The 576,716-nt window shown below is 45.1% G+C and overlaps 1 protein-coding gene across 1 annotated transcript; it reads right to left on the minus strand.

Annotated features, from left to right (window-relative positions):
* Window positions 1-26,564: 26,564 nt before the first annotated feature.
* On the minus strand, window positions 26,565-464,159 carry srrm4 (serine/arginine repetitive matrix 4). The gene is made up of 13 exons (XM_070886319.1): window positions 464,029-464,159; window positions 145,267-145,410; window positions 99,819-99,902; window positions 89,430-89,501; window positions 86,333-86,368; window positions 86,177-86,227; window positions 73,160-73,252; window positions 59,730-59,907; window positions 37,759-38,117; window positions 36,871-37,101; window positions 32,404-32,514; window positions 30,020-30,160; window positions 26,565-26,874 (listed from the first exon to the last, which is right to left on the minus strand). Exons 1-13 carry the CDS (start codon window positions 464,157-464,159, stop codon window positions 26,565-26,567), a joined length of 1,941 nt encoding a protein of 646 aa, XP_070742420.1.
* Window positions 464,160-576,716: the final 112,557 nt, after the last annotated feature.

Consider the following 576,716-nt stretch of genomic DNA (forward strand, 5'->3'; position numbering starts at 1 on the left):
GAATCACTGGTCAGTAACACCCCGATAGAATATCAAGACTATGTGCAGAAAAACCTTGCAGCTTTTGCCACTCACAAACACGACTATAGGAGAATAAACAGAATCGAGGTTAGTATCGATGGGGACCCCATGACCCGACCACAGAAACAGTACAACTTCCCCAGGGAGGCGGAGGCAGACCTGGAAACAGCCTTGTGTTCGCTGGTTAAACAGGGGGTATTGAGACCAATAGCTACCCATGTGAACTCTCCATTGTGGCCGGTAAAGAAACCGGACAACTGCTGGGGAGCCACGGTGGACTATCGAGTACTCACCCGTAATATCCCCGCATGTGCTGTCGCCGACCTCATTGGAAGCATCCCAGCCTCCGTGACCACCTTCACGGTGCTGATATTTCCAACGGGTTTTGGTCCATACCTTTAAGAAAGGAAGATCAGTATAAGTTTGCTTTTACCTTTAAAGGACAGCAATACACTTGGAACTGTCTCCCTCAGGGCTTCCATAACAGCCCCAGTATTTTTCATCAGTGCATGGCCAACTGTTGAAACAACTTCAGCAGACCCCAGTAGCTTGTACAGTATGTGGATGACCTGCTCCTGTTCACCGATGAGGGGGAGGACCATGGGCCACTGCTGGCTGAACTGCTGGAGCTGCTGAAAGAAGAGGGATTTAAAGTAAACCCCAAGAAGGCACAGATCGGCGTGAAGGAAGTAAAATTCCTGGGACTGGCTGTGCGCTCTGGGAAAAGAGCCATTGAAAAAGCTAGAAGGGAAGCAGTGCAGAAGTTACCAGCCCCCAACACAGTAACAAGAGTAAGATCTTTTCTAGGGCTAACCGGGTACTGCAGAGATCTCATTGACGATTATGCAGCCACCACAGACCCTCTGCTCCGACTCCGACACAAGGGAGTGGAGTGGGAATGGGACAAAGGTTGCGAGGCAGCATTTATCTAACTCAAGAAAGACCTGCAGACTGCGTCAGCTCTAGGGGCCATAGATGGGGGTCCAGAGTTTTTCCTGGAGATAGCAGCCAGTGGGGACAGCCTGAGCGCAGTACTGTTCCAAGAGCGGCACGGCCGGCTGAGACCAGTGGTCTACTCCTCCAGGATATTAACGGACGTGGAGAAGGGATACTCCAACTGTGAGCGGCACCTCCTAGCCACTCACTGGGCTGTGAAAAGATCACTGATCTTCACAGGGGGGTCCCCTATCATACTCCTTACCCATCATACACCCATCCAAATGCTCCTGGATGGGAGAATCAAGGACGGGACAGTGAGCAGTGCCCGCATTGCTTGCTGGACCTTGCTCCTCTCCCAAATGGACCTAAGGGTAAAGGGTCTCTGTGAGCCAAGACTCGCAGCCAACATGATTTATCCAGGGAGAACCCACTGGTGTTCCGTAGAAGGGATATGGGAAATTAACATAGGTTTTCAGGCTGGGTTACATCCCACAGGCCGAGAGATCTATGTGTACGGTTCAAGCACGGTATCTGCGGGTGAACGACTCACAGGCTGCGGAGTTTATGACCCCGAGGCAGGCATTGCCCTGGCGATTAAACTCCCCAGTACTATGAGAGCCCAGCACGCTGAATTATCTGTGGTGGCGTAGGTAGTCACACACCCCGAAGAAATCCCTACCCCATACACGATTTGCTCGGACAATATGTTCATATGCAATTCGTGTACGGAGTACCTGGCTATCTGGTCCCGCTGCAGATACACATCCACAGACGGGAGACCCTTGGCAATTAAGCCCTTACTGGAAAAGATCATTAAAGTCATAGGGGAGGAAGGGAATATCTACATACATAAGGTGAAGGTACATTCCACCACCGAACCCCGTAGCGAGGGAAACCAGCAGGCTGACATGTTGGCCAAACAGGGTGTCTGCACAGACAAGCTCTGGGATCCGTATAACCCAGGATCCATTGCAGCGGTTAGGGGTAGGATAGGGATGGCAGGGAAGGCAGGGATAGCTTTGCACCCAGATCTAAAAATGGTTCAGACCCAAGACCCATCCGAAAAACTGTCCTGAACACGCTAGCAAAAGGGGAAAGGATAGACGGCCCGTATGGCACCGCAGCAATTGCCATTAAAGAAAGCATGCTGTTCAGGGGGGTGCAATGGGTAGTACCACAACAACACCATGAGGGTCCAGGAGCAGGACACCCCGGACCTGAGACCACTTGGCAACGAGTGGATCAGGCAGGATGGTGACTCAGGGAAGATGTCCGCGAGTTCTGTGCTAGCTGTCTGGTGTGCGCGGCCAACAACCCCGACCCCCAGAAAAGAAAGGTGTCTATGGGACATATCAGGAGGGTAGAGAGCTCCTGGCAGTCGATCCAAATCGATTATATCGGGCCCCTACCCACTGCCCAGGGAGGTTACAAGTACTGCCTAGGATTAGTGGATGTATTCACCAAATGGGTGGAAGCCTTCCCATACCGAACAGCTACTGCTCTGGGAACAGCCAGGATCCTGGTCAGAGAAGTGTTCTCTCGATGGGGGCTACCACAATACGTGGAGGCCTACCAAGTGAGTCACTTCACCGAGCAGGTGATGCAGGAGACCCTTAAGGTACTCGGCGTCAAAGGAAAATGGCATGTCGCCCACAACCTGCAGTCATCCGGGCCTGTGGAGCATTTAAAATGCACTATCAAAGAAAGGCTGCGCAAAGAGACAGGGGACTCATCCAAGGGGTGGGTAGAGGTCCTACCACTGGTCCTCATGGGGATCCGGGCCAGCCAGTCAAAGAGCATGGCTGGCAGAGCCATGTGAACCCCCACCCATGTGTTAGCCCCAGTACTCATGGAAGGTTAGCTTAGGGAAGCGAACTGGGATAGCTTTCTCAGGAATCTGTTTGAACACTTTAAACAGATTCACTGGCAGGCTGCTAACAACTTGGGAAAACAGCATCGGAGCAACCGACTACTGCTAGAACCCCGCAAACACCATGAGTGGGATATAGGGGACCAGGTTATGGTGAGAAACTATGCTAGAGTAGGGGTCTTTGAGGCACTGTACATGGGACCGTACCACATTGTCGACAAGGCAAGCCCCATGGTCTATGCCATAAAATTGTCCCACCGAACAAAGTGGTTCCACATAAATCAGTGCAAACTTTTCAACCCAGGGGCAGCAGCTAAACGTAAGGGACAGCCAAAAACTGTAAACCGCACTAAAGACAGGCCCAGCCAACAGCCCCTGACTGTGGAGATCCCACAGGGGACGTGGCAGATCCACCTAGAGGGGCGGTGGACTGTGTTACTGGAGGAGCTGTCCTCCCAATCATTTGGGACCCGGACGCACCTCCAGCAGCCAGAGCCTTTAGAAGGACTCCCCGCACACCACGGCCAAAGACACCATGGTCACCAGCATTCCAATTTGAATGGTTCAGCCCCGGGAAAGGGACCAGCCGCAAAAGGGTACCTAAGGTCAGAGACCAGCCCGCGAGCAGGGACACCCAACTGGTAGCCTCGGGCAACGAGGGGCCCTCAGAAGGGATAATGGTGGACCAGCCACCAAGTGAGAGACCCCAGCCCGTAGCCCTCGACCAGGCAGAAGAACCCCCAGGGGAAGAAATGAACCAGGCAGAACCCCCAGGGGAAGAAACCAACCAGACAACCACCCCCAAAGGAGCGGTGTGCTGTAGCGCCGGAGGGGACGTTCTCCCGAGAGTGTGGGACTCGAACCCACCTCCGGTCAGGACACTCCGGGTCCGGCGGTGCAGGCCGACCTATTACCGACTTCACTGGACACCCAGCGGAAGAAGAAGAAAGAAAGAAGGCAGGAATTAACCTGGCCAGCCGGAGACGGGTGGCAGATGTACATATAAATACAATATGAATTTAAGAATGTTTCGTAAATAATTTAGAGTAGTGTAAGATTATATGTGTAATGATAAGTATATATGTATTAGTTAACTGGGATAAGGAAAAGAATCTACCTATGCAGTTATTAAAAGAGGCACAGGCCGGGTAATAACCGGGAGAAAGAAGAATCTACCAGTATGGCTATTAAGGAAACACCGGAGAGATAACAAGAATAAAACGGCTGTGAGATAAAAGTAAGCAGGCATCAGTCCACAAGGAACTGGATAAGACAGCCAGTCAATTAAAATATGAGCCCAATTTGGAACTCGGTCACCTTTGTCAAGCCAGAGAGCTTTTTCAGACAATCTGTTTTATGTGCTTCTACAGGAAAGAGAGTAGCATGAGAAGGATCCTGTTCCAGCTCGCCCTGATAGGGATGAGCAGCAGTGACTGAGGAGACGTGGAGGAATCCCTCATTTACGGGTGTTCAGGAGGAAGAGCCCCGATCGTTAGCGCCGGGAGTGGCACCCCAGGCGTGGAAGAACTCACCGTTTACGCCCACGAGGGAAAATGGCCAGGGTGGCTGGGATCTAATTCTACCCGCTACTCCAGCCAGGCAGGTTTTACCTATGGGGAGGCCTCAGTTCCATGCCCCCGGATGCGGATCATCGCTGCCCGAGTCAGTGTTACAGAGGGAAAACGTGTATGTTTGACTTGCAAAGGAAACATTCCCCTGGGAAGATGGTGGTGGCTCAGAAAACTCAGCAAGGACGCGTGGGACCAGGAATCGGACTGGGAAAGGCTCGGTAATGATATATACCGCACCATCACGGGGACACGGGGAGGAGTAACAGTGTGTTGGGACAAATGGTGGGAATCGGAACAAGGAATTTATGTTTTCATGTGGGGATCAAATAGTATTTGTCCCGCAGGCATATCAATCGCCTTCGCCAGGCAATGGCAAGATGAAGGGGAAGGGATCGGGTGGGATTCTAGCCTACACGGGTGTGCAGTCCCACACTCCCCACTCCCAATTAACAGCACCGAACTAAGAGCACACATTGAGAAACCCCTGCCCACAACTCCGCCAATACGCACAGTAATAGAAAGGTGTCCTACCACCACCAAGGGACCTGGGAATGGATTAGTATTGGTACCGACCGAAAAGGTGTTATACCAGGGGATACATTATGCAGTAGCTTCAGTAATTTTAAACCTTACCGAGGTACACCTACCTGCATGGTGCCCGAAGGAAACAGAGCTGCTATACCAAGCCCTACTTAGGGACATGTTCAAGAAATTTTATGAGTTAGACTTTGGAAATGTAGACAAAGCAAACCTATCCACCCTAAACACGAGGGACACCATGGGCTCGGGGAGACCCAGAAGGGGAATCATAAACGACATTTTCACGACCTACAATACTGCATCCTCTGTAATAAATAGCCTAGATGACATAGAACTACAAACACAGATAAACGGTTTAAACAACCAATTGAGGAAAATCTTAAAACAAGAAAATACAGTAGTAGGTTCAGAACTACACGAGGACCAGGCTATGAATGTCTATTTAAAAGAAATAGTGGCTGAGCTGGAAAAACATGCACAGACAGTGAATGCACTCATACGAGAGGATAGAAACGCTTCGGACCAGGCTGCACAGAACGAGGTGTGCGTATTATAGGGGGCATGGTTGTTGGGCGAGGGCCGCGACAACCTGGAGGATTTAAAAGAAGGTGTAGTCCCCTCTTGGATCACGAACAAGCACCTTGCAGCCCTCCACCCGTACAGCAATTCATTAAGCCCGTGCCAGCTCTGCCTAGCCTCTGAAGCCTACCTTGTCCAAGTAGACTGTGGGAAATCTAACCTATTATGGGAATCGTACTGAGGATTTCCATATAACAATTATACATACAAGTTGACAGTTTTTAAGCTTCATGGGACAGCCCGACCCTATTTTCTATGTTTCTATGTTTCTAAATAACATAATGGGGAACCCCCTTTTTGATTGGTTGGCCTAGCCCACGTGATCCCAGGGACGCTTGCGAGCTACACGCGCCTGTGAGATATATGGGGCTTTAAGCAGGCCTACACCTGCAGGCCTTGGAACGCGAGTCTTCGAAGATACGCCTGTGGGAAGCCTCCGACCGCAATTTCCAACCCAGTGATTGCTATGATTAGTCAACAACTCCCTTATTGTTGTGTCATGTGATTACCAGGATGGTAGAAGTTGAACTAGATGGACCTTGGTGTGTTTTCATTTAGCAATTCCTATGTTCTTATTTCCAGCATTTTATGTTTTTACTTCAGATTTCCAGCATTCAAACTGTGTCTTTCTCTAACCATCGCCTGTTACATGAGCTCTGTTATTGTATCTGACCACCAGATCTCAGCGAGGTGTGGAAATATCTGTTTAAAAGACTTCATAATGGTGAGATTCTGTCACAGTAATGAAAGTCTATGAGGAGCAACTAAAAAAAATAATCCCTAACATTACTGTGAGTTCCAGCAAAGTGAGTAAAATTGAAAACAGATGATTCTGTGGGTGACTGAGCATCAACATTACAAGGGGCGATTTCTCAAGAACATGGAGGCCTGGAACACTGGGCGCAGGTTTGTGTCTTTATTTCCTATCCTTCAAACAGAGCTGAGCCTGAAATTCATATCATTTTTGGAAAAATTCTAAAATGGACGTGTCAGTCAGACATTGAACTTACCAAGTGAACCTTCTGCTGCATTAAAGGGATATTTTCATGATTTTTGTGTAATCACAGAATCATAGTATCATAGAAATTTACAGCATGGAAGGAGGCCATTTTGGCCCATCATGTCCGCACCGGCCAACCAAGAGCTATACAGCTTAATCCCACTTTCCAGCTCTTGGTCCGTAGCCCTGTAGGTTACGGCACTTTAAGTGCACATCCAAGTATTTTTTTAATGTGGTGAAGGTTTCTGCCTCTACCACCCTTTCAGGCAGTGAGTTCCAGACCCCCATCACCCTCTGGGTGAAGGCATTTTTCCTCATATCTCCTCTAAACCTCCCCCCGATTACTTTAAAGCTATGCCCCCTGGTTGTTGACCTCTCTGCCAAGCGAAACAGGTCTTTCCTATCCACTCTATCCAGGCCCCTCATAATTTTATACACCTCAATCAGGTCTCCCCTCAGCCTCCTCTGTTCCAAAGAAAACAGACCCAGCATCTCCAATCTTTCCTTATAGCCAAAATTCTCCAATCCAGGCAACATTCTTGTAAATCTCCTCTGCACCCTTTCCTGTGCATTCACATCTTTTCTGTAATGTGGTGACCAGAACTGCACACAGTACTCCAGCTGCGGCCCAACCAGTGTTTTATACAGTTCAAGCATAATGTCGTTGCTCTTGTATTCCATGCCTTGACTAATAAAGGCAAGTATTCCATATGCCTTCTTAACCACCTTATCTACCTGGCCTGCTACCTTCATTGATCTGTGGACCTGCACTCCAAGGTCCCTTTGTTCTTCTATACTTTTCAGTGTCATACCATTTAATGTGTATTCCCTTGCCTTATTAGACCTCCCCAAATGCATAACCTCACATTTATCCAGATTGAATTCCATTTGGAACTGTTCTGCCCACCTGGTCAGTACATTGATATCTTCCTGCAGTTCGCAGCTTTCTTCTTTATTATCAACCACACAGCCTATTTTCGTGTCACCTTCAAACTTTTAATCGTACCCCCAACATTCAAGTCCAAGGGCTAGATTTTCTTATCCTTTCTCGGCTATTTTCTCAGCGATACAGCTTTTTTTCCGTCGGCGAAAGCTTCCCCCTAAGTTTTTTCATGGTATCGCCCACTTCTGAACACGCCTGCCAGGACCAAACCGCCAAAGTGCAATGCTGAGAAAAACCACCAGGGCGTAAGTTTGGCCTCAACCATCGACGTCCAGATTGCCGTTTAAGCAGCTTTTACAGGGCGGGCGGTGAGTACCCTGCAAAGAAATGTAAGTTAAAGGTTCTTTATATATTTTTACATTTTAAAACGGCGATTAGGTGTAAAAGTGTCCTGGGAATGCTTTTTACGTTTTTTTTAATTGAAATTTTTTTTAAAAAGTAGGCCCAACCACAGCCTTGGACTAAATTTTAAATACTTACCAACCATTCCAGAAAGAACCGCCCATTTTCCACTCAACCGCCGAGAAAACTGCCGACAATGAAGGTGCAACGCCCATTTTCTCGCCGGGCGATTAGTTTTAATTAGTTTAAAAATAAAGTGGAAATTCTCGCCAGCGTTACTCACCAAACGTTACCGGTTCTTCTCACTGGGCAATCGGGCGTTGAGGGGCTCATAGGAAAGTCTAGCTTCAAGTCATTGAGATATACCACAAAAAGCAAGGGACACAGCACTGAGCCCTGCAGAACCTCACTGGATATAGCCTTCCAGTCCCAAAAACACCCATCAACGCTTTGCTTCCTGCCTCTGAGCCAATTTTAGATCCAACTTGCTACTTTGCCCTGGATCCCATGGGCTTTTACTTTCATGATCAGTCTGCCATAAGGGACCTTATCAAAAGCTTTGCTAAAATCCATATACACTACATAATATGCACTGCCCTCATCGAACTTCCTGGTTACCACAAATCCATGCTGACTGTCCTTGATTAATCTATGTTGTTCCAAATGAAGATTTATCCTGTCCCTCAGGAATTTTTCCAATAATTTTCCCACCACGCAGGTTCGGCTGACTGGCCTGTAATTACTCGGTCTATCCATTTCTCCCTTTTTAACAAAGCTACAACGTTAGCAGATCACTGTAATGTCTGTAAGCTTGCAATGTTGTAGCTCCAAACTGTGGATGTGGACGTATTGTGTTACTGCAACTAAAGGTGAATAAATGAGTCAGCTGACCAGAAACTTCCGGAACTTCTGAGATGCTGTCTGCCATTATAGAAAACTGTGTGTGCTGTGCTCTGTGAATATATCACATTTGGCAATGAGATGGGATTTTTCGGATGATATAAAGCTGAAATTTTGTTGGTGAAGGATTCAGCCAGCCGACAGAGAGACTTTGGAAGCTTCTCTGTCTTTGGAAATAGCTACAAAATCCGAGGTAAAAAAAACGAGCACATTGTCTGCACTGCAGCACCCAAAGCAGTAATGGGACACTTAGGTGAATAGAAACATGACCAGGAAAGGTTTAAGGCATATGAGGACCGGCTAGAAATGTACTTCACTGCAAATAATATAATTGAAGTTCCAGAGAATGCTGATCAGAACCGGGCTGTGTTGGAACGTAAGAGAGCGATTTTCTTATCTGAATCAGGTCCGGAATTGTATGAAACGCTGATAAATCTGCTTGTGCCTGACGAGCCAAAGGACACAACGCTTAAAAAGATTTTAACGAAGCTGGAGCAGCACTATAACCCCAAACCATTAGAAATTACTGAAAGCTATCGTTTTGGTTTACGAAATCAAAAGGCTGATGAAAATATCAGTGAGTACATTGTAGCATTAAAAAAGTTATCTATTCACTGTAATTTTGGAAACTTTCAAAACCGAGTATTGCGGGACCGTTTTGTATGTGGGATGAAAAATGATGTGATCAGAAGAAAATTATTGACGATGGATTACTTGACTTTTGAGATTGCTTGTCAGACAGTGAGGTCGATGGGCACGGCTGATCAATATTCCGGAGAATTTCATAATAATTAGTCATCAGTCAACCGAGGTGAATCGCCTGCAGCTTCAGAGTAAAAGGCGGTAGGGGCCCAAAGTCTCAGAAACTGAAAATCCTAACAGAGCACTAAAGTCGTGCAATAGATGCCTGGGACAACACGTTGCTCAAAGTTGTCCATATGTGAAGGCATAGTGTTTCTTCTGCAGAAAGACTGGGCATCTTGCGAAGGCATGCCGACTGAATGGTAAACCAGCTTTCAAAGCTATGAGTCCAGTTTTCAAAGCTATGAGTAGAAATCCCCAAAGACTACATAGCATGGAAGATTAACAACAGGATGAGGAGATGTTAGAGTTACACGTCATCAGGAGCATAAGGTTAATGGACAGTGATTCGAAAAGTATCAAAATCCACATAGAGGTTGCGGGATTCAATTTACCAATGGAATTCGACACGGGTGCTTCCGTGAGTGTAGTACCGGAGTCGCTATACCTCGACAAATTGCATAAGTTCCCATTGGAGAAAGCCAAGATGGATCTGCGAGGCTACTCGGGAGAGAACATTCCTGTGGTAGGTCATATCACTGTACCGGTGAAATATAAAGATCATTTTCAGAACTTGCTTCTAATAGTAGTGAAAGGAGACAAGCCTGCCTTAATGGAAGAAATTGGTTGAGATCACTGAAGCTGGATTGGAATGAGATTTTCCGCATTGAAACGAGATTTGCATCAATGGATGATGTTATCAAGAGTTATCCGAAGGTGTTCTGTGAAATGGGTAGTCCGATCCAAGGCTTTAAGGCGAGTGTCAGGGTACAGAAGGATGCTAGACCGGTTTACTGCAAGCCACGTTTCGTACCATATGCACTCAAGGAGAAAGTTGAGCAAGAACTCAAAAGATTAGAGACTGAGAACATTATTTCTAAGATAGATCGATGTAATTGGGCTACACCCATTGTTGTTGTACCTAAATCCCATGGTAAGGTAAGATTGTGTGGTGATTATAAAGTAACCGTAAACCAGGTTCTAGAGGGTAATGTCCCCAATACATTGCCAAATATAGAAGATTTGTTCACAACACTGAAAGGCGGTCAGATCTTCTCAAAACTGGATCTTACGAATGCCTACTTACAGCTTGAACTAGATGAGGAGTCCAAGTCATGCTTGACTATAAATACTCATCTGGGCCGATATCAATTTAATAGGCTACTGTTCCTGCCATGTTCCAAGGGGTGATGAACCAGATTTTGCAAGAGATTGAAGAGGTAGTATATGTTATGTATGGAGAAAGAGTCAAAGTAAAGTGTGACCTTAGTCTTTTATTGCAGGTCTCCAGAGTGCCTCTCCAAACTGTGAGGCCTCCTTAAATACCTGTGCTCCCAAGGGATTATGAGATCCCTTGGGACTCCAGGGGATGAGCCCTCTGGTGGCTGTACAGAGTAAATACAAGTTTACATATATAACAGCATGTTATTTAGATGACATACTAATTTCAGCATCAAATAGGCAAATTCATAATAACATATTGAATGAAGTCATCAAACGGCTAGAGAAGCACAGAGTACGAGTGTCTGCTTGTAAGTGTGAGTTATTTAAAAACTCAGTGGAGTACTTCGGGTACAGAGTAGACAAAGATGGTTTACATCTAACTATGGGAAGACTGGATGCAATTAGAAATGCACCCACTCCCAGGAATGTCACTGAACTTCGTTCGTTCTTGGGTCTTTTGAACTATTATGGGAAGTTCCTACCAAATTTGGCTACAGTATTACATCCACTGAATGAACTATTGAAAAAACAGGTTCATTGGAAATGGTCAAAAGAATGCGATACAGCATTCAAGGAGTGTAAAAGCAAATTGGTAGAGAGCACCATGTTAGTTCACTATGACATATCTAAGGAGATTAAGCTAGCATGTGATGCCTCTGCATATGGAGTTAGGGCAGTGATCTCTCATGTATCAAGTAGTGGGGAGGAGAGACCAATTATTTTTGCTTCACGCACTCTCAGTGCCAGTGAGAGTAATTATGCGCAAATCAAAAGGGATGCTTTAGCATTAATTTTTGGGGTCAAGAAGTTTCACAAATACTTGTATGGTCGTAAGTTTACCATCGTTACGGACCATAAGCCCCTAACAACAATCCTCCATCCAAAGTCCTCAGTTCCAACATTAGCTGCAGCCCGAATGCAGAGATGGGCTTTGATTTTGTCAGCATATACATATGATATTGAATACAGACGATCAGCTGATCACAGTACTGCTGATGCAATGTCTAGATTGCCTTCCCCATCACAAGTTACACCCGATAGGGATGAAGTGTTCTATTTTTCATACATTGGTGAACTGCCAGTCATAGCTGAAGAGATTGGTAGAGCAAGCAAACGTGACCCAGTGATGTCAAAGGTGTATGATTATATTGCAAATGGATGGCCAAACCATGTAACAGACAAAGGTATTCATCTATTCTTCATTCATAGGAATAAATTATCAGTCGATAAAGATTGTATCATGTGGGGTGCAAAAGTGGTTATACCAAATAAATTCAGGTCCAAATTATTAGGAGATCTCCATGACCAGCACCTGGGAATGTGTTTGACCAAGAGTTTTGCATGCAGTTATGTATGGTGTCCAGGTCTTAATAAAGATATAGAGTACATGTCTGTCGGTAAGCAAGCAACCACCATCAGTACCATTCCAGCCATGGAAATGGCCTCCCAGGGTGTGGCAGAGGCTATATATTGATTTTGCTGAGCTAGAAGGACAACAATTGTTTATTGTGATTGATAGCCATTCGAAGTGGGTCGAGGTGTTTCCAATGTGGAAAATAACAACAAGTAAAATATTAGACATTTTGCGAAGTTTATTTTCTTCATTTGGCCTCCCAGAAGAAATTGTTTTTGATAATGGACCACAATTCTGTTCAGAAGAATTTGCACAGTTCACGAGCAAAAATGGTGTGAAACATACCAAGGTTCCCCCGTACCACCCTGCTTCAAATGCTGCTGCAGAGCGCACTGTACAAATTGTAAAACATGTCCTCATAAAACAAATGTTGGATCCAAATCTAAAGAAATGACAGTTGTCATTGGATCACAAATTGGCCAATTTCCTAATTATGTATCGTAATACTCCTCATACAATTACTGGTAGAACACGAGCAGAGTTGTTTCTCAAACGATAGCCACGAACCAGATTCTCGTTGTTAAAACCAAATTTGACACAGTCCGTAGAAGAGACACAATTAAAACAGAAAGAGAATCATGATAGAGGTAGAGTAAAAGAGAGAAGTGTGAAATTAAATCAGAAGGTGAGAGTGAAGAAATATAAACATAAATAGTTAAAGTGGTTACCAGGAAGAGTGGTGAAGATATGTGGTCCTCGCACATATTTGGTCAAGGCGTTTGATAATGGACAGGTTAAGTTTGTTCACATTGATCATATTTTTCCCACAGACATGGAAGGAGTTGAAGGTGAAAATGATTCAATTATTTCTGACTCATCAGAGAGTTTTGATACACCAGTAGCAAATCCTACATCCAATGTACTGGAAACAAATTCAAGAGAAAATCAGAACTTAAGTCTGAGTCCGAGTCAGGAAACCCAACAGTCTGAAGTTAGAGTGAGCTCAAATGAAAATCAAGGAAATCCCTTGGAGGAAAATGTTCCCCAGGATCAGCCTCGAATGAGTTTAAATTCGACACCATGTTTTGAAGGTACTGTTCGAGAGCGAAGATACCCTCTTCGAAACAGAAAACAAATGGTTAAGTTAAATTTGTAAATATGGCAAAATAAGTCCGTATCCTTTGTTATGTATAAACATGCAAGTTATGTATGATGTTTGTTATAATAACTTCTTCATTAAGGAGGGAGGAGTGTAATGGCTGTAAGCTTGCGGAGTGGTGCAGCAGGAAGGGATTCAAATTCCTGGGACATTGGAACTGGTTCTGGGGGAGGTGGGACCAGTACAAACCGGACGGTCTGCATCTGGGCAGGACCGGAACCAATGTCCTAGGGGGAGTGTTTGCTAGTGCTTTTGGGGAGGAATTAAACTAATATGGCAGGGGGATGGGAACCTATGCAGGGAGACAGAGGGAAGTAGAATGGGGGCAGAAACAAAGGATAGAAAGAAGAAAGGTAAAAGTGGAGGGCAGAGAAACCTAAGGCAAAAATGCAAAATGGACCACATTACAGCAAAATTCTAAAGGGGCAAAGTGTGTTAGAAAGACAAGCCTGAAGGCTCTGTGCCTCAACGCGAGGAGTATTCGGAATAAGGTGGACGAATTAACTGCGCAGATAGCAGTTAACGAGTATGATGTAATTGGCATCACGGAGACATGGCTCCAGGGTGACCAAGACTGGGAACTCAACATCCAGGGGTATTCAACATTTAGGAAGGATACACAGAAAGGAAAAGGAGGCAGGGTGGCATTGCTGGTTAAAGAGGAAATTAATGCTATAGTAAGAAAGGACATGAACTTGGATGATGTGGAATCGGTGTGGGTGGAGCTACGGAATACCAAGGGGCAGAAAACACTAGTGGGAATTGTGTACAGACCACCAAACAGTGGTAGTGAGGTTGGGGACAGCATCAAACAAGAAATTAGGGATGCATGCAATAAAGGTACAGCAGTTATCATGAGTAACTTTAATCTACATATTGATTAGACTAACCAAACTGGTAGCAATGTGGTGGAGGAGGATTTCCTGGAGTGTATTAGGGGTGCTTTTCGAGAACAATATGTCGAGGAACCAACCAGGGAGCTGGCCATCCTAGACTGGGTAATGTGTAATGAGAAAGGACTAATTAGCAATCTTGTTGTGCGAGACCCCTTGGGGAAGAGTGACCATAAGATGGTAGAATTCTTTGTTAGGATTCAGAGTGACACAGTTAATTCAGAAACTAGGGTCCTGAACTTAAGGAAAGGTAACTTCGATGGTTTGCGGTGTGAATTGGCTAGAATAGACTGGCAAATGATACTTAAAGGGTTGATGGTGGATAGGCAATGGCAAACATTTAAAGATCACATGGATGAACTTTAGCAATTGTACATCCCTGTCTGGAATAAAAATAAAATGGGGAAGGTGGCTCAACCGTGGCTAACAAGGGAAATTAAGGATAGTGTTAAATCCAAGGAAGAGACATTATTAATTGTCCAGAAACAGCAGCAAACCTGAGGACTGGGAGAAATTTAGAATTCAGCAGAGGAGGACAAAGGGTTTAATTAAGATGGGGAAAATAGAGTACAAGAAGAAGCTTGCCGAGAACATAAGAACTGACTGCAAAAACTTCTTTAGATATGTGAAGAGAAAAACATTAGTGAAGACAAACGTAGGTCTCTTGCAGTCGGATTCAGGCGAATTTATAATGGGGAACAAAGAAATGGCAGACCAATTGAACAAATACTTTGGTTCTGTCTTCACGAAGGAAGACACAAATAACCTTCTGGAAGTACTAGGAGACCGAGGGTCTAGTGAGAAGGAGGAACTGAAGGATATCCTGAATAGGCAGGAAATTGTGTTTGGGAAATTGATGGGATTGAAGGCCGATAAATCCCTGGGGCCTGATAGTCTGCATCCCAGAGTACTTAAGGAAGTGGCCCTAGAAATAGTGGATGCATTGGTGATCATTTTCCAACAGTCTATCGACTCGGTATCAGTTCCTATGGACTGGAGGGTAGCTAATGTAACACCACTTTTTAAAAAGGGAGGGAGAGAGAAAGCGGGTAATTGTAGACTGGTTAGCCTAACATCAGTGGTAGGGAAAATGTTGGAATCAATTATTAAGGATGAAATAGCAGCGCATTTGGAAAGCAGTGACAGGATCGGTCCAAGTCAGCATGAATTTATGAAGGGGAAATCATGCTTGACAAATCTTCTGGAATTTTTTGAGGCTGTAACTAGTAGAGTGGACAAGGGAGAACCAGTGGATGTGATGTATTTGAACTTTCAAAAGGCTTTTGACAAGGTCCCACACAAGAGATTGGTGTGCAACATCAAAGCACATGGTATTGGGGGTAATATATTGATGTGGACAGAGAACTGGTTGGCAGACAGGAAGCAGAGAGTCAGGATAAACGGGCCCTTTTCAGAATGGCAGGCAGTGACTAGTGGAGTGCCGCAGGCCTCAGTGCTGGGACCCCAGCTATTTACAATATACATCAATAATTTGGATGAAGGAATTGAGTTTAATATCTCCAAGTTTGCAGATGACATTAAACTGGGTGTTGGTGTGAGCTGTGAGGGGCTGTTAAGAGGCTGCAGGGTGACTTAGATAGGTTAGGTGAGTGGGCAAATGCATGGCAGATGCAGTATAATGTGGATAAATGTGAGGTTATCCACTTTGGGGCAAAAACGCAAAGACAGAATATTTTCTGAATGGTGGCAGATTAGGAAAAGGGGAGGTGCAACGAGACCTGGGTATCATGGTTCATCAGTCATTGAAAGTTGGCATACAGGTACAGTAGGCGGTAAAGAAGGCAAATGGCCTGTTGGCCTTCATAGATAGGGGATTTGAATATAGGAGCAGGAAGGTCTTACTGCAGTTGTACAGGGCCTAAGTGAGGCCTCACCTGGAATATTGTGTTCAGTTTTGGTCTCCGAATCTGAGGAAGGAAGTTCTTGCTATTGAGGGAGTGCAGCGAAGGTTCACCAGACTGATTCCCGGGATGGCTTGACTGACATATGAGGAGAGACTGGATTAACTGGGTCTTTATACATTGGAGTTTAGAAGGATGAGAGGGGATCTCATAGAAACATACAAGATTCTGACGGGACAGGTTAGATGCGGGTAGATTGTTCCCGATGTTGGGGAAGTCCAGAACCAGGGGACACAGTCTTAGGATAAGGGGTAGCCATTTAGGACTGAGATGAGGAGAAACTTCTTCACTCAGAGAGTTGTTAACCTGTGGAATTCCCTGCTGCAGAGAGTTGTTGATGCCAGTTCATTGGATATATTCAAGAGGGAGTTAGATATGGCCCTTACGGCTAAGGGGATCAAGGAGTATGGAGAGAAAGCAGGAAAGGGGTACTGAGGGAATGATCAGCCATGATCTTATCGAATGGTGGTGCAGGCTCGAAGGGCCGAATGGCCTACTCCTGCACCTCTTTTCTATGTTTCTATGTTTCTATGTTGTAGCTCCATACTGTGGATGTGGATGTATTGTGTTACTGCAACTAAAGGTGAATAAATGAGTCAGCTGACCAGAAGCTTCCGGAACTTCTGAGATTCTGTCTTGCATTATAGAAAGCTGTGTGTGCTGTCCTTGATTAATTTATGTCATTCCAAATGAAGATTTATCCTGTCCCTCAGGAATTTTTCCAATAATTTTCCCACCACGCAGGTTCGGCTGACTGGCCTGTAATTACTCGGTCTATCCATTTCTCCCTTTTTAAACAAAGGTACAATGTTAGCAGATCTCCAGTACTCTGGCACCACACTTGCAGCCAGAGAGGACTGGAAAATTATGCTCAGAGCCTTTGCTATTTCCTCTTTTGCTTCTATTAACAGCCTAGTATACATTTCATCCGGGCCTGGGGATTTATCCACTTTCAAAGCTGCTCCGCCCCTTAATACTTACTCTCTCACTATGTTTATCTGCCTAATATTGCACACTCCTCCTCCCTCATTGTAAATTCTGCATCGCCCCTCTCTTTTGTGAAAAAAGATGCAAAGTATTCATTAAGAATCCAATCCACTTCTTCCGCCTCCACACAGAGATTTCCTTTATAGTTTCTAATAGGCCCCACTCTTTCTTTAGTTATCCTCCTGCTCTTAATGTATTCATAAAACATCTTTGGGTTTTCCATGATTTTACCTGCCAACATTCTTTCATGCTCTCTCTTTGCTTTCCTGATATCTTTTTTAATTGCACCCCTGCACTTCTTATACTCCTCTAGATTTTCTGCAGTATTGAGTTTTCGGTATCTGTCATAAGTTTCCCTTTTTTTCTTTATCTTACCCTGTATGTCCCTTGGCATCCAGGGGGCTCTAGATTTGTTAGCCCCACCTTTTTTCTTTAAGGGAACATACTTGCTCTGAACCCTCAGGATCTCCTCCTTGAATGCCTCCCGCTGCTCTGACACTGATATACCATCGTCGTCGTTTCCAACCTACCTTGGCCAAATCGCATTTTAGCTCAGCAAAATTGGCTTTACCTCAACTGAGAACTTTTTTTCCTGGTCCACCTTTGTCCTTTTCCATAACTACCCTAAATCTTACTGAATTATGATCACTAGTACCAACAAGCTCTCCCAGTGATACCGCTTCTACTTGCCCCTTTTCATTCCCCAAATCCAGGTCCTGAACTGCCCCCTCCCTTTTTGAGCTTGTTACATACTGGCTAAAGAAGTTCTCCTGAATGCATTTTAGGAATTCCTCACCCTCTTTACCAATCACACTACTTTTTTCTCAGTTAATATTGGGGTAGTTGAAATCCCCCACTATTACAGCTCTATAGTTTTTGCATATGCAGCAATCTGCCCACATATTTGTTCTTCTATCTCCCTCTGACTGTTTGGGGGTCTATAGTATACTCCCTGTAGTGTGATTGACCCTTTTTTGTTCTTCAATTCAACTAGTATGGCCTCATTTGATGACCCTCTAATATATCATCCTTCTCACAGCTGTAATTGTTTCTTTAATTAATACTGCGACCCACCCCTGCCCCCCACCAATCTTTTTTAATGTTCAGGCTGGCTTGGATCCTGGAGTAGCTAAACCGGGAAATTCCACATCAGAGCTATCTCCATATGGAAATTTTGATCTCTGATGTATGAATACTTAATGTACTGATGCCAAATTCCTTTCTGTGCTATTTTAACACAGGGGAATTCTTCCCCTGTGCCTGTCAGAATGCAAACTATTGTGTTAGTGCTGCTGACTTTGTTATTTTTTTTAAAAAGGCTCTTTTAATAAATATATCATTTAATTTAGGTCCAAATATAAGTGTTGATCATTTTATTGTGTTTCTAATTCTACACCACTATTTAGAAAGCTGAAAAGATGACATGAATATAGTGACTGATGATGCTTAGCAACAATGCTTAGTGCCTCAGAGCATTGGCTTAAGTCCCATTCCATTCAATTCTTGTTCTGAATCATGGGATAGCAGGCGGGCAATGAGCGCTTGAGTAATCAGAAAACACTGTCATGCCTTGGAGCTCCCCGGTGCCTCCAGAAAGCTGACTAGATGTATCCACCTTCTTGGCTGTAAAGGTATCAAGCTAGGGCCAGTAAGAATGGACATTAAAAAAGCTAGTACCAGTAATGGTGACCATGAAACTACCGGATTGTGTAAAAACCCATCTGGTTCACTAATGTCCTTTAGGTAAGATGCTGTCCTTACCCAGTCTGGTCTACACATGACTTCAGACCCACAGCAATGTGGTTGACTCTTAGCTGCATTCTGCGGTTCAAGAAAGCGGCTCACCACCACCTTCTCAAGAGCAATTAGGGATGGGCAATAAATGCTGGCCCTGCCAGTGACATCCACATCACATGAATGAATGAAATAAATAATAATATAAACCGTGCAAATATCCCAATTAAAAATAAAGACCTAGAAATTCAGGTCTTTAGTGTCTCCTGTTAGCGGGGGCACAAACAGAGCGCAAGTGATTTTTTGCCCGGGTGCGGCACTGCTTGTGACTGCTGCTAAATTCCACAGGAGTTTAGTGATGGCGGTAATCCGTAGCACCCCGCTCATCTGCGCCAATGATGATGATGTTAGCACCGTGCGCTGTGTCCCGTCTTCGTCCAGGAACAAAAATTGGGGAGCGCCCCCGTAGCTGTGGTGGCCGATGCCAGTGACAGCTTCAAGGGATGTGAACCAGACTGCAGGCCGCTTGTGGGGCGCTACATAAAGGGGAGGTGATGTTAAAAATAAATCTGGCATTTTCTTCGGCCCCTGCTGCCGCTTCGATCGCGGGGTCCGTGCCAAGATCGGTCAGCCTGGCACTCTGTTTGAGTGCCGGGCTGTTGGCACGGCACCCCTGCTCCCCGGTGGTCCAAGGAGGCCCATTTCATCCCTGCAGAGTTTGGAGCTTGGGCCCTTCCCATTAATGAGGGGAAGAGCCCCTCCTACGCGGCAGCGCTACGCTGTCCAGAGCGTAGCGCTGCGTCCCGCTCCCGACCCGTCCCGCCCCCCACACTACCGCCCCAGAAAGGAAGTGGAACGTGTTATTTTGCATTCCACTTCCTTTTGGGGGCGGTAACCCAAATTTTTCAAGTGGGGCGGGACTTCCGTGCCCGCTGCAGAGTGCCCCGCCTCCCAGATGTTACCACCCCCAAACCGGGGGCAACGGAATTTCACCCCCAAAACCTGATGAGGGTGACAATGCCCCATTTAAGGCACTTGGCAGCTTGCCTGAGGGGCAATATATATCACCGCAGGTGAATGGTTGACTCCGGTGTCTGACTGTGTCGAGCTAATGAGGTGACCATAGAACCAATCCTGCTCCTGTTCGATGGGACACTTTGCCAGGTACCAGCGATCCTGTGACATCTCACACATGTGGCCGTTCTTCATTTGTGAGTTTCAACGGTGAGTATCTTCTGACTAATGTGGAGGAAGTATCACAGTTCAATCCAGTGCACTCACCCAATGCATATATATGTGCGTTTTCAAATAGGGTCATTAGAGATCAGCAGCAAAAACATTAGTTTCTTTTCCCCTTCCCTAGCCACAAGAATACTGAGATCGGTTCTAATACCCACACAGTCAAGCTGCCCGAGATCTGCTAACTTGGTGCAGGCTGGGAACTGAACCTGGTCCATATGGCTCGGTACTTTAGTTATAGGCATTTTAGTTATAGACCATGCCATTGGACGGGGGAGTTTGGAGATGCAGTTTGAATAAGTCAAGTCAGATGAAGTGTCCTATCCAGTCTACTTACCTTCATCATCCTCAGACTGATCACTTGCCTTCCACATAAACCTCCTTCTTGCAACCTTACTGCTTCTCAAACTCAAGTGAGTAAAGTGGAAAACTATATTGTAAACTGACAGCACACAAGTGGATCAGCATAAATGATACAGTCACTTATTGCATTTCCACATCTTCCTGCTGGACTCTTCTTGCTACGTGAAGCAAGAAATTCACAACAGGCCAGTATTAACTACAATTCAACAGTGCACGTGTTAGGCAGGTAAGTTAATCCCTCCTGCCACATGAATGAGTTTAGGGAAGCCCGCACAGTATATTCTGGGAGAGCTCACTGTGTTTGGAAGTTCAAACAGCATTACTGCATATCAGTGACAGGAAGTCCGATGATAAGAAGTTCTAAAATGCTTAAGTGCTTCACTGTCGAGTGAAGTGAATGTCCTAACTGCTACAATTCATGCAGCTCTGCAGAGTCTTAGGCCTCAATTCTAAACCCTCGCCTGGCGAGAATGGTGCACGGCGGGGAGGGGTTAAGACTAGGCCGAGTCCACTAATCGAGGCCGCACGGTTTCCACCCAGTGCCCCAAGCCTGACAGCCGAACTATGGCAGGAGGGGCCGACTGGCCCGAAGAGGCCAAGTTAAGTTTAGAAAAATTACTTTTGTGCAGCAGTGCTCCCACAGGCCTTGAAAGGAACCCTTGGGCCTCCCTAGCGGCAGCCTTGCCTCTCCATCTCCACGCTGGCATCGGCTGCCAAAGCCCTTACCTGGCATTACCTTTATGCCAAGGACCGTTCTCTTGGTCTCCCAAGGGTCGCGACCTGATTTCCCACTCCCGCCTGCTGACCCTGACGTCAATCCTGCTGGTTTCGTAAAGGAGACTGTATTCCATTATGTAAATGAGATCCTGGAGTTAAGTGGCTTAGGCCTCACGCTGAGATCCTCGTGGTGGGGCTCCTTTCCGCCCACACCCCTGCGAGGCCAGACCGTGCCCCTCCCCCCCCACTCCCCGCCATTGAAATTGAGGCCTTATTATTTTTCTAATGATCCTTCAATCAAAGTGTAGGAATTTTAGCAGAAGATTAGTGGAAACCTGAGGGAAACTATGTAAATGGCAGAAATTCCAGACGACTATCTTTATGTCCTGTCTGAGTGAGATTGCCCCTGATTGTGCTGTGGCCCACAGGGGGAACTGGGTTAAGGCCGCCCAAACTCACTTCATTAAAAACCTTTTCAATCAGCAGAGGAGATATTCAGCCCATCAGTGTAAATGGATTGGAACCCAGGCTCCAAAGGTGACACCACCTCACCGCCAGCCCCTCACCATTATGGCCAGTCCTCTCCTCAGAGCTGCCCCTACTCTGCCACCCTGACTTCACCTAAAGTGTAGCGGAAAGACTGTTTACACATGCCAACATGGTTTCCACTACCCTTCTGGTGAAGATACGGCAGTGAAGCAAGGGTCACTCCGAGGAAATTCTCGGACTATGCTGTTTTATTTGTAAAGTGCGACCAAGGAGCATCCAACTTGTGGCCCTCAAAGACCAAGCAGCTGAGTAATATTAGAGTGTCAGTCCTTTTTCAATTTTGTGGGCATGGAGGTTTGAAAAGGGCTATTTTTAGTGCTGTTGCTTGGTAGTTGGATACATTCTACACCAGAGCACCAAGATCTGTTACGACCAGCAACTTGAGTTAAGTGCAAGTTAATGGCAACATGGACTTACGGATTTAAATTTTATAGAGGACCCATGAAGTTGCATGGTGTACACCTATGAAATAAAAAAAGACTTGCATTTCTATAGCGCCTTTCATGACCTCAGGACGTCCCAAAATGCTTTACAGTCAATTAAGTACTTTTAAAGTGTAGCCACTGTTGTAATGCAGGAAACACTGCACACAGCAAGGTCCCACAAACAGCAATGTGATAATGATCAGATAATCTGTTTTTGATATGTTGATTGAGAGATAAATATTGTCCAGGACACTTGGGATAACTCCCCGACTCTTCTTTGAAATAGTGCCATGGATCTTTTTACATCCATTTGAGTGTGCACACTGAACCTTGGTTTAACCGCTCATCTGAAAGACAGTACCTCCAACAGTGCAGTACTTCCTCAGTACTGCCTGTATTTTTGGTGCTGTAGTCTCTGGAGTGGAACTTGAACTACAACCTTCTTACTCAGAGGCGAGAGTACTACCCACAGGTAACACATTTTCTGTAGCCGACCTGAAATGGTAATGTAACTATGCCAACCGCTAGCGGATGAGGATATATGCCAGGTGTAGGATGTGTGCGAAGTCTGGATCCAACCAACACCAAACAAGCCTCAAATTCAAGTCAGGGTGTTTTATTTTTCTTTAACAGTTTTGCTTTACAAGCTCACAAATTAAATGCATCAGGAAGACTAATGTCATGAAGAATATATCTTATTTTCACAGAAAGATTAAAAGAGCTGGTACAGTAATATTAACAGACACCTCCCACTCCAGTGCAAGATGGAGATAGAAGAATTAGATGCCAACTGACATTATTGAACAAGTATGCTCCCTGTTCAACCTTGCTCTTCCTATTTCATTTGTTCTAAGACATTCAAAAACTATTTGGGTTGAAAGCGTTCTGACGAATCCAAACACACCTATAGTTGTTATACGTGACTGATAATTCTAGCTACAAGTGATAATATTGAACATTAACCAATGCATTTTTGGCTGCTATAATTTATCATTGGGTGGTTCATATAATTCAGATTTTTTTAAGTCTTCCGATTCCAGGCGCTTGTTCACAAACACAGTTTCACGAAGTCTTGTATGTAATGGCTTACAAAAGAAAAGGGAAAACAATGGGATTTTCACACTACGCATGGCAGTTCCATACAGGCTCCGCTGCCTATTCCATATAAATAAGTTCAATAAATAGGACAAATAAATATTAAATAATGGGTACAGTATTGACTTTTATCAATATATTTACAGTGCATAGTGAAAATACAATTGATCAAGAATTAGCAGACAAGAGTTTGGTATATTTGCTAATTAGACGTGACGAAATTGAAATAAATATCATAGGAGTGCAAAATAAGGAGCGAGATTAAAAATCTACCAATAACTTACTAAAGGTCTAAGGGTACTCTCTCATATACTGATCGGCAGCATAAGATTAATTTCACTCGTCGGCCTGTCGCCACCGTGATTCCCTTTTTGTGAATGTCCTGCTCATGGGGGTGAGGGCTGTCCGTGCTGGTGTGTGGCACACTTCCCCATTCCGGCCATTCGCAATGAGCATCAAGGATTGGCAGGTCAGGTCCAACCATGGCTACACACGCATCGCTTCACTCTGCCCCCAACAATGTGCTAGAGCCCGAATCTTTGAAAAAAATACCCTACCGCCGCACCAGTGCGACATTTTCTCTCGGTGTCCGACAGCAGCCGGCTGTGGCCGATCTGAGCGAGATCGCCAATGGAGTGCCAGTTCGTGACCGGTTCGGTGCACTTCCATTTGGCCAGGAGCACCTGGATCGAGAATGTCCAAGCTCCTTGTCCCTTTTGTTTGTAGAGTGGGACCTGTGCCACATCCAGGCTGCTTTGGAGCTGCAGTTCACTTCATTTTGTTTTTATGATACATATATACATATTAAAGATGAAATGAAATTATTTTCTTTGTGATAGCTGTGGATTCCGAATCAAATGAACTCCATATTACAAAAAAATAAATGATATGAGCTATGTACTGGCTATCCCGTCCAGCACGCTCTTCTTTTTTTCAATGAGAGGTGATCTCATTGAAACATACACAATTCTTACAGGGCTTGACAGGGTAGATGCAGGGAGGATGTTTCCCCTGGCTGGGGAGTCTAGAACCAGGGGGTCACAGTCTCAGAATAAGGGGTCGGCCATTTAGGACCGAGATGAGGAAAAATTTCTTCACTCAGAGGGTGGTGAATCTTTGGAATTCTCTGCCCCATAAAGCTGTGGAAACTCAGTCCTTGAGTGTATTCAAGACAGAGATTGATAGATTTTTGGATATTAAGGAAATCAAGGGATATGGGGACAGTTCAGGCAAGTGGAGTTGAGGTAGAAGATCAGCCACGATCTCATTGAATGGTGGAGCAGGCTCAAGGGGCCGAATGGCCTACTCCTGCTCCTAATTATTATGTCCTTTAACTTTGTTGAAATCAATGTCTATCTTATACCGTAACTCAGTCTTTCTCGGGTCCCCCAAACTGTGGACCTCCTTATCTCGCTCAGCCTTCTCTTCCATCGACAACCTACAGGCTTTCCAAAGCCAAGCTTGTTGTCACCAGCTCGTTACTTCCTGATACACCTCGCCTTCCCTCCCATTCTTTTAAACCTTGGCGCTGCCCTACACGGCGGGTCTTGATCCGTCAGTGCAGATTTCCCAATAATAAAAATAAAAGGACAGAATATTCAAGGTTTGTAGAAGGAACATTTCAGAATTTTCTACTAAAGGTCTTTTCAGTCTATCTAGGAAATGGCCCAGGAGAAAGCCACTAGATGCACCTCACCTCTCGCAAACTACATAGGACATGTGATGAATATCTCTATGTGCCTGTGCATTGCAAATATCCCGTGACCCTGTGCTTGGCGATTATGCGACTTATTCCATTCTTCTACACGTGGACTATATGCCCAGATTCGTTATGATTGATTTTTGAAACAAGTTGGCTAACCAGCATGTATTAATGATCAGTAAACACTCTTATTTTTGAAACAAGCACAGCAAGTCAAACTGGTACTTCGCAGGTTTGCGGTCTGTTGATATCATGCCACATTCTATGAAGATCTATCTATTAATTAACAACCGAGGCTGTTTTCTGCTGGGGCAGGGAATGTCAGCAGCACCCTATTGCCAAATCCAGCCTGAGACATGGCAGAGCCGACACTACACCCACAACGGTGAGCTCATTCCTGTCTGCCGGCAAGCAGGTAGACCGAATCCAATATAAATGTGTGCACATGGCATTTGTACGGTGGGTGGGGGAGGGGGGGAAAGGTTATGCGTCAGCTGTGCTGGCACGTAATCTGATTCATCAACTCAGTGAACCAAAGTCTAAACAGCCTCCGAAAATAGCCACAGTGCACCTGCTGGGCTGAAACAGCTTGTAGCTTCAACTGCTGCTGTTCTGACTGAGCGCTGCGCCTTAGTGGTAACCTCAGAATATCCCCTTTGTAACAAGCTGATCAAAACATGATTAAGAAATCGGCGAATCATTCCAAGTTGGGCCTTGTTTTTTTAGTCCAGACTTGGCGTGGGTTAACGTTTTGAGAAAAGAAATGAGGATTTCATTTCATCTTTAAAGTGAGAGATGAGCACGGAGAAAGTTGACTCAGTCATTCTGGCGTGCACTGCGACACATTCACACGCAGCACATTCCACACCACTTAAACAGTGCGAAACCAAAATAACACACAGGGCAATCCGCAGGTCTGCAGCAGGCTGAGTGGGGGCAGGAACTTGGGGGGTTGGGGACTGGGGGGTGGGGACTGGGGGGACTGAGGGATTGGGGGGACGGGGGAGGTTGATGACTGGATGGGGGTGACTGGAAGTGGGGGGGGTTGGGGATTGGGTGGGGGGGGACTGGGGGTGAGGACTGGGGGGTTGGGGACTGGTTGGGGGAACTAGGGGGGTGGGAGTGGGGATTGGGTGGGGGCGGTGGGGGGTGACTATGGGGACTGGGGTGCGGGGACTGGGTGGGGGGGATTGGGGACTGAGAGGCTGGGGAGCGGGTACTCGGGACTGGGGGAGTTGGGGACTGGGATTTTGGGGACTGTGTGGGGGCAGGGACTGGGGGGCGGGGACTGGGTGGGGGCGGGGACTGGGGGTTTGGGGACTAGGTGGGGGTGGGACTGGGGGTTTGGGGACTAGGTGGGGGTGGGACTGGGGGTTTGGGGACTAGGTGGGGGTGGGACTGGGGGTTTGGGGACTAGGTGGGGGTGGGACTGGGGGTTTGGGGATTGGGTGGGGGTGGGACTGGGGGTTTGGGGACTAGGTGGGGGTGGGACTCGGGGTTTGGGGATTGGGTGGGGGTGAGACTGGGGGTTTGGGGACTGTGTGGGGGCGGGGACTGGGGGAGGTTGGGACTGAGTGGGGACTTGGGGGGGTTTGGGGACTGTGTGGGGGCGGGGACTGGGGGTTTGGGCACTGGGTGGGGACTGAATGGGGATTGTTGGGGTGGGACTGAGTGGGGACTGGGTGAGGGGAGTGATCAGCGCCGCAGGCTCTCATAGCTGCCTGCGGAATCGTAACTCTTGCTTCTGCTACGGCTGCTGCTCCGTCTGGGCGAACTCCGGGTCCGGCTGCAGCTCCTGCTGAGGCTGCGACTCCGGCTCCTGCTGGAGTAGCTCCGGCTCCGGCTCCTGCTCCTGCTCCGGGTCCTGCTCCTGCTCCTGGTCCGGCTCCTGCTCCGGCTGCGACTCCGGCTCCGGCTCCTGCTGCTGTACCAGGAGGAATAGCTGCTGACGCTGCTGGAGGACGATGGGCTGGGCCTGTAGTACGGGATGGGGCGTTTCCGAGCACTGAGAAATAAAAACAGATTAATAAGAGGCTGCGTTCCTAACAACAACAACTTGTATTTATATAGCACCTTTAACGTAGTGAAACGTCACAAGGCGCTTCACAGGAGTATTATGAGATTGAAAAAGTTGCCAATAATCAATACATTGCTAGCTATCAAAGATGGGTGTTGTTTTTAACAGAGGGTGAAATTGTTCATGGGGCAATGCCACAAATCAGGCCATATATTGTGCCAAAAATCCCGGTCTCGCCAGGTCCGTACGAAGTGCACACACACCCGGCGAGGCCCCGTAAAAGCCAGTTTTTGGGACGCGATGCGTTGCGCCGAAAGCCAACTTTTCCGATCTGTCAAAATATCTCTTGACAGATCCTCCATATCCCCGGGTGAAGGACATTCGCATGGGAGAAATTGGGCTATTTGCCTATCTCTTACCCAGCGAATCTCCTTCAAACTGTTATGCCTGGTAAAAGCAGGTGTATAGCTTACTTTTACCAGCGTAACAGTTTTAAATCATATAAAAATTAAATTTAATCATACATTTATATGTTAAAAACCCTGACCATTAAAGTAAGTTTATTTTAAATCACATTAAAACACATTAAAAAATTAAAAAAATAATTTATTTTTTCTAAAACTTTTGATTAGCTTTAATTTCAATTAATTTTAAACATGTAAGGTGTTTTTTTATTTATTACGTTGTGTTTCTTGTTTAAGGAGGGTTTCCTCATTGATAGTAATGGGAACTCGTAAAAGCGGAGTTCCCTTTATTACCAGTGAGAATACTAGACAATGATTGGTGGTCCAGGCCCACATGACCCCAGCATTTCCGTACGTACAGGGAAGTCCTTTCCCCGTACGCTGCGCATCGAATGAAGGCCTCTGACCGGAATCGAAGGCGCCTCCGTGATCACCGCAAAACATTTTTCGGGTTGGAGGCGTTCGTCCGAAGGAAACTTCCGACCGGAATCTCCCCCCTTATACGCTCCGCCTGATGGTCAGTTCCAATGACTTCAGTAGAGTTGAATATCGGACGTGCCCTATAACGATCGTCAAATACAATTCTGCCGGATTTACTTCCCGCCCTCATCCAATTTTTACGGCCAGTATCTGACAACCTTCCAAGCCGTCCTTTTTTACACTGCTTATCACCCCACTTAGTCTTTCAACCTGTTTCAATTCATGGAGCACTCCATTTAGAGAAAAGTCTGATTTGCCCCATTTAACATTCGTAAAGCACTTCTTTGGGTTGGTTTCCATTTTTTGCTGATTTGTTTTTTATTCGTTCCTGGGGCCTAGGCATTGCTGGGAAGGCCAGCATTTATTGCCCATTGCTAATTGCGCTTGAGAAGGTGGTGATGAGCTGCTGCCTTGAACCGCTGCAGTCCCTGAGGTGAAGGTACTCCCACAGTGCTGTTAGGTTTTTGACCCAGCGACGATGAAGGAACGGCAATATATTTCCAAGTCAGGATGGTGTGTCCCTTTCTCCCCTTCCCCACCCCCACCATACTATGGTTCTGTGGCCACTGACAGCCCTCACTATCTTGCCCGTGTCCATACTTCATGTTTAAGCCTAGATAGCGAGCGACAGCAACCCATTCAACCATGGTTGCATCATAACAGAGCACGGCATCAGCGCAACATCGTGACCAGGTGTGGCAACCCTGACCGAGTTTTTCTTTCGCAAGCTCAGGTGTACTGAGGCCAACTGTACTCTTGCGATAGCTGCCACGGCTGAAATCACCTAGCTTGGCACAGGGATATGGGACCAGGCTGAGTAAATGGTATCAGGACTATAGCTCGTGTGGAGGGTAAACATCAACATGGACTGGTTAGGCCCAACAGCCCATTTCCATGCTGTAATTTCAATGTGAGGCTGGGAGTCAAATCTGGGACTTGCCTAGTACTACATCAGGCAGTGTGTTTACTCACTAGCCCATCTTGAGAGCTTGTTTTTTCATCTTTGCAGGAACATAGGAGAATTTCAGAAATAGTCAAAGCACCAAAGGCGACATAAGGAAAAGCTTTTTTACGCAGCGAGTGGCGGGGGGGGGGGGAGGGGGGTGGTGGGAACCGGGGTGGGGGGGAGGCAAGGGGGGGGATTACCGTGCCCTGAACTCCATCCAATACTAGGCTGGGTTTGGAAAATTGGCATATGGGACAATGGGGATAATTCTGACTTCAATGGAAATGAAAATGAGGAGGAAAATGAGCAGCTGATCCAATATCGTCCGATTTACACTATTGCCCAAAGTCAAAATGGCCCCCAAAGAGTGCAATACCAGCATCCTACCACCCAGTTGGGCAGCATGTTTAAGCACCATTGCATCTTTACTATGCCATTCTCCAGACAATATGTTTAATGTGGCTACATATGAACATAAGAAATAGGAGCTGGAGTAGGCCATTTGGCCCTTTAACTCAGCTCCACCATTCAACAAGATCATGGCTGATCTTCTACCTTTACTCCACCTTCCCGCACTATCCCCATATCCCTTAATTCCCTTAGTTCCCAAATAATTATTGACCTCTGTCTTGAATATATTCAACAACTGAGCATCCACAGCTCTCTGGGGTAGAGAATTCCATAGATTCACAACCCTTTGAGTGAAGAAATTTCTCACCTCAGTCCTAAATGACTGACCCTTTATTTTGCGACTGTGACCCCATGTTCTAGATTCCCCAGCCAGGAGAAACATCTTCTCAGCATTAACCCCGTCAAGCCCCTTAAGAATTTTACATGTTTCAATTCGATCACCTTTCATTCTTCTAAACAAATCTATACATTAGGCAGCAGGAAAAGATAGCACAGATTTAAGGCCGTCAAGGGCAAGGTTAGGACTGACGCTATGCTCGGAAATATGTTTTTACGCAGAGGGCGATCAGCAGGTGATGTAGGTTGCCAAGAAGCACGAGTAAGGTCAGGACACTGGAGTCATTTAACAAGAAACCAAAGGCTGTAATGGGAAGATGGTAGAGTGGGCATTCTAGAAGGGTGAGATCAAATGGCTTAAAGGACCTTCTTCAGCCAAATCTATCTGGTGATAAGCAAAGCATATACCACGGCTGAACCTCCTAATCGTTAATACGGGACAAATATATGGGGTGAAAATAATTGCCCCTTAATTACAGAACAATGTTTTACAGACCTGGTGATCCGTCGAGGTTCAAGATGACTTGGTGAATCTCGTCTTCGTTTCCTCATTGGGGAGTAGGAGCGCGACCGTCGTCGCCTGGACTCTCTGTCGCGTGAGCTATACTTCTTACGATCCCGGTCTCGCTCATGGTCCCTATCCAATTACAATTTACAGCAATAACTTTGAAAATCTGAAGCACATGAGCAATGAAACCATTTCTTCTATTTAACAGTGAATGCAGTGGCACCTCCATGATGACATTTTTACCCCAATCTTTCGCCAGAATTTTCAGAGGACAAAGCCTTGCTCAAGATATTGCCTCATAGCTCTTTCTGTTGTGCCTATTTCATTCCCTTTCCTTGGTGAATAAAATTAAATTATATTTGTTTTGTTATTTCAACTGTGCTTGACTTCTTTCCCATGAGTGCAGTATTGCTGGACTGGACGTATAAGGTGGAACTTTGGGACTCCTGATTATCTGTCAGTTTCCATTATTCACTGGTGTGTGTGTGTGTGTGTGTGTGTGTGTGTGTGTGGGATGGGCGTAGGAGTGTCCCTTGCATTAAGATGGATAATGGAAGGTCCATTGCACAATAGAAAATGCTGAATATACTCTGCAGTCTGATCAGCGATTGAAAGAGAAAGATAGATTATCCTTAGGTGAGACCTTGCACCAGAATCGATGGCCTTGTGAATTAGATGCCAGCCACTTGAATCAAACTCCATATAAACAGTGAGAGCGGGAAGGCTGAAGAGCAAAGGTAAGTTAAAGATCTTAAACTTAAAGTATGTTCAAAGGAGATTAGAAAAGGCAGAACAAAGTTCGAAAAAGACTAAAAGTAAAACAAGATAAAATAAAAGAGGGAGATGAGAATATAAAGAAAGGATGGAGAGTCTAAGGGTCAATCCTCTATTGATATTGCATTAAAAACTTGTGTAATCAAATCCTTATATTTGTGCTGAGTTACGAGAGAGAACCCAACTGCTCCCTCTAAGCTAGAAGTTCCTTAACTTAGAAAACTTAAATTAGAAAGATTTCCTTCAGAAAATAACTTTTGGGATAAAATAATTGAGACATGACATGTGGTAAGTGTAGCTTGGGAGGAACAGGTGACTTTGGACCTATGGTTCCCAAAGCTCGCCACCACTGGGGCTTTCCTCGCCTCATGTCTGGGTCTGTTGTACACTAAGTGATAGAGATTGGTTGCTAAGATTAGTCAACAACTCCATGATCGTTGTATCACGTGACCAGCAGGATGGTAGAAGGCAAACTTGATGGACCGGGTTTTTTTTCCGTCTAACAATTCCTATGTTAATGATTGACAGATGTGGGTAGATTTTCTTCTTTAGCACTTGGGTGTAGAGCATCGTACAGGTGAAGCACATATTGGAAAATTGGGTGGGCTGCGTTACAAGCTTGCATTCTTCCCTGCCTAGTTTTCCTAAATGTGCTCCACTGATGCAGTGATTTACAACTAAGCGTTAAAGAGGAAAATCTGCCCCATGTAATGTAGAATTAAAATGACTGCAGAGCAAAGTACACACGTAATTAGCACTTGTTTATTACTGATGGGCATTACTGTTAAATGTCCAACCTCAAATAGAACTGTGATCTGGATGTGAAGTACAAAAGTCTACAATGAGCACAAAGATATCCAGCCAAGATGATATTGGTTGTGTCTGTCTCATCCCTTTTGAAATCCTTGAAAGCCTGAAAAATGTATTATAGTTTGCATTGAACACAGAAGCAAAGATTTTCTGTCGAGTGCTAGATGTGGCTGAGGGTAAATTTTACTCACTGTTGCTGGGGAGAGATGGCCAACTATACTAGCAGTGAGGTAGGGTTCGTAGACTATTCTCCCGGGGTTATTTTTCAGTTTGGGTGGAAATAGTATGTAGATTGATGAAGAGTTTGTAGCAAAGTTTCGGCAATACCAATCAACATATTTGCCCCCTCCTAAACAAACGACCTTCATTTACTGATGCAGGCATAATCATTATTTACATTGATTTTGTGCTAAGTAAAAGTAAACTTCTGTCACAAAATCAATGGAGCACCACTGCGTAACCTATGAAATCACCAAGGTCTTTGCGGCTCACCACTCCCATTGCTTTATTGGGTTCCTGCATAAACTACGCGGAATTTGTGAAGGCAGACATCTAAAAGGGGCTGTTTGCTGAGTTTGTACAGAGCATCACGCGACCGGGCGCATATCAGGAATTTGGGGAAAGGATCAGAGCACACATTTCGTGGGCCGAACAATTTTCCAGCCATTTAATATTGTCCAGTCCGTCAATTCGGTGCATTATCCTCTATGCCCAGATTGCCAATGTTTTGCAAAGCTGTGCATTGGGAGCTCAGAAAAAAATAGAAACTGACCCCTTAAGTTCATTACCTCTGTGGGCTGTATCTTGAATAGCTTGGGCTGCTTCGTGATCGGGAGCTCCTGCTACCTGGGCTTCTCCTCCTAGACTTCGGCGAATAGCTTCGAGAGCGCGAAGAAGACCTGGCCAAGCACAAAGGAACAACCCTTGACTCTTCATCCTTATCTATCCAAATTAAAGTTATCCATCTTTGGCACGACTTGAGTAGCGAATGTAATGCAGCAACCCAACTTGAAATTTAGGTTTATGAATTGATCCCATTTTACAGCATTCAGGAGCTGACATTGGTGGTCGGTTTGTATCGAAGAATTACTTTGTGAAATGATTCTGCTATATAGCTCAAATCTGCCAGTGTTGTGGAATCTGCCCCTTTTATATTACGGGACATGTTCCAGAGCACTAGAGTAACAGACATATGGAGGTAAGGGGCTTTCCATAGTTCCTGCTTTATGTTCTTACACAATTCCAATATCGACGGCAGCTTTACATTGATGGCATGTTGTTGATGGTACTCTTTACCATCAATGATTTGAATCAAGGGTCCCACATTTTCATGGGTCTTGTCACTCGTTAAACCTAAATGCCAGGAGGCAATTTCCGTCACTATAAGCAATGGGAATTGTGGGTCCACTGCCTTGATTTGGAGCAGCAGTACGAAGAAAAGTAACGCAGAGAGCTTTGTTCTGAGGTTTCAGGTTTCGGAGAACTGCTCCCCCAGGACCTCTTACAGAGTAAAGTGATTGTAGGTGCATCAAGATCAGGAATTACCAATGAGCTATTACTGACTATGTTTTAACCAAAGTTGAAAGAAACCCCTGGGATTGCTCTATATCTGCGAACAATGGAAATGTTTGTACAAAAGCAAAATTCTGCAGATGCTGGAATCTGAAATAAAAACAGAAAATGCTGGAAATCTCAGCGGGTCAGGCAGCATCTGTGGAGAGAGAAACAGAGTTAACGTTTTAGGTCGATGACCCTTCATCAGAACTGGAGAATGTTCAAAATGAACAGAAAGAGCACTGGAAGGGGGAAGGGTGGAAAGAAAAAAAGGGAAGGTCTGTGATAGGGTGTGTAAGAGAAAATTGGTATTAGGGGTATAAGCGAAATAAGGTTTAAAGTGCCGGCTTCTACATTGGCTCATCAAAAGGGGCAGAAGGTCTGTGGCTGACCTCACATTCTAACATCTTCAAGCACCAAGGATCCAGAGGCCTCTGATTCAACATTGAAGTATCAAAACACTAGATAACATTAAGGTACGTCCAGTCTGACAAGATAAGACTCTGTGAAAAGACTCTAAACAGACTTTTAGGCGCTACGTATGATCAGCAAATTCTAACCCTATGAGGTCATCCCAATTAAGGTCTAAAGGTTGCCTTGAGATCTTCGTCTGTCAATCCAAAATATTACTAATAAGGTAACCCAATTAGAGATCGAGGGAGGTCGTACGGGGGGGGGGGGAGGGGGGAGGGATCTATGAAATGTATAAATGATGTACAATTTTGCTATTCAGGGAACATCGCCACTCACAGGCGGCTGTGATGAGAAGTGTTCCCGGACGTCCGTAATTACAGATCATTATACTTTGCCGTCTGTCTCCGTCTAATACTTTGAGGGCTGCTATGCGGGTTGGGAGGAGCATCGACCCTTTATATCAGCGGGCCCGCTCGTGGGAAGAGAAGCCTTCCCATTTTCTCCTTCAGGGTGGAAGACAGAAGAGATTAGAGAGACAAAAGGGATGATGGGCCGACTTGATTTGGCAATGGCAGAAGTTATAAAAACATTAGTCTGGATAGGGTGTGAATGGCAGAATAATTACCAGCTGCCATGGGAAACAGAGAGAGAAAAAATTACATACGATTGGGGGAGGGGGGTTAAAAAAAGGAGGAAAAGGAGCAAAGTACATGCAGAGGTTATGGTCTGAAATTGTTGAAGATGTTGAGTCCAGAAGGCTGTAAAGTGCCTAAACGAAAGATGAGGTGCTGTTCCTCATTTGTTTGTATACAGGTTTGGGGGCTCAACTATGAAGCTATTTTTTCTTTAAGTGTTGATAGTTGACTGTACTTTGAATTAGTTCAGGGTATGCAAAGTGCTTTGCGATGTTCTGTAGAGTTGTTCAGGTGCTATATGAATGCAAGCCTTCCTTACTTACATTTCTTATCACTTTTTCATCAATAGTTCCCCAACAGCAGAGAAAAGATCAACGGTTCGAGCACCCTCTGCCTTTTGTGGAATACCGTTAGATCTTTAAGAAGCCTCACAGGATTTTACATATTTTCTCATTGAACTTGTAGAATACGACCTGAATACGCCGTAGATTTTTTAAAAAAGTTTTCAACGAAGCTGTTGCATAAGATATTTGAGTAGCAGCCTCCTTTTTGATTGCATATGCTGCGACACTTATAAATATTGATTTATTTGAGGGTTGAGGGCTAGGTGTTGGACAGGACCCTGAGGAGAATGCCCCTGCTCTTCGAATAGTGCCATGGGATCTTTTATTTACAACTAAGAAGACAGACGGGGCTTTGGTTTAACATCTCCTCCTGCTGTACCTCTAACAGTGCAGTACTCCCTCAAGGCCCTTGCCATCCATGAGCTTATCGTGGATTGCATTGACATCATGGCCCTGACGGAAACCTGGCTGAGAGGTGATGACACCTTACACTTAACTGAAGCCTCCCTGTTTGGCTATACCTTCCACCACTTTCCCCGCCCAGGCTGCCGTGGTGACGGTGTAGCTCTGATCAGCAAATCACACTTTTCTCTGTTCCCCTACTCCTCCAGCACTTTCTCCTCCTTTGAGCATCTCACCCTAGTCCATCCCTCTCACCTCTCATTTAAAATTTTCATTCTCTACCGCCCACCCAAGCAACATAAAAATTGTTATCACCGAGATATCTTCACTGCTTTCCATCCTCAGCCTCTGCATTGATAAACTTCTCATCCTTGGTGATTTCATCCTCTAGCTCAATTCATCATGCTCTCTCTCCTCTGAGTTCACTAGCCTCCTGTCCTCCCTTAATCTCTCCCTCCATATAAACTCCTCAACCCATATTTTCGGCTACCCCCTCAACCTTGCCATCTCTCGTGGCCTCGCTACCCTCTTCGTGTCAATCGCAGATAAGACCATCTTTGAGCACTTCCTTGTATCGCTATACACCCACATTCCCCTTCCCCACTCCCAACCTTACTTCCGTCTGTGTACGCTACTGGAATGAACTCTCTCCCAATTCTCCTACAACTGCACTTATGAAAATCCCAACTGTCCAGCCTTTGGCCCTCCAGTCACCACACCCTCACTACCACCTTTGCTGCCCTAGTCTCTATTAAAATAATGACTCTCTCCCACCCTGGCTCTTCCCCCTTGTACGGCCCTTATCTTTGCTCCCTTAAGTCCAAGGGATACAGACGTGACGGATGTGGTGGACACGTGGTTTAGCCATTCACCGGCAGATCTGGCTGGACCACAAAAAGCATTATCGGGTCCTGCTCTCGTCTGTCAAAACTGCTCACAATTCCAGGATCATTCTGGAATGCAAAGACAACCCCCAGCTTCTATTCTCTACTGCTAACTGTCTTCTTAAACCCCTCTCCCCTGTCTCCACCACCCTTACCTCCAACAACAAGTGCGAGGAGCTCACGGACTTCTTTGTCTCCAAGATTGAGACCATCCAACCAGCTACCTCTGCCACTTCCCTTCCTTCCCCTAGCCCACTGGGCCAAACTTCCCCTAAGGTTCCCCCCTGCCCAACATGGAACTCGCATCCTTCTCCAGTTTCTCTCCAATCTCCCATCATGACCTGTCCAAACTTATCCTGTCCATGAGACCCACTTCCTGCTCCCTTGAACCTATTCCCCCAAAACCGCTAACCACTCAACTTCATTTTTTGGCTGCCATGTTAGCTGACATTGTTAACAGTTCTCTCTCCTCAGGTACTGTCCCCCTCTCCTTCAAATCTACTCCGTGCCCATCTTTCCCGGAAGCCCATGTTTGAATCCTGCCAATCTAGTTTCCACCCCGCCACAGTACCGAAACGGCTCTCATCAAAGTCACAAATTATATCCTTTGTGACTGCGACAAAGGTAAACTATCCCTCCTCGTTCTTCTCAACCTGTCTGCAGCCTTTGACACGGTTGACCACTCCATCATTCTCCAATGCCTCCCCACTGTCGTCCAGCTGGGTGGGACTGCACTTGCCTGGTTCCATTCTTATTTATCTAATCGTAGCCAGAGAAGCAGCTGCAATGACTTCTCTTCTCACTCCCGCATTGTTACCTCTGGTGTCCCCCAAGGATCTATCCTTGGCTCCCTCCTATTTCTCATCTACATGCTGCCCCTTATCATAGACTGGGGATCGAATTTGGAACTTTCCGGCTGTGTAAGGCTCATGTCCACACTGTGTGGTGCATTTACCAATTGAAGCCACCAGAGAGATCGGATCTATTCATTTCCATCTCTCTCACTGGCTACTCGGACACACCTTTTCCCTGAAGAGTGTGATCTGCTTCTTGAATATTTTGCGGTTGGCTTGTACGCAGGAGAGTGGGACCGAGAGGAATAGCTGTAACTGCGGGAGCTCCTGCCTCGCCCTCTGGTGCTGCGGGAATCACTTCTGGACCGATGTCTCTCAGGAGACTTCCTGTCAGGTGAAGGTGACGGACTTCTCTTTCTCTCAGTACTTGTCGGCCAATCGTGTGGTGAAGGTAATTCGCTGAAACGAAAGGAAAAAAAAAATCCATGTAAACATGGCTGGACAGGGATCCAATGCTCGACGGCCATGTCATTTATTGCCTCCCACACCGCTAACAACTGGAGAAGGTTGTGGAACATAGAAACATGAGAAAGCATGGAAGGGGAAAAAGGTAATTCAACTCATCACGCACCCCCCCCCACCCCACGCGCCCCCCCTTATTCTTCTACCAATACCAAGCTCATCATGGACGCTAACCCATTATTTGTCCTCCTTCAGAAATCTTCTACAAAGATAAATTAACCCCCTTGGCCACTACCAATGGAAAATTACCCCCTGACAGTGATGGGCCTTCTTAAAGCAATTGCTTTTATAACTGAACGACTGACTGGACAACTACAGAAGTTTGCTTCAGAAAGCATGAAGAGTTAACTTCCTAGTGTGGGGCTGGAGTCACAGTCGGGGCGGCAGTTCGGCAGCTTCCACAATCACACTTTCCTTCAACGCCCAACTACCTATTCACGAGGGTGGACAGGCAACCTGCTATCACATGACCAAGGAGCTGGTAGGCTTTCAGACCCCCGTCATTAAAAATCCTGCCTGTTGTTTGAATGATTTTCAAGCCTCCTTAAAGCTCCTCCTTCTTTGCAGACCTTTCTCAGGAGTAAGAAGACTTACCTCCTGGCCTCTTTGTCCAGTTGATAACCCGGAGATGCAGTTGGGAACGGGGGCGCAGCTTTGCACGGGGACGAACAGCTCGTCACTGAATTCCCTGAATCTGAGCTGGGCTCCACATCGCTATATTTCAGTTTGCCCGGGGAGAGCGCCTGGCGGTCTAATTCTGCACGGTGGTCGAGGGGCTGTCCCTTCACTTCCTCGGTTTGTGATCTGGATGAGGCAGCTTTGGTCGAGGGGGGCGAAGCTGTATCGTTGCCAGAGTCATAATCTTGGTAGCCTCCATTCTGGCTGGATGCAATATCAAGCTTGCTGCATTCTTCCTTCACAAGCGTGTGCCCGGAAGACCCTGACTTGCATATCTGCGAACAGAAACATTGCTGCTGTTACGTGGCATAGTGTTGCTGGGACAGTCTTCTGCCTGTATGATGCACTGTCTACTGTTAAAGGCACCTAACCCCCAAACACAGAAAAAAATCTTTCCAACATGAAAACTCGTAGATTTAGACATCATGCATTTTTTTCTCTCTTTTGTTTAAAAAAAGCATGCGAACGATGTAGTAACAAAAGAAGAACTGTAGGAGAGAAAAAAGAGAAATAAGCGTTGTTTTTTTTTCTAAATTAAAAAAAAAGAATTTAAAAAAAATACGTGGTATATGAAGGAAGGAAAATAAGATGTGCGTACAGGACTACATACTGCATTAAAAAGAGGAAATCAATAGGCCCCAATAAGCGTGGCATTAAAAAGGACAATGAACGAACATCACAAAATGAGAATTATGTACAAAGTAAAGTCGCAAAACAAATAGTCCATCACTTTAACTAAAAGCCCCTCTGAAAGGTACAGCTTTGTTGTGTTTCCTGCAGAAGAAATCTATTCTCTCCAGCGACCTATAATAAATCCCTAGTCTGCGGGTAGCATCGACTTACCAATCAAGAATTCCTCCTTAAGTAGGTAAGGTGTAAGAAAAAGGGAAGAGCGGGCAACATAAGTGCATCATTAGAGTCTCAAATGACAAGAAAAAAAGACACAAAACCCTGTCCAAATCCCTCCATTTTTTTTCTTATTATTGATTGTTTTTGTTGCTTTAAATCTATTTCAATTGTTTGTGGGAGTATTAACTTAAAAAAATCTAAACTCGGCTCGTCCGCCATATTTCACAATTTTTAATCGTCTGGTTGTTAAACGTTAACAATGAATAGTGGAGTTTTCAAGCAACAGATTTCAAAGGCACACGTTTGCTGTGGGAATGGTTTCGCAGGCCTTCCGCGATCCCCCAACGTGGTTTAAGGATTAGATTAACAAAGTCATTTGTTAAAGCACATTTCAATAAGCTCAAGTAGAGACAGCAACAGGTTGATTTTGGCGACCGAACAACCCAGTTAAGTTTTGTGGGGGATTTTTGTAGCTTTTTAAAAAAAAACAGAATTTACCAATCCATTCACTGTTGTTGTCAGAACTCAGGAGGGAAACAATATGTTGCCAGTTTCATTTCTACCCTCATAAATTTAGGATCCGTATGAATTCAAATCAAGAGATTTTTTTTTAAACTCAGTGATTAACTGATGTACATCTTATGCAGAATATATGTGAGCCACACGCCATTTTAGGAGCTGTAGTTATGTAGTTATGGCACTCTCTCTATTCTGGGCTAACAACACAGTTTTATAGATGCAATCAATGATTGCTTCTTAACACAACATGCGATGCAGCGAAGGCAAGTTTGATTTAGTATTTTGGTGTTCACCAGAATTGATTGGTAATGTGGAAGTGTGTGAACACTGTGTAATCCAATTTGCTATTTAAGAAAGTCTAAGATCACAGTAGAAAACACTAAAAGCATCCCAATAGTGGATAATCAAGGGGCTATAGGGAGGGAGGAACTTAATACGATCGCTGTCACTAAAGAAGTCGTACTCGGTAAAATAATGGGACTAAAAGTGGACAAGTCCCCTGGACCTGATGGCTTGTATCCTAGGGTCTTCAAAGAAGTGGCTGCAGAGATAGTGGATGCATTGGTTATAATCTACCAAAATTCCCTGGATTCTGGAGAGGTCCCAACGGATTGGAAAACCGCAAATATAACGTCTTTATTTAAAAAAGGAGGCAGACAGAAAACAGGAGACTATAGACCAGTTAGCCTAACATCTGAGGTTGGGAAAATGCTGGAGTTCATTATTAAGGAAGCAGTAGCAGGACATTTGGAAAAGCATGATTCAATCAAGCAGAGTCAACATGGTTTTATGAAAGGGAAATCACGTTTGACTAATTTGCTGGAGTTCTTTGAGGATGCAGCGAGTAGGGTGGATAAGGGGGAACCAGTGGATGTGTTGTATTTGGATTTCCAGAAGGCATCCGATAAGGTGCCACATAAAAGGTTACTGCACAAGATAAAAGTTCATGGGGTTGGGGGTAATATATTAGCATGGATAGAGGATTGGCTAACTAACAGAAAACAGAGAGTCGGGATAAATAGGTCATTCTCCGGTTAGTAAACGATAACTAGTGGGGTGCCGCAGGGATCGGTGCTGGGGCATCAACTATTTACAACCTATATTAATTACTTGGATGAAGGGACCGCGTGTAATGTAGCCAAGTTTGCTGATGATACAAAGATGGGTGGTAAAGCAAATTGTGAGGAGGACACAAGAAATCTGCAAAGGGTTATAGACAGGTTAAGTGAGTGGGCAAAAATTTGGTTGATGGAATATAATGTGGGAAAATGTGAGGTTATCCACTTTGGCAGAAAAAATAGAAAAGCAAATTATAATTTAAATGGTGAAAAATTGCAAAGTGCTGCAGTATAGAGTGACCTGTGGGCCCTGATGCATGAAACACAAAAGGTTAGTAGGCAGGAACAGCAAGAAATCAGGAAAGCAAATGGAATGTTGGCCTTTATTGCAAAGGGGACAGAGTATCAAAGCAGAGAAGTCTTGCTACAACTGTACAGGGTATTGGTAAGACCACACCTGGAGTACTGCGTACAGTTTTGGTGTCTGTATTTAAGGATAGTGTCAATGTTCATCCAGAGATCACAGAGTTCATAAGCAGCAATCAACATGGATTTAAAAGCAATAATGAATGACTCGCGAATCTACAGGAATTATTTGATGAGGTAACTCAATCAGTTGATGGCGGAATATTTGGTTTCCATAATTTATTTCGATTTTCAGAAGACACTGGACAAAGTTGCACATTATCAGACACAGCAGTGTAGTGATTACTGGACCAGTAATGCAGACAATGGAAGTTCAAATCCCAGTATGGAAGTTTATGAAGCTTGAATTCAGATTTTTAAAAATCTGGAAATACAAAGGTGCTATCAGTAAAAGTGACCATGAAGCTGTTAGATTGTCATAAAAATCCAATTGGTTTAGTAATGTTATTTAGGGAAGGGAACCTGCTGTCCTGGCCTGGTCTGGCCAAATGTGACTTTAATCCTGCATGAACATGGTTAAATGCACCCAAAATCTACCAATGCTTACAGTCAGGATTACCATTCCTTGAGCCTGGGGCCTTAGGACATTCTGACAACCAGGTCGAAGGAGAAATATGATGAGGATGTTGCTGAGTATCGTGCCAAAGGCAAGGTGGATAGTGCAAAGAAACCCCTTGCCAAGAAGGAGGTATATTGTGATGATGATGATGATGAAGAGGAAGGAGGAGGAGAATGACGATGAAGATGATTAAGTTGTGTATTTGCATCAGCATAATTACTTGCTATGTAACTGAAAGCATTTAAACCCTGTTACAAGTGTTGCAACCATTTAATTTTGTAAGTTGGTGTGTATATGGTCTAAGACAAAAAGTAGCTTGAGTTTTAAACTGCACAGTGAAGGGATCTGACCAGAGGTGGAAACGAATAAAAGGTTTTGGGTATGACCATTCATTGAAAGCAACAGAGAAGCTGTTATCATTAAGGCTAGTCAGGTACTGAGATGCACTTTGAAGTCATTTCATTCTAAGTCAATATATTCAATTCTCACCTTGACTAAATTACTGGCGAGGCTAAATTTGAAATATGTGCAGTTTGTTACACTCTACCTTCAAAAGGTTACTGATGCATCAAGCAGGGTTCAGAAAGAATCTGAAGGATGATTCTAAGACATAGAGCTTTAGGTTATGAAACGAGACTCGCAAACTGAATTTCTTTTCATTTAGAGAAGGTAAAATCAAAAAGGGAACTGAGCTAGGACTTTAAAATGAGAAGCATGGACAAATCAGATATAGCATGTGCTTGGCCGTGATGTGAGACTGGGTAAACTTGGATTGCATTTCTTAGAAATGTGGAGGTTAAGTTGATGTGGCTGAGGTGTTCAAAATAATGTGGGGAATTAACAGGTTGATGGGGAACGACTCTGAGAATCCAGAAAAGGTGAATATAATCTAAAAAATGAAAACTAAGGCAGTTAAAACCAAATTCAGGAAATAATTTTTCAAACCTAATTTGTGACAGTGGGGAATGCATTGCCTCGGAAGGTCATCGGTCCAGAATCAATTGAAATGCTTAAAAGGAAGAAAGACTTAAAGAATTGGGTCTTTCTTATGTTATGTTAATGCAGATATGATAGAAATGTTTAAAATGATGAAAGGCTAGGACAGGGTAGACTGTCCCCAGTGGTTGTTGGGTCTGGAATGACACTAAGTTGGGTGGCAGTGTGAGCTGTGAGGAGGATGTTATGAGGCTGCAGAGCGACTTGGATAGGTTAGGTGAGTGGGCAAATGCATGGCAGATGAAGTATAATGTGGATAAATGTGAGGTTATCCACTTTGGTGGTAAAAACAGAGAGACAGACTATTATCTGAATGGTGACAGATTAAGAAAAAGGGAGGTGCAACGAGACCTGGGTGTCATGGTACATCAGTCATTGAAGGTTGGCATGCAGGTACAGCAGGCGGTTAAGAAAGCAAATGGCATGTTGGCCTTCATAGCGAGGGGATTTGAGTACAGGGGCAGAGAGGTGTTGCTACAGTTGTACAGGGCCTTGGTGAGGCCACACCTGGAGTATTGTGTACAGTTTTGGTCTCCTAACCTGAGGAAGGATGTTCTTACTATTGAGGGAGTGCAGCGAAGGTTCACCAGGCTGATTCCCGGGATGGCGGGACTGACCTATCAAGAAAGACTGGATCAACTGGGCTTGTATTCACTGGAGTTCAGAAGAATGAGAGGGTACCTCATAGAAACATTTAAAATTCTGACAGGTTTAGACAGGTTAGATGCAGGAAGAATGTTCCCAATGTTGGGGAAGTCCAGAACCAGGGGTCACAGTCTAAGGATAAGGGGTAAACCATTTAGGACCGAGATGAGGAGAAACTTCTTCACCCAGAGAGTGGTGAACCTGTGGAATTCTCTACCACAGAAAGTTGTTGAGGCCAATTCACTAAATATATTAAAAATGGAGTTAGATGAAGTCCTTACTATTAGGGGGATCAAAGGGTATAGCGAGAAAGCAGGAATGGGGTACTGAAGTTGCTTGTTCAGCCATGAACTCATTGAATGGCGGTGCAGGCTAGAAGGGCCAAATGGCCTACTCCTGCACCTATTTTCTATGTTTCTATGTTTCTATGGAATAAGGGTCCATAGATACCAAATCATATGGAAGGGATTTAGAACAGAGGGCAGGATAAACTTCTTTGCAGAGTTGTGAGGTTGGGGGAATTTACTTCAGGTTTAGTTGTTGAGGCAGGAACTATGTCAACATTGAAGATAAAGATTGGAATTGCGGATGAAGCAAAAAGGGGTTAAAGGGATATGGGAACAGTGTGGGAAAACGTGATTAGGATTATTTTCTTTTGTGGAGGGTAAATGGTGACACAGCCTGGTGTATATTTACTTCGGAAGTAAGGATATTACGGGATAAGGAAAGAAAATGAGAAATTGGAAAAAGTTAGCACTGCCGGAGCTAATGAAATGGAAGAGCAAATTGATAAACTGAACAAACTACTCCTAGTCAGAATTATCACTTCATTCTAACAGTAACACATTGGCAATTCAGTTCTCTATACCTTAATCCTGTTGCTAAGTGTGCGTCAAAGAAAAACAGGGTTGTTAGCAGTTAAGAACTAGCATTTCTGCATTTGCAAACCAATCTAGCCTTTGATGTGAGATGTGCATCATGTATTGTGCACTGTGTAGGTGCACAGGATGGGTGGGAATCTCCACAGATCTCCCAGCAGCCCATACTTAGATTTCAAATCAAACTGCAATATTAATTGTTAAATGTGTAACTCTAGTTAGATATAAAGCTGGTATATGTGAGCAACAAGGCATGTGTTGGGAAGGTCCAACTGTAAAAAAACAATGTTGTTTGTGCTAAATATCATGCTACTTGTTACAAATCAAGCATATTGATGAACTACAACTCCTAAAGTGTTTGCGCTATAGATGTGTAAAAAATAAAAAGCAAACCTGGCTGACATAGAATATGATATGGCCTCGGGTTCTAGAAAGGAAACATTTTATATAAAATCAGCAAGGATCCATATTATAATTTACATCAGCCAATCTCTCACACATATTCATACTGCAATGCACTTCCGTCTTGCTTTTAAACAACATTTTTAAAATTACATTGTCTATTCCTGTATGCCTTTAATTGTAAATTTAGCAACAATACCCACCTTTCCCTTATTCATTTCGAGTGCAGTATTAGAAAGAAAATGTAAACAAAATTTCTAGATTGGCGTGCAACACGAGGAAAGCACAATGATTGTTTAAGCACTGTTCACTACATTTTATAAGGAATGCTCTTTAAGCACAATTACTTTTACTTTACAGGTAGCTACATTTTCTTAACACCAATACCGAACTCAATATGCTGATTGACAAACACTCATTGTCCGAGAACCAAATCAAGATACGTGGGTTTGATGGGGAACAAAGCAAAGCTGGAGCGGGTGAATGGAAGCCTAATTCATGAACTGTCCCTGCGCTTTGTTAGAACATAAAAGATCTTCAATAATGTGGCCATTTACACTGTTAACCAGTATTGTCTGTGGAAGCACGATTTAGTAAATATTTGACCTGCCATGCAGGAGGTGCCTTGTGTAGCAGTGTGGATCCGCAGTCACTGGCATCCCCTTACGTGAGTGGCAATTCTTCACACATGCGGCCAGACAGTGAATGGCAGCCAGTCATTTTACAATGGTGGTCATCCCAGGTAAGCTCAAGTCTGCCCTGATCTAAGGCCCACCAGTGCTGACACAAGCATTTTCCAGCTGAGCCGACTGAACAGTAACCCTGAACAGGAATCCTGGCTGAAGTGCTCTCTCCCTATCCTGGGAAGCACATGGGCTAATTGTAGTACCCATTGTTACTCGAAATAAGACTAGCTCAGCGCAGACCAGGGGAAACCTGAAATCTCTCTGGTCTACCTGATTCAGTACCACATTGGGCAATACCATGGAGGGAAAGCCTCTTTTATGAAGTCTCTTTTCTCACTTTGTTTAGGTCCCGTGCACCATGTGCCATTGAGCAGATGAAAGGTCTGAGTGCTTGCAGTCAGGCAATAGTGGGCATACACAAAGAGACCCAAGTAAGTGTAATAGAGCTCCACCTAGTGGACTACTGATGTAACAACAGTAAAAGGTCATGTGGCACAGTCATATGACACAGTTCTGTACCGAGCCACCTTGTAGTGTGTGTGCTTGTGTAGTACTGTCTAAAGATATCACAGTTCTAATCTAGATTAAGGTAGGAAGGGCCACCCTTTACTCAGTGCATCCTCCTCTCCTGGACAGCTTGGCTAAGATGGGCAATGTCCCATTATATGGGGAATTGTGGCAAAGAGCTCCTATACTAACATCCACATGGCGCCACATTGCTGTGCCAATGTACAGAACCTTATAAAACCTATTAAATTAAGTCACGGCAGTGTTTTGTGTCGATTGCTGTATAAACATCAGGAAATTTGAACCCACATTTTATACAGCCATTTTGTTCCTGTTAAAATGTCACCAACAGTTGGGGTTGGGACATTGACTTTATTGCACCTGGTGACCTGCTCTTTACATTCTCTTTGATTCATCAGAAAAAAGAAACGCAGCCAGCAACATTTACAGCTCAAAAGCTTACATGGCAGAATTGCAACGTGTCACACACAAATATTCACCTGTGACAAAGAAAGATGTGAATCTCGAACCTATTGTTCACATTATGTAAAATATCATTGAAAAACACTACTTGGGACAAGATCTTGGGACAAAATAACTTTGTTATTTTATGCTGCTATTAAAAATGTTGCAATACAGCTGGCAACAAACCCTAGCAAAATGAAATTTTTTTGGAAAAAGCCCCTCTCTCCCAAATCACTGTTCAACATTTCTTACTTAATGTTTGTTAGTAATTTTGCTGCAAATGACATAATTGGATGTTAGCCTTCCCCTTCCCTCACCCTTATGACTGAGTTGATTCCTGCCCCGCTGAAACACGCCATCTAATGTCTGATTTAAGAACTGATAGCGCTGCTGCCAAGCCCGCCCCCAGCACCTCCCCAAATTGCCATCGGTGAGCTTGAGTGACAGGCAGCACTGGGACTCGGAGCTGCCACCGACCATCAGGTTAGGATGCAGCCATACTGCAGAGCATTAAAGGCAAGGTTACACAGCTGCTTTGAATGGAGGTTCTGAATTTCTGACAGTGGGAAGTAAGGCAGAAAGAAGGTGCTGTTCCTTTAAGACAGCCATTATTTGTTTTCCTGCTGTGCACAACCTGTCACTCAAAACGATAACATTTATAGCTCCTCCACTGAAACATGTTTCACTTCTAACACATAGCTCATCTGTAACCGTTCATGTTAGTTAATCTCTGCAATGATCTGGTTGTATGTCACGGCCAATTCATTTAAAATGGTGTCACGAAATATATTAAAAATGGCTGCGGTTATCCAAACTGTGGGATGTGACAGGCAGTACAAGAGGATGCTGACCACATTTTATGTCTAAACCTGTCTAGTCCTCTGTAATGTGATAGCTCTTCCATTCAGCTGCCTCTGCCTGGGCAAGCAGCAACCGCGACGAATAATGCCGCTCTTCCCAGCTGTCCTTCCCAGTCACCCAGGCGCCGATGTGGACAACCTTGGAATTCCTAAACACAATCTGGAGATTACCCACTGCTGGCTTTAAGTGAAGGACAGGCGTTCAAGCACATAGTGGGCTTCTTAGAGCAGAGTTAGGCAGTAGCAATGCACTGGTTTGTGTACTGGGACATTAATAGTCGATCACACTGGCTAGAAAACTGGCCGAGGTTTATGGAACTCAGACCGAGCACTAAATAATGAGAGGTGGGAACCTAAAGCATGGGTTGGTGACATCCAGTCAGATAGCTGTTGGGACTATTTCACTGAATATTCAGATCTAGATAGATGACTGAACTTTCAAGCACACCTACAATGCCTGAGCAAGGTAATATGCTACATACAGATCGAAGGGGTGAAGCCTTCTAAAAAAAAAATCAAAGATACATTTCAAATCTCTATCACTTTTAAAGGCTGCAAGAATTTTTTGGACAGTTATGCTGTGAACAATTGTAGCAACTTAAAATAATTGTTTAGATTCAAATATGTGTTACAGAAGAAAATCATAAATAATTAAGGATACAAAAACATACACAATGTAAAACACATTTAAACATATTCTCCATTGTTTAGTAAAATGAATAGAATTACTTTACATACTTATGCTCATACTCTAAGAACCGCCTTGGCTAATATTGTTAATTCTACCCATGGTTAAGGTGCTTGAAGTTAACCCCTTTTGAGACAGGCTCGCCCGACAACAGCAAGATCACCTTTTCTTTTTCATGAACTTGTGTTGACTGAAGTGAAGGATGTAAGTACTGGGGAATAGAATCCGGCGTCAGCTGTTAGAAGTGGAGTAAAGCCCTTTCTACTCTGTGGCAACATGCTCGGCCGCAGAGGAGAACCTAACCACACCTGTGTGACGGTTGCAGTCCCCGCAGTAAACACCAGTGGCCTTTGCGAGTGTGATTACTAGCAGTGGGTCTCTGCCCACCAGGATGTGCACTGAGACTGTCCAAATAGAACCCTTGCAGGCACCGTGGACTTGATTCTACGATCCGGAGAGGAAAGGGCCAGTGTTTTACACCACACATTGCCTGCTATGCCACCTCTTTAAAGAGACACTGTCCTTTTCACAGTCTCACAGAGACCATGTTTAAAAACCAGAGACCATACGTATCTTTTTGCGCTTGTCTTCACCTCTGTACAGAATCCCCAGCAGTTCTAATAAACTAGTACATAGTTATTAGCATTTTGATAAGGACTGTCTGCCCTCCTGAGGTAATGCTTTGCACTCAATCACAGGAAGCAGAGAAAAGAACTAAAGAATTATGGGAGTGAAATTCTGCCTGTTAATTATTTTATGAAATAAAAACGTCAATACAAAGTGGGCTTGCCTCTTTCATACTCATAGAATCATAGAATGGTTACAGCACGGAAGGAGGCCATTTGTCCTGTTGCGCCCGTGCCAGCTCTCTGCAAGAACACCTCAGCTAGTCCCACTCTCCCGCCCTTTCCCCGTAGCCCTGCAATTTTTTTTTCTTTCAGGTACTTATCCAATTCCCTTTTGAAAGCAGTGATTGAGTCTGTCTCCACCACCCTTTCAGGCAGTGCATTCCAGATCCAAACCACTCGCTGTGTAAAATAGTTTTTAAGTCAAATTAATCAAAAGCGGTTATTTCATAGGTGGAGAAATTAGAGAATATCCTTAGACCTTACAGATTAGATTTTCTTTTGACTGGAAAAAGCCTACAGCTGAAGTACTGTATTGTGTGAAGCAATTTTTGGTCAGCACTTTATAAAATGAAATGATCATTAATATTCTGTAAAAAATTAAAAAGCTGACAACATGCTGAGAGATAATGCTAGCTATTGATATTCCGATGGGACAGAAAACCGGGAATCCTAGGAGACCACTGAGGCAACATAATGAGAATGAAGAAGTTTTCTACTCCAGCTGTGCTTAGACCCCATATTTCAAAAGCTACAGCAACACAAGCAATTCACATAAATTAGAGTTCCATTGAACACTAAAATGAAGGAATGGAAAAGAAATAAAATAACACTGCCGGCTTTAGTTAGACGCAATCAAGGTACACAGTCACAAGCAGTTAAACACCGGTTTTACATGTTAATGTTAGATTAACCTCCTGAATAGTGATGCATATTTAATGAGCTGTGTGAAGTGATTAATGGAAGGGTTATTTCACAAAAGCACCAGTGTTTATCACGCTGTGAAGCCTTAGCAGAATATTTTGTAGTACAGAATGGAGGTAATATCACCTATGGTGTGTGTACTGATGTCAGCTCCACATCAGAGCTATCTACTCTAAGCCGATTTCGGTCCGCTATCCCCATAAAATCTTACTGCCAACCCAGGTGAGGTCAGCTCACTCAGGTCGGTCTGGCAATCGAACGTGGGCCTTCATGGTCTAGCTGCATTGACCAGCTAAACCATTAGCTTTAGTGATCTGTGACCCTGGATTTCTCCGAGCGCCTGCATGCCTTTGTCTTCATGAAAGTCTTTAGCCAAATCTTTATTCTGAGGCTGTGAGAAGCTTCAGAACACGTGTGAGTAAATTTTCTTTCACGATGATGTCACACATAATGACATAATGATAAATTTCAACATTATTTACATAACCGCATAGAAAGATAGGTTTGCCAAACACTTTGTCACGATGAAGGCGCCCCATTAAGAAATTAATGGTTGCATTTTCTCTTTGATTCCAGAATTATGGGCCCAAGTTTCCACACGATAAAAAACGGGCGCCCCTCCGAGCTAGGCGCCCGTTTTTCGCGCCTAAAACGGTGCCTAAAAAAAATAAATTGCGATTCTGGAGCCTTCTGCAGCTCCTTGTCTGCCTGGCGCGGCGCCCAGGGGGGCGGAGCCTACACTCGCGCCGATTTTGTAAGTGGGAGGGGGCGGGTACTATTTAAATTAGTTTTTTTCCTGCCGGCAACACTGCGCGTGCGCGTTGGAGCGTTCACGCATGCTCAGTGTGAAAAAAAACATTGGCACTCGGCCATTTTTGTAGTTCTTTGTAGCTGTTTAATTTTTGAACATTTTTTTAATAAAAGTACATTGCCATCAGCACTTGCAGCCTTCTCACTGTCTCCTTCCCCGCCCCCCCCCCCGCGGGAAGAATGGGCGCCTCCTACCCCCCCCGCGGGAAGAACGGACGCCTCCTACACCCCCCGCGGGAAGAACGGGCGCCTCCTCCCCCCCCCGCGGGAAGAACGGACGCCTCCTACCCCCCCCGCGGGAAGAACGGGCACCTCCCCCCCCGCGGGAAGAACGGGCGCCTCCTCCCCCCCCCGCGGGAAGAACGGGCGCCTCCCTCCCCCGCGGGAAGAACGGACGCCTCCTACTCCCCCCGCGGGAAGAACGGACGCCTCCTACACCCCCCGCGGGAAGAACGGGCGCCTCCCCCCCCCGCGAGAAAGAATGGGCGCCTCCTCTCCCCTCCCCCCCTCCACCCCCGCGGGCAGAACAGGCGCCTCAGGCTGACTGCAGAATTCTCTGTGCCTGAAGCACTTTCACACAGGTAGGAAGATGGTTTATTTAATCTTTTCTTTGCTTATAAATGTTTATTCAGGTTGGATTTATTTGTATAATATTTGTAGAAGTATAAATAAGGATTTATTGTAGAATTTAATGAGTTCCCTTCCCCCGCCGCCCCCCCCCCCCACCCCCCACCTCGTTCTGGACGCCTAATTTGTAACCTGCGCCTGATTTTTTAATGTGTAGAACAGGTTTTTTTCAGTTGTACAAAAATCTTCACTTGCTCCATTCTACTTTAGTTTGGAGTACGTTTTCACTGTGGAAACTTTGAAATCAGGCGTCAGTGGCCGGACACGCCCCCTTTTGAAGAAAAAATTCTGTTCCAAAGTAGAACTGTTCTACCTGACTGGAACTGCAGAAAAAAAAATGTGGAGAATTGCGATTTCTAAGATAGTCCGTTCTCCACCAGTTGCTCCTAAAAATCAGGCGCAAATCATGTGGAAACTTGGGCCCATAGTCTCTAAAACTACATGATCCTCCTCACTGGGATGGTAAGAGGAGACTATACATGGACACCATCAATGCTACTCATTAATCTCCTACCAGGAGCCACACAATCCTCTGTCATAACATATCATCAATCTCCTATCATAACATATTTCTTACATGTTTGAAACATCTAGCGTGTCTTTCAGTAATTCAATCCACTATTGTTTTGCTTAGTCCAAATCTCCTTTACATTGCACCATTTGTAAACCTCTAGGGCCGAGATGTGCTGAGGGCATAAGTAGGTCATTTAGTCCACGAATGATATTTGTTCATCTTCTGACTGAAGGCACCGAAATTCACCATCCCCGAAGGGATGGCTACCGTGGAGTTTGGGCGGTCGATCAAAAAAATTGATGGGCCGCCGCGGTCGGGTACTTTTCCCTCCCCTAGCCATATTCAGCTTGGGCAGGATTTGAGCGGTGTTCACTTCTGCCGGAAACGGCGCGGTGAAACCGCTGTAAAGGAGGGTTCCCAGCGGTGAGCTCTGCAGCGTGCGGGATGCTGGAAAGGGACTACCACAGCAAAATTCACCGAGGAAAAGGTAGGACTTTTCCCGTCAGTGCCCCTGCAAGGTTTTCGATGTGGTGCTCGAATGTGACACCGCTGGGGCCCTTTGGTAGGTAAAACATTTTATTACTTATTATTGTTTTTATTTCATTTTCCAGCATGCATCGCAGTATTTATCTTTTCATATAGTTTTATTAATTATTAGTGTTTGATGGTCTGCATCCCAGAGTACTTAAGGAGGTGGCCTTGGAAATAGCGGATGCATTGACAGTCATTTTCCAACATTCCATAGACTCTGGATCAGTTCCTATGGAGTGGAGGGTAGCCAATGTAACCCCACTTTTTAAAAAAGGAGGGAGAGAGAAAACAGGGAATTATAGATCGGTCAGCCTGACATCGGTAGTGGGTAAAATGATGGAATCAATTATTAAGGATGTCATAGCAGCGCATTTGGAAAGAGGTAACATGATAGGTCCAAGTCAGCATGGATTTGTGAAAGGAAAATCATGCGTGACAAATCTTCTGGAATTTTTTGAGGATGTTTCCAGTAGAGTGGACAAGGGTGTATTTGGACTTTCAGAAGGCTTTCGACAAGGTCCCACACAAGAGATTAATGTGCAAAGTTAAAGCACATGGGATTGGGGATAGTGTGCTGACGTGGATTGGGAACTGGTTGGCAGACAGGAAGCAAAGAGTAGGAGTAAATGGGTACTTTTCAGAATGGCAGGCAGTGACTAGTGGGGTACTGCAAGGTTCTGTGCTGGGGCCCCAGCTGTTTACGTTGTACATTAATGATTTAGACGAGGGGATTAAATATAGTATCTTCAAATTTGCGGATGACACTAAGTTGGGTGGCAGTGTGAGCTGCGAGGAGGATGCTATGAGGCTGCAGAGTGACTTGGATAGGTTAGGTGAGTGGGAAAATGCATGGCAGATGAAGTATAATGTGGATAAATGTGAGGTTATCCACTTTGGTGGTTAAAAACAGAGAGACAGACTATTATCTGAATGGTGACAGATTAGGAAAAGGGGAGGTGCAACGAGACCTGGGTGTCATGGTACATCAGTCATTGAAGATTGGCATGCAGGTACAGCAGGCGGTTAAGAAAGCAAATGGCATGTTGGCCTTCATAGCGAGGGGATTTGAGTACAGGGGCAGGGGGGTGTTACTACAGTTGTACAGGGCCTTGGTGAGGCCACACCTGGAGTATTGTGTACAGTTTTGGTCTCCTAACTTGAGGAAGGGCATTCTTGCTATTGAGGGAGTGCAGCGAAGGTTCACCAGACTGATTCCCGGGATAGCGGGACTGACATATCAAGAAAGACTGGATCAACTGGGCTTGTATTCACTGGAGTTCAGAAGAATGAGAGGGGATCTCATAGAAACATTTAAAATTCTGACAGGTTTAGACAGGTTAGATGCAGTAAGAATGTTCCCAATGTTGGGAAAGTCCAGAACCAGGGGTCACAGTCTAAGGATAAGGAGTAAGCCATTTAGGACCGAGATGAGGAGAAACTTCTTCACCCAGAGAGTGGTGAAGCTGTGGAATTCTCTACAACAGAAAGTTGTTGAGGCCAATTCACTAAATATATTCAAAAAGGAGTTAGATGTAGTCCTTACTACTAGGGAGATCAAGGGGTATGGCGAGAAAGCAGGAATGAGGTACTGAAGTCGCATGTTCAACCATGAACTCATTGAATGGCGGTGCAGGCTCGAAGGGCCGAATGGCCTACTCCTGCACCTATTTTCCATGTTTCTATGTTTCTATGTTTTTATTTCATTTTCCAGCATCCGCAGTATTTATCTTTTCATATAATGTTATTAATTGTTTTGGCTCCATTAAACCTGCTGAGTGCTGCTCAGAGGTTTGCACATACCCCTTCACTTTTGGGGCTGGATATGGGGTGGCCCAGCCACAAAAACATTTTGGTGCTAATGGCCACAAAAAGGTGGGGGGAGCACCAGCTTTTCAGTGGTACTGAATTTTGGGTCCATCATGTTTTGCTTCCATCCGTTAGGATGGGTGGTGTTAAGGCTTTATAAAGTCTAAGTTCAAAGTAAACTTGAAACCAAATTGGAGGCTTAGGCATTTGTTTAGTGGCTGAAAAACAGGAGTGCACCATCAAATTGCTACGCCCTGATGTGTATCGATGGATGATTTCTGTGCAGGTACTTTGTGGAATGCCCTGTAATAAAAAGATCGGGCTGCAGTTGTAATGTTACAAAGCGCCAGGTAGAAGGGAATCCTCTGCTAAATAGATATTTGAATATAACTGTACTTTAGGTCCATTCAGTATGTTTGCTTTGACTAACATTTTTCATTGGACATCGCACATTCTGTGGCATAATTTCTCATCTGCTATGCTCTGAGTTAGATGTTCCCTAAACCTCTGTGGCTCTATACTAATCAAATCACTTTGCTTGCCAGCTTTCGCCCCATCTCCAACCTCCCTTTCCTGTCCAAAGTACTTGAACGTGTTGTTGCCTCCCAAATCCATGATCATCTTTCCATGAATTCAATGTTTGAATCCCTTCAATCTGGCTTTCACCCCTGCCACAGTATCGAAATTGCTCTCATCAAAGTCACAAATTACATTCTTTGTGACTGTGACAAAGGTAAACTGTCTCTCCTCATCCTTCTGGACCTGTCTGCAGCCTTTGACACAGTTGACCACTCCATCCTCCTCCACCGCCTCTCCACCAATGTCCAACTAAATGGGACTGCACTCGCCTGGTTCCATTCTTACCTATCTAATCATAGCCAGAAAACCTCCAGCAATGGCTTCTCTTCCCACTCCCGCATTGTTACCTCTGGTGTCCCCCAAGGATCTGTCCTTCATCCCCTCTTATTTCTCAACTATATGCTGCCCCTTGGCGATATCATCCAAAAACACGGAGTCAATTTCCACATGTACGCTGACGACACCCAGCTCTACCTCTCCACCACTTCTGTCGACTCCTGCTTGGTATCTAAATTGTCAGATTGCTTGTTCGGCATCCAATATTGGATGAGCAGAAATTTTCTCCAATTAAATATTGAAAAGACCGAAGCCATTATCTTTGGTCCCCGCCACAAACTGTGTTCCCTAATCACTGACTCCATCCCTCTCCCTAGCATCAATCTGAGGGTGAACAAGACTGTTCGCAACCTAGGTGTCATATTTGACCCTGAACTGAGTTTCCAGCCACATATCCGCGGCATAACTAAAACCGCCTTTTTCCACCTCCGTAACATTGCCCGCCTCCGCCCCTGCCTCAGCTCTTCTGCTGCTGAAATCCTCATTCATGCCTTTGTTACCTCTAGACTTGATTAGTCCAACTCACTCCCTGCCAGCCTCCCTCGTTCAACAATACGTAAACTTGAAATCATCCAAAACTCAACAGCCCATGTACTAACTCGCATCAAGTCAAGATCACCCATCACCCCTGTGCTTTCTGACCTACATTGCTTCCCAGTTGAACAACTCCTCGATTTCAAAATTCTCATCCTTGTTTACAAATCACTCCATGTCCTCGCCCCTCCCTATCTCTGTAATCTTTTTCAGCCTCACACTCCCACAAGATGTCTGCACTCCTCAAATTCTGGCCTCTTGAACATCCCTCATTATAACTGCTCAACTATCGGTGGACGTGCCTTCAGCTGCCTGGGCCCTAAGCTCTGGAACTCCCTCCTTAAACCTCTGTGCCTCTCTACCTCTCTTTCCTCCTTTAAGATGCTCCTTAAAACCTACCTCTTTAAACAAGCTTTTGATCATCTGCCTTAATTTCTTCCGTAGCTCGGTGTCAAATTTATCTGTCTGTCCGTAACACTGTTCTGAAGTACGTTGGGACATTTTACTATGTTAAAGGCGCTATATCAATAAAAGTTATGATTATTATGAATAAATTGAAGGAAAAGACAGCCAGAAATGGAATTGTACCTTTTTCATTTGCCTTTGGTTCATTACACTTCCTCAGCATTGTTGAAATATGCCAATGAACAGCACTAGCAGCATCAAAGTGAAAAAACGTTAGTGAGAGTTGTGTACAGACCTCCGAACAGTAGTAGTAATGTTGGGGAGGGCATCAAACAGGAAATTAAGGGTGCTTGCAATAAGGGTGCAGCAGTTATAATGGGTGACTTTAATATGCACAAAGATTGGGCTAACCAAACTGGAAGCAATACGGTGGAGGAGGATTTCCTGGAGTGCATAAGGGATGGTTTTCTAGACCAATATGTCGAGGAACCAACTAGAGGGGAGGCCATCTTAGACTGGGTGTTGTGTAATGAGAGACGATTAATTAGCAATACCGTTGTGCGAGGCCCCTTGGGGAAGAGTGACCATAATATGGTGGAATTCTGCATTAGGATGGAGAATGAAACAGTTAATTCAGAGACCATGGTCCAGAACTTAAAGAAGGGTAACTTTGAAGGTATGAGGCGTGAATTAGCTAGGATTGATTGGCGAATGATACTTAAGGGGTTGACTGTGGATGGGCAATGGCAGACATTTAGAGACCACATGGATGAACTACAACAATTGTACATTCCTGTCTGTCGTAAAAATAAAAAAGGGAAGGTGGATCAACCATGGCTATCAAGGGAAATCAGGGATAGTATTAAAGCCAAGGAAGTGGCATACAAATTGGCCAGAAATAGCAGTGAACCCGGAGACTGGGAGAAATTTAGAACTCAGCAGAGGAGGACAAAGGGTTTGATTAGGGCAGGGAAAATGGAGTACGAGAAGAAGCTTGCAGGGAACATTAAGACGGATTGCAAAAGTTTCTATAGATATGTAAAGAGAAAAAGGTTAGTAAAGACAAATGTAGGTCCCCTGCAGTCAGAATCAGGGGAAGTCATAACGGGGAACAAAGAAATGGCGGACCAATTGAACAAGTACTTTGGTTTGGTATTCACTAAGGAGGACACTAACAACCTTCTGGATATAAGAGGGGTCAGAGGGTCTAGTAAGGAGGAGGAACTGAGGGAAATCTTTATTAGTTGGGAAATTGTGTTGGGAAATTAATGGGATTGAAGGCCGATAAATCGCCAGGGCCTGATGGACTGCATCCCAGAGTACTTAAGGAGGTGGCCTTGGAAATAGCGGATGCATTGACAGTCATTTTCCAACATTCCATTGACTCTGGATCAGTTCCTATCGAGTGGAGGGTAGCCAATGTAACCCCACTTTTTAAAAAAGGAGGGAGAGAGAAAACAGGGAATTATAGACCGGTAAGCCTGACAACGGTAGTGGGTAAGATGATGGAATCAATTATTATGGATGTCATAGCAGCACATTTGGAAAGAGGTGACATGATAGGCCCAAGTCAACATGGATTTGTAAAAGGGAAATCATGCTTGACAAATCTTCTAGAATTTTTTGAGGATGTTTCCAGTAAAGTGGACAAGGGAGAACCAGTTGATGTGGTATATTTGGACTTTCAGAAGGCTTTCGACAAGGTCCCACACAAAAGATTAATGTGCAAAGTTAAAGCACATGGGATTGGGGGTAGTGTGCTGACATGGATTGAGAACTGGTTGTCAGACAGGAAGCAAAGAGTAGGAGTAAATGGGTACTTTTCAGAATGGCAGGCGGTGACTAGTGGGGTACCGCAAGGTTCTGTGCTGGGGCCCCAGCTGTTTACACTGTACATTAATGCTTTAGCCGAGGGGATTAAATGTAGCATCTCCAAATTTGCGGATGACACTAAGTTAGGTAGCAGTGTGAGCTGCGAGGAGGATGCTATGAGGCTGCAGAGCAACTTGGATAGGTTAGGTGAGTGGGCAAATGCATGGCAGATGAAGTATAATGTGGATAAATGTGAGGTTATCCACTTTGGTGGTAAAAACAGAGAGACAGACTATTATCTGAATGGTGACAGATTAGGAAAAGGGGAGGTGCAACGAGACCTGGGTGTTATGGTACATCAGTCTTTGAAGGTTGGCATGCAGGTACAGCAGGCGGTTAAGAAAGCAAATGGCATGTTGGCCTTCATAGCGAGGGGATTTGAGTACAGGGGCAGGGAGGTGTTGCTACAGTTGTACAGGGCATTGGTGAGGCCACACCTGGAGTACTGTGTACAGTTTTGGTCTCCTAACCTGAGGAAGGACATTCTTGCTATTGAGGGAGTGCAGCGAAGGTTCACCAGACTGATTCCCGGGATGGCGGGACTGACCTATCAAGAAAGACTGGATCAACTGGGCTTGTATTCACTGGAGTTCAGAAGAATGAGAGGGGACCTCATAGAAACGTTTAAAATTCTGATGGGTTTAGACAGGTTAGATGCAGGAAGAATGTTCCCAATGTTGGGAAAGTCCAGAACCAGGGGTCACAGTCTAAGGATAAGGAGTAAGCCATTTAGGACCGAGATGAGGAGGAACTTCTTCACCCAGAGAGTGGTGAAGCTGTGGAATTCTCTACCACAGAAAGTTGTTGAGGCCAATTCACTAAATATATTAAAAAAAGAGTTAGATGTAGTCCTTACTACTAAGGGGATCAAGGGGTATGGTGAGAAAGCAGGAATGGGGTACTGAAGTTGCATGTTCAGCCATGAACTCATTGAATGGTGGTGCAGGCTAGAAGGGCCGAATGGCCTACTCCTGCACCTATTTTCTATGTTTCTATGTTTCTAACACAGACTGAACGAACTGCTATCCACAATACTCCACACAGTGCTGCATTCTCCACATTAACAAAAGCTGATATATTGCATTGAAAAGTGATAGATACGTAGAGTGTATTGCTATCCTCTAAAAAGTAGGCCAAGGCTGACCAAGTGCTTCTGAACCTCGATGGATACTAGTGATAGATCACCCCATCATTCAGTGCTGTCTCTGGGGAGGTTTCCAAAACTGAGATTAAAGATATCCAGTGGTTGAATTGGAGAAATGTAAAGTTTGAGATTAGATTTGAACTTGATCTGATCATCCAGTCTGCATGTCTCAACAGAAATTGGCAATGATAGAATGTCCCTCGCCTACTCCCAGTCAATCCCTCTGTCATTAAATCAGTCCCTAGATTCCAGAAGCATGCAAATTGTCCATGTGGCATTTTTTGCCATCACCTTGTTACTTTTCTCAGATCTCCTCTTACTTTCAAGAGCACCATCTTCACAGAAATTATTTAGCAAACTTTCTTCTTGCAAACAGATAAAATGATGAAGTAAATTGCATTGAAAAGCATCATCATGTCATTTGCATGTCATATTGTCGTGTTGAAAATCACACGTCCCTCTTCGCTCTCTCCAGAAAATAAAAAAAAGTTAAACCTTTTTTCCCAAAGACGGATCCGCTTTGAAACTGTGCTCCATGTTTGTGCACTGGTTAACAGTTCAAGCCAAGTTAATGTGAGTGCTGTTTACAGTCAACAACTTGGCTAAACTTTGCAGGAATTTGAGGTGAATCTATTAGCCAGTGCACTAAAAATAGAACATGGAGGAAGTTCAACTTGTTATGTTTGAAAATTGATTGATTAAATTGGCACCACAGACCGCATTATAAGAAGTATTTATCAACTGTCACAGATTTCAGTTCATTATTTTCCTCAGGGGATGGCACTAAGCTGAAATCTGACATAAAAAAACACAGTGGGAGCTTAAAATTAGCGAAACCATTTTCTGAATAATTTACGCCATGAAAAATGACTGTGTAGCATCACAACACAATTTTAAATAAGTTCAGATGAAAAGAATTTGAATTATGTGGGAGTAAATAGAAATGCAGGGTGGAACATTCAGTGTCAGTGGGGCTCAGATTGCTGCTCGTTATACACCCAGCTCAATTTTCCTCTACACTGACTGTATGGCCATCGAATGGGCTGTGCAATGGGTGGCTGATCCAATATCACCCTTCTGACACGCCCGCTGAAGTTGAAGGTTCCAGCGTCAGTGCTTGAACAGTGCTGCAATGGAATGGACAGCTTTGGAGCTGCCTGTGCTGAGCATGTCCGATGTACAGTGTACATTTTGTGGTCAGAATGCTAGGATCAGCAAGCCCAGCTCCGCTCTAGGCATCTTTGTGGCAAGTAGGTGGGGAGCAATGTGAATTTATTACCAATCATCAAACCCAGACCCAAACTATGGTCTTTTGGGCATCCAGTGTCTACGGTACATCTGAATCCTTGGCTTAGAGATAAAATATTTTGACAATAGGAGATTATGACTGAAGGACAATTAAACGTGTCACCGAGAAATCAATGAGAACCAAAGAAATACAGAATCTGGCCAACTCATATTCATCACAGTGGGGGCGTGGGGAGGGGGAGGGGATAAGATTTCATGGCTGGGTGCACCAATCTTGTCTACTTAAACACTTCTCTTTTGAACCACACTTTATTTTACATGGCCCCGAGTAAAGTTTAATATTAGAATTTCATGAATTGTAGTGCGAAAGATAAAATTGGCCTCAATACTTACTATTTTGTCAGCTGATTTGCTGTTTTTATTCTGAGGACTTTTACATGGTGACTTGCCAGACTGGGAGCGGCTGTTGGTGGAGGCACTCTGCTTTGTACTGGTCTTGGAATAAGCTCCGTGACTGTTGCTTCTCGACCTGCCTTGAAGGCGTCGCACTGCTCCTGAACGACCTTCATTACTGTGTAACAAGCAGACCAAGAATAAACATCAAAACAATGTGGTGACATTTTTCTTTCTCAGTTTTCAAGGGCTCATCTTCAGAAAAAAGAAAAACTTGCATTTATATAGCGCCTTTCACGACCTCAAGATGTCCCAAAGCGCTTTACTGCCAATGAGGTACTTTAGAAGTGTAGTCACTGTTGTAACACGGCAGCCAGTTTGTACACAGCAAGCTCCCACAAACAGCAATGTGATAATGGGCAGATAATCTCTTCGTGATGTTGATTGAGGAATAAATATTGGCCAGCACACTGGGGCTAACTCCCCATCTCTTCTCTGAAATAGTGCCACGGGATCTTTTACATCCACCTGGGAAGGCAGACGGGGCCTCGGTTTAACGTCTCATCTGAAAGACAGCACCTCAGAGTGTACACTCCCTCAGTACTGGAGTGTCAGCCAAGATTTATGTGCTCAAGTATCTGGAGTGGGATTTGAACCCACAACCTTCTGACTCAGAGGTGAAGGTTTAAAAAAAATTATTTCCTGGGATATGGACGTCGCTGACAAGGTCAGTGCTTATTGCCCAGCCCTTGAGAAGACGGTGGTTAGCCACCTTCTTTAACTGCTGCAGGCCTTGTGGTGAAGGTACTCCCATAATGCTGTAAGGTGGGGAGTTCAAGGATTTTGACCCCGTGACGATGAAGGAACAGCAATATATTTCCAAGTCAGGATGGGATGGTGTGTGACTTGGAGGGGAACTTGGAGGTGATGGTGTTCCTATGCCCTGCTGCCCTTGTCCTTCAAGGTGGTAGAGGTCGTGAGTTTTGGAGGTGCTGCTGAAGAAGCTGTGGCGAGTTGCTGCAGTGCAGCCGCGGTGTGCCGGTGGTGGAGGGAATGAATGTTGAAGGTGGTGGATGGGGTGCCGATCAAGTGGGCTGCTTTGTCCTGGATGGTATAGAGCTTCTTGAGTGTTGTTGGAGCTGCTCTCATCCAGGCAAGTGGAGAATATTCCATTACACTCCTGACTTGCGCCTTGTAAATGGTGGAAAGACTTTGGCTTGCTCAAGGGAGTAGGGAAGCATTCGCAATTGTGATGGACAGTGGATAAGGTAGCTATATTTCTCCAGGGAGGTTCCCTCCTGCAACAGAACCTGCAACCAATTGTCACACTAGCACAGAGTCGCCTGTTGTAATCAAGGTAACTGCAGCCCTGAAATTCTTTGCCTCCAGCTTTTTCCAGGCAGCCACATGGGATATCAGCAACATCAGCCAATCTGCAGTTCATGCTAGCATGAAGCGGGTGATTCATGCCATGTTTGCTAGAGCAAACTGTTTCATCACTTTCTCATGGACAGTCAGAAGCAGCAGCTCTGGGCTCGGTACAGATTGCCGGCTTCAGGGTCTCATTGAGTGCACCCACATCGCCTTAAAGGCTGCTTCAGATAACCCCACTGCCTCATGAGTCGCATTAATGTAAACCAGCAGTGCATCGTATAGATCTGTGCCCGCACTCCTGGCAGCTGTCATGATGCTTTTATATTGTGACAATTCTTCCTCTCCCACTCTACGCCCCCGCACAACTAATGAGAGACCGGCTGCTTGGGGACGAGGGCTGTCCCCTGCACACTTGGGTCATGACTCCTCTCAGGAACCCACACTCGGTGGCTGAACTGGACTACAATCAGATCCAGGGCCCAGCTGCAGCCCTCACCGAGCGAACCATTGGAGTCCTCAAACAATGATCACGCTGCCTGAACAGGACTGGTGCCTTCCTCCAACACACCCCAGAAAGAGTGTCCCACGTGACAGAGCTTTGCTATGTGCTGCACAATTTGCTCTGCAATCACATGGAGCCAGCAGTGGACCAATATCTTCAGCAAGATGACACTGATGACATAGGGGATGGTGAGGAAGTGGAAGGGCCAACATTTGTCGGCAGTCAGAGCTCTTCTGCAGCAGATCATTGAAGAGCACTTCAACTGCACAATTCTTCCTCCATTAACAGTCACATCCAACATCTCTCCCAGTCCTTCCCACCCTCAGATAATTTGCATCCACCCAAAAATCAACATGGATATTCATGTCAACAAACAGTGGCGGCACACCAGCTACTTTTGGAATACTCTCTGCGCACTAATAATCACCCTGGTGTAAGCCGCTAATACCTGTTTTAAGTGCTCCTTACCTAGTCTAGTGCTTCTACAAGGTGCTCCCCCAGTGGCTGCAGAATGGGAGGCAGAAGGCGACTGTGGCTCAGTAAAGGGCTCGAGATCCTTGTGGATGGCGACCTTCAAGACCTTGGGTGGGCATCGGTTCAAGGCATCGCGAGGGTCCACACATGTTGCCATCATGAGTGATGGCATTAGGTTCTATTGTCAACGCACAACCATCCCTGCTATCAGGGAGATCCGTGATCTGACAGAAGCCCCTATCCATTCGGTCGCCCAACCAAGGCAGAGGAGATCGTGGAGCCCAGAGCCTGCATGGCCTCAGTGTGAGCATCCCTGAAAGATGCTGGCACTTGGTGCCAGAGACCTCTGCAGGAAGGGCCCAGCCTGCCACATCAATGGAACTTGCCCATTAAATTGAGGGAGCCTTATTCTGCACATGTTCTGTACTGCACCTGGTTTTTGACACCAGGCACCACAAGCAGAAAGGTCTTTCATTCCCCCCAACCTCATTGAGCAAAAACTCATCGAGAATTCGAAGGAATCCAATGCATTTGAACGGCTGCGATAATTCTGAAACATTCTCTTGGTCCTATCAGTTTGTTCAGGCTGCGTGTGTTTCAGACGATGAAAACATTCTACCCGAGGAGAGCTTTCTAATTCCAAACTGGCTGTCACCTTTAAACGTAGGCAATTAGAGCCCATTGGTACCAGAACACTGGCTGCAGAAAGTAAGAAATGGAAACCTATTTGTGTCCGAGACACAATTTCACTTTCATTGTTATACAGCCATTATATTACATTGCTAATCTTTAATTATACAGCACTTCCTACAATAGACAGTGTTCTCCAGTTACACTTCAGTGCTTATCCTTAATAATGACAGGCCTCAACAAACTCACGGATCAGCTGACCTACACAACAGTATATACAATAAACCTGCATAATTCTCTCTTCCAAATCACCATTTTTAATAAGAAACTATGCTTTCAGTAAGAATATAGTTTTAGTGTGTAAATGTCTCAATTGTCCTTCAACAGAACCCGCTGGTACATTTTAATCCCTTGTGTATTGTAGCAGAATCAAAATGATAACAAAACATGATTGTCCCAGTTTAGTTTATTTAGTGAATACAGATACAACGTGACGAATCTGGAATTCCTGAATCCGGAATTGTCCGAAAACCGGACATTTTTGAGGTGGCTAAGGTGCTGACATCAGATGGCGAGGGACGAGGAAACTGGAAAAAATGCAGCACGGGGGGGGGGGAGGTGAGGGTGGGGGGGAGGGGGGCGTAGGCGGCAAGAATCGGCGGGCGGCGAGGAACGCCAACAGCGAGGTCCGAAGGTTGCCGGATTTCAGTCTATTGATTTTCTTGTCCGGAATCCGGCAAAACTCAACAACCGGCATGGACTCGGTCCCGAGGTTGCCGGGTTTCAGACCCTGCACCAGAACTGTAAATTAAACTTCTTCTACACAATCTTATGCATTTCTCTAGTACCATTTTTATGGCAGTACAGAGTTATTTTTCTCCTTGCTTGACAGCTCTTCCTTCATACTTCCTGCGCAGTGTTAGCTGAGGATGTAGGAGGGGGTTGAGAGAGAAGACAATTATTTTCCCTCTGTAATTTTGTCCCCTCCTTCCTCGGAGATGCTGATCCATGCCATTGTACGGTGCAGCCTGTTCACCAGCAACTTACCCGGGACAACTTTCTTCATGAATCAGTGAGCCTCAGTGGGCAAATTGAGCAGAGTGGCATCACAACAAAGCCCAATGCTGTCCTTACCCAATGTCCAGCATGGGGCACCAGATCGTAATCAAGCAAGAAAGAAAATACTTGAATTTATATAGCGCCATTCATGACCTCTGGACATTCCAAAGCATTTTGCAGCCAATGAATTACTTTTGAAGTGTAGTCACTGTTGGAATGTAGGAAACGTGGCAACCAATTTGCGCACAGCAAAGTCCCACAAACAGCAATGAGATAATGGCCAGATAATCTGGTTTTTCAGTGATGTTGGTTGAGGGATAATTATTGGCCAGGACACTCAGGAGAACTCCTCTGCTCCTCCTCAATTAGTGTCACTGGATTTTTAAGTCCACCTGAGAGGGCAGACGGGGCCTCAGTTTAATGTCTCACCCAAAAGACGGCACCTCTGACAGTGCAACACTCTCTCAGCACTGCACTGGAGTGTCAGCCTAGATTATGTGCTCAATTCTCAGTGTGGGAATTGAACGCGCAACCTTTTGACTCAGAGGCGAGGGTGCTACCCACTGAGCAAAGGCTGACCCCCTCTGTTGTCTTTTATCCCACCTGGGGTGCTGAGATCTACTGAAACACCCCTGCTACTCCCTGGCGGAGATTAGTTAACACAGATAGGAGAATGAACATTGCATTTCTTGGGAACAATGCTGTACCAACTGAGTCATTAGGGGACCCAGAGAAGGCACTCAACACAGAGGTCAGTTCTTCTGTGTACCATCATAATGTTTACAGAGGTTGTTAAAAGAAAATTAAAATATAATGTTTTAAAAAAATGTTTTACAATCTGAAATCCAATGCTGAACAATCAGTTCCAACAGTTACATAGGAACAGGAGGAGTAGGCCATTTAGCCCCTCAAGCCTATTCTGCCATTCAGTGAGGTCATGGCTGATCTGTGACCTAACTCCATAACCCCGCCTTTGTCCCACACCCGCTAATATCTTTGGTTAACAGAAATCTATCAATCTCAAGTTTAAAATTAACAATTGACCTAGCCTCAATTGCCGTTTGCGGATGAGAGTTTCAAACTTCTACCACCCTGATAGAGAATTCAAACAGGCTGCATTCAGACAGGCTGTGAAAATTCACAGACCCCAAGTCAAAGCTGCTACATGCAACTCAGCATGTTGCATTAAGTCATCAATCAACTTGACATTTTAGGACCTTTGGGTAGCGAGCCAATTAAAGGTTAACAGACTATTAATTGGGCCAATAAGGTCAAAGAAGGCAAGTTCTTTTCTGTAAATTGAACCAGGTATAAAAACAGCCATTTTGGCATTGTGGTCTCAGAAGGACAAAGGCCTGGCTTAAAGCCAGAAGCTTGTTGCTGCTGCCAGAATAAAGTTACATTAAAACTACAATCGGAGTTCGCATTTCATTGGAAATTAAGAGATCTAATAATTTTGGCATCACGAACACGATCGCTGAGGGAAGAAACTGAATTTTATACATCGGACCTACATACTGAGTAAGGACTCCTCTTTATAAAAGTCCTCGGTCAAAAGTCTAAATTCGCCTCTCCTTCTACGCGATTCCGAAAGCCTCTGGTTTGTGAACCCTCCGGTTGGTAGTCGGCTCGAGGTCCCATAGATGTCTAACTTCGGCGGTGTGTTAATTAATTAATCACCGACCTATTGATCGGCTGGAAAGCCTACGACTCGAGACCCCAGTAAAGAAATCAGTATTATGGCAGCAGGAGATAAGAGCAAAGAATTGCTGACAACTTTAAAAGGTGGGCAGGCACCACCTGAGGTTTCGATAGATGAAATCCTCAAACAGTTGAAAGAATACATAGAGCAACAATTCAACTTATCTAAAACCTGTATTAAGATCGAACAAAAATACGGTACCTCCAAAGGACAATGGTTCTTGGATGAGATTAAAAGGGTCTGGGGAAAAACGACCCGTATGAAAAATAAAGAGCGAACTAGATGGTCCCTAGCCGTTATGGGACAGATCCGAAAGCGGAATGAAATTATAATGCGTTCCCAACATGATCGAGAACTGACCAGTACAAAGGACTAATTGCAAGCTGTTTGTGCACAGCTGCGACAGAAAAGACTTGAACTTGAAAAGTCGGAAGCGGAAGTTAAAGATCTTAAAGGTGAAATTAAAAATGGAAAAAATTATTCGGTCAAGAGACAGTAATAGGAAAAGGAAAATGTATCGGTCAATTCCCAGGGTACCCATGTTTGGATAAATTAAAAGCACAAACCCGAAGACACAACCGAGGAATAAATACGGATTCTGAATCCTCTGATGATACAGGGTCGGAGGATGAAGAATTAGGGGTGCGCTTTGCCCCGTTTAAAAAAAGACGAGTTGTAGTCAAATCAGAAGAGACTGTGGATGAGGGCGGAACCAAAAAAAACGAGGAAAAGGGTGTATGCAGAATACTTGGTTCATGATCCGGCAGACCCAGAGAAAATTGATAAATGGTCCAAGGAATTGCCCAATCCAAAGAAAGGGGGAGTAAAAACGTGGGACCAATTGGACCGCTTAAGAAATATATATCAACTTCATTCCTGGGACGGAGTGCAAATTTTGACCATAATGGAGCCAAAAACACAAGGAAGAAAATTGCACGACAAGGTAGAAGAAGCTTTGGGGCAGGATGAGCAAGAATTAAACGCAGGATGGGAGGCGATTAAACACTGGCTGCAAGCCTTCAGTCCAGCTAAGACAATCTGGGGAAAAATTGCAGCCTGCCAACAGAAAGGAACAGAGGAGGTCCTGGAGTATGACGAGCGGTTTAGATGCACGTGGCTAGAACATTCGGGTATGAATAATACGGATGAGGAAATGGATGAACAAGTGTTTGGACCCCTGAAAGCAGCTTTCGTGGCAGGTCTAAAGCCAGAACTGTCCAAAATGCTTAAGGTAGTGTTACCGGACTGGGAAGGGAGAGGAACTACCTTTGCAGCATTGGTGGATCGATGTAACCAATTAGATCGGGATATGGGAGCTAAAGTCCGAGCTGTACAGGCTATGGGATGGAAATCCCAGGATTCCGATAAACAGTCATTAGGAAAATTACCCGGAAAATGTCATTATTATGGGAAAGAAGGTCACTGGGCCAAGATGTGCAGGGCAAAACAGCAAAGTCGTGGCTGGGGAAGAGGATGCAGCCAGGGATACAATTCAGCCAACAAGCCAGGCTTGTCACAAGATAACGACCTCATAGAAGCATTTAAGCAACTGACAATACAACAACAGAAGGAGTTACTTGGGATAGCAAAAAACGATTAGAGCCCACCCTGGCCCCCCTCCTCGCACTAATACAACAGAGGGGAGATGGGCTATATATAACTGTGACGGTGGGCGATAAGGATGTGGACTGTCTTTTAGACACAGGGGTGGAATTAACATGCTTACCTCTACAATATGGAGACTTTTTGCCGTTGGATGGTAGGGCATGTACAGCCTATGGAGTTGGGGGCCATAAAATGGAAATTAAAAGGACAATACCGGTACTTATAGGGCTGGGTCCACATGAACTAACCACGCCGGTCTGGATAGGCCCAGTAGATCAACCCCTTTTGGGAATGGACGTTCCAATCCAAGTAGATTCATCGTTGCATTTCGAGGATGGTCGGGTGACATGGTCAATTAGAACTTTGAAGAAAGAAAAATTGAAGGAACACCCGATATAGGCTAAAGATAAGAACGATTGTGGCCTACTCCAGATGGAGCCTGCGTCATTTACCGGGACCAAGCCTCCATGCACTAAACAGTATCCCATCAGTCAAACTGCCATCGCGGGAATCTTACTGGTTATTCAGCAATTGGAGAAACAAGGGGTGCTTATTAAAATGCATAGCTCCTCCAATAGCCCCGTGTGGCCGGTACAGAAATCTAATGAGACTTGGCGTTTGACTGTCGATTATAGGAAAGCTAACCAGTGTATTGATCAAAAAGCTCCTTTGGTCGCAGATCCCTCCACCATTTTTAATGCCCTCAAACCGGAACATAAATATTTCTCGGTTATAGATATGGCCAACGGATTTTGGTCGGTGCCTCTGGCACCGGAGGTTCGACAGTAGTTTGCTTTCACTGTCCAAGGACAACAGTATACTTGGACCCGGTTACCGCAGGGTTTCCACAACAGCCCTACGGTATTCCACATGGCTTTACAAAGCCATTTGCGAGAATTACCTCCCGTCATCCACAGTCATCCAATATGTAGACGATATCCTGCTAGCTTCAAACACGGAAGAACAGCATGAACAAGATTTACGAGCTTTGCTGGACCACCTTTGGCTGAAAGGACATAGAGCCAGCATCGACAAAGCACAAATATCCCAAGAAGAGGTTGTATACCTGGGACAAAAGATTTCACAAGGAAAGAGAGAACTTACCCAGGATAGAACTGCAGCCATTCGGGCTGCTGAAAAACCCACCACTATTCAGGAACTAAGGTATTTTTTGGGATTGTGTAACTTTAACAGAAATTGGATTGACTCCTTCACACAGCTTGCTCAGCCATTGAATGATATTTTAAAAGGGAAACGTGCCTCTAAAGAAGCCATCACCGTCACTAAGGAACAGCAAGAGGCCTTCCTGAGTTTGAAAAAGGCTTTGTGTTCGGCACCGGCTCTGGAAATCCCCGACAGTGGTAAGCCATGTTTGTCCATGAGAAAGAAGGATATATGACAGCTATACTGACACAAGAACATGGGGATCGGCAAAGACCTATTGGCTATTATTCGGCAAAACTGGATGCGGTAGCCCTTGGATGGGGAAGTTGCCTAAGGACCATGGAAGCTACATGTCGAGCGGTAATGATCACTGCGGGTCTAGTCCTCGACCAAAAGCTGATTGTCAAGTGTCCCCACACCGTAAACGCTTTGCTGTCTTTGAAAAGAATGTCTCAGGTGATGGCAGCTAGATGGACCCGCTGGACAGCAGTTTTGGAAGCTCCTAATCTCCATATCATCCGGGCCAGCCCGGTTAATCCCGCAACTATGCTCCCGATGTCAGAATCAAGGGAGCAAGAGGGGTGAGAATGTGAAGAGCATGACTGCGTGGAGATTTTAAAAGAAACAGAAGAAGCAGCCTTAGCAGCAGAGGAGCCTCTGCACAACCCAGACCTCATCCTGTTTACAGATGGTTACTCCTTTGTTGACAATGGTACCAGAAAAGCAGGATGAGCAGTTACAACCTTATATGAGGTAGTGGCAAAAGGATGTTTACCCTCAGGAACGTCAGCACAACAGGCCGAGTTACGGGCCCTGTCAGAAGCATGTCGAATAGCAGAAGGACAGACAGCTAATATCTTTTGGCGTTATGCTTTTGGCGTCGCTCATGACTTTGGTCTGTTATGAAAATTAATTCTGGACCCATCACGGTAATGTCCCAACTGAGCCCCCCCTGCCCCTGTCGGACCATTCCAGCATCTGCAGGTTGATTATATATCTCTTCCTTCATGCCAAGGATACACTAACATTCTTGTCATGGTCGACAGATTCTCTAGATGGGTAGAAGCTATCCCAACTAAAAGAGCCACAGCCAATCACACTGCAAAGGTCTTGTGTAAGGATTACATTCCCCGATGGAGAGTCCCGAGTAGCATTGACTCAGATCAGGGAACACACTTCACAGGTGCTGTCTGCCAAGAAGTCTGTAGGTTACTGAACATTACGTGGGATTTACACTGTCCTTATCATCCACAATCATCAGGACAAATAGAGCGAATGAATCGAACTCTGAAACAACAGCTTGCCAAATATCACCAAGAAGGAACACCATGGCCCCAGGCACTACCAATAGTGCTATGTAGCATTAGGGCAACCCCGAACAGAACTACAGGTCTAAGCCCATTTGAAATTATAACAGGAAGACCCATGTCGCTGCCAGGAACTATCGATTTATGGAAAGCTGATGTTCACTTAATGCGTGACACTTTGTTATCATACTGTCAGAACCTAACCAATGCTATTAGTTCTGTTTCCTGACAGGTATCGGCAGCTTGGGGTAATCCACCCGAAGGAGGACACGACATCATCCCCCGGGGGTGTATGTGGAAAAGTTGCATAAAGAACCTTTGGGTGCCAAGTGGGAGGGACCTTACCAAGTGTTATTGACCACCCAGGCAGCTGTTAAAGTCCAAGGAAAGAAAGCCTGGATCAATGCTTCACACGTTAAACGAGCACCCGTAACTGAAGCTGAAATCTAATAAGGACAATTACTTTTTGCCAAAATGTATAAATTTACTGTATTACTGATTGTAGATATTCTAGGCATAGGCCTATTCTGACTAGCCGACCCTCTGCACCAAAGGGAAATAGTAGAGTACCAAGGGAATTACATGTAAATACCTTTTTATATATGTCATACATTTATGCCAAACAAGGTAACATTTCTAGTTGTTGGGTGTGTGCGCATATTCCAATTCACTCAAAGGGAGGGATTCCCTTGAGGCCAGTTCCCTTGAATATCTCGGAAATGGCTGAGTGGATAATTAATCAAAACAACAGGCAATGAATTTCAGGATACGGAAAACTGGGCACGTAAATGGAAGTCAGCAGGTTACAATCTGACTACCTTTGAAGGGGGATACCAACCGTGCTACAATAATTCCAAACGGCCCCCATTTTTTGTTATCACTAATACAACGGGAATAGGAAGACCGGGGGAATCGGTCTGTCTGATTAGAAACATCAAAGGAGGCCAAAATATGGGGTATGCTCCCGGAATTATAATATAATCAAGCCACGGAACCGTCCAAACTGGGCCGATGTGGGAATTTTTAACGTAACGGGGATTCTGAATAAAACAGATGGGAAAGCGTGGACAGGCCCCGGAGTGTTGCTGACAAAGAAACAGCTAATCTTCATTGCCTATAATGGCACCTACTGGGTGTGTGGCCACAAGGCCTACCCTTGGCTGCCCCAGAATTGGATGGGATCCTGCTATTTAGCCTACATTGTGCCTTATATGTATCATATAAACTCACTGTCGGAACATTTACACCATCCTAAGAGAGCTATCACAGAAACAGAGAGGTTCTTTGCCATTCTGATCCCCAGGTATGGGACCGCCAGATTGGCAAGGGAATCCATTAACATGGCATCCGTTGTGGAACGGGTAGCCAATGATACCTCAGAGGCCCTAGTTAAAATCAATGCAGAAATGGTAGCAATCTGCACAGTAGCCCTACAGAATAGACTGGCCCTTGATTACATCCTGGCTGAAAAGGGAGGTACTTGCGCCCTACTCGGAACTGAGTGTTGCACATATATCCCAGATAACTCCGAAGAAATTACCCACTTAGCGGAGCATATCCAAAAGGAGGTAGAAAAACTTAAGCAACCCCCATCATTCATTTTGTGGAGCGGAGCCACTGAATGGCTAGGTTCAATAGGAACTTCATTGGTGGAAGGTTTAATTCTAGTCGTTGTAATTATTTTACTTTTATATTGTTTGTTTATGTTGATCAAATGTTGTTGCAACCAGGCGGCTGTAACTGCTGTCCTGCATGTGAGACACCTTGCAGGTCCCAGCAGACTATCTGTACGTGGCACAGGGGTATGTTATGCTTAAGGGAATGTTGTTTACTGGTTGAATTAAGATATTGATTTGGATTAAATTGGAATAAGGTTAATTAACCTACTAACACCAGACTTCCATTGTGGCCACGATGGAACTCGGGTTGGTGTAAATTTGTGTGGAAGCTACTAGTCTGGACATGTGGCGAAACACATCAACAAATTTTAGAAGGAAACTCTATTAACATGTATAAAATTATTTTGTAGAATGTTTAACCAGTGATAGCTGATGTTTTATGATTCAGTTTGTGAAAGAATCAAAGGGGGGATTGATAGAGAATTCAAACAGGCTGCATTCAGACAGGCTGTGAAAATTCACAGACCCCAAGTCAACGCTGCTACATGCAATGCAGCATGTTGCATTAAGTCATCAATCAACTTGACATTTTAGGATCTTTGGGTAGCGAGCCAATTAAAGGTTAACAGACTATTAATTGAGGCAATAAGGTCAAAGAAGGCGAGTTATTTTCTGTAAATTGAACCAGGTATAAAAACAGCCATTTTGGCCATGTGGTCTCAGAAGGACAAAGGCCTGGCTTAAAGCCAGAAGCTTGTTGCTGCTGCCAGAATAAAGTTACATTAAATCTACAATTGGAGTTCGCATTTCATTGGAAATTAAGAGATCTAACACACTCTTTGTGTGTCGAAGTGTTTCCTAACTTCATTCATGAAAAGCCTGGCTCTAATTTTTAGGCTCTCATGTCATCTAGTATTAGATTCCCCAATCAGCGGAAACTGGCCACTGCAAGATTGCACATTCAGGGCATTGATGAGTCCTGTCAAGAGTGGTATTTGACTTTGTAACACAATGCTCCTGGTTGGTTAGGGGACAAAGATGGTGTTCCATTTCTTTTATGGCTTTTATTATTAGCAGAAACTCATCTGAAGTGTCAGTTTGCCTCTATGTCAGAAGGTTAAGTCTTCAAGTCCCACTCCAGGCCTTGAGCATGTAATCTTGGTTGACACTCCAGTGTAATTCTGAGGGAGAACTGCATTGTTGGAGGGAATGTCTTTCAAAGAAGTGTCAAACTGTGGCTCTGTCTGCCTGCTCCGGTGGGTGGACAACATCCCAGGGAACTATTTGAAGATGAACAGGGAGTCCTCCCAGTGTCCTGGGCTATCTACCTCCTTTAACAACCACTACCAGCAACAGATTCTTTTGCTGAACATGTTTCCCTCAAACCAATAAGAACTAAAAATCAGATGGAAGTGGTCATTCATCTCAGCTGCTGTTGGTGGGATCTTGCTCTGTGTTAATTGACTGCTGTAGTGGTCCACATAAGAATTGTGACTGTAACTCAAAACAAATTCCATGGTTGTGACATGATAAGGTTCTCTGTATAAATGGAAGTCTTTCCTTGTGCACTTGCTGTCACACAGGGACTATACGAGGAGCTTCTGAAGGGTTATAAACATTTTGATGGAAGTCTGGTACTTGGAAAGGATTTAATGTGATTTTCCAACAGCTATTAGATTCAAGCACTGGAGAGGTGAATAAGGAACTGCGGCAGTATTAGATTGTATTGTGGAGCTTAAAATGATATTAACAGTGTTTTACAGCTTGCACACTGAGGTAAAAATCTGCAATTTTCACACTTCAGTGAACTTTTGTGGTATAGTTTCCTTAACCAACATTTGAAGATTAAATCATCATGGGGTGACTGGCTTCAGGGTGGGTGGGCGGAGTGGGGGTGGGGGGGTGGGGAGGAGCATTGATAAATGGCTCTTAATGTGCAGTAATGCCATCCACTGCATTGTATCTGTGCGTGTGGGGAAAAGACGCAGATTTACCTGCTGGAGCAGCTAGAAGACCTGGAGGCTGAGCTCTGTGAGTTAGAACGTCTGCATCTGTGGCCTTTACGTGAAGGTGACGCAGCCCGAGACCTTAACAGGAAGAAGAAAGAGAGATGAGCAGTGCCCTGCTACCTGGGATCCACCCAGACCATTTCCTTCTGCCCGCTCTCAGTGAGTGCCACTTTAAACCCAGTTAACACTGAATTATGGGCAGTTTTGTGGCAGGTACTTATTATGCCCATTAGGGATTGAGTTGAGATTGCTTCGATTCATATTTTCTCTCCCCCATTCCATGATATAATTCCATTGGCAGCCTTACGGCCACTTGTGCAAATGGCCATTCTTTGAATGTGAACCCAGTCAATCTTGTCCACAGAAGGCATGAGAGAGGACCATGATTCTGTCCTCACCCAATAGCTGCACTGAACTTTCCAACGATCAGGACTGGGAGCCCAGATATATTTTGCCTCTTTAGCCTGGAATTGCAGCACTCCATTGGGTTCCGAACTGAGACTGGCTAATTCATACAGCCCAGTATCACACCACCGAATACATTTGGGGAGCTGTTCCTGTGTTCCCTTATCGCAAAAATAGGGGACTTTAACTTATCAGTTTGAACCCTGGTCTCAAAGATGAAAAGACAGTAAGCAAACCCAGTGCCCCTCCCCCAGCCCAGTCCACAACTGACCGCATTTAAACTGCAATTTGTGCCGTTTCCCAGCACTTCCTGACTATACAAGGTTGCTTATCTCTGGTGTATCTGTGAAAGCTTTGGCAGAGCTGCAGCACTAGTTTATACTGATAAGTAATTACTGCTATGGCTGTAAATTTATGAGGAGAATATTCTTGGTACAAGCCAGAAATTCAGTTTGAAATCAAGGCAGCAATTTTGTAATTATGGAATGGAATGGGGGAATTCAATAAAAAGAGAAATGTTCTTGAAAGAGCTAATAAAAAAAAATTAAGCTTTGTCACTAAAGTGATTACATTTGTGGTTATTCATGTTTTGGACAATTGATCTGAAGGCTTCTTTATTTACTTCAATGGACTGATTTACATCTGGAAAATAATTATAGCATTTAAAGCGTATACAAAATAGTGGTGAATAATTCTAATCATCCTCTGAAAGAAAACGAACACATTACAATAACAGACAATAAGAACACTTAATCCGGGGCGTCAGAAGGGGCAACACTTAATTTTTTTCTAACTTGAAGCTAAAGCGACACTACCGCTTGACCAGCAGGGGTCAGCCTTACACTTAACACTGGATCACCCCGGATACATGCTCTCCCACCCTACACCACATTAAAGCACTGGTGCCTTTCCTTCTCCTATTCTGCTGTGGTTAATGGACATCCATGGCAACCGTCTGCATCTCATACGAACAGTAAGCATTTCTCTTAAGGTTTGCACTCAGATTTGATGCAGGGACAGAGGCCACATGCTCCCTTCACATAGATCGTAGGGCTGGAAGACTTCAAAGCCTGAGATATCCGGATCCGTGACAAGGCACCATTTCACCTGCTGCCAACGTGCATCGCCACATCGCAGCCATGCTGCTTGCAATTGTCTGATGCATGCGGGAGGGAGACAGAAAGCAGGAAACTATAAACCAGTTAGCCTAACATCTGTCATTGGGAAAATGCTGGAGTCCATTATTAAGGAAGTAGTAGCAGGACATTTAGAAAATCGTAATACAATCAAACAGAGTCAACATGGTTTTATGAAAGGGAAATCGTGTTTGACAAATTTATTAGAGTCCTGTGAGGATGTAATGAGCAAGGTGGATAAAGGGGAACTAATCGATGTCGTGTATTTGGATTTCCAAAAGGCATTCGATAAAGTGCCACATAAAAGGTTACTGCACAAGATAAGAGCACATGGTGTTGGGGGTAATATATTAGTGTGGATAGAGGAAAACAGAGAGTTGGGATAAAAGGGTCTTTTTCAGGGTGGCAAACTGTAACTAATGGGGTGCCGTAGGGATCAGTGTTGGGGCCTCAACTATTTACAATTTATATTAATGACTTGGCTGAAAGGAGCAAGTGTTTTATAGCCAAATTTGCTGGTGATACAGAGATAGGTGGGAAAGCAAGTTGTAAGGAGGACTCAATCTGCAAAGGGATAAAGACACGTTAAGTGAGTGGGCAAAAATTTGGCAGATGGAGTATAATGTGGGAAAATGTGAGGTTATCCACTTTGGCAGGAAAAATAGAAAAGCAAAATATTATTTAAATGGAGAGAGACCACAGAATGCTGTGATACAGAGGGATCTGGGTGTTCTCTTACATGATACACAAAAAAATTAGCATGCAGGTACAGCAAGTAATTAGAAAGGCAAATGGAATGTTGGCCTTTATTGCAAGGAGGATAGAATATAAAAGTAGGGAAGTCATGCTACAACTGTACAGGGCATTGGCGAGATCACACCTGGAGTACTGCGTACAGTTTTGGTCTCCTTATTTAAGGAGGGATATACTTGCATTGGAGGCAGTTCAGAGAAGGTTCACCAAGTTGATTCCTGGGATGAAGGGGTTGTCTTATGAGAAAAGGTTCAGCATGGTAGGCCTATACTCACTGGAGTTTAGAAAAATAAGAGGTGATCTTATTGAAACGTATAAGGTTCTGAGGGGGCTTGGGTGGGTAGATGCTGAGAGGATGTTTCCCTTCGTAGGGGAAACTTGGGGGCATAGTTTAAGAATAAAGGGTCACACCCATTTAAGAGGGAGATGTGGAATTTCTTCTCAGAGGGTCATAAATCTTCGGAGTTCTCTACCCGAGAGAGCTGTGGACCCTGAGTCTTTGAATATCTTCAAGGCTGAGATAGACAGATTCTTGAACTATAGGGGAGTCAAGGATATGGGGAACAGGCAGGAAAGTGGAATTGAGGCCAAGATCAGATCAGCCATGATATTGAATGGTGGAGCAGGCTCGAGGGGCCATATGGCCTACTCCTGCTCCAGGTTCTTATGACTTGGAAAATTCTATCCCCAAATGTTTCACGGAGATTACGCAGCAAAGATTGATGTGAAATATGCTGAGGAGAATGATTTATCGACCGTGACAAGCTATTTCACCTTTTCCAGAACAATAAGCCCAGAGGACATGGCCTGCGCTCGAAAGGGACTAAATTCAAAACAAGTCTGCGGAAAAAATGGGCTGGATTTTTACTTGGAAGCAGAAGGGATTGTGGGGGACAGGATTGAGATTTCCAACAGGCTGTGCCGAATTTAAGGATTAACATTTTTTTCTCCGTTTCTTGGCTGCGGCCAGCCAGTTTGTGATGCTCGCTGGATGTCGGGCGGGTAGGCCTTTAGCACAAGGCTACAACCCTGGAGTGGAGAGGGGAGAGTGGGGTATCAGAGGACAGGGGGTCGCAGATAAGAGGCCTGAGGGATCAGAGGCCGTGGGGGATGGAGAGGGGGATCGGAGACTGTGGGTGGGTGGGGTGGGGGTGGGAGGGGGCGTGAGTCGAGGCCTGAGTGATCAGAGGTCGCGGGGTTGTGTGAGATCGGCGGCCAGGTGGGTGGGGGCGTAAGATCGGAGGCCTCAGGTGAGATCAGAGTACTCACGAGGGAGGTGGGGAAAAGATTTTAAGGGTCAGGGGCATTGGCTGTGCACCCAACAAAATTACAGGAACATTGGGTTGGGGGGGGGTGGCGGGGGGAGGGCGGCTGTCCGATCTCGAGGGTTTAGCAAGGCATGTATGCTGGAAATGCACTTACCTCCTGAATCCAGCAGTCCTCACCTCCCTTTAGCTGGTGCGTTTCCCGAGGCCTGGGAAACTAAGCCGGCCAGGGTTAAATTTGAAATTGTCTCAAGGCAATTTCCTGGAGCATTATAAAACAAAATTTGATATTGAGTAACGTAAGGAGAAATTAGGGCAGATGACAAAAAGCATGGTCAAGGAGGTAGATTTCGAGGAGCGTCTTAAAGGAGGAAAGAGAGGTAGAGAGGCAGAGATGTATGGGAAGGGAATTCCAGAGCTTAGGGCCCAAACAGCTGAAGGCACGGCAACCAATGGTTGAGTGATGAAAATCCGGGATGCGCAAAAGGTGAGAACTAGAGGAGTGCAGGCATCGCGAGGCATTGTGAGGCTGGAGGAGATTACAGAGATAGGGAGTGGCGAGGCCATGGAGGGATTTGAAAACAAGGATGAGAATTTAAAATTGGGATGTTGCTCAACCAGGAGCCAGTGTAGGTCAGCGAGCCAGATGGGTGAACAGGACTTGGTGCGACTTAGGATTTGGGCAGCAGAGTGCAGAATGTGGGAGGCCAGCCAGGAGTGCTTTGGAATAGTCAAGTCTAGAGGTAACAAAGGCATGGATGTGGGTGGGTTGAAGGCGGGTTGGGAGTCGGTATTCAGATTTTTAACACTTTAACCTTCCACCCCACCCAAACCTGTTTGTTTTTTGGGGTTAAAATTCCCCCAATATTTCAGTGAGCAAGTGATCAGTCTGTGGAACAGGCTCCCGAGGGAGATGGTGGAAGCAGTTAGTATTGATTCACTCAAATGCAAATTATATAGATTTCTTTCAGAAAACAACATTTTGGGATACAGTGTATGTGTAATTTCAGACAAGATATGTGATAAGTATAACATGCTTGGGTGGAAAAAGGTGACATTGGCCTATTTTTCCCCAAGCTCTCCATGGCAGACTCCGTGGAATCCAAGGGAAAGTGGCAAGTTGGATCCAAAATTGGTTCAGTGGCAGGAGGGTAATGGTTGACGTGTGTATTTGTGACTGGAAGGCTGTTTCCAGTTGGGTTCTGCAGGGCTCAGCATTAGGTCCCTTGATTTTTGTGGTATATATCAATGATTTAGACTTTAATGTAGGGGGCATGAATAAGAAGTTTGCAGATGAGAAAAAATTAGTTCTATGGATGATAGTGAGGAAGAAAGCTGTGGACTGCAGGAAAATATCGATGGACTGGTCAGGTGGGCAGAAAGTGGCAAATGGACTTCAATCCAGAAATGTGAAGTAACGCATTTGGGGAGGGCTATGAGGAAAGATTGGGTAGGCTGGAGTTGATTTCTTTGGAACAGAGGAGGCTGAGGGCATAGGAAGGACATATTGCCCTAAGCAGAGAGGTCAATAACCAGGGGGCATAGATTTAAAGTAATTGGTAGAAGGAATGGAGGGGAGGTTGAGGAGAACTTTTTTCACCCAGATGGTGTTGGGGTTCTGGAACTCACTGCCTGAAAGGGTGGTAGAGGCATTTCATTTAAAAAGTACTTGGATGTGCACTTGAAGTGCCATAACCTACATGGCTACTGACCAAGAGCTGGAAAGTGGGATTAGGCTGGATAGCTCTTTTTCGGCCGGCACAGGTACAATGGGCTGAATGGCCTCCTTCTGTGCCATAAACGTCTATGATTCTATGACCACTAGAGTTTTCCTCATGTCACATCTGGATCTGTTGTAGACAAATTGACAGTGTTTTGATTGCTGTGCTTAGTTAACATTCCAATGGCCCAGAAATTCCGGCCTCCCGGGTCTGAATGGAATGTGTACGGATCCGGAAAGGCATCCGGGAAGGTTTTCAGTGGGCAATGTGCATGCTGGAGCTTAACAGATCTTTCAAAAGGCTTTTGACAAGGTCCCTCACAAGAGATTGGTGTGCAAAATCAAAGTACATGGTATTGGGGGTAATGTATTGACGTGGATAGGGAACTGGTTGGCAGACAGGAAGCAGAGAGTGGGGATAAATGGGTTCTTTTCAAAATGGCAGGCAGTGACTAGTGGGGTGCCACAGGGCTCAGTGCTGGGACCCCAGCTCTTTACAATGTACATCAATGATTTAGATGAAGGAATTGAGTGTAATATCTCCAAGTTTGCGGATGACACTAAACTGGGTGGCAGTGTGAGCTGTGAGGAGGATGCTAAGAGGCTGCAGGGTGACTTGGACAGGTTAGGTGAGTGGGCAAATGCATGGCAGATGCAGTGTAATGTGGATAAATGTGAGGTTATCTATTTTGGGGGCAAAAACACAAAGGCAGAATATTATCTGAATGGCGGCAGACTAGGAAAAGGGGAGGTGTAACGAGACCTGGGTGTCATAGTTCATCAGTCACTGAAAGTGTACACGCAGGTGCAGCAGGCGGTAAAGAAGGCAAATGGTATGTTGGCCTTCATAGCTAGGGGATTTGAATATAGAAGCAGGGAGGTCTTAATGCAGCTGTACAGAGCCTTAGTGAGGCCTCACCTTGAATATTGTGTTCAGTTTTGGTCTGCTAGTCTGAGGAAGGACGTTCTTTCTATTGAGGGAGTGCAGCGAAGGTTCACCAGACTGATTCCAAGGATGGCTGGTCTATCATATGAGCAGAGACTGGATCAACTGGGCCTTTATTCACTGGAGTTTAGAAGGATGAGAGGGGATCTCATAGAAACGTATAAGATTCTGACGGGACTGGACAGGATAGATGCGGGAAGAATGTCCCCGATGTTGGGGAAGTCCAGAACCAGGGGACATAGTCTTAGGATAAGGGGTAGGCCATTTAGGACTGAGATGAGGAGAAACTTCTTCACTCAGAAAGTTGTTAACCTGTGGAATTCCCTGCCGCAAAGAGTTGTTGATGCCAGTTCACTGGATATATTCAAGAGGGAGTTAGATATGGCCCTTATGGTTAAGGGGATCAAGGGGTATGGAGAGAAAGCAGGAAAGGGGTACTGAAGGAATGATCAGCCATGATCTTATTGAATGGCGGTGCAGACTCGAAAGGCCGAATGGCCTACTCCTGCACCTATTTTCGATGTTTCTATGTTTCTATCTTCCATAGCTTGGCAGCCAGGACATTTGCATGGGCAAGATTGTGGTATTTACCCATATCTTGCCCAGCAAATGTCCTGAAAACTTTTGCACCTGATAAAAGCAGGCGCATAGCCTACTTTTACAGGCATAAAAGTTTTAAAATACACAAAAACATTTTAAAATAAAATGATAAAACACATTGTATTGTTAAAAAAAAACCTCCCCAGTATGGTAAGTTTATTCTAAAGCATAATTTTAAAAACTTGTAAAAAAATTGGAAAAATATATTATTTTATAATATATAAATAACTTCAATTTAAATTAATACATTTTTTCTAGTTTTTTATTAGCGTTTTGTGTGTTTGGAGGGCGGGTTCTCATTCATAATAATGGGAACTCCAACTTACGGAGATGCCATTATTATGAATGAGTTATGAATGAACTTTACCTTGATTGGCTGCCCAGAGCCATGTGACTGCAGTTCCAGCCCTGTACGCATACATGCTCGCTGTCAGCATGTTACCGCCATATTTGCAGATATGCGATCTGCACGCATTTGAGAGTTTGGTCCTGACGTGCACGGGCTGCGACACGCAGCCAATGGAGGCCTCAGGACCGGGAACTCACGTGGGCGCAGCAGCTTCAGGAAAATGCACTTCTTTTTTAAGTTATTCCCTCGATTGCCCGCACACGGGAAGCAGCCGACCGGGGTTTCTGAGCCATTATAATTGCATCATGTGACTACCAGAATGGTAGAAGACGAACTAGATGGAGTCTTGGTCTAGCAATTCCTATGTTCCTATATAATGTGTAATTAGGGAGGCGATACATACATGCTCGCTGTCAGCATGTTACCGCCATATTTGCAGATATGCGATCTGCACGCATTTGGGAGTTTGGTCTCTGTGTCTGCATTTGTAGCTGGAAGCCAGCATTGACTGGGTCCCTTTCTCATCAACGCTGCTTTTAGCTGCTGCAATTTGAAGTGATTTTGCCCACTGCACACTGAGGCTGGGAATTCTCACGAGAGCAGAAATTCCTACCCACGTTATGGAATGGGCAGAAACGCTTCACGTAACAGCAGCAGCAACGTTTGAGAAGCGGCAGGAAAAAGCGGGGGCAAACATAGAAACATAGAAAATAGGTGCAGGAGTAGGCCATTCGACTCTTCGAGCCTGCACCACCATTCAATATGATCATGCAACTTCAGTACCCCATTCCTGCTTTTTCTCCATACCCCTTGATCCCTTTAGCCATAAGGGCCACATCTAACTCCCTTTTGAATATATCTAACGAACTGGCCTCAACAACTTTCTGTGGTAGAGAATTCCACAGGTTCACAATTCTCTGAGTGAAGAAGTTTCTCCTCACCTCGATCCTAAATGGCTTACCCCTTATCCTTAGACTGTGATCCCTGGTTCTGGACTTCCCCAACATCGGGAACATTCTTTTTGCATCTAACCTGTCTAAATTCCAGTGAATATAATCCTAGTCGATCCAATCTTTCTTCATATGTCAGTCCTGGCATCCCAGGAATCAGACTGGTGAACCTTCGTTGCACTCCCTCAATAGCAAGAATGTCCTTCCTGAGATTAGGAGACCAAAACTGTACACAATATTCAAGGTGTGGCCTCACCAAGGCCCTGTGCAACTGCAGTAAGACCACTCTGCTCCTATATTCAAATCCTCTCGCTATGAAGGCCAACATGCCATTTGCCTTCTTCACCACCTGCTGTACCTGCATGCCAACTTTCAATGACTGATGTACCATGACACCCAGATCTCGTTGCACCTCCCCTTTTCCTAATCTGTCACCATTCAGATAATATTCTGCATTCCTGTTCTTGCCACCAAAGTGGATAACCTCACATTTATCTACATTATACTGCATCTGTCATGTATTTGCCCACTCACCTAAGGTGAGGGCCTGAGGAAGGGTGCGGGGGGGGGGAGGGCAAAAGATGGGAGTGGTACTTTGGAGGAGGCACGTGCTGAAGCAGTGGAGATGTGAGGTGGAGGAGGAAGAAAAATGTGGGCATGAACTGAGGCAGGAGTGATGGAAAATGCCAGCTTAAACTGGAGTGGATGAAAAGTATCCCCCTGAACAGAGTGGCGGTGGGGAGGATTGAAGAAGCATGCACAATTCTAAATTGTATACCTACAGTATGTGACTAAATAATCCCAGTTAAACGAGAAGGAAATTACCTATTTGCTATAAGGCATTTTTTTAAAAAGCTATTATTTACAAAAGAATATAAGAAATCAGAGCAGGGGTAGGCTATACGGCCCTCGAGCCTACTCCACCATTCAATAAGATCATGGCTGATCTGATCTTGGCCTCAACTTTCCCAACTGTTCTCCATAACCCTTGACTCCACTATAGTTCAAGAATCTGTCTATCTCAGCCTTGAATGACTCAGCCTCAGCCTTCTGGGGTAGAGAATTTCAAAGATTCACGACCCTCTGAGAGGTGACGCAAATTGGGTGGTATTGGATCGGCCGATCATTCTACGCAGTGGCTGATATTCAGCTCCATTGCAGTCAATAGCAGGCACTGCGTATAATGGGTGGTCAATCCGATAATGCCTGTTTTGCGCCCCTGCCCTGGACGAATTTCTCGGCCATTATCCGTTGCTATTGGGAGAATTACATTTTAAAATATAAAGAAAAATAATTCATTCCAAAGAATTCGACAAATTTAGTTTTAGATGGAAAAAAAGTGCAATGCTCTTGTTCATTGTTGATCCAAAATATTGCAAAATGTACCAAATCAATCGTCAAATTATCTACATTTTCTAGGAGCATGCCCCAGGTGATACATCTTCTGCCTTCAACACTTGTTTCTCCTTTCAGGCATTCTTGCACTTATGTATTTTTCCTGCAAAATACATGAGAAGGAATGCCGAGTATGTCTGCACCTTCAGTTATGGGCCCATGTAATGACTTGTTTTCTCAGAACATAGGTTGGCACATATGGATGGCAGGAAACTGGTGATGGCATATTGATAATTCAAATGCACATCTACTATCTCTGTGCATTCCTGCTGCTGAGGCAGGACCTCAGGAATGGTTGTGTACACTTCAGCTCCTCCTGTCCCCACAAACACCCCCAAAAACCAGAAAATGTACCTTCTTGGAGAAGGGGCATAACCTTAAAATTAGAGCTAGGATGTTCATGGGTGATGTCAGGACGCACTTCTTCACACAAAGTGTACGGAAACCTGGAACTCTCTCCCCCAAAAAGCAGTTGAGTCAACTCAATTGAAAATGTTAAAACTGAGATTGATAAAGGTTATGGAACCAAGGCTGGTAGATGGAGTTAAGATACAGAGCAGCTATGATCAAATTGAATGGTGGAACAGGCTCGAGGGGCTGAATGGCCTGCCCCTCTTCCTGCACCGCCGGTTCGGACTATCAACACCTGCACAACATTGGATTGGCAGGCACCGTGCGTTTGCATTACCCGTTTCTCCTTGAAAGTTACAATCATTGCCCTACAATCGGCCTAGTAATCCAATTTGCATATTTAAACAGCCAATGACCTGTTTTGAGCGCGAGAGCCAGGCACTGATTTAAAGGACAGCCTGAAAGTTGATTCAGGTGGTCAAATGAGTGCACAGATCTCGACCGGATTTTTAACTGCTGGTCACCCATTCTGCAGTTGGGAAATGGACGGTCGGCAGCTGAAAGTCTCCCGCAGAATATTCATATTCTGACAGAAAGCAATAAGCAGGCAGGAGGGAGTTAATGGTTGTAGGAAATGAAAAGCAACCTGGAGGTTTGGATAATCTGTACAAACTGTTCAAACTTTAATCTAATGATTTGCTGCGTAATTTGAGTTCCTTGTTTATGTTAATGCCTTGTCGAATTCCAACCTATCCATTATTCTGTCGCTCTTTGATAGTGTTATAGCTCGTTGCTGAGCATCATGTGCGATAGATATATGTCAATTGATATGTTGCTGAATTTACACAATAATTTGTCATAATTGGTTGGCTGGTAATTGCAGAAGTATTCTCTGCAGATTGGAAATGATTGCATACGGTAATAGTGTACAAACACTTAATGCATTCGAATGGCGCTGCTTTGCTCACTATAGTAATAGAGGCGTTAGCTATAAACAGAACACACATGTGGTAAAATCATCATCATAGGCAGTTCCTCGGAATTGAGGAAGACTTTGCTTCCACTCTTAAAATGAGTCTTTAGGTGGCTGAACAGTCCAATACGAGAGCCACAGTCCCTGTCACAGGTGGGACAGATAGTCGTTGAGGGTAAGGGAGGGCAGAACAGATTTGCCGCATGCTCTTTCCGCTGGCTGCGCTTGGTTCCTGCATGCTCTCGGCAATGAGACTCGAGGTGCTCTTCCTCCACTTAGGGCGATCTTTGGCCAGAGACTCCCAGATGTCGGTGGGGATGTTACACTTTATCAGGGAGGCTTTGAGGGTGTCCTTGTAACATTTCATCTGCCCACCTTTGGCTCATTTGCCGTGAAGGAGTTCTGAGTAGAGCGCTTGTTTTGGGAGTCTCGTGTCTGGCATGGGGTCAATGTGGCCAGCCCAGCGGAGCTGATCAAGTGTGGCCAGTGCTTCAATGCTGGGGATGTGGTAAACATGTGGTAAAGACGTGTTAACTAATTGTACACTAATATCGTACAATTTTTGGTCTTATATTTCTTCAGTTGCCATATGACAATGGATTCATGACATGGCATCGGTTTGCAATGTTTCCCACAATGAACTTTAAAAAAATGGAATTTCCGAACTTGGAAAAGTACAGTGAATGTGATAAATAGCCTCTTCCGGGGGCATGTAAAAAGTATTGGGCCTGAATTTGCGGTCACATGCTTTCTGCGGAGAAATGCCTCCAATCGGCCTGGTGCCTCGGGATCCATGGAGACTCGTGCTCCTGCGTAGAGGCCCACGTATCCCAGGGGCGCAGGCGGTTCGCAAGCGCCTCTGGGATCACATGGGCCGGCCCAACCAATCAAAGAAGGGGATCCCCATTCATGCTTATGGGAGTTCTATACGTACGGAATCCCCATAATCATGAATGGGGATCACATGAAAAATATATTTAACATACCAAATAAATAAAAAAAATTACATTTTTTAAAATTAATGAAAATTCCGTTTTACAGGTGTATTAATGTCTAAATAATTTAAAAAAATATATATTTTTATATTCATTTAAGCTCTTATCAGGCATAAGAATTTCACGGGCATTTGCTGGTCAGTCTATCCACCCGCGAATGGCCTTTTCCCAGTGATGGCTATGATCTGATAGATCGCAAGCTCTGGGTTTCCGTGCATGTAAAGCCAGAACTTGTGGGGTCCTTACGGGTGCGTTGTGTACCCACGTACCCACCTGTAGGACCCGAAAATATGAGCCATTATCATTCGGGTGGCTGACTGATTTATTTGTGGTTTTGCCTCATTCATTGCTCATTGGAAGTTAATCATAATGGGAATAATTATCCTGTTTCATGGGGTGGCATTGATTATGTATCAGTTGGTAGCACTCTGATTTGAAAGTTGTAGATACGGGAACCACTCTAGGAATTGAGCACATAATCTTGGCGAACACTCCAGTGAGGTACTGAGGGAGTGTTGCAACTGTCGGAGGTGCCGTCTTTCAGATGAGATAGTAAATGTGGTCCTCTCAGGGGGATGTAAAAGATCCCCTGGCACTAGTTGAAGAAGAGCAGGGAATTCTCCTTGTGTCCTGGCCGACATTCATCCCTAACCAATACCACCAACAATAAAGGTCTGCAGAACTTTTGCTGTGCTCAAAATGGCTGCCACGTTTGCCCTCATAACAACAGTGACTGCACTTCAAGACCAATGGAAATCTTACTCTCCAGTCCTGGAGAAGCTTTCTCTTCATCGTCCAACCTTAATGCACATCATCGTCAACCTCAGAAAGAATCCGTATTGGTTCAATGCACAAGATTTCTCTCATGACTTGTCTAAACAAAATGACACTCGTCTCGCTATTTTGCAGTCACAGCGTAGTAAAAATAATTCACTGCATCGAAGATGCAATACTAGGAGGACTATGCAGATGGTCTGGCATTTTAATGGAAAAGATTAAACTCTATCAGATGGGTAATGACGCTGAGTCCACTCAAATGGCTGGAAAGGGACTGGACACTGCAGCCTACATTTGGGATTGACACCCTGCCTCAGACAGATGTGTGAACAACATACATACAACAAACAGCCGGATACCAATGGAGCACCACAAGAAATCATTTACCTTCTCCGATGCCTTTTCTCTTCTTTTCTTTTCCTTTTTGGGCTTGTTGAACTGCAGGAAAGAACAGTTGGTTATATTTCTTTTTGTCAATCAGCTAGTGGGCATGAACAGGTTAAAAGGCACCAGCTATTGATCGGGATTAATAAAGCTTCCTACCTGTGCCGCCGCTTCTTTGCGGAGGCTGCTTCTAACCTGCAGATAACACAAGGTGGGTTTAGGATGTGAGAGAACACAAGCATTTGCATTTTTACGTATTAAGTTTCTCAATTTTCCTCTTGACTTGCACGTAAATGAGGCAATTATATCCAATTAGCAATAACGTTAATGAAAGGGAACTTCACTCAGTGGATTAGACACAAAGATTTTCTATGATTTAAAATTAATTGAATGAGGAGCTTTAATAAAGATGACGGCTGTGAGGATGTTAAAATTGAACTCCTGCAAAAAGAAAATCAAACAGTTGTGGCAAATTCTGATGAACCTTAACCTCTGATTGGGTTTTTCTCATTTTCTGAAGATGTTTTTAATCCGTTGGTGCTTTCATTTAAGTAGGAGGTGTTGATAACATCAGTAAATGATAATAGAATTGAAAAGTTAGTGAATCCAACATAGACAATGTGTGACCTGTTCCTAATAATTAGCCCTGACAGGTCAGTCAAGGGCTAATTTCCCCCTGTCTACCTTGTAGTTTCTCAGGCGTTAAAAAAAAACATTTTTTACAAAGATAAGTACAGATGAGAGAGGCCATTCAGCCCATCTAGCTGATGTTCCCCTCATCACAGCTTCTAACTGCATCTTGACTGACACCAGAGTTTTTATCTCCACTGACTTCGGAGGAGGATCACTTCAAGGTATAGCACTCCTTGTATGAAGAATTGTTGCTATTTGCTTCCCGACATCACTCCTAGGTTAACTTTTCATCAGTTTGCACCTAAGTCCTGCAGTCATGGGGTAACTTAAAATAGTTAGAATTATTCCTTTTCCACTTCATTTAGTATCTTATATACCTCTAAATGTCTGCTCTGGTGGTTTTTTACTCATTCACAGGATGTGGGCATTGCCAGCAAGGCCATTTATTGCCCATCCCTAATTGCCCTTGAGAAGGTGGTAATGAGCCATCATTTCAGAGGGCAGTTAAAAGCCAACCACATTGTGGATCTAGAGTCATATATAGGCCAGCAGATTTCCTTCCCTAAAGGACATTAGATGGGTTTTTATGACAATCCAGTAGTTTCATAGTCACCATTACTGATACTAGCTTTTAACCCAGATTTATTTAATTAACTGAATTAAAATTTCACCAGCTGCTGTAGTGGGATTTGAACTCATGTCTCCAGATTATTAGTCCAGGCCGCTGGATTACCAGTAACACTACCACTATGTTACCATTTCCTTATTTTGAAGCAATCACAGCTCCCAGTACTCACCATTAGTATCGAGAGGGTCCCCACTGCCAGCTGATATTCAGAAAGCTACCCATTCTATGTTCCCATAAAGTAAAGAAAAAACTATTTTTGCAAATGTATAAGAGTTAATATTTGACTGCTGATTCTGTTCCCCATCCCAAATAAAAAACAACATTTTCAGTTGTGTGCCTCTAGCACTGACTGAATTAATTTTGTGCACTAAAGTGCAATGTACAGAGTAATGGAACACAAGTCCAATCCTTCAATGAGTTCCCTATCTCAGTCCTTCGACCATGGGCAGGTGCTGAGCCAGAGTCCTTCCCCTTGAGGACTTCTAGCAACTGGTTTCAAATCGTATAGGGTCTGGGAGTAGGGCCGAAATCACTTGCTTAGTCCCAAATGGTTCATAGTCCAAGGCGAGCAAAGGAAGGAAATGGGGCAAAACAATACAATGGGCTCAATTTCCCCCAATGCTGTTTTTTGGCATATTGCCAGAGTTACGCCCGTTTGTTTTTGGCCCCTACTACTCCAAAAAATAACTTGCAAGTTTCCCCGTTCTATTTTTTGAAATTGGTGCTGCGCAGCCTGGGGGGTGGAGCCTAATGTCTGTGCCCAAAAAATTATGCCCCCCTTCTGTGCATGCGATGGGAAAAAAATGACATTTTTGACGTGATTGCTATGGACGTGCATGCCCAGTACAGCTCCCGGTCTGCATTCAGCCATTTTTAAAAAGCCAGTTGTGTGTGAGAACTTTAATTCTCATTGGAAAAATCGGAGCTGCAATGCAAGATGCAACACAGCTCAAGGACCAAGAATTTCTCACAGGATGAAGTGGAGGCACTGGTTACTGTAATTGAGGCTAGATGGCACAAGCTGGACACTAGCAGAGGTCACATAAAAGTTTCACCAAAAGAAATGAAGAAACGTTGGAACCAACTTGCAGAAGATTACTGTGCAATGGTGATCACCCCAAGGTCTGGAATCCAGTGCAAAAAGAAGTGGCAAGACCTTGGTTAAGTAGTTAGTGCAAATAATATTTTCATTTATTCACTGGAATTGCTCTAAAAAGTTATATTTTCAACTTTGCAGAGGAAGGTGGCACATAACAAAAGGAAAAGAACTCGAAGAGGAGGAGGCCCGGCATATCTGCACCTACTGACACTCTTAGAAGACAGGGTCGCTGCTTTGATGGGCCCTGCCTGGAGAAAATGATACAAAGATGGGAGGAAAAGCAACGTGTGAGGAGGACACAAAAAATCTGCAAAAGGACATAGACAGACTAAGTGAGTGGGCAAAAATTTGGCAGATGGAGTATAATGTTGGAAAGTGTGAGGTCATGCACTTTGGCAGAAAAAAATTCAAAGAGCAAGTTATTATTTAAATGAAGAAAAATTGCAAAGTGCTGCAGTACAGCAGGACCTGGGTGTACCTGTGCATGAAACACAAAAGGTCAGTATGCAGGTACAATTGATCAGGAAGGCCAATGGAATCTTTGCCTTTATTGCAAAGGGGATGGAGTATAAAAGCAGAGAAGTCTTGCTACAGTTATACAGGGTATTGGTGAGGCCACACCTGGAATACTGCGTGCAGTTTTGGTTTCCATATTTACGAAAGGATATACTTGCTTTGGAGGCAGTTCAGAGAAGGTTCACTCGGTTGATTCCGGAGATGAGGATCACAGTGCAGGGAACCACTGCTCCCAGTCCAGAATCTTCAAGTAATGTACAATTTTGGCAACATTTACTTCAAACCGCACTGTTGCAGCCACATACTTTGGGAGGAAGGTTCGTCTGCCAGCTCATTGATTTTTTTTTTAGATGTGAAAAGTATTCAGATTTTTTTTTTACCTATTTCTTTTGTGCTTCTTGGAGCTTTTCTTTTTCTTCTTTCTCACTGGGGCTGGACTGTAGGAAGGGGACCTGGAATAATACCGCAGTGATAAGTGCCATAAACATGAGGAACGTGATGTTTCAAACTCTGTAGGACAGTTATTAAAACACAAACAAATCATGCCCATTTCAGAAAACTCCCTTCCACTGCACACAATTAAAATTCAATAATGTGTTAATCCATCTGACGGGGGTGGGGGAGGGGAGACACATTAAGCACATTCTAGATTGAAATTCTCTTACACTGCATACTACTAGATTTCAAGGAGATATCAATCAATCTGGCTGAGGAAAACACAAATTAAGCATATCCCGAATTCCCTTTATCCTGACACACTTGCAGTCTTCGCCTGACTTTAACAGGCAGTAGTTGTAAGATATGAGCTATATCTGAAAGTTCAAGACACTTTGCCTTGATGAGAACAAGTCCTGCTGGTTCGAAGGTTAGGAAGGATTCTTCAGCCGAAGAATGTCATCCTCTATTTAAATGAGGAAAATGCATTGTTAAATTGACCTGAAAGAGTGGACGTCCCTAATAATTCAGTGGGCAAATCGAAAAACCGCAGACATGCTGTCCTTCTAAATTAATAATTTACTGATACCTGTACTACAAGAATCAGTGAACCTCTGAACATTCCTATCTTACATACTTTTACTCCACATATTGTCCTCACTGTATTGAAGTGAAGACTTAGCACACTATCTTCTACACTAACTCATAATTGGACTGAAAATTCTGGGGTTTAGTGCCACCTGTTACCGCCAGATTTGGGTAAAAAAAAATGGCGGCCGCCATTTCCGGCAGGTCGACAGCGTTGTCGTTGCCTGCGCTCGCTGAAAGCATTGTATTGCGTGACGTCAATCGGTGTGCAATGCATTAACAGCTGTGAGGAGTGTGGCATGACTCAGCAGATTGTAGATGAGAATGGAGGCTGAACAGTGGAAAACACCTCAGAGGGAGGCCGGTACTTCAAACGCTGCCTTTGCCAAGGTTCTTCTTTTATACTTTCATTTTTTGCCCAACATTAGCGGGGGTGGCGGGGGTGAGTAGGGGGCTGAGCAGAGAGGGTTGCATTTCCTGGTGGCTTTCCAGGAGGCCCACAGTGTTTGTGGGTCAGTAAATCAATGGGTGAAACAAATTCCTCAGTGGATTCCTAGCAAAAAAAAACAAATTCCTAAAGAGCAACAGATTGGCTAGCACTCCATTGCAACGTCTGATGATCATCTCTGATAAGATCTCTTTAATCTTTATGATAGCATCACCAGAACATCACCCCGAGCAAATCTGGACTCAACTGCTTAATTTTTAAGGAATTATAATTAATTTATTCAAAATTCCATAACCAAATATTTATCAAATAATTATTTAGTGTCGCGTATGCAAAACCTGGCACGATTACTTCACATTTAAAAACTTTCAGGAGGAACCATTGGGGAAAGATTAGTGCTATCGAGAACGCAGATGCATTCATTTCATAAACTATTAAAAAATCGACAAACATCGGGTGGCAGTTGATATTGTTGTAGCAAGTGCGGCTACTCTTCCGTACATGGCCTATGGGTTCGCTCCTTTCTTCCCCGTACAGCTTCACTGCAAGCGGGTCACCGACGCGACCTTCGGCCTCCTCCTCCGGCTGAGCATAGTGCCTCGGTGGACAATTGTTAGCCTTGGCTGGCGTTGTCACCGGCAGGTTTCCAGTGTACTCTAATTTTTATCCCATACTCTCCCAGGACCTAAACTATGGAACTCCTTCCTCCATCAGTCTATCCTTCCTCCTACAGTCTACAGGCGTTGAAAATTCAAGCTGGGTGTTAGCTAACCATTAGCTCTTGTCCTGTACTCTTTTCAATCTTGCACCTTTGTTTCTTAATTTTAAAAAGTGATTGCTGAAATCCATGAGATCTGTTGGCTTCTTTTGCTGTACCCTCTTGACACTTAAAAGTATCCTTATTACTAGACCACCCTCCCTCCAAACCATCTGCTGCTGGAGACAGAATGGTCTAGCTTGTAGTCGGCTCTGCCGAGGGAATGGGGGAAAGCTACATGTGTGGGAATACAAACCTATAGTCTGCTCAGCCTTTTACACGCAAAATGTCTGGGCTGGAAAATTAAACTTTCAATGGTAGGTCTTGATTAGACAGAATATAATTGGCAGAATTGCAGTATTAGCGGTTCTGCCACAGCTAATGACAAATTAAGATGTATGAGCTCTTCAAACACTCACTGTGTGACCATGCTGTGAAATAAACTCCTTCTACAACAATGGGAATGATATGAAAATGCATCTTCTAATGGATGGAATCACATGAAAAGAAAGGCGAGAGAGACAGTCAGGCCCATCAATCTGGGCTCAACTACCTGTTCACCCATCTCCGAACAACTCTTATCGCCTGGGGGAGGGGAAACGAGCAGCAGCCAACTTAGAGCAAACTCTCCCCAAGGCAGTCAAGCAAAGTTTCAGGAGACTCAGTTCTCCATGTCGCATCAAAACCACAACAAGTGACACATTTTAAGCACATCAACAGTCTGGCGTCAAAATCTCTCCCCTCTGTTAAGAAGCTTAGGGAGCAATTTTCCCCAGAATACTTTAGGTGCTAAAAAAACCTCCAAGGTGGCCAAGATGGGGAGTTGAGCTGAAACGGCAGTTTAGCCCACGTTTAGCGCAAGACATCATCTTGGTAAAGGAGTTGGAGCTTGACCTAGGAACAGCCGCCTGGAGAATCATTAAGGGGCTGATTGCCCCTTTAAATGCCTGCGAGCGCTCATTAAACAGGCTGCATTGCATTTTGCTGGCTTGCACTTGAACTCACGCCCTCTCCTAACAGCAACCTGCTGATTGCGAGTAAACAAGCCGCTACAGAGGATTTCGAGCGCTACTTAAAGGCATATCACCTTTTACTGTTCACTTGCTGCTGGAAGTTTGAAGAGGACTTTTGAAACACATCTTCTCCTGAACACGCACTTTTGATTGCGCAGTGTTCAGTTCCATTCGCAACTCCTCAGATAATGAAACACTCCATGCCCGCATGCAGCAAGACCTGGACAACATTTAGGTTTGGTCTGATAGGTGGCAAGTAACATTGGCGCCACACAAGTGCCAGGCAATGACCATCTCCAACAAGAGGGTAACTACCCACTGCCCCTTGACATTCAACAACATTATTGTCACCGAATCCCCCACCATCAATATCCTGGGGGTCACCATTGACCAGAAACTTACCTGGAACACCCACATAAATACTGTGGCAACAAGAATGGGTCAGAGGCTGGGTATTCTGCGGTGAGTGTCTCACCTCCTGACTCCCCAAAGCTTTCCACCATCTACAAGGCACAAGTCAAGAGTGCGATGGAATACTCTCCACTTGCCTGGATGAGTGCAGCTCCAGCAACACTCAAGAAGCTCAACACCATCCAGGACAAAGCAGCCTGCTTGATTGGCACCCCATCCATCATCTTAAACATTCACTCCCTCCACCACTGGCGTACCATGGTTGCAGTGTGTACCATCTACAAGATGCACTGCAGCACCACGCCATGGCTTCTTTGGCAGCACCACCCAAACCCGTAACCTCCACCACCTAGAAGGTCAAGGAATACCATCACCTCCAAATTTCCCTCCAAGTCACAAACCATCCTGACTTGGAAATATATCGCCATTCCTCCATCATCGCTGGGACAAAATCCTGGAACTCTGTACCTAACAGCTCTGTGGGAGTACCTTCACCTCACAGACTGTAGCAGTTCAAGAAGGCGACTCACCGCCACCTTCTCAAGGGCAATTCGGGGTGGGCAATAAAAGCTGGCCTTGCCACCGATGGTTACTTTCCATGATTGATGCCCACTGTGATTGAACAGGTCTGCACCGGCACCTATCAACAACTCTTTCACCCCGAGCAGCTCATCACTGGCAAGGAGGATGCAGCCAATGACTACGCACGGGGCCACTGCTCTGTCGGCAAGGAGATTGTGGATCTGGTCTTGGATCATATCTGGAAGGTGGTAGGTTGTGTCGCTTTGGTCTGCCGCGGCCACAGCTCTCCAGTGCCCCATTTTAATCTGGTCACCCCAACACTAAACAGCACCCTCTGAGAAAAGCAGCAGTGATGTGACATACACACACACATGCTTCTGGCCCAAGTACCACTGCCACCTCCAGTCCACTGCAAAGGAGCAGAGGTGCGGCAGGCCAGGAGCAGCGTGGAGGCCACTTCAGGGAGCAGTGTGAGCTGGTGCAGGAGGGCGATGGCAATGAAGAGTGATGTCATCAAGGTCCAGGTCGCTGATTGGAGTGTGGGCAGGTACAGCAGGAATGGCGAGAGACTGTGGAAGGATGTGATCGGGGCCCAGGAGAGGCGTGAGTTCAGGGCCAGGGGTCCAGGGGCAGCACGGGCCAGCCCATACAGCAATATGTGTGTGCGCTAGGTCCGTGTAGCAGAGCAGGTCTCCAGTCATCTTGGATAACCCTTGCCACTGGACCAAGACCTAGCTCTGTCAAGTCCATGTGGTGGTTGGTGTGCAACGGCCACCACACGTTAATAAAATCCACTCACAGGCATCTTCCATCCTTCAGGATGTAGTTCAGGATGTGGAATTTTAGGTCCTTCTTTGAAGCACCGGTGAACTCATCCTTTTTTGGCATGGAAGCAAGTCATCCTCATTTCGAGGGACTGCCTATGATGATGATGACATTCCATGAACTAATAAAAAAAACACATCGGGAGACTTTCTGGGACACTTTGTCAAGACTTCATCAACACTTTATCAACATTTATTGTGGAAATTCTCTGAAGAATTCACTTAAAACGCATAAGTGCTGTGCAACGCTATATTATTGGACACCCTATAGTAGTCATCAGGAGAAAGGGAGTGTTTGGTCATCAAAATTTGTTAGGGGTCCCCCTTGGTTTGCAGGAGGAATGGGAGGTGGACATGAGGTCAGGCAGAGCAGCACCAGCAGCTTTAGGAGAGAGGGAGAGGAGGGCAAGGTGGCATCCTTCTCCCCTGCAGGTACAGGACATCCCTCCTCCTCTGGACCTCCTCCACCAGGACCTCCAGTGCCGCATCCGAGAACCTGTGCACCCTCTCCCTCGGTCCCTGAGCCATTCTGAAACCTGTGTGTCAGCCAGCCCACTCCATACCTTCAGTACACGGTATACAGGCTACAGATAGCGTAATATACAGGGTACAGATAGTGTGATGTACAGGGTACAGGCAGTGTGATGTACAGGGTACAGGCAGTGTGATGTACAGGCAGTGTGATGTACAGGGTACAGATAGTGAGATGTACAGGGCACAGATAGTGAGATGTACAGGGTACAGATAGTGAGATATACACGATACAGGCAGTGTGATGTACAGGATGCAGATAGTGAGATATACAGGGTACAGGCAGTGTGATATAAAGGGTACAGGCAGTGTGATATACAGTGTACAGGCAGTGTGATATACAGGGTACAGGCAGCGTGATGTACAGGGTACAGGCAGTGTGATATACAGGGTATAGGCAGTGTGATATACAAGGTGCAGATAGTGAGATGTACAGGGTATAGCCAGTGTGATATTCAGGGTACAGACAGTGTGATATACAAGGTATGGGCAGTGTGATATACAGGGTACAGGCAGTGTGATATACAGGGTACAGATAGTGAGATAAACAGGGTACAGGCATTGAGATGCACAAGGTACAGATAGTGAGATATGCAGGATACAGGCAGTATGATATACAGGGTACAGGGTACAGGCAGTGTGGTGTATAGGGTGCAGGCAGTGTGATATACAGTGTATAGGCAGTGTGATATACAGATAGTGAGATAAACAGGGTACAGGCAGTGTGATGTACAGGGTGCAGGCAGTGTAATATACAGGGTACCGATAATGAGATGCACAGGATAAAGATAGTGAGATAAACAGGGTACATGCAGTGTGCTATGCAGGGTATATGCAGTGTGATATACAGGGCAGGACCAGAACCAATGTCCTAGGGGGAGTGTTTGCTAGTGCTGTTGTGGAGGAGTTAAACTAATATGGCAGGGGGATGGGAACCAATGCAGGGAGACAGAGGGAGACAAAATGGAGGCAGAGGTAGGAGACGGAGGGGAGATGGCGGGAGGGTGGGGGGCGGAGAGGCCCGGGGCGGGGAACAGGAAGGGCCACTATGCGGCAGAATTCTAAAAGGACAAAGGGTGTTAAAAAAACAAGCCTGAAGGCTTTGTGTCTTACTGCAAGGAGTATCCGCAATAAGGTGGATGAATTAACTGTGCAAATAGATGTTAACAAATATGATGTGATTGGGATTACGGAGACGTGGCTCCAGGATGATCAGGGCTGGGAACTCAACATCCAGGAGTATTCAACATTCAGGAAGGATAGAATAAAAGGAAAAGGAGGTGGGGTAGCATTGCTGGTTAAAGAGGAGATTAATGCAATAGTTAGGAAAGACATTAGCTTGGATGATGTGGAATCTATATGGGTAGAGCTGCAGAACACCAAAGGGCAAAAAACGTTAGTGAGAGTTGTGTACAGACCTCCAAACAGTAGTAGTGATGTTGGGGAGGGCATCAAACAGGAAATTAGGGGTGCATGCAATAAAGGTGCAGCAGTTATAATGGGTGACTTTAATATGCACATAGATTGGGCTAGCCAAACTGGAAGCAATACGGTGGAGGAGGATTTCCTGGAGTGCATAAGGGATGGTTTTCTAGACCAATATGTCGAGGAACCAACTAGGGGGGAGGCCATCTTAGACTGGGTGTTGTGTAATGAGAGAGGACTAATTAGCAATCTCATTGTGCGAGGCCCCTTGGGGAAGAGTGACCATAATATGGTGGAATTCTGCATTAGGATGGAGAATGATACAGTTAATTCAGAGACCATGGTCCAGAACTTAAAGAAGGGTAACTTTGAAGGTATGAGGCGTGAATTGGCTAGGATAGATTGGCGAATGATACTTAAGGGGTTGACTGTGGATGGGCAATTGCAGACATTTAGAGACCGCATGGATGAATTACAACAATTGTACATTCCTTTCTGGCATAAAAATAAAAAAGGGAAGGTGGCTCAACCGTGGCTATCTAGGGAAATCAGGGATAGTATTAAAGCCAAGGAAGTGGCATACAAACTGGCCAGAAATAGCAGTGAACCTGGGGACTGGGAGAAATTTAGAACTCAGCAGAGGAGAACAAAGGGTTTGATTAGGGCAGGGAAAATGGAGTACGAGAAGAAGCTTGCAGGGAACATTAAGGCGGATTGCAAAAGTTTCTATCGGTATGTAAAGAGAAAAAGGTTAGTAAAGACAAACATAGGTCCCCTGCAGTCAGAATCAGGGGAAGTCATAACGGGGAATAAAAAAATGGCAGACCAATTGAACAAGTACTTTGGTTCAGTATTCATTAAGGAGGACAAAAACAACCTTCCGGATATAAAAGGGGTCAGAGGTTCTAGTAGGGAGGAGGAACTGAGGGAAATCTTTATTAGTCGGGAAATTGTGTTGGGGAAATTGATGGGATTGAAGGCCGATAAATCCCCAGGGCCTGATGGACTGCATCCCAGAGTACTTAAGGACGTGGCCTTGGAAATAGCGGATGCATTGACAGTCATTTTCCAACATTCCATTGACTCTGGATCAGTTCCTATCGAGTGGAGGGTAGCCAATGTAACCCCACTTTTTAAAAAAGGAGGGAGAGAGAAAACAGGGAATTATAGACCGGTCAGCCTGACCTCAGTAGTGGGTAAAATGATGGAATCAATTATTAAGGATGTCATAGCAGCGCATTTGGAAAATGGTGACATGATAGGTCCAAGTCAGCATGGATTTGTGAAGGGGAAATCATGCTTGACAAATCTTCTGGAATTTTTTGAGGATGTTTCCAGTAAAGTGGACAAAGGAGAACCAGTTGATGTGGTATATTTGGACTTTCAGAAGGCTTTCGACAAGGTCCCACACAAGAGATTAATGTGCAAAGTTAAAGCACATGGGATTGGGGATAGTGTGCTGCCGTGGATTGAGAACTGGTTGTCAAACAGGAAGCAAAGAGTAGGAGTAAATAGGTACTTTTCAGAATGGCAGGCAGTGACTTGTGGGGTACCGCAAGGTTCTGTGCTGGGGCCCCAGCTGTTTACATTGTACATTAATGATTTAGACGAGGGGATTAAATGTAGTATCTCCAAATTTGCGGATGACACTAAGTTGGGTGGCAGTGTGAGCTGCGAGGAGGATGCTATGAGGCTGCAGAGTTACCTGGATAGGTTAGGTGAGTGGGCAAATGCATGGCAGATGAAGTATAATGTGGATAAATGTGAGGTTATCCACTTTGGTGGTAAAAACAGAGAGACAGACTATTATCTGAATGGTGACAGATTAGGAAAAGGGAAGGTGCAACGAGACCTGGGTGTCATGGTACATCAGTCATTGAAGGTTGGCATGCAGGTACAGCAGGCGGTTAAGAAAGCAAATGGCATGTTGGCCTTCATAGCGAGGGTAATTTGAGTACAGGGGCAGGGAGGTGTTGCTACAGTTGTACAGGGCCTTGGTGAGGCCACACCTGGAGTATTGTGTACAATTCTGGTCTCCTAACTTGAGGAAGGACATTCTTGCTATTGAGTGAGTGCAGCGAAGATTCACCAGACTGATTCCCGGGATGGTGGGACTGACTTATCAAGAAAGACAGGATCAACTGGGCTTGCATTCACTGGAGTTCAGAAGAATGAGAGGGGACCTCATAGAAACATTTAAAATTCTGATGGGTTTAGACAGGTTAGATGCAGGAAGAATGTTCCCAATGTTGGGGAAGTCCAGAACCAGGGGTCACAGTCTAAGGATAAGGGGTAAGCCATTTCGGACCGAGATGAGGAGAGACTTCTTCACCCAGAGAGTGGTGAACCTGTGGAATTCTCTGCCACAGAAAGTGGTTGGGGCCAATTCACTAAATATATTCAAAAGGGAGTTAGATGAAGTCCTTACTACTCGGGGGATCAAGGGGTATGGCGAGAAATCAGGAACGGGGTACTGAAGTTTCATGTTCAGCCATGAACTCATTGAATGGCGGTGCAGGCTAGAAGGGCTGAATGGCCTGCTCCTGCACCTATTTTCTATGTTTCTATGTAAGGCAGTGTGATATACAGGGTACAGATAGTGAGATGTACAGGGGACAGGCAGTGTGATATACAGGGTACAGATAGTGAGATGTACAGGGTACAGGCGGTATGATATACTGGGTGTAGATAAGTGTGATGTACAGGGTACAGGCCGTGTGATATACAGGGTACAGGCCGTGTGATATACAGGGTACAGACAGTGTGATATACAGGTTACAGGCAGTGTGATTATACAGGGTACAGATTGTAAGCTATACAGGGTACAGGCTGTGTGATGTACAGGGTACAGATAGTGTGATATACATGGTACAGGCAGTGTGATATACAGGGTACAGATAGTGAGATGTACAGGGGACAGGCAGTGTGATATACAGGGTACAGATAGTGAGATGTACAGGGTACAGGCGGTATGATATACTGGGTGCAGATAAGTGTGATGTACAGGGTACAGATAGTGTGATATACATGGTACAGGCAGTGTGATATACAGGATACAGATAGTGTGATATACAGGGTACAGACAGTGTGATATACAGGGTACAGATAGTGTGATATACAGGGTACAGATAGTGTGATATACAGGGTACAGGCAGTGTGATGTACAGGGTACAGATAGTGTGATATACAGGGTACAGATAGTGTGATATACAGGGTACAGACAGTGTGATGTACAGGGTACAGATAGTGTGATATACAGGGTACAGGCAGTGTGATGTACAGGGTACAGATAGTGTGATATACATGGTACAGGCAGTGTGATGTACAGGGTACAGATAGTGTGATATACATGGTACAGGCAGTGTGATGTACAGGGTACAGATAGTGTGATATACATGGTACAGGCAGTGTGATGTACAGGGTACAGATAGTGTGATATACAGGGTACAGATAGTGTGATATACATGGTACAGGCAGTGTGATATACAGGGTACAGATAGTGTGATATACAGGGTACAGACAGTGTGATATACAGGGTACAGATAGTGTGATATACAGGGTACAGGCAGTGTGATGTACAGGGTACAGATAGTGTGATATACATGGTACAGGCAGTGTGATGTAGGTGGGCTGCAGGAAGACGGTGGTGTGAAGGGTTACTTTCCTCAGTATATTCCATCCGTCACATACAATGTCTCTATACGTCACATTGTATGTGACGTATAGAGACAATATCAACTGTACAGAGAACTTTAACGTTTACCAAGGTAGTTTGTTATAGAAAGCCGCGCATTGCCTGAAAGATAAACACACACCGTCTTCGTTTGTGCTCCGACTTCTTCTTCTTTTTCTTCCTTTTCGATTGAGGTGGTGGAGAGTGAGCTGTATCACAGGACCTGCTGAAAAAAGAAAGAGGAATCAGCAAGAAATAACCCAGCAGTTTACTGATATTCTAATAATCACTTTGAAGCTGTTCCATAACTACAGACACAGACCCAAAGAGGGGCGTCAGAGATGGATGATAGTATGGCTGGGTTTTCCTTTGGGGACTGAGGAGAAGGACCACAAGGGCTTATTTACATTCGTATGCATTTGAATGTTCCTGAGCTTCAGAGATTCAGATGTAGTAACACATTTGAAGTAATGCAATCTCTCCAATGACTCAAATCACCTTTGTAAAAAAATGAAACAAATTGCAAGCTTTGTGAGCTACTTGCTCTGTGCCCAATGAGCATTAGTGAGCTGTGGTATTCAGAAAGCTTTCGGCAGTTGACATAAAATATTAGGTGGCAAACATTAGAAGACGGAAAGATGACAGGAGGCTCAGGGATGCATTCCTTACTTTCTCAAATTTAGCTGGTCGGAAAGAAAATGGCGCCTGGATAATCCAGGGGAGTTCACTCCACCTGGCCACATCCTGGCTCATAAAGGTAATCCCTGCAGGAAAATTATTACAAATTGTAAGTGGACCTCTGGAATGTGCGAAAAACGAGTGATAGAAACATAGAAAATAGGTGCAGGAGTCCGCCATGCGGCCCTTCGAGCCTGCATCACCATTTAATATGATAATGGCTGATCATGCAACTTCAGTACCCCATCCCTGTTTTCTCTCCATACCCCTTGATCTCTTTAGCCGTAAGGGCCACATCTAACTCCCTTTTGAATATATCTAACAAACTGGCCTCAACAACTTTCTGTGGTAGAGAATTCCACAGGTTCACAATTCTCTTAGTGAAGAAGTTTCTCCTCATCTCGGTCCTAAATGGCTTACCCCTTATCTTTAGACTGTGACCCCTGGTTCTGGACTTCCCCAACATCGGGAACATTCTTCCTGCATCTAACCTGTCCAATCCCATCAGAATTTTATTTGTTTCTATGAGATCCCCTCTCATTCTTCTAAATTCCAGTGAATATAATCCTAGTCGATCCAGTCTTTCTTCATATGTCAGTCCTGCCATCCTGGGAATCAGTCTGGTGAACCTTCGCTGCACTTCCTTAATAGCAAGAATGTCCTTCCTCAGATTAGGAGACAAAAACTGTGGCAAATCAACATCCCCGTTTGACACTGTGCTCCGATTTTAATTTCCAAAAGAAACTCAGGCAGTTTATAAAATAGGCTGGTGATTCTCTATTGCCCATTTTGCTCCACCGCACAAGGCCAATTTCATGATCCAATAATTCCTACAGAAAGAATCTGGAGGCCAAGCAAAGATAAGTGACTAAAAGTTGGCTTATTAGAAGCTGAGGGCCACCCAGGAGGGTGTTCTTGGAGGCCTTCCCTGAAGCATCGATTGGCTCTGCTTGGGTGCACCAGCTGCATGGTGGGTGGGGGGGGGAGTGGGGGGAAGGACCTTTAATTAACATGAAATCTGTGGCTTTAATGAGCCTTGAGCATAACACTTCCCTCATGCAGTCACGTGCAGTGTACACCGGGAGCAGAGTAGGCCTCAGGCCTCCACTCTGGTCAGGCCAGGCCTCCAGCGCCTGAATTGCTGTGGCACTTGGAACATAAGAACATAAGAATTAAGAACAGGAGTAGGCCATCTAGCCCCTCGAGCCTGCTCCGCCATTCAACAAGATCATGGCTGATCTGGCCGTGGACTCAGCTCCACTTACCCGCCCGCTCCCCGTAACCCTTAATTCCCTTATTGGTTAAAAATCTATCTATCTGTGACTTGAATACATTCAATGAGCTAGCCTCAACTGCTTCCTTGGGCATAGAATTCCACAGGTTCACAACCCTCTGGGAGAAGAAATTCCTTCTCAACTCGGCTTTAAATTGGCTCCCCCGTATTTTTTAGGCTGTGCCCTCTAGTTCTAGTCTCCCCTACCAGTGGAAACAACCTCTCTGCCTCTATCCTGTCTATCCCTTTCATTATTTTAAATGTTTCTATAAGATCACCCCTCATCCTTCTGAACTTCAACGAGTAAAGATCCAGTCTACTCAATCTATCATCATAAGGTAACCCCCTCATCTCCAGAATCAGCCTAGTGAATCGTCTCTGTACCCCCTCCAAAGCTAGTATATCCTTCCTTAAGTAAGGTGGCTAAAACTGCACGCAGTACTCCAAGTGCGGCCTCACCAATACCCTGTACAGTTGCAGCAGGACCTCCCTGCTTTTGTACTCCATCCCTCTTGCAATGAAGGCCAACATTCCATTCGCCTTCCTGATTACCTGCTGCACCTGCAAACTAACTTTTTGGGATTCATGCACAAGGACCCCCAGGTCCCTCTGCACCTCAGCATGTTGTAGTTTCTCCCCATTCAAATAATATTCCCTTTTACTGTTTTTTTTCCGAAGGTGGATGACCTCACACTTTCCGATATTGTATTCAATCTGCCAAACCTTAGCCCATTCACTTAACCTATCCAAATCTCTTTGCAGCCTCTCTGTGTCCTCTACACAACCCGCTTTCCCACTAATCTTTGTGTTATCTGCAAATTTTGTAACACTACACTCTGTCCCCTCTTCCAGGTCATCTATGTATATTGTAAACAGTTGTGGTCCCAGCACCGATCCCTGTGGCACACCACTAACCACCGATTTCCAACCCGAAAAGGGCCCATTTATCCCGACTCTCTGCTTTCTGTTCGCCAGCCAATTCTCTATCCATGCTAATACATTTCCTCTGACTCCGTATACCTCTATCTTCTGCAGTAACCTTTTGTATGGCACCTTATCGAATGCCTTTTGGAAATCTAAATACACCACATCCATCGGTACACCTCTATCCACCATGCTCGTTATATCCTCAAAGAATTCCAGTAAATTAGTTAAACATGATTTCCCCTTCATGAATCCATGCTGCGTCTGCTTGATTGCACTATTCCTACCGAGATGTCCCGCTATTTCTTCCTTAATGATAGTTTCAAAGCATTTTCCCCACTACAGATGTTAAACTAACCGGCCTATAGCTGCTTTACACCGCATTATCAGTTCAATTATACTTCTAATTCTTGAAGCAGGTTTTCAAATGAAAACATGAATTTAGATGATATCATTTGTAACAAGAAAAATTATTAGGCCGGAATTTTGCCGGCGCTCAGAGTACGGGATGGGTGGCGGGTCAGCTATTAAGTATAAAATGATTGATAATGCATCGAGACCCCACTGTCAACCTGCCGCCATGCTATTTTTCCAGATGTTGGGTCGGTCAACGCTGAACAGGCCCGATACGCAGCGGCGAGGGAGTCAATTTAGGTGATTACGACCTGGTTAAGAGCCTATTAAAAATACTTTTGAGCTGAACTTATCATTTTACCAAGTTGTCCACAAGGTTTACGCTGCTCAGGGATCATGTCAGGTAAGGACGTCAGGAGTTGTGTGAACATGAATTCATTTCTTTACTTGACAGCTGCAATTGTGCTATAAAAGCTCCCATCTCACAGCTGTTCACTTTCCAAGTTGTTGCTTACTGCATTTGGAAGGCACATTGAGCTTTATGTAGCTTGCAAATGTTTGAAACAATCTCTATCCAGTATCACCTCATTGGAACAACTTCTCTCACCATTAACAGATCGCTTCTGTCATCTCAAATTCACCTGACATCTATTATATCAGCATTGGTGCCCTTGTAAATATCTTACCTTGGTCCTTAGAATCCCATCATGATCAGCCCCAACACCAACATCACCAGGCACACCAGCAACACCAACAACAACACCAACCTTCCCCACAATCACCTGATTCTGCACAGGACACTGGGCATCAGCGTCTGACCACATTGCTGCCCAGGAGGCCAGGGATGTCATCACCATGGCCAGATTTACTTCACTTGATGCTGTACATCCTGGCTGCCACATGATGTGCCAGGTTGGCTCCACCCCACACTAACACCATAAAATATCCCTACAATGCCCAAGCTATTCTTTTCACGCTCATCAGCATTGCAGGGGGTACCGTTATGTCTCACGATTCACTACAACTCACTAAGCCACTTCCAAAGGTGCACACAAATCTGTCCAAGAAGGCAAAGTGTTGAAAATAATGATTTCAATGTTTGACAACACATTAACAGAAACCTTACATGAACATTGGCTAAAAGACCCAAGTGTGTTTTAATTTGGTATGCTTGCACTAGGATGAAGGGTAGTGTGAGAGGTGGCTAATGAGATGGGGAAGTGATAATGTAAATAGAGAGAAAGGGATGGGTGGAGGTGCAAGATAATTTGGTGTGAGTAAGGGAGTAAGGAGTAGGGTAGGGAAGGCAGAGTGATGGGGATGTGATGAGTGGCACAGTAGGATGAGGTTGAGTGTGGCTTTGCAGTAACGTTTCATGATCTACTGGTATTAATTGAAAGGTTTGCGGCATTGCAGCCAGGTCTTCCTGATGACATCCCTGCTTGTGCCCTCCTGTGGAATGTGTAACCAGGCTGTGATGGAAGGGAAGAGAAGCTCCCTGCGTACTGTGACTCCCTCCATATGCATATGGAGGAAGTCGTGGGAGAGCCTGGGTGCAGCCATGCACCTCTGTGCACTGATTGTCAGTGTTTGCAGCACCTCAATGCTGTAAAACACTGACAGCACAAATGTCAAAATCAATGTGGCCATGTCCCTTTAAGGAAACCGGGTGATGACATGTCATCAAATGACATCTTCAGACCCGCTTCCTTAAATTGGCCAGGAAACGTGCTGGGTGGGCTTAACAAGCCCAATCAGCGAAAAATGATTTATCCAGAGCGGGCTTGAGCGAACACTACCAACACTAACTGCCAAGGCTCACACATAAATAATGGACATTTGGGCAACAATCCAAAGGGTTGTGCCTGTGGGACTGCTCTCCAGCAAGGAGTTATTCCATTCAGCAATGGATGGGAGCAGAGAAACTGCTGGAGAAACATTGCAGAAAACATGGACTGTTTTACGCATATGGGCAGCGACTTCCCCTACCCCAGCTGATGAGAGAGACAGACAGATCATTTTCCTTAAGATAAAGCTGGTCAGATTCAGAGAAAACGCTGATCAGAAAAAGTGAATATTTAGCCCGAAAACAGAGACAGTGTGGTGCGGTTTGCTAGTTTGCCTATTACAGGGAGGCTTACTAAAATTAAGTCACGGTGAGGTGAAATTTACCATAAACATTTCTCTGTATGTTCACTTAACCCAGGCCTACCTCACCACCACCTCCACTATTTCTGACTTGTCACACTGCTTGTCCGACATCCAGTAGTGGATGGGCAGATATTTCTTCCAACTAAATATTGAGAAGACTGAAGCTATTGCCTTTAGTCCCTGCCACAAACTCTGTTCCCTAACTACTGACTCCATCCCTCTCCCTTGGCAACCATTTGCAACCTTGGTGCCGTATTTGCCCTCGAGATGAGCTTCCGACCACATATCCCCTCCATCACCAAGACCGTCTGCTTCCACCTCAGTAATATTGCCCGACTCTACCCCTGCTTCAGCTTCTCCGCTGCGGAAACCCTCGTCCATGCCTTTTTTTACCTCTAGACTTAACTATTCCAATGCTCTCCTGGCCAGCCTCCCATCTTCCACCCAACATAAATTTGAGCTCATCCAAAATTCTGTTGCCTGTATCTTAACTCACTCCAAATTCCTTTTACCCATCACCCCTGTACTCACTGATCTACATTAGCTCCCAGTCCGTCAACGCCTCGATTTTAAAATTCTCATAATTGTTTTCAAATCCTTCCATGGCTTTGCCCCTTGCTATGTCTGTAACCTCCTCCAGCTCTAACTCTCTGCATTTTTCCAATTCTGGCCTCTTGCGTATCCCCGATTTTAATCGCTCCACCATTGGTGGCCATGCTTTCAGCTGCCGAGACCCCAAGCTCTGGAATTCTCTCTCTTAACTTCTCTGCCTCTCTACCTCACTTTCCTCCTTTAAGACGCTCCTTAAAACCTACCTCTTTGATCTGTCCTTATGTAAGTCTCCTTACGTGGTTCGGTGTCAATTTTTCAGTGAAGCTGCTTTGGATGTTTTATTCTGTTAAAGGTGCTATATAAATGGCAGTTGTTGTTGCTAACAATTATAAAATAAATGAATTTGTTCTTTTATATTTGGCCTCATCTTACTAAAGCGTGAATTCATCCTCCTTTCAGAAGACAAGGGAGACATACCTGGAAGGATATGTGAGAGGATAGTATCCAGATCATTTAACATAGGCTTTTATTGATATGGCCCCAGGTCATGCTATTGTATAATGGGATATTGGGCAGTGAACGTAAGCTCCTGATTATAAGTGAGATGGCATCTGTTATGGGGTAGATGCTGAGAGGTGGTTTCCCCTGGCTGGAGAGTCTAGAACTAGGGGGCACAGGATAAGAGGTAGGCTATTTAAGATTAAGATGAGGAGGAATTTCTTCATTCAGAAGGGTGTGAATTCTCTGCCCCAGAGGGCTATGGATGCTGAATCTCTGAATATATTCAAGGCTGAGTTAGATAGATTTTTGGAGTCGAAGGGAATCAAGGGATATGGAGACCGGGCGGGAGAGTGGAGTTGAGGTCGATGATCAGCCATGATCTTATTGAATGGCGGAGCAGGCTTGAGGGGCCCTAAGGCCTACTCCTGCTCCTAATTCTTATGTTCTTATGTTTTTATGAGACTGAATCCAAGAGATTATCGAGAGTAGGCTTCTAACGCTCACTCTTTTTGATTGGATAAATCTCACTATGGACATGTTCCCAGTGTTGACATCAGTGGCTATAAGATGTATCAGATTAGTGCAGGTGCTACTCAACTATTTCCACTGAGAATTAATCGAGTCACATACTTAAATTGAGTATTTTAATTGACAATTACTTTAGTCACATGTTTCAGCCATGAATTATTTTTCTGCTGTTTTCTAAACAAAAAACAACTTGAATTAATATTTGGAAAATGAAATACTAGCAAACTAATGTATATCAATTACAGTCAAACTGTGATCTCTTTATAGGACATTCCTCGCAAGGCTACAGCGAACAATCTGCATTGCTGAAGAGCATTAGCTATGTAACCAGCTGCTTTCAGTAACGCAGCAGCTCACAGTGAAAGCTGGACATGTCCCTGTGGACTATTCTTCATCATCCACCAGCTCAGAGTGCTATACTCTATTATGATCATTTAGTTTTATAAATTTAAATTTTCCAATAATCCTAATGTTCTGCTGTCAGGACCCATCTGTTCCACCCAATCCTACAACTAAAACGTCTGCTCCAATCGAACTCACAAAGTGACTTGCAGATCCGAAGCTGTTCCCCAACAGTGAGAACATATTCATTTCAGTGTGATTAGAATGCAGAATGGCTGCAATCGCACTTAAAGCAATTCATCTGAAAAGTACGTTTAGGTGATAATGAAACAGCAAACAAAAGCTTTATTGTGAATTTACAGCAAGTGATATTGCCATGATAAGGTAACATATGGTTTAAAATAAGGGTTAAAGTAAATAATTGTAAACAAACTATTGTCAACAACTGAATTGTATGGAAATAGAGAATGAGACTTGTCAATGTAATGAGAAGTTGATAAAGATTTCCTTCTGGGCATATTTACAGCTTATATTTGCTAATATCTTGGGGCCAAATTTCGGCCTGAGTTGCTCCTGTTTTTTTGGAGCAACTGGTTTAGAATGGAATATCTTAGAAATTGCAATTCTTGGCATTTAGTTTGCTCCAGTTCTAGTCAGTTAGAACAGTTTCAGTTTGGAACAGATTTTTTTTTTCAAAAGGGACCGTGTCCGGCCACTTACGCCTGTTTTGAAAGTTTCGGCAGTGAAAACTTACTCCAAACTAACTTAGAATGGAGTAAGTGTAGATTTTTGTACGCTCAGAAAAACCTTGTCTACACTTAGAAAATCAGGCGTAGGGAATAGGGGGGGGGGCGGGGGGGCGGTTTAAAGGGAAGTTTACAAACATTAAACACTTCAGTTTTACAAAGAGTCATCATCAATAATAAATGATAAATACATCAATAAATCAACCAATAAATCAATCAAAAAAAAATTATAAAAAATAATTTAAAAAAAAAATCAATAAATGATTTTCTACTTACTGACTGCAGCACCGGGAGTCCTCCAACAGCGTGCTGGGACGGCCCCCCCACCCATGTGTCTCTGTTAGTGTCTCTATCTCTCTGCCTGTCTGTGTCTGTGTTTCTGACAGCGAGGGGTGGAGGGGAGGGGAAAGATGGGGAGGAGTGTGGAGGGGGGGTGGAGGGGTGGAGGGGTGGAACGGAGGGGGAGGAGGGTGGTGGAGGGGGAGGAGGGTGGTGGAGTGGGGGGAGGGGTGGAGTGGGGGAGAGGGGGTGTAGTGGGGGAGAGGGGTGGGGGAGAGGGGGTGGGGGGAGGGGGGTGAGAAGGGAGGGGGGAAGGGGGTGAGAAGGGAGGGAGGGGAGGGGGGTGAGAAGGGAGGGGGGTGAGAAGGGAGGGAGGGGAGGAGGGGAGGAGGAGGGAGGGGAGGGAGGAGAGAAGAGAGGGAGGGGAAGGGTGGGGGGGAGAGAAGGGAGGGGGGGAGAGAAGGGAGGGAGGGGAGGGGGGGAGAAGGGAGGGAGGGGAGGGGGGGAGAAGGGAGGGAGGGGAGAGAAGAGAGGGAGGGAGGGGAGGGGGGGAGAAGGGAGGGAGGGGAGAGAAGGGAGGAAGGGAGGGGAGGGGGGAGAGGAGGGGGAGAGAAGGGGGGAAGAGAGAGAGAGAGAGAGAGAAAGAAAGGAGAGGGAGGCTGAGCAGGCCGGGCCGGGCCGGGCCGAAGACTTCGAGCTTAGACTTACCGGATTGATAGGTAGGTGGGGTCGGGTCCGGGGTCCGGGGGGTTCGTGAGCGCAGGTCTGGGGGAGCGCGGGTCGGGGCGGATGGGAGGGGGGTCGGTCGGTCGGAGATCGGTGGGGGGAGGGCGGCGTAGATCAGTTGGTGGGTGGGGGCGGAGATCGGTCGGGGGGGGGGCGGAGATTAGTCGGGGTGGGGGGGGGGTGGAGATCGGTCTGGGGGGGGGCGGAGATCGGTCGGGCGGGGCGTGGACGGAGATCGGCCGGGGGGAGGGGTGCGGAGATCGGTCGGGAGCGGAGGTCGGTTGGGGAGTGGGGGTTCGGTGCGGTCGGGAACGGTGGGAGGGGGGGAAGGTCGGGAGCGGGGGAAGCGGAGGTCGGGTCGGGGGGGGGTCGGGAGGGGGCGGTCCGGTCGGGGGGGGGTGGTGGGAGCGGGAGTCAAGTCGGGTCGGGTCCGGTCCGGAGGAAGCAGGAGCTGGGCGTGGGAGGCAGCCTTATCGACACAGCCCCAGTGAGACCATTCAGCCAGGGCTTGGGGCTGCGTGCTTCGGGCCGCTCCCACACAGTTTTGGGCGCCTGGAGCTACTGCACATGCACGCCCACTGTAGCGCTGTTTTCAGCGCAGGGACCTGGCTCCGCCCCCTACAGCTCGTGCTGCACTGCGCCCAGCTCCAGAGGGCCTGCAGGGAGCCGGAGAATAGGTAAGTTTTTTTTAGACGCACTTTGTGGCACAAAAAACGGTCATCCAGGTCGGGGCTGCACCGTTCTATGTGCGGCATGAAATTTGGGCCCCTTGAGACTAATATCTCAAGAGTGAGCAACTCACAAAGTGATTTGCAGATCCGAAGCTGTTCCCCAACAGTGAGAACATATTCATTTCAGCGTTATTAGAATGCAGAATGGTTGCAATCGCACTTAAAGTAATTCATCTGAAAAGTACGTTTAGGTGATAATGAAACAGCAAACAAAAGTTCTGTTGTGAATTTACAGCAAGTGATATTGCCACGATAAGGTAACATATGGTTTAAAATAAGGATTAAAGTAAATAATTGTCAACAAACTATTGTCAACAACTGAATTGTATGGAAATAGAGAATGAGACTTGTCAATATAATGAGAAGTTGATAAAGATTTCCTTCTGGGCATATTTATAGCTTATATTTGCTAATATCTTGAGACTAATATCTCAAGAGTGAGCCACACAAAAAGTCCCTTTCTGAATTAAGGAGACAATTCAGTATTCGAATGCAGCACTACTGTGATGTTTTAAAACTTTGATTTAGCCAGTCACAATTGTTGCCGCACTGTGATTCTATGACAAAGTGGTTGACCTAACAGCTGGCAGATTGAGCGAATACACGAGGATTGTTACGATCCAGGGTTAATTAAAGGTACAATACCAGAAGGGGTTTTAATCTAGTGTGCGGTGTGAATTTATGTAGACAGTGGTTGAATATGGAAGATTGTAGGGGGCCATAGCTGGGCAAACACATCAGATGTCCAGACTCTAATCACAAAGCAGTGATGCAACCCCTGAAACATAATTAGCAACCATTATTATGTTCATTGAGCCAGCCAATATATGAAAATATTGCAGCACCAGTTCCGAATGATTGCATTTTGAATACGTCTAAAGCAAAAGTAGGAAACTTTAGTATCTGCCAACTTCAAATCAGAATGGCTGCATCAGCATCCAGTGTGTTATGGATGCCTATAGAGGACATGTACTTTGCAACTTCGGCTTATACTGTACATTTTAGTTAAGAACAAAAGATTATAAGAAATAGGATCAGGAGTGGGCCATTTGGCCCCTCGAGCCTGCTCCGCCATTCAATGAGATCGTAGCTGATCTTCTACCTCAACTCCACTTGCCTGCAGTATCCCCATATCCCTTCATTCCCTTAAGATCCAAAAATCTATCGCTCTCTGTCTTGAATATACTCAACGACTGAGCTTCCACAGCTCTCTGGTGTAGAGAATTCCAAAGATTCAGAACCCTCTAAGTGAAGAAATTTCTCCTCAGCTCAGTCCTAAATGGCCGACCCCTTATTCTAAGACTGTGACCCCTTGCTCTAGACTCCACAGCCAGGGGAAACATCCTCCCTGCATCTACCCTGTCAAGCCCTGTAAGTATTTTGTTTGTTTCAATGAGATCATATCTCATTCTTCTAAACTCTAGGAGAATATAGGCCTAGTTTACTCAATCTCTGCTCAAAGAACAATTCCCCATCCCAGGAATCAGTCTGGTGAACCTTCGTTGCACTCCCTCTATGTCAAGTATATCCTTCCTTAGGTAAGGAGACCAAAACACAATAGTCGAGGTGCGGACTCACCAGGGCCCTATATAATTGCAGTAAGACATCTTTACTCTTAGCCAGGACACTGGTGAGAATTCGCCTGTTCTTCTGCAAATAGTGCCTTGGGATCGTTTACATCCACCTGACAGGGCAGACAGGGCCTCAGTTCAAAGTCTCATCTGAAAGACAGCACCTGCGACAGTGCAGCACTCCCTTCAGCACTACATTGCAGTGTCAGACTAGATCATGTGCTCAAGTCTCTGGAACGGGGCTTAGAACCCACAACATTCTGGCAAGAATGCGAACCACTGAGTCAAAGCTGACACCTAACTGTAGATAACTGTTAGCAAAAACAGACTATTACAAAGCACAAAGCAATTGTACTTGTTCCTGACAATGTTATGTATTTGACCTTGAGATACAATGCACACAAACTAAATTAAGTTCTGGTTTCTGCCATGTGTGACGGCACTATTCCATTTTTTACTGGGTTTTCTTTCTTTTCTTTTTCCTTAGTTTCTCCTTTCAGTGAATGCTTACACGCCCCCCTCCTTCAACCCCTATTCCTTCTCAATTTTCAGATGATGTATGTGAGCTGTGGCTCAGTTGGTAACACACTTGCCGCTGAGTCAGGAAGTTGTGAGTTCAGGTCCCACCCCGGAGACTTGAGCAGAAAAGTCTGGGCTGACACTGCAGTGTAGTACTGAGGGAGTGTTGCACTGTCTAGAGGTGTTGTCTTTCGGATGAGATGTTAAAGCGAGGCCTTGTTTGCTTTCTCAAGATGTAAATGGTGCTATTTTGAAGAAGCACAGGGGTGGTATGATATCCCCAGTGTCCTGGCCACTATTTATCCCTCAATCAACATCTAAAAAATAGTTTATCTGATCATTATCATGTTGCTGTTTGTGGTGTGCAAATTGGCTGTTGTGTTACCTACATTACAACAGTGACTACACTTTTTTAAAAAGTACTTCATTGGCTATAAAGTGCTTTGAAACGTCCAGTGATCATGAGAGGCGCTATACAAATGCAAGTCTTTCTTTATGATATTGTGATGGTCCAGTTCATTCCCCACAGCCATATTCATCTTCAGACTAACAGAGTGACAGCATAACAGCTAAGAAACACTGGGAAATGTATAAATATCGCCCTCAGTTAGGATTACGTGGTGTTTTAGTGCATCAGGAGACTTGTCTCAGGAGGTAATGGCACCACATATTGGCATGGTTATCTCCACAGAATAGGAAGGTTACAGGTTTGATCACCACGGTCACTTTCTTCATCAATACAGTCTATCCACTCCATACGCTGCCACTGATGTCGATATCACCTGCACACGCCACATTTCCTCAGACATATCTATCACTAATGTATATTGTCAATCCGGCCTGTAAGGGTTTCAGGTTTCTGTGACCCACAATTCCATGCTGCATCACAATAGAAAGTGCCTAACTTTATTTTCAAGGAAAATTCATCAATCACAGAAACAGGTAAAATCAATGGATCAGAGAAGACAGATTTATACTCATAAATCCAAAGTCCATTGCACAACCCATAGACAAGGCTATTGACACTTTCAATCCCATTTGTTGATCAGCCTTCATGAAGACTAGTTGAACTATATCTTAGAATCATAGAAATCATAGAATAATAGAAATCTACAGCAGAGAACGAGGCCATTCAGTTCATCATATCTGTGTCAGCTCTCCAGCCTAATCCCATTTTCCAGTTCTTGGTCTGTAGCCCTGTAGGTTACAGCACTGCAAATGCATATCTAAGTATTTTTTAAATGCTATGAGGATATCTACCTGTACCAGCCTTTCGGGCAGTGAGTTCCAGATCCCCTGCGCCCTCTGGGTGAAAAATGTTCTCCTCAACTCCCCTCTAATCCTTCTACCAATTACTTAAAATCGATGCTCCATGGTTATTGACCGCTCTGCTAAGGGAATTGGGCCCTTCCTATTCACACTATCCAGGCCCCTCAATTAAGTCTCCCCTCAGCCTCCTCTGTTCTAAAGAAAACAACCCCAGCAGATCCAATATTTCCTCATAGCTAAAATTCTTCAGACCTGGCAACATCCTCGTAAATCTCCTCTGTACCCTTTCTAGTGCAATCACATCTTTCCTGTAATGTGGTGACCAGAACTGTACACAGTACTATAGCTGTGGCCTAACTAATATTTTGTACAGTTCAAGCATAATCTCCCTGCTCTTATATTCTATGCCTCGGCTAATAAAGGGGAGTATCCCGTTTGCCTTCTTAACCACCTTATCTACATGTTCCGCCACCTTCAAGGATCTGTGGACATGCACTCCAAGGTCCCTCTTAACTTGTTTCCCACACATTGCTCCAAATGGCCCACTTTAGACTAGAAGATTCACCCTCTGTCATTTAGTAATGCAGAATTCGTTATGAAGGACTAGTCATCTCCAACCCTGTGAGACCTTTGACACTGCCTGAAATTTTGATTATTCTGACATAAGGCCATCGCCCTGAAACATTAACCCTGTTTCTCTCTCCACAGATGCTGCCTGACCTGCTGAATATTTCCAGCGTTTTCTGTTTTTATTTTTAACTTTTTCTTGCCTTCTTTCTTTCTCACACACATTATTTTTCCCAAATATCTTTTTCACTCTTCTATTTCTCCATCTTTTAAACTATTCCAAAGTTCTAATTCTCCATCCTTATTTTTCTCAACCACAAACCACAATGCTCCAATATCTCTCTCACACCAAATAGTTCTTCTTCATCCTACCATCTCCTCACCATATCTTATTCCTCCACTGCACTCTGATCCACGGACCTCTCTGTCCAATACTTCTTTCCAATCTCTCTCTCTTCCCTTAGTTTGGTTTGGTTTGGTTTAGATGGACAAACAGTTGATTGTTGTAGCAGATATCTGGCAGCTGTCATGAAAACTGCTGCAGGACACTTTTAATGTCCTTTTGATCTTCAGTTCAAAGGTCATGTGTTAATTGCTTTTGTTTTAAATGATGCCGTTAATTTTCTTGTTCTGCATAGAACATAACAATGTAGGCTATACTTTATACTCAAATTAAACTGTAGTGTGTAAAAACAGTTGTTCACACGATGACCTGGCTCATGGCAATGTCAAGGAACTAGTTCCATGAGAGGGGTGCTAGCACTAACTGAATAAGCAGTCACATGGAAAATAAGGCTCATTAGAATTAGTGTTGTCACTTGGCTCTTTTATATTGATCCATCTTGAGTTTTGAAATTGTCTCTGTCTGACAGTTTTAATTGGCAATATATAGTGGCCATTTAAAAAAAGATATTGTGCATGGGAAACCTTTAGATTGCAATATTAAAAAGAACAGTCACTAAACCGGGGCTGAATTTGAGGTCGGAGGCTTCCCACATGCAGATGCCTCCGGCCAGCAAAAGATCTACACACTTACCTTCTGTCTCGGGATCCACGGAGACCTGCGATCCTGGGACTCTACGCGCAGACATGCATAGAGGCCGAGGTATCCCAGGGACGCAGGCAGTTCACAAGCGCCCCTCGGATCACGTGGGCTGGCCCAACCAATCAAATAAGAGAATCCCCATTCATGTTTAAGGAGATTCCGTATGGAATCCCCATAAGCATGAATGGAGATCACATAAAAAATACATTTAACATAACAAATAATTTTTTTTTAATTACATATTTTTATAATTAAATATTTAAAACAAAAACATAATAGGTCTGCTGTGTATTTTCAGTATTTTCTGTATTTTTTGAGATTTGCATCATTTTGTTTTATCTTTCAGTATAATGATAGGCTATAGACTGTGATACGTGACTGAACTGTAGCCATTGCCTTCTCTCCCGTGAGTTCGCTTTATTTCCATGTGACATTATCTCTAATAAAGGAAGTCAATGCTGGCAATTGGAGCACATTACGATAAAGCCTGAATGCATTCTGCAGATTGCAGCATGTAAAACAAGGCAAAGCAACTATATTTACTTCTGACAATATTATTAGGTTTGCTTCCTAGACGTATAATGGACTCAAAACGGAAATCAGTTCTGGCTTCAGGCCTTGTATCGACCCTGCAGGGCAAGGTTCCAACACACCTTATATTAATGCAAAAATTATTTGTGCAATTTACATCTGATCAACACTGGAGCTTTTTTGGGGCTATTTAGGGATGAAAAAAAAATTTAACAAGAAGAGAAAACAGAACCGACACAGAAGCTTCAGCTCTTGTGTCGAGAAATGTGGACGTTCTAATTGGATTACAGTAAAAATGAATGCGTGGTCTCGTTTTTTTTAAATTCCGACACGCTCACTTACTTGTCAAAAGAAAATACGTAATCATTGATTACATTGGGTTGAAAGACAATAAATTTAGTCGGGGAATGAGATAAAAAAAGAAGGGAGAGTGTAATGCCTTTTTTAAAAAAAAGCCTGCCTAGGTTTCTCAAGGCTATGGGCAGGGGGAAGCTCCGTTCCCATTTTCCTTTCTGTAAAATCTTATGTTAAATGACGTGAAAGTTTCTAGCTCAGTAAAAGAGTTTTAAATAAAAGATTGGCAGGACAGTATTTGAATTGGGATTTTGAGATATTTCAGGTGATTCTCCTTGATAAACATTTTGGTTGTATTGAAAAATCTTGGGTTTGGAAACCTTTTTAATAGAAATAATAAAAGAACACATCTGTGTAACTTTACCTCAACTACCTCGTCAGAAGCTGAAGCTTAAAAAGATATAATTTATGAGGTACTGTATCACAAAATATATCTTGAAGTTACAGAGCAAAAGATTTTCTACTAATGCTATTCCTACTTGGGTTGGAGTTTTTTTTTTAATGTTCAGCTTCTAAAACAGAAGTTAGGCACATAATTATTAAACAAGAACTTTGCTTTCTGTGATCTGTGAATTACTTAGACAAAATAAGTTTAAACTATAAATGAGAATTCCAATATTTAAAAACAGTATTATTTGACATTTTGAATTCAAAAATAAATACAAATACTACAAAAGGGGAGCAGCAATTATGATGGAAACAGTAAAGAGTTAATTTTGTTGTAAAGGTTTTAAGTACCACTGGTTAAGAAAAGGCACAACAAAATACTGAGATACATTTAAGTATAAGTGATTGAGCCTCTTTAGAACTATTTTGGTGTTTGAGATTTTTTTTTGTGTTGATCTGACAGATCTATTGAAAGAATGTTTTTCATCAAAAGGACTCGCTAAATAAAATGTTAAATGTGGGTACTAACCAATGATGCCAACCTACAGTTCAAGTGTATGCAAATTTGTAAAATCTGATCTCTTTAAAAAAAAAAGAAATAAAACTAAAAAGTTTGGAAACAATCTAAAAATTCAATTTTCTCTGATGAAAGACAGAAATGCCGTTTGGGGGAGAAGAGATAAGATATGGAAGTAGCCTTGGAGATGATTTGCGAGAACTTGAATTGCAAGCACTTGTATGTTAAGATAGTTTCTAACCTATCACTTGTTTTTGAATACAGGAAACTAGACAATCCTGGCCAGAATTACTACCCATGAAAAGAATAAGGTTCCACGCCACACCAAATCGAACAACAGGAGCTAATGATCAGATGAGTAATGAAGTTACCCGAGAGGATAGTTACACGAGGGGCAGAATTAGGACTATTACGAGATAGAATCAGGAAGTATGTGATGGAATTGAGTAAGCAGCTGAAAGAGATGCGGCAGGAAGTAAGAGATAGACAAAGGGATGAAGATAAAGATCAAGGGACAAAAACCCCCGGCAGTAGTGCCAGAGGTTAGAGCGAAGGTAATGGTTAGAGAATTGCCAGGGAAACCTGGATTCACCCCACGCTGGAGCAGACCATGTGAAGTATTAATCAGTGGTGACACATGTGCGTGTATAAATATGAAAGGTGGGGCCGATGGGAACATTGGTTCCAGCTGAAACAATATAAGGGTACAGCTGATGGCAGAACCTAAGATACTCCTGGTAATCTTTTCCTTAAAATACACCTTAGAGTATAAGGAATGGAGGGTTGCATCAACAAAATGTATATAAACGTGATCACCACTGCCCTTATGATTCTACAAGGACAAGCTACAAGGCTGCCCCTAGGGGGCCCAGAAGTATATACCTATACCAGAGGATACAACAACTATGTAAAGCAGCCGCTAGGGGGTGGCATCCGAGTGTCAGGAGCATTTATCTTGAAGCCACAAGATGAATGGGTAACAAAATATTACCTAAATATTGTAAACCAGGGGAATTAACCTTGGGAAAGTGCGTGGTAGGTAAACCTGGAACAGAAGTAATAGTACATTGTCTGGACCCAGAGAGGGGCACGGTCTTAGAGCCATCCTCGTTAAAAGCGATAGAATGGGTCATATGTCAGGAAGAGAGAAAGTGTTCAGGTCCAGCAGTGATGATTTATTGGCAAAAACCTATAGTCATGACTCCAGGACCAACAACACTACCCCCAATTACTTGCCCCTCTTTACTGAAGGTCCGCCCGGCGGGTTGGTGATGAGATCGGAAGAAATGTTGTTATTTGACAATGTGCAGCATGAAATGTTACCTGTGATCATAAATTTAACAGACCTATACCTGCCAGAAAAGTATAGCCCCAAGACTAAAGCCTGAGAAAAGCTCGTAACGCATCAGAAGCAAGGGACTATCACAAGCAGCAGAGACGCAAAGGAGGAAGATAGAGGAGATCTATAGGGAATGACGTATTAACTGGAGTCAGTACAGGGACCTCTCTAGTAGATGCACTAGATATACAGGCAATCCAAGCAGGAGTATACAGTTTGATGGGAACGATGGAGGTACTAATGAGGAAACAGGCTGGGATAGGAATAGAATCTTCAGAGTTAGGATCTAATTCATACTGCTAGAGGGTATATCTGTATTGGAAGGCCATGCACGAACAATTAATGAGCTAAATAAGCAGGAACGAGAGGACGATGCCAAGGACAGGAAAAGAGACACATGTCATGCCTATGGGAGATGGATGATCGGTCAGGTAAGACACAATATGGATCAGATACGAACCGGGCGAGTTCCAGATTGGATAAATAGTACCCAGTTGAAAGAAATGGCACAGAACACTGGGCCATTAGACGCCTGCACCCTGAAAGGAAGACTAGGGTGTGAAAGGAAGACTAGGGTGTATGCAGTAACAAGAGGATGTAAGGGAAAACAAGTCCCTATGGTAGGGATAATACTAGTGATCCCCATAATAAACCAAGGCTCATACCCGTATCCTCAATATGAAGTTGAAAACGTAGGGATAATACGAGGGGAAGAGTACATCCACCATTTCCCGATGGACCAGTATGCGATCAAAAAGAATGGAAAGATAAGGAGAATATCTTTATCCAGGTGCCGGAGAGAAGGAAGCCTAACTATATGTCCTCACCCAGTGGGAGATGGGAGCAAGGAAAGCTGCGGGTTTGACAATACTATGGAAGGATGTGTCATTGGACTAAGCCCTGCCCGAACCGAACCCACACATTACGCTTATCAAGGACAAGGAAAATATTGTGTAGTAACTAGCCTGGGAACTTACGATTACGGAGGCTTGACTTGTAACATTACAATGCCTAACATTTGCTTTACTCCCAGAGTGTCGGTGGCAGTGGGAAGAGCACGCATGACATATATACACACCAGGAAGACAATGACATTAAATATAAGTGATGAGATTAAGCAAAATATTGATGATTACATAGAAGAGCAAGCACCACCAATTCCCCTGTTACTTGAAGATTTAACTGAGCTCAAAGGACCATTAAGAAATATTATGAGCTAAAGGTTAAAAGCAAAGAACTGGACAGTGAAATAAAGGATAACCTGAAAAACCCGCCTTGGTACGTAAGATTATGGAATTGGGGAATGGATGTTGAAATACATCCGTGGATAAGGATCCTTTCATATACCCGAGTGGCAGTACAGATAGTAATAACCTTGAGTTGGTTGGTGATGCTAAGTAACAAGTGCAAAAGACAGAAGAGGGATACCTGTGTAAAGCTACAAGCTAGGGATCAGGTCAAATTGTCGCAGAATGAATACCTGATATGATTTGTGGGTGCTCCCAACCTATCACCTGATCACCGAGACCGGGGCGGAATACACGAGAATCAGACAAGGTGAATTATTAGTCATGGTGGGTATTTGAGGTACCATCTGACCAAATGGGGATTGTGGAGGGAAAAAAGTAATCTGAGGGAACCTAATTAAGTAGAGAGAACCTAATTAATCAAAGGGGACCTAATTAAGTAAAGTTAAAAACCATAAGCAAGACTGAAAAAAAAAGATACGTGCTATGAAACACAGGGAAAATGTTAAACTAGAACTCTCAGGAAGATAAATTACCTTATCACAGAAAAAAACAGACAGTTGGGAAAAATACACTCCAGGGCTAGGTCACTTGTGGTGGTGAGAGATTATGGGAAACAATGGATGACTGAGAATGCGCAGCTGGTTGAGGGCAGATCGGCCAAGAGGGGAAGAGTTCACAGACCTGAGAATGATGTAGCATGCAACTAATCAGATAAAAAGTGCATAGGGGAGGTAACGAAGCTTGCTGTCAATATAATTGTATTAACCAATTAATATTTGTAATCATAGTAGTTAGGCAAAATTTAGTGACATGGCAGGGAAGCAACAAATGGAAAGCTTCTGTGCGGAACTTCATGATTTTGTATGTATTTTGACTGTATAAAGATAGTAGCCCTGCAGCTGCTCGGAGAGAGCGGCTGGTTTGGGTCACCGAGTTACTGAACTCATGTAGAAGCCGTGTCTCCCTTGATCGATCGAGCAAAATAAACAACCCTTTTCTCCACATACAGACTTGTGTTGAGTGTTATTTAAATACTCCACAACAGGATGAGACAAAGAAGTTTGGGCATTGAAGTCCTTTTGGTTTTACCAGAGCAGTACAAGCCTTTTTGTGTAAACTCTAAGTGAAAAGAAAAAGATTTGCATTTATATAGTGCCTTTCATGACCACCAGACATCTCAAAGCACTTTACAGTCAATGAAGTACATTTGGCATGTAGTCACTGTTGTAATATGGGAAACTTGGCAGCCAATATATGCACAGCAAGCTCCCATAAACAGTAATGTGATAATGACCAGAAAAATTGTTTTTGTTATGTTGGTTGAGGAATAAATATTGGCCACGACACCGGGGATAACTCCCCTGCTCATCTTCAAAATAGTGCCATGGGATCTTTTATGTCCACCTGAAAGCAGGCATGGCCTCAGTTTAACGTCTCTGGAGTGGGATTTGAACCCACAACCATCTGACTCAGAAGTGAGTGTGCTACTAACTGAGCCACAGTTGACAGTAGATCTGATTTTGGTTTTCTAACAGTTGCAACAACAACAACTTATATTTATATAGCGTATTTAATGTAATAAAACGTTCCAAGGCACTTCACAGGAGTGTTATCAAAAAAAAAGTGACACAAGATGTTAAGGCAGGTGACCAAAAGCTTAGTTGAAAAGGTAGGTTTAAAGAAGTGTCTTAAAGGAAGAAAGAGATGTGGAAAGGCGGAGAGATTTAGGGAGTGAATTCCAGAGTTTAGGAACAAGGTAATAATGAATACTGATTTGTTTTCATTTTTTATTTTTAAATTTTCTCCCCTCCTCTCATGAGGATGATTATTCATGTTCCACACTTCATTCCACTGGTCATTCTTCATGTATAATCCTCAACACTGAGTAGCAGCAGATCTTTCCACAGTGATGTGGAGGAGGTGGAAGTTGTCAAAGTCAAGTGTTATCTTGCCCTGGCCCAATATCTAAACGCGGGCATTTTCCAAAAGAGGTGTTTGGATAAGTATGGCATTAAAATGCTTCATAATCCTAAACATTATAGATTAATTAACCGCAGAGAATTATATGTAGTGATATCTGCACTCTTCTAATTCTGCCCTCTTCAGCATTCCTGATTACAATTGCTCAACCATTGGTGACCGTGCCTTCTGTTGCCTAGGCACTAAGCTCTGGAATTCCCCTCCGAAATCTCCCCGCCTCTCTACCTCTCTTTCCTCTTTTGAGACACTCTTTGCCCACCTGCATCGACCCGCATACAGAGGTGGGCACTCACGTTAGCCGCCAATGACTATACAATTCGGCACAGACCGGGCACCGAAAACTGCGCCGATGCACTCAGCAGGCTCCCACTAGCCACCACTGAGGGGGCTACCGAGCATGCTGCTGAGATGGTCATGGCTGTTGAAGCTTTCGGAAGCGAAGGCTCACCCGTGACAGCCCGTCAGATTAAAGTCTGGACAAATAGAGACCCGCTATTGTCTCTAGTCAAGAAATGTGTCCTGAATGGGGACTGGGCAGCCACGTACAGGGCATGCCCTGAGAAATTTAAACCATTTCACAGCCATAAGGATGAACTCTCGATTCAGGCCGATTGCCTACTGTGGGGAAACTGCGTAGTCATGCCCCAGATGGGCAGAGAGGTGTTCATCAGAGAACTCTACAATGGGCACCCGGGCATTGTCACGATGAAGGCAATTGCCAGGTCATACGTTTGGTGGCCAGGGATAGACGCAGATCTGGAACTTTGTGTTCGCAGGTGCAACACGTGTGCCCAGCTGGGCCATGCGCCCAGGGAAGCCCCTCTTAGCCCCTGGCCATGGCCCGCCAAGCCTTGGTCACGCATCCATGTGGACTACGCAGGTCCCTTCATGGGGAAAATGTTTTTGGTTGTAGTAGACGCCTACTCCAAATGGATCGAGTGTGACATTTTAAATTCAAGCACATCCTCTGCCACGGTAGAAAGTCTACGGGCAATGTTCGCCGCCCACGGTCTACCGGACATCTTGGTCAGTGACAATGGCCCGTGCTTCACAAGCACTGAATTCCAGGACTTCATGGCAGGCAATGGAATTAACCATGTTAGAACGGCACCGTTCAAGCTGGCCTCAAACGGCCAGGCAGAACGAGCAGTGCAGATAATCAAACAGGATGCTCAGATTCCAAGTGGGTTCCCTACAAACCCGCTTATCACGCCTCCTGTTGGCCTATAGATCCCGACCACACTCGCTCACAGGGGTTCCACCCGCAGAGCTGCTAATGAAAAGGATGCTCAAAACCCGATTATCCCTTATACACCCCACCATGAAAGAAATTGTCGAGAGCAGGCGCCAGTCACAATATCACTACCATGACAGGAATGTGAGGGCGCGATGTAATGATGTAAATGATCCTGTTTTTGTCCTCAACTACGCTGCAGGGCCCAAATGGCTCGCAGGCACTGTGGTTGCCAAAGAGGGAAATAGGATTCTTGTAGTTAAACTTACCAATGGACAAATCTGCCGCAAACATGTGGATCAAACAAAAAGGAGGTTCAGCAACCCCATAGAAGAAGCAGAGGAAGAACACGATATAGAGTTCACTCCACCACAGGTGACCGAACACCGGAACCAAAGGGAGGAGAGCCCAGTCACTGTGGGCAGTCCAGACAGGCCTGAGGCACTGCAAACAGCAGACACTCAGGCCAGCGCCCAACAACCGGAGCCCCAACTCAGGCGCTCTACAAGGGAGCGTAAACCACCAGAAAGACTCAACCTGTGATCCCAATAAGACTTTGGGGGGGGAGGTGATGTCATGTATTCAACCAGCATTGTAACCCATGTGTAAACTGACATAAGTTGTACACCGTGAGAACACTGACCACTAGGTGGGAGACACTCCTAACCTGGACCTTCAGGTATAAAAGGGGAAGCTCCACCCACCTTCATCACTTGAGTGCTAAGGAATAAAGGACAGGTCACAGACTGACCTTCTCTCAAGCATGGGCCTCGTGTGCATTTATACTGTGCAGTAAGGACGTATCAGTATCTATGTGGGGAATTATAGCAAAGAACTTAGATTCTACCACTCCATGGAACAATGCATTAAAGCTCCAATACATGACACCAATATATCACCCATGTAATGGTTTCCTGATTAAAAATCTACAAACTCAATACATTCCTTTAATTTCACTGCAAAATTTATGCTGCTCCCCTTTACTTTCAACAAACTGTTCCACAGATTAATAACATGGTTTAAAAGTCTCCTTGGATTGTGTATGCAACTTATGACATCATCCACTGGAATAGTTCATCTGAAAAGCGGGCAGGAAGGTCATTTTTTTGGCAATGCAGTTTAAAGTATAAACTCAAGGTTATGCATTTTTATACCAGAATTTGACAGCTTTCTCTTCGGCCATAATATTGGAGGTATTGGATCAAAGGATCAATTTAATGCATTTTGAGAAGTGTGTGCTAAAAACTACTCTCATCACTTACTGTTCAGATATGCTGTAAGTTACTATATCTTCACAAGCCTTCGTTTAGTCCAAGGCAAACCTAGATTAATGGATGTCTATTTAGTTCACTGCAATATATCTACAGTCCCCGAGTCCAAGAGAATTTTTAGATACGTCTTTCAAAAATGACCTTGGAGCACTGTAATATTGAAAGCATGTTTACATGGCTGTATGTTGGTCAACTATAATTTAATATATTGAGCTATAAAAATAGTAATATGCCCAAAGCTTGGACTTAGTAATATAAGGTTTTTATGTTGATTGTTGTATCGAATGCATGTGACCCAGAATGGTCACCTCCCTCCATCAGATCCTTGAGTTTTTCTGCTTTGCACAAGCAAAGCTCATTTAATCCCTGTGCGATAGCCAATGGGCAAGCTTTAAGTCTTGTTTGTGTCTATGTGTTTGTTTTTTTTATTCATTCACGGGATGTAGGCTTCGCTGGCAAGGCCAGCATTTATTGCCCATGCCTAATTGCCTCTGAGAAGATGGTGGTGAGCCGTCTTCTTGAACCGCTGCAGTCCGTGTTTTGAAGGTAGTCTCACACTGCTGTTAGGTAGCGGGTTCCAATTTTGACCCCGCGATGATGAAGAAACGCAATATATTTCCAAGTCAGAATGGTGTGTGACTAGATGGGAAAATTGGAGGTGTGTATTTGTGTGTGTGTGTGTGTGTGTGTGTGTGTGTGTGTGTGGGTGTATGAGCTCATGTTGATATACATATATTAGTAACCTGAACTTGGGTCAAAGTTTATTTCAAAGTTTGCAGATGACACGAAACTCAGAAATGTAGTAAACAATTAGGAGGATAGTAACAGACTTCAGAAGGACATAGATTGGAGAAATGGGCAGACATATAGCAGATTAAATTTAATAGAGAGAAGTGTAAAGTGATCCATTTTTGTAGGAATATTGAGGAGAGGCAATACAAACTAAATTATACAATTTTAAAGAGGGTGCAGGAACAGAGAGACCTGGGAGTGTATGTGCACAAACAAGTTTAGAAGGCTGTTAAATAAGCAAATGGGATCCTTGGCTTTATTAATAGAGGCATAGAGTTCAAAAGCAAGGAGGTTATGCTGGTCCTTGAGAAACACTGGTTAGGCCTCAGCTGGAGTATTGTGTTCAATTCTGGGCACCACACTTTAGGAAGGATGTCAGGGCCTAGGAGAGGGTGCAGATGTGATTTACTAGAATGGTACCAGGGATGAGGGACTTCAGTTATGTGGAGAGACTGGAGAAGCTGGGGTTGTTCTCCTTAGAGCAGAGAAGTTTCAGGGAGATTGATAAAGCATGAACGGTTTTGATAGAATAAATAAGGAGAAACAGTTTCCTGTGGCCAAAGAGTCAGTAATCAGAGGACACAGATTTAAGGTGATTGGCAAAAGAAACATAGGGGCGACATGAGGAAACATTTTTTCACAGCAAGCTGTAGTGGTCTGGAATGCACTGCCTGAAATGGTGGCGAGAGCAGATTCAATAGTAACATTCGAAAGAGAATTGGATAAATACTTGAAGGAAAAACATTTGCAGGGCTATGAGGAAAGAGTCGTGGAGTGGGATCTTTGTTCCCTTTAAGCTGCGCGGTATTTTGAATGGGCCGCGCACCCTTAAAAAAAATGACAGGGAAGATTGAGTGGGACGGGTTGGATAGCTCTTTCAAAAAGCTGGAGTAGATTCGATGGGCTGAATGGTCTCTGTCTGTGCTGTATCATTCTACGATTCTATGGAGCTCAATATATTCTTTTAGTTTCACTGATAAAAATTTATATTGCTCCCCCTTGCTTTCAATGGATTATTCTACAGAGTGATGAAATGATTTGAATGTCTCCTTGGATTGGGTAGCCAAATCATGACATCATCCACTGGAATAGTTCATCAGAACTTCATTTTTTTGGCAATGCAGTTTAAAGTATAAACTCAAGATTATGCATTTTAATGCCAGAATTTGACAGCTTTCTCTTGGCTTGAGCAGTGGTGCAGCAGGGAGGGATTCAAATTCCTGGGGCATTGGGACCGGTTCTGGGGGAGGTGGGACCAGTACAAACCGGACGGTCTGCACCTGGGCAGGACTGGAACCAATGTCCTAGGGGGAGTGTTTGCTAGTGCTGTTGGGGAGGAGTTAAACTAATATGGCAGGGGGATGGGAACCAATGCAGGGAGACAGAGGGAAACAAAAAGGAGGCAAAAGCAAAAGACAGAAAGGAGATGAGGAAAAGCAGAGGGCAGAGAAACCCAAGGCAAAGAACAAAAAGGGCCATTGTACAGCAAAATTCAAAAAGGACAAAGGGTGTTAACAAAACAAGCCTGAAGGCTTTGTGTCTTAATGCAAGGAGTATCCGCAATAAGGTGGATGAATTAACTGTGCAAATAGATGTTAACAAATATGATGTGATTGGGATTACGGAGACGTGGCTCCAGGATGATCAGGGCTGGGAACTCACATCCAGGGGTATTCAACATTCAGGAAGGATAGAATAAAAGGAAAAGGAGGTGGGGTAGCATTGCTGGTTAAGGAGGAGATTAAGGCAATAGTTAGGAAGGACATTAGCTTGGATGATGTGGAATCTATATGGGTAGAGCTGCAGAACACCAAAGGGCAAAAAACGTTAGTGGGAGTTGTGTACAGACCTCCAAACAGTAGTAGTGATGTTGGGGAGGGCATCAAACAGGAAATTAGGGGTGCATGCAATAAAGGTGCAGCAGTTATAATGGGTGACTTTAATATGCACAAAAATTGGGCTAACCAAACTGGAAGCAATACGGTGAAGGAGGATTTCCTGGAGTGCATAAGGGATGGTTTTTTAGACCAATATGTCGAGGAACCAACTAGGGGGGAGGCCATCTTAGACTGGGTGTTGTGTAATGAGAGAGGATTAATTAGCAATCTCGTTGTGCGAGGCCCCTTGGGGAAGAGTGACCATAATATGGTGGAATTCTGCATTAGGATGGAGAATGAAACAGTTAATTCAGAGACCATGGTCCAGAACTTAAAGAAGGCTAACTTTGAAGGTATGAGGCGTGAATTGGCTAGGATAGATTGGCGAATGATACTTAAGGGGTTGACTGTGGATGGGCAATGGCAGACATTTAGAGACCACATGGATGAACTACAACAATTGTACATTCCTGTCTGGCGTAAAAATAAAAAATGGAAGGTGGCTCAACTGTGGTTATCAAGGGAAATCAGGGATAGCATTAAAGCCAAGGAAGTGGCATACAAATTGGCCAGAAATAGCAGCGAACCCGGGGACTGGGAGAAATTTAGAACTCAGCAGAGGAGGACAAAGGGTTTGATTAGGGCAGGGAAAATGGAGTACGAGAAGAAGCTTGCAGGGAACATTAAGACGGATTGCAAAAGTTTCTATAGATATGTAAAGAGAAAAAGGTTAGTAAAGACAAACATAGGTCCCCTGCAGTCAGAATCAGGGGAAGTCATAACAAGGAACAAAGAAATGGCGGACCAATTGAACAAGTACTTTGGTTCGGTATTCACTAAGGAGGACACAAACAACCTTCCGGATATAAAAGAGGTCGGAGGGTCTCGTAAGGAGGAGGAACTGAGGGAAATCCTTATTAGTCGGGAAATTGTGTTGGGGAAATTGATGGGAATGAAGGCCGATAAATCCCCAGGGCCTGATGGACTGCACCCCAGAGTACTTAAGGAGGTGGCCTTGGAAATAGTGGATGCATTGACAGTCATTTTCCAACATTCCATTGACTCTGGATCAGTTCCTATGGAGTGGAGGGTAGCCAATGTAACCCCACTTTTTAAAAAAGGAGGGAGAGAGATACCAGGGAATTATAGACCTGTCAGCCTGACATTGGTAGTGGTAAAATGATGGAATCAATTATTAAGGATGTCATAGCAGTGCATTTGGAAAGAGGTGACATGATAGGTCCAAGTCAGCATGGATTTGTGAAAGGGAAATCATGCTTGACAAATCTTCTGGAATTTTTTGAGGATTTTTCCAGTAGTGTGGACAAGGGAGAACCAGTTGATGTGGTATATTTGGACTTTCAGAAGGCTTTCAACAAGTTCCCACACAAGAGATTAATGTGCAAAGTTGAAACACATGGGATTGGGGGTAGTGTGCTGACATGGATTGAGAACTGGTTGACAGACAGGAAGCAAAGAGTAGGAGTAAATGGGTACTTTTCAGAATGGCAGGCAGTGACAAGTGGGGTACCGCAAGGTTCTGTGCTGGGGCCCCAGCTGTTTATACTGTACATTAATGATTTAGACGAGGGAATTAAATGTAGTATCTCCAAATTTTTGGATGACACTAAGTTGGGTGGCAGTGTGAGCTGCGAGGAGGATGCTATGAGGCTGCAGAGCGACTTGGATAGGTTAGGTGAGTGGGCAAATGCATGGCAGATGAAGTATAATGTGGATAAATGTGAGGTTATCCACTTTGGTGGTAAAAACAGAGAGACAGACTATTATCTGAATGGTGACAGATTAGGAAAAGGGGAGGTGCAATGAGACCTGGGTGTCATGGTACATCAGTCATTGAAGGTTGGCATGCAGGTACAGCAGGCGGTTAAGAAAGCAAATGGCATGTTGGCCTTCATAGCGAGGGGATTTGAGTACAGGGGCAGGGAGGTGTTACTACAGTTGTACAGGGCCTTGGTGAGGCCACACCTGGAGTATTTTGTACAGTTTTGGTCTCCTAACCTGAGGAAGGACATTCTTGTTATTGAGGGAGTGCAGCAAAGGTTCACCAGACTGATTCCCGGGATGGCGGGACTGACCTATCAAGAAAGACTGGATCAACTGGGCTTGTATTCACTGGAGTTCAGAAGAATGAGAGGAGACCTCATAGAAACGTTTAAAATTCTGACAGGGTTAGACAGGTTAGATGCAGGAAGAATGTTCCCAATGTTGGGGAAGTCCAGAACCAGGGGACACAGTCTAAGGATAAGGGGTAAGCCATTTAGGACCGAGATGAGGAGGAACTTCTTCACCCAGAGAGTGGTGAACCTGTGGAATTCTCTACCACAGAAAGTTGTTGAGGCCAATTCACTAAATATATTCAAAAATGAGTTAGATGAAGTCCTTACTACTAGGGGGATCAAGGGGCATGGTGAGAGAGCAGGAATGGGGTACTGAAGTTGCATGTTCAGCCATGAACTCATTGAATGGCGGTGCAGGCTAGAAGGGCCGAATGGCCTACTCCTGCACCTATTTTATATGTTTCTATGTTTCTTTGGTCATAATATTGGAGGTATTGGATCAAAGGATCAATTTAATGCATTTTGAGAAATGTGTGCTAAAAACTACTCTCATCACTCATTGTTCAGATATGCTGCAAGTTACTGCATCTGCACAATCCTTTGTTTAGTCCAAGGCAAACCTAGATTAATTGATATCTATTTAGCCCACTGCAATACATTTACAGTCCCTGAGTCCAAGAGAATTTTTATTTATGTCTTTATAAAATGACCTTGGAGCAATGTAACCTTGAAAGTGTGTTTACACGGCTGTATATTGGTCAACTATAATTTAATATATTGAGCTATGAAAATAGTAATGTGCCCAAAACTGGGACTTAGGCCCTGAAATTGGTGTCCGATAAGGTCTGCCCATTTTTCAGCGGTCCCCGGGCAGCACCTACCTTTTTGCCTCCTGCTGTCGCCGGGTCCACAGGTTGTGTGGGTGGCAGCGGCAGTGGCAGCAGCAGGCAGCGGGAGTTCGTGGGTGGGAGCGGGCGGGAGCGGGTGGGAGCGGGCATCACGGGTGGCGGCATCAGTGGGCAGCAGGTGCAGGCCTCTCGAATCGGGGAACTTCAGAGGCCCTGCAAGGTGCATGAGCGAGATTTGGGGTTTTCTTTTGTAGTCTTTTCACCCATCTGACGTCAGTTTGGCCGCGTTTGAGGCTCATGGGACATCTGCGCATGTGCTTAAAGGCACAGCACAGCCTGCACCTGTGAGTTGGAGAGGGGAGAGTGCTGTAAATTGAGAGCCACAAAGTCTTCAGCAGTCATTCTTTAAATCATTGAGGCTGAGTGGGAAAAAAGCTTCAATGAAGACTGTCAACACCAGGCCCAGAGCTCCCCGGAGTAATGAAGAGGATTTAGAGGAACTATTATCGGTGGTGGAGCACAGATATAAAGACCTCACCCGGGATGGTGGTGGAAAGCCTTCACCACCCCAATACAGAGGGAGATTGGTGAGGCCATTTCCTCAACAGGCAGCATTGTGCGGGATGGAGCCCAATGCAGGAAACGTTGGAACGATTTGGTGGCGTCAGCAAGAATGGTTAAAAATTTCCTGCACCCCTCCTGTCCAACTCTAAAAAGGCTCTGCACCAGATGTGTGTGTGTGTGTGGGGGAGTGTGTGTGGGAGGCATAAGCAAAGGGTCTAAAAGCTGCAACGTTTGTCTGTGCAGAAGAAAAATACATCCAAGGCAGCAAGCCTGAGTGCCACAGGAGGGGGCCTACCAGAGGTCAGAGAATTGAGCAGCCTGGATGAGTATGCCTTGGCATTGGTGACTGCTGCTGTGCAACCATAAAGGGTGATCCCGTGCTACAGCATGGTATTATCAGCAAGGGCAGACATCGGCGACGAGGTTCAACACCACCTCCAGTGCGCCAACGCAGCCTTCGGCTGCCTGAGGAAGATCAGGCTCTCAAATCTGGCACCAAGATTATAGTCTATAGGGATGTAGTGATCCCCGCCCTCCTGTATGGCTCAGAGATGTGGACCATATACAGTAGACACCTCAAATCACTGGAGAAATATCACCAACGATGTCTCGCAAGATCCTGCAAATCCTCTGGGAGGACAGATGCATCAACATCAGTGTTCTCGATCAGGCCAACATCCCCAGCATCGAAGCACTGACCACACTCGAACAACTCTGTTGGGCGGGCCACGTTGTTCGCATGCCTGACACAAGACTCCCAAAGCAAGCGCTCTACTCGGAACTCCTACACGGCAAGTGAGAATCAGGTGGGCAGAGGAAATGTTTCAAGGACACCCTCAAAGCCTCCTTGATAAAGTGCAACATCCCCACCGACACCTGGGTGTCCCTGGCCAAAGACCACCCTAAGTGGAGGGAGAGCATCTGGGAGGGTGCTGAGCACCTTGAGTCTTGTCGCCGAGAGCATGCAGAAAGCAAGTGCTGGCAGCGGAAGGAGCGTGCGGCAAACCAGACTCCCTACCCACCTTTTCCTTCAACGACTATCTGTCCTATCTGTGACAGAGACTGTAATTCCTGTTTCAGTCACCTGAGAACTCACTTTTTGAGTGGATGCACGTCTTCCTCGATTTCGAGGGACGGCCTATGATGATGATGATGATGATGGTAAGGTTATACCAATCTCCGGTGTGCTCAACGCTCATGGCATGAAAGGTAATGCAATGGTGAGGCATTCTCGGTTTTACGCACACTTTGTTGGCCATTATTGTTGTGCCCATGTAGAGACGGAACTCCTTGCTGGCATAATGTGAGATTGCACGGTTCACATGTCAGTATGAACAGCAGCCCCTCCCCCCCGCCCCCCCGACCCCCCAACATACTGAAATGTTGTCCTCTACTTGCAGATGATGAGTCGGACAGCACGGACCAAGGCATACCATCCACCTCTGACATGCAAAGGAGCCGTCAGGCCTCAACGTCTGCGACCTGACATTGTCCCCAGCGCAGGACAGCGGCTTCTTCATCCATCCTCCCCCCCAAATCACCCATATCCACCGCTCCCAAATCCGCCACCCAGAGCCATGAAGAAGACGAAAGAGAGGAGGGAGGAGGGCCCATGTTTAAGCCGTGTGAGCTCGAGGAGATGGAGGAGGATAAAACCATTCTCCTGCAATGTGTGCCAACTGTCCGGAGAACCTTGGCGTCGGGCTCCGAGTTCATGGGGTTTGAAACGGACTCCGCACGAGAAGGCGCTTCCAAACGTAGAGGCAATGGCACGAAGGCAACCAAGGCGCCTGAACCCAGAAGGACCGAGCAATCAGCTGAGGATGCAGGACGGCTCTCTGCTATTCAGGAGATGGTCCAGCTATTCAGGACGAGCGTGGACATAGGTCGCGTTCCGCATCAAGACCACAGCTGGGATAGCGGACAGCTTTGTGCCCTTCACTCAGCACCATGATGACAGGATGGACCGGCTCATTTGTGTGTTGAAGCGCACAACCGAGTCTGTTGAGGCAATGAGGCAAGAGATGGCTTCTGGGCACGTCGTGCAAGCCCCTGACCCCACACCCTCAAGGCAGACAGATCTGGAGGAGCACGAGACCCTGGCGCCTTCAGTCACGCCCCCTACCTTCTCGCCAAGATGCACACGTCTGCAGAGATCCAGCTGTCCTCCTGCATAACCTCACCAAGCAGAGGCATTGAGGGGCAGGGGAGCGGCATGCCGTGGTGAAGGCGGGGCGAAGAAGAGGAGCTTGGGCATCACTTCGGGGGTGGGGGGGGAAGAGAGGTGGTGGGGGCAGGTAAAGGGGTGGGTATTGGTGATGGAAATGTTCCTAAATGTAAAAATGTTATGTCACCTTTGTAATTGTGCACTTGTAAATACATTCACATTGTTCATCCTCTTCTAGTCAGTGTCTCATTTTGACGTCGTGTATGGTGCCTTGTGAGAAACACTCATCTGCCCCTCAGGTAATCAACTTTATCACAAATATCTTGCCATCCACATATGACTGCACTGTATAATGGGTCCTGTCATCAGGCCATCGTGACACGATAAGGGTCACCAATGCAGGAAGGCTGCCATTCAATTACACTCACTTTACCTACTTGCAGGGCAGACCGTAAGGCTTGCACTTCAACCTATTTTTTCCAAGGCCAAACATGGCGGAGTGCCACCCCTGAGATGTCATGTTAATCAGTTACATTGCATTCCTTTAAATTTATTTTCCCGTCTTCCATACCTCATGTAATGCTCTTCTGTCTATCAGTTGCAGCGATGTGCCATATCTTTACATCCTCTAACTTTCACTTATTCACCCTGACATAATCCCATACCATCTACATAGTCACAATATGTCCCTAAGTATATCCCGCATTAAACGGTCTCAAAACTCTTGGAGGGCATCTCCATTGAGACTTTACCATCTTTCTCTACTCATTGCCGCTTCCTCTAATACACCTTTCCTTCAACGGAGTCACATGGAGTAACATATTTGAACTCTTTCTGTGCGGGTTAAGGTCCATCACATTACTCTTTATGTGTTGTGAAGTTTATTCCATCTGTCAGATTTATTACATCTCTCAGAATAGACTTATGTCCATGACCACAACAAAGCATGCTGGGCACAGGGATTTTGTGATTAAGCAGAAGAGATTTTATTAAATAGTTTCCTTGCAGTACAAAGAAATAATACTTAACAAGGCGATAGTGACAGTCTCTTCATTGAAACCTCAACAGTAGGCCACTGAGTCACTTGTCTCTTGCTATGTTTTGTGGACTGCAGTCCTTCCTCAGATTCCTCTGTATTAGTGCTGCCCCCAAAGTCGAATAGCTGTAACTTTATACCCTTTCCCTCCCATACAAATGCTGGGAGAGTCTGCAGCTGCCTCAGGCCTCAGAATGCCAATAGATCATTCTAAGTATGTGCCTCTGACCTTCTATGTTATTTCAAGTTCTTCTCTGAGAACTCTTACAATGACTGCGTCACAGAATTAATTAATGAGGTTGGATTGACAAAATGTGACATGCCGCATACTTTTCTGTTTTTGATCATTATTTGGCCTTGCCCATTCTGGTTTTAAATGAAGGTGTTTCAGCAAGATGAAAAGAAAATGGTCACCATGAGCTTGCACACATTCGAGTTGCTTTTATCAGATCATCATAGGCGGTCCCTCGAACAAGGATAACATGCTTCCACATCAAAAGGGATGAGTTCATAGATGTTTCAATGAAGAACCCGATATTCCAGTCCTGAACTCCAGTGGTGGAAGATGCCTGTGCATGGATTTTTTTAACGTGTGGTGACTGTTGCACATCAGCCACCACACGGGCTCGACAGAGCTAGAATTTACCCAGTGGCAAGGGTTAACCAGGACGACTGGAGACCTGCTCTGCTGCACGGACCTAGTGCACACACATATCGCAGTGTGGGCTGGCCTGTGCGTCCCCTGGGCCTACAGCTCTTCTGGGCCCTGTACCCTCATTTGCCGCACCTCCGCTACAACCTTCCCGCTCCTTCGCTGTGCTTGGGCCCCGCCGATGTTCCTGCCCACGCTCTAACCGGCAACCTGGGGCCTGATGACATCACCCACTCGCCCACCTCAAAGCCGTCGCACACTTGGGACGACTCGCGCTGGAAGTTGTAGTGGTATGCTCCAGCTCTCTACCCTCCCGACCTGCGGTGGTGTCCTCTCGTCTCTCATGTCGGGGTGGCACCACTTATCAGATGTCACTTCAACAAAAGCATTATCAGTGAAATAAAGCAACATCCAGCAAAGATTTTTCGAACAGTGCCACTGACAATGCTGCATCATCTGCACGATACCCGGGCTGTGCAGCGCTAGGGCACTCGGAGCCCTTCTCCCTGCCGCCCGACTCACCGCCAGGTCACTCCTGTTTTTTTGCCAGCGGTCCTCCTGCCGGGCGGCAGGTCGATCCCAGTCCATCATCCCTGAGGAAAAAGCCGGATTTCCAGCGTCCGGCATGGGCGGACGGCAGGACGTGACGCCGGCGGAACCTGTGCGACCAATCTCCCGCCGGGTGGAACGTGGACAGCAGATGGGCGGTTCTGGAGGAATCGGTCAGAAAAACTACATTTCTGGTGGAACCTCGGCAGCTGCGGGCGCAACCTCCGCCAAAATTGGCCCCAAGATAATTTGAGGTTTTTATGTCAATTGCTGTATAACCAGGAAAATGCAGGGGGTTGATTGGAATAATATTCCCAAAAGATGTATGTTATAAATGGGAATTTCTTTCAAAAGAAGTCCTGTTTCGCTGAATGATCTTCAGTTGTTAAGAAGACGATAATTAAGTGTGATTTATAAACGTACAGCACTGCAGGAGAAACAGGCCAAAATGTCAACTGGAGGCGTGTTTGGTCTTTTTGCCCTTGTTCATCACAAGGAACTGAGGCACCAGCATTTGCACAGGATGGGTGTTATGCATACAGGAACATAGAAACAGGAGCAGGCCATTCAGCCACTTGAGCTTAATCTGCCATTCAATTAGATCATGGCTGATCTGTACCTTAACCCCATTTACCCACCTTTGTTCCATATCCCTTAACACTTTTACCGAACAAAAATCTATTGATCTCAGTGTTAAAAATTTCATTTGACCCAGCTTCCACAGCTTTTTGGGGTGCGAGTGCCAGATTTCCGCGACCATTTTCGTGAAAAAATACTTCACTGCTAAATAGACTAGCTCTAATTTTATGCCCCTTGTTCTGGATTCCCCCCGCCTGAGGAAATAGTTTCTCTGTATCTACCCCGCTGAATTAAAAAAAAATCATTTTAAACACAATTAGATCACCGTTTTACCTTCAAGTGACTACAAGCCAAGTTTATGCAACCTGTCTTCATAATTTAATCCTTTAAGCCCTAGTATAATTCTGGCAAATCTGTGTTGTACCTTTCCATTTTTGTTTCTCTTTCCTTGCTAATACTTAGCTTCAAATCGCACCATGCAAAATGCTGAGAATGGGTATTCCTTTGCGGATTCTGAATGTGCGGCACAATTGAGATGAGGAGGAAGAGTTTTTGAAAAGCCAACAAATGCAGGTACAATGACCCCTGAGGCTTGTGACTATCCCAGGACCTGCTTTCTTTTCTTCTTCTTCTCTTTTTAGGCAGTCCCTTGGAGTCGAGGATGACTTGCTTCACACTAAAAATGATTTGTCAGGTGACTGATGAGTCCAATGCGGGACCTACAGTTTCTGTCACAGGCGGGTCAGACGGTGGTTGAAGGAATGGGTGGGTGGGGTGCCTGGTTTACCGTGCGCTCCTTCCGCTGTCTACGCTTGGCTTCAGCTTGCTCTCGGCGAAGCGACTCGAGGTGCTCAGTGCCTTCCCGGATGCTTTTCCTCCACTTTGAGCAGTCTTGGGCCAGGGATTGCCAGCTGTTGGTGGGGATGTTGCACTTTTTCAAGGAAGCTTTGAGGGCGTCCTTGAAGCGTTTCCTCTGCTACCGTGGGGCTCGCTTGTCGTGTCGAAGCTCCAAGTAGAGCGCTTGTTTTGCGAGTCTCATGGTGGGCATGTGGGCGATGTGGCCCATCCAGAGGAGCTGATCGAGTGTGGTCAATGCTTCGATACTGGGATGTTGGCCTGGATGAGAACACTGACCTTGGTGTGCCTATCCTGCCAATGAATTTGCAGGATCTTGCGGAGGCAGCATTGGTACTTCTCCAATGTTTTGTGGTACCTCCTGTACATAGTCCATGTCTCTGAACCATATAGAAGGGCTTGCATCACTACTGCTCTGTAAACCATGAGCTCGGTGCCGGGTTTGAGATCCTGGTCTTCAAACACTCTTTTCTTCAGGCAACCGAAGGCTGCGCTGGCACACTGGAGGCGGTGGTCGACCTCGTCGTCGATGTCTGCCCTTGTTGACTCCCGAGGTATGGAAAATGGTTCACGTTGCCCAAGGCCCTGCCGTGGATTTTGATAACCGGGGGGCAGTGCTGTGTGGCAGGGGCAGGTTGTTAGAGGACCTTTGTCTTACGGATGTTTAGTGTAAGGCCCATGCTCTCATACGCCTCGGTGAAGGTGTTGATGATGGCTTGGAGTTCGGCCTTTGCATGTGCACAGACGCAAGTGTCGTCTGCGTACTATAATTCAATGACAGAGGATGGGACGACCTTGGATCTGACATGGAGGTGGCGGAGGTTGAATAGATTCTCGTTTGTTCTGTAATTTAGTTCCACTCCAACGGAGGCTTGCTGAGGGTGAGATGGAGCATTGCAGCAAGGAAGATTGAAAAGAGTGTTGGTGCGATGACACAGCCTTGCTTGACCTCGGTCTGAATGTGGATTGGGTCTGTGGTGGATCCATTGGTCAGGATCATGGCTTGCATGTCATCATGGAGCAGGCAGAGGCTGGTGACAAACTTTTGAGGGCAGCCGAATCTGAGGAGGACGCTCCATAATCCCTCACAGTTGACAGTGTCGAAAATCATTGTGAGGTCAAAGAAAGCCATGTACAAGGGTTGGTGCTGTTCCCTGCATTTCTCTTGTATTTGCCACACTGTGAAGATCAAATCATGTCCATTGTGCCCCTTAGTGGGCGGAATGCGCATTGCGACTCTGGGAGGAGCTGTTCAGCCACTGGGAAAAGGCGATTGAGGAGGATTCTTGCAATGACTTTCCCTGTGGCAAACAACACGGAAACTCCTCTGTAGTTAGCGCAATCGGACTTGCCACCTTTCTTGAAGATGGTCACAATTACGGCTCTGAGATCCCCTGGCATGCTCTCCTCCTTCCAGATAAGAGAAATTAGTTCATGTATTCGTGCCAATAGTGCTTCTCCAACATGTTTAAGTGTCTCGGCGGGGATTCCATCCGCTCCTGAGGCCTTGGTGTTCTTCAGCTGTCGGATGACCTTTTGAACCTCATGCAGGTTTGGGGTTATGCTGAGATGGTGGTGGTTAGCATGCTGCGGGATGGAGTCGAGTACACTCACGTCAAAGACAAAGTCTCACTTAAGGAGATCTTCGAAGTGCTCCTTCCAGCAGGCACTGACTGCCTCTCTGTCCTTGATGAGTACCTCTCTGTTCTTGGCCAGCAGTGGGGTAGGGCCTTGGGTGTTTGGGCCATAGGTGGACTTGACTGCGCTAAAGAATCCTTGCACGTCATGGTTGTTGGCTAGCTGCTGGATCTCCTGTGCTTTCTCCATCCACTATCCGTTCTTTAGGTCGCGGGTTTTTTGTTGGACCTCGGCCCTCAGACGTCTGTAGAGCTGCTTTCTTGCTCTCGAGTTGTGTCGCTGTCTCCAGTTCAAGAATTCCCTGCGCTCGTGGTTTATTAGCTCCTGGATCTCCTGGTCATTCGTGTCGAACCAGTATTGGTGTTTCCTGGCTGAGTGGCTGAGCGTCTCTTCGCAGGTGCTAATTATGGAGGCCTTGAGGGCAGACCAGGCACTGTGGGCACTCTGCATCTCTGTGACACTGGGAGTCATCAGGTTGGCAGTGAGGTGCTGGCTGAATAGGGCTTACTTAGCAGGATCTTTGTGTGCACCAGTGTTGATTTTCCTGCGGCATTGTTTCTGCTGCCGTTGCTGTTTTGGGGCTACATTGACGGTGATGACAGAGCGGATTAGGCGGTGCTCCAGCAGTCATCAGCTACTGTCATGGCACGGGTGATGTGCACGTCCTTGCGGTCCCTCGCTCGGACGATGACGTAGTCTAGCAGGTGCCGGTGCTTGGAGCGAGGGTGCTGCCATGAAGCCTTGTATTTGTCTTTCTGATGGAACAGGGTATTGGTTATGACGAGACACACGTACGTGGACATGTTCCCTTCACTTCACAAGACAGGCTACCAAAGCGACAACTCTTCCTGTGCACGTGAAGCTTCCATGCTACCAGATCCTTACAAGCCATCCTGAGACAGCTGCCACACCAGGTAGTCTGTCGTGCCCACATGTACCAAGAAAGTGACAAACATCACGTTTACAAGGGAAAACACCTTCATTACTTTTCCAGTGGAAAGGAGTCACCTGGACAGAACACACAGCTTACACTGGGTGTCAACCTTTCTCTAAGTACAAGGCATAATAGGTGGAACCACATGTCGGCACCAGGGCTCTTTATATCAGCACAATGGCCTTCATGAACACAAAGGGTTTACACTCAATTACTGTTCCAATAGTCCTGAGTCCACTGTGTCCTGAGTCCACTGGTTATTGTCAGCAGTTTAAAGTCTTTGTCTCCTTATCAGACTTGATGTCACCTAAACAATGTCTGAGGGTTGCAAAGTTTGCAGAGGTAACCAGCAACACAATATGCATTATATAAAGGTTGTTGACTGGTGTCCTGTCTTGCAGGTGTTTGGCACATGGGCATGATACGTCCTTACTATACAGAATAAATGCACACAAGGCCCATGCTTGAGAGAGGGTCAGTCTGTGACCTGTCCTTTATTCCTCAGCACTCAAGTGCAGGAAATGCGTGGAGCTTCCCCTTTTATATCTGAAGGTCCAGGTTAGGAGTGTCTCCCACAAGTTCACCACCTAGTGGTCATTGTTCTCACAGTGTACAACTTAGGTCAGACTATACATGGGTTACATTGCTGGTTGAATACATGACAGGGCAGATACAGCAGGAGCGGTGAGAGACTGTGGAGGGATGTGATAGGGCCCAGGAGAGGCGTGAGTTTGGGGCCAGGAGCCCAGAGGCATCACGGGCCAGCCCACACTGTGATATGTGCACGCACTAGGCCTGTGCAGCAGAGCAGATCTCCAGTCATCTTGGATAACCCTTGCCACTGAACCAAGACCTAGCTCTGTCAAGCCCGTGTGATGGGTGGTGTGCAATGGCCACCACGTGTTAAAAAAATCCACGCACAGGCATCTTCCACCCTTCAGGATGTAGTTCGGGATCTGGAATATTAGGTCCTTCATTGAAACACATGTGAACTCATCTGTAAGGGATATACAGTTGTAGCAGGTAAAGATAGGTGGTCAGAACACAATGCTGAAGGTAGTGAACTGATCAGTATTAGGAGGGTCTGAGGAATCAGTGATGGTATGGATTATAGTTGCCTATTGTACGTAACACTTGCTTATGTAGGTATAGCACACTTATAACGAATTAAAACTGTATGGTTAATAAATCCTTAACCTTAGTAACACATAACAAAACAGCAGAAGTCAGCAGTTACAATTTTGATTAGAAGTCTCTGAGGAAGAGATAAGAAAGCCAGTATTTTGGAACAGCTACTTCAGGCGTCATATAGACTATGGCAAAGTGCAAATCACGGAACAAACACAATTAACATATGATGGGAGATGGGCAATTGCATGTACCACTCAGAGCCAGTCTGATAAAAGACGACAAATCAATGTAACTCTGCTGATAGTAATATACCTATCGATGATTTTGTAGGAGGGTAGCTCCTCTCCAAAACCTGTATAAATTATACTTGAAAACTCTTGTATTTTGAAGGTTCCACGATTGAACTTTCCCTTGCATTTGTTCGAAATAAAGCCGGTTGAACCTAAGGTTTTGTTTGTTTAATTCCGTGGTCGTTATACGGAGGGCAACGGGCGAGATATCGATTACCTATATCAGGTAGTCTGCCCCGAGGGAGAGAATTCCTCCTTTTATCCCAACAGAAGGACAGGTGTCGACTTCCTATATCAGGTAGTCCGCCCTGAGGGAGAGAAGTCTTCCTTTTACCCCCAACACATCCTTTTTTGGCATGGAAGCAAGTCATCCTCGTTTCAAGGGACTGCCTATGATGATGTTGATGATGTTCAGATAGGAAATTCAGACTGATTCCCGGGATGGCTGGACTGACATATGAGGAGAGACTGGATCAACTGGGCCTTTATACACTGGAGTTTAGAAGGGTGAGAGGGGATCTCATAGAAACGTATAAGATTCTGACGGGACTGGACAGGTTAGATGCGGGAAAAATGTTCCCGATGTTGGGGAAGTCCAGAACCAGGGGACTCAGTCTTAGGATAAGGGGTAAGCCATTTAGGACTGAGATGAGGAGAAACTTCTTCACTCAGAGAGTTGTTAACCTGTGTAATTCCCTACCGCAGAGAGTTGTTGATGCCAGTTCATTGGATATATTCAAGAGGGAGTTAGATATGGCCCTTACAGCTAAAGGGATCAAGGGGCATGGATAGAAAGCAGGAAAGGGGTACTGAGGTGAATGATCAGCCATGATCTTATTGAATGGTGGTGCAGGCTCGAAGGGTCAAATGGCCTACTCCTGCACCTATTTTCTATGTTTCTATATTTCTATGAAACATCGTGATAAATGCCAGTGGCTTTAATCCAGGAAGCAGACATGATCACTTCATTTTGTGGCATTCCACAGTGCCTGCATTATTTGAAGGAGAAGAAACACAGGGTGGATGCTTCTTAGGAGGCTGTCTTTTAAATCCACAGCTTTTGAGCTCACTGAGAAACCTCTGCCCAGCAGGGGAGCTGGCCAGGGAAGCTTCAACATCTGTTGGCTGTTCCATGGGTGCCACTTCTACTTTCACAAAAAGTCTGCCATGCAGGGTTCTACAATGGGCAGGCGATCCACTCTGCCAGATTATTGCCCAGGTGGTGAAGACAAAAATTTATGCCAATGTGCCTGGTCTAAAAAGAGCACCTTCCACTGAACATCGGCCACGATTTCCCCACTTCCCACACCTGATTGTTAATTTAGTCCCAATTAATGTTGAATTAGGGACAGTTTTATTGCTGTAGGCCCATGCTCACTCGGACCTAGATTGAGGCTGGCTACACTCACATAAGACCGTTATGTGCTCAGCTAAGCAGAATATCCACACTGAATCTAATTCACTGACCCCTTTCTCGTGTTTATATTTATTAGAGCACTTGTCTGCAACGTTCCCGCTAAGCTGAGCGGCTGTGCAGCTGTCTGCCAGTCCCACGCAGCCCGAGACCAGCTCTACAATGTGAAGTTGTGCGCATGCATGAAACTTTGAATGGGCGGTGTAGCCTGTTAAAGGGACCACGCACCCAAATTTAAAATTAGAGGGAGCAATGCTTGTGTGTTATTAGAAGGAACCAGCCAATGTCTTCATACACATATTTACTCTCTGTTACCTCAGGACCTGCTGTTTATTGCGATCCCTTGTTGTAAAGGCTCTAAATATGCAAGCGGTAATGACATTTTTACATTCGCAACTCCTAGGAACACTGTTATGAACAGATGTTCCCAATGAGAATCTTAATGGGATTTTTGTCAGTGTGTTCTCCATGCACCTCTGGCAACTAATCATAATATATCATGTTATAGCTGCAGTATTAGCTAATAAAAGCTGAAAGATCACAGATTGGAATGCCCTTTAATATGCTATGTGATTCATTAAAATCATATGCCTTATCTTCTTCCATATCTCTAATGAGGGTCCAAAAGTACACAGTGCTGTGCAACAAAGGCTTTTTTTTTGTGTTAAACATCACCTTTCTACTTAATTGGTTCGTTGACGTAGCTAAAACTTGAAGACTGAGCCATTAATTTAATATCTTACCGTCTTGTCACATGATACATTCAAAGCTTTGTCAAATTAAAGTCATTTCCTCTCCGGTTGGTGGGCCATCTAGGCCACATATGAAAAGGATCCCAAGTTTAACCGATATCATTCTATTCAGTATATTCCATCTATACAGTTTTTGCGTGGATGGTGTCTATAATTAATTTATCCTCATGAGCTTTCTTTAAGTCAATATTGAAAATACAGGTTATTAGAGCTTCATTAAGCTGCTGTATCATTTCATGAATTTACCTCTCTGCTCAGTTATTTTATTTGGACACTTATTTACAATTGTTCGCAGTAATCTATTTTCAGACAAATAAATTAAATAAATCAGCTGGAGTACACAGTCAGCACTTGCCAGATTGATCGTAATTTACAACATTACAATGAGAGAGCTGTTTCTAAGTGTTGTGGTTGGAGATGGTTACTCCAATCTACACAAAGCATATTATTAGAAACAATTATCCTATCCAATATGATTTCTTGTGAAATTGATTAGATTTATGCTTGAAAATTTGCTAGTGTTGGATATGAAAATTGCAAGGGACCTACTTCATGCACAAAGTAAATATACAAAATGAATTTTGTGGGATTTGAGATATTATGCAAATCAGATTGTTTTGGCTATTCCCAATTTTCAGCCTTCCTCTCCTGGAGACATGTGGGGCCGAAATTCACCTCACCGGAAACGGGTGACAACCAACGTTTTTCCTGTGTTTTCACCACTGCAGTGGATGCGGTGGCCTCTTGCGTGAAATTCAGCTCTTTGTCTTTTTTTTTCGAGCGGGGCGGAAGTCAGTCATAATGGGTGCGGAAGTGGACGGAGTGTCCGGCGCTGTTAGTCATCAGCGTGGCGCTGATGACGTCATCACACTCAAAGGGGAGAGCTGCTGCGAGCTCTGTGATTATTTTAGTTCGGTCCACTGGGCCACCAGGGAGGGTTTTGGCCGGGCCAGCGGCCTAGCACCCAAGGGAGTGCCAGGCTGCCTGTTGGTGGCCCGGCTGAACCCGAGGGCACAATTGTCTGGACGACCTGACAGTCGGCCAACAAAAAGAAATAAGATGGCGGCCGCAGCAATGCGCCCTCCCCTTTAATGGCGGCCGCACCGCCATTTTACACACGGTGCAAACACAGGGTGCACTGACAGAAAAAACTGTCGTGGGCACCAAGCGGCAGCCACAAGATTTTTTTATCGACAGTGCGCACTTTGATGACGCACTTTGGAGGGTTCGGCAGCAGCGGGGCGGAAGTGGGGACCGCCGGAAAAACCACGAGGAGAATTTCGCAAGCGGCAACCATTCCACAAAAAAATCGGGGGCCATTCGACATCGCCTCGTGGTCGCCACTTTCAGGCGGTAACGGGCCTTAGCGGGAGGCTGAATTTTGGCCTCATTGACTCAGGCTCGGCTGCCAACAAGCCCAGGTGGCCATCCTTTCTGTGTGAGCTTGGACAGCAAGTAGGTTATTTCATTCTAGCCAACATCACAGCCAAACGTGATTCATTTTGCAGTCTGATCATTGATTGCCTGGAAAACTGGCCTTTGAATCTCATTTTCATCCAATCAGAGCCAATCTTGAATGACAGGGATCCCAATTTCAGAAGGAATGTCGAGATGCCTCCCCCAATGGCTCAGTAAGATTATCTAGAAAGTAGTCGAGCCATACAGACCAGCAGAATTCCAGGTGCGGTCTCCTCATTGTGCGAAGTTAACTAATTTTAAACAAGGCAGTGTTTGTGGTGCTGTGGTTGGGTTCAGCACCCTGTGTTTTGGAAGAAGAAATCAGGCAGAAATCCTACTTCTGATCACTATTCAAAGACCCCTGCTGAAATCGCACCAGTCTGAATAATGGATGAGAATTAGAACAGGATTGGGCTCAGCTGTGATGGCTCCCATAGTCAAATACCCCACTGTTTTAAAAAAAAAAAAATACCCCACTGACACTCACTGTTGAGGCTCACAGGAGTAATTGTTGCTTGGAAGAGGCCCACAGTAAAAAAAAAACTTCAAAAGAGCAGAGTTAACAAATTGGAAAGAAAAGAGAAACCTGACGATATGACAGAGGAGGCTCCGTGGAAAAGGTAAGTCACGTATTTAAAAATCTAAAACAAAATTCAAAGGATGCAAAACATGTAGAATAGGGAATGATAGAAAGACACTGGGCCTGAACTTGCTGGCCTTACCGCCCACTGCCGCCGAGTTCTTTGGGCGGTCTCCTCACGGTGCCATTTTCATGGAGGTCTCCCGCCGGCGGGAGAGGAGGACCGCTGGGAACCGCCCGCTGACAGCCGTTAGTGCGCAAGGTGCGTAAGTGACCTCCCGCCCGCCGAGCTGGCAGATTGGTGCGAGTGGGAGTGGGCGGCAGCAGGGAGAAGGACCGCTGTGTGGAGGCAGGTCTAACCCCAACGGTACGTAAGAAGACCTGCAAAAAAAGGTCAGTGAACTTCTTTTATTTTTATTTTTTTCAGCGATTTATGTGGATGGGATCCCCTGAAGGTGTTTCAGTGGGGTTTTTTTTGTGTGCAAATTTTTATTTTTAGTTGTTCCCCCCTCCCTGGGCCCGACTTAATCCTCGGCGGCACTTTGCCGCCGAGATTGGGAGTTCCCATCCGCTGCCGCCCAGATTCACAGCGTAAGTCGCTTTTTCGCCGCCGTGCGGTCTTTCAAGGACTTTTTCACGAAACTCCCGCCCAAATTACCGTCAGGTTTCTCAGCGGTCCTTTGGGCAGCACTTGGGCGGAACTTGGCGGAACACCCAGTTCAGGCCCAAAGGTTTTTGGAAAAATAAGAAAGAGAGAGACATCATTGGAAAGAACAAGATAATTAGGGAAAAAGAGAAGACAGAACAAGCTGACATTTTTTTGGTTTACTTTAGTAGTTTAGGGTTTCCTGACTTTTAAGGTTTTGTTAATCTTAGCAATATAATGGCCCAGGTTTTGCGGTCAGCGGGGTAATTAAGGATTACACTGCCAGCATCCGACTGAATGCACACATACCTGTTGCAAGGCCCCAAATGGAAAGTTACTGTTGGATGCTGCAGAGTAGAGCACAGCGCAGTGACCCAGGGATCCCAGGGGTGGACCATGTGCACGAGCGGGTGGTGCTCCAATCAGGAAGCAGAAGCTCTCTCATTCTCCCCTCCTAGATACTGTGGTATTTGCTCGGGAGAATATAGCAGCTGATGCTGCTGAAAGTTTTTATGCATTTTGTACCATGAAAGGTCACCTGACGATACAGTGAGGGGAGTAAGAGAAGTGTATTTTGGATTTTTTTTTAATTTGCAATACTGTCAATTCCCCGAACAGTCTCTCGCTCTACCCAGTCTGCATTTACTCCTTTTCATGTGTATTTAAACAAAAAAGCATGAGTTGAAGATTATTTCTTGATATCTCCTTATGCTGTGCAAACAGGCTCCTCTGCCTGGTTGCACCAGCAGTAAAATGTTCATGCGTAATTGCTGGGCAGTTGGTAGACAATTTGTCGAACTCTGTGCCAGCAATGAGGATCTCGAGGTCGGTGAGGATCATCTGTTAAGTCAGAACTTGACAGATCGCAAGTTCAGAATTCAGCACATGCGCCAAACCTGCTGTATATTTCAAAGGCAGTATGACAGTGTACTCCGAGAGTATGCCATCATCAAAAGTTAATGGCTGACCCAGAGTCTAGAATTCGCTGTGGTCCAAGTGTTATGCTAATCCTGGATGATGCTCTTCCTGCTGCTGATGGGTAGGAGGAGGGGTTGGTGTATTATAATGATAATGATGATTAAGGAAATATTAATAATGGATGAGATTAAAGATAAAAGGTGACGCTCATACCTGCGCAGTCTGTGATGGTTTTGGTGCTTGCTTTCTTTGGCCTTGCTGCATCCATTTGTACCCGATGCCTGCACCATCGTCGCTGTGCTCGACGTCTCAATTCTCCTTTCATCGTTCCTGTATGACTGGTAGCTCGATGTACCACTGTGGTTAAAACACAAGAAGTGGAGAATTTCAGTCACTTTTGACAAATCCAAGTCCAACCCATTTGTTGCTTGATGCAAAATGCAAGGGGGTCAGGTCAGTCCCCGAGCAGCAGGGGGTATCTTTCACCTTCCCCTCCCCGGTAGTAACATGGCCGAGTGGTCAGACTCCGGTTTTCGAACCTGTCCAATTTTCATCCCATTGATTACTGCTCAGGCGGGGACAGTGAAAATGGCCTATTTTAACTCCACTATAATGGTTCACTGTGACTCTATGAAAATGAGGATGACCAAAATGATTGCTTCAGTGGCATTTCAATTACTAGTCCCATTTCTAAGCAATTGTTCAATACTGCTGTCATAACACTCTGAGTTCTATATGGTGCAGAGATTGCCCCACACACTTACAATTGCATGGTGATGAATGACGTATGCAGTTTTTATCTGTTCAAAGCAGTTCATCATCATCATCATAAGGTGTTAAAAACTGTTTGTCATCTCAATAGCGTGCGAGATATTGTGCTAAAACATTGTTCACTCAGACAATGCATACAATGTGAAAGGGTCACAGTGAGGAGCCTATAGTCGTGGCAGGATCGAAATCTATTTGAAATTGAAAGCTTGAGTTGGAAGCATGGCTGTGGAATGATATGGACACAAAAGAAAGCATCAGACTGCAGAAAGAAAGAGCTTTAATAGAGAGTGACAGCAGTTTTCACATGGTAATCAATGGCAGATTATCACTTGATAAACTTGCTATGACTATGTCACAATTGGCAATGCTTCCAAGCCGTAAATCACAATTGATATGCACCACTTGCTGACAAAAGAGCCCCAAAATGGAATACAAATCATCTCCTTAAATCCTACTGTAAAGTTGATAAAATAACAGTCCCAGAAGTGATTTCAAGAATGAAATCCTTTCTCGGGATTCCTGCAACCCCCTCAGTGATATCGGTGTCTTGCATTCATTTGTGGGTTTCCACTTTTCCATCTGTAAATCTGTACATGTGAGTCCTGCAGTATTACATAGTGGGAAATGTGGGATTTGGAGGCTGGAGGACAGTAGTTATGGACGTGATTTTTCTTATCGGGTCCGGAAAGAGGTGGGCGATTTCGGGTGTGTTTTAAAATTCCGCTGTGGGTTCCATCGTGCTCTGTTGAAATGATTTTCCCCTGATTGGGCTTGTTAAGCCCGCCCTGCAAGGTTCCCAGCCAATTAAAAGGAAGCAGGTCTGATGACATCATTTGATGATATGTCATCAGCCGGTTTCCTTCAAGGGACCATGCCCATATTCGTTTTGACAGTTGTGCTGTCAGTGTTTTGCAGCATTGAAGTGCCGCAAACACTGACAAACACTGCACAGAGTTGCACGGCTGCACCCAGGCTCTCCCATCACTCACGTCAGGTGCTTATGGAAGGAGTCACAGCAGGCAGGGAGCACCTCTTCCTTTCCAATGGATGAAAGAGGCCTCCCAAGCTCCCCAACGCAGCCTGGTTGCACATTGCACAGGAGGGCACAAGCAGGGATGTCGTCAGGAGGACCTGGCTGCAGTGGCACAAACCTTTCAATGATTTCCGTAGATCATGAAATGTTACTGTAAAGCCACACTCAACCTCATCCTGCTGTGCCACTCATCTCATCCCCATCACTCTGCCTTCCCTACCCTACTCCTGCACATCCTTACTCACACCAAATTATCTTGTACCTCCACCCACCCCTTTCTCTCTATTTACATTATCACTTCCCATCTCACTAGCCACCTCTCACACTAACCTTCATCCTAGTGCAAGCATACCAAGTTAAAACACACAAGGGTAGGCACTTGGCTCTTTTAACCAATGTTCATGTAAGGTTTCCATGAAAGTGTTGTCAAACATTGAAATCTTTATTTTCAACACTTTGCCTTCGGACAGCTTTGTGTGCTCCTTTGGAAGTGGCTTCGTGAGTTGTAGTGAATTGTGAGACATAATGGTACCCCCACAATGCTGATGAGCATGAAAGTAATAGCTTGGGCATTGTGGGGATGCTTTATGATGTGGTGTGGGATGGTGCCAACCTAGTGTAGCATGTGGCAGCCAGGGTGTACAGCATCAAGTGAAGTAAATCTGGCCATGGTGAGACCATCCCTGGCCTCCCGGGCAGCAATATGGTCAAGTGCTAATGCCCTGTGTCCTGTGCAGAATCAAGTGATTGCGGAGAAGGTTGGTATTGTTGTTGGTGTTGTTGGTGTGCTGGTGATGTTGGTGTTGGGGCTGATCGTGGTGGAATTCCGAGGACCAAGTTGATATTTTTTCAAGGGCACCAACGCTGATGGAATAGATGACAGGTGAACTTGAGATGACAGAAGCAGGCTGTCAATGGTGAGAGAGGTTGTTCCAATGAGGTGACACTGGATAGAGAGTTTACTCCAAACATTTGCAACCTGCATAAAGCTCAATCTGTACCTGTAACAAGCATACACTGAAGCAGTCGATACTGGGATAATTCTTCGAATTACACACTGGTGGTGAAAAACCTCGACTACAGCCAGGGCACATCAGAAAATTACTGGCAATGGATGCAATCTTTCATCACTGACATGTAGGGTATTGTCACAGACCTCCCTGTTCTGGTTTGGGCCTTCTGTCTTGTGTTTATGGCAAAACCGCTTCCATTAACATACAAAGACTCCTTTGATATAAAGCACATTCCTTATTATGTGCTATTAAGTAGGGCACTAGTCGGTCCCCAATTATGGTGTATCGCACCCCAGTGATCATGTGGACTGGCCATCACATTCTCCTGTTTCCTTTGAATAGCAGAAAACACCACTGTGAACCACTGCATAGAGGCTAAAACTCTTCGGCGCTAAAATTGGCGCTTTGCGCAGGGCCAGTTCGAGCTGTGGGCCGGTGCTACTGGAGCACTAATACGTTAGCGCGGGGGCGTGGCGGCGACATCGACTCGCACGGATTTTCCACCGGGGCTCTGCCGATGAAAAGTAGTTGATGAAAGATAGCACGGGCATGGGGCATGCATTGCAATGTCATCTTCACTGTGCGCACCGACCCCTTTGTGTCTGCGGGGGAAGCTGTCACGTGGGTGCGAGGTCTGCGCGGGGCCATGCCACCGACTGTTTCTCGATGTGAGCAGCTGTGGTGGCTGTGGCACCCCAGTTACTCTTAAAGGCCGCAGCAGCAGCAGCCGTCATCTATTTTGTGTCGGCCGATTTCTCAGTCGACCCAACAATGGCAGCCGCTGGTTCAGCTGGGCCGGCACCAGGCAGGACGGCACCCCCTCTTGTGTGCCGGGACACAGGCCCGACTGACACCCTCCCTGGTGGCCCAGTGGCAGGCACTGAAGGTCCTGCTCAGATCGCAACGTCCCTGCTCTTTAAGAGAACGGGAGGGGCATTGCGACACGGTGCCATGTGCTGAGCACGGCGCTGAGCATCGCACCCGGCAAATGGTGCACAAACGCCAGGGGAATGCAGGGGGAACGCCGGGTTAGCGCAGTCAACATTTGCTTTGTACCAAGAGATCTATTCCACACCGGGGCCGGTGCATCCAGCGCTAGTGGCAAAAAACCTCCATCTGCGAAATGACTGCCCCAAACCCAGCGTGGGGACAATTAGGCCCTTGGTATTTTTTGCACTGTGAGCACTATATAGCAGTGAGGCAAAGCAGGACATTGGAAGCCAATAAAAACAGTAAACTTGCAGGGTTAGAATTTCTGTTGCTGGGTAGCCAATCTCACAATCGTTTCCCATAACTTCATCGGAAACCCCAGATAAACAGCCTAAAAAGTATTTCTCCAGGGTTTCTATCCTGGCAAACGATTGAGGAGTTACGGTGAAGGATCGGAATGTTACGGTGAAGGATCGGGGTGCTACGGTGAACGATTGGGATGTTATGGTGATGTTCGGGATGTTACAGTGAAGGATCGGGATGTTATGGTGAAGGATCAAGATGTTATGGTAAGGATTGAGATGTTATGGTGATGATCAGGATGTTACGGTGAACGATTGGGATGTTATGGTGAACGATCGGGATGTCACGGTGAAGGATCAAGATGTTGTGGTGAAGGATTGAGATGTTATGGTGATGATCAGGATGTTATGGTGAACGATGGGGAAGTTATGGTGAACGATCAAGATAGCCGCACAGAAATTCCAGGTGAGAATCTGTCCACATAGGATTGAAATAAAAATCTTACAATGCAGTCCTTTCATGGCTTGATAAGGGCTAGGACTTTGGATGAAACAGTCTTTGAGACCTTTATGTCTGCCCATCTTCAGTAAGCATCCTTTGCTGTGATTTATGCCCTAGGAATTCTTTATGTTTCAGCCTTTTCTTCAACAACAGCTATCAGACTATCAGACGTTGTGAATCGGGAGTATATTTCCATCTTACGTGTTCCTGATGCAGAGCTTCCCATGACAGGAGCACTGAAGCACGAATAATGACCTCAGTGTTTTAATGTCTAGATGCGTATCTTCCTGCAAACATTTTCTTTTAATGCTTCAGCAATCAGAAAAATTACATTTGTCTATCAGTCTGCATGCATTAGCATTTCAAAAATGCTGTGTTTGATATCTGGCAGTAATTGAAACCACAAGCTCATCTGATTGGCAGGTGCTAGGGTTGACATATATAAATTAGCCTTTGGCCTTCAAAGGCCCAATAATTTAACTAGCTCGGCTTCAAAAGCTATCAGGGCTGCAGTTCCGCTTGTTTGATTTTGGTAAGGGAAGACAACTGCCATTTTGACTCTAGCTATTTTGAAAACTATGTAAAATAATTCATACAGTTCATCATTTGTCACAGGACAAAAGCTCTGCTGTCATCACACTCCATCGACCACATAATACTGCCTGCGGAAAGGGATCCTGCTCACAGACATCTGCCAATGCTGCTCTAACCTAGGAGTTGGGCAGGAGTGAGCCTGTATGGTCTGCCCCCACCTCCCTCTCCCCTCGCAGTGGTGCTTGGATTCTGCTCAGTGCTTCATCCATCAATCAGCTTCTTTACTAAGGCAAGTCCAACATAGAACGGGGGCGTTAATGGAGCAAGGCAGTGGTGAGGACCATGGTTTGAGTTCTGAGCTTTGCATTGCTGCTGATAAAGGAGTATTGCAAACTTCTACCTTATTACAAGAATCTTATGTCTGTGTGCACTTTTCTATTTGCACAACTTGACTTCCTGTTGTCATGTTTTTGTCACACATTTTGTGTCAACTTTCTCCCATTATAAAGTCCTATGTCCACATTTATGATGGGTACTGGCGTGGTAAACGTGTTATTCTGATTGCACATTCTAGTCACTGGGTTCCCACAATACTCTCAAAATGCTTTCTGAAAACACATAGAAAGAACTTGCATTTATATAGCTGGCACAGCCACGATGGAGCGAGTGGCCTCCTCTGTGCTATATGGTCCTAAGATTCTGTGATATAGCGCCTTTCACAATCCCAGAACAAGGACGTCTCAAAGCACTTTACAATGAAGTACTTTTGAAGTGTAGTCGCTGTTGTTGCAAGTAACTAGTAGCACAATGCAGAACTTACATAAGACTGTACTTAAACTATTCTCAAAACAATAAAGCCTCAAAAATCATTGTCATTTTTGATAAAATATTTAAATCAAGTCTCCAATGAATTGCTTCATGACAAAGATCTTCACAGAGCCCCTTCAACTTGCTTCCACTGATTACATGCAGTCAAAACAGGGAACTGCGATCCATGGAGGCAAACACTGAACTCTTATACAATTGATGGGATTTCAAAGGGTAGGCAACTTCTGAAGATTCCTCACAATAGCCAGCTGGTTGTTAAAATGGAGACATGTCGTCCTTTGAAATGTTCTCCATTGCAAACTCTCATGTGTTAACACATCAAGACATGAGGTAATGTCTGATGCAATCAAATTATAAAACTGGGGCAAGGATATCACTGCAGAACTGGCTAGAGAAAATGGTGAATCGGGAACTGCCCCGAGATAGCTTGTCATATTGTTTTACATCTCCACAAATACAAAAGAATTTTTTTAAGAATACAGTTACCCAAAGTCAGTCTTTAAATCACGCTGATGTATATGCCTACGCATTTTTTAAATTGTACATTACTATTCCTGTTTGAGACATAATGGAGTGTGTCCTGTCACATCCCTATTCACAGCCTATCTGTTTACATTGAGAAAAGTGGTTGCTCATGAGTGTTTGCAAGGCAGTAAACTCATTGAGGGGTAAGACTGCAAATATGTGGGTTGGATAGCAATGCAATGAATATTGATTTGGTAATACAAGCAACCTGGATATTGACAAAGCACTGACTATAGTGATGTTGTTACATGCATAAAGCAAAACACTAAACTCCCCACTGGTGAAAATCAAGATATCTCTAAAGGAAGCTGAAGACAAGTCTTGAAGTAACAAATCTTTTACGAGGTTTAGTTCCAATATTTCAGAGAGTGTTTATGCCTCGCATACCGTCTTCTCAGATCATCTTTGAATTGAATTTTTAATGACGTTTTACAATCCCGAAAGTCTTGTTCAAAGCAATTCAATCCCTGGATTCCTGACCTATAGTAGAGTATAATGGTAATATAAAAGACATTTTTCGTATGCTTTCTCAACAGGAACGACCCTCTGTATTGATAAAGGCAACTGCATATTATGATAGAAAACACAGTTGGAAAGACATTGCAGGATGGGCTGAAAGATACTCCACGGGGCATAGATTGCGGCAGATAGATCACTTTGATAAATGTTTCTGTGTTTCAGTGTTTAAATGGACTCCAATCAGTTCAAGGTCAGGAGAGGCTATCCAGCACACATGTTATCTAATTCCTTGCTCTTGCAATTTTCCACCTAATCCATTTTGATTACACCCTATTACTTGTCTGTTATTAATCAAGGCATACAGCAAACCAACACAAAAGCACAGATAAGCCTTAATTAATAAGTCTTTTATGTAATGACAATTCCAATCTTCCCTGTGTTGTTGTGACTGTTTTTAGCCTGACAGCTAATACTGTTTTGCGCAACACAAAGATCGACAACAATAGGGCCTCCTTTTGCTCCTTAGTGTTCTTTTTCCAATCTCAAGACCATTCAAGAGACACAAAACATTCATTGCCGAGGTTTATTGGACGTTGCAATTGACTGTCAGCAGATAGCAGCTCGAAAAGCACTGTTGATGAGCCTTCTAAATGAAATCGATTCTTCCATCAGCAATGCGCCTTTCTCTGATCAAACTAAGAATTTATGGGGAGCTTTGAAGGCAATAACTAACTTCATTCGAGGCTGGTACAGTTCATACCTGTCAGTGTTGTGTAATGTCCCCTGACATGCAATTGCTCTGAAGTCTAAAAAAAATGGTAAACTTTACAAAACAATGTCTGGCTCATACAGACTTTCTCTTCTTGTTGCTTGACTAGTTAGGAAGGAAACTCAATGGAAGAGCAGCATCGATGTGATTGCATCTTGAAGCCTTGCATGCTGCTTAGCAACCTTATTCAAAATGATGTCAGTCGATTGAGCTCACCAAATAACAATTGCACTCTTACATAAGAAAGGTTAGCAATTGACTCTTGCAAATCTCAGGTTTTAAATGCACTACCTAATGTGGAAGCGGTCTATAGATGCCAAGAAGGCCCCAGGCTTCATCACATTGAGTTAGCCGATCTGACCGAGGTGGCAATCGTTGAGCCACAATTGAACACAATGTCCTTGGGCTGGAGAGAAGAAAACAGTTGTGGTTTGCACTGCCATGCGGTTGTTTTAACTTTGAGTTGCTGGGCGAGAAACAGACGATAATTGAATTGGCTACCCACTTTACTCCCCGCATGATTATCTTATGCCTTCAACCATGCTTGCATTTATCGAATACAGCAGCACTTCTCAGCCAGATATTAAACAGGGTATCAGGTGGCGGGCTGGTCTGCTCACATTTCCCACATTACAATGCTGACTACACTCCAAAAGTACTTCATTGGCTGTAAAGCACTTTGAGATGTCCGGTGGTTGTTAAAGGTGCTATATAAATTTCTCAGAGTTAATTTTACACTTCCTTATTGGATTTTCTTTTACTTTATTTTTGCTTGGCTTTCCGTCTCCCTCCTCCTTCCAAGCCTTTCACGGGGAAAGGGCGGGGGAGTGGGACCAGCTGAGGTGCTCTTGCAGAGAGCCGGCACGGGCTCGACGGGCCAAATGGCCTCCTTCTGTGCTGTAACCATTCTATGATTCTATGAAAAACTGTCAAATATTTTGAACCTTTATGAAGGCTAAAATACTATTTGTCCTCGTATTCAGTCACTTGCCTTTAACTGGGCTTTAAAGTTGAACTGCTAGCCAGATTGTTTCACATCCTCATTAGGCTAGTGGCTGATACAAGCTGAAAGTTTATGAGAAAGCAAGAGCGTGTATTTTTATAGCACCCCTTTAATCTCCTGAGGATGTGCCAAAGTGCTTCACAGCCAGTGCAGTTACTGCTTTTATGTAGACAAGCAGAGCAGCCAATATGCACTCAGCAAGATTCCACAAACAATAAATGAGGTTACTTTGTTATTCTGTTTTTGGTGGTGTTAGTTTGGGGAGGAATTTACACCGGGCCGCTGTAAGAACCCCCTGCTTTCATTGAATAGTGCAATGGGATTTTTTTTACACCTAAATGAGCAGACAGTTTAACATCTCATCCAAAAGGTGGAGCAGTCCCTCAGTACTCACTGACGTGTCAGCCTAGATTGGGGCTTGAACCCACAACCTAATTATTCAGATGACCAGCTAATTATATAGGAGGTGGGTGGGGTGGCTTGACCCATCCACCTCCACGGAGGTGTGTGGGGGGCTTGACCCATCCACCTCCATGGCACGAACCTGGTATTGCAGTACTTCCAGGAACGGTGCAGTGGCTCTCGGCCTTTTGGCTAAGAGCATTGGCGCAGAGTGATCCTTGATGTGTGCAGGGTGACCTCTGGCGTTTGTGATTTGACAAAGAATTGGAAAGATTGGCAACGAAAAATTAAAAAAAAAAAAAAAATTATTATTATCCAAATCACCTGACCCTGTAAAATGAGGTGCAGAGAGACCACAGAATCAGTGCCTTACTCTCAAGGCTCTTGATGAAATTCTGGAGGATTGCCAGCAGCTGTGGAACTGGGCCCCAGTGTAAGTAAATGACTTCAGGAAAGGAGGGGAGCTCATTGGGAGAGAAAACACCCCGACAGGATCAGAATGCAGCTTGCTTTGGATTTTCCAAATTTTGAGGAAGAATGGGACCCAATTAATAAGCTTTTCTGATTCATTTGCCATATATAGATAACATTGCATCATTTGCTGTCCATAAATATTCCACACAAAGATAAGTTAATCTTATTGAATGACAATATCAGCATACATAAATCTAAAAAAAATATTTGTAATATTTATTGTGTCTGTGTTCCATAATTTTGAATAGAAACTAAACTGGTTGTCTTGAAGTAAAACAGTTCACAAATAATCATCTGTTACAGAGCATTACATCTACATTCACATATTCATAGATGATTCATCCAAATAGCAAACAACAGTCATGACCCATCATGAGGAGAAGAGAACGAAGGGTCAGTGTGCATTCACACTAACTGGAACACCAGCATGATGTGGTTTTGCCTAACACTGACACTTCAGTTATGGAATAAATAAATAAATAAGGCGGCTTTATCATATCCTCAAGATATCCTGAAATGCTTTATAACCCAATGGATTACTTTTGGGATCTTCAGGCTGCTTTCCCACGCTAATCCGACCAATGGATCATAGTGTGATTGCAGCCTGAACCTGCAGTCAGTGCCTGACCCGACAATGGAATGAAAGGAGGTAATCTCACTTTACTTCATTTTTGGAGTCATTTTGGGCCTGAACACCCAAGTTGTGTTAGACAAGTTTAGTGTCAGTGTGAAGTTGAAACCACTTTGCTCCAACCCTAAACCTCGAGAGTGAATGTACTGTTAAATGACTGTGAAGAGAAGGGGATAGGTTTGGAAAGTTCACCCAAGATAACATTGAAGGAGCACAGATGAATCACAAATAGGAAGACATTGCAAAAGAAAGAAAGACTTGTATTTATTAGTGTATTTCACAACCTCAAGATGACCCAAAGCACTTTACAGCTAATGAAGCACTGTCACTGTTGTAATATAGGAAATGCGGCAGCCGATTTGCGCAAAGCAAGGTTCCACAAATAACAATAACATAATGGCCAGATAATCTGTTTAAGTGGTGTTGGTTGATGTATAAATATTGGCCAGGACACCAGGGAGATCCCACCCCTCTTCTTCAAATTAGTGCCATGGGATCTTTTACATCCACTTGAGAAGGTAAAAGTTCAACATATCATCCGAAAGATGACACCTCTGACAATGCAGCACTCCCTCACTATTGTATTGGAGTGTCAGCCTAGATTTTCTCTGGAGCGGGACCTGAACTCACAACGTTCTGGCTCAGAAGTGTGAGTGCTACCAACTGAGCCACAGCTGACACAAAGTAAACAATTGAGGATAACCATTAGAAAGATGCAGGATTCCTGGAGGCTGAGCTCGAAGAGAGGAGGCGCCGTGTCAGATACACTGATTATGGAGTTGGAACCTGAAGCAACTCATTATACAACAAGAAACAGTTGGCCACAGAGAATGCCTCAAATTGCCACTCTGAAAGCTGAACTACATAAGCCCCACAATGATTACATTGCAATATGCAACAAGGCTGGCCCAGTTAACCCAATAGGCTAACTCAATAACCAACTTGTCAACTTACCATGTGCACAACTAACCACGCTTCACTCAGAGATGCAACTGGTCAGATCTCCTTGGAATCATCTGAGGCACAGTCTGTTGCGATTGATGCAACAAATACTGTGGCTAACGTTCTTACATAGAATTACATAGAATATAAAGCATAGAAACAGGCAATTTGGCCCAATCAGTCCATGCTGGTGTTTAATGCTCCATTTGAGTCTCCTCCCACCATTCCTCATTTAACTCTATCAACATAACCCTCTATTCCTTTCTCCCTCATATAGTTATCGAGCTTCCCCTTAAATGCATCTGTACTATTCACCTCAAATATTCCCTGTGCTAGCGAATTCTACACTCTCGTCACTCTGTCGAAGATGACTTGCCTGGTACCAATTAATTTGCTCGAAAATGCCACATTGTGTGAAAGTGAAATTATGTTAATGTATGAGTCCTATTACATCAATTATATGGTATGTATAATGATTAAAGCTGCTATTTTTCAAATGTTGCCCATTAAAATGTTTAAAGTGAAGGGCAAAGAGAGTTTTTAGTTGTATGATTCACAGCAGATTTGTATTTAAGCAGAAACATGTGAACAAGTATTAGTGTAAGACAGCAAGAGGTATTAAATATTATTTTCAATTTGTCTTAGATAATACATTTTTCTATTCCAAAAATAAACTCCTGGAAAATGCCAGCTCGGCTTATTCAAATGAGATCTGCCTTTAATGTTAGTCTTAATTGGTCTTTTAGTCAACTTGTGCTGTTCTGTCAAAACTGTCTTTAATAGTTTGCGGATAAATTGTAATAGCAGTAACTGCCCTGTAAGTGTTGTACTGGCACTAATGGTAACATACCAGAATCGGTGTTAGGCTGCATTTACTTAGTTTAGCACTAGTGCAAAAGATTTTGGCTTTGTAATGACAGTAATTTGTCAGTGTAAATCTGGAGTCAGGGCCTGGTCTGATGTTGGGATTAAGCAGGACTACCTGGAGAGTGTAGTCTCATGCTGCATCAGTTTGGTACCACTTGCAGTGTAAATCTGGTGAAGGACAGGCATTTCCCCAACCATATCGGCAGTTCAGCCCTGCTTTACGATGTGCTCCATTGGACCGCATCCCCCACCCCACCCCCTCCCCACCCTTCCCCATCCCCCCAACCCCCACCTCACCCCCACCTCACCCCCTCCTTCCCCACCCCCCCCACCCCTTCCCCACCACCGACCCCCCCCATTGAATTTAGCGAATCCGCCTAATCTCAATTTAATTGTTTAGAGCACAATGATTCTCCCATCAGTTAACTCTTGGATGAGAACTCTGCCCACATCTGTACCCAGGCATGCACACAACTCTCTCATGGGCAATACTGCTGTAGCTCTAGCCAGGCAGGAGTCAGGCAGTGGATGTGTTCACTTGGAACCCAGACTGCAGTTACAGGTCTGAAACTGCGGTGATAATGCACCCTAAGTTGTTGATTTCACTTAAGAGATAAACTTATCAGATTCTGGTGCCAGTGTGTCAAAGGTAGAATATTATAGTGCAGGGCTAAATCATTACAGGGAGATAAGGCTAGAATACTAAAGGGATGTAGAGCTATAACACTATCGGGCTATAAGGGCTATAACACTATAGAGCTATAACATTATAGGGCTATAACACTAAAGCATGGTAGAGCTATAACACTATAGGGCTATCAGGGCTATAACACTATGGGGCTATAAGGGCTATAACACTATAGAGCTATAACACTATAGGACTATAACACTATAGGAAGGTAGAGCTATAACCCTATAGAGCTATAACACTATTGGAAGATGGGATATAACACTAAGGGGAGAAAGGTTATAAACAAAAGGGCTATACCACTATGGAGAGATAAGCATAAGATTATAGGACTAAAACACAATCGGGACATAGGCTATAAAACGATCACCTTGATTCTCCTGGAGCAAAGTCATGCAATATCGCCTCTTGAAGGAATATTTTCCATCTGCCAAGGTTAGTGATGCAAGAGTGGAATAGGCACTGTGGGATGGGAAAATCTGGCTTCTATCCATATAGTCGGATCTGCACCACTTTAGCTTCAAGCATGATGGCTCAGTTGAGTTTTCAGACAGGCCTAAAGCATTCGCGACAAAAATTAGTCTTACAATGCATTTAAATGAAGCCTAGCATGATTTTATACCTACTTAAGATGAGACAGGGTGCTCTCTCCACCCTTCTGGAGTTGGTTTAAAGGAAGCTCCATGGGTGATGGAGCTCCTGAAGTATCAGAAGCTTTGTAGCCATTATTTTCCAGTGTATTTTTAGCAATGGATATAGTTATTAATTTTAATGAGAGTTTTTCTCCAAAAGATTTTCATCTGTTTCTTTTTTCTTCTCTGCTTTGCTCCTCTCCCACCTAACCACTATATTTATCTCTTATTCTCTTAGGCAGTCACTCAGAGTCGAGGATGACTTGCTTCCACACTAATATGAGTTCTCGGGTGATTGATGAGTCCAATGCAGAACCTATAGTCTCTGTCACAGGTGGGGCAGACAATGGTTGGAGGGACGAGTGGGTGGGGTGCTTGGTTTGTCGTGCACTCCTTCTGCTGTTTGCGCTTGGTTTCCGCTTGCTACCGGCGAAGAGATTCGAGGTTTTTAACGCCTTCCCTGATGCTTCTCCTCCATTTTGAGTGGTCTTGGGCCAAGGATTCCCAGGAGTTGGTGGGGATATTGCACTTTTTCAAGGAGGCTTTGAGGGTGTCCTTGAAGCATTTCCTCTACCCACCTGGGACTTGCTTGCATGAGTATAGCGCTTGTTTTGGGAGTCTCGTGTCAGGCATGCAGACGATGTGGCCCGCCCAATGGAGCTGATCGAGCGTGGTCAATGCTTCGATGCTGGGGATGTTGGCCTGAGCGAGAACACTGACGTTGGTGCGTCTAACCTGCCAATGGATTTGCAGGATTTTGCAGAGGCAGCGTTGGTGGTATTACTCCAGTGCTTTGAGGTGCCTACTGTACATAGTCTATGGGCTCAATTTTCTCCAAAGCTTTTTTTGGTGTACTTGAAGAGTTACGCCTGTTTTCTGGGGGCTCAAGTACTGCAAAAAAAAAATTTCTAAGTTTCCCCGTTGGATTTCTTAATTTTGCCATGGCCTAACCTGTCCTTTTGTTTTCAGGGTGGAGCCTTGAACTGCACCAAAAAGATCAGGTTGCCATGGTAACCAGGGACACAATGCGGGCGGAGGCTACAAAGTGAAGCATACAGCCAGCTTGCAACACATTAAAACATATTACATCAACTTAAAAACACATTAAAATATATTGCAGCAACTTACCTCCAATTATTAAAGCTGGTCCTGCTCCCCCACCCCAAGCCCTGGCCAAAGGGCTTGCCGGTCTGCTTCCCTAGCCCGTCCCAAGCCCCTTGCCTGTGCCGGTCCAGCTCCAACTCCCCCACTCCCGTCCCCTCCAGCCCTAAGTGCCTTGCCGATCCGCTCCCCTGCCCGACCCTGGCTTCGCGTGCCTTACCGGTCCCGGTCTCCCGCTCCTAGCCCAGGCCGAATGGCCTCCTCCCTCCCAATCCCCGCACCTAACTACACCCGAAAGGCTTCCCCCCCCCCACCCCTGCTCTCTCCCCCCCCCCCCCCCCCAAACCACCTCTCTCACCCCCTCTCTCCACCTTTCTTGCTGCTGCTGTCCGGGCATCTGCTGCACTTACCTGCACCGATTTCCTTACCTGCGCCGATTTCTTTAGCTCACCAGAAGGTTTTTCTGCAGAGGTCACATACGCTGGCCGAAGCAGAACTGGAGTAACTCTGAGCTGGCCAAACTTGCCTAAATGGCCAGAATTGGCGCGGGTGGCAGGTTACGCACCCTTTGGCTGAAAGAAAAACTCACCCAAAAAAAACGTAACTAACTGAGTTACACTGGTGCAAATTGTTGGGGAAACTGTGTTTTTTTTTAAACTTAGGCCAAAAAAAGCGGCCTGCTCCAAAAAAACGGCGCAAATCACTGGGGAAAATTGAGCCCTCTGTCTCAGACATTTAAATTTTGACTATTGCCACTTCAGGGCTGCTCTCCCGCCCCGTTAACGAGCTCCCACCATCAGGCCCAACATGGGCCAAGAGCACGCCATGTGAACCAATCTCGGGAAATCCACCAGTACCGATTCAGTGCCATTCATACATCTTATTGTCCCCACAAAGGCTGAGCCAAGCATTTGACTTTAGATCTAGTAAAGATATACCGAGGTGTTCGCTCACTTATTTTAAACAGCTTAAAGTCACTGTCCAAATAGCAACGAGAGGAATACGAGACAAACACATCAAACATTTATATGCTTAGTATCCCACGGTGTAATATCAGCATCCTGATACTTAAGGATAGTACAACCGGAAATAGACAACTTCCATCTGGGTTACTCCCCCTCTGCACTCTGAGATCACCTGTAATAAGGTCTGCTATCACATATCACAAATAATTGCAACACCCAACCAGCCATAATCACTGGGATCCAGTTGGGGAGAGGTGGTTTGGAATGACTGGAGTGCCATTTTATTTGCATCACTGCAGATGTTATTCAGAGGTTGATGGTTCCCTCTGATGGTTTTGATAAAGGAAAAAAATGGGAGACTACCTTTTTACATTTTCAAGAAATGGAGAAGAAAATTGTTTTTCAATATATGAAATAGGGTTTGTGGAGTACAGCTATGGAAACATAAATATAGCAATGCCCATGCTATTACATAATGCACATTTAAACTTGCCAAAACGTATCAAAAATGTTTCTGAATTAGCCAGAATATTTGCGCTAAGTACTAACCTTTGGGGAGATGCTATAACTAAAAGCTCCAGTTCTAAGCATCTTAAAGCTGGCTTCTGGTACTGGATCTGTACTAAAGCTTGTTCCCATCATGCTTCATTTCACTTCTGTCAAAACACTGACTGAGGGACATTTGTCACAGGATAAGAAAAAGCAAGCAATAAAAGGAAATGGAAGGCTTGCATTATAAAATGCAATAAAAACATCAATAATGTTTGCCTGAAGTGAAAGATCCTTTTATCAAGCTGACATTACAATGGAAGGCATGTCCCAGGAAGAGAGAAATGGAATTTATGTTTTGGACCGAGTCCAGAATGGGTCATATTTGTACATGATGTAACAGATTGAAAATTAACAGGCTTTTGTTAATAGCTTCATATATTGCTTCGACTTTGTTTAAGATTGGCAGATATTCACTGAAGCGTGCAATGGGATTATGTTCCCTGTGGGTTAGCCTTTGTTGACATTTGACTAGATATCTGTTGCCAAACATGAACAATGGGTCAAATGCTGCTTTCCATTAGTACTATGTACTATAATTGCAGTCACAGTAGGCCAAGCTCGGGGCAATAATGGAGTACCATTAATGTAAGAAAAGATTCAAAATAAACACTAGCTTCATCACCTTCACATTGTCATAGGGGGAGAAATTCGGGTCATTTGTAGCCCTCCGTTAGTACTCCCTGGGGTCACTAACAGGGTGTAAACGACTTTGAGACCAGGCGCAGTACCGCTAACGACTCCTGCTAAATTCGGCGGGCGTTTAGCGGCAGTGCCATGGCATTATGCACTGCCCTCCTGCCCCTGGAGATCGTGACGCCACCATCGGGTGCAGTGCCCCGTTAGTGCCCCGGACCCTAAATTGGGTATCGCTCCCTGAAGCTGCGCCGAGTGATGATAGCGACAGCTTCGGGGTAGCGTTCTGGGTGGGGCGAAATTTAAAGGGGACGGGCTGGCTGCTCCTAAAAAAAAAAATGTCCAATTTTCTCGTCCGCGCCATTGCCACTTTGGGCGCGGGGTCTGTGCCGTGATCACTCAGCCCGGCACGCTGCTTGATCGCGTGGCATCCCCGTTCCCCGGTGGTCCAGGTAGGTGTGTTCACAATCTGCAGAGTAAGCAATTCAGGGAAGTGTTCCTGCTACGCAGTAGCGCAACACGGCCCAGTTCACAGCACGGCTGAGCCGTGCGGCCAACAGCCGAGCCGTATGCCCCACTATTGCCCCAGAAAGGAAGTGGAGTGCTTGATTTAGAGCTGCAATTCCTTTCGGGGGTGGGTAATCCCAATTTATCGGGAGAGGCGAGATTTCTGCGCCTGAGGCCAAGTCTCGTGCCTCGCAAGTGTTAATGCTCCTAAACGCGCGCGCTTGAATTTCTAGGCCATAGTGTTATAGCCATTTCAGAGTCAATTGTATACTTAAAAGTCTAGGATAAAGCTTTGATAGGAATGTGCTTTTCTGAATGTTTTAGTCTTGTTATGCATTATGCAGTGCTGAGGGAGTGCTGCACTAACGGAGGTGCCGTCTTTTGCATGAGACGTTAAACCCGTCTAATCTCTCACGTAAAAGATCCCATGGGACTATTTCAAAGTAGAGCAGGGGAGTTCTGGCCAATATTTATCTCTCAATCAACATAACAAAAACAGATTAACTGGTCATTATCACATTGCCGTTTGTGGGACCTTGCTGTGCACAAATTGGCTGCTGCGTTTTCTACAGTATAACAGTGACTACACTTCAAAAAGTACTTCATTGGCTGTAAAGCAATTTGGGACATCCAGTGGTTGTGAAAGGTATATAAATGCAAGTCTTGTTCCCAAGCTGCAAATATTGCTTGATGCACATTCTTTCATCTCCTTGCATCCTTACCGTGCTGTAACTTTGGGGTGGGAGTCATGCGGACGAGGCCCGAGATTTTAAATCCCTTGCCTCATCTGTATAGGATCAGTCAGGCTCTCACCCGGAACCAGCGGGAAGGGGCAGCTGGCCTCCTGGTGGGTGGGAGTACTATGTCGGGTGGCAGGAGTCCACCACTGGGGACCGAAGGAACGGTACCCAGCACCCAGCTAAGTTGATCGGTGTAATGTATGCAGCTGTGAATATGCCCACAGGTTTGTCGAGCTGTTGAGTTAAAAGTGTCTGGAGTGTCCCCCAGATCGGGGGGGCCACTCAATCTAATGTTTATTTTGTCCCCCCCCCTAAAAGAGTTGTAGAGCTGTTGAATTGTGTGTGAGTGGCTTAGCCAGTCACATGGTGTTCACAAGTCTCAATAAAACCCCAGTCAGTTGGGTTTAGGGAATCCACGATGAGGCATGTGGTCCTGAGCCTGGTGGATGAACTGGTAATGTGTAGTGTGATTGTTAAACCTTTGCTAATAAACCAACTAGTTCTTAAGAATTCATAGCAACACATTGCTATTAAGCAAAGAACCCATTAAGCAAATACATTACAATCGGGAAGGGGAAGCCCAAGGCAGAGGAGGCCTAAACGCTCTTCGTAGGGCCGGGAGGTGCACTCTTGCTTCTACTGGCCCATGAAGGAAATCAAAAAAGGAAGAGTTCCCCTTTCTTTCTGCAATCTATGAACTTTAATACCCAAGTTTGGCCTCACCCAATCACTACTTACATCAACTTGGCCCAGTTGGTAGCACTCTTGCCTCAGATTGTGGGTTAAAGCCTCCACTCCAACAGTTGAGCATGTAATCGATGCTGGAATTCAATTCAGCACTGAGGGAGTGCTGCATCAGCAGAGCTGCTGCATTTTGGATGAGTTGTTAAACCAAGGCTCTGTCTACCTGTTCACGTTGATGTAAAAGATATCATGGCACTATTCTGATTAAGAGTTGGGAATTCTCTAGTTGTCCTGGCCAACATGCACCTCTCAACCCCCACCAAAACAGTTTAACTAGTCATTCATCTCATTGCCGTTTACTGGATCTCGCTGCATGCAAATTAACTGCTGTGTTTGGTTATAAATTAACAGTGATTATACCTCAAAATAATTAATTGGCTGTGAAATGCTTTGGGGTATGGTGCTATAAAAATACAACCATTTTCTGTACATCTTGATTTATCATGTCTTCTCTCCCACTCTTTCCACCCTTGGTGGTGACCTCAATATTGGCCCTGGCCCTTCAGGTCTGTTGGTTGAACAAAAATGGCACATAGCTCAAAAAAATCAGGAGCAGGAACTTTATTATATTTTGAAATTACCAGTAAATTGCCTGTAGCATAGTTGATAAATATAATTTTTTTTAATATGGTGGCAGCAGAATTGGGAGACACAGCAGGAGAGAGAAACTTCAGAAACATGTCTCCAACTGGTGACGGGAGGCTACAACTACATCATTACGGTTGACATATAAAATCCAATAGGAAATGTTGACAGAAATTTACAATGCTAAATGTTCACAGAAAAGAGTGATCAAAAACAGTACCAACAGGAAATAGTGCTAGTGAATAAAAATCCCGACAGATATTTTTAAGGTTATGTCGAGAGGCCATAGTTTTTCAAATTGAGCTCCTTGGAAGGGACTTGATATCATCAGATCCTTGAATTTTTTCTTTCATCATCATAGGCAGTCCCTTGGAATCGAAGAAGACTTGCTTCCACTCTTAAAATCAGTCCTTAGGTGGCTGAATAGTCCCTGTCACAGGTGGGACAGACAGTCATTGAGGGAAAGGGTGGGTGGGACTGGTTTGCCGTACGTTCTGCGCTTGATTTCCGCATGCTCTTGATGATGAGACTCAGGTTGCTCAGCGCCCTCCTAGATGCACTTCCTCCACTTAGGATGGTCTTTGGCCAGGGTCACTTTATTCACTTACTAGCACATTCCTACTGATGAAAAGTGTTTTCTCAATAATAGCAAGGTTTTACTTCAGATGTTGTCTCTTTGAAGGTGGAACAAGGATTCTGGATCTCTACCAATGTTTGCAGTAGACGGCCCGCGTGGAGACATTTGAAAACCATTGCTACATAATGAGGATGGCAACTTTCTAAGTCTTGACATGATTCACCCACAACTTGGTGATCCTGTTTCCTTCTCGTCTGTTTTTATCTCGCTTTAATTACCAACCAAATGAGAATTGAAAGACTGCAGCATGAAATACCTAATTAATTGGACATCAGTCAAGGTCTGAATTATAAGCAACCTCAACTGAATAAAACGGACAATTAAGAAAAACCACAGAGCTGAATAGCACCTCATTTACTGTTTCCCGCCGTCCACTCCCAACTTCACTGAAAGGATATTACTATAAAATTCAATACCCTACTCATCCTGAATTTTATCTTCTTCTCTTCTTCTCAACTGTGGAGTCCTTAAGGTATTACAGCCAAATAACTGAAATCCCACAGCACTGATTGACTACGCATAACATCAAAGAGCTCACTGTATATTTTATGAATGCCTTGCCGTTAGATATGGGGACAGAACATCAAATTACTTAGGTCTGTGGGATGGGAACCTGCACAAAATCTTGTCGAAGGAGCCTTATCTGCCTGTGAACCACATTTATGTGTTGGCTAAATCAGGAGCAAATAAAATAATTCTCTCATTTTCATGTTGACAAATGTAAAGGATGGCAGTTCTGGCAAATAGAGCATTTCCCACATTGCACTTGGATACAGTATCAATACAGTATCAAGTAATTCCAGGTCAAGCAAGCCAATGATCCCCCCAGGGTCCAACTAAATCTTTGGTACAAAAAGGGAGATTTTCCACTTGCACATGCTGGAAACACACATCGTTAATTGTGCAGTCTTGGCCTGTGATTTTCCATGCATTAATTTTAATGGACAGGAAAACACATCAAAGTGGAAAATCTCCAGGGTCTCTCTGTTTCAAACTGACAGTGCGTGCTTACCGTGACTTCAGATGATCCAGTCAAACTAAATCTAAATTGGAGTTATGTCCATGTTGGCACATGTGAAAATTGTTGTGTTTGTTCGGAGACTTGCATTGATCTAGCATCTTTAATGTAAAAAAAAATCCCAAGGCACTTTTAATAGAAACAGATAAAGGAATGGATGTTGGGCTATGAATTAGGAGTATTGGTTGAATAAAATGCATTTTGTGAAGACTTTTAAAGCTGAGGGTGGTTGGGGGAAAAGAGAAGCAGAGTGGCTTAGTCCAGAGATTTGGGCTGAAGCAGCTAAAGGCTTTGCCACTAATGGAAGGGTGAAGCAAGGGCCAGATGCAACAATATTCCAGAGTTGGAGGACCAAATGCTGAAGAAAGGGATGTAAGGTTGGGGAAGGATTTTAAGTCAAACATGTGGATCTTAAATGTAATGATTTGGGGGCCAGGAAGCATTTGTCGATCAGTGAGCACCGGGGGTGATAGTCAGCTGGTTTTGTGCAGGACAGGATATGAATAGCTAAGTTTCAGACAAGTTCGACTTTATGGTTGGTGTTGTTGGCCAGCAAGAGGGCATTGGAATAATTGCTAATGCTTCCCCGCTCTCAAAAAATTGGCTTTAGCGCTCCAGGAAGGAAGTGGAGTGGTAGATCAAACACTCCAGGTCCTTCTTGGAGTGCTGAAGGCCATGGGCGGGGCGGAAAGCTCAGGAGCGCTGCACACTGCACCAAGGGAGTGGCGAACCTGAGGGATCAAACCGCCGCTGAAGCAGAGTGCCAGGCTGAACGACCGCGGGCAGGAACCCGCAAAGAAAACTGAGCAGCAGCGGGAAAACCAAGGTACGTTTTATTTTGTATTTTCCCTCGGACACATCGCCTTTAATTTTTGCCCCGGGAGTGGCCGACCGCCTGAGCTGTGCCTCCTGCAGCTGCCGGTGTTTTCACCCGGCATTACTGCAGGGTGTGGAAGTGAATTTGGGGTCCGGGGCGATGTGCACGGTGATGATGTCAGGGCGCAGGAGATTGGGGTGCAACGCCGTAGCACTAACGCTAAACTCCCGCCCAATATGGCAGAAGTAGAGGCATTAACAGGAAGTCAAATGCACCCAATTTCTCCCCCATAGTCCAGAATCTTCCCAACCCTGCGAGTGCAGGTTTGGAGACAGTCCCACTGTCAAAATGGCCCTGATTGACAGAGGGGCGGGATCCTACTCTGAACCCGCCTCCTTGTCAGTTTCCAAAGTGCCGAGTCTGGCTGCGGTTCACAGACCCGACACCAAGCGGCGAACCAGCCAATTACCATCATTACGAGGTGCATTAAAGATATTTTAAAAGAATTTTACCAATTACTTATCATTTTCCCAAGTTTTGTATAAGGTTCACATCCCTCAGGGAACATGTCAGGTCAGTGTTTCCAGCTCTCAGTGACTCTCCTTTGCTTTGACTAGTTGACAGCTGCAGAAGTGGTATAAAAGCTACCATTTCACAGCAGCTCCCTTTCGAGTCTCAGAAGCTGAAGCCTTCAGCACCATAAAGCATTCCTGCAATGCCCAAAACATTCCTTTCACACTCATCACCATTGCAGGGGATACCCTTATGTCTCGCCATTCACTACAACTCAAAGCCACTTCCAAAGATGCACACAAATCTGTCCAAGAATGCAAAGTGCTCAACACATTAGCAGAAACTCTAAATTAATATTGGCTAAAAGACCCAAGTGCCTGCACTTGTGTGTTCTTACATAAGAAACATAAGAAATAGGAGCAGGAGTAGGCCATTTGGCCCCTCAAGCCTTCTGCACCATTTAATAAGATCATGGCTGATCTGATCCTGGCCTCAACTTCCCCGCCCACTCTCCGGAACCCTTGACTCACTTATTGTTCAAAAATCTGTTTATCTCTACTTTAAATATATTCAAAGACCCAGTCTCCACAGCTCTCTGAGGTAGAGAATTCCAAAGATTCACGACCCTCAGAAGAAACTCCTCCTCATTTCTGTTTTAAATGGGCAACCCCTTATTCTGAAACTATGCTCCCTAGTTCTAGACTCCCCCACGAGGGGAAACATCCTCTCAGCATCTACCCGTCAAGCTCCCTCAGAATCTTATACGTTTCAATAAGAACACCTTTCAGTCTTCTAAACTCCAAAGAGTATACACCTAATCTGCTCAACCTTTCTTCATATGAAAACCCCTTCATCTCAGGAATCAACCTCGTGAACCTTCTCTGAACTGACTCCAATGCAAGTATATCCTTCCTTAAATAAGGAGACCAAAACTGTATGCAGTACACCAGGTGTGCTCTTACCAATGCCCTGTACAGTTGGAGCAGGATTTCCCTACGTTTATACTCCATCCCCCATGCAATAAATGCCAAGATTGCTTTTGCCTTCCTGATTACTTGCTGTACCTGCATGCTAACTTTTTATTTTTCATGTACAGGGATCCCCAGATCCCTCTGTACTGCAGCATTTTGTAATCTCCCCCCATTTAAATAATAATTTGCTTTTTTATTTTTCCTAACAAAGTGGATAATCTCACATTTTCCCATATTATACTCCATCTGCCAAATTTTTGGCAACTCATTTAGCCTATCTATATCCTTTTGTAGATTCTTTGCGTCCTCCTCACAATTTTCTTTCCCACCTATCTTTGTGTCATCAGCAAATTTGGCTACACTACACTCGGTCCCTTCATCCAAGTCATTAATATAGATTGTAAATAGTTGAGGCTCCAGCACCGATCCCTGTGGCACCCCATTAGTTACAGTTTGCCAACCTGAAAGTGACCCATTTATCTCGACTCTCTGTTTTCTGTTAGTTAGTCAACCTCAATCCATGCCAATATATTACCCCCAATCCCATGAACTCTTATCTTGTGCACCTTATCGGATGCTTTCTGGAAATCCAAATACACGACATCTACTGGTTCCCCTTTATCCACCCTGCTGTTACATCCTCAAAGAACTCCAGCAAATTTGTCAAACATGATTTCCCTTTCATGAACTCATGTTGACTCTGCTTCACTGCATTATGATTTTCTAAATGTCCTGCTACTACTTCCTTAATGATGGACTCCAGCATTTTCCCAATAACAGATGTTCTTAGTTGGTATGATTGAACAACGATGAGGGTGAGTGTGAGATGTTGCGAGTGAGATGGGGATGTGATAATGTAGATAGAGAGAGGGATGGATGGAGGTGCAAGGTAAGTTGGTGTGAATAAGGATGCGCAGGGTGGGGTAGGGAAGGTAGGGTGATGGGGATGTGATGAGTGGCACAGCAGGATGAGGTTAAGTTTGGTTTTGCAGTAACCTTTTGTGATATACTGTAATCATTGACAAATTTGTGCCACTGCAGCCAGCTCCTCCTGACAACATCCCTGCTTATGCCCTCCTGTGCAACATACAACCAGGCTGCATTAGTGTCCTGGGGAGGTCCCTTCGGCGCATGGGAAGGGAAGACAACCTCTCTGCGTGTTGTGACTCCCTACATCTGACGGGAGTCATGGGAGATGCAGTCGTGCACCTTTGTGCAGTGCTGGTCAGTGTTTGCAGTAGCTCAGTGGGCGTGGTCCCTTTAAGGAAACCACCTGATGGTGCATCATCAAATGATGTCATCAGACCGTTTCCTTTTAATTGGCCGGGAACCTTGCAGGGTGGGCTTAACAAGCCCAATCTAGGGAAGATTCTTTTCACAGTGAGGGCTGGAGCCAGGGTCACAACCTGCCACTGCCCCCTGCCATACCAGACCCATCATGGTTGCCGAAGTTGCGACCAGAGAGTCTACAGCAGAGAAACAGGCCAGTTGGCCCAACTGGTCCATGCCAGTGCTTATGCTCCACATTAGCCTCCTCCCGCCCCTCTTGATCACATCTGCATATCCTTCTATTCCTTTTACCCTCGTGTGCTTATGCAGCGTCCTCTTAATGCATCTATGCTTTTCGCCTCAACTACCCATTGTGATAACAAATTCCACACTCTTACCACTCTTTGGGTAAGGAAGTTTCTCCTAAATTGCCTATTTGGTTTATTAGCGACTATGGGACCAAAATGAATGGATTTACCGTCCACTGCCGCCGAGGTTTCTGGGCGGTCTCCCCTCCAAGCAAGTTTGGTGGAGGCCTCCCGCCGGCAGGGAGGGAAGACCGCTGGGAACCGCCCGCTGACATCCGCTCGCGTGCAACGCACATATGTGTCCTCCCGCCCGCCGAGCTGCCAGGTTGGTCCGGGGGCTGAGTCCGCTGCAGCAGGGGAAAAGACCGCTGTGTGGAGGCAGGTCTAACCTCAAAGGTAAGTAAGAAGACCTGCAAAAAAAGGTTAGTACACTTCTTTTCTTTATTTTTTTTGCAGTGATTCGGGTAGATGGGGTCCCCTGAAGGATTTCTGGTGCTTTTTTTATTTTGTGAACTTTTTTATTTAATCAGTTCCCCCCCTCTCTGGGCCCGACTCAATCCTCGGCGAGGACTGCATTTGCCGCCGAGAATGAGAGCTCCCGCCCGCTGCCGCCCAGATTCAGGGTGTAAGTTGCACTTTTGCCGCCGGGCAGTCTTTCCAGGATTTTTTGCATGAAACTTCCGCCCTGAAGTACCGTCAGGATCTCAGTGATCCTTTGGGTGGCACTTGGGTGGAACTTAACTTCCACCAAGTTCGGGGCCTATAACAAGAACATAGAAGCACTGGAGAAAATACAAAAAAAGATTTACAAGTATGGCACTAAAACTGAGAGATTACAGTTATTGGGAAAAATTAAACAGGTTGTTTATTTTTCTTTGGTAAAGAGAAGACTTCGAGGTGGCCTGATTGTGGTGTTTAAAATGATTAATGTGTTGGACAGGATAGAATGTTTCCACTTATGGGAGAATCTAAAACTAGGGGCCATAAATACAAGACAGTTACTAATAAATACAATTGGGAAATAAGACATTACTTTACTCAGAGAATGGGTAGAATGTGGAACTAGCTACCACAGGATGTGGTTGAGGGAAATAGCTTGGATGCTTTCAAAAGGAAACCAGATGGGCACATGAGAGAAAAGGGAATAGAAAGATATGCTGAAAGGCTGAGATGGGGCAGATGGAATGGGAGGAGACTCGTGTGCAGCATAAACACCAGCACAGACCAGTTGGGCCTTCTTAAAAGAAAGAAAGATTTGCATTTATATAGCACCTTTCACGACCACCGGACGGTCTCAAAGTGCGTAAACAGCCAATGAAATACTTTTGGAGTGTAGTCACTGTGGTAATGGCGGCAGCCAATTAGCACACAGCAAGCTCCCACAAACAGCAATGTGATAATGACCAGATAATCTGTTTTTGTTATGTTGATTGACGGGTAAATATTGGCCAGGACACCGGGGATAACTCCCCTGCTCTTCTTCAAAATAGCACCATGGGATCTTTTATGTCCACCTGAGAGGGCAGACAGGACCTCAGTTTAACATCTCATCTGAAAGACGACACCTCTGACAGTGCAGCACTCCCTCAGCAGTGCACTGGAGTGTCAGCCGAGATTTGTGTGCTTAAGTCTCTGGAGTGGGACTTGAACCCACAACCTTCTTGTCGCAGAGGCAAGTGTGCTACCCACTGAGCCACAGCTGCCTCTGCTGTTAACTTTGTTAATCTGAGATTGATAGATTTTTGCTAGCCAAGGATATTAAGGGATATGGAGCTAATGCGGGTGGATGGACTTGAGAGACAGCTCAGTCATGGTCTCATTGAAAGGCGGAAAAGACTCGAGGGGGTGAATGTCCTCCTCCTGTTCCTATGTTTCTATATTAGGTCATCAAAGTTGCCAATCTGTGACTGAAGTCGGAATGGGAAGAGCTCTGATATCAGGGCATTACTCTGAATGAAAATAGGCAGAGCAGCATCTCTCCAGTCACCGATTGTTTGGAAATGCTGAATTACTGGCCAACTTAGTCCAATGAAAATGCTCGCTAAAACTGCCGTCACCCTCAGCTTTTCTATGGTCTCACTTTCTTACTTTTACTCTCATCTTGATAATGATTCAAAGGACAGTGGAGCATTAACAATATTTTTATGTACCCTGCTGCCTTGTTCACCCAAAAACAATTAGTTTTCCAGCACGCAAGTAAGTTTTTGCATGTTCTAGTGCGTTTCAAATTGGTCACTTTGCACCCTCTCTCCGTATGCAGTGTTGGTGCTGAATTATGTGCTCAAGATGTATCTGCAGTGAGAATAATCTTCAAAGGGAATACTTAAATTGCATTAATTATAGGGTCATGCAGTAAATCACATTGATTGCCCAGACAGAAAGAAAAATCATTGGCAATGTCAGCGAGCATAACTTTAATTGGGGAGTTTATTTTTTGCTTTTCAAAATGTTTCCGCTTATCTCAGTCTGCAGATGGTGAAGGAGACAGGCATTGGCATTCACATCATGGGTGCCAGTCCAGAACACCCTCGAACAAATGCCACCTTCAAGCAAAGATAATTCAGTTAAGAGAACCTGCAGTAGATCCGATCCATTTAAATACACCATCAGGCATTAACTTTAATTAGGGAAGGATGGCTTTTAGGCATGTTTGAAAATTGATTTTATTGCTCTCTCTCTAGAACTGTATTGAAACTTTCTGAATTGTCAGAGTTTGGATTTATCTATTAATATATACAATATTTCTAATCTATTCATTTCACCATGTCAAAGCACCTCGTTCTTAAGGTATTACTTGTCCCTGAAGGCAAATTTCTCGGAGGTATTACGAGTGCCATTACCATCACATGCTAATTTTCAAACCTAATCCATATAGCTTGTCACAGTAGGCAAAGAACGCACTCAGAAAATAGTGTTTTAACTTTATACTGCTTCAGTAATCTGGAAAAGGAATTAGCCGTTAATAACCAAACTATAAAGTTTTGTGGCAGTAGAAAAATTGAGCTTTTTCTCAGCACACTACTGCTGTGGTTTTCTGAATAGTTCACCTTTCACAATTAGCAAGTTATGTTTCATTGTAAAGGAAGAGCTCACATTTATAGAGTGCCATTCACATCCTCAGGATACCCCAAAGTGCTTCAAAGCCAACAAATGACTTTCGAAGTGCAGTCTCTGTTGTTCTGTTGTGTAGTTCTAAGCTGTGCTTAGAAAGATGCAATTGTGATGATCCTCCTTTTCTAGGTTCAGCGGCGTCTTAGAAGTTTCAAACTGACCAGTTCCTTCTTTGAGACCCGTGTGTGTCAGCCATGGCTCAGTGGGTAGCATGATTAGAGCGTGGGCAAGTACAGCGGGAGCGACGAGGTCGGGGCAAAGGAGCGGCGAGAGATTGCACAGCGACGTGATCGAGGCCCAGGAGAGGCGTGAGTTTGGGGCCCAGAAGAGACGAGGGCCCTGGGGCAGCACGGGCCAGCCCACATTGCAATATGTGCGCGCACTAGGTCCGTGCAGCAGAACTGGTCTCCAGTTGTCTTGGTTAATCCTTGCCACTGGACCAAGACCTAGCTGTCAAGCCCATGTGGTGGCTGGTGTGCAACGGTCACCACACGTTAAAAAATCCACGCACAGGCATCTTCCACCCTTCATTATGCAGTTCGGGGGGACCTGAAATATCAGGTCCTTTATTGAAACACCTGTGAACTCATCCATTTTTGGTGGAAGCAAATCATCCTCAACACGAGGGACTGCCTAAGACGAAGAAGAAGAAGAAGTAGTGTAGTTGTATTGCTCATTCCATAGCGATACAATTTTAACAGGTATACTGATCGCAAGCTGTGCTCTCAAGTTGGGCAAAGTCAGTGAAATTTAAGAGAGTCAACATTTCCATCAGATCTTTGCCAACATGAGAAACTTAAATGCAGTCCATTGGGGCTCACATTAAATTTTAATATAACTGCAACTGGTGCTAAGTTGCCGTGTGAGTCTTCTCCTTTGAAATGATCTCACACCTAGCGCCATGAGCCAACTGTAATGTATTTGCTTCATGGGTTATATGCTTAAGAATTAATAGCAACAAATTGCTATTAAGAACTAATTGGTTTATTAACAAAGGTTTAACAATCACACTATACATTACTCGTTCATCCACTAGGCTCACAACTGCATACCTCATCATGGATGACTTAGACTGAATTGATTGGGGTTTTATTGAGTCTTGTGAACATCATGTGACTGGCTAAGCCACTCAATGCAACAGCGCTACAACTATTTTAGTTGCGAACAAAAACAAGTGCCCCCCGATTAAAGCGGGGGGTCACACTCCAAACACTTTTCAAGTGCCCCCTTGTTTTTTTTGAGGGCACCAAAAACACAAATTATACAAGTGCCCCTGGCTAAAAGGGGTGGGGGGGGGGGGACACTAAAACCAACAAACATAGACAAATTAAACTTTAAACATTAAGGATCAAATTAAAATTTGGTTGCTGGGGATGATGAGATACTCCAGTCCCTCCGGCATCCACCTCTTGCAACACCTCTACAAACCTGTGAGCATACTCACAGGTGCATACATTACACGGTTGGGTTATAGTTATCTTCAGATAAAGTTTGTATTTAGCTACATATGTTTGGAGCAAAACCTACAATGCTGATGGGAAAATCTCTCTATTCCTGTAGAGCATCCAATAAAATTGATATATGCCAATGAGTATGGCATATGTCACGGGAACATCAATTAAACTTTGGAATGCCTTTTCCAATTGCAGGGTATTTAATTATCAGGCCAAATTATTTTCTGTGTCTCAATTTATTTTAAAACAAAGCTCTGGGTGATTCTATTTTATATGGTTTTTGTGTTTCAATTTTCTTTAATGGCTTTACATGAAGGCCCAGTCAAGGATATCTTATGATCTTTGCTATCACTGACGTCACCTGCTGCGATTCCACTGGATTCACTCAAAAAAGGAAGAAACCAGAGAGTAGTGATAGGCTGCTTTATAAAATGCTTCCTTTGGCAGATTAGCCTCACCCCCAAGTTCCGTTTGTCTCTCAAAAGAGCATTCATTTTCCTGCAAAGCTGGAATGGCAGCTGTTACAAGTAAACCAACAGTGCTCTGTTAATCGGACGGCATTTGACTTTTCTCAACAGTGCAGTACAGTGCAAATGAGAGACTTAAAAAAAAAGGCCCAGCTGTTTCCCCAAGACTGTCACAGCTGGAACTTAGAAGTCATGAACTTGCCAGTTGGCAAAGGTCAACAGCAATGCTCCACTGTGCATATTACAAATGCAACTACAGTCTTACCCATTTCCAACATATTTGTAAATAAACACCTTATTAACTTTCCCAGATGGACATGAATTTAATTTTTCGGCAACTTAATTACAATAGCTAATATAAATTCCAGCTTTAACAGAGATTATATTAAAGTTCTACCTGCAGTCTCATTAATGTTTAAACATTTGTTTCAAATTTGGTTGTTATCAGCTTCTAATCCCTTAATGCACAATAAGACTCAAGATTAGAAAATAGGAAAATCAAATAACTTCTAAAGAATCTGATTCTATCTCGCGGTGTTTATAATTTAGTTTAGGTATTAAACTAATCCCCCCCCCAGAAAATGGGAAATTCTCTGCTCAATACAGTCATTCTGCATTTATTTTAACGCAGTCTGCAATGTGGCTCGTTCTATTCTGCAATGTGGTTTGGCCACAGTGTGTACAAAATCCTACCCTCTGCTGTGAACTGAAATCCTGGATAATTCAGTTTGCTAACAAGCCTTTTAAAGCTTTTTTTTTCGGGGGGGCGCGGAAGCGGAAAAAATGCATGACTGTTAAACCCTTCTATGAATGTAATCATGGATATGGGCTGGCTGTGACGGGTGCATTGCTCCACGTGATATGATTTAGTATTGCTTTTGGGATTAATAAATAATCCCTGCACCCCAGGTCACACTGTTAAAAACCCAAGCTCCATGTTGCATATTGAGAACTACATTCAGCACATTATTTTGAAGCTGATAGATTCTGCAGAAGCAATGGGGTCTCTGTTTCCTATGGGAGAGTCACTGTGGATGCATTGTCCAAACAAACTAATACAGCTTAATCTCATTAAACATTTAGAGGAAAGTGTCTTCAGGATGCAACTTTACATATTTAAAGGGCACGCAGTAGAGAAAGAAGAAAGAAGATAGAAAGTTATACATTTATATAGCACCTTTCATGACCTCAGGACGTCCCAAGCGCTTTACAGCCAATGAATTACTTTTGAAGTCTAGTTGCTGTTGTAATGTAGGAAACACAGCAGATAATTTGCACACAGCAAGGTCCCACAAACAGCAATGAGCTAATGATCCTGTTTTAAGCTGTTGGCAAGGATTGGTGCCTGGGACTGTGTGAGCGAGAGGACTCAGGCCACAAAGACAGTTTTGAGAAGCTGAAGGCTATCAACGAGACCGCGAGCTTTTGAGAAATCACCCCACGAGGTAATGAAGGTATGGGCAAGCGGAAGAGATGAGGGCACAAGAAGGTAATGCTATGGACATGGAACAACACCAGTGACACCTGCTAAAATGCACACGTGGACGAATATGAACAAAATCAGCTGTGATGGCTCCTGCAGTCAAATGGCCTGTCAACATGCAAGAGTGGTCACTTGAACACCTTCAAGAGAGGAAGGGGCAGAAGTGATAGAAAAATATAAATCTGTCCTTATTTGTTACTCAGTTCCATAATTTTCTCCATAATTTCATGTAGATGAAAGGTTAGAATAAAGCATTACGAGTTCACATGGTATTTCTCAGTTATGTGGGGCAGCCTCATGCTATCAATTTGCACATCAGTACATATTTCAGAAAAGTAGAAGTGAATTGTGCCGTAGACCAAAGACTAATTTACTTGGAAACTGCTGCGTTATATATTTGTACAATAAGATTGGTTCTGAAGCACTTCCACAAAGAGGTAATGACACTTACATTAGTTAGACTCTAATAGGTAGACAAGTAATTATCACATTACCAGTTACAATGGGAAGAGACGGCAGTTGTAACTGTCAACTGCATCGTAATAGAAAATGACCCTTATTATAAGCGTGGGATAGAAGCAATCTTTCGTGGAAGTGAATCGGGTAAAATTGTGGCTTTAAAAACTATTCACTTAGCAAGAGTATAAACTTCTTAGCCGGGGTGACTTAGAAACTGGAGAAAATGACAAAGAAAACTACAAATGTTTACACTGTACAAGCAAGCCAATGTCTCACTCATTTGTGGCTGCTCAGCACTGGCCCTTCTGACTGTATAACATCTTCACATTGTCACAGCTGAAGGCTAAATAATTGATTCATAGAAACAATACAACATACAGCGCATGCCATCATCCAGAGCCCACTGGGCTCAGTTTTAGCATTTCCTTGTTCCAATCTCATATTCCTGTGCACTTTGATAAATCAGGAGTTGATCTAAATCATGTCTTAATCGATGGAACTGAGTCATCCTGTGATAGGTGGGTATCTATTCCATAAATCAGCTCTGGGTACAAGGAAGGTTTTCCATCTCCCTGTATCTAAAGCCTTGAAACAAATGTCTTAATAATCCAGCATTCCAGCTCCATTAATGGCCCAATGAGTAAACACACTGCTTGCTGTAAAACTGCACAATATAACTTAGGCAGGTCCCTGGATCAGGTGCCATTTTGTGCTGAGTGATTTCCTCTGGGCTATTGGTCTCAGTGTCCCTGAGTTAGAGAGGAAAGAATTAGCCATGATTTATTTTCCTAACTGATATTTAGTGATCCCTACTGGAAAGTATGCATGCAGGCATTGGCTGAGGAGAGGACCAAGTTCACTGGTCTTGGCCACCCCATGGTTGAACACGGTAAGAAAAAAAGTAAGAAAGTAAAAAAGAGAAAGAAAGAGAGTGAGAGAAAGAGAGAAAAAGAGAGAAAGAGAGAGAGAAAGAGAGAGAGAGAGAGAGAGAAAGAAAGAAAGAACATTTATTTAGTGCCTTTCACCACCCCAGGACGTCATAAAGCACGTTACAGCCAATGAAGTGCTTTTTGAAACATAGTCGCTGTACTAATGTAGGAAATGTGGAAGCTAATTTGTGCACAGCAAGGTTCCACAGACAGCAATGAGATAATGACCAGATAATCTGTTTTAGTGGTGTTAGTTGAGGGATAAATATTGGCCAGGACACCAGGGAGAACACAGCCCTCTATTTCAAAATAGTGCTGTGGGATCTTTCACATTCATTTGAATGAGTGGACAGGGCCTCAGTTTAACATTTCATCTGGGAACTGGTACCTCCGACAATGCAGCACTCCCTCAGTACTGCACTGGAATGCCAGCCTTGATTTTGCGCTCAAGCCTCTGTAGCGGGACTTTGAACCAACAACCTTGTGAGTCAGAGGCAAGCATGCTGCCACTGAGCCACTGCTGACACACCAGCTAGTGACCCATTAGGTAGACTTAGATTCACACAGGAAGAATAGCCAGTTGGTACGGGAGGGGAGATGAGATCATGGTGGTGTACACTGCCAGAATTCAGCATCTTCAAAGCAGGATAGGAGAAAGTAGCAAGGGAAAAAATAACCACGCATTTCTCAGTAATGTTGGCCACTTTGTAACTATTTTGGTTTAATGAGCTGGGAGCTCAAATCCCACTGCAATGAATATTTCACTGGCCCACCTACTTAACTTGGAATCATATCTAGGTTTTAAATATCAATTACTTAGACCATACAGCACACAGAGAGAGAAAACCCAGGTCCGAAAACAAATTACACAAAATAAACCATTTACCACTTGACAAATTAAACAGCCAGTAATACCACTTCCCACCGTCCACACTCTTGTTCAACAAGGATTAATCTTAAGGTGAATACAATACATTTAAAGCAGGGCAATAAATCCGCTCTATATTTAAAATAAGGGGCAGGGGAGGACAACTTTTCATTGGGTGGTTAAATTTGTAAAGTCTTTATTCTACAGTATGAAACCACACGAGGCACATTCTGGGGACAAGGTCACTCTCTGACCTTAACTCTTTATTCACAGGACTCCAAAGATGATGACCCTGCGTGGGACTTCCCTTTTTCTACCTGTGTGATCAGGTAAGGAGTGTCTCCCACAAGTTCACCCCTTGTGGTCAAGGTGTGCATCTAGTTTGAGTGTATACAGTAATACAGTGGTGTTACATTGTGGTTACATACATGACATCACCTCCCCCCCCACCCGCAAAGTCTTATTGGGATCATAGGTTGAGTCTTTCAGGTGGTCTATGCTCCCTCGTGGAGCGCCACAGTTGGGGCTCTGGTTGTTGGACACTGACGTGAGTGTCTGTTACCTGTGGTGATTCCGGCCTGTCCGGGCTGACCGCAGGGATTGTGCATTCTTCTGATTGCCCTTGTTGCTCGTTCACTGGCGATGTTGTGATCTCCATCTCATGGTCTTCTTCAGGTTCCTCCATTCGATGCTGAACCTTTTTTTTAAAACTTGGTCCAGATGCTTATGGCATATCTGACCATTGTTGAGTTTTACCACGATGACCCTATTCCCCTCTTTGTCAATTACAGTGCCCTCAAGCCATTTGGGCCCCATGGCGTGATTGAGGACGAATACAGGATCATTTATTTCTATACATCTCCCCCTTGAATTATGGTCATGGTACTCGTTTTGTGACTTGCGCTTGCCCTCAACTATGTCAGACAGGACTGGGTGAATGAGGGACAACCGAGTTTTGAGTGTCCGTTTCATTAGTAGCCCTGCAGGCAGGACCCCTGTGAGTGAGTGCGGTCGGGATCTATAGGCCAGCAGGAGATGCGATAGGCAGCATTGTAGGGAGGGTCCTTGAATCCTAAGCATGCCTTGTTTTATGATTTGGACCGCACGTTCCACCTGGCCATTGGAGGCCGGCTTGAACGGCGCAGTCCTGACGTGGTTGATGCCATTGCCCGAAATAAACTCTCGGAATTCGTAGCTTGTGAAACATGGGCCATTATCACTAACCAGGATGTCCGGCAAGCCATGGGTTGCAAAGATCGCACGTAGGCTTTCCACGGTGGTGGATGACGGGCATGAATTCAGAATGATGCACTCTATCCATTTCGAGTGCGCATCTACCACAATAAGGAACATCTTATCCATGAACATGAATGCGTGACCATGGCCTGGTGGGCCAGGGCCATAGGCTGAGCGGGGCCTCCCTGGGGGCATTACCCAGCTGGGTACAAGTTGTGCACCTGCGAACACAGTGTTCCAGGTCTGAATCAATTCCAGGCCACCAAACGTGTGACCGGGCAATGGCCTTCATCAGCATACTGCCTGAGTGCTCGCTGTGGAGTTCCCTGATGAATGCCTCCCTGCCCTTCTGGGGCATAACTACCCGACTGCCCCATAGTAGGCAGTCGGCTTGGATGGAGAGCTCATCCATCCGTCTGTGGAACGGTCTGACCTCCTCAGGGCATGCTCCGTTTCCAGGCGCCCAATCCCCAGTTAGGACACATTTCTTAATCAGGGATAGGAGGGGATCTCTTTGGTCCAGATTTTGATTTGGCAGGCTGTGATGGGGGAGCCTGCGCTGTCAAAGGCATCGACAGCCATGACCATCCACCGCTTTGCTCCGCTGCCACCTCGGTGGTGGCCAGTGGAAGCCTGCTGACCGCAACGGCGCAATTTTCAGTGCCCGGCCGGTGCCTGATGGAGTAGTCATAAGCAGCCAGCGTGAGAGCCCATTGCTGTATGCGAGCTGATGCGTTGGCATTGATAGCCTTGCTGTCTGACAACAGGGATGTTAATGGCTTGTGGTCCGTCTCTAATTCAAACTTCCTACCAAAGAGGTACTGATGCATTTTTTTTTACACCATAGGCACATGTAAGCGCTTCCTTCTCGACCATCCCATATCCACGTTCTGCTTGAGAGAGCGACCTGGAGGCATAAGCCACAGGTTGTAGTTGACCCTCAGCATTGCCCTGCTGCAACATGCACCCAACCCCATAGGACGATGTATCACATTTCAGAACCAATTTTTTACAGGGGTCGTACAGGGTCAACAACTTGTTTGAACAAAGTAGGTTGCACGCTCGATCAAAAGCCCGTTCCTGACAGTCCCCCCAAAACCAATCGCAACCCTTACGCAGGAGCATGTGTAGCGGCTCCAACAGCGTGCTCAAGTTCGGCAGAAAGTTCCCGAAATAGTTCAACAGTCCCAGGAATGAACGTAACTCCGATGTGTTGCAGGGCCTGGGTGCTTGTCGAATCGCCTCTGTTTTGGATTCGGTGGGCAGAATCCCATCTGCAGCAAACCTCCCGCCCAGAAACTCAACCTCAGGAGCTAAGAACACACATTTAGACTTCTTGAGTCGCAGGCCTACCCGGTCCAGTCAGCGTAGCACCTCCTCCAGGTTGTGGAGGTGTTCCTCAGTGTCTCAACCCGTGATGAGGATGTCGTCCTGGAATACTATCGTTCCAGGAATGGATTTAAGCAGGCTTTCCATGTTTCATTGAAAAATCACGGCCGCTGATCGAATGCCAAACGGGCACCTGTTATAAACAAACAGTCCCTTGTGCGTGGTGATGGTGGTCAGTAGTTTAGATTCGTCGGCCAGTTCCTGGGTCATATAGGCTGAAGTGAGGTCCAACTTGGTGAACAGCTTGCAGCCTGCCAGCGTGGCGAAGAGGTCCTCCGCTCTCGGGAGCGAGTATTGATCTTGTAGGGACACCCGATTGATGGTGGCCTTGTAGTCGCCACAGATCCTGACAGAGCCATCTGCTTTTAGGACGGGAACGATGGGGCTTGCCCAGTCGCTGAATTCAACAGGCGAGATGATGCCCTCTCTCAACAGCCGGTCCAATTCGCTCTCGATCTTTTCCCGCATCACATACGGCACCGCTCTGGCTTTGTGGTGCACTGGCCTGGTGTCCGGGGTGATGTGTATCTGTACTTTAGTGCCTTTGAAAGTCCCGACGCCAGGTTGGAATAGTGATTCGAATTGTTGTAGGACTTGTGAGCACGAACTTCGCTCCACAGATGACATTGCATGAACATCCCTCCATTTCCAGTTCACCTTGGCTAACCAGCTCCTCCCCAACAGTGCGGGACCATTGCCTGGGACAATCCAGAGCGGCAGCCGATTCACTAACCCATTGTGTGTGACAGCCAACATTGCATTGCCTAGCACCGGAATGATTTCTTTAGTGTAAGTTTGTAATTGTGTCTCAATACGTGCTAATTTGTGTTTACTGGCTTTAAGTGGCCATAGCCTCTCAAATTGCTGAACGCCCATGAGTGACTGGCTGGCCCCAGTGTCCATCTCCATGCGTACTGGGATACCATTTAATAAAACCCTCATCGTCATTGGTGGCGTTTTGGTGTATGAACTGTGAATATTCGCCACATGGACCCGCTGAACCTCGGCGTCCATCGATTTGCCCCAAAAGTCATCCTGCCTCAAAGAACCCTCTTCTGGTCCATCCACCTCATGTATTAGTCTGGTTGCAGACTTCCTGCACATTCGAGCTAAGTGGCCACTGAGATTGCAGTTCCTGCAGACGAACTGTTGAAATCTGCAAGATCTAGCTGAGTGTTTTCCCCCACACCTCCAGCATGAGTTAAAGTTTCCATTGTTGGGAACAAAGGGACTATGGTCAGACATTCCACGCTGACTGTCCCTTTGACTGCTCTTAAGTACCCTATTGGTGGGTGTCAATGGCCCCATCCCAGGCCGCATTGTCCACTGTGATAGCGTGAATGTCCATTCAGCCTGCCATTGTCTCTGTTGAAGTCCTATTCTGGGGTCTATTGCTGCCTGGGGAGTGTCAGACTGCCCCTGCCTGCCTGCGGGGCTCTGAGTCGCATTGATAATGTTGACTCCCTGATCCATCGCCACGTTAGAGGCAGAATTGTGCGCGTATATTAGTTTTGTCTCTTCCTCCCCCGCCATGAAAGTTTGAGCTATCAACGCCGCCGCTTCCAAGGTCAAATCCTTGATCTCAATTAATTTGTGGAAAATTCCCACATGACTGATGCCCTCGATAAAGAAGTCCCTTAGCATCTCCCCCCTGCAGGCGTCTGTGAACTTAGAGGCTGGCCAAACGCCGGAGGTCCGCTACAAAGTTCGGTATGCTCTCTCCTTCACGACGTCGGTGGGTGTAGAATCTGTGTCGGGCCATATGTATGCTACTCGCCGGTTTGAGGTGCTCCCCGATCAATTTGCTAAGTTCTTCAAAGGTTTTGTCCGCCGGCTTTTTGGGTGCTAGTAAGTCCTTCATGAGCGTGTACGTCTTTGGTCCGCAGCTGGTCAAAAGATGAGCCCTTCGCTTGTCGGCCGCTGCATCCCCCAGCCAGTCTTTTGTAACGAAGCTTTGCTGAAGCCTCTCGACAAAATCATCCCCGTCTTCCCCAACACAGTACCGTTCCTCTGTGCTACCAGTGGCCATTCTCGTGGGTCGTGAATTCCCATTTCTCGTCGCCAATGTAAAGTGCTTACTCTACAGTATGAAACCACACGAGGCACATTCTGGTGACCTTAACTCTTTATTCACAGGACTCCAAAGACGATGACCCTGCATGGGACCTCCCTTTTTATACCTGTGTGATCAGGTAAGGAGTGTCTCCCACAAGTTCACCCCTTGTGGTCAAGGTGTGCATCTAGGTTGAGTGTATACAGTAATATAGCGGTGTTACATTGTATTTACATACATGACAAAATTAAACTATTCTAATGGATCATTTATTCTTTCACATTTGTGAAGGTGACAATGGATGCCACAAATCTGCACCTTAAACTTACACTGAGTCATTTTAACCCCCAAGGGTGGATGGGGGACGAGGCGCGTAAGGGGATAAAAAAAACGGGAAACCCAACCCCAACATGCCCACTTCGGGTTTTAATGAAGTCAGGTCGCAGGCCAGTTGACCAATCTATTCTCTGGAGGGGGGTTTGTCACAAATCTTTCATAGGAGGCTGCATGCCTCCATTTGAACTAATTTGTAATTTGAAGACCTGCAGGCCGGGATTCCCAGGACTCGGGAATCACAACAGATGAAAGGAGATGGGAAGGGCCGGATCCCTGAGGTAAGTGCCTTTACAGCACTGCTTGTGGGTCAGGATGAGCAGGAGTGCTCCCCTCCCACTCCCCTGCCCAACAAGCTTATCTTTTAAACACCCTGGGATGCGAGGGAATCTCGTCGTCTCTTCACAGCTCTGGGTCCTAGATTTCGGTGATGGTCGTTTCAATCCCAGTCTCGAACAATTCCTATTCGCATTCTCTCTTGGTGTCTCGACAGTGGGCTAATTGCATTAACACCAGCGCGCCTATAATACTGAACCATTCAGACCAGTAAGGTCTCCTGTTTGCTCCATGGCCTGCGCTGAGATAGCTGATCTCAGACAGAGAGGTGGCAGGAAGTCTACAATTAGCTTCAGTGTCCCTGAGTTGTGGTGGGAAAAAGAAAATCAGCCAAGGTTTTCTCTACTGTTTGCTACTTAGTGCTCCTCAATTATGTAAGGTACGGAGGGCAGCTGGCTTCTTGGAATCATATCCTAGTTTTCAATGCAGATAAAAGCTTTTATACGCACCAAAACATGGCAATAAAATGGGTGTCCGGGGGCCATTTTTTCTTTAAAACTTAGATGTGAACTGGAGTAGGCTATTCAGCCCCTTGAGCCAGCTCCACCATTCATGGCTGATCTGTACCTCAAATCCATTTACTCGCCATATCGCTTGATACCTTTACCTAACAAAAATTATTGAATCCTTTTAACATTTTAAACACCTCGATCAGATTGTCCCTCAATCTTCTATACTCAAAGTCAAGCCAAGTTTATGCAACCTTCCCTCACAATTGACCCCGCTAAGCCCCGGTATAATTCTGGTGATCTGTGCTGCTCCCACATCAAGCTCAATATATCTTTCCTGAGGTGCGGTGCCCAAAAACTAAATGTAGTACTTGGGGTCTGACCAAGGCTCTGTACAACTTAAAAGATATGCACTCAAGTGGAGCAAACTGTACCCATTAAAAAGTACTGTCTATGTAGTTACTGTCCTGGGACTCTCAACTCTACAAGACAAACTCTGAAATACCTGTTTTACATAGACTTACATATTATATAGAATATACAGCACAGGAACAGGCCATTCGACCCAACCAGTCCATGTTGTCATAAATGCTCCACTAGAGTTTCCTCCCGTCCTTCATCTAACTCTATCAGCATAACCCCCAATTCCTTCCCCCTCATATGCTTATCTAGCTCCCCCTTAAATGCATTTATACTTATTGTTTCAACTGCTCCTTGTGGTAACGAGTTCTGTTAATTAGATTTGATCTGTGCCAATCACAACAGGAAGAATATCTTGAAAAGCCAGGCGTTTATTTCGCTTGAGAATCAATTGTATGTTGTCGCTGAAGACAGACACTGGCACATTCATCGTACTGTACTCTGCGAAATGATAACCAATTGATTTTGATTAAGATGCTGATTTGGCAAAAGTTCCCGGAACAGCGAATGTATCTGCTAGTTTAAAGGGCAATGATTCCACTAACATTCCAGGAATGCGGGATTTTTTTTTAGTTCAATTAAATATCTTTTTTGAAGTAATGACTTTTTCCCCTTAGCCTAAGGACAGACTTCTTTGCCACTAAGGGCACCCAGGCAGTATCTGACCTTTAATTGGACAGAGCAGAGAAAGTTAAGAGATTTAATAGAGCTGTTCAAAATTATGAAGGGTTTTGATAGAGTAAATAAGGAAAAACAGCTTCCACTGGCAGAAATTGGAAAAAGGACCAGAGGGGTGATGAGGAGACTGTTTTACTCAGCGAGTTGTTATGATCTGCAATGCACTGCCTGAAAGGATGGCTGAAGCAGATTCGATAGTAACTTTCAAAAGGGAATTGGATATATTCTTGAAAAGGAAACATTTGCAAGGCTAAAGGGAAAGAGAAGGGGAGTGGGACTAATTGGATTGCTCTTTCAAAGAGCCGGCACAGGCACGATGTGCTGAATGGCCTTCTTCTGTGCTGTCAGGTTCTGTTATACTCCGTTCAATACATCAGTAGGTTGATTATTAATAAGCACTCTCCCATTGTGAGCTTCAGGTTGGCTGCTTCCTGAATGTGGAATATCGATCTGTTGGGCTCAGGCAAGGCACAGAGCCAGAGGCAGCTTTAACAAGCATTTTAGTAACAATTTATTCGCTATTTCGCTGACCTATTTTTCCACATCCATGATACCCATTTGACAGTTTTCCCATTGAGAGTAATGCGTAAAGCTCTACACCTTGTACATTATAAAGAACAGAATTTAATAAGAGTGAAAATATTGCAGTAAATGAGAAGCAAACTGCATAACATGGAGGCCTTACAGCCTGACTTACAATTTCTGTTCAAGCAAATCCAGTCCCCCTTCCTGGAGGCCGTAACCTGCAAATCCTCCAACACTGGAGAGGTAACAACTTCATACCGTACTGGGTTCTGATGAAAGGTCATCGACCTGAAACGTTAATTCTCTTTCTCGTTCCACAGATGCTGCCTGACAGTGTTTCCAGCATTTTTTGTTTTTATTTCAGATTTCCAGCATCCACAGTATTTTGCCTTTAGATCCACCCAAAGATGTGCTCAGACTAGATTAGCGCTGCTTCTGTGTACCAACGCTGCTTCTCCTCCCACATCCCAGCCACTGACAACAAAAGGCTCTGGACCATGACGTGTACTGCAAATATTTTACCAGGATGTACAGTAATATTGAGCTCCACCTAGTAGGCTACTGCTCCACCCAGTGGACTACTGTGGTAATGCAACTACTCATGTAAATACAGGTACAATAAAAGCATCACGTGACAAGGTCACCTGACAAGTTCCTGCTAGGAGCCATTTTATATGTCTGTGTGTTTGTGATGTCGTAAGGAAGATATCACATGTACCAGTGTGTTACTGTATATTCCATTGTATCAGAATGGGAGCGCGTTTAATCCATCGTACAATTCTGAAACGAATGGATGTAAAAGAAAATAAATAAATGAGTTTGAAAGCAGTAAAGCTTTTTCAGTCTGGAATGTCAAAGTGCATATTTCTGCTTACAACTGTCACCTTGCCATCTAAATAATCAAACGTCACGTGATTAGCATTCTGAGCATAAAGCACACACATAAGATCATAATAAGAACATAAGAAATAAGAACAGAAGTAGGCCATACAGCCCCTCGAGCCTGCTCCGCCATTCAATACGATCATGGCTGATCTGCTCATGGACTCAGCTCCACTTCCCTGCTGGCTTCCCATAACCCCTTATCCCCTTATCAATTAAGAAACCATATATTTCTATCTTAAATTTATTCAATGTCCCTGCTTCCACAGCGCTCTGAGGCAGCGAATTCCACAGATTCACAACCCTTTGAGAGAAGAAATTTCTCCTCATCTCTGTTTTAAATGGGTGGCCCCTTATTCTAAGATCGTGCCCTCTAGTTCGAGTCTCCCCCATCAGTGGAAACATCCTCTCTGCATCCACCCCGGTCTGTGATATATTCACATAGCACAGCACACACAGCTTTCAAATATGGCAGGCAGCCCTCTCGGAAGCTTCCGGAACATGCCTGGTTCTGTTTATTATTAACTCTGTAGTTGCAGTACACAATAGGTCCACATCCACAGACATTACACTTCTCCCTCCTTAATGAAGAAGTTATTATAACAACATCATACATAACTTGCATTTTTATAGACTTATGTTTTTCCATATTTACAAATTTAACTTAACCAATTGTTTTCTGTTTCGAAGAGGATATCTTCACTCTCGAACAGAACCTTCCAAACATGGTGTCAAATTTACTCTCATTCGAGGCTCATCCTGAGGAACGTTTTCCTCTACGGAATTTCCTTGATTTTCATTTGAACTCACTCTGACTTCAGTCTGTTTGTTTTCCTGACTCGGACTCAGACTGACATTCTGATTTTCTCTTGGATTTGTTTCCAGTACATTGGATGTAGGATATGCTACTAGTATATCAAAACTATCTGATGAGTCAGAAATAATTGAATCATTCCCACCTTCAACTCCTTCCATGTCTGTAGGTAAAATATGATCAATATGAACAAACCTAACCGATCCATTATCAAACATCTTTACCAAATATGTGTGAGAACCACATATCTTCACCACTCTTCCTAGTAACCACTTTAATCATTTATGGTGATGTTTCTTCACTCTCACCTTCTGGTTTAATTTCACACTTCTCTCTTTTACTCTACCTCAATCATGATTCTCTTTCTGTTTTAATTGTGTCTCTTCTACTGACTGTGCCAAATTTGGTTTTGACAACGAGACTCTGGTTCATGGCTGTCGTTTGAGAAACAACTCTGCTGGTGTTCGACCAGTAGTTGTATGGGGAGTATTAGGATGTATAATCAAAAAATTAGCCAATTTGTGATCCAATGACAATTGTCGTTTCTTTGGATTTGGATCTAACATTTGTTTTATGAGGGCAGGTTTTACAATTTGTACAGTGCGCTCTGCTGCACCATTCGAAGCAGGGTGGTACAGTGGAACCTTGGTATGTTTCACACCATTTTTGCTCGTGAACTGTGAAAATTCTTCCGAACAAAATTGTGGTCCAATATCCGAAACAATTTCTTCTGGGAGGCCAAATGAAGAAAATAATCCTCGTAAAATGTCTAATGTTTTATTTGTTGTTATTTTCCACATTAGAAATACCTCAACCCACTTCGAATAGCTATCAATCACAATGAACAATTGTTGTCCTTCCAGCTCAGCAAAATCAATATGTAGCCTTTGCCACACCCTGAGAGGGCATTTCCATGGCTGTAATGGTACTGATGGTGGTTGCTTGCTTACTGATTGACATGTCGTACACTGACTCACGATGTACCCTATATCTTTATCAAGACCTGGCCACCATAAATAACTGCGTGCAAAACTCTTGGTCAAGCACATTCCCAGGTGCTGGTCATGGAGGTCTCCTAATAATTTGGACCTGAATTTATTTGGTATAACCATTCTTGCACCCCACATGATACAATCTTTATCGACTGATAATTCATTCCTTTGATTGAAGAATGGATGAATATCTTTGTCTGTTACATGGTTTGGCCATCCATTTGCAATATAATCATACACCTTTGACATCACTCGGTCATGTTTGGTTGCTCTACCAATCTCTTCAGCTGTGACTGGTAGTTCATCAATGTATGAAAAATAGAACACTTCTTCCCTATCCGGTGGAACTCGTGATGGGGAAGGCAATCTAGACATTGCATCAGCATTACTGTGATCAGCTGATCGTCTGTATTCAATATCATATGTATATGCTGACAAAATCAAAGCCCATCTCTGCATTCGGGCTGCAGCTAATGTTGGAACTGGGGACTTTGGATGGTGGTTTGCTGTTAGGGGCTTATGGTCCGTAATGATGGTAAACTTACGACCATACAAGTATTTGTGAAACTTCTTGACCCCAAAAATTAATGCCAAAGTTTCCCTTTCAATTTGCGCATAATTACTTTCACTGGCACTGAGAGTGCGTGAAGCAAAAGCAATTGGTCTCTCCTCCTCACTGCGTAATACATGAGAGATCACTAACCCAACTCCATATGGAGAGGCATCACATGCTAGCTTAATCTCCTTAGGTATGTCATAGTGAACTAAAATGGTGCTCTCTACCAATTTGCTTTTACACTCCTTAAATGCTGTATCGCATTCTTTTGACCACTTCCAATGGACCTGTTTTTTCAATAGTTCATTCAGTGGATGTAATACTGTAGCCAAATTTGGTAGGAACTTCCCATAATAGTTCAAAAGACCCAAGAATGAACGAAGTTCAGTGACATTCCTGGGAGTGGGTGCATTTCTGATTGCATCCAGCTTTTCCATGGTTGGATGTAAACCATCTTTGTCTACTCTATACCCTAAGTACTCCACTGAGTTTTTAAATAACTCACACTTATGAGCAGACACTCATACTCTGTGCTTCTCTAGCCATTTGAGGACTTCATTTAATATGTTATTATGAATTTGTCTATTTGATGCTGAAATTAGTATGTCATCCAAATAACATACTACCCCTTCAATACCTTGCAAAATCTGGTTCATCACCCCTTGGAATATGGCAGGGGTGGAAGACACTCCAAATGGTAGACTATTAAATTGATACAAGCCGAGATGAGTATTTATAGTCAAGCATGACTTGGACTCCTCATCTATCAAGCTGTAAGTAGGCATTCGTAAGATCCAGTTTTGAGAAGATCTGACCACCTGTCAGTGTTGTGAACAAATCTTCTATATTTGGCAATGTATTGGGGAGATTACCCTCTAGAACCTGGTTTACAGTTGCTTTATAATCACCACAAAATCTTACCTTACCATCGGACTTAGGTACAACAACAATGGGTGTAGCCCAATTACATCGATCTATCTTACAAATAATATTCTCAGTCTCTAGGCTTTTGAGTTCTTGCTCAACTTTCTCCTTGAGTGCATATGATATGGAATGTGGCTTGTAGTAAACTGATCTAGCATCCTTCTGTACCCTGACAGTCATCTTGAAGCCTTGGATCGGACTGCCATTTCATAGAACACCTTCGGATACTTCTTAATAACTTCATCAGTTGATGCAAATCTCGTTTCCACATGGAAAATCTCACTCCAATCCAGCTTCAGTGATCTCAACCAATTTCTTCCTAGTAAGGCAGGCTTGTCTACTATTAGATGCAAATTCTGAAATTGATCCTTATATTTCACCGTTACGGTGATACGACCTACCACAGGAATTTTCTCTCCCGAGCAGCCTCGCAGTTCTATCTTGGATTTCTCTAGTTCGAAAACACGCAATTTGTAGAGGTATAGCGACTCCGATACTACACTCACGGATGCACCCGTGTCAATTTCCATTGGTATCTTGAATCCCACAACATCTGTGGATTTTGATACTTTCCGAATCACTATCCTTTAACCTCATGCTCCTGATGACATGTAACTCTAACATCTCCTCGTCCTTTTGTTGTTCTTCCATGCAATGTAGTCTCTGGAGATTTCTACTCATAGCTTTCAACGCTGGACTCATAGCTTTAAAATCTGGTTTACCCTTCACTCTGCATGCCTTCGTAAGATGCCGAGTCTTCCTGCAGAAGAAACACTCTGCCTTCACATATGGACAACTTTGAGCAATGTGTTGTCCCAGGCCCCCAAAGCACGACTTCGACGCTCTGTTAGAACTTCCAGTTTCTGAGACTTTGGGCCCCCACCTCCTTTTACTTTGAACCTGCAGGCGATTCACCTTGGTTGACTGCCAACTGTAATTATTATGCAATTCTCGGGAATATTGATTGGCCATTTCCATCGACCTCACTGTCTGACAAGCAAGCTCAAAAGTCAAGTCATCTGTCGTCAATAACTTTCTTCTGATCACATCATTTTTCACCCCACAAACAAAACGATCCTGCAATGCTCGGTTTTGAAAGTTTCCGAAATTACAGTGAATAGATAGCTTTTTAAATGCTGCAATGTAATCACTGATACTTTCATCAGACTTTTGATTCCGTATCCCGAAATGATAGCTTTCAGCAATTTCTAACGGTTTGGGGTTATAGAGCTGCTCCAGCTTTGTTAAAATCTCTTTAAGCATTGTGTCCTTTGGCTCGGCAGGCACAAGCAGATTTATCAGTGTTTCATACAATGCCGGACCAGCTTCCGATAAGAAGATAGCTCACTTCTGTTCCAATATCGCCTGATTCTGGACTGCATTGTCTGGAAATTCGATTATGTTATTTGCAGTGAAATACATTTCTGGCCGATCCACATACGATTTAAAATGTTTCTAGTCATGTCTATATTCACCCAAATGTCCCATTACACCTGCGGGTGCTGCCATTTTAATTTCTAGCTGTTCACACAGTGTGCTGTATTTTACCTTGGATTTTGTAGCTTTTTCCAAAGGCAGAAGCTTCCAAAGTCTCTCTGTCAGCTGGCTGAATTCTTCACCAACAAAATTTCAGCTTTAAATCATCCGAAAAGTCCCATCTCATCGTCAAATGTGATATATTCACAGAGCACAAGTTCACACAGCTTTCTAACATGGCAGCAGCCCTCTTGGAATCTTCCGGAACATGCCTGGTTCTGTTTATTATTAACTCTGTAGTTGCAGTACACAATACGTCCACATCCACAGTGTGGAGCTACAAGCTCACAAACATTACACTGTCAAGCCCCCTCATAATCTTATACGTTTTGATAAGATCACCTCTCATTCTTCTGAATTCCACTGAGTAGCAGCCCAACCTTTACTCATAAGTCAAGCCCCTCATCCCCGGAATCAACCTAGTGAACCTCTCTGAACTGACTCCAAAGCAAGTATATCCTTTCGTAAATATGGAAACCAAAACTGCACGCAGTATTCCAGCTGTGATCTCACCAATACCTTTATATAGCTGTAGTAAGACTTCCCTGCTTTTATACTCCATTCCCTTTGCACTAAAGGCCAAGATACCATTGGCCTTCCTGATCATTTGTTGTACCTCCATACTATCCTTTTGTGTTTCATGCGCAAGTACCCCCAGGTCCCGCTGTACTGCGGCACTTTGCAATCTTTCTCCATTTAAATAATAACTTGCTCTTTGATTTTTTTTCTGCCAAAGTGCATGACCTCACACATTCCAACATTATACTCCATCTGCCAAATTTTTGCCCACTCACTTAGCCATCTATGTCCTTTTGCAGATTTTGGGTGTCCTCCTCACTCATTGCTTTTCCTCGCGTCTTTTTATCATCAGCAAACTTGGCTACGTTACATTCAGTCCCTTCTTCCACATTGTTAATATAGATTGTAAATAGTTGGGGTCCCAGCACTGATCCCTGCGGCACCCCACTAGTTACTGGTTGCCAATCAGAGAATGAACCACTTATCCCGACTCTCTGTTCTCTGTTAGTTAGCCAATCCTCTATCCATGCTAATATATTACCCCCAACCCTGTGAACATTTATCTTGTGCAGTAACCTTTTATGTGGCACCTTGTCAAATGCCTTCTGGAAGTCCAAATACACCACATCCGCTGGTTCCCCTTTATCCAACCTGTTCGTTACATCCTCAAAGAACTCCAGCAAATTTGTCAAAAATGACTTCCCCTTCATAAATCCATGCTGACTCTGCCTGACCGAATTTTGCTTTTCCAAATGTCCTGCTACTGCTCCTTTAATAATGGACTCCGACATTTTCCCAACCACAGATGTTAAGCTAACTGGTCTATAGTTTCCTGCTTTTTGTCTGCTTTTTTAAATAGGGGTGTTACATTTGTAGTTTTCCAATTTGCTGGGACCTCCCCAGGATCCCGGGAATTTTGGTAAATTACAACCAATGCATCCACAATCCCTGCCGCGACTTCTCTTAAGTCCCCAGGATGCAAGCCATCAGGTCCAGGGGATTTATCTGCCTTTAGTCCCATTATTTTACGAAGTACCACCTCCTTTGTGATTGTGATTGTGTTAAGTTCCTCCCCCCTTATAGCCCCTTTGACTATTCTCTGTCGGAATATTGTTAGTGTCCTCTACCATAAAGACTGATACAAAATATCATGAAACAAATCAAATTCAATTGAATGTTTCAGAATTCTATCGCTGTGATTACAGTAATAGACAAAAGCAGTTTTGAATTGAACAGTAATGTGTGTGCGCAGTGCAGTTTTTAACTGCAGCACTGATTTATTTTGGCACAAAGCAAGTAAACACAGATCCTCCCATATCTTTTTGCTGATTATTGACATTTGAGCCAGAACCTTGCATTATAAATGTACTGTGATAATGGTTAATTAACCTGTAATAATTTGACCACAGAATGGATTGAAATCTATTGACCGTAACCATGGAGTGAATGAAGCTGACTTCAATTCTGCAATGATACGTGGTGGAGCCAGTATGAGCAGAATATTTCTGTAGAGGTGTACTGAGAAGATTAGAAATGTAAAATCAAACTCCCTAATGTTTCAGTTGATGAATGCATCACACTGTGTGGCAGTCAGCCAGACTCTACAAAGTCCCTTGTCTGAGCAGATTTACTTGGTCTCACCTGGGGCAGCAGTAGGGGAGTTACAACTGGCATCAGTGTCCTCAGTCTAGATCGGCTAGGGTTTCTGTTTCTGATAACTATCCCTGTCCAACGATCCCCGATGGAATGTGCATATGTGCGGACAGCAGGGCCATTTAGGATTGGGTGGGGTAAATCTTCCCCCGTGAGGAGGGTAGGATCAGATAACCTGCAGACACTCACTGTGTAACCTCACAAAGGAACAATGACCATTTGAGCAAGGTAGTCGAGGGCATGCTGTATGCTAGCCTGAGCCAGCACCAATGGGAGAGGAGGGGAAGAAAATTAAAATCAATGTTCTGAAGTTGTGATAGTGAAGTACCAGCAATAACTCGGGTGACGTAAAGACAAAACATTAGTTATTATGAGCGCTTCTGCAGATGTTGAATTGGACATTGAAAGGGAGAGAGAGAAGGGTTCCACCTAGTGAGCTTTCCATCAATAAGGCTATGCTTCCATAGAACCTTCAACTTTGCCATAAGCTCTATCCTCAGTGCTCAATAAAAAGGACCACTCTGTAGATGCAGAGAAATGTCTATGTACAAGAAAACCATCCATAGAAGTGCTTCCTTCTGGAGATACCATGGAGCCACTAAAGGCAGTATAATGGGTAAATGGTAGCAGGGGGAATGCCATCTGTGTTTCTCTGGCAATTTCCAAAAATAGTTTGAATGTTATTATTGGTCAGTAAAGATCCTGTGCCACTAAAATTGCCCAAAAAGGCTGATACCGTATTTATTTTACAGGGCTGCTTCCAAATGCAAGACGGGCTCTGTAATATATACATGGATTTGCATCTTAGAGAGAGACGAATGGGTGGAATGTTCTTATCGAAAAATGCAGCCCATCCATCTGTACCCAACTTAAAAAATGTAGTCTTTGGCATTATGGGTGTCACGAGCAAGACCAGCATTTATTGACCATCCCTGATTGCACTTGAGAAGGTGGTAGTGAACCTTCTTCTTGAACCGCTGCAGTCCATGAAATTCTGCCTTTTCAGTTCCATTGAGGAATTCCCTGCTCTATTACTGACTCAAGTATAAATTTTCAATATTGGGACCTGCAGTTTGCTCAATCAGCTCCTAATCACCTTTTCTCTTTCCAAATCCATGGATTGGCATTGACTCCGTTAATTTACTGTAAAAAGACTTGGCATTCATTGCAGTAATCGTCTATATTTAATCACATTTATAAACTGTAAAGTTTTGTACACTCCAGTTCATTAATGTTATTTATCACTGGTCATTGTATTTCAATTGTGATTGAACATGTTACTAAGCAGCTGTTCTGTCACTGGTTTTGGTCTCAAATGCGGTCAATGTTGGCTTGTTCTGTATTGGAAACGGATGGATAAGCAAAACAAAGAAATGTTGTTCATCATAAAACAAGGTGTGTGGCTGATGGAGCTGCTTAAGTTAATGATGAAATGATTGCATAATCAGGGAGCTCATTAAATCATCCCTTACTATGTCAGACTTGTACACTCCCAAAATATTGCTGGAATGGATTTGCTGCCATCTCATTTGCTTCATTACAGCATCATTCTCACCAGGTGACAGTGTAGCAGTGAGAACAAATGAGCATTTTTGCATTCACATCTCCCCTGTGTGCCACTGTGCGAGTCTGGGCACAGTTTCCACCACCTTCTGGAGGAGGGGCAAAACAGGACAGTTCAGAGGTGCTGCTTGAGGTGGAGGAAGGACTTCAGGCCAAATCACTATCCTGGCACTGATGCCCATTGAGCGAAATTTAAAATCTGGCCTCACAAATTTCAAGGGTTTGATCAGAATCCAAACCATTGGCAGTTCGATTTGGGATTTTTGAATTATGAGAAAAGATCCATTTAAAAATTATAATCCACAATCAGAATAAACGTTCCCATTGATAAAACCATAGTATAATTGTGCATTTTATAATCTCTGTCAAATGCAGCTAGACTGAAGCATATTGGTATGAGTTCGGGTATAGATGAACTCCATATGCTCAGTTGAGCTGAACTTTGGTCAGCTCACTTGCTTTCCCACCAGCACATCCCAAAGGTGCTGTTGTATGGCTCCATTGATGTTTGCTGCCTTTTACATTTTCACTCAAGCAGTTATTTTTTTTATATACGAGCTTTGTTGCTGATGGCTATTCCACCACAGGGGCATCAGAAGTGTGCAATCTTGGGGTGGGAGGGGCAGGGGTTTCAGACAAGAACTGTTCAGTCAGAGAATAGAAGTAGCTCTTCTACTAAAACCTAGAAAGTAATTGTTAACCAATTTCAATTAGCGCAAGCTTTTTCCTGAAGAGGCATTGGCATTGAGATGTGTGATTCTACACAGTTGTCTGATAATCTGCAGGAGGTGATCTGTTGAATATACTGCACCCATCACGAGTATTGACCAGCTTTCCACCAGGTGTGGCTGTAGGGACTGATAACACTAAGGAAAACCAATCGCTTATCATTTCTGATGGGTGATGTCTTTATCTGGTATCACAGATACACTGCAGCCTCCAGGTAATAATGGCTGTATCCTGATCCTTTTCTACCCAGAGAGGGAGGTGGATAGGACTCGACTTTATGCTTTCAATCTAGCTTATCATTTTTTTTTTACCCTGATAATTCATTCCGTGGCAACCTTTCCTTTGCCGTAGTTTCATCACTGAGTTAACTTACTACTGCAACAACTGTAGCAGTTTTTAAACGGTTTTGCTTGTCTATACTGCTTGCAACGATCATTCATTCATGGAGAATGCTGCACATTTAAGAGACCTATCTTTATTGAACTTTCAAAAATTGAATTGTCTCTATTTTGATTATTTGTACTCTAATCATGTATTCTTTGAACAAAATATTGTCATAATCTATATACAGGGGTATTGACAATCTACCCTGGGAATTGGTTGGACAGTTCTGAATTCATGAGGCTATCTAGAAAATATTTGGAAGAACATGGTCTTGATATTACAATGTTATTTCTGCATCTGAAAGGGAGGGAGTGAAGGAGTGAAGGAAGGAAGGAATTAAGTGCATTTATATAGTATAGCACCTTTCATAACTTTAAGACATCACAAAGTGCTTCACGGCTAATCAAGTACTTTTGAAGTGTAGTAATGTATAGTAATGTAGGGAAATGCGGCAGCCAATTTACGCACAGCAAGCTTCCACAAAGAGCAATGAGATTAAGAACCAGATAATCTGCACCAGTGATGTTGGTTGAGGGATTAATATTGACAAGAGCACTGGGAGAACTTCCCTGCTCTTCTTCGAAGAGTGCCATTGGATATTTTGCATCCATCTGAGATGGCAGACTACTTTATGTGCTCAAGTGTTTGGAGTGGGGCTTGAACCTCTCTCAGAGTAGAGCATGCTACCACTGAGGCTGATACCTAAAATGTAACATTCAAGTGGATACCAGGTTCTTACTATATTGTAACTAATAATAAATTAATATTTGACCTTCGTTAAATATAAGCTCAACATGAAGTTTGTTCCAAACCTTAAATTAAAAAAGGAATTAAGGGAGAGGTTTAGAGATTTTTTTTTTTTACAAAAGAGGGTTGTTAGGAAATGGAATTCCTTATCAGAAGCAGTATAGAAGCAAAATTCATAAAGCATTTAAAAAAGGAATTACATAAATATTTGAAAAAAATAAATATTTGAATAGCTCTTTAAGAGATGGGCCAATGGCTTTCTTCTAGGCTATAAAATATTATCATGCTATGAGTCTATTCTTTGAAATGACACTACCTGAAGATTAATGCACTAAATTATTTTGTCCATTACTTTAACAGGCATTTCATTATTTTATTTTAATAGAGGAGGAGGGAATTCTAATACAAATGTGCTAAGTATTTATACAGTATTGCTTTAAAAAAGGGAGTAGGATAAGTACCTGAAGGAAAATAATTTGTAGAGTTATAGGGAAAGGGTGGGGGATTGGAACTATATGAAGTGCGTTTGCAGAGAGCTGGCACGTACTCGACAGGCCGAATGGCCTCCTTCCGTGCAGTAACTATTCTATGTTTCTATGCAAATCTTTGCACAGCGTAATTTCAAGATTGAAGTGTCAAAACAGCATTGAACTACATATTCCACTTAACACCTGTCCCTCTCCTCTCTCTCTGTTGGCCTTGCACAGAATTATGGAATTCCTTACAGCCCTTTGAGTTTGAAACCGTAAACAATCAGGTGATGCTGCAAGGTTACCCCTTGCGTCAAGTGTCATATTAACTTAAGGGAAAGGCAATTTCATCCAGTTTGCTCCATCATGCCGTATTGGAAAATTGATTCTGCCTTTCTTCTTTATATAATTTTGGATTTAGTCTTTGTTGTTAGATTTCATTTTTTTTATTTAAAAAAAAATGCTTAGCAAGAAAATACAATTCTTCCCTCGGCAAACCATCACAAATTTAGCATCCTGATTGAAAAAGACAAATTATTCCTACTGCTACCTAAAATGATTACTCATTCAATGCATGAGGTTTTGCCACAAGCCTTTTGCTTGGTAATGCAACAGCACACATTTTAGAACAGCTGCAGAAACTATTATGTTTGATGTAATACTTCCGTCTAACTTTGGGCCATTGCATCACTCACAAATACACACGGAGTTGCACACTTATTCCTGCTACTTCTGACGCTTATTTCACTGACTGTCACTAACTAAGGGTGAGGTCACAACCCTGCAAAAAGCAATAGTGTAACTCAGGAGTCAGCTCCCTGTGGATCCCGTACCTTTGGCCGTAGAACATCTGGGTGTTCTATTAAGGCTACCAACTCCAGCGTAACTACAGACTGCTTTATTTATTCTAGCCCAACTAGTTGAAATGCTCCCCAAAGACGACCTCAAAATTCTCAGCTAACATCCGTGCATCAGAAAATTAGGATAGAGGCCGTCCCTCCTAAAAAGCTTTTCTGGGTGTAAAATAATTCCGCAACCTGGCACTTGAGTGCACTGAAGCCAAGTGGCGTGACATCTCCCCTCTCAGGCTACTTCACATCCACTCCAGCGTCAGTCTGCATTTTGAAACTGCCTAGGTCCTTCACTGGAGTGCCTGGGAATATTAAACATTTTATACAGAACCTTTTTAATGTTCGGACCAAATGATCCTTTCAGGTGTCAGCCGTGGCTCAGTGTGTACCACTCTCACCATTGAGTCAGAAGGTTGTGGGTTCAAGCCCCACTCCAGGGCCTTGAGCACTTATTCTCGGCTGACACTCCAGTGCAGTACTGAGGGAGCACTGCACTGTTGGAGGTGCTGTTTTTCAGTTGAAACGTTAAACCAAGGCCCTGGCTGCCTTTTCAGGTGGAAGTAAAAGATCCTGCGGCACAATTTCAAAGAAGAGCAGAGGAGTTCTCCCTGGTATCCTGGCCAGTATTTATACCTCAACCAACACCCAACAAAACAGATTATCTGGTCATTACTGCATTGCTGTTTGTGGGACCTTGCTGTGAGCAAATTGGTTGCTGCGTTTCTTACATGTGACTACACTTCAAAATTACTTCATTGGCCATGAAGCACTTTGGGACATCCTGAGGTTTTGAAAGTCGTACATAAATGCAAGTATTTCTTTCTTTTTTTCCTTACATTAAGACGAGCTGCCACATAATTCATCATCATCATCATTTGCAGTCCCTCGGAATCGAGGAAGACTTGCTTCCACTCCTGAAGTGAGTTCTTTGGTGGCTGAACAGTCCAATACGAGAGCCACAGACTCTGTCACAGGTGGGACAGATAGTTGTTGAGGGGAGGGGTGGGTGGGACTGGTTTGCCGCACGCTTTTTCCGCCGTCTGCACTTGATTTCTGCATGCTCTTGGCGTTGAGACTCGAGGTGCTTAGCGCCCTCTCGGATGCACTTCCTCCACTTAGGGCGGTCATGGGCCAGGGACTCTCAGGTCTCGGTGGTGATGTCGCACTTTATCAGGGAGGCTTTGAGGGTGTCCTTGTAGCGTTTCCGCTGCCCATCTTTGGCTAGTTTGGCGTGAAGGAGCTCCGAGTAGAGCACTTGCTTTGGGAGTCTCGTGTCTGGCATGTGGTCTATGTGGCCTGCCCAGCGCAGATGCTCGAGTGTGGTCAGTGCTTCAATGCTGGGGATGTTAGCCTGAATGCGGATGCTGATGTTGGTGCGCCTATCCTCCCAGGGGATTTGTGGGATCTTGTGGAGACATCGTTGGTGACCACATAAATACTGTAGCAACAAGAGCAGGTCAGAGGTTGGGTATTCTGCAGTGAGTGTCTCACCTCCTGACTCGCCAAAGTCTTTCCACCGTCTACAAGGCACAAGTCAGGAATGTGATGGAATAATCTCCACTTGCCTGGATGAGTGCAGCTCCAACAACACTCAAGAAGCTCAACACCATCCAGGACAAAGCAGCCTACTTGATTGGCACCCCATCCACCAGCTTAAACATTCACTTCCTCCATCACTGGTGTACCATGGCTGCAGTATCTACCGTGTACAAGATGCACTACAGCAACTCACCAAGGCTTCTTTGGCAGCACCTCTCAAACCCGTGACCTCCACCATATGGAAGGACAAGGGCAGCAGGTGCCTGGGAACACCACCACCTCCAAGTTTCCTTCCAAGTCACATACCATCCTGACTTGGAAGTATATCACTGTTTCTTCATCATCACTGGGTCAAAATCCTGGAACTCCCTCCATAACAGCACGGTAGGAGTACCTTCACCACACGGACTGCAGCGGTTCAAGAATGCGGCTCACCACCACCTTCTCAAGGGCAATTCGGGATGGTCAATAAATGCTGGCCTTGCCAGCGATGCCCACATCCCATGAACGAATAAAAAAATAAGTACAGAGGAGACTAAGGGATGATTTGATAGAGGTGTTTAAAATAATGAAGGAATTGGACAGAGTAGATACAAACAGACTCTTTCCAGTGATTAGGGGTCTAGAACATGGGGACAGAGATATAAGAGTAAGTGTAGTTCTAGAGGAATAGAATTCAAAGCAGAGAAGTGATGTTAAATTTATACAAAACCTTGGTTGGACACATACTTAAGGCTGGATTTTGCCGGTGCTCAGAGGGCGGGTTCGGAGGCGGGTCCACTGTCACAATCTAAAAGGTGCAGGATCCCGTATTGAACCCGCCTTCTTGTAAGTTTCCCCAAGTGCCGGCTCTGCCTGCGTTTTACAGACCGGCACTAAGCGGCAGGTGAGCCAATTCTAATACTTAAGATGGTGTTTAAAGGTATTTAAGCAGCATTTTACCAGCTACTAACTATTTTCCTAATTTTTTCAGGAGGAGGAGGTTCCCGTCACTCGGGGATCACATCACGTCGGGTTTTCAGTGATTCTCCATTGCTTTGATTAGGTGACAGTTGTAAAAGTGGTATAAACGCTACCATTTCAGAGCTGTTCACTTTCCAATGTTAGAAGCTGGCTCCTTCAGGATTTGGAATGCACTTTTGAGCTTTATGCATTTTGGAAGTGTTTGGAGTATACTTTCTAACCACTGTTGCCCCCTTGGAACACTCTATCTCACCACTAACAGATCGCTTCTGTCATCTTAACTTCACCTGCCATCTATTCCATCAGCATCAGTGCCCTTGAAAAAATCCCACCTTGGTCCTCAGAATCCCACCATGATCAACCCCAATACCAACATCATGCCAGGGAGGGTCTCACCATGGCCAGATTTACTTCACTTGACGCTGTACATCCAAGCTGCCACATGATGCTCCAGGTTGGCACCCCCCCCACACCAACATCATAAAGCATCCCCACAATGCCCAAGCCATTCCTTTCACACTCATCAGCATTGCGGGGGGTACCATTATGTCTCACCATTCACTGGTGTTCACTAATCCACTTCCAAAAGAGCACACAAATCTGTCCAAGAAGGCAAAATGTTGAAAATAAAGATTTCAATGTTTGACAACAGATTAACAGAAACTTAACATGAACATTGGCTAAAAGACCCAAGTGCCGACCCTTGTGTGTTGTTAATTGTTATGATTAGACTAGGATGAGGGTGATTGTGAGGGTTGGCTAGTGAGATGGGGATGTGATACTGTAGATAGAGAGAGAGGGGTAGGTGGAGGTGCAAGGTAAGTTGGTGTGAGTAAGGATGTGCAGGAGTAGGGTAGGGAAGGCAGAGTGATGGGGATGTGATGAGTGGCACAGCAGGATGAGGTTGAGTGTGGCTTTGCAGTAACGTTTTGTGATCCACTGAGATCATTGAAAGGTTTGCACCACTGCAGCCAGGTCCTCCTGACGACGTCCCTGCTTGTGCCCTCCTGTACAATGTGCAACCAGGCTGCATTGGTCTCCTGGGGAGGTCTCTTCCACCCATTGGAAGGGAAGAGAACCTCTCTGCAGGCTGTGACTCCCTCCATAAGCACATGGAGGGCTTCATGGAAGAACCTGGGTGCAGCCATACACCTCTGTGCAATGACGCAGTGTTTGCAGCATTGACAGCACAACTGTCAAAACGAACATGGCCATGGTCCCTTTAAGGAAACCGGCTGATGACGCATCATCAAATGATGTCATCAGACCCGCTTCCTTTTAATTGGCTGGGAACCTCACAGGGCGGGCTTAACAAGCCCAATCAGTCCTGTGTAATGAGACAGGAATAATAAACGATCTCCTGGTAAAAGATCCTCTAGGAATGAGTGATCACAGTGTGGTTGAATTTGTAATACAGATTGAGGGTGAGGAAGTAGCGTCTCAAACGAGCGGACTGTGCTTAAACAAAGGAGACTACAGTAGGATGAGGGCAGAGTTGGCTAAAGTAGACTGGAAACACAGACTAAACGGTGGCACAATTGAGGAACAGTGGAGGACTTTTAAGGAGCTCTTTCATAGTGCTCAACAAAAATATATTCCAGTGAAAAAGAAGGGCGGGAAGAGAAGGGATAACCAGCCGTGGATAACCAAGGAAATAAAGGAGTGATCCAAAATTAAAAACCAATGCGTATAAGGTGGCCAAGGTTAGTGGGAAACTAGCAGATTCAGAAAATTTTAAATGACAGCAAAGAATGACTAAGAAAGCAATAAAGAAAGGAAAGATAGATTACGAAAGTAAACTTGCGCAAAACATATAAACAGATAGTAAAAGCTTTTACCGATATATAAAACGGAAAAGAGTGACTAAAGTAAATGTTGGTCTCTTAGAAGATGAGAAGGGGGATTTAATAATGGGAAATGTGGAAATGGCTGAGAACTTAAACAATTATTTTGCTTCGGTCTTCACAGTGGAAGACACAAAAACCATGCCAAAAAATTACTGGTCACGGGAATGTGGGAAGGAAGGACCTTGAGATAATCACTATCACTAGGGGGGTAGTGCTGGACAGGCTAATGGGACTCAAGGTAGACAAGTCCCCTGGTCCTGATGAAATGCATCCTCGGGTATTAAAAGAGATGGCGGAAGTTATAGCAGTTGCATTCGTTATAATCTACCAAAATTCTTTGGACTCTGGGGAGGTACCAGCGGATTGGAAAGCAGCTAATGTAATGCCCCTGTTTAAAAAAGGGGGCAGACAAAAGGCAGGTAACTATAGGCCGGTTAGTTTAACATCTGTAGTGGGGAAAATGCTTGAAGCTATCATTAAGGAAGAAATAGCGGGACATCGAGATAGGAATAGTGCAATCAAGCAGACGCAACATGGATTCATGAAGAGGAAATCATGTTTAACTAATTTACTGGAATTCTTTGAGGATATAACGAGCATGGTGGATAGAGGTGTACCGACGGATGTGGTGTATTTAGATTTCCAAAAGGCATTCGATAAGATGCCACACAAAAGGTTACTGCAGAAGATAAAGGTACGCGGAGTCAGAGGAAATGTATTAGCATGGATCGAGAATTGGCTAGCTAACAGAAAGCAGAGCGTCGGGATAAATGGGTCCTTTTCGGGTTGAAAATTGGTGATTAGTGGTGTGCCACAGGGATCAGTGCTGGGACCACAACTGTTTACAATATACATAGATGACCTGGAAGAGGGGACAGAGTGTAGTGCAACAAACTTTGCAGATGACACAAAGATTAGTGGGAAAGTGGGTTGTGTAGAGGACACAGAGAGGCTGCAAAGAGATTTAGATAGGTTAAGCGAATGGGCTAAGGTTTGGCAGATGGAATACAATGTCGGAAAATGTGAGGTCATCCACCTTGAAAAAAAAACAGTAAAAGGGATTATTATTTGAATGGGGAGAAATTACAACATGCTGCGGTGCAGAGGGACCTGGGGGTCCTTGTGCATGAAACTCTTTTTGGAGTTTATCTGCAAAACATAAAACATTAAACCGTGCCACCCGACCTGGGTGACACACCAGACATTTACAAGGCTCCTTGTGCATGAATCCCAAAAGGTTAGTTTGCAGGTGCAGCAGGTAATCAGGAAGGCGAATGGAATGCTGGCCTTCATTGTGAGAGGGATGGAGTACAAAAGCAGGGAGGTCCTGCTGCAACTGTATAGGGTATTGGTAAGGCCGCACCTGGAGTACTGCGTGCAATTTTGGTCACCTTTCTTAAGGAAGGATATACTAGCTTTGGAGGGGGTACAGAGACGATTCACTAGGCTGATTCTGGAGATGAGGGGGTTACCTTATGATGATAGATTGAGTAGACTGGGTCTTTACTCGTTGGAGTTCAGAAGGATGAGGGGTGGTCTTATAGAAACACTTAAAATAATGAAAGGGATAGACAAGATAGAGGCAGAAAGGTTGTTTCCACTGGTCGGGGAGACTAGAACTAGGGGGCACTGCCTCAAAATATGGGGGAGCCAATTTAAAACAGAGTTGAGAAGGAATTTCTTCTCCCAGAGGGTTGTGAATCTGTGGAATTCTCTGCCCAAGGAAGCAGTTGAGGCTAGCTCATTGCATGTATTCAAATCACAGATAGATAGATTTTTAACCAATAAGGGAATTAAGGGTTATGGGGAGTTGGTGGGTAAGTGGAGCTGAGTCCTGTGTGGGAAGATGAAAACCCCCTCATTTTACCCAGAAGGAAAAGGGCTGTGGGATCGGTCTGTGCTGTGAATTAAAACCGAGATGATTTGACCTTGGCAGAGCAGTGTTTGACGGGGGAGGACATCGGAGGGCCAATGGTGGGACAGAGTCAGCCCGAAACATGGGGCTTTCAAGCCAATGAGAGAGCACTTGCTCGAAAACTGTGGGACTGACTCATAGCCATTATCGGGCTATTGTCTTCCCCATGTTTACACTATGGAAATAAATTATGCAGACCTTCAGAAAACTAGGGAACCCAAAACAAACCAAGGGCCTACACAATGGCTACAACCAGCAAGCCTCTTGACACTGAAGGAAAACCAGTGTCCAAAGACACCGAAGAAAGAAGAAACAAACCACCAGACTGCAGAAGGCGCAGTAGTGAGTATAACCTCTGGTCCCCGGAACTCCCAACTCAGTTAGGCCAGGAAAGGTGGGAGGTTAGGCATTGTACTGCTAAACTTGTGTAAAGATTTTCATTGTGTCTGTTTAGTGGGATTTAGGGGGATTGTTTTGTTGGTGTATTGCTGTTTGTTGAGATATACCTTGTCAAATAAATTGGAAGCCTAAGTTCCTCTTGGAATCACCTTGTCTCAGTTCTATTGTATTACATCTCCTGATCGTGAGTCTTATGTCAGAACAGTGTTAGGGAAGCTAGGAGCGCCTCGAAACCGCTCAACTGTGTGTCACAGGCTAGGGAGAAGGGGTTAGGAGTGTTTGACACTCACAGGTGCTTAACAGGCTAGGCATAAGCTGTGGGGACGCACGAGCCTCAAAACCCCCTTCATAAGCTGTGGACACAGTCTCTCCAGGGGTGCTCTTGCAGCACTCAGGCCACCTCACAGGCCAGGCATAAGCTGTGAGGGCAGAAGCCCAGAGAGAGACACCCAAGGCACAACAACACTCCCTGAGAACCCCTTACAGTCCACGGCCAGATCAGCCATGATCTTGTTGAATGGCGGAGCAGGCTCGAGGGGCTAGATGGCCTACTCCTGTTCCTAATTCTTATGTTCTTATGTTCTTATAAAAATAACTTCAATTAGGGTGTGATGGAACCGAGAGCGGGGTCTCAGTCTGCCACCTATCTCGACTGCATTTAGCCCACCTCAGTTGGCCAAATGACGGCCTTAGTATGCTGTGTACAGTTCTGGTCTCCATAATGCTGGAGAAATCAAAGTTTAATAGGCAGCTTTCAAATTGCTTTCAAATAGTTAATTACTATTACAATCAATGCCCAAATTGCAGTGACGTGAGGAAGCAAAGCTAAAATGGGCCACAACATCATTTGATGATTTTAACATTTGTGTTTGAGCTATGTAAGGGATTTGAAATATTTTGGAGAGCTGTTCATTCTGGATAATAAGCTTGAGACCCCTGAAGCACATACAATCTGCTTCATTAACTCTCGGTTTTGTGTCTGTCCAAAAGTAGTGCAGAGCGGCTGTGTGTGAATTTGGTAGGTGTCGGAAATCTCAGTCTACTGACTGAAAATGATGATCCCTCTGGGGTTCATTTCGATTGCACTTTTGAGTTAGTAAGTGCGGTGTGCTATGTGCAAAGTAGTGTACTTGACAGCCTTGGTCTGAAAGGAAACTTCATGTTGCTTTGGGCTGAGTCACAGGATGTGCCTGTGAATTAATGCTCTCTTCCTTGCTCTTAACCTCCCCTGCATCCAACATTTTCTGCTCAAGGAAGAAATGTCTGTGAATCTGCTTTCTCTCCACAGATGCTGCCTATACTGCTGAGATTTCCAGCATTTTCTGTTTTTATTCCAGATTCCAGCATCCGCAGTATTTTGCTTTTGTGTCTGTGAATGTTATTCTTTTAAAATTCCTTAACTTACTTTGATTTTTTGGTGTTTTTTTGTTAATGATTGAGGCGAGGGAATGCAGCATTTTCTACTTTAGGCAGCCAGTGTCACCATCCAGAACTTCCCTAATCAGTGTAACACATATTTTCTATGAAGCCGCCTTTGCTGACATGAGTTCACTTATAGTTGCTCATTCCCACTGGGCAGAAAGACCCTTTGAATTAAGCAGTGCTCCAGTTTTCTCCAAACAACCAGCCTACAGGTTAAAACTGGAGCTCTGCTGTGTTCAAGGGGTCTTTCTGCCCAGCGGGAGTGAGCAGCTGTAATTGAATATTTGATATTCAGCCTCCCTGATGACTCATTTGGCAAAAACACCAGCAAGTGCAGACAAGAGCCATGGGCCCAAGTTTCAGACTCAGTTGCTCCTGATTTTTTGGAGCAACTGGTGTAGAACGGAGTATCTTAGAAATTCAAATTCTCGCCATTTAGTTTGCTCCAGTTCCAGTCAGTTAGAACAGTTTCACTTTGGAACAGAATTTTTTTTCAAAAGGCGGCGTGTCCGGCCACTTACGCCTGTTTTCAAAGTTTCGGCAGTGAAAACTTACTCCAAACTAACTTAGAATGGAGTAAGTGAAGATTTTTGTACGCTCGAAAAAACCTTGTCTACACTTTAGAAAATCAGGCGTAGGTTACAAAACAGGCGTAGGGAATGGGGGGGGGGGGATTAAAGGGAAGTTTACAAACATTAAACACTTCAGTTTTACAAATAAAGAGCCATCATCAATAATAAATGATAAAAACATCAATAAATCAACCAATAAATCAATCAAAAAAAATTAATAACGAATAATTTTTTTAAAAAATCAATAAATAAAACATTTTCTACTTACCGACTGCAGCACCGGGAGCCCTCCAACAGCGTGCTGGGATGCCCCCCTCAGTGTGTCTCTGTCAGTATCTCTATCTCTCTGTCTGTCTGTGTGTGTGTGTCTCTCACTCTCTGTCTGTCAGTGTCTGTGTTTCTGATAGCGAGGGGAGGGGGAGGAGGGGAGTAGAGGGAGAGAGGGGGGCAGGGGGAGGGGAGGGAGGGAGGCAGATGGGGAGGGAGGCAGAGAGGGAGGGAGGGAAGGGAGAGGGATGGGGAGAAGGGGGAGGGGGGAGCGCGGGTCGGGTCGGGTCGGGTCCGGTCCGGGGACGGGGGGGGAAGCGGGAGTCGAGTCGGGTCGGGAGGAAGCAAGAGCTGGGCATGGGAGGCAGCCTTATGCACGCAGCCCCAGTGAGGTCATTCGGGACCCTCCCACACAGTTTTTGGTGCCTGGAGCTACTGCACATGCGCGCCCACTGTAGCGCGCATGTGCAGAGGTCCCGGCACTGTTTTCAGTGCAGGGACTTGGCTCCGCCCCCCACAGCTCGTGCTGCACCGCGCCAAGCTGCAAACGACCTGCAGGAAGCTGTAGAATCTGTAAGTTTTTTTTAGCCGCACTTTGTGGCACGAAATATGAGCGTCCAGGTCGGGGCTGTGCCGTTCTAGGCACGGCCCGAAACTTGGGCCCCATAATAGAACAGGAATGTCCCAGGTTCAATCAGAATTAACTGACCTCAGCCAGGACAGCACTAGGGCCACGATGATTGGTTGCAGCAGGCCTGAGTTAGGAAGAGGGAAAAAATTCTCCAGCCAGTGAACCCCCAACCCCCAACCCCCTTGCTGGAATGTACATGAATGAGCATCAGTTGTGTACAGGATTGAGGCTAGTAGACTATTCAGTAATTTCAAGGCGATTTCAATGTCTGTCATAATGGCATAATGCACATTGAGGTTTGGGATATTGTTTCAGTTCCAGCTCTGTTTGCAACTGAGACAACACTACACCGCTCAATAACCGCTTGGGTGACACCCCAACTAGAGTGAGACTTAACTGTTCTATATTCCAATTTTCACACTGAGTTTAGGTTGTAATAGGCATGAATTTAACAGAAATAATATTAACAAGGGCATCAGATGCACAGCAAAGCTTTTAATTACAATAAAGCTTGCTGTGTTCCATTCGAAGAGGATGCCCTAAGCCCACCCTTGGAGAAAGTGCTCTCTACTGTGTGTGACATTCTGCTCCTTACCTATCCTTCCGGCTTCTTTGAATGAAATTGTCAATTCATACCAAGTCTTGTCAATTACTATCCATGTGGCGTTTTATGCTCTGGACTCACACCCACTCGGAGCTGGAATTAAGGCTGAACAAATTAGTTTGACTTAGAACCAGTACAGCCAGCAGAGAGAAGACTTTGATCCAGTCTGAGCTGTCAAGGTGGGATTTGAACATATGGTGAAACACAACCGTCTCCTGCCCAGTAAGTACACTCAATATTGTCCCTTAATAATTAACAAATATGTTAAGATTGTGCTTCAAAGCAGTAATTCCATCCTGGGATTCTGCTGAATTTTGTAAATCATTTTAGCCTTCTAACTGTTTCTAACATCACTTAGCTACTGAGTTGAACATAGATTCCCAGACTGATTCCTGGGATGGGGGGGTTGTCCGATGAGGAGAGATTGAGTAGATTAGGCCTATATTCTCTAGAGTTTAGAAGAATGAGAGGTGATCTCATTGATTCTTACAGGCTTGTCAAGGTAATTGCAGGGGGTGTGTGGTGGGTGGGGAGTCTAGAACCAGGGCTCACAGTCCCAAAATAAGGGGCTGGTCATGTAGGACTGAGATGAGGAGACATTTCTTCACTTAGAGGGTGGTGAATCTTTGGAATTCTCTATCCCAGAGGGCTGTGGAGGCTTAGTCTTTGAGTACATTCAAGACAGAGATCGTTAGATTTTTGGATATTAAGAGAATCAAGGGATATGGGGATAGTGCAGGAAATTGGAGTTGAGGTAGAAGATCAGCCATGATCTTACTGAATGGCGGAACAGGCTCGAGAGGCCGAATAGCCTATTCCTGCTCCTATTTCTTATGTTCTTATGTTATGTTCTTCTGGATTCCTGTAATCAAATACTTTGGTCCTCCAACTTTCTCCCTCCTCTACTGAAGTCAATGATTAAAACATCAGGGTACAGTGCCCTGAGTGATGCATGTCTTGTGGTGCCTTATTCAGTTTGTTCCTTATAGTGAGTATTTGCAGGTTATTTCAACCTTGGGGAAACCACAGCTAAGACCAATCCTGTCCCCAATAGATACCCATTCATGTACTTTCCAGCAAAGGGATGGTGGGAGGTTGGGGGGGGGGGCGTAGTGGGGGTCATTGGATAGCGATTCCCCACCCCCTCTCTAACTCAGGCATACTGAGACCAATCCTATTGGCCCTAATGCTGTCCTGGCTGAGGTCAGCTAATTCTGATTGAACCTTGGACCTTCCCTCATCTATATGGCTCAGTATCTTCCACTGGGTGTGTCATCAGGGAGGCTCAATATCCAATATTTAAATACATAGTTTGAACTAACCAAAATATTTGTGGGGAAATGCAAGGTTTAGAAACAGAGAAACATAGAAAATAGGTGCAGGAGAAGGCCATTCGGCCCTTCGAGCCTGCACCACCATTCAATATGATCATGGCTGATCATGCAACTTCAGTACCCCATTCCTGGTTTCTCTCCATACCCTTTGATCCCTTTAGCCGTAAGGGCCAAATCTAACTCCCTTTTGGATATACCTAATGAACTGGTCTCAACAACTTTGTGGTAGATAATTTCACAGGTTCAAAATTCTCTGAGTGAAGAAGTTTCTCCTCATCTCGGTCCTAAATGGTTTAACCCTTATCCTTAGACTGTGACCCCTGGTTCTGGACTTCCCCAACATCGGGAACATTCTTCCTGCATCTAACCTGTCCAATCCCGTCAGAATTTTATATGTTTCTATGAGATCCCCTCTCATTCTTCTAAATTCCAGTGAATATAAGCCTAGTCGATCCAGTCTTTCTTCAGATGTCAGTCCTGCCATTCCGGGAATCAGTCTGGTGAATCGTCGCTGCACACCCTCAATAGCAAGAATGTCCTTACTCGGATTAGGAGACCAAAACTTACACAATATTCAAGTTGTACAGGGCCTCACCAAGGCCCTGTACAACTACAGTAAGACCTTCCTGCTCCTATACGCAAATCCTCTCGCTATGAAGGCCAACATGCCATTTGCCTTCTTCACCGACTGCTGTACCTGCATACTAACCTTCAATGACTGATGTACCATGACACCCAGGTCTCGTTGCACCTCCCCTTTTCCTAATCTGTCACCATTCAGATAATATTCTGCCTCCCTGTTTTTGCCACCAAAGTGGATAACCTCACATTTATCTATATTATACTGCATCTGCCATGCATTTGTCCACTCACCTAACCTGTCCAAGTCACCCTGCAGCCGCTTAGCATCCTCCTCACAGCTCACACTGCCACCCAGCTTAGTGTCATCTGCAAACTTGGAGATATTACATTAAATTCCTTTGTCCAAATCATTAATGTATATTGTAAATAGCTGGGGTCCCAGCACTGAACCTTGGCGGTACACCACTAGTCACTGCCTGCCATTCTGAAAAGGACCCGTTTATTCCTACTCTTTGCTTCCTGTCTGCCAACCAGTTCTCTATCCATGTCATACATTACCCCCAATATCATGTGCTTTAATTTTGCACACCAATCTCTTGTGTGGGACCTTGTCAAAAGCCTTTTGAAAGTCCAAATACACCACATCCACTGGTTCTCCCTTGTCCACTCTACTAATTACTTCCTCAAAAAATTCTAGAAGATTCGTCAAGCATGATTTCCCTTTCATAAATCCATGCTGACTTGGACCGATCCCGTCACTGCTTTCCAAATGCGTTGCTTTATTACGTCTTTAATAATTGATTCCAACATTTTCCCCACTACCGATGTCAAGTTAACCGGTCTATATTTCCCTGTTTTCTCCCTCCCTTCTTTTTTAAAAAAGTGGGTTACATTAGCTACCCTCCAATCCATAGGAACTGATCCAGAGTCTATAGAATGTTGGAAAATGACCACCAATGCATCCATTATTTCCAGGGCCACTTCCTTAAGCACTCTGGGATGCAGACTATCAGGTCCTGGGGATTTATCGGCCTTCAATCCCATCAATTTCCCTAACACAATTTCCTGACTAATAAGGATTTCCTTCTATTCCTCCTTCGCGCTAGACCCCCAGTCCCCTAGTATTTCCAGAAGGTTATTTGTGTCTTCCTTAGTGAAGACAGAACCAAAGTGCAGATCTGATTATAAAAATTGAAACCTGATTGCTGTACACATAAGTCCTCAAAGCTGACACCTATTTTTTTCTTTATCCCTCCATGGCCTCACCCCTCCCTACCTCTGTAATCACCTCCAGTCCCACAACCCCCCCCCCCCCCCCCCGAGATGTCTGCGCTCCTCTAATTCTGCCCTCTTGGGCATCCCTGATTGTAATTGCTCAACCATTGGTGGCCGTGCCTTCCTTTGCCGAGGCCCCAAGTTCTGGAACTTCCTGCCTAAATCTCCCTGCCTCTCTACCTCTCTTTCCTCCTTCAAAACGCCCCGTAAAATCTACCTCTTTGACTAAGCTTTTGGTCACCTGCCCTAATTTTTCCTTATGTGACAAATTAAGAAAAAAAAATCTCATAATACTCTCATGAAGTACCTTGGGATGTTTCACTATGTTAAAGGCACTATATAAATACAAGTTGTTGTTCACTTCAATATATGCTCTAAGTTCCATATTCAGTCATAGCTTTAGCTTTGTCCTTTGGTCTTTTTGGGGCCAAGTTTCGGCCTGAGTTGCTCCTGTTTTTTTGAAGCAACTGGTTTAGAATGGAGCATCTTAGAAATTGCAATTCTCGGCATTTAGTTTGCTCCAGTTCTAGTCAGTTATAACAGTTTCAATTTGGAACAGATTTTTCTTTTCAAAAGGGGGCGTGTCCGGCCACTTACGCCTGTTTTGAAAGTTTAGGCAGTGAAAACTTACTCCAAACTAACTTAGAATGGAGTAAGTGTAGATTTTTGTTCGCTCAGAAAAACCTTATCTACACTTTAGAAAATCAGGCGTAGGTTACAAATCAGGCGGAGGGAATGGGGGGGGGGTGTTTAAAGGGAAGTTCACAAACATTAAACACTTCAAATAAATAAAGAGCCATCATCAATAATAAATGATAAAAACATCAATAAATCAACCAATAAATCAATCAAAAAAAATTAATAAACAATTAAATTTTTTTTAAAAATCAATAAATAAAACATTTTCTACTTACCGACTGCAGCACCGGGAGTCCTCCAACAACGTGCTGGGACAGCCCTCCCCCCCCGCCCCGCCCCGCAGTGTGTCTCTATCTCTCTATCTCTCTGTCTGTCTGTCTGTGTGTCTCTCACTCTCTGTCTGTCAGTGTCTGTGTTTCTGACAGCGAGGGGAGGGGGGTGGGGGAGGGGGAGGAGGGGGGTGGAGAGGAGAAGGGAGAAGGGAGAGGGGAGAGGGGAGAGGGGAGAGGGAAGGGGAGGGGAGGGGAGGGAGTGGAGAGTCGGGGTAGGGAAGGAGGGGAGGGGAGAGGGGGAAGGGGAGGGGAGAGGGGGGGAGGAGAGGGGAGGGGAGAGAGGGGGGGAGGGGAGGAAGGGAGGGAGAGAAGGGAGGGGGAGGGAGGGAGAGAAGGGAGAGGGGAGGGAGGGAGAGAAGGGAGGGGGGAGGGAGGGAGGGAGAGAGAGAAGGGAGGGGGAGGGAGGGAGAGAGAGAAGGGGGGGAGGGAGAGAGAGAAGGGAGAGGGGAGGGAGAGAGAGAGAGAAGGGAGAGGGGAGGGAGGGAGAGAGAGAAGGGAGGGAGGAGGGAGGGAGCGAGAGAAGGGAGGGAGGAGGGAGGGAGCAAGAGAAGGGAGGGGGGGAGGGAGGGAGAGAATGGAGAAAGGAGAGAAAAGGAGAGGGAGGCTGAACAGGGCCCGTTTTTAGCACTTATTTACAGGCAGGTGGCATCGGGTCCGGGGTCCGGGGGGGGTCGGGAGCGCGGGTCGGGGGAGCGGAGGTCGGGTTGGGGGGGGAAGCGGAGGTCGGGTCGGGGGAGGGGGGGGGAGTCGGGTCCGGTCCGGGGCGGGTGGGAACCGGGAGTCGAGTCGGGTCGCGTCCGGTTGGGAGGAAGCAGGAGCTGGGCGTGGGAAGCAGCCTTATCCACGCAGCCCCAGTGAGGCCATTCGGCCAGGGCTAGGGGCTGCGTGCTTCAGGCCCCTCCCACACAGTTTTGTGCGCCTGGAGCTACTGCACATGCACGTCCACTGTAGCGCGCATGTGCAGAGGTCCCGGCACTGTTTTCAGCGCAGGGATCTGGCTCCGCCCCCCACAGCTCGTGCTGCGCCGCGCCCAGCTCCAGAGGACCTGCAGGGAGCCGGAGAATAGGTAAGTTTTTTTAGGCGCACTTTGTGGCGCGAAAAACGGGCGTCCAGGTCTGGGCTGCGCCGTTCTAGGCGCGTCCCGAAACTTGGGCCCATTATTTCTGCTGACCCAGCTTACGAAGGCTTGATTCTGTTGTATATCTGTAAAGCGTGCACTCCCATGTTCCGCCACCAGGGAGTTCATCCCCTGAGGTCCCAAGGGATCCCAGCATCCCTTGGGAGCACGGTATATAAGCTGGCCAATAAGGCCTGTTTCTCACTCTGGAGTGTCATATTAAAGACGGAGGTCACTGTTACTTTAACCTCCCTGTGTGCAGCCTCATCGGTGTTAGGAACACAATAGATTCCTTGAACAGATTCTGTGCCCACCTCTTGTCATTCTTGCGCCTAGAGGTCAAAGCCCAAAATGTTGACTAAAATGTTCCACTGAAATATTAATAAGCAGACTCTCCAGACTGGGTGATGTTGATAGCATGTGGCAGCTGCAGCAGACACTGCTCTCAGTGTGTGCAGCGGCATAGAATGAGGAGCCGCTGGCTGATAGAAGAGGACAGCAACGTTGAGTCCATGGTCTGCCTGCCTAATGCTACACGAGAGTAGAAGAGTCTCCATCATCACACTTTGCTTTTGGATTTTCCTCTTTGCTGAGCCCTAAGGGCAGGTTTCAGAAAAGTAGATTTGTATTCAATTGAGCAGGGTAAATTAGAAAGATGGATCTGGGACAATGCAGTCTACATTTTTCATTAGTTGAATTCTAGCTGGAGAGCATGATTCTCTGGGTCTGCACATTTCGCTCGCAAATTAGAAACCGAAAATGTTTTTTAAAACAGCACACGACATCTGAAAAAATATCATAAAGGTATGCCAGTCAATTGATAGTCTGGATCAGTCATGCGAGTTGTCGGCTAGAATACAAATCCATTAGCGAACTCAGCACTCCTCATCTGGTCCTAAATATCTCAACATTGGGGAACTGATCTCAGATGAGTGTCTGCTTATAAATATAGTTCGTAATGCAATAAATCTAAATAGGTTTTTGATTGTACTGGTCGACCTTTTTGATGCTATTTGAATATATATCTGTTTTTACAATCAGTCGCACCACACACTATTCACTCTGAGAAAGTCTGGGCTCCCGTGCCTCTCTCAATGTTGCTGTGCAAAGAGATGTTAAAATAGGGAGCAGTAGAAACAGAGGTGACAGAAAAAAAAGATTTACAAAAGGGTCAAGGCTCTGCAATTGGACAGCTCAGTGACAAATCAAATATTAATAAATGTTAGTGTTGCACATCGATTGATAAATATGTACAATAATTTAGATTGAGGGAGACCTCGAAAGGAACCTGGGAGTAATGGGTTAAGGCTAGAGCAAGAGAATACGTGGACGACTGTCATGGATGTAACCTTCATGTAACAACACTGCAATACTGTACATACTTGAGAAATGCACACATTGACCACAGGGGTTGAACTTGTGGGAGACACTCCTCACCTGGCCATCCAGGTATATAAAGGGAGGTCCCACGCAGGGTCATCACTTCTTGGTACTGTGAATAAAGATGCAGGTCACAAAGTGACCTTGTCCATAGAATGTGCCTCGTGTGGATTTGTGGTATTATGTAAGGACTTTACAGTGGCGACGAGAAACGGGAATCAAACACACACGAGAATAGCCACCGGTAGCACAGAGGAACGGTACTGTGTTGGTGAGGACTGGGACAATTTCATTGAGAGGCTTCAGCAGAGCTTTGTCACGAAGGACTGACTGGGAGATGCAGCGGCCGACAAGCGAAGGGCTCATCTACTGTCCAGCTGTGGATCGAAGACTTACGCGCTCATGAAAGACCTGCTAGCACCCGAGAAGCCGGCGAACAAAACCTTTGAAAAGCTCAGCAAGCTAATCAGTGAGCGCCTCAAACCAGCGAGCAGCATACACATGGCCCGACACAGATTTTATACCCACCGACGTCGGGAAGGACAGAGCATACCAGACTTCGTTGTGGAACACCGGCGCTTGGCCAGCCTCTGTAAGTTCACAGATGCCTGCAGTGGGGAGATGCTAAGGGATTTCTTTATTGAGGGCATCGGTCATGCTGGGATTTTCAGAAAGTTAATCGAGACCAAGGACTTGACCTTGGAAGCGGCGGCGTTGCTGACTCAGACTTTTATGGCAGGGGAGGAGGAAACCAAGATAATATACGCACGCAACTCTGACTCCAACGTGGCGATGGATCAGGGGGTCAATATCATAAATGCGACTCAGAGCCCAGCAGGCAGGCAAGGGCAGTTTGACACACCCCAGGCAGCAATAGACCCTAGAACAGGTTTTCAACACAGACAATGACAGGCTTAACGGATATTTCCGCCATCCCAGTGGGCAATGCATTCTGGGATGGGGCCATTGACACCCACTAACAGGGTGCTCAAGAGCAGTCAAAGGGACAATCAGTGAAGAATGCCTGGTAACAGCTCTTTTGTTCACAACAATGGGAATCTCAGTTCATGCTGGAGGTGTGGGGGCAGACATGCTGCCAGGACTTGCAGGTTTCAACAGTTCGCCTGCAGAAATTGTAACCTCAGTGGCCATTTAACCAGAATGTGCAGGAAGCCTGAGACCAGGCTAATTTACAAGGCGGATTGACCAGAAGAGGGGTCTGCGAAGCAGGATGACGCGTGGGGCAAATCAATGGACGCTGAAGATCAGCGAGTTCATGTGGCAAACATTCACAGCTCATATACCAAAACGCCACCTATGATGATAAAGGTCCTATTAAACGGCATCCCGGTATGCATGGAGCTGGACACAGGGGCCAGCCAGTCACTCATGAGCGTTCAACAATTCAAAAAGCTATGGCTACTCAGAGCCAGCAGACCCAAACCAGAACGCATTGAGACTCAACTACAGACGTACACCAAAGAGATCATTCCAGTGTTAGGCAGCGCAATGTTGGCTGTCACACACAATGGATCAGTGAACCGGCTGCTGCTCTGGATTGTCCTGGGCAATGGTCCCGCACTGTTGGGGAGGAGCTGGTGAGCTGAGATGAACTGGAAATGGGGGGATGTGCACGCAGTGTCATCTGTGGACCGAACTTCATGCTCACAGGTCCTACAGCAATTTAAGTTGCTATTCCAACCTGGCGTCGGGACGTTCAAAGGTACAAAAGGAGTGATTCGCATCACCCCGGCGCCAGACCAGTGCATCACAAAGCCAGAGCTGTGCCGTATGTGATGCGGGAGAAAATTGAAAGTGAATTGGACCGTTTGCTGAGAGGGCATCATCTCGTCCGTTGAATTCAGCGACTGGGCAAGCCCCATTGTTCCCACCCTAAAGCGGATGGCTCAGTCAGGATCTGTGGTGACTACAAGGCCACTATCAACCGGGTGTCCCTACAAGACCAATACCCGCTTCCGAGAGTGGAGGATCTTTTTGCCACGCTGACAGGCGGCAAGCTGTTCACCAAGTTGGACCTCACTTCAGCCTACATGACCCAAGAACTGGCCGACGAATCTAAACTACTGACCACAATCACCACGCACAAGGGACTGTTTGTTTACAACAGGTGCCCATTTGGCATTCGATCAGCGGCTGCGATCTTTCAAGGAAACATGGAAAGCCTGCTCAAATCCATTCCTGGAATGATCGTATTCCAGGACGATATCCTCATCACGGGTCGGGACACCGAGGAACACCTTCACAACCTGGAAGAGGTGCTACGCTGACGGGACCAGGTAGGCCTGCGACTCAAGAAACCCAAGTGTGTGTTTTTGGCTCCCGAAGTCGAGTTTCTGGGCAGGAGAGTTGCTGCAGACGGGATTCGGCCCACCGAATCCAAAACAGAGGCGATTCGACGAGCGCCCAGGCCCTGCAACACATCGGAGTTGCGTTCATTTCTGGGACTGTTGAACTATTTCGGGAACTTTCTGCCGAACTTAAGCACATTGTTGGAGCCATTACACGTGCTCCTGCGTAAGGGTTGCAATTGGTTTTGGGGGGACTGTCAAGAAGGGGCCTTCAATCGAGCGCGTAACTTACTCTGTTCAAATAAGTTGTTGACCCTGTACAACCCCTGTAAGAAATTGGTTCTGACATGTGATGCATCGTCCTATGGGGTTGGGTGCGTGTTGCAGCAGTGCAATGCTGAGGGGCAACTCCAACCTATGGCTTATGCCTCCAGATCGCTCTCTCAAGCAGAACGTGGATATGGGATGGTTGAGAAGGAAGCACTCGCATGTGTCTATGGAATGAAAAAGATGCACCAGTACCTTTTTGGCAGGAGGTTCGAATTAGAAATGGACCACAAGCCATTAACATCCCTATTGGCGGACAGCAAGGCTGTCAATGCCAATGCGTCAGCTCGCATACAGCGATGGGCTCTCACGCTGGCTGCGTATGACTACACCATCCAGCACCGGCCTGGCACTGAAAATTGCGCTGATGCGCTTAGCAGGCTTCCACTGGCCACCACTGAGGGGGCAGCGGAGCAAAGCGCTGAGATTGTCATGGCCGTTGATGCCTTTGACAGCGCAGGCTCCCCCATCACAGTCCGCCAGATCAAAATCTGGACCAACAGAGATCCCCTCCTATCTTTGATTAAGAAATGTGTCCTGACTGGGGATTGGGCACCCGCACACGGAGAATGCCCTGAGGAGGTCAGACCGTTTCACAGGCGGATGGATGAGCTGTCCATCCAAGCCGACTGCCTACTATGGGGCAGCCGGGTAGTCATGCCCCAGAGGGGCAGGGAAGATTTCATCAGGGAACTCCACAGCGAGCATCCAGGCATCGTGCTGATGAAGGCCATTGCCCGGTCACAAGTTTGGTGGCCGGGAATTGATTCAGACCTGGAACACTGTGTTCGCAGGTGCACGACTTGTGCTCAGCTGGGAAATGCCCCCCCCAGGGAGGCCCCGCTCAGCCCATGGCTCTGGCCCACCAAACCATGGTCACGCATTCACGTAGACTACGTGGGCCCGTTCATGGGGAAAATGTTTCTTGTCATGTATCTTACATTATTATATATAACTGTATCCTAACATGCTATACATGACTGCAGTAAGATATGACCTGTAACCACCAGCATACCTTACCACCACGGGGAACTTGCAAGAGACAGGTATATAAGGACAGGTCTCAGGCAAGTGCAGCATTCCAGAGCTGTGAAATAAAAGCGCAGGGCCAGAGTGACCTTGACTTCACTACATGCCTCGTGTGAATCTGTACTGAGGGGACAGGACTTTACAGTGGCGACGAGTTACGGGATTACAGAATCCACAGAAAGGCGAACAACGGATCAGATGAAAAGTACAATGCGGGAGACAATTGGGAGGACTTTATAGAAAGGCTCCAGCAAAGCTTTGTAACCAAAGACTGATTAGGCGATGATAAGGCAGACAAGAGAAGAGCCCATCTCTTGACCAGCTGTGGCTCGAAAACATACGCTTTAATGAAGGATCTGTTGGCACCCGAGAAACCAGCAAGCAAGTCGTTTGAAGAATTGAGCACACTGGTAAGAGACCACCTGAAGCCAGTGAGCAGCCTACACATGGCCAGACACAGGTTCTACAAGTACAGACGCTGTGTGGGCCAGAGCATACCCGACTTTGTGGCAGAACTTCGGAGGTTGGCTAGTTGATGTGAGTTCTCCGATGAACTGAGGAGAGAAATGCTGAGAGACTTTCTCATTGAAGGAATAGGCCATGCAGCCATATTCCGAAAGCTCATAGAGACCAAGAACATGACCTTAGAGGCAGCAGCACTGGTTGCACAGACATTCTTGGTAGGGGAAGAAGAAACGAGGTTGATTTACAATGCAGGTACGACAACTAAAGAGATATCGGAACAAGAAGTTCACAGCACTAAACAAGCTGCTACCCCCACACAGACAAAACCAGGAGAACAGGCTCTCGATAGCAGGCAGAAGCCATCAAGGGCTGCAGGAACGGCCATTCACACCTCATCAACCCACAATGCAAGCAATCAACTACAAACTGAGAGAAGCTCAAGAGAGATCAGCCAGACGCAGCTCATTCTTTGGGAACACTTTGACCAATGGAACAGGTCTGTGCTGGAGGTGTGGGGGTGGGCACTCGTCAAGGGGATGTCAATTTCAGCAGGCTGTTTGCAGAAATTGTGAATATACAGGGCATCTGGCCCGCATGTACAAAAAAACAGCAGCTCGGCTGGTATACGAATCGGATGAGTCGGAAAGCGGACCAGAAGATGGTGGGGACAGTACCCGGGACACCGATGTACAGCGGGTCAACACGGTCAATGGCCTCTGCTCCTACAACAGGACGCCTCCTATAATGATGAGGGTCCTACTCAACAGGCCATCTGTCAACATGGAGCTGGATATGGGAGCGAGTCAATCTCTCATGGGCGCTCAACAATTTGAACAACTGTGGCCACATAAAAGAGACAGACCAAAACTCACAAGGGTCGACACCAAACTAAAGACCTATACCAAAGAAATCGTACCAGTCCTCGGCAGCGCCATGCTCTTTGTCACACACAAAGGGACAGTGAACCGACTTCCCCTGTGGATCGACCCGGAGACCCCCCAGCACTGTTGGGGAGAAGCTGGCTGGCAAAACTAAACTGGAAATGGGATGATGTCCATGCCATGTCATTAGAGGAACGGACATCCTGCTCAACAGTTATAAAGTGATTTGAACATCTCTTTCAGCCAGGTGTGGGCACTTTCAAAGGGGCCAAAGTCAAAATCTACATCACACAGGATGATAGACCGGTCCATCACAAGGCCAGAGCTGTACCCTATGTGATGAGGGAAAAGATTGAACACGAACTAGACAGGCTTCTGTGGGAAGGCATTATATCACCTATGGAATTTAGCGACTGGGCAAGTCCCATCGTCCCAGTCATGAAGCCTGATGGATCTGTACGAATCTGTGGGGACTACAAATCTGCCATAAACAGAGTCTCCCTACAGGACCAGTACCCGCTGCCCAGAGCAGAGGACTTATTTGCCACATTGGCTGGAGGTAAACTTTTCTCAAAATTAGACCTCACATCTGCGTATATGATGCAAGAATTGACCGAGGAATCCAAGCTACTCACCACCATCAACACACATCGAGGCCTTTTCATGTACAATCGATGCCCATTCGGCATCAGGTCGGCAGCTGCCATATTCCAGCGCAACATGGAGAGTCTGCTCAAATCCATCCCGGGGATGGTTGTATTTCAAGATGACATACTTATCACGGGCAGGGACACTGACTCCCATCTCCGTAATTTGGAGGAAGTACTAAAGCGGTTGGATCGGGTAGGCCTACGAGTCAAGAATTCCAAGTGCCTGTTTCTCGCACCCGAGGTTGAATTTTTGGGCAGAAGGATTGCCGCTGATGGAATCTGCCCAACAGAGTCCAAAACAGAAGCAATTCACCTGGCACCTAGGCCCCGGAATGTCTCAGAACTGCGCGCCTTTCTCGGGCTACTCAATTACTTTGGGAACTTTATGCAGAACTTAAGCACGCTGCTGGAGCCTCTCCACGTGCTACTCAGGAAGGGGTGCGATTGGTTTTGGGGGGACGCCCAGGAACGTGCCTTCAATAAGGCACGATACCTTCTATGTTCCAACACTGTTTTTACTTTCTTTGATCCAGGTAAAAAGCTAGTTCTCACATGCGATACGTCAGCGTATGGGGTCGGGTGCGTTTTGCAACATGTCAATAGTGCGGGCAAATTACAACCCATAGCTTATGCCTCCAGGTCACTTTCGCGGGCGGAGCGCGGGTACGGAATGGTAGAGAAGGAGGCGCTCGCGTGCGTGTATGGTGTCAAAAAGATGCACCAATACCTTTTCGGGGTCAAGTTCGCATTAGAAACCGACCACAAGCCCCTCACGTCCCTCCTATCCGAGATCAAGGCAATAAACGGCAACGCCTCGGCGCGAATTCAACGGTGGGCACTCATGCTGGCATCCTACGACTATACCATAAGGCACAGACAACTGTGCCGACGTGCTCAGCAGGCTACCCCTGGCGTCCATGGAAGGGTCTGATGAACAGGACTATGAGATAGTCATGGCAATCAATGCCTTTGAGTCCACAGGTTCGCCCATGACGGCTCGCCAAATCAGAGCCTGGACAGCCAGCGACCCCACGTTATCCTTAGTGAAAAGATGTGTCCTAACCGGTGTCTGGGCAGAGGCTCGCGATGCCTGCCCCGAGGCATTAAAACCCTTTCACAGGCGCATGCATGAGCTATCACTACAAGCAGACTGCCTGATGTGGGGCAGACAAGTAGTCATGCCTCTGCGAGGCAGAGAGGCATTTGTCCGGGAGCTCCACCGCGAGCACCCGGGGATCGTGCTCATGAAGGCCATAGCCAGATCCCACGTCTGGTGGCCTGATATTGACGCGGACTTGGAGCTCTGCGTCCGAAGGTGCACCATTTGTGCCCAACTCAGCAATGCCCCCAGGGAAGCTCCACTGAGCCCCTGGCCCTGGCCTACCAAACCGTGGTCGCGGATGCATGTAGACTATGCCGGCCCATTCATGGGCAAAATGTTCCTCGTAGTTGTAGATGCATTTTCAAAGTGGATCGAATGCACCATTTTAAACTCAAGCACAACTTCCACCACTGTGGAGAACCTCGCAACCATGTTTGCAACGCACGGAATCCCTGACATATTGGTCAGTGACAATGGTCCGTGCTTCACCAGCGTAGAATTCCAAGACTTTATAATTGACCACGGCATAAATCACGTCAAGACGGCACCGTTCAAGCCGGCCTCTAACGGCAAGGTGGAGAGAGCAGTGCAAATCATTAAACAAGGCATGCTTAAAATCTAAGGTCCCACGCTGCAGGGTCGCCTGTCGCGACTACTGCTGGCATACAGATCTCGTCCGCACTCAATGACTGGGATCCCCCCTGCGCAACTGTTGATGAAATGGACTTTAAAAACAAGGCTCTCATTAATCCTCCCAGACATGCACAAAATCGTTGAGGCAAAGCGCCGTAAGCTGACTGAGTACCATGACAGAAATTCGAGGGGGAGATGGAATGAGATAGGGGACAAAGTGTTTGTACTAAACTATCGCAGGGGTTCCAAATGGCTTGCAGGGACAGTAACGGGCAAGGAAGGAAACAGGCTACTGGTAGTACAAATGGACAATGGCAAAACTTGCCGGAGGCATGTAGACCAAGTCAAAAGCAGATTTACCAACAACACTGTGGAACCAGAGGCAGACTACAATGTGGAATTCACACCGCACCTGGTGGACAGACAGAGGGAGCAACCTGAGGAAAGGGCAATCCCAACAGACAGCCCAGGCGAGTCAACAACAATCACACCAATCAAAACAGACAGCCCAGGCGAGATACCAGCAACCACACCCAAAGAAAAACAGACACCAAGGCAAACAACTGAACCACAACTCAGACGCTCCACGCGAGAGCGTAGACCAGCTGAGAGACTGAACCTATAAAGACAATAAGACCTTGGGGGAGGGTGATGTCATGTATCTTACATTATTATATATAACTGTATCCTAACATGCAATACATGACTGTAATAAGATATGACCTGTAACCACCAGCATACCTTACCACCAGGGATGCACTTGCAAGAGACAGGTATATAAGGACAGGTCTCAGGCAAGTGCAGCATTCCAGAGCTGTGAAATAAAGGTGCAGGTCCAGAATGACCTTGACTTCACTACATGCCTCGTGTGAATCTGTACTGAGGGGACAGGTCTTTACATTTCTCATTGTGGTTGATGTGTACTCGAAATGGATCCAGTGCATCATTTTGAATTCGTGCACGACATTCACCACTGTGGAGAGTCGCTGTGCGGTCGTTGCGACCCACGGTTTGCCGGACATCCTTGTTAGTGATAATGGCCCGTGTTTCACTCGCTACGAATTCCAGGAATTCATGTTGGGTAATGGCATCAACCACGTCAGGACAGCACCGTTGAAGCTGGCCTCCAATGGCCAGGCGGAACGTGCGGTCCAAATCATAAAACAAGGCATGCTCAGGATTCAAGGTTCCTCCCTTCAATGCCACCTATCGCGCCTCCTGCTGGCCTATAGGTCCCGACCGCACTCACTCACAGGGGTCCTGCCCGCGGAGCTCCTTATGAAACATACACTCAAAACTCGGCTGTCCCTCATTCATCCTGTCTTGTCCGACATTGTTGAAGGCAAGCGCCAGTCCCAAAATGAGTACCATGACCATAATTTAAGGGGGAGATGTATAGAAATTGGTGACCCCGTATTTGTTCTCAATCACGCTTTGGGGCCCAAATGGCTTGAAGGTACTGTAATAGACAAAGAGGGGAATAGGGTCATCGTGGTTACACTTAACAATGGGCAGATATGCCGCAAGCATCTGGACCAACTAAAAAAAAAGGTTCAGCATGGACACTGAGGAACCTGAGGAAGATCATGAGATGGTATTCACACCATCGCCAGTGACCGAGCAACAAGAACATTCAGCAGCATGCACATTCCCTGCGGTCATCCCGGATAGACTGGAATCACCACAGGGGACAGACACGCAGGCCAAGGCTTAACACCCAGAGCCCCAACTGCGGCGCTCCACGAGGGAGCACAGACCACCCGAAAGACTTAACCTGTGATCCCAATAAGACGTTGGGGCGGGGGGGGGGGAGGTGATGTCATGTCTGTAACCTTCATGTAACAACACTGCAATACTGTATATGCTTGAGAAATGCACACATTGACCACAGGGGTGAACTTGTGGGAGACACTCCTCACCTGGTCATCCAGATATACAAAGGGAGGTCCCACGCAGGGTCATCACTTCTTGGTACTGTGAATAAAGGTGCAGGTCATAGAATGACCTTGTCCATAGAATGGCCTCATGTGGATTTATGGTATTGTGTAAGGACTTTAAAGACGACCAGCCTCCCCTCTTCTCCAGCAAGGGATCCAAGATGGTGAAGGTCGTGAAAAAAGGTGTTCATTCGGCACTTAGCTGCTTTGCGTTCTGCGATGAGATACTTGACCTCCATTAGCTCAAACAGGTGAGTACAGAAAGGTCCCGGGTCATGTGATATTCAGACTCACCTGCATCTGTTATGTGGCGTTTGATAGGCTCTATGATGGAGCCAAGGTATATGGGGTAAGGAATGAAAGAAACTCAATTACCTCACATTTCCTGTGAGCTGCCCACAGAGCTAATTGAAGAGCAACTAAATCAGACATACCAAGGAAGGACCCATGTTCAATCCCTTGTTTGTTCCAGGTTAGCTGGTTTTATCCAGGGTGGAGATAAGAGAGCTAACTGAGGCTCAACACTGTGGTCTGTTGGGGAGAGGTTCAAAAAAGCTCACGCGTGGTACCAGAGAACAGTTACTGCCCATGAACCAACACCTCAGCAGGTTCAGGAGTGCAACAAAAACAAATCAATTTTATACATGCAATTAAAGAAAGTCACTTTTTAACTTGACAGTAAACTCCTTTTTTACCGATTATACAGTCTCTGGTAAATATCGTTCCATTACATAACTGGCTTGGGAGGAAGTAAAAAAATCTTGCTGCAAAAATTGAACGTATGTAAACAACCATGAATTTAGATAAATACCATGAGGAGTGCATTCGGCACGAAGGAGAGGATAAAAATGGCAGAATTCCTGACTATTTTGTTCAGTAGTACAGGCTGGACTGCCCGGGAGAAGGTCGGCCAGTTAAATTAAATTACTACTGTTTCATGAGAGAATGCCATTATATAATGGTTTGATTTATCTCCCTATCACGTAATCCCCATACTGTAATTACAACAAAGTACATGGATCCTAAGTAGCCCATCAATCAAATTACACCAAACTGCACCGTGAAATCAATCCAGAGCAAACAAAATAAATTATACGTTTCGCAGGCACGTGATCATGGCATGTGGGGAATCTTCAGTGATGGAAAATTAAAACGTACCCTTTGTTACATTGCATTGAGCAGATCCATGGCTCTGTAGTGCCTTAGGCTAAAGGACAATTCAGAGATGGGGGAGGGGGAAGAGATGGAGGTATCTGTGCTCTTGAATTGGGATTGTGTTATACTGTGCATAAATTGACTGGTTCTCTCATTTCCACACAGGCCCTGCATCAAACGCAAGTTAACTGTCACTTCTTGAAATTATACTCAACAACATATTATCTTATAATTCTCTGCTGGCTCTCGTAGCTAATTATGTGTCTTTGGAAGATTTTCTCCAAGCTTTGACACCTCAAAACATCAATACCATTGAATATTGTAAATGTCCTTATAAATCACTCCAAATATTGTGCAGCAGTACTGTAGATACACTCTTTAGTTACAGACTGTTCTAGACACCTTTCCAATCATTGAAAAGGCTTTCAGCAGGCTAGAAAGGATTAACCAGGGTCACCATTATGTGTAGGCTAGCACATTGGCAGGTTTGAATTTCAAGGCACAGAGTCCTGCACACCCACTCCCCCAATCTTTTCCCCCAGCTCTGCTGGCTCCCAGCGCGTTGATTTCACCCCTATTTTCAAATCCCTCCACGGCCTCAATCGCTTGCAAAAGAGTGGTCCTTTCCAGAATGTGAGGGGTCCCAGAGAAAATTGGTATGCAAAACTGTCAAGGAGAAAAAAATAAAGAAAAATAGCATTGCATCTGTATGTGCTGTACAGTCCAATCCTGATAATTCAGCTTTGTTTGTTGTGCTAATTTGAACTTAAGTGATATAAAAAACATGGCAAAGTGAGGATTTCATTCTAAAAAATTGAATCATGAGATGGTTTGAATGAAGCAAGTTTGAGCTAAAAGTAGAGTGTGCCTAACTGGAGAGAGTCTGTCATTGACACGGAAGTGTTCAAAGTGTGTCTTCCATTCCCCAGCTCTAATGCCCTTCACCCTGAATTCACCCAATTTTTAAAAAGTATATTCTAATTAATATGCATTCTACCTTTTAACAAATAAAGCAAGTTGGAATCATGAGTCCAGATATTGCGCTGTATCGAGAGCTTCTGCAGAGCACAAAGTCATCACTAAAAGGGTTAACCATCGTGATTATGCAGCCTGACACAAGTGATAAATCTTCACTTTTACTGCACACTTGACAAAATAAGCAGGGATTTATTTTGCTCCTAAAATATTTCACAAGTGATTCTTTTTTAGGAAGTAGCACCAGTCTGAGCCAGAAATCCAAGATGATTGGATGTAATTAGTGCAATTGGCTCATTATCAGGACCAGGCTGAAGATCCTTTTCAGGTAAAATGGTGGAATTCAGGTTCTCTTGACCAAATACTTGAGGTTGATTTTTTTTCATTTTCATTTTGCTAGTGATGAAAGTTTTGTCCCTGAGTTCATTGAGCTTCATTGGAAAGCTCTTTGGGGCGTGCTGAGGTTGTGAAAAGTTATATAAATCCAAGCATTGCTTCTTTCTTTCCTCGGCCAATGTAGCTTGGGCTGAACCGAATAGGCAAATCTGCAAAATGTTTTTTTTAATCCTCATTGTGCGGCAAATAGGATTTAAAGAAACATTTCAGTTAGCCTATCACATACCAAAATAAGATCGAATAAAAGTATATTAACTTTCTTTAAAAAGTGATTAAAATACACTTTTGGTGTAGATAATAGGCCAGGAAGTGGGACAGTGAAGAGCTGCAACTGGTCACAAAGTGTCACAAAGGATCAGAGGCGAAGGGACAATTGCACTGATACTCCGTATCTTTTATCTCACTGAAGCTTGGATGTAGCCCATCCTTGGCTTGTTGGACAGCATCATTTCCAATTCCTCACTCAGCCACAGTTTGTCCAATGCTTCGTATGTTGAGGAATAATGGATGGCAGGTTTAAGTATGCAGGATAATCTCAAAGCTAGGTCTGCAGACTGTGTCCCTCCACTAATCAGTCCCCAGTTCCAATTGTCAATATTTAATTATTCAGTTGCTGTTTGAGCCATTAAGTTTAGTACATTGTCATTTTTAAAAGTCACTGCCAAAGCTCAAACAATAGTGGGAAAGTCTCAAGTACTCTTGGATGGGATATAACTTAAAATGTAAATAAAAACAGAAAAAGAGTTCAGATGAAAGGTCTACACTAAAAATGTTAACTTAACTTTACTCTTTACAGATACTGACTGACCTGCTGTGTATTTCCAACATTTGCAGTTTTTTCTTTATATCTTTACAGAGTTATTCCCCTCTCACATTTAACCTTCAGCCTCTCTCCATCAAAACCTTTCTCCCCTTTCTGTTTTATTGACACTACTTTGGTCATTGCACCTTTGAACTTTTCTCTTGTGTCCACCCAAACTCCAAAGGCACCATCTAATATGTTCTTTTTCAAACCTGCATGTCAAATAAAGACTTTCCTACTCCAGCTCATTTTCCCCCGATCTATAAACTGCAGAATTCCTTCATGCCCTTAAATTTCCTTTACTTTTGCAAACTAAAAGCTTTTAAAAGCCAAGCTTGGCATAACTTAATCCCTACTTTTGTGTCCCCCAAGGATCTAACCTTGATGCCCTCCTCTTCCTCATCTACTTGTTGTCTCTTGACATCATCCACAGACACAGAGTCAGCTTCCACATATGTGTTGGCAACACCCAGCTCTCCATCATCTCCATCATCTCTCTCGACCCAACCACTGCCTCTGTGCTCTCGGACTGCGTGGCCAACATTCACTCTTGGATGAGCCACAAGTTCCTCCAGCTAAAGAGTGGGAAGACCAAAGCCGTCACCTTTGGCTTCTGCCACAAACTCCGTATTCGCACGCCCGGCTCCATCCCCTTCCCCGGCCACTGTCTCAGGCAAAAGCGGATTGTTTACAATCTTGGGATTCTATTCGAGTCGAAGCTCAGCCTCTGACACTATATCGTCTCCATCACAAAGACTACCTACTTCCATCTCTGTAATATCGCCCATCTTCTGCCTCAGTTCATCGGCCTCTGTTGTCCCCCAGACATGACTATTCCTCCACCCACTGTTAACTTCAGCTCACCAACACTCTGCTTCTTATCCTGTCCCATTTGCCCATGACCTTGGTCCTTACTGACCTACATTGCCTCCCAGCCCACCAATGCATCTACCGATGTTAATGGTACTTTATAAATGCAAGTTGGTATCCTGTCTTCTCTGCTACACTTTTCGGTGCCCATAGTGTTCTGCACTCTGACCCTTGGTCAAGAGGGAGTTAGATATGGCCCTTACGGCTAAGGGGATCAAGGGGTATGGAGAGAAAGCAGGAAAGGGGTATTGAGGGAATGATCAGCCATGATCTTATCGAATGGTGGTGCAGGCTCGAAGGGCCGAATGGCCTACTCTTGCACCTATTTTCTATGTTTCTTGGCCTTTCACCTAGATTTCTCAAGAAGAAAAAGTTATCCTTGAGGTACACAAGCGGGCGATTAGTTGACACCTCCTTGTGTGGTTGGAGATCTCTAACCAGGCCTGATCATCATCAATTAATTTTAATCGTACAGCATTAAGTCAATCATAACACCATCTCTAATTGTTTGGAGCTATGAAATGTTTTGGTCCTCTTTATCTATGTTTGTCTCAATTTACTAAGCCCATGCTTTCTATTTAATTGGTACCTAACGTCATTAGGATATAATATCTGCTCCTCAATCTCCGGACTTCCAAATGTGTTTCCGGAATAGAATCAAATGATTTCTAAAATGAGGTGTAAATTAACAAAAAAACAATCATCATTATTCAAAAACGATATCTACATTGCTGTTTGTTGGATAAATGCTGGCCTGTCACTGAAACAAATGCGGCAGTGGGTTTAATTTGCCTTTCATTAATTGCTTTGTACAAAGTGATTAAGCTCAGATCATTTCACGTGAAAGTTTCATTGTGTAAATTAGGATAATCACATGGTTGAACCTAGAGTTTATAGCACTTAAACCCCATCAGCAGAGTATTCTATTGCAATCAATTTTTATTTGTTAGAGAATAAAAAGTTTATCTTAATTATGGAAAATGCTGGAAATACTCAGCAGGCCAGGCAGCATCTGTGGAGAGAGAAACAAAGGTAACGTTTCAGGTCAATGATCCTTCGTCATGACTGGAATATGTTCGAGATGTAACAGGTTTTAAGCAAGTACAGAGACAGGGAAAGGCAGGAAGGGGAGGAAATTACAAAAGGGAAGGTATGTGATCGGGTGGAGGGCAGGATAGAGTAAATGGCAAAAGGTATGATGGTGCATGGCAAAAGGAGATGGTAACGGGACAAGTAAAGTACAAAAACTAGGTCGAGAGGAGGTGTAAATGGCAACAGCAGAGTCATTACCAACAGCTGCTGTCTGAAAAAAATGAGAGCGGTTGTTATGATCTGAAATTGTTGAATTCAATGTTGAGTCTGGAAGGCTGTAAAGTGCTTAATCAATGGATGGGGAGCTGTTCCTCGAGCTTCCATTGAGCTTCATTAGAACAGAATGGCAGGACTCAGAAGACGCAGGTGGTCTTATGGCTACAGTTTGGACATCGGTAAGGACCATTTAAAATGTTTTACATGCTTAATACATGTAATGTGGATGACACTAAGTTGGGTGGCAGTGTGAGCTGAGAGGAGGATGCTATGAGGCTGCAGAGTGACTTGGATAGGTTAGGTGAGTGGGCAAATGAATGGCAGATGAAGTATAATGTGGATAAATGTGAGGTTATCCACTTTGGTGGTAAAAACAGAGAGACAGACTATTATCTGAATGGTGACAGATTAGGAAAAGGGAAGGTGCAACGAGACCTGGGTGTCATGGTACATCAGTCATTGAAGGTTGGCATGCAGGTACAGCAGGCGGTTAAGAAAGCAAATGGCATGTTGGCCTTCATAGCGAGGGGATTTGAGTACAGGGGCAGGGAGGTGTTGCTATAGTTGTACAGGGCCTTGGTGAGGCCACACCTGGAGTATTGTGTACAGTTTTGGTCTCCTAACTTGAGGAAGGACATTCTTGCTATTGAGGGAGTGCAGCGAAGATTCACCAGACTGATTCCCGGGATGGTGGGACTGACCTATCAAGAAAGACTGGATCAACTGGGCTTGTATTCACTGGAGTTCAGAAGAATGAGAGGGGACCTCATAGAAACGTTTAAAATTCTGACGGGTTTAGACAGGTTAGATGCAGGAAGAATGTTCCCAATGTTGGGGAAGTCCAGAACCAGGGGTCACAGTCTAAGGATAAGGGGTAAGCCATTTAGGACCGAGATGAGGAGAAACCTCTTCACCCAGAGAGTGGTGAACCTGTGGAATTCTCTACCACAGAAAGTTGTTGAGGCCAATTCACTAAATATATTCAAAAGGGAGTTAGATGAAGTCCTTACTACTCGGGGGATCAAGGGGTATGGCGAGAAAGCAGGAAGGGGGTACTGAAGTTTCATGTTCAGCCATGAACTCATTGAATGGCGGTGCAGGCTAGAAGGGCTGAATGGCCTACTCCTGCACCTATTTTCTATGTTTCTATGTCTATGTTTCTAAATACAAGAGGGTGTAAAGTGATTCCTGCTTGCATTTCCCTTTAGGGATGGGGCACTCTCATTGCAATATATAATTTGCTTGTACAAGGTAGTACAACGGACACCAAATTAAAGAGGAATGAATATTCAAAATTTCTTAATCCTCTAATACTGAATTAGCAGCTGCTGTAAAGAACAGGCTGGGACATCTCCACTATTGGTTCAACCAAGAACTGAGAAGCCTATTACATATCTGGTGGTCCTAGGTCACAATTAGGAGTTGCCTGTATACTGTGCCTTCGTCCTGCAGTCCTTCATTGTAGTCCCCAATGTTTTCTTGCGCACATCCGTAAAAAGAACACAGCCAAAAAAGCACAAAAATAATATTAAATAATAATGAAATACAATCCAGTCAGAGTATCCCAAACCCATAATAAACCCATGATTTAACTGGCAATTTTTTTGGTTTCAGGTAGAAAACAAGCAAATGGCGGTTTTAGGACTTTCTTCTCTGTCCCAATTCAGACGGGGTCTTTTTGCAAAACAGTGAAGAGATCACAGTCTCGATTTAAAGAATGGACTCAGTCGAGAATATTTGTGGACTTTATGGGGTTTTTTTCTCTGAAGGTACTTTCCCTGTGATGGGGTCACCCTGTGCAGATACGTGAAAAGGCTGGTTTGTTAAAACTCCAGAGATCACATGGCAGTTGGCTGTGACAAAGAACTGTCATTCATCCAGAATGTACGGGTTCGCCATAACAAAGGGGAAGGGGCTCAGATATCGGAGGCATGCATAAACTATTGGAAAACCACTCTAATATGCAAAGGCACTTCTCACCTCCATCTCAGAAGAGAAGCAGAACAATGGACCCACTAGCCTGGCCAGACCAAGAGGGGCCAGTTCTTCCCTACACAATAGCCGAGAGATGTCCTAGACCCGGGCCATCACTCTAATGCACATGGGTCTGATGGCCCATCACCGACTAAGCACCGGAGTACTTAGAAGCAAAAAGATTTCAAAGATTGGTGGGAGAGATAAGGGCAGCAGGACTCCTTTAAAGATAGACTCTTTTCCACCATTCTCCAGCATTCTGGAGCGTTGTGCAGTGTTGGAGCATTCCCCCTCTCTCGCTCCACCAAGACTGACGTGACAAGAAGACGGACCAGCTGAGCGATCGAGACCAACTGATGAGCATGGTCGCAAGTGTCCCAAGCTGGTAACCAGAACACCAGGCGAGCTGTGTGGGATGTAAAGGGCTCAGAGTTTTCTTGAAAGTGAAGCTTTTTCGGGCTATTCTGGGGAGGGGGTTACATGCGACTGGGTAATTCGCTGGTCGTGGGGAGTTAGTCTCCACCATAGCCACAAGGAAATTACTGCATGTCACCGGTCTTAGCCATTGAACTAAGATCAAAACCGCTTACAACAGGAATCTTTGTCGATAGGAAAGTTCAGCATTGGACTGGATAGGATTGATGACAATCCATGAAGCTACATCCTGGGACTTGAATCCACAGTCATTACACTCGAGATGTAGCCACACCATTAGAAATGCCATTACGTGCAGGGGTACAGTTATAAATGATCGTTATAAGTGCTACAGGGTGCTATCCATCAGTAAAACAAAAGGAGCAGAATTTGGAAACCTGTACACAGACAGTATAGCTGTATTAAGTCAGATGATACAGTAAAGAAATCTGTAGCCACCAATTCTTCACTGCCAGACATCTCAAGGACGGTTTCTCAATGACGAGATGAGCTAAATGGTAGGCCGTCAATCAGATAGTGCTGTTTTGGTCAAAAGCTGATGAGAATTGCATTAGCAGATTGCTAGTGCCCATTATTCACATCTGATTGTCAAGAACTGGACTGGAGTCTGCACTGGCTATCATGATTGCTACAATGGAGTAATTCTCAGAAAGCATCATTGTAAAAATGATGAATAGAACCCTGCTGTATACTGTCTTGTATTTGTTTCCATATTTATGCGAACAGATAATCAAATCTGAAGTGGTATTCCATGTGCCAAGAGCTTCTACAGTTTCGTGAAGAGAAAAAGATTAGTGAAGACAAATGTAGGTCCCTTACAGTCAGAATCAGGTGAATTTATAATGGGGAACAAAGAAATGGCAGACCAATTGATCAAATACTTTGGTTTGGTCTTCAGTAAGGAAGACACAAATAACCTTCTGGAAATACAAGGGGACCGAGGGTCTAGCGAGAAGGAGGAACTACAGGAAATCCTTATGAGTCAGCAAATTGTATTAGGAAAATTGATGGGATTGAAGGCCGATAAATCCCCAGGGCCTAATAGTCTGCATTCCCAGGGCACTTAAGGAAGTGGCCCTAGAGGTCATTTTCCAACATTCGATAGACTCTGGATCAGTTCCTATGGACTGGAGGGTAGCTAATGTAACCCCATTTTTTAAAAAAGGAGGGAGAGAGAAAACGGGGAATTATAGACCATTCAGCCTGACATCGGTGGTGGGGAAAATGTTGGAATCAATTATTAAAGATGTAATAGCAGCGCATTTGGAAAGCAGTGACAGGATCAGTCCAAGTCAGCATGGATTTATGAAAGGCAAATCATGCTTGACAAATCTTCTAGAATTTTTTGAGGATGTAACTAGTAGAGTGGACAAGAGGGAGACAGTGGATGTGATGAATTTAGACTTTCAAAAGGCTTTTGACAAGATCCCACACAAGAGATTAGTGTGCAAAATTAAAGCACATGGTATTGGGGGTAATGTACTGACCTGAATAGAGAACTGATTGGCAGACAGGAAGCAGAGAGTCGAGATAAATGGATCCTTTTCAGAATGGCAGCAGTGACTAGTGGGGTACCGCAAGGTTCAGTGCTGGGACCCCAGCTATTTACAATATACATTAACAATTTGGATGAAGGAATAGAGTGTAATATCTCCAAGTTTGCAGATGACACTAAGCTGGGTGGCAGTGTGAGCTGTGAGGAGGATGCTAAGAGGCTGCAGGGTGACTTGGGCATATACATGGAAGATGAGGTATAATGCAGATAAATGTGACGTTATCCACTTTAGTGGTAAAAACATGAAGGCAGATTATTATCTGAATGACAGATTAATAAAAGGAAAAGTGCAACGAGACCTGGGTGTCATGGTACATCAGACATTGAAAATTGGCATACAGGTACAGCAGGCAGTGAAGAAGGCAAATGGCATGTTGGCCTTCATAGCGAGAGGATTTGAGTATAGGAGCAGGGAGGTCTTATTGCAATTGTACAGGGCCTTGGTAAGGCCACACCTTGAATATTGTGTACAGTTTTGGTCTCCTAATCTGAGGAAGGACATTCTTGCTATTGAGAGTGCAGCGAAGGTTCACCAGACTGATTCCCAGGATGGCAGGACTGACATATGAAGAAAGACTGGATCAACTCGGCTTATATTCACTGGAATTTAGAAGAATGAAAGGGGATCTCATAGAAATATATAAAATTCTGACGGGATTGGACAAGTTAGATGCAGGAAGAATACTTCCGATATTGGGGAAGTCCAGAACCAGGGGTCACAGTCTAAGGATAATGGCGAAGCCATTTAGGACCGAGATGAGGAGAAACTTCTTCACTCAGAGAATTGTGAAGCTGTGGAATTCTCTACCACAGAAAATTGTTGAGGCCAGTTTGTTAGATATATTCAAAAGGGAGTTAGATGTGACCCTTACAGCTAAAGGGATCAAGGGATTATAGAGAGAAAGCAGGAATGGGGTACTGAAGTTGCATGATCAGCCATGATCATATTGAATGGTGGTGCAGGCTCGAAGGGCCGAATGGCCTACTCCTGCACCTATTTTCCATGTTAAATAAAACAAAGTACCTGAATGAAGTGTATTCTTCCTGCTCATTAATAAGGCCGACGACCATTACACATTTTATGGAGGCCATGCAATGGAGAACTGCAGATCTCCAATTTCACGAGAGATAAAACTCATACATTAAAAGTAACACTTATGAATATCTTCCTCATAAAGGGAAGAAAATGGACCACAGGTGAAAATAGAAGCCTGGAAATATAACTGTGATATTATTGTATGAAAGCTTCACACATTTGTATCAAATTCCTTTGTCTGCCATTTTAACAGAGGTGTCAACTTGTTTAAAATAAATCAGTCAAAGTCTCAATTAAACAAGCAGCCAGGTACCTAAAATATTTGTAAATGTATTAAAAATTTGAGTGTGTTGGAGCAATGATGTTCGAGATAAATAGGCTTCTTGATGGTGAAGAAGCATTTGTGATATCAGAGCAATTGATGTGACATTACAAATGTAACACACACATGTACACTCGTTCTTCAAGTTTATTGTAGGGTTCATGAGCAGTGGAAGAGTATTGTACAGCTGTAGCAGGTTGGTGCTGTTTGTACAACCGATGGATAGATTGTAAAAGTTAAAAGAAGTGTCATATTGTTAAATTCTGTGGTTGACGAATGACTGCAAGGAATCTCAGAGAATGAGGACATCAGTGCAAATATTTTACATAACTACTGGGACTGCTCTTCTCCGGAACTGACATCTTCCTTCTACCCATCAGAGTCAAGAAAAATAAAGAACTTGCAATTTATACAGTGCAGGACATCCTAAAGTGCTTCACGGCTGAAGAATTATTTTTTAACTGTCATACTGTTGTTATGAGGACATGTTAGTTACAGATGGGAGGGTCTTCATTGGTCTTCAAGGACAGCAGGCGCATGGGAGTACCATCATCTGCAAGTTTTCCTGCAAGTTACACACCATCCTGACTTGGAAATATATCGCCGTTCCTTCATCGTCGCTGGGTCAAAATCCTGGAACTCCCTCTCTAACAACACTGTGGGAGCTCCTTCACCACACGGACTGCAGCGGTTCAAGAAGGCGGCTCATCACCACCTTCTCAGGGGCAATTAGGGATGGGCAATAAATGCTGGCCTTGCCAGCGACATCCACATCCCAGGTATTAATAAAAGAAACATCTCTTCTAAATCCTCTCCTGCTCAGTCCATCTATACACATTCTTCTACTCCTTGGACCATCTACCTTCTATGTGAAGCACCTTGGGAGATTTCATTACATTGAAGAAGTCACATAAATGCGAATTATGTTTTTGAATCGCACACAATCAGGCAAAGAATGATAGAGGTTTATTTTACTGGCTGTTATAGGGGAATACCATAGTTTGTACATTTTATTAAGTTGTACCATATAATGACCATAGATTTTCCAGCCCATCAACTGTAAATTATTTTTGATAATCATGTCATTAGAAAACTACCTTACTTCTCATCAGTTGAAGGTCTTTTCGGTGTAGCCTGCAATTAGGTTACTGTTTGGAACCTAGACTTGCATTCAACACTCTTAAAACATACTTCCTCATCAGACCTCACTCTAGCTGACATTTTCTTATACCCTGCATCACTGGTGAGTTTCACCACAGTATCGCCCCAAATAAAAGGAGAGGGAACTGAGGAGAATTATTTTCATGCAGCGAGTTGTTATGATCTGGAATGCACTCCTTGAAAAGGTGGTGGAAGCAGATTCAGTAGTATCTTTCAAAAGGGAATTTGAGATGTACTTGAAAAGGAGAGACTTGCAGTGCAATGGGCAAAGAGCAGGGGAAGTGGGACTCATTTCAAAGAACTGGCACAGACGTGATGTGCCGAATGGCCATCTTCTGTTCAATATGATTGTATGATGATCAAAGCACCTCAAACCAGCTTCCATATTATTGAATTATTAAGCACTCTGACATTAGACAGACCCATTCCATTCTATCTTTAACCAGTAGTAATGCTGCATTGCAATGCACAATGGCCTACAAATCTCTTGTGTTATCAGCAATAATCCTGACCATTCCCTCTGTCAGCTACAATTCCATTGAAAGCTATATCCTCCTTCTTGAAGCAGGCTGAGCATGATTCCAGCTAGGGGAATCTAATTTCTTCTCCACAAAACTCTTGGTTGTCTAGATTGAAAGTGTGTAAAGAAAATGAGAATGACTAAATCACATTAGGGAACGGGGGTGGGTGGTATTCTTGTCTGTGCAACAATAAGGAACAATTTTACATCTTTTTGCAATAGGATTAGACTTTGGAAACAAAATGCTCATCCTTTGCGGAGGTGATTTTATTTTTGCTTATTGAGACATCCTAGAAGAATAATAGATGTACCAAGTATACCCATCACGGAAGCAATCACAAAGGCAACATTTATTTTCTGATAAGTATGCCCGCTGTTTTAACAGTAAGAGAAAGTCTTGCTGGAAAGGTCTGAGAGATTGTGTTAAAACTTTGCCTCAAGATAGCTTGGGTTGAATTGTACTGATAATACATTTTAGCCTAACGTTTCTTTGGTTTTCTCCTCTAATTCTACATCTGATTTTTTTTCACATTTGATCAATCATCTTCTGAAGGTAGAGACATGTGTGGGAGAGGGACGAGAGTATGGTTTCATAGATACCAGTGGATTTGTCACTCAATGGTTATTCTTTGTATGACTCTGAATAGTGATTGTCAGTGGGTTGCTTGATGGTGACATGTGGTGATGGTGGTGGAAGTGAATGACAGCATCCACACATGTAAACATCTAGGAGTAAGACCCCTTCCTGTGCTAGTTCTCCTGGGCCAGAAATGCTAAGGTCAATGATAGAACCTCTCACCTTTGAATTGCCCTTCCAGCTCAGATTAAACAGTACAGCAAAGACTAGGGGCTGAATCTGTGACCGTTCTGACCTCTAGGGTTCAGCAACATAACCACCCATCCAGTCAGTTATTGGTGGAGCGAGCAGGCTAATCATTTTTCATTAGATAAAGGCAATTGTCAACTGAGTAATGATGATGGATTTCATTAACCCTCCTACAGAATGTTCTAACGAAAAACCTGATAGGATGCTAAATGATGAACCACAGATGCAATGGTAATTGCACTGGATCAAACTGGACCAGATAAAATGTCAAATGATTTTTCTTTCTATATGTTGTATTTCTCTCCATTTGGTGCTGGTGGTATTAATAACTGCTGGCTAATAGTAATTTATATTCACTGATCAATGGGTCTTATGGGCCAGTGCTGGCCTTGTGCTGTCTTATTATAGTATGTGAATTGCATCCTCCCACTCACTCTGTATCCCACTCTTTCTTTCTGCTTGGTTCACTAATCCTGACTATGTTCCCTCCCTGCAGATTTCACTACATTTTTTAGAAAGCTCTCTGATGCAAAGAGTGAGACCATTAATCATAGATTGAGCTTCAGTTGACATCAGCACCAGTGACAACACCTCAACAACTATCCTACCTTTGCCTACTGAACAACAGTCACTTTACTCCGAGTGTAACACATTGTATGAACAACTTTGAGATGTCTGACGATGTTCTCCACTTTGTGAGACTACCTTTGCTTGGTTCCACTCTTACTTATCTGAGCACACTTCCATCAATGGCTTCTCCTCCCATCCTCATATCAGCACCTCGGAAATCTCCCAAGCATCGATAGTAGGACCCCTTCTCTTCCTCATCTACATGCTATTCTTGGCAACATCATCTCCGCAGACATGGGGTCAGGTTTCATACGTTGTGCTAATGTCACTCAGCTCCATCTCTCCACCACCTCTCTTGACCCATCCACTCCCTCTGTGTTGTTAAATGGCTTGTCCAACATCGAGTCTTGGATGAGCTGCAATTTCCTCCAGCTAAACCTTGGGAAAACCGAAAAAAATCATCTTTAGCCTCCAATACAAGCTCTATTCCCTTTGACAACCATTCCACCTCCCTGGCCACTGACTCAGGCAGAACAGACTTTTCAACTCCAACATTTTATTTGACCTTGAGCTGAGATTCCAGACTCATATCCATCACAAAAACCACTTTCTTCTACCTTTGTAACATTGCCTGCCTCCACTCCTACCTCAGTCCATCTGCCACTGAAACCCTCATTCAGGTCTCTATTACTTCCAGACTTGACTCTACTGATGGTCTCCTGGCTGCTGCCCCATCCTCTCCCCACCGCCCACCATGCCCGCCCCATAAGCTTCAGTTTATCCAAAACTCGGCTGCCCATATCCTATCCTGCACTAAGTTTTGCTCCTCCTTACCCCTGTCCTCGCTGACCTATGTTAACTGCAAGTTTCCCAACACCTCAAATTTTAAATTCACATCTTTATCTTTTAATCCTTCAATGGCTTCGCCCCTCCCTATCTCTGTAACCTCCTCCTGTCAACCGCCCCCCCCCCCTCCCCTCGCCCAAACTCGCCATTCCTCTGGCCTCTTGGGCATCTCTCCCGCCCTTCACTCCACTGGTGGGAATACTCTCAAATTATTTGAAGGAATTAATATTCCTTCAAAGCAGCTGTAACAACCACACGAGAACTTGACTCCAATTGCCACTATACAGAGACAAATTAACGTGTGTAACTATGATATTCTTCCACAACACTGCATAGAAATATAATTTATGCCAATGTTCTCGGAATTTGAACAACTTACTTTGCTATTGTATAAACAGCATAACCATACAATCCCTTTGGAATGTGACATGGACAACTCATAACCCTGAATGGACACAAAACTCTCCTGACTGGTTTGTTTCGCTGCCTCGTCCGTTCAGTGTTTAACTTGCATAACTCGCTCACCTTTTCTCATGTGATCGTCTCTAATTTGGCTGTTTAACAGAGTTCTACAGCATTTACGGTCTCCAGCTCCATATACAGAACTGCCTAATGAGCACATACTGCTCCAGCAATGAGGGTATTCCATGGAACAGAGTTCAGCCTACATTTAAACACGACAGATCAAAACTAATGGAACGTTTAGCATATTGATATTTCAGTAAATGGTAAAGGTCACACGGTACGGAAAGCAGCATGTGTGAAATGATCAAGATAATAACACCACGAGCAAGACAATAAATGCAGCACGGAAATTGTGTACTTAACATAATGTTCTCTTCCTCCATCCAATTTAATGCATGGCAGGGGTTTGCATGGGGGAGTGGACAATTTCAGAAGGGACAGGGTTATTGATCACAATAATGTCTCTAGCTATGTTTATCATAGGTCATTTAAAGGAGTTATTTCAGCACAAAGGAAAACCTTGCAAGGGCAGCTCAGATTGAAATTGGAAATACACTATCACCATGCTGGTAATTCTGCTTGTTAAGTTTTGAATTTATTTTTATGAAAATGTCTCACAGTGCTCAACACGTGGGAGTTTCAGTGCAGCCCTTGTTTTTTTTTGAAGTTATGAGAGGGTTAGATATGCAAGTGCCATGGAATGGAACTCTTTGACACGTTGGATGCACACTCAGCTTATTTCAGCTGGGGAAGCAGTTAGGCAGGTGCAGTGGCCCTCAACGCCCCTGGGTTAAAGTGGTTTTAGCTAGGATTTCCAATCACTATCTCATGACCAGTGCTGGAAGGCACCTTTGTGTAGGTGTTGGGTGGGATGAAGAGCAGACAAGATTGTGGCACCTTCCAGGATCGATTAGCCCGACAACATTCACTCCCTTAGCTCAGGCATGAAGAATGGCTATTTAGGTGAAGTACTGGAGAGCTGCCATCACTCATGGAGCCCTACTCCAGTAAGAGATTGCGGTCTATAGATGAGCGAGGAGAACATTTGTTAAACAAAATTCCAAAACTATCCTTTTCGGAAAGTTTTGCCATAAAGGTTGCCTTATGATGTTGTGTTGGAGTTCTGGTGCAGTCCTGGTTGTTTTCAGAACACAACAAAATTACAATAAAACTAATTTAAGAACATAAGAAATAGGAGCAGGAGTAGGCCATACGGTCTCTCGAGCCTGCTTCGCCGTTCAATAAGATCATGGCTGTTCATCGACCTCAACTCCACTTTCCCGCCCAATCTCCATATCCTTTGATTCCCCTAGACTCCAAAAATCTATCTATCTCAGCCTTGAATATATTCAGAAACTCAGCATCCACAGCCCTCCGAGGCAGAGAATTCCAAAGATTCACAGTCCTCTGAGTGAAGAAATTCCTCCTCATATCAGTCTTAAATGGCCTACCCCTTATCCTGAGACTATGCCCCCTAGTTCTAGACACTCCAGCCAGGGGAAACAACTTCTCAGCATCTACACTGTCAATCCTCTTCAGAATCTTGTATGTTTCAATGAGATCACCTCTCATTCTTCTAAGCTCCAGAGAATATAGGCCCATTCTACAAAATCTCTCATCATAAGACAGCCCTCTCATCCTAGGAATCAATCTAGTGAACCTTCGTTGCACCACCTCCAAGGCAAGCATATACTTCCTTAAATAAGGAGACCAAAATTTAAAAGCTAAATGTTGAACACTACAATAAAAGAATCATTAATTATTTTTTATGGTTACACTGTGGATTTTGGATAAGCCCATAATGCACTTTGAAACAAAATCCATAGGGTCACTTGGCAAATTTGTTGTGTTTATCACAATCCAAGTGATGTTCCTGTTGCTTAGATGCCAATTATTCTACAAAATGCAAAGCAGTTTTACAATAGATAGAAGTTCACTTCCAAGAATGTATTAAATATTAATATCAATATCAGCCAACATGACTGTACTAATGTCAGCTCTGACCCAAGGCCCATTAAAAATGCACTGAGATGTGAAGAGACTACAGTTCAGCACTATCATTTGTGGATACTGTACTCACATAATTACATTAATTTTTTAAGCAAGGTGGTTTAATTAACCATCGGCCCATCCATTAAGACAAAGCATATTTGTATATGCAGAACTAACTGTGACAGAGGTGGATGTCATGGCCTGCTGTTTGCTAGCTGAAGAGTATTGACATGTCAGCTGGATTATTTCAGGAACCCTATTACAGCACAAATTCCATGCTCCGTTGTTCCATGCTTCTGGAATGATCCAAAATTGTTCCATGGAAAGTGCAAACCCACTGAAATCACGTGTTGGTGTTTATTGTTGACAGCAACATACCAATATGATATGAAACAAAAACAGACATCTGGTCATTATCACATTGCTATTTGTGGGAGCTTGCTGTACACAAATAGGCTGCCGCGTTTCCCACATTACAACAAGTGACTACACTCCAAAAGTACTTCATTGGCTTTAAAGCACTTTGGGACGTCTGGAGGTTGTGAAAGGCGCTATATAAATGCGAGTTCTTTCTTTCTTCTTTCTTTAATTTCTCATTGCAACAGGGTAGATGCAGTCCTGTTTGTCAGTGCCATGTGATGGGAGATAACTACCAAGCTTGGTCTGTGTGCACGTTCACATGAAGCCTTCAGTGACCAGATAATTAGCTGCCCTTGCCTGGCTGCCTGTGTATCAATATATTTGTAATAGTTTCACATGGCATCTGTCTTAAAAGTTGGTTCAAAACTTACCTCAGTGTAAGCAACACAAAGTAAAATTGTGCAATTGGTTATATTGGCTCTCTGTCATAGTTAAAATAAGAGATGATTTCAAATTCTTGCCACTGTCATATACCTCTGGAAAACTGTGCTTGAACACTTCGGGCTCAATGTTGCCCAAGCCCGTTTACTGGCGTATTGCCAGCGTTACACCCGTTTATCTAGGCCAGAAATGCAGCAGAAATATTTTTCCAAAGTTTCCCCAATGAATAATTCAAATTTGGCGCCGTGCAACATGTCCAATCACCCCAGGGGGCGGGGTGGGGTGATGGAGTCCGCTGTCTGCGCCGAAAAAACAATGCCGCACCTTCTGCGCATGTGCGACAAAAGAAAATGACGTTTTTGACGTTATATCAATGGATGCGCATGCTCATTACAGCTCTGGGTTGGCAATCGGCCATTTTTAAAGAGACAGTGTTGTGTGAGCATTGGGAAAATCGGATCTGCAGCAATACAAGATGCAAAGCAGTGCAAGGACCAATTATTTCTTACAGGATGAAGTGGAGGCACGAGTTACTGTGATTGAGAACAGATGGCAGAAGCTGGACACCAGCAGAGGTCACATAAATGTTCCACCCAAAGAAATGAAGAAATGCTGGAACCAAGCTGCAGAAGTTTACTGCGCGAGATCTGGAGGCTGTATAAAAAGAAGTGGTAGGACCTTGGTCACGTAGTTAGTGTAAGTAATATTTTCATTGATTCAATGCAATTGCTATTGTAAATGTGACCAGCTGCATATGTCCCACCCAGCAGAAAGACACCCTCTCTAAAAAGTTGCATTTTCATCTTTGCGAGGAAGGTGGCAGATAATAAAAAGGAAACATAGAAAAATAGGTGCAGGAGTAGGCCATTCGGCCCTTCGAACCTGCAACGTCATTCAATAAGATCATGGCTGATCATTCACCTCAGTACCCCTTTCCTGCTTTCTCTCCATACGCCTTGATCCCCTTAACCGCAAGAGCCATATCTAACTCCCTCTTGAATATATCCAGTGAACTGGCATCAACAACTCTCTGCGACAGGGAATTCCACAGGTTAACAGCTCTCTGAGTGAAGAAGTTTCTCCTCATCTCAGTCCTAAATGGCCTACCCCTTATCCTAAGACTATGTCCCCTGGTTCTGGACTTCCCCAAAAACGGGAACATTCTTCCCGCATCTAACCTGTCCAGTCCCGTCAGAATCTTATATGTTTCTATGAGATTCCCTCTCATTCTTCTAAACTCCAGTGTATAAAGGCCCAGTTGATCCAGTCACTCCTCATATGACAGCCCAGCCATCCCTGGAATCAGTCTGCTGAACATTCGCTGCACTCCTTCAATAGCAAGAACGTCCTTCCTCAGACTAGGAGACCAAAACTGAACACAATATTCCAGGTGAGGCCTCACTACGGCCCTGTACAACTGCAGTAAGACCTCCCTGCTTCTATATTCAAATCCCCTAACTAGGAAGGCCAACATACCATTTGCCTTCTTTACCGCCTGCTGTACCTGCGTGCCCACTTTCAGTGACTGATGAATCATGACACCCAGATCTCGTTGCACCTCCCCTTTTCCTAGTCTGCTGCCATTCAGATAATATTCTGCCTTCGTGTTTTTGCCCCCAAAATGGATAACCTCACATTTATCCACATTATACTGCATCTGCCATGCATTTGCCCACTCACCTAACCTGTCCAAGTCACCCTGCAGCCTCTTAGCATCCTCCTCACAGCTTACACCACCACCCAGGTTAGTGTCATCTGCAAACTTGGAGATATTACACTCTATTCCTTCATCCAAATTGTTAATGTATATTGTAAAGAGCTGGGGTCCCAGCACTGAGCCCTGCGGCACTCCACTAGTCACTGCCTGCCATTCTGAAAAGGACCCGTTTATCCCGACTCTCTGCTTCCTGTCTGCCAACTAATTCCCTATCCACCTCAGTATATTACCCCCAATACAATGTGCTTTGATTTTGCACAACAATCTCTTGTGCGGGACCTTGTCAAAAGCCTTCTGAAAGTCCAAATACACCACATCCACTGGTTCTCCCTTGTCCACTCTGCTAGTTACATCCTCAAAAAATTCCAGAAGATTCGTCAAGCATGATTTCCCTTTCATAAATCCATGCTGACTTAATCCGATCCTGTCACCGCTTTCACCGCTGCTATTTTGTCCTTCATGATCGATTCCAACATTTTCCCCACTACTGATGTCAAGCTAACCGGTCTATAATTACCTGTTTTCTCTCTCCCTCCTTTTTTAAAAAGTGGTGTTACATTAGCTACCCTCCAGTCCATAGGAACTGATCCAGAGTCGATAGACTGTTGGAAAATGATCACCAATGCATTTATAGAACATAAGAACATAAGAAATAGGAGCAGGAGTAAGCCATACGGCCCCTCGAGCCTGCTCCGCCATTTAATACGATCATGGCTGATCTGATCATGGACTCAGCTCCACTTCCCTGCCCGCTCCACATAACACCTTATCGGTTAAGAAACTGTCTATTTCTGTCTTAAATTTATTCAATGTCCCAGCTTCCACAGCTCTCTGAGGCAGCGAATTCCACAGATTTATAACCCTGAGAAGAAATTCCTCCTCTTAGTATTAAATGGGCAGCCCCTTATTCTAAGATCGTGCCCTCTCGTTCTAGTCTCCCCCATCAGTGGAAACATCCTCTCTGCATCCACCTTTGTCAAGCCCCCTCATAATCTTATACCTTTCGATTAGATCATCTCTCGTTCTTCTGAATTCCAATGAGTAGAGGCCAACCGACTCAACCTTTCCTCATAAGTCAACCCACTCACCACCGGAATCAACCTAGTGAACTGTCTCCAAAGCAAATATATCCTTTCGTAAATATGGAAACCAAAACTGCACGCCGTATTCCAGGTGTGGCCTCACCAATACCCTGTATAACTGTAGCAAGACTTTTATACTCCATCCCCTTTGCAATAAAGGCCAAGATTCCATTTGCCTTCCTGATCACATGCTATACCTGCATACTAACCTTTTGTGTTTCATGCATCAAGACCCCCACGTCCCTCTGTACTGCAGCACTTTGCAATTTTTCTCCATTTAAATAACTTGCTCTTCAATTTTTTTCTGCCAAAGTGCATAACCTCACACTTTCCAAAATTATACTCCATCTGCCAAATTTTTGCCCACTCACTTAGCCTGTCTATGTCCTTTTGCAGATTTTTTGTGCCTTCCTCATTGTGTCTTCCTCACACATTGCTTTTCCTCCCATCTTTGTATCGTCAGCAAACTTCGCTACGTTACACTCGGTCCCTTCATCCAAGTCATTAATATAGATTGTAAATAGTTGGGGTTCCAGCACTGATCCCTGCAGCACCCCACTAGTTACTGATTGCCAACCAGAGAATGACCCATTTATCCCAACTCTCTGTTTTCTGTTAGTTAGCCAATCCTCTATCCATGCTAATATATTACCCCCAACCCCGTGAACTTTTATCTTGTGCAGTAACCTTTTATGAGGCACCTTGTCAAATGCCTTCTGGAAGTTCAAATACACCACATCCACTGGTTCCCCTTTATCCACCCTGGTTCGTTACATCCTCAAAGAATTCCAGCAAATTTGTCAAACATGACTTCCCCTTCATAAATCCATGCCGACTCTGCCTGACTAAATTATGCTTTTCCAAATGTCCCCATTACTGCTTCTTTAATAATGGACTCCAACATTTTCCCAACCACAGATGTTAGGCTAACTGGTCTATAGTTTGCTGCTTTTTGTCCGCCTCCTTTTTTAAATAGGGGCGTTACATTTGCAGTTTTCCAATCTGCTGGGACTTCCGCAGAATCCAGGGAATTTTGGTAAATTACAACCAATGCATCCACTATCCCTGCCACTACTTCTCTTAAGACCCGAGGATGCAAGCCATCAGGTCCAGGGGATTTATCTGCCTTTAGTCCCATTATCTTACTGAGTACCACCTCCTTAGTGATTGTGATTGTGTTAAGTTCCTCCCTCCCCCCAAGAGCCCCTTGACTATCCACTGTTGGGATATTTTAGTGTCCTCTACCGTAAAGACTGATACAAAATATTTGTTCAGTTTCTGCCATCTCCATGTTCCCCATCACTAATTCCCCGGTCTCGTCCTCTAAGGGACCAACATTTACTTTAGCCACTCTTTTCCTTTCTATACACCTGTAAAAACTCTTGCTCTCTGTTTTTATATTTCGTGCAATTTACTTTCATAGTCTATCTTCCCTTTCTTAATCAATTTTTTTAGTCGTTCTTTGTTGGCTTTTAAAAGCTTCCCAATCTTCTGTCCTCCCACTAGTTTTGTAATTTCTAGGACCACTTCCTTGAGCACTCTGGGATGCAGACTATCAGGACCCGGGGATTTATCGGCCTTCAATCCCATCAATTTTCCTAACACAATTTCCCGCCTAATAAGGATATCCTTCAGTTCCTCCTCCTCACTCGACCCACTGTCCCCTAGTACCTTCGGAAGGTTATTTGTATCTTCCTTCGTGAAGACAGAACCGAAGTATTGGTTCAATTGGTCTGCCATTTCTTTGTTCCTATTATAATTTCACCTGAATCAGACTGCAAGGGACCTATGTTTGTCTTTACTAATCTTTTTCTCTTCACATATTTACAGAAGCTTTTGCAGTCAGTTTTTATATTCCCTGCAAGCTTCCTCTCGTACTCTATTTTCCCCCTCTTAATTAAACCATTAGTCCTCCTCTGTTGAATTCTAAATTTCTCCCAGTCCTCAGGTTTGTTGCTTTTTGTAGTCAATTTATATGCCTCTTCCTTGGCTTTAACACTATCGTTAATTTCCTTTGTTAGCCATGGTTGAGCCACCTTCCCAGTTTTATTTTTACTCCAGACAGGGATGTATATTTGCTGAAGTTCATCCATGTGATCTTTAAATGTTTGCCATTGCTTATCCACCATCAACCCTTTTAGTATCATTTGCCAGTCTATACTAGCCAATTCACGCCTCATACCGTCGAAGTTACCTTTCCTTAAGTTCAGGACCCTAGTTTCTGAATTAACTTTGTCACTCTCCATCTTAATAAGGAATTCTACCATATTATGGTCACTTTTCCCCAAGTGGCTTCGTACAACAAGACTGCTAATTAGTCCCTTCTCATTACACAATACCCAGTCTAGGATGGCCAGCTCCCTGGTTGGTTCCTCGACATATTGGTCTCGAAACCCATCCCTAATACACTCCAGGAAATCCTCCTCCACCGCATTGCTACCAGTTAGGTTAGCCCAATCAATGTGTAGATTAAAGTCGCCCATGATTACTGCTGTACCTTTATGGCACACATCCCTTATTTCTTGTTTGATGCTGTCCCCAACCTCACTACTATTATTTGGTGGTCTATACACAACACCCACTAACGTTTTCTGCCCTTTGGAATTCCACAGCTCCACCCATACCGATTCCACATCATCCAGGCTAATGTCCTTCCTTACAATTGCATTGATTTAATCTTTAACCAGCAACGCCACCCCACCTCCTTTTCCTTTCTGTCTATCCTTCCTAAATGCTGAATACCCCTGGATGTTGAGTTCCCAGCCTTGGTCCCCCTGCAGCCATGTCTCCGTGATGCCAATCACATCGTATCCGTTAACTGCTATCTGCACAGTTAACTCATCCACCTTATTCCGAATACTCCTCGCATTGAGGCACAGAGCCTTCAGACTTGTTTAAAACACACTTTGCCCCTTTAAAATTTTGCTGTAATGTGGCCCTTTTTGTTTTTTGCCTTGGGTTTCTCTGCCCTCCACTTTTACTATTCTCCTTTCTATATTTTGCTTCTGCCTCCTTTTTATTTCTCTCTGCATAGGTTCCCATCTCCCTGCCAGATTAATTTAACTCCTCCCAAACAGCACTAGCAAACACTCCCCCTAGGATATTGGTTCCGGTCCTGCCCAGGTGCAGACCGTCCGGTTTGTATTGGTCCCACCTCCCCCAGAACCGGTTCCAATGTCCCAGGAATTTGAATCCCTCCCTTCTGCACCACTCCTCAAGCCACGTATTCATCTGAGCTATCCTGCGATTCCTACTCTGACTAGCACGTGGCACTGGTAGCAATCCTGAGATTACTACTTTTGAGGTCCTACTTTTTAATTTAGCTCCTAGCTCCCTAAATTCAGCTCGTAGGACCTCATCCCATTTTTTAGCTATGTCATTGGGACCTATATTCACCACGATAACTGACTGTTCACCCTCCCTTTTCAGAATGTTGTGCACCCGCTCAGAGACATACTTGACCCTTGCACCAGGGAGGCAACATACCATCCTGGAGTCTCGGTTGCAGTTGCAAAAATGCATATCTATTCCCTTTACAATTGAATCCCCTATCACTATCGCTCTCCCACTTTTTCCTGCCCTCCTGTGCAGCAGAGCCAGCCATGGTGCCATGAACTTGGCTGCTGCTGCCCTCCCCTGATGAGTCATCCCCCTCAACAGTACTCAAAGCGGTGTATCTGTTTTACAGGGGGATAACTGCAGGGGATCCCTGCACTACCTTCCTTGCACTGCTCTTCCTGTTGGTCTTCCATTGCCTATTTGGCTGTGTACCCTTTACCTGCGGTAAAACCAACTCACTACACGTGCTACTCGCGTCATTCTCAGCATCGTGCATGCTCCAGAGTGAATCCACTTGCAGCTCCAGTTCCGCAACGCGGTCCGTCAGGAGCTGGAGGCGGATACTCTTCCCACACACGTAATCGTCAGGGATACCGGAGGCGTCCCTGATTTCCCACATAGTACAGGAGGAGCATAACACGTGTCCGAGCTCTCCTGCCATGACTTAACCCTTAGATATACTTAAACTGGCAACAACAGTGCTAAATGTTACTCACTGATATAGAAAAGAAAAAAGAAAAACTACTTACCAATCACCAGCCAATCACTTACCCCCTTGGCTGTGACGTCACCTTTCTATTTCTCTCTACTTTTTTGCCTTCTCCCTGTCGCTGCACAAGCACGCCTCTCCACTGTCCCCGGACTCACGCCTCAGCGACCACGAACTCCCGCTGCCTATCGCGGCCTTTATAGGCCTCTCCGCTGTCCCCGGACTCACGCCTCAGCGACCACGAACTCCCGCTGCCTCTCGCGGCCTTTACAGGCCTCTCCGCTGTCCCCGGACTCACGCCTCAGCGACCACGAACTCCCGCTGCCTCTCGCGGCCTTTATAGGCCTCTCCGCTGTCCCCGGACTCATGCCTCAGGAGGAGGCCCAAAAAACCTGCAACCACTGACACCCTTGGAAGAGAGGGTCGCTGTTTTGATGGGTCCTGCCTGGAGAAAAGCAATCAGTACTGCACAAGCTGGGCCCACACTCAAGGGGAAGACTAAGTCCTGCAAATTCCACAGTCTGGCTTTGCTAAATGTTAAGTACTGCTTGAGCTAGCCATGCTTTGGTTCACGAGGATGTCTCCATCAGCTACGCTTCAGTTGATGCAATGGGCTATCATTCATCGTGGTCTTTCAACTCAGCCTGCTGCCTGCACTGTGTGAGCCTACTCATGTCGCCCACCCTGCCCCCTCCTCTGCTGCTAACCATTTGTCTGTGTTCTGTTATATTTTGCAGAACTTGAGGCCAACCCAGACGATGCAGAAGAAGATTCAGACGAGGATGAGCCTGAAGAGGTGAACATCTTCCAATACCACCCTCCAGACCAAGAGCATCGGGGTGAGGGAAAGGGGGAGGAGGAGGGGATGGAGATGGATGAGGCCCCCAATGTTTTACTAACTTTTGTGGAGGTGATGGTGCCACCCATTGAGGTGAAGCCCCTTCCATGACTAGTGGTTTGAGTGTTGTGGGACATTCCATGGTTTCCCACCGTCCGAGGCTGTGGATCCCAGTGGTGTGGTGCCGCGCCGCGAGGCACGCCCAGGGCCCCACTTTCCGAGGCTGAGGGTCCCAGTGGTGTGGTGCCGCGCCGCGAGGCACGCCCAGGGCCCCACTTTCCGAGGCTGAGGGTCCCAGTGGTGGGGAGTGAGCCACACTCGTGGGGAGGAGGGGAAGGAGAGCTCGACCATGCTCTCCTGAGATGCAGGATCTAACAGATGTGCTTCAGATGATGGCAATGAATGGGGAGAGCATTGACCTTACGCGGTCACTCCTGGACACCATCAGTGGGGTGAGTGATGAGGTAGTGGGACTGTCGGGAGAAGTAACAGCAATCTCACAAGAAATGGAAATGATGTCCGGACCATGAGTGAGGGAATATCTTAGTCAGCTGAAACCATGCCAGTGACCATGAGGGAGGGAATGTCACAGATAGCTGATGCGCTGTCAGTGAACATCAGGGAGGGAATGTCAGATGGAGCAAACACTATTACTGAACATGAGGGAGGGAATGATGCATGTAGTTGAGACAGTTTTGCTCAATATGAGGGAGAGAATGTTGCAGGTCATTGACACACTGTCAGGGCGCATGAGGGACAGCATGTTGGAGGTAGCTGCTGCAATAAGGGAACACGTCCAGATCCCGCGGCCATTGACAAAATCAACTGCCACTCCCACTCCAATCCCCAGACCAGCCCCTGAAGAGCCCCAAACCGGGCCCACCACATTGCTGCCCGATGCTGATGCCCCCCCCCCACCCTCAACAGGTGCGTAGTACCTGAGATGTCAGAAAGAATAAGCTTGGTATCAAGCCCAGAAACACTGCACCACCGCCAACCTAGGATTAAACAATTTCGGGCAAACTGCAAAAAATGCTGAAAACTGGCGCAGACATGATGTAAAAAAAAATGAATGTAGAAAAATCGCAACTAAAGCAGTTGCGCCGGTGCAGATTCCAGGGGGAACCCTTGAATTTAATACTTATGCCAGAAAAAACAGCGCATGCCAAAAGAACGGCGCAAATGACCTGGGAAAATTGAGCCCATAAAAAGTGAATTATCTTTCATTGCCTTGGATATTTTGAAAGCCTTTGATAGGATCTGGCAATTCTAAATAAGGTACCATTATATGACCACTCACCAAAGCTACCTGTTTTCCTCTCAAATCATCCTGTCTGCGCTGGAGTTGATGGCACATCTTTTGACCCTCATCGTGTAATCAAGAGGTTCCTCCAGGCTCATTGCTCTTTCGGACTCTGCTTATTCTTCAAATCAATTACCTTCTCTGCTACTCATCCAACTCTATCCACTGTTTTTTAAAAAAATATTTTCACACATTCAATATTCTTCAGATCAGACACTTTCAGTGCATATACCCTCCAGTGCTGGAATGTAGATCACTGAATCACTGCATCTTCATCTCCTCCTCGTACTTCATTAGGGGGCCAATCAAAATCTGATTTAGTTCAATTTTTCAAATACTCCACGGCCCGGATATTTACCGAGGTGCGCGCTCGGAGTGGGGCGTGGTGGTATGGATGGGGAAGCCGGAAGTACGGGGTCCCCGAAAGTGGTGTCGTTTTTAACTACAGGACGTCTTTCAAATTTTTCTCTAGGTTCCCCCCCACAATAACCAGCAAGATTGGCAGGCTTGCTGCATGTCGGGCAGGAAAACCTGCAGCAGAAGGACACAGAGGAGGAGCAGGTAGATCTAGTGGTGGGGTTGGGGGGCGGGGTGGGGGCAGAGGTCACAGGGGTAGAGCATGGTCGGGGCAGGGGGGGGTGGGGCAAATGGTGGTCGCGGGGAGGAGAGATCATGGGGGAATTTACAGGGCAGCTTGTTGTGCCCAGGGGAAGCAGTCCTGCTCCTCCTGGCTCATAAGTAGTGCTGTAAAGGCACTTACCCTCATGGGTCCAGCCCTTCTCGCGGCCTTTTACCTGCCAGAGTTCCCTGTCGACATGAGTGAAAAATAGAAAACATGTTAAAATGGAGGCATGCAGCCTCTTTAAATGCTTTCATTAATCTATCCGCTTCCTGAGAGCTGATTGGTCGCCCGACGCCGTCCCGCCTCTGTTAAAACTGGAAGTGGGCAGGTTCAAGGTGGGTTTGGTTTGAGGTTGAAATGTTTTATATTTTAACTTCCCACCCGACCCACATGTCTCTCTCAAGTCCTATTACCTGTTACCTTCATAACTTCGACCTTAATCCTTCGTCATCAATTAATGTTCTTTACCTCGTTACCTCCTCTGAGCTCAAATGGAACTTTCACATCTCTCTTACTAAATCTGCCTACCAGAAGCTTAGTTTCCTCTTAAGTGTCTTGTTTCCTCTCTCTGAAGACCAAGGCCTAGAAATTGGTCTCTTTAGCGCCTCCCGTTATCGCCTGCAGGGGGCAATAACAAGACGCTAAGCACTTACTGACTGAGCACGGCAAGAAGATTAACTCCCGCTATATTCGCCGAGAGGTTTGCGGTGACGGTATGACATCATCACCATGCGCATCACCCCGGTAGCTCCCTGGACCCGAACTTCGGTTCGACCCGCTGCAGCATCGCCGGGCAAAAACACCGGCAGCTGCAGGAGCCGTTCATCGGGAGGCCGGACGCTTCGGGGCAAGGTAAGTAAAAAAAATTGTGAAATGCTCATTTTTGTCCCCCTTTGCCTTCGGTCCCAATCGATCAGCCCGGCACTCTGCGGCAGTGCACCGGGCTGATCGGGCCGGATCTTGACTACCGTCGGGAACCAGGTAAGTGCTGCACACCCGCCACCCCACCTGCTGCGCTCCAGTAAGGAAGTGATGCGCTTGATTTAACGCTCCACTTCCTTCCTGGAGTGCAAACCCCAAATTTTTTTTAAGTTGAAAGAGATTATCCCCCCCCCATCCAAGTCTGTTCAAGGCGAATATTGCTTCCGTATCTGGAGAGGCCCTTTTACCACCTCTCAAATATTCCTGGATAGGACACATGGAAAACCTTGATAGGCAATTGGTTTCTCTCTTTCCTCTCCAATCTTTCTTGTTTCCTCTCAAATGTATCCCTACTATTTTCTTTTATTGTTCTTTCTAAGCAGCAAATATACCACTTTGCACATTCTTACAACTTCCCCCATTCTCACTGCTTTGAGATTGCAACTCATTGCACAGTCTCTAAATTCATTCCTCCCAGGTCCCGATAGCTGTGGGACTCCTTTGCTCCTTCAATCTTCTTCCTTCCAATACTCTCCAGGTTTTTAAAACCCAAGACTACACCACTCACTCACTATATCTTAATTCCTCTTTTACTCAGCTTAACTTTATTGGTGACATGAGATATGCAACCTGGCCTTTCTCCTTGGTCTCAATAAAGAAAACAACATGGGGACTCATTATATTGCAGATTCCATTTGGGACTGCTGCTTACTGAGAGTGATGCAAGGATGATAAGCTATATTGCCAGCTGTAGACCATTCTCTGGTCAGGCAAAACAATGGCAGAGTTCTGTTCACTAGCATCCAAATGCAGATTAAAACTAAATATTAGCAAAGAATTGATTGCAAAGACTGAAACATGTTAAACGTATAAAGTCACAAGGAGATCCAATGCCTCTCGGATATTGCCTACCATTCACAGTTTGCATCAATGTGTAGCAGAAGTATTTTACGTCAATGCAAACTGTGTGGTAGGACTGGCCTATTAAACAGTACTATATTAGCGTATGCACAGCAGCCACAGCTGTTACATACGAACATACAGGAAAGACGGATAGACTAGGCCAGTTGATTCATCGAGTCTATCCCATTCAGCCTGGGAAACATGACTCCCAGTGTTCCCGCCCACAAGCTGCCATGCCATTTCCTGGAAGAGGCAACAAAAAACACAGATCAAAATAAACCTGGGGCAACTCAAAAAAAAAACTGGGAAATTTACTATCCTCCCCCCCCAAAAAAAAATCATCAAAAAACAAGTGCCAGGAGTTAACAATGACCACAAGGAACATCACCCAACATCCCACCTACCTTCTGTACTCAGTGCTATCAGCAACGTGTGTGTTAGTGAACTGAATTTTGCATATGGCCGAGGACATGCACAACTGCGGCCCACTAAGGCAAGACGTAGATTGGCCCTGTGTCAGAATATTCTTATTTATTAATGGACATTCATATCTGCTCATTCATTGCTATTATGGCCTATAAAACAGAAACTGAAAAAATGGGGGGAATTTTCCGAGGGGTCAGCAGACGGGATCAGCGACGGGTCGGGTGGGAAAGTTCTTTTTGACAGCGGGAGCATTACCATCTGAATCCAAATTGTAGCAAAATATGAACTTATTAAAATAAATTCCGATTTATCCAAATCAGACCTGGAATTCAGTTCATAACCATCACTACTGCGGTACAGAAATGCTTCAGTGCACAATTCATTTAAAATGAATTTACAAACAAAGAAATTCTCCTGTGTCTTTTCCTAAATGAAGGAAAACTCGCTGTGACAGCACAGACACAGTTCAGTCTTAAATTGTATTCTGCGGAGGTCTGCGCAGGTCTGAGCGGGCTAACCGTGCTTTCAGCTCTGCAAGCTGGCTGGTTTCTGCAGCACTTCCTGCTCAGTCATTGTTGGATAGCGATGCAGCTCCCAGGATATATCCAAATTGCTGCATAGAACCAAAACAGGGCAACCCTCCTTTGGCGCGCTTGCCGCAGAAGCATCTCCAAAGCAACATCAGAAAGCAGAAGTCCTCTGCATCCTTGAGCGGCCACTCCCAGGTTTGTGTTGACAAGCCTCAGTCCTGCCAATTCTGCATACGTAATAAGGGCCTGCTTGCAAAATCCAGCAAGGTTAGCCCAGCACAACCTTGCCGAGTGCTAAATTCTCTGGCTGCCTGTCCAGACTGGACTGGAACGTCAGCTACAATTCTTCAACTTCGTTGCTTGTGCAGTCACTGAAATTGTCAACAGCAGAGCCCTCTCCAAAAGAAAACATAATTAAGTTTATATAACTGTGAAAACTGTGACTGCATCTCTTACTACCCCTGGCGTCTGATGGATCGGAGTCATAATTTTCTTTACTTTCAAGCTGGCCTTGCGCCTCCGGCTGTGTGATGTGATACATGATCTTCTAAATAAATAGAGAGTTGCAGTCAAAGCTAGCACATGTCTTAATTGTGTTGAATCTATCTGCATGCAGCAGGAAAGGTCCATAATTATACAGAAAGTGGTCATTGAGATGTGGATGCATGGATCTTACTTTATATCTATTGCAATCAGCCTCTCTGTCAGAGGTCTCGAGTATCCGACGCAGCCAATTATAAATGGTCAACCAGTTTTTCATTAAGTGGCATACTCTATAAACATGAGTCATGTAACACAAGGAAGCAACAGATCGTGGCATAAACACTGTCTATAATTAATTGCTGCTGCTCACTGATTACCTCTCAAGAAAACAAGCAGTCTTTAAAGCAGTCTTTCTAAATGGCAATCCTTACTTCGCAACTCCCTCATGAGAAGACAGATTGCAAGCTTCAGCCACTGAAGAATGTCAGGAGAATACAAGATTCAATCAGTCTCTGTTGGTGCTTTAATGAATAGTGCCATTGCAAGGCTTCACGTGGACTCGCAGGGTTCAGAGGTGAACAAAATGAAGTGGGTTATTTTTTATTTGAGAAATCGAGACGAAGCACCCAAGCTCAAAGTGCAGGGCACTGCCAAGGTTATAAACAGTAGGAGAAGATGAGGTAAATCAATAAGAAGGGTGATAGGTGACTCAAAGCTTGGATTTTAAAGGCCCAAATATTGTATGAAGAAGGAAACATTAATATCTTTTTATTAGAAAATATAGAATTTCTTTGTCAAAGTCTGTTCATTTCAATTTGCCAATTTCAACTTCAGTTTACCAGCTCAGGATCAATTACCCAGTGACCTTTGGTGCAGATTTATTCCGAGGAAGAGAAGTAACTGACAAATGACATCCATCATTTTTCGAAGACATTCGTATGATTAAGGGAATCTTCAGAAATACTCCTGATATCTGTGTTTGGACTGACACCAGCAACATCTGAAGACTTGGCAGAGATTATATAATTGACAAAACTGATGGGAAATACATACGTTATTGTAGTTTTCCAGCTGCTAATGTTTTAATGCTTCATTGCTGAGCCTGATATCTCCTGCAACCTGTTCCACAAAGAAGCCTCTGAATTAGAGCACCACTTTCATAGTGTCACCATTATACCAATGTTTCCACGAAGCATGTTCTCCCAACTAACAAGAATGTGATCTGCAAGTGCTGAAAACCAGTCTTACTAACCAGCTAATGAATCTCTTAACAGGATGCGTGTCTTTAGATAATAAGAGGGCATAAAGCTGTCTTACTGGGGTCTTTAAGGCTGTGTCTTCTGAAGGCCAACAGCAGGAGTCTATTCAAAGCAATCTCAAATACACCAGCTTCTTTCACAGGGCCGTTGCACTTGGTTAACTACAGCCAAATGGAACTCTAACTTTGGCCTTTGTTTAATGTGCTTATACCTGTTGTTCCAATAATGAATTCGCTGAACAGGCTGAAGAATCATACCAATGAAACTTTGCCCTTCCTCCTTCCTGTGCTTACACTGTTCCTCGAAACATGTCTTTTCTTTCCCCATTCAAGCATGTCCAGATCTGGATTTAAGCAAATATGTTCTCTAACCAAATGGCTCCAGTTTGCAGATTACCTAATCTATTTTTTCTTCAAGTTTCTCAAAATTGCCTCTTCTCTTTAAAAAAAAGTAATGAATAAATATAATGTAACCTAAATATTCACAGCCAGAGAAGGGGAAGTTGAGTTTGAAAATGTGTTTGTGACACAGCTGGGAGAGAGTTTCTTTCCAGGGGCAGAGGGTGAGGGAGGTGTGGACAGTGACAGGGAGACAATATCATGATTGGAGATGTGGCTTTGTTAGCAGTCAAAACTGTAAAAGTGACAAAGCCATGAATGATGACAAGGTCCAGGAAATGACCAATGGAGTGAGTGGGAGAGTCTATTTTAGCTAACAGCAAACTGTGCTGTGAAAGCTTGACTTTAGTTTTTATTTTCCTCTTGTCAATTTTCCCTCCTTTTCAGAAGGATATGATTTCATGAGAGTCGGTCACCCTCTGACACTTTGCCCGGTGAACTTTATTCACTTGTGGGCCTCACCAGCTGATGTCAATAGACTATTGGATTGTGGAGGACGTTGCTGAGCCAAATCCTGTCCTCATCTGAGCAACTTCCAGCAGGGGTCACTGCATAGCAACCAAGAGCAGGAGCACTTGTTAAATTGCTTCTTGCTATGTTAGGCTTGCTAGGGCCTGTTGCACCCTTTAAATGAGATCTGTTAACTCAGCACTGATCAAGGATCATACCCAATATCTTCTTGGGTTGTATGGCTTAGCCACTCACTTGATTTGCTTTTAGAGTTTCTTGTTCATTAAAAGTTCACTTGGTTTTTGATCTGCTCACTTCATCACTTTATGTAAAAATGCTGTTATCACAACATCCTCATGAGTAGACTCACAAACACCTCAGTGACATTTTCCTGGCTTGACTGACAGATTCAGGACTGTGAGGTTTTTGTAATGGTCATTATTTACAGATTATCACAGACCAATGTTGACTTTGGACTTGTGCCATTATTAATAACATGCAACCAAATTACTAACATATATTTTGAATATTAAATGGCAAGGAAATGGTATTGAATGACATCAATTAAGCAGCTCCAATATCAACAGAGTGAAGCTGGGAGTTTTTCCAGTAGTGCACCCAACAGTCAGCATAATATACATGATCCTGACTTGGACATGTATCTTTATTATTATCACTGGTCGAAATCCTGGAACTCCCTGCATAACACCATCATAAGGGCACCATCCCACTGTGGTTGAAGAAGACGGCCCACCACAACCTTCCTTGGGCAACGAGCAATGGGCAATAAATGCAATCAGCCCAGTGTCACCTACATCTCAAGAACAAGTTAATTACAATCTTTTTGCTGCTCAGTTCTCTTCCATAACCAGTGTTCGCATCTCGAAGGATCAGCGTGTCCAGGAGAAGAGACAGTAAAGGCTGCATTCAATCGCTGTAGCCATTTTCTGAAGAGTTTCCTTGAGAAATGCCCATACTTGAATAAAACTCTCGGCTGTTGCTTCCAGAGGAAGTTTATTTTTTGTGGACAAATTGAAAGTGACAATAATGTGCTGCATTGTAAATGAAAATTGCTGATTCTATCACTTTGTGTCAGTTTGGGTTTTTCTCACTGCTTCTCTGTTTGGGTTTCCTTGATTGCTTGAGGTATGTCTTCTGTTTTCTATTTAAATCATTTTTCACTCTCGCTGTCTTTGCACTTGCCCTTCGGCATCTCTGTCATGCCTCTATTTCTCTCTTGTCTCAGTAACTTCTATTTAACAACAGTGTCTCATTTTTTATTTCCCCTTCTCCCTCAGTCAGTTTTACTGCCCCTTTTCTCAGTGTTATATCCATTTGAATTGTACATACAGTTCAAGGGGCTGACGCAATCACTGGAGCTCCTGTCATTTAAGAGCATAAGAACATAAGAACTAGGAGCAGGAGTAGGCCATCCGGCCCTTCGAGGCTGCTCCACCATTCAAGAAGATCTTCTACCTCAATTTAACGTCTGAGCATCTACAAACCTCTGGGGTAGAGAATTCCAAAGATTCACAACCCTTTGCGTGAAGAAATGTCTCCTCACCGCAGTCCTAAATGGCCGACACTTTATTTTGAGACTTTGACCCCGAGTTCGAGACTACCCAGCCGGGGAAAAATTCTCCCTACATCTACCCTGTCAAGCCCTGGAAAAATTTTATGTGTTTTATTGAGATCACCTCTCATGCTTCTAAATTCTGGGGAATATAGGCCTAGTCTCCTCAATCTCTCCTCATAGACAATCCCACATCCCATGAATCAGTCTAATGAACCTTCGTTACATTTTTCACATTTTTTTACCATCTGCCATGTTCTTGCCCACTCACTTAATCTCTTTGCATCCTCCTCACAACTTACTTTCCCACCTAGCTTTGTATCTTCAGCAAACTTGGATACATTACACTTGGTCCCTTCATCTAAGTCATTGATATAGATTGTAAATAGCTGAGGCCAAGGCACTGATCCTTGTAGAATCCCACTAGTTACAGCCTGCCAACCTGAAAATTATCCATTTATTCCTATTCTCTGTTTTCTGCCTATTAACCAATCCTCAATCCATGCTAATATATTACCCCAATCCCATGAGCCCTAATTTTGTGTAATAAATTCTTGTGTGTCACCTAATCGAATGCTTTCTTAAAATCCAAATGTACTGCATCCCTTATCTATCCTGCTAGTTACAACCGCAACAAACTCTAACAGATTTGTCAAACATGTTTTTTCTTTCATAAATCCATGTTGACTCTGCCCAATTATATTATGATTTTCTAAGTGCCTTGTAACCATGCGTCTAATAATAGATTCTAGCATTTTCCTTACTACTGATGTCAGACTAATTGGTCTATAGTTCCATTTTTTCTCTCTCCCTCCTTTCTTGAATAGCACAATTACATTTAGTTCCTTTCAATCCATGGAGACCATTGTACAATCTAGGGAATACTGGAATATCCAGCGGGGAGCTTGTTGACAGTGAGGTGGAGCATGGCAGTGAGGAAGATGGAGATGAGGAAGCTCCCTGTCAACAAGCTTCCTGCTGGAGTGAAACTAATTTTCAGAACTAGTGGGAAGCCGTTTAACCTACGCCGCCTCCAGGCCAGGTCCAAGATCACCCAAACCTCTGTCGTTGAACTGCAGTATGCAGACAACACCTGCATCTGCGCACACTCTGAGACTGTACTCCAGGATATAGTTGATGTATTCACCGAGGAATATGAAAGCATGGGCCTTACGCTTAACATCTGAAAGACAAAGGTCCTCCACCAGCCTGTCCTCACTGCACAGCACTGCTCCCCAGTCATCAAGATTCATGGCGCAGCCCTCGACAACGTGGACCACTTCCCATACCTTGGGAACTTCTTGTCAACAAAGGCAGACATTGATGCAGAGATTCAACATCGCCTCCAGTGCACCAGTGCAGCCTTTGGCCACCTGAGGAAAAGAATGTTCAAAGGCCAGGCCCTCAAACCTACCAGCAAGCTCATGGTCTACAGGGCTGTAGTAATACCCGCCCTCCTGTATGGATCAGAGGCATGGACAATGTACAGAAGATACATCAAGTCGCTGGAGATTTATCACCAACGATGTCTCCGCAAGATCCTGCAAATCCCCTGCGAGGCCAGACGCACCAACATCAGTGTCCTTGCCCAGGCTAACATCCCCAGCATTGAAGCACTAACCACACTCGATCAGCTTTGCTGGGCAGGCCACTTAGTCCGCATGCCACATGCGAGACTCCCTAAACAATTGCTCTACGCGGAACTCCTTCATGGCAAACGAGCCAAAGGTGGACAGTGGAAACGTTAGAAGGACACCCTCAAAGCTTCCCTGGTGAAGTGCGACATCACCACTGACACCTGGGAGACCCTGGCCAAAGACCATCCTAGGTGGAGAAAATGCATCCGGGATGGCGTTTGAGCTCTTCGAATCTCAACACTGCCAGCGTGAAGAGGTCAGGCGCAGACAGCGGAAGGACCGTATGTCAAATCAGTCCCAACCCCCCTTCCCCCGACAAATATCTGTCCCACCTGTGACAGGGTCTGTGGCTCTCGTGTTGGACTGTTCAGCTACCAAAGAACTCACTTTAGGAGTGGAAGCAAGTCTTCCTCGATTCTGAGGGACTGCCTATGATGATGACTGGAATATCTAAATCAATGCATCCACTATCTTTGTAGCAAATGTTTTATTCAAGTATGAGCATTTCTCAGGGATTGATTCCCTCATTGTGTTTCTCCCTGTTCATCTGCATTCTTGTTTTACTCTAATCATTGGCTGGAATTTTGCATTAAGAATAACAGTGAGTCTATCAGTGCTCACCGTTATTATGGAGTAAATTTGACAGCAACTTCGGAGTCCGCACATGTGCAGTTAAACATGGAAATCCAAAAGTTGCTGTCCGATTTGCCCTGCTGCTCCATAAGCTTTGTTACACCGGTACCTCACCGGGAGACTCAGCATTAAATTATATGAAGGTTGTGAAGTTTCAGCATTCACACACTAGTTACCCCCTAAACATGTCAAAACAGGTTAAGGCTGGTGCATTCAGCTGTAAATGACCTTTTAATGGCGTGCTAAGTCTTAATTACAGCCAGACAACCTCTCTAGTCCTGAAAATATAATTTTACAGGAGTGAAGTTTCAGTCCATCAGAATTTAATTATTTTTGGAGATTTAAAACAAACATTAAAATTACTTTTTTTTCTGTTTCTATCTTTTTTTATCTCTCTCTTTCAATCACATCTTTATTTCCCCCTCTTTATTACACTTTCTTCTCATGATTTTATATTGAATTAAATATTCTAACTTACACTTCGTCGTTTGGACTCTGCATGGCTCAGTGAGGATTCTTCAATCTGATTGGTTGGTGAACCATGCTGATGTTTGTCCTGCTCACACACACCACAGATCCCCTGTAGAGGGCGCTGCACTGAAAAGAATCTCTAAATACCGCAAGTTGCCACTAAAAGCATAATAAATGGCGAGGGCCTTTTATTTGCTGCAGACCACAAATTCCAGGCCAATGTTAAAAGCTGCCAGCATGTATTTACTCTAAATTAATTTGTATATAGATAAACCAGGTGCTTTGTTGTTGCTCAGGTTTATTCATAAAGCAACATCTTCTCTGGCTTCGATGCGTCAAATGCAAAATGGTGGTACTTAGAAAGCATATAAATTAATAGGAATTGTCATAGGATATTGTGTCCCATCAAACCATTACCCTTTTATTTTTCTTAGAATTACGTCACATTCTCAGAAATCAAATACACTTCAACATTTAAAAAGCTAACATCTATTATAAATAATGTAATTTTGAAAGTTGTCCTATTTAAGTCTCACGTTAATGTGTCTATTGAGTGGTAACAGGCAAATTAAGGTCATTTTTATTTAATTTTGAAATACAACAGCGATGAGATAGGAATTCCACTAAATGTTCAGATTACATCACTGACAAACTAGCTGGGTTTTTTTGATTTCCTCTGGCATTGCTCAGTCATTTTAATGAGGAATTTTCTTTAAGTGTAGGAGGTGCTGCTGCTTTTGGTGGTGTCTGTGAGATTAATGTGCCAGCGTTGGCTCCAAAGTGCTACTATTGACCTTGCAAAGCAAAGGTTGTGTGGCACAGCAAAATAAAATACAATTGATGATACTACCCATGCCACACCAAAAAAACCTGACCTTTATTGCTATCACTAGAACTGTTAAGTATGCACCCAAGTATAGAGCTTTAGGGTTCTCATGATGCCAAATGCCAACCTTCCATCCACAACTTGCCCTGGAGTCCCTGTTGAATCCAAGTGAACTGGACCTTGAGTCTGGTGTGACGTCTGCTGCTACTTTTGCATTCCGCTACCTGTGAATTTTGCACTATGATATAACCTGGATATGCTCCCTCAACAAGAAAAGTGTGCAGGACTCTGATCCTGGAGAGATGAGGAGCTCAAATATCTTCATTGGTGGTGAGCGTAACCTTGGTGTCATATTTAACTCGGAGATGAGCTTCACCATCCGTGCTATCACCAAATCCACCAAATTCCACCTCCGAAATATCATCCGACTCTGCCTTTGCCTCAGCTCATCTAATCTTGAAACCCTCATCCTATGTTACCTCTAGACTTGACTATTCCAATGCTCACCTGGCCGGCCTCCCAAACTTCACCCTCAATAAACTTGAGCACATCCAAAACTCTGCTGTCCGTGTCCTAACTCACACCAGATCCCGATCACCCATCACCCCTGTGCTCGCTGCCCAACATTGGCTCCTGGTTGCGCAACACCTCAATTTCAAAATTCTCATCCTTGTTTTCAAATCTTTCATGGCCTCACTCCTTCCTATCTCTGTAACCTCCTCCAGCCCTATAACCCTCCCAGATCTCTGCACTCCTCCAATTCCGGCCTCTAGCGCATCCATGATTTTATTTGCTTCACCATTGTGGCCGTGCTTTCAGCTGCCTAGGCCCTGAACTCTGGAAATCCCTCCCTAAACCTCTCTGCCTCACTAGCTCTTTCTCCTCCTTTAAGATGTTCCTTAAAAGCTACCTCTTTGACCAAGCTTTTGGTCACCTGTCCTAATATCTCCTTATGTGGCTTGCCGTCAAAGTCTGTTTGAAACCACTCCTGTGAAGCTCCTTGGGACATTTTACTACATTAAAGGTGCTATATAAATGCAAGTTGTTGAGAGAAGGAGAATACAGTTTTTTGAATCCCAACAGGAATTCAACAACTTGCAAATGTTTCCTTCCAGTTCAACATCTCCTATCTGGCCCTCAGGCCAAGGCAGAAGTGCTGAGAGGTACAAATTCCACCTCTCCCCAATAGGAATAAGTACCTTAATCTTTTAGTTTATCCTCCTTTATGTAAGAACATAAGAAATAGGAGCAGGAGTAGGCCATATGGCCCCTCGAGCCTGCTCTGCCATTTAGTATGGTCATGGCTGATCCGATCATGGACTCAGGTCCACTTCCCCGCCCGCTCCCCATAATCCCTTATTCCCTTATCCGTTAAGAAACTGTCCATCTCTGTCTTAAATTTATTCAATGACCCAGCTTTCACAGCTCTCTGAGGCGGCGAATTCCAGAGATTTACAACCCTCTGAGAGAAGAAATTCCTCCTCATCTCAGTTTTAAATGGGCGGCCCCTTATTCTAAGATTTGCACCGAATGAGCTCCAATTTTGTTTGAGAGGCCCGAGAGCAAACCTAAACATGATGGGTGACAATGAAGAGTGGGAGGACATTTTGCTGCTAAAGACTCCCCCATGCCCTCCCCCACCCCTCCTCCGGCCCCCCCCCCCTGCCCCCTGGCCAGCCCAGCGTCAGCAAGCACTTCACAAAAGGCTCATTCAAAATACTCCACGGAGCATACAAAACACTTACAGAAATGGTCGCAAAAGCTTACCCAGGATTGCTGGAGAGAAGGTTGTCGGGTTGGTTTCATCAGAAGCAATACTGTTTAGGTGCAAATGTTTTAGTAAATGATCTCTCATCTCATTTGTTGGGCGATAGACATCTTAATGGACTTTATAAAAACGTTGGAGCTTAGAGGTGAGAGAAGGACGACTCGTCTGATAACCTTTTTTCTTTCAAGAGTGTAAAGAGCCTCTCAGTTATCGGATCACTATTCAAGTGCTGAATAGACGGCATTTTATAGAGAGTCAGGGACAATGATAGATATTGATATGGTACAGAAAACGTCTGTTCTTGGGGACAGCTTTAGAAATAGTGGCAATATGGGAGTACCATTCAACATCATGAATTATTTTAAACAGGAATGAAATAAATAGTGGGATGGAGTGAGCGAGGTGTATGCGGAACAACGTGGAATCATGAGCTCACACCAGATCATTATTTATAGTAACACGAGAGAAAGGACTCTCAAGCTCCTATTGGTAGGTATGTGTTAATAATTTGGTGTGTTAGCAGTGAGTTAGTTAGTGAGGACAGAAACACCAACATTAGCATCCTCGACCAGGCCAACATCCCCAGCATTGAAGCACTGACCACACTTGATCAGCTCCGCTGGGCAGGCCACATAGTTCGCATGCCAGACACGAGACTCCCAAGGCAAGCGCTCTACTCAGAACTCGTTCACGGCAAACGAGCCAAAGGTGGGCAGCGGAAACGTTACAAGGGCAGCCTCAAAGTCTCCCTGATAAAGTGCAACATCCCCACTGACACCTGGGAGGCCCTGGCCAAAGACCGCCCTATGTGGAGGAAGTGCATCCGGGAGGGCGCTGAGCACCTCGAGTCTCGTCGCATAGAGCATGCAGAAATCAAGCGCAGGCAGCGGAAAGAGCGTGCAGCAAACCAGTCCCACCCACCCCTTCCCTCAACAACTATCTGCCCCACCTATGATAGAGTCTGTGGTTCTCATATTAGACTGTTCAGCCACCTAAGAACTCATGTTAAGAGTGGAAGCAAGTCTTCCTCGATTCCGAGGGACTGCCGATGATGATGATGTTAGCATTCGGGAGTTTTAGTGCATCTTTACCCATGGGGGCTCTCCCAGCGTTACCATTATATTGCTAATTGATTTTGGGGTACAGTAGTTTTAAATGGTCTATAACTTTGACTAACATGAATGGTTATTTATATTCGTCCTCTCCATCGTCCTTTTCTTTAAGCCCGACACCTTTGAGATATCCTTCCAGACTCTCGGAGTGCACTCACCTCTCCTGTGATGGTCTGTCAGACCTGATTTACTATCTAAGCATTAGTGGCTTACTCCTCCATTCTGCAGAGAGCACGTTACTCTGCTGTCACACGATGATCTCTGGATTTTGATCTGTATATCTTGCCTTTTATTCTTTCCTCTCCCTTAATTTTTTGTGCGCATTTCAATGCTGGGAAGTCCCACATTGCACTGCGTACGCCTGTTAAGTGGTTGTTTAGCTCACTGAGCAACAAACACTCTTCCGAGTGCATTATGACCGACTGTTCAGTTGTGCATTTTTTTTAAGCGCACATAAACACACCTGAACTTCCAGGAAACATAGAGGCAAAGTTGTCCATTCCCGTGAGTTTGTTAAAAAAGCGGCAAAGATGTTAATTCCCCATTTAATTACCAACAAATAAATAACTGATGGAAAACTGACAAAAGTCATTTCAGCAACTATTAGCCCAAGAACAAAATACTGTGGATGCTAGACATCCGAAATGAAACCAGAAAATACTGGAAACCTCACCATGTGAGGCGAGAGAAACAGAGTTAATGTTTCCGGTCGACACCTGTTCAGCTCAGTTCTAATGGAAACTTATTCACCTGAAACCATGGCCGGAATTTTCGGTACCTGGGCGGGTCGGGTGCGGGCGGTTAGTGTGGCAGGTCGTGACCCAGCTGTTGTTTCCATCCCGCTCCTGAAATCAACTTTGCGCTAACGGAGCCTATTAAACCCACCCTGCACGTTACCCGGCCCGGTTAAATGGTGCGGGACTAATGGCCTCATCCATGGTGTGTTTTCAGCGAGGATATTTAAAGGAGCCATGGCCACGTGTGTGCAGTCACTGCATTGGAGACCTTGATTGCTTCAAACAGTTGGAGACATGACTGCACAGAGGCAGAGGGCTACACCCAGGTTCTCCGATGACTCCCTCCATGTGCTTGTGGAGAGAGTCGCAGCATGCAGGGAGCTCCTCTTCCCTTCTAAGGGGCGGAAGAGACCTCCCCAAGAGACAAAAAGAACCTGGCTCCAAGTTGCAGAGAAGGTCAACAGCAGGGGTGTGTTCAGGAGGTTCTGGGAGCCCTTGTCTCCAAGCAGCCAACTGGATTATGATGGGGTGCCCTGATGGCCACATGTGTATAGTCGGTGATGTCCTGCACCCATGGCAAGCCAACCAGAGCATCAAAGCCGAGCGCCCGCTCACTAACACTGGCTTCGTCAGTTGTAAAATTGATATAATTGGCTGACTTGTCAACGAGGGTATCGATGACCTGGGTGATGCATCCGTGGGCGGCCGACTGCGAGATGCTGGAAGGAGCCTGAGGCAAAGAAGTTGAGGGTGCTGGTAACTTTGACAGCCGTGTGCACCTCACCTGTATACCCTGTGTTGGGGGTATCACTTCCAGCGCAGTGCAGCCCTGTGCTGATGCCCTCTGTCCTGTCAGGTGGTTGAGGAGAAGGTTGGCGGTGTTGCTGTTGGTGCTGTTGGTGTGCCTGGTGTTGCTGGTGTTGGGGCTCATCGTGGTCCTATTCTGAGGACTAAGGTGTGACAGTATAAATGGTACCCATGCTGATGAAATAGGTGGCAGAGGCAAGTAGAGATGAGAGGAGCAATCTGTCAGTGGGGTGATAGGTTATACCAATGAGGTGAGATTGGATGGCGACTTTTCTGGAAATACGCAGCCTGTAAAAAGCTAGATGTGTGCTGGGAATGCTGTCAACAACAGCTTCTGCCTGAGGAAAGTGACTAACTGTGAGGTGGGAGGTTTTATAATACATTTCATTCCGTCATCTAATCAGCTGGAGCAATGGCCATCAACTCTCATCTCAGGCTGACAGACATGGTTCCTGAGCTGCGTGAATCCCGTGGGCAGCCAGGGAAATTTGAAAGGTAGGCTGAAAAAGGCGCTTAAGTGGCTGACAAGATTCTGTTAATAATTTGAATTTGGTCGTGCGTCTCTGCCAGTTGGGTTGTTGCCGGACTGGCAAATGCGCCCGAGGGAAAGGCGCGTAGGGGCGGGATGGTGGTGGGTTCCTGACCCGCTGCATCTTATCTCAAATTTCTCACCCAACCTGTCTCTGATCGCGCCCGAACAGACCCCAGAAAATTCTGGCCTTTATCTCTATTACTCGCTCCACAGATGCTGTCTGACCTACTGAGCATGTCTAGCATTTTCTGCTTTTATTTTTCATAAATATTCTAACACAGATTTCCTTTGTCCTTGATGTACAATATTGTTCCCAGTATAAATAATATAAGTAAACATAAATATTTTATCAGTGTTGAAATTATTTGTCAAACAAACCTCTGCTGCTATTCATAGGTTAGATTTGAATGAAGGTGCCTGATTAGGCAGAGATTCTGCATGCTAATGAGATCAAGAATGTAAATTAGAAAATGAGAAAGGGCACTTAGCATAAAATAAAACATTCACTCGGATTCTGAGGTTCTGTACATCACATACTTTGTGTAGTAGTAGTGTGAAGGGATGATGTCTATGTTAAATCTAGAAAAATAAAATAGCAACTTCAGATGGTCCTTCAATACATTCTCTCCTCACTCAAAGCCTGTTTCTTATGCAGCCACATGGAAGCTGCTACTCATTTCACTAGGTTCTAATACCAACAACAACAACTTACATTTATATAACACCTTTAACATAGTAAAACATTCCATGGTGCTTCATAGGAGTATTATCAAACAAAATTTGACACCGAGCCACAGATTAGGGCAGATGGTCAAAGTGGTAGGTTTTAAGTAGTGTCTTAAAGGAGGAAAAAGAGGTAGAGAGGTGCAAAGGTTTAGGGAGGGAATGTGACAGTTTAGGGTGATATTTTGGCGATCACAAAAAAATATATAGTTGCTAATGCCAGAAATACTGCCCACTTTTGGGTGATCTGGACACCAATGCAAAGTCTAGCCCTCAGTAGCTGAAAGCCCTCAGTAGCTGAATGGTGGAACGATTCAAATCGGGAATGCGCTAGAGGCCAGAAGTGGAGGAGCGCAGACATCTCGGGGGGTTGTGGGGCTGGAGGAGGTGACAGAGATAGGGAGGGGCGAGGCCATGGAGGGATTTGAAAACAAGAATGCGAATTTTAAAATCGAGGCGTTGCTCAACCGGGAGCCAATGTAGGTCAGCGAGCATAGGGATGATGGGCGAACGGATCGTGGTGCGAGTTAGGATACAGGCAGCAGAGTTTTGGATGAGCTCAATTTTATGCTGTAAGATGGGAGGCTGGCCAGGAGCGCATTGGAATAGTCAAGTCTAGAGGTAACAAAGACATGGATGAGGGTTTCAGCAGTGGAGGAGCTGAGGCAGGGGCAGAGTCCAGGAAGGGAAAGCGGGCTCTATCTCTACTAAAGCCATCAGTGTTTGCATTCACAATACCACTGGCACCCATTAAAATATAGCCGTCATTCTAAAAATAAAATATGATTGATTACATTTTCAGCTTTGAAACCAAGCAGGCTTTCCAATCATCTCTCAACTCAAAACTAATTCCCCATCAGTTTGGCTAATACTAGATATCAGGAAGTAGAATTCCAGATTTATCTTTCACAATAAAGGTGATGTCTCATATTTCCATGCAGGGTATATATACAGTAATCAACTTAGAAGCAGTGGAATATTACAAAATAAATCAGTTTGTGATTTTAGGAGTGCAATAGTCATTATTCCTTTGAAATATCATCTCCTTTTTCCTCCTAAGCTCGGAACATGTCCTCCATATGTTCTTCCTCTTCGACTGAAGGATCATACATGCCAATGACCAACGTTTCAAGCTGACAGTTAAGTAAAAAGGAAAATGTATCTTTATAGTGCCTGTCATGTCCACGATGCATCGCAAAGTGTTTTACAGCCAATTCATTAATTTTGGGAAGTCACTTAAATGACCGACTTTTAATTTTTCTTGTCTTTTCTCCTACTCCTTCCAGCCTTGTGGTGACTTGTAGAAGACTTGGGGCTGAAATTCAATAGCGCAAGAAAGCTGGTGCAGCTATGATTCTTTTATGTTCTTACCGCACGGATCCATGATGCAGTCGGATGAGCGCGTTTCCGCCCAAAGGAACTCGGTCATAGTGGGGGGGGGGGCGGGAGATCGACAGGAAGGCAGAATTTGGGTCAGGACCGGGACTCCGCCGCTGTCAAGCAGCGTTGCAGTAGTGGTGACATTACAGCGCGTGTGTGGCACCACGCTCTCTCCCCTCTTTTAACAGGGAGAGAATCGGCATTTTAAAACTTCACCACTGAGCTACCAGGGAGGGCTTCGGCTGGGCCAGCGGCCTGGCACCCAAGAGGGGGTACCAGGCTGCCCGTTGGCGGCCCAGTCGAACCGGGGGGGGGGGGCGCTATCTTGCCGGCTGATCGGGAAGTCGGCCGGCAAAAATAAATACATGGCGGCTGCGGCAGTGGGCCCTCCCTTTGAAGGGCCGTCACGCTGTTGGACCGCACACAGTCAGCAGAAGGTGCACCGACAGAAAAAGCCATCGGGGCAACCGCGCAGCGGGGCTACGATTTTTCAATCTGAATTTCAGTCGGTCCATTTTTAAGGTGAGGGAGAACGGTGGTGCGCATCCTGATGGCGTGCTTCCGGCGGTCATCAGCATTGGGCAGTATCGGGTCCAGGCCGAAAAATCCCCGACCTGAATTTGGGTCGGGTCAGCCAGCTGACCACAAAGCGGTGGCCACAGGATTCCGCTGCATGGCCGCCGCCAAACGGGCGGTAACGGGTCTTTCTGAGACCCTAAATTTTGGTCCTTTTATCTTTTCACTTAGGTTTCTTAATTTTCAAAAAAAGGCAAATTTGTAAACTATGTGGATTTGTGGAAATGGTTTCCAGATGATACTGAACTAATTAGTTAGTGTTCTATCATACTCTACCTGTCCTGCAGTAAACTATCCAGACAGGATTAACTACCAAATTGGAGTGGAGCCTGTTTCAAAACAGATGATGTCGCTACAGGCTGTTTCAAACTAGAATGGGGGCTGGTTGCTAAGCTGATGGTGGCCTGCCTCCTGTTGCTAAGGCAATGATATTGTTAAAGCTTCCCAAACTGAATTGATTAGTTATCTCATAAGAATAAGAACATAAGAATTAGGAACAGGAGTAGGCCATCTAGCCCCTCGAGCCTGCTCCGCCATTCAATAAGACCATGGCTGATCTGGTCGTGGACTCAGCTCCATTTACCCGCCCTCTCCCCGTAACCCTTAATTCCCTTATAGGTTAAAAATCTATCTATCTTTGACTTGAATACATTCAATGAGCCAGCCTCAGCTGCTTCCTTGGGCAGAGAATTCCACAGATTCACAACCCTCTGGGAGAAGAAATTCTTTCTCAACTCGGTTTTAAATTGGCTCCTCCGTATTTTGAGGCTGTGCCCCCTAGTTCTAGTCTCCCCGATCAGTGGAAACAACCTCTCTGCCTCTATCTTGTCTATCCCTTTCATGATTTTAAATGTTTCTATAAGATCACCCCTCATCCTTCTGAACTCCAAGGAGTAAAGACCCAGTCTACTCAATCTATCATCATAAGGTAACCCCCTCATTTCTGGAATCAGCCTAGTGAATCATCTCTGTACCCCTTCCAAAGCTAGTATATCCTTCCTTAAGTAAGGTGACCAAAACTGCACGCAGTACTCCAGGTGCGACCTCACCAATACCCTGTACAGTTGCAGCAGGACCTCCCTGCTTTTGTACTCCATCCCTTTCGCAATGAAGGCCAACATTCCATTTGCCTTCCTGATTACCTGCTGCACCTGCAAACTAACCTTTTGGGATTCATGCACAAGGACCCCCAGGTCCCTCTGCACCGCAGCATGTTGTAATTTCTCCCCATTCAAATAATATTCCCTTTTACTGTTTTTTTTCCCAAGGTGGATGACCTCACACTTTCCGACATTGTATTCCATCTGCCAAACCTTAGCCCATTCGCTTAACCTATCCAAATCTCCTTGCAGCCTCTCTGAGTCCTCTACACAACCCGCTTTCCCACTAATCTTAGTGTCATCTGCAAATTTTGTTGCACTACACTCTGTCCCCCCTTCTAGGTCATCTATGTATTTTGTAAACAGTTATGGTCCCAGCACTGATCTCTGTGGCACACCACTAACCACTGATTTCCAACCGGAAAAGGACCCATTTATCCCGACTCTCTGCTTTCTGTTCGCCAGCCAATTCTCTATCCATGCTAATACATTTCCTCTGACTCCGCGCACCTTTATCTTCTGTAACTTTTTGTGTGGCATCTTATCGAATGACTTTTGGAAATCTAAATACACCACATCCATCGGTACACCTCTATCCACCATGCTCGTTATATCCTCAAAGAATTCCAGTAAGTTAGTTAAACATGATTTCCCCTTCATGAATCCATGCTGCGTCTGCTTGATTGCACTATTCCTATCTAGATGTCCCGCTATTTCTTCCTTAATGATAGTTTCAAAGCATTTTCCCCACTACAGATGTTAAACTAACCGGCCTATAGTTACCTGCCTTTTGCCTGCCCCCTTTTTTAAACAGAGGCGTTACATTAGCTGCTTTCCAATCCGCTGGTACCTCCCCAGAATCCAGAGAATTTTGGTCGATTATAACGAATGCATCTGCTATAACTTCCGCCATCTCTTTTAATACCCTGGGATGCATTTCATCAGGACCAGGGGACTTGTCTACCTTCAGTCCCATTAGCCTGTCCAGCACTACCCCCCTAGTGATAGTGATTGTCTCAAGGTCCTCCCTTCCCACATTCCTGTGGCCTGCAAATTTTAGCATGCTTTTTGTGTCTTCCACTGTGAAGAAGAGGCAGCACTATCAAGTGTAAGTAAACAATTAAATGAAACAACGTGTCTTGTTTTACTTTTGACAACATGCTCCAACACCTGTACTGATTTTTATTGGGCTTTTCCATCAGTCGAAACAGGTGAGAGATCACATTGGTTGTCATGCTCGGTGGCAAACACAGGCGGATGAATGAGCACCTCCCTCGTGCAAATAATGCGCCTGTAGTTCAAAGGTTCATTTAGATGCCTTGCCCTTTATTTGTGTATGCAGCAGGCTTGTTTATGTCCCTTTTGTGTTAAAGAAATAAAACCCCTCAGTCGCTCTCACCTGCCTGACACAAGTCACGGGATGTCACTTATCTGTCCATCCAACTGCTGTTCTTTGTCACCCCTGAGATTGATGTGTTGGGCACTGCAAGGCCTTCAGCTGGTTATCTGCAGCTTGCACAGCCCCTGGTGCATTTTGCGATCTCTTCTTTATTTTTTTGTCTCTCTGTCAAGCAGCGGTATTCTTTTTTAACCAATGTGTTAACGAAGTGCTGTTTTGTTGAATTTTTCTGGGAGATTATACGCACTGTAAACAAAGCCTTATCTGAGCTGTTGGCAGGGTTGTTGGGTGTCACAGGAAGTGCACAGCATGCATTCTTACTGCAAGGGGGAGATAGAAAATCGACATATTCTGCACTGAGTATGTTTACACGATTGATTCCCATCTATCTCTCTAACATGGAATTCATCACCATTTTATGATTATGATCAACGTTTCCAACATGTTACTCATCATTCCTGTTGTGTATGGAGAAAGAGTCAGACTGAACACTGTGAGCTCAAAGTAAAGTGTGACCTTAGTCTTTTATTGCAGGTCTCCAGAGTGCCTCTCCAACCTGTGAGGCCTCCTTAAATACCTGTGTTCCCAAGGGATTATGGGATCCCTTGGAACTCCAGGGGATGAGCCCTCTGGTGGCTGTACAGAGTAAATACAAGTTTACATATAGAACAACACTTCCCCCCCCCCCCCCCCCAAAGTCAATAGTGTAACTATTTACAATGTGAGTCGATCTGGGGCCCTTCATGCCCTGGTTGATTGTCTCGGTGTGGAAGCTGGTGTTGTTGAATCATTTGTTGAGCCCTCGCTGGGCTGCTGTGCAGCTGGCCTTGCTGGGCTGCCTGGTGTGTTGGGCCCTGCTGGACTGCTGTGGATGATAGGTTGTGTATGTTGGGGGATCAAAAAAGGCAGGGTCCAAGATGGGTTGCTCAGGATAGTCCGTGAATCTGAGTTTGATTTGGTCCAACTGTTTCCGGTGAATGAGTCCATTTGAAAGTTTGACCCGAAACACCCTGCTCCCCTCTTTGGCCACAACAGTGCCAGGAAGCCACCTGGGACCTTGTCCATAATTTAATACAAGTACAGGATCATTGATTTCAATCTCGCGTGACACATTTGTGCTATCATCGTATGCACTTTGTTGAAGACGCCTGCTCTCTACCTGTTCATGTAGATCAGGGTGAACTAACAAGAGCCTTGTCTTAAATGCTCTTTTCATGAGCAGTTCAGCAGATGGGATCCCAGTGAGTGAGTAGGGTCTCGTAGCTGAGCAGGACTCGGGATAGGCGAGTCTGCAGTGAGCCTTCAGTTACCCTCTTCAAGCCTTGCTTGATGGTCTGCGCTGCTCTCTCCGCCTGACCATTGGACGCTGGTTTAAACGGGGCAGATGTAACATGTTTGATCCCGTTACGGGTCATGAATTCTTTGAACTCAGCACTGGTAAAACATGGCCCGTTGTCGCTCACCAGGACATCGGGTAGGCCGTGTGTGGCAAACATGGCCCGCAGGCTTTCAGTAGTGGCAGCGGACGTGCTAGCCGACATTATCTCACATTCAATCCACTTGGAGTAAGCATCTACAACCACAAGGAACATTTTACCCAAGAACGGGCCTGCATTGTCAACGTATACCCTAGACCATGGTTTGGAGGGCCATGACCATAAACTTAGCGACACCTCCCTGGGTACATTGCTTAACTGCGAGCATGTATTGCATCTGTGAACACAGGACTCTAAATCTGCATCGATACTGGGCCACCACACATGGGATCTGCCTATCGCTTTCATCATTACGATGCCTGGTTGGGTACTGTGGAGGTCATTGATGAAGGTGTCTCTGCCCTTCTTGGGAACCACTACACGATTGCCCCACAGAAGGCAGTCTGCCTGTATAGACATTTCATCTTTGCGCTACTGGAACAGCTTTATCTCTTCCTGCATTTCCACTGGGACACTGGACCAGTTCCTGTGGAGCACACAGCTTTTGACTAGGGATAATAAGGGGTCCTGGCTTGTCCAGGTTTTGATCTGCCGGGCAGTGACGGGTGATTGCTTACTCTCAAATGCTTCCATAACCATGGCTAAATCTGCGGGCTGCACCATTTCCACTCCCGTGGTGGGCAATGACAGTCTACTGAGGACATTGGCGCAGTTTTCTGTGTCTGGCCTGTGGCGGATGGCGTAGTTGTATGTGGACAATGTGAGCGCCCATCTCTGGATGCGGGCCGATGCGTTGGTATTACTCTCGGAAAACAGGGATATGCTTGGCTTATGCTCAGTTTCCAATTCGAATTTTAGCCCAAACAATTATTGATGCATTTTCTTTACCCTTTCTCAATCATGTTGTAGGCTCTCTCAGCCTTAGACAGACTCCTGGATGCATAAGCAACCAATTGCAGTTTCCCAAAATCATTAGCTTGTTGCAATACACACCCGATGCCATATGACGACACATCACATGCTAGTACCAAACGCTTACATGGATCATACAACACAAGCAATTTGTTTGAGCATAACAATTTTCTCGCTTTTACAAAGGCATTTTCTTGGCTTTTGCTCCAAACCCATTCATCCCCTTTTCATAGTAAGACATGCAGTGGTTCTAACAGTGTGTTGAGACCTGGTAAGAAGTTACCAAAGTAGTTCAGGAGTCCCAGAAATGACCGCAGCTCCGTCACGTTCTGAGCCTTGGTGTCTTCGCGTTGGTGGGCCTGATGCCGTCCGCCGCAATCCTCCTTCCCAAGAACTCCACTTCAGGCGCTAGGAAAATGCACTTCGAGCGTTTTAACCTGAGCCCCACGCGGTTGAGTCGACTAAGAACCTCCTTCAGCTTCTGCAGATGCTCGGCTGTGTTCCGACCTGTGACCAAGATGTCTTCCTGGAAGACCACAGTGTGCGAGACCGACCTCTGTAAACTTTCCATGTTTCTCTGGAATATCGCCGCCACTGATCGAATTCCAAACGGGCATCTGTTATAAATAAAAAGACCTTTGTGCGTGCTGATGCAGGTGAGGCCCTTCAATGATTCCTCCAGTTCTTGCATCATGTAGGCTGAAGTCAGATCCAGCTTCGTGAACGTCTTTCCTCCCGCCAGCGTTGCAAAGACGTCGTTGGTCTTTGGTAGTGGTATTGGTTCTGCAGGGAGAAATGATTGATAGTTACTTTGTAATCGCCACAGATTCTGACCGTGCCATCTCCCTTGAGGACAGGAATGATCGGGCTGGCCCACTCGTTGAAATCAATCGGTGAAATGATGCCTTCTCGTTGCAGCCGGTCTAGCTCAATCTCTACCCTTTCTCTCATCATGTGCAGTACTGCTCTCGCCTTGTGATGGATGGGTCACGCCCCCGGAATTAGGTGGATCTTCACTTTTGCTCCTTGGAATTTTGCAATGCCTGGTTCGAACAGCGAGGGGAATTTGTTTAAGACCTGGGCACATGAAGTGTCGCCAGCGGGCGATAGCGCTCGGACGTCGTCCCAGTTCCAGCGTATCTTTCCCAGCCAGCTCCTGCCGAGCAGCGTGGGACCGTCGCCCGATACCACCCAGAGTGGTAGCTTGTGTACCGCTCCATCGTAAGAGACCTTAACGGTAGCACTGCCAATTATGGGAATCAGTTCTTTCGTGTAAGTTCTTAGTTTCGTATGAATTGGAGTTAAGACTGGCCTTGAGGCCTTGTTGGACCAGTCTTTCAAAAGTCTTTTAGCCCATGATGGACTGGCTCATGCCCGTGTCCAGTTCCATTGACACCAGGAGTCCATTTAGTTTAACATTCAGCATTATCGGGGGACAATTCATGGTGAATGTGTACTCCCCATGTACCTCTGCCTTCTCTATCTGAGGCTCTGGTTCATCGTGATCCTCCGTGGATCTGTCCTCCTCTGCAACATGGTGGTTTGCAGGTTTAATGGGATTAGCAGCTCGTCTGCACATACGTTGGCAGTGTCCCATTGTTGCACAGCCTTGCAGGTTTAATGGGATTAGCAGCTCCTCTGCACATACGTTGGAGGTGTCCCATTGTTGCACAGCCCTTGCAAACATACCCTTTGAATTAGTATGAATGGAAACGATGATCACCTCCGCAGTGCCAACAAGGTGTTAATGGCCTTGCATTCATCACCCTTGATCTGTGGACGTGCAGCTGCAGGCATGTGTGACCTGCCCTGTACGTTTCGATTCGAAAACAACATCACTTTGTTCACAGTACTTGTAGCAGCACTTGTGTGCTGAGAGATTTGCTTAGTATTGTTACTGGTGGCAATGAATGCCTGGGCTATCGCTATGGCCTTATCCAAGGTTGGGGTCTCTACAGTCAAAAATTTGTAAAGTATGGTTTCATGGCCAATGCCAAGTGTGAAAAGTCTCTGAGCATGTGCTCCAAATGTCCTTCAAATTCACAATGTCCTGCAAGGTGTCTTAGCTCGGCAACATAACTCGCCACTTCCTGGCTTTCTGACCTTTTGTAAGTGTAGAACTGGTACCTCGCCATCAGAACGCTTTCTTTTGGGTTCAAATGCTCTCGGACCAGTGTGCACAAATCATTGTATGATCTCTCCATGGATTTCGCTGGAGTGAGCAGATTCTTCATGAGGCCATATGTTGGCGCCCCACAGACAGTGAGGAGGATCGCCCTTCATTTGGCAGCATTCTCTTCCCCATCTAGCTCATTGGCTATGAAGTATTGGTTGAGTCACTCCACAAAAGTTTCCCACTCATCTCCCTCCGAGAATTTCTCCAGGATGCCCACTGTTCTCTGCATCTTTGGGTTCATTATCTGTATCTCGTCGTCAGTTGTTATGTATCGAGAAAGGGTCAGACTGAACACTGTGAGCTGAAAGTAAAGTGTGACCTTAGTCTTTTATTGCAGGTCTCCAGAGTGTCTTTCCAACCTGTGAAGCCTCCTTAAATACCTGTACTCCCAAGGGATGATGGGATCCCTTGGGACTCCAGGGGATGAGCCCTCTGGTGGCTGTACAAAGTAAATACAAGTTTACATAAATAACAAATCCAAAATTGGAGTATATAATTTTAAAAAACAGTTCCCTTTACATTATACCGAACCCCTTCAAGTACAATAGGCCCAGTTTGTGCTGGCTGCTAGTTCTTGAATTTTGCTCCATTTACTCCCCTGTGCAATGTGCAATGCTTCCTCTTCTGTTTCTCGCAGCATGCACACACACAACTGAAGGTACAACCCTAACTTTTGTGTGCTGGCTGCTGACCAGAGAAGATCCATAGAGGCAGGCTAGTGGGAAACCATGTCGCTGGCCTTTATAGACTGGTTGAGTGTTTGTCCTAGTTGTGTTTTAGGGGGTGGACAGGGAAGGGCGGTGGGGGGGAGGAAATGACATCAATTGCGACAATTCTCTGTGCCACCAGCAGCCTCGTTCACTTTACACCGATGCTAACTGAGGTTAGAGCTCATGTCAATGGTCATACTGCAAGGTGACTGAAGCGTAACAGTGCTCAACTGGAATGAATAAAGTTTGCTCAGCGAACGTTTGTAGAAATGATATCTTAAAAGCACCTAACAGGGGTTTGTGTTTACAAAGCTGCCTCCTTCCCAATCATTAGTAAATAGAAACATGTAGGATAAATGTAGTTTTGTTGCTGCAGGTACTGATGTTAGAAATGTGTTCAAAATGAATGTGTCCACTGTCATCCTTTACTGATTATTGTAAAGAGCCCCATGATGACATCATAGAATCATAGAATGAAACAGCACTGAAGGAGGCTATTCGGCCCACCGTGTCTGTGACGGCTCTTTGAAAGAGCGATCCAATTAGTCCCACTCCCCTGCACTTTCACCATAGCCCTTAAAGCATTTATCCAACGAGAGAAGTGCCATATAAATGTAAAGGGTTGTTGTTGTTTATAATAACACTGTACATAATAATTCTCCGCACTCCCCGCACTACATGTTATCTTTATTGTGGTAACGTTGCATTCACATGAAGTAACATTGTGTGCGATTGGTGTGTTGCATTAAATCCTTGTCCTCATCTTTAACTCTATCTTTGGCCTCACTCCATTCTATTGCTTTGACTCCAGCCTTTTTGCACCCTCCCGCCCCCTTTTGTCCCAACATTGGTGACCGAGCTTCAGCTACCTGGATTCTACTCTTTGGAATTCCTTCTCTAAACCTCGCCACCTCTCTCTGCTGCTTTAAAAACCTTCTCAAAACCCATCTCTTCGACTAAATCTTCAGTGGCTTCTTCCGACCTCTCCTTTCCTGAATTGGTGTCCATTTTCATGGCCATCTTGGGATGCTCTTTATGCTAAAGGCCCTTTAAATACACGTCGTTGTTGTGCCATAGCTGTTTGCAAAAAGTTTGAAAAATAATTGCCGAAGATTTTCAAAAAAGTGGCTCGCTAAATTAGTTAAAAATGTTTTCCAATGTGAGTGCCATATCCTTGATTTATAGACATTAGGGCTAAAAATTCAACTAATTTGTGTCTCCCGGGGAACAAATGAGTTACCGCCCGGGCGCGGCACTGTTAATGACGCCTGCCATATTGGGTGGGTGTTTAGCGGCGGCACTACGGCTTTGCACCCCGATCTCCTGCGCCCGGCCCCGATGTGATGTCATTGCGCGCGCATTGCCCCGTTAGCGCCCCGGCCCCGAAATTCACTTGCGTCCCCTGCAGCAGTGCCGGGCGATAACACCGACAGCTCCAGGGGATGCAGCTCAGGTGGCCGGCCGCTACCGGGGCGATGATTAAAGGCGAGGTGGCTGAGTGAAAATACAAAAAAAAATTACCTTGAGTTTCACGCTGCTGCTTCTCTTTCTTCACGGGGTCTTGGCCACGCTCGCTCGGTCCGGCTCTCTGCTTGAGGTCGCAATTGACACTTGAGTGCCGGGCTGATCGCGTGGCTCCCCCACTCCATGGTGGTCCAGGAAGGTCCCTTTTTCATTTGCAGAGTCGGCAGCGCGGGCCCTTCCCTTTCAGGGAGTGAAGGGCCCAATCGGACGCGGCAGTGCTGTGCCGCCCAGTGTGCAGCACTGCTGAGGCGTCCGCCCTGTTAGTGCCCCAGGAAGGAAGTGCAGAGCTTGATTTAGTGCTCCACTTCCTTCCGGGGGCAGTAACCTGAATTTTTGGAGAAGGGCGAGACTTCAGTGCTTGGTGTTAAGTCTCACGTCTCCCGACTGTTGCCGCCCTCATACAGGGCGATACTGAATTTCTATACATAAGTCTGTAAATATATCAGACTCCAAGACAGTTGTGTCCTTGCCAATGACTGTATTTTTGAAGTCATTGTTACCCATGTCAGCTGCGACCATAATCCTTGTGCGCAGCCATCTTCTCCCATGGGACGGCAATTCAACTTCAACTGTCCCTGAAGAACTTCCTTTTTTGAATGACAACCCAAAATAAAGCCAATTGAAATCTGTCACATTGCAGTTTTGAACACTCGGTTCAATTCTTCAGCTGTAAAGACACAACACTATTTAAAGTGTGAAGCAGAGATTGAAATACAGGAGAGTTATTTGTCTTCTTCATTTTAAGAATTGTTTAGTTGCTCCACTGTGTCACAACAGAAGGCTATGCAAATCATTCAAACAATATTTTCTGCTAAACATAACCTGCTTATCCGAAACCTCAAACATCATGTATCACATGGGCCATGATACTATACTAGATTCAAACCATACAAGTATTGCTGCATAATGAATCATCGGCTGCACTGGATAAGAACCCATCCTCGAAAGCAGCTCCCCCAACCTAAAGAGTTCGAATAAAACTATTTTTCTCCATTATGATGTATGGGTGATGGCTCCAAACTTAAAAGGGGCACCAATGTCACACTATGATTCTGTATGTAACTGTGTCATTACGGGCATGGTAACATGCCATTCTGCATACAAGGTTTAAAAATATGAAACAATGATGTTGCCTGTTGTGATTTGGGCTGCCCCTAGTACTGGCTTTTACGACAAATTCTGTTGTGAGGACTCAACCTGTCTGAATAACCCCTTCACCCGATTGACAATGCTGCTCCGATTTGATGTTCTCATTAATAGAGTCCTCATTATTGTGCAATCTAAAATCCTCTTGTCATAAATGGTGTTGTGTAGAACAGGTTCATCATTGGTGTTGTGTAGAACCCCATTCATCATCATCATAGGCAATCCCTCGGAATCGAGGAAAACTTGCTTCCACTCTTAACATGAGTTCATAGTGGCTGTACAGTCTAATACGAGAACCAAAGTCTCTGTCACAGGTGGGACAAATAGTCGTTGAGGGAAGGGGTGGGTGGGACTGGTTTGCTGCAAGCTCTTTCCGCTGCCTGCGCTTGATTTCTGCACACTCTCACCGATGAGACTCGAGGAGTTCAGCGCCCTCCCGGATGCACTTCCTCCACTTAGGGTGGTCTTTGGCCAGGGACTCCCAGGTGTCACTGGGGATGTCACACTTTATCAGGGAGACTTTGAGGGTGTCCTTGTAACGTTTCTGCTGCCCACCTTTGGCTCGTTTGCCAAGAAGGAGATCTGTGTAGAGCGCTTGCTTTGGGTGTCTCGTGTATGGCATGCGAACTATGTGGCCTGCTCAGCAGAGCTGATCAAGTGTGGTCAGTGCTTCAATGCTGGAGATGTTGGCCTGGACGACGATGCTAACGTTGGTGCGTCTGTCCTCCCAGGGGATTTGTAGGATCTTGCGGAGATATCGTTGGTGGTATTTCTCCAGTGACTTGAGGTGTCTGCTGTACATGGTCCATGTTTCTGAGCGATACAGGAGGGCAGGTATTACTACAGCTCTGTAGACCATGAGCTTGGTGACAGTTTTGAGGACCTGGTCTTCAAACACTCTTTTCTTCAGACGGCCGAAGCTGCACTGGCGCACTGGAGGCGGTGTTGGATCTCGTCGTCAATGTTGATAGGAGGCTCCCGAGATAAGGGACGTGGTCCCCATTACTATTGAACCAGATGCTTCTTCTTTGTAACCAGTGTTGTGGTTTGCATTTATAGAATGATTACCGTCACTGACACATGTTTTTCCTCAAGCCGATGTGAAATATCTCTGCGTTTCACCAGCTCTCAAGTGCCTGTTCAATTGAAGACATTAAATTGACTGAGGAATTGGGAGATATTCAACGTTTTTCTATTTCTTTAGAAGGTGTTCTCAGCATCTCACTTCTGCCATAATCCTGGCAAAACTACCCATCAGCAAGCATCTCTCGGCTCTGCAGCAAGATACCTGTTATGTGCGTTATTCAGGACTGACTGCTGCTGAATTAATCACATCCTGCTGCCACTAAGGGAGGGGCTACTAGTAGAAAACACTGCTTGAAATATAGCTGAGCAATTACAATCTAAGGCAGTCAATGCCACAGGCCTCAAAGTAAAACTTAAAAGTTTAATGCATCAATTCAATTTGCCACACCAAAAAAGGTTTCAATGATTGTTCTGTATTTATGGGTTTGTGTTGCTTTGCTGAGGATGTTCTTGCCCTCCTCCCATTATTGGGGTGATTGATGGATTTCAAATGGCATGCTATCGTCATGTCTCTTGCAACACTAACCAGCAATTGTTATTTCATGCCTACACTCAGCAATTCCTGTTCTCACAGTTTTCTCGAAGTCAAATAGAATTTTTCCATTGCTAAAACTGCCTACAGGAAGTTCAGATTCCTTTAAGGTGCCAAACATGATTATACCGCTCAAAACCTTTTAATTGTCTATAAAGCCAAAGGGAGTCATTTTAACTTTTGTTTCACAATTGTATTTAACAATTGTAAGGAAGGACATTAGCTTGGATGATGTGGAATCGGTATGGGTGGAGCTACGAAATACCAAAGGGAAGAAAACACTAGTGGGAGTTGTGTACAAGCCACCGAATAGTAGTAGTGAGGTTGGGGACAGCATCAAACAAGAAATAAGGGATGCGTGCAATAAAGGTACAATAAATGGGCGACTTTAATCTACATATTGATTGGGCTAACCGAACTGGTAGCAATGTGGTGGAGGAGGATTTCCTGGAGTGTATTAGGGATGGTTTTCGAGACCAATATGTCGAAGAACCAAATAGAAGACTGGCCATCCTAGACTGGGTGATGTGTAATGAGAAGGGACTAATTAGCAATCTTGTTGTGCAAGGTCCCTTGGGGAAGAGTGACCATAATATGGTAGAATTCTTTATTAAGATGGATAGTGACAAAGTTAATTCAGAAACTAGGGTCCTGAACTTAAGGAAAGGTAACTTTGATGGTAAGAGGCACGAATTGGCGAGATTAGACTGGCAAATGATACTTAAAGGGTTGACGGTGGATAGGCAATGGCAAACATTTAAAGATCATATGAATGAACTTCAACAATTGTACATCCCTGTCTGGAGTAAAAATAAAACGTGGAAGATGGCTCAACCGTGGCTAACAAGGGAAATTAAGGATAAATCCAAGGAAGAGGCATACAAATTAGCCAGAAAAAGCAGCAAACCGGAGGACTGGGAGAAATTTAGAATTCAGCAGAGGAGGACAAAGGGTTTAATTCAGAAGGGGACAATAGAGTACGAGAGGAAGCTTGCCGGAAACGTAAAAACTGACTGCAAAAGCTTCTATAGATATGTGAAGAGAAAAAGATTATTGAAGACAAACATAGGTCCCTTGCAGTCAGATTCGGGTGAATTTATAATGGGGAACAAAGAAATGGCAGACCAATTGAACAAAGGAAGACACAAATAACCTTCCGGATGTACTAGAGGACCGAGGGTCCAGTGAGAAGGAGGAACTGAAGGATATCCTTATAGGCGGGAAATTGTGTTTGGGAAATTGATGGGATTGAAGGCCAATAAATCCCCAGGGCCTGATAGTCTAGAGTGCTCAAGGAAGTGGCCCTAGAAATAGTGGATGCATTGGTGATAATTCTCCAGCAGTCTATCGACTCAGGATCAGTTCCTATGGACTGGAGGGTTGCGAATGTAACAGCATTTTTTTTAAAAGGAGAGAGAGAGAAAACGGGTAATTATAGACCGGTTAGCCTGACATCAGTAGTGGGGAAAATGTTGGAATCAATCATTAAGGATGAAATAGCAGCGCATTTGGAAAGCAGTGACAGGATCGGTCCAAGTCAGCATGGATTTATGAAAGGGAAATCATGCTTGACAAATCTTCTGGAATTTTTTGAGGATGTAACTAGCAGATTGGACAAGGGAGAACCAGTGGATGTGGTATATTTGGACTTTCAAAAGGCTTTTGACAAGGTCCCACACAAGAGATTGGTGTTCAAAATCAAAGCACATGGTATTGGGGGTAATGTACTGACATGGATAGAGAACTGGTTGGCAGATAGGAAGCAGAGAGTCGGAATAAACGGGTCCTTTTCAGAATGGCAGGCAGTGACTAGTGGAGTGTCGCAGGGCTCAGTGCTGGGACCCCAGCTTTTTACAATATATATTAATGATTTAGATGATGGAATAGAGTGTAATATCTCCAAGTTTGCTGATGACACAAAACTGGGTGGTGGTGTGAGCTGTGAGGAGAATGCTAAGAGGCTGCAGGGTGACTTGGACAGGTTAGGCGAGTGGGCAAATACATGGCAGATGCAGTATAATGTGGATAAATGTGAGGTTATCCACTTTGGGGGCAAAAACAAGAAGGCAGAATATTATCTGAATTGCGGCAGATTAGGAAAAGGGGATGTGCAACGAGACCTGGGTGTCATGGTTCATCAGTCACTGAAAGTGGGCATGCAGGTACAGCAGGCGGTGAAGAAGGCAAATGGTATGTTGGCCTTCCTAGCTCGGGGATTTGAATACAGGAGCAGGGAGGTCTTACTGCAGTTGTACAGGGCCTTAGTGAGGCCTCACCTGGAATGTTGTGTTCCGTTTTGGTCTCCTAATCTGAGGAAGGACATTCTTGCTCTTGAGGGAGTACAGCGAAGGTACACCAGACTGATTCCAGGGATGGCTGGACTGTCATATGAGGGGAGACTGGATCAACTGGGCCTTTATTCACTGGAGTTTAGAAGAATGAGAGGGGATCTCATAGAAACGTAAAAGATTCTGACGGGACTAGACAGGTTAGATGCGGGATGAATGTTCCCGATGTTGGGGAAGTCCAGAACCAGGGGACAGAGTCTTAGGACAAGGGGTAGGCCATTCAGGACTGAGATGAGGAGAAACTTCTTCACTCAGAGAGTTGTTAACCTACGGAATTCCATGCCGCAGAGAGTTGTTGATGCCAGTTCATTGGATATATTCAAGAGGGAGTTAGTTACGGCCCTTACGGCTAAGGGGATCAAGGGGTATGGAGAGAAAGCAGGAAAGGGGTACTGAGGGAATGATCAGCCATGATCTTATTGAATGGCGGTGCAGGCTCGATGGGCCGAATGGCCCACTCCTGCACCTATTTTCTATGTTTTCTATGTTTCTATGTTTCAACAATGGCGTAAATTGGGTGATATCGGATTGGCCGCCAGTTATGTATCCCGCCTGGTTTTAGTTTTCACTGACTTCAGCTGAAATTTAAAATAACCCCGAGTCTTTCCGACATTTGCATGCTATTCCCATACCTGGTGAGATGTTCTAACAATCCTGGCTAGGATAGAAGAAAAAGCTTGTTGTCTGATAGATGATCCTTTGCTGACCTCAAGCCTCCAACCTCGCTCCATACCTTTGTTTTTTTCTCTTCCTCTATTGATACTGCTATGGTTCTTGCACCTTTTGAATTTTTGAACATCGGAACAGGAGAAGGCCATTCAGCCCCTCGTACCTCAACATCATGTATTGCCTTTGCTACCCTTACCTAACAAGCATCTACCAATCTCAGTCTTAAAGCTTCAATTATCCCAGCACCCACAGCATTTTTAGGGAGCAAGTTCCAGATTTCTACTATTCTTTGTGTGAAGAAATGCTTCCTGATTTCACTCCTGAATTGCCTGGATCGAATTTAAGATTATACCCTCTAGTTCTGGATTCCCCCCGCCAGAGGAAATAGTTTTCCTGTATCTACCCTATTCAATTCTTTTATCATCTTGCACTCTTCTAAACTCAAGGCAATGCAAGCCAAGTTAATGCACCCTGTCCTCATAATTTAACCCTTTAATCCCAGCATCATTCTGGTGAATCAGTGATGCACCCCCTCCCAAGATCAATATCTCCATCTTGATGCGGCGCCCAGAACTGAACGCAGTGCTCCAAACGGGGTCTGACCAAGGCTTCATGCAGTTGAAGCATAACTTCCTCCCTTTTGTATTCCACCTGCCTTGACATAACCAATAACAACAACAACTTGTATTTGTGTAGCACTTTTAACATAGTGAAACATTCCAAGGCACTTCACTGGGGCATTATTGAGCAACATTCGCTACTGAGCCACTTAAGAAGATACTAGGGCAGATGCTGGGTCAAAGAGATAGGTTTTAAGGAGCCTCTTAAAGGAGGAAAGATAGTTAGAGAGGTGGTGAGCTTTAGGGATGGAATTCCAGAGCTTCGAGCCTTGACAGCAGATGGTACAGCTACCAACGGTGGAGTGATTAAAATCGGGGATACTCAAGAGGCCAGAATTGGAGAAGCGCAGATATCTCGGAGGCCAACATTTTAATAGCATTTTTGATTGCATTTTATACCTATTCTCCTAAATTACAATTCTACTATCTTAAATGCTCTTCCTTTTCCCTATAATCATGTTGAAATCAGGACTCATTACACAGTCTTCTTGTCACGCATTCTTTCCCAGGGCCTCACAATCCTCCCTGACTCTTCAGCCTTTTAAAATGCAAATTTAGTGTTACTTCATCACTACTTCCTGACTTGTATCACTTTCTCGTTCACTTTATTCAACCTTGGTGTGTCCTGCACTACTGGCTTTGCCCCTTTAATTTTCTTTCTCAAGAATCAAGAAATTTCCCCCCAGGTGAAATGTAAGAGCAGCGGTATTGTAGTGCTGATCTAAAAGTCGATACCAAACTTCTTTTAAGCATGTTTTGCAAAGGGCTACATGAATTATTCAAAACCTTTGGCTGGAACATGGCTCAGCAGCTAAACTTGAAGGATTTTACATTTGCATTGTGAAGGTTAAAATTGATTCCCCTCGAGGTGGGCTGTTAAATGGACTTGAAAGCAGCTGGAAAATAGAGATCTCAATATTTTCCATTTCATAACAAAACAATCCCACCACTGTCGTAATTCTGACAAAACAAAATGATACCTAGTGTGTGTGGAACTTTACTTCATAATTGAAAACTTCAGCTCGGGCTGAAAATTCATGAATTGTTTTTATCAGATTAGGTTTTCAATGGAAGTATCAGTATTTGCACGATGGCCTCAAAGCAGCTCCAATGCTGAACCAGGATACTATTTGGACCATTTTGAAGGCAGAAGAACACATCTTGTTAAGTATCGAATAACTCCACGAGGCTAAGTACGATGAGCTAGTTCAGGCATGACCTTACTCCAGTTTATTTATTCACAAAGTGAGGACTCAACATGGCTGCCAACATTATATACACGGCTTGCACGTGTCTGCCAGTGACCATTAGGACTCCAACAGTCGCGCCCTCCAGTGGCAGGTAAAACCCAGTTAACATACATAACATCATTCCCCCCAAAGCCTCCACAATGCCAACAAGGCGAGATTTGATTCACCCCCGATGGTGGACTTTGAGCAGTTACAGATCATACGAACACGGATGAGTAGGCCCTGCCATGTGCAGCTTTGCCTGCCGATGATATTATTTTATGCACAGTACTTGCCGATAAGTTTCGATGCTGGGATGATATCTGTTTCGAGTTTTCGTCCGTGGACGATCATGATGGCCCTGCTCAGGTCTCGAGATTCAACAGCCAGCAGCTTTCGAAGGATGACCTCGTGGCCAATGCCAAGCATGAAAAAATCATGCAGCATTTCCTCCAACGCAGCTCCAAAGTTGCACAGCCCAGCGAATCATCTCAGGTCGGCGACAAATTCCGCCACGTCCTGGCCCTCGGAACGATTGTGCGTATAGAAATGATATCTCGCCATGATGATGCTTTTCTTCGGTTTAAAGTAGTTCCGAACCAGCGTACACAATTCGTCGTAAGTCTTATCTGTTGGTCGAGTTGGTGAGAGTAGATTCTTGATAAGGCCATAAATATTTGACCCACAAACGGTGAGGAGAACCATCCTGCGCTTAATTACTTTATCGGTTCCTTCCAATCCATTGGCTACGAAGTACTGGTTGAGGCGATCTGTGAAATCCTCCCAGTCTTCCCCTTCCACGAATCTCTCCAAAATTCCAACAGACATGGTTGCGTGAAAGTTCATATTTTTAACTCGTCGCCAATTGTTAAGTATCGAATAACTCCACGAGGCTAAGTACGGTGAGCTAGTTCAGACATGACCTTACTCCAGTTTATTTATTCTCAAAGTGAGGATTCAACATGGCTGCCAACATTATATACATGGCTTGCACGTGTCTGCCAGTGACCATTTGGACTCCGAAAGTTGCGCCCTCTGGTGGCAGGTAAAACCCAGTTATCATACATGACACATCTCTTCCCTTTCCTTCCCCACCTTCCTCTCCTTCCTTCCTCTCCTTCCTTCCCCCTCCTTCCTCCCCCACCATCCTCCACCCCATCCTCCCCATTCCTTCTCCCACCTTTCTTTCTCGTCCTTCCTGCCCCACCATCCACCCCCACTTCTTTCCCTTTCTCCCTCCTCCCACCCCCGCTCAGGTGCACCAGCAATGCAATGCTTTCTTTCACTAATGAGATATTCGGAGTTTACTAACATGAATAGGCAATGGTCTAATCAACTAATTACCAAGAACTGATAGTTAAAACACTTTACAATGGTGCTCTGAGATTTCACTGACCGATTTAAGTGAGGGCAGACGATGAACTCCAACATATCTCAAACCTCGAGTGACTATAAACTGTGGGACAGTAGTTTCTGGACATGCAGGTTTGTGTGATAACTGTATGCATATTGTGAAATGAAATAATGTATCTTTTCATGGACTCCGAGATGTGATGTTGTTTAAGCTCCCCTTGAGCACACGACACAGAGCAGAATGTACATAAGCGTTGTCATCAAGCTGACCAATTTCTAAAACGTTCTCATTATTTGTATTATAGTCACAGACTTCAGTCATGTTGATTTTGCTGCTTTACAGGTAGACCAGTTCAGGACATGCTTGAGGTGACTGCACTGAGTTATCTGGTCTCTTTTATAAGTGAAATAAAAGCCAGGAGCTCTGAGTATTTATTTTCCTATTTATATATGCCTGCAACATATTTATTGACATGTTTTCTTCTTACACATGGCCTGACTTTTTATGATACTCTGAAGAATCTTCTGAAGGCACTTGTATCCACTGTGAGAGAACCAAGATCTGATTTATTTTAATAGGCCCAAAGTGGATGGTAGGATTTATTGGGGAGGAGGGACGGGAGGGGGGAATTCCTTCTTTTTTATTTCAAAAGAAAAATTGATTTACACTTTAGGAACTGATACAAGTTTCATTGGAAATTAAACTAGCATCCACAAAATCATAAAAGGATTGGTATAGGAAGGAGGCAATTGAACCCAACTTGCTGCGCAGGTACGAGCTCCCCCTCTGGTGCTATTACCCACTCCCACTTTAACAATCTACTCTCTTTGTATAGCACTTTTTGCGTGTGCATCAATCAGCCATTTAACAACTTGAGTGTTTCTTGTTTTGCCATAAACCCATTAGTTAACTTTATTGAGTCCATTTGTACAAGATAAAAACTCCTGGAAATCCAAACAAGAATTATAATCTTTCAAATAAACTGTATCACAACTTTATCATCCGAGAGTCATTTTGTTAGACTTCCTCAGAATTAAAGAGAAATCCCATAATCTTGTCTCGGCCTATAAAAATACTGTATTCAATTTATCGCTATTGTCTTATTTGAGTTTTAAAGGGCTAAACCAGCCAGCACAGTGAAGTCACAGTGGTTTGGTTTCTGCAGGGGGATGGAACTCAATAATATCTTCACATGAGACCAGACTGTTTATGGACTTGTTACTGTTAACAGTATCATATACAAAATGAAAACAAAGCCTGCATTCATAGGAAAGACCAGTAAAGTGCACTTGTGCCTGTGGCTCCTGTGAGAGTGGGGGGTGGGGGGGGGAACAGTTATACTGCTACTTTTGTTTTGATGTATGTCAGTTTTGAGTGTGCACTGATGCGCACGTGACACTGTGACTTCAGAGTCAGGTTGGCAGACTGACTTGTAAATGCGCTAAAATAAGAGTCGTGAGTCTACCTGCAGCAGGCAATCTTGCACCTCTTGGCCACCGCACTGGCTGCAGTATAACCTCAGCCTGGTCCAAAATAATTTTGGAAGTACCCAGTCAGTCTGTTGGACCAATGAGGATGAATAGATTTATATGTCAATCTTTTTTAACGTTATGAGAAAGAGGAAGCTTCTCCCTGCACTCTCCAAACATTAAAAATGAGTCACCCAGGGAGTAGGTTTAGACACAAGCGCTGTCGCTGAACTCAGTGAGGCATGGTACAAGCTGGATCTGATAACTGAGCATTGCATTATACAGATACTGGTTTTGAGACTGGCAGCTGCAGTATAGCGTTACCCTGAGATGTTCAGCTTTTCTCGGCTATGAAATGTCCACAGGTTACAATTCAGACTGTGTTGCCTCCTGGATGAATTTTAACAGCACAATGGTCACTTCCACTCTGCTTCACTTAAGCAGCTCGCAAATCAGGTCAATGTGCTCTTAAATAAAAGGTCTCCCTTAAAATAGCTTTTGTGTCCTATGCACCCAGCAACTTATTTTTCCCATTGGGGACAGTTACAATGTCTGGCGAAATAGCTATTTCTATTTGATTTTTGGTCTAGATCATCATATTGGCGCGAAAACAAGCGATCAAATTGGTGCATTTATTTCACCCCATGGACTTTTTTTCTCCACAATTCAAACGCTGGATGCAGAATTAAGGTGATTCATTTTAATCACCTCTCCCTCTATAACTTGTATCTGTGAGGAGATTGTACAGATCTAAGGATATCTTAACAAACAGGCCAGCAATCTAGATTACAACTATCTGAGCATTGGTGAGGTTGGCACATCAGCAGAAAGGCTGTATGACCAGTGAGGCTTAAGGATGACTGTAAAGAAGGACAAACATTTTTTTAAAGTACTTCTCCTGTATACTAAGGCAGCTGCCAAGAAGGTTTATGATCATTGCCTACTCTCTTGAAATTTACAGCGATGCTGACCTCACTGACCTCTTATCTAGCTGTGGAGTTGATAAATAAGATATCTCTGTCACTGCAGCTGCCTGCAAATTTCCTGAAACACTTTGGATTAAATTACGAGTTATCTTCCCCGGGACTGAAAATAATCATCTTGAGTAACCCTAGGGAGAGGTAATGCGACACTAGAACAATCAAATGAGCTCCTCTCTTTGTTCATGCCACAGTATTAATCTCTGCACATAGCTCGAAGAAGGAATATCCAACCATTTGTTGCAACAAACCACATATTTTAATCAACTAGCAGGGGCTGCGTAATAATGGGCTCAATTTTCCCCAAAGCCGTTTTTTGGCGTACTTGAAGAGTTACGCCCGTTTTTTGGGGGCCCAACTATGGCAAAAAAAATGATCCTACTTTCCCCGTTTGAATTGTTGATTTTAGTGCAGCCGAGCCTATCCTTTAGCTTTGTGGGTGGAGCCTAAGATCTGCACTAAAAAAGATCGGGTTGCTAGGGTAACCAGGGACACACTGCGGCCTGAGGCTGGAAAGTGACACATACAACACATTCTGGCCAGTTCACAGCAACCTGCACAAGCACCTTACACATTGTAGCAACAAGTCTATCCTCCCTCCCGGTGCCAGTTACCACTCCTAACACTGTCCGAAAAGTCTCCCCCCCTCTCCTCTGCCCCCTCTCCCCTCCCCCTCTTCCCTCTCTCCTCTCCCCCCTTTCACCTCTCCCCCCTCTCTCCTCTCCCCCTCCCTTCTCCCCCACTCTCTTCTCTTCTCTCCTCTCCCCCTCTCCCCTCTCTCCTCTCCCCCCTTTCCCCCTCTCTCCTCTCCCCCTCTCCCCTCTCCCCTCTCTCCTCTTCCCTCTCCCCTCTCCCCCACCTTTCCCCTCTCCTCCACTCTTTCCTCTCCCCCTCTCTCCCCTCCCCCCTCTCCTCCCTCTCCCCCCTTCTCCTCTCCCTCCCTCTCTCCTCTCCCCCTCTCCCCCCTTTCTCCCCTCTCCCCTCTCTCCTCTGTCATCTACCCCTCTCTCCTCTCCCCTTCTCCCCTCCTCTCCCCTCTCCCCTCTCCCCTCACCGCCCCCCCCCTCTCTCCCTCTCTGCTGTGCTGTCCCAGCCGTGGAACTGCATCTGCTGTGCTGATTCTCTTACCTGTGCCAGTTTTGTTAACTGCCCAGAAGGTTTTTCCACAGTGGTCACATACACCGTCCTAAGAAAAATTGGAGTACATCGGAGCTGGCCAAACTTGCTTAAATGTCCAGAATTGGCCCGGGTGGCAGATTACGTCCCCAATAATGCAAAAAAAACAAACCTAAAAAAATCATAACCAACTGAATTACACTGGCGCACAATCTTTGGGGAAACCTGGATATTTTAATTTAGGTCAAAAAAAGCAGCGCGAGCCAAAAAATTGGCACAAATAACTGAGGAAAATTGAGCCCAATATGTTGCGTTTTTACTGTAGGTGACGGGGAGAAGGACTTTGAGGGATTAGTAGTAAATAGAAAATTGTTGGGAATGTTCACATCTGCTCAGCTCGTAAAAATATAGCTGTATAGAAATAATCCTCGCGTTTGAATGCAATCCAACCCTGACTGTTAGTAAACCAATGCGTATGCAATGCAAATTTGCATCCCCCGCGATGAATCGCCTGAATTTAGACAGACCTGTAGGAAAATTACCTGTCTGGTCCTTTCTGGGCTTGCAGCTCAATAAGGGCAGCCTCTGTCGTGCTGTATATTTGCGAACAAAATTAATGATGACAACTCTGAAATGTGACTTTCAATTAATATATTTTCGCGCTAATTGCACTCTTGTCATTGATATCTTTTTGAATTGTACACCGTCAGTGCAATTTCCACAAAGATTCCATATATTATTGCCAATACAACATCCTTGATGGAGCAAAATGCTAAGATTTAGAATTCGCGCATCAATTCCCCAACTAAATTGAGGAATTTATAACTGAGGATTTTATTGATAAATTCGAAAACTTAGCATTTTTTTCCCATCAAGGAAGTCACACTAGGCAGATTTTGATGTAAACTAAATCTGATTTTCTTGCCAAGGAATGCAGTAGGTCAATTTTTTCTAACTGTCTGTCTGAAGCATCCATTTCCATGGTCTAGCAGGTCTATGTATATGAAGTGTTCATTTTGCATTGTAGTGTGGAGAAAATCTTTTTGGCAGCCTTGAACTGTGATTATTTGAATTTAAATTGGGACCATTTGAATGTTTTGCTGCTTCTAAATTGATCGCAATAGTCATCCCTCAATGAGCTATTGAAGTGTGAATCATTTAAAAATATCTTGAGTTTTGAAACTCAAGGTTCTAGTGCAAAAGAATAGAGCGTGTTTTCCATTTTGAAGGAAGAAAGAACTGCATTTATTTAGCGTCTTTCACATCTTCGGGACATCCCAAAACGCTTTACAGTCAATGACGTACTTCTGGAATAAAATCGCTGTTATAATGTGAGGAGACACTGCAGTCAATTTGTGTACTGCCAGGTCCCACCAACAACAATGAGTTAAATGACCTGATAATCTATTTTGGTGCCTGGATACCCAGAGTACTCTTTGCTCCTCTTCAAAAAGTGTCATGGAATCCTTTGGAACAAATCTCTGTTTAGTGTCTCAATTGAAAATCACGCCTCCAACAGTGTATACTTCATCAGTACTGTACTGAAGTGCCAGCTTAGGTTATGTGCCCAGTTTTCTGGAGTGGAGTTTCAATCCACAGAACGCAGACTCTATGCCATCATTACACACTTTCATGTCAGGTACTCCATAATGTAGCATAATTAGTTGTAGACTGAAGCTTCCTCCACTCTGCCCCCCAAAATGAGGTAAGATTTCTTCTGTTTGCTATTCGGGGCAAAATTATGAATGCGTTCATTGTAACAAAATCAGCAACACGTGTATAAATAACTTACAGAGAAAATATTCCCCTAATGTGCCTTAACTCTCACTGGTGAAGTGCAGACCCCAATGTGTTGATACAGTGATACATTCACTTTGCACACTTTGAGTGAGATTGCTAAATTATGAACAATTTTGTCCTTTGGAATGATGCCCATCAAGAACTTAACTGAGTTTCACCAAACTCTCCTTTTTACAATTTAGAATTAGACACCAGCAGCGAATAGAACGAGATCTTGATTCCATCATTCTGAAGTGCATTTGAAACCGATCCCCAGAGAAAGAGTTCCAATCCATTGTCACCTAGTCCCTAATACCTAGGTACCATTGTCTTGCACATACTGTGCAATTTCTATAAGTAACACACTGACTTCCTGTCACACTTTGGCCATCGCACTTTAGGTACGACACTTTAGCATATTCTCTGACCAGTAAGCAATACCCCAGGGGATCTGCTAGTATATACGTAAAAAGCGTGCATCTAGTAAGAGCCTGTTTTATTTCAAATGACACACATCATTGTGAAAATTGTAGAAGAAAAAAAAGAGAAAAGCAGTCATTTCATGTTGGTTTCTTCTGACGGAGCTGGGAGATTTACAAGCACCCAACAAATCTCATTCGCCAAGAACAATTGTCCTCAAGAGTGTACCTATTTGAGGCCACAAAGTCCAATTGCTGCAAAGAGTCAGAGCCAATGTAAACACAGCTTCACAGTAGCAGCAAAATAGTACATTGTGCATTACATGTTGCACCGCTCCTATATTAAAACCAACCCATCGGACTTGCTGTAAACAACGTTACGGCGATTTGCCTTGTTTTAAGCAACCTTACTGCCTGGCTGAGTTCTAACTGAGGTATCCTAAACTTGACATTTCCCAAATGAAGGGTATCACGATCCGATCAAATCATTCAATCAGATAGTTTATGTCCAATTACACCATTATGGTACATGCAGTTCTTTGCTGCTGTTCAATCATAATTAAATGATGAGATTGTGTAATGTAATAGGGTAGAGTTTCTGCAAATTGCACCCAAAATTGCACAAGTTTTGAGAAGTGTTGTTTTCTCAAGTTTCCGCTCAAACTCATTTGCATATTGCCAAATGTAAAATCTGCTATGAACCAGCGTAATTGGGCAGTGTTTTAGAAAGTCTTTTTTTAAATTTTGTTTTAAAAAATATTCCTTGGTATATTTAATAGTGGTGCCTGGTGGAGTTTGATTAATACAGCTAAAAATGGGTTTATCACAAAAAATAAACATTATCAATCAGTGTCTGGTTGACCACCTCTGAGTAACCCAATTTTTTGATAATTGAAAATTACTTTAAAAAACTATACCAAACCATTTGCTAGTTATATTGGTGTACTGTAGTCAGTTTCTTAATAAATTTAAATATATATATATATATATTCAAAACCTTTAAAATGGGCCTATTAGTTTCCTTGCGCGAAAAAGAAGCTACTTAATTTTAAGAGCCTTCTCAAAGGCCCGCAAACGGGCGCAATTAGCGGAGACTGGTAATGGTAATTAATTTGATCGGGGACATGGCCAGTTTTGTGGGCAGGGCCAGCTTCTAGCACAATGTTTTTTAAACGAGCAAAGAAGATGCCGGAAACTCGATTTGTGCTGGATGTAATTTGCGTTTAAAATTCAGCAATTCTTTGCGCTGGTTTAGCTGATTTCAGGTGAATTGTGCTGAAAAAAATAGCACAGCGCAGCAGAAACTCCAGACCAATATATTTTTCCCGAGAAGAAAGAATGCAGTAAGAAGTACAATACTTGGAGCCTAATATAGGAGGGGGTCAAGGAGGTAAGCTGTGGTTTTGTTTTTGGAATCAATCAATGCTAATCAGGAAGATCCAGTGATTGGTCGTATGGGAAGATGAGGGAAAAGATTTGTAGCTGTTTGTCAAGGGGTGGAGGAGGGGAGAGGAGATTTGAGGGAATTATATAGCTCTTCTGACATTTTTAAATATTTAGCATTTCTCATTTTTCATTTCAATATGGCTTCAAACCTCGCAACTTTTTTTTTGGTAAAGATGTTGGGAAATGGAAGATTTGCTCACCCAGGATTTAGCACTCCCACATCAAGTATAACATGGACCAAATATATAGTAAAACTCCTTTTGTACTGTCCCAACAACATTCCTTTGCCCTGACCTTAAAGCACCCTAATGTAATTTTGTGATATCTCCATTTCCTATCCCAGCGATCTATGAGTGAGCAAGGACTATTTCCTACATCTTTCTGAATTAGCTACCCCATTTGTGAGCAGTTTTATGCTATGGATTCATAGCCAGTAGGCAATGGATTGTGACTGTCCAAATTTACGACATATAGGGGGAGCCTTACAGCTAGCAGCGAAGACACTGCTGATCCCATTGGTCCAAACTAGATTTGAATCTGGAGTTCAGAGGTGGAAATGCAGAGCTCCAACCTGCTGAGATACCTGGAATGAAAAACTGTAACATGTTTAGAATATATTTTCAATAAAAATCAATATTATGCGAGCATTACAACAGTGACTGCACTCCAAAAATACTTCATTGGCGCTTTGTGACGTCTGATGATCGTGAAAAGCTTTCTTTCTTATTACACAATTATTGCAAGCAAATTGGAACTATTGCTTGATAAATTTACAATAATTATGTCACAATTACTGATGCTTCAGTCAAAGCATCATTGGGCATCAGTGTGAGTGAAAGATTGGCTTGAACAACCCCACTAAATTCACAGCTTATGCTACGTGACAACAATTATAAACCACTTCAACTTTGTCCTTGTGGTTTATGTCACCTGAATTCCTCAAGCAGATTCTTGTCTTGTAATCACCTTTTGGTTTCTACTGTATCGAGTTTTTCTAGGGTGAGACTCGTTAATGAGAGATATGCTGGGTTGCTTCAAATTTTTTGTGAGTTGCCGAGTGAGAAGCAGTGTATGCTCCATTGATGCTGAAAAGCCTAATTAGTCCATATCACATGTTGGAGTGCCTCATGAGAGTACAATCCATCAGGCCTGATTGCACTCAATCATGTTTAACGGTGCATATGACCCAAAGCAGAACAAATATTGGGGATTATATTTAAGTTAGCATATTCATGGAATAAAGAAGCTGAAATCTTGTGCTGCTTCATGTTGAAGTATTTGTGCTCTTTTAATGGACTTGATTGGGGCGGTAATTTTTTTAATTTTGAAAATTTAGCGTCCGGCGAGATGCCTTGCCAAATTGTGTGAAATTGGTCATTTTTGCCCCAGGAGTGAAGGCGGGGGGCGGTAAATGAGGCCCTAATAGGCTCAGCTGGGCGCTACAGGGGCACTATTCACAGACACTCCATCAGCCGGTCCAGGCAGCGGGCGGTCGAGGGGGTCGTTCAACCTGACTGCCTGCCTCTCTTCCGCTCTTACATCCGGTCCAGGGTGTCCTTGGAGATGGAGCACGCGGTGTCCACCGGTACGCTCGCGGCCTTCCGCGAGAGGTGGGCACCGGAGGGACTGGAGTGCATCATCACGCCCGGCAACCAAATTTTAATTTGATTTTACGTTTTTTAAGTTTAATTTGTTTTAATTGCCGGTGCTTTTAGTGTCCCCCTTCCCTTTTATAGGGGGCACTGGGGAAAATTGTGAATTTAGTGCCCAAAAAAAAAAACCAAAAAAGAAAAACACAAAAAAAAAAACAAAAAAAAGGGGGGAAAAAAGGGCCTTGTAAATGTCTGGAGTGTCACCCAGGTCGGGTGGCACCGTTTAATGTTTTTTATGTTTTGCAGGTAAACTTAAAAGAGTTTCACAGACACTTACCCAAATTCAGCTGAGGTCCATTCAGCAATCAGCCTTCAATCCTGGACTCCAGCTCCATCCAGCTCTGAAAGGGGAGGTCATTTGAACCTTTTTCTGCTCACTTTCAGCATTGCTGCTCTTCAGTCACTGATCTCTGGAGCTGAGGAAACTTGTGAAATGGGTGCCGGTAATCCCCTTCAAAGGAGAGAGGCACAAGATTTAACGATGTGGCTCTGGAGGCACTGGTGGGGCACGGGAGACCAGGTGCGAGTTCCTGTTCACAGCATCGGAAAGGAGGCTATCACCACAGGTTTTCCATGCCATGTGGCAAGGGCTGGCCCAGGAGGTGTCGGCCAGCACTGTGGTGCAGAGAAGCCTCACCCAGTATCACAAAAAATTCAACGATCTATATCGGGTGGTGAAAAGTACAAGCTTCCACATCTCCTCCATACCAGCCTCTCAACCTCTGTCTGCACACACTGTGCAAACCACCACTTCAACACCAATCACCCACCAGGCATCTGCAGATACTCACACTCACATCCTTATCTCGCGCCTTGCCTACATTCACAGCTATTCAACCATGGCAGGCATAACTTCCACATACATAGCTGGACTCTTACTCGCACGAGTTCCTTTCTTTTGCAGGCCAAGATAGCACATAACAGAAGGGAGCAGCAGAGGACTGGAGATGGGGAACCTGAACTGTGACCCCTCTCTGACCTTGAGGAGTGAGTGCTGGGGCCATTGGCCCGCAGGTGGTGGGCGCTGTGGCCAACAGAGACGTCAAACCGCTGGGGGCAACAACGGTATCTTTATCCCTGTTTCTTCACTCATGCTACTTCCGCCTCCACACCAGAAGGCTTTATCACTTGCCAGCTCCTGATACTGTCTGCATTCCTTGCTCCATTCCTGCCCACTGCCCTCACCTGCATGCGAGTCAGATAACCGGGCAGAAAACTGTCTATCCTGCACCTGAGACCCTGCAAGACATTCTCGAGGGAGAGGAAGAGGAGAAAGGGCAGGAGGAAGAGGAGGAGCCGAGCACTGCGTCATTGCTTCTCTCACCCGCAGGCACCAGCTCAGAGACTGGCACTATGCGTTCATTAGAGGTTAGGCTAGTAGAGGGGTCGGCACTGGGTGATGCACTAGGGCCTAGCAGGCTGCAGCAAGGCCAAGGGGAAAGGGAACCTCGGGAGACATCTCCCCGGAGGGGAGTTCTGCTCCACAAGACTCAGATGAGGGCCTCGATGGGGAGGCATTCAGTCAAAGGGCTATGGCCATGCACTTTGACATCATGGGTGCAATGGTAAGGGTGCCCGAAAGCCTCTCGGCAATTGTAAGGAGCATGGAGGAATCTCCAGCAATGCACGTTGGAAGGATCCATTGGCATAGAATTTGAGCATGATGGTGACCTTGACTGCCACTGAGAGAGCTGTCCCCACCCTGGTCTGAGGCTCGAGGTCTGGTTGCAGGACGTGGCAGAGCTCTGTGACCATGTCCTTGCTGAAGCGAAGCCTTCACTGTTCCTCAGTGAAATTAATGTCAGAGAACAGCTGCTGGAATACCCTGGGAGGCTAAAGTCTCCTGTTGCCAGCCTTGTTGGGCCTCCTCCCTCAGGCAATATTTTGCTGCCTTTCTCCCTGTGCCTCTCCCTGTCTTACCCCATGTCCTTCTCCCTGTCATTCGCTATGCCTTTCTTTCTGCCTTTCTCTCTGCATTTGTCGCCACCTAAGCATCCTCTGACGGTGACGTGGGAGCAGGAGGTTGAGTCCAAAACAGCCCCCATGAAACGAGATAAATGTTGTGAATTGACATCTGCCCTGAATGATAATGAGGAACAATGAAGAGTCAGAACAGTCCTTGAAGTCAAAATCACTGCAATCTATCCACCAGTCACTCTGCCTATGTGTTAGCAAAGAGTAATGGCCGCCAACATTTTTTTTTCAACACTGCGCCTTTAAGTAGCGCTCCTCCAGCCGACTCCTGACTTCAACTCAACAGCTGAAGCTGTTGTCGTCACCGTCAGGCAATAAGTGAGGGTGTCCGGCAAATGTTACTTCCGAGGCGATAACGGGGCGCTGCAACGGCGATTATGTCATTATCACCGCGCGCAGTCAAGTGGGGCACTTCCCGCAGCAGCCACAAAACTCCCGCGGGGGTACTGTTATCGCCAAGCCCAGGCAAGAAACATTTTGCGCCCAGTTACCGCCTCCCGGAGGCCAATTTCGGCCCCATGGTTTATTGGTGAGTTTTTAAAATGTCCAAACGTGTAACATGTCCTGAAGGCAGAAATGGTGTAAGAGATAATTTGAATCATTTCAGCTCTGGTGGGCTTATTGTTTACAGAAAGTTGGGATTTTATACCCAATTATTCTAGGGACACTTTAGGGCCATATTGACTTGTCAGTGGCAAAGCCACGGCACGCGCCGCTGACCTCGAAGAAAGCTGCCCACAAAGATCTAGGGCTGAATTATAATGGGGAAGGTGAGTTGGGGCGGGTGGCGGGGCGGGGAGCTCAGAGGAGGTTGCTTAACCCAGGAGAACGGGTTTGCCCTAGGCCCTGTCGAATTTAACAGCAGGGCCTGATTTGCCGCTGTTTCCCACCCACAGCCAGCCAGATTGAGAGGCCTTGTGGGGTGATTGGAGGCCTAGGAGAGTTATGGAGGCCTCTGGGGGGGAGGGTCTTAGGGCTGGGGAAGCGTATTGGAGACCTCGTAGGTGGTTCAGAAGCCTGTGGGGGGATCGAAATCCTTTCACGAGGTTTCACGAGGCATGCAAAACCTGACCAGCTACAGTTAAATACAAAATGAAGGTTAAAAGACAAGCTTCCAGCCTTATTATAATATTTAAATAGAGGGCCTGCCTCCAGGCAGCGGATTGGCTGACCACCCCCCATCCCGCCTCTGTCTAAACCAGAAGTGGGTAGGTTGGAGGCATGTTCAGGTGGGGATTTAGATTTTTAACATTTTAACTACCCCCACAACCCTAACCCACCCATTTTTTTTTGTGTTAAAATTCTACCCCCAATGATCTCTGTGGCATGAATGTCAGCTCTCCCGATATTAATTTCATGCTGGCACCGGGTCTATGGGATCTGCAGCATCTAGCAACAATGATGTCATCATGCTGGCCAGCAGTCAATCATATTGATGAATTCTCACAGACAGCAAACCAGGAAGTAAAATGCACTGATTTTCCTTCATTTTCTAATCATTTTAGAGAGCGCAATAAAGATGGTGACATACACATAGGATTAAGGTAGAAGCTGAAATATCATAAACAAACTTTCAACAAAATTTTAAAAACTAAAAACTTATATGATATTAAAAATCATGCAATTTTAAAAATAGGACACTCCACAAATATAGCAGCAGTAATTATGAATCAGTACACCATTAAAAAACCCAGTTACACCTCATTCAACAAGGTTTAACTTTTTCAGGGTGGTTTTAAGAGTAATATTACAGGGTAAAAGCTTAAGTTCTCATCAGTTCAGCGATTTCTCAAAGATTGCTGGCTCCAGGCAATTCAATAGCACAACTTATGGAGCAGTGTAGAATAACTGACAGCAGCGCCTGGATTTCCACGCTTATGTGTGCATGTGCTACCTCCAGAACTTGCTGTCAATTTCAGAGGGGTAATGACAGTGAATGCTGACAGTTTCGCCATCATTACCACCGCAAAATTTTAGGCCATTATTTTTGTTTGCTGTTACAGTTAGGAGTCTGTCAATTCTGCCTTTCCCATTGAGTTCTGCTAGACACTTGGATGGGCTCCTGCTAATGTACTTGTCTTGCACATGGTTAACAGTATACAGCTTGAGGTGAAGTTCATCCAACTATCCTCAGCTGTCAGGACATGCATGAGTATATCAACTGAGCTCTGTAAGACAGCTCATATTCTAGCACACAGGAATATACAATTGGTAGTGTGCTGAAAGGATATTCTGCAAGATGCATTGTGAGAAGCATCTTGTTAACAGTACACATGGAAACAAAAAGTCTATAGACCAAGTGTTGACAGTATGTGTAGTGCTTTTGCTTCATGGGTTCTTTGCTTAAGAATTCATAGCAACACATTGTTATTAAGAACTAGTTGGTTTATTAGCAAAGGTTTAACAATCACACTTCACAATACCAGTTCATCCACTAGGCTCGCAACTGCATACCTCATTGTGGATGACCTAGACCCAACTGCCTAGGATTTTATTGAGTCTTGTGAACATCACATGATTAGTTACGCTGCTCAAAATGCAACAGCTCTACAAACCTGTGAGCATACTCACAGTTACATACATTACAGTATGCAATCTGTGTAACGGGTATAGCAAAGTAGCGACAATGAAAAGTCCATAAACTGGCAATTCTGTTGGACATGCTCAAAAACATGCAATCTAGACCAGTTACAGCAATTTTTTTCAGATAGCTTTGGACAAAATTGCACATGAAAGGCTTTTAGTTCAAAAAAAAGCTGCAGGAAAGCAGGATAGTGTAATGTCGGACTGGGCAAGGATATCGGGTGGTGTTCTATTGGAGTCAGGACTTGGAAGTGGACAAGAAATTGGTTTACAAAGTATAAAACAGATTAGTTGTGAAAAGTGTAATGTCGGACTGGGCAAGGGTATTGGGTGGTGTTCTATTGGAGTCAGTACTTGGATTTCTATAGTTTCTAATCTACATTAATGACCCAGACATCAAAACCAAATGTAGGCTTGTCAAATTTGCAGACATTGTAAAACAGGGTTAGCAGTGGAGACAGCGGATGCTACAGAAGATTTATAGAAGATATTAGATCAGCCATACAACTGAACAGACAAATCCGCTATGCCGTTGGACGTCTAAATGGCAAATTACCTGTAACTAATAAATGTAAAATATTGCACCAGAAGTACATCATAAATATACAATGAATGGAACTGATGAGGGATTTGCTAGAGTAGATGGAGAGAAACTTTCCACTGAGAGAGCGTCTATAACTAGAGGATGCATATTTAAGATAATTGGCAAAATATCCAGGGAGGATATTAGGGGAATGTGCTTTACGCAGCGTGTGGTTATGATCTGGAATACACTACCTGAAAGCATGATGGAAGCAGATTCAATAGTAACTTTTAAAAGGGAATATGGATATATACTTAAAATGGAGAAATTTGCAGGGCTATGGAGAAAGCGCAAGGGAGTGTGACTAATTGGACAGTTCGTTCACAGAGCCAGCACAGACACAATGGGCCGGTTGGTCTCCTTCTGTGCTGTATGATTCTATGAACTGAACTGGCAGAGGGAGACTTGGTAAGGGATCTGGAAATAAGTGATGATAGTCTCGTCACTTTCAATGTCTGAACAATGAACAATATAATTAAAAAAGCAATTAGAATGCTGGGATTTTGTCACCACACCAGGAAAATACAAGTAAATGCTAAGACCACATGCACCACATTTGGAGTATTGTGTTCAGTTTTGGTCAGCATGCTATAGAAAGCATATACATGCGTTGGAGAGGGTGCAGAGAAGAGTAAATAGGTGTAAAGGAAAGGACCTACGAGGAAGGATTAGAGAGCTCAAGTTGTATAGTCTGGCAAGAAGGCAGTTATGGGAAGACCTCAGAGAAATTTATAAACTATTATATGGCACAGATAAGGTTAACCCAGAATATATTACTTCAAATTAACTCAGTGAAGTAGAAGCAGAGGTCACCAACTTAAATTGGTGCAAAGTAAATTCAAAACAAATATTAGGAAGAACCTCTTTGCTCAAAGAATGATAAATGTTTGGAATGATCTGCGAGGTGGGGGGGGGGGTGGGTTCACAGAGACGGAAACATAAAGAACATTCAAAATGCCACTCTATGGGCCCAAGTTTCGAGCCGCGCCTAGAACAGCGCAGTCCCGACCTGGACGCCCGTTTTTCGCGCCACAAAGTGCGCCTAAAAAAAACTTCCAGATTCTCCACCTCCTTGTAGGTCCTCTGGCCCTCGGTGCAGTGCAGCATGAGCTGTAGGGGGCGGAGCCAGGTCCCTGCGCTGAAAACAGTGCCGGGACCTCTGCACATGCGCGCTACAGTGGGCGCACATGTGCAGTAGCTCCAGGCGCCCAAAACTGTGTGGGAGGGGCCGAAGCACGCAGCCCCTAGCCCTGGCCGAATGGCCTCACTGGGGCTGCGTGAATAAGACTCCTCCCACGGCCAGCTCCTGCTTCCTCCCGACCCGGCTCCCGATTTCCCCCCTCCCCCCCCCGCCCCTGGACCGGACCCGACCTCGACACCGACCTGACTCCCGCTTCCCCCCCGCCCCCCGCGCCCCCCGCCTTCGGACCGGACCCGACACCGACACCGACCCGACTCCCGCTTCCCCGCCCCCCCCCAACTGGACCCGACCTGCCCTCCCTCCCCCCGATCTGACCTCCCTCTCCCTCCCTCCCCCCGACCTGAACCGAACCGACCTCCCTCCCACCAACCCCCCCGACCCCGACCCGCGCTCCCGCCCCCAACCCGCGCTCCCCCCGACCCGACCCGCGATCCCGACCCGACCCAACGCCACCTACCTGTAAATCTGGTGCTGGGGACGGGCCCTGCCCGAAGTCTTGGGCCCTGCCCGAAGTCTCGGGCCCAGCCGGGCCCGGCCCGTTCAGCCTCCCTCCCTCTTTTCCTTCCCCCCATCTCCTTTCCCCCCCCTCTTCTTTCCCCCCCTCTCCTTTCCCCCCTTTCCTTTCCCCCCTTCTCCTTCCCACCCTTTTCCTCCTCCCCCTCCCCCCTTCTCCTCCTCCCCCCTTCCCCCTTCTCCTCCTCCCCCCTACCCCCCTCACCCCTCTCCCCCATCCCTCCCCCTTCACTCCTTCTGCTCCCCCCTTCTCTCCCTCTACCCCCCTTCTCCCCCTCCCCTCGCTGTCAGAAACACAGACACTGACAGACAGAGAATGAGAGACACACACACACACACAGACAGACAGAGAGATAGAGACACTGACAGAGACACACTGGGGGGGGCATCCCAGCACGCTGTTGGAGGGCTCCCGGTGCTGCAGTCGCAGTCGGTAAGTAGAAAATGTTTTATTTATTGATTTAAAAAAATATATATTTCTTATTAATTTTTTTTGATTGATTTATTGGTTGATTTATTGATGTTTTTATCATTTATTATAGATGATGGCTCTTTATTTGTAAAACTGAAGTGCTTAATGTTTGTAAACTTCCCTTTAAATCCCCCCCACCCCCCCCCCATTCCCTACGCCTGATTTGTAACCTACGCCTGATTTTCTAAAGTGCAGACAAGGTTTTTTCGAGCGTACAAAAATCTTCACTTACTCCATTCTAAGTTAGTTTAGAGTAAGTTTTCACTGACAAAACTTTGAAAACAGGCGTAAGTGGCCGGACACGCCCCCTTTTGAAAAAAAAATTCTGTTCCAAAGTGAAGCTGTTCTAACTGACTAGAACTGGAGCAAACTAAATGGCGAGAATTCCGATTTCTAACATATTCCATTCTGCACCAGTTGCTCCTAAAAATCAGGAGCAAATCATGGCGAAACTTGGGGCCTATGTAACAATTATATCGGTTCTAGGCTAGAAAGCTCTGTGGCCCTTTGGATCCAATTTGAGCTGGAAGTCTTAGCGCTATAAAACTGCACAGCATGAGCAAAAGCAGAGAAAACATGTGAGAAGGTGCTTTGTTGCTGAACTTAATCTCTGGGCCAAATATATGGCAGGCAATCTGGAAACGGGCATTGTCTTGCTATTCAGACAAGTTGAACCCCTGTGAACGGTTCAAACAAGAAGCTAAACTGAGAAACCCATCAAACTACAGTGAGGCAGTGAGGACTGTTCAGTTGAAGCCCATCGAGTGATGTATTCAGGAATATACAGTTCATCCACCTCTATCAAAATATCTTCTAAACTTCAGCTGAAAGCGTTTTGTTTTTAGTTTGCAATCTAGGTACAGTACAAACTTTGCAAAAGGAATAGAACTAGCAGTTCACACAGCTCATGCATTAATCCATGACTGGGGAGCTTCATATATTTTAGCCCAAGCAATGATTGACTAAACTAATAGATTACAGTCCATGCACCACTATTACATTACTCTATGCATTAGTACAAGGTGTTAATGGTTTGCAGTTCATGCTTCAGCATGGAAAAGAATTTATAGCAAAATGACAATGAATGCACTCATTAATGCACTGGTGTAACTGGTGTAAAAAGGGTGTGCTGTGTAGTAATGTAGAGAGGGATCTCTAGTAAAGTGTCAATAAGTGGAACATCCAAGATAGAAGGGATCTAATACAAAAGCAAAATACTGCAGATGCTGGAATCTGAAATAAAAACAGAAAATGCTGGAAATTTCAGCGGGTCAGGCATCATTTGCGGAGAGAATAGAATTAACGTTTCAAGTCAATGACCCTTCTCCAGAACTGGCGAATGTTCGAAATGAACAAATTCTAAAGGAGCACAGAAGGGATCTATGCCATTTAATATTGTGGAGAACTATAGCTGGCATGTAATGCATCACTTTCGCAAAGAGCTCACAAAGTATGGCTATGACACGAATTAAGAACATCAATAGGCCAAACTGCTAGTGTATTTAGAGAAGTATAGATTGAAGCTGCAGGTTCCTGGATTTTTGAGAGTTGAAAACGATTTCTAAATATATATTTTCACTTCATTTGATGTGCTTATTTTCCATTCCCCAACAGAACTGTTAAAAATCATTTCCATTTACTTCTGTAATTTGTTATGGAATATCTTGATTCTGAAATATTCGGAGGAAATGGAAAATACAAATTGACAGATTGACCAATGTATTATTCAAGTACTGCTTGGATTTTACTGCAGGGGAAAATATGGGGCATTTTTCACAAAAGTTATTTCTCTTCTCACCTCCCCTCCCACCCCACAAAAATAATAATGACCCATAGAGTGGGGGGGGAGGGGGGAAAAGTTACGGTCGTAAAACCCGGAGGGGCAAGTTACCCCGAGCCCCGAGGAGTTTTAACTCCAGGGTGTGCGTGCTCTTTTTAAGCAGATTCCCCATCCAGAAACCAGCCTGATTAACAGGCTTGGCTGCTGGTCCAGCGAGGAGGGCTCCAGAAAAGGCCACAGCCCACGAGCAAGTGGGTTTCGTGGTTGTTGGGAGGTGAGATCGCAACAACAACAATAAATTGTATTTATATAGTGCCTTTAATGTAGTAAAAAATCCCAAGGCACTTCACAGGAGTATTATATAACAAAAAATTTGACACCGAGCCACATAAGTAGAAATTAGGGCAGATGGCCAAAAGCTTGGTCAAAGAGGTAGGTTTTGAGGAGTGTCTTAAAGGAGGAAAGAGAGGTAGAGAGGGAGGGAATTCCAGAGCTTAAGACCAAGGCAATAGAAGGCACGGCCACCAATGGTTGAGCGATTATAATCAGGAATGCTCAAGAGGCCAGAATTAGAGGAGCGCAGATGTCTTGGGGGGTTCTGCGGCTGAAGGAGATTACAGAGATAGAGAGGGGCGAGGCCATGAAGGGATTGGAAAGCAAGGATGAGAATTTTGAAATCGAAGCGTTGCTTAAACGGGAGCCAATGTAGTTCAGCAAACACATGGGTGGTGGGTGAACGGGACGATGCGAGTTAGGGCATGGGCCACCGAGTTTTGGATGATCTCAAGTTTACATAGGATAGAATGTGGGAGGCTAGCCAGGAGCGCGTTGGAGTAGTCAAGTGCAGAGGTAACAAAGGGTTTGTTAACGAAGGCTTCAGCAGCGGATGAGCTGAGGCAGGGGTTGAGATGGGCAATGTTACGGAGGTAGAAATCGGTGATTTTAGTTATTATTATCCTGATAAAGGGAGCTGGGTAGAGCGTGGTTGGGGGTGGTCAATGCGATCGTATGGGGTTCGAAGATCATGGGTGGGGGGGGGCGGCGGGGAAGATCGGAGGTGGTTGGAGATTGAAGGGAGAGATGCGGGAGGTCAGGGGGAGAGTCGAGGATTGTAGGGAAGATCGGGTGGTCGATGATGGAGGGGTCTTTGATGAGGGGTTTGATGGGGAGGAGATTGTGGAGGTGAGGGTGATGTTTACAGGTAAGCTTGTTGGGCCTGGGGGAAATACTCCAGCTTCTCCTGGCCCACAAGCAGTGTTGTAAAGGCACTAACCTTATGGATCCAGCCCTTCTCACCTCCTTTTACCTTTACTGCACAAGATAAAAGTTCATGGGGTTGGGGGTAATATATTAGCATGGATAGAGAATTGGCTAACTGACAGAAAACAGAGAGTCGGGATAAATGGGTCATTTCCCGGTTGGAAAATAGTAACTAGTGGGATGCAGCAGGGATCGGTGCTGGGGCCTCAACTATTTACCATCTATATTAATGACTTGGATGAAGGGACCCAGTGTAATGTAGCCAAGTTTGCTAATGACACAAAGATGGGTGGGAGAGCAAATTGTGAGGAGGACACAAGAAATCTGCAAAGGGATATAGACAGGCTAAGTGAGTGGGCAAAACATTGGCAGATGGAGTATAATGTGGGAATAAGTGAGATTATCCACTTTGGCAGAAAAAATAGAAATGCAAATTATAATTTAAATGGAGAAACGTTGGGAAGTGCTGCAGTACAGAGGGACCTGAGGGTCCTTCTGCAAGAAACACAAAACATTAGTATGCAGGTACAGCAACTAATCAGGAAGGCAAATGAAATGTTGGCCTTTATTGCAAGGGGAATGGAGTATAAAAGCAGAGAAATTCTGCTACAACTGTACAGGGTATTGGTGAGGCCACACCTTGAGTACTGCGTAGGGTTTTGGTCTCCATATTTAAGGAAGGATATACATGCATTGGAGACTGTTCAGAGAAGGTTTACTAGGTTGATTCCGGAGATGAGAGGGTTGATTTATGAAGATAGGTTGAGTAGGTTGGGCCTATACTTATTGGACTTCAGAAGAATGAGAGGTGATCTTATCGAAACATATAAGATAATGAGAGAGCTTGACAAGGTGGATGCAGAGAGGATATTTCCACTCAAAGGGGAAACTAAAACTAGGGGGCATAGTCTTAGAACAAGGGGTCGCCCATTTAAAACTGAGATGAGGAGGAATTTCTTCTCAGATGGTTGTACATCTGTGGAATTCTCTGCCCCAGAGAGCTGTGGAAGCTGGGTCATTGATTATATTTAAGGCGAGATAGGCAGATTTTTGATCGATAAGGGAGTAAAGGGTTATGGGGAGTGAGCTGGGAAATGGAGCTGAGTCCATGATCTTATTAAATGGCGGAGCCGGCTCGACGGCAAAACGGCCTACTCCTGCTCCTATATCTTATGTTCTTATGCTGGGTTTCCTCAGACCTTAAAAGGATTCAACGACTGACCTGCCTCCTGACAGCTGATTGGTCACCCGCCCCATTCCGCCTCCATTGTAAGGGGAAGTGGGAGGGTTCGAGGCGTGTTAGCTTCCTGTTTCTGATTTTTTTACATTTAACCTCCCACCCGACCCAAACCCACCGATTTGTGGATTAAAATTACCCCCCAATATCTGTGCAATGTTAAAGTTACCAATTATTGTCTGAAGGGACAGTGGTGTAACAGAATGATCATTGCACTGTATTACATCATCTCATGTTTGGATGGTAACTTTGCCTGACATTTTCGGTCAAGCTGCCATCAGCTGTTAATCCCAACTGATATGTCAAGCACAACACTGAGCAACGGTGAGGTGCCAATTCAATGGAGGGATGTGACTTAGGAGCGACCTCTACCTCTACTCTATCATAGAATGACATTGGCAAATGCTTTGCGGGGGGGAGAAATGCCCACAGCAACCAACTCGCCCACTCAGCTGGCATCCAAGGTTGAGAAACTTCCAAGCCGACAAAACCAGAAAAATATAGTGTAAAGAAACAACCATCCCTGGTATGCTGAAGAGGACAAATGCACCGAAAGTGCAATGAATAAATTATATGCAGGCACTTCTCCAGATTTCTCAGCTATTGATCCGTTTGTGCCTCTGTCAAAAGTGTCAGTGTTACACATTATCTGTCCTTGGTGTCAAGCTAATGTTGGAGGAAATTCTCGGTTCTCATTACGAACAGCAAAAATAACAGATCTTCTTGCAATAAGTCAGAGCTCTTTTCCAATGTCACAAATGCCATGTTTAAAGTAATCAGGCCGAGCTTGCTGTGTGAAAACCATTGCAATGTCAGCAGCCACGTAGTGATTGCATTTTCTTATCATGTTGCCGATTGGGTATCGATCTGTATATTTAGACTTGTGTTGGTAAGCCCACAGACTGAATTGAACCTGAATTGTAAACTGCATGACTTTGCAATATGATAGAGCAACGAGTCGACAATTTCAAAAAGTTCCGTCTTAAAAGATTTGCTGAAATGTTATTTGAATTCAAATTTTCGGAAGACACAGCTTGATAGCTGCAACTTGGGAAACAGTAGAATATGATTGATCAGAGCACACCTGCTTATCTAATGTATAAATGGCATCCATCTTGCACACAATCTTCGGGATGCATGCATTTGCATAAATTTTCAAGATTTCTGTTTCATTTCGGAACCCCACCACTTTGCATTCCTTCTGCTGGGAAAAAAAGCTACGAGCAAATGGCTTCTGTAGAATTTGCATCACTTTAAACAATGCCACAGTAGCTGCCATTAGCTCCAACAGACAAAGACCTGAAATCTATCTGTGGGACACTAAAGCTTGAGCACTTAATGCATTTACCAGAATTTTCTCCACTATCGTAATGGAGGATTAAACAACCGAAACCTGGATAATGCCTGCACTAACATTTCAGATGAATGCATTCCGTGTTCATAGATCAACATACCACGGTGTGATTTCAGGGCACAAATATAAGATCTTTTCTTTTGCAAGAGTGTAGCATCAATAGAGTTGAGCATCAATCATGGTCTTGGAAGAAGTATTCTGTGGTTTTCTAGACATTGAAAGAACATTCAGAAAATATCACCAGGTTCATCCATGCTAGGGAGGTACTCATTATCCTTCAGCCGTGGCTCAATGGGTAGCACACTCACCTCTGAGTCAGACTGCTGTGGGTTCAAATCCCACTCCATAAAACTTGAGCACCAAAATCGAGGCTGCTGCACTGTCAGAGGTGCCATCTTTCAGATGAGACATTAAACTGAGGCCCTCTCTGCCCTCTCAGGTAAAAGATCCCATGGCACTATTTTCAAAGAGCAGGGGAGTGATCCCCAGTGTCCTGACCAATATTTAACCCTTAGTCAACATAACAAAAAACAGATTACCTTTTCATTATCACATTGCTGTTTTTGGGAGCTTGCAGTGCGCAAATTGACTGCCGAGTTCTCACATTACAACAGTTACTCCACTCCACTCCATCCCGCATGCTACCCACCACCACCTCGGTATAACCCCAGCACTACACGAGATAGAAAAAGCCACAAGACAGCTGAAGAACAACAAGGCTATGGGAGCTGATGGAATCCACGCTGAGGTACTGAGATATGGCAGAGAAGCACTATTGGCGGGAATACGTGACCTCATCTCTCTCATCTGGAGGGAGGAGAGCATGCCGCGAGATCTCAGAGATACAGTGATCGTGACCATCTTTAAAAAAGGGGATAAGTCCGACTGGCAACTACAGAGGAATCTCCCTGCTATCAGCCACTGGGAAAGTTGTCGCTAAAATTCTCCTCAACTGTCTTCTCACTGTGGCTGAGGAGCTCCTCCCGGAGTCACAGTGCGGAATTCGCCCCCTACGGGGCAAAACAGACATGATTTTTAGAAACATAGAAAATAGGTGCAGGAGTAGGCCATTCGGCCCTTCGAGCCTGCACCACCATTCGATAAGATCATGGCTGATCATTCCCTCAGTACCCCTTCCCTGCTTTCTCTCCATACCCCTTGATCCCCTTAGCCGCAAGGGCCATATCTAACTCCCTCTTGAATATATCCAATGAACTGCCATCAACAATTCTCTGCGGCAGGGAATTCCACAGGTTAACAACTCTCTGAGTGAAGAAGTTTTGCCTCCTCTCAGTCCTAAATGGCGTACCCTTTATCCTAAGACTGTGTCCCCTAGTTCTGGATTCCCCATCATCGGGAACAATCTACCCGCATCTAACCTGTCCCGTCCCGTCAGAATCTTGTATGTTTCTATGAGATCCCCTCTCATCCTTCTAAACTCCAATGTATAAAGGTCCAGATGATCCGGTCTCTCCTCATATGTCAGTCCGGTCATCCCAGGAATCAGTCTGGTGAACCTTCGCTGCACTCCCTCAATAGCAAGTACGTCCTTCCTCAGATTATGAGACCAAAATTGAACACAATATTCCAGGTAAGGGCTCACCAAGGCCCTGTACAACTGTAGTAAGACCTTCCTGCTCCTCGACTCAAATCCCCTAACTATGAAGGCCAACATACCTTTTGCCTTCTTTACCGCCTGCTGTACCTGTATGCCAACTTTCAATGACTGATGAACCATGACACTCAGGTCTCGTTGCACCTCCCCTTTTCCTAACCTGCCACCATTCAGATAATATTCTGTCTTCGCGTTTTTGCCCCCAAAGTGGATAACCTCACATTTATCCACGTTATACTGCATCTGCCATGCATTTGTCCACTTATCTAACCTTTCTAAGTTACCCTGCAGCCTCTTAGTGTCCCCGTCACAGCTCACACCGCCACCCAGTTTAGTGTCATTGCAAACTTGGAGATATTACACTCAATTCCTTCATCCAAATCATTGATGTATAATGTAAATAGCTGGGGTCCCAGCACTGAGCCCTGCGGCACTCCACTAGTCACTGCCTGCCATTCTGAAAAGGACCCATTTATCCCGACTCTCTGCTTCCTGTCTGCCAACCAGTTCTCTATCCATATCAGTATATTACCCCCAGTACCATGTGATTTGATTTTGCACACAAATATCTTGTGTGGGACCTTGTCAAAAGCCTTTTGAAAGTCCAAATACATCACATCCACTGGTTCTCCCTTGTCCACTCTACTAGTTACATCCTCAAAAAATTCCAGAAGATTTGTCAAGCATGATTTCCCCTTCATAAATCCATGCTGATTTGGACCGATCCTGTCACTGCTTTCCAAATGCGCTGCTATTTCATCCTTAATAATTAATTCCAACATTTTTCCCACCACTGATGTCAGGCTAACCGGTCTATAATTACCCGCTTTCTCTCTCCCTCCCTTTTTAAAAAGTGGTGTTACATTAGCTACCCTCCAGTCCATGGGAACTGATTCCAAGTCGATAAACTGTTGGAAAATGATCAACAATGCATCCACTATTTCTAGGACCACTTCCTTAAGTACTCTGGGATGCAGACTATCAGGCCCCAGGGATTTATCTGCCTTCAATCCCATCAATTTCCCTAACACAATTTCCCGTATAATAAGGATATCCTTCAGTTCCTCCTTCTCACTAGACCCTCGGTCCCCTAGTACTTTTGGAAGGTTATTTGTGTCTTCCTTTGTGAAGACAGAACCAAAGTATTTGTTCAATTGGTCTGCCATTTCTTTGTTCCACATTATAAATTCACCTGAATCCGACTGCAAGGGACCTATGTTTGTCTTCACTAATCTTTTTCTCTTCACATTTCTATAGAAGCTTTTGCAGTCAGTTTTTATGTTCCCGGCAAGCTTCTTCTCGTACTCTATTTTCCCCCTCTTAATTAAACCCTTTGTCCTCCTCTGCTGAATTCTGAATTTCTCCCAGTCCTCAGCTTTTCTGCTTTCTCTGGCCAATTTATATGCCTCTTCCTTGGATTTAACACTATACTTAATTTCCCTTGTTAGCCACGGTTGAGCCACCTTCCCCGTTTTATTTTTACTCCAGACAGAGATGTACAATTACTGAAGTTCATCCATGTGATCTTTAAATGCTTGCCATTGCCTATCCACCGTCAGCCCTTTAAGCATCATTTGCCAGTCTATTCTAGCCAATTCACGCCTCAAACCATCGAAGTTACCTTTCCTTAAGTTCAGGACCCTAGTTTCTGAATTAACTGTGTCACTCTCCATCCTAATAAAGAATTCTACCATGTTATGGTCACTCTTCTCCAAGGGGTCTCATACAACAAGATTGCTAATTAGTCCTTTCTCATTACACATCACCCAGTCTAGGATGGCCAGCTCCCTGGTTGGTTCCTTGACATATATGTCTAGAAAACCATCCCTAATACACTCCAGGAAATCCTCCTCCACCACATTGCTACCAGTTTGGTTAGTCCAATCTATATGTAGATTAAAGTCACCCATGATAACTGCTGTACCTTTATTGCATGCATCCTTTATTTCTTGTTTGATGCTGTCCCCAACCTTACTACTACTGTTTGGTGGTCTGTACACAACTCCCACTCGTGTTTTCTGCCCCTTGGTATTCCGCAGCTCCACCCATACCAATTCCACATCATCCAAGCTAATGTCTTTTCTTAATTTTGCATTAATTTCATGTTTAACCAGCAATGCTACCCCACCTCCTTTTCCTTTCTGTCTATCCTTCCTAAATGTTGAATACCCCTGGATGTTGAGTTCTCAGCCTTGATCACCCTGGAGCCATGTCTCCGTGATGCCAATTACGTCATACCCATTAACTGCTATCTGCGCAGTTAATTCGTCCACCTTATTCCCAATACTCCTCGCATTGAGGCACAGAGCCTTCAGGCTTGTCTTTCTAACACACTTTGCACCTTTAGAATTTTGCTGTAATGTGGCCCTTTTTGCTTTTTGCCTAAGGTTTCTCTGCCCTCCACTTTCACTTTTCTTCTTTCTATCTTTTGCTTCTGTCCCCATTCTACTTCCCTCTGTCTCCCTGCATAGGTTCTCATCCCCCTGCCATATTAGTTTAACTCCTCCCCAACAGCACTAGCAAACACTCCCCCTAGGACATTGGTTCTGGTCCTGCCCAGGTGCAGACCGTCCGGGTTGTACTGGTCCCACCTCCCCCAGAACTGGTTCCAATGTCCCAGCAATTTGAATCCCTCCCTTCTGCACCACTCCTCAAGCCACGTATACATCCGAGCTATCCTGCAATTCCTACTCTGACTAGCACGTGGCACTGGTAGCAATCCTGAGATTATTACTTTTGAGGTCCTACTTTTCAATTTAGCTCCTAGCCCCCTAAATTCGTCTTGTAGGACCTCATCCCTTTTTTTTACCTATATCGTTGGTACCTATATGCACCACGACAACTGGCTGTTTACCCTCCCTTTTCAGAATGCCCTGCACCCCGCTCCGAGACATCCTTGATACTTGCATCAGGGAGGCAACATACCCTCCTGGAGTCTTGGTTGCGGCCGCAGAAATGTCTATCTATTCCCCTTACAATTGAATCCCCTATCACTATAGCTCTCCCACTCTTTTTCCTGCCCTCCTATGCAGCATAGCCACCCACAGTGCAATGAACTTGGCTGCTGCTGCCCTCCCCTGGTGAGTCATCCCCCTCAACAGTACCCAAAGCGGTGTACCTGTTTTGCAGGGGGATGACCGCAGGGGACCACTGCACTACCTTCCTTGCACTGCTCTTCCTGCTGGTCACCCATTCCTGATCCGGCCGTGTAGTCTTTTCCTGCGGTAAGACCAAGTCACTAAATGTGCTATTCACGTCATTCTCAGCATCGTGCATGCTCCAGAGTGAATCCACCCGCAGCTCCAGTGCCGCAATGCGGTCCGTCAGGAACTGCAGGCATTTGATGCACTTCCCACACACGTAGTCGTCAGGGACACCGGTGTGATATCGTCACAGAGCACAGCGCACACAGCTTCCTAACATGGCAGGCAGCTCTCTCGGAAGTCTCCGGAAATCTGCCTGGGCTGCTTATTATTAACCCTGCACTTGCAGTACACAATACGTCCACATCCACAGTGTGGCGCTACAAACATTACAAGCTTACAGACATTACACTTCTCCCTCCTTAATGAAGAAGCCATCATAACAAACATCATACATAACTTTCATGTTGATACATAACACAGGATATAAACTTGCTTTTTTTCCATATTTACAAATTTAACTTTACCACTTGTTTTCTGTTTTCAAGAGAATACCTTCGCTCTCAAACCGAACCTTCCAAACATGGTCACGAATCTAAACTCATTCAAGGCTCATCCTGAGGAACGTTTTCCTCATGGAATTTCCTTGATTTTCATTTGAACTCACTCTAACTTCAGGCTCTTTGTTTTTCTGACTCAGACTCAGACTTTCATTCTGATTTTCTGCTGGATTTGTTTCCAGTACATTGGATTTAGAATTTGCAACTGGTGTATCAAAACTATCTGATGAGTCAGAAATAATTAAATCATTCCCACCTTCAACTCCTTCCATGTCTTAGGTAAAATATGATCAATATGAACAAACTTAACCTGTCCATTGTCAAACATCTTTACCAAATATGTGCGAGGACCACATATCTTCACCACTCTTCCTGGTAACCACTTTAACCATTTATGATGATGGTTCTTCACTCTCACCTTCTGGTTTAATTTCACACTTCTCTCTTTTACTCTACCTCTATCCTGATTCTCTTTCTGTCTTAATTGTGTCTTTTCTACGGACTGTGCCAAATTTGGCTTGAACAACGAGAATCTGGTTCGAGGCTGTCGTTTGAGAAACAACTCTGCAGGTGTTCTACCAGTAGTCGTATGAGGAGTATTTCGATATGTAATCAAAAAATTAGCCAATTTGTGATCCAATGACAACTGTCGTTTCCTTGGATTTGAATCGAAAATTTGTTTTATGAGGGCACATTTTACAATTTGTACAGTGCGCTCTGCTGCACCATTCGAAGAAGGATGGTACGGTGGAACGTTGGTATGTTTCACACCATATTTGCTCGTGAATTGTGCAAATTCTTCTGAACGAAATTGTGGTCCATTATCAAAAACAATCTCCTCAGGGAGGCCAAATGAAGAAAATAATTTTCGTAAAATGTCCAATGTTTTACTTGTTGTTATTTTCCACATTGGAAACACCTCAATCCACTATGAATGCCTACCAATCACAATGAACAATTATTGTCCTTCTAACTCAGCAAAATTAATATGTAGCCTTTGCCACACCCTGGGAAGCCATTTCCATGGCTGTAATGGTACTGATGGTGGTTGCTTGCTGACTGATTGACATGTCGTACACTGATTCACGATGTACTCTATATTTTTATCAAGACCTGGCCGCCATAAATAACTGCGTGCAAAACTCTTGGTCTAGCACATTCCCAGGTGCTGGTCATGCAGGTCTCCTAATAATTTGGACCTGAATTTATTTGGTATAACCACTCTTGCACCCCACATGATACAATCTTTATCGACTGATAATTCATTCCTACAAATGAAGAATGGATGTGTATCTTTGTCTGTTAACTGCTTTGGCCATCCATTTGCAATATACTCATACACTTTTGACATCACTGGGTCACGTTTGGTTGCTCTACCAATCTCTTCAGCTGTGACTGGTAGTTCATCAATGTATGAAAAATAAAACACTCCTTCCCTATCCGGTGTAACTTGTGATGGGGAAGGCAATCTAGACATTGCATCAGCATTACTGTGATCAGCTGATCATCTGTATTCAATATCATATGTATATGCTGACAAAATCAAAGCCCATCTCTGCATTCGGGCTGCAGCTAATGTTGGAACTGGGGACTTTGGATGGAGGATTGTTGTTAGGGGCTTATGGTCCGTAACGATGGTAAACTTACGACCATACAAGTATTTGTGAAACTTCTTGACCTCAAAAATTAATGCCAAAGCTTCCATTTCAATTTGCGCATAATTACTCTCACTGGTACTGAGAGTGCGTGAAGCAAAAGCAATTGGTCTCTCCTCCCCACTACTTAATACATGAGAGATTACTGCCCCAACTGCATACGGAGAGGTATCACATGTGAGCTTAATCTCCTTAGATATATCATAGTGAACTAACATGGTGCTCTCTACCAATTTGCTTTTACACTCCTTGAATGCTGTATCGCATTCTTTTGACCACTTCCAATGGACCTGTTTTTTCAAAAGTTCATTCAGTGGATGTAATACTGCAGCCAAATTTGGTGGGAACTTCCCATAATAGTTCAAAAGACCCAAGAATGAACGAAGTTCAATGACATTCCTGGGAGTGGGTGCATTTCTGATCGCATCCAATTTTTCCATGATTGGATGTAAACCATAGAAACATAGAAACATACATAGAAAATATAGAAAGTTGTTGAGGCCAATTCACTAAATATATTCAAAAAGGAGTTAGATGAAGTCCTTACTACTAGGGGAATCAAGGGGTATGGTGAGAAAGCAGGAATGGGGTACTGAAGTTGCATGTTCAGCCATGAACTCATTGAATGGCGGTGCAGGCTAGAAGGGCCGAATGGCCTACTCCTGCACCTATTTTCTATATTTCTATGTTTCTATAGGTGCAGGAGTAGGCCATTCGGCCTTTCAAGCCTGCACCGCCATTTAATTTCATGGCTGAACATGCAACTTCAGTACCCCATTCCTGCTTTCTCGCCATACTCCTTGATCCCCCTAGTAGTAAGGACTACATCTAACTCCTTTTTGAATATATTTAGTGAATTGGCCTCAACAACCTTCTGTGGCAGATAATTCCACAGGTTCACCACTCAATGGGTGAAGAAGTTTCTCCTCATCTCGGTCCTAAATGGCTTACCCCTTATCCTTAGACTGTGACCCCTGGTTCTGGACTTCCCCAACATTGGGAACATTCTTCCTGCCTCTAACCTGTCTAAACCCATTAGAATTTTAAACATTTCTATGAGGTCCCCTCTCATTCTTCTGAACTCCAGTGAATACAAGCCCAGTTGATCCAGTCTTTCTTGATATGTCAGTTCCGCCATCCCGGGAATCAGTCTGGTGTACCTTTGCTGCACTCCCTCAATAGCAAGAATATCCTTCCTCAAGTTAGGAGACCAAAACTGTACACAATACTCCAGGTGTGGCCTCACCAAGGCCCTGTACAACTGTAGTAACACCTCCCTGCCCCTGTACTCAAATTCCCTCGCTATGAAGGCCAACATGCCATTTGCTTTCTTAACCGCCTGCTGTACCTGCATGCCAACCTTCAATGACCATATTTGTCTACTCTGTACCCTAAGTACTCCACTGAGTTTTTAAATAACTCACACTTACGAGCAGACATTCGTACTCTATGCTTCTCTAGCCGTTTGAGGACTTCATTCAATATGTTATTATGAATTTGCCTATTTGGTGCTGAAATTAGTATGTCATCCAAATAACATACTACCCCTTCAATACCTTGCAAAATCTGGTTCATCACCCCTTGGAATATGGCAGGGGTGAAAAACACTCCAAACGGTAGCCTATTGAATTGATATAGGCCTAGATGAGTATTTATAGTCAAACATGACTTGGACTCCTCATCTAATTCAAGCTGTAAGTAGGCATTCGTAAGATCCAGTTTTGAGAAGATCTGACCACCTGTCAGTGTTGTGAACAAATCTTCTATATTCGGCAATGTATTGGGGAGATTACCCTCTAGTACCTGGTTTACGGTTACTTTATAATCAGCATACAATCTTACCTTACCATCGGACTTAGGTGCAACAACAATGGGTGTAGCCCAATTACATTGATCTATCTTGCAAATAATGTTCTCAGTCTCTCGTCTTTTGATTTCTTGCTCAACTTTCTCCTTGAGTGCATATGGTATGGAAAGTGGCTTGTAGTAAACCGATCTAGCGTCCTTCTGTACCCTGACACTCGCCTTGAAGCCTTGGATCGGACTGCCCGTTTCGCAGAACACCTTCGGATACTGCTTGATAACCTCATCCCTTGATGAAAATCTTGCTTCCACACAGAAAATCTTACTCCAATCCAGCTTCTGTGAGCTCAACCAATTTCTTCCTATTCACGCAGGCTTGTCTCCTTTCACTACTATTAGAGGCAAGTTCTGAAATTGATCTTTATATTTCACTGGTACGGTGATACGACCAACCACAGGAATTTTCTTTCCGGAGTAGCCTCGCAGCTCTATCTTGGATTTTTCCAGGTGGAAATCACGCAATTTGTCGAAGTACAGCGACTCCGGTACTACACTCACGGATGCACCCGTGTCAATTTCCATTGGTATCTTGAATCCCGCAACATCTATGTGGATTTTGATGCTTTCCAAATCGCTGTCCATTAACCTCGTGCTCCTGATGACGTGTAACTCTAACATCTCCTCATCCTGTTGTTGTTCTTCCATGCTATGTAGTCTCTTTGGATTTCGACTCATAGCTTTGAACACTGGACTCATAGCTTTAAAAACTGATTTACCCTTCAGTCGGCATGCCTTCACAAGATGCCCAGTTTTCCTGCAGAAGAAACTCTCTGCCTTCACGTATGGACAACTTTGAGCAATGTGTTGTCCCAGGCACCTATAGCACGACTTCGACGCTCTGTTAGAATTTCTAGTTTCTGAGACTTTCGGCCAAGCCCGTCGTTTACTTTGAACCTGCAGGTGATTTACCTCGGTTGACTGACAACTGTAATCATTATTTAATTCTCGGAAATATTATTCAGCCATGCCCATCGACCTCGCGTGTCTGACAAGCAATCTCAAAAGTTAAATCATTCGTCGTCAATAACTCCCTTCTGATCGCATCATTTTTCACCCCACAAACAAAACGATCCCGTAATGCTCGGTTTTGAAAGTTTCCAAAATTACAGTGCATCGATAACTTTTTTAATGCAACGATGTAATCACTGATAATTTTATCAGACTTTTGATTCCGAATCCCGAAACGATAGCTTTCAGCAATTTCTAATGGTTTGGGGTTATGGTGCTGCTCCAGCTTCGTTAAAATCTCTTTAAGCATTGTATCCTTTGGCTCGTCAGGCACAAGCAGATTTACAAGGGTATCGTATAATGCCGGACCTGCCTCCGAAAAGAAGATCGCTCCCTTACGTTCCAACACAGCCCGGTTCTGGACTGCATTGTCTGGAACTTCGATTATGTTATTTGCAATGAAATACATTTCTAGCCGATCCACATATGCTTTAAAACGTTCCCGGTCGTGTCTATATTCACCCAAATATCCCAATCCACCTGCCATTTAATCTCTAGCTGTTCACACCGTGTGCTGTGTTTTACCTCGGATTTTGTAGCTTTTTTCCAAAGACAGTAACTTCCAAAGTCTCTCTGTCGGCTGGCTGAATCCTTCACCAACAAAATTTAAGCTTTAAATCATCAAAAAAATCCCATCTTCCGTCGCCAAATGTGGTATCTTCACAGAGCACAAGCACACACAGCTTCCTAACATGGCAGGCAGCTCTCTCGGAAGTTTCCAGAAATCTGCCTGGGCTGTTTATTATTAACCCTGCACTTGCAGTACACAATACGTCCACATCCACAGCGTGACGCTACAAACATTACAAGCTTACAGACATTACAACCGGAAGCGTCCCTGGCTTCCCACATAGTACAGGAGGAGCATAACACGTGTCTGAGCTCTCCTGCCATGACTTAACCCCAAGATAAACTTAATTTGGCAACAACAGTGCTAAAGGTTACTTACTGATATAGAAAAGGAAAAGAAAAACTACTCACCAATCACCAGCCAATCACTTACCCTCTTGGCTGTGATGTCACCTTTCGATTTCTTTCTACTTCTTTTTTGGCTTCTCACCCTGCTGCAGCTGCACCAGCTGGTCTCACCGACTGCCTCCTCGATCTCCTGCTGGGCCTTTATATAGGCCTCCAATGCTGCCCCGAACTCCTGCCTCACCGACAGCATGACAGCTGCAGGAAAAATGCAGGGAGCAGCACCAGCCCTTATACATGGCCTTCTTCGACCTTACAAAGGTCTTTGACACTGTCAACCGCGAGGGTCTATGGCCTGTCCTCCTCTGTTTCGGATGCCCCCAAAAGTTCATCACCATCCTCTGCCTGCTCCACGACGACATGCAGGCCATGATCTTCACCAATGGATCCATCACAGACACAATCCATGTCCGGACTGGGGTCAAACAGGGCTGTGTCATCGCCCCAACACTATTCTCAATCTTCCTCGCTGCCATGCTCCAACTCACAGTCAACAAGGTCTCCGCTGGAGTGGAACTAAACTGCAGAACCAGTGGGAACCTGTTCAACCTTCGTCGTCTCCAGGCCAGGTCCACCCAACCTCTGTCGGCGAGCTACAGTACGTGGACGACGCTTGCGTCTGTGCACATACAAAGGCTGAACTCCAATCATATTCAACATATTTACTGAGGCGTACAAAAGCACGGGCCTTACCCTAAACATCCGTAAGACAAAGGTCCTCCACCAACCTGTCCCCACCGCACAGCACTGCCCTCCAGTCATCAAGATCCATGGCGCGGCCATGGACAACGTGGACCATTTCCCATACCTCGGGAGCCTCCGATCAACAAAAGCGGACATTGACGACTAGATTCAACATTGCCTCCAGTGCGCCAGTGCAGCCTTCGGCTGCCTGAGGAAAAGAGTGTTTGAACACCAGGCCCTCAAATCTGCCACCAAGCTCATGGTCTACAGGGCAGTAGTAATAGCTGCCCTCCTGTATTGCTCAGAGACATGGACCATGTACAGTAGACACCTCAAGTCGCTGGAGAAATACCACCAACGATGTCTCCGCAAGATCCTGCAAATCCCCTGGGAGGACAGACACATCAACATTAGCGTCCTCATCCAGGCCAACATCCCCAGCATTGAAGAACTGACCACACTTGATCAGCTCCGCTAAGCAGGCCACATAGCTCGCATGCCAGACATGAGACTCCCAAAGCAAGCGCTCTACTCTGAGCTCCTTCACAGCAAACGAGCCAAAGCTGGGCAGCGGAAACGTTACAAGGACAGCCTCAAAGCCTCACTGATAAAGCCCCACTGATACCTGGGACTGCCCTAAGTGGAGGAAGTGCATCCGGGAGGGCGCTGAGCACCTCGAGTCTCATCGCCGAGAGCATGCAGAAATCAAGTGCAGGCAGCGGAAAGAGCGTGTGGCAAACCTGTCCCACCCACCCTTCCCTCAACGACTATCTGTCCCACCTATGACAGGGACTGTGGTTCTCGTATTGGACTGTTCAGTCGCCTAAGGACTCATTTTTAGAGTGGAAGCAAGTCTTCCTCGATTCCGAGGGATTACCTAAGATAATGACACTCCAAAAGTACTTAATTGGCTATAAGCCGCTTTGAGACATCCGGTGATTGTGAAAGGTGCTATCTAAATGTAAGTCTTTCTTTCTTTCAATTGACAAACGTTATATGTGCAGTTTGGATAAGTGCACAATTGAAATAAGCACACGATCCCACTGTTCTAAGCAATGTTCTCTGTAAGCTGCGCTTTGTTCTGTATGTTTATTTTCCTTTGTGGTCCGTTAAATGTATGTGCATGTGCTGTACATAAAACGGAAAAGCCGGTGAGCAGCCTGAGCTAGGCCTTTACCATCACAGCACGGCTGCACAGCTCAGAGGGAACATTGCTTTTAAATATGTCTGCCACTTCAAATGACCTCTATGTTGTACTATATTAAAGTGCTTTAATAGGCCCTCAGAATGCAAAGTGGTAAGGTAAAGTAAACTTATTCCCGCAATGCCTGGCCAAGCAGGGAGAGGTGGATTGGCCTGACAATTTCCTGCCATTGCCCTTCACCAGGAAGTGTCACCTTCACTCATGTCCTTAAATATATTCACCCTGCGAAAGCCTCACATAGATTCTAATTCCTTGTTACATTCAGTTATCATTATGCCCATCATTGACTGCATATTGACATCTAGACTTCACTGCATGTCACGGCAACAAGAAGCAGTTCTCACTTTTTACATCCTTTTTCAAAGAGAAAGCAGCCAATAACCTGAGAGAGAACTGCAGCTCCTGCAAACCTCGGACCTCGCGACCTCTTTGAGGATCAGGGACAACATATCCTGGGGAGGGAAGGTGTCGGAGACTGTGAAGAAGAAGTGCATGTGCTCGCTCCAGGTTTATCATGAACATCTGCTTCGCTTCCTTCTAATCCTTTGTATCCTGCATTAACTGTCAGCAAACTGCACAATTACACCTTCCTGTCAGCCCTTCTGTTGTATATTATGTGTGAACCCTGCTGATCCAGAAACCATTGTAACTTCTCTTGCTCTTTCCCTCCTCTAGATGTTGCTGAGGAAGAACACACAAGCCCCTGTCAGCACATCAGAGCATGTGTCATGAGTTGCTCTATTCATCTCAAGCGCTAGCTCAGAGACAGCTCCCTGGGGGAATTAGACAGTGAGCCTGAGCAGAGCGCACTGATGAAGGGCAAAGCTCCTGAAACGCTGGCCAGTAACATCTTCCTTCATGTATCCCACCAGTACTTTAGTTGACTTTATACATCAACAATACCACCTTGTCAGATTCAAACTCTATCCTCCTGCTAATGCAAGGCTGTACCTAATCAGGCTGATGGTTTCACTGATTCACCCTCCTCCCTTCCTGTCCCCTCACCCCTCCTCCTTTCCTGCCTCCTCAACCCTCCTCCCTTCCCCTCACCCCTCCTTCCTTCCTGCCTCCTCACCCCTCCTCCCTTCCCGCCCCCTCACCCCTCCTCCCTTCCCGCCTCCTCACCCCTCCTCCCTTCCCGCCCCCTCACCCCTCCTCCCTTCCCGCCTCCTCACCCCTCCTCCCTTCCCGCTTCCTCACCCCTCCTCCCTTCCCGCATCCTCACCCCTCCTCCCTTCCCGCCCCCTCACCCCTCCTCCCTTCCCGCCCCCTCACCCCTCCTCCCTTCCCGCCCCCTCACCCCTCCTCCCTTCCCGTCCCCTCATCCCTCCTCCCTTCCCGCCCCCTCACCCCTCCTCTCTTCCCGCCCTCTCACCCCTCCTCCCTTCCCGCCCCCTCACCCCACCTCTCTTCCCGCCCTCTCACCCCTCCTCCCTTCCCGCCCCCTCACCCCTCCTCCCTTCCCGCCCCCTCATCCCTCCTCTCTTCCCGCCCCCTCATCCCTCCTCCCTTCCCACCCCCTCACCCTCCTCCCTTCCTGCCTTCTCACCCTTCCTCCCTTCCTGCCTCCTCACCCCTCCTCCCTTCCCACCCACTCATTCCTCCTTCCTTCCCGCCCCCTCATCCCTTTTCCCTTCCTGTCCCCTCACCCCTCTTCCTTTCCCGCCCCCCTCACCCCTCCTCCCTTACTGCCCCCTCACCCCCCTTCCCTTACCGCCCTCTCATCCCTCCTCCCTTCCTGCCCCTCTTCACCCCTCCTCCTTTCCCGCCCTCTCACCCCTCCTCCCTTCCTGCCCCCTCTTTTACCTAATTAGGCTGATGGTGTCACTGATTCACCCTCAATCGCCCCTAGGTCTCTATCTAGATCAGCACACTGTGTGACTTTGCTCTTTAACACATACTCCCTCTTTTGGCTCCTTGCTCCAATATTAATTGTCTTTAATTATACAATTATCTCACCAGTCTGTAAAGGAGGGTTCTCACTACCTTTATGATATTGCATCTGCATGCATTTCACACGATCAATATAATGGGGCTGAATTTGTGGCGGATGCCTCCAACCTGAAAAAAATCTACGAACTTACCTTGTGATCCGGGAGGTTCGGATACTTGCGCTCCTGGGCCTCTACGCGTAGGCCTGCATAGAGATCCATGTGTCTCGGGATGCAGGCAGTTCGGAAGCGCCCCTGGGATCATGTACATTTGCCCAACCAAAGAAGGGAATCCCCATTCGTACTTATAGAGATTCTGTATGTACGGAACTCCCATAAGTATAAATGGCAATCATATAAAAAAATACCTCTACACATCAAATAAATAAAATAAAACCCATTACATATTTAAAATGAATTAAAGTGGCATTTAATTAAATATTTAAAACAAAATTAAATTTTTTGAAAAATAAATTTGCATGTTTTAACGGGGCTAAAAATAACGTACCTTATTGCACAGAGTTTTTAATGTATAAATGAATGATAACATTTTATTTTTCTGTTTTTTAAAATTCTTACATTGGTAAAACCAGGCCTTAAGCCTGCTTTTACCAGGTATAAGAATTTAACGGGCATTCACTAGGCAGAAGTTGGGCAAATATCCCAACGCTCCTCCAGCGAATGTCCTTTTCCTGGGCATTCATACGATCTGTCAAGAGAATTATTGACAGATCACAAGTTCTGGGTTTTAGCACATGCGCAGTACATGCCTAAACTCGGACTTTGCGCGGCCCCTATGAGCGCGTGCACACCTCGTACTCGCCCATAGGGGCCGCAAGTTACAGCCCATTATTAAACCTTGCCTGCTCAAAACCAGCTGTTAAAAGCACTTACTTGCCTTGTGCCTCAGGCTACACAGACATTTGTGCAATAGAAGTTGGATATAGAATATTTCCATCACATTTGGTTCATAAATGTTGAATTCAATCATTTTTCAGTATTGCATGAGAGCATACTGTTATGCCAAATATCAGATACTGCTGAAAGTGTAGTAACCAGCCTTACCAATTTGTAGACCTTTGTGGACAGCAACTAGTCTTCATAGATCACATTTAAAAAGGGATATAATTCCCAAGCTCATCCATAGACTGGGATAACTTCAGTGTGCAGATCTGCACAAATAACTCACTCATATTGATATTAAAAAGCAATTTAACATTTACCCATAATGTACATGGTAAGTGACGCAAGCAGAGTTAATTTCATCGGTGAATTGTCAAAATATATATTTAGCAGTTGGCTACAAGAACCATAATATGTGGCAGCTCCTTGTTAACTGAACTAACACAGGTCAGAAAGTATTGTTAAAGAATTGTTGTGCAGTATATAAACTTTGTTTCTCTTAATGCAGTGGCTGTGGCACTGTACTAGCAACTCAGCAGTCATGGGTTCAAATCCAACATGGCAAGTCAGGAAATTGAATAAAAATATTGTAAGTTGTAGACTAACACCACAAGAACTATAGGACTGTCAGAAAACCAGCTTGATCATCACTGCCATTCCAGGAAGGGACCACGCCACCCTTACCCAGTCTGGCCTACACATGGCTAGAGTCCATATTATGGATCCGAAATTGATGAAGGCCTCCGTCTGCCCAAGTGCCACCCAAAGGACTGCTGATGGCCGCCAAGGTCCCTGGCAGTTCTTTGGGCGGGATATTCAGGAAGAAGGTTCCTCGAAGCTCGGCGGGCAGCAAATGAGTGAATTATGTCACCAATCTGGATGGCAGCTGGCGAGAGCTCCCAATCTCGGCGGCAAAGGCGCTTGCTGCCCAAGTGCCGCCAAGGATGAAGTCGGGCCCACGGAGTCGAAGAGCTGGAAAGAAAAAGCATCAACAAAAAAAAAAGCATCTGAAGATTTTCAGGGGACTCTATCCAGGTAAGTCCCTGTAAATAAATAAATTACAAAAACCTTTTTTTTCAGCACCTTCATACTTACCGTCGGGGACAGATCAGCCTCCAACCAGCGGTCCACCTCCGTTCTGCCGCCGAGTCCCGCCGACTCCCGCCCGCATGAATAACGCATCTCGATACGCGGGCGGGACGTTGGCGGACACATCCCGGCGGCTCTCCCCTCCCGCCTGCTCCAGGCCACGTCGACAGTTGCACTGGGCGGTTCAACCAGAGGAACATCGGCGGCAGTGGGCGGTAAGGCCATCAATTTCGGCCTCTATGTGGTTGACTCAAAGGCCGGAATTTTGTTTGGGGAGGTGAGTTGGGGAGGCAGGCAGGTTTCTCACAGGCCCTGCCGAGGAGGGTCGGGAATGTCGGGGGGTTCGGGATCAGCAGAAGGGGAGTGTCGGCAATCTGGAGGGGGAAGAGAGGATCGGCGGGGATCAGCAATTGTCGGGAGGGAGTTACAATTGGGAGGGGGGGAGAGCAATTTAACTGCGCCCTTGCTTCAAACCCACCCTTTTTTGATGGGAAAATTCCGGCCTTAATGTCTTTGGAAGTGGTCGAGCAAACACTCAATCGTACAAACAACTGCTTCAAGAAGAAACTCACCTGCACCTTCTCAGGGCAACTAGGGAAGGCTCATAAATTTAGCCCTTCAGTGTTGTCCACATGCTGGGAAGCAAAAAACATCAACAAACCAGTTTTTTCATAATGTTGGTGCTTATCAATGAAAGGGACGATGGTGTAGGGGAATTTAAATAAGTGCCCAATTTGTGCGGTCAAATTTTTAAAAGTCTCCACATGTGAAAAGCCCAGACCAATATTGCAAGATATCAAAACAGAAAAGATTAGGAGAGTAGACAAAATAGATCAGAGTACTGATTAGGTGACACCCAGCCTAAGTTTGAAACGTCCATGGGTTGTCGACATAAGAACCGGTGAGGAGCTCTGCACTTTTGAAGCCCTTGGAAAGAAATAATTAGATTTGGAGTCAATACAATGAGTCCTGGTTTCTGTTATGTCCTTAGATGCTCTGATAATGACTCCACGAGGCAAAGTATTGCACTTGAACTATAGTGACCTTAGTCCATGTAATATAACTCCAGAGTGAGGATACCACATGGTGGACTCCCTTTTATACCTGGGTACCTGTGATGTACAGGTGACCCCTGGGCCTCCACCAGTTGTACCCAGTGTATACAGTGTGAACCTTGTTGATGGTACCTCCGATAAACAAGTCTCCATCTTATGCAACTATACAGTGACTACACAGAGCGTATATCTATAGTGTACATATATAACACCACTCTCCCCCAAGTCTTTTGTGCTATGTTCTGGCTTAGCTCTCCCCAGACTTAAGTGCCAATAGCCCTTGCACCTTGGCTGTGCTTTGGCTTGGCTCTCTCCCTGTTAACCCCCAAGTCCTTTTTTTTAAAATTCGTAGCCAATCTTTCCAATTCTTTGTCAAATCACAAACGCCAGAGGTCAACTTGCACACATCAAGGATCACTCTGCACCAATGCTCTTAGCCAAAAGGCCTAGAGCCACTGCACCGTTCCTGGAAGTACTGCAATACCAGGTTCGTGCCATGGAGGTGGATGGGTCAGGCCCCCCACACACCTCCATGGAAGTGGATGGGTCAAGCCACCCCACCCACCTCTCTCCCTGTTAACCCCCAAGTCCTTATTGCCACACCGTTGGGTAGTGGTTACCAGTTGGGATGGTTCGATGATGCAGTGGGACGTCAGTGGGTTCTGGGTATGACCCATTTGTGTGTCCATGGCTACATACATCCATTTCCCCTCCCACATGTAGATCATGCCAGTGGCTCATCACATTCATATACATTCATATACATTCAAGTCCAGAAAAGGAAATTTGCATTTACATTATTACATTTGTGGTACAGTTGTGAGGCAAGTACATTTGACTGGTGAGATACATTGATGGTACATCTTTGGGATCAGTGCTGGGGTCAGCACCGGTGCATGCGGACAAGCTAGTTTGAGAGCTGCTCGATGGTGTCCAGGTAGCCTGGTGGCAGCCCGGTGCCCGGTGCTGGCAGTAGGAACCCGGTTGGCGCGAGTTGCCTGTTCTTCGGGCCTTTGCCGTTGCTCCTAGCGTTGGGCAGGTTCACAGATGCCTGTGACCTCCCTGTCCTCTCCTTGCGCCCCGGGTCGCTGCTGCTCCCAGAGGGGCAGTCGTCGAGCAGTGCACAGCACACTGCTAACTCACTTGCCTGGGTGTTATTTGGTTTGGGATCCTGGCTGGTCCCGGTCCCAATTGGGAGAACTGTTGCGGGTGACCCTTCGTTCCCCAGTGTAGCCTTGGCGGCGATGGGGTTTGGGAGCTGTGCCTTAGCGCAGTTTGCTCTTTCAGGCTTGTGGCAGTTGGTGCCATCGGGTGCCTGAGAGGTGGAACCAATCAGGGGCAGGGTATTGATACCGGTGCCATTGCCCTCATGAGATCGCTTGCTCTGCAGCTTGTCTATTTTAGCTGCTTGTGGCAACACTCCGTGGTGCATCACTCTGGTCCCAGGGGCGCAGGCTACAGCATCGGGTAGCCCACTGGACCTGTATGCTTCCGATGGGTGTTTGCCCGCTACATTATCAGAATACAGTTGAAATCCTGCATCGCACAACGTTTCATTGCTTATTGTAGATAAACTGTAGCTCCGATCGCAATCGCCCAACTTTCATTTGTTTATTACATGTATAAACCTCTGATCATCAATTACAAGCTTTACATTTAGCTCACAGTTATTATTACATTGAGTGAGAATGTGGGACTGTCCCTTTAAGTATAGTGGTTTGCTGGCCTCCTTTAAGAAAGCCTTTCTATCTTTACCCCAATCCTCTTCTTCGCTTGGTACCACGTGTTGCTCCATCAGCGCTGCACCTCGTGGTCTGGCCGCCACCATCTTTTCCTTCAGCGCTTCACCTCGTGGTTTGGGCGGCAGCTTTCTTCCATCCACGATGTCGGCTGCTGTGATCCTCTTCTCCCCGGGTTCTGCCACCGAAGCTGGGAAGTCGCCTCTGGATCCGATTTTCTTCCTCCGGAGTCCTGCCACTGGAGCCCGGAAGGTGCGTTCGGGTCGCCTCAGCTCGATCATCTCCGCGCAGTCGTGCTGAACAGTCTGTGCCTCGGATGCTGTGCTGGTCTGCTCTCTAGTGCCGGATCCAACCTCAGGTGGGGGCTTGCTTTTCCTCTGAGCACGGGGGATGTCGATCGCTGGAGGGGTGAAATCTTCCCAGCTCCAATGGATCTTTTCCATCCACCTTCTTCCGAGTAGCATTGGTCCATCACCTGCAACAATCCACAGTGGTAACTTGTGCACCGCACCATCATGTAGCACTACCAATGACTGGGATAAGTTCATTGATGCAGGTGAGTATAGAAACATAGAAACATAGAAAATAGATGTAGGAATAGGCCATTCGGCCCTTCGAGCCTGCACCAGCATTCAATATGATCATGGCTGATCATGCAACTTTAGTACCCCATTCCTGCTTTCTCTCCATACCTATTGATCCCTTTAGCCGTAAGGGCCACATCTAACTCCCTTTTGAATATATCTAATGAACTGGCCTCAACAACTTTCTGTGGTAGAGAATTCCACAGGTTCACAATTCTCTGAGTGAAGAAGTTTCTCCTCATCTCGGTCCTAAATGGCTTACCCCTTATCCTTAGACTGTGACCTCTGGTTCTGGACTTCTCCAACATCTGGAACATTATTCCTGCTTCTAACCTGTCCAATCCCGTCAAAATTTTATATGGTTCGATGAGATCCTCTCTCATTCTTCTAAATTCCATTGAATACAAGTCGATCCAGTCTTTCTTCATATGTCAGTCCTGCCATCCCGGGAATCAGTCTGGTGAACCTTCGCTGCACTCCCTCAATAGCAAAAATGTCCTTCCTCAGATTAGGAGACCAAAATTGTACACAATAGTCCAGCTGTGGCCTCACCAAGGCCCTGAACAACTACAGTAAGATCTCCCTGCTCCGATACTCAAATCCTCTCGCTATGAAGGCCAACATGCCATTTGCCTTCTTCACCGCCTGCTGTACCTGCATGCCAACTTTCAATGACTGATGTACCATGACACCCAGGTTTCGTTGCACCTCCCCTTTTCCTAATCTGTCACCATTCAGATAATATTCTGCCTTCCTGTTTTTGCCACCAAAGTGGATAACCTCACATTTATCTACATTATACTGCATCTGCCATTCATTTGCCCACTCACCTAACCTGTCCAAGTCACCCTGCAGCCTCTTAGCATCCTCCTCACAGCTCATACTGCCACCCAGCTTAGAGTCATCTGCAAACTTGGAGATATTTCATTCAATTCCTTCGTCTAAATCATTAATGTATATTGTAAATAGCTGGGGTCTCAGCACTGAACCTTGTGATACCCCACTAGTCACTGCCTGCCATTCTGAAAAGGACCTGTTTATTCCTACTCTTTGTTTCCTGTCTGCCAACTAGTTCTCTATCCACCTCAATACATTACCCCAATACCATGTGCTTTAATTTTGCACACTAATCTCTTGTGTGGGACCTTGTCAAAAGCCTTTTGAAAGTCCAAATACACCACATCCACTGGTTCTCCCTTGTCCACTTTCCTAGTTACATCCTCAAACATTTTTAGAAGATTTGTCAAGCATGATTTCCCTTTCATAAATCCATGCTGACTTGGACCGATCCTGCCACTGCTTTCCAAATGCATTGCTATTACATATTTGTAATTGATGCCAACGTTTCCCCCACTATCGATGTCAGGCTAACTGATCTATAATTCCCTGTTTGCTCTCTCCCTCCTTTTTTAAAAAGTGGCTTACATTAGCTCCCCTCCAATCCATAGGAACTGATCCAGAGTCTATAGAATGTTGGAAAATGACCACCAATGCATCCATTATTTCCAGGGCCACTTCCTTAAGCACTCTGGGATGCAGACTATCAGGTCCTGGGGATTTATCGGCCTTCAATCCCATCAATTTCCCTAACACAATTTCCTGACTAATAAGGATTTCCTTCAGTTTCTCCTCCTCGCTAGACCCTCAGTCCCCTAGTATTTCCAGAAGGTTATTTGTGTCTTCCTTCGTGAAGACAGAACCAAAGTATTTGTTCAATTGGTCTGCCATTTCTTTGTTCCCCATTATAAATTCACCTGATTCTGACTACAAGGGACCTACATTTGTCTTCACTAATCTTTTTCTCTTCACATATCTATAGAAGCTCTTGCAGTCAGTTTTTATGTTCCCTGCAAGCTTCCTCTCATACTCTATTTTCCCCCTCCTAATTAAACCCTTTGTCCTCCTCTGCTGAATTTTAAATTTCTCCCAGTCTTCGGGTTTGCTGCTTTTTCTGGCCAATTTATATGCGTCTTCCTTGGATTTAACACTATCCCTAATTTCCCTTGTTAGCCACGATTGAGCCACCTTCCCCATTTTATTTTTACGCCAGATAGGGATGTACAATTGTTGAAGTTCATCCATGTGATCTTTAAATGTTTGTCATTGCCTATCCACCGTCAACCCTTTAATTATCATTCGCCAGTCTATCCTAGCCAATTCACGTCTCATACCATCGAAGTTATCTTTCTTTAATTCAGGACCCTAGTCTCTGAATTAACTATGTCACTTTCCATCTTAATGAAGAATTCTACCCTATTATGGTCACTCTTCCCCAAGGGGCCTCGCACAACAAGATTGCTAATTAATCCTCTCTCAACACCCAGTCTAGGATGGCCAGCTCTCGAGTTGGTACCTCGACATATTGGTCTAGAAAACCATCCCTTTAACACTCCAGGAAATCCTCCTCCACTGTATTGCTATCAGTTTGGTTAGCCCAATCTATTTGTAGATTAAAGTCACCCATGATAACTACTGTACCTTTATTGCACGCATCCTTAATTTTCTGTTTGATGTCATCCTCAACCTCACTACTACTGTTTCGTGGTCTGTAAACAACTCCCACTCATGTTTTCTGTCCTTTGGTATTCCGCAGCTCTACCCATACAGATTCCACTTCATCCAAGCTAATGTCCTTCCTTACTATTGCGTTAATCTCCTCTTTAACCAGCAACACTACCCCACCTCCTTTTCTTGAACCAGGACCAACTTGGGTCGTTCAGTTTGATTGTTCCATAGCCTCTCAAAGGCTTCTTGATTCATTACTGACTGACTCGCCCCTGTGTCCACCTCCATGAAGACTGGAGCGCCGTTTATCTTGACTTCCATTCTCGACGGGGAACATTCTGTAGTGCAGGTAAACATTCTGTACACGTCATCATGGGGCTGAGCTGCCTCTCTGACCACCTCTTCGTAATCCGCACTGGATTCATGGCCCTCTGCAGAGTGAGTCATATTTATTTTACACATTCGCTGGAGGTGGCCTTTTGTGCTGCACCCTTTGCACACATAGCCCTTAAAGCGGCACTGGTGAGCCCGGTGATTTCCTCTGCAACGCCAGCATGGTGCTAACCGATTAGCCTCCCTTGGCGGACTCAGAGTTAAGGGACTCGGGGGCCTGTTTTCTCTCCCCTGAGGAGATTCATGGTTCTACAGTTCAGCCTCTAAAAGGCACCAGTCTGTGTACCATACTTGCCGGGTTTGAGTCCTGAGGATGAGTCATCCGCCTCGAGCCGCAGGTCGAGGTCATGAATGCTTGGCTCATGGTGATGGCCTTCTGCAGTGTGACTGTGGTATCCGCAGATAGTAGCCTGTGAAGAAGGCCCTCATGGCCGATTCTGATGACAAAGATATCCCACAGCGCTTCGGTGAGGTGTTCGCTGAAATCACACGGTGCCGCCAGCCTCCTGAGGTCTGCAGCATATTTTGCGATTTCCTGGCCTTCGGGCCATCGGTGGGTGTAAAACCGGTGTATGGCTGTGAGGATGCTCTCTTTGGGCTTGAGTTGTTTTTGGATCAGCGTTACAAGCTCCTCGTACATCTTGGTTGTTGTCTTCGCTGGTGCCACAAGTCCCTGACGAGGCCATAGACGGTGGGCTCACAACTGATGAGCAGGTTAGCTCTGCACTTATCAGCCCGCGAGGCCGGATCATCGCCTGCCAGGTCATTTGCTGTGAAGGAATGCTCGAGCCGTGCCACAAAGGCGTCCCAATCATCCCCATCGGCAAACTGCTGCAATGTACCAAGGTTAGCCATTTTTGCGTGAAAGTCCGTAATCTCGTCGCCAATTGTTATGTCTTTAGATGCTCTGATAATGACTCCATGAGGCAAAGCATTGTACTTGAACTGTAGTGACCTTAGTCCATTTAATATAACTCCAGAGTGAGGCTACCACATGGTGGACTCCCTTTTATACCTGGGTACCTGTGGTGTACAGGTGGCCTCTGGGTCTCCACCAGTTGCACCCTCTGGTGGTGCCAGCATAGTGTATACAGTGTGAACCTTGTTAATGGTACCTCCGGTAAACAAGTCTTCATCTTATGCAACCAAAAAGTGACTACACAGAGAGCATATCTATAGTGTACGTATATAACAGTTTCAACATATTGCGGGTGCAGGGTCAAAGAAAAAGGGAGAAAAAAGAAAGAAAGGCCTGCGTTTATATTACACTTTTCACGACCAGGATATCGGAAAGAACTCTCCTGCTCTTCCCGAAATAGTGCCGTGGGATCTTTCCCATCCATCTAAGAGGGCAGACGGGGCCTCCAAAGTGTGACTCCTGAAGTATGATTACAAAACATGCGATAGGCTTTCGTGTCTGAGCTGCGACCTTTACGACTTATGATCTGCATTTAGTGGGTATTCAAAATATTATTTTTATTACTTCTGTTCAATTATTTATTTTACCAAAGGCCCATTTAATGTTTTATTTGAATTGTGAATTTGAACTGAATATCTAATTGAGCACAATAAAATCTGAAGACAATTTCACACTAGTAAATTATTCACTGGCTGGTAAATAATCATCAAAATGCAAATGAGTTTCTACTGTTTGAATCGAGCTCGCTACATACCTCAGCTCACAGGGCAACACAGCGCATAATTCATCACTAAATGGCACGAATTGGTCAATTTCATTCAAATAAGCTATAATGATGATTAGTGTGAGGATTGGAAATATGCTGGTGCATGAGGGGTGGGGTTACATGTTACTGTTCTGTGGTTTGGGTTACAAACATATTTACAGAGCATTATCCTCTGTCAATGTTGCTGTCTACTAAAGAAATGGATAAACACAAACTGCTCTTGATTTGACTGGCTGATACTTCAACACAGGTTAACCTATTCCTCTTCTTCTTTCATATGGTAGTAGCAAAGCGAATCAAATATCAACATCTAAGTCAGATATCCAGGCCATAGCTTCTGGTGTAACAGCGTGGATATATTGTAGGCTGCCTGTGAATTTCCTCCGAGGGCAGTGCTCAGTGATGTTTCCACTAATATTTCAATACTCATTTTTTTTTAACCATTATCCGTTTATTCTGATTTGCTCCGAGGAAATTTGAGCCAACCTTAACAATTCTTTCCTAATATCCACTTATTTCCCAGTCTCACAACAGATCTTTAGCAAACTTCTACCATATCCTCCACCTCATCATGAGCAACACCACACGAGATCCACAAGGAGATGCATATATTTCTTCGAATTTCAAAGGACTACAGTAGTACTCTTTGAACACATTTTGCAAGTCATTTTGAGTAAAACATAATTTATTCTTTAACATTCCTTACAATAAAAACAAAAACAGAAAATGCTGGTAAAACTCAGCAGGTCAGGCATCATCTGTGGAGAGAGAAACAGAGTTAACGTTTCAGGTCGTTGACCCTTCGTCAGAACTGGAAAAGGTTTGAGATGTAAGAGGTTTTTAAGCAAAGTGTAGGGGCAGGGAAATGGGGGAGGGGAGGGGAGGAAAGAACAAAAGGGAAGGTCTGTGATAGGGTGGAAGGCAGGAGAGATTCAGAGATAAAAGGGATGATGGTGCAAGGCAAAAGGAGATGGTAATGCGACAAGTTAAGAAACAAAAGATGTGGCTAGATAGGGTGTAAATGGAAAAATCATCAACAGCTGCCATGGGAAAGAGAAAAACAGAAAAATAGAACAAAAAATGAGCAGGGGTTACGGTCTGAAATTTTTGAACTCGATGATGAGTCCAGAAAACTGTAAAGTGCCTAAACGGAAGATGAGGAGCTTACGTTGAACTTCATTGGAACAGTGTAGGAGACTGAGGACGGAGAAGTCAGAGTGGGAGTGGAGCAGAGAATTAAAGTGATACTCCTTGAAATAACTCTGACTTGATCTTTTTTCTTTCAAATATCTATAACCAATGAATCACTACTAATACAACTCCGTTAGCTTTCGTGTTTCTATTTCTCTTTAGATTTGTGAACCAGCTATGTGAATGTGACTAGAACACAATTGAAAATCTGCTATAGGCCCAGTTAAACCTAAATGTTTGACAAGTCACTGCGAGAGGAACCACAATAACCCTACCCTTATCATGGATACGGCAGCCTAGCTGTAATGCTCCAAGATTAGGTTATGAGTCCATAATCTCATCGTGGTGAGTTAGATCTGGTAAATTGTGGGCTGGAACAAGAAATGGCCACGAAAGCTTCTGGATTAGTGTAAAAGCCCAACTGTTTTACTAACGTCCTTCAGGAAAGGGAACTTGCTACCCCTACCTGGCTTGGCCTACATGTGACTCCAGTCCCACATTATGTGGTTGACTCTAATACACTCCGGGCAACCAGTGTTGGGTATAAAATGCTGTCTTATCAGCGTCACCCACAAATAAATAAAAATCTCATTCATTCAGTGAAAATTTTGTGTCAACAGTTTTGCAAAATTTTTTAAAATTAAAATAATCTATCACATCATGCAAGCTAGATGCTCTGTAAAATAATCTCCATCTTTCCATAACTGCTATGTTGCAATGATTTAATAAAATTGCACAACCTTTTCCCTGCTTTTCTGCCTCCAAGAAACAAGGAAAAGCCACGGATACATTCATTGTAAGTTTTGTAATACATCAATGCAACAAGTAGGATAAGCACAGATCATTTTTACACTTATGGGACTGACTGTTAACTCAGTTGAGTAAGTAAAAACTCACAAACAGACATCGAGCAGCTTCCGCAGTACTATGAGGTAACACAACTTAACATCTGAAAGCAAACTAAAGAAATCTTAGCCAATGTTTACAGGTCACAAACCATTATTTCAGTGTCTTTGGGCTCTGGCCTGCTTGCTTCTAGACAACAACAATAACAGCTTACATTTACAAAGCGTCTTTAATGTAATAAAACATTCCAAGGCACTTTACAGGAGCGTTATCGAACACTGAGCTACATAAGGAGATATTAGGAGAAGTGGTCAAAAACTTGATCAGTGAGTTAGGTTTTATATGTTTTAAAGGAGGAGAAAGAGGTAGAGGAGAGGTTTAGGGAGGGAATTCCAGAGCTTAGGGCGGAGGCAGTTGAAGACATGGCCGCCAATGGTGGAGCGATTAAAATCTTAGGTGCACAAGAGGCCAGAATTGGAGGAGTGCAGAGATCACTGAGGGTTGTAGGAGGTTACAGAGACAGAAGGCTAGGCCATGGATGGATTTGTAAACAAGGATGAGGATTTTTTAAATCAAGTTGTTGCCCGACCAGGAGTAAATGAAGGTCAGCCATCACAGGAGTGATGGGTGAATATGATTCGGTGCAAGCTAAGATATGGACTGCAGAGTTTTGGATGAGTTCAGGTTTATGGAATGTGAAAAATGGGAAGGAGAGGATTGGAATAGTCAAGTCTAGAGGTACAAAAGGCATGGATGAGGGTTGCAGTAGCAGATAAGCTGAGGCAGGGTTGGAGAGGGGCAATATTATGGAGGTGGAAGTAGGTGGCCTTGCAAGGTGACCTGGGCACTCCCTGTAGTGATCATGTAGATGTCATCCAGTCTCCCAGAATGATAGGCATCAAAGAGTAGTAAGACTGGAAATCTCTGAGCTGATTTACATGAAAATTACACTTTGACAAACGGGAAGATACAGGCAGAGCGAGGCTCCTTGTCATTGAAAGGCATCATGTTTACCAGCTGCTCACTCATGACAATAAGATGCAGAAAGCAATCTTCTCTCCTGTTTGTAATTGTACCGAATGACACCTCAGAATCAAAACAGATTTAGCCTCAAAACGTGTCATTTCAGTCTTAATGTTACACTATTTTGAAGGCTTAAGCCCTCAAAGCATTCCTGGCTTCTTCTCAAGGTCTCTAGCAGCACAGACAGCTCGCTGTCACAGGTACGAGCCTTATTTGCAACTTTTTCTTCTTTTATCACGGTAATCGCATCTGAATGGCTGCAGTCAAATACTTTAAAGCAAAATGGTCACCTTTGAGAATTCTTTAATGCTCGGCTTCAACTGAGCTCCATGGGCTTTTATGGAGGAAATTAATGATAATGAAATCTGAGGCAAGTTAGCTGCTTTGTGGAGACGGTGGTTCTGTGATTTTTTTTTCATGAAGAACAAAATTAACACAACATTAGTATAAGAGGCAAGAGGTGTTAGGGCACTGTTTCTGCTGCAATTCTGATCTGCCTTCAACTAACATGGCCGTAGGAAATATTGCACTTGCAGTGCGATCCTTTAGGTGTATGGAGAATATATCCTGGGCAATAGACAGCCAGCATAGTGTGAAATCGGGCATATGTCACGTGTACCACAGTGTGGGTTATAGGCCTGCCATCATAAGCAGCAACATCAGCAGCTCCGTGTGAACAGATTTAACAATAATGATTGTAAAATCTATTAAAAATGTAACACGCTGGCTCCATCTAATGGTTGTGTGCATCATGGCTACATATTACATCATTGAGATTTGGCATTCAGGTTTCGGCTGCACTGGTGAAATGCTGTTGGCCTGCACTTCACTTCGTTGTTACCAAAATGCTTCCTGCTTTGGCAGTGCGCTGGTATATTTTGGTTCTCCACTCAAATAGAATGTATACCTAATTCTGTGGTGCCAATTACATTATTTAGAATTGGTTCTTTAATCAAACACTTGCACTAACTAAAGTTTTCAATAGTAGTGATTACAGTGTCCATACCAGGAAACCCTGAGATTAGGCTGCAACTGCCAATCTGCGAGGCAGACGTGCTAAAGCTTAGCACACTCATTCTATTTTCTGCACCTGATATTTTTGCAAAGACACTCACTCATTTAAAACAAATGAGGGTTAATGCCTGTGTAACATTCAAACACTCAGGAATGCAGTATGGGCATGTTAAGTGTTCATTAAGCTTCACCAACTGAAAATTCTAGTCATAGAATTTGAAATTATCTTTATTTGACACGGGCTAAGAGGTGGGCATGCTATTTGCAAAAATAGTAGTCTTGCATTGGGAAAATGAGCCAAGCATAAGGATACGAATTTGGCAGAATAACAAAGTTCAGTTAGAATAATTGGGAGAGGGGTAGCTGTGACGAGTGTTGTATTTTTTATGTAATGTTCACAAAGTAGTAATTAGTCTAAGAATTTGCCTATTCAGAATGGCTAGGGCAAAGGAACAGTAGTTGAATATAATGTTAAATGATCTCTGTTAAGCGATCTCTGAGCCTATCTGGACATGTGATGACTTTATTCCCTCACCATTAATGGAAAAGATTAAATATTATGTTAAGATTCCAATTGAAAATTGTTCTGAAGGCCAGATGGGAATTTACTTGGTTAGAACGGCATATGTCAGAAATTCTAGCTCCCATTGTGCAATAAAATTGGTAGATAGTTTTAACAGTTTGTAGTAAACTTGTAAAATATTGTACAGTTTAATAAAGCTAATTGCATGCCTAGTGCAAGATGATAAAAAGTCATAAACCATTGCGACATGCTTTGATTAAATACCTTGATGCAAGAGCGGGCTTGCTCGTCACTGGAAATGAACACAGTTGAAATGAGAAGGGGGGGTTGGGATGGGGACCATGCATAAAACAATCTTCAGTGGAACAGACTGCACTGAAACTGTGGTTGTAATCTCTGGTTCATCTGCTATTATGAATAGCATAATACTGAACTGATTAATCGTGCTGTTAGCATTCTTTCCCAAACTGTGGCCAATTTACATTGTCACATGCACGCAATGGATTGTAGCCTCTTTACTTCATGAGGTTTATTACATAGCAGTGGAGAATTGCTTCTATGCAAGCTACCATGTGCACAGTTTTAAGTTGTGATTTAAAAAAATATATTTTTATCATTGCCATACTTGTCCCAATGGCTCGATAGGTATAGCAAATAGGGAACCAAATCAGTGCTGGTGAAGAAGAGCTCTGCATTTGTGCCCCATCTACTTGACAGCACAGTCACTGAAGGTTGAGAAGAAAAATTATCCACTTGAATGTAATCCCAAAGTTTTATGTGTGCACGTACTGTGATATTAGCATAGATGCTGTCTACGTTTGAATAAGTAGAACGTTATCAGATGTTCTGCTGCATTGGGATAATGCCTCTACTTTCTTTACCCTGGTGTGATTTCTTCGGATTGTGATGCAGGATCTTGTATTCAGGTTATCTGAATTTGTGGGGATGTGATGAAGGATTTTAGTTGGCACAGCAGCTTTGAAGGCATTGTGCTGCACTATGTTTTGTGCCAAAGGAAAGGAGCCTGTCTTCAATCTGTGCTATGCCATTTATTGGAAGAGCTGCTAAAAATGTTGTTGCTTTTTTCTCTCCTGCTTTTTCGTTTTTAGGTTATGTGGGGTGTAGGCTTAGCAGAATGCCTTGATGTGGTCCTTCAGATGATGAGGGATTGAAAGTTTGAAGTTGGTGTCTACTCATTAGAACTTTCTGTGACTGAGCATTGGATGATCACTCTGACACCAGACTGTACATTTGAGATTTATTTAAGAACATAAGAAATAGGAGCAGGAGTAGGCCATATGGCCCCTCGAGCCTGCTCCACCATTTACTACGACCATGGCTGATCCGATCATGGACTCAGTTCCACTTCCCTGCCCACTCCCCATAACCCCTTAATCCCTTTGTCTTTATCTTTTCCAGCCTCCCCAAAACATTGGTATCTCCTGGTTAAAAAGGGAAGCAAATTGTTTATCATGAGTTACTGGCCTGTGCTGGAATAAATAATCTTTCTTGAGCATATTTCTTCATTTTCAGTTTTTTGATTGGGTGAGGCTTGTAACTTAACTTTGCTTTATGCTCTCTGTCTTTCTCAGTCCCTGGATATAGACACCAGCGGATTGTGTAGCCAGACATCAGCCAGTGCTGCCATAATCATCTGGGTGTGCAAGAGCGGCCTGGGCAATTCTCCCAGTGAGGGAGTTCCTACCTTTCACTCTGCATCTCCTTCTAACCACAAAGCTGAATTCAATAAATTGTCTTGCTAAAATTGGGGACGTGAGTCTATCTTCTGCCACCTATTTTAAAGCTTTTATTTCCAAACTAGTTCTGTTTGGCATCACAATAATGTAAATCTATGTAGACATGACTGGTATAGTATCCGTGATGGGGATCTTCCACCCCTCAGGATGTAGTTCAGGATCTGGAATATTAGATCCTTTATTGAAACACCTGTGAATTCATTCTTTTTTGGCGTGGAAGCAAGTCACCCTTGCTTCGAGGGACTGCGTATGTTGATGAGTATCCATGAAGGTTGGAACAGTTAATGGATTATGTAGAGTACCCCGGGGCGGCACGGACCAGCCCACATTGCGATATGTGTGCGCACTGGGTCTGTGCAGCAGAGTAGGTCTCCAGTCGTCTTGGATAACTCCTTGCCAATGGACCAAGACCTAGCTCTGTCAAGCCCGTGAGCTGAGCGATCGCGGCCACGACCCGGCAAAGAAACTCCATCAGGAGCGGCAACAAAAAGGTACGTTTTTCATCTCTTCCCCCCCCCCCCCCCGCCAGCCACCTCCCCATTAATTTGTGCCCCGGTAGCGGCTGGCTACCCGATATGTGACCCCTGTAGCTTTCGGTGTTATCTATCAGTGCGGCTTCAGGGGGCAATAGCCAATTTCAGGGCTGGGGCGCTACCGGGGCGATGCGCGCGGCAATGACATATATGGCATCAATATGGTGAGAGTCGTTGCCAACGTCGCGCCCGGACGGTGAAGCATTTGCGCCCTGGGGGCACTAACAGGCGGCGTAAATGCACCGAATTTCTAGCCCTTTCAATTTTGAGACTTGCCCCAGCTTGCCCACTATCAGTTAAATGATGGAATGGATTGCTTTCAGCGTTTTATTCAGAATGTGGCTCTGAGTTGAAATCTGTGGCTAGGATCGGTAAATGGTGCCATTTTGAGGTCAGGTGCGCTGTGATGATATTTAATCCTCCAATTAAGATCCTCATTGTAAAAGCTTAATTAAAACTGTAAAAAGTGAGACTACCCATAGTTCTTTAAAGGGAGTGCGCATGGAATTACAGTATAGCCTATTGGCTCCAGCACAGAAAAGGCAAAGGCGACCCTTTCATAGGGGCCACTTCATACTAAGCGAAGGCTTAGCTGCACAGAACCAATAGCCTTTATATTCATGGCCACGGGAATCATAAGGTTCCATTTATAAGGTTCACACAGGAGTCTATTAATCCTATCATTGTTTTGTCCTGTAAATGTGACTTTCTTTGACCAGATGAGACTCCACCTTCTCGAGAACCTTGCTAATACTGACTGCCATTATCAGGGGTTTGTCCATCACAATGTAATTATTGCTCATGCGTTGTGGTACACCTGCAGCTGGAAAATTAAATTGGCTGTGTTTGCCTACATTAAAATGTTGTGTTGGTCATGTTGCTTTATGAAGATCTCAGTAGTATTACTGACCAGGATGACTTCACCTTGTTCAGAAATAACCTTGAGTTCTTTCTTCCAAGCTCATCCCCTTGTTAAGTCTCATAGAGTATTGTCAAGCACAACATTGAAAGCCGATAGCTAAATAGCACACAGTAAGTGAGGTATGTCCACAGGACCGGCAAAGGATAGCACATTCGACAGGAAGATCATATTTTACCTCGAAGAGCAGCCGATATCTTAAGCTGACATTGTACAAGCTTGGTGGTTTCAGCCTGACACTAATAGCCTCCAAATAGAATTTGAAATGTGATTGCAATGCAATTTGCTCAAAACGGCACTAAACGGTTGTTTACTCATGCCATTATTGTCCCTTCCCGCTCCCCATGTCTTTTAAACAGAAACTAGTTGCCTGTTTATATTAAATCCACACACAAACTCACATTCATTTCAGATAATCTGGCCGCAAACTGTTGAAGGGTACATGTGTCAAAATGCTACTCAAGTGATGGCCAGACAAGGGACACAGTCACACTACACTTGCCTTTTATATCCTTGGAATTGCCTGGGGGAGGCGGGCTATGGCACACCATGTTGCTCAAACCTAACCAGCCAGATGAAAATGAGATATCCGATTGGTAGTACGGCTGCTTTGCTGATCACAAAGGCAGTCGAACCAGGGTTTGTTTCTTTAACTGGGGAATAGTCACACACTGTCCAGGCCTTGGACAGCATTCATTCAATTGCCATGCGCACTGAGTGTTAGTTTTCACATCATCTGATGCACATCTGCTGCTTCACTGCCCAGCTCTACTATAAGCACAAGTGTGGAATTTCTGATCCAAAATATCCACTTCAGTAAACACTTGTGCATTTTTACCGCTGATTACTGCTGGGTTGGTTATTGAATACAGAAGGTATAGGAGTGATCTACCTGTCTGTGGGTCTATCATTGCTAAGATTACATTTCCTTTCCTCGCACTACCCCTCCCCAACTTGTGGAACAAATTCTGCATTCAGCAGCTAAACAGAAAGATTCTTGTATTTATCTGATTCATTAACTGCTCTGAAATTCATGGCTGAACAGCAATAGCCAATTATTCTTTACTCACTCGACTACCCATGTCCATTAAAGGATACAGTTTATGGTTACAGTTGAAATAATAAGGTAATTGGATTGATTTAAAATGACATCTGCTTGTGCATTACATTCTAAGTCAGCCACACTCCCAACCGTCTATAAGCCTGGAGTTATGCCGCACGCGATACAACTCAAGCTGGTGGCGAGCAGCCTTCTGGAGGGGGACTCATATCCCACAGGTAGTACAGCCTGTTGCCTCCTGAGTTATACTGCCACGTTTGCATTAAAGCACACTCCGAAGCATCTGCCTCAGTATGAAAGTGGCTGCGCGATTGCTCGCGAGTCTTCTTTCAAAGTGAAAACCTGAACCTACAAGGCGTTCAGAAGATGACAAGATGGGTGACCATCCTAGCGCATTCATCCATTAAAGAATGCACAATCTCCCCATCACAATGTCTGACTCAGACCCAGAAGTCCACTAAGCATGTTAATCACTCTCTGTGTGAAGAGGAATTAATTGACATCTGTCCTAAGTTTGTGCCTGTTGTAGTCTGGTCACAAGATTGCTCTGGTTGAAGAACAGGTAATGAACATTCCAACTCTGAGAGAAAATCAGTCAAATTGTTTAACACTAAAATAGTAAAATCTTGTTTTTAAGTATGTGACTAAATGAATATGAGGATTGTTTCTTAAATGTAATTGTAAGCTGGAAGTTAAATTTACAAACTCCTATTTTGACTACAATTCCATTTTTAAGATATTAGTTTGGACATCACTGCCACTATTAATAGCAGACAAACACTTAACTTTTTCCTTTGTCCATCCTTTTAACAACAACAAAAACTTGCATTTATATGGTGCTGCAACATAGAAAAACCACTGTATCCGTCAATGAGTTGGAGGCAGGGTGGGACTTTGGGCAAGACACACAACCGCTACTTTACAGCAAGCAAAGTCCATTCACTCAGCAAACAGAGTCTGTTTAAACTGTGATCTATAGCAAACAGTCTACAGAGTCTATTTTAAAGAGTCTCTTCGAACTACAGCAAACAGAACTCATGACTAAAACCGCAGCAACATCTCCCGATAAAAACACGGTGATTTCTCCAGCAAAATGCAGAGAGTGGAGGAGAGTTACATCCAAATTCCGTGCATAAAATCAATCCCAGGCACTTACAGCAGCACAGTCTCTGGGCATAAAAATAATGGATGCCAAGAAAGAGAGATTTAGAAAGGGTTCCCTAAATCTTGGTCAAAGAGGTGCTTTTTAAGGAGGGTCTTAAAGGAGGTTTTATTTTGAGTTCTGTGGACATTTATTTAAAAATCTGTATTTTACGTACGATAGAGCCCATGGATTGGGGGATACCTGATGCCAACAGGAACTTGCCAAATTTTGCTTCCTGGCAAGGTTCCAGCATAGGAACCCAATCTTAGGATAAAGTTGATAAATTAATCCTGTCTGGTTGCTAGGCAACATAGGTTGCTGATACAGTGCAACTGGTAATTCCAAATGGTGCTACAGCTGGACTGTCTGACAGTTAATTAATATACACAGTCTCTTAAGTGTTTGCACTATTATTTTATTGCTGTATGACAAAAGCAATAATAATTCCTCGTCAAGGGCCTTATGAAGTCGGGACAAATGCACACTGTTTACACAGAAGTCCTTTTTCTTTGAGAAATAATTGTTTTATTTTTAATGAATAGTCTAGACAGAGTAGTTTGTTTTAATAATGAGCTCCCTTTGTGGCTTCATTGATAAATGCACCATCTGGCGTTGTACTGAGCCATACAGGCCAAGAATGCCTCTGGTTCAATTCCTGCTCTGCTGGTTTAGGGGTGGCAGCAGAGCGGCTACAATAGGCCTCATTGCCGCTGAACTAGGGAGGGGAAAATGCGGCAGTGCGGTCCTGCTTCAGATTTGCACTAAATGACGCATGCTGGAAAGTGTGGATGTGAGTTCAGGGCAGTAGCGGGGGTCAGCTGTGATTTCCCCCCATGGTCGAATAGGCTGTTGGCACCCGCTGTCACAGCTCATGTATGAAGAAAGGTCACTTGGGGTGAAGTATCGCAGGGCAGCTGACTCCACTAGCAAGAGAAAGAAAAAACTTGCATTGATATCATGCCTTTCACAACCTCGGGGTGTCCCAAAGTGCTTTCCAGACAACTAAAGACTTTTGAAGTGTAGTAATATAGGGAAGAATTATTGCCACAGGTGTCAGTGCCTTGAAGACAAAACTGAGAGAGGGAAACAATAGGTGCAGGTACCACTCAGATATCAGTATGAAGTGCATGATTTTGCACTTTGTTTTTCCCATGATCCACGTTGTATCAATTTGGAATAAACAGTCACTCAAACATTTGAAAAATTAGAAAAGAATTACATTTTATGTTCTTTTTTACTACTATTTGATGTGTTCAAGTGCTTTTAATACAGACATTCTGTGCATTAACTTCTTTTGGCAAACGGTTTCATGAATGGCAATCTGCCCTCTCAGGTGTGCGTAAAAGATCCCATGGCATTATTTCAAAGAAAAGTAGGGGAGTTCTCTCCGGTGTCCTGGCCAATAATTACCCCATAAGCAACAGATTATCTGGTATTATCACTTTGTTTTTGTGGGACTTTGCTGTGCGCAAAGTGGCTGCCGCTTTTGCGACATTACAGCAGTGACTACTGTAATGTCGCAAAAGTAATTCATTGGCTGTAAAGTGCTTTGCAACATCCTAAAGTCATGAAAGGTGTTATTTAAATACAAGTCTTTCTTTCTTTCGGAAACATAACCAGCGATTGGAAAAAGGAGGACTTTAAGATCCATTGATGTGCTGAGAGGAATATAAAGGCGCAGCAGGTTATCATCCAGTAACTCATGCCAATTTGCATCTCTTTATGGGTTGTTTTAGTTGAAATGCATAATAGATTAGTTTGGTTTTGAGCAAGGTTCCAGGAGATTCGATTAGCTCCCTGCTTCACTTTTGATTATGAACACTGTTTGGTGGAATGCTGACCCTGTACCATTCATGAATAGCAAAACACCCGTGAACTATTTGCTGCACTAATATACATGTTGATGTACATCTGCCATGGATACCCATGAATTTTCTCATCAATCATCATATTTTCTTCAAATGTAAACTTTTTGTACTGTAAATTCATATTTTAAATTTATGTTCAATGCCTTTGTGAAAATATGCATAATCTAGTGCTCACGGTGCTTAGACATGCTTTCAAGTTCTTCGGATCAATGGATTATGGATAATTCTTGCATGACCATGAAGAGTTCTTGAATTTTCATGCGTGGCAGTGCATGAATCTCCAGAAAGAACGAGCAAGTAGTTCAAACTAACTGCTATGTATCTTTGAAGAAAATGGTCCCTATACCACCATTATGTATAGGATGGTATCTTATAATCAGGGACAAAATTAACAGTCACTTGGACAAGTGTGGATTAATTAAGGAAAGCCAGCATGGATTTGTTAAAGGCAAATAATGTTTAACCAACATGATTGAGTTTTTTGCTGAGGTAACAGACAGGGATGATGAGGACAATGCGGTTGACGTGATGTACATGGATTTCCAAAAGGCGTTCGACAAAGTGCCACATAATAGACTTGCCAGCAAAGTTGAAGCCTATGGGATAAAAGGGACAGTGGTAGCATGGATACAACATTGGCTAATTGACAGGAAAAGAGAATAATGATGAACAGTTGTTTTTCGGGCTGGAGGAAGGTATACTGTGGTATTCCCCAGGGGTTGTTACTAGGATCACTGCTTTTCTTGATATATATTAATGACTTGGATGTGGGTATACAGAGCACAATTTCAAAATTTGCAGATGACACAAAACTTGGAAATATAGTGAACAGTGAGGAGGATAGTGATATACTTCAAGAGGACATAGACAGGCTGGTGGAATGGCTGGACATGTGGCAGGTGAAATTTAACACAGAAAAGTATGAAGTGATACATTTTGGTAGAAATAATGGGAGAGGAAATATAAACTAAAGGATACAGTCCTAAAGGGGTTGCATTAGGGATATGTTGTTGGAGGTGGCAGGGCAGGTTGAGAAAGCGTTAAAAAAACTTATGGGATCCTGGGCTTCATGAATGGAGATATAGAGTACAAAAGTGTGGAAATTATGATGAACCTGTATTAAACACTAGTTCGGCCTCAACTGGAGTACTGTGTCCAATTCTGGGCGCTGCACTTTAGGAAGAATGTGAAGTCCTTAGGGAGGTTGCAGAAGAGATTGACGAGAATGATTCCAGGGATGAGCGACTTCAGTTATGTGAATAGACTGGAGAAACTGGGATTGTTCTCCTTAGAGCAGAGAAGATTGAGAGGAGATTTGATAGAGGTGTTCAAAATCATGAAGGATCTGGACAGAGTAAATAGAGAGAAACTGTTCCCATTGGCAGAAGGGTCGAGAACCAGAGGTCACAGATTTAATGTGATTGGGAAAAGAACCAAAGGCGACATAAGAAAATACTTTTTTACACAGCAAGTGGTTAGGATCTGGAATACACTGCCTGAAAGGGTGGTGGCGGCTTTCAAAAGGAATTGGATAAGTACCTGAAAGAAAAAAAATTGCAGGGCTACAGGGAAAGGGCGGGGGAATGGGACCAGTTGAGTTGTTCTTGCAGAAAGCCGGCACCGGCTCGACAGGCTGAATGGCCTTCTTCTTAACTGTAACCATTCTATGATACTATGAAGGCGCAGTTTTCAAATTTCATGCTCCTGGTGGGTGAGGCTGTCTGCAAGGTATGTGAAGTTTGCAATGTTACCCCTTGTAATGCTATGCCGTTTGATTTTTTCCCCCCCTGACCCATGGAGGTGTATAGTTCCTCAAATGCTGACAGAACTCGAACACATTGACTATTCACCTGCGCGGGACCGGCAGAGAGCTGGGCACCATGCAGCCATGCAGCTTATAGCAAACAATGCTGATGTTTATTCTTCAGTACAGCAGCAACACTAGAACTTGTGAGAGCAGAAAAACCATAATAGTGAATAAAGTGTTAACATATTTTTATTTGAAAATCTAATCTTATTCATTGAAATATACTGGGGCAAATGCCAACAGAATAAAGTGTTCCTTAAGCACACTGTATATTTTGTGTAATTATGTAAATGTTTAATCCTGAAGGATTTAAAATACACCTAAAGAATCCTTTAAACACAGTAGCATTTGCTAATACTTCATGCTGAGTGGTATGTAATAATTATTGCTTCTAAAACAAATAGGCCATAAACCCATCTGGAATATCATTCATTAAAAAATTGCAGGAAAATGTAGAAACTCGCACTCTCTCTAAATTGTTGATAATTTCCAATAACCCAAAGGAGAAACTGAGATCGCTAATTCATTTACAATTGTGTACAGGTACAACGTCGGAAATCCGGAATCCTCACGAATCAGTCCGTGCTGCTTTTTGGGTTTTGCTGGACAAGAAAATCAATAGTCTGAAATCTGGAATTCTCAGGACCGAATCCGTGCCGGATTTTGGATTTTGCCAGATTTCGGACCTCGCCGCCCGCCGATCTCTGCTCCTCGCCGCTCGCCGATCTCTGCTCCTCGCCGCCCGCCGATTCACGCCGCTCCTCCGCTCGCCGATTCTCGCCGCTCCTCCGCTCGCCGATTCACGCCGCTCCTCCGCTCGCCGATTCACGCCGCTCCTCCGCTCGCCGATTCTCGCCGCTCCTCCGCCCGCCGATTCACGCCGCTCCTCCGCCCGCCGATTCACGCCGCTCCTCCGCTCGCCGATTCACGCCGCTCCTCCGCTCGCCGATTCACGCCGCTCCTCCGCTCGCCGATTCACGCCGCTCCTCCGCTCGCCGATTCACGCCGCTCCTCCGCTCGCCGATTCTCGCCGCTCCTCCGCTCGCCGATTCACGCCGCTCCTCCGCCCGCCGATTCACGCCGCTCCTCCGCTCGCCGATTCACGCCGCTCCTCCGCCCGCCGATCTCTGCTCCTCGCCGCCCGCCGATTCACGCCGCTCCTCCGCTCGCCGATTCTCGCCGCTCCTCCGCTCGCCGATTCACGCCGCTCCTCCGCCCGCCGATCTCTGCTCCTCGCCGCCCGCCGATTCACGCCGCTCCTCCGCCCGCCGATTCACGCCGCTCCTCCGCTCGCCGATTCTCGCCGCTCCTCCGCCCGCCGATTCACGCCGCTCCTCCGCTCGCCGATTCTCACCGCTCCTCCGCTCGCCGATTCACACCGCTCCTCCGCCCGCCGATTCACGCCGCTCCTCCGCTCGCCGATTCACGCCGCTCCTCCGCTCGCCGATTCTCGCCGCTCCTCCGCTCGCCGATTCTCGCCGCTCCTCCGCTCGCCGATTCACGCCGCTCCTCCGCTCGCCGATTCTCGCCGCTCCTCCGCTCGCCGATTCACGCCGCTCCTCCGCCCGCCGATTCACGCCGCTCCTCCGCTCGCCGATTCTCGCCGCTCCTCCGCTCGCCGATTCACGCCGCTCCTCCGCCCGCCGATTCACGCCGCTCCTCCGCCCGCCGATTCACGCCGCTCCTCCGCTCGCCGATTCACGCCGCTCCTCCGCTCGCCGATTCTCGCCGCTCCTCCGCTCGCCGATTCTCGCCGCTCCTCCGCTCGCCGATTCTCGCCGCTCCTCCGCTCGCCGATTCACGCCGCTCCTCCGCCCGCCGATTCACGCCGCTCCTCCGCTCACCGATTCTCGCCGCCCATCGTTTCCCACCGTCCGCGGTCCCCCAGCGCTGCATATTTTACCGGTTTCTTTGTCCCTCGCTGCCTGATGTCGCCATCTTGGCCGCCTCAAAAATGTCCGGTTTTCAGACAATTCCGGTTTTCAGAATTCTGGATTTCGGATGTTGTACCTGTATACCTGCATATATATTTCAGCAGAAAGGTTAAACCAGATATTTTGTATGAATTGCTGTGAAATCTTCCAGTGTAATCTGCTCTCTCAGGTGGATGCAAAATGGCACGATTTCGAAGAAGAGTAGGCGAGTCTCACCGGTGTCCTGGTCAATATTTATCCCTCAACTAACACCACTAAAAAAACTAATTATTTCCCCCTCTCTCTTGCTCCACCAGCTGAGCGATCAAGACCAACTGGTAAGCATGGTCGCGTGTGTCCCAAACCGGTAACCAGAGCGCCAGGTGAGCTGTGTGGGCTGTAAAGGGCTCAGAGTTTTCTTGGAAGTGAAGTATCTTTAGGACTATTCTGGGGAGGGAGCTCCATGCTGGGTAATTCGCTGGTAGGGGGGAGTTCGACTCCACCATAGCCACAAGGAAATTACTGCATGTCACCGGTCCTCAGTGTTGTACTGTATGTTGTTTTAACCTGGATCGTATTCTCCACAGAGACAGTGAGTTTGTTTAGTAGTGCATGTTTTAGTCAGTGTATGTTAGACCAAATAAATAAGTGCGATTTTTCACCAAAGCATTCCTGTCCATGACTTATTCCATTTACACTCTGAATAAAAATTCCCGGGTAAAGAATTCTCGTAAGGCAGGGGGTGATTCAAACCATCCATCTAGCCATTGGGCTAGGATCAAAACCGCTTACAACCCGGAAGTGGTCACGTGAGCCGGTTGTGGTGCTGATCGAAAAACCTACCCACCTTCAACCCCCCCCCCCATTCTTGGGGGGTAAAATTCCTTCCGTGGAGTTCGGGGGGGCAGTCCACAGAGAGTTTAACTAGGATCTTCATCGTAAGGAATGAACCAGATTGAGCAAACACAACATAAACCTAATTATTCAGTGTTTTGGCCAGCCAGGTGAATGACTCGAATTGATGTTCATCACAATGCTTAACAGGCTCCATTTCAAACTACTGGAACATCAACCTAAATAGTTTCCATTTGTCTGATACAGAACGAGTGTGGTCACAGTTTTGAGTCGCTTCACTCTTGTGTTTTAACTCTAGATATTTTTCCTTCCGTGTCTCAGATTACTGTCATGGGTGAGCCCTAGCCCCCAACATCCTAGAGAGAGTAGTTTCACTTGCACTGACATCAGTAAATTTGCACTGTACCAACGAAATGAACACAGAATCCTCTTAAGTTTACTTCATAGCTATTGGTTTTATCACATCCTCAAATGTGAGTTGGAGCTGCGAGGTTGGAGCGAAGGAGCGACGAGAGATTGTAGAGTGACGTGCTCGGGGCCCCGGCGTGAGTTACGGGCCCAGAAGAGACGAGGGCCCAGGAGCAGCATGGGCCAGCCCACACTGCTATATGTGTGCGCACTAGGTCCTGGTCTCCAGTCGTCTTGGTTAACCCTTGCCACTGGACCAAGACTAGCTCTGTTAAGCCCGTGTGGTGGCTGGTGTGCAACGGCCACCACATGTTAAAAAAATCCATGCACAGGCATCTTCCACCCTTCAAGATGTAGTTCGGGATCTGGAATATTAGGTCCTTCATTGAGACACCTGTGAACTCATCCCTTTTTGGCGTGGAAGCAAGTCACCCTCGCTTCGAGGGACTGTCTATGATGATATGATGATTAGTGATCTACCTTGTCTTCAGCAAGCAGTAGAATAACACAGTACTAGCTTCTGATTTAGGCTTTAACTGCCAAACAAATTGATTAACGAGTAATAGATCAAGCAAATCATATCAGTAATATGACATACTTTTACAGTAGGTGTTAAACTTAGCTCGCTCTTTGAGGAGTAGAAATAACAAATAGTTTATAATTGCTGCACTAAACTACAATACAAGTAATGTTCTTAAGTAGCAGCTCTTATCTTTTTATTACCATCAATGGTACTATCTCTCTTTGAACTTGCAGACAGAATGCTTGATTTCAACAAGACAAATAAATAAATACCTTCAATATTCACCAGGACCAAGCAGATTTAAATACATTTTTAAAAATCAGCTGGTCAAATATATGTTTGAACAAATCACACTATGTTTGTATTTGAATTGAAAGGTTTGGCTCCTCCTTGGGCACTAGACAAACTGACTTATTCTGTAACAATTTTATTAAGCTGAGACATCATCTTAGTGAGTGGACCTGGTTTTAAACCCCTTATAGACCTTAACACAATTAGAAAAGTCAATACCATACTAAATGTTGTCATATCTCTCACCATAGGGTCTTGCCCTACTTAGCTAAGGCTGGAGAACCAAGACATATTTTGGCAAGGGCCAAAGTTTAGGGATTCGCCAAGTGTACATAATTATTCTATTGCCATCAATATCTGTTACAATGAAAGACCAGATATTATGGTGTCAATGTGTGTTAGCTAGCAGAATCAGCATGGATTTATGATGGGAAAGTTATAGAAACATAGAAACATAGAAAAAAGGTGCAGGGGCAGGCCATTCAGCCCTTCGAGCCTGCATCGCCATTCAATATGATCATGGCTGATCATGCAACCTCAGTACCCCATCCCTGCCTTCTCTCCATACCCACTGATCCCTTCAGCCGTAAAGGCCACATCTAACTCCCTTTTGAATATGTCCAACGAACTGGACTCAACAACTTTCTGTGGCAGAGAATTCCACGGGTTCACAACTCTCTGGGTGAAAAAGTTTCTCCTCATCTTGGTAATATATGGCTTACCCCTTATCTTTATACTGTGACCCCTGGTTCTGGACTTCCCCAGCATCGGGAACATTCTACCTGCATCTAACCTGTCCAGTCCCGTCAGAATTTTATACGTTTCTATGAGATCCTCTTTCATTCTTCGAAATTCCAGTGAATATAAGCCTAGTCGATCCAGTCTTTCCTCATATGTCAGTCCTGCCATCCCGGGAATCAGTCTGGTGAACCTTCGCTGCACTCCCTCAATAGCAAGCACGTCCTTCCTCAGATTAGGAGACCAAAACTGCTGGACAAATTTGCTGGAATTCTTTGAGGATGTAACGAACATGATGGATAAAGGGGAACCAGTGGATGTGGTGTATTTGGACTTCCAGAAGACATTTGACAAGGTGCCACATAAAAGGTTACTGCACAAGATAAAAGTTCACGGGGTTGGGGGTAATATATTAGCATAGATAGAGGATTGGCTAACTAACAGAAAACAGAGAGGATAAATGGTTTATTGTCTGGTTGGCAACCAGTAACTAGTGGGCTGACACAGGGATCAGTGCTGGGACCCCAACTATTTACAATCTATATTAATGACTTGGAAGAAGGGACCAAGTTTGCTGACTATACAAAGATGGGAGGAAAAGCAATGTGTGAGGAGGACACAAAAAATCTGCAAAAGGACAGAGACAGGCTAAGTGAGTGGGCAAAAATTTGGCAGATGGAGTATAATGTTGGAAAGTGTGAGGTCATGCACTTTGGCAGAAAAACTCAAAGAGCAAGTTACTTTTTAAATGGAGAAAGATTGCAAAGTGCTGCAGTACAGCGGGACCTGGGGGTACTTGTGCATGAAACACAAAAGGATAGTATGTAGGTACAGCAAGTAATCAGGAAGGCCAATGAATCTTGGCTTTTATTGCAAAGAGGATGGAGTATAAAAGCAGTGAAGTCTTGCCACAGCTATACAGGGTATTGGCGAGGCCACACCTGGAATACTGCGTGCAGTTTTGGTTTCCATATTTACGAAAGGATATACTTGCTTTGGAGGCAGTTCAGAGAAGGTTCACTGGGTTGATTCCAGAGATGAGGGGGTTTACTTATGAGGAAAGGTTGAGTGGGTTGGGCCTCTACTCATTTGAATTCAGAAGAATGAGAGGTGATCTTATCGAATAAGATTATGAGGGGGCTTGACAAGATAGATGCAGAGAGGATGTTTCCACTGATGGGGGAGACTAGAACTAGAGGGCATGATCTTAGAATAAGGGACCGCCCATTTAAAACTGAGATGAGGAGAAATTTCTTCTCTCAGAGGGTTGTAAATCTGTGGAATTCGCTGCCTCAGAGAGCTGTGGAAACTGGGACATTGAATAAATTTAAGACAGAAATAGACAGTTTCTTAAACGATAAGGGAATAAGGGATTATAGGGAGCGGGCAGGGAAGTGGAGCTGAGTCCATGATCAGATCAGCCATGATCTTATTAAATGGCGGACTAGGCTTGAGGAGCCGTATGGCCTACTCCTGTTCCTATTTCTTATGTTCTTATGACATTATATTTAGAACGGTAGGGTCGGAGTTATATGTCAAGTTCCTGTTTTCCATAAGCTTCTCAACAGCAAGGGGAAATCTAAAGACATTTTTATATTTTAGTAAGTGCTAGTAAGACTTCCTTCATGGGCTGCATTCCTTGGCAGAAACGGCCACACTCCACGAACTGATGGCGTCACACACCCATGTGAATGTGGAGCATTAACTTGCTGTTGATTAGGGAGCCAATTTCAGTGAAGTAAATGCAAGGGTTTCTTATTTCACATTGGCTACCAACTTAAAAATAAACACCCCGGCTGTCCGGAGACAGGAAGGAATCAACTGGGTGCCAAAAACCCAGAGTTCCGCTCCTTCCCCCTGCTCAGCCAAATGGGAGCAGCACTTACACACGTCCAAGCACTCAGTAAAAAAACTAGCACTGGCTAATGCCTCGGAGTAAGGCACTCTCTCAGCTGGATTTAGCGGGTGTCTCGGAAGACCAAGGTTGCAAAAGAAAAGAGGCATTAGAGGCTAGTCTGTTAGATTTAAAATAATGTCCTTGAAATGACCTCTGTTACAAGAGCGGACAAAGGAATTTAATACAAATCTGTGAAGTTTTCCTGCACTAATGTTTTGCAGTGTAATTTCAAGGTCTCCAAGGTCATTAGCAAATCAACCAATGAATTTTCTTAATGGTCACGCATCACATAGAGCTAATAAGATCTTACAGATTTTGCTGGAGCTTTAGTGAGCCAATTAAGTCAGTAAGTTAATCAAATCTCAAATCACAGTTCAATGTCCAGCATAATAGCAAGGCCACTTTACCAAATGTTCTGGGATTACTGCATCCTGTCAAACTGTTATTCAGGTAAATGATATTCTTTGCTTAACAACATAACCCATGAGAATGGGTTGAAACCAGTTGCTTCGTGAATGTGGAAAACATGGAATAAATGATAACAGTCTTCAGGATAAGTGCCATTTCCTAAGAAACACCCTAAGGGACATTTGAGCCAGTTGTCTACATTTATTCCCTTGTGCCAACCACCTTCGTATTGGATGTGAAAGTGTGTTTCTTTATCTATCCCACATTGATACTTAAAGAAGGTTTAAACAGTAATCTATATTTACATGGGAGGTAAATGCAATAATCTATGAAATCTCAGAGAAAAGCTTGATGAGGTATCTTTCAACTCAGGGGGGGAATTAATGTGCCCAGATAAGCCTAAATTCTCACACTGTGACAAGTAAGAATTTTTGAAATGCGATAGATGCAGCTGCATTCATTATCTGTGAAATAATGATTCCGGTCTCAAATGATTTTTCATTTGCCGTCACTTTGCAAGTTAGCATCACTTACAATAATTCCTCACTATCCCATCAACTCCAAAGGTCCAAACCTTTGACATCCAACTATTTGAGTAATGCAGGTCCATTTCCTGCATGTGTATGGTACACTGAGCAATGGTTGTGGCGAGGGCGCGTGGCTGATAATGAGATGGTCTTCTCGTGCTCTGTACACATTAGCAAAGGGAAGTTGGGCAAATTTGGTGGCCACATAAGTCCAGCTTCTAAAAGGAAAATTTACACTGAACACGTTTTGAATTGGTCCCAGAATAAACAAACCCATCCTGCCTAATTCAAGCCTCGCCGCAGGACTTGAGCACTCTTCTTTAATTGCCTGTTCAGGTGGACATTAGGATCCAATGGCACGATGCAAAGAATAGAAGATGAATTCTTACAGCATCCTGGCTAACATTTATCCCTCAAATAACACCCCCAGCAAGAACAGGCTGACTAACTATTTTTCTTATTGCTGCTTGTGGGACCTTGCTGTGTGCAGATTGCCTGCTGCATTTGTTTACATATCAGTCAGGACACTTCAAAAGTAATCTGTCAGCTGTGAAGTCCTTCGAGACTTGAAAGGCACTAACTAAATCAAAGTTCTTTCTTTTATTTTCCTTCAGTCGATCCAAATAACAATGCAAAGTCAGGCAAAAGATAAAAAATACAATAGTGGCTTTAATGCAGGGCAGGTATCAGGACCCAGGAAACTCCAAGGGATCTTATTAAAACCTCAAAGCCACAGCAAAAGCACAAAATGTAAGATAATATCTCATTATCTCAGTAACGCTCAAGGTAAAATCTCAGTAGAGGAGATGCTGGGAGAAATTCTAGCCATCCAACCCCACCTAACGGAAACCAGAGCAATTATAATGGAACAGGGGAGCCACCCCAATCTGACCAATGCTATTTTTAATTGCAGGCACCAGTGAGGACACCAGGCCCAGGGCGTGTGGTTTTCTTTAAATATGGAGATAGGGCTTTGATGATGCCATTGGGGCCCAATCTGCTGGGCCTGAGCGGTGGGAGCAGCAGTGGCTTCCCCACCAAACCAAACCTGCTGGGAATGGCAGCCAGGGCCAGAAGAGGTCCTGCGAGCTAAGTTTTTGTTTAGTTACCACCCCGTCGCCCCCCCCCCCCCCACCGGGCTAGGAGGGGCAAGAACACTCCTCTAGGCCCCACAATGAAACCTTGAAACCACCCTCCCCTCCCACAGTCCCTTGGACCAGGATTCCCTTCCGACCATTTACCTTGTACCAGGAACCATTCCCCGTGTGACCCCGATGAAGACCCCTGAGCTGCACTTTTCTAACAGCCAGGCAGCCACGTCCCGACCCTATGGTCGTGAAGCGGCATGTTATTGGGGCCTGGCAATTTGAAGTTGGCTGAGCCTCCCTGCTGCCATTACCCAGACAGGCTGGGCGCTCGCTTGGCCACATTCCCATCCGGGAAATGACATCGACCCGTCATCTCTGATACTTAAATGGACCAAAAATACCGATCAGTAACAAGTGATCCAAGGAAAATTATGACACTGGTCAAATAATGCACAATGATCTACTGCATGACCATCGCGAGTGTGTATTCTGTGTGTGCAATAACTATTGTTGGTGATACACAATCCTCCTGTCTCTTGGCGCCCAGTGTTCTGGCAAGATCGCATGACTGAGCATTAAAATGGCACTGGGGTCTGAATGACATCATCCCGACCCTGACTTTTGCATTTTAATGAGGCCCTCGCCTGCCTGAGGCAATAGCCTCCCAAGACCTGGGAGTATAAATCGCAGCAGCGTGACTGCAGTGCTAATCAGAGGGCAACATGCTGCCTCAATTTTATCCATACACCCCTCCCACCCTCCCCCCCTCACCCATTCTCACAGGGCACAGGGGGAGGGGGTGGGTTGTGGGTTAAGATCGGCACTTTACTGTTTGGGTGTGCAGTGACCTGAACTTTTTCCTTTTACTTTTATGGGGTGTTATGAGTATTTTTACTCTTATTATCCTTCATCTGCCTGGCCTGATGATGCTGGAGCCAACAGCATAGCTGGTTCCAGGCTGGGATCAATGCTTATTGCAACCAAGAGGTACCAGAGACATTGAACATGTACAACTCAGCTGAATTTCCTTCCCTCTTCCCCTACTGGGAGATGGCACAGCCTCTGCTCACCGCTCACCTGCTAGATGCAGCTCAGACCGAGAACTGAGTGTTCCTTAACCAGGTGTAAGCACAATAATACTCCGTACTGCACCCGCATTGGTATTTTTGGCACATTTGGTGGGCGGGTGAGCCATCCCCTGACACCTACTTATCACAAAATGAGGTTGTTGCCATTGTTTCTGGGAAGTATGCGGGGGCTGTGTGTTTATACTATATATAAAACCACACTAATTTCACAATGTTCGCTCCTGCCAGAGAAATCAAGTCCGGAGCCAGTTACAGTCATAGGCAGCTCATTTTTCAGCATTTGACTGGTTTGACACAAGCTCTGAAACTTTGATAGTTTATGGTGACAAGGGATCACAAACCACAACTCGCAAGGGGCCTCATGTGTTCTGGCTTTGTTGCATAGTTCTTGGCTCTTAATGAGACAGTCAATTTGCACACACTATGCAGTGGGAAAGTGAAGGCAGTCCGACTGGCAAGGCCCTGGCTCCCAATAATCAGCTTCAAACCATTACTCAGTTACTGGTGGGCAAAAAAAATCGACAGAGCTATTGTTTGATGAGCTGTTTTCCCGGTGTAATATGAAGCTGTCAAAATTGATGAAAATTCTCTCTCAATAAACGGTGTGTTAATCAACAGCTTCCGATATACGAGCTGCTGCTACGAACTTTGGCTGAGGAGACATCATTTACAGACTGCATAAAGTGCCTGTATTATTTCTGAGAAACAAGATTTCAAGGTTTAGGCAGGCAGTACAGAGAAAAAAAACAATGTTCTTCAATCAATATCAATTTGAAAAAGCATTTGTAAGCAAATAAAAATCAATAGAACAAAAAAAATGTCTAAATCAAACTGCAAAAAAAATTGTTTCTCTCTTGTCGGGTTAGACAAATTATCTGTATAATCTAATTTAACCAGTGTCGTGTGGAGGCTTTATCCAGATCTATTTGGCAAGTTCACAACTATTTCACCAAAGACTGCGCATTCCTGTCGTTCATCCAACCATGTCCAGTCATTGAAATGCACTGAGAAGGCAGCAGGGCGTCTCATTTCCATATGGCCCTATGTTTGCTCATCACCCTCAGGAGCAGCAGAGAAACCATCCTTGTTAAAGTCCACATACGGATACCTCATGTTGGAGATCAAATTAACCAAAATAAAAATTCAAATCTCAAAGTATAGAGTCGCTGTTTTCCTTTATTTTAATTTGATTTTCACTCCTCTTCTGCTTGTAGGATGAATCTCCGCAACTATCCAATTACTCATCGAAGGGGCTGGTTATTGCATGTGAGTCTCAATAATTGGGTAGATTTTCCCATTCCTGTGCCTGAGTGTCATGTATGTAACCTTAATGAGAGTGACCGTGTCCATAGAATGTGCCTCATGTGGATTTGTGGTGTTGTGTAAGGACTTTACAGTGGCGACGAGAAATGGGAATCAATGACCCACGAGAATGGTCACCGGTAGCACAGAGGAATGGTACTGTGTTGGTGAGGACTGGGACGATTTCATTGAGAGGCTTCAGCAGAGCTATGTCATGAAGGACTGAATGGGAGATGCAGCGGCCGACAAGCGAAGGGCTCATCTACTGACCAGCTGTGGATCTAAGACTTATGCGCTCATGAAAGACCTGCTAGCACCCGAGAAGCCGGCGGACAAAACCTTTGAAGAGCTCAGCAAGCTAATCAGTGAGCACCTCAAACCGGCAAGCAGCATACACATGGCCCGACACAGGTTTTATATCCACCGACGTTGGGAAGGACAGAGCATATTGGACTTCGTTGCGGATCTCCGGCGCTTGACCAGCCTCTGTAAATTCACAGATGCCTGCAGTGGGGAGATGCTAAGGGATTTCTTTATTGAGGGCATCGGTCATGCTGGGATTTTCAGAAAGTTAATCGAGACCAAGGACTTGATCTTGGAAGCGGCGGCATTGTTGGCTCAGACTTTTATGGCAGGGGAGGAGGAAACCAAGATAATACACGCGCGCAACTCTGACTCCAACGTGGTGATGGATTAGGGGGTCAATATCATAAATGCGACTCAGAGCCCAGCAGGCAGGCAAGGGCAGTTCAACACACCCCAGGCAGCAATAGACCCTAGAACAGGTTTTCAACACAGACAATGGCAGGCTGAACGGACATTTCCGCCATCCCAGTGGACAATGCGTTCTGGGATGGGGCCATCGACACCCACTAACAGAGTGCTCAAGAGCAGTCAAAGGGACAATCAGCGAGGAATGCCTGGTAACAACTCTTTTGTTCACGACAACAGGAATCTCAGTTCATGCTGGAGATGTGGGGGCAGACATGCTGCCAGGACTTACAGGTTTCAACAGTTCGCCTGCAGAAATTGTAACCTCACTGACCATTTAGCCAGAATGTGCAGGAAGCCTGTGACCAGGCTAATTTACGAGGTGGATGAACCAGAAGAGGGGTCTGCGAAGCAGGATGATGGGTGGGGCAAATCAATGGACGCTGAAGTTCAGCGGGTTCATGTGGCAAACATTCACAGCTCATATACCAAAATGCCACCTATGATGATGATGGTCCTATTAAACGGCATGGGCCAGCCAGTCACTCATGAGCGTTCAACAATTCGAAAAGCTATGGCCACTCAAAGCCAGCAGACCCAAACTAGAACGCATTGAGACTCAATTACGGACGTACACCAAAGAAACCATTCCAGTGCTAGGCAAAACAATGTTGACGGTCACACACAATGGATCAGTGAACCGGCTGCCGCTCTGGATTGTCCCGGGCAATGGCCCGCACTGTTGGGGAGGAGCTGGTTAGCTGAGATGAACTGGAAATGGGGGAACGTGCACGCAGTGTCATCTGTGGAGCGAAGTTCATGCTCACAGGTCCTACAGAAATTTGAGTCGCTATTCCAACCTGGCGTCGGGATGTTCAAAGGTACCAAAGTAATGATTCGCATCACCCCGGACGCCAGACCAGTGCATCACAAAGCCAGAGCTGTGCCGTATGTGATGCGGGAGAAAATTGAAAGCGAATTGGACCATTTGCTGAGAGAGGGCATCATCTCGCCCGTTGAATTCAGCGACTGGGCGAGCCCCATTGTTCCTGTCCTAAAAGCGGATGGCTCAGTCAGGATCTGTGGCGACTACAAGGCCACTATCAACCGGGTGTCCCGACAAGACCAATACCCGCTTCCAAGAGCAGAGGATCTTTTTGCCACGCAGGCAGGCGGCAAACTGTTCACCAAGTTGGACCTCACTTCAGCCAACATGACCATAGAACTGGCCGACGAATCCAAACTACTGACCACAATCACCACGCACAAGGGATTGTTTGTTTACAACAGCCGCCCATTTGGCATTCAATCAGCGGCCGCATTCTTTCAAAGAAACATGGAAAGCCTGCTCAAATCCATTCCTGGAATGATCGTATTCCAGGACGATATCCTCATTACGGGTCGGGACACCGAGGAACACCTTCACAACCTGGAAGAGGTGGTACGCCGACTGGACTGGGTAGGCCTGTGATTCAAGAAATCTAAGTGTGTGTTTTTGGCTCCCGAAATTGAGTTTCTGGGCAGGAGGGTTGCTGCAGCGGGATTCGGCCCACCGAATCCAAAACAGAGGCAATTCGACGAGCGCCCAGGCCCTGCAACACATCGGAGTTGCGTTCATTTCTGGAACTGTTGAACTATTTCGGGAACTTTCTGCCGAACTTAAGCACATTGTTGGAGCCGCAACACATGCTCCTGCGTAAGGGTTGCGATTGGTTTTGTGGGGACTGTCAAAAACGGGCTTTCAATCGGGCGCATAACCTACTATTTTCAAATAAGTTGTTGACCCTGTACAACCCCTGTAAGAAATTGGTTCTGACGTGATGCATCGTCCTATGGGGTTGGGTGCGTGTTGCAGCAGTACAATGCTGAGGGGCAACTCCAACCTGTGGCTTATGCCTCCAGGTCGCTCTCTCAAGCAGAACGTGGATATGGGATGGTTGAGAAGGAAGCACTCGCATGTGTCTATGGAATGAAAAGATGCACCAGTACCTTTTTGGCAGGAGGTTCGAATTAGAAACGGACCACAAGCCATTAACATCCCTGTTTTCAGACAGCAAGGCTGTCAATGCCAATGCGTCAGCTCGCATACAGCGATGGGCTCTCACGCTGGCTGCGTATGACTATACCATCCGGCACCAGCCGGGCACTGAAAATTGCGCTGATGCGCTCAGCAGACTTCCACTGGCCACCATTGAGGGGGCAGCGGAGCAAAGCGCTGAGATGGTTATGGCTGTTGATGCCTTTGACAGTGTAGGCTCCCCCATCACAGTCCGCCAGATCAAAGTCTGGACCAACAGAGATCCCCTCCTATCTTTGATTAAGAAATGTGTCCTGACTGGGGATTGGGCGCCCGCACACGGAGCATGCCCTGGGGAGGTCAGACCGTTTCACAGGCGGATGGATGAGCTCTCCATCCAAGCCGACTGCCTATTATGGGGCAGCCGGGTAGTCATGCCCCAGAGGGGCAGGGAAGCTTTCATCAGGGAACTCCACAGCGAGCACCCAGTCATCGTGCTGATGAAGGCCATTGCTCAGTCACATGTTTGGTGGCCAGGAATTGAGTCAGACCTGGAATACTGTGTTCGCAGGTACACGACGTGTGCTCAGCTGGAAAATGTTCCCAGGGAGTCCCCGCTCAGCCCGTGGCCCTGGCCCACCAGGCCATGGTCACGCATTCACGTAGACTACGCGGGTCCGTTCATGGGGAAAATGTTTCTCATCGTGGTTGATGCGTGACCATGGCCATACTCGAAATGGATCGAGTGCATCATTTTGAATTCGTGCACGACATCCACCACTGTGGAGAGTCTACGTGCTGTCTTTGCAACCCACGGTTTGCTGGACATCCTTGATAGCGATAATGGCCCATGTTTCACGAGCTACGAATTCTGGAAGTTCATGTCGGGTAATGGCATCCATCATGTCAGGACAGCACCGTTCAAGCCAGCCTCCAAATGGCCAGGCGGAACGTGCGGTCCAAATCATAAAACAAGGCATGCTCAGGATTCAAGGTCCCTCCCTTCAATGCCGCCTATCGCGCCTCCTGCTGGCCTATAGGTCCCGACCGCACTTGCTCATGGGGGTCCCGCCCGTGGAGCTCCTTTTGAAACGTACACTCAAAACTCGGCTGTCCCTCATTCATCCTGTCTTGTCCAACATTGTTGAGGGCAAGCGCCAGTCCCCAAATTAGTACCATGACCGTAATTCAAGGGGGAGATGTATAGAAATTGGTGACCCCGTATTTGTTCTCAATCACGCTTTGGGGCCCAAATGGCTTGAAGATACTGTAATAGATAAAGAGGGGAATAGGGTCATCATGGTTGAACTTAACAATGGGCAGATATGCCCCAAGCATCTGGACCAAGTAAAAAAAAGGTTCAGCATGGACTGAGGAAGATCATGAGATGGTATTCACACCACCGCCAGTGAACGAGCAACAAGAACATTCAGCAGCATGCACAGTCCCTGCAGTCAGCCCGGACAGGCCAGAATCACCACAGGGGATTGACAAGCAGGCCAAGGCTCAACAGTCAGAGCCCCAACTGCAGCGCTCCACGAGGGTGCGCAGACCACCCGAAAGACTTAACCTGTGATCCTAATAAGAAGTTGGGGGGAGGTGATGTCATGTATGTAACCTTCATGTAACAACACTGCAATACTGTATATACTTGAGAAATGCACACCTTGACCACAGGGGGTGAACTTGTGGGAAACACTCCTCACCTGGTCATCCGGGTATATAAAGGGAGGTCCCACGCAGGGTCATCACTTCTTGGTCCTGTGAATAAAAGTGCAGGTCACAGAGTGACCTTGTCCATAGAATGTGCCTCGTGTGGATTTGTGGTATTGTGTAAGGATTAAAGGGAATTCGGGCTGTGGGGATTACATGCTCTCCCAGCACCCACCTGATGTTTTTGTCCATTTAGAGGAATAGAATATTGGACAGGCTCCATTACAGGTGTGTGCTTCTCCCTGTCCAATATACCTTACTGGCCAATGATTAGCCCCAGGCCCAGAGTGAGGAAGACGTGCCCCAGTTAGTGTTGGCAGGTTACACAACCACAGATGGGGCATTACAGATGAGTCTGATACTGTCTTTATCTGATGTCCATACAAATGTACTTTAGAGGTGGGTAGGTTAGGGGTGGGAGACAATGAAAAGCTACTAGGCATGCAGCTGATAGTTCCCCCACTCTCCACTGCGCTAGCTGAGACAGCTAAATCAGCATAGACCAGGGCCCTTACTGCTCAATAATAGGTTCGCATCACACTCCAGTGATCCATTAGACATGTTCCACACATAAAAACCATATATGTGATATTTGATTTATGTTAGTCTTTGGTCATAAGAAGTATTACTAAAGAAATTGAAAATAAGCTACAAGTGAATGAAATTGAAAACGTACTGGGGACATATCAGGATCCCATTTGGGACCAATTACCTTCTCTCGTTGAAGTGGCTCCAAAATGTTTCAAAATATTTTTTCTCCAGAGGACCCTGCTGCACTGTAGAGGGGGAGATTGGCTCGGGCCAAGGTGGGCACCGCTCAGATGCTCTCGCAGGCACTGGCAACCCACCCCAGCTATGCTAATGACCCCGCACCCGAAGTCTGCAATGGGGTCACTAGCCTTGCGCGAGGGTTGACGTCGGGTATGTTCTTCGCCGCTTATGCCAACGAAGTCACGTCCCTGGCATTCCCAAGCCTTTATGTTCACAATCTACATCTCGGTCCCAAAGTGGCAACTCAGTCAAAAATCTGTCCCCACCTGTCTGCTTATGTGTGGCCAAGTGAGTTGTTGCACCGTTGATGTTCTGTGTAGCTAGTGACTTTCATTTTCTGTAACTAACAGCGATACGTTAAATCTGTCAAAAGCTAACATTTGCTCCCAGCTTTCCCAGTGGCATACATGGTACCTGCACTGTTCAATGTGGAACTGAAGTCATACAGACCAGGACGGTATCAGGTTCAAGACTGAGCATGTGATGAGTTAGCAATGACAGTGAGGGCCGTACAATTGACTTCAGTAGCCATGGGCTAAGGAACGATAAAATTAGCTAGGATTCCCACTGCTGACGGCTGTTCAATGGTCTGGAAAGTATATGCATGTGGATGTATGTCAGGGGAAAGTAGGAATATGCTCATATATGCAAAATGGGCACTTGGTCAAGATACTAGAGTTGGGTCGGTATCTGTGTGAACTGTCCCCCAGCATGAGTCAGGAAGGGAGGAAAAAATAAATGTGTCCCCTATACGAGCTCTCCCTATTTGGGAGTTGCATTGTACTATTCTGCACTGACAGGAATGCCAAGTTCTTGCTGCTTGATAACATGAGCAATTTGGTCAAATGACAGCAAGCTATGCTGCTATTCAGAAGTGTGCAGTTTACTTGTTCAGGCAATAGGAAGAATAATTTAAAACAGTTTATAAGGAAGAAACAGAGAACATGCTCAACAGCAGCAGCTCATGGGGAAGTGTTCAGATGCCAATTGCCAAAGATTTCTACACCCGCTTCCTTCCCAGTGAACTGATAGAAAAGTACACTGTGCACTCCTGTCGTTAATCCAACCATGTCCAGACATTGAAAGGCTTCCTGGTTACTTGCCACACATGTGAGTTATACTGAGTGGATAGAAACAATGGTCATTTCAATTTCTCGTGCCCTGATTTTATAACCTGTTAGGCAGCCAATAATCTAAAAATATGCACCATTCTTTAGTTTATTGTCTTCAAAACCTGTAAAGATCAGCATTAAAGGAAACTTGAAGGAATTGAGTGTGGCAATAGGTTAACAACAATCTTTATAGAGTAGGAGAGGAGATGTCCTAAGTCAAGAACTAGTGGTTGGGTGTAGGTTTTAAATGTATTGTGAATTGCAGGATAAAGGGACGACTGAGAGATGTACGCAACAATAAGTGCGAGAAGCTCATGGACTTCTTTGTCTCTAAGATTGAGACTATCCGTTCAATCACCTTCGACTCTTCCCTTCCTTCCCCGAGCCCACCGGGCCAAACTTCCTCTAACGAAACCCCTTGCCCTAGGCCTGACCTCACATCTTTCTCCAGTTTCTCTCCGAACCCTCAAGACCTTTCCGAGCTCATCCTGTCCATGAGACCCCACTTCCTGCTCGCTTGACCCTTTTCCCACCAAACTGCTGACCACCCAACTTCCTTTTTTTGCTCCCACGTTAGCTGACATTGTTAACGATTCTCTCTCCTAAGGTACTGCCCCCTCTTCCTCAAATCTGCTGTCATCACCCCTCTCCTCAAAAAACCATCCCTCGACCCTTCTTTGCAAACTATCGCCCCATCTCCAAACTCCCTTTCCTCTCCAAAGTCCTTGAACGGGTTGTCGCCTCCCAAATCCGTGCCCGTCTTTCCCATAATTCCATGTTTGAATCCCTCCAATTCAATTTCCGTGTCTGCCACAGTACTGAAACGGCTCTCATCAAAGTCACAATTGACATCCTTTATGGCTGTGACAAAGGCAAACTATCCCTCCTTGTCCTTTCTGACTTGTCTGCAGCCTTTGACACGGTTGATCACTCCATCCTTCTCCAATACCTCTCCACCATCGTCTAGCTGGGTGAGACTGCATTTGATTGATTCCATTCTTACCTATCTAATTGTAGCCAGAGAATCACCTGCAATGGCTTCTCTTACTGCCTCCACATCATTACCTCTGGTGTCCCCCAAGGATTTATCCTTGGCCCCCCCATTTCTCAACTACATGTTGCCCCTTGGTGACATCATCTGGAAACTCAGCATCAGTTTCCACATGTACGCTGACACCCAGCTCTGCCTCACTACCATTTCTCATGACCACTCCACGGTCTCTAAATTGTAAGACTGCTTGTCCGACTTCCAGTTCTGGATGAGCAGAGATTTTCTCCAATTGAATATTGGGAAGGCCGAAGCCATTGTTTTCGGTCCCCGTGACAAACGCTGTTCCTTAGCCACTGACTCCATCCCACTCCCCAATTTCTATCTGAGGCTGAACCAGACTGTTCTGGTCCATGCTTTTGTTGCCTCTAGACTTGACTATTCCAATGCACTCCTGGCTAGCCACCCATATTCTACCCTACGGAAACTAGAGGCGATCCAAACCTTGGCTGCCCATGTCCTAACTCGTACCAAGTCCTGCTCACCCATCACCTCTGTGCTCGCTGACCTACATTGGCTTCCAGTTAAGCAATGTCTCAATTTCAAAATTCTCATCCTTGTTTTCAAATCCCTCCATGGCCTCGCCCCTCCCTATCTCTGTAACCTCCTCCAGCCCCGCAACTTCCGAGAAATCTGCGCTCCTCTAATTCTGCCCTCTTGAGCATCCATGATTATAATCGCTCAACCATTGGTGGCCGTGCCTTCTGTTGCCTAGGCCCCAAGCTCTGGAATTCCCTGTCTTAACCTCTTCGCCTCTCTACCTCTCTTTCCTCCTTCAAGACGCTCCTTAAAACCTACCTCTTTGACCAAGTGGTTGTTTGCAACACTCCAGAGTCGGCCAACAATTAAATTAAGATGGAGGCCGTGGCAATAGGCCCTCCCCTATAAGGGAGGTCGCTCCGCCCCAGCCACCGACAGCTTCGTGCCACGTGAAGCTGTTGGTCGCATCCCCCAGCGCCGACCACCCACCCACTGGGCAATTTTCCCCACGGGGCGCAAAGGGGTCGGCGTGGGACAATAAGGGTTCAGCGCATGTGCCCCGCCCGGGGAGGCAACTAATGAGGTGCGGTGCAAAGCAGTTTTCGCCCGCGGCATTCCGGGGCAATTCCAGCCATGTCGCTTCTGCCGCTTGCCCCTGGGCACAAACCACTTATCGTCCCATTAGCACCGACCGGAGGCGCTAACAGACCTTTCGCAAAGGAGCAATTTCGGCCACATTAAATATTTATAGTACAGAAGGAGGCCTGTCGAGCCCATGCTGGCTCTTTGCAAGAGCACTTCAGCTCGCCGCACTCCCCTGCTCTTTCCCCGTAGTCCTGCAATTTTTTTCCTTCAGGTCCTTCTCCAACTCTCTTTTGAAAGCCGTGATTGAGTCTGCCTCCTTTCAGGCAGTGCATTCCAGATCCTAACCACTCGCTGCGTAAAAACGTTTTCCCTTGTGTCGCCTTTGGTTCTTTTGACAATCACCTTAAATCTGTGACCTCTGGTTCTCGACCCTTCTGCCAATGGGAACAGTTTCTCTCTATCTACTCTGTCCAGACCCCTCATGATTTTGAACACCTCTATCAAATCTCCTCTCAACCTTCTCTGCTCTAATGAGAACAACCCCAGCTTCTCCAGCCTATCCATGTAATTGAAGTCCCTCACCCCTGGAATCATTCTTGTTGGAACAGAATTGAATTTGAATAGGAGACTGAGTGATAAATCTTGACTTTGACACAGTGAGAATGAAAGAGGGAGAGGACTATGCGTAGAACTTAGTAAGGACAAGGGAGGAAATCTCAGAGGAGCTATTGAGCAAAATAGATAAGTTGGGTTTTTTTGTACCTTGTGTGAGTAGAGCCTTCCAAAATATTGAAGCAGTACAGTCTACTAATAAGTGAACAATTTTAGTCTACAATAATTTGAATTATCAAAATAAATAACACAGCAAAATCAGAATTTAATGATAATAAAATCAGACTATCAGATAATTTGAATTAAGCTTCCTTCAATCAATAGGAATATATGGTAGTCAAGTCTTGAATGGGTTCATAAGGAAGTGTTGGAACCAGAAATGCGAGTGTATATATGTCACTAAAGGATGAACAGGCTGGGTCTCTTTTCTCTTTAAAATTATGAAAGGTTTTGATGGAGTGGATACAGAAAGAATATTTCCACTCGTGGGGAAGAGCATAACGAGAGGCCATCACTATAAGATAGTCACCAAGAAATCCAATCGGGAATTCAGAAGAAACTACTTTACCCAAAGAGTGGTGAGAATGTGGAACTCGCTGCCACAGGGAGTGGTTGAAGCGAATAGTATAGATGCATTTAAGGGGAGACTAGATAACCACATGAGGGTGTAGGGAATAGAGGGTTATGCTGATAGATTTAGATGAGGAAAGACGGGAAGAGGCTTGAGTGAAGCATAAACACCGGCATGGACTGGTTGGGCCGAATGGCCTGTGTCTGTGCCATATATCCCATGTAATCCTATGTATGGTGTCAGTGCCAGAAAGAAAAGTTTTATCCTTGAAACTCTTGTTTTGTTTTTAAGTGAATCCACAGGAATTTAGCTTTGTTAAAACTGAAGGATAAAGACTTGAAGGCTATAATACAGTCATGAATGCTAGCTAAGCCAATGATGTCATAAAAATGATTGCTCCTGAGTGACTATTTTAGTGCAGCTAACACTGGTGGCACAACACAATCTATTCAATTCTTGTACTCTCTGCCAACACACTGCCTCAGCGAGGGTCACAATACAAGATTCACGACTAGGCAGCACTCATGGGGAAGTCTGCATAAAATTCCTTTGCTCACTATTTTAAAGTAGACGTTAACCTGTTTAAAACAATATAGCGTGCAAATGAATTTTATACAAACACGTTAATCAGGGAAGATATTTTGACAGGGCTCAATGTAATATTTATTTTTCATGCTCCCTTGCCGCCAAGAGAAGTCTAATTTAATAAATCCTCTGCCAGGAGGGACAAACATCATATTATAGACCAAAACCTTTGTAAGCTAAATGTTAATGAAAGGTTTTAAACTTGCGGGTGGAGAATGGCCCTTTTGCTTGAATGCGTGAGGTGATCATTCCTGTGACATAACTGTTTAATGGAGTATGCCTTACTGGAATGAAAATAAGAGAATAACTTCGAATCATCGAATGATACAGCACAGAAGGAGGCCATTCGGCCCATCGTGCCTGTGCCGGCTCTTTGAAAGAGCGATCCAATTAGTCCCACTTTGCTGCCCTTTCCCCGTATCCTTGCACATTTTTCCCCTTCAAATATTTATCCAATTCCCTTTTACATCTTGCTATTGAATCTGCTTCCACCGCTCTTTCAGGCAGTGGTTTCCAGCTCACAACAACTCACTGCATTAAAAATTTTTGTTCAGTGAACCCCCAACTCATGCAACCTTGCTCCCTCCAGATCACCAATGTTGATGAACAAGACAGCAGTGCGGCTATCACCATAGCAACCAGTACCTACAGGCTGCTCACTGCAGCCGCATTCTTCATAGAATTTCAGCAGCGATAGTTCAAGCTGTTCATCCACCCCTTATCATGTTTTAAAATTCATTTTTCACTATTATACTGATGGAACCTAATGCAATTGAAAAACAATGGACATTTCTGATAAAAAAATGTTGTGGCTGTTGCTGAAATAATTATCTGAAATTTGAACTTGGCTTTTTGCTTGAGTCGATATATCAATGCAAATGTGATATTGGAGCTGCTGTTGGGCACCATGGAGACTTAGAGATATACAGACAGATAGAAAAGGCAACTTAGTACTTAGTCCTTTCAACTCTCAATCGTAACTCAAGACACAAGACCAGGAAACTCCGCAGAAAAAAATCGAACAGCTGATAACCAAAGGGAGGAAAATTGCAACTAATGGTTGTATTAAGAACAAAGAGTGAATTATTTTGCATGGTAAGGGAGGCACGGAAGTTAAATAGCAGACTATATAGAACTCTTTGTTAACTAGGATCAAAAGAAATGGGTGAGCTGTAAAAAAAAAAATGGCAGGTCACTACGAACATATTTTAAGTCATTGAAAATAAGTGCCTTTTCACCTCCTCAAGATGTGATCCCAAAGTGCTTTACAAGCAATGGAGAGCTTTTGAAATGCATGCATTTTATTATGGAGGAAATCACAGTGCAAGTTTCAAACAAATATCCATATGATCTGTTTTTGGTGAAGCTGATTGAGGGAGGAAGGTTGGGCAGGCCACCAGGAGACCACCGTATGCCTCTTTGACTCATGCCCTCCCCAAGGATCTTTTATGCCCACCTCAGCCTTAGTTTAATGTCTCATTTGAAAGTATTACACTGAAGTGTCAGCCTAGACAACGTGCTCAAATCTATACTGGGACTTGAACTCAAAGACTTCTGACTCAGAAGTAAGAATGCTATTAACTGAGCTGAACTGACACTTGTCAGACAGGCAGAGAAGATGGTGGTGTGACAAAGGTTCTGTCAAATATGAAAGAAAGAACTTGCATTTATATAGCGCCTTTCATGACCTCAGGACGTTATAAAGTGCATTACAGTCAATAAAGTATTTTTTGAAGTGTAGTCACTGTTGTAATGTAGGAAAGGCAGCAGCCAATTTGTGTTCAGCAAGATCCCACAGACAGCAATGTGATAATGACCAGATAATCTGTTTTAGTGATGTTGGCGGAGAGATAAATATTAGCCAGGATACTGGGGAGTGCTCCCCTGCTCTTCTTCGCTATACTGCCATGGGATCTTTTACATCCACCTGAGAGGGCAGACAGGGCCTCGGTTTAATGTTTAATCCACAAAACCGCACCTCTGACAGTGCAGCACTCCCTCAGTACTGCACTGGAGAGTCAGCTTAGATTTTGTGCACAAGTGCCTGGAGTGGGACTTGAGCCCACAACCTCTGAGTCAGAGGCAAGAGTGCTACCTCTCAGTTGACACACTAAAGTTGGGAAAGATTGGTCTACAGAAAAGGACCAGATTATGCGATGTAATCAATGGCTCACAAACCCTACCTATGGACTTTGCCAGGTCTATACTCCTAATACTCACCGAAGAATTAAAGGCATCAGAATGTGAAAAGCATGGGATCATCAGTCTCATAAGAACATAAAAACATAAGAAATAGGAGCAGGAGTAGGCCATTTGGCCCCTTGTGCTTACTCCGCCATTTAATAAGATCATGGTTGATCGGATCATGGACTCAGCTCCACTTCCCTGCCTGCTCCCCATAACCCTTTACTCCATTATCGCTCAAAAATCTTTCTATCTCCGCCTTAAATATATTCAATGACACAGCCTCCACAGCTCTCTGGAGCAGAGAATTCCATAGATTCACAACCTTCTGAGAGAAGAAATTTCTCCTCATCTCAGTTTTAAATGGGAAGCCCTTTATTCTAAGACTATGTCCCCTAGTTTTAGTTTCCCCTATGAGTGGAAATATCCTCTCTGCATCCACCTTGTCAAGCCCGCTCATTATCTTATAAGTTTCAATAAGATCACCTCTCATTCTTCTGAACTCCAATGAGTATAGGCCCAACCTACTCAACCTATAAGTCAACCCCCTCATCTCCAGAATCAACCTAGTTGTCTGAACAGCCTCCAATGTAAGTATATCTTTCCTTAAATACGGAGACCAAAACTGAATGCAGTTCTCTTGGTGTGGTCTCACCAATACCCTGTACAGTTGTAGCAGGACTTCTCTGCTTTTATACCCTATCCCCATTGCAATAAAGGCCAACATTCCATTTGCCTTCCTGATTATTTGCTGTACCTGCATACTAACTTTTTGTGTTTCATGCACAAGGGTTCCCAGGTCTCTCTGTATTGCAGCACTTTGCAATCTTTCTCCATTTATATTATAATTTGCTTTTGTATTATTTCTGCCAAAGTGGATAACCTCACATTTTCCCACATTATACTCCATCTGTCATGAGCTACACTGTGAACACGGGAATGAATAAAAAGGGAAACTGGATTGGGAATTAAGAACTTTAAATTCCTCTGTGACCTATTTTTAGCGCACTGGTTAATGTGTTCAAGTTAATTTCCTCTGTGCATTATTTTAGCAAAGTTGTTAGCCCATTTATTTTAAACAGGGTAATTACTTCATTAAAATAGTACACACAGGAATTTGGCGCGAGCACATTAGCCAGTATGCTAAGAATAGCACATGGTGCAATTTTAGCTCTTAAGTGAGGACTGGTTTTGTTTTGGGAGTAGGAAAGTTGTTGGGGTTATTAGCATCTGGAAAAATTGATGGTTAAAGATCTGGAGGCTGCCAAAGGTGAATGTGTTTTGGAATTGGCAGGCATAACATCAGGGACTGGTACAATCCACCAGTGCAGAAACTGGCGTGTGTGCACCAGAAAATAAAATGTTGGAAATACACAGCAGGTCACTCAGTAACTGCAAAGAGAAAAGACAAGCTAATGTTTTGAGAATGGGTTCTGGGGAAGAATTCTACTCAAACCCCCTGTTGTAAGAAAGACTTCCATTCAAACCCATTCTAAGGAAGGATTGTCTTCAAACCTATTGCAAGGGAGAGTTCTATTCATCTCCATTCTGAAGAATCCTCCTCAAAACAGCAACCTGTCATTTGTCTTTACAAAGGCTCAGTGACCTCAGTGTATTTCCAGCATTATCTGTTTTGTTTCTGATTTACAATATTTGCATATTGCTCTTTTTATTTGGATTGTAAGGAATGGATTGGTTCCCAGACCTCCAAATTTAAGATGTCACATGGATGGTAGGGAAGAGAGAGAGAGACAATAACTTAAACTGACTTTCTCAACAATATCAAGCTTCTTATGCTGTAATTGGGGCTATTTTTAGTTGAATTACTATCAAAAACAATCTGGAGACTGTACAAAGCACATAGGCCAGTTGAGTCATTCCATATAAAAGACTGTACTGTACTATACTCACTTTAGTAGCTTGGAGAAAAGGCACCAATTAAAATGCTACTGATACTTTCTGGTCACACGTTAGGATAAAGCTGGACAGAAAATCTGTTCGTTAAGTTGCTGGTAATCAGCACTTGGAAGAGTCTGTCAGCTTTTGTAGCTTCTGTAATGGTTATCACATAAATTGCTTTAGTCCATGCAGCCTCAACACAACATATGGATATGCTGGCTCTACCCAAGTCTTTTAATGACTGAGATATTTAAGAACATAAGAAATCGTAAATAAGAAAAGACCATGAGTTCTTTTGGACTTTGCCGCAACCATTTTCTGGCCGAGAAACATAGACAAAAAGGATCAATTTTGTGGCTGTGTCATGTTCGGGTGAATTTTCAGACATCCCCGGTGCCTGCCATGCATTGCGCCCCTTACACATGTTAATGAGAAGCCTAATGCCTTTTTTAGGACCCTTCCTGAAAGTGGGCTATCCTAAACAGAACAGGTGATGGGCCTGCTCCGGTCAGCTTTCCCTGGCATGAATGCATGCGGCCAACAAACATTAAGTCTATTATTTTAAAAGCAATGGGCTCACTTTTGGCCCAGACCATTTTTCGGCGCACTTACCGGAGATGTGGAGATGCTTCATTCAGAAGTGTGGTGAAAACTTTCCTTCCCACTTTGGCCGCTGTCTGGCCACCTCCCTGTGGTCGTGCTGCGTGGCCAGTCGAGTCGGGGGTGGAGCCAGCGTCTTGTGCCGAAAACAGTGCCAAAACGTCTGCACATGCACAGTGGAGTGTCCACGCATGCGCAGTAGCTCCTCGCCCCCAGCCTCTCCGTGTCTTGCTGCAGCCATTGTGTGGGACCCAATGCCGGCCAAATGTTGTTGTGAGTAGGAGTAGTTGATTTGAAGCTTTAATCACTTTAATCTTAGAAATCGCACCGAGAGGCCACTCAGCCAGGGCTAGGGGTGGACGGGCAGGAGAACTGATAGAAATCATCCAGGGAGGAACACTATCAGTTCTGTTGCCCGCTTGCCCCTAGCCCTGGCCGAGTGGCCTCCCGGAGCGATCGATCTCTTAGAAATCACATTAGAATGCTTATTACTTTTGGTTTTCAAAGTTTAGTGCTTTGTAAGTTTTGGTGCATTAGGTGCTTCCCTTCCCGCCCCTATCCCAGGCCGAATGGCCTCCGATGTACCTACCTGTGCTGATTTCTTAACTCTCTGCAAGGGTTTTCTGAAGTGGCCACATACGATGGCCTAAATAGATTTGGAGTAACTACTAGCTGGCCAAAGTTGCCTAAATGGGCAGAACTGGCTTAGGTAGCTGGTAACGCCCTCTTTTGAGAAAAAAAAACTAAACTAAAAAAACTCTAACTAACTCACTTACACTGGTGCAAATTGAATGTGCAAAATGGGGATTTTTAAGTTACGCCAGAAAAACCAAGTTACTCCAAAAAAAACGAAGCAACACTTGGCCAAAATTGAGCCCAATATGTGGAGCCAGGAGGAGCAGGAATCGACACAAGCGGGCTGTCTCTGGAGGCACAATAGGCATCAGCGGCTTGCCCAATTAATCAGATGAGGCCCGAGGTCCAATTTCGATCAGGCCTTGAACCTACCTGTTCAGTCTTAGGGATTGTTCCCTGTACTTAGCTCACACTTACATGAGTTTCTACCCTCATTTTCCTAACCAAACCAGTTTCTTTTATAGGCCATTTATAATCTACCCTACTGTAGACTCTATCCCACTCATTTAATCTCCTGTGTAAAATGTTCTGCATAAATATACTTTGCTCCCCCAAAGACATCTCCACTCATCAACTTGTTGTCTTCAACAGACAGCACTCTCCCCTCTGGTTTGACAGCACAGGAACTATTATGTCCCACAGATAGTTGATGTAATGTATGCACCTGTGAATATGCTTACAGGTTGGTTGGTTGTTGAGTTGGGAGTGGCTTAGCCAGTCACGTGATGTTCACAAGACTCAATAAAACCCCAGACATTTGGCCTCACGGGGTCCACGATGAGGCATGTGGTTGTGCGCCTGGTGGATGAACTGGTAATGTGTAGTGTGATTGTTAAACCTTTTGCTAATAAACCAATTAGTTCTTAATAGCAATGTGTTGCTATGAATTCTTAAGCAGAGAACCCATGAAGCAAGTTCATTACAATTGGCAATCTCAGTTTATACTGATCCTTATAACAACTGTTTCTAACAAGATATTTATCCCTCTCCTTTTTGAATAAGCTAATCAAAACAGCAACAACTGCTTCGACTGTAAAAGATGAATATCTACCTGAAGGTAGATAAAGGTAATGAATGAGTTGTGAAATTATGATATTTCACATTCATAAGTAGCATCATTACCTAGCAGTTCAGCAGTTAATTTCACCATCTGTACCCTTTTAAAAAGATCATTAAGTTTATATGTTAAAAAGGGAATATTTTAATCCTTCAATTTTTCAAGAGGAACTATGATTAAGAACCTTTTTATTGTTTCAATGATTTCTGGGGCAAATGGAATGAAGGAGTTTCTAGGCCTGATGATTTGGGAGAACTAGAATAGTGCACCAGAAAACATAATTTTACTTTGCACGTGAATTCATCATTTCACCTATGTAGTCATCATTTCATCTATATGTACATTAGCTCATCAAGTGATTTATGTGCACATTAATTCACCATTTTACCTATCCGTATGGTTGTCATAGTTTGATCTATGTGCACTACCTCACAGTTTCACCTCTGTGCATCGTTACATGTAATTGCATAGAAATGGCCCAACCAGTTATATCGTTGTTTATCCTCCACATGAGTGCTAGTGCTGATCCCAGCTCTCTGCCCATATCTCTTAATCACTTTTCCTTCAACCACTTATCTAACCTCTTCTTTAATGTTGACATAGTCTTTGTTTCTATTGCAGTGTCAGCTTGGCTCAGTGGGTAGCTCACTCGCCTCTGAGTCAGAAGGTTGTGGGTTTATAAATCTAGGTTAACACTCCAGTGCAGTGCTGAGGGAGTGCTGCACTGTCGGAGATGCCATCTTTCGGATAAGATGTTAAACTGAGGCCCCGTCTTCCCTCTCAGGTGGGCGTAAATGATCCCACGGCACTATTTTGAAGAGCAGGGTGTTCTGGCCAATATTTATCCCTCAAATCAATATAACAAAAACAGATTATCTGGTCATTATCACATTGATGTTTGTGGGAACTTGCTGTGCACAAATTGGCTGCCCCGTTTCCTACATTACAACAATGACTACACTCCAAAAGTACTTCATGGGCTGTAAAGCACTTTGAGATGTCCGGTGGATGTGAAAGGCACTATATAAATGTAAACCTTTCTTTTTTTTTTCTTTCTATCAATTTGGTATGCCATTGCTTGGAAAAAAAAGTTTCTCCTGCTCTCTGTTCTAAATCTCTTACATTTAATCTTCTATTTAATATATGTCTGCTTGTTCGAGACTCTCGAATTCATTCTTTCCTAGAATCGCAGAACAAGTCAACTCTTCACCCCTTACAGTTCTCCTTTCCTCCTACAATCGACAGGGCTTCGAAACCCAAGCTTAGTGTTAAGTAATTGCTGCTCGTTTATTTATCTCAGTTTTGTCTTATAGGGCTCAAGTTTTGGCCTGAGTTGCTCCTATTTTTTTGGAGCAACCAGTTTAGAATGGAGCAGCTTAGAAATTGCAATTCTCCGCATTTAGTTTGCTCCAGTTCTAGTCAGTTAGAATAGTTTCATTTTAGAACAGATTTTTTTTCAAAAGGGGGTGTGTCCAGCCACTTACACCTGTTTTGCAAGTTTAGCAGCCAAAACTTACTCCAAACTAACTGAGAATAAGTAACTGTAGATTTTTGTACGTTCAGAAAAACCTTGCCTACACTTATAAATCAGGCATAGGGAACGAGAGATGGTGGCGGTGGCGGGAAGTTTACAAACATTAAACAATTCACTTTTACAAATAAAGAACCATCATCAATAATAAATGATAAATAAATAAATCAACCAATAAATCAATCAAAAAAAATTAAAAAATAAAATATAAAAAATATAATAAAAAATCAATCAATAAATAAAAAATTATTTCTACTCACCGACTGCAGCAACGGGAGCCCTCCAACAGCATGCTGGGATGCCCCCCACCCAGTGTCTCTCTCTCTGCCTCTGTCAGTGTCTCTGTGTATCTGACAGCGAAGGGTGGGGGGAGAGAGGGGGGAGGGGGGTGAGGGGGAGGGAGAGGAGGAGGGAAGGAGGGGGGTGAGGGGGAGGGAGAGGAGGAGGGAAGGAGGGGGGTGAGGGGGAGGGAGAGGAGGAGGGAAGGAGGGAGAGGAGGGGGAGGGTGAGAGAGGAGGGAGGGAGAGGGAGGGAGGGAGAGGGAGGGAGAGAGCGAGAGGGAGGGAGAGGAGGGAGGGAGAGAGAGGAGGGAGGGGAGAGGGAGGGAGAGGAGGGGAGGGGAGAGGGAGGGAGGGAGAGAGAGGAGGGAGGGGAGAGGGAGGGAGAGGAGGGGAGGGGAGAGGGAGGGAGGGAGGGAGAGGGAGGGAGGGAGGGAGAGAGAGGAGGGAGGGGAGAGGGAGGGAGAGAGATGAGGGAGGGAGGGAGAGAGGAAAGAGAGGAGGGGGGAAAGGTTGAATGGGCCGGGCCGCCAAGGCTGAACGGGCTGGGCCGCTGCCGCCGCCGACACTTCAGGTGGGGCCCGCCCCCAGCGAGATGCCGGGTGGGCCCTGCCGAAGACAGGGAAGGGGGGGGAGAAAAGAGGGCGGCTGGGGCAGGGGGAGAAGAGGGAGGGGGGGGGCGGGAAGGCTAAACTGGAGGGAGGGCGGGGGGAGCTGAACGGGAGGGAGATCCGAGTCCCGATGAGCCCATTCGACCAGGGCGAGGGTCGGGCCCCTCCCACGCAGCCTCGGGGGCCTGGAGGTATTGCACATGTGCGCACACTCTAGCGCGCATGTGCAGAGGTCCCGGCACTGTTTTCAGCGCCGGGACCTGGCTCTGCCCCCCGACCCCTTGTGCTGCACCACGCTGAGCATGAAGACGTCCTGAGGAGAGCGGAGAATTGCAAGGTAAGTTTGCGGCGCCCTTTTTTTCCCAGAAAATTGGCACACCTTATCGAGATGCATCATTTTTCCAGAGGACAGAAACATGGGCCCATTGAATTCCCACTGCACAATGGACCTTGGTCCTAAATGAGGTTACTTAACAACAGCAATAGAGGATACTTATTGCTTCATTCTGTAAGCAGCATGAACTTTACAAAATGTACATTTTATGCCATGTATTTTATGACAATGTCTTAAAACAGCACTTTCTCTTGTCTTGTAAAACTCAATTGCCAAGCTCAGGGGAAATGCGGCATCTCATTATAATGGATGATGCCTAGGTAAATGATAAAGTTGCATTTGTGCTTTTCTTATTTTTTAATCTTTTATACTGTATGTAGTCTCTTTGGTTTGATCATTTATTAATTTTGGAGCTGTCTTAGATTTCTAAACATTAAATATATTGCCTGCAATTGAAATGGAGTGGGACTGGTATTAAAGGAATGTTATTGCCCATTACGCCCAAGAAGAACAACATAAATAAAAAACTGACCCACCGAGTATAGAATTTATCCTGTTAATTGTCACCACACTGTTTGGATAAATTTCATATTTGGTGCTTTGCCATCCGATAACCCATTTATTATTAAATGTGGAAAGAAAATTCTATTTGATTTTAGTCTGCATCATTATAAGCTTGGCAGATACATTAATGCCTCCCATTTCTTTACAAGCGGCACTTGGATTTTGCTTGAAAAAATCTTGAAAAGCCAATGGGTGGGCAATTATAAAGTCAGAAATGACAGGTAGCAATGGCCCTGACAACCACAGCTTTTAATGAATTGTTACAGAGCTTGTTAAAATTGCCATCTATTAACGTTCTAGAAATGCAAATGCATGGCCTCGCCACTGAGGAAACGGGGTGCGCACGAGAACTTTCACTGTTTTCCCAACCTTCAATTAAAGTGTGTTTATACTGTAATGTTCCCAATGCAAATGAGTCACCATGAATGGAAATTCAAAGTAACCCTGTAATAAATTATTAAAATGAACTATTTTCTCAGGTTTGACTGAAATGGTGCTGGGGTCTGAGAGTAATGCAGAAAAGTAGCCCTAGTCCCTGCTGTTGAATATGTTCTGCAAATGAATTCAGTAGTTGCTATCCCCACATGATTTGTTATAAAGGTATTAATTTAGGGTTATTTCTAAGTGGAAAGCAGTGCCAATTTATGAAGAAGCCCAGTGTTTGTGTTTGATTTCCAGCAAGGATTACTAGCCAACAAGCTCTTTCAAATTGCTCCTGTTATGCTGTAGCAGGAGATGCTTTATTGTCATTGAATCGTAGAAAGTATTGCAAAGAAGGCTGTCATTGGCTGGTCTTCGATCTTCACCTGGAGCTATGTACTCAGCCCTTTACCCGTATCTTTCTAGATTTTAGCTTTTTAAATATTTATTCCATTCCCTTTCAAATAATGTTGTAGTCTCTGTCACAGTAGCTATTAATACTGAAGCATTCCATATTCTACTAACCTTCTCTTCGTATCTCCTTTTGTGCTTTCTATGAATAATCCTGGGTTTATGTTCCTTTATTACCCATTTGGCAACCATGGAAACAATCTTGCATCACTCACCTCAAAACCTTTCGTGATTATGAAAACCTCTATTAGATTTCCCCCCCTCCTTTAACCTTCTCTGTTCTGGTGAAAGAAACACCAATTTCTCGTGCCTTTCTTCCAAACTATAACCTCTCATCCATTCTTGTGAATCTTTGCTGTGCTCTTTAAATAGCTGTACTATCCTTCCTATGACAGAAAGCCCAGAACCGTCAATTATCAGCTTATGCAAATTGTTGGTCACTGTGACTTCTAATTAAAGAAAAATGCACCAAATCAGTGAAGGCCCTCACCTTTCTCGAAATGCTAAGATTGTCCTTCCCTAATTGTTCTTAATTCCTGAGCCAATTCAGTTCCATCCCTGGTACAAAATGCCCTACTTATTTGAAAAAGTCTCTCCGCTCAACCTCAGACAATGGAAAATGCTCTACTTGTGCAAATTCCTCACACCGAGGTGAGAATCAATGTGTCCTGAATTGTGGGTAGCTGGGATGTATGTATATACTGGACTTCAAACATCCATCTGCAATTTAGCCATTGGATTCTTCCCAGTTTTATTCTTCAATTGCACTTTGCTTGTTCCTAAAGCAGAACTGATTGGAAATGCTGATTTTTGATGTCCAGTATTTGAATATATGTTTATCGGGTGATTTCCCCACCTCCTCTGCCCACACTGAGGGAGATTATTTTCTTACCCAAGATAGCGCCCTCATTTTTTTTCTTTTCTTGCTTTCTCTTGCTCTCTGGCTTCACTTATATGATAAATGAATAAGTTATTCATTTGTAGCACATTCTTAATTATAAAACAGTGAAATGATACGTTAGCAAACCTATTAGAATGAGTTAGCATTGCAATTACAAGGCCATTACTTTATAATGACCTTATTATTGATGCAATCTAAAGTGTTACTGAATCAGAGAAGTGAGCCTTTTTGCTGTGAAAGTGACCAGTTATTAATAGTTTCCAACTGATTGAATGTTGATGTGGCTCAGGACTCCAAAAGTAATACACAGCAATCAATACTAGTCGTACGTTAAGTTAAAAAAGTTAGTAAAATAAAAAGTTTGTTTCTGATACTTCTGAGTCCATGGGGATAATTATAACCTATCCCGTCTAGCGGGTTCAAATCGGACGTCGGTTTTACACCCTGCCTGATTTTAATGTCCATTGACTTCAATGTAGTACAAAATCGGGTGGGGTGCAAAACAGACAACACTGGGCAGGTTAGGTTAACAGGACCCCTGATTGTGTTGATATTTGATGACGAGTAGACACCAGGCAGTTATAACATAAGAAACAAGGGGTTCAAATGTCATCGTAAGCCACAAGTTGAATCCTCAAGTAACTGAATTATGATAATGAAAGCACATAAATTTTCCTATTGTTTTTAATGGCCTGTTTATCTGCCAGCCTCAAATAAGACCAGCTGATCTGCTATGCTGTTGAGCACAAACAGGCAGGAGCAGGATTGCAATATTTGGCTACTAAGAACATTAGGACATAAGAAATAGGAGCAGGAGTAGGTCATTCATCTCCTCGAGCCTGCTCTGCCATTCAATAAGATCATGGCTGATCTTCAGGAAGAGTTCATAGAGTGTATCCGGGATAGTTTCCTTGAACAGTACGTTACGAAACCAACCAGGGAGCAGGCTATCATAGATCTGGTATTGTGTAATGAGACAGGATTAATAAATGATCTCCAGGTAAAGGATCCTCGAGGAATGAGTGACTATAACATGGTTGAATTTCAAATTCAGTTGGAGGGTGAGAACGTTGGATCTCAAACCAGTGTCCTAAGCTTAAATAAAGGAGACTACAAAGATATGAGGGCAGAGTTGGCTAAAGTGGACTCGAAAATATATCAAAGTATGGTACAGTTGATGAGCAGTGGCAGACATTTAAGGAGATATTTCATTACTCTCAACAAAAATATATCCCAATGAGAAGGAAAGACTGTTGGAGAAGGGGTAACCATCCGTGGCTAACTAAGGAAATAAGGGATGATATCAAATCGAAAACAAGGGCATACAATGGGGCTAAGACTAGTGGGAGATCAGAGGATTGGGAAACTTTTAAAAGCCAGCAAAGAACGACTAAAAAAATAATAAAGAGAGGGAAGATAGATCATGAAAGTAAATTAGCATGAAATATAAAAACAGATAGTAAGAGTTTCTACAGGTGCATAAAAAGGAAAACAGTGGCTAAAGTAAATGTTGGTCCCTTAGAGGATGAGACAGGGGAATTAATAATGGGGAACAGTGAAATGGTAGCGTCTTTGAACAAATATTTTGTATTGATCTTCACGGTAATACTTGGTAAAATAATGAGACTAAAGGTGGAAAGGTCCCCTGTACCTGATAGCTTGCATCCTAGGGTCTTAAAAGAAGTGGCTGCAGAGATAGTGGATGCATTGGTTGTAATCTACCAAAACTCCCTGCATTCTGTGAAGGTTCCAGTGCATTGGAAAATTACAAATGTAACACCCCTATTTAAAAAAAGGAGGCAGACAGAAAGCAGGAAACTACAGACTAGTTCGCCTAACATCTGTCATTGGGAAAATGCTGGAGTCCATTATTAAGGAAGCAGTAGCAGGACATTTGGAAAAGCATAATTCAATCAAGCAGGGTCAGAATGGTTTTATGAAAGGGAAATCATGTTTGACAAATTTGCTGGAGTTCTTTGAGGATGTAACAAGCAGGGTGGTTAAGGGGGAACCAGTGGATGTGATGTATTTGGATTTCCAGAAGGCATTTCATAAGGTGCCACATAAAAGATTACTGCACAAGATAAAAGTTCACAAGGTTGAGGGTACTATATTAGTTAGCCAATTCTCTATCCATGCTAACAGAAAAGAGAGTTGGGATAAATGGCTCATTTTTCGGTTGGCAAACATTAACTAGTGGGGTGCCGCAGGGATCGGTGCTGGGACCTCAACTATTTACAATTTATATTAATGACTTGGATGAAGGGACCAAGTGTAACATAGACAAATTTGCTGATGATACAAAGGTGGGTGGGAAAGCAAGTTTTTGAGCAGGACGCAAATAATCTACAAAAGGATATAGATAGGCTCAGTGAATGGGCAAAGATTTGGCAGATGGAGTATAATGTGGGAAATAGTGAGGTTATCCACTTTGGCAGGAAAAATATAAAAGTAAATTATAATTTAAATGGAGAAAAATTGCAAAGTGCTGCAGTACAGAGGGACCTGGGGGTCCTTGTGCATGAAACACAAAATGTTAGTGTGCAGGTGCAGCAAGTAATCAGGAAGACAAATGGAATGTTGGCCTTTATCGCAAGCATAAAAGCAGAGAAGTCCTGCTACAGCTGTACAGGGTATTGGTGAGGTCACACCTGGAGTACTGTGTACAGTTTTGGTCTCCATATTTAAGGAAGGATATACTTGCATTGGAGGCTGTTCAGAGAAGGTACGCTAGGTTGATTCCGGAGATGAGGGAGTTGACTTATGAAGATAGGTTGTGTAGGTTGGGCCTATACTCATTGGAGTTCAGAAGAATGAGAGGTAATCTTATTGAAACATATAAGATAATGAGGGGGCTCGACCAGGTGGATGCAGAGAGGATATTTCCACTCATAGGGGAAACTAAAACTAGGGGGCATAATCTCAGAATAAGGGGCCGCCCATTTAAAACTAAGATAAGGAGGAATTTCTTCTCTCAGAGGATTGTAAATCTGTGGAATTCTCTGCCCCAGAGAGCTGTGGAGGCTGGGTCATTGAATATATTTAAGGCGGAGATAGACAGATTTTTGAGTAATAAGTGGAGTTGAGGTAGAACATAAGAACATAAGAAATAGGAGCAGGAGTAGGCCATACAGCCCCTCAAGCCTGCTCCACCATTTAATAAGATTATGGTTGATCTGATCATGGACTCAGGTCCACTTCCCTGCTTAAACCTTATAACCCTTTATTCCCTCAATATCCCAAATATCTATCAATCTCTGACTCTTATTAAGGTGGAACTCTGTTTACCCTGACCCCTTAAATGCACAATTCTGCTACTTCCTGTATCGAAGTGGTCTAAATGCCAAAGTTGTGCTCAATTGGCGTCTCAAATGTTGTTGATAAGGGACGTTCTCTGACTCTTATAAAATGACAATTAGGACGACACAGGTGTGCTCAAAGGAAAAAAAATTAACTAAAGTGCCCCCTTTATAAAAGGACACAACCAATAAACTCCCAATTGTGAGTTAAACAAAAGTAAAATTGTAAATTAAAGCAAGTTGTGATTCCTGATGTCCCTCCTGTGCCCACCAGCCCTGGAAAGAAGGGAGGCTTTCTAGCGTGGTCACAGATTACAAATCCCCTTGGAGAGAAGCTAAGCCATTAAGGTTAGCAGACTCTGGAGGAAATGAGGCACTCTCTTTTTCTCCTATTGTAACACTTATTTTACGCTTCCAGATGCGATATGTTGCTGTTTTATGAATGTGGCTCTTAGGCAATTGGGTGTAATTGTGACATGTGTTTTGTACGTATGACTGAGTGCGACACTTTGAGGTGCAGTGGGCACTTGCTAGATGCCGGGCTTATACGTATTAAATAGGCGCACATCTGTATTTTGTAACTGTATAGAAGTTGTGAATCACAGTGGTCATATCAGGCTGGAAAACTTCTGCTTTGCCTGGAGAGTGTCTGCAAGGTCAGACAATGGGAAAGCTATTGCTGGCCTGTCCGGTGAACGAGCTGAGCATCCAGCCCACATTATGGCCAGAAGAATGGCAGCTGCTGGCAGCCCTTATATTTGTTGGCTCTGGAAGAGCCCAGTGAATCTAATTTTTGAGGTGGTTTCACTCCTCCAGTGGCTTGGCCACAGAGGTGTGTTTTATGGAAGGTCTTAAAGGAGGAGAAGGAGGTGGAGAAGCGGAGAGGTTTCGAGAGAGAATTGCAGAATGTTGGGCCTAGACAACTGAAAGCACGGCCACCAGTGCCAGGGGGAGGGGAGTGGGGGTTGCACGAGGACCAATGGGAATTTTAAAAAATCAATTTCTTCTCTAAAGTTCTTAAGGTAGTGACTCATTGCAGTATAGTCCCACAGTTCTTTAATGTTATCCCACCCAAATAACTTTTTCACATATTACTCGAGGACAATGAATGACGGCAGGCTGTTTGACCATGAGGAGCATCACAGCTAAACCTGATCCTGCTCTTTGCTGACATCTTCCAATGGGGAACCAGCATAGCACTCAGGAACACCACTCCAAGGCACTTCTGCTGAAATCCTGGCCGAGATGAACTCATTTAAAAGATCAGGGATCAAATTTGAGATCTTCCTAGTCTCCATGGCTCAGCGCCACATTATGGGTCCATTGGAGGAAGACATTTAACTGATGTGATTGATGCAGAAATGTTCCAATGTTGGTGCACACAGAGTAGATAAGTCTCACATCAAGGAAGAATGCGATGGTAGGCATTGTCCCCTCCCCTGTGGGTTTCCAGAACAAGGGGCATAACCTTCAAGTTAGAGCTGGGCCATTCAGGGGGTGTGTTTGCTAGTGCTGTTGGGGAGGAGTTAAACTACTATGGCAGGGGGATGGGAACCTATGCAGGGAGATAGAGGGAAACAAAATGGGGGCAGAAGCAACAGATAGAAAGAAGAAAAGTAAAAGTGGAGGGCAGAGAAACCCAAGGCAAAAATCAAAAAGGGCCACGTTACAGCAAAATTCTAAAGAGACAAAGTATGTTAAAAAGACAAGCCTGAAGGCTCTGTGCCTCAATGTAAGGAGTATTCGTAATAAGGTGGACGAATTAACTGCGCAGGCAGCTATTAACGAATATGTTATAATTGGGATTACGGAGACATGGCTCCAGGGGGACCAAGGCTGGGAACTCAACATCCAGAGGTATTCAATATTCAGGAAGGACAGACAGAAAGGAAAAGGAGGTGGGGTAGCATTGCTGGTTAAAGAGGAAATTAACGCAATAGTAAGGAAGGACATTAGCTTGGATGATGTGGAATCTGTATGGGTAGAGCTGCGGAATACCAAAGGGTAGAAAATGTTAGTTGGAGTTGTGGACGACCACCAAACAGTAATAGCGAGGTTGGGGACAGCATCAAACAAGAAATTAGGGATGTGTGCAATAAAGGTGCAACAGTTATCATGGGCGACTTTAATCGACATATAGATTGGGCTAACCAAACTGGTAGCAATACGGTGGAGAAGGATTTCCTGGAGTGTATTAGGGATGGTTTTCCAGATCAATATGTCGAGGAACCAACTAGAGGGCTGGCCATCCTAGACTGGGTGATGTGTAATGAGAAAGGACTAATTAGCAATCTTGTTGTGCGAGACCCCTTGGGGAAGAGTGACCATAATATGGTAGAATTGTTTATTAAGATGGAGAGTGGCACAGTTAATTCAGAGACTAGGGTCCTGAACTTAAGGAAAGGTAACTTCGATAGTATGAGACGTGAATTGGCTAGAATAAATTGGTGAATGATATTTAAAGGGTTGACGGTGAATAGACAATGGCAGACATTTAAAGATCACATGGATGAACTTCAACAATTGTACACCCCTGTCTGGAGTAAAAATAAAACGAGGAAGGTGGCTCAACTGTGGCTAACAAGGGAAATTAGGGATAGTGTTAAATCCAAGGAAGAGGCATATAAATTGGCAGAAAAAGCAGCAAAACTGAGGACTGGGAGAAATTTAAAATTCAGCAGAGAGGACAAAGGGTTTAATTAAGAGGGGGGAAATAGAGTATGAGAGGAAGCTTGCTGGGAACATATAAACTGACTGCAAAAGCTTCTATAAATATATGAAGAGAAAAAGATTAGTGAAGACAAAAGTAGGTCCCTTGTAGTCAGAATCAGGTGAATTTATAACGGGGAACAAAGAAATGGCAGACCAATTGAACAAATACTTTGGTTCTGTCTTCACGAAGGAAGACACAAATAACCTTCCGGAAATACTAGGGGAGCGAGGGTCTAGCAAGAAGGAGGAACTGAAGGAAATCTTTATCAGTCAGGAAATTTTGTAGGGGAAATTGATGGGATTGAAGGCCGATAAATCCCCAGGGCCTGATAGTCTGTATTCCAGAGTACTTAAGGAAGTGGCCCTAGAAATAGTCGATGCATTGGTGATCATTTTCCAACAATCTATCGACTCTGGATTAGTTCCTATGGACTGGAGGGTAGCTAATGTAGCATCACTTTTTTAAAAAAGAGGGAGAGAGAAAATGAGGAATTATAGACCGGTTAGCCTGACATCGGTAGTGGGGAAAATGTTGGAATCAATTATTAAAGATGAAATAGCAGCGCATTTGAAAAGCAGTGACAGGATCGGTCCAAGTCAGCATGGATTTATGAAAGGGAAATCATGCTTGACAAATCTTCTAGAATTTTTTGAGGATGTAACTATTGGAGTGGACAAGGGAGAACCAGTGGATGTGGTGTATTTGGACTTTCAAAAGGCTTTTGACAAGGTCCCACACAAGAGATCAGTGTGCAAAATTAAAGCACATGGTATTTGGGATAATGTATTGACATGGATAGCAACTGCTTGGCAGACAGGAAGCAGAGAGTCAGGATAAACAGTCCTTTTCAGAATGGTAGGCAGTGACTAGTGGGTGTCGCAGGTTTAAGTGCTGGGACCCCCGCTATTTACAATATTAATCAATGATTTAGATGAAGGAATTGAGTGTAATATCTCCAAGTTTGCAGATGACACGAAGCTGGGTGGCAGTGTGAGCTGTGAGGAGGATGCTAAGAGGCTGCAGGGTGATTTGGACAGGTTAGGTGAATGGGCAAATGCATGGCAGATGCGGTATAATGTGGATAAATGTGAGGTTATCCACTTTGGGGGCAAAAACAGGAAGGCAGAATATTATCTGAATGGTGACAGATTAGGAAAAAGGGAGGTGCAAAGAGACCTGGGTGTCATGGTACATCAATCATTGAAAGTTGGCATGCAGGTACAGCAGGCGGTGAAGAAGGCAAATGGCATGTTGGCCTTCATAGCTAGGGGATTTGAGTATAGGAGCAGGGAGATCTTACTGCAATTGTACAGGGCGTTGGTGAGGCCTCATTTGGAATACTGTGTTCAGTTTTGGTCTCCTAATCTGAGGAAGGACGTTCTTGATATTGAGGGAATGCAGTGAAGGTTCACCAGACTGATTCCCGGGATGGCAGGACTGTCATATGAAAAGAGACTGGATCGACTGGGCCTGTATTCACTGGAATTTAGAAGAATGAGAGGGGATCTCATAGAAACATAAAGAATTCTGATGGGATTGGACAGTTCAGAGGCAGGAAGAATGTTCCCGATACTGGGGAAGTCCAGAACCAGAGGTCACAGTCTAAGGATAAGGGGTATGTCATTTGGGACCGAGATGAGGAGAAACTTCTTCACTCAGAGCATTGTTAACCTGTGGAATTCTCTAGTGCAGAAAGTTGTTGAGGTCAGTTCGTTAGATATATTCAAGAGAGAGTTAGATATGGCCCTTATGACCAAAGGGATCAAGGGGTATGGAGAGAAAGCAGGAAAGGTGAATGATCAACCATGATCTTATTGAATGGTGGTGCAGGCTCAAAGGGCCGAATGGCCTACTCCCGCACCTATTTTCTATATTTCTATGTCAGGAAGCACTTCCTCACACAAAGGGTAGTGGAAATCTGGAACTCCCCTAAAAAGCTGTTGAGGCTGAAAATTTCAACACTGGGATTGATAGATTTTTGTTAGGCTATGAAACCAAGATGGGTAAATGGAGTTAAGATACAGATCAGCGATGAGTAAGAACATAGGAAATAGGAGCAGGCGTAGACCATTTGGCTCTACCATTGAATACGATCATGGTTGAGCTGATCATGGACTCAGCTGCACCTCCCTGCCCGCTCCCGATAACATATATTCCCCTATCACTCAAAAATCTGTCTATCTCTGCCTTAAATATATTCAATGACCCAGCCTCCACAGCTTGCTGGAGAATTCCATATATTTACAACCCTCTGAGAGAAGAAATTTCTCCTCAGCTCAGTTTTAAATGGGTGGCCCCTTTTTCTAAGACTATGTCCCCTAGTTTTAGTTGAATGGCAGAACATGATCGAGGGGCTGAATGGCCTACTCCAGTTCCTATGTTTCTCTTCTACCTACCCTGACTAAACACAAACTCAGTAAAACTGGATTCTAGAAAACAATCATTTACTACGTTGAAAGTGAATCCTTACCATTTAAAACTGTAGGCTGGATATGAACAGTGAGATGATTTGTTGCATTCCTCATAATCCCAAACTACAAATAATACCTTTCGGTAAACATGACCTAGCCACCTGTTCCTTTGTTAAAATACATTTTCCGTCACAGTAATGCTCTTTTTCACAGCTCCCCAGTGCAGTGCCTGTTGGCCCATTAATCTATCCATCTGCCTGCAACTTGCAATGATTGTCTCATGCTTACCAATTAGGAATAGACAAATTTAGGAAGGAACAAAGATTTTTAATGGCCCTGATTATAGCAGGAACAAGCAAACTGAAAATGCCTTTTGGGCCAAGCCTCCAGCCGATATCAATATTTTGATGTATTTAAGTATCACAGATGAAGCAGTTGATCGATTTTAGGAGTTGTTGATGATATCCAGTCTTCCCAAACAGGCCGTTGGCATATGCTAAAAGCTCTGGTCTTCAGCAAGATTTGAAGATCATGTTTCCATAGGAATCACTGAGGACGCATATCTTAAGAAAATAAATCACTCATCCTGCTGATTAGGCACTGCCCTATCCCACCAGACACACAGCGCACTGACAAGTCAAGCAGATTGAAGCGTTTGATTCAGTAGCAGTGTTCGTTTCTGAAATGCTTAAATATTGTAATGGCAGGAGAGGAAAGGGAAGGCATGCTTGAAATAAATTAACGTCAATAGGGCAGATATTGGATTTGAAGAGCCTGACTTATCACCATGGGTGTCTCTAATCACAGAAAAACACAACACACACATATATGTAATATAGATAATAAGGCAAGTGTTTCAGTCCTCAAGGTAAAATGTATTTCCACCATTTTTGGGTTATATGGCAAGTTATTAACATACAATAATTTATAAGATAGACGACAATGATTTAAAATGTATTAAATGCTCTAGAAAGTGTGTGCAGTTAAGGGCATTCACTAGGATCAGCTATGAAAATTAACAACAACAATAAATTGTATTTCTATAGCGCCTTTAACGTAGTAAAACATTCCAAGGTGCTTTACAGGAGCGTTATAAAACAAAATTTGACACCGAACCACGTTAGAAATTTTAGGGCAGATGACCTAAGGCTTGATCAAAGAGTTAGGTTTTAAGGAGTGTCTTAAAGGAGGAAAGAGAGGTAGAGAAGAGGTGAGGTTTAGGCAGGGAATAACTGAAATTTGCAACCATTCCATATTTACAAGGTGCTTAAAATAAAGTGCAGTAGTCACTTCTATGACTGCAATGAATTTTAACCTTATTAGAAATAGAATATTCACCAGTAAACTGGATTTAGCTGCCCTTGAATCCACTGACTGTCCAAAGATTATAACAGCTTACATGTATACAAAGCTCATATAATGGTAGACCTAGTTTGGACCAAACTACTGGCACATGCCTCCATTCACGTACTCTCTCCAATACAGCTGCAGCACTTTCCTGAGCCAACTTGCTAGGGTTATCTAGTTATGATATAAGGTTATAAAGCAGTTATATGGTATGCAAGAAAAGTCCTGAGAGAGAGCATTGAATGAGAATACACATACAAAGAGTCAGTGCAGAACAATGGGACTGATGGCAGGAGGAATATGGGGTGACAGGCATAAATTACATGAGAAACACCTCAGAATAAAGCATTGTGGATGAAGGGTCATCGACCCGAAACATTAACTCTGCTTCCTCACCACAGATGCTGTCTGACCTGCTGAGATTGCCAGCATTTTCTGTTTTTATTTCAGATTCCAGCAACTGCAGTATTTTGCTTTTGTTCTGTTCTAATGGAGGCCTTAACACAACATGGTGGCAATGGCAAGGATTCTTTACTTAACAATAGTCCTGATATCTCGGGAGACTTTGTGGACTAGATAAGAGAAAAGAGGAAACTGGTCTATAAATCAGTCAGAGCAGAGGTGCAGTTTGAAAGCAGAGATGAATGGCTTCTTTCCACATTAATTCACGAGATAAATTCAATTTCACTAAGCCAGAAGAATGACCAAGCTGGACAAAGTTATTTGAAAGAGTTAGAATTGCTTCAGGCTTAGATTAGAAAGATGAACTGAATCAGATGAACACATTTGATATATTTGATGGATGAGGAATATAAGGATATTTTGTGCTCTTTTCAACTGTCTGATAAATGACCAGCAAAATTACAAAGCGGTAATGGATAGGTTGGCAAAGCACTTTGTGGTGTATAGAAACCCAATTTTTGAAAGAGCTAAATTTAACTAAAATAGAGGGGGGAGGGCGCCAAAATTGTCCCTTTCCTTAAGGCCTGTTACCACCGGGCGGCCATGCTGCGGAATGCAATATCCGCCGATTTTTCGTGTAATGGCCGCCATTATCAAAATTCCGCTCCTGCGGTATCCCAGCAGTGACCTGCTCCACCCACGCCACTCCACTGCTATAGACCGATCCTAAGTGCGTCATCAGAGTGCGTACCACCTATGTTCCCCCCGCCCCCCCCCGCCACTGCAAAATTCCCCCGAGAAAATCTTCCTCCCGCCGAGCGGTGCCAAAAGCTACTTTGCTAAGGCGGTACAGTGAGGCTGTGGCTTTCTAAAATGGTAGTTTGGCTCGCATTAAAGGGGAGGACGCACTGCCACTGCCGCCATGTTTTTTTTCTGTCGGCCGACTGCCATGTCAGGCCAACAATTATGACCCCGGGTTCAGCCGGGCCGCCAACAGGCAGGCTGGCACTCCCTCTTGAGTGCCAGGCCACTGGCCTGGCCAAAACCCTCCCTGGTGGCCCAGTGGGCCGAACTTTAAAAATCACAAAGGTTCTCCCCTTTAAGTGAAGGGGAGAGCCGTGATGACTGGAACCGGGGTGCGTGCGCCCCGTTTCCAGTGGTGGGCAATTTCGGCCTCAAGGAATCTAGAGACAGTGAAAAAAAATGCAACAAGAAATATATGTTGTATGAGAGCTCAGAGATGCATTATGAAGAGGGCCTGTTATGCAGTATCCAGCAAAAATAATAGTCGACCATAAGGCAGTTTCCTCTGCTTTTTGCAGGTCTAAGAATGTTGTCCTGTGATGGAAAGTCCTTTTCTATATCAGCTCGTGGATGATAATTCTATTCCACTGCAGCCAAAAATGAACCAGGTTGGTATCAAAAGAGGAAGAAATTATGGGCTATTGTTGTGTGAATAGCTTTAGCCCCAAAGCCAAACAATCAAGTTAGAGTTTTTCTGTAAACTTGATCAAGTTAAAGTAGGATGTGCTGGGAAAAGCATCAGATGCCCCCGAGTCCATTAGACATAGCTGGGACGGAGAATGTTTTAAAAAAAAGTAATATTAATTCTAGATCATGGCAAAGCTCTCTGCCAAAAAATCTGTGCTGCTTTCAGCCATCATCATCGCAATTGGGTTTATCCATTCCTATCACCTTTCATTGGGCAGCCCTTCAGACCCAGAATATTTCTGAGGTGCATGTCAGTGCTCCTGGAAGGCTTTGAAGAGTTTTTGTGATTCTAGTGTATGGAGAGATCACGCCTGAGCATTGTAGACAGCTCCTCGGACTGTCTGGAAGAAAATTTAAAAGGAAGGAATTATGCTGAATATGTGCAAATGATCAACTTCGGGTATATGTAGTTCATTCCGCAAGAGTTATAGTGGAGTTATAGTGGATCCCAATCACAAGCTATCGTCAAGATTCTTTTATTCATGAAAATAAGTGAGGTTCACTACTTCCTTAGAATGGTAAATCACTTATGCAAGTTTTCTGCAAACTAAAAAACTGACCTATAAATCAGTATGGAAAGCTAAACTTTTGGAATGCTTCCTAAGCCAATGCAGAATCTAGATATCAAGTAGTGACCAACAGAAATAAAGAAAGGATTACAGTATGGGTCAGAGATTAGAGTGCTGAGAGGGAAACCTGTGGATAGAACCTATGGATAGAACCTATGGACTACAGAAGACCCAGCAAGAACAATGGCTATCAGTAGTATATTCCCAACACAAAAAGTTAGTAATATGTATGCATGTCAATGATGTACTGTAACACTAGACCTGAATGTACCTTCACCTGTAAATACCATACCTGTACACCAGAGGGTGCTGCTGCTAGAGACCTAAGGGTCACCTGTACACTGCAGGTAACCCAGTATAAAAGGGAGCTCACCTCTTGGAGTCCTCACTCTAGGAGCTGCAATGAAGGATTACAGTCTATACAGTTCAAGTGCCATACCCCTGCCTCTTGGAGTCATTAACAGAGTGCTTACATATACAATAACTGGCGACGAGGTTATGAATTCCACGCACAACATGTCTAATCTCAGAAACTTCCAACAACTCACTGATGGGGAAGATTGGGATGCCTTTGTGGAAATGTTAGAACATTTCTTCATTGCAAACGACCTGGCTGGGGACTCACCGGCCACGCTAGCGAACAAGCACAGAGCCATCCTGCTCAGCAGTTGTGGGTCCACTATCCATGACTTCGTCAGGGACCTGCTAGCCCCAGCGAAGACAAAAACCAAGAGCTATGCGGAGCTCGTAACTTTAATACAAAAGCAACTGAAACTCAAAGAGAGCATCCTCACAGACAGGCACCGGTTCTACACCCACCAGCGGCCCGAAGGCCAAGAAATTGTTAAGTATGCTGCAGATCTAAGAAGGTTGGCTGCAACATGTGATTTTGGTGACCATCTCACCGAAGCACTGAGGGACATTTTCGTTATTGGAATCGGCCACGAGGACCTCCTCCATAAAATGCTCTCTGCGGACACTACGGTCACCCTGCAGAAGGCAATCAAAGTGAGCCAGGCCTTCATGATTTTGGTCTGCGTCCAAATGCATGATGACTCATACCCAGGACTCTAAACTGACGAGCACATTGAACAGAATGGCGACTTTCAGAGGCAAGAATGCTGCCCCGAGTCCCGCAAACCTGAGTCCGCCACATGGGGCCAACCAGCTAGCCCTGTGCTGGCGCTGTGGAGGAAACCACAGGGCCCATCAGTGCCGATACAAAGAGTACACCTGCAACGCGAAAGGTCACCTTCAGAGAATGTGCAGAAAATGTTTTTACTCACTGCGTCACTGAAGAGTTGGCCAATCACCTGGGCTCCGATACTGATGAAGACGAAGCTGCTCAGCCTCTGGAAGGAGAGTACGGAATATATATCTGCTCCACCGAGAGTTCCTCGTGGAAAATGGAAGTGAAAATCAACAGGGTTCCAGTTTTGATGGAGATCGACACAGGGGCGAGCCAGTCGTTGATGAGCCAGATGGCCTTTGAAAAACTCTGGAATAATCCCGCCGAACGACCAAAACTGTCCCTATTCCAGGCGAAGCTGCTCACCTACACAAAAGGCACTAGCTCAGTCGTTGGCAGCGTGGAGGTCTAGGTGTCCCATGGCGACACGATGTATAAGCTCCCCTTGTGGATCATTGCCGGCGATGGTCCAACGCTGCTGGGAAGAAGCTGGATGAAGCAGGTCCAAATCAGTCAGAGTGACGACGGCCTCCGGGCCCCAGCGATCGACATCCTACGCGGCCCCAAACTTGGATCCATCGCAGCGACAGCACCTAGAAATCCTACCATCCAGCTCGACTGCGTGGCGACAACACAGACTGCACAACACCGTGGTGAGATCATCCAACCCGAACGTCCAGACCTCACCTACCGGGCCATGGCAGGACTCCGAGGGAAGAAGACCAGTGAAAAAGGTGCATTCCCGACGTCTATGGCCAAACCTGGGGAGAAAAGGATCAACACAGCCTACTTCGAGGAGAGTGACAAGATGGCAGCCGCACCACGAGGCGAAGAACCTGGCATCAAAATGGCCACGACCAGACCATGAGGGGCAGCGTTGGAGGAGCAACACGTGACACCGAGAGGTCAATCGGATTGGAAGGACCTCTTAAAGGAGACCGGCAACCCAAGGCAATTAAAGGGACAGTTCCACTCTAGGCACAGCGATGCCAAGGACATTGAAGTTAAAAGTGCAGTAAGCAAATGCAGGTATGTAAATATAATGTTAAATGGTGATGCCGGATTAACTAATGGAAAAAATGTAATGAATGCTTTTAAAAGTGATGTAAACAACAAGTTTGTACAGTTAAATGATAATGCCAGAAATGCTAATATGATAAATGTAACCCTGTATGAAGACACCGATACACAAGAAAGTGTTGTAAGTGCAAAATGTGATAATGTGAAGAGAGATAACAGTGTAGAGTCGACGAGTTGCGATTAGAGCCAATATGTCATGCATGTAAAATGTAGAATGTTAAATGACACTGGGTTCTACAGGTTCAATGCCAATGCCAGAGGAAACCCCCAGTGGGAGACCACCAGGTCCAGCGGTCAATGGGAGGCACAGATACAACCTCTGGCAACCTAGCCCAGATCGGCCCTACCCCTCCTGGCCACCAGGGCCAGCACCTGGAGCAAGAGGCCAGTACCTCCAGCTTTCCCGGCGGACCCTGGGATGACCAGACCTCTACCACCAATGGAGGACAAGAAGCCCACACAGCCCTGTGGCCCTGCCCACCACCAAACACCACCACTTACCCATTCTACAATGTATGTACCTTACCCATTGCACTGGCACCACCACTGAGGAATCCTCCAACAGTGACATCCACATGGTCTGTGTGTGAGGGGGGGGGGGGAGGAAATGGATGAGGGCAGCCACGAGCACAGGGATCACACCTGGCACGCACACAACCCTCACCACAACCTCGCACAGCCCACTACTGATCACCTTCTCATGTCATGGCAATAAGGACTTGGGAAAGGCTTAGGGGGGAGTGTTGTTATGTATGCATGTCAATGACATACTGTAACACTCGACCTGAATGTACCTTCACCCTGTGAATACCATACCTGTACACCAGAGGGTGCTGCTGCTGGATACCTAAGGGTCACCTGTACACTGCCGGTAACCAAGTATAAAAGAGAGTTCACCTCTTGGTGTCCTCATTCTAGGAGCTGCAATGAAGGACTACAGTCTGTACAGTTCAAGTGCCATATCCCTGCTGCGTGGAGTCATTAACAGAGTGCCTACATATACAATAGTTAGTATGCAGGTTCAGCAAATAATTAGGAGCGCAAATGGAATGTTGGCGTTTATTGCACAGGGGATGGGGTATAAAATCATAGAAATTTACAGCATGGAAGGAGGCCATGGGAAGTCCTGCTACAACTATATAGGGCATTGGTGAGACCACCCCTGGAGTACTGCATACAGTTTTGGTTTCCTTATTTAAGGAGGGATTTACTTGCATTGGAGGCAGTTCAAAGAAGGTTCACTAGGTTGATTCCTGAGATGAAGGGGTTGTCTTATGAAGAAAGGTTGAGCAGGTTGGGCCTATACTCATTGGAGTTTAGAAGAATGAGAGGTGATTTTATTGAAACATATAAGATTCTGAGGGGGCTCGACAGGGTAGATGCAGAGAGGATGTTTCCTCTCATGGGGGAATCTGGAACTTGGGGGCAAATTTTCAGAATAAGGGGTCGCCCATTTAAAACGGAGATGAGGAAGAATTTATTCTCTCAGAGAGTCATGAATCTTTGGAATTCTCTATCCCAGAGAGCTGTGGAGGTTGGGTCATTGAATATATTTAAGGTGGAGATAGACATATTTTTGAATGATAAGGGAGTCAAGATTTATGGGGAGTGGGCAGGGAAGTGGAGTTGAGACCAAGATCAGAGCAGGCTCGAGGGGCCAAATGGCCTACTCCTGCTCCTTTTCTTATGTTCTTATGCCTCATGATCAAAAACGATCATAGAAGGATGGTATGCACAAATGGAGGAAGAAGCTCATTATTATTTGACATATTAGAGATTTTACAAGGACCATATTAGAAAATCTTTCCATATTGAGACTTACCATAAGCCATTGATACCTTTAACGGATCACACATATAGGTATGAATGGCCTCCTGGAGTACAAAGGTTGCTTTTTTATTTCATAAGATGCTTGTGTATGATTTTTCATGTTCGAGGAAAATACTCTTGTAACAAAAACTCCAGTATGAAGAGGCACTGCAGCAGATTAATGCTTCCAAGCTGAGTTCAATTTATATTTGGGGATGTAGTTTTTCAAAAAGCATTCCAGCTACAGCACATCAGCAGTGGAATTAAGGAACAAGGTTTGAGAAGGCGATATCTGTAAGCTGATCAATAAATACAAGGAACTGTAGGAACGTGAAGCTAGAGAGAAGCTGAATACTTTACAGGGCCGTAGCAGGGGAATTGATGCTTCAAGACGGCCTTCTATTAAGAGGCACTTGCCTGGTGATGCCTACATCAATGTGTTCTGAGAAGTTGTACAGAATACATACAGAGCATTAGTGACCTGGAAATGCAGAAAAGTAGCAAAGCAAAATACATTGCGGTGAAGCTGGAACAAACACCATGAACAAGTTATCCAGTGCTGTCCCATGCATTCAGATGAGAGGTTTAGCCAAGTTTTCTCTATCATTCTTTCTGTTTATCCAGTCTGTCCTTGGCAGAAGGGGAAGAATGGCCTGTTTGAATTGAAAGGACGTACTTAGCTTCTGACTGTAGATCACATCTCACAATATACAGAAATCCCTCTATTAACCACCACTACATCTCAAACAGTGCTGACACATCTGAAGATTATATTTGCCTCCAGTGGAATACCTGGACCCATGGCGTCAGCTAAAGACAACATTCTCAGCCACGTTCAGTAGGGACTGTTTTATTAACTTTACAGGTAACCCTAAATAGCCAACAAAGTAATGGGAGCGAAGAAGACTGTAAAGGATCTAGGAAAGAAATTAAACAATGCATAATTAGCTCTCTTAATGTATTGTGCTATGCCAATTGGCAAATGGTGATAGGCCAGCAGATAGGTTAATGAGAACACACCTGAAAACAAACTTGACAATGTTGCCAACAAATCTTGCTCCTTAGTGGCCATATTTGGTCAAGTTCAGCATTGAGGAGGAGGTACAGTTGGTATCAGGTGGAAAATTATACAGGTAATCTCACGGATCCCCACTCCCAGCAGAGAGCCACGCCCAAAGAGCGCGTAGGTCAGAGAATCAGTGTGGGATCAGTGAATTTACTCCATAGTTTCATATAGAGAGTGATGCAGTTAGCAAATCTGAGTGAATCTAACTTAAGTCTGGATGACAGACTCAAAAATCAATGAACCTGTGCTACAAGAAGCCTCAACACCTAAATTATATGTTATCCAAACACATAGCAGTTCCGTAAGAAGAACCCGGCATTACCTCATTCAGATCGCCAAATTAACAGGAGGAGAGACAGCGAGCAACCCTCGAGTTAGCAATCTTGGCGACACTGATAACCAAAACCAGGAAGACCAAAGCTCTCTGGACCTTTGGAATCCTGAAGTACAGGATGATGAAGATACTAGGGCAAGATTCAAGGCTTTATTGATACCTTGACATAGACTGATCTTCTATGTGCAGTTCTGGGAGAGGGAACATTTATTCCAATACTTTTTAGAAAAGGGGGGATTTCAAGGTTAGCCAAATCCAATACAAGATTATAAATCAGTTACTGTAATAGAAGAAAATAGCTTATTGGGCCCAAGTTTCGAGCCGCGCCTGGAACGGCGCAGTCCCGACCTGGACGCCCGTTTATGGCGCCACAAAGTGCTCCTAAAAAAACCCTCCGTATTCTCCACCTCCCTGCAGGTCCTCTGGCCCTCGGCGCGGCGCAGCAGGAGCTGTAGGGGGCGGAGCCAGGTCCCTGCGCTGAAAACAGTGCCGGGATGTCTGCACATGCGCGCTACAGTGGGCACGCAAGTGCAGTAGCTCCAGGCGCCCGAAACTGTGTGGGAGGGGCCTGAAACACACAGCCCCTAGCCCTGGCCAAATGGCCTCACTGGGGCTGCGTGAATAAGGCTCCTCCCACGGCCAGCTCCTGCTTCCTCCCGACCCAACTCGACTCCCGCTTCCCGCCCCCCGCCCCCCGCCCCCGCCCTCGGACTGGACCCGACACCCGCGCCCCCCCCCGCCCCACCCCCGGACCGGACCCGACACCCGCGCCCCCCCACCACCCCCAGACCAGACCCGACACCCGCTCCCCACCCCCCCCCGCCCCCGGACCTGACCCGATACCCGCTCCCCCCCACTGCCTCCGGACTGGATCCGACCTGATCTCCCTCCCCCCGACTTGACCTCGCTCTCCCTCCCTCTCTCCCTCCCCCCGACCCGAACCGAACCGACCTCCTTCCCACCACCCCCCCGACTCGACCCAACGTCACCTACCTTTAAATCTAGTGCTGGGGACGGGCCCTGCCCGAAGTCTCGGGCCCAGCCCGTTCAGCCTCCCTCCCCCTTCTCCTTCCCCCCCCGCCATCTCCTTCCCCCCACAATCTCCTTCCCCCCCCAATCTCCTCCCCCCCCGATCTCCTTCTCCCCTCTCCAATCTCCTTTCCCCCCATCTCCTTTCCCCCCATCTCCTTTCCCCCATCTCCTTTCCCCCATCTCCTTTCTCCCCTTCTCCTCTTTATCCCCTTCTCCCCCCTCCCCCTTCTCCCCCCTCCCCCATCCCTCCCCCTTCTCCCCCATCCCTCCCCCTTCTCCGCCATCCCTCCCCCTTCTACATCCCTCCCCCTTCATAAAAACAGATAGTAAAAGCTTTTACAGATATATAAAACGGAAAAGAGTGACTAAAGTAAATGTTGGTCCCTTAGAAGATGAAAAGGGGAATTTAATAATGGGAAATGTGGAAATGGCTGAGACCTTAAACAATTATTTTGCTTCGGTCTTCACAGTGGAAGACACAAAAACCATGCCAAAAATTGCTGGTCATAGGAATGTGGGAAGGGAGGACCTTGAGATGATCACTATCACTAGGGAGGTAGTGCTGGACAGACTAATGGGACTAAAGGTAGACAAGTCCCCACGTCCTGATGAAATGCATCCCAGAGTATTAAAAGAGATGGCGGAAGTTATAGCAGATGCATTTGTTATAATCTACCAAAATTCTCTGGACTCTGGGGAGGTACCAGCGGATTGGAGAGCAGCTAATGTAACACCTCTGTTTAAAAAAGGGGGCAGGCAAAAGGCAGGTAACTATAGGCCGGTTAGTTTAACATCTGTAGTGGGGAAAATGCTTGAAACTATCATTAAGGAAGAAATAGCGGGACATCTGGATAGGAATAGTGCAATCAAGCAGACGCAGCATGGATTCATGAAAGAGAAATCATGTTTAACTAACTTATTGGAATTCTTTGAGGATATAACGAACATGGTGGATAGAGGTGTACCGATGGATGTGGTGTATTTAGATTTCCAAAAGGCATTCGATAAGGTGCCGCACAAAAGGTTACTGCAGAAGATAAAGGTACGCGGAGTCAGAGGAAATGTATTAGCATGGATAGAGAATTGGCTGGCGAACAGAAAGCGGAGAGTCGGGATAAATGGGTCCTTTTCCGGTTGGAAATCAGTGGTTAGTGGTGTGCCACAGGGATCAGTACTGGGACCACAACTGTTTACAATATACATAGATGACCTAGAAGAGGGGACAGAGTGTCGTACAACAAAATTTGCAGATGACACTAAGATTAGTGGGAAAGCGGGTTGTGTAGAGGACTCAGAGAGACTGCAAGGAGATTTGGATAGGTTAAGCGAATGGGCTAAGGTTTGGCAGATGGAATACAATGTCGGAAAATGTGAGGTCATCCACCTTGGGAAAAAAAACAGTAAAAGGGAATATTATTTGAATGGGGAGAAATTACAACATGCTGTGGTGCAGAGGGACCTGGGGGTCCTTGTGCATGAATCCCAAAAAGTTAGTTTGCAGGTGCAGCAGGTAATCAGGAAGGCAAATGGAATGTTGGCCTTCATTGCGAAAGGGATGGAGTACAAAAGCAGGGAGGTGTTGCTGCAACTGTACAGGGTATTGGTGAGGCCGCACCTGGAGTACTGCATGCAGTTTTGGTCACCTTACTTAAGGAAGGATATACTAGCTTTGGAAGGGGTACAGAGACGATTCACTAGGCTGATTCGAGAAATGAGGGGGTTACCTTATGATGATAGATTGAGTAGACTGGGTCTTTACTCCTTGGAGTTCAGAAGGATGAGGGGTGATCTTATACAAACATTTAAAATCATGAAAGGGATAGACAAGATAGAGGCAGAGAGGTTGTTTCCATGGGTGGGGGAGACTAGAACTAGGGGGCACAGCCTCAAAATACGGAGGAGCCAATTTAAAACCGAGTTGAGAAAGAATTTCTTCTCCCAGAGGGTTGTGAATCTGTGGAATTCTCTGCCCAAGGAAGCAGTTGAGGCTGGCTCATTGAATGTTTTCAAGTCAAAGATAGATTTTTAAGCAATAAGGGAATTAAGGGTTACGGGGAGAGGGCGGGTAAGTGGAGCTGAGTCCACGACCAGGTCAGCCATGATCTTATTGAATGGCGGAGTAGGCTCGAGGGGCTAGATGGCCTACTCCTGTTCCTAATTCTTATGTTCTTATGTTCTTATGTTCTTCTTCCCTCCCTCTGCTCCCCCCTCTCTCCCTCTACCCCGCTCCTCCCCCTCCCCTCGCTGTCAGAAACACAGACACTGACAGACAGAGAATGAGAGACACACAGACAGACAGAGAGATAGAGACACTGACAGAGACACACTGAGGGGGGCATCCCAGCACGCTGTTGGAGGGCTCCTGGTGCTGCAGTCGGTAAGTAGAAAATGTTTTATTTATTGATTTAAAAAAATATATATTTCTTATTAATTTTTTTTGATTGATTTATTGGTTGATTTATTGATGTATTTATCATTTATTATTGATGATGGCTCTTTATTTGTAAAACTGAAGTGTTTAATGTTTGTAAACTTCCCTTTAAACCCCCCCCCCCCCACCCCCGGATTCCCTACGCCTGATTTGTAACCTACGCCTGATTTTCTAAAGTGTAGACAAGGTTTTTTCGAGCGTACAAAAATCTTCACTTACTCCATTCTAAGTTAGTTTGGAGTAAGTTTTCACTCAGAAACTTTGAAATCAGGCGTAAGTGGCCGGACACGCTCCCTTTTGAAAAAAAAATTCTGTTCCAAAGTGAAACTGTTCTAACTGACTCGAACTGGAGCAAACTAAATGACGAGAATTCTGATTTCTAAGATATTCCGTTCTACACCTAAAAATCAGGAGCAAATCACGTGGAAACTTGGGGCCATTGTTATTGCAAGTAGACTGCCTCTGAATATATTCAAATAGAAGCTTAATACATTACCTTCTGCTAAGTGCCTTCCACCACAGTGAAAGGCCTTTATTAATAAATGCTATCTTTTGCAATTATTAAATCACAACTAAAATTATTAATGCCAAGCAGCAGACACAGTCAGTAACCCGATAACCTCATTGTGCCACCGATCACACCAGTGCAGCCTCTTCTGTATGTTAATGTCTCCTTCTCTCTACACAGAGCACGCAAACATGTCTTGTAAGAAATAGTGCCATGGTAACAGTACCCATGAACATCTTAGAATTCCAACAGCTAAGCCTTTCCCATTGGGGCTCAGCTATACCTATAAAGGGGAAAAGAGAATGCACAGAAGAGATATGTTTAATGACTGAATTAAATAAACAATATCTATTTTGTGGTCAGATAGTTTGAAGCTCGATGCTGTAGTTCTCTTAACAAAAAACCTTGAATGAATAAGCAGTGCTGAAATTCCCTGACATGCAACGTGTGCAGGAGAACCTCTAATTATCATTATCTGTCATAATCATAAATTGCAGCGTTGAGATTTGTTTCTATGAATTTCAACATCAAGGCCTACACAAGTTGTGATTTTCTATCATCAATTCTGAAAGGTTAGAATTTGGTGCATATTCCTGCCCCATTCTGCTGACTAAATAACAAACAACCCGACCATTGCCATCTCTGTAAGATTACTGCTTGTTTCAATGTTACAATGTAGGAGGTGAAAATCTACACAAAAGCAGCCAGCACTTGGCCCAGCCAAGTGGTCACTAGAGCAATAGAATTAGTGGCTAAACAGGTTAAAAATAGATTTCATGCTGCGCAATGACTTCAAATCATTGGGGCCAATGAAGTTCCACGAGGAGCCACATAATTCATTCTGACTCTTGATATAAGTGAAAGTGTACATTTTGATTACATTTCTTGATAAAGCAATAATCCATAAAATCTGCACTCTCACTTATTATATTCCTTACACTTTCTGTCCACTTTTATAGTTAGATTTTTTTTATTGCAAATACCCGTATGTATTTTCAATCTTTACTACGAAACTCGAGGCAAACTGTTTAAAAACATATTATTGAAAAAAAAAGAAAGAATTGCATTTATATAGCACCGTTTATGACCACCGGATGCCCTCAAGTGCTTTACAATCAATGAAGTACTTTTTGAAGTGAAGACACTGTTGTAATATAGGAAATGCAGCAGCCAATTTTTGCACAGCACGTTATCACAAATACCAATGTGATAATGACCAGATAGTCTGTTTTTTTGTAGCGATGTTGATTGAGAGATAAATATTGGACAGGATACCGGGGAGAACTCACCTGCTCTTCTTCACAATAGTGCCATGGGATCTCTTATGTCCACCAGAGAGAGCAGACGGGGCCTTGGTTTAACATCTCATTCGAAAGACAGCACCTCCGACAATGCAACGTTCCCTCAGCACTGCACTGGAGTGTCAGCCACGATTTTTGTGCTCAAGTCTCTGGAGTGGGACTATGAACCCACAACCTTCTGACCCAGAAGCGAGTGTGCTACCAACTGAGCCACAGTTAAACCATGAAGTTTTTTATCATTCCGAAAGTAAAGTAAAAATTCCCCAACTTTTTGGACCCAGCTTGTTCATTCATTGGCAGTCCCTTGCTGTTTCGTACTTATAAAACAGATCAGAGATGGAGCTGGAGACATTCATGGTGTCGCCAAAGTCAATGTTCACGCTTGACTTTTAATTAGCTAAAGTGCTGGTTCCGGTATCCAATTTTAACCTATCAAGGGTTTTTCTTTAGTTGCTGAGAGAAATGTAAAAAAAATTGAGGGCTAGAAATTTGGCGATTTTGCAACCGTGTTTTTTGGTGCGATGCCACCCTTTTTGGTGACAACCCAGTCAGCGGGAAATTCGGTGATGTTTTGTGGTGGCGCTTTCTACGTACCGCTAGGCAGAGGAGCTCCGCTGTGCAAGACCCGAAATAGTGCTTTTGCCAAAGATTTGGCTCCCTCTGCACCCGTATTCTGCGCTCAGAATACCGACAGGGTTAAAACCTGTCGTAGCAGCCCTGCCAGCAGCGGTAAGTGTAAAGACCTGTAAAAATGTAAGCAAAAGTTTTTATTTTTTAATTCTCTTTCAGCAATTCGATAGATGAGTGTCTTGTAAATGTTATGTGAATTTTTTTTTGTTTTTTCATAATTTATTTTTGGTGTTTTTCCGCCCTCCCAAGGCCCAACTCGCAGCGGTATCAGCTTCGGACTAAAGTTGGTGAGGATCGTGGTTTGTGCTGCGAATCCTTGTGCAATGCTGATTTTTACCGCTGCACAAATTAAAGGTTGAATTTACGGTCTGATAGCAGCAGCGAAGCGAAAATGGTAATTTTGGTGAAAAAATATTGTTTTCGCTGAGAACTGACTTTCTAGCCCTTTAAAGAATTTAACAGTTTTTTTGAGAGAAATAAGATACAGACGTGGTAAGTCGGAATTGATGAAAGAAAGAAATTACATTAAAAGAGAAAAGAAAAGAGAGAGAATCCGAAAGAACAGGGAAAAGAAAGGGTTATAACCTAATAGAGGTAAGTTACTTTTAAGTAGAATGATTGTTTTTTTTGTTGTATCTTCACACTTTTCCTGAGGGGAATAATGTGAAGCAGTGGAAGGTTTCACAGGCTGATAGACCGTGGCATGAACACTTCTTCCATGGCTGTAGCCATCCTTACACCAGCCGACAGGGTGGTTAGTCCTATACACTGGGAGCTTCCACAACCCATATGATGAGTGGGTGTCACCCAAATCCACTGGCAGGAATATCCTGCTGTATCTCACCCTAGTATTCAGGGCTCAATTTCCCCCAGTATTTGCTCCATTTGTTTTGAGTAGGCTGCTTTTTCTGGCCTAACTTAAAAATCCCCAGTTTCCCCAATCAATTTGCACCAGCGTAATTGACTTAATTATGTTTTTTTAGGAACGTTTTTTTTGCTCAAAAGGGGGCGTTATCAGTCACCTACGCCAGTTCTGGCCACTTAGGCAACTTTGCCCACTAATAGTTACTCCATTTCTACTTAGGCCAGCGTATTTGGCCACTCAAGAAAACCCTTGCGGACAGTTAAAGCAATCGGCACAAGTAGGTACATCGGAGGTCATTCGGGCTGGGATAGGGGCAGGAAGCGGAGAGGACCTGGACCTGAACCAATCAAGCCTTAGCAATGTTAAATAAATCAATGCGGAGTGCATTTGCAAACAAAAATTACTAACAAGGCATTGAAAAATAAAATCCATTCAATAGAAACACCACTTCTTAGAGGGAACAGACTTACAAAACCATCCTTCGCACAATTAAAATAATCAAGAAATGATCATTACCACAATTCTATAAGATTTGAAAAATTGAAGTCGCACCTTCAGCATCAAACTCCAATTCACCTTTCTGCACTCGGCCCGGGACAGCAGTGGGCTGGTGCGGGAGGCCACTCGGCCTGGGCTAGGGTCGGGAGAACACACTGGCAAGCCCTTCAGCCAGGGCTAGGGGCAGGGGAACAGACCGGGGGGGGGGGGTGGGGGCTAAAGACAGGGCAGATAGGTGGCGGGGTGGGTCATTTTGGCCCGGGATAGGTGTGGGCCGGCCCGCTACCATCCCGTGCCGAAAGGACCCCGCACCGGCCCGCTGCCTTCCCAGGCCAAAAGCCATCAGTGTCACAAGGTTAATTAGAGGTTCTGTGGTCAAGTAAAGCCATGCAAGAAGCACACAATAAGTTCCAATGGTCAGTTTTATGTAGAAGTTTTGTTAGTTTAATAAGAATAGTACTAGAAATATACTGCTTCAACTGAATATTATTCCTTTACCTAGTTAATGTTAAATAAACCTGTCTTGTAGTTACTAGCTGAACTTATGTTCTGATAGTATTTATTCCTCCCGTACCAAAGTCTAGGCGATTACATGATTTATTCCAGTAAGCCAGAATACAGCGACGAGGGTTATCTGGATATTGGACAGTTGAAAGGCACACTATTGTTAGTAGGGAGCAGCAGGCTCAGCGGAGTGGCTAATGATGCAAACCCAAGGAATATATCTGCTGTAAAAACCTATTGCATTCTTACCCGTGTTTTGGTGCTTTCTCCGATGGTGCTCGCAGGCCAGGGGCAGTGCAGACTGCTGGGCTAGGCTGCCATGCTGCTCCTTCCACTCCCCGGCCTGCTCCAAGGAGCTGAGGGAGCAACGTGGCAGCCTGGCCCAGCAATCTGCACGACCCTCGGCCTGCGAGCACCATCGGAGCAGGCCGGGGAGCAGAAGGAGCAGCGTGGCGGCATACCACTCCAGGGAGCAGCACGTGCTGGAGCAGGAGAGCAATGGCAGTAAAAAGGGACGTCGTCAAGGTCTAGGTCGGTGATTGGAGCATGGGCAGGTACAGCAGGAGCGGCGAGGTCGGGGCGAAGGAGCGGCGAGTGATTGTAGAGGGATGTGATCGGGGCCCAACAGAGGCGTGAGTTCGGGGCCTAGAAAAGGGTTTGGGCCTAAGGGCAACACGGGCCAGCCCACACTGCGATATGTGTGCGCACTAGGTCCATACAGCAGAGCTGGTCTCCAGTCATCTTGGTTAATCCTTGCTACTAGACCAAGACCTAGCTCTGTCAAGCCCGTGTGGTGGCTGGTGTGCAGCGCCCACCACACATTAAAAAAATCCACGCACAGGCATCTTCCACCCTTCAAGATTTAGTTCGGGACCTAGAATTTTAGGTCCTTCATTGAAAAACCTGTGAACTTTCTGTCGTGGAAGCAAGTCATCCTCGATTCGAGGGATTGCCTATCGATGATGATGGTGCTTTCTGTTGAAGAATTCGTTCTCTAGATTTTGCTCCAAGCAGAGAACTCAACCACAACACTACTGAGCATGCACGACCATTCCAGAAATGTCACTTTTTTCCACCACGCATGCGCAGACATCCCGGCACATTTTCCAGCGCAGAGTGCATGCTCCACTCCCCGAGGCGACTGGCCACGTTGCGCGGCTGCAGAGAAGAGGCCAAACAGTGACGAAAATAGCAAGATTTTTTTCTGGAGCATCTCCTGATGTGCTGAAGTGGTGCAACTCAGGTAAGTACGCTAGAAAACAGGCTTGGCGAAAATTGAGCTCCTAGAGCCAGAGCTCTACTCTCCATTTAATGAGATTGTTGGGAGCAAGGTTTGAGCCCTGCATTGTCTGGCTCAGAGGCAAGAATGCTACCACTAAGCTAAAGGCTTGCTCCAGTTTCTTTGTCATTTGAGTTAAAGATTACAATAATAAAGCTGCTGCTGATATTTGAGTAATGTTATGACTGTAATATTAGTGTTAGTTTCACCATCGTAGCACATGAGCTGGAAACTCCATAAACTAGACCCAAGGACCACTGCTCAGTCTAAGAGTTATAAATGGGACTTTAGAAGATGTATAAAATACAACAGGCTGGATATATGAATCCTCCAAAGAGGTACTAATGGATATCATCAAACTAGTGATTTTCAATACATAGGGTTCGTTGCAGAAATTGCAACCTATAGATTGATGATGTGCACAAGTTATTTTGTAAAATATCACGGGGCAGATTTTTCTGACCTGTAGCCCAGGAGATCCCATTTTGCTGGGCGAAGAGGGCAGGACAAAGATGCCTGTTGTGACAGATCTCTGCCCCATTTACATTGCCCCAGGTGTGCAGGCTTTCAATGGGAGCATGGAGCTGAGCCTGTCACCACTGAATTTGATGGAAATGAATATTGCCAGAGTGTAAAAAGGCTGCTGACTCGCTATCATCCATTTTGTGTAACTGCCAAAATCAAATTTCACCCCCGATTTCTCTTGAAAAAAGAACTCTGAGGGGTGACCTCAGAGAGGTCTTCAAAATTATGAAAGATTTTGATAGAGTGGATGCAGAGAGGGTGTTTCCACTTGTGGCGAAGAGCATAACTAGAGGCCATCAATATAAAATAGTCACCAAGAAATCCAATAGTGAATTCAGAAGAAACTAGTGGTGAGAATGTGGAACTCGCTACCATAGGGAATAGTTGAATGAATAGTATGGATGCATTTAAGGGGAGACTAGACAGGTATATGAGGGAGAAGGGAATAGAGGGTTATGCTGATAGATTTAGATATGGAAAGATGTGAGGAGGCTCGAGTGGAGAATAGACGCTGGACTGGTTGGGCCGAATGATTTGTTTCTGTATCAAATATCCTATGTATGTAATCCTTCCTGGGCTACAACACCCATAACAGCTACTCGTATCAGTGTTTAGCAAATTTGGTCAACAGACCTTTACCTGTTGGTCTCCCCTCCTCTCCTTACTCAACTGTTGTATGGTTCTACCATATGTGAAAAATGTTCGGGCACACCACAGAGTACTCTCAGTAGATTATATATTACTTTATATACTGGCCCACAAATGAGTGTATCGGGCTTTCACTCTATTTAGCAGATGTGGACCTGCCAAAGAGATAGACACATTTTTACCAAGTTTTCTTTCAGCTACAGTTAGCAATGATACTTGTGTTCAAACTGCAGGTCATTGCCCCATTGATTTGGTCAGCACAAGCTGAGCGGCTTCAAAATTCTTCTTCTAATGAAACATGGGAGAATGCCTTTATTATTTATCTTCCTAATTAAAAACCCAATAATAAAATTGTAGTACTCTTTGCAACGTGCACTTTCTAGAAATGTAATTTTATTATCAGATCTTTTATTACCAGCACTGTCCCATTTTAGTTTAAAGAGGCTTTTCATCCCCTGTCAATGTGGTACTGTAACATAGTCAACTTAGAAGCAAGAAAGCTTGGGTAGAAATTGCTGCTGGTGATGTTGCACACAGATGTTTAATGCATTCTTTGCACGGATTCCTCTTGGCTGTTTTAACAGCAGCTTTAATGCAAATGGATTAATACTTCCCATGAAATAGCGAGGAAAGAATTTGATATGCATAGTAAGCATCTGTACAATAATTTTGCTAATAGTCGTTTCTATTCCATTTTACCTTAAATAGTATAGAAGGATATGTGGAAAGGGGTAGATGAATTAAGGTGAGAGGAGGCTCATGTGGAGGAGCATAAACACCAGCATAGACTGGTTGGGCCGAACGGCCTGCTTCTGTGCTGTAAATTCTATGTAATTTTATATAAGCTGTCACCATGAAAGAGCTTTCTGAAGAAAATGATTATCTACACCGGAGTCGGTCTGCACAAGATAAAGGCCGCTTGAAAAGAGCATGAAACCGAAAATAGGGAGATTTCCTCCAAATCCTAGAGGAAGACTGTGGAACGTTGACTAATTTTTGAATACAAGTGCTGGGATCCTCGAACATTTTCCCTCAATGATTAACGGAGAAAGACGAAGACCCAGCTCAATTTCTCAGAATAGCCGCAAAGCCGCTTCGATCTTCTAAATATTTTATCATCCATTCACTCAGTGTGTAAGATCCCAGAGAGACCAAAGCTGCTGAATATATGAGCGTAATTTGATATGCTGCCTGGCCTTCTAACTTAAAAAAAAATATTTTATACAGCAAAGCAGATAAACGTGCTAATTCTCTTGCTATTACAGGGATCTACTAGAGATCGATTGGAAGACCAGTAATTGCTCAAAGCTTATCTGAAGACATTTTCTAATTTTCCTGCCATTTTCTCCCATTCATATTTCATTTCATAACCTTCCATTTTGGAGCTGTGTACTTAACTCAGTCTGTTCACGCTTTGAATGAGATGACCTTTGTATATCATCCTTGAATTTTCCACTGTCTTTAACAGTTTTTTTAAAAACACCCATTCCTGGGCTACTACACCCACCATAACAGCTACTCGTTGTACCAGCATTTAGCAAATTTGGTCAACAGACCTTTATCTGTTGCTCTCCCCTCCTCTCCTTGTTCGACTGCTGTGCCATTTCAGTTTTGATGGAGGGTCTCCACCTGAAATGTTAACCTTCTTTTCTGATGCTAACAGATCTGTTACATATTTCCAGCATTTTCTGTTCTTATTTTCACTCTGAAATGATGTATTTGTATTAATTGCAGCTGGGTTACATTGAACTAATGTGAAAAGTGAAAGAATGAGGAATACATATTTTTCAGTAGCATTGTTAGTTTGTTGTGTTTATACAATACTGGATCAATATCAATGAAAATCTGACAATAATTATTTGGATATATTTTCTGTATTCTACGGTTCAAAGGGTCAATGTAATTTTCAGCTTCACACAACATTGCGATTCTGGTTTTCTCTTCAATTTAGCACTACAGTATTGCTTAAGATGTGGTTATTAGTAGGCTGCTGTAGGTTTTAATTTGGATTTTCTCAAGAGTTTATTTTGTTTTATTGACCGGTGCACCAGAAGGAAAATGTTTAGGATGTTGAAGAAAATGTATAAATCATTGTCAATTAAAATAGTTATGATACATATGAATTCCAGATCCTTCAATAAGGCTCAGGCTGTCACACACATTGTGCAGCATCACACAGGCACGAACCAGAACAGTGCTCAGACAAAACAACACTTGATGCATTAACCACTTGATGTTTTAATTTACATGCTAACCATGTACCATTCATAAAATTCACACACTATCAATTTGATTTTATTCATTTTTGGGCTGTAAGTGTCGCTAACAAGACCGGCAATTGTTGGCCATCCCGAGTTGCCCTCAAGTAGGTGGTGGTGAGCTGCCTTCTGAATTAGTTAAGATGTTGGAAGTGACTATTTTCTAACATTTGGATAACAGGAGCTGAAGGTTACAGCCTCTGATGCCAACACCAGTGCCAGTTACAGTCTCGGCCACATGGCACCCAAACTGCTCCTACTACAGTTGGCACAAGAATTGTAAATGCATTCTTGATAAGAAATATGGAGGGAGGTAAGATTCTCAAATGCACTAATGATGCCGCTGCATCTAGCGGTTGATAATATCATGGCCAGCATCCAATGCGCTGAAACCCAGCACACTCTAATGTGGTCACTGAGTTCGGACGACACTGGGAGCCAGTGCACAAACTCTATGCAAGGCTCAAGAAGACACCAGAACAATTTAAATGAGGTGACCTCTAGGCACACACTGCCCACTTGGAATGCATGCTGCAGGTGAGACCCTAATATGCTCTTTCTGGTTGTGAACTATTCCATCCCCCCCCCCCCCGCCTTGTCACCTGTGCCCCCCCCCCCGTGCCACCATTGCACTCCCCGTGCCTTTGCGCCACCCTTGCCGCAGCTGTCGCATGCCCCCCCTCTCCTGACAAAAATGCAGCTGGCCTCAATCCTGACTGACTACTGGTGCCCAAATTTCCTGGCCCTATGCTCCCAGCACACCATGACTGCCATAGCATTACATTGACAGCCTGACCTCTGATTATGTGATTAGAAAGGCTCCCTCGTGGGGCAGGCTCAGCACAGGCAACAATACCAGCGCTGCACGGTCAGGATTATATAATCAGCCCCATAGTGACGGGAGGAATTCTTACCCTGTGTTGAAGTGGTTTCTGTCCATGTGATGACTCAATTCAAGAATTTCAGTCCCCAGTGGCTGACCAGAATATGGTTAAGGACACCAGACAGCTGTAGTAATAAATGAAATCACCACCTCGTAACTATTTTAAAACATGTCTCGGAGAGATACAAGGCAACAATTAAATGGAGGGCTTCTGATGACACTGAAAACCCATTAAGCTTCACTCTTGTGGTTTGACATCATCAGGAACCCAATGACCAAGTTAATCATTAGCACTTACTTCAATGCCAGCAACCTATTAGCCGATGTATAATTTATTAGCTTGACATGGCGCTCTGTGATATAATTCGAGTTCTTCACATGGGATCTAGTTCAAACTTTACAAAATCTTTTCCCACCACCTTTCCGGGATTTTTGGAAACAAAGTTTTGTTAAATCACAGGAATCCTGAGGATTTTCTTGCATCAGATTTGAATCAACAAATGGCAGTGCAAGCTGATGGATTTAATAAACTCTGAGCAAATCCAAATTAAAACCTGGTATCTGTTGTAAAGTCCTGTCCCCTCAGTACAGATTCACACGAGGCATGCAGTGAAGTCAAGGTCACTCTGGACCTGCACCTTTATTTCACAGCTCTGGAATGCTGCACTTGCCTGAGACCTGTCCTTATATACCTGTCTCTTGCAAGTGCTCCCTTGTGGTAAGGTATGCTGGTGGTTACAGGTCATATCTTATTACAGTCATGTATAGCATATTAGGATACAGTTATATATAATAATGTAAGATACATGACATCACCCTCCCCCAAGGTCTTATTGTCTTTTTCGGTTCAGTCTCTCAGGTGGTCTACGCTCTCGCATGGAGCGTCTGAGTTGTGGTTCAGTTTTTCTTTGGGTGTGGTTGCTGGTATCTCACTTGGGCTGTCTGTCTCGATTGGTGTGATTGTTGTTGACTCGCCTGGGCTGTCTGTTGGGATTGCCCTTTCCTCAGGTTGTTCCCTCTGTCTTTCCACCAGATGTGGTGCGAGTTCCACATTGTAGTCTGCCTCTGGTTCCGCAGTGTTGTTGGTAAATCTGCTTTTGACTTGGTCTACATGCCTTCGGCAGGTTTTGCCATTGTCCATTTGTACTACCAGTAGCCTGTTTCCTTCCTTGCCCGTTACTGTCCCTGTAAGCCATTTGGGATCCCTGCCATAGTTTAGTACAAACACTTTGTCCCCTATCTCATTCCATCTCCCCCTCAAATTTCTATCATGGTACTCAGTCGGCTTACGGCGCTTTGCCTCAACGATTTCGTGCATGTCTGGGAGGATTAATGAGAGCCTTGTTTTTAAAGTCCTTTTCATCAACAGTTGCGTAGGGGGGATCCCAGTCAGTGAGTGCGGACGAGATCTGTATGCCAGCAGCAGTCGCGACAGGTGACCCTGCAAAGTGGGACCTTGGATTTTAAGCATGCCTTGTTTAATGATTTGCACTGCTCTCTCAACCTGGTCGTTGGAGGCCGGCTTGAACGGTGCCGTCTTGACGTGATTTATGCCGTGGTCAATTATAAAGTCTTGGAATTCTGCGCTGGTGAAGCACGGACCATTGTCACTGACCAATATGTCAGGGATTCCGTGCATTGCAAACATGGTTGCGAGGCTCTCCACAGTGGTGGAGATTGTGCTCGAGTTTAAAATGGTGCATTCGATCCACTTTGAAAATGCATCTACAACTACGAGGAACATTTTGCCCATGAATGGGCCCACATAGTTTACGTGCACCCGCAACCACGGTTTGGTAGGCCAGGGGCTCAGTGGAGCCTCCCTGGGGGCATTGCTGAGTTGGACACAAAAGGTGCACCTTCGGACGCAGAGCTCCAAGTCCACGTCAATACCAGGCCACCAGACGTGGGATCTGGTTATGGCCTTCATGAGAACGATTCCCGGGTGCTCGTGGTGGAGCTCCCGGACAAATGCCTCTCTGCCTCGCAGAGGCATGACTACTCGGCTGCCCCACATCAGGCAGTCTGCTTGTAGTGATAGCTCATGCATGCGCCTGTGAAAGGGTTTTAATTCCTCAGGGCAGGCATCACGAGCCTCTGCCCAGTCACCAGTTAGGACACATCTTTTTACGAAGGATAACGTGGGGTCGCTGACCGTCCAGGCTCTGATTTGGCGAGCTGTCATGGGCGAACCTGTGGACTCAAAGGCATTGATTGGCATGACTATCTCACAGTCCTGTTCGTCAGAACCTTCCGTGGTCGCCAGGGGTAGCCTGCTGAGCGCGTCGGCACAGTTGTCTGTGCCTGGTTTGTGCCTTATGGTATAGTCGTAGGATGCCAGCATGAGTGCCCACCGTTGAATTCACGCCGAGGCGTTGCCGTTTATTGCCTTGCTCTCGGATAGGAGGGACGTGAGGTGCTTGTGGTCAATTTCTAATGCGAACTTGACCCCGAAAAGGTATTGGTGCATCTTTTTGACACCATACACACACGCGAGCGCCTCCTTCTCTACCATTCCGTACCCGCGCTCCGCCCGCGAAAGTGACCTGGAGGCATGAGCTATGGATTGTAATTGCCTGCACTATTGACATGTTGCAAAACGCACCCGACCCCATACGCTGATGCATCGCATGTGAGAACTAGCTTTTTACCTGGGTCAAAGAAAGTCGAAACACTGTTGGAACACAGAAGGTTGTGTGCCTTATTGAAGGTGCGTTCCTGGGCGTCCCCCCAAAACCAATCGTACCCCTTCCTGAGTAGCACGTGGAGAGGCTCCAGCAATGTGCTTAAGTTCTGCATAAAGTTCCCAAAGTAATTGAGTAGCCCGAGAAAGGCGTGCAGTTCTGAGACATTCCGGGGCCTGGGTGCCAGGCGAATTGCTTCTGTTTTGGACTCTGTTGGGCGGATTCCATCAGCGGCAATCCTTCAGCCCAAAAATTCAACCTCGGGTGCGAGAAACAGGCACTTGGATTTCTTGACTCGCAGGCCTACCTGATCCAACCGCTTTAGTACTTCCTCCAAATTACGGAGATGAGAGTCGGTGTCCCTGCCCGTGATAAGTATGTCGTTTTGAAATACAACCGTCCCCGGGATGGACTTGAGCAGACTCTCCATGTTGCGCTGGAATATGGCAGCTGCCGACCTGATGCCGAATGGGCATCGATTGTACATGAAAAGGCCTCGATGTGTATTGATGGTGGTGAGTAGCTTGGATTCCTCGGTCAATTCTTGAGTCATATACGCAGATGTGAGGTCTAATTTTGAGAAAAGTTTACTTCCAGCCAATGTGGCAAATAAGTCCTCCGCTCTGGGCAGCGGGTACTGGTCCTGTAGGGAGACTCTGTTTATGGTAGATTTGTAGTCCCCACAGATTCGTACGGATCCATCAGGCTTCATGACTGGGACGATGGGACTTGCCCAGTCGCTAAATTCCACAGGTGATATAATGCCTTCCCGCAGAAGCCTGTCTAGTTCATGTTCAATCTTTTCCCTCATCACATAGGGTACAGCTCTGGCCTTGTGATGGACCGGTCTATCATCCGGTGTGATGTAGATTTTGACTTTGGCCCCTTTGAAAGTGCCCACACCTGGCTGAAAGAGATGTTCAAATCGCTTTATAACTGTTGAGCAGGAGGTCCATTCCTCTAATGACATGGCATGGTCATCATCCCATTTCCAGTTTAGTTTTGCCAGCCAGCTTCTCCCCAGCAGTGCTGGGGGGTCTCCGGGGACAATCCACAGGGGAAGTCGGTTCACTGTCCCTTTGTGTGTGACAGAGAGCATGGCGCTGCCGAGGACTGGTACGATTTCTTTGGTATAAGTCCTTAGTGTGGTGTCGACCCTTGTGAGTTTTGGTCTGTCTCTTTTATGCGGCCACAGTTGTTCAAATTGTTGAGCCCCCATGAGAGATTGACTCGCTCCCATATCCAGCTCTATGTTGACAGATATCCCGTTGAGTAGGACCCTCATCATTATAAGAGGCGTCCTGTTGTAGGAGCAGCGGCCATTGATCGTGTTGACCCGCTGTACATCGATGTCCCGGGTACTGTCCCCACCATCGTCTGGTCCGCTTTCCGACCCATCTGATTCATATACCAGCCGAGCTGCCGTTTTTTTGTGCATGCGGGCCAAATGCCCTGTATATTCACAATTTCTGCAAACAGCCTGCTGAAATCGACATCCCCTTGACGAGTGCCCACCCCAACACCTCCAGCACAGACCTGTTCCATTGTTCAAAGTGTTCCCAAAGAATGAGCTGCGTCTGGCTGATCTCTCTTGAGCATCTCTCAGTTTGTAGTTGATTGCTCACATTGTGGGTTGATGAGTTGTTAATGGCCATTCCTGTGGCCCTTGATGGCTTCTGCCTGCTGTCGAGAGCCTGTTCTCCCGGTTTTGTCTGTGTGTGGGGGTAGCAGCTTGTTTGGTGCTGTGAACTTCTTGTTCCGATATTTCTTTAGTTGTTGTACCTGCATTGTAAATAAACCTCGTTTCTTCTTCCCCTGCCAAGAATGTCTGTGCAACCAGTGCTGCTGTTTCCAAGGTCAGGTTCTTGGTCCCTATGAGCTTTCGGAATATGCCTGCGTGGCCTATTCCTTCAATGAAAAAGTCTCTCAGCAATTCTCTCCTCTGTTCATCGGAGAACTCACATAAACTAGCCAACCTCCGAAGTTCCGCCACGAAGTCGGGTATGCTCTGGCCCACACAGTGTCTGTAGTTGTAGAACCTGCGTCTGGCCATGTGTAGGCTGCTCGCTGGCTTCAGGTGGTCTCTTACCAGTGTGCTCAATTCTTCAAACGACTTGATTGCTGGTTTCTCATGTGCCAACAGATCCTTCATTAAAGCATCTGTTTTCGAGCCACAGCTGGTCAAGAGATGGGCTCTTCTCTTGTCTGCCTTATCGTTGCCTTACCAGTCTTTGGTTACAAAGCTTTGCTGGAGCCTTTCTATAAAGTCCTCCCAATTGTCTCCCGCATTGTACTTTTCATCTGATCCGTTGTTCGCCATTCTGTGGATTCTGTAATCCCGTAACTCATCGCCACTGTAAAGTCCTGTCCCCTCAGTACAGATTCACACGAGGCATGTAGTGAAGTCAAGATCACTCTGGACCTGCACCTTTATTTCACAGCTCTGGAATGCTGCACTTGCCTGAAACCTGTCCTTATATATCTGTCTCTTGCAAGTGCCCCCTGGTGGTAAGGTATGCTGGTGGTTACAGGTCATACTTATTACAGTCATGTATAGCATGTTAGGATACAGTTATATATAATAATGTAAGATATATGACATCTGTGGCAATTAGCAGCTCCACACCGAACATTTTCTGCAGGTGGTCTACGAGAATGGGCAGCTGGGTGCCATGGAAACCCAATTGTGGTTAATGGACATATAGTAGCAAGCAAGGTCACCTGCCTGCTGTGGAGATGGAGGTGAGATTGAGAGCGAAGGATGCCCTCTGCTTTACCCTGCTGGTTCTCTATCAGATCAGAAAATGGAGTGTTTCACTCTGCTGAAATACTGCAACTGAGGAGATTGTCCTACGAATGTGTCAAGTGTGATAAGGTCACTGAAATGCCAGTTTGTCATGTGGATTTAGAAGCAGCGTGAGGTCGGAGCAGGCTGTGTGTGAACCTCTCTCTCAGTGTTCACTCCTCCCAGTATCCTCAAGACCATGAATCTAACCATCATCCAGCAGGCAAGTGTTGCGCTGAAACATGTCCAAAGACTGAGTATGATACAAGAAATAAAGGACTCTTCATAAATCAAATGGAATCAGTACAAATTGGAGGTAATTTGTTTCTAACAATCGCACTCAGAGAGATCACGAGAATGGATAATGTCGTGTATGTGAATGTCACATTGCGTCGGTGGGAGGTGCTGTGCTGTTTTGAAGTTGGACTTGAAGAAATTTGTTTGGACAATAGGAGGAGCTGCTTTACCATGTGAACTAACCCTTGGGTTTTTAAATTGGGGTCCCAGAGCTCTAGTGGGCATTTATGAGGTCACCAGATTTTCCTGTACTTATTGACTTACTGGCATGCTATCTCTGCTCATCATCACTGGACCATTGGTGGCCGTGCCTTCAGCTGCCTAGGCCCTAAGCTCTGGAATTCCCTCCCTAAACCTCTCCACCTCTCTCCCTCACTTTTTTCCTTTGGGATGCTCCCAAAGCCTGCCTCTTTTGGTCACCTTCTCTGAACTCTCCTTCTGTGGCTCGGTGAAAGTGCTCCTGCGAAGCACCGTGGGACATTTCACAACATTAAAAGTGCTGTATAAATGTTGTTGATATCACTGCTTTTCTTTGGATACTTGTGCTGTCTTTGATAAGTTAGGATAGGAGTCCTCAGGAATCCATCTTACATCTAGCCCGAAAGTACCTAATACTGGCACGAGATACTTTGATACTAGAGGAGAACTTTCTTCTCTCAGGGGATTGTAAATCTGTGGAATTTGCTGCCTCAGAGAGCTGTGGAAGCTGGGACATTGAATACATTTAAGACAGAAATAGACAGTTTCTTAAACGATAAGGATAAGGGGTTATGGGGAGCGGGTGGGGAAGTGGAGCTGAGTCCATGATCAGATCAGCCATGATCTTATTGAATGGTGGAGCAGGTTCGATGGGCCATATGGCCTACTCCTCTTCCTATTTCTTATGTTCTTATGTTCTTATACATGTTGAAACCTTTTTAAAAAGCCTTGATATTCAAAATACGACACAGAATCCGATTGGGTGTCTGTCAAGTGGAGTGAGGATGACCCTCTCCAGCTCAAAGGACAGAGAAAATTGTCATTAATGTGTGGCACCAGAGGCAACCCCATTGGTGGATGATGGTGAAGCAGCAATATGGTTGACATGGAGAATATATGGACAAGACTCAGCCTTCTGCCCGAATGAAAAGTGAGTTGGCCTTCATTGAGAGAGGGATGGAGCACAAAAGCAGGGAGGTCCTGCTGCAACTGTACAGGGTATTGGTGAGGCCGCACCTGGAGTACTGCGTGCAGTTTTGGTCACCTTACTTAAGGAAGGATATACTAGCTTTGGAGGGGGTACAGAGACGATTCACTAGGCTGATTCCGGAGATGAGAGGGTTACCTTATGATGCTAGATTGAGTAGACTGGGTCTTTACTCGTTGGAGTTCAGAAGGATGAGGGGTAATCTTATAGAAACATTTAAAATAATGAAAGGGATAGACAAGATAGAGGCAGAGAGGTTGTTTCCACTGGTCGGGGAGACTAGAACTAGGGGGCACAGCCTCAAAATACGGGGGAGCCAATTTAAAACCGAGTTGAGAAGAAATTTCTTCTCCCAGAGGGTTGTGAATCTGTGGAATTCTCTGCCCAAGGAAGCAGTTGAGGCTAGCTCATTGAATGTATTCAAATCACAGATGGATAGATTTTTAACCAATAAGGGAATTAAGGGTTTTGGGGAGCGAGCGGGTAAGTGGAGCTGAGTCCACGGCCAGATCAGTCATGATCTTGTTGAATGGCGGAGCAGGCTCGAGGGGCTAGATGGCCTACTCCTGTTCCTAATTCTTATGTTCTTATGTTCTTATGTTCTTACGTAATGAAGAAAGAAAATATAGTTCATAGAATCTTAGAATCATAGAAATTTACAGCACGGAAGGAGGCCATTCAGCCCATCGTGCTCGCTCCAGCTGATCAAGAGCTATCCGGCTTAATCCCACTTTCCAGCTCTTGGTCCATAGTCTTGTAGGTTACGGTACTTCAGATGCATATCCAAGTACTTTTTAAATATGGTGAGGGTTGCTGCCTCTACCACCCTTTCAGGTAGTGAGATCCAGACCACCACCACCCTCTGGGTGAAAAGATTTCCCCTCACATCCCCTCTAAACCTCCTACCTATTACTTTAAATCTATGTCCCATGGTTGTTGACCCTTCTGCTAAGGGAAATAGGCCCCTCATCATTTTATACACCTCAATAAGGTCTCCCTCAGCCTCTTATTCCAAAACTAAACAACCCCAGCCTATCCAATCTTTCCTCATAGCTAAATTTCTCCAGTCCAGGCAACATCCTCGTAAATCTCCTCTGTACCCTTTCTGGTGCAATCACATGTGGTGACCAGAATTGCATGCAGTACTCTAGTTGTAGCCTAACCAGTGTTTTATACAGTTCAAGTATAATCCCCCTGCTCTTGTATTCTATGCCTCGTCTAATAAAGGCAAGTATTCCGTATGCCTTCTTAACCACCTTATCTACCTGGCCTGCTACCTTCAGGGATCTGTGAACCTGCACTCCAAGGTCACTTTGTTCCTCTACACTTCTCAGTGTTCTACCATTTAATGTCTATTCCCTTGCCTTGTTAGCCATTTTAATAAAATGAAAATATGATATATTATAACATATTATAGGAAGGACATGGTAACTAAGAAAGAATAGGTAATAGCCTAAGTTTTCCAAGGTTGTTTCTGTGAAAAGGTGCCTTTCTCACTGCAAACACGTATAAGAAAACCGTGGGCTGTGATCCAGAAAATTTGCCCAATATGTAATCGATATATCATATACAGAAACGATGTCAAATGTGCAACAAAAGAGGGGAAACTGAGGAGGAGAGTTCCTGAGATTGTAAAGTTATCATAATGCTGCCATCTTACTTAGCCCTTGGTGCAGTCTTGAAGAAAACTAGGCCCTGCCATTTGCTGCTGAGTGACAGGAGGACCTGTTCTCAGTTTAATGTGATGTGAGTATTATCACCATGTTTTTCACAGGAACAAAATGAGTAAGAATTAATGATTTGTAATTCCATAGCCCAAAGCATTTCTTTTTCAATTCCGGCAGACAGCAGATCCCAGGGATTAAATTCCTCTTTTATTGAAAAGCAGGCGAAGGTCTGTTCTTTCTCTGTAATCCGGAATCAAAATTGCACTCTCAAAAATTGCACATTTTGAAATTGTGTGCTCCCCTGATTTCATTAGTAAGTCATTAATTGTGGGGGTTGGTGAGGGTGGGGCGGGGGGGGTGGTGCAGACACAGGATTTCTCTGATTTTGTACTAGAGGGGAATTTTCAGGTTAAAGTTGGAAAGCCGATGTCTAAAAATCATATTCCTGAAACTATTTATCATCTTAACCGAGGGTGCTCCTGCTTCTTTCACATGGACTATTCCCCTGGGATGAACTGGGAGGCATCCAATGTCATCATGAGTGGAACAGTCCATTTAGAGTAGGGAAAGAGCACCAATGTGACTAAGAGTGTAACAGTGAAAGAGTAACAATCGAATGTTAAACCTTTGAGTATTCGAATGTTGAATGAAGAATCTGACGCAAATCATTTTGGGCCTGGGAGGGGTTATTTTTAAATCAGATCTCACTTGAAGCAATAAATTATTCCAAGCAGAAGTATTGTGTTTTCAGCATTTTATAATGAATGAACATAATGTACAGGAAGCAGTGAGGAAGAGTAAAATGAAGTCCCAAAGAACAGAATGGCTCCTCTGGCACAAACATATGTAATTAGCAGCCTTTGCTAGACTTGAAAAGCACGTGTTATTGACCCTGAGATGCTTTAGGGAGTATAGTTGCCAGTTCATAAAACAATTTCAGCCTTAAAATTACTTTGTACACAACATATAGACATAATGCAGTGCATGTCTGCTACCCAGAGGCAAAGCTGATGAACACTGATGTGTTTTAAATGAGCTGTATGTATTTGTCCAGTATTGTTGGCAGTAAAAATGGTATTATTGTCATTTTACCTTCTTCCCTTCAACAATTGGCCAATCAAAATAGTTCACTGAAGATGTGTGTATAGTTAATAAAAAATAGATTACAAAGCTGAGTGGTGTAAGGGCTGCCATTTTGCCTGCATGTGTAAGGTACAAGTAATCGGCAGCTCTTTGCTCCTTCCACCTCCTATTTTCACCTCCGTAACATCGCCCGTCCCCGCCATTGCCTCAACTCATCCGCTGCTGAAGCCCTCATCCATGCCTTTTTTTTACCTCTAGACTTAACTATTCCAACGCATTCCTGGCTGGCCACCCACATTCTACCCTACGTAAACTAGAGATGATCCAAAACTCGGCTGCCCGTGTACTAACTCGCACCAAGTCCCGCTCACCCGTCACCCCTGTGCTCGCTGACCTACATTGGCTTCCAGTTAAGCAACGCCTCAATTTCAAAATTCTCATCCTTGTTTTCAAATCCCTCCATGGCCTCGCCTCTCACTATCTCTGTAATCTCCTCCAGCCCCATAACCCCCCAAGATGTCTGCGCTCCTCTAATTCTGCCCTCTTGAGCATTCCTGATTATAGTCACTCAACCATTGCTGGCCGTGCCTTCAGTTGCCTAGGCCCCAAGCTCTGGAACTCCCTGCCTAAATCTCTCCACCTCTCTACTTCTCTTTCCTCCTTCAAGACGCTCCTTAAAACATACCTCTTTGACCAAGCTTTTGGTCATCTGCACTACTTTCAGTGTCAAATTTTTTATCTCATAATACTCCTGTGAAGCACCTTGGGGCATTTCACTACATTAATGGCTCTATATAAATACAAGTTGTTGTTGTTGTTGTTGCTGTTATCTGCAGCCTGTCCCCCCCATCATCATCATCATCATAGGCAGTCCCCCGAAATCGAGGAAGACTTGCTTCCACTCTAAAAGTGAGTTCTCAGGTGACTCAAGTCCAATACAGGAATTACAGTCTCTGTCACAGGTGGGTAGACAGTCATTGAAGGAAAAGGTGGGCGAGGAGTCTGGTTTGCTGCACGCTCTTTCCGCTGTCTGCGCTTGCTTTCTGCATGCTCTCGGCGATGAGACTCGAGGTACTCAGCATCCTCCTGGATGCTCTTCCTCCAATTAGGTTGGTCTTGGGCCAGGGACTCCCAGGTGCTGGTGGGGATGTTGCACTTTATCAGGGAGGCTTTGAGGGTGTCCTTGAAACATTTCCTCTGCCCACTTGGGGCACGCTTGCCGTGTAGGAGTTCCTAGTAGTGCGCTTGCTTTGGGAGTCTTGTGTCAGGCATGCGGACGATGTGGCCCGCCCAGCGGAGCTGGTCGAGTGTGGTCAGTGCTTCGATGCTGGAGATGTTACAGATGGCACACATTACAGTAATACAGCGAGTCAGCCCTCAGTATTGCATCTGTCACTCCGGCTAACCTGGAATCAGGATGGCTGGAGGGTGGGACCTGTGAGATTAAAGGGCTGCTTTCTTAATTGACACAAATAAAGTGCAATGTTTTAAATAGAGAAACTAACCCAATGAAAATGGCTGTGCATTAAATTTAATTTTGTTTTAAAAGTTAAGCATGTGCTCTTTTAAAATCTTGGGCTAAAATACAACACTCTGGACAGGGTGAATTCTCCTGGTACCTGTATATTGTAATATTACAAATGTTTTTATGAAGGTGAGCAAAATCATAAACACATTCCAAATGACACTCTTCTAATTTGAATTAGAAATACTAGCTGGAAGAAATCTTCCTGAAAGCCTTTACTGCACACAGTGAACTGCATAACTTGTCCTTGAATATTATTTAAACAACAGCACTAGGTGGGGCCTATTCTCTTCAGAGGTATTTCTATTCTGTAAAGTATCTCATCTCTCCTTGCCGAAGGGGAATGTTTCCTCTGATTGATAACAGAAAAATCAGAAGATAAAAAGAGATGAAGATGGACATTCTGTACTTCCATAGAAACCTACAATCTAAAAAAAAACTATCATAACATCAAACTGCCTCTGAAATGACTCGAGAGTTTTGCTTCCACTACCTGACCTGGAAGATCAATCCCAGTATTAATCACACTTTTGTGTGAAGATATGCCCCACAACATCAGTCCTTGTATCTATCTTTGTACCCATTACCCCCATGTCCTGTAGTTGTGATATAACTGGAAATAATGCTCAGGATAAACCTTCTCTCTTCCACCTACTATCTTGTCTACCTCTGTTAGTTTCCTTCTCACACTCCCTCCTGTCAAGGCCAACGTGCCCACGTTTTCCTATGTGTTAATGATGTTGTATGCACTCATTGTTTCCGCACAGAGACCGGAAGAAATCTTCTCTCTGGGTATTTTCTCGTGTAACCAATTGCCCCTTTCTCCCAATCTGCCCCAATCTTTCTAAGTTATCTATAAATTGAACCTGCCTTTCATCTCAGTTTGCACCAGATAAGTAGATGTGTGTGTTTCAATAATTGTATCTATATTGGTATTCTACTTGCAGTGGAGATATTTTAATGCACATGATTGTAATTTTTTAAACTATGTAACATATATCAAAATTGCAATTTAGATGAATACAGCGACACTGGGAATATTGGGCCTAAATTTCCCCAGCCGCTTAGAGCGGTGTAGTTAGACGTGGTGCGCCGACTTCGTGGTGGAGAAAACGCGCCGAAAATTTACCGGGATAATTTGGCCGCTCCTGGATCCCTGTGGTCCCGTGGCGTGGCGCTGCGAAACCTGCGGGGGGCGGAGCTAGGGTCGCGCTTGCTCAGTGCAGCCGGCAGTGGGGCGGGGCTTGGGCCCAGCGTGTTTTCGAGTGCCAGCAGGGGGACGCATGTCTGTTTGTGCGTGCGCGCATGCGCAATGCGCGTTGAAGCGTGCACGCATGCGCAATGGGCCAGGAACCTTGGCAATCGACCATTTAAAGGGAGAGCATCCTCAGTGCTTCAGCAGCATTGGCAGTGGGCCATATTGGAAAGTAAGGTGTTAATATTGATTTTTGAGTGGCTGAGGGACTGGAAAGAAGTGTTGCATAGGTGCATGCAAGGTGAGAATTGTGTTTTTTCAAAATTACCTGAGTGTAAGTCCAATACACCAATGACGCAAGAGTGTGCAACAAGAATGAAGAACTTATTGCATGAGGAAATGGAGAAACTAGTCACTGTCATTGAGGACAGATGGCAGGAGCCGGACATCAGTAAGAGTGGTCTGACAAAAGTTCCACCCAAAGAAATGAGGAGACGCTGGAACCTAGTTGCAGAAGAATTCTCCGCAGGGGTGAATATGGCAAGAACTGGAAGCCAGTGTAAAAAGAAATGGCAGGACATTGGTCAAGTAGTGAGTGTAAGTATTATCTTGAGTTTTAAATGGAATTGCAATTGTTACTGTGATCATCTGTATATGTCCCATCCATCAGAAGCTCACCATGTGGCAAAAATTATATTTTCAGCTTTGAAGAAGAAATTGGCCCACAACAAAAGGGAGAGAACTCGAACAGGAGGAGGGCCGCCAAATCTGCATCAACCATCACCACTGGAACAGAGGGTCACTGCCTTGGTGAGTCGCACCTGCAGAAAAAGAATCAGCTTTGCACAAGCTGGACCCACACGCGAGGGTGGGGATCAATCATGAAAATGCATCGTCGCCCTTCAAACCAACCTGCTGACTGGCCTGCTATGCATGAGACTACTCATTCCACCCATCCTGCCCCCTCCTTTCCTGCTAACCATTTGACTGGTCTGTTGTATTTTGCAGAAGAAGAAGATAATCCTGAACATCCTAAAGATCAACAAGAAGATCCAGATGCGTCCGCTCCAGACCAAGGCGGGCGGGGGGAGGAGGGGTCCATGGATCTATGTTCATGGGAGAATGCTGACCGTGATATGGATCAGTCCATGGTACAGGGCATCACTTTGCCAGACATCTCCATGAGCTCTGCCAAGACATTCCTTGGTTTCACACCTTCCGCGTTTGCGGGTCCCAGTGGCGGTGGTGGAATGCAGGTTGGAACACCCAGGGCCCCACCATCCCAGTCTGCGCCTCGCACTGGAGGGGTGCCGCTAGGCAGACCCATGGCGAGGGGAAGGAGAAGGCGACCAGTCTCTCCTGAGATGCAGCCTTCATCAGGTATACATCAGGTTATGTCATTGGGTGAGGAGACCAATGCCCTTATCCGACCACTCGTGGTCACCGTCAGTGGGGTGCATGATGAGGTTGCGACACTGTTGGGAGAAATATCAGCACTGAGACGGGAACTGAAGGCGGGCATGTCAGAGGGAGTGCAAACGATGGCAGAGGCCATGAGGGAGCTAGCTGTTGCAATAAGGGCACACAGGCCTGATAATCAAATACCACTCCCACTGCAATCCCCAACCAGCCTCTGTTGAGACCCAAGCCGGGCCCCCAGCCCCCCATCCCCCACCACCATCACCACCTCTATGAGGAAGTGCACATTCCCCAATATGTGGGTGAGAGATGGGTGCAGCCTTTCTTTGCTGTTGTTCTTGTTGTTGTTGTGGAAGTGCATTGTAAACTTGCCAATAAAAGATTTTTTGCATTAAAACTGAATCATGTTCCATTATCACCACACAACATTTAGGGACAACTGTAAAAAAAAACATCCCTCACCCATATAGTCATGCGTGTCTGCCGCCCCTAGCCCTGGCCGAAGGGTTAACCAGTGCGTTCTGCAGTCGGCAAGGCAGGACTACTCTATTTTCAGTAGCTGATTTATCTTTCATTTATTTTTGATGATGTTGTGAAGATGTTGTGCTGAAGTTATTTTGATGCTGTGCTGATGCTGTGCAGGTGTTTAGTGCTTTAGAATCCTCTAACTCACCTCCCCCGCCCTAATCTCTGGCTACCTACACTGATTTCTTATATGTAGGTAAGGTTTTTCTGTGCCTTCAAAAGTGGCCACATACAATAACCTAAGTTAGTTTGGAGTAACTTTTAGCTGGCCAAATTTGCTTCTATGGCCAGAACAGGCATAAGTGGGGCTGGTCATGCCCCTTTTTGGAGAAAAAAAGAAACTAAAAAAAAAACCTAACTAACTGACTTATACTGGAGCAAGTTAAATGGGGAAATTTGCGCTTTTTAAGTTACTCCAAAAAAAGCTACTTGCTCAAAAAAAAGCGGGGCAACACCTGGGGAAATTTGAGCCCTGTGTACTTAATAATTAACATTCTGTCCCAAAATTAAAAATTACACTTTTTAGTGCTTGGATGTAAAATCTGCACATTTTGTCCCAAAGGAATAATTACTGGAATATATTGCTTAAAACAAATTTTAGAAGCATTATGGATAATTCTAAGTGCTTTCTAAACTGGTTTGGACTCCAATTGATGTCAACACTGTGTTTGTCTTCAACATATTGTATTTTGCATATTATTAATCTTTAAAAAAGCCAGCAATCACTATGCAAGTCATTAATCACAAGCCTGACAATTTCAGAAGAATTTCATTACTTCACTGTCCAACTCTCTATTTCCCATAAGCTTCAAACAGTTGTAGCAGCCTTTGTGAGCTTCATGTTTTATATCCACAGGAACGTTGTGAGCAAGGTTGCAATTTGTAGTTTATTCAGAAAAGTGGGTAATGGGATCCTTTAACCTCTGTGACTTGGGTTTGTGGCCAACCCAGAATAGTGTTACTACAAGAACAAGAACAACAATTTGCATTTATATAGCACCTTGAATGCAGACAAAGGTGCTTCACAGAAATATAATCAGACAAAAATCGATGCTAAGCCAAAGAAGGAGATATTAGAAGGGCTGACTAAAAGCTTAGTCAAAGAGATGAGTTTGATGGAGGGTCTTAAAGGAGAAGAGGGAGGGGTAGGGGGTTAGGGAGAGAATTCCAGAGCCTAACAGCAGATAGCACAGTAACCAGTGGGGCGGGCGAAAGGAGGGGGCTGTACAATAGGCCAGAGTCGGAGGAATGCCGAGCTCGTGGAAGATTGTATAAGATGCAGTACGGTTTCTTAATTTAAAAATGCCCAAATACTCTCAGTTCAACTTCAGTCAGGGGAGAATGAATCCTTTGTATATTGGAACAATTTACATGAGTGTGTTTTGCTGATCTTGTTAGTCATTCTGACTCTGCATTGTGTTGGCATAATGACATGAGACAGTTCTATCATTGGGTTTGTCCTTCACCCAGCAGCAGCGTTACATCTAAGGGCATAGAAAGCTATATACCTTCAGGAAATCTGCTTCTCAAAGACAGAGTTGAATTTCTGGTGAACAAGCACTACTCTAGAGGAACGCTGGAGGAGCAGAGAATTTGAAAATACAACAGACCTGGAATAGCAATGCAGCTCTGCCTCAACAACTGTGTCTAGACATCAGGAAAAGTGTTAAAGCTTGAGAGTTGGCTAAGGAATAAAACACAAGGTCCATCTTTAGTGTCAGAGGGTGGAGATATGAAGAGAAAAACACTGGAGAAACTGGGCTTTTCAGTCTTTGGAATGAGGCGACTGAAGAAAGGAGGAATATAAGATAGTAATCACTGTAGAAAAGGTAAACCCTGAAATTACTGTAAACTTTACAATGACAGCAGGACAGGGGGCTATAGGTCCAAACCAATACAAGTCACATTTAACATGGATAGTAGAACTAATGTTAGCTGACAGCAAATGTGTGTATTGTGATCGCCACCACTGCAGTTCCGTACTTACATGAATTATGATAAATTATAAGTTAATATTCAGCCAGAGTCTTTATTTGAGATCTTAATGCAATTCCATAATTATAACTTTAAACATAAATGTGTCATGTAATTAGATCTGATTAATGAATGGTTATTAGAAGTCCATTATGTTTTCATTGGGAAAATTACCATATTTTACTGCGTTGACTTTGGGTTTCTACAGCTCTATGAGCTCAATTTTCCCCAGTGATTTGCGCCATTTTTTTGGCATGCACCGCTTTTTTTGGCCTAAGTTTAAAAAATACAAATTTCCCCGATCAATTTGCACCAGCGTAACTCAGTTACTATTTTTTAGGGTTTTTTTTTAGTCAAAGGGGGCGTAACCTGCCACCCGCGCCAATTCTGGCCAGTTAAGCAAGTTTGGCCAGCTCAGAGTTACTCCAGTTCTTCTTAGGCCCGCGTATGTGGCCTCTGTAGAAAAACCTTCTGGTGATTTAATAAAATTGGCGCAGGGAGATAAATCAGCACAGCAGATGCCTGGACAGCAGCAGCTGGAGAGGTAAGAGAGAGGGGGAGAGAGGGGGGAGAAGCCTTTCGGGTATAATTAGATTCGGGGACCGGGACCGGGAGGCCATTCAGCCAGGGATAGGTGCAGGGACCGGCTTCGGGAGGCTACTCGACCTGGGATAGGTGTGGGGACTGGCATCGGGAGGCTATTCGGCCTGGGATAGGTGCAGGGACTGGGAGACCATTCATAGAAACATAGAAACATAGAAAATAGGTGCAGGAGTAGGCCATTCGGCCCTTCGAGCCTGCACCGCCATTCAATGAGTTCATGACTGAACACGCAACTTCAGTACCCCATTCCTGCTTTCTCGCCATACCCCTTGATCCCCCGAGTAGTAAGGACCTCATCTAACTCCTTTTTGAATATATTTAGTGAATTGACCTCAACAACTTTCTGTGGCAGAGAATTCCACAGGTTCACCACTCTCTGGGTGAAGAAGTTTCTCCTCATCTCGGTCCTAAGTGGCTTACCCCTTATCCTTAGACTGTGACCCCTGGTTCTGGACTTCCCCAACATTGGGAACATTCTTCCTGCATCTAACCTGTCTAAACCCGTCAGAATTTTAAACGTTTCTATGAGATCCCCTCTCATTCTTCTGAACTCCAGTGAATACAAGCCCAGTTGATCCAATCTTTCTTGATATGTCAGTCCCGCCATCCCGGGAATCAGTCTGGTGAACCTTCGCTGCACTCCCTCAATAGCAAGAATGTCCTTCCTCAAGTTAGGAGACCAAAACTGTACACAATACTCCAGGTGTGGCCTCACCAAGGCCCTGTACAACTGTAGTAACACCTCCCTGCCCCTGTACTCAAATCCCCTCGCTATGAAGGCCAACATGCCATTTGCTTTCTTAACTGCCTGCTGTACCTGCATGCCAACCTTCAATGACTGATGTGCCATGACACTCAGGTCTCACTGCACCTTCCCTTTTCCTAATCTGTCACCATTCAGATAATAGTCTGTCTCTATTCAGCCTGGGATAGATGCAGGGACCGGGAGGGAGGAGGCCATTTGGCCAGTGGTAGGTGCAGGGACCGGGAGGGAGAAGGCCATTCGGTCTGGGATAGGTGCAGGAACCGGGACTGGCATGGGGAGGGGACTTTAATCATTTAATGGTGGTAAGTTGCTGCAATATTCAATGTGCAGGTTGCTGTGAGCTGGCTGTAAGTATCACTTTCCAGCCTCAGCCCACATCGTGTCTCTGGTTACCGTGGAAACCCGATCTTTTTGGCACAGATCTTGGACTCCACCCCAAAACTAAACGACAGGCTAGGCGGCGCCAAAATGAAGAAATAAAACAGGGAAACTTGGAAGATTTTTTTTGGCGTACTTGGGGCCCCACAAAAATGGGTGTAACTCTTCAAGTACACCAAAAAACAGCTTTGTGGAAAATTGAGCCGATAGGAAAAATAGACGTAAAATGATTCAGAATTACATTTAGTTTTTATAATTGTCACAGATGGCCAAGAATTTATCTCATATCTGCAATCTCCTTTATAAGAACATAAGAAATACAAATTAGGAGCAGGAGTAGACCGTTCGGCCCCTCGAATTAAGATCATGGCTGATCTTCTATCTCAACTCCACTTTCCTGCACTATTCCCATATCCCTTGATTCCCTTAATATCTAAAACTCTATCGATTTCTGTCTTGAATGTACTCAAAGACTGAGCCTCCACAGCTCATGCTGAATTGCCAATGTTAGCTCCCTATTAGTGTTATAACTTGCGTTATCTTGGCATGGAATCTTTCCCACCAGGAGCAGTCATTGGAAAATTACACGCATGCAGACCATATTTTTAATGAATGGAAAATCATAGGCTGCACAGGCACGGCTTCCTGACGTATAGTCCCAGTGAGCTGGCAATGTGCCATTGAAAAAATGAGCCTTATGTCTTTGGAGTTAAGTGAGGTGGTCGATGCTGGTCTGTTTTGGCATCGAGTGTCTTAATCCTCGGTCAGGTGTAGCACGATTCGGTGCAACAGGAAGCTTTGTCTACTCGGCTGCAGTAATGTCACCACAACTTAATATATTATAGTGTGGCATTCCTTCCCCACACAAGCCACCCACGTGACCGATGGCTGTGTGAATTTGTGCTGAATTATGGGCAGTTTATGAGACTGCACAAACTACTTTCACTTGCACACTTCACAACTGGCAGGGAGCGGGGAGCTTCATCTCTCTGCAGAGTATTCAAATCCAGGTCCCGGAGGGGAGCACAATGCTTTCACCCTGCCGGGCCAGCCAGTCCCTCTGTGCTAAGTCATGTTCTGCTAAAACATCGGCCTAGAAATTCTATGGGGCATCCTCCTCCCAGTCTATTGTTGTGACTTGGACAGAAGACCAGAGGGACACCAGATAAAATGGAGCAGAAGGTCGTTTTCAGGTCATGTCTCCGGGAGTCGCAGCGGGAGATCGGGGAGAAACCCCCATGGAGTTTTAGGGCCGCCAGATGCTGGTAATGATGGTCATGAGAGTTTTGTAAGAATCGTGATAGGGCAGATGAAAAAGTCTAGTCAAAATATTTGAGGCATTTATATTCAATATACTTCCCTTCCAATTACTAAACTGAATGGGGATCTAAAAAGGAACAAAGATGGAATCTTACAGAAACAAAAGAAATGGAAAATGTAGATATCATACCTGCCACAGCCTCATTCTTATTATTCTGAAGAAGAAGATGGATCCTGTAAGGAACAGGCCACAATGCAGGTTATTTCCTCACACCCTGTCGGCTGCCTAAGGCAGGAAGAACTTGGGTTAGCGTCGGAACTTGTGCAGGTAATGTTGGGACTCAGAAGCACTTCAGAGACAACAGACCAGTTAGACTGCAACATTGTCCTCTGGTATAAAAAGCGACCCAGTGGCTGGGAGTGTTGTGGAAATAGCACGAGCATTGGTCAATGGTTCAACTTCAACAATGTACCGTCACAACTGTGCTAATGTGGTTGCTATTTGAAACTTAATAGATAACAGCAGCATGCAATGTACAGTACCAGGAACTGAAAAGTACACTTTGATTTAACAATTCTCCATATAACTATAATTAAACCAAGTTCTGTAACTAGGCTAGTGGATAATTAAAACTGGCAAATGCATTATTTTAATAGCTGGTTAGGGAGAATGGACTGGGGATGTTTTCTTTGGAGCAAAGAAGGTTAAGGTGAGATTTGATAGAGGTGTTCAAAATCTTGAAGGGTAAATCTTGAAGAGTAAATAAGGAGAAACTGTTTCCAGTGGCAGAAGGGTCAGTAACCAGAAGGCACAGATTTAAGGTAATTGGCAAAAGAACCAGAGGCAACATGAGGAAACCAATTTATTATGCAGGGAGTTGTTCTGATCTGGAATGCACTGCCTGAAAGGGTGGTGTAAACAGATTAATTACTAACATTCAATGGGGAATTGGATAAATACTTGAAAAGGAAAAATTTGCTGGGCTATGGGGAAAGAGACGGGGAGTGGGACTGGTTAGATTGTTCTTTCAAAGAGCCGTACAGACATGATGGGCTAAATGACCTCCTTCTGTGCTGAATAAATCTATAATTCTAAGTTTCTATGATCACTGTGATAGATAGGTACTTGGGGGAGCAAGGAATAGAAGGTTATACTGATGGGGTTCGATGAAGTAAGGTGAGGCTCGTGTGGAGCATAAACACCGGCATGGACCAGTTGGGTTGAATGGCTTGTTTCTGTGCTGTTAATTCTATGTAATTCTATGATTTGTAAGAGAGCTGATTTAACATTCACACAGGTGAGTTGGCGTGTTTTGTAAAACACCCTGGGTTATTGATGACATTGACTGATGATGTTCATTCATTGCCCTCGTACTGTTGGCCATGGTAACATGTGCTGATCACTTACCCTGATGATGTCATTTTTAAGCTTACCGTTCTGAACAAAAGTATCGTTTATAAACGGATATTGACTCCTCAGATAACCCAGTGAGTTAATCCAGTGCATAGCTGAGCTATGCAGACCAGGAAAGTCCATAGTTTGATCCTCGGTCTGTGCTGAGTGAAGCTGATCTGAGCCAGCACCGGAGTAGTGGTGCTAAAATTGGCCTCAGCATCCCTAGGTTAGAGGGGTGAAGATAGCCAATACTCCTGCTCGCTAGCCATTGAATCCTGCTGGAAGTGTGTGTGAATAATTGTCAGGTGTGGGTAAAATAGGGCTTAAAGTGCGATGTTTCCTGTGGTCAAATAGTCTGCTGGTAATCATTATCGAAGCTCACATGTGAATAATGACTATTTGGACAAGGTACCAGAGGGCAACCAGCTTCCATGAAACCAACAAGTGAGGAGGAGAAAACTGGGGGTGGAATATGAGAAAAACATAATTCTTGGCAAATATTAGATTTCTCTAAAAGGTGACGATCACTCTTTAAATATTAATGTAAGATTTTCTATCTTAATGTAATACAGTGTTTAGCATTTGTAATATCGCAACATCTAGTTTTTGTATAGATGAGGGTGAGGGGATGGGGTGGGGAGGGTGGGGCGAGGGGGTGAAGAAATTTTACTCTAAAGAGAAACCAGTACAAGAGAAGTTAACATTATGAAATATTCATACTGCCAATTTCATGCAACAGCACAGTCAACATGAAGTAATCTGCCGTAAATCAGCAATGTAAGCACAACAATAAACACAATGTTCAAAGACAGGAGAAATTCATCTCTACCAGATTTATACTTTGACTTGATCACTGACTCCATTTGATCTGACAGAATAAGAGGTTCTGCTTACGTACTGGTAAAAAAAAAACTAAGAGTTCTGAGCATTTTCAAGACTGGCTCCCTTGCATCAAGATCACTGCCATTTCCCCATCAGATGACCAACTGTGCAAATACTTCCAATTCCTTTCATTAGTTTAATTTAGACAGAATGGCCGTAAATGCAGACATCCCTCGAATCCAAAAGCTTTTAAACCCTCATCATTAATTTATAGTCTGAAGCAAATCCCTGAAAGCCGCAGTCTTTCCTTATTGTGTCTGCGGCTCTCAGATTAAAAATACTGCCATCACCCACAAAAAAAACAAATATGTCCCTAAACATAAAATTGCCATTGGCTTTTCTCTCATACTTGGCCTTAATAAAGCAGTGATAGGAATATCAAATGAAAATAGTAGAAACCTTAAAAAATTCACACCAACATCTCTCATTTTAGGCCTCATATAGATAGGGTGCCATAATAAGTCCTATTTCCAGTCCTTCTAAGATAGCCAAATTAAAATGAACTCAAGCAATTTTGATTAAGTTCCCAGTGCCTATGAGTCTACTACAAAAACTGACCTCATGTGCCTCTGCCATTAATTGGTTGAACAGGAAGGAAAAGCCACAAAGATAGCCAAAGTCAGAGAAATATTTCCCTGAAGTAGTAAAAGGTCCTGTCCGAGGCTGAAGTCTGCTGGCATTGTCATTGTAGAAGAGTTTAGCTTTACACTCATTTTATGCCATGTCTAATCTGGGGTGACCTGATGTTGCAAGTTGTATACAATATCATTCTCCAGCCCATTAATCTGTGCAATTGTACATAAGAACATAAGAAATAGGAGCAGGAGTGGGCCATGCGGCCCCTCGAGCCAGCTCCGCCATTCAATGATATCATCGCTGATCTTCTACATCAACTCCACTTTCCCACCCAATCCCTATAACCCTTGATTCCCTTAGTGTCCAAAAATCTAGCGATATCAGATTTAAATAATCAACAACTGGGTATCCACAGCCTCCTGGGGTAGAGACTTCCAACGAATCACTTCCCTCTGAGTGAAGAAATTTGAGTAAATGAATAAATGGCTGACCCCTTATCCTGAGGCTATGACCCCTAGTTCTAGAGCAAATAAGAGGGGCAAAAACACAGTACGAGAATAGATTGGCAGCTAACATAAAAGGGAATTCAAAGGTCTTCTATAGGCATATTAACAGTAAAAGGGTTGTCATAAGAGCGGTGGGCTGATTAGGGACCAAAATGGAGGACTATTGGTGAAGGCAGAAGGCATGGCTGAGGTACTAACTGAGTACTGCGCAAGTTGGCTGCCGCATTTCCTGCATTACCACAGCGACTACACTCCAAAAGTACTTCATTGGCTGTAAAGCGCTTTGAGATGTCCAGTGGTCATGAAAGGTGCTGTATAAATCCAAGTCTTTCTTTCTTTTACTTTGTATTGGTGTTTACCAAGGAAGAGGACTTTTCCAAAGCTATGGTAAATGAGGAAATTGCTGGGATACTGGATCAGATAAAAATAGATAAAGAGGAGGTACTAGAAAGGCTGGTGATAATTAAAGTGGATAAGTCACCCGTTTCAGAAGGGATTCATCCTAGGTTCCTAAGGTAAGTAAGGTTAGAAATTGCATATGTGCTGGCCACAATCTTTCAATCAGGGGTGGTGCCAAAGGACTGGAGGATTGCAAATTGTTCAAAAAAGGGGAGAACCTGGCATTAAAGGCCAGTCATTTTGACATTGGTGGTGGGGATTTGGAAACAATAATCTGGAAGAAAATGAACAGGCCCTTGTACAAACATGGACTAATAAAGGAGAAGCAGTACGGACTTGTTAAAGGCAAATCGTGTTTGACTAACTTGATTGCATTTTTTTGATGAGCTAACAGAGAGGGTGGATGAGGGCAGTGCAGTAGATGGACTTTCAAAAGGTGTTTGATAAAGTACCACACATTAGGCTTGTTATCTAAATTGAAGTCCTTGGGATCAAAGGGGCAGTAGCAGCAGGGATGCAACATTGGCTAAGGGATAGAAAACAGAAAGTTTTTCAGATTGGAGGGAGGTACACAGTGGAGTTGTCTAAGGTTCAGTACTAGGACCACTGCTGTTTGTGATATACAGTAATGATTTGGACTGGGGGGTACAGGGCAGAATTTTGAAATTTGCAGATGACACGAAACTTGGAAGTGTAGTAAACAGTGAGAAAGATAGTAATAGACTTCAACAAGACATAGACAGCTTGTTAATTGGATTAATACTTGAAGGAGAATAAATTGCACAGATATGGGGAAAGAGCAGGGGAATGGGACTAATTGCTATTGCATCATAGATCGATGGATTTGGGTTGGTTTGGATTGAACAGAACCAAATGTGCAAACCAAAGCAGACTCATTCTCCAAGTAGGTTCCATCTGATTGTGGGCTATTGTGGTAAGTAGCACATTCATTTTCAAAGCTCCATCAACGGGCAGTGCAATGAGAGGTGGCATTAAACTGACACAGAGGATGTGAATTTGCTATTGCAAGTTCCGTGGTTTAGCCATTCCATCAAGGACAACTGCCAAGCAAAGGGCAGAGACTTCCCACAAGGAGGAAAGGAAAATGGTACTTAACCCCAAACTGTTCATACATAGGCCCAGGGAACCAACTCAAGAGCAGTATTGGCAGAAGCCTGAGAGAGGGTCACTTGATAATCCTAGTAACTGGATTAACAAGAGCAGGCATTGTTAATCCAGTTACCAATTGGACGAGATCCAACACTGCCTCCTGTGTGCCAGTGCAGCCTTCGGCCGCCTGAGGAAAAGAGTATTTGAAGACCAGTCCTCAAAACTGCCACCAAGCTTGTGATCTACAGGGCTGTAGTAAAAGCCGCCCTCCTGTATAGCTCAGAAACATGGAGCATGTACAGTAGTCACCTCAAGTTGCTGGAGAAATACCACCAATGATGTCTCCACAAGATCCTACAAATCCCCTGGGAGGAAAGACACACCAACATTTGCGTCCTCAACCAGGCCAACATCCCCAGCATTAAAGCACTGACCACACTTGATTAGCTCTGCTGGGCAGACCACATAGTTCGCATGCCAGGCATGAGACTCCCAAAGCAAGCACTCTACTTAGAACTCCTTCAAGGCAAACGAGCCAAAGGTGGGCAGCGGAAACGTTACAAGGACACCCTCAAAGCCTCCCTGAAAAGTGCAACATCCCCACTGACACCTGGGAGACCCTGACCAAAGACCGCCCTAAGTGGAGGAAGCGCATCCGGGAGGGCGCTGAGCACCTCGAGTCTCATCGCCGAGAGCATGCAGAAATCAAGTGCAGGCAGCGGAAAGAGCATGCGGCAAAACAGTCCCACCCACCCCTTCCCTCAATGACTATCTGCCCCATCTGTGACAGAGTCTGTGGCTCTTGTATTGGACTGTTCAGTCACCTAAGAACTCATGTTAAGAGTGGAAGCAAGTCTTCCTCGATTCCAAGGGACTGCCTATGATGATGATAACTGGATAATGGTGCTTGACCCAAGGAAAGGAAAGGGAGGAAAAAAGCATCACCCAAGGTAGCATTTGGACACTTTAAAAAATACAATATACCAACATATCATTGATTAATTTTTAACTTCAATGTTCTCTCTAAAAATAAAACATTCTGAAAATACTATTTCTGTAAACCAGTGACTTCGATATATGTAGCATGTAGATACTTTTTATATTCATTGTGACCTCTGCCATTAGATGCCCATTGTTCTTTTGGACTCAAGACATCTTGCACTTCTTTTATTCCATAATAGTATCCTATTTCATTACTAGTATTGTCTCAATGTCTCTGCACTGACCTCACACTTGCTGTCCAAAGCCTAGAAGACACTGTTAGCGATATTAGTGGACCAATGATAAACGTTTTTGCATAACATTATTTTTTCTGCTATTTTAGCAGTTCATTAGCTCATCACATCTTAAAATAGCAACGGAATGTCCCGTGAACCTACTAAGTGTTTGTCTGCTCATATCGCCAAAAGTAACTTCTCGGCTTAAAGGTCCAACTTAGGGTTTCACATTCCAACCTGACAATATAGAAAGGAACAGATTTGTCTTGATTATACAATTTGTCAGCATAAATAAAAGTAGAGCTGAGGTGATATTAATGCTCTGTCACTTGCAAATTTAACAAATTTTACATGCCACAGTTATTAACCACATGAAGGATATCCAGGGCAGGACATGGTTACTCCACCAATCTGTTATACACATAGCCTGTAAGACTGCTGAAATATTCAAAGCCATATTCTTAATGAGCGCCTAGTGTCAGAATCCGAGACCGAATAATGTACCAGCCTCGACATTTTCCACAAACAGAAACTAGGAAGATGGAGGATCTCTTGATTAGAACGACTCACAAAACAACGTGTACTCTAAGTTCAACCTCTTGACCATCTATTATACACTGTGCCACATACTCAGACATTAGTGAAATCTCCAGTTCAGTGTACTGCGGTGCCTTTATACTCTAGGTGGCGATTGCAATTTTTGACAGAAACGTTGCAATGTAGAAGAAGCACTTGCTGAGCACAACTCCTGTCAAAATAATATGAAATGAGCCTATTTTGTCAAAGAAGGATTTAACAGTGAGTCTTCATCCTGACACAAAATTGTTACACTGTATACTGTCTGCAAGGAGATCAAATTAATTTGCCAAAATTCTCAAACAAACCTTTTGTACTTAAGGCTCTGAAGTACTGGCACTATTTTCTGAATGCAATGTCAAGTAAAGCTCACATCTGCTAATTATTTTTGCAGGGTTAAACTGTAAAATGATAGTGACCTTGCACTGAAACTAATTTTCATGTATATTTCCTTCACGGAATATGTAGAAGAGACATTTTTTACCAAATGTAGAGAAGGTGAAACTTCTCTAAGTGATATCGATCAACACGTAATAGAGTGCCATTGGACCTGTAGGAATACAGCACAAGGCCGACACAATGCCAATATCAGATTTGTCTGTATCAGAACATTGTACTGTGCCTATTATAATACGTATGAGCTGCTTTTCCTCGGAACCATCATATTTCACAGGAAAAGTATGTCCAATTTGGACCTGGAAACCACGAATTGCAGAATCAGCAGCATTCCAGGCTCTGGTGTTTTTTGTCCATTTCCCAAGTATCGGCTTCATGTTTCCGACTGCAAAATGGCACCTTGTGTTGCATGCGGTGCCCAAATGGAAGGTTGCCACCTTTTACTGGGTCATGAACTGAACAGGACACAAGATGGAGACAGGACAAGGGTTGGCCAGTGGCTTGAGTTCTAAGGATTAATTTTCTGAGGCACCTCACCAAGAGTGTATATCACAAATTCAGGAGTGCACTGCCCAAGATTTTCCAACCTGTTTCTGACCAATTTCTAACATGCATCCTCAGTGGGCAAGGCTAAGTTGGGATACGACCTCGTGAATATTTCCTTTGTTGCTGTTGAAAATGATGGAAAACCTTGATAATTTGTTGTTCCACATCTTCAGACACTAAAGAGTATAAGGAAAACGCCTGATTGCAACGTGGGAGTACTGCCATTTACATATTATATTTTGCGTCAAGGATTGGCCCTTTAAATGTAATCGTCATAAAGCAAGCTCCACTGGCTTCTTCTTCCCCAAACCTATTAATTTCAAGGTCCTTATCCTCATTTTCAATTCCCTTTACGGCCTCCCCTTCCCTAGCTGATTGATCTTAACCCGATGTGTCAGCATGTACCCCTCTGCTCCTTTGACTCTGGCTTGACTATTGTCCCCCAGTCCTTCCACTCCAACATTGGTGGCAAATCTTTCAATTACTATGTTCTGTTTTTAGGAAATATCTTTCTAAGCTACTCCATGGCACTATCTCACTCTCTCCTTCAATAGCCTCTTAAAGTTAACTGTTTTTCATCTCCTTCTGTAAATTTGTCCCACGCACTTATTTTAAGTGCCTTGAAACATTCTCTTATGTACAAATGTCATTTGCTTTATACTTTTTCAAGTGCTGTCAAAATACAACATGTTCTCTTCTACCCTACTCTTAATGTCTCCCTTTGTCTCCTGAAGATGCTGCCTCGTGCTGGGATATAATCTTGCAGCTGTCAACAGCTCTCCCTCAACTGGCCATTTTTTAGCCACTGCCCATTGCCAATAAGGGGTGGGGGAAGGGGACCACAGCCTAGTCTGAAAGAAAGAAAAACTTGCATTTATATAGCACCTTTCACAACCTCAGGACGCCCCAAAGTGCTTTAAAGCCAATTAAGCAGTTTTGAAATGTAGGCACTGTTCTCGTGTAGAAAACGAGGCAGCCAATTTGCACAGCAAGCTCCCACAAACAGCAATGGGATAAATGACCAAATAATATGTTTCATTGATGTGGGTTGAGGGATTAATATTGGCCATGACACCAGGGGAACTCCCCTGTACTTCTTCTAATAGTGCCGTGAGATATTTTACATTCTTCTGAGAGGGCAGACACGGCCTCGGTTTAACAGCTCATCCAAAAGACGATCGGTAATGGGAAGGAAGTCTAGTTGATGATCTTTTCTCCTTTCTTGCTTTAGGCTGCTGACGCTAACTGTGGTGCCCCTAACCTGACCCCAGGTGAAATTAGCTAACTCAACATGGAACCAAAATGAGTCAGCGTGTCTCAGTATACTTGTCAACAGAACCATCAAGGGGACAGACTACTGAATTTTCATCCATATTCCTTTCATTGATTTTCTCAATAAGACACATGGCTGATTATGTAAATAAAGGAAGTTAGTCCAGAAACTCTAAATTTAAGTCCCTTCAGTCTGGAGACGTCAAAGTTATTTTCCATGAAAGAGTTAACAGTAGCTGTAAAAAAAAAAAGTGGCAGGGAATGCATAGCCAGTCATTTTTCAATGCAATGTCACTAGATTATCGTCGCAGACTGGATGCAGAGAATCATGTGCAGTTTTGGGATGTGCCATCTGCTTGATTATTCCCAGGCGAATAACTACAGTGAAGATGATACCAAGCCTGAGCAGCAAGCAAGCGATCCGTAGAGCCGGAAGGTCAGCAACCATCAGCCGTGTGCAAACTCTGCTCCGCCTCGGACCATCTTAACCCACCCGCTGCCAATTGCCCAGCAATGGTGCACCCAACATTCTCTGCCAACCGAACATACTGCAGTTGCAGCTCTCAAAATGAGCTGATGCTTTTACCTTACATGAAGGAACATGAGCCACAGCAAACAGCTCTTTGTATTTCACATAACACAAGCATCTTTATCGCCCACCAAACTCGCTCTCTATTTCTCTCTCAGATTAAAAGGCTATTGTTAAAAGGCTGTTCTTGCGTCCATCACATTTCCAGCATTTCTCCCGAAACAAGAATCATGGGAAGATTTATTTTATGCACTAAGAATAAAAAAATTGTCAACCAATTTCTAAAGATTTCATTACACATATTGCAGAGTAAATCTTCCCTCATGTGTCTTTGAAATATTAAACATACGACTCTTGTCCTCATAAATATTGCTTTTGCCTCTTTTTATGATGATTGTTATGAACACATTTTAAATGTTATTTCCATTATCAACCAACTTACTTTTGATCACTGGCCTTGCTTTTGAAGGTAATATTGAAGTATTTCAAGACTTGAAGATGATGTTTACCAGTATTATACCAAGACTACATAAAGTACCACACAAACTTAATGGAATGTCTGTGATAATTCAGATTACAACCAAGGAGTTGTGTTCATAAATGACTGGAATCGAGCTTATCCTGCAGGATTTTTCTTCCATAAACTGGGTCAAGTTATTAATACATGAATGCATATTTTGTGTTCTGTATTAAGAAGTAAAGAGCTGAAGGTTTTTCTTATGGATTTCTTGCTTGTGTAATCCGAACTGCAGTTTGTTCCAGTGAAACTCGACTCTTTAATCCACATCGGTGAAAGGCTGAAGCCTTTCACATTTATGCTTTGTGAGGGCTTGACTCACTTAGCTTTTTCACAAAACTGATTAAATCATCTTATCACGTGATTACTAAATATATCCTGTAAGTTGATCACACAAGCAATAGAATACAGAAGATTAAATCTGGGTGAGAATATTCGCAGCAAGTGTTAATGGTGATTCTATTTGACAAATCAAACTTCTCAGTTAATATATTAAAAGTAGTATGTCAGAATGCACAGATGTTACACTGCAGAGGCCGCACTTTGTTCAAGATGCAATTCGATCATAAAATACTGCACACTTCTGAGCTTCAACCTGAAACTGGCAAAAGCACTTCAATCTGCAACGTTCCCTCATCAAATGACTGTTAAGCTCTGAATAACTTCAGCCTATGTTTACTATGAAAAAAAAACAGATTATCTGATCATTATCACATTGCTGATTGTGGGAGTTACAACAGTGACTACACTCCAAAAGTACTTCATTGGCTGTAAAGCGCTTTGAGACATCCTGAGTTCGTGAAAGGCGTTATATAAATGCAAGTCTTTCTTTTTCTTTCTTTAATGGCAGTTAGATTTTTTGGCCTTAAAGGGAAGGTCAGTTTATTTAAAATGTGTCATCCAACTTGCTGTGAGCCACATAATAAGACATAGGCTGATATTAATAATGGTTTGTCATGTCCTAGTTTTATTTATTAATTAGTTTTTACAAAACATTATTGGGGTTTGGGCATCACCACCAAGGTCAGCGTTTACTGCCCATCCCGAGTTGCCGTTGAGAAGGTGGTGTTGGGCCTTCTCCTTGAACCACTGCAGTCCGTGTGGTGCAGGTCCTCCCACAGTGCTGTTAGGTAGGGAGTTCCCTGATTTTCACCCAGAGACATTGACGAAACAGCCTCAAGTCTGAATGGTATGTGACTTGGATGGGAGCTTGGAGGTGATGGTGTTTCCACACGTCTGCTGCCCTTGTCCACCTAGGCGGTAGAGGTTGCATGTTTGGAAGGTGTTGCCGAAGAAGCTTTGGTGAATTGTTGCAGTACATCCTGTAGATAGTCCGCACTACAGGCACAGTGTGCCGGTGGTGGAGCAAGTGGATGTTTAAGGTGGTGGATGGCCTGTTGATATATGCTTTGTCCTGAATGGTGTCAAGCTTCCTGAGTGTTTTTGCAGTTTATGAATTGCAATTTACAAAGTTGCCAGCTATACAAGGTACTGGTGAGGCCACACCTGGAATACTGTGTGCAGTTTTGGTTTCCATATTTACGAAAGGATATACTTGCTTTGGAGGCAGTTCAGAGAAGATTCACTCGATTGATTCCGGGGATGAGGAGGTTGACTTATGGGGAAAGGTTGAGTAGGTTGGGCCTCTACTCATTGGAATTCAGAAGAATGAAAGGTGATCTTATCGAAATATATAAGATTATGAGGGGGCTTGACAAGGTGGATGCAGAGAGGATGTTTCCACTGATGGGGAGCCTAGAACTAGAGGGCATGATCTTAGAATAGAGGGCATGATCTCGAGGGCATGATCTGCTTTGCTTTACTTGTACAATCTCAGATTACTTCGCTTTCTTATGTAAGATTTAAAAATTAACAGCAGTAGCAAAACTGTAGAGAACAAAAACAAGGTGAAAGGAAGAGAAACACACTGAGCCAACAGTCCATTGCAAAGGACAGCCTACAGTGAGCAGAGCTAATACTCCCCAGCGTAGGGAATCAGTCATACTTACCATGGCCCCAAAATGATTGACAAGTACTCGGCAATGTGGGACAACAATTTAGGGGTAACACAGGAATTGGCAGAATCTAATTATGAAAGATTAAGGATAGGATGGGGAGAGCAATGGGGAATGAAAGGAGAAATGTAATTAAAACCAATCTGCATGAATGAACAATGTTACAGATAGCAGAGCAATAGAGTTGCAGGTATACAGTGAACATCCCATCCAGAGTCTGGGAGAAGAGCAGCATTTAAGCACAGGTTCTGACGTAGGGGACGAGCTCAGGAAAGCTGACTTTCTATGGCTAGTTGCACAAGTCAATGAGGAGAAAGTGCAAATACACACACCTAAAGTCCAGGCCCTGTGAACTGGGATCATTTTTTAAATCCTGTTACCAAATTTCTCTCCTCCTTTCCTGAGGTTCGTGGGGCTCTGGTTAGATGGGTGTGGCTGCCCTCATGTACCTCACCCCAGTGTGAGCCCCAGTAGGGATGGAGGGTATCACAGCTGGGCCCAATCCTATTCTGACTTAATGTCCATCCACGTGCACCTTCCAGCACAGATTGCTGGAAAATGATCAGCAGCAGGAAGTCTGGCTGATTTACTGGGGTATAAATGAGTCTTGTGCAGACATGCAAAACAGGCAGCAGTGACTCAGAAAAGACATTTGGGAAGAGTGTGAAAGGGTCTGCCAATCCGCTATCACCTGCTTTGCACTACAGCCCAAGGCAAAATTGATATCCAACTGTCTTTCCAGCCTGAAGAGTGCTCAGGCTGATTGTAACGCTCCGACTGTTGCCACAGCTGAAGCCCACAGATTGGGTAGGACCATTTGAACAAATGCTCAAACGATTAACCCACAGTGAACTTGTACCATTCAATGCTCAATGACTCTTTCTAGGAACAGTTGCAAAATATGCATTTCTTTTGCAGTCCTGAACATTTCAAATAAAATCTAATGTTTTAGCAATGGACTAGAAGATACATAAATACATTTCACTGTGAAACTTATTGAATTAGAATTATAGACAATGGCCATGAAATTCCATTCGAGCTCTTCCCGCGGGCAAACGACAGAAAAAGAGAAAAAAGATGCGCACTTACCTGCTGCTGCGCCAGTTGGAGCTTCCGAGCCTGAGGTCTCCCGTGACTGCGCGTCGCAGCGCGTGCATGTGGGGACGTGCACAGGCCGGGAGCTGGAGACAGCAGCCAATCAGGTGAAGTGTAGGTTCGCATTAATAGTAATAGGAGTTCTGTATATCCGGAACTGCTATTACTATGAATGAGAACCCCCCGCCCCCCACCCCAAACACCCAAAACACAATAAAAAATAGAAAATAAACTACATATTTAACATTCATTTAAATTAAAGTTCTTATCAAAAAAATATTTTCCCGACTTTTTAAATAGTGTTTTTTAATTAAGCCTTAAAATAAACTTACCGTAGTGGGGAGGGTTTTTAAAAATAAAATGTATTTTTATAACTTTATTTTTAAGTGTTTCTGTGTATTTTTAAACACTTGCGCCTGCAAAAGTAGGCTATATGCCTGCTTTTTCAGGGGCATGATTTTAAAGGACATTTGCAGGGCAAGAAACTTGACAGATCGGAAAAGCCGCTTTTAAGTGCATGCGCATTGCGCTCTGAAACCCGGCTTTTCCGATGCCTTCCTGGGTCCGTAGAAACTTCATACGGATCCGGGACATCAGAATTTCAGTGCTGTTATCATTTAGATATCGCTTAATAGAGAACTTAATTTTAAAGTATGTTACGGTGAGTGTGTGGACATGAGGGTATTCCCAATACCATAGAGTTATTGCTTGGAATGTAATTTTTATATGTTGTATATTTTTACAGCAGGCGAGGATTATAGTGCATGACGATCTATAAAATCAGTGTAGGTGTAGGGCTTTCTGTCATATTACCTTGTACATCAAATTTCAGAGTTTAACCCCATTTATCTTCACCAGTAACAGGTATGCAACAGTTGTCTGCTTGCAAGAGTGATGTAATATAAATCTGAGAACTCTATGAAATTAGTCATCTCCCATCGCACTCAACTTGCCTTAATTTCAAATGTAATTATAGCCCATTCTTGTCAATGATTTCCAGTGCTAACTCAGGGACGATTGGAATACAGGATAGAAACCTTACCCTGTTTGCCAGTCATTCTGCATGTGATTATAGAAAATCTCAATTAAGGCTATTTATGAAAGGTAGCCTGTCCTTCAAAAAGGCTCCGTGAGCTGTTGTAATTTAATTTACAGACTCATTCGAACACAGTTGCAGTGGCAGTGTCCCCGAAATACGTATTATCATAGGTGTGCAAAGAATAATGTGTAGTGATGAGGAAAGGCTAAGGAAGCTCAGCTCTATTTTCTTTAAAAAATGGGACTTTGAGATGATCCAGTTGACGCTTTCAAGATTACAAGGGGGTTTGACATAGACAGCCTGGGCAAAGTGTTCAGTGTGGCAAAGAATTTTAATAGCAGTGTACAAATATTAAGAATTAGAAAGCTAGGCATAAGGAGGGGACCGGGGTTCATGAGGAATTTGTTCACCATGGGGTGATTACCTTGTGGTGTGCGTTAGCATGGGACCTTTAGGAAGTTGGTATGATGGGTGAGAAGGATGAGAGGAGACCTCATAGAAACATATCAAATTCTGATGGGACTGGACAGGTTAGATGCAGTAAGAATGATCCCGATGTTGGGGAAGTCCAGAACCAGAGGACACAGTCTAAGGATAAGGGGTAAGCCGTTTAGGACTGAGATAAGGAGAAACTTCTTCACTCAGAGAGTTGTTAACCTGTGGAATTCCCTACTGCAGAGAGTTGTTGATGTCAGTTCATTGGATATATTCAAGAGGGAGTTAGATATGGCCCTTACGGCTAAAGGGATCAAGAGGTATGGAGAGAAAGCAGGAAAGGGTACTGAGGTGAATGATCAGCCATGATCTTGTTGAATGGTGGTGCAGGCTCGAAGGGCCGAATGGCCTACTCCTGCACCTATTTTCTATGTTTCTATGTTTCTATGTTTCTATGTTCAGGAGACAACTAGGTCGCTGGACAGAGAAAGCATGGTGGGATATCATGAGATGACAAGTAGGTGGGTTGATCTATGTAAAAGGATGGTTTTGTTGTGCCTGATGATCTTTGCTCAAGATAAAGGGGCCAAAATTCAGGGTCTCAGAAAGACCCGTTACTGCCCGCTTGCGGCGGCCATGCGGTGGAATCCCGAGGCTGCCGCTTTGTGGTCAACTGGCTGACCCGACCCAAATTCAGGTCGGGATTTTTCGGCCTGGACCCGATTCCGCCGCGATGCTGATCACCGCCACAAGCGCATTATCAGAACGCACACTGCCACTCTCCCTCACCTGCAAAATGCACCGACCGAAATTCAGGTCAAAAATCGATGCCCTGCCACGCGGTGCCCCTGACAGCTTTTTCTGTCGGTGCACCTTATCCAGAGTGAGTGCGGCCTGGCAGCGCGGCAGCCCATCAAGGGGAGGGCCCACTGGCGCGGCTGCCTTGTATTTATTTTTGTCGGCCGACTTCCCGATTGGCCGGCAAGATAGTGCCCCTGGGTTCGGCAGGGCCGCCAACGGGCAGCCTGGCACCCCCTCTTGGCCCGGCCAAAACCCTCCCTGGTGGCCCAGTGGACGAAGATTGAAAATGACTGTTTAACTCCCCTTTAACGGAGAGGTGGTGACGCACACGTGCTGTGATGTCACCACTACTCCATCGCTGATTGACAGGTCCCGGTTCTGACCCAAATTCAGCCCCTCAGCCTGACTTCCTGCCGATCTCCCGCCTCCACTATGACCAACTTTTATTGGGACTTTGAAAAAATGTCAAAGTCTTGAAAATCGCTAATACAGCTACATCATGGATCCCAGCGGTAAAAGCAGGTAAAAACTCATAGGTGCGCCAGCTTTCTTGCGCAAGTGAATTTCGGCCCCAAAATGTTTGCTTTCTTATGTAATAAAACAACAACAAAAACTTGTATTTATATAGCACCTTTAACGTAACTTAAATGCCTTTAATCGCTCAGATTACGATCACCCATCACCCCTCTGCTTTCTGACCGACATTGACTCCCGGTTAAACAAAGCTTCGATTTCAAAAATCTCACCCTTGTTTAAAAATCACTCCATGGCCTCGCCCCTCCCTATCTCTGTAGCCTCACAACCCCACAAGACGTCTGCACTCCTCAAATTCTGCCCTCTGGAACATCTCTGATTATAACTGCTCAACCGTCGGTGCCCGTGCCTTCAGCTGCTTGGGCCCTAAGCTCTGGAACTGCTTCCCCAAACCTCTCCGCCTCGCTACCTCTCTTTCCTCCTTTAAGACGCTCCTTAAAACCTACTTCTTTGACCAAGCTTTTGGTCATCTGCCTTAATTTCTTCTTTTATGGCTCGGTGTCAAATTTATCTGTTTTGTTTTGTCATCATCATCATAGGCTGTCCCTCAAAATCGAGGAAGACTTGCTACCACTCTAAAAGTGAGTTCTCAGGTGGCTGCACAGTCCAATATGGGAATTACAGTCTCTGTCACAGGTGGGACAGTCAATCACTGAAGGAAATGGTGGGTGGGGAGTCTGATTTGCCGCACGCTCCTTCCGCTGCCTGCGCTTGTTTTCTGCATGCTCTTGCGACGAGACTCGAGGTGCTTGGTGTCCTCCTGGATGCTCTTCCTCCACTTAGGGCGGTCTTTGGCCAGGGATTCCCAGGTGTCAGTGGGGATGTTGCACTTTATCAAAGAGGCTTTGAGGGTGTCCTTGAAACGTTTCCTCTGCCCACCTGGGGATCGCTTGCCGTGTAGGAGTTCTGAGTAGAGCGCTTGCTTTGGGAGTCTCGTGTCAGGCATGCGGATGATGTGGCCTGCCCAGCGGAGCTGGTCGATTGTGGTCAGTGCTTCGATGCTGGGGATGTTGGCCTGATCGAGAACACTGACGTTGGTGCATCTATCCTCCCAGGGGAAAGCATGGGCCTTTGTCTTGTAACACTGCTGTGAAGCACCACGGGACGTTTTACTACATTAAAGGCGCTATATAAATAAAAGTTGTTATTATTAGTGAAACATTCCAAGGTGCTTCATAGGAGTATTATGAACTAAAAATTTGACACCGAGCCACATAAGGAGAAATTAGGGCAGGTGACGAGGTATCTTTTAAGGAGTGTCTTGAAGGAGATAAGAGAGGTAGAGAGGCGGAGAGGTTTAGGCAGGGAGTTCCAGAGCTTGGGGCCTGGCCAACAGAAGGCACTGCCACCCACCAATGGTTGTGCGATTATAACCAGTGATGCTCAAGAGGGCAGAATTAGAGGAGCGCAGATATCTCGGGGGTTGTGGGGCTGGAGATTTCCTCTTACAGAGATAGGGAGGGCTGAGGCCATGGAGAGATTTGCAATATAATTGACAATGGGATTATATAATTGTGCAACCATTGATAGTTGCCACTTTTTGGGTCTAAAATTCTATTTTAATGGAAAACATAACAATGCCTGTTCATCTATGCCATTAATGATCAGCTAATGAATCACAGAAACACATGGCTTTGAAAAGTGCAGTTTCTGAGAAGGCGATTTCCTTATCGGGTTATTAATTAGGGAAAAAACAAGTATTCTTCCATTTTTCATTTAAAAGGGAATTTCATTTACTCAATGCTTACACTTTTGGGGTAACTTTTAGTCAAAATAAGACAAAAGCTGAAAACCTACCTGAAAGATTCACCGTTTTTTCATGCAACACTTCCCGTCACACTTTACTGATAACCCCCTTGCTGTTTGAAAGCACAGTGTCCTCCTGCTTACCCTGAGCAATGCTAGGACAGATCCGCTGGTGTGTGTGTGTGTCGTACAAGTGCTGAAAGTTGACTTTCCATGGCAGCTGATGTAACCATCATGTGTTTTTGCAGCAGGCGGCCCCTGGCTCTCTGGCTGTTGCCCTCTCTGAGAGATATTCTCGTGCAGTAGCAGCAGACCATACTGTAATGTAGAATCTGTAGCAGTTAAACCATTAATTGGAACTATTTCATTTAAAAAATAAATGATGTCTAATTTTATCTCGCGGACCAAACCTTAAATATTTGGACAGGTGATAACCAACAGGAATTTGGAGGCATCCATACTTTAGATACAGAAGGTCAGCAGCTCAAATACTTTAACATGATGCATGTCAGGTTGCTGAAAAAGGAAGAGCACACTACCAGGAGCTGGTGTACAAGTTGTGATACAGTCACGGTGATGCATGCTGCCTTGGGAGTATTGGAGAGCCAACCTACTTGGACTCGCTCATACTTTGCCAATAGACTGGCAGAGAATCAGGCATACCATGCCAGGGAGTGAGATATGTTGTCGCTAGTATTCCAGGAGCTCAAAGACAAGCTGCCACTGGATGGCAAGGACTCGGGTGCTCACTCGCTGCAGACTACCAGGGAGTTGGAGGCGAACTCTCACAAGACCAATTAGTACCAAAGTGCTTATTGACACTAGACTGCCAGGGATTCAGATGCATACTGTATCCCCAGTCTGCCAAAAATTGAACACATGGCTTGCCGTAGACTATCAAGGGTCAAACACATATAGCTCTACCCGTTAGATTGTCAGGAATTGCCTAAAGAAAGCAAATTAAAAGCCACTAAACTGCCAACAAGAATAAATAACAGGCCAAAAAATGTGGTCAGCATACCTTCAGAGTGCGCCGCCGTCCTGCGAAACGAATACACACCTACCTGATGGCGGCCCTCCTGTGTAACCCTGCACTCTGTGAGTAGGAGGGCAACGTATTGACCCACGGATCCCAGGGACGCAGCCTGTGCGGAGGCCTACCTGGGATCACATGGGCCTGGTCCTCCAAAATAGGAAACAGATTGCCATTGATTCATTTAAATTACTACAATACTCATTACTACCGCCTTTAAAATACATACAGGTTTAACTGTGGGAATCCAATTTATTACTCATAATTCCCACTTGTAAACAAATACTGTGCACTGTGCAGAAAGTTATGAAATATTTTTTAAAAACCTGTTGCTTTACATGCACTAGGATTGCTTCTCATTAAAGCTTTTAAGTCATTTAATTTTTTTAAAAAGCATTTTTGTCATCTCGGGCATCCTCTTGCGCTATGGAAACAGGCCCTGCACCTGTTTGCACCAGCCGTAAAATTTCTATATGTAATTGCTGGGTAGTTGTCAGGCAAATAGCCCAAATCTGCACCCCCAGCATTTAGGTTTTCGGAGGCAGAGCGGATGGCCTGTTGACGCGTATGTTGTTGACAGACCACAAGTTCGGGATTCAGCGCCTGAGCTTAAATCCCGAACCTGCGGTGGATTTCAAAGGAGGTATGATGGCCGAGTCTAAGCGTACATTGTCATAGCCACCACAAAATCCGGGCCATAATGTATAGTGCCCTCAGTTTTAACAAATTCTCAGATCATATACTACCGAAATAATAGGCTGATCAAAGTGCAAGTGAATCAAATCGAATTGGACAGAGTCAAGTGTCACTGAATCTAGAGTCCATTTGTTTCAGTATCTTGGGTTAGGTTTCATCTTTAATATTCCGCTCACATAAAAGGTTTCAACAATATTTTAGCCTCATTTTTTTAACTTTAGAATATGTAAGTTTTAAAAAATATTTTTAAAATGTGCAGCTTAATAAACGTTGGTATCCTGCTCTATTACATCTGGGACCTAAGTTTGAATCCAACCCATATAGACAGGATGAAAGGCTCCTCTCTGTCTTCTATAAAGGTTTTGTATGACATGATTGACCAGTCTGAGTTTATTTTCTATTAGCTATAATTTAGTACAAATTGCCAGTCTGGCTGGAATAGTTTGATGTGAGAAATGAATATGACACACTGATGCGGTAGGGATGCTCCCCCGAGTTATCAATTAATGCACAGTGTTAGGGCAGGATAGACAGAGCTTTACTTTGCATCCGATTGAAGTTATGCATTGAAATGAGAGTGCTTAACATTGACACAAAAAAGTAGAAAACTGCCCAGTGCAGAAATACTTCAACAGTAAAGGGATGGGGCAGCTGTGGTGCTTGGTATATTGAGGATATACAATGGTTAAAATAGGGGAACTCAACCTCAACTTTACCAATATGGCAGCTGTGACACTGGGTACATTGAGAGAGAGAGAAAAAGAAAGAAAGAAAGAAAGAAAGAAAGAAAGAAAGAAAGAAAGAAAGAAAGAAAGAAAGAAAGAAAGAAAGAAAGAAAGAAAGAAAGAAAGAAAGAAAGAAAGAAAGAAAGAAAGAAAGAAAGAAAGAAAGAAAGAAAGAAAGAAAGAAAGAAAGAAAGAAAGAAAGAAAGAAAGAAAGAAAGAAAGAAAGAAAGAAAGAAAGAAAGAAAGAAAGAAAGAAAGAAAGAAAGAAAGAAAGAAAGAAAGAAAGAAAGAAAGAAATGCATTTATATAGTGCCTTTAATGACCAACGGATGTCTCAAAGCACTTTACAGCCAATCAAGTACTTTTGGAGTGTAGTCACTGTTGTAATGTGGGAAATGCGGCAGCCAAATTGCACACAGCAAGCTCCCACAAACAGCAATGTGATAATGACCAGATAATTTGTTTTATTAATGTCGATTGAGGGATAAATATTAAGGTAGAAACAGAGAAATTTTAGATTATACTGGCAGGTGTCTCAGTTGGTGCTGTAATGGCAATGTTGCTTTGCGAGTGTTGTGAGATTGGTACTATCTAGTTGTTATATCTGTAATCTGCTGGTTTTGCTTAAATATACAGCTGCAGAGAACAAATTCAAAATCGGTTCTGTATAGGGCAAGGAGGTGAGAATACTCAGTATATCAGGGAGCCTTGTGAAGTAAGTGCACAGAAGTGCAGCAGGAGCCAGAAAGAATGGTTTAGGTTTTACCAACATTGAGATGGAGGAAGCTACAACTCATCTGCAAAATGATATTGTTTCAGCGAAACAGCATCTGATTTATACTCCACTGATTATCTCAAAACAGTTCAGCCTTCTCTTTGCTTCATTGATTACTGTTTCACAGTGATGTGACATGTTAAGTGCTGAGCCTATTAATATCCACACATATTTTTTGTCCTCCAATTTAACCATTTCTACATTCATGTAAAGTAATATTGTTTATTGGTTCTTCTAGTGTGCAACGCCTTACACTTACATCCTGTATTGTGTTTCATCTGCCACTCTTCTGTCTATTCACAGATTTTATTGGACTGCTTTCATAAGTCCCCAGCTGCTGTTTCTGATTCAATGTTCCTCATTTTCAAATTTGGTGCCAACTTGATGGCCTGGCCGAGGCCCTAGAAATTATGGGGGCAATTTTAACCCAACCCATCAAGCGATAAACTGATGGGTTGGGTTGGCATCCATTTTAAACCCCGTCCAATCGAAGTCAATGGAGCCGACCCAAGCCTATCCACTGCTTTAAAATGACTCCTTTATAGTTCAGGGCGATCTTGACTGGATGTCAGCCCAAGAGAGACAGAACAAATCTGACTAATTAGTTTAACACTTGTGGTCGGGAAAATTTTAGAGTCTTTAATTAAGGATCAAATCTAGAGAAAAAGGAAATAGTTAGACATCGAAACATAGAAACATAGAAATATAGAAAATAGATGCAGGAATAGGCCATTCGGCCCTTTGAGCCTGCACCACCATTCAATAAGATCATGGCTGATCATTCACCTCAGTACCCCTTTCCTGCTTTTTCTCCATACCCGTTGATCCCTTCAGCCGTAAGGGCCATATCTAATTCCATCTTGAATATAGCCAATGAACTGGCATCAACAACTCTCTGCAGTAGAGAATTCCACAGGTTAACAACTCTCTGAGTGAAGATGTTTCTCCTCATCTCAGTTCTAAATGGCCTATCCCTTATCCTTTGACTGTGTTCCCTGGTTCTGGACTTCCCCAACATCGGGAACATTCTTCCTGCATCGAACCTATCCAGTCCCGTCAGAATTTTATATGTTTCTATGAGATCCCCTCTCATCCTTCTACACTCCAGTGAATACAGGCCCAGTCGATCAGTCTCTCCTCATATGTCAGTCCTGCCATCCCGGGAATCAGTCTGGTGAACCTTTGCTGCACTCCCTTAATAGCAAGAACATCCTTCCTCAGATTGGGAGACCAAAATTGAACACAATATTCCAAGGCCCTGTACAACTGCAGTAAGACCTCTCTGCTCCTATACTCAAATCCCCTAGCTATGAAGGCCAACATACCATTTGCCTTCTTCACCGCCTGCTGTACCTGCATGCCAACTTTCAATGACTGATGTACCATGACACCCAGATCTCGTTGCACCTCCCCTTTTCCTAATCTGCCGTTATTCAGATAATATTCTGCCTTCGTGTTTTTGCCACCAAAGTGGATAACCTCACATTTATCCACGTTATACTGCATCTGCCATGCATTTGCCCACTCACCTAACCTGTCCAAGTCACCTGCAGCCTCTTAGCATCCTCCTCACAGCTCACATTGCCACCCAGCTTAGTGTCATCTGCAAACATGGAGATATTACACTCAATTCCTTCACCTAAATCATTAATGTATATTGTAAATAGCTGGGGTCCCAGCACTGAGCCCTGCGACACCCCACTAGTCACTGCCTGCCATTCTGAAAAGGACCCGTTTCTCATAGAAACATAGAAACATAGAAAATAGGTGCAAGAGTAGGCCATTCGGCCCTTCGAGCCTGCACCGCCATTCAATGAGTTCATGGCTGAACATGCAACCTCAGTACCCCATTCCTGCTTTCTCGCCATACCCCTTGATCCCCCTATTAGTAAGCACTATATCTAACTCCTTTTTGAATATATTTAGTGAATTGGCCTCAACAACTTTCTGTGGCAGAGAATTCCACAGGTTCACCACTCTCTGGGTGAAGAAGTTTCTCCTCATCTCAGTCCTAAATAGCTTACCCCTTATCCTTAGACTGTGACCCCTGGTTCTGGACTTCTCCAACATTGGAAACATTCTTCCTGCATCTAAACCCATCAGAATTTTAAACGTTTCTATGAGATCCCCTCTCATTCTTCTGAACTCCAGTGAATACAAGCCCGACACTCTGCTCCCTGTCTGCCAATCAGTTCTCTATCCACGTCAGTATATTACCCCCAATATCATGTGCTTTAATTTTGCACACCAATCTCTTGTGTGGGACGTTGTCAAAAGCCCTTTGAAAGTCCAAATACTCCACATCCACTGGTTCTCCCTTGTCCACTCTACTAGTTACATCCACAAAAAATTCGATAAGCTTTGTCAAGCATGATTTCCCTTTCATAAATCCATGCTGAATTGGACCGATCCTGTCACTGCTTTCCAAATGCGCTGCTATTTCATCTTTAATAATTGAGTCCAACATTTTCCCCAATACTGATGTCAGGCTAACCGGTCTATAATTACCCGCTTTCTCTCTCCCTCCTTTTTTAAAAAGTGGTGTTACATTAGCTACCCTCCAGTCCATAGGAACTAATCCAGAGTTGATAGACTGTTGGAAAATGATCACCAATGCATTCACTATTTCTAGGGCCACTTCCTTAAGTACTCTGGGATGCAAACTATCAGGCCTCCAGGATTTATCGGCCTTCAATCCCATCAATTTCCCTAACACAATTTCCTGATTAATAAGGATTTCCTTCAGTTCCTCCTTCTCACTAGACCCTCGGTCCCCTAGTATTTCCGGAAGGTTAGTTGTGTCTTCTTTCTTGAAGACAGAACCAAAGTATTTGTTCAACTGGTCTGCCATTTCTTTGTTCCCCATTATAAATTCACCTGAATTTGACTGCAAGGGACCTACATTTGTCTTCACTAATCTTTTTCTCTTCACATATCTATAGAAGTTTTTGCAGTCAGTTTTTATGTTCCCAACAAGCTTCCTCTCATACTCTGTTTTCTCCCTTCTAATTAAACCCTTTGTCCTCCTCTGCTGAATTGTAAATTTCTCCCAGTCCTCAGGTTTGCTGCTTTTTCTGGCCAATTTATATGCCTCTTCCTTGGATTTAACACTATCCTTAATTTCCCTTTTAGCCACGATTGAGCCACCTTCCCCATTTTATTTTTACTCCAGACAGGGATGTACAATTGCTGAAATTCATCCATGCGATCTTTAAATGTTGGCTATTGCCTATCCACCATCAACCCTTTAAGTATCATTCGCCAGTCTATTCTAGCCAATTCATGTCTCATACCATCGAAGTTACCTTTCCTTAAGTTCAGGACCCTAGTCTCTGAATTAACTGTGTCACTCTCCATCTTAATATAAAATTCTACCATATTACGGTCACGCTTCCCCAAGGGATCTCGCACAACAAGATTGCTAATTAGTCTTTCTCATTATACATCACCCGATCTAGGATGGCCAGACCTCTAATTGGTTGCTCGACATATTGGTCTAGAAAACCATCCCTAATACACTCCAGGAAATCCTCCTCCACCGTATTGCTACCAGTTTGGTTAGTCCAATCTATATGTAGATTAAAGTTGCCCATGATAACTGCTGTAGCTTTATTGCACGCATCCCTAATTTCTTGTTTGATGCTGTCCCCAACCTCACTACTACTGTTTGGTGGTCTGTACACAACTCCCACTAGCATTTTCTGCCCTTTGGTATTCCACAGCTCCACCCATACAGATTCCACATCATCCAAACTAACATAGCACACATGGATTTCACAAGGGATACTGGTGCTTGACAAACCTCGTAGAATTCTCTGAGGTGATAACAGACATGATAGATGAGGGAAATGCAGTGGGTGCAGTGAGGGTGGACTTTAACAAAGGCTTTGGCAGGGTACTACATGGAAGATTATTAAAGAAAGTTAAGGAGTATGCATTTAGGGGGAGGACAGCAAACTGGATTAAACATTAGTTAGGGAGAAAACACAGAGGTTAAGGGCGGTTTTTCAAAATGGTTGGAAGTGGGTAGTTGGGTCCCGTAGGGTTCAGTTCTGGGCTACTGTGTATATCAATGATTGGGATACAGGTCCTGAGGGAATGGTGGAAATTTGCAGGTGATATCAAAATAGAAATCTTTAGAAGACCAGAGGAAGCTGCAAAGGAATAGTAATAAAATGGGGGAATTGGCAAAAAAGCTGCAGATGGCATTAAATGTCAGCACGTGTGAGTTATAGGTAACCATTTGAGTAAAATAAAACAGCAGTAATTATACTCTGAATGGAAGCAGGCTCAGTGCTCTTGGACAGCAGAGGGATTTGTGGGGTGCAGGTTCACAGGACATTAAACCTCAGGTTGTTAAGGCTGTAAAGAAACTAATGGGATTCTAGGCTTTACCAGAACAGGTATAGAATATAAAAGCTGAGCCTATATAAAAGCTTAATAAGAAGTTCAAGTATTTTGTTCAGTATTGGACTCTATGCTGTAGGAAAGATATTAAGGCTTTAGAAAATTTACAATGCAGATTCACTGAGATGCTACCTGGTATGAGGTCATACAAATATAAAGAAAGACTTGAGAAATTGGGGATGTTTTCATTAGATCAACACAGATTATGACGCAATGTGATAGAAGTGTTTAAAATTATGGATGGATGAGACAGGATAGATCGAAGCAAAGTGTTCCCAGTAGTTGATGGGTCTAGAACAAGGGGCCAAGATTAAATGTAAGCGAGCGGGAGAAACATCTTTACAGAAAGAGTCGTGACACTGTGGAATTCATTTCCAGGGTTAGAAGTTGAGGCAGAATCTATGTCAATATTCAAGAGTAGATTGGGTCGGTGGATGAAGGAAAAGGGGATAAAGGGATATGAGAACAGGCCAGGTAAATGTGGTTAGGATTATTTGCTCATGTGGAGGGTAAATGCTGACACAGACTGCTTGGGCCGTATGGCATGTTTCCATCTTACGCCTTCTGCATGCCTTGCGTTGAGTTTCTGAATCCGAATCATTGATGTAAATTAGGAATAGTGCTATTCCTAGTGCTGACCTTTGAACCAGTCCATGCAAAACACTCGGGGAGTTCAAAGTGTAGTTGGATAGTGGCCTGGGGGAGTTAGAATACCAGAGGGACCAATGGCCTGTTCTTGTCTTTGGCACATCTTGTGCACTTAAAGTGCTTAGCAAATCTTTGATTTGGTGAGAGAAATTAATAGTGGAGATGTGTAATTCTTTTCATAATAACACGAGGTGCAAGTGATATGTGCTTTGACACAATCTACATTATCTCACATGTTTGTATATAAATGACAAAAGTGCAAAACATTCTTTCATGAAGATGATGTTTCTTTAAGACACAGCAATGGATAGGAGCAAGAAGGAATCAAACGAGTGTAATAAAACATTGAATTGCTCATTTATAGTTTGGACATAAATGAGAATTGGCTATTACTTTCCTAGCATTCCTTGCCAATGTCCCAATTACGGGAAACTAATTTCTCATAAAAAATCAGTGGATTAGGCTGTAGAGCAATGTAGCTCTTTATTGTCAAGAAATATAATTGCTGGAGTGGACAAATTATCAATCAGTGGGTAGGAAAGCTTAAACAGTTTCTGTAAGCAAAATACTCCCGTTTTGAACATCAAAGCAAACACACTTTAAAGCCTGTTCTTTTTACATGAGAAGTCTTGATATGTATTGTAAACAAAGTAATTTCACATTAAAACCCAGAGACTTTGTTAGACTGACTGCCTGCTTTAATTGTGACAAATATCTTTCTAAGTTAATAAAACAGGCGTTGTTTACGTCCACACCAAATCTGGGGCGGTTATTTTATTCCAGCAGCCAAGGGCTTGACTTTCAATCACAATGCCATGAGTTTGAGTGCCTTGGACAGGAGAATTTGGCCTGTCTCTGCTAAAAGGAAGCTTAATGAGGTGAAGGGGCATTCCACCTTGACGACAGATAGAAACAGGCTTCTTTTGAGTCAATCTACTTAATTCATGCCTCCGCCTGGCAATTGCAAAGCCGCACTGATAGGAGTTGTGGTGAAGTCGATAACCTGCTTCATCCTATTGCCCTGGATGGTGCAGGATATGGGGCATTGAAGAACATACGAGTTAAGATAACAGAGGCTAATCGGTGCCTTCCTGTTGGAATCATGCTATTGCTGTGTGGGAGGCTGACTCTTGTGTATGATAAAGTTACAAGTAAGTTACGATCAGTCTCACTTGTAGGAATTGAAATTCTATTTCACAGAGAGGCACTGAGTCTTCTGTTTGTCTTAGTCACGGGACTAGATTTTTCAGCCAATTGATTATGGCTTAAAAGGCAGCCCACTGTTTTTTTCTGAGCTCCAAACAATTTTTTGTAAACCTCTTTTGTTTGTGAAAAATACTTCCCCAGTTAGCAGGCTTCATTACGAAGAATATTCTATTGCAGGGAGGGAGAGAGGAAATCGCCCAGACTCTGCTCTCATGTATCTCCTCTTGGACAGTCACACAGTGGCACTGTTCTCAGCCTGGGAACACTTTGCTTCACTGCTCGTGCAGTGTTGAGGGAGTGCTGCACTGTCAGAGCTGCCGTCTTTCGGATGAGACGTTAAAAACAAGGTCCTGTCTGCCCTCTCAGGTGGACTTAAAAGATCCCATGGCACTATTTCAAAGAAGAGCAGGGAAGTTATCCGTGGTATCCTGGCCAATATTTATCCTTCAACCAACATCACTAAATAAATAGATGAAATGGTCATTATCACATTGCTGTTTGTGGGACCTTGCCGTACCTGCTGCATTTCCTACAATACAACAATGACTACATTTCAAAAATACTTAATTGGCTATAAAGTACTTTGGGACAGGTCTTAAAAGGCACGACATAAATGCAAGTCTTTCTTTACTTTTTGCTACCCTCCCAGCTGAGGGTGAATTGTGACCCGGGCAACTCAGTTGAGAAGAAAGGAAAAAATTAGCTAATGGCAATAATTGAATAATTGTAGATATCTCCTTGAAAAAATGATTATAACAACTTAACATAGCAAAAATGTCCCAAGGTGCTTTACAAAGAGGGGGAAGACTGAGCGTTGAACAATAATTAGGAGATGAGTTGAGAAGGCAAACAAAGGTCGAAGACATTTTTTTGGAGGAGTCAGTAGCTTAGAGGGTAAGAATTCAAAAGAAGGGCTGCAAGAGGTTACAGAGGTAATTCGGAGCAGAACCCTGGAAAATAGTGACAATGTATACAGATATTTACTGAAATAGAGGTGTGGCTGTCCATGTAATATGATAAATAACACATGAGTGACAGACTCCTAACTAGATTATAATCAGGCTAATGAATGTAACCCTTGATCTTGTCTCATAGTTGCCAAGAACGTACATCTACTTCATAATGTCTTATTCTGTTTCTCATATACTTCAGTGTGTTATGAATAAAAAATAATCAAATTTAAATGAATAATGTTGAAAATTTTACAGCCCAAGAAAATTATTTGCGCTTGGTGTCAACCTGTCATTATGATGTTGTACTTGGGCGGGTATGATTAGTGCACTAGTATTTCAAGACACAAGTATTATAAGCAGAGTTACATAGTAGATACAGGATGAGGCGACATGGGATTGGCTCATGTGCAAAAGCAGGTGGCCTGATAGCTCACGGGTGAAAGAATTGTGAGTGAGTCATGGTTAATGCCACAAATGGGCTATCAATCATAGATAACAACTTCTCATCTTCTGTTTACACTACATGGTGCCTGAAAAATTAAATTAAAATTAGAAGATGTTCAGAATGGAGAAAAAGTATTTTAAATGCAAGCTATGCTGCTGTGTAGATTGCAAATTGATTCTGGTGAAGTTACAATGCCAGCTCTATTTGATTTTAATATAATTGTGAAATACCAATAAATATCTTTAAGAGGTGACAGCATTAGCCTTTCAATCAGTTTGGCTCATGCTGTGTCAAGTTTATTGTTCTCGAGACTGATTAGGAAATAACTTTTCACCCCTAAATGAAAGATGGGTTGTACAATTGCGCTGTGGGATGGTAGTGTATGGGCGCTTACTGGGCTTGAAAGGAAGATTTGCATTTATAAAGCACCTTTCACGACCATCGGACATCTCAAAGCACTTTACAGACAATGAATTACTTTTGGAGTGTAGTCACTGTTGTAATGTGGGAAATGCAGCAGCCAATTTGCGCACAGCAAGCTCCCACAAACAGCAATGTGATAATGACCAGATAAATTGTTTTTGTTATGTTGATTGAGGGATAAATATTGGCCAGGACACCGGGGATAACTCCCCTGCTCTTCTTCGAAATAATGCCATGGGATCTTTCACGTCCACCTGAGAGAGCAGACGGGGCCGCGGTTTATCGGCTCATCTGAAAAATGGCATCTCCGACAGTGTAGCATTCCCTCAGTACTGCACTGGAGTATCAGGCTAGATTTATGTACCTGGAGTGGGACTTGAACCCACAACCTTCTGACTCAGAGGTGAATGTGCTACCCACTGAGCCACAGCTGACACTTACTCACTCGAAATTCCTCTTCCCATTATTTTAGCAGATGCGTTAAACCATTTAAAGAAGCGGGCTCATGAAATAGCAGAAGAGACAAAGACTTCGAACAAGCACGCCATATACTTGGCAGTGGCTCACTTCAGGCACAGGTTCAAAGTCAGTCTCTGGGTTCGGCTGTGTAGACATGCAGGATGGACCAGCTGTGCAATGACATCAGGTCGTCACACCGCAGGGGGCCTCCATCGGTACAGAGAAGGGAGACTACCTTGTTAGGGACAGACTGCAGTGTCCCCCTCAGCCAGAACCCATTACTGCGGCATCAGTGTGAAACCCGGTGGTCAGAAGAATGAGTTTTGTTATAATGCTGGCAGGAAAGGTTCGCACTTCAGAGTTAAATCTGTAGCTGAAAACATTCTGGGGCGGAACCAGCCTAAATGATCCCTCCGTCTCTTCTACTTCAGGTCTTGATTGTGGTAGCACTTTTAAACCTGTCATGCAGAAGTGGCATTCAGCTTTGTTACTGTATGCCGAGCATTGCTCTGTAGTCTTTGAAAAAATATATATATCTTATAAAAACAGTATGTCCAACCTGTCATTTCCTCATCACTGTTTAGCAGGGATGAGGATGTTACTCATCTCAGTTATTCACGGATGCCTCAGCAAAGAGCCAAATACTAACGACTTGTCATCCGTTGAGAATGTAATAAATGTGCAGATTTCAACAAAGAACATTAGTTTAAAATCTATCAATTACCTAGTGTACGGAGCATGCATGAGAACATTGTGTTCCTATGGTAGGAAAGCTAATAGTAATTCATTTCATTTTACTTTGTCCTATGAATCCATAATGTTAACCATCCCCCCACCCACCCCACCTCCCAAAACACAATGCACATTAAAAAAAATTGGTGGAAGTTTCTTTTGAACTGCTCGGCACACTGTCTCCCTTAAAATCTAAGTTAAGCAGCATCTGTTGAGGGCGAGGAGAAAAGCCAAGCTTAGTATCAGCCTGCAAACCATCTGCTGTATGCCTGGGCCTCCTCTCACAAAATCAGCTGAATTTTTAATGAACCCAGGCTGGTAGGAAACAGCTTGAAGATACAATGGCAGAAGATACCCTACAGCTGTAGCAGGGCTGAATACAGTGTCACTGTTAAGTCAGATATATAAGTGGGGAGTCGGAGAGCCAACACTAATTGCCAAACTGCGTGCTACAGGGAGTCTGCAGGCAGATTCAAATGAACCTCCAGTGACATAGCAACACAACGACCAGGAGCACACACACACACACACTAATGCATTGATTGTACAGTGCTACAAAAGAAAGAACATAGGACATCCACTGCGTGCAATCTTATTGAAATTGATTTATTATTTACCCTGCTTTAATTGCTCACAGAATCCGCATATTAACGATTATATCATAAAAAAATATTCCACGAGCTAATCACTGCATTTACCAATCAGAAATGTTAGTCTAGAGATACACTGGACTAGATGCCTACATTTCTGCTTTAAGTTAAGAATTTCCAAGTAAATTCCAAATGCGCCTCAGGAATCTTAACACAGACCCACTTTCACCGTAATCCTTTCTCTTTTATGAGTACAGGGTACTTTTATGCTGGTCACTGCAAACTGAACCACACACGACTCTGCACTCCGGAGCTGAACCTTCCCTTTAACCCAGTTCAAACAATGGGAAAAGGGAATCTGTTGGCAGTATTACTTCTAACAGCAGACTATTTCTCGTTAAGCTTTTCCTGCCACCCCTAGTGTAGGGCAGTAGAAGCGAATTAAACCAGCAGTAATGAGGTTTGTCTTATAACCCAGACTCAGATAATAGTTAAATGCAAGTGGAAGTAAAATTTGTTGCTTCCCAGCCTTGCATTATGGTTTTGTGTGTATTTCCCATTTTTTAGTAAGGTGTGCGTTTGACTGTGTCTGGAGATACTTCATACGGCGTGTCGTTGGATCTGAAATGAATGGTTATATGTTGTTGTCACTGGAGACACGTTGTAAACAGCTTGGTACATCTCAGCTGGTTCGCCCGGTATGATACAATAGTTTAAACACACAGATGAATGCCTGCTCATACAAGAGTGCCATCCTCCCCCTGTCTAATTGCTTTCTATTGTAACGTGTTGACAGCCATGAATATGTACTGATCATAACCAGCTGAAATGTAGTTTTCTATATATTTGTTTTTACCATTCAGCAAAACCTTCAATCTTCAAACCTTTTGATGAAATCCAGTTTATGATTAACAGTCGTCATATGTTCCTGTCATCCTTCCTATTATTTGATTTCATCCATATAAACTCTAGTTCATCCTTCAAGAATAAACAATCTGACCTACTATGGCTTTCAATAAGGCTCTTACTTGACCCATAGACCTCAGGGCTGATAAAGCTTTTCTACATTAAAAATATGACCAATCTGAGAACAAGATACAATGAACCTTCTTCTCTTAAAAATATGACCACTTGAATTGAAGTAGTGAAGTATTCTTGTCCTTTTTTTGATATCCTTTGTTCTTATCTATGAGGGTGATAGCTTCCACTTTGGCTTCACTAACGCTCTTCATTGTTACCCCCCGAGTGTCATTGCTTGTCTCATCAGTGCCTTCCTGCAAACAGTATAACGGACAGGGAAACCGGGCTGATCGGGATAACGACAGACCTTTCCAATCGGCAAAGTGACTGAGCAGCCCCAGCACGTAGGGCAGCGCTAACTATAGCAGATGGTCAATTAAATCTTCAGCAGCCTGCCAATGTACTGTGGCCTACGACACTCTGACCTCTCTTGTTTTTCAGAAACGGGAAAATGCACACTTACTTGCTCAGAGTCTTCCGGGCTGTGATGCTGGCAACGATGATGCTTTCTGGGCGCGGGGTGGCCACCGCCTTGAAGGTTCCCCTCCAGAACTTTTCAAAGAGCTGCTTCTCGCCTTGCTGCACGCTGGCCATGATCTACCCGCTGGTCTTCTGGAGGATATGCAGTGAGGAGAGAGCGGAGCTTTGTTTGGAGCTCTCTCTCTCTCTCACACACACACACACGCACACTCTCTCAGGCAGCCGAGGAAAGGGAGCTGTCCAGTTACTGAAACCTTCCACCTATCTGTTCTACTGGAACTGTCGCACAAAGACCGGTTCCCCTCGGCGCTGGAGCGTCCCACTCTGTCTCCCTCTATCTCTCTTTCGAGACGGTTCAGCCAGATGCGATGCCGATCTACGGCAGTTACTATGAGAGGGATCAAACCAGTTTATAATCAAAGGGAGAGCTGCTTTACCAGGTAATCACCAATGGACTCGCAACACAAGAGCCATTGCTACGCTGTCCGGGTCTTCACAACTGTAACTAAGCGCTTGCTGTCGGAAATGGGCAGCGAGGTTCTTGAGAACACAAAAGCAGCAGCAGTGTGCATTCAGCATCTAAGCTGTTCTCTTGTTTTGTCTCATTTAGTGTGTGACGTTGGAGCGGGGTTGGTCAGCTGAGTACACTGCCTCTTCCCCTTCTCTCTCCCGCCTCTCTCTCTCTCGCTCTCACTCACTTTCCTTCTGACAAAAAGCAAAGCCTGCTGCCTGCTGTATCTGCATAACAAAAGGCTGCAGGTTCCCGAGAGCAGGCCTTGCGTGTGCCTGACACAATAGCCTGCAGCTGCATTTACAAGCAACCCAAAACATTTCAGGCTAAATAGACTGGCAGAAGGAATACGTGGCGGAGGCTATCTCTTTTGCCGAGAGGCATTCCTTTAGATTTGATAGAAAATCCTGTACCCTTGCTGTTTCATTAGAGCCCACAGTCTGCACAATGAAAGCTCTCTTGTATTCACACGGAGTTTACGTTTACACGTAGCTGGTAGTGTGTTGCACGGCTAAACTCATCCGATCATCTTGCAGTAACGGCTGTAAATCAGAGTCAACTATAACACGCGGGACGCACAACAATTTTCATCATGGGTTAATCTAAGCATTACTAGGCACCTTGGCAGAAAAGTCTATTGCAAAGGATGTGGTTACAGGGAGGTTGATTTCTACGTGTGGTGCAAATCGGACGGGCAGAGTCGGGACAATTGGGAACCCAGGCTCGTTGACAGTTGCGAGAGGTATTTTGACGGTCGGGCCTCACTTAAATTTCATGGGTAAGCTATCCGCAAGTCAGTAGTGTTTGATTTGTCTGTTCACCGCTTTGGAAGGTAGGATTTCCAGTGGCCTCAATGCCTATGTAGAGTGAGCTCGCACCACTTTCAGAGAGGCACACATTAAGTTTGAAAAATATTTGGTGCAATTCTTGGAACCTTTTGTGCTCGATGTCTCCTGCAAGGGTTCCCAGGTTCAGTGATGCAGTGATGAAGGTCCTGCTGGGGCTGGAAAGAGGTCCTCTCCCCTACAAATGGCAGAGAGGTGCCCTGTCAGATGCAGCAACAGGCTGAGAATGTCGACGGCAGAATCATCGTCCCCAGGAAGTGGGTGTGGTGCCAGAAGGTCTTCAATGACCTTACCTGGTCAGCAAAGGGGAGAATGAGGTCTTACTCTCTCTTTTTTTCAGGACGACTCCTTGCTACTGCACTTTCAGCGAAACCCAGCCCCCTCGGGTGGGAAAGCAAGTTGTGAGGAGGACACAAATAATCTACAAAGGGATAGAGACAGGCTAAGTGAGTGGGCAAACATATCGCAGATAGAATATAATGTGGAAAAGTGTGAGGTTATCCACTTTGGCAGGAAAATTAAACAAGCAATTTATTATTTAAATAGAGAGAGATTACAAATTGCTGCAGTACAGAGGGATCTGGGGGGTCCTTGTACATGAAACACAAAAAGTTAGTGTGCAGGTACAGCAAGTAATCAGGAAGGCAAATGGAATGTTGGCCTTTATTGCAAGGGGGACGGAGTATAAAAGCAGAGAATTCCTACTACAACTGTACAGGATATTGGTGAGGTCACATCTGGAGTACTGCATACAGTTTTGGGGGCCGAAATTCAGGCCTGCCAGAAACCTGGTGCATTACTGTTTTTTTGCCGCCATTACCGTCGCTATGGTTGCGGTGGACATTGGATCGATTTTCACCGATTTGTTTCAAAAAAATGGCGGCCAGCGGTAATGACCGGCGGGAATCGGGACTTTGCAGCGGTGTGGGTGGGTCGATTGGAGCGTAATAACCACTGGGAAATTCACCCTTCTGCTGATTTCCAGCTAACGAGCCAGCTGCTCTCTGAGCTTCTTAAAGGCCGCGGTTTGCAGCTAGGCCCCGAGGAGGGAAGGCCTTGCGGTGAAGGCCAAGGCCGGTGCTGATGTACCAAGGAGGACAACCCGCTTCTCGGAGCTGAAGACCCCAATGGAGGCTGTCGAGGGAAGGAGGCGAGTCTTTTACCCCGATGCAGGGAGACCCAGTCGGGAAGTATTTACTAATGCCTGGAGGGAGCTAACTGTGGAGGTCTCAGGGACCTCCATCCATGATCGGACTGCCACCCAATGTCGGAAAAGGATGAACGACATCATCCATTTGATGAAAGTGAGTACCTGTTCCACCAACTGCTGACCTTCCATCTGAGAGCCTCTCTTTCATCCTTCTCTTATTTCCCACCTTCACTGTATAGTCACTGAAGCAGCATTTCACTTTTGAGGCCTCTATACGTGTGTGTGTTCTCGCAATGGAGGCTCCCTTTCATCTTACAGTTACAGCTGCATGTCAGGGACACACACTTGTACACTCATTTCTGATGCATCAGCACAGTGGTACTCACCAACCATTCTTTGCTTTGCAGCCCAAACTTGCTCATAATAGAATGGAACAAAGGAGGACTGGTGGTGGCGAGCCCCAGCTCCAAATCCTCACACCCTTGGAGGCGAGGGACGAGGTGCTCGTGGGCAGACATGCTGCTTTCCCTGTGGCCTGCGGTACTGCCGATGCCAATGCCCTCTTTTAATGCTATCTCTCCCTGAATGCGCCAGTGTCTACTGTGCCTTTGCCTCTGAAAGTCTGCTAGTTGCAGGCTCCATGCGTCAATTCTCCACCTCCCCCTCACGACAGCCCTTGTCCCATTTATGCTTGCAGATGAGACCCCCCTGTGGCCTCCGTTACTAAAGGTGATGCGGATTAGAGGCCGAGTGGCAGCCAAGGCAAGGGAGAGGATCCTCCTGAGACGCTGTCGCGAGGCTTGGAAGAGACCCTTGTGAGCAGTGGCAGCCGTGGCGAGGGAGAGGCTCCTCCTGAAACACTGTCACGAGGCCTGGAGGAGACCCCTGAGGACAATGAGAGGGATCTACATCCTGACACCATTGAGAACTTTGAGGGCTACAGCCTTGCTGACACTCTGGAGCGAACTTCATCGTTTGGGGACTTGTCCGATGAGGAAGAGAAAGGGGAGGACACTGCTGGCAGCACCGCGTCACTGCTTCCACTCACATGCGTCAGCTCAGATACTGGGAGTGCACCATCCGATCTAGTTCAGATAGTACAGGGGTCTGCACTGGGTGTTACACTGGGAAATAGCGGGCTGCAACATGGTCACGGGGCTAGACAACCGCGGGTGCCATCTCTCCGGGGGGGGGGGGGTGGCGAGTCCGCATCGGAGTTCTGCCGAGGAGGACTCAGACGAGCCCATCGATGTTGGAGCTTATGAAAGAAGGTGGAGGCCATGCATTGCTAGATGTTGGGGGCACTGGCAAGGATGCCAGAGAGTCTGTCGGAAATGGTGAGGCGTGTGGCAGAGTCCGCCTCCTGCATTGTCGACAGCGCTGCACACTCCATGGAGCCCATCACTGCCAGTGTGCAGGTGATAGTGGACTCCCAGAGAGACCGTGCGGATCCAGATGAGATGCTGCAACCCATAGGTGATGTGGCAGCTGCCATTGCAGCACAGGCGCGAGGGAACGAGCGTATCGGTGCTGCTTTGGAGAGGATGGCCGTGGCTCTGCAAGAGTCGATGGAGCGTCTAAGTGCTGTCATATCTGGTGGCTTTCAGACTCTGGCTGCTTGCATGCAGTCTCAGGTCGATGTCACCCGACACCTCACTGCTGCCTTCGTGGCTGAGTCCACCACGGGCCACAGGGGACCTTCCGGTGTGGTGTCACAGCACCGACCTGAGCCCCCTCAGATTGATGGTGGTGGTATTGTGCCGCCGCTGGTGAGTTATTCAGGCTCCTCGGGCCAGGCTACGGATGTTGCGCTCACTCTGGATCGCAGCATTCCTGGCCCCAGACCTGTCACTCCGCCAGTGCCTCCAAGCATGGAGTCGCCCGAGCCAAGGCAGACTGAACCATCCCAGGAGGGTGTTGACCAGTCTGCAGCCGGCCCTTCCAGACCCAAAGCTGGTTGAGGACATCCGAGAAGGACATCTGCAGCTTCCACACGGAACACAGCAGCCTTCCCAGACCCATGAGGCAGCCACAGGAGAGACACTGAGGTGCAGTAGTAGGATAGGCACACACAAGAGGGGTTATAAGAAAATGCACAAGGGTCACAAATGATCTTGTTCTGTTATTTTTTTGCAATGTTTTTTGTTGTGTGAGTTTTTTGCAATGATTTGGATGATGTATTAAATCTTTATTTTTTGCACCGATATCTGGGCATGTGTCTAATGTGATGGCAGGCAATTATCTATGAAGGTACTCATTGGGATGGCCATTTAAATTAGACGCTGAAGGGTCATGTGGGGATGAGATTATCTAAACCGAACAGCAATCAGCCGGGTCTGCACTTCCCTTGCAGGGTTAGGATGACGCTGAAGCCTCCTGGGTGGCTGGCGATGCGGATCCTGGTCCTCCACCTCCTCCTCCACCTCCTCCTCCTGCGCCTCCTCCTCCTGCTGCTGCGCCTCCTCCTGAGGTGGTACTGCTGTCTCTACCTCCAGCGGCTGGCCCCTCATGACAGCCAGGTTATGCAACGTGCAGCAGACGACCACGAAGATGGAAACCCGTTCAGGCGAGTACTGCAATGTGCCACCAGTGCAGTCCAGGTAAGGGAATCTCTATTTGAGGATCCCAATGCAGTGCTCGATGATGGATGCACCTGGTGGCAGAATGAGCATCGTTGTAGGCATGCTTGCCTGTAGTCCTGGGGTTGCGAAGGGGAGTCAGCAGCCAAGTGGACAGTGGATATCCCTTTCCCCAATCAGCCATCCACAGTCCTGGTTTGGTCCGGTGAAGACGGCGGGCACACTGCTCTGGCATAGGATGAAGGATTCGTGGCTGTTGCCTGGATACCTGGCATCGACTGCCAGGATCCGACGCTGGTGGTCACACACCAACTGAATATTCAGGGAGTGGGATCCCTTCCTGTTCATGAATATCTCTGGATGGTTTTGTGACGCCCTCAGTCCAACATATGTGCAATCCCCTGTACCCTGGGGAAGCCTGCAATCCGGACAAATCCAGACTCCCACTCCACCTGCTTCCCCCTGGTCATCAGGAAGGAGATATATTGGAGCCTTCTCATAAAGAAAGCATCGGTCACCTGCCGGATGGAGCGATGGGCAGAGAATTGTGATATAATAGAAATATCTGCAGTTGCAGACTGGAAAGAGCTAGTAGCGCCGAAGTTGAGAGCTATGATCACTTTTGTTTCAATGCTGAGAGCTGTCCTCAGCTTTGTGTGAGGCTCCAGACCTGTCCGCAGGACATTGCTCAGTTCCCTCAGAATGTCCTTCCTAAATCAGAGTTTTCACACACATTGCTCATCGCTGAGCTCCAGGAAGGAAAACCGACGTCGGTACACCCTTGCAAGGTCGGGCCTCCTTGCCACAGTCTGTGCTGGACCCCTCCGATGGCAGCTGGCTGAGCGCCTTCTTCTTCTTCCTGCTGATGTTTCTGAGCCACTGCAGGCTCCTGCTGGCAAGGCTCCTGGGCCAGTATGTGGTGTGCGGGGTCAGCATATCGGACCCTCCTCCTCACGCCATCTCCCTCCTGGCCACCCTCTAGACATGGAGATCTGTGGCCATCTGCAGGCCCTTCTCCATGTTGTGAAGTCATGACTGCTGCCTCCCTTGCCTGCTGCCTTTGGACCCGTTGCGGATGGCGCCACCTTCTCCTGCGTGCCTCCCTGCCTCTCACAATGTGGACAAGTCTGCAGGCTGGACCCTCACTGGGAGGCCTCTGTGGAGCAGAGAATGAGTTCCACAGGCCACAACTAATCACTGGACCCTCACTAGGAGGCCTCTATGGAGCAGAGAATGAGGTCCACAGGCCACAACTAATCACTGGATCCTCACTAGGAGGCCTCCGTGGAGCAGAGAATGAGGTCCATAGGCCACGACTAATCACTGAGAGTGAAAAACTTTTCCCAACGCTTCAAAAGTTCTCAGAAGTCCGATGCCGTTTGTGCAAATCCCTACAAAGAATTCCACTAAATTTTCATCGCAAAAACCCGATCCCAACACACCTCCCTTTCTCCTCCGCTGGCGGTCTCGAGCAGCCCGGCAAAGTGCACCGACTCAAAACGCTGGCGGGGGCCCTGTCAGAAAACCGGCAGCAGTTATTATACTGAAAATCGGGGCCGGGGCGGAGCGGCAGCAGTATGCACGCATTGTGTCATCACCACCACAAGCCCCATACCGCCCCAGAAATCGGGGGATTGGGGCGGAAGTAGACACTGCCCCAAAAAATCCTGTGCTAAATATCGCTCGTGGGGGCCAGTCGACTGCAAACCGGCCACCATTGGCTTCCGCTGCCTGACCGCCATGTTCCGGCAATAACGGCCTTATCAGGACCCTGAATTTCGGCCCCTTGGTCTCCTTATATAAGGAATGATACACTTACATTGGAGGCAGTTCAGAGAAGGTTCACTAGGTTGATTCCGGAGATGAGGGGGTTGACTTATGAAGATAGGTTGAGTAGGTTGGGCCAATACTTATTGGAGTTCAGAAGAATGAGAGGTGATCTTATTGAAACATATAAGATGCTGAGAGAACGCGACAAGGTAGATGCAGAGAGGATGTTTCCCCTCATGGGGGGGAATCTAGAAGTAAGGGGGATAGTTTAAAACTGAGATTGTTGTGCATCTGTAAAGCATGCACTCTCATGTTCCGCCACCAGGGAGCGCATCCCCTGAAGTCCCAAGGGATCCAAGCAACCCTTAGGAGCACTGTATATAAGCCAGCCCCTAAGGCTTGTTCCTCACTCTGGAGTGTCTTAATAAAGACTGAGGTCACTGTTACTTTAATCTCCCTGTGTGCAGTCTCATCTGTGTTAGGAACACAATAACTGGCGACGAGTATACAAATCCAACGCAAAGATGCAACAAACTGTGGGCATCCTGGAGCAGTTCTCGGAAGGTGAGGACTGGGAAGCCTATGTCGAATGGCTAGACCAGTACTTTGTAGTCAACGAGCTGGACGGAGAAGGAAGCGCTGCAAAAAGGAGAGCGGTCCTCCTCACGGTCTGCGGGGCACCGACCTACAGCCTCATGAAGAACCTTCTGGCTTCGGTGAAACCACAGATAAGTCGTATGAGGAGCTGTGTACACCAGTTCGGGAGCATCTTAACCCGAGGGAGAGCATGCTGATGGCGAAGTATCGGTTCTACACGTGCCAGTGATCTGAAGGTCAGGAAGTGGTGAGCTACGTCGCCGAGCTCAGGCGACTTGCAGGACAATGTGAGTTTGATGGCTACCTGGAGCAGATGCTCAGAGACTTTTTTGTGCTGGGCATTGGCCACGAGACCATCCTACGAAAACTTTTGACTGTAGAGACACCGACCCTCAGTAAGGCCATTGCAATATGTCCACCAGTGATAACACCAAACAAATCTCTCAGCACACAAGTGTTAGCAATGTTCATAAATTAACTGGAACTGTGTTTGCAAGCAGAAATGTACAGGGCAGAAACCACGAGTCTGCAACTGCCAGTAGGACTCAGGTGATCCAGATGACTCAGAGTCCGCAACAAAGGATGAATGCAAAGCAATTCACACCTTGTTGACGTTGTGGAGGCTTCCATTCAGCCTATTCATGCCGCTTCAAAGGGTATGTTTGCAAGAGCTGTGGAACAATGGGGCACCTCCAAAGAGCTTGCAAACGAGCTGCAAGCTCTGCAAAACCTGCTAACCACCACGTGACAGAGGAAGATTGGTCCATGGTGGATCAAAGCAATTTCGAGCCTCAGAGAGAGGAGGCAAATGCTGAAGTACACGGGATGCAAACATTTTCGACGAAATATCCACCTATAATGCTAAATGCAAAATTGAATGGCTTACCCGTAGCCATGGAACTGGACACTGGTGCCAGCCAATCCATCATGAGTAAAAAAATGTTTGCGAGACTGTGGTGCAACAAGGCAATCAGACCAGCCCTGAGCCCCATCCACACAAAACTGTGAACGTACACCAAAGAGCTCATCACTGTCCTGGGCAGCGCCATGGTCAAGGTCACCGACGAGGGCATGGTGCACGAACTGCCACTCTGGATTGTCCCAGGCGATGGCCCCACACTGCTTGGAAGGAGCTGGCTGGGCAAAATCCGCTGGAACTCGGATGACATCCGAGCACTATCACATGTCGATGAGGCCTCATGTACCCAGGTTCTTAACAAATTTCCTTCCCTTTTTGAGCCAGGCATTGGAAATTTTTCCAGGGCGAAGGGGCGGATCCACTTGGTCCCAGAGGCACGACCCATTCACCACAAGGCGCGAGTGGTACCTCACGTGATGAGGGAAAGAGTGAAAATTGAGCCGGACAGGCTGCAAAGCAAGGGCATAATCTCCCCAGTGGAATTCAGCGAGTGGGCCAGCCCGATTGTTCCAGTACTCAAAAGTGATGGCACGGTCACGATTTGCGGCAATTATAAAGTAACTATTAATCGTTTCTCGCTATAGGACCAATACCCGCTACCTAAGACAGACGACCTATTTGCGACGCTGGCAGGAGGCAAGACATTCACCAAGCTCGACCTGACTTCGGCCTACATGACGCAGGAGCTGGAGGAGTCTTCGAAGGGCCTCACCTGCATCAACACGCACAAGGGACTGTTCATCTACAATAGATGCCCGTTTGGAATTCGGTCGGCTGCAGTGATCTTCCAGAAAAACATGGAGACCCTACACAAATCGGTACCATGCATAGTGGTTTTTCAGGACGGCATATTGGTCACGGGTCGGGACACCGTCGAGCACCGACAAAACCTGGAGGAGGTCCTCCAGCGACTAGAGCGCGTAGGGCTGCGGCTGAAGAGATCGAAATGTGTCTTCATGGCAACAGAAGTGGAGTTTTTGGGGAGAAAGATCGCGGCGGACGGCATTCGGCCCACAGACGCCAAGACAGAGGCTATCAGGAACGCGCCTAGGCTACAGAACGTCACGGAGCTGTGGTCGTTCCTGGGACTCCTCACCTATTTTGGTAACTCCCTACCGGGATTAAGCACCCTCTTAGAGCCCCTACATGTGTTATTGCGTAAAGGTGAGAACTGGGTATGGGGGAAAAAACAAGTAATTGCTCTTGAAATTCACCCCAACCTGCATGATCAGGTAGAGAGCAGGCGGCAGCAACAAAATGTAAACGATGGTCGCGCCACTGTATCACGGGAAATTGATCTGAATGACCCTGTGTATGTGCTAAACTATGGACATGATCCCAAGTGGATCGCGGGCACGGTGATAGCTAAAGAAGGGAGTAGGGTGTTTGTAGTTAAACTAGACAATGGACAAATTTGCAGAAAGCACCTGGACCAAACGAGGCTGCGGTTCATCGACTGCCCTGAACAACCCACAGCAGACACCACCTTTTTCGAGCCGACAACACACACCCAAAGGATCAACGACACCACCCCGGACCAGGAAATTGAACCCAACAGCCCAGCAAGGCCAGGCTCACCCAGCAGCCCTGCAGGGCCAACAACACACCAGCCCAGCGAGAGCACAGCCAACACACCAGAACAGACATTTGTACCGAGGCGGTCCACCAGGGAAAGAAAGGCTCCCGACCGCCTCACCTTGTAAATAGTTTTCACTTTGACTTTGGGGGGGTGAGTGATGTTGTGTATCTGTAAAACATGCACTCCCATGTTCCGCCACCAGGGAGCGCATCCCCTGAAGTCCCAAGGGATCCCAGCATCCCTTGGGAGCACTGTATATAAACTTGCCCCTAAGACCTGTTTCTCACTCTGGAGTGCCTTAATAAAGACTGAGGTAACTGCTACTTTAACCTCCCTGTTTGCAGTCTCATCTGTGTTCGGAACACAATAGAGATGAGGAGGAATTTTTTCTCTCAGAGGATTGTAAATCTGTGGAATGCTCTGCCCCAGAGAGCTGTGGAGGCTGGGTCATTGAATATATTTAAGGTGGAGATCGACAGATTTTTGAATGATAAGGGAGTGAAGGGTTATGGGGAGCGGGCAAGGAAGTGGAGTTGAGCCCAAGATCAGATCAGCCATGATCTTATTGAATGGTGGAGCAGGTTCGAGGGGCCAACTGGCCTACTCCTGCTCCTATTTCTTATGATCTTATGTTCTCCCCCCGGCTCTCCATACCCTTCCCACCTCGCTCCCCATCCTTCACCAAGCACAATGGGATGCTGCACCAAACTTCCTTCTCATTCTAATCACATACTCACTTGTTGCTGCTGCCCTCAAGCCAGCCTTAAGCAGAATTCTGATTTTATTTGGTAATAATTGGAATGCATTTCACTCTTCCACTGACTGCTTTTGCACTGCTTTAGAGGTGTGGTACCATAGTGGTTATATTACTGAACTAGTAATCCAGAGGCCTGGACTAATGATCTGTCGTTCAAATCCCACCACAGCAGCTAGGGAATGTAAATTCAGTAAATTAAATAAATCTGGAATTAAAATCTAGTATCAGTAATGGTGGCCATGAAACTATTAGATTGTTGTAAAAACCCATCTGGTTCATTAATCTGCAGTCCTTATCTGGTCTGACCTAAAAGTGACTCCAGACCTACAGCCATGTGGTTGACTCTTAACTGCCCTCTGAAATGACCTGCACCACAAGGGCTGCAGTGGTTCAACAAGGCGGCTCACCACCTTCTCAAGAGCAATTAGAGTTGGGCAATAAATGCAGGCCTTGTCAATGACAGCCACATCCTTTGAATGTGTTATGTATGTAAACATTACCAATGTGTAAGACTTGCCACCAGGGGGCACACCTGTGGGAGACCCAAGGGTCATCTGCACACCCTGAGCAAGCAGGTTTAAAAGGCAGTCTACCCTGCTGCCTCCTCACTCTGGAGTTACAATAAAGAGACCAAGGTCACAACAGTTTGAGCTTAAGATATACAGTCTTGTGGAGTTATTCGCAATGTAACAGAATGAATTTTAAAAAGTCACATTTGAACCACTCTCCTGCATATTACTATGTTCCCATCTTGCCCACAACTTACTTTTTCTCCCACTCTTGTCAAATGTAGCTCAGTGGTAGCTGTTTTGCTTCTGAATCAGAATCTGACGTCAATAAAATACCTCCTTTCTGGTAACCAAAATGCAGCCCTTTATTGGACCATTGCCGCACCCCACTAAATACACAGTAGTTTGCGAAGAAATGTTGTGCTTTTGATCTGAATTTCCTCAAGCCTCTGGTTAAAATTATACAGTGGATGTGATTCTTTGTTGTATGCCCTATTGAATCTTCAAGTTCAAGTCCCACTCCAGATATTTGCAGCATATAATCCAGGTTCACACTCCAGTGCAGGTCTGAGGAAGTGCTGCAATGTCAGATGAGTTGTTAAACCTTATGTCTGCCCTCCTAATTGGACGTAAAATATCTCATCACATTATTTGAATTAGAGCGTTATAGTTCTCCTGGAGGCTTGGCCACAGTTATCCCTCAACCAACACCTAAAACAAATCATCTGGTCATTTATTCCATTGCTGTTTGAGGGGGCTTGCTGTGTGTAAATTGACTGTCGTGTTTCCTACATTCCAACAGTGACTTCACTTGAAAAGTACTTCACTGATTGTAAAGTACTTTGGAATGCCCTGAAGTCATATAAATAGTAGTCTTTCTTTGTTTATTTTCTCTCAACGTACACGCTATATGAAGCTGTCCCACACATCTGCATAGCCCTTTACAAGAATTACCCACGAACTCACTCCCACTCTTCCTACAGGACAAGCTGTCTCACAACACAGGACAAGAATTGGGGAGGGATCAGCCTCTATATATGTTCTCACTTAGATGGAAGAGGAAGCCTTGAAGATATTTTGGGCAGGCACCAGGGGATGCATTGGTGGTGGCAAGGCTGGAGGCCAAGTCCAGCAGGCGTCTACTTATTTCTCTTACCTTTTCCCTTTGTTCAATCAATTGCAAGTACAGGTTGAATGGTAAGCTGGTGCTGCAATGCACTGGCACTCATCTGCTGTTGTGTAACCTTCCCGTTACTTGCTGTACCTTGCTCCTCTTCTCTTTCTTTCCAGGACCATCCTATAACTGAATCCTGCAGCACCAGATGGAGGGGATGGGGGGCGGCGGGGGGAGGAACCACCATGGCAAAGAGGCACCACCACTCATTCCGTCCTCCCAAGCACCAGCACCAGGTGGGACAGAGAGTGAGTTAGAGAAACCTACACAGAGTGAATGGCTCAGCACACGTGAGCAGGAAATGGCAATAGTGGGAAGGACGGACCAGGAGATGGCTGGCCAGAGAGAAAGCTCAGGTGATAGCTCTGCCGAGCAGGACTTCAGCAGCCGAACCTTGAAAAGGAACATCTCAAGCAATTGCTCGAGGCATTGGATTGCCTGCTTAAGAGTTGGCACACCATGTATGTAGGAGCTTGAGTGGTGTTCTGGAGCAAGGCTTCACCTCTCTGCAGGCTATCATGGAGCGTGTGATCAAGTTAATCAACACTACTGCTGGGCCCTCTGTCCAGGAGTCTGTGTCACCAGCATTCACATCTTTGATTGAATGGTGCAATTCGGGATCGGAGTTCCACCATCTCCGCCTCCTTTGAAGCCCCTAATAATCCGTCCCCCCAGTCTTTCAATCACGTATTGCCCTCTCTGACAGTGGCAGCATGCCTTCTCTCCTGCCAGCCCCTCAACCGATTGCCCACCATGATGCCAGGATGTCAGCTGGCAGCAGCCAAGATGCAGCAGTCTGCAGCTGGGCCCTCTCAGACGCAAGTTCCTAGAGGTCGCTGACCACAAGCATTCGCGCAACCATTTGATAACACGATCAAACTGTAACATTCTTTCAGTTGATGATGTTGTCTTGCAGAGTATTTGTGTTGTGGATGTGACAAAACCCGGTGGCATGTCTATGAATGATGGAAGTTTTTTGTTGGTGGCGAGATGGACTAGTTCAGACGATGATCTGGCCAGGAAATGGGCAGAGGGGATGGGGGAACGAGTCATTTCGGAGGAACGATGGTCAATGAGATGCTGTCATACAGTTCTGGCTTCAGGCTGATGTTGTAGACCTCCAGTTGCTGCTGCATAGGAACAGGAGTGGACCATTCAGCCCTTCGAGCCTGTTCTGCAATTAGACCACGGCTGATCTGTACCACAACGCCATTAACCCGCCTTTGTTCCATATCCCTTGATACCCTTACTCAACAAAAAACTAGCGATCTCAGTTTTGAGAATTTGATTGACCCACAGCATGCACAGACTTTTGGGAGTTCCAGAATTCAGCCACCCTCTGCATGAAAAATTGCTTCCTGATTTCATTCCTAAATGGTCTAGCTCTAATTTTAAGATCATGCTGCATCTTTTGATTAAGCATGTAGCGGCTGGTCCTCTTGATCTGTCACCAGCAGTAGCTCTGCTTATTGCAGGATAACGTTCTGTAGGAGGCAACACATGGCCGACTATCCTCAACACGTTCCCGGGGCCTGGACTGTAGAACACCCCAGGCACTTCCTGACAGCGGGGTGTTGCAGCGCCCCCTGTGGACTGCTTGATGATTGCTCTGGTTGAGCTGTGACCACTGTTGCAAATTATCTCCCCTGGTGTGCTTTGATTTTGGAGTGGGGTCCTCAGCCAAGTCTGTAGAAGAAATCTCTTGTCTCTCAGGTGCCAGCCTGTGACCTGTTGCTCCTTGTCAAAAAGGAAGGAAAATAATAGAAGCATACGGGCCATTTGGCCCATCGTGCCTGTGCCAGCTCTTTGTAAGAGCTATCCAGTTAGTGCCACTCTTTCTCCATAGCCCTGCAAAATTCCCCTTCAAGTATTTACCCAGTACCTTTTTGAAAGTTACTATTGAATCTGCTTCCACCACCCTTTCAGGCAGTGCATTCTAGATCATAACAAAAACCAATTCTCCTCATCTCTTCTGGTTCTTTTGCCAATCACCTTAAATCTGTGACCACTGGTTACCGACCCTCCTGCCAGTGGAAACATAGGATTAGATAGGGTATATGGCACAGAAATAGACCATGCCGCCGTTTATGCTCCACCCGAGCATCCTTCCGTCTTTCCTCATCTCACTCTATCAGCATAACCCTCTATTTCCCTCTCCCTCATGTGCTTGTCTAGCCGCCCCTTAAATGCATCGATACTATTCGCTTCAACCATTCCCTGTGGTAGCGAGTTCCACATTCTCACCACTCTTTGGGTAAAGAAGTTTCTTCTGAATTACCTATTGCATTTCTTGGTGACTATCTTATATTGATGGCCTCGAGTTATGTTCTTCCCCACAAGTGGAATCATTCTCTCTGTATCCACTCTATTAAAACCTTTCATAATTTTGAAGCCCTCTATTAGGTCACCCCTCAGTTTCCCCCAATTTACTCTATCAGAACACCTCATAATTCTGAACACTATTAAATCTGTCCTTAACCTTCTCTGCTCTGAGGAGAATAAGCCCAGCTTCTCCAGTCTCTCCACACAACTGAAGTCCATAATATGAAAAAGAGAGCTGGACTGCTACAGGATGCTGGCATCATGAGAACAGCCCAGGAAGCAGGCAGACACCTGCACGAAACACTGCCGGTGGTTCCAGGCCACTGGATATTGTGGCAGTGAAACACCTTGCGGTTCATGAAGGTACCAGGCTTGATGGCAGGAGTCCCCGATGGACACGTGCCAAATTAATGCACGATTGGAAATCTTACAACGGCTGCAAACCCCACAGCCCTTTCCTGCTGGCTCCTAAAACGCAATGAAGTCATTTGCTCTGGCAAACCGCGCATTGGTCATCTGCTTTATGGAGTAATGCACTCAGCCTGACTGATGTTACAGATGTCACCAGCTGCAGCCCGAAAGGATCCCGATGTAGGGCTGCGGTGACCTTAACTGCTGCAAGCAGTGGGCCAATTGTGAGAAGTGCAATCTCTCCCTGCACTGCTCCTCATTGAGGTTAAGGTAGCTCAGTCTGGGCCTGTAGCTCCTATGAGCAGGGTAAGACCACTCATGAGTAGACATCATCCTTTCTGGGCTGTGTGCTGTTCCTTGAGCTACCCTCCACTAGCCTCCCCCCCCCCCCCCCCAACCCCCCTCATACCTGCTGCTGCTATTGTTCCTCCTCTTCCTACAGCCAGTAGTGCAAGCACCACTTTATGCTAAGACCATGGTTGAAATGGAAAAAATGCAACAAAAAGGACACAGTCTCAGCCACGAAATTCTCTTGGCAAACATCCTTCAACTCTCCAGATAGATACCAGTGATCCGACTATGTGCAGTTGAGAGCAGCTTTAAATATCATTGGAAATGTCCGTTTCTGACCTTTGCTGCCCAGTAGCACTGGGTGGGTCCGGCACTGAGTGCTCACCGTGCAAAACTGCACCAAAATGGCATTGGCGTCCGATCGATGTCATAGAACCCTGGTTCACATATTTAAAGAAGCTCCCACCTGTTTCAGGCAGCCACTCTGGCCACCTATGTCTAAGCCCTGATGGAAATGGTGGCGGATGGATTGGCAGTGTGAACTCATCGGGTGGTGATCTCTGCGCTACAACTTCCATAGTGCTACCGCCCCATTTCCGCCGCAATATAAAGATGCAAATTGGCCCCAGTATTGGTTCCATGAGTAAAGCACGCCCCACACTGATAAGTATGGTCGCCACCCATCACACCTGGAACTGATCAGTGGAGGGAAGTTTAGGGTGTGGCCTGTATGCAGAGCACAGCCGATATACAGAACAATATAGTAATATTAGTAAGTATTAAGGTGAAAAATATGTTTTCCTTAATTTGCCGCACTCAAAACCATTCATGAATGTAGAAAAAAACCTTGGATTTTACAGCTGTCTAATTTGAACTCTTTAAGTGCAAATCGTAAATGAGTGGGACAGCTTCAGACTTTGAGACATTGGATTTTACAGTCTTCTTTTACATTCGTTCACAGGATGTGGGTGTCGCTGGCAAGGCCGGCATTTGTTGCCCATCCCTAATTGCCCTCGGGAAGGTGGTGGTGAGCCACCGTCTTAGAATCAAAGGGGCTGAAATTGCCCCTCTCCTTAAGGCCTGTTACCCCTGAAAAGCGGCGGCCATGCTGCAGGGTGAAGTGGCCGCCGGCTTTTTGTGGAATGGCTGCTGCCAGCCCAATTTGTCCTCCCGAGTTTTCCAGCGGTGCCCCGATCCCCCCCCCCCCCCGCCAGTCTCCGCTGCTGCGCGCTCGGCGGTAAGCGCATCATCACCGTGAGCACCACCGATTGAACCTCCCGATGGTGACATTACCCTTGAAAAATCTTCGTTCCGCCCGGCGGTGCCAAAACAAGCTTTCACCCGGTGGTCCAGTGAGGCTGTGGCCTTTTGCAGCGGCCATGCGGCTTCCGTTAAAGGGGAGGGCTCACTGCCTGCTGCCCCCATCTTTTATTTTTGTTGGTCGACTGCCCTGGTGGCCCAGTGGGCCGATGTTTTAAAATTGCGGTGACTCTCCCCTTTAAGTGGCAGGGAGAGCTGTGGTGACGTCATCGCGGCGGTCACTCTGCACTGCCCCTCAGTTGCCATCACCGCCCCGTATCTGTTCCTCAGGTGTTGCCACCGCCCCCATTATGACCTACTTCCGATCAAAACCAAAAAAAAAACAAAGAGCCGAATGTCGCGAAAGAGTTGACCTGACCCTCAGCTATGGTAAAAAAACACCAAAACAGGGCGGGAGCGCCCCATTTCGGGCAGAGGGCAATTTGCACCACACAAAATCATAGAAATTTACAGCATGGAAGGAGGCCATTTGAGCCCATTGTGTCCGTGCCGGCCGACCAAGGGCTATCCAGCCTAATCCCACTTTCTAGCTCTTGGCCTGTAGCCCTTCAGGTTACGGTACTTCAAGTGCATATCCAAGTACTTTTAAATGTGGTGAGGGTTTCTGCCTCTGCCACCCTTTCAGGCAGTGAGTTCCAGACCCCCATCACCCTCTGGGTGAAGAAATTTCACCTCAAATCCCCTTTAAACCTCCTACCAATTACTTTAAATCTATGCCCCCTGGTTGCTGATCCCTCTTCTAAAGGAAATAGGTCCTTCGTATCCACTCTATCTAGTCCCCTCATAATTTTATACATCTCAATTGTCATGCATCTTACATTATTATATATAACTGTATCCTAACATGCTATACATGACTGTAATAAGATATGACCTGTAACCACCAGCATACCTTACCACCAGGGGTACACTTGCAAGAGACAGGTATATAAGGACAGGTCTCAGGCAAGTGCAGCATTCCAGAGCTGTGAAATAAAGGTGCAGGTCCAGAGTGACCTTGACTTCACTACATGCCTCTGTGAATCTGTACTGAGGGGACAGGACTTTACAGTGGCGACGAGTTACGGGATTACAGAATCCACAGAATGGCGAACAACGGATCAGATGAAAAGTACAATGCGGGAGACAATTGGGAGGACTTTATAGAAAGGCTCCAGCAAAGCTTTGTAACCAAAGACTGGTTAGGCGACGATAAGGCAGACAAGAGAAGAGCCCATCTCTTGACCAGCTGTGGCTCGAAAACATATGCTTTAATGAAGGATCTGTTGGCACCCGAGAAACCAGCAAGCAAGTCGTTTGAAGAATTGAGCACACTGGTAAGAGACCACCTGAAGCCAGCCAGCAGCCTACACATGGCCAGACACAGGTTCTACAACTACAGACGCTGTGTGGGCCAGAGCATACCCGACTTCGTGGCGGAACTTCGGAGGTTGGCTAGTTTATGTGAGTTCTCCGATGAACTGAGGAGAGAAATGCTGAGAGACTTTTTCATTGAAGGAATAGGCCACGCAGGCATATTCCGAAAGCTCATAGGGACCAAGAACCTGACCTTAGAGGCAGCAGCACTGGTTGCACAGACATTCTTGGTAGGGGAAGAAGAAACGAGGTTAATTTACAATGCTGGTACGACAACTAACGAAATATTGGAACAAGAAGTTCACAGCACTAAACAAGCTGCTACCCCCACACACAGACAAAACCGGGAGAACAGGTTCTCGACAGCAGGCAGAAGCCATCAAGGGCCACAGGAACGGCCGTTCACACCTCATCAACCCACAATGCGAACAATCAACTACAAACTGAGAGAAGCTCAAGAGAGATCAGCCAGACGCAGCTCATTCTTTGGGAACACTTTGACCAATGGAACAGGTCTGTGCTGGAGGTGTGGGGGTGGGCACTCGTCAAGGGGATGTCGATTTCAGCAGGCTGTTTGCAGAAATTGTGAATATACAGGGCATTTGACCCGCATGGGAAAAAAAACGGCAGCTCAGCTGGTATACGAATCGGATGGGTCGGAAAGCGGACCAGAAGATGGTGGGGACAGTACCCGGGACACCGGTGTACAGCGGGTCAACACGATCAATGGCCGCTGCTCCTACAACAGGACGCCTCCTATAATGATGAGGGTCCTACTCAACGGGATATCTGTCAATATGGAGCTGGATACAGGAGCGAGTCAATCTCTCATGGGATATGACCTGTAACCACCAGCATACCTTACCACCAGGGGTGCACTTGCAAGAGACAGGTATATAAGGACAGGTCTCGGGCAAGTGCAACATTCCAGAGCTGTGAAATAAAGGTGCAGGTCCAGAGTGACCTTGACTTCACTACATGCCTCATGTGAATCTGTACTGAGGGGACAGGACTTTACATCAATAATGTCTCCCCTCAGCCTCCTCTGTTCCAAAGAAAACAAACCCAGCCTATACAAACTTTCCTCATAGCTAAAATTCTCCAGTCCAGGCAACATCCTCGTAAATCTCCTTTTTACCCTCTCCAGTGCAGTCACAACTTTCCTGTAACATGATGACCAGAACTGCACGCAGTACTCTAGCTGTGGCCTAACTAGTGTTTTATACGATTCAAGCATAACCTCCCTGCTCTTGTATTCTTGAACCGCTGCGGTCAGTGTGGTGAAGGTGCTTCCACAGTGCTGACTTTGTCACAGCGGTTTGGTGTAACTGAGCGGCTTGCTGGGCCATTTTAGAGGGCAGTTAAGAGTCAACCACATTGCTGTGGGTCTGGAGTCAAATGTAGGCCAGACCTGGTAAGGACAGCAGATTTTCTTCCCTGAAGGACATTCGTGAACCATTTGGGTTTTTCCTGACAATCTGGTAGTTTCACAGTCACAGTATTGATACTAGCTTTTTAATTCCAGCTTTATTAATTCACTGAATTTAAATTCCCCCGGCTACCATTGGGGGATTTGAACTCACGTCTCTGGATCATTAGTCCAGGCCTCTGGATTATTAGTCCAGTGACCTAACCACTATGCTGCAGTTCCTGTTTGTGGAGCCAGAATCACACATGAAGCTTTTATTCTGCTGCAGAATGGGTGTGCTGTGTTGACCAAGAGAGCGGGGAGCAGTATTTCAGTTTATGTTGCTGAAGTCGATGGATTTATTTTATTTGCTGTGGTAGAGGCTGATAGCCTCTGTCATATTTCATGCTATTGCCTGTCTGTTAGCATAGAGCAGGTGTTGAAGCCGTGTAAATCTTTCTGTCCCATTGCCCGTACAGTACGATTGAGCAGAACATCGTTTCTGTGGCGAGTTTCTGGGAGTTGATTCCATGCCGAGTGATTGATGGCCCGCTGCTCAGTGTCTACAGTGGTATCAGTAGCCGTTCCATGTACTCCTGAGCCAAGGGGTATTGATGGCGATAGATTTGTTTTCAAACAGGATCGGAGTTTGTCTACAGTTACTGCAGGAAAATATTGGCACGAAGATGTTGCATAATTGTAAGTCTCACGCTGTGTGCAGTTTGTTATATGCTGACTCTGCTCACCCTCTGCTGAATACGTGAAGTGCCTATTTATTGTGTGGCTGCAAGTCCGTATTGTATAAAAAAACTAAATGTATTTTTGTTCCAGTGAATGAATGAAAGTGTTCACACTGCAGAAAGTATTTTATAGAACACACCTACTCAGTTTACGTTGACACTGGCTGTAGGTCTCAACTGCCGCTGTACAGTATAATTAACTCACGTTGATTCTGAAATACCTTTCAGGGGGTATTCACACTGAGACTTCAGGGCAGGTGTGAAGCGGTTGCAGCTTTGCACAGATACTAACATTGTGTATTATAAATTGGGTGCTAAGACCTCAGCTGAATCTGAAGCGAGGCAGCGTGAGACCTTCGTAATCCAGGGACTTTCACTCAGCGTGTCTCTGGTGCCAAGGCAGGCCGAGACTCAGGCATTTTAAACTGCAGTTTCTGTGTGAGGCTGTTTCACTCTGCACCCATGCTGCAGTTATAATCAAAGTGCCTGTAATGTATTTGCTTCATGAGTTCTTTGCTTAAGAATTCATAGCAACACATTGCTATTCAGAACTAGTTGGTTTATTAGTAAAAGGTTAAACAATCACAAGACACATTACCAGTTCATCCACCAGGCTGACAACCACCTGCCTCATCGTGGATCGCCTGAACTCAACTGGCTGGGGTTTTATTGAGTCTTGTGAACATCACATGACTGGCTAAGCAACTCACAGCTCAACAGCTCTGCAAACCTGTGGGCATACATTACAGCACCCTTAGTAATTGACGAGAAATTCTGTGTGTGATGTTTATTAATCCCCAAGGCCCGATTTTAACTCCGGGCCAGTTTTCGGTGGGTAACTAGATCGCTGCTCCAAAAACGAGGGCTGAAGTATTTCAACTCCTGGGCCTCATTTAAATCTCAGCGGCAGACTTCTCACCTATTGTGGGCAGTGGAAAACCTTGCAGACCAGAGATTAGGTATGTGGCGAGATCAGCTACATGAGTTCTCCCACAGGGGCCCTGCAATGCTGCTCCTGCTGGCCCTACAAGGAAAGTAAAAATAGATATAGGCCTAGAAATTGGGTGTTTTTGTGTCTTTGCCACCGGACGCAGCGCTGACAGCGAGTCCCGCCATATTGGGCGGTGTGATATATTCACAGAGCACAGCACACACAGCTTTCTATCGTGGCAGACAGCATCTCAGAAGTTCTGGAAGCTTCTGGTCAGCTGACTCATTTATTCACCTTTAGTTGCAGTAAAACCATGCGTCCACATCCACAGTGTGGAGCTACAACATTAAAAGCTTATAGACATTACACTTCTCCCTCCTTAATGAAGAAGTTATTATAACAAACATCACACATAACTTGCATGTTTATACACAACAAAGGATATGGACTTATTTTTACAAATTTAACTTAACCACTTGTTTTCTGTTTCGAAGAGGATACCTTCACTCTCGAACAGAACCTTCCAAACATGGTGTCGAATTTAAACTCATTCAAGGCTGATCCTGAGGAACGTTTTCCTCCATGGGATTTCCTTGATTTTCATTTGAACTCACTATAACTTCAGACTGTTTGTTTTCCTGACTCGGACTCAGACTTAAATTCTGATTTTCTCTTGCATTTGTTTCAAGTACATTGGATGTAGGATTTGCTACTGGTATATCAAAACTCTCTGATGAATCAGAAATAATTGAATCATTCCCACCTTCAACTCCTTCCATGTCTGTAAGTAAAATATGATCAATTTGAACAAACCTAACCTGTCCATTATCAAATATCTTGACCAAATATGTGTGAGGACCACATGTCTTCACTACACTTCCTAGTAACCACTTTACCCATTTATAGTGATGGTTCTTCACTCTCACCTTCTGATTTAATTTCACATTTCTCTCTTTTACTCTACCTCTATCATGATTCTCTTTCCGTCTTAATTGTGTCTCTTCTACGGACTGTGCCAAATTTGGTTTTAACAACGAGACTCTGGTTTGTGGCTGTCATTTGAGAAACAACTCTGCTCGTGTTCTACCACTAGTTGTATGAGGAGTATTACGATACGTAATTAGAAAATTAGCCAATTTGTGATCCAATGACAACTGGCATTTCTTTGGATTTGGATCCAACATTTGTTTTATGAGGGCAGGTTTTACAATTTGTACAGTGCACTCCGCTGCACCATTCGAAGCAGGGTGGTACAGTGGAACCTTGGTATGTTTCACACCATTTTTGCTCGTGAACTGTGCAAATTCTTCTGAACGGAATTGTGGTCCATTATCCGAAACAATTTCTTCTGGGAGGCCAAATGAAGAAAATAAACTTCGCAAAATGTCTAATGTTTTACTTGTTGTTATTTTCCACATTGGAAACACCTCAACCCACTTCGAATGGCTATCAGTCACAATGAACAATTGTTGTCCTTCTAACTCAGCAAAATGAATATGTAGCCTTTGCCACACCCTGGGAGGCCATTTCCACGGCCGTAATGGTACTGATGGTGGTTGCTTGCTTACCGATTGATATATCATATACTGACTCACGATGTACTCTATATCTAATTAGAGGGGATCCCATAGAAACATTTAAAATTCTGACGGGTTTAGACAGGTTAGATGCAGGAAGAATGTTCCCAATGTTAGGGAAGTCCAGAACCAGGGGTCACAGTCTAAGGATAAGGGGTAAGCCATTTAGGACCGAGATGAGGAGAAACTTCTTCACCCAGAGAGTGGTGAACCTGTGGAATTCTCTACCACAGAAAGTTGTTGAGGCCAATTCACTAAATATATTCAAAAAGGAGTTAGATGTAGTCCTTACTACTAGGGGGGGGTCAAGGGGTATGGTGAGAAAGCAGGAATGGGGTACTGAGGTTGCATGTTCAGCCATGAACTCATTGAATGGCGGTGCAGGCTCGAAAGGCCGAATGGCCTACTCCTGCACCTATTTTCTATGTTTCTATGTTTCTATGTTTATCAAGACCTGGCCACCATAAATAACTGCGTGCAAAACTCTTGGTCAAGCACATTCTCAGGTGCTGGTCATGGAGGACTCCTAATAATTTGGACCTGAATTTATTTGGTATAACCAATCTTGCATCCCACATGATGCAATCTTTATCGACTGATAATTCATTTCTATGAATGAAGAATGGATGAATATCTTTGTCTATTACCTGGTTTGACCATCCATTTGCAATATAATCATACACTTTTGACATCACTGGATCATGTTTGGTGGCTCTACCAATCTCTTTAGCTGTGACTGGCAGTTCATCAATGTATGAAAAATAGAACACTTTTTCCCTATTGGGTGTAACTTGTGATCGGGAAGGCAATCTAGACATTGCATCAGCATTACTGTGATCAGCTGATCGAATGTATTCAATATCATATGTATATGCTGACAAAATCAAAGCCCATCTCTGCATTCGGGCTGCAGCTAATGTTGGAACTGAGCACTTTGTATGGAGGATTGCTGTAAGAGGCTTATGGTCCGTAACTATGGTAAACTTTCAACCATACAAGTATTTGTGAAACTTCTTCACCCCAAAAATTAATGCCAAAGCTTCTCTTTCGATTTGCGCATAATTACTCTCACTGGCACTGAGAGTGCATGAAGCAAAAGCAATTGGTCTCTCCTCCCCACTACTTGATACATGAGAGATTACTGCTCCAACTCCAAATGGAGAGGCACCACATGCTAGCTTAATCTCCTTAGATACGTCATAGTGAAGGAACATGGTGCTCTCTACCAATTTGCTTTTACACTCCTTGAATGCTGTAACGCATTCTTTTGACCACTTCCAATGGACCTGTTTGTTCAATAGTTCATTCAGTGGATGTAATAATGTAGCCAAATATGGTGGGAACTTCCCATAACAGTTCAAAAGACCCAAAAATGATCAAAGTTCAGTGATATTCCTGGGAGTGGGTGCATTTCTGATTGCATCCAGCTTTCCCGTGGTTGGATGGAAACCACCTTTGTCTACTCTGTACCCTAAGTTCTCCACTGAGTTTTTAAATAACTCACACTTACGAGCAGACACTCGTACTCTGTGCTTCTCTAGCCGTTTGAGGACTTCATTCAAAATATTATTTTGAATTTGTTTCCCACCTTACAACAGTGACTACACTCCAAAAGTACTTCATTGGCTGTAAAGTGCTTTGGAACATCCGGTTATCGTCATGGTACATCAGTCATTGAAGGTTGGCATGCAGGTGCAGCAGGCGGTTAAGAAAGCAAATGGCATGTTGGCCTTCATAGCAAGGGGATTTGAGTACAGGGGCAGGGAGGTGTTGCTACAGTTGTACAGGGCATTGGTGAGGCCACACCTGGAGTATTGTGTACAGTTTTGGTCTCCTAACCTGAGGAAGGACATTCTTGCTATTGAGGGAGTGCAGCGAAGGTTCACCAGACTGATTCCCGGGATGGCGGGACTGACCTATCAAGAAAGACTGGATCAACTGGGCTTGTATTCACTGGAGTTCAGAAGAATGAGAGGGGACCTCATAGAAACATATAAAATTCTGACGGGGTTAGACAGGTTAGATGCAGGAAGAATGTTCCCAATGTTGGGGAAGTCCAGAACCAGGGGTCACAGTCTAAGGATAAGGGGTAAGCCATTTAGGACCGAGATGCGGAGGAACTTCTTCACCCAGAGAGTGGTGAACCTGTGGAATTCTCTACCACAGAAAGTTGTTGAGGCCAATTCACTAAATATATTCAAAAAGGAGTTAGATGAGGTCCTTACTGCTAGGGGGATCAAGGGGTATGGCGAGAAAGCAGGAATGGGGTACTGAAGTTGAATGTTCAGCCATGAACTCATTGAATGGCGGTGCAGGCTAGAAGGGCCGAATGGCCTACTCCTGCACCTATTTTCTATGTTTCTATGTTTCTATGAAAGGCACTATATAAATCCAAGTCTTTCTTTCTTCATCAAAACATTTCATAAGTTGTAAGTGCTCTATTAGATCACCCCCTCAGCCTTCTGTTTTTTAAAAAAAGAGACCCAGCCTGTTCATCCTTTCCTGATATGATGGGGAAGGCAATCTCGGCATTGCATCAGCAGTACTGTGATCAGCTGATGGTCTGTCTTCAATATCATATATATATGCTGACAAAATTAAAGCCCATCTCTGCATTCGGGCTGCAGCTAATGTTGGAACTGGGGACTTTGGATGGAGGATTGCTGTTAGTGGCTTATGGTCTGTAATGATGGTAAACTTACGACCATACAAGTATTTGTGAAACTTCTTGACCCCAAAAATTAATGCCATAGCTTCCCTTTCAATTTGCACATAATTACTCTCACTGGCACTGAGAGTGCGTGAAGCAAAAGCAATTGGTCTCTCCTCCCCACTACTTGATACATGAGAGATTACTGCTCCAACTCCATATGGAGAGGCACCACATGCTAGCTTAATCTCCTTAGATACGTCATAGTGAACGAACATGGTGCTCTCTACCAATTTGCTTTTACACTCCTTGAATGCTGTATCGCATTCTTTTGACCACTTCCAATGGATTTGTTTTTTCAATAGTTCATTCAGTGGATGTAATACTGTAGCCAAATTTGGTAGGAACTTCCCATTATAGATCAAAAGACCCAAGAATGAACGAAGTTCAGTGACATTCCTGGGACTGGGACAGCTTTCCCAGGGTTGGGTGAAAACCATCTTTGTCTACTCTGTACCCTAATTTCTCCACTGAGTTTTTAAATAACTCACACTTACGAGCAGACACTCGTACTCTGTGCTTCTCTAGCTGTTTGAGGACTTCATTCAAAATATTATTTTGAATTTGCCTATTTGGTGCTGAAATTAGTATGTCATCCAAATAACATACTACTCCTTCAATACCTTGCAAAATCTGGTTCATCACACCTTGGAATATGGCAGGGGTGGACGGCACTCCAAATGGTAACCTATTAAATTGATACAGGACTAGATGAGTATTTATAGTCAAACATGACTTGGACTCCTCATCTAGTTCAAGCTGTAAGTAGGCATTCGTAAGATCCAGTTTTGAGAAAATCTGACCACCTGTCAGTATTGTGAACAAATCTTCTATATTTGGCAATGTATTGGGGACATTACCCTCTGGAACTTGGTTTACGGTTACTTTATAATCAGCACACAATCTTACCTTACCATCGGACTTAGGTACAACAACTAATGGGTGTAGCCCAATTACATCGATCTATCTTAGAAATAATGTTCTCAGTCTCTAGTCTTTTGAGTTCTTGCTCAATTTTCTCCTTGAGTGCATATGGTATGGAACGTGGCTTGTAGTAAACCGATCTAGCGTCCTTCTGTACCCTGACAGTCGTCTTGAAGCCTTGGATCGGACTGCCCGTTTTGTAGAACATCATCGGATACTTCTTGATAACCTCATCCGTTGATGCAAATCTCACTTCCACATGGAAAATCTCATTCCAATCCAGCTTCAGTGATCTCAACCAATTTCTTCCATTAAGGCAGGCTTGTCTCCTTTCACTACTATTAGAGGCAAGCTCTGAAATTGATCTTTATATTTCACCGGTACGGTGATACGACCTACCACAGAAATTTTCTCTCCCGAGTAGCCTCACAGCTCCATCTTGGATTTCTCCAATGGGAAATCACGCAATTTGTCGCTGTATAGCAACTCCGGTACTACACTCACGGATGCACCTGTGTCGATTTCCATTGGTATCTTGAATCCCGCAATATCTATGTGGATTTTGATACTTTTCGAATCACTGTCCGTTAACCTCGTGCTCCTGATGAAGTGTAACTCTAACATCTCCTCGTCCTGTTGTTGTTCTTCCATGCTATGTAGTCTCTGGGGATTTCTACTCATAGCTTTGAACGCTGGACTCATAGCTTTAAAAACTGGCTGACCCTTCAGTCGGCATGCCTTCGCAAGATGCCCAGTCTTTCTGCAGAAGAAACACTCTGCCTTCACATATGGACAACTTTGAGCAATGTGTTGTCCCAGGCACCTATAGCACGACTTTGTTAGAGTTTCCAGTTTCTGAAACTTTGGGCCCCCACCGCCTTTTACTTTGAATCTGCAGGCGATTTACCGCGGTTGGCTGACGACTGTAATTATTATGAAATTATCGGGAATATTGATCAGCCATGCCCATTGATCTTGCTGTCTGACAAGCAAGCTCAAAAGTCAAGTCATCTGTCATCAATAACTTTATTCTGACTGCATCATCTTTCACCCCACAAACAAAACGATCCCGCAATGCTCGGTTTTGAAAGTTTCTGAAATTACAGTGAATAGATAGCTTTTTTAATGCTACAATGTATTCACTGATAAATTCATCAGTCTTTTGATTTTGCATACCGAAACGATAGCTTTCAGCAATTTCTAACGGTTTGGGGTTGTAGTGCTGCTCCAGCTTCGTTAAAATCTCTTTAAGTGTTGTGTCCTTTGGCTCGTCAGGCACAAGCAGATTTATCATACAATTCTGGACTCGCTTCAGATAAGAAAATTGCTCTCTTACGTTCCAACACAGCCCAGTTCTGGTCAGCGTTCTTTGGAACTTCGATTATATTATTTGCAGTGAAATACATTTCTAGCCAGTCCACACATGCCTTAAACCTTTCCTGGTCATGTTTATATTCACCTAAGTGTTCCATTATTGTTATGGGTGCTGCCATTTTGTCTCTGCAGTGCAGACAGTGTGCTCATTTTTTTTTTTTACCTCGGATTTTGTAGCTATTTCCAAAGACAGAGAAGCTTGCAAAGTCTCTCTGTCAGCTAGCTGAATCCTTCACCAACAAAATTTCAGCTTTATATCATCCGAAAAATTCCATCTCTTCGCCAAATGTGATATATTCACAGAGCACAGCACACACAGCTTTCTATAATGGCAGACAGCATCTCAGAAGTTCCAGAAGCTTCTGGTCAGCTGACTTATTTATTCACCTTTAGTTGCAATAACACTATATGTCCATATCCACAGTGTGGAGCTGCAACATTACAAGCTTACAGACATTACAGGCAGCAGTTTCGTGGCACCGCTACAGTATTGCACCGTGATCTCCTGCTCCCGGAGATTGTGATGTCGTCACCGTGCACATCACTCCGTTAATGCCCCAGACCTGAAAATAACTTTTGCCCCCTGCAGCAGTACTGGGTGAAAACACCAGCAGATACAGGAGGCGTGGTTTGGGTGGCCGGCCAATACCCCGAGATGAAGATTAAAGGCGAGGTGACTGAGGTCAGTAAAAAAAAACTTACCGTTGTTGTTGACGTTTTCTTCGCGGGTTCCTGCCCGCGATTGTTCAGCCTGGCATTGTGCCTGAGTGCTGGGCTGATTGCATGGGATCACCACAGTCTTGGTGGCCTTTATGGGAGGGAAGGGCCCTTTGTATGTGACAGCGCTACATGGCCCAGTGTGCAGCCCTGCTGAGGTTGCCGCCCTACCCGCGTCCTTTAGCGCTCCAAGAAGGGAGGCGCGCGCTTGATTTAGCGCTCCACTTCCGTCCTGGAGCGAGAGACAATTTTTTGAGAGCAGTGAAACAGTTTCCCGGCTTTCAGGGCGATAATGAATTTCTCCCCCAAACTTTGTAGGCCTCTTCTGGTCTCAGTCTTTTCCTGGTGTCTTCATACGGTGGGAAACTCACTGAGGCTTCCTGCGCAGTCCACCGAGTTAAAAGTGTCACCGGGACCCAACCTGTGGTTGTCAAATAGGACTCCAGCAGCTTTGGGCGGGGTCTTTGACGCCTGAAATTGGGAACCGTCAGCTCCGGGTGTCTCCAGGGCAACGAAGTGACCTTGGTGATTGTAACTGCCCGCCCGACTGGTTTTGGCCGGGCGGGTAGTGTTAAAATCATCCACATTACTATTGTCATAATCCAACTGAGGAATGATACCAAGACCCTGAAATTATATATTAAATTGGTTGGCACAGCAGAGGGGAATTTCAGATGAACGAACTGACTCTCCAACTTCTGCTGATGTTTTGATGAAGTGCAGCAAATTAAATATAGAAATCAACAGCCCAATGTTTCATGCAGAGAAACAATTTAATGTAAAACATGTTATTTTACAATTACAGTAGGTCTATCAATGTGACTCCTCTACATAGTTTACCAAACAGTTTCCTAAACCATGGATGCCCTTTAGTCTTTGACCTTTAAACCTCCCTGTCATTACAAAGCCTTTTAATCCAATGGCTCATGTTTAGCTCCTTTCACATCTGTCACATTGTCATATATTTCCTCTATCTGCTCAGGGACCCAAAGCTGTGGCCAGGGGTGGGGCGGGGAGGGAGTAACATAGATTGAAAAAGATTCTTCATGACGTCAGTCCATCCAACTCCTACACATTTTGATTGTGACACATGCTTGTGGGGTTCCATTATTCTCTGCAGAGAATTTTCATGAGTCAGCTGTCAAAAGCAAACATATTCTTTTGTGGAAGGTTTTTCTCTTGGACACTTTTGGTGTCTATTCTCTGGTCCAGTGTAAAATGAAGCGCATGCAGTGTTATGGAGAAGACACAATAATGAGAGCGAACTCCTTAAAAATACTCAGGCCATGATATTGCAATAATTTAGATTTTAGATTTAGATTTGGACCATCCAGAGTATAAAAGGTTCAGTTCCCAAATCAGAATAAGCAAAGCTGGTGGGCAAGTGGAAAGAAATTCCCTTCGTGTCAGCTGTGGCTCAGTGGGCAGCAGACTCGCCTCTGAGTCAGAAGGTTGTGGGTTGAAATCCCACTCCAGGAACTTGAGTACATAAATCTAGGTTGACACTCAAGTGCAGTACTGTGGGAGTGCTGCACTGTTGGAGGTGCTGTCTTTTGGATGAAACGTTAAACCGAGGTGGATGTAAAAGATGGACATAAAAGATCCCATGACACCTTTTCGAAGAAGAGCAGGGGAGTTATCTCTGGTGTCCTGGCCAATATTTATACCTCAATCAACATAACAAAAAACAGATTATCTGGTCATTATCACATTGCTGTTTGTGGGAGCTTGCTTGTGTGCAAATTGGCTGCCGTGTTTCCCACATTACAACAGTGACTACACTCCAAAAGTACTTCATTGGCTGTAAGGTGCTTTGGGACATCCGGTTATCGTGAAAGGCGCTATATAAATCCAAGTCTTTCTTTCTTTATCAAAACATTTCATAAGTTGTAAGTGCTCTATTAGGTCACCCCCTCAGCCTTCTGTTTTTTAAAAAAAGAGACCCAGCCTGTTCATCCTTTCCTGATATGTATCACCCTCGCATGATGACACCACATCATTACCGCCTCATTTGAATGCGCCTACCCATAAATGGACGAGAGTTTCTGTCATCCGCCAGAAATGATGGTGAAAGTTCAGGTGTGTGTTGAATTGTGCAGGTATAGTGTCTCTCAGCCCTATTTTCTGCCCTGTCTTGCAATCACAAAGAATGTGGCTGGAAATCTCAGTCTACTGGCACCATGGAGATATCACCAAAATAATTTTTCAAGCCAAGTAGCGTCTTGGAATTACTCACTCTGGCCTCCCTCTGAGCGTCCAGTTTTAAACACTTTACCTCACCGGTTCCTGATCAGAAACTCAATTCCACACTGTCCTAAAGTAATGTAAATAGTACTGTACAGTTCCATCTTGTGCAGCATATTCCTTTGGGCACAATGGCTCCTATACTAGAGGACTGGAGGAAATGGGCGGAACACTGTCTGAACGTCATTAGACCAAGGTTGAATTGACCTAAGTATGCCTGGATATTTTGGAGTATTGTAAAACTACCTTTGTGGATTAGAGGAAGAATGTAACCTCAAGAGATTAAATGGGTACGGTAGAGTTATGACAAGATCTGTGGAAAGAATGGGTTGAATTGCCTTTTCCCATTCCAGGTCTCCATTTCGCAGTTAAGAGGTGGAGCAGGTGGAACCTACTCCCAGATCTCTGTCACTTTTACTCCTGATACAGATGGACAAGGATGCAAGGCCTTTGTCTGGCAGCTCTCCTTAATGGCATAACCGAGATTGTAAACCTCCCTGAGTACTAAATAATACCCACAGAAGACAGCAACCTAGTCACGTCAGATTAAATCAAAGCAGACTGTGCCACACTAAGGCCGGAATCTTACCAGCCCTGTGAGTGCGAGATTGGAGGCGGGTCCTCTGACAAAATGGCCGTGATTGACAGTGGGGCAGAAGTCCGCTCTGAACCCGCCTCCTTGTGAATTTGCAAAGTGCAGGCTCTGGCTGCAGGTTGCAGACTTGGCACTAAGCGGTGTGTCAGGCAATTGTGATAATTAAGAAGCTGCTTATAGCTCTTTAAGCAGCATTTTACCAGGACCAAAGGATTTTTCCAAGTTCTTTATGAGGTTCACGTCCCTCGGGTATCACGTCAAGTAAGTGTGTCGGGTTCACAACAACTCTGGATTTGTTAGACACGTTGACAGCTGCAGAAGTGGTTTAAAGGTAGCATTTAACAGCTGTTCAATTTTCAATCTTAGAAGCTGAAGCCTTCAGGATTTGGAATAAACTTTTCATCTGTATGCAGGTTGGAAGTGTTTACAGTGAACTCTCTATCCAGTGTCACCTCCTTGGAGCAATCTCTTCCACCATTGACAAATCACTTCTGTCATCTCAACTTCAGTTGTCATCTATTCCATCAGCATCGGTGCCCTTGATATTTTGGAGTGTTACAAAATTATCTTTGATTCTCAGAATCCCACCACGATCAGCCCCAACACCAACATCACTCAGCACACCAGCATCACCAACAACACCAGCCTTCTCCGCAATTATCTGATGCTGCACAGGACACAGGGCATCAGCACTCGATCACATTGCTGCCCATGATGGCCTCACCATGGCCACATTAACTTCACTTGACACTGTACACCCTGGTTGCCACATGATGTGCCAGGTTGGCACCACCCCACACCAGCACAATAAGGCATCCCTGCAATGCTCAAGTCATTCCTTTCACACGCATCACCATTGTAGGGGGTACCATTAAGCCTCACCATTCACTGCAACTCACTAAGCCACTTCCACGATGCACACAAATCTGTCAAAGGAGGCAAAGTGTTGAAAATAAAGATTTTAATGTTTGACAACACGTTAGCAGAAAATTCACATCAGCATTGCTGATAACACCCAAGTGCCTACCCTTATGTGTTGTACTTGGTAGGATTGGACAAGGATAAGTGTGAGTGTGAGGTGTGGCTACTGAGATAGGGATGTGACAATGTAGATAGAGAGAGAGGGATGGGTGGAGGTGCAAGGTAAATTGGTGTGAATAAGGATGTGCAGGAGTAGGGTCGGGAAGGCAGAGTGATGGGGATGTGATGAGTGGCAAAGAGGATGAGGTTCAGTGTGGCTTTGCAATAATGTTTCGTGATCCACTGAGATCATTGAAAGGTAGGACCTGCAGCCAGTTCCTGCTGATGACATCCCTGCTTGTGCCCTCGTGAAATGTGCAACCAGGCTGTGCACGGGAGCTGGAGAGGTCTGTTCTGCCCATTGGAAGGGAAGGGAACCTCCCTGCGTGCTGTGACTCCCTCCATATGCATCTTGTGGGAGTGATGGGAGAGCCTGGGTGCAGCCGTGCTCCTTTGTGCAGTGCTTATCAGTGTTTGCAGCACCTCAATGCTGTAGAACACTGACAGAACATCTGTCAATATGTATGTGGCCATGGTCCCTTTAAGGAAATCAGCTGGTTTTATTGGCCGGCAACCTCGCAGGACGGGCTTACCAAGCCCAATCAGGGGAAAATCGTGTCGGAGGCCCGGATCAACACAGCTGCGGGGTCGGGACTCACCAAGGACATCGCCCACCCTGGACCCACCAAGGTTGGTAAAATTCAGTCCTAAGTGACTCGTATTAATAATAGCAAACTATCAATATTTCGTTCTCTAGCTCAAGCTATAGGAAAATATCAGGAGCATTGGGCTGAAAAGAATGCAGTCTTGTGCAACTTTGTTGAACTTGACTCGTGCAAAGGACAAAATGGTTGGAAGGTTACAATGAAAATGGCTCTGTTCTATTAAGATGTGTGCTTTCCGTTTCTAGATATGCGCTGGAGAAAATGTAAATGTTTTCCAGCGTATATCTAGAAACGGGGCATTGAGGGTGAAAATGTCCGTCAAGGCATCTCTTTCAATAATGCATGTATTATCTGCCTTACCATGAACTCTACCTCCTTGGCAAAGGAAGACTTTAATTACATGGCTTTATTTATGAAGATCTTAATCATATCTCTGAAAAATATCCCAAAGTGCTTCACACTTTGAACTATTTTAGAATGTTACGCAGGAAAGTAATGCAGCACAGCAACATCCCACAAACAGCCATGAGAAACCAGTTAACCAGTTTTCCGAGCAGCATAATGATAACTAAGACATTTTCCTTCTCTTCATTTATTGCCAATGGATTTTTAATATGTCCCGTCCACCGAAACAACTGTAACAGGTGGGCAGGACCTCTGTTTAAAGTCTCATACCCTTGATAATCAAATAAAACTCCAGAATATCAACCTGTCCTTATATCTCTGCCAGTCAACCTTCTGATACTTTTCTATCAATGACATTTCCATGGTTCCTGCAGCACAAGGACGTAAAACTGACCGACCGTTATATAAAACGCCTGAAGTTCAGGTCGATTGAAGTGAATGGAATGGAATATCTGGGGGAACTTATAACAAGGTGGACGATGTGATACCGCCTGTTTTGTATTACCGGTCAAACTGAATCTCTACCTCATTATATCTACGGGTAATTCTTGAAGGTGGCGAGGGTGGGGAGGAAATGGGACCAAAGATAATGGGGGTGAAGTTGTAACAGCTGCGGGGCGGGACTTCCTGCACCATGGGCGCAGAGGCCCCCCCCCCCCCCCGCAGCTAATTTGGGCTTGCCCCCCGAGAGGAAGTCGAGCGCAAAGTCGCACGCTCCACTTTCTCTCGGGGGTGGGACTGGTGAGCTAACATTCGGGAAATTACCGTGCCACGCGGAAAGGCAAGTAGTGCTGGCGGGAGCACAGGGCGCTCGCCATCCATTACAGGGGAGGGCACGCTGCCGACTCTACCTTAGGGAGAAGGGGCCAGCACTACACCACTGGGGAGCGGGGTGCCGTGGCAGCAGCCCAGTACAGAAGCGGAGTGCCGGGCTGCAACATCGCGGCAATGGCCCCGCGATTTGAAGATCAGAAGGTCGTAAGTCGGCCATGTAAAAAAATGTCAGCGCCGCACCTCTCATTTTCTTTTCGCCCTGCGAGCGGTCTAAAGCATGGTATGTGCCCCGCAAAGCACGGCAACCTCGCATGGCGCTACCCAATTTTCGCTCCGGGGCGAAAACGGGTTGACTGGGCACAGTGATGATGTTGTCATCGTCGGTGCAGTGGTGCGGGGTGCTATCGTCAGGAGCGGGGCACTAGCGATTAGCACCGCTGCTAAACCCCCGCCCAATTTGGGAGGCGCAAACGACCTGAATTTCTCCCTCAATATATCTGGAGAGAAGCAAATTGAAAGTAACCCAGAGGAAAATGAATCACAATCAGCACGGTGTGGCTGGGTGCTTGAGGATGGGGAGGGGGGTGAAGTTTGATTTTAGATTTTGAATGTCAAAAGCCGTCAATTCAACCACGGGAAAGATGTTGACCTCAGAAACAAAGATCTTTTTTTTGATTGTGTTCAGAGTAAGTTTAAAGTCAAGTCAATACTTCAATAAAGCAAAAAAAAACACGCAGCACATTCTCCAGCACGGAATCGCTCTCCGAATGAATGTCAGGAAGGCCAATTTGAGTTGACAATGTGCTGTAAATGAAGCTGAACTTGCTGCTTTTTCCATTTCATCAAATTGCCAATAATATTCAGCCAGCCAGCCGTTCCCTCATACAATGGAATTCCCGAATGCATGAAATTTATCTGTGGCAGGCTTGACATAAAAGGGTCCCATCCCACCTATTAGTATTAGTACAACACAATGGAATGGTCTCACTTATCCTACCCACCCAGTAAGGGGTTGATTGGAGTGTTCATAGAAACATAGAAACATAGAAAATAGATGCAGGAGTAGGCCATTCGGCCCTTCGAGCCTGCACCGCCATTCAATGAGTTCATGGCTGAACATGCAACCTCAGTACCCAATTCCTGCTTTCTCGTCATACCCCTTGATACCCCCTAGTAGTAAGGACTACATCTAACTCCTTTTTGAATATATTTAGTGAATTGGCCTCAACAACTTTCTGTGGTAGAGAATTCCACAGGTTCACCACTCTCTGGGTGAAGAAGTTTCTCCTCATCTCGGTCCTAAATGGCTTACCCCTTATCCTTAGACAGTGACCCTTGGTTCTGGACTTCCCCAACATTGGGAACATTCTTCCTGCATCTAACCTGTCTAAACCCGTCAGAATTTTAAACGTTTCTATGAGATCCCCTCTCATTCTTCTGAACTCCAGTGAATACAAGCCTAGTTGATCCAGTCTTTCTTGATATGTCAGTCCCGCCATCCCGGAAATCAGTCTGGTGAACCTTCGCTGCACTCCCTCAATAGCAAGAATGTCCTTCCTCAAGTTCGGAGACCAAAGCTGTACACAATACTCCAGGTGTGGCCTCACCAAGGCCCTGTACAACTGTAGTAACACCTCCTTGCCCCTATATTCAAATCCCCTCACTATGAAGGCCAACATGCCATTTGCTTTCTTAACTGCATGCCAACCTTCAATGACTGATGTACCATGACACCCAGGTCTCGTTGCACCTCCTTTTCCTAATCTGTCACCATTCAGATAATAGTCTGTCTCTCTGTTTTTTACCACCAAAGTGGATAACCTCACATTTATCCACATTATACTTCATCTGCCATGCATTTGCCCACTCACCTAACCTATCCAAGTCACTCTGTAGCCTCATAGTATCCTCCTCACAGCTCACACTGCCACCCAACTTAGTGTCATCTGCAAATTTGGAGATACTACATTTAATCCCCTCATCTAAATCATTAATGTACAATGTAAACAACTGGGGCCCCAGCACAGAAACTTGCGGTACCCCACTAGTCACTGCCTGCCATTCTGAAAAGTACCCATTTACTCCTACTCTTTGCTTCCTGTCTGTCAGCCAGTTCTCAATCCATGTCAGCACACTACCCCCAATCCCATGTGCTTTAACTTTGCACATTATTCTCTTGTGTCGGACCTTGTCGAAAGCCTTCTGAAAGTCCAAATACACCACATCAACTGGTTCTCCCTTGTCCACTCTACTGGAAACATCCTCAAAAAATTCCAGAAGATTTGTCAAGCATGATTTCTCTTTCACAAATCCATGCTGACTTGGATCTATCATGTCACCTCTTTCCAAATGCGCTGCTATGATATCCTTAATAATTGATTCCATCATTTTATCCACTACCAATGTCAAGCTGACCGGTCTATAATTCCCTGTTTTCTCTCTCCCTCTTTTTTTAAAAAGTGGGGTTACATTGGCTACCCTCCACTCCATAGGAACTGATCCAGAGTCTATGGAATGTTGGAAAATGACTGTCAATGCATCCACTATTTCCAAGGCCACCTCCTTAAGTACTCTGGGATGCAGACCATCAGGCCCTGGGGATTTATCGGCCTTCAATCCCACCAATTTCCCCAACACAATTTCCCGACTAATAAGGATTTCCCTCAGTTCCTCCTTCTTACTCGACGTTCTGACCCCTTTTATATCCGGAAGGTTGTTTGTGTCCTCCTTAGTGAATACCGAACCAAAGTACTTGTTCAATTGGTCTGCCATTTCTTTGCTCCCTGTTATGACTTGTCCTGATTCTGACTGCAGGGGACCTACGTTTGTCTTTACTAACCTTTTTCTCTTTACATATCTATAGAAGCTTTTGCAGTCCGTTTTAATTGGAGAATTGGTGCTCGCGTTGTTGTCACGATGTCGACAACTTGTCCTAGAATTTGTTGGAGTGGGCAATCTCGTGGCAGGCCACTTTTGTTCAATATTTTCCTTTCATCCTTCAGCTTGAGATTTTTTTGGGCTGCAAATTGCTGAACGTGTGAGCTGATAATGGTGCAGCAAGGTCAACGGGGCATCTGGGACTTTGGGGAACGATGGGACCAATAGTCTATCTCCTGAACCAATGATTAAGGACAGAAAAAGAAACTAAGAAGGAAATGGGGTGAATTAAAGTCAAATTAGGTACATAAAGAGAGGGAAAGAAAGATTAGATTAAGAGAGAGAAAAAAAAAACAGAAAGGAAAAGTAAGAAAAAAATTGAAAACATTTAAGTTTCAAATTGAATAAAAACTAAGAACAATTTACGACCTGTAGGAATGAGACACCACAGTTTCAATTGTTTGCTTTCTGGGATGGAGAGGTTGACTGGCATGCAGGAACATAAATCTTTACATTACATCGTTAAGCAATTTTTGTGGCAAGTATAATTTGTTTTGACAATGCAAATGCAGCAATTTCTTGGGGATTTTGATGAGGCTAATGATGGAGCAGCACAAATTGCCCAGCAATTTGGGGCGATTCAAAACTTCCGGCTAATCTCTTCCTCACCACCAATTGCTGGGTTATTTGCACACTAATAACGGCGAGCACATTAAACTCGCCCTCACTTTCCCAGCAAATTCTTGGCCCTTCTCTTCGATCAGCTCTCTATTCAAGCCGAGCTTCCAGCTGGGAGTGTGGGATCAGTGCATTTACCCCTATGCCTGCCCATTGGTAACAAGTACTGCAGCAAATCCCAGTCCAGCTGTCCACTATTGTTCAAACCTGGCTCTGCAAATTTGCCGCCATTTAACGATATGCCAGGAACTTCCCCGTAACTGCTCCTGCTCTGCTGCCAGAGCTTTGCTGGGAGTATGGTGGGGCCGGAGTTTTCACCATGCATCTGCCAAAATTACATCGGCAGAGTGGGACTAGCTCTGAGGAAACTCCTGATATGAACAAAAATACAAATAATCGTGTTCCCGACATCTTGCTGTCTAATTCCTTTTTGGCATTGTTTTATTTTTGCCATTTCATCAATCGGAATGACATGCTGCAAATTTCTACATTAATTCATGTCAGAGGGTCACTCCTACACTTTAAGGTCGCAATTTCATCTACCTGGTCGGGAGAGAGGTGGGCGACTTCGAGTGCCGATAGGAACCCCATTCCCGGCTCCATCCCGCTCTGTTGACGTGATTTTATATTGATAGGACTTGTTAAACCTGCCCTGCGAGGTTACTGGCCAATTAAAATGAAGTGGGTCTGATGACATCATTTGATAATGCATCATCAGCCTGTTTCCTTAAAGGGACCTTGCCTACATTCATTTTGACAGTTGTGCTGTCAGTGTTCTGCAGTAATGAGCTGCTGCAAACACTGACAAACACTGCACAGAGATGCATGGCTGCACCCAGGCTCTTTTATGTTTATGGAGGGAGTCACAGCAGGCAGAGAAGCTCGCTTCCCATCCAATGGGTGGAAGAGATCTCCCCAGGAGACCAATGCAGCCTGATTACACATTGCGCAGGAGGGCACAAGCAGGGACGTCGTCAGGAGGACCTGGCTGCAGTGGCGCAAACCTTTCAATGATTTCAGTAGATCATGAAACGTTACTGCAACGCCATACTCAACCTCATTCTGTTGTGCCATTCATATAAACATAGCAACATAGAAAATAGGGGCAGTAGTAGGCCATTCGGCCCTTCGAGTCTGCACCTCCATTCACTATGGTCATGGCTGATCATATTCAATATGATCATCACATCCCCATGATTCTGCCTTCCCTACCCTACTCTTGCACACACTGACCTACTTTCCATTTCCATCCATCCCTCTCTATCTACATTATCACTTCCCCATCTCACTAGCCACCTCTCACACTCACACTCATCCTTGTCCAATCACATCAACTAATAGCACCCAAAGGTAGGCACTTGGGTCTTGTAGCCAATGTTCATGTAAAGTTTGTGTTAACGTGTTGTTAAACATTGAAATCTTTATTTTCAACACTTTGCCTTCTTGGATATATTTGTGTGCTCCTTTGGAAGTGGCTTAGTGAGTTGTAGTGAATGGTGAGACATAACGGTACGCCCCGCAATGGTGATGAGTGTGAAAGGAATACCTTGGGCATTGTAGGGATCCTTTATGATCTTGGTGTGGGATAGTGCCAATCTGGTGCATCATGTGGCAGCCAGGGGGTACTGAATCAAGTGAAGTAAATGTAGCCATGGTTTGGCCATCCCTAACCTTCCGAGCGGTAATGTGGTTGGGTGCTGATGCCCATTGTCCTGTGCAGCATCAGGTGATTGTGGAGAAGTTTGGTGTTGTTGGTGATGCTGGTGTGTTTAGTGATGTTGGTGTTGGAGTTGATCGTGGAGGGATTCTGAGGACCAAGGTGAGATTTTTTTCAAGGAATGAGGATGGAATAGATGGCAGCTGAAGTTGAGATGATAGAAGCGATCTGTCAATGGTAAGAGAGGTTGCTCCAAGGAGGTGACAGTGGATAGAGAGTATACTGCAAACACTTCCAATCTTCCTAAAGCTGAAAATTACATTCCACATCCTAAAGGCTCCAGCTTCTAACATTGGAAAGTGAACAGCTGTGAAATGGTAGCTTTTGCACCACTTCTGCAGCTGTCACCTATTCAAAGCAATGGAGAGTCACTGAAAACCTAACACACTTACCTGATGTGATCCCCGAGCGACAGGAACCTGCTGAAAAAGTTAGAAAAATGGTTAAAAGCTGGCAAAATGCTGCTTAAATACCTTTAAATACCTTCTTAAGTATTTCACTTGCCTGACCTGCTGCTTAGTGCTGGGTCTGCAAACTGCAGGCAGAGCCGTCACTTGGGAAACTGACACAGAGGTGGGCTCAGAGCGGGATACCGCCCCGCTGTCAATCTTTTCGATTCCGAACTCGCCCTCTGAGCGCCGGCAAAATCCCCGCCTAAAAGTGAGAGCTGAAAACAATATCAAGGTTGGCAAAACTGAGAGGCTTGACACATAACTAGTGCCAGATCCACTGTGCTGCATTGCCCTGGATGGTTGGCCTAGACCAAGTCATGGGTACAGTTTTGTCGTAGAAGTGACTATCTTAAAATGAGGGCAAAGAAAATTTGAACTTGAAAATTTAGGATTATTTAATTAAATTTGCTGACTGTATCAACATCGTAATAGCACAATCAAAACTCACCACATCTTCTCTTTCCCTTATTCATTCTTCTCCAAGATTGCAAAACTGGAACTCATTATCTCTCTGAACCCTCCCTTTTACCGACAGTCTGCAGGCTTTTAAAATCTATGCTTGGCACCACCTAAGTAATGTTATTTGACTTATCTCATCATAATGGCGTGTTAAAAATCATGATCAGTTTTGATAGAGTAAATAAGGTGAAAATGCTGTGGCAGGACGGTCGGTATTCAGAGGACACGGATTTAAGGCGATTGGCAAAAGGAGGAAAAAACTGTTTACACAGCGATCTGGAAAGCACTGGCTGAAAGGATGATGGACGAAGATGCAACACTAACTTTCAAAAGGGAATTGGATAAATACTTGAAGGGAAAAACATTCAAAGGGCGTGGGGAAAGAGCGGGGGTGTGGGACTAGTTGGATAGATCTACCTATGAGCCGGCACAGGCACGGTGGGCCAAATGGCCTACTTCTGTGCTGTATCATTCTATGATTTTGTGATTCTATCTCTGCCATTCTCCTTAAGCCTGGTGGTGCCTTGAACTAACGTCTTAAGCCCTTTAAAAATCTTGCATGTATCATGCTTTTCCTTTCCATAAAACTTAGGGACCAAAACTGTCGTCTGCCCCGTTTGGAGTGGATAATTTGAATTAACTGAGTATTTAGCTCCTGTAGAGATGGGGTGGAGAATGGAGCGATATTTGGGACTATGTTTTTTGAGAAGCCTCCTGGCGCTCTTGGAGACGGGAGCGGGGTGGAACAGAGTCGGGAGCGGGGCAGAAGGCGGGCGGTGTTATTTAACACCGCGCTGAGCACGTCAGCACAATGCTGATGATGTCAGCGTGATGCAGATGTGCTGATGCATTACAATGTCCCTCCCCTTCACTTAAAGGGGAGGGACACTTTGAGGCCTAGTGAGGCCACCATGAAGCCCACTGGGCCACCAGGGAGGGGTTCAGCCGGGCCAGAGGCCCATCACCCAAGAGGTGATGCCATGCTTCCTGTTGGCGGCCCGGCTGAACCAGCGGACGCCATTGTTGGCCACCAATTAAAACAAAATGTTGGCTGCGGTGGAACGTCTTCACCTTTAAGGGCGGGCCCAGCCACGGCAGCTTCACAAAGCTGTCAGGAGCACTGACCAACGCCGGCAGTATGGGGTCAGTGCTGGGCAGTAAGGGGTTGGTGCTAGGCAGTATGGGGTCAGTGCTGGGCAGTAAGGGGTTGGTGCTAGGCAGTATGGGGTCAGTGCTGGGCAGTAAGGGGTTGGTGCTAGGCAGTATGGGGTCAGTGCTGGGCAGTAAGGGGTTGGTGCTAGGCAGTATGGGGTCAGTGCTGGGCAGTAAGGGGTTGGTGCTAGGCAGTATGGGGTCAGTGCTGGGCAGTATGGGGTCGGCACCGGGCAGTATGGGGTCAGTGCTGGGTGATAAGAGGTCGGCACCGGGCAGTAAGGGGTCGGCACCGGGCAGTGTGGGGTCGGTGTCAAGCAGTAAGGGGTCGGCATGCCGGCCAGGGCGGGAAAGATGGGGCACGGTGGAAACCTATTTCTGCTGGGGGCAATTGCAGACAGATCGTACCCTCCGCCTGCCCCCAGGCAAAAGGGTCTTACCGCTCTGTTACTGCCTAACAGAGGCGGCAACGGGCCTTAAAAAAGGGGGCAATTTCTGCCCTTTAATTCCTTCTGTCATCATTTTGGTCACACTTTTCCGTCAGCATTTACAAATGTAATTTGCTGTGTTAACATTTTCCATTCAATTTTGCTATCTCAGCTCTCACAATGTAGTTGCCAGTCCTTCCTACGAGGTGGCTCTGTGGAGTGTATTTCTGGCATTTCTTTTCCAACCTTATTGCCATCTTGCATTAAAAAAACTTATCTTCATTAACTAGCATGGGCAATGCCACAGGGAATTAAGTAGTAATGAAAAAGATCACAGCAATCTTTTCAATATGATCTTTTGCTTCGATGTTTCAAGGGCAGCACAGCACAATCTTGAAACAGGGATGGCTCATTACTCTTTGAGATCTGCGATAAATATATTACTCTTTCTTCCCCATTGACAGAGTGGGTTGGTGGCCGCAGAGGCGCGGGGGAGGTAGGGGGGGGGGGAAAGGATTAAGTGCAGGATCCTCAATAAATAACCTTCAGTATATAAGTTGAATCCCGATAACTACACAATTCGTTTTCTGAGATGTTTTATGGCTGGATTACAATTATGTGTGGAGCAGGATTTCTTTAAGTAAATAGCCAATTTTCAAATCTTCGTACCAGAACTTGTTTAATCATTCACTTGGTGAATCACTGTCAACAAATTCTCATTCTCAGGAGGCAATTCCAGAGCTGAGGGCGTAAGACAGCTGAGGGCAAGGCCAGCAGTGCTGAGGCAACGGAAGTGGGGGATGCACAAGAGGCCAGAATTGGGGGAAAGTGGAGTTCTCAAAGAGTTGAAGGGGTAAAGGCGGTTATAGAGAAAGGATGGGGCGAGGTCATGGAGGAGTTTGAAGAAGAGGATGGGAATTACATCCAAAAGCACAGTTTTTGGTGGCTTGTGCGCTGTGAACAACTGGTATGCATGTTTGTTTTTTCACTTAGTTGCCTGTCAATGATCCTAATGATTTGACTATTGATAATAGAACCCAAAATCATTAGGGATATGAACATTTTGAAAATATCCTTTGTAAGACACTCTTACACTTGGAAAACATCTCGGGCTGGATTTTCCCTCGGCTGCCGCCTCTGTTCGCGCCCCGAAGGGGCGGTAATGGCGGCGGGGAGGGTTTCCGGGTGGACAGCCAGCTCCCAACGCCCTGCCGGGAAATTAGTCGTCAGTTTTGCGGGGGCGCTGAGCAGCACCACCTGGGAGCGTGGAGCCGATGTGGAACGCCACCGGTTTCGCCAGCGCATCGATTTTTGTTGGACGCTGACGGTCTAGCACCCTCTAACACGCAGCAGTGGGATTGCCTGGAAAGCTGGCAGTCAGAGCTGGCCAGGCGGCGGTGAGTGAAGTAAATAATGAATGAGGTGAGTCTGATTGACGGGTTTAATTGTATCTTTGCGATTTGGGGTGGGCAAGTTACTGGGAATGTTTTTTGTGCGTATTGTGGGGTGTTTTCTTCCCCCACGGAAATCTCTCTTAGGGTGCTCCGAGGCCGGCTCTTTAGCTCGGCATTTTCAGTTGCTCAGCCGGCCTTGTGACCGAAAAGAGGTGTGCAACGCCTCCCTTAGCGCTCCAACCCACACTCAGGGCCCAGCTGGCAAATTTTGTGGCTGCAGACGCAAACCATTTCCCGCCGCAAACTTTACCGACCCAACGCCATTTCCGCCCCGAAATGACCAGAACTGAAAATTCAGCCCTGACATTTTACTTGACTGTAGTGCCCAGGTAGCGTGAGTATGCATGAGAAAAGTATTCCCAATGTGGGATTAGTATGTGTGTGGTTCTAATGAGAGTGAGGTTGGGAATGTGCTGCATACTTTTCATCCTACCTCTGCCCTGGGAGTTGTCGATCCTGTCATTTTATGCAAAGAGGCCGATTGTAATTGAAGTTATCGAAGCAAAGGTGTAAGTTTTTTTGCTTAGCATGTGATAATTTCACTTGTTTGCTGTTTTAGCAGCACTGCATTTTTCGTGATTTAACAGCTTACATCAGTAACTTTTGTAAAAAAAACGGCTGCATTTATATAATGCCTTTATAAATGTCCCAAAGTGTAACACATAGCAGAAAAACGTCTCCAGGCAGTAATTGAGGAGCTCGGAGAAATGACTCCATGTACAGTCGGAAAGGCAGATTTTAAGGAGATTCTTGGAAGCAGGGAGGGCAGTAGCCAGGCAGAAGGTTTAGGGAGGAAGGTCAAGCGATGATTCCTAGGTGGCTGAAGGCTGCCATCGATGGATGAACAGCAGGAGAGAAAATGCAGAGAGGACCCGAATTGGAGGCCCAAGGGGCAAGGCTTAGGACCAAGTACTGGAGGAGATTGCAGAGATAGGCAGGGTTGAAGCCATGGAGGGATTTAAGAAAGAGCTCAAGAAAATTGTCTTCAGTCTATTGGGAGATAGCGAATCACTGGGGTTTGTGAGGTCAGGCGCTGAGGTAAGCAGGACATTTAAGGAACAATTTTAACTCCAACCGCTCAGTGGAAACATATCAACTAACCCACTGATGGCTCGCTCTCTTCCCGCAGTTGCGACTTTAGCCTGCTTTACCGAGCTGACGAGATGGACGCCCTGCAGAAACAGGTGGGGTCCTTCTTTAAATGTGCAGATTACATAATTCAAGGCCGTAGTGCTATTTTAACCAGAGGCCAGCGAGGGGAAGCTGCTGTGCTTTCCTGTCAGGCCAACCTAGCAGGACGAGGAGTTGTGGCCAGAAAGGGTCCAAAAAAGTATGTGTTTTTATTTATTTTTCCTTTGCTTTTGAGGTCAGGAGGAACAGGGGTGCTCCTCCGGGCCCCACAAAAAAAAGTAGAGGCCTCCTTTGTCCCAGGCATCTTCCTCCCTCCTCCAACTACAAGCACTCCCGAACCTCCTTCCAGCCACTTAGCTAAGTGCAAGGAACTGTTCATTCGGGCCCCGGCAGTGACCAAATGCTCCACTCCCGCCTGCTCGCCAGCTGCCATGTCCTGGCATTTTTGGGTGAGAGACTGACTGAGACGAGGCACATGAAGCCGAGGAGTTAACATCTCCTAGGCCTCACTTGCCAAGGTCAGGCTGTTAGTCACCCGCCTCGGCCCCTACCACCCGGCTTTAGAGTTAGAGTCTGTGTAGGGTGAAGCTCAAGGGCCTACTGAGGAGCAGACTGGAAAAATGAAGTTTTGAGGTAACTGAAGTATAGATAAGGCTTTCAGTGGCAGTGGGTATGAAGTATCGAAACATAGAAACATATAGAAACATAGAAAATAGGTGCAGGAGTATGCCATTTGGCCCTTCGAGCCTGCACCACCATTCAATATGATCATGGCTGATCATTTTTGTAACTTTAGTACCCCATTCCTGCTTTCTCTCCATATCCCATGATCCCTTTAGCCGTAAGGGCCACATCTAACTCACTTTTGAATATATCTAACGAACTGGCCTCAACAACATTCTGTGGTAGAGAATTCCTTAGGTTCACAATTCTCTGAGTGAAGAAGTTTCTTCTCATCTCGGTCCTAAATGGCTTACCCCTTCCCCTTAGACTGTGACTCCTAGTTCTGGACTTCCTCGATATCAGGAATATTCTTCCTGCATCTAACCTATCCAATCCCATCAGAATTTTATATGTTTCTATGAAATCACCTCTCATTCTTCTAAATTCCAGTGAATATAAGCCTAGTCGATCCAGTCTTTCCTCATATGTCAGTCCTGCCATCCCGGGAATCAGTCTGGTGAACCTTCGCTGCACTCCCTCAATAGCAAGAATTTCCTTCCTCAGATTAGGAGACCAAAACCATACACAATATTCAAGGTGAGACCTCCCTGTTCCTATACTCAAATCCTCTCGCTATGAAGGCAAACATGCCATTTGCCTTCTTCACCACCTGCTGTACCTGCATGCCAACTTTCAATGACTGATGTACCATGATACCCAGGTCTCGTTGCACCTCCCCTTTTCCGAATCTATCACCATTCAGATAATCTGCCTTCCTGTTTTTGCCACCAAAGTGGATAACCTCACATTTATCTACATTATACTGCATCTGCCATGCATTTGCCCACTCACCTAACCTGTCCAAGTCACTCTGTAGCCTCTTAGCATCCTCCTCACAACTCACACTGCCACCCAGCTTAGTGTCACCTGCAAACCTGGCAATATTACATTCAATTCCTTCGTCGAAATCATTAATGTATATTGTAGATAACTGGGGTCCCAGCACTGAACCTTGCGATACCCCACTAGTCACTGCCTGCCATTCTGAAAAGGACCCGTTTATTCCTACTCTTTGCTTCCTGTCTGCCAACCAGTTCTCTATCCATGCCAATACATTACCCCAAATACCATGTGTTTTAATTTTGCACACTAATCTCTTGTGTGGGACCTTGCTAAAAGCCTTTTGAAAGTCCAAATACACCACATCCACTGGTTCTCCCTTGTCCACTCTACTAGTTACATCCTCAAAAAATTCTAGAAGATTTGTCAATCATGATTTCCCTTTCATAAATCAATGTTGACTTGGACCGATCATGTCACTGCTTTCCAAATGCGCTGCTATTACATCTTTAATAATTGATTCCAACATTTTCCCCATTACTGTTGTCAGGCAAACCGGTCCATAATTCCCTGTTTTCTCTCCCTCCTTTTTTAAAAAAGTTGGGTAATATTAGCTACCCTCCAATATATAGGAACTGATCCATGGTCGATAGAATGTTGGAAAATGACTACCAATGCATCCACTGTTTCTAGGGCCACTTCCTTAAGTACTATGGGATGCAGACTATCAGGCCCTGGGGATTTATCACCCTTCAGTCCCATCAATTTCTCCAACACAATTTCCTGACTAATAAGGATTTCCTTCAGTTCCTCCTTCTCACTAGACCCTCGGTCCATTAGTATTTCCGGAAGGTTATCTGTGTCTTCCTTAGTGAAGACAGAACCAAAGTTTTTGTTCAATTGGTCTGCCATTTCTTTGTTCCCCATTATAAATTCACCTGATTCTGACTGCAATGGACCTACATTTGTCTTCACTAATCTTTTTCTCTTCACATATCTATAGAAGCTTTTGCAGTCAGTTTTTATGTTCCCAGCAAGCTTCCTCTCATACTCTGTTTTCCCCCTCATAATTAAACCCTTTGTCCTCCTCTGCTGAATTCTAAATTTCTCCCCGTCTTCAGGTTTGCTGCTTTTTCTGGCCAATTTATATGCCTCTTCCTTGGATTTAACATTATCCCTAATTTCCCTTATTAGCCACGGTTGAGCCACCTTCCCCGTTTTATTTTAGCGCCAGACAGGGATGTACAATTGTTGCAGTTCATCCATGTGATCTTTAAATGTCTGCCATTGCCTATCCACCATCAACCCTTTAAGTATCATTCGCCAGTCTATCCTAGCCAATTCACATCTCATACCATCGAAGTTACCTTTCTTTAAGTTCAGGACTCTAGTCTCTGAATTAACTGTTTCACTCTCCATCTTAATGAAAAATTATACCATATTATGGCCATTCTTCCCCAAGGGGCCTTGCACAACAAAGTTGCTAATTAATCCTCTCTCGTTACACAACACCCAGTCTAGGATGGCCAGCTCTCTAGTTGGTTCCTCGACGTATTGGTCTAGAAAACCATCCCTTATACACTCCAGGAACTCCTCCTCCATCGTATTGCTACCAGTTTGTTTAGCCCAATCTATATGTAGATTAAAGTCACCCATGATAACTGCTGTACCTTTATTGCACGCATTCCTAATTTCCTGTTTGATGCCATCCCCAACCTCACTACTACTGTTTGGTGGTCTGTACACAACTCCCACTAGTGTTTTCTGCCCTTTGGTGTTCCGCAGCTCTACTCATACAGATTCCACATCATCCAAGCTAATGTTCTTTCTTACTATTGCTTTAATCTCCTCTTTAAGCAGCAACACTACCCCACCTCCTTTTCCGTTCTGTCTATCCTTCCTCAATATTAAATACCCCTGGATGTTGAGTTCCCAGCCTTGGTCACCCTGGAGCCATGTCTCCGTAATTCCAATTAGATCATATCCGTTAACAGCTATCTGCGCAGTTAATTCATCCACCTTATTACGAATGCTCCTCGCATTGAGACACAGAGCCTTCAGGCTTGTTTTTTTAACACTATTTGTCCTTTTAGAATTATGTTGTAATGTGGCCCTTTTTGATTTTTGCCTTTAATTTCTCTGCGCTCCACTTTTCCTTATCTCTTTTCTACCTTTTGCTTCTGCCCCCATTTTACTTCCCTCTGTCTCCCTGCATAGATTCCCATCCCGCTGCCATATTAGTTTAAACCCTCCCCAACAGCACTAGCAAACACTCCTCCAAGGATATTGGTTTCAGTCCTGCCCAGATGCAGACTGTCCAGTTTGTACTGGTCCGACCTCCCCCAGAACCGGTTCCAATATCCCAGGAATTTGAATCCCTCCCTCTTGCACCATTCCTCAAGCCACGTACTCATCTTAACTATCCTGCTATTTCTACTCTGACTAGCATGTGGCACTGGTAACAATCCTGAGATTACTACCTTTGAGGTCCTATTTTTTAATTTAACTCCGAGCTCCCTAAATTCAGCTTGTAGGAACTCATCCCATTTTTTACCAATATCGTTGGTACCTATAGGCACCATGACAACTGGCTGTTCACCGTCCCTCTCCAGAATGCCCTGAAGTCGCTCCGAGACATCCTTGACCCTTGCACCAGGGAGGCAACATACCATCCTGAAGTCTCGGTTGCGGCCGCAGAAATGTCTATCTATACCCTTTACAATTGAATCCCCTATCACTTTGGTCTCCCACTCATTTTCCTGCCCTCCTGTGCAGAAGAGCCACCCATGGTGCCATGATCTTGGCTGCTGCTGCTTTCCCCTGATGAGTCATCTCCCCCAACAGTACCCAAATGGTATATCTGTTTTGGAGGGAGATGAGCACAGAGGACCCCTGCACTACCTTCCTTCCACTGTTCTGCCTGATGGTCACCCATTCCCTATCTGCCTGTGTAACCTTTAACTGCCGTGTGACCAACTCACTAAACGTGCTATTCACGACATCCTCAGCATCACGGATGCTCCAGAGTGAGTCCATGTGCAGCTCCAGTGCTGCAATGCGGTCTGTCAGGAGCTGCAGCTGGACACACTTCCTGCACACTTAGTAGTCAGGGACACTGGAAGCATCCCTGACTTCCCACATAGCACAGGAGGAGCATGTCACAGGTCTGGGCTCTCCTGCCATGACTTAACCCTTAAAGTAACTAAATTTGGCAACAATGCCAAAGGTTACCTACTGATAAGAAAAGAAAAAGAAAACGAAAAACCAATCCACCAGCCAATCACTTACCCGCTTGGCTGTGACGTCACACTTCAATTTCTTACTGCTTCTTTGTTTACTCTTGTCCCTGCACCAGCTAGCTGCTCCGACTGCCCGAACTGCTGGCCTTTTATAGGCCTTGATCCTCGACCTCCCGCTGCTCCCGACTGCTGCTCCGACTGCCTGATCTCCTGGCCTTTTATGGACTGGCATCATACAGGGCAGCGAGTTTGTACATTAATTAGTTCAGGCTGAATGAGCAACTGGGGAGAGTGATAGAGTCAGGCAAGATATTGGCAGAGCCAAATAAAATGGACTTGGTTTCGCAAATGTTCAACTGGATGAAAGTACTGGCTCAACCAAAACTTGATGTCAGATGGGCAGTCTGGCAAAACTAAAGTGTCATTGAATTGGGGATGGTGGTGGAGAGCTAGAGCTGGGTTTCATCAGCATAAGTGTGAAGAGATAACCTCTTATCTCTCTATTAACTTCTTTCTCATGTATGCATCAAGCCTCCCCTTAAAGGTGTCAATTCTATCTGCTTCAACTGTATGGCAGCGAGTTCCACATTCTCACCACTCTCTGTGCAAAGATATTCCCGCTAAATTCTCTATCTGATCTGCTATCTGTTATATTCTTTGCATTCCACATTATGGTTACATAAGAAAGAAATTAAGAAATAGGAGCAGGAGGAGGCTATTTGGCCCCTCGAGCCTGCTCCGCCATACAAAAAGACCATGGCTGATCTGATCTTGGCCTCAACTCCATTTCCCTGTCCGCTCCCCATAACCCTTGACACCCATGTCATTCAAAAATCTGTCTATCTCCACCTTAAATATATTCAATGACTTAGCCTCCACAGCTCTCTGGGGCAGAGAATTCCAAGAATTCGCGATCCTCTGAGTGAAGAAATCCTTCTCATCTCCGTTTTATCCACTTTGGGGGCAAAAACGCGAAGCCAGAATATTATCTGAATGGCGGCAGATTAGGAAAAGTGGAGGTGCAATGAGACATGGGTGTTATGGTTCATCAGTCATTGAAAGTTGGCATACTGGTACAGCAGGTGGTAAAGAAGGCAAATGGTATGTTGGCCTTCATAGCTAGGGAATTTGAGTGTAGGAGCAGGGAGGTCTTACTGCAGTTGTACAGGGCCTTGGTGAGGCCTCACCTGGAATATTGTGTTTAGTTTTGGTCTCCTAATCTGAGGAAGGACGTTCTTGCTATTGAAGGTTCACCAGACTGATTCCCGGGATGGCTGGACTGACATACGAGGAGAGACATGATCAACTGGGCCTTTTTACATTGGAGTTTAGAATGATGAGAGGGGATCCCATAGAAACATACAAGATTCTGACGGGGCGGGACAGGTTAGATGCAGGTAGATTGTTCCCGATGTTGGGGAAGTCCAGAACCAGGGGACAGTGTCTTAGAATAAGGGGTAAGCTATTTAGGACTGAGATGAGGAGAAACTTCTTCACTCAGAGAGTTGTTAATCTGTGGAATTCCCTGCCGCAGAGAGTTGTTGATGCCAGTTCATTGGATATATTCAAGAGGGAATTAGATATGGCCCTTACGGCTAAGGGGATCAAGGGGTATGGAGAGAAAACAGGAAAGGGGTACTGAGGGAATGATCCGCCATGATCTTATTGAATGGTGGTGCAGGCTCGAAGGGCCGAATGGCCTATTCCTGCACCTATTTTCTATGTTTCTATGTTTCTACGACTCCTTATTCTGAAAGAGATAATAACATTCGTTAACCTGTCTCAAACAGGAGATTAGGTGATTTATGCTGGTATGGCTTCTTTCCTGTCGGCTCAGCAGGGTTTGCTACACCCTAGGAGGCTATTTCCATGGCTGTCATGGTACTGATGTTAGTTGCTTGCTTACCAATTGACATGTTGTACACTGACTCACGATGTACTCTATATCTTTATCAAGACCTGGCCACCATAAGCAACTGCGTGCAAGACTCTTGGTCAAGCACATTCTCAGGTGCTGGTCATGGAGGACTCCTAATAATTTGGACCTGAATTTATTTGGTATAACCAATCTTGCATCCCACATGATGCAATCTTTATCGACTGATATTTCATTCCTTCGAATGAAGAATGGATGAATATCTTTGTCTGTTATCTGGTTTGGCCATCCATTTGCAATATAATCATACACCTTTGACATCACTGGGTCATGTTTCATTATTCTACCAATCTCTTCAACTGTGACTGGCAGTTCATCAATGTATGAAAAATAAAATACCGCTTCCCTATCGGGTGCAACATGATGGGAAAGGCAAGCTAGACATTGCATCAGCAGTACTGTGATCAGCTGATGGTCTGTCTTCAATATCATATATATATGCTGACAAAATTAAAGCCCATCTCTGCATTCGGGCTGCAGCTAATGTTGGAACTGGGGACTTTGGATGGAGGATTGCTGTTAGGGGCTTATGGTCTGTAATGATGGTAAACTTACGACCATACAAGTATTTGTGAAACTTCTTGACCCCAAAAATTAATGCCATAGCTTCCCTTTCAATTTGCACATAATTACTCTCACTGGCACTGAGAGTGCGTGAAGCAAAAGCAATTGGTCTCTCCTCCCCACTACGTGATACATGAGAGATCACTGGCCCAACTCCATACAGAGAGGTATCACATGCTAAAACTTAATCACCTTAGATATGTCATAGTGAACTAATGTAGTGCTTTCTACCAATTTGCTTTTACACTCCTTGAATGCTGGATCGCATTCCCTTGACCACGTCCAATGGATCTGTTTTTTCAATAGTTCATTCAGTGGATGTAATACTGTAGCCAAATTTGGTAGGAACTTCCCATTATAGATCAAAAGACCCAAGAATGAACAAAGTTCAGTGACATTCCTGGGACTGGGACAGCTTTCCCAGGGTTGGATGTAAACCACCTTTGTCTACTCTGTACCCTAAGTTCTCCACTGAGTTTTTAAATAACTCACACTTACGAGCAGACACTCGTACTCTGTGCTTCTCTAGCCATTTGAGGACTTCATTCAAAATATTATTTTGAATTTGCCTATTTGGTGCTGAAATTAGTATGTCATCCAAATAACATACTACTCCTTCAATACCTTGCAAAATCTGGTTCATCACACCTTGGAATATGGCAGGGGTGGACGGCACTCCAAATGGTAACCTATTAAATTGATACAGGACTAGATGAGTATTTATAGTCAAACATGACTTGGACTCCTCATCTAGTTCAAGCTGTACGTAGGCATTCGTAAGATCCAGTTTTGAGAAAATCTGACTACCTGTCGGTATTGTGAACAAATCTTCTATATTTGGCAATGTATTGGGGACATTGCCTTCTGGAACTTGGTTTACGGTTACTTTATAATCAGCACACAATCTTACCTTACCATCGGACTTAGGTACAACAACTAATGGGTGTAGCCCAATTACATTGATATATCTTAGAAATAATGTTCTCAGTCTCTAGTCTTTTGAGTTCTTGTTCAATTTTCTCCTTGAGTGCATATGGTATGGAACGTGGCTTGTAGTAAACCGATCTAGCGTCCTTCTGTACCCTGACAGTCGTCTTGAAGCCTTGGATCGGACTGCCCGTTTCGTAGAACATCATCGGATACTTCTTGATAACCTCATCCGTTGATGCAAATCTCACTTCCACATGGAAAATCTCATTCCAATCCAGCTTCAGTGATCTCAACCAATTTCTTCCATTAAGACAGGCTTGTCTCCTTTCACTACTATTAGAGGCAAGCTCTGAAATTGATCTTTATATTTCACCGGTACGGTGATACGACCTACCACAGAAATTTTCTCTCCCGAGTAGCCTCACAGCTCCATCTTGGATTTCTCCAATGGGAAATCACGCAATTTGTCGCTGTATAGCAACTCCGGTACTACACTCACGGATGCACCTGTGTCGATTTCCATTGGTATCTTGAATCCCGCAATATCTATGTGGATTTTGATACTTTTCGAATCACTGTCCGTTAACCTCGTGCTCCTGATGAAGTGTAACTCTAACATCTCCTCGTCCTGTTGTTGTTCTTCCATGCTATGTAGTCTCTGGGGATTTCTACTCATAGCTTTGAAAACTGGACTCATAGCTTTAAAAACTGGCTGACCCTTCAGTCGGCATGCCTTCGCAAGATGCCCAGTCTTTCTGCAGAAGAAACACTCTGCCTTCACATATGGACAACCTTGAGCAATGTGTTGTCCCAGGCACCTATAGCACAACTTTAGTGCTCTGTTAGAATTTCCAGTTTCTGAAACTTTGGGCCCCCACCACCTTTTACTTTGAATCTGCAGGCGATTTACCGCGGTTGGCTGACGACTGTAATTATTATGAAATTCTCAGGAATATTGATCAGCCATGCCCATTGATATTGCTGTCTGACAAGCAAGCTCAAAAGTCAAGTCATCCGTCATCAATAACTTTCTTCTGATTGCATCATCTTTCACCCCACAAACAAAACGATCCCGCAATGCTCGGTTTTGAAAGTTTCCGAAATTACAGTGAATAGATAGCTTTTTTAGTGCTACAATGTACTCACTGATAAATTCATCAGTCTTTTGATTTCATATACCGATTCAGCAATTTCTAACGGTTTGGGGTTATAGTGCTGCACCAGCTTAGTTAAAATCTCTTTAAACATTGTGTCCTTTGGCTCGTCAGGCACAAGCAGATTTATCAGCGTTTCATACAATGCTAGACCCGCCTCTGATAAGAAGATAGCTCGCTTCCATTCCAACACAGCCCGGTTCTGATCTGCATTCCCTGGAAATTCGATTATGTTATTTGCAGTGAAATACATTTCTAGCCGATCCACATATGCTTTAAAACGTTCCCGGTCATGTCTATATTCACCCAAATGTCTCATTACACTTGCGGGTGCTGCCATTTTAATTTCTAGCTGTTCACACAGTGTGCTGTATTTTACCTCGTATCTTGTAGATATTTCCAAAGACAGAGAAGCTTTCAAAGTCTCTCTGTCGGCTGGCTGAATCCTTCACCAACAAAATTTCAGCTTTAAAATCATCCGAAAAATCTCATCTGCCAAATGTGATATATTCACGGAGCACAAGCACACACAGCTGTCTAACATGGCAGGCAACTCTCGGAAGTCTCCGGAACCTGCTGCTTCTGGTTAATTATTAACTCTGTAGTTGCACTACACAATACGTCCACATCCACAGTGTGGAGCGACAAACATTACAAGCTTACAGACATTACAGTTAACCTGTCTCAAACAGGAGATTGGGTGATTTATGGTGGTATGACTTCTTTCCTGTTGGCTCAGCAGGGAGTGTTGCAGGCGGAATTCCGACTGACACATATTTGAAGCCTAAACTCGGCATTCACTACTTGTCTTGTCTTGTCTGCTCACCTGTCTTTCTGAACCTTGGTGCCATTCTGCACCATCGACCTTGGCCTCATGCAGTTTTCTCAACAACATAAAAAAATCTGATTGAAACACATTGGTTAGAGTGGGCATCCCTGGAATACTTCAATTTGGGAAACGTCACTGATCTCTCTCTCTCTCTCACTCACTCTGTGAAAGTGCAAGTCCGCTTTGTTCTTGAAACACAAGTTGTGAGTATATAGAAGTAAACTGAAAAGGTCACGCAATTGGGGAGAAATGTCGGAGACTCGAGTGAAGTGAAAGAATTGATCAGTTCCCAAAACACCTCGCCCTACTCACACAGCATTGGTGCTCAGAGTGCAGCTTCTCTACTGCATACGTTTGCAATACAATAGGTTGCAATCTAATATCTATGAATAAAATCGAACAAACAAAACTCCACTTGCCTGCCTGCCAAGTCTGATAGATTAAGATGTCAGACACTGCAATTCCTACTGAAAGGCAAGATAGTCACAAAATCTAATACATTTCAGTGGTTTGGGAAAACTTAATAACAATACTGTTCAAAAGGACAAGAACAGTTAGTTGTCGATGAGTGGGAACAACTTTTTTGAGGACTTTTCTCAACTAAGGTGTCATAATTTGTTATGTAAATACAAATTTCAGTATTGGGGTTGTGGTGAATTACAATTTAACATATTTTTGATGCATGAAATTTTTGGTTTTAAAAATGCCAATGGCAATTTTATAAATTTAAAGGCAATGGACCAATGATTTCTGTCTACTCAGACTGAATTCAAAGTAGGGCACTCAGTAACTAGATTCTTCATTGAAATTAAAATGTTTTTTGCATTTTGTTTGCAGATCATTTTTGTTAGCTGTGTGACTGATTAAAAAGAATCATCACTCTGTGCTTCTTAGTAAGCGTCCTTGCATCTGGTTCATGTGTTTTTCATTGGCAGGATGCCCACAGAAATGGAAAGTAATGGATTCACAAAGGTATATTAATCTAAATATAAGTTTATTCCAGCAATGAACAAACTGGCCAGCTGACCTGTAATGTAACTCACATCAATAGGCTTCTGAAAGCGAAGCCTGTCACAATCTACACGATGCCTTAGCACACGGTGCCCGCTTTTCTCATTATTTAGAGTGCGCAGTCCCATTATTACCCTTAGTCCTCATACTGGGATCTGTATTCACTGCAGTTCTCATAGTGAAACCATTTTATGCCCCTTTACGCCTCATGCCATGTCATTCAGAACTGTTTGGGGAGGGCCGGTGGGGGGGGGGGTTACTGTAGCACAGCAGTGGGTTAAAGGTCATTGAGCTACGACACAGCTGTCATGACTTGAAATACAATCCCTTTCTGATGCTGTACCCCAGGCGTGCACAGTGTGCATGTTCAAACATACAGCATAACAACATTGGGCCGCCCCAGCCATTCTTTGGAATGCCTTTGTTTTCATTAAAGAGGCGACAAACAGTGTGCAGTAGAAGCTCTTCATAGCAACATGCTGGTAGCAAGGAAAATGTTCCTTTTGCCTAATCATCTCTATTAACCAACATTATTGACGATGTTGTTAATGAATCCTTCTCGACAGTATAGAGTTCCAATTAACAATGTATCTATTCACAAGATATCCACTTCGTTAACTTACTTACACTGGCACTATCGCCAAGTACCGAGATGCTCAATTAGTCAAGGACAGCAATCAAAGTCAAACTTTGATTTTTCTCTGTTAGTTAATTTGCACTTATATATTTTATGGCTCATATGTGGATAAATGCAGATTTGCAAGGTCTGCAAGTCCAACCCTGACCATGTAGTCACTAGACTCATCATCGGCAGTCCCTCGAAACGAGGATGACTTGCTTCCACACCAAAAAAGGATGAGTTCACAGGTGTCTCAAATGAAGGACCTGAACTACATCCTGAAGGGTGGAAGATGCCTGTGCGTGGATTTTTTTAACATGTGGTGGCCATTGCACACCAGCCACCACACGGGCTTGACAGAGCTAGGTCTTGGTCCAGTGCCAAGGATTACCCAAGACGACTGGAGACCAGCTCTGCTGCACGGACCTAGTGCACACACATATCGCAGTGTGGGCTGGCCCGTGCTGCCCCTGGGCCGCTGGCCCCGAACTCGCACCTCTCCTGGGCGCCGATCACATCCCTCTACAGTCTCTCGCTGCTCCTTCGCCCCGACCTCGTCGCTCCTGCTGTATCTGCCCACGCTCCAATCACCGACCTGGATCTTCTCTTCGCTGCATCGCAGCTCATGCTGTATGTTGAAGTGGTATGCCTCCGCACTGCTCCCGAGGCCTCCACACTGCTCCCGAGGCCTCCACGCTGCTCCCAGGCCACTGCTCACCGCTCCCTTTATGGCCCTGACCTGCCGCTGATGTTCTCACGCAAATCAGGGTTTCCACGTCTCAGAATATCTAGACTACTAGATACCTGGATAGCCCCAGGAACTTAACTATATACCCTGTACTGCAATACCAGGTACTGGATGTAAACTCCTAACTAGCTCATTAGAGTTCTTAACATATCAATCCTCTCAAGCACACGCATGGACCAAATGGACTCAGCCCGCTAATGAATGGAATACTTAAGCTCCACTAATTCCATGGTGGGTAAATATACCATCTGGTGTGGTAATGAGTCCTAGAGACAAAGAAGGCCCAAGGTTTGATGCTTGATTTGTGCTGAGTTAGCCGACATCGGCTGGGGAAGATGATAGAGTGTCATAATTTGCCTCAGCATTCTTAGGTCTGATCAGAGAACTCATCGGGATTCCTGCTTCAGATTGCCATCCAGATATCTCTGCTGCAAAGATAGATGGTATGTGGGGTGAATATTCATTTGTGCTAGGCTGTACCCATCACCATTGCGTGGCCGAGCTCACAATGAAGGAGGGCCATGGGGAATTGTTGCCAGAGGGCTATCAACCATGTGGAGCCATATCCTAGCACAAGTCTGTGGCTTCTGGGAGAAAATTGGTAAACAAATTGATTCTAACAATGTATGCTGTGGAAAACTGTTCAGTCATGGGCTGGAGCTTCTCTCTAATAACTGGAGGAATACCAGCCAATCAATCAACAATTCCATTCAGTAATTGTTAATGGCCCAGAAATCCCAGCCTCCCCGGGTCCGTACGGAGTGTGTACGGATCAGGGACGGCATCGCAAAAGCCGGTTTTTAGTGCACAATGCGCATGTGCTGAAAACCGGCTTTTCCGATCTGTCAAGCTGAAGCTTGACAGATCTTCCATATCTCGGTACTGAGGACATTTGCAAGGGCAAGATTGTGGTATTTACCCATATCTTGCCCAGCAAATGTCCTGAAAACTCTTGCGCCTGATAAAATGCAGAAAAACATTTTAAAATAAAATTTTAAAAACACATTTATTGTTAAAAACCCTTCCCACTAGTGTTAGTTTATTTTAAACCATAATTTTAAAAACTTTTTTAAAAATCGGAAAAATATATATTTTTTATAATACATAAATAACTTTAAGTTAAATTAATAAAAATATGTACTGTATTTTTTCTATTTTTTTATGAGAGTTTTGTGTGTTTGGGAGAGGTTTCTCATTCATAATAATGGAAACTCCAACTTACAGAGTTTCCATTATTATGAATGACAACATACTTTATCTTGATTGGCTGCCCAGAGCTATGTGACTGCAGCTCCAGACCTGCACACGTCCTGATGTGCACGCACCCCGACGCGCAGTCAGTGGAGGCCTCAGGACCGGGAACTTGCGTGCGCGCAGCAGGAACAGGCAGGTGCGCATCTTTTTTAAGTTTTTCCCACAATCGCCCGCACGCGGGAAGCAGCCGACCGGGATTTCTGGGCCAATATGTCTCACAATACGGTAGGAAGGTGATGTTATCCAAATTGGCTCAAGTACTCCATGTATTTATGCTTTTTCTCAGATAATTTTCTTACATTCAATACTGATCACCAGCACTGTACCTTGCACCCTACAAATTAGAATGTGTCTTTAAACACTCGAATATTTAGTATTGTTGCAAACCCAGAGGTTGAATCAAAACAGTTCCCACTGTACTTAGCACACTGGATATGCCATGAGCAATCTAATGATCTTTAACACTTCAGAAAACAGTATCAGATCATTGCATAGGATATATGGCACAGAAACAGGCCATTCGGCCCAACCAGTCCATGCTGGCGTTTATGCTCCACTCGTTCCTCTTCCCATCTTTCCTCATCTAAATCTATCAGCATAGCTCTCTATTCCCCTCTCCCTCATATGCTTGTCTAGCCTCCCTTTAAATGCATCCATACTATTCGCTTCAACCACTCCCTGTGGTAGCGAGTTCCACATTCTCACCACTCTTTGGGTAAAGAAGTTTCTTCTACATAACCGATTGGAATTCTTGGTGACTATCTTATATTGATGGCCACTAGCTATGCTCTTCCCCACAAGTGGAAACTTTGGGGCTAAAATTCCGGCCTTGCCGGGTCCATATGAAGTGCCGATGGACCCGGCGAGGCCTCGCAAAAGCCGTTTTTCGGGGTGCAATGTGCATGCACCGAAAACCGGCTTTTCCAATGTGTCAAGATTTCTCTTGACAGATCCACCACATCCCTGGGAGAAGGACATCCGTGCAGCAGAGATTGGGCTATTTGTCCAACTCATGCCCAGCGAATGTCCTTCAAACTTTTACACCTGGTGAATGCAGGCGAATAGCCTACTTTTACCATGCAAGAGTTTTAAAACATATAAAAACTACATTTAAGTACACATTTTTATAGGAACAACCCTGTCCATTAAGGTAGGTTTATTTTTAACACTATTAAAACACATTAAGAACATACATAAGAACATAAGAATTAGGAACAGGAGTAGGCCATCTAGCCCCTCGAGCCTGCTCCGACATTCAACAAGATCATGGCTGATCTGGCCGTGACCTCAGCTCCACTTACCCGCCCACTCCTCGTAACCCTTAATTCCCTTATTGGTTAAAAATCTATCTATCTGTGATTTGAATACATTCAAAGAGCTAGCCTCAACTGCCTCCTTGGGCAGAGAATTCCACAGATTCACAACCCTCTGGAAGAAGAAATTCCTTCTCAACTTGGTTTTAAATTGGCTCCCCCGTATTTTGAGGCTGTGCCCCCTAGTTCTAGTCTCCCCGACCAGTGGAAACAACCTCTCTGCCTCTATCTTGTCTATCCCTTTCATTATTTTAAATGTTTCTATAAGATCACCCCTCATCCTTCTGAACTCCAACGAGTAAAGACCCAGTCTACTCAATCTATCATCATAAGATAACCCCCTCATCTCCGGAATCAGTCCAGTGAATCGTCTCTGTACCCCCTCCAAAGCTAGTATATCCTTCCTTAAGTAAGGTGACCAAAACTGCACGCAGTACTCCAGGTGCGGCCTCACCAACACCCTGTACAGTTGCAGCAGGACCTCCCTGCTTTTGTACTCCATCCCTCTCGCAATGAAGGCCAACATTCCATTCGCCTTCCTGATTACCTGCTGCACCTGCAAACTAACTTTTTGGGATTCATGCACAAGGACCCCCAGGTCCCTCTGCACCGCAGCATGTTGTAATTTCTCCCCATTCAAATACTATTCCCTTTTACTGTTTTTTTTTCCAAGCTGAATGACCTCACATTTTCCGACATTGTATTCCATCTGCCAAACCTTAGCCCATTTGCTTAACCTATCTAAATCTCTTTGCAGCCTCTCTGTGTCCTCTCCACAACCCGCTTTCCCACTAATCTTTGTGTCATCTGCAAATTCTGTTCCACTACAGTCTGTCCCCCAAATATTTTTTCTAAAACATTTCATTACATTTAATTTCAATTAATTTTCAATATGTGAGGTGTTTTATTTATTTATTATGTTGTGTTTCGGTGTTTTATGGGGTCTTCTCATTGATAGTAATGGGAACTCACACAAACGGAGTTTCTATTATTATCAATGAGAATACTGTATCGTGATTGGTTGTCCAGGCCCACATGATTCCAGCTTGGACTTACGTACCTCGAAGACAGATCCCCTACGCTATGCAGCGAATCTAGGCCTCCGACCAGGATCCTACATTTCTCCGGGACCAACAGGTAGATTCGTAGATTTTTTTCGGGTCGGAGGTGTTCGTACGAAGGAAGCCTCCGACCGCAATTTTAGGCCCATTCTCTCTGTATCCACTCTATCAAAACCTTTCATAATTTAAAGACCTCTATTAGGTCACCCCTCACTCCTCAGCCTTCAAAAGAAATAAAATACAGCCTGTTAATCCTTTCCTGATATATATATACCCTCGCATTTCTGGTATCATCCTTGTAAATCTTCTCTGCACCCTCTCCAGTGCTTCCATATCCTTTTTATAATATGGCAACCAGAACTGTACACAGTACTCTAACTTTGGTCTAACCAAGATTCGATACAGGTTTAGCATAACTTCCCTTATAACTCTGGAAATAAACCCGAGTGTTTGGTTTGCTTTTTTTTATGGCTTTGCAAACCTGTGTCGCAACTTTTAGCGATTTGTGTATTTGTGCTCCGAGATCTCTTCGGCCCACCTAGGCTCGCACCCTCCAAGTAATAAATGACCTCCATATTCTTCCTACTAAAATTTAGTACCTCACATTTATTTGTGTTGAACTTCATTAGCCAATTAAATAACCAATCTACAAGTTTATTAATGTCCTCCTGTAATTTGTTGCAGTCCTCCTCAGAATTGACTATCACCCCAATTTGGTATCATCTGTAAATTTAGAAATTGTGTGTTTGATTCTAAAGTCTAAATCGTTAATATTAATTGTGAACAACAGTGGTCCCAGCATTACCCACCTTTTTCCACTGTGAATAGCTACATTTTACCCCTACTCTCTGCTTTCTGTCTTGAAGCAAGCTAACTATCCATTCTGCTACTTATCCCCTGACTCCGCATTCTCTGATCATTGTCTACTCTCTCTGTTGCCTGTTCAAAAAATTCAATGAGGTTGGTCAAGCAAGACGTTCCCTTTTGAAATCCATGCTGATTATTTGTTATCATATTTTTGGTTTCTAGATGTTCTTCTATTTTCTCCTTTAGTTTGAATTCCATTATTTTTCCTAACAACCGATGTTAAGCTGACTGGACTATAATTCCTTGGACATGTTCTATCCTCCTTCTTAAATATATTTATTAGGTTCGCTATCTGCCAGTCCTCTGGCTTTACACCTTTTTCTAATGAGTTAGTAAATATGCATAGTAAGGCTTCTGCCATCTCTTCCGTAGATTCTTTCAAAATGTGTGGATGCAATCCATCCGGACCAGGCGTTTTATCCTCCTTGAGCTTGATTCATTTATTTAATATATCCCCGCCTTTTATTTTGAATGTACTTATCACATTACTAATCTCATCATCCAATGTTATGTCCATCTGTTCCATTTCCCTGGTAAATACTGAAGCAAAATAATTATTTAATATTTCTGCCATCTCTACCGTGGCTTAGGTGAGAAATACATATTGGGTTTATTAATAATAATGGACAAGTATAAGCAGAATATAGTGGTTTATTGAATACATCGACTGATTGAATACAGAAAATAATAGACAAACTCAACTCTTTGCTAATACTATTATTAATAAGGACCTGAGATAGTGTCCCTTAACAATAACGTTACAAGAGATCTCTGATGGAACCACACATCTTTCTCTTGATTAACTCAAGAGAACCAGTGAACTTGGATCATGCTCCATACACCTTTTAAAGTTCAACCAGTTAAAGGACATTAAAAATGCATCTTTCAAAATCAAAATAAAGCTGTCAACCATAAGTATAATTGAAGATTCAGAGTCTGTCTGTAGATCCAGGTACTACTCTTGGAGTGTCAGTGGCATCAACCTAATAGGTGTTAGATCCAAATCCACTTGTCTTAATGGGCCATTTGCAGAACAAAGCACTCAGCTACCAGGAAGTGCTTCTGATAATATCAGCCCAACTGGCTTTTCAATTTGCCGGTATTAATATATGGAAACCAGGTGGTCTTATCCCAGCTGGTGTGTCTGGTTTAATGAAATGTGGATTATTCCTATCGGACATAGGAAATAGGAGCAGAAATAGGCCATTTTGTCCTTCGAGCCTGCTCCACCATTTAATAAGATCATGGCTGATCTGATCTTGGGCTCAGCTCCACTTCACTGACCACTCCCCATAACCCTTCACTCCCTTATCTTTCAAAAATCTGTCTATCTCCACCTTAAATATATTCAATGAATATATTAAATATATTCTCTAGGGCAGAGAATCCCATGATTTATGACCCTCTGAGAGAAGAAATTCCTCCTCATCTTAGTTCTATATGGGATACCCCTTATTCTTAAACTATGTCTCTTAGTTCTAGATTCCCCCACGAGTGGAAGCATCCTCTCTGCATCTATCTTGTCGAGCCCCCTCAATGTCTTACATGTTTCAATAAGATTCCATCTCATTCTTCTAAACTTCAGTGAGTATAGGACCAACCTACTCAACCTTTCTTCATAAGTCAAACCCATCATCTTAAGAATCAACCTAGTGAACCTTCTCTGTACTGCCTCCAATGCAAGTATATCCCTCCTCAAATAAGGAGAACAAAACTGTACGCAGTACTCTAGGTGTGGGCTCACCAATACCCTATACAGTTGTACAGTTGTGCCATGACAACAGAGGTAAGCGAGGGAACTGCACCATCTACGGCTATGTCCATGGGAACTACCTGGATCCAAGGTCATGCCTCGTCACTTGTATTATATATGTAAACTTGTATATACCTTGTACAGCCATCAGAGGGCTCATCCCCTGAAGTCCCAAGGGATCCCACGATCCCTTAAGGAGGCCTGGCTAGAGAGCCACTCTGGAGACCTGCAATAAAAGACTAAGGTCACACTTTACTTTGAGCTCACAGTATCCAGTCAGACTCTTTATTTATACATAAGAACTAGCAACGAGATACAGATGACGAACCCAACGATGAAGAGAACAGTGGGCATCCTGGAGAAATTTTCAGAGGGAGATGATTGGGAAACCTTCATGGAGCGACTTGACCAATACTTCGTGGCCAACGAGCTGGAAGGAGAAGCGAATGCTGCCAAACGAAGGGCGATTCTCCTCACCGTCTGCGGGGCACCAACGTATGGCCTCATGAAAAATCTGCTTACTCCAGCGAAACCCACAGCGATATTGTACGATGATTTGTGCACACTGGTCCGGGAGCATCAGAACCCGAAGGAAAGTATTCTGATGGCGAGATACCGGTTCTATTCCTACAAAAGGTCTGAAGGCCAGGAAGTGGCGAGTTATGTCACCGAGCTAAGACACCTTGCAGGACATTGTGTATTTGAAGGACATTTGGAGCACGTGCTCAGAGACATTTTCGTACTTGGCATTGGCCATGAAATGATACTTCGCAAACTTTTGACTGCAGAGACCCCAACCTTGAGTAAGGCCATAGCAATAGCCCAGGCGTTCATTGCCACTAGTGACAGTATTAAGCAAATCTCTCGGCACATGAGTGCTGCTACAAGTACTGTGAACAAAGTGATGTTGTTTTCAAATTGTCACGTACAGGGCAGGCCCCACATGCCTGCAGCTGCACGTCCGCAGATGTCTGAGTCCACCATCAAGGGTGATGAATGCAAGGCCATTAACACCTTGTTGGTGCTGTGGGGGTGATCATCGTTTCCATTCATGCCGCTTCAAAGGGTACATTAGCAAGGGCTGTGGAACAATGGGACACTTCCAACATATGTGCAGGCGAGCTACAAAACCTGGTAATCCTGCAAACCACCATGTTGCAGAAGAGAACAGATCCACAGGAATCACGACCGAGGAGGCAGAGATATATGGGGTGCACACATTTACCACAAAGTGTCCCCCAATAATGCAGAAGGTTGAATTAACTGGACTCCCGGTCTCAATGGAGCAGGTCACGGGTGTGAGCCAGTCCATTATGAGCAAAAAGACTTTCAAAAAATTGCGGTGCATCAAGGCCTCAAGGCCAGTCTTGACTCCAATTTGCACAAAACTGAGAACTTACACGAAAGAACTGATTCCCGTAATCGGCAGTGCTACTGTAAAGGTCTCCTATGATGGAGCGGAGCACAAGCTACCACTCTGGGTGGTACGGGGCGATGGTCCCATGCTGCTCGGCTGGAGCTGGCTGGGAAAGAAACACTGGAACTGGGACGATGTCCGAGCGCTCTCGTCCGCTGGCGACACTTCGTGTACCTTGGTCTTAAACAAGTTCCCTTCGCTGTTCGAACCAGGCATCGGGAAGTTCCAAGGAGCAAAATTGCAGATCCACCTAATTCCGGGGGCACGACCCATCCATCACAAGGTGAGAGCAGTACCGTACATGATAAGAGAAAAGGTAGAGATCGAGTTAGACCGGCTGCAAAGAGAGGGCATCATTTCGCTGATTGAATTCAACGAGTGGGCTAGTCCAATCGTTCCAGTCCTCAAGGGAGACAGTACCGTCAGAATCTGTGGCGATTACAAAGAAACTATCAATCATTTCTCCCTGCCGGATCAATACCCACTACCAAAGACCGACGACCATTTTGCTACGTAGGCGGGAGGAAAGACCTTCACGAAGCTGGACTTAACCTCGGCTTACATGACGCAGGAGCTGGAGGAATCATCGAAGGGCCTCACCTGCATCAACACATACAAAGGTCTCTTCATTTATAACAGATGCCTGTTTGTAATTTGATCAGCCGTTGCGATATTCCAGAGAAACATGGAAAGCTTACTGAAGTCGATGGTGGTCTTCCAGAACAACATCTTGTTTACAAGTCGGGATACAATCAAGCATCTGCAGAACCTGGAGGAGGTTCTTAGTCGACTCAACCGCATGGGGCTCAGGTTAAAACGCTTGACGTGTATTTTCCTGGTGCCTGAAGTGGAGTTCCTGGGGCGGAGCATCGTGGCGGACAGCATCAGGCCCACCGATTCGAAGACAGAGGCAATCAAGAATGCACCGAGGCCACAGAACATGGAGCTGCGGTCGTTTCAAGGACTCCTGAACTATTTTGATAACTTCTTACCGGGTCTCAGCACACTGTTAGAACCACTGCTCGCCTTACTGCGTAAAGGAGACGAATTGGTATGGGGCACAATGAAGAAAATGCCTTTGTAAAAGCTAGAAAATTGTTATGCTCAAACAAATTGCTTGTGTTGTATGATCCATGTAAGCGTTTGGTACTAGCATGTGATGCGTCATCATATGGTGTCGGGTGTGTATTGCAACAAACTAATGATTCTGGGAAATTGCAACCAGTTGCTTATGTATCCAAAAGTCTGTTTAAGGCTGAGAGAGCTTACAGCATAATTGAAAAAGAAGTGTTAGCGTGTGTCGATGGGATAAAGAAAATGCATCAATATCTGTTTGGGCTAAAATGTGAATTGGAAACTGACCATAAGCCACTAATATTCCTGTTTTCCGAGAGTAAGGGGATAATACTAATGCATCAGCCCGCATCCAGAGATGGGCGCTCACGTTGTTCACATACAACTACGCCATCCGCCACAAGCCAGGCACAGAAAACTGTGCCGATGCTTTCAGTTGGCTGCCATTGCCCACCACGGGGGTGGAAATGGCACAGCCCGCAGAATTAGTCATGGTTATGGAAGCATTCGAGAGTGAGCAATCACCCATCACAGCTCGACAGATTAGAACCTGGACGAGCCAGGACCCCTTACTGTCCCGAGTTAAAAATTGTGTGCTTCATGGGAGCTGGTCCAGTGTCCCAGTGGAAATGCAGGAAGAGATAAAGCCATACCAGTGGCGCAAAGATTAAATGTCTATACAGGCAGACTGTTTTCTGTGGGGCAAGTGGGTAGTGGTCCCCAAGAAGGACAAAGACACCTTCATCAGTGACCTTCAGTGACTCACCCAGGCATCGTAATGATGGAAGCAATAGCCAGATCCCACATGTGGTGGCCTGGTGTTGATGCGGACTTAGAATCCTGCGTGCACAGATGTAACACATGCTCTCAGTTAAGCAATGCACCCAGGGAGGCACCACTAAGTTTATGGTCTTGGCCCTCCAAACCGTGGTCGACTATGCAGGCCCGTTTTTCGGTTAATTGTTCCCAGTGGTTGTAGATGCGTACTCCAAATGGATTGAATGTGAGATAATGTCGGCACGCACATCCGCTGCCACCACTGAAAGCCTGCGGGCCATGTTTGCCACACACAGCCTGCCCGATGTCCTGGTGAGCGACAATGGGCCATGTTTTACCGATGCCGAGTGCAAAGAATTCATGACCCGTAACGGGATCAAACATGTTACATCTGCCCCATTCAAACCAGCATCCAATGGTCAGGCAGAGCGAGCAGTACAAATTATCAAGCAGGGCTTGAAGAGGGTAACTGAAGGCTCACTGCAGACTCATCTATCCCGAGTCCTGCTTAGCTACCGCACAAGACCCCACTCACTCACTGGGATTCCACCTGCTGAACTGCTCATGAAAAGGATACTTAAGACAAGGCTCTCGTTCGTTCACCCTGATCTATATGAACAGGTAGAGAGCAGGCGGCTTCAACGGAGTAGATATCATGATAGTGCAAATGTTTCACGCAAAATTGAAATCAATGATCCTGTATTTGTATTGAATTATGGACAAGGTCTCAAGTGGCTTCCTGGCACTGTTGTGGCCAAAGAAGGGAGCAGGGTGTTTCGGGTCAAACTTTCAAATGGACTCATTCACTGGAAACACTTGGACCAAATCAAACTCAGATTCACGGACTATCCTGAGCAACCCACTTTGGACCCTACCTTCTTTGACCCCCCAATACACACACCAGTGGCAACCGGCGTCACGGTTGGCCACGCAGCAGAACCCATCATCCGCAGCAGCCCAGCCGGACTCACCACACCAGGCAGCCCAGCAAGGTCAGCTGCACAGCAACCCAGCGAGGGCCCAACAAATGATTCACCAAAACCAGCATTTGCACCGAGACAATCAACCAAGGAAAGAAAGGCCCCAGATCGACTCACCTTGTAAATAGTTACACTGGTGACTTTGGGGGGGAGTGTTGTATATACCTTGTACAGCCACCAGAGGGCTCATCCCCTGGAGCCCCACAATCCCTTGGGGGCACAGGTACTTAAGCAGGCCTCACAAGCTGGAGAGCCACTCTGGAGACCTGCAATAAAAAACTTTGAGCTCACTGTATCCAGTCAGACTCTTTATTCATACATAACAACCTGGGATTAGAAGAACCCTCAGGAAGTAGGGTGCATCATGACCTTTAGAGTTCATTTGTTCTACAAGAATGGGCAACCACTCCCTGCACATCGCCCAGTGGGATTATGGATTCACATCTCGCACATGGAGCTTGGGTTGGATGTTCCCATCACACAGGAAATGCTTCAGGTGCAGAACAACAATGTGGTGTAGGTGGGCTTCATGGTGCGGAAGATGGGAAGCTACAAAATCACTGTCAAACTCGGAGGATTGAATGTTGCCTACAGCCCGGACTACAAAACATTTCAACCTGGTAGGTACTTCCAGGAAGACTAGTAGAGACAGCGTGACGGCCGCGACCTGTGAGGAAATACCAACGGTAGGTCGGGGCCATAAAAGTAGCAGTGTGCGGCGGCCTGGGAGCAGCGTGGAGGCCCCGACCTACGAGGAAACACCAGCAGCATAAAAGGAGCAAGGTACAGCGCCAACCGTTCTGGGAGGGTGACGGCTGTGAAGAGGGTGACTGGATTGGATGCCACCAGAACCCAGGTTGGCGATTGGAGCGTGGGCAGGTACAGCAGGAGAGGCGGCAAGCAGCAGGGAGCGGCGAGAGATTGTAGAGTGATGTGATCGGGGCCGAGGAGAGGCGTGAGTTCAGGGCCCAGATGAGGCATGGGGCCAGGGGCAGCACGGGCCAGCCCACACTGTGATATGTGTGCGCACTAGGTCCGTGCAGCACAGCTGGTCTCCAGTCATCTTGGTTAATCCTTGCCACTGGACCAAGACCTAGCTCTGTCAAGCCCGTGTGGTGTGCAACGGCCACCACACACTAAAAAATCCATGCACAGGCATCTTCTGCCCTTCAAGATATAATTCGGGACCTGGAATATTAGGTCCTTCATTGAAACACCTGTGAACTCATCCCTTTTTGGCGTGGAAGCAAGTCATCCTTGATACGAGGGACTGCCTAAGAAGAAGTACAATTGCAGCCCTACTTCTCTGCTTTTATACTCCATCCCCCTTGCAATAAAGGCCAACATTTCATTTGCCTTCCTGATTATTTTCTGTACCTGCATACTAACTTTTTGTGTTTTATGCACAAGGACCCCCAGGTCCCTCTGTACTGCAGCATTTTGTAATCTCTCTCCATTTAAATAATAATTTGCTTTTTTATTTTTCCTTCCAAAGTGGATAACCTCACACTTTTCCAAAGTTATACTCCATCTGTCAAATGTTTGCTTACTTACTTAGCCTGTCTATATCCCTTAGCAGATTCTTTGTGTCCTCCTCGCAACTTTCTTTGTATCATCAGCAAACTTGGCTACATTACACTTGGCCCCTTCATCCAAGTCATTGATATAGATTGTGGGCTAAATACAATATTTTGTCACACACCAGTCAGCCAACTATTCCATTTGCTGGTGGACAACACCAAGCATCATGTGGTTGGAAGGTGATATGGTGCAACCTGCCTCAAACTATCCATCCTGTTGGATTTACTCCACCTTGAATAAGCTGCATTTCCTGCCTCAACTGTTCTAACTTCTTTCCCAGTTTGCACTTTAAAAGAAAGATTTGCAAGTCATTTTTCTTTTGCCTGCAACTCAACTCATAACTCAAGAATTTCCATGTGCAAGTTATCAATGCATGCCTCAACACCTTTATTATTTCCAACACTTTACCCATTTTGGCATTCATCTCAGCTTGCATCCTTTGCATTTGCTTCTGGTTTCCCTTGGGCTTGTAATATATGTGCTGAGGAAGCCCAGTACATTATGTATTACTGAATGATATTTTTACAATCCCTAACTTTACACCAGGTGCTACTGGCAACAGCCACCTGCTATATTTGTCATTACAAAGCACTTTTGCTCTGATAGAAAATAGCAATGTGAATGTGTAGGACTTTTTATTAATAGAGGTCATTAAATCCGATGCCAAATACAGATTCTTCTAAAGCAATTCCATTTACCCAGTTCCAATTAGTGCTTCAAATTAGACACTCATCCCTTGCACACGTCAGTAAGTGGATCGCTACACCCCCGCCATCCCATCAAGGCAGTAGATGGCGAGGGAACGCTCTCCAACATTTTGTGGCCAACATCAGCAGCAATTGCCCGCGAGTCACATAAAGCCCAGAACAGATGGGGAGGACAGATAAACTTTGCAGTGAAAAAAAGACTCCATGGTGTAAAAAGAAAGCTAAGCAGGTCCAAACTCAGGACTGTAATTTCATCAAGGGCTTTGGATGACATCTCACATTTTCATGATACCATCTAAACTTCTGAATGAAATATTAGCTTGTAATCAGTCCCAGCTATCCATTACTCGCTATGTGATTTAAACAGCCGTAGTAATACACATCACAGCTCTATCTAGTTGCTGAAGTGTCAACGCATAAGTATGAGCTATTTCTTTGCTGCTGCTGCCACCATGTTTCACCACAGTAAATAAAAACTCATAAGGCTAGACTTTCCACTTTGTTCGCTAGGGCCCAAAAATGGGCGATATTCCAGCCTTTGTGATGTTGCAGCCTTCATGATCACTGGAGCATCGGCCAGTTTTTGGATCGCGATTTTCGGCTCGGCGATAGCCCAGTGATGTGAAATGGGCGAAGCAATAGCCCAATGTTACATCGTCCAGCGATAGCCCAGCGATGTCACATCGTCCAGCGATAGCCCAGCGAAGGTGAAGGCAAAAGCTTCCCTAGCAACGGCTTTCTGCGCATATGCAAATTTTTTATTTTGGTGGTCATGTTTTCCTGCATTTTGGGAAGTCAGGGGTCATCCACACATGTGCAGAAGGGGGAGCGAGATCGAGAGAGGAGAGAGAGAGATAGAGAGAGAGGAGGAAGGCAGAGACAGAGAGGTGAGAGAAAAGAGAGAGAGAGAGAGAGAGAGAGAAAGACAGAGAAATACGTCTGACAGCAATGAAAATGGGAGTGATGTGGAGACGGGGAGGATGAGGGCCAAACCCTTCTCCGAGGAGGCCACTGAGACCCTCGTAGCAGAGGTGCACTCCGCTGGGCCCAATTGACCAGGGGGAAGCGTGATGGGAAACCAGCACCACGGGCATAGGGCAGGTAATGGGGCGAGACAGCCGGGGTCGTCTCGTCTGCGTCCCACGAGCCCAGGGGTTCCGACCAGTGACGCAAATGCTGGCATAGCCTCGTTGCTTCAGCAAGAGTAAGTACGACTTTATATTTTAAAATACACATTCTAAGTATAATAATCATTATAACAGTAATTCTCCTGGATTGAATGTAAACTTGTTATTCTAACTTATATAAAATAAATCATCCCTGCTAAGAACTGGACAGGGCCATTATCCTGTTTCTGTTTTTTAAGTCTCTCTGGCTGCTGTCACTTACACAGGGACCCAGCATGGACTGGGGTAGAGCTGCCTTTGCTCACTGTCTGGCCTGGGACACTTTTGGACATCAGCTACTGTCATTGAATTGTGGACACAACCCCTATTAGCATACAATGTTTGAAACTGTTGTGTATAAATGACATAACCTAATCAAGTAGCTTATGCCATTCTCTATTCACATTTGCAGAGGAAGATATCTCATAATCAGGCTCAGCAGAGGTGCAACGCGGGAGGCCCTGCTGTAATACAGACCCTCACCGACCTGGAGGAACGTGCTGCAACACTAGTGGGGGCCCACAGTCGAGCGGTCACCACGCGTGGTGTTGCCGGACCATCGCATGCGCCACGTGAGTAATGTGTCAAGTAGTGTAAGAGCTATGTGACATCATTTCATTCTCATATCATAGACGAATGATGTCATGTTATGCATGCAGCCTCTGTGTGACTCTCTGCCACGCTCAGGTCGGCAACATAAGAACATAGGAGCAGTCCATCTGGGCATCTGTCCCCTTCTCTGTCCGCGCCCCATAAACCCTCACTCCCTTATCATTCGGTCTATCTGCGACTGATCCAGCCTCCACAGCTCTCTGGCGCAGTGATTTCCACATCGATGTACTGCCATAGATACCACCATATGATGCATTAATATGTAACGTTTCTCTGTCACATTTATGGGATTAGTGCTGTTCCTCCTACGTATGCCAGTGCTTTCTGCTCTAATAATCTCAATTGTGTCTTGCAGCTTTACCAGCTCCAGAGGCGCAACGGGAGGACAGACGCTCACATGGACCTGACCCACTGCATGTGTCATTCACCACGGGTGGTGAAGAGGAGGAGCCACTGAGCTCGAGGAGGAGGAGGAATGCCTGCAGACAGAGGAGGATGTCCCTTGAATCCCTCTGTCTGGGGAACCTGTGGCCGCGATGGGGATCCCAACTGAGGAGGTACCGGAACCAAGCGGCATGCTGTTGGCGACGCCAAGGCGCACATTGGTGCTGTTGCCGACCCCACGGAGGCCGGGTCAGCAGCTTGAGCAAAGGCCTACCCTGGACCACCGCGTGGTGCACCTGGCACGATTGTGCGAGGAGTCTGTCGCGGTCCAGCGCGAGCAGCTCCAGGTAATTGTGAGGTTCACGCAGGAATTCTCCCGGGTGTCTGCTCACCAAGTGGAGGCAACGCAGCAGATGATCCTGGAGTTGCGTGGAATCTCCGCCTCTAACCATGCCATGCGACATGTTTTCTTGGCGGTACACGGCGCTGCACCCCGAGCTCCCGTGACCACAAGCACCGGCACACAGGCGGGTCAGGAGGTGCACCACCTCCTGACTCGGAAGGCAATCCCCGTTTTGTCTTCCCCGCCAACAGCCCCCCAACAGGCGATCGTCCCAGCATGTCCCCCACCATGGCAGGAAGTCTTGCCATTGCCTACTGGACGCCGGCTTCGCAGCAGTACCCGGGGACCAAAACAGGTGGGTGAGGTGCAGGATCTGGAGAGAAACGTGGCCGCAGGTAGGGAGGGGGGTGCATTCTTTTTAATATTGTTCCTATTGTTCACATTTATTGTTGGTGTTGTCGTTTCACTGTTGGGTGTGGGTGGGGGGTCTGGTTGGGGCGGGGGTTGGGGTATGGGAGGGTGTTTTGGTGTTTGTAATTGAAAAATTACATTCAAAAGTTGTAATTTTATTAAAACCTTTTTATTTCACTTTACAATTGTTGTGCAGTGTCTTCGAATAACGCAAGTTAAAATAGAACATTAGTGCAACTGTTGTTAAACAATGTCCAGGCCAGACCAAGTAAGTATGAAACATCACATATAAATATAAGAAAACATCTAATTGTAAGTATATCTATCTTTAAAAGGCCCTTAAATAATTCACAAACTATCTAAGCCCCTGTTTAAGAGGCCTCCTGTCTTCCTCCGACGTTCAAAATGGCGTCCGTATTGCCTTGGTCTGTGAGGAAGGCCAGACAATAGCAACTATTCTCCAGAGATGTTCTTGGCGAGCGATAAGACCGGTGATGTGCCGGCGATGTGCTGAAAGTTGGGCTGGGCGATGTGTGGGCGATCACCTCAGCGATCACCTCGGCGATGTGAGCCGAAAGTTGCGCCAGGCGATGTGTCGCCGATAAGCTCGGCGATGTGTCACAACTTTCCATTTTTGGGCGATAAATGGGCACTAGCCCAGCGATGTGAAGTGGAAAGTCTAGCCCATAATATAACTCAGTATATTGAAAGGCGTAGAGCTTCTGCTGTGGGCGCAAGCAGGAAACTGCGATCAAAATTCGCTTGAAATTGCACTGGTCAGGTTACACTTCATTTTCCACTTAAATTAATTTGCATAATCACAAACATAAGATCTGGAAGCTTACTAGAACATCATTGTTTATTTTTTTCATTCCATTAAAAAATATTCCTTTGAAGTATTTACGAGGGATAACCTGCTGCAGTTTTATTAATATGAAATATGAAAATGGGTTTATCACCAAAAATAAGCTTTTTTAATAAGGGTGCTCAGTCTGCCACCTGTGAGTAACCTGATTTAAAATCACTGCAAATGACTTAAATAAACTACTGAACCATTTAATGGTTCCATTGGTGTATACTAGTCAGTTTTTTTGTAAATTAAATATTTTTAATATGAAAAACTTTGAAACCGTGTGTACTAATGCCTGTGTACCTAGGAAAATGAGTGCCATTTGAAGTGTCTTCCCGAATTAGCACAATCGGTGGATTCTCGCATTTTTGACCGGGAGACGTGTCCAGTTTTGTGGGCTGGCAGAGCCCCCAGCTCTTGAACCAGCGTAAAAGATGGTGAAAAGCACGATGCAAGTGGTTTTGGACATACCTCACTTAAGTTTAAAATTCCCCGGTCTTCTGTGCTGGTTCGGCCGATTTTGCCCGGATTGCATTAATAATATCGAACGGAGACCAGCGGAAACTCAAATCCAAGTGGGCAAGAGCTTCCTCATTTTTTGCCTGCTTAACGCCCACTTAACGTCCATTTTACCGCTGAAATGACGTATAATGCCCATATATCGCCCATTTAGCCACAAAATGGAAACTGACGGTTATTTTTCAGAAACTTATCGCCGAGCGTTACTTTCCCCATGTGCGTAACGCTGAGAGAAAATAATACCGCCCGCCCACTTTTTTGGGGCAGAATCATCAGAATGGGCAAAATCAATGCCCATAATATCGCCCGGCGTTACTTTCCGCACGGAATTAACGTCGAGATTCAGTAATACCGCCCGCCCACTTTTTTTTGTTGTAAAGATCATATTTGCCGAAAATAGCGGCCATGAGATCGCCAGGCGTCACTGCAAACTTCCCCAAGGTGCAGGGAGCAATAGACTGTACGCACATTGCGATGCGGGCATCTTTTCAGGATGCAGAGGTTTTCAGGAACCGCAAGGGATTCCACTCCTTGAATGTCCAACTCATTGTCGACCACCAGCAAATTATTATGGCAGTGAATGCTAAATTTCCGGGCAGCATCCATGATGCTCACATCCTGCGTGAGAACACTGTATCTGACTTGTTTAACAATCAGCCACAAGGTCAATGCTGGAGGATTGGTGACAAAGGATATGGCTGATGATCCCCCTGCATGACACCCACACCGAAGCCGAGAGGCGATACAATGAGGGCCACAGAGCCACTCGCAATATCGTGGAGAAAACCATTGGAGTGCTTAAGCAGCGCTTTAGGTGCCTGGACCACTCAGGAGGCGAGCTCCACTACCATCCTGAGCAGGTAGTTCAATTCGTGGTGGTGTGCTCCATGCTACACAACTTGGCTATCAGGAGGGAACAAGAATTGCCTGATGAGTCTGACAGTCCACCTCACCAGAGAGAGGAAGAGGAGGACGAGGAGGCTGACGCTGAGATCGGCCCACACAATCAGGCTGATGCTGAAGCCATGCCCCCGCCCCCCTGTAGGCTGCATGCAAGGGCCCGTGGTGACATGATAGCTGCAAGAGCATCACGTCAGTAGCTCATCAATGAGCGCTTTGCCTGAAAGCACGTTGGTGTTATTTACAAGGCTGACACACTGCTAGGTGTGCAGGTTATACATCAATGGTGGGCATCACCTTGGTGACAGTCAAAGTATACGTTGAATGAAGTTAAGTGTAATTATACCCTTTGATGTTAAGGAATCACCAGCGTTTAACGGTGCAGCTACCTGAGCCAATGCGCAACAAGGTCTTGTGAAATAAAAAACATTTAAACTGAACATTAGTCTGAAATCATCAGTATTTCTGTAGAACCAACCCTTCCCCCGCCCCCTCCCCCCGCTTCTCTTCCCCACCTCTACCCCTTCCCCTTCTGATTCCAAGCCACCTGGCCGAGAAGCTCCTCAGGCGATGCTTCATTGGGGGGGAAGATGACGGCTGAACCACTGCTTGGACGGATACGGGAGAGGACGGTCCCGAGGTGGGAATATGCTCCGAGCCAGAAGCAAGATGTTGCTCCTGGCTCTTATTTGTGGTTGGCAATGGGGGTGCAGCACCTTGGGGTGCAGTGCTGCGCTCCGGGACCACTGGGAGCCCTCTGCCACCAGTGTTCCTGGCTATCAGCTCCAGGGCCTCCATCATCCCTTCCATGTTATATATTATTTGTTGGACAAAAACTCGGTGCCAACTATGATCTTGGTACTTAGTAGGCTTTTTGCTGCTGGTGAATCTCCCTCGTGCCTCCCACAACAGCCAAACAAGCACACACCACAGCAACACATGCCTTCAGTCCCTCTCAGCTTCCTCTCTGTCTCCTCTTCTGCACATGTCATGATGACCCTTGACCTCCTGAATTGCGGGAATCGAGCATTGCCATGCCATTGCTAAGGACGGCAATACTTTATGGCAGAAGGTCAGCGAGATTTAACGCAACTGCCCATTTCATATCACTCGCGGTAACGCCCAATTTCAAAAATGGAGACTAGGTGGTTTGAGAATGGGCGAGAAGCCGGCGATCTGAAAACCCATTTTTAGCGCCCATGCCGGAAATAACACCCGTTTTTGGGCGATAAGCACAAAAGTGTAAAATCTAGCCCAAGGTATTTAAGGATGCTATTGTAACGGTACTTTTTCATCGATTCAAAAGGCCATTAAAAGTGATGGTATAACATGTGATTCAGGTCCCATTGTGACTTCCAAGTGCATTAAAGTCAAATGGTGGATGAGATTTTCTCCAGAAGGCCATCCCACAACCACACATCGCATGGAGGATAACTCCACTGTGGTGGGAAGCCACGTTTTAACTGCAGACCACTCAATTTCCTGGGCACTTTTTAGATTTACTTAGCAATCTTATGGGTGTGGTAGCCTAATACTTATGGTACAGGACTAGCAACCATGAGGTCAAATCCCACCTTGACAAATTCAATTGATCTGATAATTTGTGGACTAGCACCAGAAAATGACCATGAAAAGCTACTGGATTGTCATTAAAACGCTTCACTAATTTCCACAAGGGAAAAGAACCTGACACTCCTTGCTGATCTGGCCTACATGTGACTCCATGTTTCACATTCTGTAGGTGCGTCTTAATGCCTTCAGGGTAGCTAGGAAGACAGCCTTGCCAATGTCGCCCACAACCCAAAAACAAATACAGCCTTAAGTAATAATAAAGCTGGTGGTCTCACACGTCTCGCTGCAACATTAGAAATAAGTTGCCTGCAGCCAGTGCTCACCGCATGTATCCAAGCATTAATGCACAGAGCTAATTTGTCGTGACCTCAGCCTGACAGTATACATTGGGATGGCCAACTTCATGTCATACTCCACAGATACCGGTCTGAGACCGCTAGCTAAGGTATAACCTCGGTAGAACTGGAGCCCAAATTGTTTCTTTTTATCGCCCTGTTAGCACCTCCAGTGGGGGCTGGGGCCGGGGCGGGGGGGGGGGGGGGGAGAGAGCTTCTGGGGAATTTGCCCCAGAGGTTTGGGGGGAGCTGTCTCGGCAGCGTCGCACCCCGCCCGCGATTAGTGCCCTGGTCCGGCGCACAACTAGTGATGATGTCATCACCATTTGAGACAACCCATCAGCGCCCCACGCTGACCCCTTTGCGCCCCGCAGATGCGGACATCCCGTCGCCAGGGCACCTCTAAAAGGGGAGGCCTTTAGTGCCCCGGGCTGCCATTTTAATTTGTCGGCCAACTCTTGCATTAATCGGGCTGCCATCATGCAGCATGGCCTGGTCGATCACATCCCTGGTGATAACAGTCGCTGGCCATCAAAGGGGCCTGTAGATTGCGCAGTGGCCCTCCCCTTTAATTGAAGGGGAGGGGCGCTGTAGTGCATCAGTGCTACGTGGATGCTCCATGTAGCCCTGGCCTCCTCAGCACGGCACTAGACTCAGCGCTGCCCTGCTGCCCCGGGAGCGCCCCTCAAGGAAGTGGAGCGTCAGAAACAGCAAATTACTTCCTTTGAGGGGCACATGGCCCAATTCCACATTGGGGACAGGACTTCCTGGCTGGGCGATAAAAGTCCTGGCGCCGGAAGATTACCGCCTCCCATCGAAGCGAGGGGCAGTTCCGCCCCCCTGAACGAGTTGTACATTCAAACTACAATAGGTGTTCCAAGTCTAAGACCAGGTAAATATTTAAACTGAATACCTCCTTACTTTTTATTGTTGGATTAAGGTAAAGCGCTGAGGCCCATGGGCTTGGATAACACTGAAGAGGAAAAGAACAGGAGAGAAAACAAAGAGATCAGTAGGTGCTAAGCTGAATTTTAAAACTTGCAAGTTGTAGATAGACGGGAAGACTTGGGCAGATGAGGGCTTTTCCTGCTCTGTGGCCTTAGGTTGGAATTAACTGGAGCAGCAGATGGTACAATGATGGCGAGTTGAGGGAGGTTGACAAGCGCGAAGAATGGTACATTTGCAGCTTCGGAGGATCAACAGAGAAATGTTCAGTGATGTAATAACCAGAGTAGTATTGATAACATTGAAGGAGTCAGGAAAAGACAGAGAGACAAGGAGAGGGCGAAATTCAGTAGTGACCCATTTGGGGTGTTTTCAATTTTTTGAAAAGTTACCGCCCGGCGAAATGGCTTGCAAAATTGTGGGAAATTAGGAGTTTTCGCCCCAGGAGTGAAGAGAGGCAGCAAATCAGGCGCTAATAGACTCAGTGGGGCGCTATTGCCAGAGAGTTACCCAATTTCAGCTGACTTGCATTCAGCGATCAGCCTTCATTCCTCGGGGCCAACATTCATGTCCGCCAGAATGCTGAAGCACCTCCTGATTTTATCGAGCCATCACCGCGAAATTGTTGCGGTGGGCCCCCGATCCAAATTCAGCCAAAAAAAAATGGCGTCCTGTGCTAACGAGCGGCTGTAAATGCCAGTGTGGGTGTCGGTGAGAGGCGACAGTCCGGGGTGCGTGGAGGCCTACAAAAGGCCGCGAGATATGGAGTCGGGCAGCGTCGGCGAGAGGCGGGGCTTGTGCAGCTACAGGAGGAAGGCAAAAAAGAAGTAGAAAGAAATAGAAAGGTGATGTCACAGCCAAGGGGGTAAGTGATTGGCTGGTGACTGGTAAGTAGTTATTCTTTATTCTCTTCTAGATCAGTCAGTAACTTTTAGCATTGTTGTTGCCAATTTAAGTTAATCTAAGGGTTAAGTCATGGCAGGAGAGCTCGGACATGTGATATGCTCCTCCTGTACCATGTGGGAACTCAAGGACACTTCCGGTATCCCTGACGACTACGTGTGCGGGAAGTGTGTCCACCTCCGGCTCCTGACGGTCCACGTTGCGGAATTGGAGCTGAGGGTGGATTCACTCTGGAGCATCCACGATGCTGAGAATGACGTGAGTAGCATGTGTAGCGAGTTGGTCTTACGGCAGGTGAAGGGTCCACAGCCAGCTAGGGAATGGAAGACCAGTAGGAAGAGCAGTGCAAGGAAGGTAGTGCAGGGGTCCCCTGCGGTCATCCCCCTGCAAAACAGATACACCGCTTTGAGTACTGTTGAGGGGGATGACTCATCAGGGGAGGGCAGCAGCAGCCAAGTTCATGGCACCGTGGCTGGCTCTGCTGCACAGGAGGGCAGGAAAAAGAGTGGGAGAGCGATAGTGATAGGGGATTCAATTGTAAAGGGAATAGATAGGAGTTTCTGCGGCCGCGACCGAGACTCCAGGATGGTATGTTGCCTCCCTGGTGCAAGGATCAAGGATGTCTCGGAGCGGGTGCAGGACATTCTGAAAAGGGAAGGTGAACAGCCAGTTGTCGTGGTGCACATTGGTACCAACGATATCGGTAAAAAAAAGGATTGAGGTCCTATGAGACGAATTTAAGGAGCTAGGAGCTAAATTAAAACGTAGGACCTCAAAAGTAGTAATCCCGGGATTGCTACCAGTGCCATGTGCTAGTCAGAGTAGGAATCGCAGGATAGCTCAGATGAATATGTGGCTTGAGCAGTGGTGCAGCAGGGAGGGATTCAAATTCCTGGGGCATTGGAATCGGTTCTGGGGGAGGTGGGACCAGTACAAACCGGACGGTCTGCACCTGAGCAGGACCGGAACCAATGTCCTCGGGGGAGTGTTTGCTAGTGCTGTTGGGGAGGAGTTAAACTAATATGACAGGGGGCTGGGAACCAATGCAGGGAGATAGAGGGAGACAAAATGAAGACAGAAGCAAAAGTCAGAAAGGAGATGAGTAAAAGTGGAGGGCAGAGAAACCCAAGGCAAAAAACAAAAAGGGTCATTGTACAGCAAAATTCTAAAGGGTCAAAGTGTAATAAAAAAGCAAGCATGAAAACTCGGTGCCTCAATGTGAGGAGTATTCGGAACCCAGGAGAGGGCTCTGAGCTAGTTCGAGTGGGGTGAGAGCTCAGATGAACAGGACCCCAAGAAAGAATGCAAAAAGGCAGGAGGCAACAGAGCAGAGTAGCACTGGGGAAAGTGTAAACCACAAGGTGACAGGAAGGGACAATATGTATGAATATAAAGGGGCTGCAGGAGGGGTCAAAACTAAAAATCATGGTTTAAAAACTAGTATTAAAACACTCTACCTAAACACGCGCAGCATTCGAAATAAAGTAAATGAGTTGACGGCACAAATCATTACAAATGGGTATGATTTGGTGGCCATTACAGAAACATGGTTGCAGGGTGGCCAAGACTGGGAATTAAACATACAGGGGTATCTGACAATTCGGAAAGATAGACAAGAAGGGAAAGGAGTGGGATAGCTCTGTTAATAAAGGATGATTTCAGAGCAGTTGTGAGAGATGATATTGGCTCTAATGAACAAAATGTTGAATCATTAAGGGTGGAGATTAGAGATAGTAAGGGGAAAAAGTCACTGGTGGGCATAGTTTATAGGTCCCCAAATAATAACTTCATGGTGGGGCGGACAATAATCAAGAGAATAATGGAGGCATGTGAAAAAGGAACGGCAGTAATCATGGGGGATTTTAACCTACATATCGATTGGTCAAATCAAATCGCACGGGATAGCCTTGAGGAGGAATTCATAGAATGCATACGGGATTGTTTCTTAGAACAGTATGTTACAGAACCTACAAGGGAGCAAGCTATCTTAGATCTGGTCCTGTGTAATGAGATAGGAATAATAAATGATCTCCTGGTAAAAGATCCTCTCGGAATGAGTGATCACAGTATGGTTGAATTTGTAATATAGATTGAGGGTGAGGAAGTAATGTCTCAAACGAGCGCACTATACTTAAACAAAGGGGACTACAGTGGGATGAGGGCAGAGTTGGCTAAAGTAGACTGGAAACACAGACTAAACGGTGGCACAATTGAGGAACAGTGGAGGACTTTTAAGGAGCTCATTCATGGTGCTCAACAAAAATATATTCCAGTGAAAAAGAAGGGCGGTAAGAGAAGGGATAACCAGCCATGGATAACCAAGGAAATAAAGGAGAGTATCAAATTAAAAATCAATGCGTATAAGGTGGCCAAAGTTAGTGAGAAACGAGAAGATTGGGAAAATTTTAAACGACAGCAAAGAATGACTAAGAAAGAAAGGAAAGATAAATTATGAAAGTAAACTTGCACAAAACATAAAAACACATAGTAAAAGCTTTTACCGATATATAAAATGGAAAAGAGTGACTAAAGTAAATGTTGGTCCCTTAGAAGATGAGAAGGGGGATTTAATAATGGGAAATGTGGAAATGGCTGAGACCTTAAACAATTATTTTGCTTCGGTCTTCACAGTGGAAGACACAAAAACCATGCCAAAAATTGCTGGTCACGGGAATGTGGGAAGGGAGGACCTTGAGATAATCACTATCACTATGGGGGTAATGCTGGACAGGCAAATGGGACTCAAGGTAGACAAGTCCCCTGGTCCTGATGAAATGCATCCTCGGGTATTAAAAGAGATGGCGGAAGTTATAGCAGATGCATTCGTTATAATCTACCAAAATTCTCTGGATTCTGGGGAGGTACCAGCGGATTAGAAAGCAGCTAATGTAATGCCTCTGTTTAAAAAAGGAGGCAGACAAAAGGCAGGTAACTATAGACCGGTTAGTTTAACATCTGTAGTGGGGAAAATGCTTGAAGCTATCATTAAGGAAGAAATAGCGGGACATCTAGATAGGAATAGTGCAATCAAGCAGACGCAGCATGGATTCATGAAGGGGAAATCATGTTTAACTAATTTACTGGAATTCTTTGAGGATATAACGAGCATGGTGGATAGAGGTGTACCAATGGATGTGGTGTATTTAGATTTCCATAAGGCATTCGATAAGGTGCCACACAAAAGGTTACTGCAGAAGATAAAGGTACACGGAGTCAGAGGAAATGTATTAGCATGGATAGAGAATTGGCTGGCTAACAGAAAGCAGAGAGTCGGGATAAATGGGTCCTTTTCGGTTTGGAAATCGGTGGTTAGTGGTGTGCCACAGGGATCGGTGCTGGGACCACAACTGTTTACAATATACATAGATGATCTGGAAGAGGGGACAGAGTGTAGTGTAACAAAATTTGCAGATGACACAAAGATTAGTGGGAAAGCGGGTTGTGTAGAGGACACAGAGGGGCTTCAAAGTGATTTAGATAGGTTAAGCGAATGGGCTGAGGTTTGGCAGATGGAATACAATGTCGGAAAATGTGAGGTCATCCACCTTGGGAAAAAAAACAGTAAAAGGGAATATTATTTGAATGGGGATAAATTACAACATGCTGCGGTGCAGATGGACCTGGGGGTCCTTGTGCATGAATCCCAAAAAGTTAGTTTGCAGGTGCAGCAGGTAATCAGAAAGGCGAATGGAATGTTGGCCTTCATTGCGAGAGAGATGGAGTACAAAAGCAGGAAGGTCCTGCTGCAACTGTACAGGGTATTGGTGAGCCGCACCTGGAGTACTGCGTGCAGTTTTGGTCACCTTACTTAAGGAAGGATATACTAGCTTTGGAGGGGGTACAGAGACGATTCACTCGGCTGATTCCAGAGATGAGGGGGTCACCTTATGATGATAGATTGAGTAGACTGGGTCTTTACTCATTGGAGTTCAGAAGGATGAGGGGTGATCTTATAGAAACATTTAAAATAATGAAAGGAATAGACAAAATAGAGGCAGAGAGGTTGTTTCCACTGGTCGGGGAGACTAGAACTAGGGGGCACAGCCTCAAAATACGGGGGAGCCAATTTAAAACCGAGTTGAGAAGGAATTTCTTCTCCCAGAGGGTTGTGAATCTGTGGAATTCTCTGCCCAAGGAAGCAGTTGAGGCTAGCTCATTGAATGTATTCAAATCACAGATAGATAGATTTTTAACCAATAAGGGAATTAAGGGTTACGGGGAGCGGGCGGGTAAGTGGAGCTGAGTCCACGGCCAGATCAGCCATGATCTTGTTGAATGGCGGAGCAGGCTCGAGGGGCTAGATGGCCTACTCCTGTTTCTAATTCTTATGTTCTTATGTTCTTGATTGCAGCGTGATCACCATGGAGTAACCGCCGCGATGACATCATCACAGCGCCGCGTCATAGAAACATAGAAACATAGAAAATAGGTGCAGGAGTAGACCATTCGGCCCTTCGAGCCTGCACTGCCATTCAATGAGTTCATGGCTGAACATTCAACTTCAGTACCCCATTCCTGCTTTCTCGCCATACCCCTTGATCCCCCTAGTAGTAAGGACTACATCTAATTCCTTTTTGAATATATTTAGTGAATTGGCCTCAACAACTTTCTGTGGTAGAAAATTCCACAGGTTCACCACTCTCTGGGTGAAGAAGTTTCTCCTCACCTCAGTACTAAATGGCTTACCCCTTATCCTTAGACTGTGAGCCCTGGTTCTGGACTTCCTCTGCAAGCTTCCTCTCGTACTCTATTTTCCCTGCCCTAATCAAACCCTTTGTCCTCCTCTGCTGAGTTCTAAATTTCTCCCAGTCCCCGGGTTCGCTGATATTTCTGGCCAATTTGTATGCCACTTCCTTGGCTTTAATACTATCCCTGATTTCCCTTGATAGCCACGGTTGAGCCACCTTCCCTTTTTTATTTTTACGCCAGACAGGGATGTACAATTGTTGTAGTTCATCCATGCGGTCTCTAAATGTCTGCCATTGCCCATCCACTGTCAACCCCTTAAGTATCATTCACCAATCTATCCTAGCCAATTCACGCTTCATACCTTCAAAGTTACCCTTCTTTAAGTTCTGGACCATGGTCTCTGAATTAACGGTTTCATTCTCCATCCTAATGTAGAATTCCACCATATTATGGTCACTCTTACCCAAGGGGCCTCACACAACGAGATTGCTAATTAATCCTCTCTCATTACACAACACCCAGTCTAAGGTGGCCTCCCCCCTAGTTGGTTCCTCAACATATTGGTCGAGAAAGTCACCACGGCTCTCCCTTTCACTTAAAGGGGAGAGCCTGTGCCAATAATTTGGATGAGGGGACCAAATGTAATGTATCCAAGTTTGCTGATGATACAAAGCTAGGTGGGAATGTAAGTTGTGAGGAGGATGTATTGAGACTTCAAGTGGATATAGACAAGCAAAGTGAATGGGTAAGAACATGGCAAATGGAATATAATATGGAGAAATGTGAAGTTATCCATGTTGGTAGGAAAAATAGAAAAGCAGAGTATTTTTTAAATGGTGAACGATTGGGAAATGTTGGTGTTCAGAGGGACCAGGATGTCCTTGTACACAAATCACTGAAAGTTAACATGCAGGTACAGCAAGCAATTAAGAAAGCAAATGGTATGTTGGCCTTTATTACAAGAGGATTTGAGTAAAGATGTCTTACCGCAATTATATAGCGCCCTGGTGAGACCATATCTGGAGTTTTGTGTACAGTTTTGGTCTCCTTACCTAAGGAATGATATATTTACCATTGAGGGAGTGCAACAAAGGTTCACTTAAACGGGAGAGTCTTCGTGATCTTTAAACTTCGGATCACTGGGCCACCCGGGAGGGTTTCGGCCGGGCAAGCAGCCTGGCACCCGAGAGAGGATGCAGGCTGCCTGTTTGTGGCCTAGCTGAACCCAGGGGCATAATTTTCGGGCCGACATGGCAGTCGGCTGACAAAAAAAACATGGCGGCAGCGGCATTACACCCTCCCCTTTAAGGGAAGCCGCACTGCACTGGACCACTGGGAAGAAGCTTGTTTTGGCACCGCCAGACGGGCTGAAGATTTTCAGAGCGGAATTTCGCCATCAGTGGGTTAGATCAGCACTGCGCACAGTGAGGACGTGCTTAACACGGATCGGCAGCAGCGGAGTGGTGCAGGGGGGATCGGGGCACCACCGGGAGAACTAGGGAGGGCAATTAGGCTATCAGCGGCCAGTCCACGAAAAGTCGATGGCCACTCCACTCTGTAGCGTGGCCGCTGATTTGCGGTGGCAACAGGCCTTAAGGAGAGGGGCAATTTCAGCCCCTTGGAATATTGTGTACAGTTTTGGTCTCCTTACCTATGGAAGGATATACTTGCCATGGATGGAGTGCAATGAAGGTTCACCAGATTGATTCCTGGGATGGGGAGTATTGTCCAATGAGGAGAGATTGAGGCCTATATTCTCTAGAGTTTAGAAGAATGAGAGGTGATCTCATTGAAACATACACATTTCTTACAGGACTTGACAGGGTAGATGCAAGGAGGATGTCTCCCCTGGCTGGGGAGTCTAGAACCAGGGGTCGCATTCTCAGAATAAGTGGTCAGCCATTTAGGACTGAGATGAGGAGAAACTTCTTCACTCAGAGGGTGGTGAATCTTTGGAATTCTCTACCCCTGAGGCTCAGTCTTAGAGTATATTCAAGACAGAGATCGATAGATTTTTTGATATTAAGGGAATTAAAGGATATGGGGATAGTGCAGGAAACTGGAGTTGAGGTAGAAGATCAACCATGATCTCATTGAATGGCAGAGCAGGCTCGAGGGACCGAATGGCTTAGTCCTGCTCCTAATTTTTATGTTCTTATTTTATGTTCTGAAAGGGAAGGTGTATTCTGGCTGGAGCAGATGCTGTTTGTCGAAGAGAGTTTGAGTAGGAAGAGTGAATTATGGTTCAAAATAGGAGAGAGGGTGCTCCAAGGCTCTCTGATGCTGCACTGGGACCCTTAGTGGAGGAGGTGATAAGAGCAGAGAGGTCTTCTATCCACAGGGGGCCAGGAGGCTCTCCAGACACACACTCAGAAGGCAGTGGGAGCAGATAACCGTGAAGGTTAATGCCAGTCGTCAAGCCCCAAGGACCTTGATGCAGTGCCACAAGAAGTTCAATGGCCTCATATGAGCGGTCAAGGTCAGTGAATTAATCTTCAATTGTCATGTCCCACCAACTTCGTTACTAGCTTCACACATTGCTTTATGCACCACACCCCATTACTCACCTACCAACAATTTATATCAAACAGGACTCATACCTCACATTCATAGCTTCACCTCACCTTCATTCACTTAGCACTACTGCCTCACTTAGCCTCACACCCACATCTCACAGCTTGCACCCACTGCCAGCTATTCAGTTATGACAGGCACATCACCCAAACAGATCGCTCGACACTCACTGACACACTTCCCTCTCTCAGCAGGAGCTAAGCGGCAGGGGTCAGGCTTAGCTGCATGTCATTATCCCGATGGAGGAGATGGTGGTCATCATCATTGGAGCGGCCATCGCTGAGGCTGTGGTCAATGGCAGGACCGAAACTATCGAAGATGATGGTATCCTCATACTTAATCCTCCTTCTCATATCCCACTTCTCCCCGATCCCACAATGTTTTTTGATTTAAAAGCTGCAGATGGTGCAAGATGCACCTTTTACTTTGCCCCCTCCCCGCACTGCAACCCTACCCTTGTGCCTTTCTCCTTTCAGATACCCAAGACCTGCAGCCTGGCCAGGCAGTGGTGGAAGAGCAACAAGTGGAAGCAAGCAGACGCTGATGAGGAAAAAACATCGGCACGCGATTTCACACTCGCAGCCACCAGCTCAGATATCGACACTGCACATAATTTAGCGGATAGTTTAGAGGTGGGATCTGCATGTGGTGAGACATCGGGCACGAGTGGCCTGCAGCCAGGGCAGGGGGCAAGGGTGGCACAGGTGCCAGCTCGCCAGAGGCTGAGTTCAGAATCGGTTCTGTTGCAGAGAACTCAGGTGAGCACTTCAATGGGACGGGCTACAGAAGAAGGCTAATGGGTATACACAAGCGCATTGGCAGGCCTGCCAGAAATGTCAAAGAGTATGGAGGAGTCCAGAACTAACTTGGCGTCGGGAATTGCTTGGAGCGACCTTTCCAGCCGATAGGTGGTGGCCAGCTCCAGGAGCACACTTGTGGACCCAACCGTGATGCAGCCTCTGGTGGCCAATGTCTCAGCTTCATTTTCAGCACAAGCAGAAGCCACTTAACAGCTGCTCAGACTTCTAGCATGCAAGCTCAGACTGCTGCCATCCTGGCTGCAGATACCAGTGTTCAACGAGGCTTGCAGGGTGCCACAGCAGCCCAGCGATCTATCCTCCAACAGATTACTTGGATTGCTGAGGTGCCACCCCGAGAGAGTGGCAGTGGCTCCGTGGATGACAGCATTCGTCCTCCCACCACTCCCACTCCGCCAGTGCCCTTGTTGTTGCCTGTCAGCCAGCCAGCCGAGACTGCTGCCGCCCATGCTGAGGTGGGTGCAGTCCGAAGCCAGCCCTTTGAGACCCTGAGCTGCTCAAGGTCGTCATCCAAGCCCATCTGCAGTCTCTCCCACTGAAAGTCAGCAGCCTTCCACCATCCGTGCTGCAGCCACTGGGGAAACACTGGGTCGGAGCACTAGGACAGGCAATGGCACACTGAAAACAGGCACTAAGGGAATGCACAAGGGTGATTAGTTAACGTTTGTATGCAATATTGTATATTTTGATTTATAAAGTTGGTTTGGAAAAGTTATGTATTTTTGCATTGTGGCCAAGCAGACACTGTAATGGTCAGTGACAGAGGGAAGGTAAGATGTGGGACTGTTGGTGAAGGGGCCATTGAGGCTGCGTTCACTGGTACCGCAGCCGGTTAAATCATTCACAGAGAGCCCTGCCGGGAAGGGGCTGTCTGGGTTTCCTCCTTCCTTCCTCCAGCTTTTGGAAACAAACGGCACTCATAGCACCCAAACAACGGGCGACATGGAGCCAGGTTTTGTGGCCCTGTAGTTTAACAACTCAGGGGATATGCTGGACGGTGTAAGTAATGTCACATCACCTGTTGTTTAATTGACTTGGAAAAGTCGAAGGTAGTTTTTGGAGTTTAAATTAATCTGAACTGGGCAGATTAGGAAAATCCCAAATAGATTGGAATTGGTGCCAAACTTAATTAATTTGGAGAGAACTCTGCCAAGCTCTTCTTTACAGCTTAATTCATTTTAATTGTGAATTATGTTTGTAGGGAGTTCTTGTGCTGAAATTGTGCTGGGCAATCTTAGCACACAAGCAATTATACCTCCGTATAAAATTCTTTTGTCTATTTTAATTAAGACATTAACCTACTTAATATAAACCGATTAATGCCTCCGTTAATACATCAGAAAAAGGCATTTGATATGAACGAGTTACACATTAATACCACACAGCATGATTTCACCTCAACTAAAAGGAAGCATTTCACTAATGTATTTTGAACAGCTTTTATCTTCTAGCTCTTTCACCCCTCCCCCACCTAATCTACTCCCCTGAAATTGTTCACTCATCCTGGGATATCACTCGAGGACACCAACAGTTTTCCTGAGTTAAAGATAGGAAGTGAATTGTACAAAAATGATACTTTTGTAAGCATCTGCCTTCTATAATATTTTAAACTGCATTCATATAAGGATTCTATTTCAAAATAGATCATCATGCCATTTAGTTCTATGCTAATAGATTTGGATACTGCATTAGCTCCACATCTTACATTTGCAATGCACTGTTAGCTCACTGTGGGCCTGAAATTCATTGACATACCGCCCACTACCACCTGATTACAACCTGCTTACTGCCCAAATATGCAATTTTGATGAAAAAACACCTACATACCGCCGACATACTGCCCAGCGGAAGTCTCATCAGTGACATACCGCCACACCGCCCGTCCATGCAGACTGCCCACAAGCGCAAAATTCATGACATACCGCCAACATATCACCGGAACTGCATTCCATCCTGGAGAAGGTGTTTTAAGTGGATCTTGTGGGCAATATGTACACAGCTGACAGGTTTGTTTGATATTGCACAGATCTTTATAGATCTCCACAATTTGATGTATTTTTAAATGGATTGTAGTATTTTCTAGTGTTAGGCAATAATATAAATGATTTAATAAAGCCATGGTTACTCCTTTATTAATGAACTATTATAAAAATGTTATTCGTCTCTCTCACCCCCTTCTCTTCCACACCCCAGTCTCTCTCTCTCTCTCTATCTCTCGCACCCCAGTCTTTCTCACCCCCCCCCCAGTCTCTCTCTCTCTCTCTATCTCTCGCACCCCAGTCTTTCTCACCCCCCCCAGTCTCTCTCTCTCTCTCTATCTCTCGCACCCCAGTCTTTCTCACCCTCCCCAGTCTCTCTCTCTCTCTCACACCCCAGTCTCTCTCTCTCTCTCTTACACCCCAGTCTCTCTCTCTCTCTCTCACACCCCAGTCTCTCTCTCTCTCTCTTACACCCCAGTCTCTCTCTCTCTCTCACACCCCCAGTCTCTCTCTCTCTCTCTCTCTCTCACCACCACCCCGCAGTCTCTCTCTCTCTCTCTCCCTCTCACCCCGCAGTCTCTCTCACCCCCCAGTCTCTCTCTCTCTCTCCCCCGCCCCCCGCAGTCTCTCTCTCGCTCCCTCTCATCCCCCAGTCCCTCTCTCTCTCAGCGCACCCCCTCCCCCCCCTCAGTCTCTCTCTCTCTCTCACTCACTCCCCCGTCTCTCTCTTAACCCCCAGTCTCTTTCTCCCTCTCTCATCCCCCAGTTTCTCTCTCTCTCTCTCACTCCCCCAGTCTCTCGCCCGCCCGCCACAGCGATCTCACTCTCCCCTCCACACCTGCCCCCCCCCGAGCTCTAAGGCCGGCAGTTTCTGGCCTCTCGGGGGCAGAGCTTGACAGCCGCACGTGCACACAACTCGGGAGCCGAAGATTCCCGAGTCAAAAGGCCTCTCCGTCGTACACCGCCCGCTGCACTCCGCTCCGCTTACTACCGCGAAAAGTGGGATGAAATTCCTGCTCATTCGGTCCCAGCGGTACCGGACAATAAAAAATAACGCACCGCGCGGGGACCGCCGAAAAATGGGCAGAACTTGTGTTACACTAATTTTGGCCCCGCTATGTTTTATACCTCGTATTCATGATCTAAGCAGTTGCCAAAGTAACACATGAGCCAAGTTGCTGCATTGCCGCTTTATAAAGAAAGGAAGTCTTGCATTTATATTGCAACTTTCAGAACCTCCGGGCGTCCCAAAGTGCTTTATAGCCAATGAAGTACGTTTAAAGTGGAGTCACTGTTGTAAAAACGCAGCAGCCAATTTGCATACAGCAAGGTCCCACAAACAGCAATGTGATAATGACCAAATCATCTATTTCTAGTGATGTTGGTGGAGGGATAAATACTGGACAGGGCACCGGCACAAACTCCCCTGCTCGTCTTCAAAGAGTGGAATGGAATCACCTCGGAGGGCGGTTTAGTGTCTCATCCGAAAGATGGCATCTCCGACAGTGCAGCACTCCCTCAGCAATGCACTGAAGTGTCAGGCTAGATTATGTGCTCAAGTCTCTGGAGTGGGGCTTAAACTCTCGACCTTCTGAGGCAAGAGTGTTACCACTGAGCCAAGGCTGAGATATAGATGTAATAGATAATGTCCAGTATGGGGTGTAACACTAGGGGTAATCTGTGGCATTAAGGTGCACAGAGAAGCTTGCTTTTTTTTGACAAACAAGGAGTTAACAAGGAGGAAACCGTTGTGAGCCAGAGTTACGTGGTTAACAAACCTCGGTGGAGATTAGACATGGGCAGCCAGAGAGGAGTTGAGAGCAATGATCTGGGGCTAGAAGCGATATTTCAAGCGTGGGCATTAAAAAAGGGTTTTCAGATCGCCGGCTTCTCGCCCATTCTCAAAGCACCTAGTTTCCATTTTTGAAAATGGGCGTTACCACGAGCGATATAAAATGGGCGATAGCATTACATTTCTTTTGACCTTCTGCCATAAAGTGTGGCCATGGCAACGGCATGGCAAAACTCGATACTAGGAGGTCAAGGGTCACAATGACATGTGCAGAAGAGGAGACAGAGAGAGAGAGAGCTCAGAGGGACTGAAGGCGTGACTGGGTGTGATGTGGCTGCTTTGGGAGTAAGGAGGGAGACTTTAGAGCTTCACAGCAAGTAGGCAAACAAAAAGTAGCTGTTACCAGCCACATATTTGCCCGAATTTTGCCTATAATGGAGAGAGAGAAGGAGGCAGCACAGCACGCTGTGGAGACTGACGCTGGAGAAGGCTGTGAGGTGGGAGAGGAGCACATTGGAGGGCACAAATGAGCCAGGAGGTTCTCGGACGAGGCAAATGCCTCCCTCCTGCAGGAGGTCAAGTCACGCTGGGATGATTTAACACACGGAGGGCGTGGGAAGCCCACCCCAAAGGCCTACCAGAGGATATGAACCGAGATAGCAGAGGTGGTCTCGTCGGCGGCCAACGAGGTTCAAGAGGGCAACCAATGCCGCAAACGATGGAACGACCTTGTGAGATCCGCAAGAGTAAGTATTACATTGATTTACATGTACTTATGTATTTATATAATTTGATTTGTAACAGTCATGAGTGACTATCATCAGATGTGAGGTCTTTCACTTTTACCGGGAATGTTTTACTCAAAGCCTGCAGTCATAGTGTACGTCTTTGCTAAAGAATGATAATTTTCATAATAATCATGATTACATCTGTCGGTTATGTGTTGTATCAGTGTCTGTGACAGTATCTAGCAATAATATCACGCAATGATCTCATGCCATGTCGTCCTGCCACCTTTTACAGAAGAAGCTATTGACGATGAGGTCCGTGCAGGGGCAAACGGGTGGGGGGCCACCAGTCCCCAGCGCTATCACTGTTTTGGAGGAGCGGGTGCTTGCACCCATAGGGAAGCACCCCCGGACAGCCACGGATGCATCTGCAGACCCTGAAGTGATGCCACGTGTGTAAAGCTTACACCATTGCGTGATGTAAAGTCAATAGATGCCACACCCACTCATATCCGAACAATCATATATGATAGATGATTTCGAAAATTGTCATAGAAATAATGATGGCCTAATGAAAATCATTGGAATTTAAATGTGTTGATGGTCATGAAATGTGATTATGCGATGATTTTGAGAGTGGTGGTGCTTTTGTCCTTCATATGCTGTGTGTAACATTGGAGTCACCTTGTGACCCAAGCACCCCCTTCTCCTCTAATAACCCCATTTGTGTTTTGCAGCCATCAGTACATCCCAAGGCAAGACCACAGAGGCCAGAAGGTGGGGGCACGGGGCTCAACTCTCCGGACGATCCAACATCTGGTGCTGAGGAGGTCCGATTCTCGCCCGTCAATCCGCTGGGTCTATTCTCCATGGATGAGAGCGCGGACTTCGAGGAACCTGCATCGCCACGCTCCAGAAGCCATTCCACTCCAAGGCCATCTAGTGGTCCTCCGGTCATTCCCGCCTCCACTCTGGAGGTACCAGCCCCAAGCACCTCGCCACAGGGCACCATTTGTCCCCAGGATGGCGCCGACCCCGCGGAGGTCTCGTGGACGTGGCAGGTCTATTCCACGAGCGCCACATGACAGCGAAGAGATGGTACAATTGTCCAGGAGGAATGTAGACATTGGTGACCGGCTCATCGAAGCATTGGGGGGCATATCCTGACACCTGGCCACAATGATCGAGTACATTCCACGGATGGCGGAGGCCCTGGATGCGATAGCCAGGAACACTGCTGCCACAGGCCTCCCAGTGGTCCTTTAGCACGGCACTCCATCTCTAGGTTCTGCACCACCACTGCGAATGACAGATGAGAGCAAGGACCAAGATTCTGCTTCTGCATCAGAGAATATTGCCCCCTCGGCACCCCCTGCTCCCGTACCCGTGCAACCACAGCATCTGCCTTCATCCCCCACAATGAGGCACTGCCTGAGGAGCTCCTCGGTCAGGAGACTTGGAGCGAGAAGGGGAAGGGGTAGAGGTGGGGAGAAGAAGGGGAAGGGGGAAGGAAAGTGAGGTGCATGTCCGCAGGTGATGGCTGTGTTATATCTCCATTTGGGTGTATGCAATTTGTTGCAATGTATGGGGGCTGGGGACCACACTCCTGCTTTGCCTTTGTATTCTGTGTTGCTGGACATGTTGAACATGTGATTTATGTCAATGGTGGAAAAAGTGGGGTGTGGGCAGGGTTGGGTGTTATTGGCTGTGATACTTATGATTTCAGACCGATATTGGTATAAAATTTTTGTTATTGAACATAACCTTGTTGCGCATTATCTCAGATAGCTGCACTGTTAGACACTGGTGATTCCTTAACATGAAAGGGTTAAATACAACTTAACATCAATCAATGTAAACTTTAACTGGCACCAAGGTGATGGGCACCGTTGATGTCTGAGCTGCACACACACAGCAGTGTGTCAGCGTTGTCACTCACATCAGCGCTCTTTCAGGCAAATTGTTCAGATATCAGCTCCTCACAAAAGAGTGCGATTTTAAAAATGCCAGCCACACCGTTCAGAATAGTTCCACTTTTTCTGGGCGGTTTTTTGGGTGAGCGATATAGTGGACGATATGTGTGCAAGGTGGTGAAAGTGATGCTGGGCGATCTCCTGGGCATTAGTTTTGCCAGGTGTGCTCTTTACGACAAAAAAAGTGGGCGGGCAGTATTATTGAATCTCAGCGTTAATTCCATGTGGAAAGTAATGCTGGGCAATATTATGGCCATTGATTTCGCCCATTCTGATGATTCCGTCCCAAAAAAGTGGGCGGGCGGTAATATTTTTTCCCGACGTTAAGCACACGGGGAAAGTAACGCTCAGCGATAAGTTTCCTAAAAATGTCTGTCAGTTTCCATTTTGTGCCAAAATAGGCGATATATGGGCGTGATATGTCATTTCAGCGGTAAAATGGGCGTTAAGTGGGCATTAAGCATGCAAAAAAAGTGGAGGTTCTAGCCCCTGGTGTTTTAGCAACAAATTTAATAAACAAATTTGGAACAGAGTCGAGGTGCTAAATGGTCTATTCCTGTTCCTATCTTCCTATGTCCTAATTTTAATCACTGAACTGTCTGAGATTTAATATAATATTGTGGCACACTCCTGATCATTGCTGCTTCCAACATGCAAGATATACAAACATTGCAAATTAAGAATGCATTCAATTCATTACCCACAAATGAAATAAGCTGAATGGAAACTCATAAAAAATAATGGCTTGTATCTGTGCACTGCATAAAAGATGGCAGAATAATAACTCACAATAATTGTTATGATTCGAGCTTTCTCCATTTGTTTTCAAACATTCAATGTAAAAGTCCACTCTCATAGTCAAGTCTTTGCACCCTATGAAGCAAAATTTGATCTTATCTTGAATAGCATGCATCGAATGAACAAATAATCTTTTTTTTTATTGCTAATGAACATGATGTGCAGGAGTTCTTGTATGTCTTGTTGCTTCAGAAGATGTAAATTAGCCATGGCAAACATAGACTGAACTATCAGATAGGCTTATCCATGGAAGAGTCGGTTTTACAAGTGAGATGTTGAATCGATTCAAATACAAGTTTGGGCACAGTTCACGAAGAGCTAAAGAGATCAGCCAGTCAAATGAGGTCCTTTTGAAAATTTATTTGCAGAACGTCGGATAACACAAATGCTTTTCCGAGAGATAATAGTTTGACCCCTTGGTAGCCAACAAAACACAGTCTTTGCAGGATGTACATAGGCTTATAATAATGCACTTCTGTGCCGCTTCTGTGTCTCCAGGCCAGACTGAACCTGAACTAATTAAAGTTCTATGACTTTTAATCCCAGAATTCCCTCTTCCTCTAACAGCAGCTGCCTTACAGGTAATTTGCACCAGCAGGTACTGATGGGCAAATACACTATCACAAAACACAGTGAGTTAACAGGCCAAGTCTATTCAAACAGTAATCAGGGTGTAAAGTCCTGTCCCCTCAGTACAGATTCACACGAGGCATGTAGTGAAGTCAAGGTCACTCTGGACCTGCCCCTTTATTTCACAGCTCTGGAATACTGCACTTGCCTGAGACCTGTCCTTATATACCTGTCTCTTGCAAGTGCACCCCTGGTGGTAAGGTATGCTGGTGGTTACAGGTCATATCTTATTACAGTCATGTATAGCATGTTAGGATACAGTTATATATAATAATGTAAGATACATGACATCACCCTCCCCCAAGATCTTTTTGTCTTTATAGGTTCAGTCTCTCAGATGGTCTACGCTCTCGCGTGGAGCGTCTGAGTTGTGGTTCAGTTGTTTGCCTTGGTGTCTGTTTTTCTTTGGGTGTGGTTGCTGATATCTCGCCTAGGCTGTCTGTTTCGATTGGTGTGATTGTTGTTGACTCGCCTGGGCTGTCTGTTGGGATTGCCCTTTCCTCAGGTTGTTCCCTCTGTCTGTCCACCAGGTGTGGTGCGAGTTCCACATTGTAGTCTGCCTCTGGTTCCGCAGTGTTGTTGGTAAATCTGCTTTTGACTTGGTCTACATGCCTCCAGCAGGTTTTGCCATTGTCCATTTGTACTACCAGTAGCCTGTTTCCTTCCTTGCCCGTTACTGTCCCTGCAAGCCATTTGGGACCCCTGCCATAGTGTAATACAAACAATTTGTCCCCTATCTAATTCCATCTCCCCCTCGAATTTCTGTCATGGTACTCAGCCACCTTACAGCGCTTTGCCTCAACGATTTCGTGCATGTTTGGGAGGATTAATGAGAGCCTTGTTTTTAAAGTCCTTTTCATCAACAGTTGCTAGGGGGGGATCCCAGTCAGTGAGTGCAGACGAGATCTGATGCCAGCAGCAGTCGCGACAGGTGACCCTGCAGCATGGGACCTTGGATTTTAAGCATGCCTTGTTTAATGATTTGCATTGCTCTCTCCGCCTGGCCGTTGGAGGCCGGCTTGAACGGTGCCGTCTTGACGTGATTTATGCCGTGGTCAACTATAAAGTCTTGGAATTCTGCGCTGGTGAAGCACGGACCATTGTCACTGACCAATATGTCAGGGATTCCGTGCGTTGCAAACATGGTTGCGAGGCTCTCCACAGTGGTGGAGGTTGTGCTCGAGTTTAAAATGGTGCATTCGATCCACTTTGAAAATGCATCTACAACTACAAGGAACATTTTGCCCATGAATGGGCCCGCATAGTGTACGTGCACCCGCGACCACGGTTTGGTAGGCCAGGGCCAGGGGCTCCGTGGAGCCTCCCTGGGGGCATTGCTGATTTGGCACAAATGGTGCACCTACGGAAGCAGAGCTCCAAGTCCGCGTCAATACCAGGCCACCAGACGTGGGATCTGGCTATAGCCTTCATCAGAACGATCCCCGGGTGCTCGCGGTGGAGCTCCCGGACAAATTCCTCTCTGCCTCGCAGAGGCATGACTACTCGGCTGCCCCACATCAGGCAGTCTGCTTGTAGTGATAGCTCATGCAAGCACCTGTGAAAGGGTTTTAATTCCTCGGGGCAGGCATCGCGAGCCTCTGCCCAGTCACCAGTTAGGACATATCTTTTTACTAAGGATAACGTGGAGTCGCTGGCCGTCCAGGCTCTGATTTGGCGAGCTGTCATGGGCGAACTTGTGGACTCAAAGGCATTGATTGCCATGACTATCTCACAGTCCTGTTCGTCAGACCCTTCCGTGGTCGCCAGGGGTAGCCTGCTGAGCGTGTCGGCACAGTTGTCTGTGCCTGGTCTGTGCCTTATGGTATAGTTGTAGGACGCCAGCATGAGTGCTCACTGTTGAATTCGTGCCGAGGCGTTGGCGTTTATTGCCTTGCTTTCAGATAGGAGGGACGTGAGGGGCTTGTGGTCGGTTTCTAACGCGAACTTGGCCCCGGAAAGGTATCGGTGCATCTTTTTGACACCGTACACGCATGCGAGCACCTCCTTCTCTACCATTCCGTACCCGCGTTCCGCCCGCGAAAGTGACCTGGAGGCATAAGCTATAGGTTGTAATTTGCCCGCACTATTGACATGTTGCAAAACGCACCCGATCCCATACGCTGACGCATCGCATGTGAGAACTAGCTTTTTACCTGGGTCAAAGGAAGTCAAAACACTGTTGGAACACAGCAGGTTGCGTGCCTTATTGAAGGCGCGTTCCTGGGCGTCCCCCCAAAACCAATCGCACCCCTTCCTGAGTAGCACGTGGAGAGGCTCCAGCAGCGTACTTAAGTTCTGCATAAAGTTCCCAAAGTAATTAGTAGCCCGAGAAAGGTGTGCAGTTCTGAGACATTCCGGGGCCTGGGTGCCAGGCGAATTGCTTCTGTTTTGGACTCTGTTGGGCGGATTCCATCAGCGGCAATCCTTCTGCCCAAAAATTCAACCTCGGGTGCGAGAAACAGGCACTTCGATTTCTTGACTCGTAGGCCTACCCGATCCAACCGCTTTAGTACTTCCTCCAAATTACGGAGATGGGAGTCGGTGTCCCTGCCCGTGATAAGTATGTCGTCTTGAAATACAACCGTCCCCGGGATGGACTTGAGCAGAATCTCCATGTTGCGCTGGAATATGGCAGCTGCCGACCTGATGCCGAATGGGCATCGATTGTACATGAAAAGGCCTCGATGTGTGTTGATGGTGGTGAGTAGCTTGGATTCCTCGGTCAATTCTTGCGTCATATACGCAGATGTGATGTCTAATTTTGAGAAAAGTTTACCTCCAGCCAATGTGGCAAATAAGTCCTCCGCTCTGGGCAGCGGGTACTGGTCCTGTAGGGAGACTCTGTTTATGGTAGATTTGTAGTCCCCACAGATTCGTACGGATCCATCAGGCTTCATGACTGGGACGATGGGACTTGCCCAGTCGCTAAATTCCACAGGTGATATAATGCCTTCCCGCAGAAGCCTGTCTAGTTCGTGTTCAATCTTTTCCCTCATCACATAGGGTACAGCTCTGGCCTTGTGATGGATTGGTCTAGCATCCGGTGTGATGTAGATTTTGACTTTGACCCTTTTGAAAGTGCCCACACCTGGCTGAAAGAGATGTTCAAATCGCTTTATAACTGTTGAACAGGAGGTCCGTTCCTCTAATGACATGGCATGGACATCATCCCATTTCCAGTTTAGTTTTGCCAGCCAGCTTCTCCCCAGCAGTGCTGGGGGGTCTCCGGGGACAATCCACAGGGGAAGTCGGTTCACTGTCCCTTTGTGTGTGACAGAGAGCATGGCGCTGCCGAGAACTGGTACAATTTCTTTGGTATAGGTCCTTAGTTTGGTGTCGACCCTTGTGAGTTTTGGTCTGTCTCTTTTATGCGGCCACAGTTGTTCAAATTGTTGAGCGCCCATGAGAGATTGACTCGCTCCCGTATCCAGCTCCATTTGAGAGATATCCCGTTGCGTAGGATCTCATCATTATAGGAGGCGTCCTGTTGTAGGAGCAGCGGCCATTGATCGTGTTGACCCGCTGTACATCGGTGTCCCGGGTACTGTCCCCACCATCTTTTGGTGCGCTTTCCGACCCAACCGATTCGTATACCAGCCGAGCTGCCGTATTTTTGCACATGCGGGGCAAATGCCCTGTATATTCACAATTTCTGCAAACAGCCTGCTGAAATTGACATCCCCTTGACGAGTGTCCACCCCCACACCTCCAGCACAGACCTGTCCCATTGTTCAAAGTGTTCCCAAAGAATGAGCAGCGTCTGGCTGATCTCTCTTGAGCTTCTCTCAGTTTGTAGTTGATTGCTCGCATTGTGGGTTGATGAGGTGTGAACGTCCGTTCCTGTGGCCCTTGATGACTTCTGCCTACTGTCGAGAGTCTGTTCTCCTGGTTTTGTCTGTGTGTGGGGGTAGCAGCTTGTTTAGTGCTGTGAACTTCTTGTTCCAATATTTCGTTAGTTGTCGTGCCTGCATTGCAAATCAACCTCATTTCTTCTTCCCCTACCAAGAATGTCTGTGCAACCAGTGCTGCTGCCTCTAAAGTCAGGTTCTTGGTCTCTATGAGCTTTCGGAATATGCCTGCGTGGCCTATTCCTTCAATGAAAAAGTCTCTCAGCATTTCTCTCCTCAGTTCATCGGAGAACTCACATAAACTAGCCAACCTCCGAAGTTCCACCACGAAGTCGGGTATGCTCTGGCCCACACAGCGTCTGTACTTGTAGAACCTGTGTCTCGCCATGTGTAGGCTGCTCACTGGCTTCAGGTGGTCTCTTACCAGTGTGCTCAATTCTTCAAACGACTTGCTTGCTGGTTTCTCGGGTGCCAACAGATCCTTCATTAAAGTGTATGTTTTCGAGCCACAGCTGGTCAAGAGATGGGCTCTTCTCTTGTCTGCCTTATTGTCACCTAACCAGTCTTTGGTTACAAAGCTTTGCTGGAGCCTTTCTATAAAGTCCTACCAATTGTCTCCCGCATTGTACTTTTCATCTGATCCGTTGTTCGCCATTCTGTGGATTCTGTAATCACGTAACTCGTCGCCACTGTAAAGTCTCGTCCCCTCAGTACAGATTCACACGAGGCATGTAGTGAAGTCAAGGTCACTCTGGACCTGCACCTTTATTTCACAGCTCTGGAATGCCGCACTTGCCTGAGACCTGTCCTTATATACCTGTCTCTTGCAAGTGCACCCCTGGTGGTAAGGTATGCTGGTGGTTACAGGTCATATCTTATTACAGTCATGTTGTGCATGTTAGGATATAGTTATATATAATAATGTAAGATACATGACACAGGGAGTGTTCTAGTGAGACATGGATGCGTAACAAATCTGCAATTAAAATATTAGCATATTTTTCCTTCAGGGGTTACTGTGCACATCTTCTCTCTTGAGTCAGATGTTGGCTTCTTGATGAATATGTAACTTTCTTTTGAGTTTTAAAAACTTACAGTAAAGTAAAAATAGACTGGGGGGGGGGAGGGGGGGCGAAGAAATTGATTTTTTTTGGCACATTTACAGCAATCTTCAGCCGTAACCTCCAATTCTGCTCGAGGAGGAAAAACAACTATCAAAGGCTGTAAATTAGGCCTGTTCTCTTGCACCACTTTGACGTAGCCAGAATGTGTACTGTGCGGCTCTCATGCAAAACAAAATGTCTGTGCATTAAGCTATCAAGTACATAGATAGATAAGTATGCAAGTGAAAAACAGACTTGATACGAACAATGATGGGCAGGAAAAGACCCACTGGTCTATCCAGCCGGTCCCACACTGCGGTGCCTTGTGCATCACAATATATCCAATCCCCGCCCCATCTGAAAGCGATTTAAAGATTCTTGGTCAATTTGGTGATGTGTGGGTGTGGAGTGGGGGTGGGGGGCGGTAACTTTCACTGCAGAGTAGCTATCCCCAACATGCTTAAAAAAAAGCTTCCGTGAAGTTGCTTCCAACTCTGGGCACCACACTTTAGGAAGGACATGAAAGCTTTGGAGAGAGGGCAGAAGGGATTTATTAAAATGATTCCAGGGATTAGAGACTGCAGTTCCGTGGATCGACTGGAGAAGCTGGAGTTGTTCTCCTCAGAGCAGAGAAGGTTGAGAGGAGATTTGCTAGAGGTGTTTAAAATCATGAAGGGTTTAGATAGAGTAAATAAAGAGAAGCTGTTTCCAACAGCTGAAGGGTCGATAACCAGAGGGCACAGATTTAAGGTGATTGGCAAAAGAACCAGAGGCGACATGAGGAAAAACTTTTTTACATGATGAGTGGTGAGGATTTGTAATGTGCTGCCTGATAGGGAGGTAGAAACATATCATTGGTTGTTTTAGAAAGGGAATTGGATAAATACTTAAAAGGAGAAAAAATTGCAGGGATATGGGGAAAGAGCGGGGAAGTGGGACTAATTGGATTGCTCTTCGAAGGAGCTGGTGCAGACTCGATGGGGCAAACATTCTGTGCTGTACTAAACTATGACTCTATGATAAGTTGGGTGGTGGGGATTAGGTAGCTCTCACAAACCTTCAAAATGTATTTCATATGGGGCAGCAGTGAGAGAGAAAAGGTTAAAAGCACAAAACAAATTGGACTCCAAGTTTCATTTTGTGTTTGTATCAGGACCATTTTGTTAAGAGAAGAAAAAGAGGAAATAGCAGTGCCTCTGACCATCATTTTTTAAACCTCTCTGGTTACAGGTGTGGTGCTGGAAGACTGGAGGACTGCTAACATTGTACCATTGTTTAAAAAGGGAGAAAGGGATAGACCGAGTAATTACAGGCCAGTCAGCCTGACCTCGGTGGTGGGAAAATGATTGGAAAAAATTCTGAGGGACAGGATAAATCTTCATAGAAAGACACGGATTAATCAAGGACAGCCAACATGGATTTGTTAAGGGAAGGTCGTGTCTGACTAACTTGAGGAGGTAACATGGAGGGTCGATGAGGGTAGTGTATTTGATGTAGTCCATATGGATTTTAGCAAGGTCCCGCATGGCAGACTGGTCACAATAGTAAAAGCCCATGGGATCCAAGGCAAAGTGGCAAGTTCAATGCAAAATTGGCTCAGAGGCAGGAAGCAAAGGGTAATGGTCGGTGGGTGTTTTTGTGACTGGAAGGCTGTTTCCAGTGGGGTTCTGCAGGGCTCAGTACTAGGTCCCTTGCTTTTTGTGGTGTCTATCAATGATTTGGGACTTGAATGTAGGGAGTATAGAAACATAGAAACATTGAGCCTGCACCACCATTCAATAAGATCATGGCTGATCATTCTCTCAGTACCCCTTTCCTGCTTTCTCGCCATACTCCTTGATCTCCTTAGCCATAAGGGCCATATGATTAAGAAATTTGCAGATGATACTAAAATCGGCCGTATGGTTGATAATAAAGAAAACTGTAGACTGCAGGAAGACATCAATGGACTGGTCAGGTAGGCAGAACAGTGGCAAATGGAATTCAATCTGGAGAAGTGTGAGGTAATGCATGTGGAGAGGGTTTACAAGGCAAGGGAATACACAATAAATGGTAGGATGCTGAGAAGTGTAGAGGAGCAGAGGGACATTGGAGTTCATGTCCACAGATCCCTGAAGGTAGCAGGACAGGTAGATAAGGTGGTTAAGAAGGCATACAGGATACTTGCCTTTATTGGCCGAGGCAAAAATATAAGAGCAGGGAGGTTATGCTTGTACTGTATAAAACACTAGTTAGGCCACAGCTACAGTACTATGTGCAGTTCTGGTCACCACTTTACAGGAAGGATGTGATTGCACTAGAGAGGGTATAGAGGAGATTTACAAGGATGTTGCCTGGACTGGAGAATTTTAGCTATGAGGATAAGCTGGGGTTGTTTTCTTTGGAACAAAGGAAGCTGAGGGGAGACCTAATTGAGGTGTATAAAATTATGAGGGGCCAAGACAGAGTAGATAGGAAGGACCTATTTCCTTTAGCAGAGGGATCAATAACCAGGCGGCAGAGATTTAAAGTAAGTAGTAGGAGGTTTAAAGGGGATTTGAGGAAAATTTGTTTCATCCAGAGGATGGTGGGGGTCTGGAACTCACTGCCTGAAAGGGTGGTCGAGGCAGAAAGCCTCATAGCATTTCAAAAGTACTTGGATGTGCACTTGAAGTGCTGTAACCTGCAGGGCTACGGACCTAGAGCTGGAAAGTGGGATGAGGCTGGATAGCTCTTTGTTGGCCGGCACGGACTCAATGGGCTGTAAATTTCTGTGATTCTATGATTCTATGAAATTATTTTCTATTGGAAAAGCATAGAGGGGGTAGACAGTTGTTTTGGTTTTGTTGCTGTAAGATTTGACAAAAAGCTGAGGTGACTGATCAGCTCTGTTCGCACAGCATGGAGTGAAGTCTAACTGCACAACAAAGAGCTGATTGAGAATGAGAAGAGCTAGTGCTTGTGCTTGAAGTGCCATCCTTCAAACCTCGACAATCGTCCCTTTGATCATCTTGTGGTTAAGGGATGTTTTTTGTATTGAGCCAGGACTCAATAATCTACTAACTGAAGATCTTGCATGTTCAAAACTAAACTCCTCCTTTCCTTCAAACATTCATTATTAAAGACATTTTTTAAAACCAAGGTGAGACCAGTCAGTGCTGGGAATAAAAATTTACAATTTGAGGTCACGAGAGATAAGATTTCCATGGGGATTCTCCCACTCTCCTGCCATGACGTTGGTGGAAATCCCGTAAAAATAGCATAAAGAGCCATTTCTCTGCAGGTTCCACTAATCTTCCGTCAACGTTAAGGTGGGAGACGCTACCCCTTAGGTGGTCCCTCGTATCCAGGATGACTTGTTTCCACACCAAAAAGGGATGAGTTCACAGGTGCTTCAATGAAAGACCCATATTCCAGGTTCCGAACTACATCTTGAAGGGTGGAAGATGCCTGTGCGTGGATTTTTTTAATTTGTGGTGTCCGTTGCACACCAGCCACCACATGGGCTTGACAGAGCAAGGTCTTGGTCCAATGGCAAGGATTAACCAAGACAACTGGAGACCAGCTCTGCTACATGGACCTAGTGCGCACACATATCGCAGTGTGGGCTGGCCCATGCTGTCCCTGGGCCCACACCTCTTCTGGGCCCTCAACTCTCATCTCTCCTGGGCCCCAATCATGTCACTCATGTGCCTCAATCTCTCTCCGTTCCTCTGCCCCGATCATTCGCCGCACCTCCGCCACGATCTCGCGCCGCACCTCTGCTGTACATAGGCCCTACTGAAGTTCCTGCCCACTCTCCAATAGACGGCCTGGGTTTTGGTAGAGTCACCCAGTCACCTTCCTCGAAGCCGTCTCCCTCCTAGAATGGCTCGCACTGTATCTTGAAGTGGCATGCTCCTCCTGCGGCTGGTGTTCCCTCGCAGGTTGGGGCGCCACTAAGGGGAACAACAGCCTCCCCTAGCCCCAGGGCCTGAACAAGGGACTGCAGATAGTCGCGCCCTGAGGATCAGCCAATCAGCCCATGTTACCCCATCCCTGCACCAATGCTACAGAATTTCTACCCTCCAGTGTCAGCCTCAAGCATTCCTAGCAGAACCAAGTGTTCCCTCTATTCACTGATCCAACGACATCCCTCAGCCCCAACCTCACAGGAGCACTCCATGATGCATCAGCATGGCATTCATTGCATTTCTCACCAGTCATTCTGTGGCCTCGCGGAGTGACATTGCCAACTCAATCAGTCACAAATTAGGAACACGTTGGTGTTACATACCCAAACTAGAAACCGGCTTAAAACTGCCCAAACTCATTTCATTTGGGATCCAGTGGCAACCTTCAGCCCATCTATCTGGGCTGGATTTGAACTCCAGTCCCAGAGGTGAATGGTCAGTGCCAACCCACAGCATCACCAAGTTCCTTCAGTAATAGTTTGTTGTAAATGTTGGGGTTGTTTCTCGATTATCTGTGAAGCTTTGTTCCAAACTCTCTTGTTTGAGCAAAGAAAAATACAGTGGAGCTTTCTTTCCCTCCCTCCCCCAACACTGGACACTAAGAAATGTTAGATAAAAGGTTAAAGGAAATGGGGACAGGGTAGGCACATGGAATTGGAAGCATTGCTCCTGCGGAGAATAAACATCAATACAGATTGGTTAGGCCGAGTGGCCAGTTTCCGTGCTATAAGTTCTATTTAATGCAAAGTGCAGAGTGCTCTTGGTATGCTGTGGCTATCCAGATTGAGGTGTGCCTGGTGTTGGTACATTGGGCCTTCTCCTAGGAAATGGGGTGGTAAGAGGTGCAGACCTTCCTGCTGGTCTTCCAGTTGTTGTTGTACACCAGCCACAAAGCATCCCTGCCCGAGAATCTCCCTGTGTTGAAAGAATAGACCCACTTACATTTAGGCCTGTTGTCAGGTGGCTGCCGGGCCCCCGCTTACCGTTTTATCTAAGGAAGGGCCCACCGGTAGCTTCCTGGAAGGCCGCCTGGGCCAGCAAGCACAGGAGATTGAGGTTGGAAGGCTGGGAGCACCCCCTTCCGCCTCATTGTGGGGCCTGCGCCTATGGCTAGGTCTCTGCCTTTCCCCCAACTTCTGTACTTGAGATTCTCCAGGGCCAAGGTCAGCAAAATCCATCCTAACCAGGTAACTACCAACTAGTTTTATCGTTTGGAAACAATTCCACTTTCAGAACAGACAATAAAATAACAAACTGAACAGCGAAAGGGCTCTAAGTAAGGTGGAAATTACAGTAGAAATTGATCTGGTCAAAATTAATTCCGAGCTCTCGGTTTTATATTGGAAAAAAAAGAATTAAAAAATTTGTTCACACTGACGAGACAACACTCATTGTCCATCTCTTGTTGCTCTGAGAAGATGATGGGAGAGTCTTCTTCTTGAAGTGCTGCGATGGTTGTCATACCCCCACAATGATGCTAGGCAGTGATTTTTAAAGATTTTTACTCTGCAATGATGAAGGAACAGCAATAAAAGTCCAGGTCAGGATGGTGTGTGACTTGGAGTGGAGGCGATACGGTTTACATAAAACTGCTGCTCTTGGCCTTGGTGGTAGATGTCGCAGGGCTAGGAGATACCGTTTAATTATATCCCAAAGTCGGCTGCGATATCCACTCGACTGTGATGCTAATTGACTCAACTTTGTGGTCAATCAAGATACCATTTTAGTTTCTGGAAATGGTGACCACCATTTTGAAGGAACAAACAGAAGATGAACCGCTCTGTTTTGGTAGACGTGCTATTTTCCTTCATGTCCAATTTGGATGTGCATCTGCTCTGAATTCCAGAATGCTGCAGGTAAGGAAGCATTAGAAGTGTTACCATAAATGGCCGCAGAGACCTTAAAAAAAGTCTTACATTTATATAACACCTTTCATGACCTCAGGATAGCGGGTACGGTAGCATAGTGGTGATGTTACTGGACTAGTAATCCAGTAGTCTGGATTGATGATCCAGAGATGTAAGTTTAAATCCCATCAGGGCAGCTGTGGGATTTAGATTCAGTTAATTTTTTTTAAATTTGCAATTAAGAAGTTAGTATCAGTAATGGTGACCATGAAACTACCGGATTGTCATAAAAACCCATCTATTTCACCAATGTCCTTTAGGGAAGGAAATCTGCCGTCCTTACCCGCTCTGGCCTATATGTGACTCCAGACCCACAGCAATGTGGTTGCCTCTGAAATGGCCCAGCAAGCCACTCAAGGTACCAAACCACTGCGAAAAAGTCAGCACTGTGGGAGTATCTTCACCTCATGGACTGCAGCGGTTCAAGAAGATGGCTCGCTACTACCTTCTCGAGGGTAATTAGGGATGGGCAATAAATGCTGGCCTTGCCAGCGAGGCCCACATCCTGTAAACGAATACATTTAAAAAAAATGTCCAGAAGTGCTTTCCAGCCAATGAAGTACTTTTTTTGAAGTGTAGTCACTGTTGCAATGTAGGAAACGCGGCAGCCAATTTGCGCACAGCAAAGTCCCAGAAACAGAAATGTGATAATGACCAAATTATCTGTTTTTACGTGTTGGTTGAGGAATAAATTATTGGCCAAGACACTGGGGAGAACTCCCCTGCTCTTCTTAAAAACAGTGCCGTGGGATCCTTTATGCCCACCTGAGAGGGCAGACGGGGCCTCGGTTTAATAGCTCATCTAAAAGACGGCACCTCGGACCATGCAGCACTCCCTCAGTACGGCACTGGAGTAAAGGAGAAATTTGGATCAAAACAAGCAATTACATTTTAATTTAGTTTGATTCTAGCAAGTGGAGTGTGGAATGGCAAGTCTTCCCACTTTCTGACATGCACAACATTCTGGGATCAAAGAGAACGGAAATTACAAAAACATGCAGCTTTTTACAAATGGCCGCAGATGCACTGTGATGTCTAAATAAGGCGAACAATTGAGCAGCTGGTTTAAAAACTTTTTTAGACTCATTCATTCATTCGTTCCGTCTGTGCAACATTTACGAGAACAATATTGAGCAATGCCAGGAGTACATTCATCAACAGCTCAGTCGCAGGACTCGAGGGCTCCATTGGGCTGAGCTGCTGGTTGCCGTTTTCAGACTCAATTGCATTTTTATTGGTTGCTCAAAGCTTTGCCAGAAGTCAGAGTGATGGTGTGCTGGTGCATTGTTCTAATAAAGGTTTTAATTGTGTTGGCTTGGCTCCTACCTTCAGCGAAGCTGCAGTCCCGATGCACAGCACTCGTTGTTCTACGTCATTTATTATTAAAAAGGAATTTGGGGGAGTTTTTTTTTGAACGCTGAAACAGTGAGGTTAGATCCAATACTCTGCTTTAGACTATCCAACTGGATTTTGGCAGAACAGAATTTTCGGTCTTGTGTTTATAAACCCACTCTAGGGCCTTGAGCACTGCATCTAGGCTGGCACACCAGTGCAGTACTGAGGAGATGCTGCACTGTCGGAGGTGCCATCTTTCAGATGAGACCTTAAACCGAGGCCCCGTCTGGCCTCTTGGGTTGATGTAACAGATCCCATGCCACTATTCGAAAAAGAGCAGGGGCATTCTCCCCGGTGTCCTAGCCCATATTTATCCCTCCAACGTCATCACTAAAATGGATCATCTGTCCATTTATCTCCTTGCTGCTTGTGGGACCTGGCTATGTGCCAATTTGCTACTGCATTTCCCTACAATATAACAGTGGCTGCACTACAAAAGTACTTCATTGATTGTGAAGTGCTTTGTGATGTCCTGGGGTCATGAAAGGCACTGTATTAGTTTGTTCTTCTTTCTATATGATACTCTCTGGTGAATATGTTGGGAGTCTTCAGTTTTGCTTTGGCGTCCTGCAGCTTTCCATCGGTGGAACTCCTCGCAACATATCTGCGGTTGCTGGAGAGAGTACATGAAAAGCACTGATAGGAATTAAACACGTGCGTTGATTTGCCGTGCTTAAGAGCACATCAAAATGACATTAATTCTCCCAGGGTTATATTCGCACAGCAAATTCTGTTCCTTTGAGATTGGTGCAAAATGTAACCTGAGGCTATATTGAGATGGGTAACATTTGCTTTCTGAATCCCATCCAAAAATGTGAATGGGTTGCCAAGTGAGAAGTGGGCTCTCGGAGGTGGCTTAGTTGCTGGATTTGGCCACTGGATGGTGTGTCTCTGGTCTGCTGAGGTAGGGGTGGAGGCTGGTGATATTTGCACAGGTGCTTGATGTTTTTAATGTGGGATTAGAAGCACGGCTCTGGGTCGAACAGGACACTGATGTTTTGCACTGTGTGGTTAAGCCGGAGCAGGTGGCTGAGGAGGGAGATGGAGTACATGGCAAAGGAGCGGAATTGATGGTGGTGCTGAAAACAATGGCTTCAATCTTCCCAATGTTGGAGGAAACTTTCACTTGTCCATGAATTGATGTCTGATCAGATAGGCAGCCTGTCAGCAAAAAGGTCATCAAGGAGTCAAAGGAAGTGGCAGAGAGGTTGGAAGTCACCAGTGTACATATGGAAACTGAACCTGTCTTAAATTGACTGCTGCATTCACCTGCATAACAATAGTGACTGCACATGAGAAATTGTTTGGGACTTGCTGACAACAGAACACACTAATCCAAATTCATTCATTTGCACTTCTTTTCAAAGTTCAGTGATTTAAACTCTGAAACCCTTTCGTCCCCGCTCCACACTGTCCCAGTTATCACTGTTCTGTTCCTCTGTCACCCCCGAACCTTCCCCCCCCACCCCCCAGCCCCCACTTCCAAGCTTTGATCTGCCCTTTGGCTCAGAAGAAAACCACACTGACCATCACAGCCTAGAAATTGGATTCCATCCAAATTTGGCTGCGATCTGGATGCAGCAACGCAGTGTATGTTGCAGGTGCCTAAAGAATCCGTCGGCAGGACAACGACAAATTGGTCACCGGCATCATGAGTACAGCAACAGCGAGCTGTGGGCGCTAATCACGGCCCTAGAGGCTGGTCGCGGAGGATGGGGTGTGGGGGGGGGGGCGGAGAGAGAGATGGGCCAGAGGGGACTCCGGCCAAGGGCCTAAGCTAAGTCCGGTGGGAGTGGGGGGGGTGGGGATCGAACAGTGATCGGCAGCATCTGATAGCAATTTCAAAACACTGACTGGGAGCAGGTGAAAATCCTCGATCAATTTTATTGACGATGAATGGTGCTGCCCTTGATCTGTGTTATGTATCTGTAATCTATTTCTGTAATCTCCTCCAGCCGCATTACCCCCCCAAGATGTCTGCGCTCCTCTAATTCTGCCTCTTGAGCATCCCCAATTATAATCGCTCCACCATTGGTAGCCGTGCCTTCTGTTGCCTAGGCCTTAAGCTCTGGAATTCCCTCCATAAACCTTTCTGCCTCTCTACCTCACTTTCCTCGTTCAAGACGTACCTTAAAACCTACCTTTTTGACCAAGCTGTCGGTCACCTGCGCTAATTTCTACATATGCAGCTTGGTGTCTGTAATAGAGAGCTCCACCTAGTGGACTACTGATGTAATGCAACTATTGATGTATAACAATAAAGGATCATGTGACAGTCAAATGATGACAGTTGGAGCCATCTTTTAGAGTATGTTTGTTAATGATGTCGTAAGAATATATCACAGTGTCAAATTGTTTTATCTCATAACATGCCTGTGAAGCACATTGGAATGTTTCACTACATTAAAGATACTATATAAATACAAGTTACATAAGAACATAAGAAATAGGAACAGGAGTAGACCATTTGGCCCCTCGAGCCTGCTCCACCATTCAATAAGATCATGGCTGCTCTGATCATGTGCTCAGCTCCACTTCCCTGCCCGCTCCCCATAACCCTTCACTCCCTTATCGCTCAAAAATCTGTCTATCTCCACCTTAAATATATTCAATGACCCAGCCTCCATAGCTCTCTGGGGCAGAGAATTTCACAGATTTACAACTCTCTGAGAGAAGAAATTCCTCCTCATTTCAGTTTTAAATGGGTGACCCTTATTCTGAAACTATGCCCCCTAGTTCTAGATTCCCCCATGCGTGGAAGCATCCTCTCTGCATCTACCTTGTCAAGCTCCCTCATTATCTTATATATTTCAATAAGATCACCTCTCATTCTTCCAAACTCCAATGTGTACAGGCCCAATCTTGTTGTTGTTGTTGTTGCATAGAGTCTCCCGATGTTCAGCATTTCTCCCTCAGCAAATGAATCCAAATAGATGAACTTCCAGAAAGGAGCAAACTTAAAATAAGGTTTAAAAAGTGACCCAAAAGAAATGAAAGATTACTTGGACTGAGAAAACTGGGAGAAAATTAAGCAGGAGGCAGCTAAGCTGAGGGCAATGAACAGGAGCTCTGAGGGGGAGGTGGGAGAGCTCCAAGTTTGGAGAAGGTGGGAGAGATGCCCCAACGAGACTGTTCTGGGGTTGGACTGTTTTCAAAAGGCTTCCGGCATGCCATCTGGTTTTTCTGCCGTTATTTCCAATTTCATACAACCAAGCCTGAAGTGTGATTTATACACTGATTTTTATTGTATTATACATTCATGTATTCCAATATTTGTTCCTAGGGAGAGAATATGAATGATGTAATGAGTATATGGGGAATAAAAACAGCAACCAGAGAGGATCTGACATTTAATGGGCTGCTTTTCCATTGGTAAGGTATCCTAAAGCAACTCTCTGTGTTAAAGCCTGCGGCTCGATTCAATTCGCACTCCAATCTTTCTTACTATTTCCATTTTTCTATTGCACATTCCCTTTCAACAGGAAATTCCCCCCAAGGTGAGATTCTCTGACATCATTCATCTTATATATTTTTTAAAAAAGGGTTAAAATTCAATGCGCTGCACAAGTGTCAGTCACTGCTGAGGCACACAAGAATAACCACTGTGTCTCTTTCCTGTGAGTTAAAGATTTAATCCACCTCATGCAATTACTTAGTCTTGGTGGAATTCATCAACGTGCATCAGAACTGGGTCACAGTTTGCAGTATTTCAATGTTCGGATGTGCCTGGTATCACTTTTTGTTCAAAAATAGCAAGTGTACTTTTCCTGGCATAATAAGGATGGTTAGAGTGCCAACAGGAAGCAAGGTGGGGAGAAGTATAATGCAGGTGGTTCTCTTGCTCGCTACATTCACTGTCCAACTGTTCTTACCTGCTCCTTGGTTATATATTTACATAAAGCATGTCGATTACCACCAGCAAACAATGGCCCAGAAATGGTGGTCGGAGGCTTCCTGCGGGCGAATGCCTCACACCGGAATGTTTTTTTCTGAAAGTACCTGGTGGTCCCGGAAAAACGTGGGCCTGGACCACCAATGAACATGGAGTATTTTCATTGATTGTAATGGTGAGTTCCGTTTGTACAAGCTCCCACTACTATCAATGAGACTACCCCCAGAAAGACAACGCAATAAATTTTAAAAACACCTCACATACTTAAAATTAATTGAAATTGAATTTAATTAAATGTTTTAGACAAAAAAATATTTTTTTCAATTTTTTTAATATGTTTTAATAGGGGTAAAAATAAACTTACCTTAATGGACAGGGTTTTTAATATAAAAATTAGTGATAACATTTAATTTTTCTAACATTCAGAATTCTTACGCTGGCAAATCTTGTAAAGGTGACACCGAAGGGAAAGTTCCTCTTGAGCCAGACAACCATTTATTGGTGCTTGGACTGGGAGCATTGGTGGCCTCCTCCCATGTATCAGCACCTAAATCTCCTGATTTATCTCAAACTTTTTCCGCTTGTCCCTACTCCCCAAAGAGTGGTGCCTCATGCTGGGGTGCAGTTCCCCGGTGCTACCACTACTCGAGTAACTCGGCAAAGTGCCATTCTGTCTGTGTGAGCCTGCACCAAGAGTGCCACTGGACTGTGTGGGGCCGTCAGTGGGGCCGTCAGTGCCAACCCAGATCTCACTTGACTTTCATACATGCACACTAAGGGTAGAGATTGCCGGATAACGATCAGGAATCAAGGCTGATTTCTCTTTCTCTCTTCCCTGTGTGTAGCAGCCTCACCAGCTGAGAGCAGCGAACACCGCACAAACCGGAAATAGGGCCAGGAAGCTTCCTGGGCTGTGTGGGTCCATGCCACACCATGCGATCCATTTACCCCTTGAGCATTTGGGGAAGCTGGTATAAGCAAAGAGCAAACCTCTGAGACTTTTCTATTATCGGGGTGAAAACGGAGGCGGAGCGGGAAAGTTACCGGCCGGGAATAGTCTGCACTTTGGGAAGGAAGTTTCGGCACCTGGGCCTTGCGTCAGGGGCACAGCGTGAAGGGAGCACAGCGTGAAGGGGGGCATTGTACACTTTTCATGGCACAAGGATGGGAAACTCGCAAACTAAATTGCTGGGCCGTGTGCACTCCGAGAGAGTTCGGGGGGTGGGGGGGGTGGGGGGAGGAAACCTTTAAAAAAAAAACACAAAAACATTCCCAAAACATTGCCCTCGCCAGCACAACACAAATCACTAAAAAAATTAAAAGAACATAAGAACATAAGAACATAAGAATTAGGAACAGGAGTAGGCCATCTAGCCCCTCGAGCCTGCTCCGCCATTCAATAAGATCATGGCTGATCTGGCCGTGGACTCAGCTCTACTTACCAGCCTGCTCCCCGTAATCCTTAATTCCCTTATTGGTTAAAAATCTATCTATCTTTGACTTGAATACATTCAATGAGCTAGCCTCAACTGCTTCCTTGGGCAGAGAATTCCACAGATTCACAACCCTCTGGGAGAAGAAATTCCTTCTCAACTCGGTTTTAAATTGGCTCCCCGGTATTTTGAGGCTGTGCCCCCTAGTTCTAGTCTCCCCGACCAGTGGAAACAACCTCTCTGCCTCTATCTTGTCTATCTCTTTCATTATTTTAAATGTTTCCATAAGATCACCCCTCATCCTTCTGAACTCCAATGAGTAAAGACCCAGTCTACTCAATCTATCATCATAAGGTAATCCCCTCATCTCTGGAATCAGCCTAGTGAATCGTCTCTGTACC

This window comes from Pristiophorus japonicus, chromosome 8 (genome assembly GCF_044704955.1).
Source record: "Pristiophorus japonicus isolate sPriJap1 chromosome 8, sPriJap1.hap1, whole genome shotgun sequence".
NCBI classification, from domain to species: domain Eukaryota; kingdom Metazoa; phylum Chordata; class Chondrichthyes; family Pristiophoridae; genus Pristiophorus; species Pristiophorus japonicus.

Coding starts and splice junctions, on each gene's coding strand:
- srrm4 (XM_070886319.1), bottom strand. CDS start 464,159: ATGGCCAGCGTGCAGCAAGGCGAGAAGCAGCTCTTTGAAAAGTTCTGG. Junction 89,502..99,818: donor TCGGAGCACAAACGAAGACG/GTGTGTGTTTAT, acceptor GTATTATTCCAG/GTCCCCTTCCTACAGTCCAG. Junction 38,118..59,729: donor GCAAATCAGCTGACAAAATA/GTAAGTATTGAG, acceptor TTCTGTTCGCAG/ATATGCAAGTCAGGGTCTTC.